The following is a 576,716-nucleotide window of genomic DNA, read 5'->3' as shown; positions in this document are numbered from 1 at the left end:
ACCAGATGCCATTGTGTTCTATTAAAGTTAGCCTGTTTTATACAGAAAGCTTTCTAGAGAGTTGAGAAACATAATGCTTGACTTGGAAGTACTGGTTCAAGAGGGCTAGTTAAATTAAAGGTTTTGATCTCTAAACAAGTTAGAGAAGTTTCTTTACTGAATAGCTGGCCAAGCGTGTGAATGCCATGGCTCTCCCAATCTTTGAAGTGCTCTGGTTCACGAATTGGGTTAAGATCTGGATTATTTGCAATAGATGTCACTGCTGAGGGAAAATATCTCATCACTACTTCTATCCCATACCCACAAAGTAGCCTTTACTAAAGGATGTTTGTAAATTTCTGATGGGTATGATTTTTTTTTTATTAATCCATGCTAGTTTAGCAATATATATACTGCCACAATTTTCTTGTTCTGTAAAGACCCAGTATTTGGCTGGATAAGAGCACCCCCATGCCAATGCTGCTTTGAGCTGTCTGGCTTGATAGTTCCCCAGCACATTTGGAACCACTAGTCCACCCTGCTTAGTGGGTCTGTACAAAGTATCTGCCCTCACTCGTGGTCTTTTCTTATACCACTTACATTCTAAAAAACATCTTCTGTATTCCTGCTAAGGTTTTATCTGGGATAATCACAGAAAGAATTTGAAACAAGGAAGATATTGGCACAATGTTCATTTTGACTATGGCTATTCTTCTCACTTGCTGAGGTAGTGGTTTGATATTTAAATCACAGAGTTCATCTAGGTTTTTTGAGATTTGAATGCTCAGCTATTTTATACAATTTTTGCCCATTTGTACCCAAGTGTCTTCTGGAGGACTGACTTTTCAGTTTCTGGCAAATTTATAGCTAACACTTCAGATTTGGCATAATTTACTTTAAATCTAGATGCTTTCCCAAAGTTCTGGATTTCTATAGCAAGTATTTTTAGGGAAATATTTGGTTTAGATAAAAAATATTACATTATCTGCATATAATGTAATTTTCTGATGTGTTCCTGGATTTTTTTATTCCTGTGATGGATTCATTATTCCATAGCCTCTGCACAAAAGGCTTCATGGCCAGTTCAAAAAACAGAGGAGATTGGACATGCCTACCTAGTCCCGCTGGGTATTTCAAATAGGGGAGATTTAACCCCATTAATTTATACAGCTGGCCTTAGACTGATGTAAAGAACAATTGTCCATTTAAGGAACTGGGGGCCAAAGGCCACATGCGACAGGACTTGAAACAAAGTTCCACTCTATCAAAGGCTTTCTCTGCATCCAGTGATAACAAAAGAAATGGAGCTCTTTTTGATCTGGCATTCTGGATGATTCGAAGTACTCTCTTAATATTTTCTGACATGTCTATCCTTAATTAATCCAGTTTCAAATGGACATATAAACTGAGAGCATAGACGGCGAACAGCTAGCTAGTATTTTTGCTAAAAATTGACCTCAAAACTACTTACATTTAAAAAATCAGAGGCAGGTGTGGAGCGTAGCTTAGGATCTTGATAGGCTTAATGGTAGGTTATCCATAAGGGTGAGAGTTTTATTGCTAGAACTGAGTAAGAGATTAGCAGGTCCCCCAACATCAGGTGGTGTGACTACTCCCTTGATAGCAAATAGCCCTCTAGTAACATTACTCTCCTCCCATGATAATATATGTCATCATGGCCCCTCAAACAAGGAATCCTCCAGGCCAGGAAGGATGAGGAAGGATAAGAACTAATGAAGAAATAGTTCAGATATAAAATTAATCCACTGGAAATGCACCAAATACTTTGTTTCCCAGCTATTTTTTATGACTGGTATCACTTCTAAAAGTGAAGTTACAGGAGGGCTTCTGTCATAACCATACAGCTAAGGGTAGCCTAGAATTCCTCCTTACCTGTAAGGGGTTAAGAAGCTCAAATAACCTGATCGGCACCTGACCAAAAGGACCAATGGGGAAAGAAGATACTTTCAAATCTTGCGGGGGGAGGCTTTGTTTTGTGTGTTCTCTTGAGAAGCAGAGAAGCATCAGATCAGAAAACTCCTTCTCCTATAAACCATCCTAAAAGTCTCTCATATTACAAAAATTGTAAGTAAAAGCCAGGCAAGGCGTGTTAGATTATCTTTTGTTTTGCTTGTGAATTTTTCCTTTGCTGGAGGGAGTTTTATTCCTGTTTTTTGTAACTTTGAAACTAAGCTTAGAGGGAGTTCTGCTGTGTTTTTGAATCTTTTGTTACCCTGTAAAGTTATTTTCCATCCTGATTTTACAGAGGTGATTTTTACCTTTTTTTTTCAAATAAAATCCTTCTTTTAAGAACCTGACTGATTTGTCTATTGTCCTAAGACCCAGGGGTTTGGGTCTGTGGTCACTTTGTAACCAATTGGTTAGGATATTATTCTCACACCTCCCCAGGAAAGGGGGTGTAAGGGCTTGGGGGGATATTTTGGGGGAATAGGAACTTCAAGTGGTCCTTTCCCTGATTCTTTGTTAAATCACTTGGTGGTGGCCGCGTACCATCCAAGGGCAAGGAATTAACAGATTCCTTCTGCCCTGTTTCCTTCTGAGAGCCAGACACGGGAGTGATCCAGGCCCATATCCAGAGAGAGGCCATCCCTCTCGATGACTCTATGAAGCCTAATCAATCCCCCTCCTCATGCAGTGGTTTCTCCAGTGAATGTACAGTGCTTAGTGAGGCCATGAGTGGTCCAAGGAAGAGCTAAACAGAGAGCTGAGATTTATTTCTGGCTATTGAGAGCTAAATTTGGTTTGAGGGCTATATGGGCAGATATCCACCTCACTAATGTCTCTTTGTCTGTTCTCTCTTTTTTAGGTCTTAAGAATCCAATCAGGGTTATGGAGCAGAGGCATCCGCCTCAGTGCCAATCCCAGGCCTCATTCAGGTACAGGTTTAATGTTATCGAACTCTTAAGTTACTTCATAGATGTATGCATGAATGTGTGTTTACTGAGTCACTTTTCTGTTTCATCTTGGAGGGGGAAAAATGAGGAGTTAAAATATATATTGTCCATTGTTACATAAAAAGTCTGTTGTTTTCAAGAAGCTGCTGTGTACCCTGGTTTTCTTCCCTAAAGATCCGGGGTCAGAGCTGCTGGATATAGAGAACGGCTTAAATCTCTTCCCAGTCACCTGAGGACATATTTAAACTATGGACACCCTACAGACGTACCTATGTATATGCTATGCAGGCCATAGCAACAGAAGGGGTTATTCTGTCCCTGGGAAACACCACCTCCTTCCCCCAGTGACATTAGCTCCATCGATGGAAGCACTCTTCCATTGACATAACCCCCAGTGTAGACACAGCTATGTTGGCATAGCTGTGTTGGCCAGGAGTGTGAAAAAACCACACCCCCGAGTGACTCAGCTATGCTGATATAACTTTCAAGGGTTGACCAAGCCTAAAGTAAACTGGGAAAGCCACTCTCACACAGAAATAAGCATGCCCAGACACAGCGGTTTGCACCCATTTAAATAAATGGGTTTAAATTCACAGACCAGGCCAGTTCCATGGGTGCAGCTCCCATCGAAGTCACCTATACAGTTAAGAGCAGCATGTTGCTTGAAATTTCTCACAAGCTTACCTGTGCTTGAACTAGCACTGAAAATGCCCAAATCCTACTGTGTGGATGGAGCAATAGTTCTATGAGCAAACACCCCACTAGTTAATGAGATATTACTTCCTTGCTAAACCAGCTAAGGAAAGAAGCAAAGCCTCAGAGCTAATGTAACCAAATACTCACAGACAAGCTAATAGGTCTTGATAACAAACACTGGTCATATTGAATTTGAAGGGGGGTGGGTTTCTGTTTAGTGGAAGGACATTTTCCTTGAAATATAATCTTATTAGCAGCTTCAGTTGCTAAATGTTACAAAGCTTGATGTGGTCAGCAGGAAAGCATTTATAAAAGTGAATACACATTTTTTCATTGTCTTGGACCATATGTTGTACTTCAAAAACCTCTCTCTTGTCTTCTCTACCAGGCTAGCCTTAGATATATTAGGACCCAATCTTTTAGGAGCTCCATGGCACTTGCAAAGCCAAACTGCAAGTCTGAATGCTGGACTAAGAGACCTCCCTGTCTGCAGTCATGTGGGTCATTCTGTATTCTTTGTTTGCCTAAAAAAATGTGTGTTGTATTTTCCTGGTTCCGTTTCCAAGGAATTGGCTATTTGTTGTCTTGATCTGAATTTAACCCCACTCCCTTCTCTCTGCCGAGGTCTCTGGATTAGGCATAGGTAATATGAGAAATTAATTTTAATTCTCTTGCCTTCTCTCTCCTCTCAGCTCCCTTCACCTCCACAGAGACTCACACTCCCTTCCCCTCAGAACTATCTTTGTCTATTGTAATATAATTGGGGTGGGGAGCTTGTCAAATAGTACTGTCTTCATATAGCACTAGTCCTGTTAGTCAATTTCTGCGCGGGTGGTCTCATGTTTTAAACTCCTGAGACATTAAATAGGAAGGATTGCACTAGCCTCAGAGGTTTAGAATTACTAAAGCATAAATTGGGCTGTTTAAATTTATTTAGTATACTAAAAGGTGTATCTTTATTCCCATTTACCTGTTGAGTGCATTTCCTATCACAAAACTGATTTCTAGTTTAGGAGGTGGATCTCAAGGCCTGAAAATTTGATAATGGCAGAAACAAGACAGGTAAAATCTAGAGTGAGCCACTGACCCAGAATTTTGCAAAGCTTTTTGTTTCTTGCAGATTATTTTGAATTTTCTGAAACCAGCCTGGGTGTGAAGAGCAAATTCTGATTTTGAACACAGCAATTTTTTTTGTTAAAAGCACATTTTAATTTTTTGTGTAACTTTTTAGTTTTATTGCAACCAAGGGAAGGAGAGGAATTTTGAGCCTTTTTGGAAAAAAGTAAAACAGCTGATTCTTACATGTTCCCATTATTTATGCTGTGAGATTTGTTTTGTTTCACAGCTGAGACAGGGATAGTGGAAGGAGTAAAAGCTGTGTGCAGGAGCTTTCCAGTTTTAGAAGAACTGTAGGAATTAGTTTTCGTTTTTTGTTTTTTAAATGCTGTGTCTCCCCAGTGCTTATATTTACCTTTTAAGGTGAAGATTTGTAACTGAGTCTGATCCACAAACTATCAAAGCTTTCTTTTTTTTTTTCTTTTCCCCATTCTCTCCAGATACTAAAAGTGAAATCTGGCCTCATCAATGTCAAAACTCCCATGGACTTCAATATGGCCAGCATTTCACCCTAGATATTTGTATCATGTAGAACAGGGGTAGGAAACCTATGGCACGCAAGCTCATTTTCGGTGGCACTCACACTGCCCAGGTCCTGGCCACTGGTCCCGGGGGCTCCACTTCTGGCCTGGGATACTAGCTGCCGGCCTCCTGCCAGCTGGGGTTCCATCTGCCGGCCCCTCTGCCGGCCCCAGGTCCTGGCCACCAGTCTGGGGGCTCTGCTACTGGCCTGGGGCTCTGCAACCGCCCCCAGCTGTGGCCCACTGGCCCCAGCCTGGGGCAGTGAGGGGTGCAGACAGGGGTAAGAGGGGGTGCAGCTCAGCAACCCCACCTTAAAAATTGTTCCAGCACCACTGTACTGGGATATTTTTAAGTCCTGATTTGCTGCTTACATCACTCTCACGTCATGTGGAACAGCGCACTGTGTTTGACGTTGAGATTAGACTGTACGTGCAAGAACTAGAATCAGAATTTTCAAGATTTGCAGCGGTTTGGCCCCATGCTTTCTTTTCTAATTAAACCTGAAAAGTTCAATGAAAGCAACTTGGATCTGTCTGTATTTCAGTGGCTGGGTGTTGAAGATTTCAAAATGCAGCTCATTCAGTTAAAAAGCTCAGAATTGTGGGCATCAAAGTTTGGAGATCTGCAGAGTGCACTTGAAGCTACCGAGAGAGATCATGGGGCCTCTATTCTGACCTGCTGGATGTCCCTGCCATTGAAATTTAACTGTTTGAAGAAAATTGCTTTGCAATGCTTACAGCATTTGGATCCACATACTTGTGTGAACAGGTATTTTCACACATGAAATCTGTATTCTGTCCCTCTCAGAGCCGGTTAACAACTGATCACTCAGAAGCCTGTGTGCAGCTTAAAGTATCCAAATATGTCCCAGACATTGGAAAACTCAGCAAGGAAAAGCAAGGGTAAGGATCACACTAAACTGATAAGATCTGCATTTTAATTTAATTTTAAATGAAGTTCTTAAACATTTTAAAAACTTTATTTACTTTACATGCAACAATAATTCAGTTATATATTATATATTTAGAAAGAGACCTTCTAAAAACATTTAAATGTGTTTCTGGCACACGAAACCATAAATTAGAGTGAATAAATGAAGACTCGGCACACCACTTCTGAAAGGTTGCCAACCCCGATGTAGAATAACCATCGCTTGTTCTCAAAAATAAGTCTTCGCTGCATTCAGAAAGAAATGTTATTAGTAGTCTCCTGAAGTAGGAGCAGCAGGTGGCCCAGTGATAACAGAAAAAGTAAAGGGCAGTGGTACCAAATCTTCCAAATCCAAAGATCCATAAGCAAAACTTCTGGGAACAGGAGCAGTGGTGCTAGATACTGTGCATCTGCAGTAGGTAAAGTACATGGCAAAACCACGGGAGTTCCTCACTGCGGTATAGTGAGCATCATTGTCTAAGGGATTCTGTCAGCATCCACACCCAGCCATGTATGTACATACAGTGAACTTGGAAACAGACCACAGAGTGATGTGAAAAGAAATACACAGTTACCACCAAGACCCAATCTCTCTCAAATATTTTTCACTACACTAGCTAAAATTTAATTCATGGTTACTTAATATACACATTACTATCCAGAAGGAGGCTCCCAGGGCTGCTGGCCATTGAGGTACAACATATCAGGGCAAATGCTTTGTCTCGCCCCTCTCCTTTACACGGGTTAGTAGGAGTAAAGACAGCACATACCAAGCTGCTTTTTCACCCACATGAGAGTGGGGGTAGAAATGCAGGGAATGTGTCTGGGACAGAGGCTGTCAGGAGCAGAGCAAAGAGGAGCAGGAGAAACCGAAGTGTGCTGCTTACTGACTATCCTCTGCCAGTGGGTGGTACCTTAGGAACTGTTGCCAGGTCCCATAGATTTCAGAGCGGTAGCCGTGTTAGTCTGTATCAGCAAAAACAGCGAGGAGTCCTAGTGGCACCTTAGAGCCTAACAAATTTATTTGGGTATAAGCTTTTGTGTGCTAAAATCCACTTCATCAGATGCATGGAGTTAAAAATACAGTAAGCACTATATATATATATATATATTACAGCACATGAAAAGATTGGAGTTGCCTTACCACGTGGGGGGTCAGTGCTAATGAGGCCAATTCAATCAAGGTGGAAGTGGCCTATTCTCCACAGTTGACAAGAAGCGGTGAATATTAACAGAGGACAAATTACGAGTAGAGCGGACCCTAAATTCCTCTAATTTAAGACAGGGTCAAAAGGTGGGGACTGAGCAGAAAATCATTATGAAAATGTTTAAGATAATGGTCCACTAAGCATAATCTGGGTGAAGCAGAAACTCTGGCCCAATAGCTTAAATACAGTCCATGCTATGGTACTTGTATGAAACAATATGAGGACTAGAACTAGTAGAATAATGTGAGAGTGTGTGTGTGTGGGGGAATACATCTGAGTTGCTGCTATTTGTGGATTTTTTACTGTTTTTATTATCTGTACACATTTGGATGGGTACTTGGCATCCATGGAAATGATCATGAATCCCAATATAAATTTATGAAACTTTTGGAAGTGGATTATTCACCTCTAAAGAGTTTCAGTCATCCAATCAGGGGGCAGAAACAATACCAATGACCAATTACACACCACAATATTTTTCTTTAAAGTATTTTTACAACCCGTATCACCACAGTATCTGATCACCTGCCAATCTTTAATGTATTTATCCTCACCCTGCCTCTGAGAGGTAGGGATAGGCTATTATCGTGCTGAAAGTGTCAGAGCAGGAAATTGAATCCTAGTTTCCTGAGTGCTAGAATAGTGCCCTAACTACTTGGCCCGCTTCTGTCTCTAACTCTTAGTAGGTTTCAGAGTAGCAGCCGTGTTAGTCTGTATTCGCAAAAAGAAAAGGAGGACTTGTGGCACCTTAGAGACTAACAAATTTATTTGAGCATAAGCTTGCGTGAGCTACAGCTCACTTCATCGGATGCATTCAGTGGAAAATACAGTGGGGAGATTTATATACATAGAGAACATGAAACAATGGGTGTTACCATACACACTGTAACGAGAGTGATCACTTAAGGTGAGATATTACCAGCAGGAGAGCGGGCGGGGGGGGCGGGGGAGGGGACTTTTGTAGTGATAACTCTTAGTAGTGAACAGTCTACAGGCACAGTTTGTGAACTACCCATATTCTAAAAATTATTCATACAACCTCCTGGAAGAATGCTTACTACAGAACACTTAGTTCAAATAGTAGCAAGCCTATTAGAATACCTACAATGCTACATTTGAGAGAGGTATAAGCATATTCTCACAATGGCTATGTGTTAAAGCTCACAGAAGGTTTCATTCTAAAACCAGCTGGCTGAACCACTGGAACTGACTTTTGAAAACACTGAGCTGCAATTTGCATCTCTGAGCTTGACAAAAGTCACACAGTAGCCATCTTGTCAAAGCTGCAAGAACTGAGTCTTGTATGACTTAGGCTAGAGCCAGGACTGAAGTGCAAAGTTGTGATACAGACTCAGATCCAAAACTGAACTTCCCCAATTTGAGAGTGTCCAAATCTGGGAGCTTGGTTCAGGGCCACTTCTAAAGTATTTCAGTGATCTTTCTCTTGATTACCTGTGCTAAAACCAGTGCAGAGTGGCCAGTTTTCACACACACCTTGTTTGTTAAGCCAACTGAATTGCTGGTATGTGGTTTTCTTGAATTAATTATTAAACATAAGCTGGCAGAAGCCTATGGAGTCTGCACCTAAGGCAGGCCACTGGCTGAGGCCCATAGAATTTTTAGGGAGCTGCAAGGGGAAAATAATGCACTCAATGACAAATGAAAATAGGAAATGCCAAATCCATGGAATGTGACCTTTTACATACTGGAAAGACTTGTTTGAAGAGCATAAAGAGCTAGCTAGTGAACATAAGCACATAGAAAAATACTTTCTCCTTTGTTAGTACAACCTCTAGATAGGGAGGGTCTGTAGAAGGTCAGTGTCAGAAACTGCAGACTTTAAAGCCCAGTTAAATGCAGGCTAGTAATAGGCAAAGCTCAGTGTAAAGATTGAGATTTGGCTCTTATCCAACCTTCATGAAGTTGCATGCTTTTTGAGCTCTACTCTCATATGTGGAAGGTATAAATTGGGATGGGGGAGAGGGAACAAGGGATGCACCTGTTAACTCCATTGAAATATATTGGACTAAGAGAGCATTTTGGGGCAAAAGTGTCCAACAATTTCTATTTCTTAAAGAGAATGTTTCTCTTGAACAGGTACACTTGGCAAGCAGCCCCTCTCTAGGCTCTTTATTCTTATTTATTTGTATTATTGTAGCACCTAGGAGCCCCATTTTGCTGTGTGCTTTACAAACACAGAAGAAAAAGACATTCCCTCAGACAATCCCTCCTTCACATCAGCCCCACTGCTCCCCTTATTTCCAGTAATCTGTCATTCCAGCAAGCAGGTTATTGGTGGGAGCAACCTTGCAGGCTGCTCAGCCCTTTAATGGCAGCTGTTCATTGTGGAGAGGGAAGAAATTCTGAAATACTGTTTTATTTTAATACCTTGAGGGGGTGCAAGGCTTATAAATGGTGATTAATATGATCTGGATCTGTGCCAGCCTCACAGGCCTTGTTTTAGGGGTAAGAATTAAAACTCCATGGTATTTCAAATGAATGGTGGCACTCAATATTTGTATGAACTTTGTCCTAAGGCTGTTTATTTTGTGTATTTAGCCAGACAGCTACATTGCAGTATCAGTATTAGTATGTATCAAAAAGTAAGTTTCAAGTCAGACAGCTCTACTTCTAATGCTTTTTCTTTAAAGGAAGTGCCAAAGGAAAGGAGGTGCATGAGCAAGTATTAGCTGAATAATTCACTCTGAGAGATCAGTTCAGCTGAATTGAAAAATAAGTGTGTGCATGTTTTTGGTCTGAAAGGAAATTAACATCAAATAGGAAACTGGCTATGTTCCATTTATATTTCACATAAACTTGCTATCGGAGCTTGCACCTGTCCTAGCAGTAATATTTGTTCCAACCCCTTCCATGCCAGAGTGGGGCAGTTGCCCCACTACACAGACATACAAATTCGGATACAGCTGAGAGAGAGCCTTTGCACCCAGTCCTTAGACAACCACTGTGGCTAGAGCCAGTTGTAAAATGCAGGTAGTCGCCGCATTCTAAACAGCTAAATATAGTAAAGATCCCAGCACACAACCTTTCAAGACAAGTTCTCAGTGACAGGCAAGCGACAGAGCTTGCAGGAAGCAAAACAGGCCACCACTGAATTGGATAGATAAGTTAAACAGCTGTTGTGGGCACTCAGTTTTTGTGGTTTAGCTGACTCATGTCTGGGCCTACATATATGGCTTGAAGCTGTTCTCAGTTATACCTTTGTAAATCAGGAGTAACTCCAGTGAAATCCATAGAATTGGGGGCAGAAGGAGGGGGTGAGAGGTGAGAAACAGGTGCATCAAGCAGACGGAAATATACAAACCTTTTAAGATGCTTTACCATAATGGAGAATCCTAACCATATTTTTTTATTTTGCAGCACTGTTTGATATTTTAAACCTAAATAAAAACATTTGGATACTAAAAATAAATGTAAATATAATAAATGGGCAACTTAACATGAATACTTATTTTTAGTTATCCATTGATGCCACTCCATTCACCCATCTCTCTGAAATCTGATACTCTCATCTTCGATTATAGACCCTCTCCTCTTACTGTGAGAGAGAGCAGGTCCTTTGATATACATGGGAAAAGAAGGCTTAAAACTAAGAAATAGCTGAAATGATTGGAGTTCCCCTGCAGCCAATCAAAAGTCTGGAGTTAAACTTTTAAAAGCAAATGTTTTGGAAAACTAAATGGGCAGCATTTGCAGGCATAGTCCCCACACTATCATGAGCCTTCCTCACAATGACCAATATTTATATTAGAGCCTAAAGGCCCCAGCTGAGCTCAGGACTGCATTGTGTTGTACACACACGTAGTAAGAGACAGTCCTTACCTCAAAGAGGACACTGAAAGGGAATATTAGCCTTATTTTACAGATGAGCAATGGAGGCACAGAGAGATTAAACTATTTGCCCAAGATCACACAGGAAGTCTGCGGCAGAGCTAGAACCTGTACACGGATCTCCTGTGTCCCAGAACAGTGCCTTAACTGTAAGAGCAGCTTTCCTCCCTTAGCCTGCAACAGGAGCTCTTATGAGCTAGTGTGGCTCCCACTGAAGTCAATGGGAGGAGTCTTTTGGTTGACTAAAATTGGAGCTGGATATGTCCCATAGGATGGGCCTATGCACCTAAGCCAAGTTCAAGCTAGTTGATCCCACAGCAGGGGCATGGCCTTTAGAAGTACTGTTAACTCTAAATATTTGTTTTTAGTAAACATTATATAATTTAAATGGGGAAAAGCAACACACACACACACACAAAATACACCTTCTCTGCAGGCAGTCTTCCTTGTATTTGAAATAATTATGCAGTTTCAGAAGTGGTCTATGAGCTCAATCCAACCCTTACTTTAAATCAACAGGTGTCTTTTCAGTGATTTCAGTTGAAGTTGGATAGAGCTCAAAGGGAGGCAGAAAAGGAACATCTTGTATTCAAACAGCTTAAAAAGGAAGACAAAATAAAAGTGTTTCTTGGTTCATCTGTGTCATCTTGTGAAATAGAACAGAACTGTGCAGTCTAAGAGAGAAATAATCAGTGAGTGAAAATTCTCCACTTTTATTCAATTACACTTGAAGCATCCATCCCAAAGTTCTCTCTGTCCCTGCCCTCAGGCCCTATACACTATCTGGTTCAACTGAGTTAAACTGGTCCTAGCACCAGTTCAGTTGAAGTGGAGGGAGGGCAGGTTATTCCATGATTGTCAGTTACAAGATTTCTTGTCGCTTCTCTCTGAAGCAATTGGTACTGGACTTGACAGACCACCATTCTGACTTAGTATGTTAACTCTTACATGCCTGTGTAAATGCTGAGCTGATGTACTCAGCAAAATTCAATTTATATACTTCATTATCAAATCTTAATGTCTTGATTAAAAGAGTTCCCCTGTAACCTGAGATGTAACTCTTACCAGTGCTGTGGGTATTTAGGTTACCTCCCCAGCATGGTAGCTGATAAAGTGCAAACTGGCTGTTATCTGTAAAACAAGTGCCTAGAATTGGACTTAGTATAGTCTCCTTAGCATTCAGCATCAGCCCCACATTCACAACTTGTTATGGGAAAAAGAAGAAAACAGACATGTGCAGAGGAGATAAGAGGAAGAGTGGGCTGAAAAGAACACATTACTCCTGGGGGGGGATTCTGCACCAAAACTTGCAAAATTCTGTGCCAAAAAACTCAAAATTCTGCATATTTTATTTGTCAAAATAATGCAGTATAATCACGCCAGTTTCAATTGTTTTGGTAATTTATTTAAACTACAATACAGGAAAAAAGTCACTAACTATTCAGCATTTCCTAAACACATGAAAATTAAGTTACAAACACTTGGTAACTAATACCCTGCATTCCAGTTATAATCCAGGATTTTCATTTAAATTTACATTACAGAACACAAAATAGCGAGGGGAAAAAAAAGGTAGAATTTCATTTTAAATTGCTCAGACTTTCACACATGAAAGTCATACAGTTTTGCTAATCATTGTCCTGGACTTGGCTGGGTACTTTGTAAAGTGCTTGTTCTGACATTTTATTGACTGCTTGGTAAATGTTTTATTTGCCCCCAAATCTTTTTTTTTAATGTGTAAGTAAAATAAATCATGAGCTACACTCTAACCCCATTGTGCCATTTTGGTGAGAAAGCACATAGATCTTCCTAGCTGAGGATTCCCTTACTGTCATTTATAATAAGGCTCCTTTACATGACTCTGATAATGTAGGGGCCTTAAAACTTTCACAGGTTTTATGCTCCTGGGAGAATTGACTGAGAATGGGAACAGTTAACTAATAGGAAATTAACAATATTACTATGTAGGCAGGCTGCAACATTTCTGCCTCAGAGAATGAGATCAGTTAACTAACAGGCAGGCTGCTACATTTCTCCCTGTAGCCTGCCTCGTGCATAATAAAAGCCCTACTCTTCCACGCCAGCGAGCTGCAGTAGCAAGTGAGAGGGGTGGAGTCTCTCTCTCTCTCTCTCTCTCTGTCTCTCTCTCTCTCACTTGTTGGCACGCATCTACGCATGCCAGCCCCACCCCTGCCCCCCAGATGGTGATCAAGCATGCATGCCCAGTCTGCCCCCCCATCTGAGGCTGCTCCAGGCATGCTTAACTGAGCTGGGGAGGAAGGAGGAGGAGAATGACATGGCCAGTAGCTCTTTGTTATGAGAACCAGTTTCTGGACATCCACTGGACCCATGCGTCCAGTGGAAGTGCAGTGCTAATTTAGAGCCACCAGTCTATATCGCCCATCCCTGTCTCTAAACCAGCAGTTCCCAAACTATGGGTAGCATGCTCCATCAGCATATGGGGTCATGGCAATCCCAAGTGTTGCAGAGGAGGATGCCATTTTAGAAAATCTCTCCTGTGTGGAGGATGTCACTTTGTAGAGCAAAATGGCATCCTCCATGCAGCATGACCTTGCACATATGAGGCATGCAAGGTTATGCTGTGTGAAGGATGCAGTTTTAAAATGGAACCCTCCATGCTGTCTATGGTTGCAGAAAGCAATACATCTGAAAATAGAGTCATGCAGGGGAAAAGATTAGGAACCGCTGCTTTAAATTAGTCTAAGCTTCACCACACTGTCAGAGGCAAGCATGGCATATTGGGTGGGATGTCATAGATATAGTATATACATAGATACTACTCCCCAGGGGTGCTGGACCAATTTGTATAGTGGGGGTGCTGAGAGCCATTGAACCAAACTGTAAACTCTGTTTAGAATGGAATCCACTTTAAGCCAGGGGGTGCAGTAGCACCCCTAGTTTCAGCACCTATGCTACTCCCTCCAAGTTATTGTTAGGTTAACTCAGCTACAGTTCTTGTTCTTTTAGTTGGCTGATTTGTGTAGAAGAAAAAGGGAATGATAGGACAATGGAATGTTCTTTAACCTTTAAAAAACTGACTTGTTCCAATGGGGAACATCTAAATTTCCAAGGTTTCCCTAGGTAGCTGTAGGAGAAAATGCAGGCAGAAGCCCAGCAGCAGAGTGCGGGCTATCCTGTTTATTGCACTCAGTGTAGCATTAGATTACCTGCCCTGTGGGCAGGTGGCATATGTGTGCATTCAGTGCAAGGAGCTCCTGGCCCTCAGAGACCGTGTAAGGGCTTTGCACGCCAGGGTGGCAGAAATGGAGGAGCTAAGGGAGGCAGAGAGGTATGTTGATGAGGCTTTCCGGGACACAGTAGATTTGTCCCACCTCTGGTCAGACAGCCCCTGCGCTGTTAAGGAGGATGAAAGACCCAGAGAAGGAGAGCAGTCAACGGGAGCAGAGGGAAATCTTCCCATGGTTGGGACCCTCCTTCCCGATGACGTTTGGATATCCTCTTGCACTGAGGTTACCCCTCGGGGGAGGGAACTCCAGTCATTAGGAAAAGGCAGTTGCTAGTAATGGGAAATTCGATCATTAGAAACATAGATAGCTGGGTTTGTGATGACCAGGAGAACTGTATGGTGACTTGCCTGCCTGGTGTGAAGGTTGCAGATCTCTCGAGGCATCTAGATAGACTTATGTTTAGTGCTGGGGAGGAGCCGGTGGTCATGGTACATGTAGGTACCAATGACATAGGGAAGGGTAGGAGAGATGTCCTGGAGGCCAAATTTAGGCTGCTAGGATAGAGACTGAAATCAAGGACCTCTATGGTGGCATTCTCAGAAATGCTACCAGTTCCATGCGCAGGGCCTGGTAGGCAGGCAGAGCTTCAGAGTCGCAGTGCGTGGATGAGACAATGCTGTAGAGAGGAGGGGTTTAGATTTATTAGGAACTGGGGAAACTTTTGGGATGGGGGAGCCTATACAGGAAGGATGGGCTCCACCTAAACCAAAGTGGATCCAGACTGCTGGCACTTAACATTAAAAAGGTTGCAGAGCAGTTTTTAAACTAAGTGATGGGGGAAAGCCGATTGCTGCAGAGGCACATGTGGATCAAACAGAGACTTCTCTTAGAGGAGAGTCTATTGATAGAGATTCTCTTGGTTTTAGTCAGGAGGAGAGGATGGGAGAGGATAAAGTATGGGCCAGTTCAGACAAGAAACATTCTCATAAAAAAGAATCTGACACATCAGAAAATCTGACACAAGACAAATAAACAGTGACAAGTTTTTAAAGTGCTTGTACACAAATGCTAGAAGTCTAAATAATAAGATGGGTGAACTAGAGTGTCTCATGTTAAAGGAGGATATTGATCTAATAGGCATCACAGAAACCTGGTGCAGTGAGGACAATCAATGGGACACAATCATTCTGGGGTACAAAATATATCAGAAGGACAGAACAGGTCATGCAGAGGGTGGAGGGGGGAGTGGCACTATATGTGAAAGAAAATGTAGAATCAAATGAAATAAAAATCTTAAATGAATCCACATGTTCCATAGAACCTCTATGGATAGTAATTCCATGCTCTAATAAGAATATAACAGTAGGGATCTATTATCGATCACCTGACCAGGACAGTGATAGTGACGATGAAATGCTAAGGGAGATTAGAGAGGCTATCAAAATAAAAAACTCAATAATAGTGGGGGATTTCAATTATCCCCATATTGACTGGGTACATGTCACCTCAGGACGAAATGCAGAGACAAAATTTCTCAATACTTTAAATGACCGCTTCTTGGAGCAGCTGGTATAGGAACCCACAAGGGAGAGGCAACTCTCGATCTAGTCCTGAGTGGAGCGCTGGATCTGGTCCAAGAGGTAAATATAACAGGACCGCTTGGAAATAGTGACCATAATATAATAACATGTAACATTCCTGTAGTGGGAAGAACATCTCAACAGCCCAACACTGTGGCATTTAATTTCAGAAAGGGGAACTATGCAAAAATGAGGAGGTTAGTTAAACAGAAATTAAAAGGTACAGTGACTTGAGTGAAATCCCTGCAAGCTCCATGGACACTTTTCAAAGACACCATAATGGAGGCTCAAATTAAATGTATACCCCAAATTAAAAAACACAGTAAAAAAACTAAAAAAAGAGCCACCGTGGCTTAACAACTATGAAAAGAAGCAGTGAGAAATAAAAAGACATCTTTTAAAATGTGGAAGTCAAATCCTAGTGAGGTAAACAGAAAGGAGCATAAACACTGCCAAATTAAATGTAAAAATGTAATAAGAAAAGCCAAAAAGGAGTTTGAAAAACAGCTAGCCAAAAACTCAAAAGGTAATAACAAAATGTTTTTTAAGTACATCAGAAGCAGGAAGCCTGCTAAACAACCAGTGGGGCCCCTGAAAGATAGAGATACAAAAGGAGCACTTAAAGACGATAAAGTCATTGCGGAGAAACTAAATGAATTCTTTGCTTCAGTCTTCACGGCTGAGGATGTTAGGGAGATTCCCAAACCTCAGCCATCTTTTGTAGGTGACAAATCTGAGGAATTGTCACAGATTGAAGTGTCACTAGAGGAGATTTTGGAATTAATTGAGAAACTTAACAGTAACAAGTCACCGGGACCAGATGGCATTCACCCAAGAGTTCTGAAAGAACTCAAATGTGAAATTGCGGAACTATTAACTATGGTTTGTAATCTGTTCTTTAAATCAGCTTCTGTACCCAATGACTGGAAGATAACTAATGTAACGCCATATTTAATAAGGGCTCTAGAGGTGATCCTGGCAATTACAGACCGGTAAGTCGAACGTCCGTGCCGGGCAAATTGGTTGAAACAATAGTAAAGAATAAAATTGTCAGACCCACAGAAGAACATAAATTGTTGCACAAAAGTCAACATGGTTTCTGTAAAGGAAGATCATGTCTTACTAACGTATTAGAGTTCTTTGAGGGGGTCAACAAACATGTGGACAAGGGGGATCCAGTGGACATAGTGTACTTAGATTTCTAGAAAGCCTTTGACAAGGTCCCTCACCAAAGGCTCTTATGTAAATTAAGTTCTCATGTGATAAGAGGGAAGATCCTTTCATGGATTGAAAACTGGTTAAAAGACAGGGAACAAAGGGTAGGAATAAATGGTAAATTTTCAGACTGGAGAGGGGTAACTAGTGGTGTTCCCCAAAGGTCAGTCCTAGGACCAATCCTATTCAACTTATTCATATATGATCTGGAGAAAGGGGTAAATGGTGAGGTGGAAAAGTTTGCAGATGACACTAAACTGCTCAAGATAGTTAAGATCAAAGCAGACTGTGAAGAACTTCAAAAAGATCTCACAAAACTAAGTGATTGGGCAACAAAATGGCAAATGAAATTTAATGTGGATAAATGTAAAGTAACCCCAACTATACATACAATATGATGGGAGCTAATTTAGCTACAGCTAATCAGGAGAAAGATCTTGGAGTCATCGTGGATAGTTCTCTGAAGATGTCCATGCAGTGTGCAGCAGCAGTCAAAAAAGCAAACGGGATGTTAGGAATCATTAAAAGAGGGACAGAGAATAAGATGGAGAATATCTTATTGTCCTTATATAAATCCATGGTATGCCCACATCTTGAATACTGCATACAGATGTGGTCCCCTCATCTCAAAAAAAGATATACTGGCATGAGAAAAGGTTCAGAAAAGGGCAACTAAAATGATTAGGGGTTTGGAACGGGTCCCATATGAGGAGAGATTAAAGAGGCTAGGACTTTCAGCTTGGAAAAGAAGAGACTGAGGGGGGATATGATAGAGGTATATAAAATCATGGGTGGAGTGGAGAAAGTGAATAAGGAAAAGTTATTTACTTGTTCCTATAATATAAGAATTAGGGGCCACCAAATGAAATTAATGGGTAGCAGGTTTAAAACAAATTAAAGGAAGTTCTTCTTCACTCAGCGCACAGTCAACCTGTGGAACTCCTTGCCTGAGGAGGTTGTGAAGGCTAGGACTATAACAGCGTTTAAAAGAGAACTGGATACATTCATGGAGATTAAGTCCATTAATGGCTATTAGCCAGGATGGGTAAAGAATGGTGTCCCTAGCCTCTGTTTCTCAGAGGGTGGAGATGGATAGCAGGAGAGAGATCATTTGATCATTACCTGTTAGGTTCACTCCCTCTGGGGTACCTGGCATTGGCCACTGTCGGTAGACGGCATACTGGGCTGGATGGGCCTTTGCTCTGACCCAGTATGGCCATTCTTATGTTTGTATGTTCTTATGTTTAGGCCACAAGGAGGTACTGTGGCAAGGAGGATGGCAGGTGTGGCCATTGGGAGGAGGAACTACTTGGGGTGGGGAGACCTCTTCAAACTACTGGAGTCTGGGTATGAGGGGGTTGGCTAGGGAGGTGAGTGAGAATTCATTTAAAAGAGGGGAGTGAAAACAGAAAAGCAGAATTTATTAAGTATGTTAACCACAGATTGTTTGTTTAGCTCTACATCTAGTCCTGCCAGAACTGACCCCACCCTTCATCTTTCATCATTTTCATCTTTGGTAGATACAAAGTATCTTGCAGGTTTTTTCTACTGAGGTCATTTGAAGTAGACTTTAAAAATTAAGTTGGCACAGCTATTAAAGGTCCCGTGGCACTTTTCAAAGGAATAGGAGTTTGATCTACAGTCCATGCCGGGATTCTCTTCTCTTTCCCCAACAGTGTTAAATATATCAGTGCCACACTCCACCCCAGCTATAGCTGAATTTCAGTGATGCCAGATGTAGTTGGTAAAGCACTCTGGGGGAAATTCTCACCTGAGCAGAGCCCAGTACAAAGCCCATGCATAACATAAGTCCTGTTTCAAGCCCACTGCAAGGGGAGAAATTCATTTTTGGTTTGAGTGGTGCTATTTAAGGCCTCGACTTTGCAATTCACTGTGCCCATGGACATCACTGCACGTACATTAAACCCCTCTGAAGTCAATAAGCTAATACAGAATGAATTGCTGGATCTGGGCCTAAATGATTATGTTGTGTCAATATGACTTCCAGGCTTGATACAGATCATTACTGCAGAAAGGAATCTGGGGGTCATGGTGGATCACAAGCTAAAGGAGTCAACAGTTTAACACTATTGCAAAAAAAGCAAAGATCATTCTGGGATGTATTAGCAGGAGTGTTGTAAGCAAGACACAACAAGTCATTCTGCTCTACTCCACACTGATGAGGCTCAACTGGAGTATTCTGTCCAGTTCTGGGTGCCACATTTCAGGCCAGATTGGACAAATTGGGGTAAGCCCAGAGAAGAGCAACAAAAATGATTAAAGGTCTAGAAAACATGACCTATGAGGGAAGATTGAAAAAGCTGGGTTTGTGTAGCTTGGAGAATAGAAGAGTGACAGGGGACATGACAACAATTTTCAAGTACATAAAAGGTTATTAGAAGGAGGAAGAGAAAAATTCTTCTCAACATCTGAGGACAGGGCAAGAAGTAATGGGCTTAAATTGCAGCAGGGATGGTTTAGGTCAGACATTCCTAACTGTCAGGGTGGTTAAGCACTGGAATAAATTGCTCAGGGAGGTTGTGAAATCTCCATCATTGGAGTTTTTTAAGAGCAAGTTAGATAAACACCTGTCAGGGATGGTCTAGATAATACTTAGTCCTGCCATGAGTGCAGGGGACTGGACTAGATGACCTCTCTTGGGAATGGTGAACTGCGGCCACTGGGAGCTGTGGGTGGCCATGCAAATATAAACAAACTGACTGGCGGTCTGCCAGTGGATTACCCTGACTGGCTGCTTGCGCCCACGGACCACAGGTTGCCCACTACTGCTTTAGAGGTTATTAACATGTCTCTAATAATAATCACTAAAGAAAAGTAACCCTTGTGTCAAAGGCTATATTAATTTTTGATCCAATGTGTTTTCAGCAAAGAACCCATTCATGAGGACACTGGAAATATTATTTTCAGCTAGTTATGGTTGGTTCTATGCATTTAAACTAAATCTTCGTTGTTTCCTGTTCTTTCTATATTATTGGTGTTTTAGAGCACTCTGGTCTTCCTAGCTTTGAATCAGAAAGCACTGGAATTTCCTGCCTCACTCAAATGTGGGTGATCTTTAGCCAATACAGCAGCATTTAGTAATAGCAATACATATTCGCTAATACAATAAAGAGGCTACTTATTTGGGCTACAGCTACCATGCAGTTGGAGTAGGTGACAGTGGTGATATCCATCTCTTAAGGGAATTGCTAGAGGTCTCAGTTGGTAGCCCTTGTTGTTCTAGTTAGGAAGTGGGGACAGCACAAAACTTCAAGGCAGAGATGGGTCCAAGTGTGATTTTACATCCAGATCCAGTTCCGGACTGTGAACACTCCAGAATTTGGGGAGGTTTAGATATGAGCTCTGGTGTGACTCATATAACAGCAAGGGTCTTGTCCGTGAAATTACTGTCATAGCTACCGCCTTGCAAAGTTCAGTGCTGGTCAGATCAGGAGATTTGATTCCAGTGCAGATCTTAAAAGAAAAAGAACAAATTAGAAAGCACTTGTATCTCAGAAGAACATGTATATTCAGAAACAACTAAGTGATAAGGAAAAACTGGAACGACAGCCAAGCCAGCCAGAGCTTCATGCAAGGCTGTGGGAGGGCCACAGCAACTAGCAAAGACATGGCAAGAACTAAGAGTTAGTCTGCTGAAGCCCAAGAAAAGCCATTGTGTCCTACAGCTGTAGTATAGGTGAGTGTGAGCAGGTCAGTTTACATTTACCCTGCATCTTAATGTTTGCACCTCAGTTTTCCCTTTTGGTAGCATAAAGTAAACATACTCCATATGTTGTAATTAAAGTTTCCCCTTCTTTGTGATGTTTGCAACATAACCAAAAGGTATTCAATTCTACACCTTTGCAACAGGCTCCCTGGTACTCCTCAGTCCTTCCCAATTGCCCTTAGGGTGTCACCAATCCTTCTGGCTCCTTCTACAGGGCTCCACAGCTACCCCTAATGGCAAGGCATTAGACACTGTCTCTTTCTCAGTTCCCACTTGCAGGCTCAGTCACCAATTCTCTCAGGCCAGGACACTTTCTGCATGGAATGTCATGCTCTTCTCATGGGCCTGAAATGATCTGGAAAAAGGGGTAAACAGTGTGGTGGCAAAATTTGCAGATGATACAAAGTTACTAAAGATAGTTAACACCAGGCAGACTGTGAAGAGCTACAAAAGGCTCTCTCAAAACTGGGTGATTGGGCAACAAAATGGCAGATGAAATTTAATATTGATAAATGCAAAGTAATGCACATTGGAAAGAATAATCCCAACTAGACATATAAAATGATGGGTCTAAATTAGCTGTTACCACTCAAGAAAGAGATCTTGGAGTCATTGTGGATAGTTCTCTGAAAACATCCACTCAATATCCAATGGCAGTCAAAAATGTGAACAGAATGCTGGGAATAATTAAGAAAGGGATAGATACTAGGACAGAAAATATAATGTTGCCTCTATATAAATCCATGGTACACCCACATCTTGAATACTGTGTGCAGATGTGGTCGCCCCATCTCAAAAAAGATATATTGGAATTGGAAAAGGTTCAGAAAAGGGCAACAAAAATGATTAGGGGTATGGAACGGCTTCCGTATTAGGAGAGAGTAATAAGACTGGGACGGGACTTTTCAGCTTGGAAAAGATATAATTGAGGTCTATAAAATCATGACTGGTGTAGAGAAAGTAGATAAGGAGGTGTTGTTTACTACTTCTCATAACACAAGAACTAGGGGTCACCAAATGAAATTAATAGGCAGCAGGTTTAAAACAAACAAAGGGAAGTATTTCTTCACACAACACACAGTCAACCTATGGAACTCTTTGCCAGAGGATGTTGTGAAGGCCAAGACCATAACAGGGTTAAAGAAAGAACTTTAGATAAGTTCATGGAGGATAGATCCATCAATGGCTATTAGCCAGGATGGGCAGGGATGGTGTCCCTAACCTCTGTTTGCCAGAAGCTGGGAATGAGTGACTGGGAATGGATGACTTGAAGATTACCTGTTCTGTTCATTCCCTCTGGAGAACCTGGCACTGGCCACTGTTTAAAGACAGAATACTGGGCTAGATGGACCTTTGGTCTGACCCAATAGGGCCATTCTTATGCCTCATTCCAGTTCCTTTTTAGGCTCCTGCTTCAGCTCCATCTGGACAAGGAGCTTTTCTGGTCCCACTCCCAACCTCTGGTCTCCTTTGACTGAGCAACGGTTCCTTTTTTAGGAAGCATTAGCCCCATGCTGCTGTCATATGACTCAGGCACAGAGCACAACTTGGGCCTTAGCTCCTTTAGAGGCCCAGTTCGCTCTGTGACAGTGGGATATCTGAAGATCTTTGGGCAATGAGGGGAATTACTGTACCTGAAAAGACAAATGCTTCACCTGCCCAATATTGTGTCTTTGACTGTGGCCAAAGCTGAATGCTCCAGAGCAAGAACCATAGCTCCCTGCTCATTCACATGAATGTGTGTCAATGTACCATGTGAGAAGCTTCTGCCTGACTCAAGATGTTGATTAGTTTATCTTCTAAAGCACAAAGATCCTGTTCAGTTATTTCTGCCACAACTTTCTAAATGATACATTAGCTAATAAAATCATATGAATTCAGATGAGTCACCTATTTCATGGAAAAGACTCATATGATATAAACACTTTTCTCCAAGGAATTCTATTAATAAACAATGATTATGTTTACAAAGCTTCCAGGGCCATAACTAGGGTGGGGCAGCCTTTCAGGGTGCAAAGCCCCAGGGGTGGAAAAAATGATGAAAAAGAAACAGTAGGGGGCGCAAATATGCTTGTTTGTCTAGGCGCTAAAATTCCTAGTTACAGCTGTGCCTCCTGTCACTGGACAATTTAAAAAGAAGAGGGGAAACATCAGCTATTATCAAATAGCATGTTCTATGGAGCTTCTCCAAATGAAGAATGGCAGAATACCAAAATCTTTGGACCATACGCTAATGTTTTTGCACAGAGACTACAGCCAAATATAGAACTCAGGTTATACAGAATAGAAATGGGCTACTGTCCTAGGGTGCTTCCTGGTGCCCACCTCTAGGGATTAGCTCCATTCAGGTCTGATGTTCCCTCCTTCCAATGGATTGCTCACACTACGTCCCTCCTTATGCCATTTGCTCCCAGACCCGGTTGCTATTTCCCTGGACTCCTTCCTACTTCCCTTCTCTATCTTCTGGTCCCTTCCTCTGGGTTTACCTGCCCAAACTCCTTCCTCACAGGGAGTAACTATAGATTACTCCTTTTTTTAGCTTCTTGCCAGACTCCATAGCCCCCAAACACACATCCCTTTTCCCACGGAGTGACTGTAGACTGCTTTCCAGCAGCCCTCTTCTTTGGTTTTGTGGGGTAGCAGACTGACTTTCTGAGTATCTGACCACCATGCACTGTACTTTGTGTTGTCCATTGTTGGCTATGTATATGTTCCTTCTGTGTGCGGCACTGGCTATGGCCAGATAGTCTGTACAGAAGGGCTCAGCTGAACTGCCCAAGAAGACCACAGACTCGGTTCAGTAGCAAAGGCGTTCGGCCAGGTTTAATGTTAACAAAGCACAGTTCTAGTGTCCTATATGTGCTACAGGTACACTAATACTTGCATATCCATTACGATGGACTCGGGTCAGCAGCATGATTCTCTGCTCCCCCTTTGCCCAGACAAAGACATCCCCTCTGTGACCCCTCTTTTTATACACTGATACAAACAAGTTACAGATTGCCCCTCTGACATGGTTAGTTACCTCCCTTTACTTTGTACCCATTCGTTCAATCAAAACATCTACAATCTCTATCCATCACCTGATATTTTGATCTTATCTTTAGGAAGGGTCAGTGTATCCCTGTATCATATTTGGGGAGTGTGTTTATACTAAAACTTGGTATCAAGGTGTTCAGGTACCACATTTCTGGAATGTGTTTATGTGAATATTGAGTGCTGAGGAGTGCTTGTGTTTTTGTAATGCCACCCTTGTTCTTGCCAAGTTCAGTGAACTTGCAAGTAGGCAAGTTTTATAACAGGGCCTGACTCTTGCTAACTTTGCTTTATATCAGCAGTATCTGACTTTAGTTTGGGCCTTAGGCCTTACACCAAGTCCCATGCTTCAGGTTCTCGCTTTCTACTACACTTTTGTATCTCTTTTTGTCATGACTTTTGTATCTTTGCTGGTATTCTTAAAGAACTGCAGAAAATTATTATTTAATTCACAACACCCTGTTAGAATTCTAAATAGCACCACTTCACTCTTTCTTGCAGGGTCTTGGATTACGTTTACATCGTCAACTGTTGGTAATATTTCTTGGTATTTTTTCTCCTTTGTTTTGTTTGCCCACAGTTCTTGCCGTTCGTTTCTTAGCTCATTTTTGATTATGTGTTAAAATTCCAGTTTGCTTAAGAGAGTCCTGTGTCATCCTCTGCATGATTAATAGCACTTTTTGCCTGTTTGCCAATTTGTTGCCAGCTACCCCTACATGTGCCAGGATCCATTACTATGGTTATATCCAGTTGCTAGCAGTAATATTTCATTAGGAGTATCATTTCTCTTACCACTGTAAATTCCCTGCAGCCCTGATAAGGAGTCAGACAGGATAGCCACGGCAACTGGCCGCACACCAAAGCCCAATTTAGCACTAACATAATCCTTGTTAGCTCAGCCATAAATATGGATACAAAGTTAGTTAGCCTTATGGCTTTCTTGAGTCTGAGCCGGGCACCCAGAAAGTTGTTCTCACTCTTCCTGTTCCTTCCTCTTTGGCACTATCTGTACATATGTGGCAATAGTCTCTCCACTTCTCACAAATATATTGATTTGTGAAATCTTGTAGATTTATCAGTCTTCTCCTTTTTTTCATAAGTCCATGTCTTTCTCAGGAGGATGGTTTCCAGTGATAGAGTATTTTCCCATTGCTATAGATTTTGGTCTCTTTCAATCCTTTCTTTTCATTTAGATCCTTTACCTCTATACCCTACTTACAGGCGGAATTCTGATTTTTTTTTCTTGTCCTATCTGGCCGCCACAAAATTCTCAACAATCATTATATATTAGCTTTGTGTTGTCCTCTTTGCTATTTCCTAGCACTTCGTCCCAAGAGAACATAAGAACAGCCATACTAGGTCAGACCAAAGGTCCATCTAGCCCAGTATCCTGTCTTCCGACAGTGGCCAGGTGCCCCAAATAAGGGTAAGTATAGGAGCTGTATTCTAAAAGTGATTGGCCTTTCACTGACTGATATCCATAGTACACACAGAGACATAGGAATGAAGGCACCACACATAATACGCAATGTCTGTGCTTGGATATAGTCTAATTTTCTCAGATTTGTGTTCGCTGCTCATCCAAAAGTCTAGCATCCATATTCAATAACTGGTTGAATTAACTCTCTTTCTAGCATTACCATCATTTTCTTATCCATTTCCCAGGATGTTCCAGGGATGCTTTTAAGTGCAAAAGTGGAATTAACATACTTATCCTTAATATTTTCAATATGGTCCCTCCAAGCGAGCTTGTTATCAAATAGCACATAAGAATTTGTGATTTATTTTCACTATATTTATCAGCCCACTTCTGTTCTCAGTTTCCTGGCTTTATACAAACTTAGCCTGCCCCTGCCCAGCTGAACTTTATCATCAATTAGCCTTTCAGGCCTTGGCCCTCCCGCAGCTGCAGCCTAAAAACCTGATGCGCCTTATATGGAGTGAACCCTGCATCACAGCTACCATCTTCAGGAGCTCAGATTAATTGGCATGGGGGAAAAAGAGAAAATGCTGGGACCCATTATTACGGTTACTGCCTAGGATAGATGAGTGGAATGCTGTTCCAGCAGTGAAAGTAGTTTGCTCTGGAGGAACATTTTCTTGTGCTACAGCCAGGGATTAACTTGAGTGAGCATTACCTATTGAAATCTAGCTCTGAGTGAGAATTTCTACTTGTCAGAGTAAATTCAGAAGCATTACTTCCCTATAGTTGTTTGGAAGGTAGTTGATTATCTGTGATCATTAGGAAGAGGTGAACCTTATGGAGTGATAATAACTTCTAAATGCCATATTTATTTCAGTGGTGTAGCCAGGTGGGTCCCAAGATATGAGAGAGATAAGGCGGGTGAGGTAATAATTTTTATTGGACCAACTTCTGTTGGTGAGAGACAAGCTTTCGATCTGCACAGAGCTCCTCTTTGGGTCTGGGAAAGGTGCTCAGAGAAGAAGAGTTCTGGGTGAGCTCAAAAGCTTGTCATCTTCACCAACCGAAGTTGGTCCAATAAAAGATATTACCTCACCCACCTTGTGTGTCTCATATTTATTTCATTCAGTAGAAAACAGCCCCAAGGCAAGTGTAGTTTTATCTTGCTGGAGAGGAGTTAAATCAAACTGCCAATTTGGGCCTTGTCAAATGTGTGTGGCCAGTTTCAAAATTATCTGAAAATGCATTTGTAACACTTCCCAGGGGTAGCCAGGGTTGTGAGACAACTCACTACTACCTGCCTTTAGCGGGACAGATCCTGGTCTATATCTGCTAGGGCTCAGCTCCCTGATAACCCCAGCCACGGGCAGCACAAGTACTCCCCTCACAGACCCTGGGGGCTCTGCTGTCCCTCTGCAGGCAAGCAATAGGCTCACAACAACTTCCAAGTGTAACTCTGGAGTGCCCAGCCCCTGTTCCACTGAACACTCTCACAGAACTCTGATTCTCTACTCCTCAAGGAATATTACACACCAGTTTACCAGTTTTACGTTAAGGTTACCACTCTGCTTACCTCACAGCACTTAGATATAGTAATAGTGAAAACAGGACTGTGTTTATTGTTAAAGAGCAGAGATTCAAATGAGAATATTGGAAAGAAATGGTTACATGTAAAACAAAATCAGAACATGCTTGCTAGAGCCTAAACTTAACTCACAGGACACTCCCTATCTCCTGCAGAATATCTTACCCAAGTCCTTTTCCCAGCATTTTCAGCCATGTTGGTTGAGACCATTCCCCTCCCCACTTCTGTAAAAACAAACCCACTGTCAACTTGTCCTCTCAGTTTGAAGGGGTTTGAACCTCAGGGTTCATCTGCACCCTAGATATGCCCAACCACACCTTTGATGTTCACCTGAAAATAGTGTTTCCCCACCCCCAACACCACTGTTTACCTCTTCCTGTTAATTTCCTTCTGAAGTCTCTGCAAGCTCTTCATTAGCATTTAACTCAATATGCTAATAGACTTCTAGTGTAAGATACTTCTTTCCCTGGTGGATCATTGTATATCTTCCACCTCCTGTCTGGAGCAGTTTGTCTCAAGATAGGCTGCCTTTGAATGAGCTACCTTTAGCTACAAAGCCTAGAGAACATAATTTTCAGCTTATATACATAACTCCTTCCACATTTTCTGTAAGTACATATCTCAATGATTATGACAACCAGTGTGGCACACGCTTTCAGTAGAGAACATACATGGTCCTGTACCCATATGTACTCCTGTACTCTCTGACAGTTGGCATCAAGGAAGTCCTTGAGTCACAGTGTTGTCCTTTGTTACATTTTCCATACACACATGCTTTCTGTTTGAATTACATCTGTATGGGGGGAATTATGTATTCATTGTTTTACAGACTTTGGATGGAAAATGCCTAACCATGATCTAGAACAAACAAGTGACTTGGGGAATCTCATAAAGGAAATGTGTAGTATGTCATTAAAATTGCATTGAAATTAAGGATAATTCATTACACTTTGTGAACAAAATCTGAACTTATAGTTGCATTTTAGGGGGGTGAAGAGAAAGAAACAAGCCACTACATTACTTTTATATTAATTTTCATTTTCAATTACCTTTAGATTTAAATGAAAGAAAATATAGATGATAAACTACAATCCTTCAAATTATGGCATTATAAAAGAATTGTGAAAATATCATGGATAGAAGCATATCTAACAAAAAAGTACTGGAAATTATTAGAACTTCACAAATGCTAGGCAGAAATCTTATTAAAAGAAAGATTTGATTTGCAGGGCATATTTTAAGAGGTTCAGCGGGTGATGCAGGCTTACGGGCACTGGAAGGGAAAATTGATGGCAGAAGAACATGAGGCAGAAAAAGATCTTGGATGGATGATGTGGTATCCCGGTTGGTTCAAAAGAACTATTCATCCACAAAGAGATTACCAGAGGATTGTACAGAATGGGCTACCATGGTTGCAAACCTTCAGTGAGGGAGATGCCACATAAGAAGAAAAGGAAACAATGAGACAAAGAACAAAAGCAAAGTTTACATGAGTGCACAGTTATTGTCCTCTGTGATCGTGCTGCATCAACGCTGTCTCAAAATGGAAGTAGCCTTTGTCAGCATAGCACTCTCCTCCCGCAGCAGCTGCCAAAGGAATGGAAAAGAATCTTGACTAACTTTCATCGCAACAACTGAGAGGGAGAAGTGGCTCACTGTAAGAGATGTGATTAGATGGTCATAGCTAGAACATGGGCTCCATTCTGTTTTTGAGAGACTCAAAGGTGGCAGTCCTACTAGAACTAGACCAAGAAGCAGATGCTAATAGTAGGAATGGAAGTGGGTACTTGGTATATGGGGCCAAATTTATTGCTGCATTCTTCCAGTTTTATGACAGAGTAACCCCACCAATTTCAATAGACTTCTGCTCCAGGAATATAAACAGTTGCATCTGTGTAACATGGCAACAGCAGTGGTGAATCAGGCCCATGCTGTTTTATTTGGGTGGGGGGAGGTTTTCGATGACTTGAGAACATAATTGAAAATCCCACCATGGAATATTCAGCTTTACAAAGGAAGATATTGGGGGTGTAAAAAAATGTCTTGAGCCAAGAGAAGCATGTTATCCCCAAGTAAATCCATACTTCCTTCATCCTCGTGAGCTGCACTCCAGGAGAGACTGAAGCAATAAAAATAAAACGAATTAAACAGCAGCAGGATTGATCACAACTGGTTTGACAGCTAACAAAATAATTGCATGGCCAATTTTTTTTTGAAATGTATACAGGAGATAAGATTCAGCAGACCAAAACAGAATGGACTAGATTATACCAATGGGACTACATTACTTTCCTCTCTACCCACCTTGCTTTTCTTCAGCAGTGTGTTTTAATTTCTTAGAGCACAAAGGCGCTTATGCTCATGTTGGGTGCTCTTTAATGAGGTACAGAAAATGGATAAAAAGTTATCCACTTCTTTAACATGCCCCAAGAAGGAGTTCATTCTTCCTCTTTATTCTTGCTCTGTTCCTCCCTTCACCCCAGGCAAATGAAGCTGTTCCTTAAATGCCCACCCAAACACACCCTTCATTGATAGCATCTTGCTTCTTGCCTCACCTTAGCCCTACCTCCCATTCTGCCGTCTCCAGTTCTCCTTGCTTATTCCTCCTGACATCTCAACCTGATCTACCTTGCCCTGCTACTCCTGGACTAAGGGTGGAGATGGAAACCATGAGCATGGAGATTGGGTAAGACTTTTCCCCATAGTCCCAATTTGCCCCACTACCAGGCACTCAGAGCCCCATCCTCCTCTCTAGCATAGGATCCCCCAGAACCTCTTCTCAAATCCTAGCAACAAAGTCAGTTCCCAAAGTGGAATTAGCCAGTATTAACGGTTAATCTGGATTTTCCAATACTGTAAAATCAGCAGTATTCCCAGGTCAACATACTGTTCATTTGTTAGTGTATTACACTAATGTTGTATATTTCATTATAAAACTGTCAGTAAGTGTTACTTATAAAATATATTTATTGTAAGCTCTTTGGACCATATTTTCATATGTGTTTGTATAGTATCTACTACAACAGAGCTCCAATCTTGATTGGGGTCTCTGGATGCTGCTGTAACAGAAACATTAAATAATTTTGTAGGGAGACTCATTGCAACAGGAAAAGAACATTTTGCAACTCTGAGTGTGAAGTATGAATATTTTATTTCTGTTTGAACAGTGAATGACAGTCCCTGGAATTGGTTCTGGAATCATTTGAATAAGATTTAATTCATTACAGCTGTGTGTTTTCTTTTGGATCCTTATGTCTTGCTCCATTTGCATGCCAGCTAACAGTCAGACAAAATCCCATTTGTAAATCTCTGCTAGGCATGTGTGATGCTAATAAGTTGCAGACTTATTTTTAAATGGCAAAAGTCTGATGCATTTAAGTCACGTCTCACCCAGTTTGGTATTCCAAAATAAATAAATTTGGAAATTCACTGACAAAAATCTTTAAGACACCATTAAGATTGCCTGGTGATATGTCATGCCCTTCCAGAACATCAACTTCAGCAGAAATCAAACTCCTGAAAACCAGAAAATACAGAGTTAAGATGTACACCCACACAACCTTAACTCTGCCACCCCCACCTCTGCTTTGCCCCGGAGGTGGCAATAGCCACCTGGGATTTATCTACATGAACTCTAGCTGCATTCACTGTATTAGGTATCACCATATTGAGTGGTGGAAGGATTAGTTGGAGCAACTAGGCAGAGCTGTGACTGTGATATGAGGATTCCCTCTCCCTGCCCCCCATGTGTGATCAAAGGAAAGAGGTGCATGTGTATCCTGAAACTTGATGCCAGTTGAGAGGCAAAGGCTCACATTGACACACTCCATGTGTGACCGCTGCCAAATTGGCCAACACACCAGAGCCTAGAGCAAGAACTGCTACAGCTTGAGCGAAAGCTCTTGAGCTGGGCATCTAATGGACTCATATAGTCTGCAGATCAGGCACAGAGAGAGCCTGTCATAAACGTTTGCTTGTTGGTTACATCTGCACAGAGCGAGCCTTGGACTTGAGTGTTGAAACTGGATGAGGTACTTGTATATGAGACTTTTGAGGCCAGGAGACTAAAATCTGACAATTCTTGCAGTTGCTGTAATGGTCTGGGAGATGGCTGGTAGGGGTTACTGATATTTATTATTTATCTTATTATAAAAAAAGACTCAAAACCACCTTTTCAATTTGTCCTCCCAGACAAACTCATTACATCACAATAGCATCCAATTTACATCATTGTTGCATCCTGCCATCTTGCATCAAAGTGCCACAATGTACCATCCATTGATGTTGTGAAGGCTCCCTTCAAAAAAAAAAAAAAAAAAAAAAGGGTGGGGATGAGGGCTTCTGGTATTCTGCAGGCTTCTGCTGAGGCACTCAAGACTAATCAATCAGAATCAGGATAATCCCAAATTGAGAGAGGATGGGTGGCAACTACTTGCAATCCAAATGACCAATTGTTAAGCAGCAACAGAACAGGAAAGCCAAATAATAGCATAGCTTTGGGGCAAAGCATAAAAATGGTGGGAGTTTTTGGGTTGTTAGTGTTTTGGTTTTTGCCACAGCTCAACTTTGTTAGGGGAGGTCAGGGAGGAGAGAGACTGGATGGCGCAGAGCAATGATTCTCAAACTGTGATCTGTAGATTAGTAGTCCACAGAACTCTTCTATGCTCACATATTTGATTTGATGCACAACTAAGGGTCAAGACAGTGAGCTTTTGACTTTGGAAACAACTTTTGTAAAAATAATGCTAGGTAGTCAAAGCAGTTAATTACAAAGGTTTGTCCCTAGGAATAATCTTAGCTAACAGTGTGCTTTTCATTTCCCTTCATTCACTATTGAGAATATTCTCTCAGCAGGTATGTTATTCTCACAGAATGCCTTCACCACTTTAGCCAGAGATGCAAATTACGGAAAGGATAGTCTCATTTAAAACTAGGACTTTCAAAAAAGCCACCCTATTTGGATGTCTAAGACCTGATTTACACACAGTTTTTGTACTGATATAACTGTTAGTTAGCAGTGTGATTTTCCACCCCCCAAAATAGTAATAATTATTGTGACAGATATGGCAAACTTCTGCAAGATCCTTGAAGCACCTTATAGTATTATGTTTATGTATTACTGTGAGCCAGGATTGTAGGTAACTTCTTTATGGGGGAGATGTGAAAATCCTCCAATCCCATACAGTGTCTTTGGGGTCCATTGTTTTAAATGCACAGTTTATGTATGATTGTGTTCTACCCCATGTAGGAGGGCTACCACCACTCCTCCAAGAACTAAAAATGGTGGGTAGTGGTGAAGGAAAATCAACCAGGTTGTAACCCAACCAGAGAAGTAACCAACTCCTGGGGAGGCTCACATATACTAGTTCAAACTAGATACTCCAGAGACCAACAGACCAAGAAAGGACTTTTGGGTGAATAGCCTGAGTTTAAACTGACTCAGGACCGCCCTTCTGGTCCAGCAGACACACCAGACCTTCTGGTCAATCCTTGCAGAATTGTTGGAAGGCCTTGGCCTAATGGGACCCCATAAGACTGATGGGTGACCTCTGGTAATGTTAGCACATATATAGGAACATCTATGGGTTTTAATATTTTCTGTGTAATGCTTTCACCTTATGATAAATGTGCTTGCTTATAAAAAGCAAATGTGGTAATTTATAGCTGCTGGCAATTACAGCTGGCCATAGCCTTTGAAAAGAAATCAAAGCATAAGTGCTGGCCTGGTTAGGCAGTCTGGCTTGCCAGGGATATCACAGTATAAGCAGGAAACTGTGCAGCCTGGAAAAAACCCAGTCAAAAGGAGAGAGATGACAGCTGAGGAGCTGGTAGCCTGTGGATGCCTTTGGTGAGCCACAGAGGGGCAATACAGGGGCAGATGCCCTGCTCTGTGACAGTTATATGGTTAAAACCCCTAGTACGGACACAGTAGTACTGGTTTAAAGGTGCCTTAAACACATATAGCTTATTCCCTTTCCCATACTATAAGCACATTTGTACTGGTATAACTGCATCTACAGTAGGCAGATTTACCACTTTACACTGCTATAGTGAAGGATATACAATTTTCTAGTGAAGACAAGGCCAAGAAGTCTCTTAAACTCCTTTGAAAACCCCAGCCTAACTAAAGAGTTGAAAAGTTTTTATCCATGTTTCCTGAATTATTGCCTTAATTTTTCTGACAATCTGGTAATTTCTTATCACTGTTTTAAGCAATAAAGTATTTGTGAAACAGATCGTTCCCTTTGCATTAATTTCTTAATTAATTTCTGTTTCTTCAATTTGGTTACCACAGTCATTATTCTGTTTAGTTTAATTTCAGTGCACCAGGGCCACTGTCTAGTCTGTTTCACCAATGTAACTGAGATCAGAATTTGGACCTTAAAATTGAACCGCTCTGTTGTTATGATTTTATTTGGTTCACAATATTTTTGCAAGCTCAAGCCACACAGTTACAGGAAATTAAACTTAAATGGCACAACAGAACACCAGCACTTTCTATGATTCTGTCAAATTAGGAAGGCATCTTAAAATTGCATGAGCTGATTTCCTCCTTAGATTGACACACAGCATTCTTGCCATCAAGCAACCATATCAAGATGTCTTGCACAGCTTGTGTAACACTAATAGAAAAATTAGTATACGTAGCAAGAGCAGTACGTGGAAGATGATTTTATTTGCTTTGGCTGAACACCCTCACTGCTCTCTGGGGACACTGACGTGCGCTCATGTAATCGTTTTTGCTGTTTCACATAATAAGGCTTTTTCTAACAATAGGAATGAGATATTCTGCATGAACAGATGAACCACAAAGTATGTTGTTGGCTTTTTTTAATGTCGAGGACCAGTAAACAAGCCCATTCTGGATAGTTAGCTGTTTATTGGTGACCTGAAAGGAGGGAAAATTGAGTTTGTGCCATTCCTTGCTTATAACGGGGATCTTTTCAAAATAGAAGTTGGTTGGTTTTTTTCCAGATTTTTTACCTTAGAAATATTGACTCTTTTGATTAAAAAATGATCACACCCTTCAGATAAGAGCAGAGAAATCTCTCACTCTACAGGTCCTCCAGTAGAGTAAGACTTTGGAGTAAACAAGCGAAGAAAACCCAATTCCTGTTCTTCCAACTATGTCTCGGGTGTCTGCATTAAAAAGACATTTTCAAAGAGAATTTTTTCAGAGCTCAGGTTTGGCCTCCCCTTATGCAGCTGCAGTTTGCATCATCAAAAACTGCACCCTCATTTGTATCTACAACCAGGTATTCAGAGGTGCAAGTATCCATATTTGAAATACAAGGACTCTGCAGATGTATTCAATATAAGACATACCAATGCCCTGCCCCCACACAGGACTTACGACTGCCTCATAGATCTCCAATCAGGGACTAAAACCCATTTGGCCAAACTTACCTTTTGTCACAACCTGAACTTGTGGCCCTACGGGAATACCTTTATGAAAATCTAGCAAAGAATTGTATCCATCCTTCTAGATCCTCTGCCAGGGCCCCAATCCTGTTTGTGAAGAAAAGGGAAAGTACCCTGCGCCATTGTGTAGATGAACAAGCTTTGAACACTATCACCATCAAGAATAAATATTCCTTGCTATTGCTCAATGAACTACTGGAGAGGATTGGCTCACCACAAATTTTCCAAATGTGGCACCTATATCCTGGTCTGCATCCAACAGGGCAATCAATGGAACAAACAGCCTTTTGTACTCAGTATGGAAATCTCATACTTTATGGTCTCTGTAATGCCTCCGCCACATTCCAGTACTTGTATCCCATTTTTGGACAGAATTATTCAAACTCCTGGAAGTCCCTTCTATCCCAGTTATAGTTTCTGTCCCCAATTTCAACCATCCATATCACCAATCACCCACATCTTTAAGGTCTCTAATTTGTTTCAACACATCCATCACATCCAAGGGGAATTAAAATCACACTTAAACTCAGCCAAGGAGGACTACAAACAATATGCTGACCTCCATCAACAGAAGTCTTCTTCCGTGTCAGTCAGAGACAAGATGTGGCTCTCAACTCAGCCCTTGGATTCCTTTCAGTCCTTAAGGAAACTAGATCACCATTAGCTTGGCCCATTCTGGATCAGCCAACAGATCAATCTGGTAGCCTTAAAGTTCCAGTTACCCCATACTATGAAAATACATCCAGTATTCCATGTTTCCTTGTGAAGACGTAAGTGGATAATACACAAACATCCCCCTCATCATGGTTCAGTGGCAGGAAGAATACCTGGCAATTTCCTGCAGTATCCTTGAAAAATCTTATTGAATTAAGTTTAAGTATATTTGGATTCCACTGTATTAAATGCAAAGGTTATGTATTGTTGTGAGTCTGGATGATCAAGGGACTATATTGAACAATTTGGCAGATAAGAATCGTCTTTTTTGACCATACATATGAAGATTTCCTGGGCAATATCTAGGGGAGATGAATGCAAATTCCCTACTCCCAGTTATACAAAAACCCAACCTTTTGAAGCTATAGCCTGAGGAGTTGGCCTTTGTCTGTTTATTACCCGTTCCTGGAGTCCCAAGATCACATGCTCAAACTGTATAAAGAAAAGACTACCCCATTCATAGGGGTGTGAGTTCTCAGGTAAGGCTGTTATGAACTTGTAACCATAGAAACACCCTTCTGTGTGATTGGAAGGACTGACTCTTATCAGAACCCTTATTGGAGGTGAAGGTGATCTCTGGTAACTTATTAGCGTGTGTGTAGGTTCTTTTATTGTTTTTAATATTTTTTTCTGTAATGCTTTCACCTTAAGAATCAATGTGCTTGCTTAGAAAGTACTTGTGTGGTAACTTATACCTATGAGCAATTACTTTGCTCATAGCCTTCAAAGAGAAAGCAAAGCACAGATGCTGGCCTGTTTAGGCAGTCTGGCTTGCTGGGGATCACACTGTAAGCAGGCAATTGTGCAGGCTGGAAAAAACAGTCATGGGAGGGAGAGAGATGCATGTCTACCCAAGAGAACTGATGGCTGAAAAGCCCGGAGCCTAATGTGGGTGCCCTTGGTGGACCACAGTTGGAGAATAAAGGTGCAGTTGCTCTGAACTGTGACACTATGGTCTCCCACTTTGATGAGGAGACGGAGCAACCAAAACTTGCACAAGGTGCAGCAGCAGCATATCTGAATTGAAATATTTCAGTTTTCAGGCATTCAGATTTTTGATAAAAAAATCAAAATTTTCCATGAAAAAAAATGTTTTAACAGAAAATTTTGACCAGCCCTAATCTGAGGGCACAATTTGTCCCCACTAAAGCCTACGGTAAAGGGGACACATTGCATCACTTTGGAACATACCCTTCAGATGGTGATTACAGCAGCACCAAGAGTCCTTGACGGACAATCTGTAGCCTTCCTCAGCAATGGGAGGGTCACTGTGGAACTTTTGAAGGTTGTGAGGAGCAAGTGGAGAAGGATGCTGACCCCAAGTTAGTAGTGAGTACATGAACTGCCGAGGTTGTTTTTTAAAAAATGTCATAGAAGAAGAAATAGAGCTCAGTGCAGGATTTCCCACAAAGTACTAAAGAGTGGAGGTCTCAGCATGCTTTTGCTGATTTTATTTTAATGTTTTCTCCCTTTGCCATTTAGCTCCATTTAAAATAATGGCAGGGTATACGTTCAAGCCACTTAATAGCATTCCACCCCCTCCCCCCAAAAAAACCAAACAGCGGTTGCAGATGTTTTTATTCAGATTTTTCTAATGGGGCACTTGTAAGGAAGCCAGCTAGACTGAGATTAGAACTAAGGGGAAGGTACAAAAGGCATAGCAAACTTCCTTGCTTCTGAATACCTCTACACCTTCCGGAAGGGAAATTGGGGAGTGGACATGGGATGGGACTGGTGCTTCCAGTTTCAGAAACTGTAGCTTGGCCCAGTTCAAGTTCTAAAAATGGGCAAAGATTCATGAGGATTCTTTTTTTTCTTAACCAAACCGGTTTGCCAGTTCCCGATTGATGATAACCCAATTAGGCCTGGCATGAAAAGTAAAAAAATAACAGAGAAAAGGGTGGTAAGAGTCTGGTTTTATTACACAATAATCACTATGCAACACAAGACAATGTATGTAAGAAAGAGTGTATGGGGAAAATGTAGTATACCTTTAAGGGATGGGCTGGGCCTAGACCTGGGAATAATTAAGGAGACCCTGCCTCATCCTCAGAGCTGAGCCATATGAACAGGTAGCAGGCTAGCAGAGAGAGTGGAAATAGAGACTGTAGTGCTTTTTTAAAGCACCAGGCACTAAGGCCAACCTGACCTAGACATTTGGGTGTGAACAGTAAGTTTGGGAGTCCTGAACCTGCAGCCTGATGACTGGGCTGTTTTGTTATAATGATGAGCTGTCCTGAACCCTTAGCATGTTCTCTTTTTAATATCTGGCTAATTATGTGTTGACTTCTCCTTGTCTTGGGTTGTTAAAGTTAATCTAGCGCTGCTCCACTTAAGGAAATGAAGGTGGGGTACACCGGCAATACTACACCAGGCTGCAAAGGAGATGTGCAGGGGCTGCCTACACCTTTACAGTAAGCAATTAAACAGTAGATAAAAGCTTGATTTTAATTCCAGTAGGATTACTACTGTTACTAGAATGCACTTGTTCCAGTAAACCTGTCTCAGCTGAGCACTTACTGAAGTATTGTTTTAAATCAATCTTGGCTGTAGAATAGTAAGAAGCAACTAATATTGTAAATAATAATAATAATTAAATGCCTAATCTTCCCAACTTGTGTATAGAATTTTACCAACAATAGCATTCAAATACCTATAAGAGAACCATAATGTGATGCTAAATAAACTGAAAGCTATCCTGATTGTTTGCTCAATGCTAGCCGTACAATCAAAGCACACAAAAACACATAAGTGGACAATAATTACTTTTAACTACTGCAAATCCAATTAAAAAGATTTAAAATCCCATTAATCCCATCACAGGTTTTGCCACTTTCTGAATAACCTCACTATTCACTGTAACTAACCCCCAGAGCCAGCACAGCCTGCTTGCACAGTGCGGGCAAACATTTTGCCACTAAAATGTCCTGGGCTGCACTAAATATCAGTGCACCTATGGCAATACGGGTGGTGGCTTGAGCTACCTGCCCGAGTACTACGCAGGGCACTGGGCGACACTATGCTGGCAGCTAGCCCAAGCTGCTGCCTGTGCCACTATGGCTACACTGCTATTTTTAGCCACTAGCTCGAGCAGAGCTAGTGCATGTATGCTCACCCATACTGGGAATTACACCTCCCAGCTGCTGTGTAGACATACCCTAAAGCTTTAAGCTCTGTGCTATATGGAGCCCTTTCTCCTGTCTTCAGAGTATAGAATGTTATCCTCATCATACCACTCCAAGTCAATGGTGTCTTGAACCCTGATCCAGCAAAACGTTTTAGCACATACGTGTAGTCAATGACAGTCACTGAAGTCCATGAGACTGCTCACCTGCTTTAAATGATGTACGTGTTTAAATGCTTAGCTGGATTGAGGCCCTGGTGTGGCTGTTGCCTGGCATCTTAAAAGTAAAGCCAGAGGAAATGGAGTGTTTTGATCACCCCTGAGTTTGAAGTGCAATCACAGACCAGTCAGTGGCATCCCCTCCAATCTGCTATCATTATCATTTATTCATTTATTTAGATTTATAAGTCAAAACCAAGAAAAGGTACTTATTCTAGTGTAGGCTCTAAGTACCCTTGACGACTAGTTAAAAAAACAAGCTAACAATAAAGCCAGCAGCAGCCTCCAGCATATACAGCAGTAACAGGTTAATCCTGGTAGAAAAGGAAAGTGAGGAAAATACTCCCTCCTCCCTAAATAACAAAATGGAACTTCAGACCTTAAAAAAATGACTAGAAAAGCACCACACCGCACGGCTATACAAATTACTTAGAATCAGTTAATCACTTCTTTCATCTGTTCTGCTATAATAGGAGAAATGGAACTACAGCCTCCAAATAACCTAAAAGCTTTATGACAGCTGCAATAAACTGTTTCCATCAAAGCATACAATCCTCTAAGAGAATCTTGGAATGCAGAAACTTAGGATCTGATTCTTGGTTACTTTTTTCTTGTACCGGGAGCAGGGATGGGAGCAAAGGTGGCTTCCAGCCACATTTGTACTCTCCTGTATTCTGAGGCTGTGTACACTTGATGGCCCAATATCAGTTAGAGGAGTCTCTAATTTACAACCTACGTCCATGGCTCTCTAAGGACTCTCTGAGACAACGCTTTCCAGCCACATCCCCAACATGTCTCCAATCTCTCCCCTGTGCTGGGGGCTCTCCGCATATGGAGTATTTCTGCCCACTGCTACACTGGCTACATAACACAAAAAGTCCTTAGTATAATTGAGAGTTAGGCTTCTTGTCTGGAAACTACTCTTCTGTCTTCCCCCAGGAACAGCTCCCACCTAGAACTACATATAATAGATTATTTTAAAGTAATATCTCCTTCATGTCTGTCAATTAAAGTAGCTATTGATAACGTGACATAAAGGTCCTACTGGAGCACCTTCCTCCCCATTGACAAACAAAACGGGGGACACCTCCACTGCCAAATTCAGCAGGTATGCTTTCCAAGTGGTGTGAATAACATTTGATGGCACTAAGTTTGGACACAAAGGGTATAACACTGTTAGGGATGGAAAATTAACCCACAAGAATAGTTTGTTTATCATTCTGTGTAGAAATTCTAGTAGATCAGCTAACATAGTGTAACCAGAACCCAGACTGTCAGTAATCCCAGGATTGACCAGAAAGAACTGAACCTGCAACATACTGTGCATCTTCACAGGTTACCGGCAAAAATGGGGGGGGGGAAGGCTTATGCTCAATTTCTATGTTGCTTCTTTAGGAAGAAAGAAAGAAGTTCTTGCCCACCCTGGCAAAATCTTAATTCTTAGACAGACTGTTTGAATCTCTCTCTTTGTTTCTATTAACAACTATTTAACTCCAGTGCCTAATACATTTTTGAAGAACATTTTTGTTAGTCTTAGCCCTCATACCCCTTTAAGTTACACTGTAAGAGCTCACAATGTACATCTCAGATGCTCCCCTAAGAGTCCTTCAGCAAAACCAGAAGAGACCAGGGTTGACGTTCCTGATATTTCTAAGACACAAAAACAAGCAGAAAAAATATTTCAGGTCTTCTTAATGTAGTACTGAAAAGGAAAAATGGGGCATAAAACCCAATATTTTAAAAAATGCCTTTGCTCATGCGTGGCTTTTAGAAAATCAGGCCTAAAGTCTCTGAACCACTACCTGTGCTGAGGTTACTGTTTGGAAGACTGGGATTTCAAACTTGAGATATACTGGGGAGAAAGACACCCTGTTTTACACACTGACACAAACATTATATGCAGGGCTGGATTAAGGCCAATCCCAAACCCTAGACATGCCCCACGTAGGCCCTCTCCATTCTCTCATCCCACCACTTAGCAGCATCCTTCCTTGGGGTAGCAGGAGCCACCCACACAAGAGCTATCTCCTTGGGGCCTACCACTGCTTCTGTTTGAGCAGGCTGGGACTTCCTTGTCTCAAGCTGGGCTGAACTCTATCCAGGAAGGAGGGCTTAGCCTCCATAAACTTGAGCAGAGGAGTCTGTGGAAGGGAGCTGCCAACACCACCCTAGCAGATCTCTGATGGGGTGTTGACAGTGAGGAGGCCCCCTACCAGAATCCTGAATCCTGTGCTAGGGTGAGGTTGGTGTCTGTCCTAAGAGTCACAGATTTCAGAGTCAAGATGAACGGGCCAGTTAACACTTCTTGTGTACGCTCTGAGGCAAACTGAATATTTTTGAAGTGTTCATTTAGTTGTAGCTATTATTTCAGGCCAACTGCACACTCAAGCAGATGTCAGTTAGCCCTTAGCTAGATGGGAAAGTTTTACTGGTTGTACTAGTAAAATTATACCAGCATCTCCCTAGCTCTCTCTCTCTGACACATACATACCCCTACCTCTCCCGCCCCGTGTGAACACTTATTCCATTATGAGGGCTTTGTTGTTGTTGTTTAGATTAAATTCCTCCCCAGGAAACAAACTAAACTGAAAAAAAGGCAATTTTACACCAGAATACCAATGTCTGCACGGAGAATTATCCCAGTGTAACTGTAGCACTTAAACTGATGCCTTAGGCTACAATGAAAGAGCATTCCCATGTTGACAAGACCTTACACTCTGTTCTCATTTTCAAACTTTTCTTCACAACCATGATGTCTAGAATTTTTTGTTTGTTTTTATTTGAATTGATTTTGGTTTTCTTTATCATGAAAGTGAAGACTATGATCTCAAATATGATTCTAGGACAGGGGCTGGCAAACTTTTTGGCCTGAGGGCCGCATTGGGTTTCGGAAATTGTATGGAGGGCCAGTTAGGGGAGGCTGTGCCTCCCCAAACAGCCAGGCGTGGGTCAGCCCCTGCCCTGCTTCTCACCCCTTGATGGCCCCTCCTGGGACTCCTGGCCCATCCAACCCCCCCTGTTCCCTGACGCCCCCCCCCAGGACCCCTGCCCCATCCATCCTCCCCCATGCTCCCTGTCCCCTGACTGCCTCTGGAACCCCCACCCCTGACTGCCCCCCGCTACCCCATCGAACCCCTCCTCTCATTCCTGACTGCCCCCGGGGACCCCTGCCCCATTCAACCACCCCTTCTCCCTGTCCCAACTGCCTCCAGAACCCCTGCCCCTGACTGCCCCCCTCCTTCCTGAATGCCCCCCTGGGATCCCTACCCCCATTCAACCCCCTGTTCCCGCCCTCTGACCACCCCACCCCCTATCCACACCCCTACCCCCATGAACTCCCCTGCCCTCTATCTAACCCCCCCCCCCACACTCCCTGCCCCCTTACCGCGCTGCCTGGAGCACCAGTGGCTGGTGTCGCTACAGCCGTGCCACCCAGCTGGAGCCAGCCACGCCACCATGCAGCACAGAGCACCAGGTCCGGCTGGGTTCTGCAGCTGCACTGCCCCAGGAGCTCGCAGCCCCGCTGCCCAGAGCATTGCACTGGTGGCACAGTGAGCTGAGGCTCCGGGGGAGGGGGAACAGCAGGGGAGGGGCTGGGAGCAAGCCTCCCAGGCCAGGAGCTCAGGGGCTGGGTAGGAGGGTCCCGTGGGCCGTAGCTTGCCCATCTCTGCTCTAGGAGCAGGTGCCATAGGCACTGGCCCATAGTGCCTTTGTCTTTATCTGGCCCAGTCACATACATAAAATATATGTTAAGCTTTCACTAAATCCATCAAAAATGTTTTGATAGGGTCAGGTGAACGAGCTCTTATTTTAAAGGAAAAATTGTCAAGAGTTAACAATATTGTAAATAAAGGTGGTTTGGATTAGTTCACCAAACTGGGCTGCCTAGTCTTGCTTTTTTCCCTTTAACTATAGTACAGATTATCCTTTGCCAGAATTTCAGTACTAAGACTCTTGGAGAAAAGTGCTTGGAAAAGATAAATATACTACATGGAATAAGCACAGAGAACTGCCTTATGCCTTCTGTAGGTTTATTGTGTAAATCTACATAGTTGTGAAAACAAGAATAACACTGCGCAATAGTCCATATAAACTGGGACTTTCACTTTTGAATCAGTCCATATGTTGAATTACCATATGATGATGGAATAATACCTCCATGAATTATATTTGTCTACTGACTCAACTCATACAATGATCTTTGCAGTAGCCAAATGAGTAAATGGAGAGCCAGAGCCTAAGCCCTGTAATATCCTCACATTATTTTTCCAAATTAATTTTAGAATTACAGAAAACACTGTACAATTATGCACGTAATCTTTCATACCATTTAAAGGTATTTTAATCCACTCACATTTCTGAGAGAGAGAATTTAGCACCTAGATTTTTCAGCAACAGGCACTCTAAATACCATAGATACTGTAATAGATAGATAGATCTTAGTTGGATACCAAACTATTGGTCCTGTTTGTTGCAAATTCTTGGACTAGTAATAAAGAGTGGCCAAGTAGCACCAGTGTGTTGTGTTATTTCAGCTGGGAAAGCAGCAGTATGAACTAATACCGGATACCTAGCTCAAAACAAGTTAAATCACTTTATTCTATCAGCAGGGAGCCTGTTTTATGGTCATTTAGGTAACTTGTGCTATTACACTGTATAGCAAGCATAACAGTGCAACATGTCCAAAAAAATGAAGACTTGTATTCAATAGTCTATTTTCAGATCAGAAAGCAGTTGTGAACTCATCTAGCAACTCTCTGCAGTTGAAGTAATGTGAGGAAATGATACAAAGTGGGCATGAAGTGAAAGCAAGCACTAGGTGGTTCCATCTCCATACACTCTGAATCACTGCACACACAAAAATTTAAATGCTTGGTTGTTTATGTTCTTGAGCATACAAAATTGTAATGCAGTTTCTATTCTGTAACTGTCTCACCTGAGCTGTTCCTGTGTTCTGTCAAACAAGTGTTTGTAGGAATGGGGCATGATGTGCTGCTCCCAAACAAAACAGAAGTTCCTAAATACCAAAAGCATCTTGAGACTGGAATAAGGAAAGAACTAGGATCAAGTTTCTCTGCTGTAGCTGACATCTGCTCAGTACAGCACGGAGGAATGGTCGTAAGGGAGCCAGTTACAGCTCCCAGTTCTTTGCACTGCTCTGCCCCACCCTTGGCTGCCCTAATCTAGGACCTGCTCTAATTTATGCAAGTTGGCTGCAGTTTCAAGGGACTGTTCACCAGCTGGAGATAGCTTGAGGGCCAAGCACTTTAATTACACCCCATTTCTGCCTTCAGCACCCTCTAAAACAGGATTGCAGAGAATGACCTAAGAGGTAGCTATGCCAATTGCTGGGGGACTTCCTCATAGAAGAAAAGATACAGGTGATTCCCCACAGTTTGTGCCACCTGACCACAGGCATTGTGCAGAGGGTGCTAGTGAGGAAAGCTCCCTCATGCACTCACAAATGGCCATGCACAGTCTAGTCCAGGGGTGGGCAAACTACAGCCCAGGGGCCGCATCCGTCCCTCCAGACGTTTTAATCTGGCCCTCAAGTGCCTGCCAGGGAGCAGGGTCAGGGGCTTGACGTGCTCCACATGGCTCCCAGAAGCAGCAGCATGTCCTGGCTCCTGCTCCTACACATGGGGGCAGCCAGGGGGCTCTGCACGCTGCCCCTACCTCAAGTGCCACCCCCGCAGCTCCCATTGGCCGGGAACCACTGCTGCAAGGGTGATACCTGCGGATGGGGCAGTGCGCAGAGCCGCCTGACTTAGCCTCCACGTAGGAGCCAGAGGGGGAACATGCTGCTGCTTCTGGGAACTGCTTGAGGTAAGCACCCCCCAGAGCCTGCTCCAACCCCCTGCACCAACCCTGATCCCCCTCCCACCCTCTGAACCCATCAGTCCCAGCCTGGAGCACCCTCCTGCACCCCCAACACCTCATCCTCAGCTCCACCCCAGAGCCCACACCCCCAGCCGGAGCCCTCACCCCCACCCCTTCCACACCCCAACCCCCAATTTCGTGAGCATTCATGGCCCACCATACAATATTCATACCCAGATGTGGCCCGCAGGCCAAAAAGTTTGCCCACTCCTGGTCTAGTCCAAAGTTGGCTTTTAAATATTTAAAGGTCCCTACCACAAAAATAAAAAAATTCACTGAGATAAAAATTTCCCTCAGACTCGCCAAATACTATTTTTAAAGATATATAAATAGAAATAATTTACTTCAGGTTATATTCAGAGATGATTAGTTGCAATAAAATGTGCTATGTCTAATCATTCATCAGCCTACAATACAGCAGCTATTTATCTCTTGTGTATACGCTGAGGCAAACTGAAAGAATACTTTTGAAGTGTTCATTTAGCTGTAGAAGCAGCTACATATACTGTGATCCAATATATCATAAACAGCTGGAATAAATCACAGTATGCTTCAAAAGTATTGTATGCTGAAAACAATACTAGCCTTTAAAAAGCCAATAAAAACATTGGCATAGCAAGGAAGCTGTGTCAATTACTATTTTATATACCTTCCTAAGGAAATTAAATCACACTTATGAGAGATAAACCAATCAAAATCTTCAAAGTGACTAGCACAATGGAAATATTTACAAAAGTCTTACATTAAGTGCTGACAAGCCCAGAAGTCAGAAAATTCAAACCTGAATCTGAAATTCCATCTTTAGCCTTGTGTCTAGTTACTGCAGCATGTGGTATGTAAAACTGCCCATTGCTTAGAGACAACTGCAATCTCTAGGCAAAACAAAATGAGTTAATCTTAACTTCTAGTTTCCTGGCTTTTGCTGATTTAAATTAATCCAGTAATGTTATTTTAACACGTTTAGTTTATATAATTTTTCTTTTAATTTTTTCTTTAATTTTGAAGAGCTCTCATGAACAAATAATGCTAAAGAGTAAGTTCACTCTGCTATGCTGGAGTTAGCCCTGAAAAATCACTCTGATGCTGCACAACTAATTTTGGTATAACCCACTAAAAATTCCCCCCAAATCACTTTTAGGTTTAAAAATCCTTGTTATATATTTTCTCCATACACTTTTTTAAATACAATAATGGCCTTTTTGGAAAGTCATTTACTAATACAGGACCTAGTGATGCAAACTCTTACTCACAAATTCAGTGGAAAACTATTCCCTTCAGAACTTTTCACACGATTGAGGATTGTCAAGACTGGGTTTGTAGTTCAGATAGGACTAGTCCATATTTTACAGATTAATGGCCTACAAAGTAACTTGTAAATGACAGGTGTGTAACTATAGCTGTAATGGTACAAGCCCTAATGTAGTTACAGCTATCCTGGTAGGACGGTGACTATACTACGGACTTCTGTCATCATAGCTACATCAGTCTGAGGTATGAAAAGGTGTGATTTGTGACCAATATAGCTTGCTCGTGAAAGCCCCTAGTGTAGACGTAGTTAAACAGGCCAAACTGTACTTTTACCTGGATTGCTTGTTTTGCTTGGAGTGGGTGGAATAAGCTATATTGACGAAAGCACACTTTTCCGGGTATAAGATGCATCCACATTAGGAGCACTTTGCCAGTATATAATATGCTGGTACAAACAGACAGGCTCACAGACCTTGTCTTCACTGTAAAAACAAAAAATAGGGGTTTTTTACAGTGGGATAACTAATGTACATTAGCTACCATGCTGTAAAATCCTAATGCAGACAAGACATTGTAATTCTTACCATAAAGTGGCAAGGCGAGATCAACACTATATACCTGACTGTGGTTGACCTTGCCTAGTTTACCCCACAGTAAACGACACTCTCCAACCTCTCTGAGGCAGGATCAAGTATACCTAGACCATCCCTCACGGATGTTTGTCTAACCTGTTCTTAAAAATCTTCAATGATGAGGATTACATAACTTCCTTGATGTAACCTATTCCAGTACTTAATGAACCTTATAGTTAGAAAGATTTTCCTAATATCCAACCTAACTCTCCCTTTCTGCAAATTAAGCTCAATACTTCTTGTCCTACCTTCAGTGAACATAGAGAACAATTGATCATCCTCCTCTTTATCAAAGCCCTTATTATATTTGAAGGTGATTATCAGGTCCCCCCTTCACCTCCCACACCCCCAGTCTTTTTTTCTCAAGACTAAACATGCCCAATTTTTTTAACCTTTTCTCATTCGTCAGGTTTTCTAAAATTTTACTGTTTTTGTTGCTCTCCTCTGGACACTCTCCAATTTGTCCACATCTTTCTTAAACCATGGCACCGAAAACTGGACACAGTACTCCAGCTGAGGTCCCATCATTGATGAATAGAGCAGGAAAAATTCCTTCTGGTGACTACATACAGTACCACACTCCACTTGATACACCCCGGAATGCCATTTGCCTTTTTTGCAACTGCATCACATTGTTGACTCATATTCAATTTATGATCCACTATAAGCTCCAGATCCTTTTCTGCAGTACTGCTGTCTAGCCAGTTATTCCCCATTTTATATTAGTCCATTTGATTTTTTCCTTTCTAAATGTAGTACTTAGCACTTGCTTTACTGAATTTCATCTTATTCATTTCAGACCAATTCGCTGATATAGCAAGATCATTTTGAACTCTAATCCTCTCCTCTAAAGTGATTGCAACCCCTCCCAGGTTGGTGTCATCCATAAATTTTGTAATTATACTCTCTACCCTTGTGACAGGTTCGGTCACAGAGACCCCCTTGGGTCTGTCACCTGATGTGCTGAATCTACCTCTGAGCCCATTTTCTCTGATGGCTTGGGACTCCAGAACCCTGCCTTGTCGAGCCAGACACACAAGCCTGCTGCAACACAGACCCAGGGTCTGAACCACGACCCCAAAGCTGCAGACTTAACTAAAAACAGTTTAAGAAGTGCTCCTGTCTCCAGCAACCAGACACCCAGCTCCCAATGGGATCCAAATCCCAAATAAATCTGTTTTACTGTGTATAAAGCTTATACAGGGTAAACTCATAAATTGTCCGCCCTCTGTAACACTGATAGAGAGATATGCACAGCTCTTTGCTCCCCCAGGTATTAATCAGTTACGCTGGGTTAATTAATAAACAAAAGTGATTTTATTAATTATAAAAAGTAGGATTTAAGTGGTTTCAAATAATAACAGACAGAACAAAGTAAGTTACCAAGCAAAATAAAGCAAAAACACGCAAGTCTAAGCCTAATACATTAAGAATCTGTTCACAGGTAAAGTCTTACTCTGAGATGTTCCAATAAGCTTCTTTCACAGACTAGACTCCTTCCTAGTCTGGGCCCAATCCTTTCCCCAGTACAGTCCTTGTTAGTTCCAGCTCAGGTGGTAACTAGGGTATTTCTCATGACTGCTCCCCCCCCCCCTTTGTTTTGTTCCACCCCCTTTTATAGCTTTGGCACAAGGCAGGAATCTTTTGTCTCTCTGGATCCCCACCCCTCCTTCTAAATGGAAAACCAGCAGGTTTAAGATGGATTCCAGTTCAGGTGACATGATCACATGTCACTGTAAGACCTCCTTCTTCATTACCTAGTAGCTGGAAGACACGTATACAGGAAGGCTTGCAGGTAAACAAACCCATTCACAGTTCATTGATTCTGAAGCACCCTTAATAGCTTCCACTTAACATGTTTACATCAGTAATACAGGTTTATATCTTATTCTCCTAACTTCAGAGTATAGATGTGCTAAATCAACCGCTGAGCGCTCTCTTGTCGACTCCACTACTCCACCGGAATGAGAAGCGTAAGCAGAGTTGACAGGAGAGCATCAGCTGTCGACTTACTGCAGGGAAGACACCACGATAAGTAGATCTAAGTACGTTATTCACATAGCTGAAGTTGCGTATCTTAGTTCGACCTTGCGTGGTAGTACACACAAGCTCTAAGTCAATGGAAGAAGTCTTCCATCATACTAGCACTGTCTGCACTGGAGGTTAGGATGGAATAGTACGTCTCTCAGGGATCTGGATTTTTCATACCCCTGAGGCCTGGTCTACACTAGGAAATTAGGTCAGTATAACTGTGTCACTCAGGGGTGTGAAAAATGCACTACACAATTAAACTGACATAACCCCCAGCATAGACAGCACTATGTCAATGGGAAAATTCGTAGCTATCACCTCTCAGGAGGTGGATTACCTATGCCAACGGGAAAAGCCCTCCCATCAGTGTTGGTAGTGTCTTCAATGAAGTGCTACAGTGGCACTGCTGTAGCATTCTACAGCCATGTCTACATTACCACTTATGTCAGCAAAACTTATGTCACTCAGGGGTGTGAAAAAGCACCCCTCAAACAAGTTATGCTATGTCGGCGGGAGAGCTTGACATTGGGGATGGCTGGGGCCACTTATTGGGAGTGGTTTAATTATGTTGACGGGAGAGCTCTCTCCCATCAGCATAGAGCAGCTACCTGTGAGATCTTACAGCAGCACAGCTGCATTAGTACAGCTATGCCACTGTAAGCTCTCTAGTATAGACATATCCTAACTGTAGACAAGGTCTGAGAGACATAGCTATGCCTATGTAAGTTCCCAGTGTAGATCAGTCCTCACACAGATGTCCCTGCAGTTACATGTGATTCACATTGTTGACGTTTTCTTTGCAACCATATGAGCTAGACACTTATTTCTTCTATAAAATGAAATCTGAGACTCTAGGGAACAAGACCGTAGCTTGAGCGTGGTGCTGGTATGGCCTATGGGCACATACTGGCTGTTTCTTCGTCCTGGCCCTAACGTGCCCTAATACACCATTAGATCTGGGCCTTTGTGTCCACATGCAAAAGTTTTTGCAATGGTGCATGGGACGTTGTACCAGTGTTCCATCTGCTATGACTATCCTCTCTCCCTTCAAGATTGACTTCTGCCACAATGTCTACCAGAAATGAACCACCTATAATGACTTGGCTCAGGAGTGGTTGAGGAATGTCTCTGCATATGTAATTTCAAAACATATATTCATACATTTACTATGTCTAGCAAATGCACTTGCTTGGAGCTACTCTCATCACAGCTGCATTAGGTTATTGTACCATTGCAGTGCGTCTTTGCTATAGACTGAAAACACTGTCACTGCAGCTGCAACAATGCCCTTGGCCCTCCTAGCAGTAACTCTATAAGTTCATCTGCTATCTCCTTCATCAAAACCAGTTTGGGTCTGCCTCATCCTTCATCTCACCTCCAAACAAGAACGGACTGTAAACAACATCCTCATTGACCATCCCACTCCTGTCCTGCCATCAGTCCTAATGATCCAATAATGACAAAATGGCCTTGTCCGCCCCAGCCATTTCCAAAATCTTTGGAAATCCAAATCTGAATGCATGAAGTAAGCAAACTTTTTTGAGTTGTTCAAAAAACACCAGTGCTTCATGAGTTGTTCAAAAAACACCAAGATAATCATATAGAAATGACATAAAGCCTCTAAAGTTGAATACAAAATTATAAATTGGATATTTACTCACATGGCTGTCCTGTCACAGACCTATTGTGGATTGTTGCATCTATCCCATATCTCCCGCCACAGAACGTCTATGAGTTGCAGTGCAGTTCTAGCTGTGCTGGTCCCAGAAGACTAGAGAGACAAGGTGTTTGAAATAATAGCTTTTATTGGCCAATCTCTGTTGGTGAAAGAGAGACAAGCTTTCAAGCTTACTCAGAGTTCGTCTTCAGGTTTTCATGTTATAATAGTTACTAATAAAACTGTGTTATGTGTTATCTTTGCTGCTCTAGCCATTTGGAAGTAGGGCTTGCCCTAAACTGGGAGGTAAAAAGGGGTGTGATAGGCAGGGCCTTTGTCAGGGCTCACACTCAGGCAGCTTCAGAAACCGTTCCCCTTTTGAGATGTCTTTTGGGGTTTTAGCAAGTCTTTGTAAGCAGCAGAAGCTTATCAGCGTTTCCCTCTCAGCTATTTTGTAACAAGAGTCAGTTCCTTACAAGATGCAGCACCTTTTCCTGGTTGCCCACTCTTCCTTTTTAAGCTTGTTTCCTCTGTCTGGAGCAGGCTCTGCAGGTGTGTCTATTTGGTAGGGATTGAGCTTGTTAGCCTTCTCCTGATTGGGATGGGTGCATAACCCACCACAAATGGAATGAAGGGTAGCAAGCAAAACTGAGACCAGCCAAGTACTGCCTCAGGTGCTTCGGAGCCTGCCTGAGTGAGTAGGTTGACAAATGATGGAGACAGTACACTGAGCTAACAGAAATATTCCTGAAGAGTTTGCAGGAGTGTTGTGGGACTCCACTGGTAAAATTAATGGAACCTTTACAGCTGCAATATTTGCATTTATTGCTAGTGCTATAATGGTGTAGCATAAGCTGGTGGTGAAATTTGCTCAGAAAAAATGCAAAAGTAGTATAAACATCACCTGTACACTGTTAAAAAATGTATGATGCTGTAAGGTATGTTACCAGCATGCCAGGGGCTTGCAATGGTTGTGGTAATGCTGAACTGTTGTAGTGAAGTCAAGGTCTGCAGCACTGTTCCCTATAAGCTGTGCGCATGTGCGCGTGCACACAGATCCTAAACCCCGTGCACACGGCGAAACACCGCATCCACAAAAATTTGCACAGAAGCACAACAATTTGCACAGAAGCAATTTTTTGCACACACAGCCTGTCAAAAATTTGCACAGAAGAAATTTTTTGTGCACACAGCCTGTCAAAAATTAGAGGGAACATTGGTCTGCAGTGGATTTGAGAGTCCAATTCCAACTTCTTGTAAACAGACTTCTCAGAGTAGGGTTATTGTGTTATAATCTGAAATGCATCCAAGGATCACCGCATCCCAAAACCACCAACCAAGATTTAGTAATGGTGATATAATTTATTCAGCAGGTGAGAGCTGGAGTGTTACACCGTGATGAAAGGTTATTTAATAGTAGACAAGACAATATAACTGATTGTCAAAAAAATAACATAACAGAGATTTTATTTAAACCGGAACAAATGTAACTGGATTCCATCTACCTACAATAACATTAAAGAGATGAAGCATATATATAATCAAAATGATTTGAAAATATATATTATATACACCCACTGTAACTTAGCACTAAGTGTACCACTGCAGCACCAGCAATAACTAAATATAACCCTCTAAATAAAGAAATATAGCTATATCTATCGCTGTATGCACAGACTATTATATAATATGTTGTTATTTTTAGTTTAGTTCAAGGTTCCCCTTTTCCCAAATATCTCACTGGGTTCTCTCTAATACCCAATTCTGTCTTTGAGCCTCAAGCACCTCTTGTGCCTTCCTGAAGCAATGGACTCAACTCCAGTAATGCTTACTTGCAGGAGTGCACATTAGATCAGACCTGTGAGGTCTGATGGACCTTTGGTTCTCCTATTCCTGATCTCCGGGACCAATGATAGGAGACAACCAGAACCAATGATCAGGAACAAACGGGAATGGATGCTCAGGAACAAACTATCAAATATGGACTGACCTGACCAGCCGACCTTAAACTAAAGGGACTCTCTTTTGCATGTCTTTCTGTGCTGCTCTACCTCAGTTTCTTCACTTACTCTCAGTTTCTCTCCAGGCTGGTTTCTTCCATCCCTCTAGCTGCCCTCTCTCTCTCCCCTGCCTCTCTCAGTTTACTGCCAGACTCTCTGTTTCTCTCCATCTCTCCCTCTCTTAGGCTCCCTTCTGCCTGCCTCTGTCCCTCCACCCCCATCTTCTCCTCTGCCACTTCCCCTACTCTGAGGGGAGAGGCCACTTCCTCTCACTTTCTCAGGCTACCTCCTCTCTATTGAAAAATTACAGTGCATTCACCCTGAACACACCCTACATCATATATACCCATACAGAGCTGAGTCCCTTTACCATATTTACATTCTGATTGTATACTCACTAATTCAGCCATTTCAGGTCTCAGAGAACTGGAATAAACACCAAAAAAATTCCTGCTCTCTCAAGGTTCTCTCTAAAGCACTATTTTTAGGAGATGTTGAATGATATCTAGGAAGGAAACCTTTATTGCTGAGGAGATTATTCTGGGGCTGGGAGCAATAGGGGATAGAGAGGAATGCTTCCAGAAAGAAAACCCTTTCCTTATGTAAAAAATAGCCATTCTGTATTGATTCTGAACATCCTACCTCCTCTTAAGAATGAACTGGAGGAAGAAGTGGGATGTGTTACCTGTCTGCTTGAACTGACTGGATGGTTGAGCAGCTTGTCCTAATTTATGAAAAGAATGGGAGGAGGGAGGGGAACCTGAGTTTTGATGGTCTGTCCCTCACAGGGCACTTTACATTAACAAATTAGGCCACAGGTGCCCATAGGAGCTACAGCAAGCGAGAGGAGGAATCCGCTAAGAGTATGGCTTTGTTTGCTGAGGATTCCTTTAGAACAGAGTCTAGCAGCATTTATGTCCCCTAAATGGCAGGTGTCCTTGAAAGGTGGAGACATCAATTTTATCTTGTCACTGAAATCTTTCGTCCAGGCAGAGCTACAGGGCCCTCCTGGTAACACCAAGGAGCTAATTAGATTTGCTTCCAACTTAATGAAATCCTGAGCAAAGTCATTAAGGGTTTAGATGGCAATAATTGACTTAGAAAGAAGCTAGTGAGATTCCATAGGGAACTACTTTATCTGACTATAGCTGTGAGATTCGTTCTATGGATGCTCTGGAAATGTAAAATTCATAAATGGTGGCTCCCAACTGAGAATCTGCAAGCTTGACATTTCTGTACAAGACCTTTTCTGTATTATGGTCCAGCACATCCCTAAGGGATACATTGGAGTCTAATGGGCCCACAGAGGATTTGTTGCAGAGTGCTGAAGGAGGAGTTAACAGACAGAACCCCCTGTTTGATTGTATTAAAAAGCTTAGCTAGTCACTTGGGCTGCCCACCAATTAGCTACTTTTGATGCCCTCTTGTTTGATTGTTGCAGTAACCATGACCAGTTCTATAAGGCCTAGAGTGATATAAAGAAAAGTGTCCAACAATTAGCTACTTTTTCTTAATGAAAACCAACATACACTTTTCTTTCTTGGAATTTTTGAGGAATAAAGGAAAAATTTATCATAATTTCTTAAATTTGGCTACATTTACAAAGACCTAGTGATATAATTAAGTAGATCAGCTCTTGCTGAGAGACACTAGAGGGTTGTGCCTCTAAGGGTCAGAACCACTTCTCCATACCCTAATTTCAAACATAACAAGGCAATAGTGACTTTAAGCTGTGTGAAGCCTAAAGTGTCGCATGAAAATCTAGGTCCACTCCTGAAGATCCAGCCCCTCCCCCTATAGTAAAGCTCACTCATGAGCCATGTTGCCATAAGCTCCCTCTCCAAAGGCTGCATAGTACCTCATGCTCACCCTCCCAGGTGGGAAAAGTCAAAGGAGAGGAGTTTTTACATCTAGTAGATTTCTAAGAGTAGAAATAAGAGTAGATTTCTAAGTCTACTGGATTTCTAGTAATGAGACTATTCCCATAAATAAATATTACTCATGTAAGAAAAGGTTTGCAGGATCAGTCTGAAATTTACTAATGTAATATAGTATAACATAAGTTCCAGCCTGTTGTTTTCTTCAAGTTCATCTCCGTACTATAGCTCTTTACATGGACAATTTTCACTGATAAGTGAATTCCATAATAAATACTATGTTTGTACTTATACAGCTCCTTTCATTACAGGATTTCAAAGCACCTTACAAAGGTGGGTAACTAAGTCTCATCTCCATTTTTAGATGCAAAAATGAGGTACAAAGAAGTTATGTCTCTTGCCCATGGTCAGTGACAGAAGCATAATAAGATACAGGTCTCTCTACTCAATCACATTATTAATTTATGTATTATTACTGTAGAGACTAGGAGCCCCAGTCATGGGCCAAGAATCCATTGTGCTAGGCACTGTACAAACTCTGATTCCATATTCGACATTGCTATACCCCCTCCCTCAGTCATCACACTACAATAACCTCATCCCTGATCCCAATGTTTTTCTGCATTGTCCTAGGGTGAAATCCTGGCCCCGTTAAAGTCAATGGCAAAATCCCATTGATTTCAATGGAGTCAGAATTTCACCCTTAGTACATTATGATATTACTATTCCTCATAAGACATAATTTTCTTTTTAAAGGAATGGGTGATTTTGTATTTGTTTTTCTTTTTCTTTGATTGATAGTTGTAATATTTTAATTACACAGTAAAAATATAGTTATCTGTCTAATACAATGGCTCTCATTAGATATCTGATTTTTCCACAAAACTCACAAGTCTTCATTTCAAATGTATAGCACAAATCTAAAGCCTGGAAACTAATGTAGCAGGCAATCATTCCTAGCCAGACTTGACTGGTGTGGATGAATGAATGAGCTTCACAGAGCAAATGTAAACCAAAACCAATGAACATAAATAAGCTGTTTTCACCAGTTCCAGCCTAAATCTAAATTTAAATGTCCCTTCAACAAAATAAAAAACGTACAATTGAAGAAAAGAGACATTTTATTATAAAATATGGGACAGCAAAATCAGATATCTTTAAAAATGCACGTGGAAAACAAGGAAGGGCCTTTTATAAGCTGGCAATTATTTTATCGCAGAGTGGGATGTACAGTTCTAAGAGTCAGAAGTTATAACTGTGGTGGTATTCTGACAGAGCGTAGGAGTGAGTGGTGACTACAACTATTTATAGCAAATGGGATAAACAAACACTATTACTATAATAGCAAACAGGGCTATTTTGTAAAGAAAACACACTGAAGCATGTTCCTATTTAAGGAACGGTATCTAAACCTGTGGGACAATAAGAATGGTGCAGGAAAAGAGAAGAAACCCAAATGTCTGCTACATATTAAATTACAGGGTGGAGACTCAAAGAAATTATAGTTAGGAACAATATATTCCTCAAATTGGTTAAATGATTCTCCAGTATAATATAGGTTTATAAGACACATACTGCAAAAAGACTGAAATTCTATGTATGGGAAAATTATAATGAGAATGCAACAAATCTGATTGTATTTTAAAAGGAATCAGTTTAACAAATAAACTCTACTACTGGAAAAGTATACCAAGGTTGACATGCTAGTAATCATGCAAAAGTGAAGTGGAATACATTTTTTTAAATAACCTTTATAGTCATAATTTTAAAATATTTTTACAAATAACAAATCTAAAACAGTGAAATTCTATACCAAATAATATGAAACAAGGTCAAGGTCAAGAAAAACATGTAACACAGCAAAGATGCCCTAAACACACAAAATTGCAGATAATTTCCTATTCACACAGTTTAAAAAAAAAAAAAGTCCTTCTATTTCTAGTTAGCGTCTTATACTGCATCCTCACTGTCATGTTTTCCCAGAACTGGGAAATAAAACAAATATAACCACTTCCTTCCTCCTCATTCAGAACACCATGTAGAAAGCTAAGCAATAATCATCACTATTGTCTTCTAATAGGATTCTGTCTTGTATAGTACTCTTTATGGAAAGTCAACAAGTTTAATTATATGTTTCAGAGTAACAGCCGTGTTAGTCTGTATTCGCAAAAAGAAAAGGAATACTTGTGGCACCTTAGAGACTAACCAATTTATCTGAGCATAAGCATCCAATGAAGTGAGCTGTAGCTCACAAAAGCTAATGCTCAAATAAATTGGTTAGTCTCTAAGTTTAATTATATATATTTCAATCATATGTAGAACACTGAGAATAATTAAGAATGTATATTCTTATTTTAAAGGTGAACTGAAAAGTAAAAGTTTGGCTATGGGCTCTTGACTGCTCCTTTTTGATGTAGAAAAATTGCCTCCAATTTTAGTATTTTTTTTATTTTTATTTATTTATTTAAAGTTTCTCTCCTTATTTTTAATGTTGGAAACATTGGCTCCTCACTTCACTCCCCATATGCCAGATCCAAAGACAACTGAAAAGAAGATGATCATTTTCTTCAATTGATTTTAACCATACCAGTGCAAGTTTTTCAACATAGACAAGGCCTGAGAGGAAAGGGGATGCTGAGTCTTATGCTATCTATGAATTAGCAGCCCTACACTTTCATATATGTTGGAGAGGGACACCTACAACTCAGATTGCAGCTTCTTGAGACATCACTGTTCAGGATCTCCAAAAATCTTACTGAGATCCTCCAGCAAAAGGTGGGAAGCGAGAAACTAACATTTCTACTATTTAAAAAGGAAAAGCAGAAACAAAGTTTGACCAGTCTTTATACATCATATAGATGTATGAAAGGACAAAAACATTTTGCTTTGCAGTTCACTTTTAATAACAACACAGACTCATACACCAGAAATCCCCTAGTTAAAAGCTAAAATAACATAAAGTTCAGAGCCTCACTTTTAAACCACTTCTGCAATTCCCAGTGCTGGGCAGGCTGTGTGCCAGACAGCTCCTTCAATGTAAACGGAAAGTAGTGTGAAGGCCAATGTAATTTATGCTGACTGTAAATCTCCCCAATGGGCCAATACAGCAACTGGGGATCAGCAAGATGTAGGGAAATCTTGGCCATCTCTCTATTTCCCAACCACAACCTCCGTATTAGCCATAGGTGCGATGCAGGAGCTCTCACACCATCTCTATACCATTAGTGTTTATCCCACACTCAGGTTATGTTCCCATGACCAACTGTGCCAGCTTTAAGGTCACTTTGAATTTGGTGTGTCATGACCCAGGCCATTATCTTCAACCAAGGTATATAACAGATTTATTTTTAAACATTTCATCTCCTTTTTATTCATCTGCATTGAAGACTGTTTTAACAAGTGAAAAAAAATCATTTCACCATCACTGCCAAGGTACATGAAATACACATTTTGATATATAGGGAGAAATGTTAATGGCTTGCCTGCTCATCTTTATGACTAGATTAATTAAATGTAACTCTGAGGAAAAGAAGCAAATATTTATTAATGTTTACGTTTTAGAAACATATGCCTTAAATTTGCCTTTGTTAAAATAGGGCCTCAATCCGGCAGGCATGTACTTAACTTTTAGCACATAAGTAGTCCTAGTGTTTATAGAATCATGGCCTAAAATGTTAATAGGCAAAAACAAAAAGCTAAATACAAAAACACTATTAAAAAAATCATTCTTTGAGCTAACCTTCTATTGCGTTCAGCACTTCCAACAGAAGCTTTAAGTATAGTTATCTCAGTTTATCATTGACTTGATTATATTTTCATTCCACCCTGTTAAATAAATTACCCTCTCTTTTAATCCACTCTCCCTAGCTGAAATCTTTTAAGCAATACTTTAGTCACAATTTGCTCGCTAATTTAATCCATGAGCTACAAGAATTTATTCCTACTGACAAAAAAATATTGCTAACTGTGATTAGACGTCTTGATTCCTAGAAGTCAAATTGTCATGTCATGATTACATTGTATATAATTGACTCCAAAAGTTGTAATAGTTATTTTCCAGATAAATTATTGATTGGTTTTTCCTACTTCTTAAATCCAAAGCTTGGTTACCTTAGCAACTTTCCCATATCCACTGGGATTTAAAATGTTTCTGAGCTATAGGACATCTGATAAAAGAAAGACGGCACATCATGCTGTGCAAGGTAGGACTTTTCACATAGTTATCATGTCGATAGGTAATGTTGCTATTTTAAGACACAGCATTTAATAAATTGATTGTTATCTACAAAAGCCTAATTTCAAAGACTACTCTTTTTTAAGCAACACAAAGCAAAGGATTGTATTTAATGGTAGAGCAAATTGCATGAATAAAGAACAGTTTCATTTCATTTCATGTGCCATTTACCTTTTCTTCTACAATTTTGTTGAATCACCTGGAAAAAAAAAACACACAAGTGATGACTATTATATTTACATAATCACAAAATAATTTCCAGCTATTGTTCTTTTCATCAGCCTTTTTAAAAATAGGATCCCTGTCTGTTTTAATATATACCTTCTGAGAATAAGCATTATACTCACAGGCTAAACTACAAATTAAATTTTAGGGGAACAGCCTAACACTGCATAAGAGTAAATAAAACAATTCTACATTCTAAATAGTGCACTGTTCTTTTAATATGCCTCCTACTAAACTACATGTTCTTGGAGTTCTTTGCACTACTGTTGTACCCATCTGAGGCTGTTGGTCCCAGGATATGAGAGTGACAAGAAGGGCTGGTGATATCTTTTATTGAACCAACTGCTGATGGTGAAAGACACAGGTGAAGGAGAGCTCTGTGGAGCTCAAAAGCTTGTCTCTTTCACTAACAGAAGTTGGTCCAATAAAATATATTAGCACACCCACCATATCTCTCTTGGAGTTCTTAAAATTTAACAATGATATTACCTCTTAATTTCACAAAATCAATGACCAGTAGAGACACTAAATTACAAAATCCCAAATATATGCAAGCCCAAATCCAGCACTCTAGAGTTAAGCTGGTGTTGCAATTTAAGCCCATTGCTTCTTGTCCTATCCTCAGAGGTTAAGACAAACAATTTTTCTTCCTCCTCTTTGTAACAACCTTTTACATACTTGAAAACTGTTGTGTCCCCTCTCAGTCTTCTCTTTCCAGACTAAACAATTTTTTCAATCTTCCCTCATAGGTCATGTTTTCACAGGTCATTTTTGTTGCTCTTCTCTGGACTCTCTCCAATTTGGCCACATCTTTCCTGAAATGTGGCGTCCAGAACTGGACACAATACTCTAGTTGAGGCCTAATCAGCATGGAGTAGAGTGGAAGAATTACTTCTTGTGTCTTGCTTACAACACTCCTGCTAATACATCCGTGGGTGCCGACTTCCCCTCTTTCCTGTGGGTGCTTTACCCCCCCTTTACCCCTGGCCCCATCCCCACTCCACCCCTTCCATGAGGCTCTGCCCCCATTCCAACCCCTTCCCCAAAGTCCCCGTCCCAACTCCTTCCCCAAATCCCATGTTCCCGCTCCTCCCTCCCTCCCCGAGTGTGCTAACACTGCCAAACAGCTGTTTGGTGGTGGTGGGGCAGGAAGCGCTGGGAGGTAGGTGGAGAAATGGGGATGCGGTGCACTCAGGGGAGGAGGAGGTGGTGAGGGGAGTTTGGCTGCCAGTGGGTGCAGAGTTCCCACTAATTTTTCCCCGTGGGTGCTCCAGCCCAGATCACCCACGGAGTCAGTGCCTATGAATACATCCCAGAATGATGTTTGCTTTTTTTGCAACAGTGTTACGCTGTTGACTCATATTTAGCTTGTGGTCCACTATGACTCCCACTTCCCTTTCCACAGTACTCCTTCCTAGGCAGTCATTTTCCATTTTGTATGTGTGCAACTGATTGTTTCTTCCTCAATGGAGTACTTTGCATTTGTTCTTATTGAATTTCATCCTATTTACTTCCGACCATTTCTCCAATTTGTCCAGATCATTTGAGTTTTAATCCTATCCTCCAAAGCACTTGCAACCCCTCCCAGCTTGGTATCATCCACAGACTTCATAAGTGTACTATGTATGCCATTATCTAAATCATTGATGAAGATATTGAACAGAGCTAGAACCAGAACTGATCCCTGCGGGACCCCACTCGTTATCCCCTTCCAGCATGACTATGAACCACTGATAACTACTCTCTGGGAATGGTTTTCCAACCAGTTTTTCACCCCCCTTCTAGTAGCTCCATCTAGGTTGCATTTCCCTAGTTTATTTATAAGAAGGACATGCGAGACAGTATCAAAAGCTTTACTAAAATCAAGATATACCACATCTACTGCGTCCTCCCATCCACAAGGCTTGTTACTCTGTCAAAGAAAGCTATCAGGTTGGTTCGACACGATTTGTTTTTGACAAATCCACGCTGACTGTTACTTATCACTGTATTATCTTCTAGATCGGCGTGGGCAAACTTTTTGACCTAAAGGCCATATCTGGGTATGGAAATTGTGTGGTAGGCCATGACTGCTCACAAAGTTGGGGGTTGGGGTGCCAGAGCAGGTAAGGGCTCTAGGGTGGGGCCAGAAATGAGGAGTTCAGGGTGTGGGAGGGTATTCCGGGCTGGGACCAAGAGGTTTGGAGGGCAGGAGGGGGATCAGGGCTGGGACAGGGGGTTGGGGCACAGAGGGGTGTCAGGGGTGCAGGCTCTGGGCGGCACTTACCTCAAGCAGCTCCCAGAAGCAGTGGCATGTCCTCCCTCTGGCTCCTACATGGAGGCGCGGCCAGGCGGCTCTGCACACTGGTCTGTCCACAGGCACTGCCCATGCAGCTCCCATTGGCCACGGTTCCCGGCCAATGTAAGCTGTGGAGGCAGTGCTTGGGGTGGGGGTGGGGGCAACATGCAGAGCCTCCTGGCTGGAAATTCTAAGTAGACATTTCCAAAAGTAGACGCTGTGAATAACTTTTTTTAGAAACAACATTACTACTGAAAGATTATCAGTAAGATCAAATCTTTCATATGTACATTTAAAACAGTCAGTGATATTATTTCAGAGACTCTTATTTCAGAGACCTGTACCTGTGGAAGCATGTTTTTAATATGTTCAGATGAGAAAATGAATATTTAGTTGACAGACCACAAAATGTGCCCACATCATTCACCACTTCACCAGCATCATGAATTTCACCTGAAGAATCTGTTGTCTCCTAAGCTACAAGGTTCTCACAGTGTACCTAACAGTGCACAAATGACGAAAGGCGGTGCTTTCTGGTAATACTCAGTTGTTCCTCCCACCCATACACAGACTATTTCATAGTTTTCTCCCAACACAGACTCCCTTAAATTTAAAACAAACAAACAAAACCTTTATTTGTTAGATTAGGGGGCAGCCATCTGGACCTCAGGGATCTTGTTCACCCAAGTGCATCTGAAATTGGGCATTCTATGGATTTTTAACTTAAAGTGATTGAATGGCAATTAACTCAAATTAAAAAATGAATGTAGACAAAACCCATGCGAGAAATGGACTGTGACAAAAGTAGTGGGGGGGGACAAAAGTAGTGCTTAAAATGATTGTGCCCCTATTCCTGGTGACTGTGCCTATGACTATACACAGTAATAAGTACTTGCAAGATTGGGCCCTGTTTCTGATTAAAGTGACAAAACTGTAGAACATTTTTTTTAAATGAACAGAGGTCCAGCTAACTAACCAGGGACTGATCCTGCTAGAATTTAAAATCTGTGGGAGTTTTGCCATTGACCTCAAAGGGAGGAGGATTGGACCAACGGCTTTTCATTGTAAAAGCTTTTTTGTAGTTAATGTCTCCTATGTTATGGTCCCATCAATCTCTTGGGAGCCCCTGATGTTGCACTCTCTTGCACTAATGGGACTTTAGCAATGTTCTCCTGATGGGAACTCTCCCTCTCAGAACTAAAATACTTTAGGGGACCCCTTGCCACAAACAAAAGGAGTTTCCAAAGCAGGATTCTATCTTTGTCCCATTCTGTACACTAAACAAAGTAATCCTGATTTGTAGCCATTTGGCAATGACAATACAGCAACTATAGCCCGTTTCTTACTGACAGTAAAGTAAATCAAATGCTGTAGCATAGTGAAAACTAAAAAACCGTAAGTGCCTTATGATTGTTGTTACTGCATGTTCATTATCTTTTCTTTAAATAATCTATAATGTTGCAAAATGTTTAAAACTTTTTGCTCACATTAGTATTGAATAAAACAAAGGAAAGTTGGCAAGAGAAATTTCTTTTTTTTTTTTTAATCTGCAATCTGTATAATCATGCATCTCTGATCACATCTGTTTTTTCCACATTCCCTCCCTCGTCCCTTCTGCGTATGCACTAATCTATCATGCAGGCATAGGCACCGTAGGAATGCCTCAGTGACCAAACTACTGACCCTTTTACTGAAAAGTTCCTTGCCCCACAGCTTGCAGCTCTCCCTGGGCAAAAGTGGCAACAGATGGGAGAAGGGACAGGAATGTCTCCTAACTCATTCCCCTCCCTTCAACCATACTTCCCCCTCCCAACTTCAAAAAGAAGCCTGAAATATCCTAAGAGATTTCCGTCTGCTTATAAAAAACAGCCTTTAGAAAGAAACAATTAAATATACCTTTTTTTTAACTGGAAGTGGATTTCTTAATTCTGGTGACTATATGATACCATCTCATGAATAAACTAATCAGTTACTAGAAGGGGGATAGAGACTGTACAAATTTTAGGGCTCATCTACCTATAGAAGTTGCACTTTAAACTTCTAAGTGTCCATGCCAATGCTGCACCAATTTAACTACATCAGTTTAAGATCACACCTTTATTTAAACTGGTACAACTTTGCATCCATCTATGAAGCAACTGAGAGGTGTAATTCCCAGCTGGGGTAGACGTACGCGCACTAGCTCTGCTCAAGCTAGTGCCTCAGAATAGTGTGGCTGCAGTTGCACAGGCAGCCATTCGGGTAGCTGCCCGAGTGTGTACCCAGGGGACTGGGTGGGATTGTACATGGGTGACTAGGCCAGACTGCCACCTGTGCTACCGCAGTCACCTTGTTATTTTAGGCACTAGGTCAAGCAGAGTTAGTGCGTGTACATCTCCCCTGCTGGGAATTACACCTCCCAGAGGCTGTACAGACATAACCTTTGTGTGCAAACCAGGCCTTTAGATTCTTTCTCTTAAAAAAACTTTCTTAAAATAAATACAACCAAGAAAGAAAAAAGAGAGCGGAAAGGCAGATATCAAATAATACACATAAAAAACATAGCCCAGGACATATGGCACTAATCTTGCAGCCTGTAAACCATAGGCTCATCCTGCAATCAGATCCACAAACGAGAACCTTGACTCCCTTGCAGCGTCCCATTAGCTGTGTCCACACTAGGGAATTTTGCAAAAATTCCCCACCATTGCTAATACCTGTTCAATTAAAACAGGGATAGCATTAGCTATACTGAAAGGGAAAGGCTGCCAATGACATTTTAAGCACTGTGTTTCAATTAAATGAATTGCTCTGAGCGGGGTTAGATGAGATGGTGATTAAAAATCCAGAAGCAGTGGTAGCCACAAAATTATGGCTCCCAAATTTACAAAGGTCTTAGATACATGGGGAAATTGACCAGAATAGCTATTGTGGAAATGTATTCTCCAGTAGCTATTCTGGTCTATTTCCCTGTGCAAACAAGCCCTAAGAAGACCTGGATCTGTGGTTGAAAGCAGACAAGACCATTTACTTCAGTGGAACTCTATGCAGGATCCTCATATGTGAATCCATTTGCAGGACCAGGCCCTTTGCAAAACAAAACAAAAAGCTTTGATACAATCATCAGCTTTCCCAGCTGTCCATCGCCATTCAAGAGACACACTTTGTCTGTGAGCTTTCTGGACCTGATCCAAAGTCCACTGAAATCAATGAGAGCTCACTGACTTTAAATAGGGTTTGGATCAGGCCCGAAGTGAATGAATGAATGACCTGAAACTTTACATTTCTGCTCAGGATTATTTAGGTAACTGCATCTCCTCAGATGGGGAAATTAACAAACAAACAAAAAACAGATTATATGTGGGACATGCTTTCCTTTTGCAATTGCTAAAAATATGTTTGTTTACATCAGAACAAAGATCACTATCTAATCAAATCTCATTTTCTGCTCCATAGCACACACACAAGGCTTTTTTTTTTTCTTTCCTTGGAGGAGGGGGTTGGACAGAACGTGTCAGTCTTATTGCCAGGGCTCCTGCAGTGAGATGTTTGAGAGAGTCCTAGAGGGAAAAGCAGCAGAAAAGTCTTGAAGTCATTAAGTGAGGTAAATAGTTCCAAAATGTTGAGAAAATGATTATGCAAGCCACAGAAAAATGGAAAGAGAAGGAGGGGGAAAATACATTTAGTGCAAGGGTAAGTAATGTTTAGAGTAAGGGAACAGATGATTTAGAGGGGAGGGGAAATTCCCTGGCTTCTCCCAGGTGGGAAAAGCCACATTGGCAATGTGTTTTTTCCCCTCTATCTCTTCCTCTATCTGTGGTCTGTATTATCATTACCTAAATATATTATGACACAGTCCATGACTTCCTATATATGGAGTTGTTTATAACAGTGGTTCTCAATCAGAGGTCCTGGGCCACCTGGGAGGCCACGGGCAGGTTTCAGTGGGTCTGCCAAGCATGGTCAGCATTAGACTCATTTGGGCCCTGGGCAGAAAGCCAAGGTCCCGCCACGCAGGACTGCAAGGAATATTTCAGGGTCCTGAGCCCTACCACCCAGGACTGAAGTTGAAGCCTCAGCAACTTAGCTTTTTGGTGTCCCCTGAGGTGTGGGGCCTTGGGCAATTGACCTGCTTCTACCCCTTAATGCCAGCCCTGGCTTTTATAAGCAGAAAAGTAGTTGTTGTGGCACAGGTGGTCTGTGGAGTTTTTATAGCATGGGGAGAGAGGGCTCAGAAAGAAAAAGATTGAGAACCCCTGGTTTATAAGACACCACTGGCTATGTCTACTGCCTATATCCTACTTGTCCCTGCATTTTTACTAAGTGACATAGTCCTGCTAAGATTTACATTCTTTCTAGGAAACCAGTCCTGCAAAGAGATGTGTATCGACAGACTTGATTTCAATGGGGCATTGCACAGAGGCGTACCAACAAGAAGGTCTTTGGAGGATTGAGAAGGAGCCTTCATGAGATATACACTTACACGCAGAGAATTACACATTTTACATTCAAGAGGTTATTTCTTTTCACATATGTATTGTGTGTGTTCTATTTGTGTGTGTGTGTGTGTTATTATTCTAAAGTTTATTTTTACTAATTTGACCCAGGAGTGGGGTCTATCATTGGCAAGAGAAGCCAAAAGAAGCATATATTGAGGAAGAATTTTGAGTAGGGAGATTGTATGACATGGAGGATCAGAAAGGACGGTCCAGAGATAGGGGGAAGCTTAGAAGAAAGTGCAGCTACTTGTGGAAGAAGGGAACAAATGGGGTGCAGAAGAAAGCAGAATTAGTAGTGTGCAGTGTCTGAGCAGGACAGTGGTGAAAGTCAAGTTATGCAGGACCTTGATGAAGAGGACAAAGAGTTGAATTTGTTGCAGAAGGAGATTCAGAGCTAACAAAAGGACACTGAGGGCCATCTACCCTAAGACAAAAGACATATTTTAAAAACATGTTAGGTAACACCTTTTAAGTAACACGTTTTAAAACTCTAGCGCAGACAGGGTAAGTTGTATTTTATCACATCAGTTGGGTGGAGTGAACCATAGGGCTGGGGTTAGAGTGGAGAAAAAAATAAGGTAGTGGTACTCCTCCAAGTTCTGCCCACAAAATGTGCTTCACCAACATAATACACCAAAATCAGTAGCCTGTGCAGATATTCCAAATATGATTTGTGTTGCCTTTTGTGGGCTCATTAAACTCGACTCCTTCTCCATGGGGCTTAAATATGCCTAGGTTCCTTGTGCTTGGCTCTTTCTTGATTTGGATGACTTGGGTCACCTAAACAAGAAGTACAGTTCTGTAACTGTCCTTCTCCTTTTTTACAGGAGGAATTAAATAGATGACATTTAAATTATCAACACTGGGCATCTGTGTTAATGGTTTCCAGGCTCACTACAGACTTATACAAACATCTGTGTGTCAGGCCGAGTCTACATTAGAAAAGTTATACTGGCATAAGTTAGAGGTGTGATTTTCTTACAAAAAGGTTATACCAGCGTAAACCCTAGTGTGGACATAGTTATCAGTTGCCTTCTATGGAAATAGTTTATTTTGCTTTCACTGTGGGGAGGATGCCATTTCAACTAAAACAGTGTAAAGCAGCCAGGGGGTCAGGTGGGTTTGTGCTCAGGTGCCTAGCATAGTAGCTCAGCAGAGATAGCACTTGTCTGTCTACCTGGGCTGGAAAGCACCCTGCCAGCTGCTGTGCAATCATACCCATAGCACAGACAAGCCTCAGTTACACTCGGTTCACATTTTTGAGGCTTTCTCCAAAACCATAGCAGTTGGAGACTGACCTCTTTAAAAATATGAAAATTGACACCTGGCCAATAATGCCACAATCCGCTAGATGCTACCCATGTAAAGAAAGACAGCACCTGCCTCAAAGAACTCACAATCTAAGGTTATGTCTACACTTAAAACACAACAGCTGCACGTCTGCCCCACTGTAGCACTTCAGCATAGACACTTGTTGCAACTCTCCCATTGATGTAGTAAAGCCACCTTCCTGAGAGGCAGTAGCTATGTTGATGGAAGAATTCTCCCATCAACCTAGTGCTGTCTACACCAGGGGTTAGTACGGTTTAACTGTGTCGCTCAGAGGTGTGAGCCCCTGAGCCACATAGTTGTACCAACCTAATTTCCTAATGTAGACCAGGCCTCAACATCTAGGTTAACATAATTACATTAGTCAGGGGTGTGAAAAATCCATACCTCTGAACGAGATAGCTACACCAACCTAAGCCCTGGTGTAGATGCAGAGTGGTACTCAATTAACTCAAGTTAAATGACACTTGTCTAGAGAAACCCAAGAGGATGATAAAGTGATGGAGGCGGGAGAAGACAAATTAGGTGGTGAAGACAACAAAACCACTGATGTGGGTTGGGCACTTGGGTTAGGGTCTGGGGAGGAAAACTTGGATTTTGTGATGTTCTAGAGGAAGCAGCAGCAAAGAGTTGCAGCAGCATGGATGTGTGAGGCCGAGGAGGTTTACATTTCTCTATCACCATGTCAGCTACACATGAACAAACTACACCGCCTTGGTTGGGTGGGAGAAGGTGGATTCAACAACGCAGCAGACAGCACAGGGGAGGGGAAGAAGCATGAAAAGAGAGAGGGACCAGATAATCAGATCGAACAGGCATGTCACAGGCAGCCGGGGGTGTGCACGAGTTTTGCTGGGGAGTCACAACACCCGCGGGGGCACTTGGGGCAGCTTTGAACAGCGCTGCTCCCCTATCTGCCTCCTGTTATGGCAGCTCCCAGGCAGCTTTGCAAACACTGGAAGAACAAGATTTCAGAGGGGTAGCCCTGTTAGCGTGTATCAGCAAAAACAAGGAGGAGTCCCGGGTGGAGGAACGAAGGGTTTGTTCGGTCAGTCAGCAGTGGCGGCTGGAGCGCCCTGCCCGGCCTGAGCGCTGGGAGATCCCCGCTTGCCGGCGCAGCCAGGGCAGCCCCCCGGCTGGGGCAGGCGCGGGGAAGGTGATTGCACACGAGCGCACGCCAGGGGCAGGGCTGCTGCGGGGTGCGTGCGGAACGCGCGAGCGGGTCTGGGACTAACGCCGCCTCGGCCCGCAGGGACACGGCCCCGGGGACAGCGGGGGAGGGCCCCGGGGTGCGCCTCTGTCCCCGCCTCTTCCCGTGTCCCTGCCCCAACCCGGGGGCTTGGGGAGGCGGGGCAGGCGCCTGCTGCGGGGGAAGGACAGGAACCGGTCACGTGGGAAGCTCAAGCCTGGTCGCAGGGAGCGTCAATAATGACATCAAACGTGATTAAATAAATCTCTGCTGACGTCAGCACCTCGCACCTCCCCCCGCGCGGAGCCTGGCTCGTGCTGGCCTTCCGTACCGCTGGCTCAGTCGGCCGGGGCTGCTCCGCTCGGGTCGTGGGCGTGTCCCGCCGGGGCTCCGTGCGGCGCCATAGGCGGAGTGGGCGGGTCCGTTGGGCGGGTCCCCGCCGGAGTGGGCGGGGCACTGTGCTGAGTGGGCGGGGCGCGGCGGCGGCTGCGCGCTGGCGGGGATGGCTGGTACGTCAGCGGCGGGATGGCTGTAGCTGCGGCGGCGGCGGCGGCAGGCAGCGCGGCCCCGGCGGCAGCGGCAGCAGCGGGGTGGGGGGCAGTGTAAGATGGCGGCGCTGCGGGAGGGGGGCAGGTACGGCGTGTCCTGCGGCAGGGTCATCCAGGACAACATCACGGTGCTGCACGTCAAGCTGACCGAGACCGCCTTCCGGGCTCTGGAGAGCTACCAGGGCAACAAGGTGAGGGGCGCCCCGCGCTCCTGGGGCTGGCACCCGTCGCTGGCGGGGATGAACCCGGGGAGGGAGGCGGCGAGGGCTCGGCTGCCCTGCCCGGCGCTCGTCCTGCCCGCTCGCCCGGGAGGCGCTGCGGGAGGCGGCAACTAGTGAGGAGTAAATGTCTCTCTGCGGGGCTGTCAGGCAGCGAAGGGGTCCGGCTGGGCTCCCTTCTGCCCCGGGGGTTCCCGTGTTCACTGGCCGGTCCCTGAAGCCCCTACCGGTGGGGTCTTGCCCCAGTGGGACCGCCCCCTCTTCCTCCGTCGCCTGCTGCCGAGCCAATTCCTGTGGCACGGGAACAACACAGCTCTTCACCCCCCCCCCCCCCCGTTGGTGCCAGCTGGTGTCCCCGGAGCCAGCGGTGACCGGAGCCAGCAGCTCCTAGATGGGGCAGATTTCGCTGAGCTGTCATGTCTGTGTTTGGCTCTGCCAGTCTCCTCCTCTCCCCCTTCAGACCTGGCTCCTAGGGAAAGCGGGAGGTGGCTGGCTTTGGGGCTGAAGTGACAATGCCATCCATGACCGTTTTATTACACATCTTTATAACGCTGCTAAGAAAACTCTTTTATGGCAGCTCTCCCCCCTTCCTTCCCTGGGCCTCCCTGCAGCCAGGCAGCCCTGGGAGATTATGATATGCCCCATGTCTCCAGTGGCAATGGCTGCTGCTGCCTCCAGGGGCTATTGTTCAACATGAGAGAGTTAAAGTTGCAATAGATCTGCTGCTAGTTGGGGTGACCTGCCTTTTTGGGGGTGAGGGTCTTGTCGTTTTTGTCTCTTTGTCCTTAAATCTCTTTCTAGAGGGGGGAAATTGATCTTAGGTGTGTCTTGGTATAGTTTAAACCGATTTTAAATTCTGGATGGGAAGTTTTGTAAAGTTTCAGGCAGCATTTTACATCTTGTATAAAAAAAAAACAAAGCCCTTCTTTAGAGACTTTGTGCAGCAGGGCGATAGTGCCCATAACCTTTTTTCCTGACTGTAGTTTTCCAGTTGAAACTTGAGACCTCAAGTTGCATTTAATGGAAGTTAAAAGTGGCTACGCACTACAGTATGTCCCCGGTAGGAGGAGGAGGAGGATTAAGCTCTAATTAGACTGTCCTTTCATTGGATTTCAAGCTAAATACCTGTCTTTTCTCCTATCCCTTCACTTCATTATGGTTAAAAGAGAATTGGTGGGGCTTCTGTGTAATTTTTTTGTAGTGTGTAATGCAGGACCTGGGGAGGGGAAGGTGCTGATTGAACATTTCTTTTCTGAATATGCTTTCTTAAGTGCCAGCAGGCCTTCATCCAAAAGACCTCTTTCACTCACTGAATCAGCTTCTAGAAATGCTTCTTAAACATTATATATATAAAGAGTTAAGTGGTCACAGTAAAAGGAGAGATGAAACTGGGTGATGACTTGGCTGTAACAGGTTCTTGATTGACACCAGATGCTCTTCCAACCTGGCTACTCTTTTCCTTTACAGCCTTCTTCACACTAAAGGCTGACTCAGAACTGGATTTCCCAGAACTGACCCCCAAATTGAGCCTTTCCCTATGACTAATAGCTGCTTCTCCTTCCTCCATAATAAACAGCTTACTCTAAAATAGTGTTCTAGTGTGCAGTGCTCTGTCTCCTCTGATGTGCTGGCATCTTATGTTTGTTTTAACATGTTTGGCAGCTTGCTTTCATGTTGCACTCTTACCATTTAGCAATGTCTAGCCAGCTTGGGTTCCAGTGCTACATAATTATACCACAGCTTGTCTTTTTTTGCCTGTAAAACTGGCTTACTGTTGCCAAATCCAGAACAAGAATCAAACATTGAATTGCCACTTGTCCTATATATGATTGGGGAATTGCAGCTATTACTATGGCATGAATAGTTGGGGTTTCCTTTCGTCTGGTGGGGGACTTAATTCCTGCAGCTCTATGTGTAAACCTTGCTTCCCTGGGTTTTATGCATTATTCACATCCCTAGAATGAGTCCTGTCTGGGCAGGGTTAAAATGGTCACTAATACTCTGTAAACTTTTAAAGGGACAGCTATCCTTGCGAACCAGTGGCTTAAGGATACTTGCAGAAGTTAAATGGAGAACTTTAGAAATACTTATAAGGCTCCATCTAGTGCCACTTGGTTAAGTAAGTTACAGCATTCTTCCTTATAACTACTGACTAAATTGTGTTTGTTACCTATATAAACTGTTTCTGAGTTTTTGTGCCCCACTGTTGGAAAGTCACAACAAGTTAAATAAGTATATGGGAGGGCTGTAAAATCTATTAGCAATGTCATTAAAAGGTTTAAAGCAAACTTGCACAATGCACGTGTATTTAAATGACTAAAGTTTCTGTTGATATTTGAAATTGCAACCATATTCCAAGTTGTTAAAATCATGAAGACAATTAAAGTATCGGGGTAGCCGTGTTAGTCTGTATCCACAAAAACAAGGAGTCCGGTGACCATTAAAGTAATTATTCAAAGTGTCTTGCTTGTCGTAGTGAAGGAAGGAAACATTCTTACTGGTCCATATAACAGGTGAAATGTGTACTTATAGTCAAACGTGATCTGAGAAGGAAAATATTTCAAATGTGGTTTTTAAGATCTATAACTTTTAAACAAGTTAATATTTTATATTGAAATTCTAAAAAGTAATTTTCGTGTGTATAAACTATAAATATGGTGTATAAGGTTGGAATCTGAAATTGACACTTGCATGTTAGAACAGATGACATTTTGGACACTCTGCTGGTGGCAGTAAAACTGCTTTCCTCACTGCAAGTAAATGCATCTTGAATGAGATTTAATTGCCTGGGACTTACAAACAATTATGGTAAATTATAACCTTATTTGTAAGTGAAAATCAGTTTCTCAATTCTTGTGGTCTTTCACAAAATATACCGAGAAAAATATTTTTATTATCAGGCTTCATTATTCTGCAGTTTAAAAGAAAATTGAAGTATTAACAAAAGAGTGAAAAATCTGAAGAAAAATTAGTGTCTTCATAAGTACATGTTGCTGTTTTATTATCTTCATAAATGTGAATAAAAAGAAAAGGAGGACTTGTGGCACCTTAGAGACTAACAAATTTATTTGAGCATAAGCTTTCGTGAGCTACAGCTCACTTCATTGGATGCATTCAGTGGAAAATACAGTGGGGAGATTTATATACATAGAGAACATGAAACAATGGGTCTTACCATACACACCGTAACATAAATGTGAGTGGGATTCTCTCTATGGAAACTAACTCCCTAGCTGCAGTTCAAATCAGCAGGAATTGAAAATGAGAGAGGGTGGGATCTGTCACCATTTGAACAGATGGCAAGTTAAAGAACTACAAAGCTGTTACATAATACTAATTTTGTTTTAATTAACAAATTTCAAGTTGGTTTAGCCACTGAAATTTCTAGTTTAAAGAAACCTGACTAGTTTTAAAGGATTAGATCAATTTAAATAATCTTATAACAACTCCGATATTTTTCTACCCAAGCAGTCATCTACATCAGAATGCTTCCTGATTATTGAATTATATTTCAGATGCCTTTCAGTATTTTAGCAATTGATTAGAATATCTTTTTATATCGCTACAGTTTCTGGGTGGAGAAAAAAGGAGACACTCTTCATAATTAACATCTAAATGGTCCCAATTATGTCTTGCAATTCACAAGTCATTGAGATGGCTGGGGAATGAAGAGTTCTCACTCTTGCAGCTGCTATTTTTTTTTTTTTAAGCTGGTAATACCTGTCTGTTACCTATCTATCTAGGCTATCAGAACACTTGCTTGGCTTTGGAATGCACTCTCTGCAATAGGAAAGTTTTTTTTATTGAAAATTTAGAATTTGTATTGCATAGAATTGAGGAATGCTGTAAATTTCTATTCTCTTCACCTGAACCTGTGATTCCTCTGCTCTCCCTAATATTACCAATTCTTGTTTTGAAGGCTTTCGGTGTAATACACATGAGCAACATTTCAGAGGAGGCAGTAGCCAAACTTGTGGATCTGTGAGGAGAGGGTCAGGGTCAAAGATAACCCTGAAAAGTCTTAGTGAACCCATCACTGTAGTGTCTAGATACCATGTTAGTAGGCTGCAAAGCAGTATTGCGCATGTGTTTAATACTCAAATAGTTTACATTAAAAAAGTGACTGAAAAGCACCCTCCCTTGTTATAGCTACTAAACTAAAAGTTTGCCTCCTTGCACATAAACTGAATTCTTAATGCAAGGATTCTTAATATTTTGGTTTTAAAAAAACAAACTTAGTCATAACTGCAACAAAACTGTTAACTGAATCTCTTCAGCATGGTTCATGTTGCAGGAAATCCTGATTCTTTACTTAGCATGCACAGATTGGGATGAAAATGTAGGAGATGGGGCCAGCAGTAATCTATGATGGAAAGGTCCTAGAGCATATGGAGTGCCCTTTTTAACATTTTTATAAGGCCAAGTACACACCCACTTTCTGGATAAAATCTTGCACTGTTATACTACTATGTTTGGTAGCAATGGTGGGAGCACTAGTGTACACAGGCTCAGGTGGCTGCTGGCATTCTTACTGCTGTGTTAGGTAATCCTGATATGTGTGGGGTTAGGCAACATGATAGTGAAAATGGCTGAGCCCTGTTCACACTAGTATTCATTTCAAAGGCAGAGCTGAATGAAATACTAGTTTGCTTCCCCATGCAAAAGTAGAATGAATGCTGCAGATTATTCTGAGTGCCTTTTAATGGAAAATCCTTCAGTTTAAAAATCTCAAACATAGCTGTCAAATGACAATGGTAATTGCTGCTAGTCCTGACCAATGAGAGAATAGAGTTGAGAACATAGATTTCAAAAATCTACTACCTTAGGTTGGGTTTACTCAAAAACTAAGTAGTCAATCAAGTTTCTCAGTTGCAGAGGCAGAGTAGCTAATAACGTGAGTCCAGTATATAATCTTATTATTTACACTTGGTGCTTATGGAACTCATGCAGCTAATCATTTTTTTTTAAAAAAATTCTTCTAGGCAGTGTTTTTGCCCATGTGAGGCTTTTGATTTCACTTGAATGGACAAATCACTTGAAAATGTACACTAAGGAATAATCGTCGTTGGCAGGAACATGGACCAAAATACCTAATAGGTTTGTTTTGATTTCTGTGGTCCATGCTTCCTCAACTACCTTCAACTGGCTTTCTGCTCTTTAGTCCTCTCCAGTTTGACCATTTTTTTTTTAAAGACCTGTCAGAGTACAGAAGGTTTCATTATAGAACAAAAGCACGTTAGAGATTTTGATGCATCTGTTGAACCAACTTGGTAGAAAAATGGTGGTACATAATTAACCTTATTCAGGGGGTGGAAGATACTTGTGCATGGAGATTGAGACATGTGAGCAGACAAGGTCTCTGCCCAGAGGATCTCTTGATAAACTAAACAGTAAACCTAGAAGAGAATAAGTTTGGTGGTTTTGTTTTCCTCCCAAAACTAGATCTTGGGTAATTGCATGGAGCAGTTCCACTACAGTTGTTTTTGTAACATTCTGCTACACAGGCTTGTATTCATTCTTTACCTCAAATGTATGTTTAGCTGGAAACTATTTTTTTTCACCCTGGGGTGAAATGTGACTGCAGCAATGTTTGAAAGACAAAAGCTACATTTTATTGCCATTTGATTTAACTTTTACATCAGTGGTTCTCAAACTTTTGTACTGGTGATCCCTTTCACACAGCAAGCCTCTAATTGTGATCCCCCTTATAAATTAAAAATACTCTTTTTATATATTTATTTAACACTGTTATAAATGATGGCGTTGAAGTGGAGTTTGGGGTGGAGGCTGACAGCTCGCAACTCCCCCATGTAATAACCTTGCGACCCCCTGAGGGGTCACCACCCCAGTTTCAGAACCCCTGTTTTACATTAAGGTGGTGATGCTCTGAATAAAGTCCATCATAGTTGTATAGGCATGAACAGTCCTGCCAGAGGGTTTCTCCCTGTGTTCACAAGCAGGTCTGAGTTATACTCGTACTGCACTTAATACCTCAGTATTTTATTTTCTCTTGGTGATCTCTCTGTCTCTCTGTCTTTCTTATTGCTATTGGCCTCTTACGTTTAGTGCAAAGTATGTGTGGCTTCTTTGTTTGACCACACAAACTACTGGATCATTTTACTTGGCAAGGGTGCTGCAAAGCAATAAAGCCTGAACCCTACTTAGGCTTCCACTTAGCAGCTGCAAGTCCACTAATTTAAGATTTGAACTTTGGGTCCTTCATGATAGTGCATCATGCTACAAAACAGATCAGAAATTCCTGCTGTCATATCAGAATTTGAGATTAACACTGGGTAAATTACTGCAGTGCAGAACTCTTTTTTTTTTGAAGGTTGGGATTGAGGGAAGAAAGCTTGCATTCTGAATGGTTCTGTCCTTTTATTTAGATAACATGTTATGTTCTCATTTGCTCATTTTGGGTTGCTCTGTGATTAGAAACTTAATTCTTATGTGGCATTTTCTCAGTTGAAATAGATAACCTAGTGTGTCAGTCAGCATTCCTTTGCTGAATTGAAAACTGGTTTATATTTCAAAATCTGTGAGCTTGTCTAATAGCATATGGCTATTGCATTAGCCTACACAGTCACTACATTAGTGTCTGACTTGATGCTTTGTGAGGAACCCTGATACATAACTTTTTACTTAGAATATTAAACTAAATTTTACTCCAGAAAATTGAAACAGTGGATTGTTTCCTCTAAATTTTCTTTGTACCGGGAAGGCTACTAACTCTACTGACCACTACATTTTTGTTCTCGGGCAAGTGTTAGCTTGTATTTGTCATCCCCCTGCCCCTCCCCCCCACCACACACACACACACACACACAAGTTGTGTGCGTGGAGGGGGGGACTGTGTGAGGATGAGTGCTGTGTTGTGGAGGTGAGGGGGGGTTACCCCAGGGTGATTCCTCTCCAGTATTGCACACTAGTCTCTGTCCCTGCCATTTGCAGCCTTAGGAATTTGGCCAGGAGTCAGTTTGGGGGGAGGGGGGCGCGGGTCAGACACACACCCCCTCCGGCCAGGTTCTCCACTGCTTCTCAGTAGCAACTGCCACAACCCTGGAAATCAACTGCTGGGTAAGGGCGGGGGGGGGGGGAATTTGGCCCCTTCAGACTAGAGCCACTGCTGACCTGGATTGTCAGCAGAGAGCCCAGGCAGCCCTCTCCCCTAAATTCCTGTGCATGGGGCATCCCAGAACTGCTGCCTTCTCCCAGCTGTGCAAGCATGTCTGTGAGACTTCTGTCGTCCTAAAGTGCTCCCAGTCATCTACTCTGCAGGAAGGAGACTGGTCCTCATGCACCCTGGTCAGAGAGAAGGGGGGAGGGGGAAGAGCAGGTTCTTAAAGGGCCACACCACATTCCTGCTAGGGTCACACAAAGAGACATAAGCAGCACTGGAATCCTAGAATCCTAGAATATCAGGGTTGGAAGGGACCTCAGGAGGTCATCTAGTCCAACCCCCTGCTCAAATCAGGACCAATCCCCAATTAAATCATCCCAGCCAGGGCTTTGTCAAGCCTGACCTTAAAAACTTCTAAGGAAGGAGATTCCACCACCTCCCTAGGTAACGCATTCCAGTGTTTCACCACCCTCCTAGTGAAAAAGTTTTTCCTAATATCCAACCTAAACCTCCCCCACTGCAACTTGAGACCATTACTCCTTGTTTCATCATGTGGTACCACTGAGAACAGTCTAGCTCCATCCTCTTTGGAACCCCCTTTCAGGTAGTTGAAAGCAGCTATCAAATCCCCCCTCATTCTTCTCTTCCGCAGACTAAACAATCCCAGTTCCCTCAGCCTCTCCTCATAAGTCATGTGTTCCAGTCCCCTAATCATTTTTGTTGCCCTCCGCTGGACTCTTTCCAGTTTTTCCACATCCTTCTTGTAATGTGGGGCCCAAAACTGCACACAGTACTCCAGATGAGGCCTCACCAGTGTCGAATAGAGGGGAACGATCACGTCCCTCAATCTGCTGGCAATGCCCCTACTTATACGTCCCAAAATGCCATTGGCCTTCTTGGCAACAAGGGCACACTGTTGACTCATATCCAGCTTCTTGTCCACTGTAACCCCTAGGTCCTTTTCTGCAGAACTGCTGCCTAGCTGCTTGGTCCCTAGTCTGTAGCGGTGCATGGGATTCTTCCGTCCTAAGTGCAGGACTCTGCACTTGTCCTTGTTGAACCTCATCAGATTTCTTTTGGCCCAGTCCTCTAATTTGTCTAGGTCCCTCTGTATCTTATCCCTACCCTCCGGCATATCTACCTCTCCTCCCAGTTTAGTGTCATCTGCAAACTTGCTGAGGGTGCAATCCACGCCATCTTCCAGATCATTTATGAAGATATTGAACAAAACCGGCCCGAGGACCGACCATTGGGGCACTCCGCTTGATACCGGCTGCCAAATAGACATGGAGCCATGGATGATTACCCTTTAAGCCCGACAATCTAGCCAACTTTCTATCTACTTTATAGTCCATTCATCCAGCCCATACTTCTTTAACTTGCTGTCAAGAATACTGTGGGAGACCATGTCAAAAGCTTTGCTAAAGTCAAGGAACAACACATCCACTGCTTTCCCCTCATCCACAGAGCCAGTTATCTCATCATAGAAGGCAATTAGATTAATCAGGCATGACTTGCCCTTGGTGAATCCATGCTGACTGTTCCTGATCACTTTCCTCTCCTCTAAGTGCTTCAGAATTGATTTCTTGAGGACCTGCTCCATGATTTTTCCAGGGACTGAGGTGAGGCTGACTGGCCTGTAGTTCCCAGGGTCCTCCTCCTTCCCTTTTTTAAAGATGGGCACTACATTAGCCTTTTTCCAGTTGTCCGGGACCTCCCCCTATCGCCATGAGTTTTCAAAGATAATGGCCAATGGCTCTGCAATCACATCCGCCAACTCCTTTAGCACTCTCGGATGCAGCGATTGCCACATGGCCATGCAGTTTGCAGGGAACATTACTAGACACCAACATTAGGAACTTTTATTACGTAGGACCAGTTACATGTAAACTGTTCAGAGTACAGTGGATTGCTTGAATTGTTGGATACTTGATATGGGCCCATAAATATATGCTGAGTCGATATACTCATTCAAAAGTGTACCTGAAGAACATATTAAAATCCTGTTGTAAAAGGACCTGTTCTTTTGCAGTGAAGCTATGGCCAAAGACAAAACAGTCTAATTTTAACACACAAGTAGGTTGAGTTAATGACTAGGCTCCCCCAGAGTCTTTAGTTTTCATACAGGTTACAGGTCAAATTACAAATTGTCTTATCTTCACTAGGTTTTTAACTGGAATTAAGAATACACCTTCTCTTCCTAGTAAAGACAAAGTCACAGATATCTTTGCGTCAGTTACATTCTGGTAATGGTTTTTGAGGGTTGTTTAAACAAGGTGGCTTGGAGTATCTCAAGTGTTCACAAGACACCTAGCCCCATATCACTTGACAACAAACTTCCCAAGTTCCTTTGATACTATTTAACTCAGTGTGGAGGCAAGATCCTTGACCTTGGAAGCTTCACGTAGTTCTGAATGAAGTCTTAAAATTAACTTTTGTCAGCAAAACACTGCTTGGTGCATATGTTTAGCTACAAGGATGGAAATATGGCTAAGCAAAACTGGAACATGGTATAAGCAGAATTTCTATTAGCGTCATTCAAATTTTCTCTTAGTTTCATTGAAATTTTTTTCTTGTTGCTTGTTTCAGAGTGGTCAAAGTTAGGTGAACCAACTAAATTGTCTTCTGTATTAAGAAACAGGTAAACAATTAAAATTTACCATTGGTAGCTCTTTCTTGGCTTCCACAGTGAAACGTCAGGCCTATCAGACGAAGAGTATGTCTTCATTGTACTGTTAATCCAGACTCTTACCTGGGTTTTAGCCCGATCCCCTATACAATCCACACAGAAAAACCCTCTAACAGGTTTGGAGGTGCGTAAAGCTCAGGCTAGTTTATATAGCTGAGGTATAAATAGAACATGAGCTCCAGTCTAATTCAGTGTGGAATTTGCTGACTTTGAAGTGAGGTTGCAGACCATATCACTGCTGATATTCCTCCAATGCCCTTCCCATAAATCCTCTCAAAAGACAGACAAGTTTTCCCGCAATTGACTTGGAGAAGGAGCCCTATAGTGTCATCACAAAGAACCATGGGATATGACCCCAAAGTCACAGGTGAGTGCAGAAATAGTAAGGTCATGGTAAAGCATATAGGGCTTGGCCTCACCAAGGCGACCCCATAGCAAACCTAGATGTTCAGATCTGAGTGCCAATCACTTAGGGTCAACAGTGTTGTGAAGAAATACCCTTTATTTGATTACTTTACTAAATTTACTACTTTAAAAAGAAATACTGTCTGAGAAGTTAGCTTAAACTAAAAATGGTGGAGTGCCCCATTTTGTTGGGGAATAGGGAACACACTACTATTAGAAAAGGAGTACTTGTGGCACCTTAGAGACTAACATTTATTTGAGCATAAGCTTTCATGAGCTACATACGAAAGCTTATGCTCAAATAAATTTGTTAGTCTCTAAGGTGACACAAGTACTCCTTTTCTAATAGTAGTGTGTTCCCTATTCCCCAACAAAATGGAACACAAGTACTCCTTTTTGCGGATACAGACTAACACGGCTGCTACTCTGAACACTACTATTAGGAGCAGCATAAAAATTCCATCAACATGAAGGTTTTTTTTGACAATGCTTTCTTTGACTGTAGCAATGTTGCTAGCATTCTCAAATTCAGAGTCCTCTGATGGTTAGTCCTGCTGCAGGAACTCACAATAATATGAAGAGCTCCTTCTTTCCCACAATCTTTAGCCCTGTGCATGTGGAAGCTCTCATCTTCCCTCCCACAGGAACTACCATCCAGTCTTTTCCTCTGCTCCTATCTCATCACCACAAACCCCACTCTGCCACTATTCCTCTTTCTGTTCTGCCCTGCCCTTCCCTCTCACCAACTCATGTCTGTCACCCCTCATTCTCGGCACTTCTCAGCCTCCTTCCCCCCCAGCTTGAGTCAGGAAGCGTGGAGGGGAAAGTTGTCTCTCAGTTCTTATGGCTAGCAGCCACAGAGGCAATAGGAGGAGCAATTTCAGGAGAAACTGTGCTCAGTCCCTTGCAGCCTGGGTTGGGGCACGTCTCAGCTGGTTTGTAGTGATGACAGATGAGTGGTCTGGCCAATATATTGGAGCTATGTAGGGATGGGTTATGATCCTTATGGATCGAATCTTCAGAAAATTTAGTTACGAGCCTCTAACAAACTTCTACTGAGCATATGTGAACTGCAGTTTTCAGAGACTTGTAACTTGGCCAAATTTAGACAGTGTGTCAGTGATAGCAACAGGTACATACCTGACACCAGGGTGACCTCTTACCAGATTTCAAATTCCTTCTACAAGACATGGGGCCCTAGAGGTTTCCAGTAAAATGGTTGTAAGGTTTTTTTTTACATGGGTAAACAATCTTTTGTTACCCTAACCCTGTCACTTGGAAACATCTGAAATATTTTGCCTGAAATTTCCCAAATTCTGTCTGAAACATACCTGGTATGGAATATTTCAGCTGAATGGCTAAAGTTTGGCAAATTTATAAGAAACTGGAAACAAGGCCTTATGGAAAGTGTTGAATAGCCATAACTACAGGCAATGCTATCAGCTATACCTATAAATATTTACTGACTTTATTATATTATATATTGTTTGGAAGAAATAAATATAATTATCATACAATCTGATAACTTTAGATTGAAAATGTATGCAATTTTCAATCAAATAATATTGGAGCGGTGAGAGAGGAAGGGAGTTGAATCAGACCAGGAAATATGATTTTTATTTTTAAAAAACTCATGATTTGCAGGGATCTGATTCAAGGTTTTTTGAATTTGGAGTTGGCATTATTATGTAGAATGTTGAGCATTAGTTGGCATGCCTTACTGCATTTTTTAGCGCAAAAGCTACACTTTAAAATTGTAGTCTAATTTAAAATTAAAACTTTAACTTTAAAAATTACATGGGACTTCTCAACACAGATTTGAGAATATTTTTTTGCCTCTTAGTGTGTACAAGACTGGCTATATGTGTAGTATTTTTACAGTGAAGAGCTTATTTACTCCAGTTCGTTGTATTTGGATCAATCCCAGAATTTCCATTCATATAGTGTTAGGATGCCCACAGTTTTTTAGATTCTCTACTATAGCTTTTTCTGATTAAAATAAACAATGCTGTGTAGGCAATTAAAACAGGGTGCCATTAAGCATCTTCTTAAAATATTTAAAACATTCTGAATCAGAGTTAATGATTACATGCAGTACCACAACACATGCCTCTTTATTCTTTAACAGGCATCCAGAGTTGTTATAAGACAAAATTATATTGCCTTAGTCGTCTTTCTGTAAAATTTCACTGCTGCCCAACTATATTCAAGCATCTTCTCTCAATTTTTTAGGTTTGTTATATTTTGATCTAAGGAAACCAAGAAACCTATAGACTTTTATTATGTAACTTGTAAATGTAAACTTATGGAATACTTGAATAGGCTTTAACACAGTTTTTAAAATGAGCTATTTTTTGCTGTTACTTTTAATTTTCACTTAATTATTGGAACTAAAAAGTCGTGGAGTGAAGCTTCAAACAAGAACTCTAGTTTTACAGATTAACAGACACTTCACTGTCCTACTCCTGGTCTCACAAAATGCTATCTAAGTTGTCTCTAACTACTCTTTCAGGACAAATTCTGAAACAGACTTTCTGCGTTCAATTTTTTTGGAATTCTTTGTTCATGGTTTCAATTAATGTGTTCCTAACACTGAAGTTTACAACAATGTAAGTGTCAATTAAAAGAATGATGAAAGACTCTCCTTCCTTTTATGTTGGGTAATCTGCTTCTCTTTGGTTTTTTGACATGCAAGAACAGCATGTTTCTACAGTCATATAATCCCAGTCAGTTTAGTTCTCTCAGTACTAAATTGCTGAGCATGATCTGCAGTTAGCTTCTTACAGTATATTAGCTAAATATCTAGCAAGGAGTGACAGGCATTTAAAAAAAGCTCTCATTTTTCTTATTCTGGGTGAGGTTGCTGTATTGCTGAGTTACAGTTAACCCTTTTAGGTCATTTAATAATATATGTAGGGCCCTACCAAATTCACAGCCATGGAAAATGCATCATGGACCATGAAATCTGGTCTTTTGTGTGTTTTTACCCTATACTATGCAAATTTCACGGGGGAGACCAGCATTTCTCAAATTGGGGGTCTTGCCCCGAAAGGGAGTTGGAGGGAGGTTGTGGTATTGCCACCCTTATTTCTGCGCTGCCTTCAGAGCTGGGTGGCTGGAGAGTGGTGGCTGCTTACTGAGGCCCCAGCTCTGCAGGCAGAAGCAGAAAAGTAAGGGTGGCAATACCATACCATGCTATCCTTACTTCTGCGCTGCTGCTGGTGGCGGCTCTGCCTTCAGAGTTGGGCTCCTGCCAGCAGCCGCCGCTCTCTAGTTGCCCAGCTGTGAAGGCAGCACTGCCTCCAGCAGCAGCGCAGAATTAAGGGTAGCAGTACCACAACCCCCTCTACAATAACCTTGCAAAAACCCCCAACTTCTTTTTGGACCCCTACAATTGCAACACCATGAAATTTCAGATTTAAATAGCTGAAATCATGAAATTAACTATTTTTAAATTCCTATGACCGTGAAATTGACCAAAATGGACCATGAATTTGGTGGTGCCCTAAATATATGTAATCTTAGAAGATCTTCAGTTACAGTTGTACTCTGACTAAAATTAATATAATTTGAAGGATAATTCAATGTAACTATAACTTGGTTTTAAACCATGTAATGTCTGTATTGAAAACTTTAGTGTCTGTGCAGTTCAGTGACCAACTCAACATATGGAAGAATGTTAGGTTACATCTGACAAGGCAAATAGCTCTTCAAAGAAAAAAGTTGGATCCATGCTGAAAATCTTGAAAAATTATTTAATGCATATTAAACCTTTGATTGGTTTCTAAATGGTGTTATGGCATATATAGCTATTTACAGATTATGGACATCGCTTTACATCTTCATCAAACTTCTATAAATTTAGAACTACGCTAGGTTTGCCATGCTAAACAAACTTGGTACAATATACAAGTATTTCTTTTACCTAAAGGTTCAGGTTTTCATTTTATTAACACTTCTATTTTCATTTAGGAATTGAAGTTCAAGGTCAAATGTATTTACATTTCTTCAGATTATAAAACATGTAGCTTTTAGCAAACCTTTGTCTCTTGTTACTAAAAGGAATACAGCTTTGTAAATGTCTGTTTAGATCATTTTGTAATGGCAAACCCTGTTCTGGGTTGGAATTGTGAAGTTTATTATAATATTCATGAGTTTTTTCACTGCTTTTTAAAAAAAATTTTTTATAGAATCGTATTCCTTCTCGACCCTCAATCCAATTTCAAGGACTCCAAGGGGTAAGTTGTTTTTATTTTAATTTTTAACTTGGCAGATAAAAATAATGCAGTACATAAAGCTGAGTTTTTACTTACACATCTGCCTTTTTTCTTCTAGAAGTGTTCATAATTACGTATGCAAAAGGAACAACTAATGTTTGCTCACAAATAGTTCAGAAAAGATTCAGTTACCTCCTGGGTAAACTCCTTTTCCTTTAAATAGGTTGAGATATTTGGCATGTGTTCTCCCTTAAACCCTAAACACGGAGAGGAGTTAACTTGTATTGTAAATCAGCAGTTTAAATAGAATTAGAGTGGGATCAGAAGAAATCACAAATGTAGTCTGCTTGAGAACAGTGTAGACAGGCGAGTTCTTAAACTATTGTGTCTGAGCCATCAGTGATATAAGCTGCTCATGGAGGTCTGTAAAATGAAACATTTTTGGAGCCAGCTGGTGAAGGGTTGAGCTGAGGATGGGAGTGGAAATGGGGTGTATGAAAGGATCCTTCTCTTATGAAGTGGTCCATTAAATGAAACAGTATGAAGCTTAGCGCAGGAGATCAACTTGAGTTCAGGTTATGATTTGCAGAAATACTATCATGAAGTGAAAGCATTTTAGATGATTTTCTTAAGGTGGACAGTAACCAGCCTCTATGGAAATAGATTAGCTGTTTATAAAACAGACAATGAAAAACATTTAATAAATTTGTAGTTCTACAACAGGCTCAGCTTTTTTTTTTTTTTTTTTGGATTTCATGCCAATATAGTTAATGACTTGTTAGTGTTTAAATTCTAAACTTAATTGCCTATTCTCTCCCTCAGCCCCCTCTCCCATTGTCTCTTTCCATTTGTGCAGAAGCTAATGTGACTGATGTTTACTTGTTCTTATGCACTACTGAGATTTTTCTTAATTGCTGCAAAGGAGCAGTGGAAAGGTTTATGAGGTTACTAAATTGGTGATACATTTAATGCTAACACTTAAAATCTGTATGGAGTGTTGTAGCCATGTTGGTCCCAGGATATTAGAGAAACAAGGTGGGTGAGATAGTAGCTTTTATTGGACCAACTTCTGTTGGTGAAGGAGACATGCTTTTGAGCTTACACCAAGCTCTTCTTAAAATCTGGGTATTTATCACGGTGTGTCAGATACTGAATTTTTTATATAGGTGAAGTTCTTAACATGTGTAATCTGTGAATGATTCCAAGACAATTTTCCTACTTTACCATCTAAACAGTGTTAATGCCAGAAGACCTTAATGTATATTTTAGTTTTATTCATCAAGGACAGTGTTTTGGAGGCCTCTTCCCTTCCCCTTAAGAGACCTTTGCAGTACACTGGAGGAAAAATGTGTGTTCTGTGTACTGAATGCTACTAAAATTTCAGAGTCATATTAAATACATGTAGTACTTTTAGTATGACATCATTAATGCATTCTCTTCCACATGCAACAGAACAGTAAAATACACTTAGAGGAAAGGTAAAATGTATACGTAACTGTTCTAGTCCTTCAGTTATCCTTATTTTTTTTAATGAATGTAATTTGTGCTAGTATTTTCTATTCACGAGGATATACTTACATTGTGAGGCATTACTAATAAAGCATCAATTCTGTTTTAAGGATATTCTGGTAGTTATTTCAAATTGTATCCTTTCAGCAAAGTGTTTTCAAAAGCTTCCCAAGCTTTTTTTTTTAAAAGAAAGGATTTAGCAGTGTTGTTCAGTATCCTGCAGTATTTGTTTTTGTCAAATTTCATTTTAAGTCAGCAAAAGCACTGATTGATTTGCAGTTGCTAGACTTCTAAAGTTGAACTGACACTTATAAATAAATATAAAAAAAAAATCCAAAGATCACTAATCTGTAATGCAGACATAAACAGTCTTAACGAATATTAACACTGTCGTTCAAAATGGACTAATCTGTCACTTAATTGTTCTGTGACTGAATTCCATATTTGGGGTTTTCTTTCCATTGATGTGGATGATGCGAGAATTAACTTCTAAAACAGAATAAAGAATGCAGCTGCTAAAATACCTCAGCTGTTTGTTTTGGGAGAAATATGCACAAGTCCCTAGGCTTGCTTCTCAAGAAAAAAGCACTTCAGGTGATCATTATAAATCTATTTGTAATTTCTTAATGTGTATTTTGTTAATGACTTAGGGTCTGGAAGTTTCTTATGTTTGCTCTAGCAAGCATTAAGATGTTGCATGAAGATACACTTATGAAACAGTATTTTAGTTTACTACTACTGTTCATACAATAACAGAACAGAAGTTCTAAAAACTGTCTTAGTTGTAGGTATCTACCCCCCCCCCCCAAAAAAACCTAAATGCTTTAGACCAGAAGGTGGCCAAACCACGGCTTGTGAGCCACATGCTTCTCTTCTACAGTTGAAGTGCAGCTCACAGAGCCCACATTCCTCACACCTATTCTCTGCCTACCTGACTGCGGGCGGGAGCTTAGGGTTTTAGCCCTGCAGGGATTGGGGTGCTGGGACTCGGGGCTTTAGCACCACCTGAACCCTGCCGCCGCTCTCAGCCCTCCTGTAGGACAGAAGCCCTGAGCCCTGGTGCACCCTCCCTGCAGGCCTAAAGCCCCTAGCCCCACCACCCCATCGCAGAGCAGAAGCCCCCTAGCCCCACCACCCCGTCAGATAGGTGGAGAATGGGGGAGGTGTGTGGGACTCCAGGAAATACTTCAAGAGAATACTTAAGCCCTAGTGAACCCGATACTGTGAGAATGAGATAGAAAGAAAAGCTTGAACATGCGGGTTATATCAGGAAATTGCATCGTTCTGCATTCAGATGTTGTGCTGTGTGGTCTCCTTTAATTCCACAGAATACAGGCTGTGTTTACTGTACGCATTTTTAACAGTGAGGGTAATTAACCATTGGAACAACTTACCAAGGTCTGTGGTGTGTTCTTAATCACTGGCAATTTTTAAATCTAGATGGCTGTTAGAAATGATATGCTCTAGTTCAAACAAGAATTCATTAGAAAAGTCCTGTTTGTTAGGGTCACAATGGTCCTTTTTGGCCTTAATCTAGGAACCAAAAAGACCCCAAGCCGATTGCTACAGAGGAGCACATGGATCGGACAGAGACTTCTTTTAGAGGAGACTCTATTGATAGAGATTCTCTAGGTTTTAGTCAGGAGGAGAGGATGGAAGAGGATAAAGTATGGGCCAGTTCAGACAAAAAACATTCTCATAAAAAAGAATCTGACACATCAGAAAAGGGCAGACAAATAAACAGTGACAAGTTTTTAAAGTGCTTATACACAAATGCTAGAAGACTAAATAATAAGATGGGTGAACTAGAGTGTCTCGTGTTAAAGGAGAATATTGATCTAATAGGCATCATAGAAACCTGGTGGAGTGAGGACAATCAATGGGACACAATCATTCTGGGGTACAAAATATAACAGAAGGACAGAACAGGTCATGCGGGGGTGGGGCGGAGTGGCACTATATGTGAAAGAAAATGTAGAATCAAATGAAATAAAAATCTTAAATGAATCCACATGTTCCATAGAACCTCTATGGATAGTAATTCCATGCTCTAATAAGAATATAACAATAGGGATCTATTATCGACCACCTGACGAGGACAGTGACGATGAAATGCTAAGGGAGATTGGAGAGGCTATCAAAATAAAAAACTCAATAATAGTGGGGGATTTCAATTATCCCCATATTGACTGCGTACATGTCACCTCAGGGACAAAATGCAGAGACAAAATTTCTTGATACTTTAAATGACCGCTTCTTGGAGCAGCTGGTATAGGAACCCACAAGGGAGAGGCAACTCTCGATCTAGTCCTGAGTGGAGCGCTGGATCTGGTCCAAGAGGTAAATATAACAGGACCGCTTGGAAATAGTGACCATAATATAATAACATGTAACATTCCTGTGGTGGGAAGAACATCTCAACAGCCCAACACTGTGGCATTTAATTTCAGAAAGGGGAACTATGCAAAAATGAGGAGGTTAGTTAAACAGAAATTAAAAGGTACAGTGCAAGCTCCATGGACACTTTTCAAAGACACCATAATGGATACCCCAATTAAAAAACACAGTAAAAGAACTAAAAAAGAGCCATTGTGGCTTGGCTTAACCATGTAAAAGAAGCAGTGAGAGATAAAATGTCATCTTTTTAAAAGTTAAAGTCAAATCCTAGTGAGGTAAACAGAAAGGAGCATAAACACTGACAAATTAAATGTAAAAACGTAATAAGAAAAGCCAAAAAGGAGTTTGAAAACAGCTAGCCAAAAACTCAAAAGGTAATAACAAAATGTTTAAGTACATCAGAAGCAGGAAGTCTGCTAAACAACCAGTGGGGCCCCTGGGCGATCAAGATGCAAAAGGAGCACTTAAAGACGATAAAGTCATCGCGGAGAAACTAAATTAATTCTTTGCTTCAGTCTTCACGGCTGAGGATGTTAGGGAGATTCCCAAACCTCAGCCATCTTTTGTAGGTGACAAATCTGAGGAATTGTCACAGATTGAAGTGTCACTAGAGGAGATTTTGAAATTAATTGAGAAACTTAACAGTAACAAGTCACCGGGACCAGATGGCATTCATCCAAGAGTTCTGAAAGAACTCAAATCTGAAATTGCGGAACTGTTAACTACGGTTTGTAACCTGTCCTTTAAATCAGCTTCTGTACCCAGTGACTGGAAGATAGCTAATGTAATGCCAATATTTAAAAAGGTCTCTAGAGGTGATCCTGGCAATTACAGATCAGTAAGTCTAACGTCAGTACCGGGCAAATTAGTTAAAACAATAGTAAAGGATAAAATTGTCAGACCCATAGAAGAACATAAATTGTTGGGCAAACGTCAACATCCTTTCTGTAAAGGGAAATCATGTCTTACTAATGTATTAGAGTTCTCTGAAGGAGTCAACAAACATGTGGAAAAGGGGATCCAGTGGACATAGTGTACTTAGATTTCCAGAAAGCCTTTGACAAGGTCCCTCACCAAAGGCTCTTACATAAATTAATTTGTCATGGGATCAGAGGGAAGATCCTTTCATGGATTGAGAACTGGTTAAAAGACAGGGAACAAAGGGTAGGAATAAATGGTAAATTTTCAGATTCGAGGGGGTAACTGGTGGTGGTCCCCAAGGGTCAGTCCTAGGACCAATCCTATTCAACTTATTCATAAATGGTCTGGAGAAAGGGATAAATGGTGAGGTGGCAAAGTTTGCAGATGATACTAAACTGCTCAAAATAGTTAAGACCAAAGCAGACTACAAAGAACTTCAAAAAGATCTCCGAAAACTAAGCGATTGGGCAACAAAATGGCAAATGAAATTTAATGTGGATAAGTGTAAAGTAATGCACATTGATAAAAATAACCCCAACTATACAAACAATATGATGGGGGGGGCTAATTTAGCTACAACAAATCAGGAGAAAGATCTTGGAGTCATTGTGGATAGTTCTCTGAAGACATCCACGCAGTGTGCAGCGGCAGTCAAAAAAGCAAACAGGATGTTAGGAATCATTTAAAAAAGGGATAGAGAATAAGACGGAGAATATCTTATTGCCCTTATATAAATCCATGGTACACCCACAACTTGAATACTGCATACAGATGTGGTCCCCTCATCTCAAAAAAGATACACTGGCATTAGAAAAGGGCAACTAAAATGATTAGGAGTTTGGAACGGGTCCCCATATGAGGAGAGATTAAAGAGGTTAGGACTTTTCAGCTTGGAAAAGAGGAGACTAAGGGGGGGGGGTATGATAGAGGTATATAAAACCATGAGTGGTGTGAAGAAAGTGAATAAGGAAAAGTTATTGCTCCCCTAATATAAGAACTAGGGGCCACCAAATGAAATTAATGGGTAGCAGGTTTAAAACAAATTAAAGGAAGTTCTTCTTCACACAGTGCACCTGCCTGAGGTGGTTGTGAAGGCTAGGACTATAACAGGGTTTAAAAGAGAACTGGATAAATTCCTGTAGGCTAAGTCCATTAATGGCTCTTAGCCAGGATGGGTAAGGAATGGTGTCCCTAGCCTCTGTTTGTCAGAGGGTGGAGATGGATGGCAGGAGAGAGATTACTGATCATTACCTGTTAGGTTCATTCCCTCTGGGGCACCTGACATTGGCTACTTTGGTAGACTGGATGCTGGGCTGGATGGGCCTTTGGTCTGACCCAGCATGGCCATTCTTATGTTTTTATGTTATGTTCACTCGTTATATCACCTATTTTCAAAAGGGTGTCCTAACATTAGAACCTGAGGGGATATACTTCTCTACTTTGTGCAGCCACAGCCCCCACCAAAAATGTCAGCTGAAGAGCAGAACTTGATTGCACTGAAGGAGTCTAGCGCCCACAGTAATTGGAGAAAGTACAGCAACTTCTAGTTACTCTCCTAGTACAAAACAACAATCAATGATATTAAAAGGTTCCAGGTTCAGAGCTGATAATGGGAAATCCTTTTTCATGCACAACACAAAATTAGCCTGTAAATTTGATTGCCATAAGATATCCTGCCGAGAGTTTAGGAAGATTTAAAAAAGCATTGATCAGTAAATGGATAAGCATTTATAGAGTAGCTAGAGTAAATGTTAACATGTATATGCAAGAGTTTTGTCAGGGATATAAACACTCATGCATCAGGGTATGACCGACTCCTTACTAGTAGAGATTAGGAGAGAACTTTCCTTGGAGGCAGGTTGTTTCAGAAATGCCTGGTGCATGGTTTCTTGCACCTTCCTCGGGAGCAGCTGTTACTGACCACTGTCAAACAGGATACTGGATCCGATCTAGTACAGGAATTCTTATATACAGAGCAAGCAGCCACAAAGCACAAACGGAACCAAGACTGTGGAAAGAAGCTGAATTACTGTCCCAAGTTACAAGAACTAGCTGTATGCATCACTTGAGGGTTCAGAGTAAAACTTTTTAATAAGAAAGATCAGTAATCCCACATGTCTCTTATGCCCTTGTCTATCTAGACTTCTAAGAAGTTATGCTTCTTTTGATCTCCTATGATAGTGAGTACTCCTAACTATATTGTCATTTTTTCCTTGTTACAGTATTGTGCAGTAAGATGACTAAAAGGAGGGTCTGCTCATTATCCACTAAACCCTCCAATTTTTTCTACGTTTTAAAACTCCTACCTTTCCAAGATAAGTCTCACTCTCTCACAGTCCTGCACTGCACTAGAGGATCACACACTTTGTAGCTTCTGTAGGACAATCTTATGACATACACCAGGGGCTCCTTGCATTCCTCCATTCTACCCCACAAGCTCCTTGTGTGCCACCCTCCCATCCCTCTCTCTTTCTAAAAGGACTTAAGTCATGCAGAGAAAATAGATTTGCTTCTTTAAACCAAGGAACTCAATCCTCCAGTTCAACACTTCCTGTAGGTGAGTAAATAGGGGATTAATTTAATTGGTGTGGTGAATCTCCATACAAATGTGACTGAATCTTACCTTCCTTTCTCCTCCGCCTTGCCCAAATTGCAAACTTTAGGAGTGAGTGGTACCAGAAACAGTTTCTTCTACTGCTGCCTAATTAAGTATGGATTTCTCCCTTTTCATGTTCAGTTTCATTTCACTTCCTATATAGATCCCGTCACCTCCAGAAAAATACAAACTTTTTCATATCCAGTAAAGTATAAAAGATCCAAATTCAGCACTAATTAATGTTTAATACCCTGTAATTGGCCACCTCTGCATACTCTTCCTCTGTTAATCAAAGTAATACACAAATTTTGGTCTAAAATATTTGTGATTCTAGTAATCCCTGAATGTTTAGACACACTGTCTTTAATCAGCCCAAGATTCTTTTACCTTCCACGGTTGCTCCACTGGTTAACTCGGTGTTCATTAAGAGGGATTTGTCTAAACAGAAAGACAAGAGGAAAGGCAGGGAGAGGAGCAAGGGGGAAAGAGCAGGTGAGAAAAGAGAGGAAAGGAAGGCAGAAGAGAGGTGTGGAATGAGGCTAGGGTGAAAAGACTGGGGGCTTGTCTACATTTAAAAAGCTGCTGTGGCATATCAGTGAAGACACTACCTAGATAATTTACCTTCCTAAGAGGTGCTTTCTGCACTGGGGGGAGTTGGTATAACTGCATCGCTCAGGAGTGTGGATTTTCCACACCCCTGAGCAACATAGTTTATACCATCATAAATTGCTAATGTAGACTAAGCCTGAGACAGGATTAGAGGGGGTTGAAGCAAACAGCCAGTCGGCACAGGGCAGAAAAAGTCCAGTCAAAATTGTAGATAATATCTGTCCATTGGTCCCAGCTGAAGGTGCCTGTGCAGCTGCTATGCTGGCTTCAGTCTCTGGTTGGCTCTTCCCTGCAGTCTTTCCAAAACACAGTATAGCTAAGGGGAGGGGCTGCACCAAATGGGGTCTGAGGGTAAAATGGGTGTCTCCCTTATATAGTTCAGTCCCAAAGTGGGGTAGGTCCAATTTTACCTCTTCTCACATACCCCAGTGCAGCAGTACTGCTTAAGCTGCTTCTGTATTTACATGCATTGTCTAGGAAAATTTCCTGGCTTTCAGGATTGGGTGCTGTTGGGCACAGTTTAGCTGACAACGTAGATACAAAAGATGAACTGAGAGAAGCACTTAGACAAGGTCTTGGCAGTGGGCTTGGGCTGAATGTAGATGAGAAGCTGAGTTACTTGCCTGGAGGAGGAGGCGGCAGCGGCAGCTGGAAACAAAGGCTGAATTTCCTGCTTCAAGTGTTAGAGATTGTCCAAGGAGAGCAAAGGGTTATGGGAGATCCCCTCCGGTACTTTGATGGAGGCCCAATCTTTCTGAGGAGTAGCAGTTGCACATTGCATTGTACGCTGTACAAACTGGTAACTGAAGGAATTGTCCATGCTTTGGAATACATGTTTATTGAAAACAATGGGAAGGAAGATATATCCCACTTATAGGTTTGTGGAGATGAGAGGAAATGATGCAGGAGGAAAAAATAAAGGCTCTGGTCTCCCACACTAGTACTTATTCGCTGGGAAAATGTCAGATTAAATAACTCTCCCTTGAAGAGACCCACCTGTTGAAGTGTGAACTGGAGGGGAGAGGACAGTAGTAGAGGGATAGACAGTTAATTTCACTGTGCACTAGGGGGAAAAACATGTTAGCTAACTTGTATATAAATACTACTTATTTTCCTAGTTTGGACAAGACCTTGGTGATAGTATGGAATGTACATCCAGAGAACTTTGCAGAACTTTCTAATCTTTTATTGCCTTTTTGGGGGGCTGGGAACTAGTAAGGACAAAGTAGGCCTAATAACTATTGAGGCAAGGATTTCATTGTTTTCAGAAGGAGGTAAAGATAATGTATTTTGGTGGTTGTACCACCTTGGATCTATGCTTTCTGGCATATGGAGATACAGTACTTGCTAATCTAGAAATCTGTGGGAATGAGATGTAAGGGGAATATGACAACATTCTTTTTAAATGCATTGCATACCAAGTATCTACATGAATTTATTTTATTGTAAAAAAGATTAATCAGTTTGGTATATACAGTAGTCTTTCAATAGAACTTAAAACCAAAAAACATATTGCTTCCTGATAGCCAGGAATAGAACATGCAAGCTGTTCCTGCTAACACAAGTGTTGACTGAAGAATTCTTAAATCATGGCTCTCTGACCTTCTGCTAAGTGTACATCAAATAGGAAAAACAAACAGTATAAATGTCCAAAAGTTTATCTTGCGTTGAAACATTGTACTTTCATTCTGATTACCCAGAAGTCCTTGACTCGTGCACTGAAGTTCTCTGAGGATTATTTAATTTTAAAGAAAGCACGACTAATAAAAAAAAAATGTAGTAAAGTTTCTGTGATGTTCACAATGACTTGACATTTACATACCAGTCTGAGTTTAAATTCATCTCCTTACAAAACCAGGACAGATAACTAACAGATCAGCTGCAACAGAACGCGTATTACAGATTAAATTAGCCGTCTAATTTTTAAGAGCCCAGGCTTTTTACCCAGCCATTTTAGCTCACGTTAAAGTAGACACGGTCTATTCTACACTAGGCTTTCAGCACACAGTAGTCAACATGTTCTAACGTTACTACTTTAAATCCTGACTTAGGGAAATGCCTAGTTTGAAAGGGAGCTTCTTGAAAGAGGAGAGGTCACTTGTTTTATTGGAGGAATTAAGCTGTTCCATGTGAAGGTACAGCATAAAGCCATGAAACCAAAATGGGAGGAAGAGAGAAATTATTGGGTAAGGCTAGTGGAGCTGACAGAGTACAGTGCACTAGGGTTGGGGGAAAAGAAAAGATGACAATAGAGTAGTCAAGGCTCCGTATGTGAGGACTGATTTGAACGCTGTACAGAATGAAGTAGGAAGTCAAGTTACAGGACTCAGCAAGGGACAGTGAGAACATAAGAACAGCCATACTGCGTCAGACCAACTGTCCATCTAGCCCAGTATCCTGTCTTCCAACAGTGGCCAATGCCAGGTGCCCCAGGGGAATGAACAGAACAAGTAATCATCAAGTGATCCATCACCTATTGCCCATTCCCAGCTTCTGGCAAACAAAGGCTAGGGATACCCGTCCTGGTTAATAGCCATTAATGGACTATTCTCCATGAACTTACCTTTTTTTTTTTTAAAAAACCCTGTTATAGTCTTGGCCTTCACAACCTCCTCTTGCAAAGAGTTCCACAGACTGTGTTGTGTGAAAAAATACTTCCTCTTATTTGTTTTAAACTTGCTGCCTATTAATTTCATTTGGTGACCCTCCTAGTTCTTGTGTTATGGGAAGGAATAAATAACACTTAATTTACTTTCTCCACACAGTCATGATTTTATAGACTTCAATCATATCGCCCCTTAGTCATCTCTTTTCCAAGATGAAAAGTCCCAGTCTTATTAATCTCTCCTCAGATGGAAGCCGTTCCATACCCCTTTTTGTTGCCCTTTTCTGAACTTTTTCTAATTCCATTATATCTTTTTTGAGGTGGGACAACCATATATGTACACAGTATTCAGGATGTGGGCATACCATGGATTTGTATAGAGGCAATATGATGATATATTCTGGTTTTTTAACTATCCCTTTCTTAATGATTCCTAACATTCTGTTCACTTTTTTGACTGCCGCTGCACATTGAGTGGATGTCTTCAAAAATTAGCCACAATGACTCACAAGATCTTTCTTGAGTGGTAACAGCTAATTTAGACCCCATCGTTCTATATGTATAGCTGGGTTCATGTTTTCCAATGTGCATTACTTTGCATTTATCAACATTGAATTTCATCTGCCATTTTGTTGCCCCGTCACAGTTTTGAGAGAGCCTTTTGTAGCTCTTTGCAGTCTGCCTGGGACTTAACTATCTTGAATAGTTTTGTATCATCTGAAAATTTTGCCACCTCACTGTTTACACCTTTTTCCAGATCATTTATGAATATGTTGAATAGGACTGGGGGGGACACTATTTACCTCTCTCCATTCTGAAAACTATCAGAATGTCCGTCGGAAAAAAAATCAGCTGTAGTATCTTGACTAAACCACAGATGAAAGTCAAGAGGCCAGAAATGAGAGAGATACTAAAGGAGCAGACCAGAGTTTTACCTGTGGGTACAAAGGCAGAGACTATTTTTGAAGTTGTAAAAAAAAGAAATATAACATTTGGGGTACCAGATCCCAGAAGAGAAGCTGGTTGACAGTTAATGTGGATGAGACTGAAGTAATGCTAGTGCAATGAGGGAAGCAACGTAATCATAGAATATCAGGGTTGGAAGGGACCTCAGGAGGTCATCTAGTCCAACCCCTGCTCAAAGCAGGACCAATCCCCAATTTTTGCCCCAGATCCCTAATTGGCCCCCTCAAGGATTGAACTCACAACCCTGGGTTTAGCAGGCCAGTGCTCAAACCACTTAGCTATCCCTCCCCCCCGATGAACAACTCCTGCATAACTGTCCTTTCTATTAAATGCATCAACCTTCAAACTGTAATAGAAGGAATGGATAGATATGTCATCTTGGTATTGTCTTCTGTACTATCCACAGTAACTGTTTTGGAATATTTATTCTGTAAATGCTTCTACTGTGTAATGTGGTGTCTCCACCAGGCACTTTTTAAAGACTGTCAATTAATATATTAAGGTGTATACACTTTCAAAGTAAACTCGAAGCATATGTGGCTGCAGTCATCTGCTTCGATCTATTTAATTGTTTTGGGGGAAATACTCTTGAAGTATAATTTTAAATGGAAGGAAGATACTCATCAATGGAGAGCTTGGAGAAAGCCAAAACAGTCTGCAAAGTACATGGAGCTGTGTGTGGGGAGGGGGAGACTTACTCTTTAGGTCAAAATCTCACAGAATTTCATACAGAATTATCAATCATGCAAGGGACACACAAATAAAAATTAGTCTGTTTTATTTTTAAATATTTTCAGGTACCATGCCTGCATCTGAACTCTGCCAATTCTTGAGTTTACAATCAGTCTTTAAAATGTGAAAAAGACCATACAAATGGGAGATCATGAAACTGACTCGACACAATGCTATCAGATTATACACAGTAAACTTGGGAAAATATTTTTATTTCAATTATAGTAATTAGTGAACAATAGTAGGCTGAAAAAAATTCTGCATAGTAATATTTTTAGTGTTCTATAGTAGTCTTGCAGACTCTTAAGATAAATCTGTGATACGGGATCAAAAATGGCCTCTACAATAGGTCTTTTTATCGCTGATGTTTTAGTATTAATCTCCCAGTTGGGAAGATAAACTGTTATAACAGGTTCTGATACATAATCCAAGATTTGTATCTGCTAATTAAACTACTTCAGTTAAATCCTTTCTCTTTAGTGTATAGCGCTCTATTGAATAGGACAAATACACATGTTTTGAGTATAAATAGCTGAGTAGTGTGCAGGTTTGGTCCCTATCTTTCTCTCTGGAGGCCAGCAGTAGTCCCAAGATGCTGCTATACTCTGTCCAACATGGGTAATCAAATCATAAATGGCAGAGACTTTTTTCCTAGGCTTTCATTTCAAGGAAGAAATTTACACAACTAGTACAATGTGTGATTTAAAACCAATCATGACTATTGGCCAATTTTATAAGCAAAATAAAAGGTGTGTACCAGAGGAGGATTCCAAAAAGGGCATTGTGAATGTTGCTTTTAAGTAAACATTTTCATTCAGGATAGGTTATTTAATGTGTTGAACCTTCAAATAGATTCCACTCTTAAATAAGAGTTTGTCAAACTGCAAAGTTTAACTTAAAATATATACTACTCAAAAACATCTGCTTTATTTTTGCTTTTATAGAACGGCATGTTAAAGCATGCATCACATGGCTTTGCTTTTCTATTGATCACGTGAAACTGATACTTTTTAAATCTCCAGAATACAGAATGTTCTGTACTATGCACAAAGCATAGGATGAGTGTATTGAACCAGGAAAGCAAGTTTTATCATGTGATTTCTTGTACAAAAAGCTATGTGTATTTTGTATTTTTTACAAGCAACTTGATTTAAAATAGATAAGTATTTGTCTGACCAGCTTTTAGTCCAGGAGAGTTTAAACAAATCCATATAACTAAGCTATTTTTAACAGTCTTATCATTAATGTTCCTGTTTTCTCTCCTCCCATCTTTGGTTTGTGCCTTGATTTTTATTCTAGAAATCTAGTCCTGTCTAAATTCCACTAAGATTAACTGTCATTTAAAAGCCAGGAAACAAGGTACTGTAGGTTCTACTTTTGTTGTTCTGTTTGCTTGCTTAGCCAAACAGTAAGGCTTTTGCTTATTCAGTAATGCACCTAATCAATGCTTAACTTTTCAGTACACTAATAGTCCTGTTGGAGTCAGTTGGGCTCTACACATGACTAAAGTTAAATAAGTGCTTAAGTGCCATGCTGAATTAGGGCTGTTTTTTGTAGACGTGAGCAGGGTTCAACTTGTATAACTATAGTTATAGTCTTGTGTCCTGATAAGATTATTTTTGAGAGGAAAGTGTGCCAGAGTTAACTCATTTTATTATATCTTCATCATTTGAGTGTCAGTCATATTACAAATATTAAGTACACTTTATCATTGCGCTTGGATTTAAAGTGTAAAAAAAGTACTATACAAATCACATTGATGGGCACATGTAAAACTTCAGTTTATATTTATCTTTTAGCTTGTCAAAATTCCTAAAGCTGATCTCCCAAATGAAGTGCATAACTTTAACTTCTACTTGTCAAATGTTGGCAAAGATAATCCTCAGGGAAGCTTTGATTGTGTCCAGCAAACTGTCTCAAGGTAAGCAATACTTAAATTTGTCCTAAAAGAAAATAATACGTTCGTTGTGTGTTATAGAACAGAAACGGTGAAAGGCTGTAAAACTTTTTTCTTCAAACTACAAGTAAAATATAACTTCTAGTTAAGAGTATGGTCTCTTATAAACTATAAATATCTGCTTTTACATATCACTGTTTTTGTTTTGCTTTCCAAAAACTAACCTCTGAGTACTTTCTCACCTCACTAGTGCCATACTTGAAAAGTAGGCAGTATTGTCAATGCTTGGATCAGATCAGTGCTATTACTGTTTAAGTATGGCTATACCTGGCAGCATTCTAGCATGGTTTCTCTGACCATGATGGATAAGGATTTTAAGAACTACTACACTAGTTAAAAATCTTATCCACAATTGCATGACTACCCTGTTTCAGGGGCTGGTTGAAACACAGCAATTCCTTGACGCTGTACGGTTGGGTTTGCAACAAGGCTTATACTATTCACTTGCATCTATGCAGGCAAGATTGCTGTACCATTCTGGAGTAGACACTTACAAGTGGGCCAAAGAAAATGGTGTTTCTGGTACTGTAGATGAATCCTGTCTTATAGACCAACTCCCTTGGTAATTTACAGTGTTAGAACTTGTATTGCAGACAAACAGCTATGCAGACCGATCAGGGAAATTGAGCTAAAACTCTGCAATAAACAGCCATGCTTATACATGGGCATAGATGACATAGTTCTACTCTCAATCTAGGCAGTGCTAAAAGTCTGAAGTTCTTAAACCTGTGTAGAGAAACTACTAGAGTCAACATACCAGTTCTTTTATGGTTTTAGAACACTTGTGCAGAAACTTCTTGTTGGAATTTCACACAATGTTTAACTTGTTCAGTTTTGAGACGATCCTATGAATTATGATGGAAAATGCAACTGACACTTTAAAAAAAAAAAAAATCCTGAAGTTTCATCACTGGAGTTGAAAAGCTTAAACTTTAAACTGCCATGGTTTGGAGTTGCCAATTGGCCAACCCAGGCTGCAGAATTACCCAGCAGTCCCTTTTCTTCTCTGGTCCCTTGTCTCCTTTATTTCTCTCTCCCACTCCACTCTCATTAGGCCACACACACAATTATTAACCATTAGCGGCCATTTTGTAAGTGATAGCGTGCCCTACTTATTTTTGTTTAAGACATAACTAAAATGTTTATCAAGAAATTCGTTAACGTGAATATTTTGGTGTTAAAATGCCAAAGGATAAACTGAATCATAACTTGAAAAAATATACTGTGCCCAATTGAAGGCTAGAGACAGCATTCAAGAAGTCAAACTCAGGGAGTGCAATTTGCCTTGGGTAATGGAATGGATATTACCTTGGCTTTTCAATATTCTAGTGCATTCTTTGAGATATAACAAACTAAAGAACTTGGAAGTTGCACAGTATTATAACTAAATTTTGTCCATAGTAGAGATGGCACCCTGCTCTAGTGGGGCACTCTAGTAGCTGTGAAATCTTAAATGTATTCTGGGTTGTTAAAGCTGAGCTTGACCTAGCTGGCATGACTTCAGGGGAGTTAAAAATAAAATGGTAAGTGAAGGAGAAATGATGTGCTGAATGTTCCTTACCCATTCTATTTGGAACATTAAGCAGAGAATTGTGGAGTTGCTTTCAGAAATGTTTCAGGTCAGCTAGAGTCACTGTCCTAGTGGTATCTGAGTAGCTCTGATCCCACAAAGAACTAGCATGGTTTTAACTAGGCATTTATGCTGTACTTGTCACAGAGTGTTTAAAACATCGTCTTGTTTTGAATTTGAATAGTCTTCCCTGCCCAGTATGGAACAGGAACTTTTATATTAAAACTGTTTGAGGAACAACTGTCTCTATAAATATTTATAGGAGTAGCACAGTTTTAATCCAGGTATGTAGGCTTCATTGTTCTTAAAGCACACTATAATGCTTGAAGGGACACTGAACTTCACATCTAGTCAGTTTTTTAATACACAAGTTACAAGGTACTACACCTGCCCTTGAGTTTTTGTGGTTTTGTTATTACACTTCACTGTTTTCACATTTGTCCCCTGTTATATGTAAGACCCACAGAAACAAATGTGTAAACTATGAAAATAGACTCTCTGATGTGCAGTCAAATACACAAATTAAGCAAGTTGAGAAATAGAATTGTTTAATAACTGAAGGGTTAGAGAAATCTTAGGCTACGGGTAATGGTAAAATTGACACTGAGAATTAGGTTGATGGTTTTCCTTAAAAGGTTGGAGAGAGTTAATTAGAACTTCATGAATGATTAAGGCCCTGTTTTGACAGCCAAAAGTCACTTTTTCACTTACGTTAACTCAGTTGAGTGAGTTTAGCATAATTTGAAAAGTCTTCTGAATGCTTAAGGCACGCTTTATGTCGCGTTCTGGTACCATATAACTCTTTTGGTTAGACAGGTGACTTTTTTAATTGAAATAGCTATCCTGTTTTACAACCTCTAATAGCAGTATAAGGTTGTCTTAATCCAGCATCACTGTGTCCACGCCGGGTGGGGTGGGGTGTTCTACCATTTAACTGTACTTGTATGGTTAGTGGTATAACATCTGTGTAGAGATGCCATAAAACACATTTGAAGCTGTGTTAGATGATAGCTAGGTGTGTCGTAGCCTAGAGGGATTGAAAAATGCACCTTTTTGCCCATTAAGATTTGCCATAAATGCCCCTAATTTTTATTCTGTATTGATACGTTTGAGTTCAGAATAAAGTACTTATTCTCTTGAAACTGTATTTTCTTTTAATACTTTCATAGTTCTGGAGCCTCGCAGCTCAATTGTCTGGGATTTATACAGGATAAAATTACAGTATGTGCAACAAACGACTCTTATCAGATGACAAGAGAACGCATGACCCAGGCAGAAGAAGAATCTCGCAACCGCAGTACAAAGGTCATAAAACCTGGTGGGCCATTTGTAGGTATGGTTGTATCTAACTTTTTAATCTAATAGACAATTAGAAGGTAGTAATTCTGACCGTCTTCAGGATCATAAATGTTTAGTCTACTGACACTGCTTACATCAGAGCATCTCAGTTTTTTTGGTAGCACAGCTTCACATCTATTCACAGTGCCCCACTCACTCGTTTTCCTTTTTCTCCCTTATTATGCTTCCTCCTTGTTCCCCAGTACATGCTTCCTGGATTTCCATTCTTTCCCAGAACCCTGTACATCCATTTCCTCAGTTCTGTGCTCCTTGACTATTTCCTTCCCTTCTTAGACACTTCATAGTCTCATTGTTTGTAACTACCATTACAAGTTGTTTAAATAGTACATGTGTTCATGGATTGACCTACAGTGTTTCAATTCATAAAGCTATCAATATTGCCTTAACCTGTAGTCTGGAAAAGTGACACAGTGAAGGTTTGGTATACAAGATCATAAACCTAGGAGCAACAGAAAAGTGAATTCTGTATGCAGTGTGATGCATGTATCTTGATTTAAAAATCCTTTTAGCAAGAACGCAGTTTCCTCTGATAGTAGCTTGACCACCTTATTAGCAGGGTTATAATGGGAGCTAGATTTAGTGATTTACCAGGGACAGTAATTCTTTGCTTTCGTGAAAACACTGGCAGGATCACAGAATTGGTGCCTTCCTATGGATTTTGTAGTACTTATAATTGAAGGTTGTTGTGCTTCAAATACTCTGCTCTTATTATATAGAGATCCATGACAATATAAACCATTCCATGCATGGTGGTTAGGCAGAGTCTGAAGCTGGTTTGAAATAGTACCAAGATCACAGAACCTAGAGATGCAGAGCTGGAAGAGACCACAACAGGTCATCTTGTCTATCCCCCCTACTCCCATGCTGAGGCAGGGTCAAATAAATCTTTTTTAAAAACCTCCAATGATGAGGATTCCACAACCTCCCTTGGTAACCTATTCAAGTATTTGGCTGCCTTTATAGTTAGAAAGCTTTTCCTAATATCTGACCTAAATCTCCCTTGCTGCAGACTAAGGCTATTACTTCTCCCTTTTATCTTCATTGGATAAGGAGAATAATTGATCAGCATCCCCTTTTAAACAGCAGCTTTACTATCTGAAGACTGTTATCAGGTCCCTCCCTCAGTCTTTTCTGAAGACTAAACATGTCCAGTTTTTTTAACCTTTTCTTACAGGTCAGTTTTTCTAAACCTTTTATCATTTTTGTTGCTCTTCTGAGTCACTCCAGCTTGTCCACGTCTTTCCTAAAATGTGGCACTCAAAACTGGACACAGTGCTCCTGTCAAAAGCAGGACAGTTACTTCCTGTGTCTTACATGTGGCACTCTTGTTAATGCACCCTATAATACTAGCCTTTTTGCAACTGAATCACACTGTTTGCTCATATTCAGTCTGTGATTCACTGTAACCATCAGATCCTTTTCTACAGTACTAAAGCCTAGCCAACTCTTCCCCTTTTGTATTTGTGCATTTTATTTTTCCTTTATAAGTGAAGTGTTTTGCCCTTCTCTTTATTGAATTTCATCTTGTTGGTTTCAAACCAATTCTCCAATTGTCGGAGTCCTTTTGAATTCTAATCTTGTTCTCCAAGGTGGCTGCAACTCCTCCCAGCTTGGTGACATCTGCAAATTTTATAAGCATACTCTCCACTCCATTATCCAATTCTTTAATTAAAATGTTGAATAGTACTGGAGCTAGGACTGACACTTATGGGATCCCACTAGAAGATTCATCACCCCAATTTGACAGTAAACTATTTATAATTATTCTTTGAGTGTTTTTTCAATTAGTTGTACACCCATCTTTTAGTAATTTCATCTAGACCACATTTCCCTAATTTGCTTATGAAAATGTCAAGTGGGACCATGTCAAAAGTCTTGTGAAAATCGGGATCATGTCCACTGCTTCCCCCCATCCTCTAGATCAGTAATGCTATCAAAGAAGGAAATCGCATTGTTTGGCATGACTTGCTCTTAACAAATCCATGTTAACCATTACTTACCATTTTATTATCCTTTAGGTGCTTACAAATTGATCGTTAATAACGTAAGCCTGAAGTCCCTGTTCCCTTATTCATATTAGTGATCTAGTCAACTGTAGTGACCCTCTTTAGTAACAATATCTGGGTGTGAATTTTGCCATATTGGAATGTAGAATTCCCTTAACATGTGTAGAGCAAATGACCTCAGGAGGCACTCTCACCATGCTGTGCTCCAGCTTCCACATTCTTCTTCCTCCTCCTCCTTCATCCAGCAGTGACCTCTGAAAATCTGGAAAGAAAGAGCAAGATATTTAAATCTTAAAACAGTACTTCGCTGCCTGCATTTAACACTCAAGTCCAGTTATACTGCAGTGCTGAGTTGGCCTACAGCAAGCCATCTTAAATAGGCACCTACCTGGCCTGTTGAAACGCAAAACTGAATATATGCTGTCTGAACTGTAGACTCCAGGAAGGCATATTTGCTTGTACTGGAACTGTCTTCTGCTCCTCTGTACAGTGAGGATCAAAATTCCTTCTTCCTGTAGACTGCCTTCAAAGAACAGCCTTTTGTTGCTTTACCGACTGATATGACGGTGGGTTTTTTACTATTTTATTCCATTTTCAACATTCTGAGGGAATATTCACCTATTTACTTAAAATTGTGTTCTTTTGAACACACCATTCGCTATGGCTACATAAGTCTTATAAATCGTGTCGTCAAGCTTCTAGATGAGTGTGCTTACTACAAAGAAATAAAAAAACTAGGTTCAACAGCCCTATGTCAGTGTCGCAGGAAGTATATCCCCAGCTCCACTGAATTTTCAACCTTACGTAGGTATTCCCTTCTTGAAGAAGCTGAGACAAGGATAGTTCTAATTCCTGTTATGATAGGCTGACATTTTAGTATGGGTATGGAAGGATCTTAATACACTACAGATTTAAGACTAGGTTGCAATGAGGAATTTAACTGATCACAATTGTGTGAAACTAAAATGACTCATTAATTAATACTGTTGTGCTAAAAATGCAAAGATGTATCTGTTCACATAGTTATGGTTATTTTTGAAACCAGGAGTGCAGATCTAAGACATTAATGTGATTCTAGGAATAGTTAAAAATGGTGGTTAGTCTACACTGCAAAATGGAAACATTTTTACTATTCCAGGAGATGACAGCCAACATAGCTGATTTCGTACCGTAAATGGAGTTGTTTTGTGTGAAGTTTTGTTGTCAAAGAAAGTATTTAAGAACCTGTTTTCTGGATTAAAGAGTATCTAACCTGTGTGAAGGAAGAGGCCAGAGCCTCAGGAGTCGTAACACTCTCAGGTTTCTATTTTCCTACATGAGAACAGCCATACTGGGTCAGACTATTGGTCCCTCTAGCCCAGTATCCTGTCTTCTAACAGTGGCTGGTGCCTCATGCTTCAGAGGGAAGGAACAGAACAGGACAGTTGTCGAGTGATCCATCCAGTCATCCACTCACAGCGTCTGGCAGTCAAGGTTTGGGGATATCCAGAGCATGGGGTTGCGTCTCTGACCATCTTGGCTGATAGCTATTGATGTTTATAGCCGTAAACATTTCTAATTATTTTTATTCTAGTTATGTTTTTTTGCTTCACAACATCCCTTGGCAATGAGTTCCACTAGTTGACTGTGTGTTGTGTCAAGAAATACTTCATTGTGTTTGTTTTGAATCTGCTGCTTATTAATTGCATTGGGTGGCCCCTTGTTCATGTGTTGTCTGATAATTCTGTTCTTTACTATAGTTTCAACCAGATTTCTGATACAGGTCAGGAAGCCTAACTTCAGTACTTTTCAGGATCGCGCCTCTAGCCTTTTTTAAAAATCAGTTTTACGTTAGCGATCCTCCAGTCATCTGATACAGAGGTTTATTTAAGCGATAGGTTACAGATCACAGTTAGTAGTGCTGCAATTTCATAGGAGTTCCTTCAGAACTCTTGGGTGAATACCATCAGATCCTGGTGACTTATTACTGTAAAATTTATCAATTTTTACTCTATTGACACCTCACTCTTGAACAGTTCCTTAGATTTGTTACCATAAAAAGAATAGATCTCCCTCACATCCTCTGCAATGAAGACTGATGCGAAGAATTCATTTAGGTTCTCCACAATGGTCTAGTCTTCCTTGAGTGCTCCTTTAGCACTTTGATCGTTCAGTGGCCCCACTGATTATTTGGCAGGCTTCCTGCTTCTGAAGTACTCACAAAAACTAACAGATTTTTTGTTATCTTTTGCTGGTTGCTCTTCAAATTCTTTTTTGGCCTAATTATACTTGACTTGCCAGAGTTTATGCCCCTTTCTGCTTTCCTTAGTAGAATTTGACTTCCGATTTTAAAGGATTCTCTCCCTCTCCTTCCCCTCCCCCCAAAGAAAACCAAACAAAAACCCACTTCCTTTACTCTGTTTAGCTGTTGTGGCCTTTTTTGGTCCTCTTACTTTTTTTGTATGTTTAATTTTGAGCCCCTGGTCTGATGTGTTTAAATAGTTTCCATGCAGCATGCAGGCATTTCACTCTTGTGACTGTTCTTTCTAATTTCCATTCAACTAGCTTCCTCATTATTATTCCCCTTTTGGAAGTTAAATGCTTCTGTGGTGTGCTTCTTTGGTTTCTTCCTCCCTACAAGGATGTTAAATTTAAATATATTATGGTTGATAATACTGATCAGTTCAAGTATGTTCGCTTGTTGGACCTAGTCCTATGCTCTGCTTGGAACTAACTCAGTAATTGCCTCTCCCCTCTTGGGTTCCAAGATTAGCTGCTCCAAGAAGCAGTCACTAATGGTGTCTAGAAATTTTATCTCTGTATCCCATCCTGAGGTGACATATTCCCAGTTAATACGGGGATAGTTGAAATCCCCCATTATTATTGGGGTTTCAGGTTTTGTAGCCTGTCTAATTTCCCTGAGCACTGCACAGTCAGTCAACATCATGGTCAGATGGTTGATATAGCAGTACATTCCTACTGCTATACTCCTATTAGTCAAGCATGGAATTTCTATCCAGAGAGATTCTGTGGAAGTTTTTTGCTTCATTTAAGATTTTCAGTATTTTCAACTCTGTGCTTTCTTTCGTATATAGTGTCACTCCCCCACCAGTGCAATCTGCTCTCATTCCCATATATTTGTACTTTGGTATTACTGTGTCCCATTGATTATCATCATTCCACCAAGTTTCTATGATGCCTATTGTTAGATCAAGATTCTAATTTAATAACAGGCACTCAAGTTCACCCCTTTTGATATTTAGACCTACATTTTTATATAAGCACTTATAATATTTGTCAGTATTTAGTTGTCTGCCTTCATGTGATGTAATTGAATGGGACTCTTTTTTTGTTTGACTGTTTCTCTTCAGTTCCTGCCTGTACCTTATCAACTTCTATCCTCACCTCTTTCATAGGATATATAGTATCCCCTTCAATAAATCCTCCCCTAAGGGATGTCCATCTGAACCACATGTGCCTTATGCCTGTCGGCATTCCGCCAGCCCTCAGTTTAGAAACTCCTCTACAACCTTTTTAATTTTACGTGCTAGAAATCTGGTTCCATTTTGGTTTAGGTGGAGCCCATCCTTCCTGAATAGGCGCCTCCTTTCCCAGAAGGTTCCCCAGTTCTTAATAAATTTAAAACCATCCTCCCAATACCATCATCTCATCCACACATTGAGACCCTGCAGTTCTGCCTGTCTAACTGACCCTGCGTGTGGAACTGAAACCATTTCAGAGAATGCTATCAAGGAGGTCCTGAACTTTAATCTCTTGCCTAGCAGCCTAAATTTGGCCTTCAGGACCTCTTTTTTTTACCTTTCCTTATGTCAGTGGCATCTATGTGTATCATGATCACTTGCTCCTCCCCAGCACTGCACATACATCTATCTAGATATGTCTAAAGGTTCGCAACCTTTGCACCCAGCAGGCAATTTACCATGCGGTTCTCCCGATCATCATAAACCCAGCTATCTATATTTGTGATAATCGTATCCACCTTTACTATTACCTAGCCTTCTGGGAGTGTCCAGAATGAGACATCTTCAGTGTGAGAGACATGACATGACATGACATCTGGAAGGAGGGTCCCAGCCATGGGAGAGTTTCCCTCCGCTCCAGCTTGATGCTCTTTTTCCCCTGAGATTTTCATTTTCTTCAACAGCACAGAAGGTGTCAGACTGCGAATGGGACCACTCTGTTGTGTTCCTGAAAGTCTCTTCTATGTACCAAACTTATAAGGAATTGGGTTTGGAGGAATGATCAGCTTTTAGCAAGTCTCTGATCGGAGCCAAAATAGTAAACCTATTACAGTAAAGTTCTTAGATATATTGATGCTGAGTCCTGACTATAGTGGTAAATATTTAAGTGCTAAAAAAAGAATACCTGGCCACTTTGCTTTGATTCTGGTGCGGAAGAGCTATTGCTACTAACCATTTATCTTTATGGAAAAATAGCCTGTTTGATTAAGTAAGCTGTTGAACATGTTTACTTCATTATCTTTGGAGGGGTGCCTTTACAAACATGCAGCAGCACCTGAATTTATTGGGAAGCAATGTTTTCTAGGCATGTAAAACTTTTTATTAGAAACAGAGCATTTTTGAAACTTCTATGGATTTGATTTGCAAAGGTGTTGCATTTGACAGTTTCTTTCTAGTGAGAAATGTCAGGTCAGTTACATGGATTGTTTGGGTAATGGAGGCAAAATAGTTTCATTTTTGAAATTGTATGGCACCAATGATTGGATCTGACACTCCATTAATCAATTCAGTACATGGTGTTGAATGTAAGTTTTGTTTTTTTCCCCCAATTGCACAACCAGGCTTGTATATTCATTTCCAAGTCATGGTGCTGTTAATATGTAGATTTGGGTTCCTTAGGCACCAATGGAGAACATTTTAGTCACAGGAAGTACTTAGTTTCATATGAGTTTTGTCCTCATTTAAAATATAAAATATCCCATTAGTTTGATGTTGAACTTTTCTCAGCCTGTAAATTACTTAAGAAAATATTGAAGGCATGCCTCTGTATAACAGAGCAACATATCTTGCCCTCCTAGCAATATCATTTGCATTTGAGTAATTTCATATCCAACTTTTTGAGTTCTTAAAACGATGCATTTTATGATCCCCTCCTTGGACTAAACAATACTTGTACATTTAACACTCGGAGTTAAACTTTGGGAAAAATCAGATGTTTATAAATCAGACGAGCTATTAATTTTTCCCCCTTTTTGAATTCTGGACTTAGGTAAAAGAGTACAGATTCGGAAAGCACCACAAAGTATTCCAGATGCAGTGCCCGAGAGGAAAAGGTCAACACCCATCAATCCTGCAAATACAATACGAAAGACCCACGTAAACAACAGTGTTTCTCAGCGACCATATAGAGACAGGGTGATTCACTTACTGGCACTGAAGACCTACAAGAAACCAGAGCTACTTGCTCGCTTGCAGAGAGATGGTGTTAATCAAAAAGACAAGAACTCCCTTGCAGCTATCCTTCAGCAGGTGAGAACATCTGGATAGGATGTCTTTTCTGCTCTTTCTGCTCCTTTTCCTGGTTGTTTCTTAATACAGTTCAGGATTTTACTACCATATTTCATCTAGAAAAGTGAGGGTTCACTTTGGTGAATGGCAGACACATTTATTGATATTCGCTCTTCGACAGTCTTCTTGAAAAGCTGCCATGTTTTGTAAGTACTCAAAACAAACTGGAAGTTTAATGAGTTTATAGGGGAAGTTTGTACTATTGAAGATTTCTAAAGCTCTTCATGAGTGATAGGGAACAATTGCTGGGTATATTTTTAGCTATCTTTTCCCTACTGCAGTTTTTTTCCCCAGGAGGCTTACTCTTTTTTATTACTCCAAGCTGTTTAATTGGTGAACATAGTTTCTCTTAACTTTTCTTCTCGTAACTGTTCAGACTAATTCACTAAGGAACTTCTGTTTCCATTGACGAGTTTACTAGCCCTTTTTATAAAGAGGAAAGCTGTTTTGGGGGTGATGTTTAAATGAGAAAAAATCTGCATAATCAAGAGTAGTGGCCTATAAGTTGGTGCCTAATCTCATTGAGTTCTATTACAAAATATTTAACTAGCTATCCTGGGATTGAAACTCTTATTTAAATGTTACAGTAAATGAAAATATTGGTGTTTGCTTTCTGTCAAAGAAAATTTCTTTAAATAGTTCGTTCTTCACTAAAAACATGAATGATATTTTAGAAGGAACTTCATATCTCTTTGCAAAAGAAAATATATCTGTAACATTACACATGTACTGCACACTTTCTTGTATGTATATGCATGCAAAGATAGCCGTGAAATTGAAGAAATCCCTTTTTACACTGCACTGTTCACACACTGCTTAAGCTGTGCACTGGTAGCTTTGGATGTCGGAGCACCTTGAGTGAATTACAGTTCTGTCTGGAGTCGTCATTATTCCTTCACTTCTTTAACCTTTATTAAGAACATAAGAATGGCCATACTAGGTCAGGCCAATGGTCCATCTAACCTGTATCCTGTCTTCTGACAGTGGCTGGTGCCAGATGCTTCAGAGGGAATGAACAGAACAGGGCAATTTATCGAGTGATCCGTTCCCTGTTATCCACTGCGAGCTTCTGTCAGTCAGAGGTTTAAGAACACCCAGAGCAGGGGGTTGCATCCATGACCATCTTGGCTCATAGCTATTGATGGACATATCCTCCTCCATGAACGTGGTATTTTTTTTAATCCAGTTATACTTTTGCCCTTCGCAACATCTCATGGCAACAAATTCCACAGATTGTGCATTATGTGAAGGAGTACTTCCTCTTGTTTGTTTTGAACCTGCTATCTATTAATTTCATTGGGTGACCCTGATTCTTGTGTTATGTGAAGGGGTAAATAACACTCTTATTCACTTTCTCCACACCATTCATGATTTTATAGACCTCTATCTTATCCCCCCCTTAGTCATCTTTTTTAAGGTGAACAGTCCCTCTCTTCATGATCTCTCCTCAGATGGAAGCTGTTCAATACCCCTGATGATTTTTGTTGCCCTTCTCTGTACTTGTTCCAATTCTAATATCTTTTTTGAGCTGGGGCGAGCAGAACTGCATGCAGTATTCATGGTGTGGGTGTACCATGGTTTTATATAGTAGCATTATGATATTTTCTTATTATGAACTTTCCTAATAGTTCCTAACCTTCTGTTAGCCGTTTTGACCGGTGCGGCACATTCAGCAGATGTTATCAGAGAATTAGCTATGACTCCGAGATCTATCTTGAGTGGCAACAGCTAATTAGACCTCAGCTAATTTAGACCCCATCATTTTGTACAGTTAGTTGGGATTATGTTTTCCAATGTGTATTACTTTGTATTTACCAACGTTGAATTTCATCTGCTATTTTGCTACCCAGTCTTGTGAGATCCCTTTGTAACTCTTCACAGTGAGCTTTGGACTTCGCTGTCTTGAGTAATTTTGTATCATCTGCAAACTTTGCCATCTCACCATTTACTCTTTTTCCAGACCATTTAGGAATATGTTGAAGAGCACTCTTCCCAGTACAGATCCTTGGGGGGGAACCTGCTATTTTTCTCTCTCCACTGTGAAAATTGACCATCTGTTCCTTTGGTTCCTATCTTTCAACCCAGTTACTGATCCATGAGGACCTTCCCTCTTATGCCATGTCTGCTTACTTTGCTTAAGAGCCTTTGGTGTGGCTTTTTGTCAAAGACTTTTTGAAAAGTCCAGATACACTATATCTGCTGGGTCATCCTTGTCCATATATTAGTCGACCCCCTCCAAGTATTCTAATAGATTGGACAGGCTTGATTTCTCTTTGCAGAAGCCATGTTGACTCTTTCCCCAATATATAGTGTTCATCTTTTGTTCTCTCCATGAACGTAACTTTTTTTTGTAGCGGAGTTCTAGTTCTTTTGGAGAGGGTAGTGGATTTTTTCTTCACCAAAATTATCCTTAAGCTTGCGTTCTGTAATTTTAGGCATGCTCTTGGACTCAAAGGGTTGAGTTCTCATTTCATGTCCCGTTATAAAGAGTTGTTGGGGAAAAAAATGCTTGCTGGGATACCTTTTTAACAGTCTGCTTTGCCTATCCCCACATTGACTACCAGAATGCTGTAAATTTAGTCTCACTTCATTTTATTCATCTCTAAAATAGGCTTTAGTTTAAAATTAAAAATTTTTGGTATGGCTTAATCCACCACTTACAGAATTCTTTTCATACATATTTACTGTAACTTCCATCTCCATAATGGTTAATTCATTGGCTTTTAAACCAGGAATAAGTGTTGTCCATTTGTGAATTGAGCAATAATAAATATGCTTAAATCAGTTTTTCAGACAGTAAGATTAAATTTATGTAAATTTTAAGTGTATGTAGATTGAAGTATTTTTATGCAACCTTTAAAGTGTTAGCAATTGTCATTTTCTGTATCTTACTGTAATAGTTCTAAGAGATTAGGATGACAGATTCTGAATAGTCAGCCATGGTGTAGCTGCATAGCAAAGAAATTGGACCTAGATGAAACATTGACATGTTTTTAACCTGGATCAAAGAAAGGGATCGCTAATAAACTTTGAACATCTGCCAGAACAATAAACTGAAAGTTTGAATAGTGCTTTTGTTAAAATGTTCAAGGTCAGATGTCAGTTAATTGTATAGTTTAGTCATAAGCTATACTTGTATCTTTTTTACCATAACACTCCCATCCCCTTGTAGAACCTACTGATGCTAACGTAAAATTCTAAAGGCTAGGCCTGCATAAGTGCACAATGGGGGAAGGGGGAGATGGGTTCAGTGATTTTTCTCCAATCCATCCTCCTCCATGACTGTGGTATGGAATAGCTGTCTCAATGCCTGCTACGTCCCCAGCGCATGCACCTCTCAGAAAAGTGTGCCATGCAAAGTGCTTTAATTACTGCTTGGCCTTCAGAAGCTAGCAGTATAATGCTAACTCATCTTATTTCCACACTACAAAGTTTTTATTTTTAGTTCAGTAATGCTATCATTTCATCAGCAAAGTTCTATAGACCTTTTATTAGAAAGTGTTACACCATAAATCGGGTGAGCAAACTATGGCCCACGGGCCGTTTTAAGCTGGCCCATGAGCCACAGCACACGGGTCAGCCCTGCTCTGGCCCGGGCGCAGGGTCAGGGGCCGCATCATGCAGCTCCCGGAAGCTGCAGCATGGCCCCGCTCTGGCTTCTATGCGCTCCAATGAGAGCTGGAGGGGCGGTGCTTGCAGATGGGGCAGCATGCAGAGCCACCTGGCTGCACCTCTGCATAGGAGCCGGAGAAGGGACATGCCACTGCTTTAGGTAAGTGCTGCTCGGAGCTTGCCCCAGCCCTGATCCCGCTCTCCAAACCGCTCGATCCCAGCCTGGAGCACCCTCCTGCACCCCAAACCTCTCATCCCCAGAACCCGCACCTCCAACCAGAACCTACAACCCTGTCCCAGCCCTGATTCTCCCCCGCTCCCCCACTCTCCAAATCCCTCAGTCCCTGCCCAGAGCACCCTCCTACACCCCAAACTCCTCATCCCCTGTCCCTCCCTCACCACAACCCCAATTTTGTGAGCATTCATGGCACACCATACAATTTCTATTCCCCGATGTGGCCCTCGGGCCAAAAGGTTTGCCCACTCCTGCCATAAATGGTCTTGAGTACGCAAGTGTAGTAACTTTTAGTTAGGGGCTGAAACTGGGAGGCTAAACATAGTTACTGTTTGCACATGTAAGAAAACATTTTTTTATTGAAAGTACTACTATTACCTTGCTGTTCCTAACAAATGTGTCTGCTCTCTTTGATTTTAGTTTGATTTTATTTGTTTCAGACAATATGGTGGATCACTAAAAGTCTTTACAGGCAAAATATAGGCATATACAAGTCCTAGTATTTGTTTTTTTGAAATACAGTATCACAACCAGCTGTGACAGAATACATAAAACACTTCAAAAATGAGACATGGAACAATACAAAACATACCTAATGTACTTGATCCACTAGCACACATTCAGATACCCTCTTTCTTTGAGACTTAGTCCAAACTTTTTGGGAGGGGAGGGCAAATCTGCATAAATCACGATTGTGTCCATATGCTTTTCAGCCTACAAGGCTCTCTTTAATATCTTGACTAGGAGTAACAGGCAAAGGCCCGGTTTCTGAACTTCAGAGGTCTGTTACAAATAGTACAGTTTGAAGGTCTAAAATGGGATTTGAAGGGGAAAAGTTGCCAAATTAATGCTTTGATGTGGCAGGCATCAGTGAGCATGGATTTTTACCAACATGACTCTTTTCAAATACACAATGTATTTCTCTTCAGGAAAGGAAGGGGGACCTATCAGAAGCTGTCTTAAAGCAGAGCATTAATAGGATGTATATGCTAACAAACAACAAGGCATTAATTAGTATGGAATTAGGAGTACAATATTTTTTCCTGGAATTCATGGATATCTGTTTTGCATGTACGCTTGGGGCTTATCATAAAATTAGGTGTGGAACAGCGCATGTACATCCCTTCTTAGTTACATTTCTGCAAAATTTTACTTGTACCCTTCTTGCATGACTAAAATGTGTTTGATACACATGGCTGAAATTGCCTTACATCTTCATTAAACCAAAACGTTTTAGGTATACTTTTAAAAAAAAAAAAAAAAAAAAGTCACTCATTAAACTTACAACAGTTTTTGTCCCTTTTTCATTAAAGGGAAAATTTAGTGTTGAATCAAGTATTGTACTATCTTGACACTCTCCGGTGGAATGCAACAACTTCATGTGGTTTCTAGGAAGTGTGAATGTACTAAACTCCATGACCCAGTCTCTGGGAAACAAGAAAAGCTACCTATTTTTGTCAGTCATTTGGCTAGATAAAAAAGCTGTTCTTGCTGGCACTGCAGTATGAGTTACCACTATTCCTAAAGCTGTACCAATTTTCCCTTTTTGTGATCTAATATCATTGATATCAGCAGAACTGTGTTGGCTGCTATTCCATTAGAAATACAGGAAAAATAAACACTTGAATTATAATGTTCGAACTTGAACACTTAAAGTTAGAATTCTAAATTTGTATTTAGTCATGTAAATATGAATAAGCCTGACTAATGTACATTGACCTTCAGATCTTTTGAAAAATCAGGCCATTCTTTTATAAGTACCTAAATTCACACACCCAAGATTGAACCTTTTTGTATGCCAAAATTTTCACTATATGAAAGGTCTGTCCTTTATTGCCTTTAAAGCCGAAGGCTAGAAAATACAGAATACATTTTTTCATGGTTATATTTTCAACCTATATTTAAACTGTCCAATCTTTTCTAGTATTGTAACTTGTAGATAGCTTTAATATTTGTATTTTTAAATATATATTTGTAGGTAGCCAACTTGAATCCCAAGGACAACTCTTACACTCTGAAGGATTATGTATTTAAAGAGATCCAAAAAGATTGGCCTGGATACAATGAGATAGATAAACAGTCATTGGAGTTAGTACTTTCTAGGTAAGTTCAAGCTTTTTCTTTAATGGTAGCAATAAAAGAATACATGGTTTGAGAAGTAACAGGCTTCTTTCTTCCCAAATAATGTAAGATCTATTAGAGCATCTTTTTCTTGATTTTTTCCTTGTAACCTGGAATATGGGTGATCTTTACAGAAAACTAAATTCATCTCAGAATGTCACCAGCACCAGTCATTTGGAATCTCCTCTAAGTTCTTCTAAAGATGCTGCATCTGCTTCTCCTTCCCAGGTATTTAATTTGTGATTTTCTTTATATTGCAATATGATGCAGTCAGACTTAATACATACAAGTTTTATATTGGTGTGAAAGCTTGAATCATGTAATGAGAAGCACCCGTACCCCTTCTAATGTATGAAGAAGGTGAAGCAACTATTTCTGGGTAATTGGATGGTGGCATAGAATAAAACTTAAAAAAAAATAGTTGCACCATGGAAGACTGTGGAACTGATGTGTGGGTTTTTTAAAAAATTCTTGTCATGTAGTTCCTAAGAACCTCAACTTAATAACCCTGTTTTTAGGGATCAGATAGCGTTGTAGTAAACCAGACTTCTACGTAGATGGCTCATAAAATGTTTTGTGAACATAGATTCTCAAACATAGCCTATTGCTATGGTATCTGAACTCATAAGTGACCATACAAAATGTAACTATTAATAGCATGTTGGCAAAAGTTGTGTCCTTACTCAGGGTTGAACTTGTCCTCAAAGGCTTAACTTTTTAGGTGTCAGTCACTTTCTGGTTGTTAAATACTTAGACAACAAATATACCTCATATATTGCCAAAGAATTTATCTTGGTGTGTCTTGGTACTTCAAATGAAGGCAAGATATTTTTGTTACTTAACTCTTGTACCCTGTTGTATGCTGTCATAACCATAAGGGTAGCCTAAAATTCCTCCTTACCTGTAAGGGGTTAAGAAGCTGAAATAACATGGTTGGCACCTGACCAAAGGAACCAATGGGGACAAAAGATACTTTCAAATCTGGGGGTGGGGGAGAGAGGCTTTGTTTTGGGTTCTTTGTTTCTGTGTTTGCTCTTAGGAATAAGAGGGACATCAATCCATGCCCTCCAAACCATTCTGAACCAGTCTCTCATATTACAGAAATTGTAAGTACAGCCAGGCAAGGTGTATTAGTTTCTTTGTTTTCTCAACTTGTGAATTTTCCCTTTGCTGGAGGGAGGTTTATCCCTGTTTTGTTATAACTTTGAAACTAAGGCTAGAGGGGGTTCCTCTGTGTTTTGTGCATCTTTTGTTACCCTGTTAAGTTATCTTCCAACCTGATTTTACAGAGGGGATTTTTACCTTTTCTCTTTTTTTTTAAATAAAATTCTTCTTTTAAGAACTGCCTTTTTTTGTGTGTGTGTCCAAAGATCCAGGGATTTGGGTCTGTGTTCACTTTAACCAATTGGTTAGGATATTATTCTCAAGCCTCCCCAGGAAAGGGGGTATAAGGGCTTGGGGGGATATTTTGGGGGAATAGGAACTCCAAGTGGTCCTTTCCCTGATTCTTTGACTGAATCACTTGGTGGTGGCAGCATACTGTTCAAGGACAAGGTGGAATTTGTGCCTTGGGAAAGTTTTTAACCTAAGCTGGTAAAAATAAGCTTAGGGGGTCTTGCATGCGGGTCCCCACATCTGTACCCCAGAGTTCAGAGTGGGGAAGGAACCCTGGCATATGCTGTGGGTGTTCGGTCTATCTGTACTGTCATATTGTTTTGATATTTGATTTTTCTGTCATGCAGGCATTTTTATGCTGCAGCCTTTTAACCCTTAGTTTAAATGCAGTATTTACACTGGACAGGACAGAAATAGGGTGTTTTAGGGCAGCAATATTGTTTCTGGGAAAAAATTAATTTATTTTTGCTGTGGGTGGTGTTCAGATATCAGTTATGATTAAGTGTAGTCCACTGGGTAAAGGATGGAACTGAGTGAGAAGACCTGGGTTCTAGATGCAGCCTCGCAGCAGGTGTCTGAGACCTTGGATAAATCACTTATTTCTCTGTGCTTCCCTTGTTCATCTATAAAATTGAGATAATACCCACTTTAATAAAGCACTGGGAGACTTTCAGATGAAAAGCATTATTTAAGATAAAGTATCAGTGATTGCAGTAAAAATATAAAATAGCACTATAGCAAAGGCAGTAGAAGAGCATTCTTAAAAATTATTGGGTGGTGCTTTCATTTGCTGTTTTGGGACAGGTGAAATGAAGTACTGAACATCCTGTACTGAGGTCATTAACATATTTGGGATGGGGAAATAAATACATACCCGTTTCTTGCCAACTTTGGCTACTGTTTCTCATGGTAGTGAAATAGTATAAATTGTGTAGTTCTGTCTTCTCATCTGCTCAAACACACACACTGAATCTGGAAGTAATTCAGCTGTGTGGTACAGAGCTCTGCTTGGCACTTCTGGGCAGAGGCACTGCTTTGTACTGAAACATAAGCAATATATGCTTGTTAAGCAAACTGACATGAGTCAGATAGTATTTCAAAAGAACTCCAGTATTCTCTGAGGATAATTTAGACCCCAGGCTCCCTATAGCAGAAACTTGATTTTTCCTTGCCCCTTTTTGAGGTTTAGGCTTTCTGATGTGCACACTGTTCCACATGGGTTGGAACTGCTTGAATAAAACAGACTATATAGAGGCAGCAACTGTTTACTTACTGAATGTATCTGCACTGCACAAATATCTAGAGTACTGACTAACCTGTCATGTTCCAGCATGGACTGTGATACTTCCCCAGACAATGTCTTATGTGGTTCCAAAGTCTTGGTCAAGATCTGAAGGGGATCGTCTCAGGATGACAAAAATTTTTTAAAGCTATCTAGATTTATTTTTTAAGCATGAAACAAAGCACATGTTTAGTTGTGATCTTCATCTTATCTAAAGATAAATTAGAAAGCATAAGAGACTAGGTTTTAATCCGTTTGTTGTAGACATACCTTAGAATTGGATTAAATGGAAACTAATGGTCTCTTTTTATTGCAGAAACGGCTGTTGGATTCAGATTTTATTGATCCTTTAATGAATAAAAAACCAAGAATATCTCACCTTACCAATAGAGTTCAACCAACATTAAATGGTCACTTGACTGCTTCCAATGAGAGAGCTACTGCACCACCACCCCCACCACCTCCCCCTGCAGCCGCTGCCACCCCAACTCCTCCAACGCTTCCTTCAACTCGCCTTCCTGTTTCAAATCCTCCTCAACCGGTGAACTCTAACTCCAATTCCCCTAGCACTCCTGAAGGCCGAGGGACTCAAGACCTGCCTGTTGATAGTTTTAGTCAGAATGGCAACAGCATCTTTGAGGACCAGCAAGAAAAATATACCTCTAGGACTCCTTTGGAAATGCCAGCACCCACTGCAGTTGAGTTAGCGTGTCCAAAGTCAACAGATGAGGTACATTCAGTGTTGCACAAAAAATCCAAAAAGAAGTCAAAAAAACATAAGGAGAAGGAGCAAATCAAAAAACATAACATGGAGAGTATGGAAGAAAAGGAGAAAGACCTTAAGAAAGAAGAAATTGTCAAGCTGAAAAATTCCAGTTTGGATTCAAGTGAAGGTATTTAAAAAAGCAGCACTTTAAATTACTTTATGGATAAGTGAGACTGATCTAGTGGGTAAAACAATGGACCAGAAATAAGACCTTAGTTCCACTCGTAACTGCTACTGATTCACTAAATGTTGAACAAGTTACTTAACCTCTCCCTGCTGCCTCCTTCCATAGCTGTAAAATGGGAATAATGATAGTTACCTGCCTTTACATATAGCAATTTTCACCTGAACCAAAGTGCAAATTATTACCTTACTAAGCTTTAAGGCTATACAAAAACAAAAGGGAGGAATGACACATGTACACAAGTACAGCTATATTGGCACTCCAGACAAAATGTTGTTCAATTTTATTTTTGGTAAGATTGACTTCAGCTTTTGAATAACAGGAATAATTCATATTTTTAAAAAATTATAAACACTTCATTGTTGGATGGAGTGTTGGGTAGTCAAAAGGAGAGAACAAAAAGGAATACTACTTTGGTTTTGTTTTATAAACTATAAGGTGTTCACATACCACTTCGAATGCAGGGCAGTTTAATTATTAACTGTATTAGGCCAAATCAATTTATCAATGGGCGTCAGTACTGTTAATGTTTACTGCATTCTTCAGAGAACTGACTCTGACTTCATGGCTGTGAAATGACTTCTAAAGAAAAAGCAAACTAACTGAAATTTGATTGATCATACAGTACAATGTTCTCATTTCACAGTGGCTGGAAGACCAACCCACAGAAAATTAATGAATTTTGCAAATTAACAAGTAAAAGTACACACTAAAGGAAGAGATAATGTTGCATAACATACACTTAACTGCAAATTATTTTTAATTATAGTACAGTAGCAATTGTAGAGTAATTTTGTGTTTAAAAAAAAAAATCTAGTATTGTGAATCTTTATTCCAGATCTCTGAGAGTTGGGAAGAGACTGTTTTCTCTTTACAAAAAACCTTGCAGTTTACTCAGATGTAAACTAAAGTTTAAATTTGGACACTTCTCTCCTTCCTCTTTCCTGCTCCAGAAATTATTCTTGCAACTACTTTAAGCAGTCGTAGAGAGGATATTAAAAAAATCTTAAAATTGTGCTTGTAAAACCAAATGAAAGCTTACCAAATATATTTGCTTTCCTAATACTATTTTTTTAAAAGGTTGTGGAATGTGGCTGTTAACTCAAAATCCATAACATATCAGTTGGAGCTACAAAGTTTAATATTGACATTTAATAAACAAATATCAAGTGTAAGTAAGGGCAATTACTTGAAACGTGAAATGCAAGGTTAAAGGATCTTCTGTTAATTCAGAAGTCAGATTCAGCCCTCACCTAGTCTAAAATTGTTTCTCCTCTGGAAACAGAGCTGATTGTATGGATTGGATTCACTTTGTAGACTGCTGATGGATAAAGCTGGATCTTTCCGATTCATTTATACACACAATATGGCTGCTGTTGTAGGGGTGAAATATATGTTTCTGAAAATCTTTGTGCTCAGTACACCAGTATATGGTGGCATTCAGGGTACTGTCAGTCAGTTACAGAATTCTAAATGCCTAGTAAAATTCTATACTGTGCCTTAAATTGATATTTATGTTGCTAGGGCACCCACAACTTGCTGGGGCACCTTCAGAGGAAGACCTCGTTGTGTAAAATTTTTATTTTAAAAAAAAATACTCCTTTTTAAAATTGGATTTTTGTTCATAGTACTGAAATTTGGATAACATAGGTTTTATTTGTATAATATTTATTTTGTATCTCTCACGGAATTGATAGTTCCTATTAAACTTTGCACTTCTGATTAGGCCTCAACTGGAATATTGTGTCCAGTTCTGGGTGCCACATTTCAAGAAGGATGTGGATAAATTGGAGAAAGTCCAGAGAAGAGACACAAAAATGATTAAAGGTCTAGAAAACATGACCTATGAGGAAAGATTGAAAAAATTGGGTTTGTTTAGTCTAGAAAAGAGATGACTGAGATGGGATATAAGTTTTCAAATACATAAAAGGTTGTTACAAGGAGGAGGGAGAAAAATTGTTCTTCTTAACTCCTGAGGATAGGACAAGAAGCAATGGGCTTAAATTGCAGCAAGGGTGGTTTAGGTTGGACATTAGGAAAAACTTCCTAACTGTCAAGGTGGTTAAGCACTGGAATAAATTGCTTAGGGAGGTTGTGGAATTTCTATCATTGAAGATTCTTAAGAGCAGGTTAGACAAACATCTGTCAGGGGTGATCTAGTTGATGAGTGCGGGGACTGGACTAGATGAGCTCTTGAGGTCCCTTCCAGTCCTTTGATTCTGTAGTACAAAGAATGCCATTTATAGGAAGAGTAATCTCTTGGTATAAATATAATTGCTTTACTCAGATACTTCTGATCTGAATCATATATATTCTTACAGACCTCTAACTGTTGGAGCCTGAGTGAGTGCTTTGGCCAGAATATTCTGTTGTTCAAAATAACTGTGTTCTACAGTTTAAGGGTAACACTAACTTCTCATATGTGGGGTGGTATGTTCATAAACTTGCTAGCAAAACTAAATTTAAAACTGTTTTGCCAGTAAGTTCTAAATACTAATCCCACATATGAAAATATACTTAATGAATAACAACATAAGAATGGCCATACTGGGTCAGACCAGTGGTCAGTCTAGCCCAGTGTCCTGTCTTCTGGCAGTGGCCAGTGCTAGATGCTTCAGAGGGAATAAACAGAACAGAGCAATTTATCGAGTGGCCCATCCCATGCCATTTTTACTCCCAGTTTCTGATGGTCAGAAGTTTAGGGATACCCAGAGCATGGTGTTGCTTGCGACCCTGACCATCTTAGCTAACATTGACAGGCCCATCTTCTGTGAACTTACCTAATTCTTTTTTGAACTCAGTTATACTTTTGGCCTTCACAAAATCCCTTGGCAACGAATTCCATAGGTTGACTGACTGTGTTGTGTGAAGAACTACTTGCTTTTGTTTGTGTTAAACCTGCTGCCTGTTAATTTCATCTGGCGACCCCTGGTTCTTGTGTTATGTGAAGGGGTAAATACTTCCTTATTCACTTTCTCCCCATCATCCATTATTTTATAGACCCTTCTCTTATCTTTTAATTCTCTTTTCTAAGCTGAACAGTCCGTATCTTTTTACTTTCTCCTTGTATGGAAGCTGTTCCATACCCCCTAATGATTTTTGTTGCCCTTCTCTGTGCCTTTTCCAATTCTAATATATCATTGTTTACATGGGGCGAGCAGAACTGCATGCAGAATGGATGGGGTGGGTCTACCATGGTTTTATATAGTGGTATTATGGTATTTACTGTCTTATTATCTAACCCTTTCCTAATGGTTCCTAACATTCTGTTAGGAATATGAGAAGAATTTAAAACACAAACTCTTCCTAAAGTAGAGGAAATAGTCCCATTTGTATTGCTTGCAAACAGACGGATTATTTAGGGATTACATTACTTTCATAACACCTTCCTGAAGAGCAACATATTGACTTGCTTTTTTCCTGTAAAAACCAATGTTGCCATATTAATGAGGAAATCTTCTGTTCAAAATTGAAGTCTGAATGCTAATTAGATTTGCATAAAATGCTATAAGGACTTCTTTTGTATAGAAAGTATTCAAATTAAATTATAAACTTTGCTTACCCATAGTTGGAGGAGGAGAGGGACCATTCTCGCACCAAGAAAAGCACTTTGGCTTTCCACCCTATTGTCCTTTAGTTTGGTCCCGTGAGAGTTGCATATTGATGTAAAACTTCTAGCTCCTATTGTGTGGCCACATCTGCCACCTCAGATTTTGAATTGTTGTGCAGATGCCACAATTTATCTTGATGATATAAGGTTGACCGTGGGTTAAGATTGCATTATTTTGTTGTACAGATTCTACAGTAGCTAATGTGCTTTAAACTCCTGGTATTGCATATTGTAGAGTTGGTCGTATGGCCCCTATTATAAACAGTTTTGCGCTTTAGTCATGATTACATGGTGAGACAACAGAATACAATTCCTGGGAAGAAGTGTTCCAGACACTTCAGATTTGGATCACATTAGGTATATTAGAATCTTTTTAAATGTCAACTTTTTATTTCCATATAGGTGTTAAAGAGACTTGCACTGACTCTACAGATCCTTCATCAACAAGTGAACTACCAGACTACTTTGTGTAAGTAAAATTAGGCCTAAGATTGACAAAATTCATGCCATTCACCAACAGGCAGTTCAAAGATCAACTGTGAAAGGTCTTACGTAATTAGAAAATGGAAGAGTTACCAAAATGTGCCTTTTAAAGGGCCATGTCAGTGCTGCTGGTTCTAAAAGTAGTGCCACACTATGCATTAAATATCTAAGAATATTTTTTCGGAAGTGCTTTAAAAAGTGAAGTTCTTGAGCAGACAGGGTATTGAAATAAAGCAACAAAGTGGGTGGTAGACTTGCTCCCAGTTTAGTGGTTAAATTGCCCAGCAGGAAAGTTAAATATTGGAATCTTTGGTTTTGAATATTTTTTTACTATTATATTAAATACTCTTTATGGAACATATATAGTTAAACGATTCTGCATCAAAGAGTTTACAGACAGCGTGGATTAAAAACTGAATTATATTTTTTTTAAAATCTGCCTTACATTATATTTGAAATTTCAAATCTAAGTCCTATGCTTACTGTGATTAAGGTTATTTTGTCATAGATATTTTTTGTAAAAGTCACAGACAGGTCTCAGGCAACAAACCAAAAATCATGGAAGCCCATGGCCAGTGCTTGACTTTTACTAAAAATGCCGGGGGGTGGGCTAGGGGATTAACAGTCCTTTTTGGGTCAGGCCCCCTACAATTACGACACTGTGAAATTTCAGATTTAAATATCTGAAATCAAGAAATGTATGATTTTTAAAATCCTATAACCGTGAAATTGACCAAAATGGACCATGAATTTGGTAGGGCCCTACTGATGAAGCACTAATAGAAAAGATGACATTTTTTTACTTTTTTCCCCTATAACATTTACTTTATTTGCACCCAGCTGTTAGCCCTTACCTTTAACAGTTTAATTGTAATAAGTATAAAACTGTCTACTAAATTTTTAATACTACCTGCAATCAAATTATGGCTAAGCCTCACTTTGTGACGTCTAAACTGACTCCATTTATTCCCAAAGACTTCCACAAGACAAAATGTTCCTCCTCGCTCAGCATAGATGAAAATGTTGAAAGAACAATGGCAGGCGCTTGAGGACTGGTGATCCCCTAGGCTAATGTGCACCTTGGGAGTTTGTACTGCCCTTCACATAGCTGGGGGCCTTGTGTTGTAGAGTGGCTCAAGTTTGTCTGGTGTTGGGGCCAAGGAAGGAATTGGCCAGTCATGCCATACACCTTAGCATACTGCTTCCTGCTGAGTCTCCTCCTAATCTCAGGCCTAGCATTTCATGTTTTTTCTATGATACAGAACAGTTTGTCACTCTGTAAGTGGAGTGGGTGGTGTTTTCTGCCCTGCTTTCAATATATCTGATTTATTCTGAGCAAGATGTCTTCCTCATCACCTGTGTTCGCATTCTGATATTCCAATGAAGTCATAACACTGTGTTTAGGACTTCGCAATTTCCACGACAGGTTGTGATGTAATAAATGCAGGACTGATGTCCTTGCAAGATTAAATAACAGGAGAGGATGGGCTGTGACAAAACAAGTCCTGGCTTAAATATAATTTTTGCACTGCTACAAATATGAAAGAAACTAAAACGTGAGTGAGGGATTTCAGTGAATGTTTGAAGACTTTCACCAATATAAAAGTTCCTTTGTACAGTTAAAGTTGAATTTGTCAACCTTTTTGTCTCTAATGGTCTTTGTCACTATAACATTATATAGAGAGTGTGTGCGCGTGCATGTCTATACAGTTTATATATAACTGTAACCTTGCTGCATTTCAGTTAAATAATATAACTTTGGCTAACGTGTGTACAAAAGATCTATACAAAACACACATTAGCAATGATCATGAAATATATGCTCAGGTATGTTTCTATATGAGCTACGTATATCTAACTACAACTTTACATTTCCTGCACCCTGAATGAAAGTTCTAGGTTTATCTGGCATGAAAAGAACACCAATTACAGTTAAATCATAGGAACACTTCTCTGTTTCTGTGACCTATGGTTTTAGCACTGTAGGAGCCTGAAGCCCTTGTGGTCGTTTTTTAAATGGTCACTGAAACTAGAGCAGCACCACCTGTAATAGGAAAATAGTTGGAAGTCAGCACTTTTTTAGTGAAACACAGTATGTGATGTATTTCTAAAGAGGGAGATTTGTGATCTAGTGCATAGTTCAGGAGTGGCCAAACTGAGCCTGAGAAGGAGCCAGAATTTACCAATGTACATTGCCAAAGAGCCACAGTAATACATCAGCAGCCCCGCATGAGCTCCCCCCCCAGTGCCTTCCACCCACCAGCAGTCCCACCAATCAGCGCCTCCCCCTCCTTCCCCACACCTCCCAGTCAGCTGTTTCGTGGCGTGCAGGAGGCTCAGAGGGGGAGTGGGAGGAGCAAGGGCATGGCAGGCTCAGGGGACGGGATGGGAAAGGGTGGGGTGGGGGCAGGGCCTGTGGCAGAGCCAGGGGTTGAGCAGTGAGCACCCCCCAGCGCACTGGAAAGTGGGTGCCTGTAGCTCCAGCCCTGGAGTCGGTGCCTGTACAAGGAGCCGCATATTAACTTCTGAAGAGCCACATGTGGCTCCGGAGCCACAGGTTGGCCACCCCTGGCATAGTTTATAGTTTCCAAACTTGCCTTGGATTTAAAAAAATAATTAAAAAGACTCTTCAAAGAATACTGTAATGCTACATCAGATGTCATCCACTCAAACTGTGTTAAGCTATTAAAGCTTTGATGCAGCCTGACCACTGGCTGAACTTGAAACTGCTGCAGAAAATATCCATTTTACCATAAAACTGCTCACCAAAGAGATGCAAAAATCAGGGGACCTTGATTCAAAATTAAGGATGAGTTTTCTGAAGAGTACAGAGAGCCTTGGTTATGACTGTACATAGTGAGAAGTAAAAATGTATCAGCAAACACATTTTTCCACTTACATATGGCACCTAGAAACTAGAGTGGTGAGCATATTAAAATGAATAAATAGGTGTGAAAAACTGAGAAGTGCTAATAAATCTTAATTTTAGCTCCTTAACTCATTCCATAGAAGATTATGTGAAATTTTTCAATATGCCAAAAATGTAAGATTTAGCTGTGTAACTCTTGTCTTGGCACAGCTGAATGTTGAACATTTTCTAGAATTTAAGAACTTGTCTCAGACTGAAACTACTGTAACAGAGCCAATCTGTTGGCTAAATATGTATTTTTGGAACATTTAAAAATCAATATTTACCAGAATTCCTTGGACCAGTTCTAAAAATCCTACCTATAGCTTCTGAAGATGCTCAGCAGCTGTTTTTTTACAGTTTTATTGGTGGCTTTACATTTTTCTTCAAAATGTAAACATCAAATAACATATTACCCAGTGCTAGTTGTGCTACTAACAAAGCACTCTTTTGCTATTCTGTGAAGTTTTTTTATTCCAAAAACTACAAAAAAAGTCAACATGGATTTTCTTAAACTCATTCCTCAACTTAAAGGAGAAAGGAGTGAGGTTTTTGATGGCAGTTCTAAAGTGGCCAGAACTGAAATGCTGACTCAACCCTAACTAGCATGCTGCTAGAATATAAAACAGTGACTAATTGTAGTGTACATATGACTTCTTCAGTGCTAGAATCTCATTGCCTGCACGTTCAAATATATCAGCTGATATATTTGGCAACGAGCCCTGTGGTCACTGCAGCACATGCCCCTTCTCTTGCATATACATGTCTGGTAAAATAGTGGGGCAGGATTGCTCCTCTGTTTGCTAATCCTGCCCTCTGATTAAACTATAGCTCAGTTAAACCAGGAATAACTGCAACATTATTTCTGGCAGATGAGTTCAGTCCCAACTGGGGGCAAGCTTTCTCTAACAGTCTTTTTAACTTGTACCATCATCTTTAACACGATAAAAGATGGATCTGATAAACATGCATGAAAAGAATGAAAATAAATTTGGCCCAGCTTTCAAACTCCTTTCTCTCTCAATTCCGTGCCCCCTGGAGCAATTGATAATCCTGCCCCTCCAACAGAACTAATATGGCGGAGAAAGACAAGTACCATACCACCAGTAGATGCATATATGGAGCGAGGGTGAAGCCATGAAGTCACCACCCAAGCATGGTGATGACAAAGCTAACTTACAACTTGGCATGTTGGGTGCAAATAACATTGTTACAGCTGGGAAGAGAAGGATATTCCACTTCATGTAGGAATTTTACTTTTTTTTCAAATTTTTCTGTTCTGATTCAGAATGTAAATTAGAAATGTCCTGCAAAAGGGGATGGAGCAGTCCACTTGGCAGACCCTGGAAGCCCTGTGGTCAAGGAACCAGATCAGCAAGCTGGCAGGAAAGCAGGCAGTCTCATCATAAACCAACCTGATTTCCAAAATTGAGTGGTCTACACAAAGCAATTTGATTTTGACAAACGCAAATTCCATTAAAATTCCTGTGTAGTTGGATTTTTTCTGACCAGCTATAATTATTACATTAAGGCAATGATAACACATACATGGAGTAAGCATAGAAATACTGTCCAACTTAATGACACTCGTACACTGATCAGAGTTGATAAGACCTATGTGACTTCATTTTGCTTTTGCATAAATCTAGGAGCAATAAAATAAAACAGGTCTATATTCCACTCTCGTGTACCCTCCTCTTCAGGTGGGCTCCTTCTGATGTACAGTAATGGTAGTACTTTGCTTGAGCACTCGATTCAGTGATTACTGCAAAATAAGAGTTTGCTTCTATCTTTACCCATATGAAATCCCTGCTTGCAAATCACCATAGTTGCAGTGGATCAGTTTCTGTTGTGCCAATTAAATTCAATAAACCCTAACAATAAATAGTTCTTTAAATGGACTATACTAACTCCAGCTATATGTAGTATAACATACTGCTTCTAGCAAAACAACCTAGGATTATACAAAAATAGGTCACAAAGGGAGATGAATAAACATGGATTGAGGTATATTACTAAACAGAGCAAGCCCATTAAATTTAAAGAAAGAGTCTATGTGGAGGATGTATTATGTGGAATACCAGCTGATGTAGATAGGCAAAAGTCTTGACAACATTCAAAACTCTTGCCTTATTCTTTGTTGGATTACAGTTGGTCTTGATTTTATGTATTGCCTATATTTCCTACAATATGAATTTTAATGTAGAAAGACACTATTGTTCTCATCTTATTCAAAATTACCATTTCATCAGCATTTCCTGAAAAGTTGAAGGGTACAAACTGTGTTGATTGGGCATCTTCTAGAAGAGCATTAAGCAGCAGCTTTTAGGACAACAATGTTAGTTGCATTTGAAAACTACTTCCTAAATCGCTCTTAATTTGGACTAGATTGTATCTGTAGTGTTGGGAAAATAAATATGCGTCTTTTCTGCTTCAATCTTGGACAGGGCTCATAGATTCTGGAAGTACTAGTGGAGTTTTTGGGCTATGACCAGTTGTGTGATTCATGTTCTCCTGGCTTTTGATATCTACCATAGACAAATTTGTCAATCTCCTTCAGGAGAAATTTGCCAGTTAAGTTGCTTAAAAAGAGGAATGAGCGAGAGAAGCTGGTGGCAAAGCAGTTCTGCTGATACTTTGGAGTGTAAAAAAAACTTCATAGAATCCTAGAATATCAGGGTTGGAAGGGACCTCAGGAGGTCATCTAGTCCAACCCCCTGCTCAAAGCAGGACCAATCCCCAACTAAATCATCCCAGCCAGGGCTTTGTCAAGCCTGACCTTAATCTGTAAGGAAGGAGATTCCACCACTGTCCTAGGTAACGCATTCCAGTGTTTCACCACCCTCCTAGTGAAAACGTTTTTCCTAAACCTCCCCCACTGCAACTTGAGACCATTACTCCTCGTTCTGTCATCTGCTACCACTGAGAACAGTCTAGCTCCATCCTCTTTGGAACCCCCTTTCAGGTAGTTGAAAGCAGCTATCAAATCCCCCCTCATTCTTCTCTTCTGCAGACTAAACAATCCCAGTTCCCTCAGCCTCTCCTCATAAGTCATGTGTTCCAGTCCCCTAATCATTTTTGTTGCCCTGCGCTGGACATTTTCCAATTTTTTCACATCCTTCTTGTAGTGTAGTGCCCAAAACTGAACACTGTACTCCAGATGAGGCCTCACCAATGTTGAATAGAGGGGAACGATCACGTCCCTCGATCTGCTGGCAATGCCCCTACTTATACGTCCCAAAATGCCATTGGCCTTCTTGGCAACAAGGGCACACTGTTGACTCATATCCAGCTTATCATCCACTGTAACCCCTAGGTCCTTTTCTGCAGAACTGCTGCCTAGCCAGTTGGTTCCCAGCCTGTAGTAGTGCATGGGATTCTCCCGTCCTAAGTGCAGGAGTCTGCACTTGTTCTTGTTGAACCTCATCAGACTTCTTTTGGTCCAATCCTTTAATTTGTCTAGGTCCCTCCTGTATCCTATCCCTACTCTCCAGTGTATCTATCACTTCTCCGAGTTTAGTGTCATCTGCAAACTTGCTGAGGGTGCAATCCACACCCTCCTCCAGATCATTAATGAAGGTATTGGGAAAAAAACCGGCCCCAGGACCGACCTGTGGGGCACTTCGCTTGATATCGGCTGCCAACTAGACATGGAGCCATTGAGCACTACCTGTTGAGCCCGATGATCTACCCAGCTTTCTATCCACCTTATAGTCCATTCATCCAGCCCATACTACTTTAACTTGCTGGCAAGAATACTGTGGGAGACCGTCTCAAAAGCATTGCTAAAGTCAAGGAACAACACATCCACTGCTTTCCCCTCATCCACAGAGCCAGTTATCTCATCATAGAAGGCAATTAGATTAATCAGGCATGACTTGCCCTTGGTGAATCCATGCTGACTGTTCCTGATCACTTTCCTCTCCTCTAAGTGCTTCAGAATTGATTCCTTGAGGACCTGCTCCATGATTTTTCCAGGGACTGAGGTGAGGCTGACTGGCCTGTAGTTCCCAGGGTCCTCCTCCTTCCCTTTTTTAAAGATGGGCACTACATTAGCCTTTTTCCAGTTGTCCGGGACCTCCCCCTATCGGCATGAGTTTTCAAAGATAATGGCCAATGGCTCTCCAATCACATCCACCAACTCCTTTAGCACTCTCGGATGCAGCACATCCGGCCCCGTGGACTTGTGCTCGTCCAGCTTTTCTAAATAGTCCCAAACCACTTCTTTCTTCACAGAGGGCTGGTCACCTCCTCCCCATGCTGTGCTGCCCAGTGCAGCAGTCTGGGAGCTGACCTTGTTCGTGAAGACACAGGCAAAAAAAAAGGCATTGAGTACATTAGCTTTTTCCACATCCTCTGTCACTAGGTTGCCTCCTTCGTTCAGTAAGGGGCCCACACTTTCCTTGACTTTCTTCTTGTTGCTAATGTACCTGAAGAAACCCTTCTTGTTACTCTTAACATCTCTTGCTAGCTGCAACTCCAGGTGTGATTTGGCCTTCCTGATTTCACTCCTGCATGCATGAGCAATATTTTTATACTCTTCCCTGGTCATTTGTCCAACCTTCCACTTCTTGTAAGCTTCTTTTTGTGTTTAAGATCAGCAAGGATTTCACTGTTAAGCCAAGCTGGTCGCCTGCCATATTTACTCTTCTTTCTACGCATCAGGATGGTTTGTCCCTATAACCTCAATAACTTCCTTGATCCCTGTGAGCTGCTCGTTCTTTTTAGAGCCTGGATGTAGAACGGAGACTACTTAAAAATCTGACAGCTGTCTTTGACATCATTGATCACAAGATAAACATACCTCTGGGTCATGAAAGGAATAGATGGAGGTGGTCCTGCTCCATTACTTAATCTGAGAGCATCCAGAGAGTACTACTGGGCAGTGTCTCATCTGCCCTAAATGCTGCTGCTGTTCCCTTCTGCTTGATATATGTGGGGCACTTGGGATTGTAGTGCCTCTGGAGACACGGACATAGTGGTTGATGGGCTTTCCCAGTGTCTGGTCAGAATAAAGGTTTGGATGAGGGCCAGTTGGCTGAGGCTAAAGTCAGACATGACCGAAGGTAACAGTGTATTTGAGAAACCTGGAAAAAAGACACAGATTATATCTGCTCTTTTGATTGTTTGCTTACTTTTAATCACACACACAGGTTGGCAGCTTGGCCTTGCTAGGCCCTCAGCTACTTTGGGGCATCTGGTAGCAACTGTGAGCAGAAGCATTTTTTTTGTGCCTGGCAATGTTGTGATAGTCCCTTTCAGCTGCAGACCTCATCATGGCTTGTTTTATGTTGCCTATCATGTTCCACAGATTCTTTAGATGACTTTGACCCTTACTTAATACAGCACAATTATTAGGATAAAATACTAATTCCTATTCAAGAGCGACACATCTGCCAAATCTTTAAATAAATTATTGTATCAATTCAAACCCTCCCAAATGCCAGAAAAAAACTGGTCTGCTTAAGCAGTGTTCCCAGAAAGTAAATGCACTTTGCTCTAGCAGATCAATACGGGAAACAAATTCTGAAATTAAGGGGCCATCATAGGAAATGAGTTGCCAGCAGCTCCGCACTTATTTAAATAGAGGTATTGGTTCTGTTTAATTTGAATGCATGTTATCTGTTCTGCGTATGCACCTACAGTTGTAGATAGTCTAATGACTTCTGAATAAAGACCATATAGAGCAAAATACTTAGACATGTATAGACTGCAATTTATCATTGAAATATTGTAGGTTCTGTTAAAGACCATTTGTAATACAGACTCTAAAAAACACCTCAACCAAAGTGTACAGTTTAATATTTGTCTATTTTCACAACAAGACAGAAGTATATTTTAAATTAGTCAAATCTTTGACTTACTGAGAAGTGGACTGCCTAGTAATGTATGGTCCAGCTACTTGCAATGAACTGTAACAATTTTATACCAAGGGCATTTCATGGAAGATAAGTGTAACTGTACTCTTTCCATTAGAAAATATATAGCTATTGTCTCATATGAGCAACGCCAGAGTTACAAGGATGACTTCAATGCAGAGTATGATGAATACAGAAGCTTACATGCCAGGATGGAGAATGTCACTAGAAGATTTATGAAACTTGATGCTCAGCGTAAGCTCCTTTCTCCAGGATCTAAGGAGTATCAGGTAAAGAGGAATAGAAGGCATTTTGTGAGCCGTTTTTACCTTTTGCTTTGTTTTTAAATCACCCTCTTCTTCCTCTCCCCAAACCCCAAATATTTAAGCAATATAGCCCAATAGTCCAAACTTTCTAAAAACTAATATATAAGATAAAAATCAGACTTCACAGAAAATCCTTAGATGAATGTATAATTTGGTAGAGTAAAACACTTAATTTGGCAGAAGCATCTTTTGTCTCAGGTACTTGATCCCATCACCAAATGATTTGAAAGCCCCACAATCAACTGTATTTGTCCTCTCACCACCCCTACAGGGTGGGGAGGTGCTATTGTCCTCATTTTAAAAATGAAGAGCTGAGGCATGGGGAGGCTCTGACTTGCCCCATTTCACAAGACGTCTGTGGCAAAGCAGAGAAATGAACCGTGGTCTCCCAAGGTCTAGGCTAATCACTGAAACAAATTGCAGGGTGCCAGATCATCGAACAAACTATTGACCTGAAGTATATGCTTCTAGGTTTGTGTAGTATGTGGCATTGTAGGTTTGTGCAAGATGAGAAGTTTAGTGCTGTTTGTAGCTCACGCTCTTGAGTGGGATCAGAATATGAGAGTGGGAGGAAATAAATAAATTAATGGACAGTCTCTGGAGCAGCAATGCTAAATTTTTCCCCATAACCTGCGTCCCCAAGGGGACCTGTTGTTGGCAGCAGATGGGCCAGGAAACTGTTCCTGAACTGTGGATATAGTCCTGTTATGCAGAGGAATTTGTTCCTCTATAATCTTTACTCCAACCATAGCAGTCCCATAGGACCAATAGCTATGCTGCTATTTGTTACTGGCCTCAGTTTCTCTGACCTTGCTGAAAGAACAGTGAGCAACCGAGGTTAATACTGTCTCGGGAAATATTAACTCCACAACTTTTCTTACAGGTTTTCCAGGCTTTGGGAGGGTGGGAGAAGATCCCTCCCCTTAGACGTAGGCAAGGCCTTACGTTAAGTAGCACGTGGCTGCACAATATTTTACAGGGGGCATTGAGAAAGTGGCTATACAAGAGGATCTTCAAACATAGCCACTTCCCCTCCATGGCCTTATCGCAGCTTTGTCTGCAGACTTGCTCTTCTCCACAGCAGGAGGGTGACCAGAGAATAAAGGTTTGTCTTTGCAAACATTTATTTCTTGACAAGCTGGGATGTGAATCTATTTGCTGCAGACTAACTATCCATGTGGATTAAAAGTGCATTAATGGACATCAGCAGGACCTACACGGGCAGTTAGTCCATGGCGGGCTAGTGCGGGGTAGATTCATACTCCAGCTTGCCATGAACTAAATGTTTGTGTAGACGAGGCTTAAGTGTCTGTGTGGTAAAACTGAAAATCTTCATCCCACTCTTCTACCCTTTTAATATTCAGTTGCACTTTGCAACAGTGAAATGGTCTTCAAGGGATCTTTATTTCAATTTTCTTTCTTGCAGGTAGTTCATGAGGAAGTCCTAAAGGAATATCGGAAGATCAAACAGGTGTGTACAACTGGGAGGTGGGAAGTATGGATAGGTTAAACACTTTTCATAATCATTCTGTGTACAAGGTCTGGATGCCCTTTTTAGTGATGGGCATTCAGATTAAAATGTTGCAAAAATGTTTCTGCGCCCTGACTTGTTTCTCTTTCTTTGCAGTCCAGTCCCAACTATCATGAGGAAAAGTACAGATGTGAATATCTTCATAACAAACTGGCTCATATTAAAAGACTAATAGGTGAATTTGACCAACGACAAGCAGAGTCATGGCACTAAAGCTCTGCTTGGACCAGATGATGTGAATAAACTTAAGCTTATTTATTTAAAATTCCAAATGAGTTGCTCTAAGATTCTAAAAAGATTAAACTTTTGCATTACAAAAGTTTCAGTATTAGCAGACTTGAGTTACTACTTTTGTTGTTGAGGTTGCTTCTCTGCATATTTGAAGCTGCTTTTTTCTGGTCCCTTCTTTTCCTTAAGACTTATACTTGTCCATGGAAATCATTTTACCAGTAGATACTGGGGACTTTGAAGTTCTGCACATTTAAAAAAAATGTAGCAAGTTGAAATGCTTTTGGATAAATATAAGCCTGTTTTCTTGTTAATGCAAACTCTTTGCCTTAAACGGTAGAAGGTTTAAAATTTGCACAAAATTTTTAAAGGAAGTGAAAACATTGTTTTGGAGGGTTAAAAAGAGGTGTGTGTGTATATATATGAAAGCTATATACAGCCTCTTTATCAACAACAGTAACTTACCCCTGCAATTTAAACCCCCATTGCAATGGTTGCCTTAAGGTGTTTGCTTGTGTGTGCTTAGTGTAGTTAAATTATTAGCTACACTGCTTCCCATTTTATTAAAACAACGGGAAGCACTCTGTGGCCTACCAGCGTCTGAAAGCGTGTGCTTGTACTGTATGTGTGCAAGGTTGTATGGGTGTGAGCATGATGGGGGGAGAAAAAAAGCTGCTACTTGAAGTAGGCCGAACGCTCAGGTTAAAACAACTGAGGAGTGTTGCTGTAGGTTTTTTCCTATAAAATTTACTTCTATTGTGGAAGATGAAAGCATTTCCATTTCAACAGTTTGTCAGCTTTATTAATGTCAGGGGAAATTGATACTTTACAAAAATTAAACAGATCTATAGTTTTTGGGCAAAATTATAAAATTTGACATGTAGGTGACCTATTTATATACTGCTATAAAGTATTTTTTTGAAGAGAGATATGCCAAGAAACTATTGCCTACATGAAATGTATATTTAAAGAGTTTTCTCCTGGGTGCCAGGAATATAACAAAGAACAGATATATTTAACTATAAAATACTGTGATCATCAAACAGCACAAACTTTCATTTCATGCAGATTATTGGTTTAATTTGATTTAAACCATCACTTTATCATGTGGGAACATAAATTATTTGGTCAAAAAATTAAGCATTTTGAATTAATTTTTTGTTTACTTGTCTTACTGTATTTGTCTTTTCAAAGTGCTGCCAATTGAAAAGGGAAGCATTATGTTTACAAATCTGGTTTTGGAATGTTTGCCAAAATTTTGGTAGTATCTTTAATAAACTTTATCTCCAGCATCAAAACAATTGTTGTGTATCACTGTAAACCAGAAAATGTTTTCTAGAATTGCCAGAAAGTATACACTAAAATAACTGGAACAGTGGAGTTCGCCTTTAGTGTCAGTCCTTCTGTTATATTAACTAGAAAGATTCAATAGCTTAGAAAAGTCCCTTGTAATCAGACCTTTGTTACAGTTACACTACAGATATGTACAGATTCACTGCTTTAGTATAGAGTTGAAGTCTCTAACACAATATGTTGAGATTTCAGGTGCTTTTGCCTGATTAATTGTAATTGGTACAATCACAATGTTAAGTTTTGAATTACTAGAATGTTTGTTAAAAGTGTAAGATGCAAAGGAAATTGCATGCCTCCCATTGAAATAAATGTGTCTCTTAGGGCTGAATTAGATCCCAGACATGTTATGAAAGTAATGTGTAAACTTAAACACAATGCCTTGTCACTTGACTTCAATTTTGGTATAACAACTTTAGAGGTTGGTCCATCAGCAAAAATGAAATCACAATGGCTATATTGTTCAATCTGAACAAATAATGTATGGTTCTAAAAATGGGCTGTTTTAGGCAATAAATGTTCTTGTATCTGAAATGTAACTGCAGGGCAAAGCACAGCCTTGTAACATCTATTCTGTTGTTACTCTAGAGCAGTGACAGTATGTGTAGTAATTATCTCAGTGCCTACTTTGTTTGTAATACCATCACTTTATAAATTAGCCTACTGCAATTGAAGCATTCATGTTGTCTTTTTGTGCAAAAGGAGTCACCTGTGCTGGCACACATCTTCTGGTTTACAGGTATCTATTGCAGCTGGAGGTTAATCTTTCATAGAGGTCCAGCATTGTTTATCATTAGACCTGACAAACTACTGTAAAACCCTTAATTTAAATTTTGTTCTTTGCATTGAGTGTTTCTCAAGCCTTGCAAATATACCCAATAGCCTATGTATGGCAAAATTCAACATATCTGCTGTTTCCCTGGAGTCTACATTCCTGTTGAATAAATGTCAGAGCCTGTTGAAGTAAGGCCTCTAATAGTATTGCCCTTCCTATAAAATTTGGCCACTCACTCAAACAGATTCAACTTTTTGCAAATGGTGGCAAAACTTGGCTTGAGTTATGCTACTGTTAAGTCAGCCCTATATAGGTTTTAGTGAAATGGTGAAGGGGAGTCAGTGTGTCTGCTTTTAGGGAACCCAATGAGTCTTGCATTTAAATACACTGTGATAAAACATTTGAAACACCATTTTGATAGTTTCTGTCAAAGGGAATGAATAGCTGCCCACTAATGGCAAACAATTCATACACAAAGGGGATTGTTTTTCAGTGTTACTAGGTTGTTAGTCTGATGGGAGGAATTGAGGGGAGGAGAGTTAGCGCATTTTTAAAATTGTAGAGGTTAAGTGGTGGTTTTGAGAACATAAGTTCTCTCTCTCTCTCTGCTGGCTACTTTGAATTTTTTTTAAATTTGGTGTTAATTTTTCTAAGTATCCAGTTGATTTTGCAAGTTTTACAATAATTTCCCCCTCAAACTATTTAACCAAGATACTATGTAAAGCATATGCAGACATAAGTGTTGGAGGCACATTACTTAACGGGCCTTAAACAAAAATTGGATTGATTAAGCAGTTCAAATACTGTAACTTTTACTTTGAAATAATAGTAATAGCATAGCCAGTCTCTGTTTCTGGCAGTGTAAATGTGCATTCATTCCATATAGACTTGCTGTTTGCCTTTGCTACTTGGAAGTCTCCTTACAGCTAATTATTTTCATAAATGTTACTAAATTTCTTCATGTGTACCTGATGGGAAGAGATGTGGGTAGCACTTTGGTAGCCTTTTCAGTTTTGGGGAAGGATATCAAACTGACATTGCTAAAGGAAGACTGGGAATGTCAGACAGCACTGTGTGGTAATGTGAAGAAAAACAGGGCTGGAATCCCCCTTTCTGCCTTTTTTGAAGCATTGTTTTAAAACAACAACAATTTTTCAGTAATTCCACACAGACTATGTTAAGAGTCATAAAGTGAAACACCCTGGGGCATTTTGTTAACTAATGAACACTTGAGCCATTGTTGCCCCTCTGTTCTACACCAATTTAAGTTCAATAAAATGTAAACTTTGCAATTCTGACATTTGTTTTTTCTTTGATTATTTACGTCTTTACAATGAAACAATCAAACCTGCTCAGTTCTATCGCCAGAATGATTTGCTCACTTTTATGGTGTAACCACATAGACAGGCAGGAATGTTGGTGGTGCCTTACGGTTAATGGGTATGCTGCAGAGGGCAATGCAGGAGATCAGTATTCTGATGGTTCACTATATTAGTGGCTGCATTGGGGACACTCTAGCTGTGGAAGTACTTCAAATGCAGCTGTCAAGTCCCCCTTCTTATCCTCTACATTAGAGGAATTATCCATTCCCCCCACTCCAGCACTTCATCGCCCTCTCCTTCTTTTCATGTTTGGGAATTTCTCCTCTCCTCCCCCACTCTTTCCCACCTTAAGATCTCCCCCCTCCCTTTTTTCCCTCTCCCTTCATTTCTGGAGGTGGTAGAAATTGGGGAGCAGGGGGTGCAGTGTTAAAAACAGATCCTCTCTCCTGTACCTGTTGCTGTGGGGCTTGATAGTGCTCTTGTGTTGGAAAAGGATTGGGGGCTATCCCCGGCCTAAAAAGAAATAAAATATTGTTAAACCCTTGTTTTATTGTTACGACATTAAACCGTTAACTTGACACAAAACCACAGACTAACCTATCTCTAACTCCCAAGAGAACAGTCAGCCCTAAAAATCTTTTTTTTAACACCACACAACAATTAAAGCATTTGATATGTAAAGAATGAAGGCTTTAATTTGAACAATTGCCCTTATTCCTTTTCACATTAACAGTAGAGCCTCAACAGGAAGCGCCCCCTGCTTAATAGTCCTGTCAGATTACACTAGATGGTACTTACCTCTTCTTTTTCATAGCTTCCGGGGCCAGAAAGGACCATTGTGATCATCTTTTAGTCTGACCTGTATAGCACAGGCCATAGAACTTTCCCAAACTAATTCCTAGAGCAGATCTTTTAGAAAAACAGCCAATCTTGATTTTTAAATTGTCTGTGATAGAGAATCCACCACAACCCTTGGTAAACTGTTTCAATGACTAATTACTCTTACCATAAAAAATGCACACCTTGTTTCCAGTCTGAATTTGTCTAGCTTCAGCTTCCAGCCATTGGCTCTTGTTATACCTTTCCCTGTTAGACTGAAGAGCCTGTTATCAAATATTTCTTCTAGGGCTGTTGATTAATCACAGATAACTCACGTGATTAACTCAAAACAATTAATCACAATTAATTGCACTGTTAAACAATAGAATACCAATTGAAATTTATTAAATATTTTGGATGTTTTTCTACATTTTCCAATATATTGATTTCTGTTACAACACAGAATACAAAGTGTACAGTGTTCACTTTATATTATTTTTGATTGCAAATATTTGCACTGTAAAAATAGTATTTTTCAATTCACCTTATACAAGTACTGTAGTGCAATATCTTCATCGTGAAAGTGTAACTTACAATTGTAGATTTTTTCATTACATAACTGCACTGAAAAACAAAACAATGTAAAATTTTAGAGCGTACTAGTCCACTCAGTCCTATTTCTTGTCCAGCCAATCACGTAAACAAACTTGTTTGTCTTAATTTACGGGAGATACTGCTGCCTGCTTCTTATTTACAATGTCACCTGAAATTGAGAACAGGCATTCACGTGGCACTTTTGTAGCCGCCATTGCAAGGTATTTACATGCCGGATATACTAAACATTCGGATGCCCCTTCATGCTTCAGCCACCATTCCAGAGGACATGCTTCCATGCTGCTGATGCTTATTTTTGAAAAAAAAAAAAAAAAACCAACCTCATTAATTAAACTTGTGACTGAACTCCTTGAGGGAGAACTGTCTCTCCCCTGCTCTGTTTTACCCGCATTCTGCCATATATTTCATGTTACAGCCGTCTCGGATGATGACCCAGCACATGTTCGTTTTAAGAACACTTTCACAGCAGTTATGACAAAATACAAAACCAATGTGAGGTTTCTAAAAATAGCTACGGCACTTGACCCAAGGTTTAAGAATCTGAAGTGCCTTCCAAAATCTGAGTGGGAAGAGGTGTGGAACATGGTTTCAGAAGTCTTAAAAGAGCAACACGCAGATGCGGAAACTACAGAACCCGAACCACCCACAAAAAATCAACCTTCTGCTGGTGGCATCTGACTCAAATGATGAAAATGAACATGTGTTGATGGTCTGTTCTGCTTTGGATCATTATCCAGCAGAACCCATCAGCATGGACACATTCTCTGGAATGGTAGTTAAAGCATGAAGGGACAGCTGAACCTTTAGTGCATCTAGCATGTAAATATCTTGCAATGCCGGCTACAACAATGCCATGAGAACACCTGTTCTCACTTTCCGGTGACATTGCAAACAAGAAGTCAGCAGCATTATCTCCTGCAAATGTAAACAAACTTGTTTATTTTCAGAGTAGCAGCTGTGTTAGTCTGTATCCGCAAAAAGAAAAGGAGGACTTGTGGCACCTTAGAGACTAACAAATTTATTTGAGCATAAGCTTTTGTGAGCTACAGCTCACTTCATTCGATGCATGCACTTGTTTGTCTGAGCGATTGGCTGAAGTAGGACTGAATGGACTTTGTTTTATTTTTGAATGTAGTTAATTTTTGTACATAATTCTACATTTGTAAATTCAACTTTCATGATAGAGATTGCACTACAGTACTTGTATTAGGTGAATTGAAAAATACTATTTATATTTTTGGTAAATATTTGCACTGTAAAAAAAGTGAGCACTGTACACTGTTCTGTGTTGTAATTGAAATCAGTATATTTGAATGGTATTCTATTATTGTTTAACAGTGCGATTAATCACGCCATTAATTTTTGTAATCGCTTGACAGCCCTAATTTCTTCTCCATGTAGATACTTAGACTGTCACCCCTTAACCTTTTAACTACATTTAACTGTCCTTTTGGAAAGAAAAGAGTTAGCTTAGGTGATGGTGAATAGAGCAGTTCCCCTTCTGTGAATTTTCGTGATTTCAAAGACCTTCCAGTTCTGGATCTGGGCAACCTGAGACCTTTCAAAGTTTGTTTGTGAAGAACCAGAGAGACCACTGCAGAATAGCCCACAGGTTAGGACACTCACTTGGAGTGTGGAAGACACAGCTTCATGTCTCTGCTCTGAATCGGGACAGGGCAGGGATATGAGACCTAGGTTCAGTTGCTCCTAGAGCACCCTGTATTTTGTCCAGATATTCCATCCTGGACCTGAGAAGCCTTCCTGACAAAAGTTAAGTCAAAACTGATACATTTTTGTGAAAAGTTTTGTTTCTCTTGTGAACTGCTCTTTTCTGACAAAAGTTTGGTTGAAAAATTCCTGACTAGCTCAAGTCCTGAGCTGCTGCTATTGTTAAGTGTAATTCTGTTCCCTGTAAGGTATAATATAAAACACACAAGGGGGAGAGAAAAGAATAGCAGCAACACTAGGAAATACAGCTTCTGCCTTTGAAGCTTGCTCATGGCTGGCAAATTACAGGCACAACACACACTTGTCAACCATTCTGAGACCTGGCAAACTTTTATTGTCAGACTGTTTTAAGGCGTTGCCTTTAGCTTGCTTTCCTGATTATAAACTCAGCAATGTTGCAAAAGGAGTCGTCTTGGCCAGCTAGGTTAGATTCCTGCAAGGGCTGGTCTACATACAGCTGTTGTGCAGCTTTAAACTATCTCTTTAGAGATAGCTTTTGCTTATATTGATTTCTAGTACAGGGGTAAATTTTACATGTGTGTATACCTTATGCTGGTATAACTGCATCCACACTAGAGGGTAAACCAATCTAGATAATCACTATAAAAAACTAGATGAGATTTTCAAGAAGAGAAAAAGTTTGGGAAGGAAAAAGATACACTAGGGAGGGAAGCAGGAGGAATGTCAGTCACATTTTAATAAACTGTGGAGGTGACATCACTTGGTACCCACTCTTGCTTGGTCTGGTTAAGGTATCTTTCAGGATCAGGACCCTGAATGCTGAATACTGGTATGATGAATGCTTGGGTGCCAGGAAAGAGTGAGGACAGGCAGGCATGCTCCTTCCAGTCTACTCATCCAACTGACTCTGTCAGTAATACCTACATAGGCAATGCCCCAAGAGGGGTGGAAAACCTCAACTTCAGTCCAAACACATTTTGGGATGTCAGCTATAAACACTTCTCCCATTTCTAGAATCATTCAAAACATTATGCCAACTCGTGACTTTACCAGAGCCTTGAAGACTCCCATTGCAGTTCTTTTCACATAAACAAGCCAGTATTTCCTTTTATAAACTTTCAATAGCTGGCTGAGCTGGACTTTTATCAGGTTGGACAACTTAAAACAGGCCTCTGTCCAACAGGGGCTGGAGGTGAGGCAGCTACTACTTAGTACAGTCCAGGGGTCTTGGCAGGGATGTGGGAAGGCATGGGAGACTGGGGAGGAGCCACTGCCAGTCTGCACCCAGGCTGAAGGTCCCCACTGCTGCAAGGGAATGCAGAGGGAGGAGGGGCTCAGGTGACTGGGCCCAAGTAGACAAGAGCTCCTGATTTCTCCCAACTCTAATTCCGATCCTTCCTGGTCCCTTTGGACAAGCTGTAGAGGAGCAGCTGTGGCCCAAGTGTCTTTGACAAAGGCAGCTGTGGGCTAGATGAAAATGCCTAGTAGGTTGGATCCAGCCCATATGCCATATGTTTGACACCCCACCCTGGTTTAGAGAATAAAATGAGAATATGAGATGCAGTGTGTCAAAAAAACACCTTTTGTGGGCTGGCTTCAGCTGGATAAGACAGGGCTTGTGGAATAGTGTACTCTGAATCCAGGCAGTATTGAACAGTGCTATCAGTTTCTAACCAGTTCAGATTAAGTGGCAGGTTAGTCAGGATACTAAGAAAATAACACACCTAACTAGCAAAGGGCCTAGCAATAGTAATCCCTTGTCTAGATAAGGGAAAAAGGCAATTTAAAAAACATTAGTTAACCAATTAAGCACTGTTTAAAACTATCTATACTAGATGCTAGCACCTTTAAAAATGTTAGCTGGTTATAATCAACTCTAGGGTTTTAAAGGTTTAAAAACACCATTTTTATTAATCTATACAAGGCCTGAAAGCAAAGTGTCAAAGGCTGGGAAATGAACAGCAGGGACTTTCCGATGTTTCCAGTGTATGCTCCCCAGAAGCCCTTCCTGCCCGGCTCCTGGGCTCTCTGGGCAGCCGGCTGCCCAGGAGGCCTGTGAGCTGGGCAGTCCAGGCAACTTGATTCTGGGGAATATATTTTGTTTCAGAAACTCCAGACCATTTCTGCTGCAGAATTTAGTTTCCTGAACAGCTCTAATCATTAGCCATATAAAAAGGTCTAACCCAGTGAATCCCGTTAAGTTCTTGTCCTCCGTAATACCTTGCGCCAGTGAGCTCCACCGAGTACTTTTACATGGTATAAAAAGTATTGCCTTTTATTGATTTTAAAGTGGAATTATTCAATGGATGAGCTTTAATAATAGTTCAAAAGATGTACATGTGCCTTGAGAATGAGCCTGTTTCACGCTTTTAGTACTGAAGAACAAATACAGTGAAAACATTTTGCTGTAGGACTGCGGCCAAGTAGAAATGCTTGATAAATGCATTCAATAACTCTTGAGTGCAGCTATGTAGTTGAAGTGCTACTATCATTTTTAAAGCACTTGAGGTGCACACCAGGGCTATATCGACAGTGAGTCATTTTTCATAAGGCTGCTAGAAAATTAAATTTGACGTACCAGAAAAGGAAGTTGTTTCCCTGTACAGTACCTGGAGTTCTTTCTGATGTGTTGTCTTTACGGAGTTAAAATCTGAGGCATGTGTACTCGAGATTGGAATTTTTTGGCAGCAGCATCCACTGGGCCACACCTGTGCCTTTCAAACTCACCTACCTAAGGGCATAAAGGGGACAGAGACCAACCAACCCTTAGTTTCTTTGCTAATACAAACTCTAAATGGTGTTAGTCTGTAGTTGTGAGGAAAGCAGGGTAGGTTGTGGAATACATTGAGAGAACAAATCTGGAAGAGCTCCAGTTATTGTACAGATAAGTAACTTTCCTGAAGGTTGCCCCCTGGAAGAGAATGCAGAGAGGAAAAAGTACCTGAGAAGAAGAGGAAATGATAGCAACTGAACTAAGAAGAGGCCCAACCACAAGAGAAAAGTACAACCAACCAAAGTCTTTCTCTAGCTTGGATCTCCTTTCTTCTTAGATTTGTAGCTCTCCTTCTGTAAATGGGTAGTGACTCAGTATAATTAAGCGGAGTTGGCTATGCCTATGCCAGCTGGCCAACACTGCGCCCTACCATAAACTTGCATATTTCCTGCTTGAATTTAGCCTTAGCTTGTATTTTCTGGAGGCAAACATAAGCAACGTTACATGTTTCTCCATGAGTGATCCAGGAAACAGGAGCTGCTCCATTACCAATTTATAATGATTTAACTTTTAACTGCTGGTAACTTGTAAACTAATTGTTGGGTCACAAATGATAATGGGTGACCATCAAAATGTTCAATTCTCCTCAGCATCCCAAAGTTCAACCAGTTCCCATCCAAAGTTTTATTGGCTAAGACCAGTCCTTTTCACAAGATTTACAGATATTGTGGTTGTGGCTGAGCCAGAACTGTTGCAAAATTACCTTTGATCCTGGTCAAATCCTGGAAGTGCAGAGTCTCATGAAAATACTATTTAAGCAAAAATGTAATGAGTTTTTCGAGCCTCAAAACAGATCAATAGGTCGAATACTGGGTGAACGATTGGGTCAGTTCTTTAACCAAGCAAGTTCCCCTTTCCCTAATTCTTGCCCTTTCTTCCCTATTAGTGTTGCCGTGTCTGGGTGGTTTAATATTATGCATACATGCTGGTGATGTTGTTACACAGCCTGCCCTTTGTTCTGTATGTTCTCTAATTCTTTCCACGTAGATATGTACTTTTGTGTCTTATCTGTTTGCTTTCAGCAGTGAGAGTCAGGGAATCTTTATTTCTACCTGATTAGATTCAGTATTTTGCTACAGTCAGTGTAACTCAACACTCTTAGACCATGAGATTCATTCTCCCATAAAGGAGCAGAAAATATTAACCTTTGAGATGTAATAAAAGGCACACGAATGGGTGACCCATATGCAAGGAATAAACTCTCTCCCCTTTCTCTTTTCATCTAGATTATAATTTCTTTATTTTTAAATGAATTTAGGTGTTGGATTGACAGTTTTGGGATCTGCAGTCCTCTTATAGCTACAGAACATGAAAAGTTACCTCTGAAACTAATGATATTTTATGCAGTGACTCAGTGTTTGCCTGGAAGAACTTCCAAAGTTTTTCAGAGGCACAATGCTATAAAAAGATAATAGGTCAGATTGTCCTTGAGATGTACTACATGGTTTGAGATCAAGCTCAGTCTTAGTATGGGTTCTAGAACTTTATATTATATTTACATTATAAAGTTATAATGGTTGCCTTTGACAATTGTGGTTTTTCATTATTTCTACAAGTGCTTCTTTCTAGTCAAAATATTTCAACAACATCGAAAGTGGAAGGTTTATATTAATAAGTCTGTGTACGTCTCCCTGTCCCAATACTTGACAGAACTTTTATGCCCAATGCAGTATGACTAACAATCAGCCTTATGCATCCACATGACAAATTGCATAGAGGCAAGAGTTAATTCATTTAAAACTTGGAAACCTGAATTCTACTTGATTTCCTGTAAGTCAAAGTGTGTCTATAAATAGAGGAGGACAATTCAGATAGTTATTCTTCCTATATTATGGATATCTCCAATTATTGTAACACTAAGGGCCACATTTACAAAGGTACTTAGGTACATACTGGAATTTATAGATGTTCTTAAGCAGGGTAGGTGCCTAAGTTTCATTGGGAGTTAAGTGCTTTTGTAAACCCCTACATACCTATCTGCATGTTTAGGTACCTAGACATCTTAGCAAATCTGGCCCTACATGATTTAAAAAACCCTCTCCTCGAAGTTTTGAAGGTCTTCTCCCCTTTATCACCCTACTATTTCCAACTACTTATAGTCTGATCTTTTTACTCAGGTCCTTTGTATAAATTACAGTGTGAGTTCTTAAGAGCAATAGCCTTGCCTTATTTCTTAATTCTAATGAGCCTTGCATGATTAAGTCACTGTATTAAAAACTGAGACTCAATTTGCTAACAGATTAGGCCTCAAATATGAAACAAACTTTGATTATCTTTGGCTATGCAAGAGGATCTAAAGTTACCCAGGGTGTAAATCTTGAATGCAGGGTAGCCACATGATGTCAGAACTGAATTTTATAGACACATGATTCTTATTGCTAAACTACCTAGTATGTTATATGTTAATTGCTTTCTGCCTTTTCTCTGTGATAGAAATTTGCTTCCTGCAAGACTTGGGGTACATCTACACAATGATACAAAAGCTGTGGCACCAAGTCTGAGCCCCAGTCAGCTGACTCAGGTTGCAAGGATATAAAATTGCAGTGTAGACATTTTGACTCAGGGGCTCCAGCCCAAGCCCAAACATCCATCCTGCAATTGTATATCCCCACATCCCAAGCCCCACAAGTTCAAGTCAGCTGGCCTGAGCCAGCCACAGCAATGCTGTGGTTCTTTAATTGCCATGTAGATGTGGGACAGAGTTCTGAAAACCAGCAGCTGACCCAGCACTCTGGTCACTGTAAATCCAGTTTGTTCCCTTGGAGCCCAGTTGAGAAGGAATGTCTAATTTCTAGATCAGCCTGGGCTGGAAAGAGCTAAGGAGCTAATTATCCCATTAACTGCTAGCGTAGAAAAGGAGCCAAAGAAAGTGCAAGGGAAGGAGGAGAGAGAGAGGGCGGGATGAGAAAGGTTACGGGGACCAGGGTAAAGACAGATCTCTCTCATGATTGTATAACACTGTAAATGAGAATTGCTGCACAGGACTATAAGAGGGTGGGGGTTAATAAAACAAAGTACCCAGGGGTGATTACAGACCAATGGTGTCAGAGCCATTTATATGGGAAGACACGGGCAGAGGGCCACACCCTGTCACAAGTAGGGGCTTGTTGGGGATCTGCCATCGCTCTGCTGATGGAGAACATGACAGTGGAGCTGGTGCAAAGATTCGATGGTTCAGGCATTGGAGGAAACATTGCAATGGCTCCTAGAACTGCAGAAGATCCAGCAGGCCTCCCAGCAGTCCCACCACCTGCAGAGACAGTCCTTGCAACAGAAAAGCCTATGGGACTTTTTTCGATAGCAAGCCCATGCAAAGCAGCAGTTTCTCCACCAAGGTATCCCTGGAAGTACAGGTTTAGATGGAAACAGTTTGAGGTAGTGGACACATGCCACACCATCATACTAGGCATGGACTGCAGCCCCTTTCCACTGGGGAAGCAGGCTGTGGCCTGGAGTGCCCTGTGGAGAGGAATAAAAAGGAGAAACTAAACCTAAAAGGATTGGAAAAACAAACACAACCCAGAGGGAAAGTAAGAAAAGAGAGGCCTCCTAGAGAAAGAGGGGGAGAAAGAAGAAAACACAAAATTAGCTTTGCGGGATAAGGACAGCCTGTACTTGTTGACGGGTTGGATGGTCACCCAAAAGAGGAGGAGGGACCCTATGAGCTGTTTGGAGGCCTGAGAGAACCTGAGATCCTTGGTAACCAAGAGGGTGAAGGATGCCAGTGGGCCCTACCACAAAACAAAGGTGGTGTGAGAGTGGAGAGAATGTTCCAGCAGGCTGCGCCTGGTGTGAAGACATAATGGCCAAGACAGAATTATGTGGGCGGGGATTGCCCCTCAATGTGATTTTTGTGGGTGGAGAATGGGTGGACCCCATAAGGGGAGCCTGGAGGACCACCCCGGGGACAAAGAAGGACTCAATGAGAGCAGCACCTCCAGCAACAGAGGAACATCCCATAAAAGGGGAAACTTCCCCCCTGACAAGGTGGGCAGGTGTATGACGGAGTGCTGAGAACCAGGAGCTGAACCAGCATTCTGGTCACTGTAAATCCAGTTAATTACCCTGTAGAAAGCCTGACTGAGGGAAGGAATGGCTACTTACTAGATCAGCCTGGGCTGGAGAGCGCTAAGGAGACAATTAGCCTATTAACTGTAAGAATTAAGAGAGAAAAGGAGCATAGATAGGAAGCACAAGGGGAAGAGGAGAGCGAAGGGAGAAAAGCCAGCAGGGCCAGGGTAAAGGGACATCTCTGCTTGGAGAGATCTCTTCCCTCCCTTATGATTGTATAACATTGTTAATAGGAATTTCTGCACGGGACTGTAAGAGGGTGGTGGCTGATAAAACACGAATAAAGTACACAGCAGTGGCTACAGACTGGAGGTGTCAGAACTGCTTTACAAGAAGACAGGAGCAGGGGCCTGTGCCCTGTCACATGTACCGTTTGTGAGTAGGTGAGTTCAGACTTGAGTATACGTTGCAGTGTGTATAAGCCAAGTCCAAAATCACCTGGTTTATAGGAGGAGAAATGAAGAATGTCTGCCAATTGACATTCCATGGGCAACTTTAGGTAGGCAAAAAATCGCTTCCAAAATAAGTAGGCCAGAACAGTGGACTTAAGGCTTCTAAGTGTTGGGAAGGGCATCGCAGGATCTTTAATGACTACCAGTAGTCAGAATCCAGATTTTTTTTAATTTCTCATTTTCCAGCCTTGCAGCACTCCATGTTAATCCCAGATTTGGTACTGACTCAGAGGGAACAATCTCGCCTACTGAATCAACAACAACTCCACTTCCTGCACCACCTTCAAAGACCAAGTACTCACCAAGCCTGACCCTGACTGAGCTAATAAGATGTCAGAATCACAGACACAGACTGCATGGCCACAGGTTTACTTGCATGGTGTTACAGAAACCACAGCCGGAGATGTTAGTCTGTTTATAATTAGGTGTAGCCATTGAGGATTTATACCAAGTAAATCATGTGTTACCAACAGACACTGAAATGGCATCACAATTAGCAAGATGTGCTATTTGCTACAAGTTAGAGGCAGGGAGAATACTAAGTACACAGATGGAATGGGACTCCTGCTAGAAGTCTGAAGCTTCTCTCTGAGCTGATCCAAAAACGGGGTGGGGTACCTAGGAAAGGCAAGTAGTGTATTATATCTCTAGCTTTGGCCGCTGCCGAGAGAGGGTGACTGGTTGATTGTTAACAAAGTAGAGATGCAGCTCTTTAAATACAAAGAATCGCAGCAAAAATAAGGGAAGTCAATTATAAATACTTGAACAAATAGCTTTGTACGACCCAGCCTTATATGCCATCCCTTGAAGTCCAGGAAATTTCACTGTAAAGTGGGTGTAAGACAAGAAAGCCTGCTTGTAATGAGCAAACAGGCAAGTTATTGCGTGTGGCCGAAACTTGCTGTGTCCCTGTCTTCCTGCACTCTTCTGCAATTATGACTACATTGTTGCTCTCATATGATTTCAGAGTATGTTTGGCTTGTAGCTTTAAATGGCCATTTACTTATATCTGCTATTAAAATAAACTTGGGGCTGCCCCACTATCCTTGTCTTTGGCCTCTGTTGAAGGGGAGACCGCCAATCATGTGAGACTATAGGGTGGTGAGGTGATATGAACAAACGGGAAAAAAGTCACTTTCCCTTGTGATGCCAGCCCTTCAAAAGTTGCATCACCTGAGCATCTATCTAAAGTGCCTGTCACTACGATATCAAAGTGTCATAGGGTGGGATCCACAAAGAGATTTAGATGTTGCAATGCTGAACGTCACGGTGCCGAACTTTTAGACACCTAGAAAAATCACAGGCACCAACACTGCTATCTAAAAAGCCTGAGTCAGGCTCCCTGTACAATGAATGGAGAGAGAAAGGTGCCTTGGAATGTGTTCCACAAAAGCCAGCATGCTAGGTGGGGGAGCTGCCTAAACTAGTCAATGGGAGATGCCAGTGAGAGGTGTGCGAGAGCCCCACCCCTCTCTGAGATAGGTGCCTCCCTGCCGCCCACACTCAGGCACCGATCTCTGCTTGGCAATCTACGAACAGGAACCTGCTGCCACCTGTAGCAGGCGTCTTCAGAGCCTAAGTACTCTGGTTTCTTTCAGGAATGAGTTAGGTGCTTGCTTCACTTACTACAAAAGAGGAGAAGGTGGGACCCACCTTTAACTTTTATCCCAGTGATTAACACAATCAGCTTGGATGTGGGAAACCCAGGTTCAATTCTCCTCCGCTTGAGGGTTGGGGGGAGGAGAAAGGTTTTGAACAGGGGTCTCCCACTTCTCAGGGGAGTGCTCTCACCAGGGGGCTAGAGGATAGTCTGATGGGGTGCTTTCTCAGTCTCTCTAATTGAAGCTGTCCCACCGTGGAGAAGTATGAAAGAGGGATTGATGCAGGGGGACTAGATCTGGGTTCTTCCACCCCCCTAGTGGGTGCCCTAACCACTGAACTACAGAGTCCTTCTTCCTTGCTCAGGTCCAATGACCATTCAAATGTTTAGCCACAGTGAAACAGGAGACTGAGGGAGTCTCACAGCAGAATATGCCATCGGTTGGTGATTAGTGCACCCTGCTTAGAAGTGGGAAATCACTGTTCAAATCCTTTTTCCCTCTCTGGCAGAGAGGTGGGGAGTGAACACGAGTCTCCCCCAGCCCAGCTGAGTGCTTGAACCACTAGGCTAAAAGTTGTAAAATGGGCCCCATCTCCTCCTCTGGCAGCAGTGGGAGAATTCTGAATTGGACCCAATCTCCCAGATAGTCCAGTAGGCATGCTCAGAGGCCAAGCACTACATATGACTTGGTGGCTGAATGTCTCTCTTCCCCTGGTTTGTAGATTGCTCTGGGGCAGTGCACATGCTCAAAAGCAGAAACATAAGCTCCTAGGGAACTTTCACCCTGAAAATGTCGGAATCAAGTCAGTTTAGCTGCCTACAGGCATCCAGGGGGAGTTTTGTAGATTGTAGTGGAGGCAAAACTGGGACTGAAGTGCCTAAACAGACCTGGGGACTTAGATTTCCCTCTCCGCAAGAATTCAAGGCTTTGACTTGTAGCAGAAACGGAGATACTAAGGTAATAAGCGCATCTTACATGCCTCTAGACTGATTAATCACAGTACATAATTCTTTCCTTACACCAAGTCAATTGAAACTGCTCTCTAAAAAGATTAATAATGAGTACAAAACTGTTTGGGGGAATAAAATTCCCTGTGTCACCACCCGCCTTAAGGATGTGTGTCATATCTTCCTCATTCCTTTGAAATTTGCTGTGTCCTATTAAAATCTCTTGGGCACCATCTGCCTTAGCATGCAAAGGTTATTACGCCTCTTACAAAACTGCTAACTTTTAAAAACACTCCTTGTATTACACAAAGTTAGAAAAGCAAAAAAATGCTGATGTGCAAGACAAGGCTGTGTGTTTGATTATACACGATTAAAAATAAGGAGCACGCATTAGATATGTAGGTTAGCTTAAGTTCCTTTCTATAAATTATGTCATATACCACTGTAAAGCAACACACAGCCTGAAAAATGAAATGTAACTAATAATTTTGTACTGATACAGTAAAATGCCTTTTTAATCCATGTTTTAGCCAACCTTTGTCACTGCTTGTATGCACAACATATATTAGGGTACTCTGCCACAAAATAAAATCTATCAGTGGGTTTAAGGGTCCAATCCTACAAGACACTGATGGCCCTGGCCTGGCATTTATGTCAACGGATGTTGAGGGAACTCAATGCCTTGTATGATATGTTTGACATATTTCAGGAGTTTGATAGGAAGTGAAGAAGCCAATTTAGAAATAGTATTTTGGGGATCCTTCATTCATATTTTTAGTTAAAACAATGTAATCGTAATCTCAATTTTCTCAGGTTAATATTTTGGGCCCAGATTTTGGTCTGTGGTTGAGGAGTGGTGAGTGCAAAGGAGGTGATAAACCTGATCATGGGGCCATCTGGTTGCCAGGATAGTCCCAGGCATAAAGTATGTACTATGCCTACAGACTTATCCTCTACGCTGTGGGCCAGGAGCAGATTCCATGGGTAGGCAGAAACCTCAGGAGCCGTATCCACCTGATGTAAGATTCTGCCTTGCCTCCAGAGCTGTGGCCCATAGTTTTGGAATGGTTAATTTTGGGGTTGTGGGGCATCAGAGGGCATGTTATGGTTTCTCCAAACCATGCAAAACAGATTTTGAACATGGCTGACTGTACGTTCATCATCAGTTCAATTGTCAGTGCAACTTCCTGTGTTGCTTCCTACTCCGGTTATAACAGAAATATTTACATGCAGCACTGGAGAGAGACTGTGGTGGCACATCTTTGATTATGGCAGCAGGAGTTCAAGCAGCAACTTCTTGGTGGTGGTGGTGGTCACTTAAACTGTTTTTAGTCGGTCAAAGGCCTGTTTGCAAGCGAGCTAAGGGCCAGCACTGAAAATTTGACACAAACCTGATTGGTCAGTGGCACACCAGCAGCTGCACATAGTTTAAGTAAAATATGGGGTTTTCTGGTCTAACCTTAAAAGAGAGAGAGAGAGAGACGGCCTAAACATATTGTATCCAAATAAAACTCCACAAGGAACTTAGACCAGCAGCATATCATTACCTAACTTAGAAATTGGCCAGGCTACCAGAGTTAACAGACCTGGACTGTTGCAAAAATGTGAGATCATTTTTAATTACCTGAAGGGGGGCCAGGACTTTGGTTTTACACAGCACCTCCAGCAGCACAGTGTCACCGAAGAACATGCCTGGTCCATACTGACTCACAAGGAAATGCACCACTTCCTGCACCACCTAGGATTTCCCTGGAGATCTTCCACCCAAGTACTGGACACAGTCTAGCCATTTTCTATTTTTGAAGGTGTAGGTTTAGTGATATACTATTAGTGAGATCTAGTTATGTGAACAGGTGGCCACCAATAGCCTTTGTTGTTTTCTTTTAGTAAATGTTTTCTGGTAATTAAAAAAAAAAATCTCTTAGACAGCAATTCTCTCAGTAGCATCAAAACAAGCAGCTGACTCAATGGTGAAGGTTTAGCTCTGACTAGTGATGCCTCTCCAGCATTGGTTGATGGAATATTTCATTCCACAATACATTTCCAAAAATCCCTCTGTATTTTTTTAATCTTGGTATTTTAACTGCACCAGAAAGATGTGTGTAGGTTACATTTGAGTGCATGTGTTTGTATCTATTGGTAGCAATTCCACAGTTAAGGCTGCATTGAGATTTACACTTAAAACTAAAATCTCTTTTTCTCACTCTGATTAAACAGAGTCCCCACATGTGATAGAATACCTCTTCATATGCCGATTAGCTTCTCTATGTATTTTTTTCTGATCACATCTCAGACATAAGCCATTTTTGAAATTTTTAAAATTAAAAGTTCTGCTTTGCGCTACCTAAACATTTTCCCCTAGGACTGGCTCAGATTTGTCCGCTACGGCTGTTTTCTGATGCTCCCAGCCTGCTTCTCTGATCCACCAGCTGTCCTCTGCACCAGCCCAAGCTAGGCTCTTTTGGAGAGAAGAAGATAACCAGGGGCAGGCAGAGTGAGTAGGGCAAATTGGGGAGGCGAAAGAGGTTGAGCTCCCCGCAAAGGGAGGCAAACACAAGTGAAGGCAAAGTCCTGGAGCAGAGGATCTTGTGTGGGGAGAAGCTCGCTGCCTGCAGGCTGAGGCACTGTCCCCTGAAGAGCTCTATTAGCACCAGGGCTTTGGGTCCCTGGCATGCTGCAGCCAACACCTTCATCCGGAGCCCTTCAAATTCCAGTGGTTCAGTGCCAAACACGCCACCCTTTCATGCTGCTGCCTCGGCTCCATCCCACCCTGTAGCAGCACCAGAGGAGCTGGGTGACACGGTGCGGAGACACCAGTGGACCAAGTTGAGGAAATGACTTAGAGCCCCAGCCACAATTTAAGGCTAACTAACGGCTCTAGCCCTTTCTTCCAGATTGTTGTTTTTCATCCTCAGTGAGGCAACCCAGGCAAGCTAAGCATATCCCAGCCTATAGCTTGCAGGTAGCAATCAATTATTCACTGCACGGCAACCTGCTGCTCTGCACTCATTCACGGTTCTATCTGGGACTTCGATCCCAAGGATTTTTCCCTTAAGCCACCCTGCACCAAAGGGTGATTCACAACGCACAGGCTTTCATGCATCACTCAAAGTACCTAAGAGGAGCCGAAAGACAGGAATGGCATTTTAAATCCAACCAGTGGATTGTCTGTTTGAGGTCTAATCAAGCATAGTGCTACTACATCATCTGTATGGGCCTGTGAGATGCTATTGAGCAGTCCCAACAACTGCTGGCTTCACTTGGAATTGTGGACATTCAGTACCTCATGGGATTGGGCCCTTTCTCAGCTAAAATTAACATTAATTAATTAAATAAAATGTCCGGGGGTGGGAGCAGGGAAGGGAGAAGAGACGTTTTTCACTCTAAAATTTTTTTAAACACTATTATATTTTGAAAGCCACTCTCAGAAGCCCTGAGCTATCACCTACTCTTCCTCCTTTAGAATCTGTGCTCACTGAGTTACCTGGCTACCTGGTCAGGCAGGATGTGTCTAGTGGCAACCATGTACTATAAACATCCCGATTTGTCATCTAATAAAGAACTTTATCAGCAGCTGTTTGGCTGCTGCTTTCTTATACACGCAATGGCAATAATTACTTTAGCATTTAGTTGTGTCACCTCCTTTGGACGATGCAGCATGCCATGCCTAATGCGGTTTGATATTGAGGTTTTGGCTTAAACTGTGGGGGTAATGCTGCAACCGTCACTTGCCTAAGTCCTACTAATTCTAAGTGGACCTATTGAGGCTGCTTACGCAAGCAAGTACTTGTCCAGGTGTGTACGAGTGGCAGATTCAAACCCTGAATTTGTTTTAAAATTGTCAGAATTGAGAAGTCAAATTGTATTCTTCGGATTAATTTTGGCCAACTGGCGTTACTGTGAATAGGATAGTGTTATTTAAAAGTTGTAGCTGGGTCAGTTCTGCTCCAACGTACATCAAATGGATTTGTTCTGTTTGATTTGCATCTGCTCTTCTCAATTTAAAAGGATTTAAATTGTTCCACTTGTGTTTTAAAATGTATTAATAGAGTGCCATAGGCATCATGGCAGTTTACAAATACCTGAGACTAGCTCCCTACCCTACCTTGAAGTTATCATCTAAATTAGATGGATAGCACAAGCAAGAGTCTTTGTCCTCCCAACTCTAATTACAGACTATGGAGGAGAGCCTGGATCAGTGAAAATAATTATTCTGTGGTTCAGAATTCAAATCCTCATTTACATTTCTCTGCTTCACTTCAGACCAACACCCCTGCTAACATTGGAATAAGTGATACAGTTTGTCATAGCAGCAAAGAATCAAAGTTCTGACTCAGTTGTTTAACCATAAGGCTCAGAAGCCTAAATTGCACAACAGTTGTTGTGTGCAAACTTGATGCTCCGAGCAGTACACCCAAATATAAAACTGGTGGTGCAGTAATCAAAAGAGGAATCACTGTGACGTGTGTGTGATTTATATTTTCTCAAAGTCATTTCCTTCTGATGGCCCTTCCTCTTATTCTGTTCATTTAATTCTCTTTTAATTATGAAACCTATGGGCCTGATTTTTCTCTCACACCAGTTTTATACCTGAATAACCCCACTGACCTCGAGGGTTGGTGTACACTGAGTCCACACCGGTGTAAGTGAGAGGAAAGCCTTATTTATCTGGGAGCACTGTAGTGACTTAGAATCTTGAATACATTCATAATATAACCTCAACTGTAAGAACAATTGAGCAGGATCACTAGTGCCACGAAGTTACATTGATTTTTCCAGTGGGATTATAAAGGCAAAAAAAAAAAAATACATTAAGTCCACACAACAGTCGACAGATGACTGAGCAGCATCTCTGCTGTAGTAGGAGTCAATGAGCAATACTTTAGCAACGGGGGAAAATTACAGCTGGAGAATACAGGAAATCTATTCAGCTGTGCAAACATACAATAGGAACCGAGGGGGAAATGTTACTAATGAAAGCCACCATTAAATTGAAGATGCTGGACCAAATTCATTCCTGATGTCACCCCACTGAAGTCCATGTTAATACACCAAGGATGAACTTGATCTCCTGTCTTCTTCTGCATGACCAAGTAAGACCAATGGCTTCTCAGCTGATAAGCAAATAGCACTGAGACCATTTTTAAAAGAGCATACTGATTGTTATCATGGTGAACAAACACACACAAAGCTCCCTCACCAGAAATCACTGCAAAGATGATCTGTACACGCAGGCAGAGTTCCAAATTCATTGGAGAGGATGGATGCCAGTCTTGTGTTTAAGGCTCAGATTAGGAGACAGGGATCTTGGGATTCTCTTCCTGGCTCTGCCACAGGCTTCCAGTGCGACCTTTGCTAAATCTCTCAACCTCAGTTCTTCCCTCTGTGAAATAGGGATAATAATGCTTCCCTACCTCAGATAAGTGTAGTGAGGTGTCCAAATGGAGTACTGTAAAAATCCATACAGCTACAATATTTAGGTATCTACAGATACAGGGCTTGAATATGGTTCTGCTAAATAAAATTTAGGCCTGTGAAATACTGAGGTTGTCTGACGTTGTATGAAGGAAGGGATGAAGCAGTTTTCCCAAAAGAAGAATCAGACTTTTTACCCATCCCATGTTGCTTCAAACCCATTTGCTCTTGTATGCCTTTGAAACATAGAATCATAGAATATCAGGGTTGGAAGGGACCTCACGAGGTCATCGAGTCCAACCCCCTGCTCAAAGCAGGACCAATCCCCAACTAAATCATCCCAGCCAGGGCTTTGTCAAGCCTGACCTTAAAAACGTCTAAGGAAGGACCTTCCACCACCTCCCTAAGTAACACATTCCAGTGCTTCACCACCCTCCTAGTGAAAAAGTTTTTCCTAATATCCAACCTAAACCTCCCCCACTGCAACTTGAGACCATTACTCCTTGTTTTATCATGTGGTACCACTGAAAACAGTCTAGATCCATCCTCTTTGGAACCCCCTTTCAGGTAGTTGAAAGCAGCTATCAAATCCCCCCTCATTCTTCTCTTCAGCAGACTAAACAATCCCACTTCCCTCAGCCTCTCCTCATAAGTCATGTGTTCCAGTCCTCTAATCATTTTTGTTGCCCTGCGCTGGACATTTTCCAATTTTTCCACATCCTTCTTATAGTGTGGGACCCAAAACTGGACACAGTACTCCAGATGAGGCCTCACCATGTCAAATAGTTTTTCCAGTCCCTGGAAAAATCATGGATCAGGTCCTCAAAGAATCAATCCTGATGCACTTGCATGAGAGGAAAGTGATCAGGAACAGCCAGCATGGATTCACCAAGGGAAGGTCATGCCTGACTAATCTAATCGCCTTTTATGATGAGATTACTGGTTCTGTGGATGAAGGGAAAGCAGTGGATGTATTGTTTCTTGACTTTAGCAAAGCTTTTGACACGGTCTCCCACAGTATTCTTGTCAGCAAGTTAAGGAAGTATGGGCTGGATGAATGCACTATAAGATGGGTAGAAAGCTGGCTAGATTGTCGGGCTCAATGGGTAGTGATCAATGGCTCCATGTCTAGTTGGCAGCCGGTATCAAGTGGAGTGCCCCAAGGGTCGGTCCTGGGGCCGGTTTTGTTCAATATCTTCATAAATGATCTGGAGGATGGTGTGGATTGCACTCTCAGCAAATTTGCGGATGATACTAAACTGGGAGGAGTGGTAGATACGCTGGAGGAGAGGGATAGGATACAGAAGGACCTAGACAAATTGAAGGATTGGGCCAAAAGAAATCTGATGAGGTTCAATAAGGATAAGTGCAGGGTCCTGCACTTAGGATGGAAGAATCCAATGCACCGCTACAGACTAGGGACCGAATGGCTAGGCAGCAGTTCTGTGGAAAAGGACCTAGGGGTGACAGTGGCCGAGAAGCTGGATATGAGTCAGCAGTGTGCCCTTGTTGCCAAGAAGGCCAATGGCATTTTGGGATGTATAAGTAGGGGCATAGCGAGCAGATCGAGGGACGTGATCGTTCCCCTCTATTCGACATTGGTGAGGCCTCATCTGGAGTACTGTGTCCAGTTTTGGGCCCCACACTACAAGAAGGATGTGGATAAATTGGAGAGAGTCCAGTGAAGGGCAACAAAAATGATTAGGGGTCTAGAACACATGACTTATGAGGAGAGGCTGAGGGAGCTGGGATTGTTTAGCCTGCAGAAGAGAAGAATGAGGGGGGATTTGACAGCTGCTTTCAACTACCTGAAAGGGGGTTCCAAAGAGGATGGCTCTAGACTGTTCTCAATGGTAGCAGATGACAGAACGAGGAGTAATGGTCTCAAGTTGCAGTGGGGGAGGTTTAGATTGGATATTAGGAAAAACTTTTTCACTAAGAGGGTGGTGAAACACTGGAATGCGTTACCTAGGGAGGTGGTAGAATCTCCTTCCTTAGAGGTTTTTAAGGTCAGGCTTGACAAAGCCCTGGCTGGGATGATTTAACTGGGAATTGGTCCTGCTTCGAGCGGAGGGTTGGACTAGATGACCTTCAAAGGTCCCTTCCAACCCTAATATTCTATGATTCTATGAAATAGAGGGGAACGATCACGTCCCTTGATCTGATGACAATGCACCTACTTATACATCCCAAAATGCCATTGGCCTTCTTGGCAACAAGAGCACACTGTTGACTCATATCCAGCTTCTCGTCCACTGTAACCCCTAGGTCCTTTTCTGCAGAACTGCTGCCTAGCCATTTGGTCCCCAGTCTGTAGCAGTGCATGGGATTATTCTGTCCTAAGTGCAGGACTCTGCACTTGTCCTTGTTGAACCTCATCAGATTTCTTTTGGCCCAATCCTCTAATTTGTCTAGGGCCCTCTGTATCCTGTCCCTACCCTCCAGCGTATCTACCTCTCCTCCCAGTTTAGTGTCATCCGCAAACTTGCTGAGGGTGCAATCCACACCATCCTCCAGATCATTAATGAAGATATTGAACAAAACCAGCCCCAGGACCAACCCTTGGAGCACTGCACTTGATATCAGCTGCCAACTAGACATGGAGCCATTGATCACTTCTACATGAGCTCTTCAGGTGAGGACACCTGACATGCCTTTTGCCTTACATACCCACTGTCTAACTAGCACTTCAAGGTGACCTGTGAAGGAGAACAGGCTGGCTGTTTGCCTTTTTAAATACTTTATGACATAGAAAGAAGAAATACCAGAAAGGCTGGGGGGTTAAATGTTCCTAAATATTTTTACCTTATAAATATCAAGCATACCTAGTCTTTTCACCCCTGTTTTCTGCTGGAGGTCTACTTTAAAGCAGTGTTTATCAACATTTTTGATACCCAGGACTAGCTTGCTGCCTTCCTAAACTGTGTGAGGGAGATCTCAGTGACCAGCACCAGTCCCTCAATAACAGATCAGTTGTTGAGAAACATTATGTTAAAGGACTCAGGGAAGTGGACTGGGAGATGTTCAGGCTTTTTAGATAAATCGGGATTAATGAAAAGCTAAGAGTTTTGAACAGAATATAAAACACATCTCAAGTAATCAGATTTCATTTTTCTAGTATTTGCATAAATGAGGGTAGACAAGATCTGATCTTCTAGGGGACTTATCACTGTGCCAGTTGTTTACCTGCAACTCTTGAAGTCAGCAGATGAGGATCCTCATCCGCTGACAGAAAAAACCCAAATAGAAAGTAACCTTAAGAAAAATAATTCCTTCTTTATACAATGTAAAGAAGCAATAAAGGACACAAGCTTTCGCAGATCACCCGTTAAAAGTTATGGGTACAAGTACATGCCACAGAGAAGGGGATGTGTTTGGACGCAACATGGCCACTCTGTTATCCCTATGCCTTCACCAAAGCTCTGCTGGCTGCCAACACCCACACACCCTCCAATAGACTCGTCACCTCTCACTGATATTGCAGAAGCGCAGCACCCTCTGCTGAACCCCAGCTCCCATTTAATTACATCTCGTGTAAGTAGGTGCCAGGTCCTGCTGCTAGAAGGGGAACAGTAGGCAGCCTAACTTTTCCTTCCCCAAAAAGGGGTGTGCACACTATGAGAAAACTCTCTCCTGCTATACTGCTGAACATGCCCTCCCAGCCACACACCCCTAACTAGAATCCCCTAACGTCCAAGTGATAAATATCTCTAACAGGACCCAGCTGCTGAGCCCTCATATACACACTCCAGTTAGCAAGCAGCCCTTCTGAGCCCTTCTCCCAGGCTGCCAAACCCTCTGACAAGCCGCTTTCATCAAACAGCCAGCACCAGGTTACGGAGGAGGGCAGATAAGATTATCACAGTGGTCCCTTTTGTCTTCAGAATCTATGAACCCCCTTATACCAAGTATAACCTGATGCCACTGTTCCCAGCTGGGAAATCCTCCCAGAAGATACCTACATCCCCTGCTTCCCTGGCGCAAACTTCTGCTACCATTTGTCTCTAGTTTTAGGGTAAAGGTGGGGGAAATGGGAATAATGTCTCCTAACTCTTTCCTCTATTGAAAGATCTAAGAGGGACAAATAAACCCTAACTGTCTCTCGTTCAATTTGACCACGTAGGGCCTGATCCAATGCCCATTAAAGTCAATGAGATCCTTTCTATTGGTGTCAGCGGGTGCTGGATCAGGCCCTTAATTGGCTACATTTAATGTAACGTACAGGGTAGTTGATTTAAGAAATAGCACGGCTTTATGTGGCTGAATTGTTCCTTTTTCTAATTCTCTCGTTAGCTGTGAAACATTTGATTGGGCCATGAGACCTACACAATAAGTGGAAAACAATGAGATCTTGAAAGGGGCTGACTTGTTTTTTTACTGAAAGTGAATTGGCAGTAGGACAGCCACATATGCTAATATTTTTAACAAAAAGAAATGGATGTTATTTACTAATGTGATGCTGCTACCTGCTGGACAGCATGCATAGCACATGGACATCATGACATGACAGAATGTGTATGGCAATAAAGAAGCTGATCAGAACAGAAGTTTATTAAAAGTTTCCTACCAAACACAAAAGGGCTTGATCCTGAGAAGTGCTGAGCACTTGTAACTGTTGTTAATTGAAACTATAAAGAGAATATAAACCCAAAGGACCCAGTTTTGCTTTCATGCCACTATAAATGAGGAGGAATGTCATAAAAGTCCATTTCAGAGTAACAGCCGTGTTAGTCTGTATTCGCAAAAAGAAAAGGAGTACTTGTGGCACCTTAGAGACTAACCAATTTATTTGAGCTTTCGTGAGCTACAGCTCACTTCATCAGATGCATGCCGTGGAAACTGTAGCAGACTTTATATATACACAGAGAATATGAAAAAATACCTCCTCCCACCCCACTGTCCAGCTGGTAATAGCTTATCTAAAGTGATCACCAGGTGGGCCATTTCCAGCACAAATCCAGGTTTTCTCACCCTCCCCCCCCCACACACAGATTCACTATCACCAGCAGGAGAGTTTCCACGGCATGCATCCGATGAAGTGAGCTGTAGCTCACGAAAGCTCATGCTCAAATAAATTGGTTAGTCTCTAAGGTGCCACAAGTACTCCTTTTCTTTTTATAAAAGTCCATGAAAATACACCAGTCTAAATCAAAGTACCTGCAGCTGCAAATTGTTAGGAAATTTTTCAGTTAAGGTTCCACCATCAACTTTACCTGTCCTTATTTTTCAGTGTGCACCAAAATTACAGAGGGACAAAATGGCTCTGACAAAATAAGAACTGGCCTAAACTTTGGCCCTTCCCTCAGATCAAAAGCCAAATCTTTTTGGAGGTTTGGAACTACCTGGTTAACCCTTTCCCCTACCTCTGGCTGGGATCTCACGCAAAATTACTATTTGTTGAGCTCCATCAGCATGCTTGACACTGCACTACATATAACAGAGCCAGCCAGCCCCAAAGACACCAACATTCTGGCTTCTCCTGTCCTATATAGGGTTTATCTCACAGTGCTTGATTGGCCACTACCCTGCCACTGTGTGGCCATTTACTCATATGCCAAGTGGGGGTAGAACACCGCCAGTCTGATCTGGTAGCATTTTACATTCACTTTGCACCAAATGATTATACAAGGTGCATGACAGTGCGGAATGAAGCCCCAAGAATTCACACTGCACCTAGGAGGAGCCACATTTCCCTGCTTTAAGCTTCCCATCTTGTCTTCTCTGCCAGGGCAGCTCCAAACGAGGCTAAATTCAAAATAGGGACCAGTGGTTACCGCCTGCTGCTAACAGGGAGAGCCACAGAACATACAAGTGGGGGAAGGGCAACCCCACAAAGAGAGAGGAAGGGATGGTATTGAGGCTTGTGCTGGATCTCAGGTGATGTTCCTGGCCAAGTTGTATGGGGCAAGATTTTCAGAAGAATTCACCACGCTACAGTTCCCATTCAGATACCTAAATGAAGGAGCTGGATTTTCAAAAAAGTGCTCAGAAACTCCCACTGTTCTCAATGGGAACTGCTCTGGTACAGAGCACTTCTGAAAATCTGGCCACCTCATTAAGATGCCTGAATGGGATCTGAGCTTTTTTGAAAAATTTATCTAGCCTAAGTTATATGGCCCTGTCTACATAGTATCTGAGCACCTCCCAATCTTTAATGTATTTATCGTCACCATGAGGTAGGGCACTGCTATTATCCCCATTTCACAGGTGGGAACTGAGGTTCAATGAGATTAAGGGGCAGATTTTTAAAGGAGTTTTAGCAACGACTGACGCAGATAGATGCCTAGTGGAGTTTGGCTCCTAGGCACTTTTGAAAATTCCATTAGGCCCTACTTGCAACTTTAGGTGCCTTAATACCTCTGAAAACCTGGTCCTAAATGACTAGCCCAAGGTCACACAGGAAGTCTGTGACACAGCAGGGAACCTGAGGCCTAGGCTAGTGTCCTAACAAGTGGACAATCCTTCCCCTCTAAAAAAAAAAAAAAAAAAAATCTAGCCTCAATTATGGAAGCTGAGAACCTGAAAAGTAGCTACCAGTAGGGAGCTGGAGTGAGAGGAAGGCGGAACAGAGAAAACACTATAGCAGCATGGGGTTCATTTGAATTTCGGAATGTTTCTCCTAACCAAAGCAAACCTCTGAACTGTTGGAAGTTTATCCATCACTTATCACAATAGGATCATTTCATGCTCACACAAACTGGGAACCTGCTAATCGGCAAATAAGACAATGTAACATAATACAAAGGAACTGCACCTTCTGCTCTTCTAGTAAATCCCCTCTGAGCGCATGCTGCGTGTATATCACTGCTATAGAAACAGCAAAGGCTTTGCACAGAGGCCATGTTTCAAATTAAGATCCCCAAATATTAATTTCCTTTAGCTATAAGATCACTGCTGCATATTAAATAAAAAGCATTGCCCAAGCCTGCTAGTGTGATTGCCTTGTGGATTTTGTGATGTTCACTGAATACTAATAGGTTGCTAAAAACATCTGCCAACTATGCAATATCCGTCAATCACAGTAGTTTGTAGCTTATCTAAACACCAAATATATCCCCCCACTCTCCCCCACCCATCCGGGATGCTTCCCACCTAATTTCTCCAACTCAAAGGGCCTGTGTTTAAGTGACCATCCTTCTGATGACAAGGATGGGACACAGGTTCCTACTGTGACTGACAATTCTGTGCTGTGCATTGGCGAGAAGGGAGTTAGAGCACAGAGACAACAGGAGCCAAACATGTTGCTTCTTTGGAATATCTTGTCCCTGTTGGCCTGGGAAACAAGGAGCCCAAGTCAGATCCTTGGGTCAGCAGCTCAGCACACTGCATAGCAACTAGTGGGTCAGCCAGTAAATATGTTAGGTATTAACTGGCATTTAAGTTACATACCTTATTCTTTTATACATCATGTCCTATGAGTTAGAATGAACTAACATCTCATGCTGATGATTTAACAATTATATGCTAAATTGATGCCAGTAAATTACACACATTTATTTTAAAATGATATAGTCGATGTGCATCTGCACTAAAGTAATTAAATCTATTTTTCAATTATCAGTTTATTCATATACAACATTACCTCTAACTCTCAAACATTTGAGAACATTCATTTTTACCTGTTAATATTGTACATACTTTACAATAGTAAGATATCAGATCTTAACTCCCTTCTTTATACCTTATTCATTTTCTAAATTTCTCCAGTTAAAACATCACCACATTTCTAGGTAACAAGTGAATATGTTCCACACATGCAGTGACAAATTGTGTTTTTCATGTTATCAATGACCTTTCACCAGACCTCTAGTTAATAGTTGACCTCCCCAGGCCACTTCTAACATTTCTGATCACTTGAACTGTTTCACACAGCTGCCATGTTAAAAACAAAGCAACTGTCAGAAACACTCATTCTCATGTCCCCCCATTGGGCAGTCTCACCACATTTTATTTCCCTACAGTTTTGCCATTGATGTCAGTAGGGTCAGGATTTCTCCCATTATACTGATGTGATAATCAACAAAAACTAAGGACACGTCCGCACATACAGCGCTGCGGGGTTGCAGCTGAAGAACATCTGATGAAGACGCTCTATGCTGACGGGTGAGAGCTCTCCTGTCGACATAACAAAACTCTCTGTAAGCGACAGAAACTATGTCGGCGGGAGAAGCTCTCCCACCAACATAATGCTGTGCACACGAGCGCTTATGTTGGCGTGACTTAAGTCCTTCAGGAGGGTGGTTTATTCACCCCCCTGAGCGACTTAAGTTATGCCAACATAAACTGTAGTGTAGCCATAGGCTTAATTAAAAACTCAATTGAATTACAAAGTTATGGTCTTGCTACTATTTGAGCGTGCTTGCCACACAAACTGATCAAATATAATGTGCCAGGTTTTCGCAGTTTTTTTTTAATGTCACTTCTGACACTTGCATGTGTCTAACTTATGCCTGCAAATCTCTACCACATACTTACAGACCAGCTATGCTGAGCACTTTATGGGCTGGTGCAAATACCTTCTAAAGTCCCAGTCATACAAGCACTTAAGCACTTGTTCAGTGTTATGCATGGAGGGTGGGATTTTCAGAAGGGCAAGTCCCACTTGCATTTCAAATTCAGTGGGACTTCATTCAGTGGACATTCAATGGGACTTGTGCTCCCAAGTCGCTTAGGGTTTGTCTACATACAAAAAACAATATTGTTTTAACTATACTGGCATAGTTAAAGCAGTATAGGCCCCTAGTGTTAATACAGTCATACCAGTATAAAGGTATAGATATTCGTATAGCTTATTCCCATACAGAAAAGGGAATCAGCTATACCGGTGTAAGACTTGCCAATATAACTGCATCTACACTAGAGGGATTGTACTGGTATAACTATTTAGGTTAAAAAAACAAACAAAACAAACAAAAACAATAATCACACCCCTGACTGCCTTGTTATACCACTGCAACAACTGTGGATAGAGCAGTCCCTAATCCCAGTCTGCAGCAGTGCTAGCCATTGCTGCACTATGGCTGCTAGTTTTGTCCCTGTATCTTTCTAGGAAACATATGTTTTAGGTTCCTGCCAGAATGTGGCTTTAAAACACTGCCTCTCCTTAGTGATTGTTGTTTGGCCAGGCTTTTTTTTTTGTTTTGTTTTAGGGAATTACTGGGGTAATAGAAAGTTCATTGGAAGCCTCTTTGACTTGAATTGCTGAAGTTGGCTACAGTTCCCTGAATCCAGGAGGACCCTTGATTTAGCTGCAGTGTGTGAGGGTTTCCTGGGCATCAGAGGTGTTTCAATGGTTCACATTCATCATGGCTTGATTGTTTCATTTGCTGTTTGTTTCAGTTAAATTTCAAAAACTGAGACAATTTTAAAAACTTCCTAGTGGTTTTGTTTTCTTTCACCTTCTTGTTCAGATCACACTGGATACCACAGCAGCAGCCGCCGCCAATGTTCCCTCTAATTTTTGACAGGCCGTGTGCACAAAAAATTTCTTCTGTGCAAATTGTTGTGCTGCTGTGCAAATTTTTGTGCGCGCAGTGTTTCACTATGTGCATGCGGTTTAGGATCTGTGTGATTAGAGGGAACAGTGGCCACCACCTTCTGTACCCTCCCCTGAGTGCCTCTTCTCTTTGGGTGCCCTTCTGAAAATCTCACCCTGGGAGTAGTCCCATTAAAGTCACAGGATGTACTCAGAGAAAACTGGGACTGACTTCAATAGGGTCAGGATTTCCCCAATCCACATAAATTAACTAAATGTCTAGGTCTGTACAGAGCTGGTGCCTAAGTGTACACATACGGAGTACTTACAATCATACTTTAATACAAACAAATGTATGCACATAAATGCACGCACCTAACTTTGAACATTTTGTCCTATCTCTTGCCCTCATTTACTAACCGCACAGTATATTTTTATTGGTTCTTACACCCATGGTTTTCTTAAGGAAAAAAAAAAACAATTAACTTTTACAGGTCAAAGATAGAAGCATTTGCACCTACCAGTACCTTTTAGAGCTACTTTCCCTAGATACTCGTTCGTAAGCCAAATTTTTTTTAGTAAAAAAGGGAAGCATCAGAGAAGGGGTCGGCTTATGAACAGGTATAGAGAGGGAGAGGTGGGACACAGCCCCTCCTCCCAACAGAGGGAGCAAGAAGAGGCGGCACAGCCAACAGAGCGAGAAGGGAAGAGGCAGGGCCAGAGTCTCTCCGCTTCTGGCCACACTGCTTCCCCCTGCCTCCAAAGCAGCTGCTGCTCCAGGGCTGGCAGGCTGCAGCTGTGCTGCTCGCCCCGCCCACTGGACCATGCTGCGGCCCTGCTGCCCAGGCTGCCAGAGCAGCTGCGGCCAGACCAGAGACATCCTCTCCTAGCCCGCCCCAGCAAAGGTGGGAAGGGATAGGATGGGAAGAGTGTGGGGGTCCTGGGCTAGGGGTGGGGTCATATGGGGGGGCACAGGGGTTACTCCCCTGACCCCCAGCTTTCCCCCCCCCAAAAAAAATGTCCCCACCAGTTTGGTGTCCTGGCCCATCAGGGTAAGCAGCTGGCAGGCTGGGACACTTTGTTTACTTAGGTTTACCTCCGTGCCTGCGGACACTTGAGATAAACAAACCGTCTCGGCCCGCCAGCAGCTTATCCTGGTGGGCCGGGAGCCAAAGTTTGCTGACCCCGGAATTATAGGGTCGGATAATGAATGGGTCATAAAAATTTTCCATTTTTACTTATCCATCTGGGGGGGGGGGGTCAGCTTATAAACAAACCGTCTTATGATCGAGTATATACAGTATTTCTAATTCAACCAGGATGTCCATGATGACCCTAGAACAGAAGTCTGAGTAGCATACCCTTGCTCTTAGCAGACTCCTCTTTGTGAGAGATGCATAACCATATCACACCCAAATTAATCTCTGGGGTAACTCCAGGGCTTAATTCACTGTGCCTACTAGTGCTTAGACTTGACTGCAATGTGTGACAGAGACCCCTAAGCCAGAAGGATATTAAATGTCAAATATCCTTGTGGTGAACCTTTGGCTGGTGTGAGATGGGCCTGCCACAGCCATAACAATGCCAGGGAGTGAAACTCATAGAAATGCAGGATAGAATGGTAACAGCCTAATCAGCTTCACAGTGCCAGACAACAAAATAATCATACTATCCTGTGAGTTAAACAGTGTCTCTTATCCCCAGGCCCCAAAAATATAGCCTTCCTATCATAAGGTCTAACCCTAAGGTGACCTGTCATTTTGGTGATTTGGCGTCTACTCCACCATTACAGCTCATATAAATGTCCAAACCCACCCCTGCCCAGCTTTGTGGCTTCACACCCATGCATTCCATAACAGGACAATAACCTCATGCACAAAGAACTCTCATGCTTCCTATTCCAGAATGAATGGAGACCAAGTTAAATTTAACAAGTGAATAACAGTCAAAACCTCCCTCTTGCCTTATAGTCTCCTTTTGTTTTACCTACTGCAATATTAGCCATGCCCAGGTCTGGAGTGCTCTGGCAGTTACTATATCAAGGGCAGCCATCTGAAGAGCTTCTGTTCAGCTGTAAGGTTTTTTTAACCCAATCTCTACCACATGTTGTCAGGAGCTTATGTTCTGCTGCTTCCCTGTGAGATATTATGAATAATAAAACTAATCAGATGATGACTAGAAACAAAATATTCCTGACGCACTGTATAAGACACAAACTGTCACCCTCTCGTTTGGAAATACAAGCTGTTGTCTTTGTAATGTGGGTGGGTGGCAACTATCAGGAGTGACTCCACAAAGCCAAACTGTAACTCTGAATTTCCTGGCATTTGTCTGTTTGTGTCATAATCTTTACATCATTTAAACATAGGGTTGGTATCTCAGTTACTTACTTACTGAAAGCTGACAGCAGAGACCTTGAGGCTCTTTTATGTGGTAAGTACAGTAGGTACTGGACTTTTTGCCTATTGAACTCTGGTAACTCACTATTTTATTCATTTAGATTTATACAAAATATTATAAAGTACCCAGCCAGGGCTCTAGGTGCCTTAACCATGTATTATAGCCAAGCAAAAATAAATGCAGTACCAACCCAAAACCAGAAAAGAAAAGAAAAAAAAAACCACAAAAAACAACCCAGTTACAAATCTCAGTCATTGGTGCACTGTCCCTCTTTGCAAGCATCTGGTAAGGGAAACGGACTTTGCAGCTTACCCCACAGGCCAACAGATCCATGTTGTTTATGACTGACAGAAGGAGTAAATTCAAAAATACAATGCACCTCACAGAAACTGTCCTCTTTCAAACTGGGGGTCGGGGAGGTGTTCCCTCTCAGACAACTACGTTGGCTGTGGCAGCGCTGCATGGAAAGTTAGCTAGTCCCTCAAGCTAGCCCAATCCAAAATCATGGGGACCCAGGTTTTGAAAAGTGCTTGGCATCTGCAACAGGGGCAACTTTTTTGAGAAGTTCAGCTCCCATCAGGCAACCTAAACAAGGGCCTGGTTTCCCAAAATGCTCAGCATTCAATGCAGTGCACCCTTTGAAAAATCTAGCCCCCACTGTAGGTGCAAAACATCTGATAATCTAGCCTTTAAGGCCTTGTCTGTAATAGAAAAATCCCTACCTGTATCAGCAGCTGTCCCTAATAATGCATCTGCCCTGTTTACGGCAAGTGTGGATCAGGTGTTTTAATCACTGTGAGTAAAATTTTCCAAAGCACCTAAGTGACTTGGGAGCGTAAATCCTATTGAAAGTTGCTGGATCTGCCTGTCACTGGAAAAGTGACTTTCAATGGGACTTAAAAGAACCATCAGTTCTGCTATCTCCACTAGCAGTTTTTAGTGACAAAACCAAACTCTAACCCCTGTCTACAGCAGTGCAACCTCCTCCTTGCTGCACTATGGGTGCAAGTTTTACTCCTTATATCTTTCTAGGAAACGTATGTTTTAGATTCCTGACAGAATGTGGCTTTGAAAAGCTTCTCCTTGTTGATTATGTTTGGCCAGGACTTTTGCTATTTCAGGGGATGACTGGGTTAATAGAAAGTTAATTGAAAGCCTTTTTGATTGGACTTGGTGCAGCTGGTTACCGTTCCTTGAACTCTACCAGGATTTTGACTTACCTGCCATTTGTGTGAGGGTCTCCTGGATGCTAGAGATGCGCAGATGGGATGCATTCTTCATTAATTGGATTGTTTCATTGTACAAGGGGGCAGGGTTCAATTAAATGTAACTTTAGCAGCCTCATAGCCAAGATGGAGCCTGCTCTGCAGGCAGCTTTGGCCAAGAGATGGCGCGTGCAGGAATGGAGCAGGAAAGGTCCCTTTCACCCCAGAGGCACCTGTTCCAAACGCCCCAGCATGAACACACACGCACACCAAAGGGAAAAGTACAACAGATATAAGAAAGAGAAATATTTATTTACAGAGGGATGAGGGGAGAAAAACAACAAGGGGAAATATAGGGGGAGCGGTAAAACAGGGTTGCCTCCAAACCAAGGCCCCACAGGTCCAGTGGTAGCAGAGTCCAAAAAGGCAGACACCAAGCAATGTGTCTGCACACAGAGTTTAGGAGTTCCAAGTAAAGTTTAGTGGTGAGTCTTGGGTGCTTCTGGTCATCTTTGGCGCCCATAAACTTTTCCCAACAAACCCCTTTGGTGCCCTCTTCTACTGCTCTCCGCAAAGCTACACAGAGCGGCCACCTCCCCACTTAACTAGCTAACAGCCTCCCTCCTTATTCCCAATGCAGAGTCACAAGCCCCAGTATTCACTGCCCCATGCAGCTCTGGGCAGCTGTGATACTGGATCCAGCTCTGGCCTGTCCTTCTTGGGTGATTCCCCCCTAGCACAGTGCTTCTCCTGGCTCCTGTCCTGGGGTGTTCCCGATTGGCCACCCTCTCCTTCCCAGGCTTTAGGCAAGTTTTCTGCTGCTTCACTTTGTGAGGGCCTATGGACTGCAGCTCTTTTTTACAAAGAGGCTTTTATACATCCTTTTTCTCAGCATACTTATCCAATAGCAAGCTGCCCCAAGTATCCATATAGCCAGCCAATCCAGTTCCCAGCTAGTTCCCTGATTCTCTGTATCATTTGTTAAACTATACATAAAGCTGCTTTATTCAGCATTGTTCTTTCATATCTCCCCTGTTTGGCCTTGCTTAGTTTCAGGCAGTCTGACTCTGCAACATACTGTTGCAGATTCTCAGCATAACTGCTGTGTGTGCCTCCAGGCAGGGGGGCCAAGGACACTTGGGCCTAGCACGCAGAGCTGCTGCGAGTGCCTCCAGGCGGGGGGGGGGCCAAGGACACCGGGACCTAGTGCGAGGGGGCTTCATCGACACTCGTGGTCTTCCATCCCCTCGAGTTACCTAGTGGCCATGCCCCAGTGTCCCCAACAACTCCCCCCTTTGAGAACACTCAACAGCCTTGGCTCTGAGTTTTCTCACTTGGGCTTGCTACATTGGAGATGTTAACTTGACGGCAAGTTACATTTCCAAACCCCTTTTTTGTGGTAAGATTATTTGTGTTTCCCTAAAAGGGGAGGAACCATTACACCCACACTGTTGGCCTCCCCTGTTGGTCTTTATCCAATACCCATCAGCCCACTGTGTAATAACACAGGAGCTTTTTCCCACAGGACGCCCATAGTGATCAGATTGGTTTCGGGTAAAACATAACACTCCCTCAGTGAGTACTGCAACTGAATACTCCTGGTCCTGATAGGTGGCCTGCTGTAAAGAGGTCTGTCAAGGTTCCTCCCCCACTCTGAACTCTAGGGTACAGATGTGGGGACCTGCATGAAAAACCTCCTAAGCTTATCTTTACCAGCTTAGGTCAAAACTTCCCCAAGGTACAAAATATTACCCCCGTTATCCTTGGAATGGCCGCTACCACCACCAAACTAATACTGGTTACTGGGGAAGAGCTGTTTGGACGCGTCCTTCCCCCCAAAATACTTCCCAAAACCTTGCACCCCACTTCCTGGACAAGGTTTGGTAAAAAGCCTCACCAATTTGCCTAGGTGACGACAGACCCAGACCCTTGGATCTTAAGAACAATGAACAATCCTCCCAACACTTGCACCCCCCCTTTCCTGGGAAATGTTGGATAAAAAGCCTCACCAATTTGCATAGGTGACCACAAACCCAAACCCTTGGATCTGAGAACAATGAAAAAGCATTCAGTGTTTTACAAGAAGACTTTTAATAAAAAATAGAAGTAAATAGAAATAAAGAAATCCCCCCTGTAAAATCAGGATGGTATATATCTTACAGGGTAATTAGATTCAAAAACATAGAGAACCCCTCTAGGCAAAACCTTAAGTTACAAAAAAGATACACAGACAGAAATAGTTATTCTATTCAGCACAATTCTTTTCTCAGCCATTTAAAGAAATCATAATCTAACACATACCTAGCTAGATTACTTACTAAAAGTTCTAAGACTCCATTCCTGTTCTGTCCCCGGCCAAGACGACTACAGACAGACCCACAAACCCCTTGTTTCTCTCCCTCCTCCCAGCTTTTGAAAGTATCTTGTCTCCTCATTGGTCATTTTGGTCAGGTGCCAGCGAGGTTACCTTTAGCTTCTTAACCCTTTACAGGTGAGAGGAGCTTTCCCCTGGCCAGGAGGGATTTCAAAGGGTTTTACCCTTCCCTTTATATTTATGACACGCCCCCCAAATCTCAGCTAGGGTGAAACACTGGCTGGGATTTCTTCCTGGAGCTCTAGGAAAACAGAGTTAATAAGACACATGCATCTCTAAATATACTACCAAGTACATAAAGACTAACAATATTTTCCACATCTCAAGGACGATTTTAACCAGTTGATTCTGGGAAACTTTCACGGGAGAGTGCATCAGCCACTTTGTTAGAAGCTCCTGAGATGTGTTGGATGTCGAAATCAAAATCTTGGAGAGCTAAACTCCACCGAAGAAGTTTTTTGTTAGTTTCTTTGACAGTGTGAAGCCACTTTAGTGCAGCATGGTCGGTTTGCAGGTGGAAACGCCGTCCCCAAACATATGGGCGTAGCTTTTCCAGAGCGTAGACAATGGCATAACATTCTTTTTCAGTGACTGACCAGTTGCTTTCCCTCTCAGACAGTTTTTTGCTGAGAAACACTACAGGGTGGAATTCTTGATCAGGTCCTTTCTGCATTAAAACTGCTCCCACACCACGCTCGGATGCATCTGTGGTTACTAGGAACGGTTTGTCAAAGTCTGGGGCCCTTAGTATAGGGTCAGACATGAGTGTCGCTTTAAGCTTGTTAAAGGCCTTCTGACACTTTCCGGTCCACTGAACAGCATTTGGCTGTTTCTTTTTGGTTAGGTCTGTCAGTGGGGCAGCAATTTGGCTGTAGTGCGGTACAAATCGTCTGTAATAACCGGCCAAGCCTAAGAAGGATTGAACCTGTTTCTTTGACTTTGGGACAGGCCACTTTTGGATAGCATCCACTTTGGCCTGTAGGGGGCTGATAGTTCCTTGACCCACCTGGTGTCCAAGGTAAGTCACTCTGTTTAGGCCTATTTGACACTTCTTAGCCTTAACAGTTAGTCCTGCCTCCCTTATGCGCTCAAGGACTTTTTGTAGATGTTCCAGGTGGTCTGCCCAGGAATCCGAAAATATGGCCACATCGTCAAGGTAGGCGACTGCATATTCTCCTAATCCCGCTAGGAGACCATCTACAAGTCTTTGGAAAGTGGCGGGTGCATTTCGCAGCCCGAAAGGGAGTACATTAAATTCATACAGCCCGAGATGTGTGATGAAGGCTGACCTTTCCTTGGCAGATTCATCTAGCGGTACCTGCCAGTACCCCTTGGTTAAGTCCAAGGTAGAGATGAACTGGGCCCGTCCCAGTTTCTCTAATAGTTCATCTGTGCGTGGCATGGGATAGTTGTCTGGGCGAGTTACAGCATTTAGCTTACGGTAGTCCACGCAAAAACGTATTTCCCCATCTGGTTTGGGAACTAGAACCACTGGAGATGCCCATGCACTTTCAGAGGGGCGGATTACACCCATCTGTAACATATCCTGGATCTCCCGTTCTATAGCAGTTTTAGCTTGAGGAGACACCCGGTAAGGTTGGACCCTAATTGGGTGAGCATTACCTGTGTCAATGGAGTGGTATGCCCGTTCAGTCAGTCCTGGGGTGGCTGAGAACGTTGGCGCGTAGCTAGTGCACAGCTCCTGGATCTGCTGTCGCTGCATACGCCCAAGGGTCATGGAGAGGTTCACCTCTTCCACACCACCAGCACATTTCCCTTCGTAATAGACACCTTCAGGCCACTCAGCGTCGTCTCCTCCCTGGGCTGTAAACTGACAAACCTTTAATTCTCTGGAATAAAAGGGCTTTAGAGAATTAATATGATACACCTTAGGCTTTCGGTTGGAGGTGGGGAATGCTATGAGATAATTAACAGCTCCCAGGCGCTCCTGGACCACGAATGGCCCTTCCCACGATGCTTCCATTTTATGGGCCTGGAGCGCCTTTAACACCATGACCTGGTCTCCTACTTTGAAGGAACGCTCTCTGGCATGTTTATCATACCAGGCTTTTTGCTCTTTTTGAGCATCCTGTAAGTTTTCTCTAGCAAGGGCTAAAGAGGTTCGGAGGGTGTTTTGTAGGTTGGTTACAAAGTCCAGAATGTTAGTTCCTGGAGAAGGTGTAAATCCCTCCCATTGCTGCTTCACCAACTGCAATGGCCCCTTAACCTCACGGCCATATACAAGTTCAAATGGGGAAAACCCTAAACTGGGATGTGGTACAGCTCTGTAGGCAAAGAGCAACTGCTGCAATACTAGGTCCCAATCATTGGAGTGCTCATTTACGAATTTACGTATCATGGCCCCCAAAGTTCCATTAAACTTCTCCACCATGCCATTTGTTTGATGATGGTAAGGAGTGGCAACCAAGTGATTTACCCCATGAGCTTCCCAAAGGTTTTTCATAGTTCCTGCCAGGAAATTAGTCCCTGCATCTGTGAGGATGTCGGAGGGCCAACCTACCCTGGCAAAAATGTCTGCTAGTGCCTGGCACACACTTTTAGCCCTGGTGTTGCTTAGAGCTACTGCTTCCGGCCATCGGGTGGCAAAATCCATGAAAGTCAGTATGTACTGCTTTCCTCTGGGTGTCTTTTTCGGAAAAGGACCCAGAATATCCACAGCTACTCGCTGAAATGGAACTTCAATGATGGGGAGTGGCTGGAGAGGAGCTTTGACCTGGTCTTGGGGTTTTCCCACTCTTTGGCACACCTCACAAGACTGGACATAGGTAGAAACATCCTTGCCCATTCCCTCCCAGTGGAATGACCCCCCCAAACGGTCTTTGGTCCTGTTCACCCCAGCATGGCCACTAGGGTGATCATGGGCTAAGCTCAAGAGCTTGGCCCGGTATTTAGTTGGAACTACCAACTGTCTCTGAGGATGCCAGTCTTCCTGGTGTCCCCCAGAAAGAGTTTCCTTGTATAAAAGTCCTCTTTCTACAACAAACCTGGATCGATTAGAAGAGCTGAGAGGCGGTGGGTTGCTCCGTGCCGCCGTCCAAGCTCTCTGGAGGCTTTCATCTGCTTCCTGTTCGGTCTGGAACTGTTCCCTTGATGCTGGAGACATCAGTTCCTCATTGGATTGGGGACATAGGCTTGGTCCCTCTGGAAGCGATATAGGGGATGGAGCTGTTTCTGTTGACTGTGAACCGCTCTCCGCTGGTGCACTATGTTGGGATTCAGGCTCCGGCTGAGCCTCTTGTGTAGGGTTATCGGCTGCTGCCAGTTCAGGTTCGGTGGGGCCCTCTGGTGTTGAGGTTGCAAGTACTGGATTCAGTGCTGGCACGGGGTCTGGTGTTGGTTGTTTGGCTGGTTCCGGTTCTGGGACTGGTTCCGTCTGGGTCTCTGGGACTGGATCCACTACTGATGTTGCAGACATTGGCCTGGGGTCCAGGTCCATCACCTCTGACTGGGTCCTGATAGAAGTTTCCGGAACAGAGCTAGGCCTCACGGCTTGTTTAGCCTGGTTGCGGGTGACCATTCCCACCCTCTTGGCCTGCTTCACATGATTGGCCAAGTCTTCCCCCAACAGCATGGAGATGGGATAATCATCATAGACTGCAAAAGTCCACATTCCTGACCAGCCCTTGTACTGGACAGGCAACTTGGCTGTAGGCAAATTGAAAGAGTTGGACTTGAAGGGTTGAATCGTCACTTGGATCTCTGGGTTGATTAAATTGGGGTCCACTAAGGAAGCATGGATAGCTGACACTTGTGCTCCGGTGTCCCTCCACGCGGTGACCTTCTTCCCACCCACACTCACAGTTTCCCTCCGCTCCAAGGGTATCTGGGAGGTATCTGGGCCTGTGGACCTCTGGTGTGATTCCGGTGCAATGAACTGTAATCTGTTGGGGTTCTTGGGGCAGTTGGCCTTTACATGCCCCAGCTCGTTACATTTAAAACATCGTCCAGCTGACGGGTCACCGGGGCGAGGAGGGTTGCTGGAGAACGGGGTGGTGGGACGATAAGGGGTCTGGAGGGTTCTTTGGGAGGTAGGTGGGGCTTTGGGCGGCCCCCGGTAATAGGGTGTGGTCTGGGGTGGTCCCTTCTGGTCTCCGCTCCAACTGCGACCAGTTTTCTTCTTCTCTGCCACCTCCACCCATCTGGCTCCAATCTCTCCTGCCTCAATTACCGTTTTGGGTTTCCCATCTAGGATGTATCTTTCTATTTCCTCAGGAACACCCTCTAAGAATTGTTCCATTTGCATTAGGAAGGGCAAATTTACTGGAGATTCAACACTTGCTCCTGATATCCAGGCATCCCAATGTTTTACAATGTGGTAGGCATGTCGGGTAAATGACATGTCTGGTTTCCACCTTAGGGCTCGGAACCTCCGACGAGACTGCTCGGGTGTTATCCCCATTCTGACTCTCGCCTTGGATTTAAACAGTTCATACTTGTTCATATGTTCTTTAGGCATTTCAGCTGCCACCTCAGCTAAGGGTCCACTGAGCTGCGGCCTCAGCTCTACCATGTATTGGTCAGTAGAGATGTTGTACCCAAGGCAGGCCCTTTCGAAGTTTTCTAAGAAGGCCTCAGTATCATCACCTGCCTTGTAGGTGGGGAACTTTCTGGGATGGGAAGTGGTACCTGGAGAAGGATTGCTAGGGTTTGTTGGTATATTCTGCTGGGCCTTTATCCTCTCCATCTCCTCCACATGCTTCCTTGCCTCCATTTCCCTCTTGTGGGCAGCCTCCTGTACCTCCTTCTCCAGCCGCATGAGTTCTATCTGTCTTTCATGTTCCCTTTGTTTTTCCTCAGCCTGAAATTTGGCTAATTCCAGCTGTAGTCGAGCTGAGGATTTGGCCATTCTAACCTCTCTGTTTTTAACTAACTTTACACCCGAGGTTTAGAAATAAACAAACAAAACTTGGCTGTAAACTTTTGCTGTGCTGGAATAGAGTACCTATTCTCTGATAGTGATTGTCAGCCTACAGAAAAAGACAATTCCCTTGTCTCTGCTCTGGGCCCAAATTAAAGCAAAAAACCTCCAACTACTTGGAAAACTGCTTACCCAGCCCAAAGAAAAAAAAAAATTCTTTTCAAACCTGTGCTCCTTGTAAAACAAAAAAAAAAAAAATCAAAATCCTAAAAAAAAACCCTGCCACTTTTGTCTCCAGGCAAATGGGTAGAGCACACACCCCCTATTTACTTTTAGGAAGAAAAGAAAAAAAAAAAACCTCTGGGTTGGAAGACTGTGAATTTCCCTGCAGGAGTTAAGTACCCTGCCTCCAGGCAAGAAAACCTGCAATTCACAAGATAATCCCCTTTTGTCTCTGCTTGGCCACAAAGCAGAGAGAAACCAAGCTGCTTTCAGTTTCAAAGCTGCCTTCTGGACTTCCTAAAAATTCCTTTTTAAAATCTGTATTTCTAGTTCAAAAAATCTCAACTGGATCTCAAAATGATTTCAGGTTAATCCCACCACTGTGCCACCATGTCAAGGTTCCTCCCCCACTCTGAACTCTAGGGTACAGATGTGGGGACCTGCATGAAAAACCTCCTAAGCTTATCTTTACCAGCTTAGGTCAAAACTTCCCCAAGGTACAAAATATTACCCCCGTTATCCTTGGAATGGCCGCTACCACCACCAAACTAATACTGGTTACTGGGGAAGAGCTGTTTGGACGCGTCCTTCCCCCCAAAATACTTCCCAAAACCTTGCACCCCACTTCCTGGACAAGGTTTGGTAAAAAGCCTCACCAATTTGCCTAGGTGATGACAGACCCAGACCCTTGGATCTTAAGAACAATGAACAATCCTCCCAACACTTGCACCCCCCCTTTCCTGGGAAATGTTGGATAAAAAGCCTCACCAATTTGCATAGGTGACCACAAACCCAAACCCTTGGATCTGAGAACAATGAAAAAGCATTCAGTGTTTTACAAGAAGACTTTTAATAAAAAATAGAAGTAAATAGAAATAAAGAAATCCCCCCTGTAAAATCAGGATGGTATATATCTTACAGGGTAATTAGATTCAAAAACATAGAGAACCCCTCTAGGCAAAACCTTAAGTTACAAAAAAGATACACAGACAGAAATAGTTATTCTATTCAGCACAATTCTTTTCTCAGCCATTTAAAGAAATCATAATCTAACACATACCTAGCTAGATTACTTACTAAAAGTTCTAAGACTCCATTCCTGTTCTGTCCCCGGCCAAGACGACTACAGACAGACCCACAAACCCCTTGTTTCTCTCCCTCCTCCCAGCTTTTGAAAGTATCTTGTCTCCTCATTGGTCATTTTGGTCAGGTGCCAGCGAGGTTACCTTTAGCTTCTTAACCCTTTACAGGTGAGAGGAGCTTTCCCCTGGCCAGGAGGGATTTCAAAGGGTTTTACCCTTCCCTTTATATTTATGACAAGGTCTTATTCCAGAACGGCGAGTTCGTTCTTTCCTGCTCTTTGGTGGTGGCTAATTCTGCTAGGGTCAGGGGCAGCATGTCAAGGGGCATTCCCGTTTTGGGGGATAGTGGAGTTGGAGCACATACCCAGCAATCAGTCTGGTTTGTTAAAGTAGCAACATGGTGCGCAAGCAAAACAAAGGAGTTATGCTCCCGATATGCACAGTTTGGAAATACCAATACAGAGAATAACAATGTTACCCAATTAATTATCACCAGAGTCTTCCTAACCCAGGGTCTCCAGTACCTGGGTGGGCCCATTTTAGCATTAAGGTGCCCGCTATTTGTGTCTTTTAAACAGTAGCTTTAGCCCGAGATCTCACTGGATGAGGAGTCAGCAGGTTGGACGGTCCACTGTCCTGCTGACGAGGGGGCGGTTACTGCCTTCAGACGAGAGTGATGGATCCAGTTCTTGTGTCCCTCGATCTTTGCCGCTGTATGGGAGACCAGCAGGACGGTATAGGGTCCTTTCCACTTTTCCTGGAGAGGCTCGTCTTTCCAGATGCGAACAAGCACAGAGTCACCGGGCTGTAAGGAGTGAACGGGAGAGTCCAAGGGGAGAGGCTGGGAATCCTTGGTATACCTGTGAAGAGACAAGAGAACAGCAGACAGGGAACACGTATACTGTGACAAAAAACCATTACCCAACTCCCATTCCCCTGACAGAACCGGGGTGCCATTCATGGGCCATGCCCTTCCAAACATAATTTCAAAGGGACTGAGCCCTAATCTACCCTTTGGGAGAACGCGGATACGGAGTAGGACGAGGGGCAAAGCATCAGGCCATCGCAGTGAGGCTTTTTGGCACACTTTTGAGAGATGCCGTTTAAGGGTCTGATTGGTACGCTCCACTACACCACTGGCTTGCGGTCTCCAGGGCGTATGGAGTTTCCAGGGGATCTGTAAGGCATGTGAGATGCTTTGAATGATTTTTGACGTGAAATGTGTCCCATTGTCAGATTCCATCCACAGGGGGAGTCCAAAGCGAGGAACGATTTCCCTAACAAACTTGAGGGCCACTGTTCTGGCAGTGCAGTTATGGCATGGGAAGGCTTCTGGCCATCCGCTGAACCGATCCACTATAACAAGGAGATATTTGAACCTTGGGTCCGGGGAAACTCAGTAAAGTCTATTTGCCACACTTGTCCGGGGCCCAGAGCGGGTTCTAGGGCAGCTGGTGGCACAGGATGTCCCGGTCGGGGGTTATTCTTTTGGCAGACTAAGCAGTCCGCTTGTACCTGGGCAGCCAGGGGTCGGAGTCCGGAAGTGATAAAGTATTTTCCCATTAGCTGGATAAGTGCTTCCCTGCCAGCATGAGTGGTTTGATGTAGTTTCTGCAGCACTGGCCGGATTAGGCTCTTTGGTAAGAGGACCTTCCCTTCTGGGGAATGGAGCCATCCCTCCTTTTCCCGGAGACTGAATTTGTCAGTTAGCTGTCTCTCCTCCCCAGAGTACTGAGGGGTTGGAAGCTCCCCTACTGATGGGATAAGGGCATGCATATGGGCGTTCTCAGTCTGAGGGGATGGCAGGGTGGCAGCATGCTTAGCCTCTCTATCTGCCCGGGCGTTACCTCTGGCCACATCTTGATCCTCCCTTTGATGGGCTTTACAGTGTACCACCACCACTTCCGAGGGGAGTTGTACGGCTTCTAGGAGCCGGAGGATTTGGGGCCCATACTTGACTGGGGAGCCTTGGGCTGTCAGCATTCCCCTTTGCTTCCAAAGGCCAGCATAAGCATGCAGCACACCAAAAGCATACTTTGAATCAGTAAAAATGTTGACCCGCTTTCCTTTTGACAGTTCAAGTGCACGGGTCAGGGCTATTAGTTCGGCAAGCTGGGCAGAGGTCCCAGCAGGCAAACCTTCAGCTTCCACAGTGTCATGGAGGGTCACAACAGCATAACCCGCCCTCCTTTTCCCATTTATTACAGTACTGCTACCATCAGTGTACCACTCATAATCTGCATTTGGGAGGGGTACATCCTTTAAATCCGGACGGCTGGAGTACTGGGCATCTATGATCTCTAAACAGTCATGTTTCTGTTCCTCTGTTTCTGGCAAGAGAGTGGCTGGGTTAAGGGAGGGGCAAGGCTGTAGGGTGACTTCAGAGTTCTCTAAAAGCTTAGCCTGGTACCGAGCAATCCGAGCCTGGGTGAGCCAAAGCCCTCCCTTTGCATCCAATAAGGCTCCGACGGTATGGGGAGTATAGATTTGCATAACCCCTCCCAATGTTAGCTTCTCCGCTTCCTCAAGCACTAGGGCAGTAGCTGCGACCGCCCGTAAACATGCTGGCCAACCCTTTGCAACCTGATCCAATTGCTTAGAAAAATAAGTCACGGGACGTCTCCATGCTCCTAACAGCTGTGTGAGCACTCCTAGGGCCACCCCCCTTCGTTCATGTACATACAACTGAAACGGCTTAGAGAAATCCGGCAGGCCCAGAGCCGGGGCTTCCATCAATTTTCTTTTCAGGATTTTAAATGCCCTGTCAGCCTCTGGGGTCCAATAGAAGGGGTAGATCCACTCCTTTTACACAGTCGTACAGGGGTTTAGCCCACAGTCCAAACTCTGGGATCCATATCCTGCAAAAGCCTGCCATACCCAGAAATGCCCTGAGCCGCTTACAATATTTGGAGAGGAACTTGACAGATAGATTCCTTTCTTTTTTTTTTTGCTTGAACGCTGACGCTCCCCTTGCCTTAGCTGTAACCTGATCCCTCTCCACCTCAGACAACAAGGTTCTCCGGAGGATATTACAGTCGTCTCAATCGGCTTGTGACTACTGAAGCACCCCTCAAAGACTGAAATAAACCTGTTTGGGTTCATTGAGAATTCCCCAGCCTGTGTTTTAAAAGCTGCTAAGTCTATTGGATTGAAAGGCACATGGGTGTAAACTTGCATAGTGGTAGCCTGACGTCCATCTGCCCCTGGGCAAGCCACAACAGTCTCGGTAAGCAAAGGATAGAGTCCCACCGAGGGGGCAATCTCTGTAACCCGAGGCATCCTACCCTTATAAGGTGGCGGTGTGGGGGCCGAAGGGGACATCGGCTCTGCCATTACAGTGGAGGTGGGGGTCTGGGGACTAACATTAGCTACTACCGAACCAGTCGGAGTCAGATTACAGCGCTGTAAAATATCTGGTCGAGTACATAAAGTCAGAAACAAATGCGCATACATATGTTCATTCCATTTCCTTGTTCTCTGACAGAACAGGAGTAACTGAAGGATCGTGTTGTAATTAATTGACCCTCCTGGTGGCCACCACTCCTGGTCCTCTAGTTGATATTGAGGCCAGTCAACTGTACAGAATCGTTTTAATTGGCTCTTAGTCATCGGATCCGCACCAAATACCTTCCAGTTTGCTAGAATGCACTCTAGGGGCGTACACTGTGCCCTAACCTCTGAGCTCTGTCCCTGTCCCATACCTACAGGGTAACTCTGGGCGTCCCCAGGTTCCAACAGAGCATATAATCCGGATTTTAAAAGGTTCCTACCTTATCCAAGGAACCAGTTCTTCACCGTGGCCTGCAGCTGCTCCTCCCCCATGTCTAAGGGACCGGTTCTTCACCGCCGTCCACAACAGCTTCTCCACTATATGAGTGCGTTGCACCGTTGTGCCCTCTGGGGTCGATCAAATCGCGTCTCCTCCGAGGCCCCCGATGAACTCACCGGTGCGCGCTGGGCGTCGGTTCTCGCCGCAATCCTCGACCTCCAGGAGGGGTCTGGGCAAGGCTAAATTGCAGCCTCGTCGCCCACCCAGGGACGCCAAAAGCTGTTGCCGGCACCCAGTGCCGAGAGGCTGAACAACAGCTTGAGTGGTTCATTACCCGGTGTGCGACACCCAATAATCACAACGGGGTGGAGAAGCAGAAAAGTTTATTTGCAGCTGCAAAAAGGTACAGGGAGAATAAAATCTCAAATCCTGCACAACAGAGCAGGAAGTTACACAGGCTTTTATACATCCTTTTTCTCAGCATACTTATCCAATAGCAAACTGCCCCAAGTATCCATATAGCCAGCCAATCCAGTTCCCAGCTAGTTCCCTGATTCTCTGTATCATTTGTTAAACTATACATAAAGCTGCTTTATTCAGCATTGTTCTTTCATATCTCCCCTGTTTGGCCTTGCTTAGTTTCAGGCAGTCTGACTCTGCAACATACTGTTGCAGATTCTCAGCATAACTGCTGTGTGTGCCTCCAGGCGGGGGGGGGCCAAGGACACTTGGGCCTAGCACGCAGAGCTGCTGCGAGTGCCTCCAGGCGGGGGGGGGGGGGGGCCAAGGACACCTGGGCCTAGTGCGAGGGGGCTTCATCGACACTCGTGGTCTTCCATCCCCTCGAGTTACCTAGTGGCCATGCCCCAGTGTCCCCAACAAGGCCAAGCCAATACAGTATCAGATGCAGCCACTCCTCCCCGTACCTCCCTTCCAAAGCTCTATTTGTGTCTAAGATGGGTCAGGTTGTGAAACATTTATTCTGACGCTGAGCAGTTACACAAGTGTTCCTAGTGAGACTACTCACATGAGGAACTGCTCACCTGTGGGAGCCAGAAGTTCACAATCTGGCACAGAGCTCTCAATACACCCCCTTAAACTGTATTTTTTATTTACTTTTATTTATTTCTTTTGATTTATATAAACATTCCATGAATTGGGGCCCTTAGTCTGTATTCTAGGCTCATCTTGACATGTTGTAAAAAATTGAATGATTAAAAGCAGATTACTGCCGTTAACACACACACACACATATCCCTTCCATCAATAAATAACATAATCACCCACCAGTCAAAATTATAGTTAAGATCTTTATAGGCTTCCATTTGAGCAATCCCAACCCTTCACAGCTAGAGAAACAAATGGATCTTCCTAGGTCTGGACCCAGTATTAAGAACTGTGCAGGTACACACATAAGCCTAGGGAGTTTTCAATGCAGTGGAGGGGTCTTAGAACCTGCACATGAATTACCAGGTAGACCAAGTGGAAGAGAGAGTTTTCTTTTTGTTATTTAAAAAGACGTAATTGTATTTATCGTTCTTCTGTATTAGGCCCCAAGCCTGCAAACAGCTAAACAAGTTTAATATTATGCCTGGGAATAGGCCCAGTTACTTCAATGGAATTTCTCAGATATATATAATTATGTGCATAACTGTTTGCAGGATTGGGGCCATGTTCAGTAAACTGCCTTGGTCTAGTAGAGGTTAGAGCACAGGACTGGGATTTAGGATTTCTTTTCTGTCACTAAAAGAAAAGGAGTACTTGTGGCACCTTAGAGACTAACCAATTTATTAGAGCATAAGCTTTCGTGAGCTACAGCTCACTTCATCAGATGCATCTGATGAAGTGAGCTGTAGCTCACAAAAGCTTATGCTCTAATAAATTGGTTAGTCTCTAAGGTGCCACAAGTACTCCTTTTCTTTTTGCGAATACAGACTAACACGGCTGTTACTCTGAAACCTGTCGTTTTCTGTCACTGACTCAGTGTGTGACTTTGAGCAAGACCCCTAGCCTCTCTGTATCTCAGTTTCCCCATGCCTCATGGGCCTGATGCCCTGAACCTGGTGGGGCTGAAGCCCCATGTGCTGTGCCCCATGTGGGGCTGAAGTCCAAACCCCGCACCCTGCAGGACTGAAGGCCCAAGCTGCACAGGACTGAAGTCCTGAGCACCAAGGGGGTGAAGCCCCAAACATAAGGTACAGAATTACAATTTTCCTTAGTGGGGGGGAGTCCAAAGTGGGTCACCAGCACAAAAAGGTTGAGAAAAACTGCATTAGAGAGATATCCACCCTTCCGTACAGCTGAAACCAGCAGCAGGCAAGCCACCACACAAACTCAAGTCTGGCGAGAGAGGCAAGGCTTAAGGTTTAACCCTTTTTGCATACATTAGTTAATAAGGAAACATTGCAGAGTAGCCCATTTGTATAAATTTTCTCATATCACAACTCAGAGATGCTGAAATAACAGCTGATGGGCAAATTGCTTCACATTTGAAAACCATTCATCTGTTTGCAACTATGGAATTGCTAAAATAGTGCCCAGAAGCTTGGTTCATTATCTCTTTAACATCCAAGACTGAGTGAAGGAAAACTCCTCCTACAGGGTGGGGGCCCTATAAGGAAGGCAGTTTGCAGCTTACAAAAACTACAGTCACTTACTGCTTTAGCTATTACTGTTTCTGTTCTACTGGAAGGATAGAGCTGCCTGACTCCTCCTTGTGTTTGAAAGCAATACTGTAAACATGACTCGGGAGTTTGTGCAGAGCAAAATCAAACCTGATAAAGTGGCTGTTTTTATAAAGCCAACCTGTCCTTACTGCCGTAATGCAATTAAACTACTCAACAAATATTCCTTCAAGAAAGGCCACCTAGAATTCATTGACATCACCACCCAAGATGATATGGATGGCATTCAGGATTATTTCCAGCAGACAACAGGGGCAAGAACAGTAAGTTTTTCAATTATTCATATTTGATAGTTGCTTAATCGTGGTCACAGTTTTCTGATCTTTGCACTGTGCAACAGTGTGCTAGGTGCTCTGCTGGCAGAGGGCAGGTCCCTCCCTTGAGGAATTTGCAGTCTAGCTAGGTGGAATAGAAGGGAAAATAAAATACAGCCCAAGGCTTTTTTTCTCCCAAGCCTGTTTAATTGGTTTTTAATGTTCTTTGTGGTGTCTTTTGTTTGTTCTCTTGTAAAATGGCTTCCTATGTTCAGAGTAACTGCAGTATTTCTGTCTTGTGTGCTGTAGTATTTTAGATCTCTTTGGTTCACTATGCTCGTCTCTGTGGGTCTTGCTCTGTTCCAGAGCTATTGTGTAACTAGTTTAATTAAGAAGTGTGATACATTTTATAGAAACCTTTCAGCTTCCCTACTGGCTTTCTATGTATTTGGAAGGTGCTCATTGTTATGTCTATGGCATCATAGATACAATTAACCTGATTGATCCAAACAGCCAAAAGTTGTGATCCCTTGGATTGTTTCTGTTGGGAGGACACATGGATGATGGTTTCAGAGTAACAGCCGTGTTAGTCTGTATTTGCAAAAAGAAAAGGAGTACTTGTGGCACCTTAGAGGCTAACCAATTTATTTGAGCATGAGCTTTCGTGAGCTACAGCTCACTTCATCGGATGCATACCGTGGAAACTGCAGCAGACATTATATACACACAGAGATCATGAAACAATACCTCCTCCCACCCCACTGTCCTGCTGGTAATAGCTTATCTAAAGTGATCATCAAGTTGGGCCATTTCCAGCACAAATCCAGGTTTTCTCACCCTCCGCCCCCCCCCCCACACACAAACTCACTCTCCTGCTGGTGATAGCCCATCCAAAGTGACAACTCTCTACACAATGTGCATGATAATCAAGGTGGGCCATTTCCTGCACAAATCCAGGTTCTCTCACCCCCTCACCTCCCTCCAAAAACCACACACACACACTCACTCTCCTGCTGGTAATAGCTCATCCAAAGTGACCACTCTCCCTACAATGTACATGGTAATCAAGGTGGGCCATGTCCAGCAGAAATCCAGGCTTTCTCACCCCCCCCCCTTTTTTTTTTCTGGACACACACACACACACACACAAACTCACTCTCCTGCTGGCAATAGCTCATCCAAACTGACCGCTCTCCAAGTTTAAATCCAAGTTTAACCAGAACGTCGGGGGGGGGGGGGTAGGAAAAAACAAGGGGAAATAGGCTACCTTGCATAATGACTTAACCACTCCCAGTCTCTATTTAAGCCTAAATTAATAGTATCCAATTTGCAAATGAATTCCAATTCAGCAGTTTCTCGCTGGAGTCTGGATTTGAAGTTTTTTTTGTTTTAAGATAGCGACCTTTATGTCTGTGATTGCGTGACCAGAGAGATTGAAGTGTTCTCCGACTGGTTTATGAATGTTATAATTCTTGACATCTGATTTGTGTCCATTTATTCTTTTACGTAGAGACTGTCCAGTTTGACCAATGTAAATGGCAGAGGGGCATTGCTGGCACATGATGGCATATATCACATTGGTGGATGTGCAGGTGAACGAGCCTCTGACAGTGTGGCTGATGTTATTAGGCCCTGTGATGGTGTCCCCTGAATAGATATGTGGGCGCAGTTGGCAACGGGCTTTGTTGCAAGGATAAGTTCCTGAGTTAGTGGTTCTGTTGTGTGGTATGTGGTTGTTGGTGAGTATTTGCTTCAGGTTGCGGGGCTGTCTGTAGGCAAGGACTGGCCTATCTCCCAAGATTTGTGAGAGTGTTGGGTCATCCTTTAGGATAGGTTATGGATGATGGAATCAGCTATTTGTTCAATGCAATCCCTGTTTATTTACAAAGACTTTGTTTCCCTGAACACACCCAGATATGGTTATCTATTGCTAGCTCCAAATCTATTTCAGCCAGTACTGGGTCAACAAGTTCTGTTGGCTTTTTCTCTGGGCCATGCTGTCTGTGCTTCTGTGGCTGTGTTTTGTGTCTGGCTTTCCTTGCTGCCTTCTGTCAGCTTTTCCGGTCTTTCTGCTATTTCTGTCAGACACCCAGATGAACACAGCTCCGATCCAGTCAATGCTCTGGCCCCTGCATTTGCTGTACAATTCATCAGGGATACCCTTTGACCCTTACAGTTCAGCTTCTACTCTGAAACCTACTCAAACCTTGCTAAGTGCATGTGTTTGGGGTGGTGGTCCTGTTGTGTCAGCTATCTGGTAATATAAATGAGCTTAACGGCTTCTTATAACTATCCTAAATGGAAGATGGTGGATACGCTCCCCCAGTTTCACAGCAGGCTCGGCACAATCCATAATAAGCCTAATATTAACTCACTCTGAACACACTGTTCTTGCCCTGTCACTTGCACTGTAAGAGTGGCATGGAATCTTAATGTACATAGACACTATGGTGATAAGCACCATGGAAAACCTGTGCACAAGAGAACCTTTCACAACACAAGCAAAGTGAAAGTATGGTCTAGTAGTTTGAGCATAGGACTAGAAGTCTTGGGCTTTAGACTCAGCTCTGCCACTCTTTCTATATATATATATATAGCTTTAGACAGAGCGGTTCTCTGAATTGCCCCACTTTATGTAGCAGTAAAGTAGCTATACTATTATCTACTTCAAAATGCCCTCATTGTGAGTCATAATACTTGTGAAGCAATTAGTATTCCCCTGGTGGAAGGTTTTCCCAACTACTTATGAAGCAACTTCCTCATTTGCAGCACAGAGAACACACATTGTTATGCAAGGTTTCAGAGTAGCAGCCGTGTTAGTCTGTATTCGCAAAAAGAAAAGGAGTACTTGTGGCACCTTAGAGACTAACCAATTTATTTGAGCATAAGCTTTCGTAAGCTACAGCTCACTTCATCGGATGCATAAAGTGCATCCGATGAAGTGAGCTGTACTCACGAAAGCTTATGCTCAAATAAATTGGTTAGTCTCTAAGGTGCCACAAGTACTCCTTTTCTTATTGTTATGCAAGTCTCACTTGTGACCCTTCAGTTTTATATTTCACAAAGTTGCACAAGGATTGGAAAACAGATTTCCTCCCAGATAACAACTTGCATAGTAGCAGGCCAGCCTGTTCTAGTAAGTTAAAAATAATTTGACTCAGGCTTTACACAGGAAATGTAGTTTTGTTTTGAACACAAAATAGATTTTGGTGTCAAAATCACTTGGACAGGCATAGAGATTTGCCTTTGAGTTGTCAATCTGCAGATATCTCATAGGGATGGGCAAGTAGAGTCAATGATGACACACTTCTCCCCAACCCTGACTATTTTTTGTAGTCCTAAAACCAAACCTCTTGAGGTTTGGCAAAGGTCCAGTTAAGAGCTTCGGGCTAGATTAACAAAGGCAAGTTAGGTGTTGCAACACCTACATCCTAGGATTCCTGTCGCTCAGTGGAATTTACAACCCCAAGTTCGTGTCCCAGGCATTCCATACAATACATGGGAAGAGTTAGGTGCCTAAGGAAAGGATTCTGATAAGAAGCCAGCCTAGGTGCCTGGACTGACCAGCCAGAGGGAGATGCTCCCGGGGGCGGGGGCCATGGATTTTCAGCTGTGAACCCTCTCCTGGAGTGAGGTGCCTAACTAGGTCAGATCTTTCTCACAAGATAACAGAGCAGAATAGCCAATAGCCTCAGTTCCACCCCTTTCCTCTGAATTTCACTCCTGACTAATTTAGATGGCCCCTGCTCAACTTGCTGTGCCTACCTCTCTCCATATATAATGACAGGTTTCAGAGTAGCAGCCGTGTTAGTCTGTATCCACAAAAAGAACAGGAGTACTTGTGGCACCTTAGAGACTAACAAATTTATTAGAGCATAAGCTTTTGTGAGCTACAGCTCATCCGATGAAGTGAGCTGTAGCTCACAAAAGCTTATGCTCTATAAATTTGTTAGTCTCTAAGGTGCCACAAGTACTCCTGTTCTCGCCATAAAACTGATGGTACCTAATGCAGGGTTGTGAATTCCACTGGGTGGCAGAGCATCTAGGGATTAGGCTTTGTAACATGTAAGTAACATTGTGAATCTGGGCCCTAATGTCTTCAGAGATCCTGCTGTACAGCTTGTTTTTCCTCGCCACTGACTAACAAATGTAATTTGTGTGCACGTCTAGGTCCCCCGTGTGTATATTGGAGAAGTCTGCATTGGTGGATATTCTGATCTGGTTGCTTTAGAAGAGCAAGGAAAACTCTCTCAAAAGCTAACGCAAATTGGTGCTCTATAGTAACATGAAGGTAAGTGAGGGGGAACATACTCGAACCACCAGGAACCAGTTCCTGTATCAGAGAAGAAATTTGAATGTCATCAGGTAGATCAATGCTACGTCTGACTCAGCTGTAACTGGTACTGTGCTTACTGCACCTTTCCAGGGAAACAAAATCAGGACACCGTCAGTTTCACTCTGTAACACAAATGCAAATGTCCTGCTGGTTGTTTTGTGAAAGGTTAGTGGAGGATAATACAAAGTCCGCTCTGCTTGCAGGGATAAGGAGGATGCAGAACCACACAAGGATACGTTATTGGTAGCTCTTATTTCAGATCCAGGTGAATACATGATGTCACCACTTTTGCCCATATCCAAATATATTTCAAGAAGATTCATTCCTGCAGAATGGTGAAGCATTGTGTTTCTCAGGTTAAAAACAGAAGCATTCTTGTGGTGGTTGGGGTTTTGTTTTAATGCTTATGCCTGACTCAGTATCATAATGGTGAGTGCTGTGATGCAGTTGACCAGCGTTTGATTCCCAGGTCCGCTCATGGTTTCTTTCTACTTGCAACAGCTTGCCTACCAGTTGACTACCCTACCGGAGAGAATGTTACACTTGCCCAAGTGTTTGACTGTTACCCTTTCCTAGCTGGTCTGTGTAGGATATAGGTTGCTGAAACCTACTGCAGCTAATAGACTCTTTACATCACAGGGCAGAAGCTCCTTTTGGAGTAGAGAGAGATGTAGCCTGACTGACAACCATGGAGAAGATGGGGCCATGGTATCATCATGTGTGCTCTAAGAGATCCATTGCAAGTTCCCACAGTCTGTTAATTTACCATATTTGTTACCTGATGGCACTACTTTTTAAAATGATACTGTCTTGTATTCCCAGTGCCTTGGAACCCTAGTCATGGGCCAGGATCCCATTGTGCTAGGGCTGTACAAACAGAACCAAAAGACAGTGTTGTGTAGTAATACAAGTGTGGCGGTCACCATTTTGATTGATACGCGGAGGGAATTGGAACCAGGGACCTACAGAGCTATAAGCACAAGCTGATACAACTTAAGTTAAATAGTCAAGGCTGTCTAGCTGGGGCTGTAACAGACTTGTATCCTCCATGGATTGAGTAGAGAGGGGGACCTGCAACACGCTCACCAGTGGTCTTTGGATATTGTATAGCCAGGGATGGATTAAATCTACAAGGGATTCATATTGGTCTCATATCAGAAACTAGAGGCAGAAGGTTGTGGAAATGAATCGGGCAGCATTGCTTAGTTAGCTGGAAGGATGTCTGTCATAATACCAGAAAAACTACATGGGAGTATTAAGTCAGTGGAAAGCTTTGTGATCCTGTGGACAGGGTACTAGAGTGGGACTTGGTAAACCTGGGTTCTAGTCCTGGCTGGACCAGGGATCTGCTGAATGACCTTAGCCAAGTCACTTCACCTCTTTGTGCCTCCATTTCCCCATCTATAGAATGGACACAACACTTACCACCTCTATAAAGTGCTTCATCACCTATGGATGAAAAGGCCTTTAAGAGATGGCTATTTATCTTGGGGCTCTAACATGTATGGGCAGGGATTGATCTTCATTTTAGTCTAATCCTGGGGGAGCGGGGGAGTATTAAGTGGCCTTTCCTAACTTGCCACACTTGACTGGGGGGTAGGAAGATAAAGGTGGGTAAAGCATTGATGGGTTTTATAGAAACTCAGCATAATCTCAAACCTATGAAAATGTGAGGTAGCCACCCTAGTGCAGAACTTCCTATATATCTAGATTTACAAAGCACCAGATCTGCTGCTGCTGAAACAAGAACCACCACCACCCCCCCAAGGGTTGCAGACTGGAGAAAGCACTAGGCTAGCCGGTGCAGCACAACGTAGTCACGGTGACTGTTGCTAGGAGAGCGTGAGCATGAGCTGTGTGTTATCTATCACTTTTTAAAAGGGATGGGACAGAGCGCTGGGAATCCACCTTATTAGAACTGAAATCCCAGTACTGTACTGGCATCACTAGCATTGGCATAGTGACTTGAGTCACTGGGAGTGCTGCTACGCAAATATAAGTAATGCAAATATTTAAACTTGGATCTGTTTTCTCTTCCCACTAACTAAACTACTCATTAAACTCAGTCTTTCTTTGTCTTTAGTGCTTCATGGAGCTCAGTGGATGGCATCTCGGCCAGCAGATAAATAGAAATAACACTCCTTACTTTACTGTAAACTTAATGTTCATGCAATACCCTGCTTACTGCCCAAATACTGGTAACTTAGATGCAGCGCCTCTAAATAACCCTCTGCTAAATATGCACTTTCCATATGTGAAATTATCCAGTATGTGGTCAACTAGCTTTCCTGCTTTCTTGAAATTTCGTATGTGCTTGCCACATTACAACACTCTCTGCCCTCTGATAGGAAAGCAATTATCTTGCCCTGAACTAGGGCTGGCCAAAAAAACAAGTATTCCACTTAATGAAAAATGTTGAAGTTTTGACACTTTTGATTTTTATATCTCCAACAAAAAAAGGGGGGAGGTGGGGCGGGGGGGGGAGGAGAAGGAGAGACCATCCCAGAATAGCCAATAGCCCAGGGATGTGGGAGAACCAGATTCAAGTCCCTGCTCAGAATTAGGCAGGACTTGAATCTGGTTTTCCCACTTTCCAAGTAAGCTCCCTAATAACCAATGGGCTATTGGTTATTCTGGTCTCTTTTCTTTTGACCAGAAATTTCATCATAGAACTGAGGCATGTCTTGTCAAAACTGATACATTTCCATGAAAAGTTTTGGTTTCAACAAATCAGCCTCTTCTGACAAGCTGTTCATGAAAATTCCTGACAAGCTGCACTCTGGACTATGTCAGCCAATCATATCCTCAATCTGCCTGAACTCTTCATTCTGAAAAATCCCTACTGGTTTTTTTCCTTAACGATTTGAACAATAGATCTCTTAGTCAAAGACGGCTACACTTCCATGGAGTATCCTGCAGTACTTATGTCACTAATGTAACTAGACTTCTTAAATCAAATCTAAGAGCTCTTCTAGGCATGTATTCTTTTGGTAAACTGGCCTCTTCCAAAAATAACCTGTAATCTCTACTTATATCATTTCTAATTTCAGGCCAAAAATGACTGGAATTTGTGACTGCATCACCTGCCACCGGAGCCTTAACAGTGACTTTCCTGTTGCCATCTGATTTCCTTCTAAATCTACAAGAGATGTGGATATTGGGCACCTGTTCTTTTGGTGATGGTAATAGTGGTACAATATGTTATATCCCTTCATCCTGTCTAGCCCTGGGAACAAACCCAGAAAATGGTTGGACTTTGCCTAAAGGAATAAAATGTTTGCACTAATGAGGTGTGTTTACCGTTTACCAATACAAACATTCTTTGTACTGCTCAAGCCTTATTATACTCCTGCTGTCTCCCTTCTGTGCACATTTCTCTCTCGGCCCCTCCCCCACCCTTCAGGATAGTTATCCAGCAACTCAACTCTTCCTTAGTAGTGTAGAGAACTTTAGCTGTTTTCCACTTTGACCATGTATTAAGCTGAAGCCATATAGGGGGAAGTGTAGGATGTTGATGCTTAGGGCCAAATGGGATCCTGGAACCCTGTTTGAAAGTAGCTGCTGGAGTCAGTGCATACTGACCCCAGCCATCTGCCAAGCATATGACCCTCTGGTAACCCTGACAAGTCTCTTAACAAGGGTTGAGAAAACAATATTCTCTGCTGTGCTGCCCTTATTACAACATACAGCTACAGGCAGATACTTGCAGCTCAGCTAGTTCAGAATGGGTGCAGCTGGATAGGAAAGGAATGCTACATGAGGAAGTGTAATTTTCTGGGGGAGGTGCAGTCTGCTTGTAAACTATGTTGGGTCTTTAAATGGAAATAACTTGAAAGATATTAAGTTTATTACATTCGAGCTTGGTGCCCCCCTGCTAGTCAGAAGGGGACCCCAAATGCAAGTTATACAAAGCTTATATACCTTTTAGCAAAGCATGTTACCCTCGTGCATCAGAAACCTTAGCTAATAGACAAACTCTTTCCTTATCTACCACCTCTCCCTGCTAGATACATTCCCGATGCTCAACTATTACTTCAACTACACAACATGGACCTAAAGCAATGCATCAGTAACCTTTCTTATCAGGATGGGAGGCCCGCATCACAAGGCCAGGAGGCAGGGAATTAGGAACAGACAAAGAACAGAAACCGGGAGTCAAGACAGGAAACAAGGGGGAGGGTTTTCACAGGAATGCAGTATCTAAGGAACACTCCTCCTGGTGCATGATGTGCTTGCTTTTAGACAATGGTGAGCCCCAAACCAAAATGGAGTCACATATACTAACTTTTCCTTAACAGTCCCCCCTTTTCTTTTGTATGTCAGTAAGCTATATCGAGGCTGAGTAACTGCGATGCAGGGTTAGCAGTTGCCAACAGCACATACTACACCATTGTAGGCACACAAAAAATAACACAAAAGCAATAACAGCCAAAAGAATTAAATATAAAATACGCCATCCTTAAGCACCCACATCTGGTAGCCATGAGGTGAGCCAGTTCCAGACCTCCTGGAATCCAGCACTGGTATTGTCGAAGCTGACGTGGTGGCAGAGGGCTGCTTGCTGCATGAGGATGTGGATGTCAGTTTCCACCCTGTGGTGCTGATTTACAAATACACAACAGCTTGAGTTAACCAGAGCACAAACCCCGCCCTGGTTTGCGAGGAGATAGTCCAGTGCTAGGCGGTTTTGCAATGTAGTTTGGGGTAACTGAGTTACTTCAGTTTGAAGGGTAGATAAGGCATTTGCAGTAGCATTTGCCATTAATTCCAAAGCAGCTGAAATGTTAACTATAGCTTTTTCTAGCTTGCTTACTCCTAGCTATGGCAGAAACCAGCACACAAAGGAGAGAAAGCCTGTGGGCCGTTGTGAAAGACGGTTTAAAGGAATACTTTGTCGATTTCTCCCTACTAGATTGCGGATCTCTCCCTGGGTCAGGGTCTGGTGTACTGTCACGGCGGGTACTCTAGCCCCTAAGGTACATGTACCACACCATCCTGCCGGGAGAACCTTATAGGCTGTGTGATTGCATAACCAATACCAGCCAGACCCCTCAGGGACTGGCCAGGGGACCCCGGAGTAAGTGGAGGGGCCTGCCACACCAGAGCTGATCTGGGTGATGTCTTTGCACCCCACAAACTTCCCCACAAAAACTATTTTCCATGCCCTTACATCGTGACACACATAAAGCATAATTCCCCTGGGCCACCATATCAATAGACCATCTTTGGATCATAATGTTCCAGTTAAATGTAGTTGCCCATAGCTTAGCTTGAAGTATTCAATTAAGAGGGATAGGTACCCCTACCAGTGGGACCCCCTGACCCAAATATGTGGAGGTATGAATACAAATCCAACACTGTGTTCAATTCACACCCTGTTTTATAGAGTGGGTTAAATTCAAGAAGCTATTGCCCTCCCATCCTTGTACTGGACTTGGGAATAGGAAGAGGACCCCCCCAGGCAAACCATACCAATGTCGGCATCCTCCTCTGTATCATACAAAAAACACACCACCACCAATGTAAGTCCAATAAACAGGAACACAAGAAGTCCTGGTGGGCTGTAAACGTTCCAGTAGCTGGAAAGCTCAGTCCATGGGTTGGGAGTGGTGTTCATTCGTGAAGTGGCTCGTCCGATGGCTTGTCAAGGTCAGGTGGGGGTCCCAGCACCAACTTAACCTAGCTATGATGGATCCAGGAACCTTTACCTGCAACTTTTAAAGCAGAATAAGTACATAACAGAACCTGGTACAGCCCCTCCCACTGGGGTTCCAGGGGATCAGTGCGGGGGATCTTTTTTACCATTACCCAGTCCCCTGGGTTAAAAGAATGAACCTGTAACCCTAAGGGTGCGGTTTGAAACAATTGAGCTTCAGATTGGTTGTCAGTCAGCTCCTTTTGCAGTCTGGCAACATATCTGGCCAAAGTTTCATCTCCATCCAAGAGGCTAGCATGTGCAGGAACATAAGTTCCCGGGACTAAAGCTGGTCTCCCAAACAACACCTCAAACAGGGACAGGCCTAGGGGCATGCGTGGGGTTCATCTTATGTGCCATAAGACTATAGGCAAGGCATCTGGCCACTTAAGTCCAGTCTCCTTACAGAACTTCGCTACCATTGTCTTTATTGTTCGGTTCATGCGTTCCACCTGACCTGCAGACTAGGGGTGGTATGGCGTATGTAATTGTTGGATAATCCCCAAGCACCGGTACAATTCCTCCAAAATCTTTGCAGTAAAGTGTGAGCCCTGATCTGAATCGATGACTTCATGGACACCAAACCTGGGTACAATGTCTTTCATTAAAAACTTTACCACAGATCTTGCGTCTGCCTTTCTGGTTGGTATTGCTTCAGGCCATCCGGAAAGTTGATCCACTATGACAAGGAGGTGGTGAAACCCTGAGCTTTTAGACATTTCTGCATAGTCCATCTGCAAGCGTTGAAACGGGAAGTTTGCCCAGGGTCTCCCCCCCTTCAAGTCGGCATCAAGCCGAGTCTTAGCAGAGAAGGCCAGGCAAGTAGGGCACGAGCCGAGAGCCCGCTTCACCGCTGGATAAACATGGGGCGCCGCCCAAGATTTTAGTATAGCAGCTGCTGTGCCCTAGATACCAGCGTGACCCAAGGAATGAAAATAATAAGCAGCGTAGATAACGGATAAGGGGGAGAATAAGGTAGAATAAGCAGCGTAGATAAGGGAGTAGATAACGACGAGGGAGAATAGGTTTGTTCCCGATTCGCCAAACCTAATCAGGGCCCTCAGATCCTTCCCAGCGTTTCCAGTCTCGAAGCTCCTCCGAGGATACGTCAGTATATAACAGCATCCAGTCAGCAGGCGGGAAGGGCGTATCCAGGGGGAGGGAAGACGAAACCAGGAGGGGCTGTAGAGCTGCAGCCTTCGCGGTTGAGTCAGCTAATGCTTTGCCCTGGGATACAAAAGTGTTAGGCTGCCTATGCGCATAACAGTGAACCACTGCCACCTGGCGAGGGGACTGAATGGCATCCAAAAGGGCAGAAATTAGAGGGCCATTAGTGATTTTTGTGCCTGAGGAGGTTAAAAATCCTCGTTGTTTCCAGAGCTGGCCCATAGCATGACAAACACCAAAAGCGTACTTAGAGTCCGTGTAAATAGTAACAGTCCTTCCCGAATACAACAAACAAGCCCTGGTAAGCGCGTATAACTGCACCCTGGGCGCTGAAGAAAGGTGGTACGGGGGCAGCCTCGATAATGTCTGCCTGAGAGGTAACTGAATAGCCCGAGACCCGGTGGCCATCTAAATAGTATGAGGACCCATCGGTGAAAAGGAGTAAGTAGGGCTTGGTTAAAGGGGAGTCAGCTAAATCCGGGCGAGGCTTACCATCCTGCACGACGACATCCATACAAACATGGTGAGGGGTACTGTCCTCCGGGAGGGGTAGCATCGTGGCTGGATTGAGGACGTTGCAGCGGCGTAAAGTAACGTCAGCAGCCAACAGGATTAGTTCATATTTAGGAGCCCGCTGTGGAGACAATGCCTGTGTAAAATATTGTTTTAAGAGAACCTCAACCTCGTGAGGGACCCAGACAATCAGAGGGTGCCCCAAAACAATAGGTCGTGACTGTTCAACCATGACAGCGGCAGCGGCACTGGATCGTACACAGGAGACAGAGCCCCGAATGACAGGGTCCAGCTGCACTGAGTAATAGGCTGTGGAGCGTGGGCGATCCCCCAGGTATTGCAAAAGGATGCCGCTGGCCACCCCCTGGTGTTTGTGAGTGAAAAGAGAAAATGGTTTACCATAATCCGGGAATCCCAAGGCGGGCACAGAGATCAGAGCCTTCTTGGTGGATTCAAAAGCAGCTTCCATTTCCAGGGTCCAGGAGACAGGATCGGGGGTCGATGTTGTGGTGGCCTGGACTAGGGGTTTGACCAGTTCCCCAAAGGCCATTATCCAGGATTGACAGAACCCTGCAGCCCCCAGGAAAGCCCGTAACTGCTTTTTTGTAACCGGGCGCGGGCAATCCCAAATTGCCTGCACCCTGTCAGGAGAGAGCAAACGCTCTCCGGGTCGAATCACAAAGCCTAAATAAATTACCTGATCTTTAAACAGCTGCAATTTGGATGGAGATGCACGATGACCCTTATTGGCTAGGGCAGTAAGCAAAACAACAGAGTCAATTAAACATGCATTATAATCAGAGGCAGCAATTAACAAATCATCCACATATTGAACTAGGACAGATGAACTAGGCAAGACAATATCTTTTAAATCCTCGGTGAGAATCTGGGAAAAAATAGTGGGGGATCCTGAAAACCCTTGGGGAAGATGCGTCCACGTTAGCTGCTGGCCCTTCCAGGTGAACACGAACAAATATTGAGAATCGGCGGGCAACGGGATACTGAAAAATGCCGCACACAAATCTACGACAGTAAAACAAGTGGCCAACTGAGGAATCAGTGTTAGAATGGTGCTCAGATCAGGGACAACTGGATGTGGGGGCTATAACATAACCATTTATAGCCCATAAATCCTGAACAAACCGATACACTGGATGCCCATCCGGTCCTGGTTTAGGCTTCCTTACAGGAAAAATGGGAGAATTACAGGGTGAACTGCAGGGGACTAGAACCCCCTGAATCAAATAGCTGTCAATAAGAACTGAAATGCCCTCTTCCACCTTCCTCGGCAAGGGGTATTGTTTTACGGAGGGAGGCGGTCCGTCCCTTGTTTCCAGACTAACTGGAACGGCTGATTTAAGAAGGCCTACATGAGTAAAAGTCGTGCTCCGCAAACTGTGTGGAACACTGGACAATTCAGAGAGGACATCAGGAACAGGGGTAACCGATGCCATAAGAGAAGCAACAGCCGAGTCCGGGACGGACATGCAGAGCCCCTCGGGGACGCAATATATGTGTGCCCCCAGTTTGCTCAGCACATCCCCCCTGAGAAGGTTTGCAGGGCCCTCTGGCATTACGACAAATCTATGTGACAACTTTAAAGAACCAAGCTCAAAAGGGACAGGGTAGGATAGGGGAGCCGGGCACGGATTGCCCTCTATACCCTGCACCCAAACTTTGGTATCGGAAAGAGAGCCCGGAACTAAAGTTAAAGTGGAGAGGGTGGCACCGGTATCTACTAAAAAAGGCACAAGCTGTTCCCCAATTTTTAGATAAATTTGTGACTGTAACCCCAAATCCCATTCCAACTCTCCCAAGGTTCCCAAAATCTCCACCTCTAGTCACTGGGGGTCAACAAGGTCCTGGGGAGCGTTAGGGGGAAAGGAACAATTAGTCTCTACCTGACTTTTCCAAGGAGCCCCTCGGGGAAGCAGGGGGCACTCTCTTTTCCAATGTCCCGGTTGTTTGCAATAGTTGCAATTCCCATTCCTTCCCCGTTCCATGCTCCTCCCCGACCCGTTCCTCGCCCACGACCCCTCCCTCCTGAACCATCCCTACCCTGCCAGGGCTGGTTGCCAAAGGGTACCTTCAATGCTGCTGCCAGCATACTAACCTCTTCCCTCTTCTGTTTACGCTTTTCTTTTGCCTTTTCCTTATCTCTACTAATGAACACAAAAGTGGCCAGGCGCACTACTTCATGTAAGGGCTTTCCCGGCCAATCGGGAACATGTTTAGAGAAATACTTTTTTATATCTGATGTTGCTTAATCGACATAAAAGGAAACCATCATAGGACGGTTTTCCTCTGCCTCAGGGTTTATACCGCCCCCATATACGCGAACCTGTTTGGACAACCGAGCCAAAAAGGTGGAGGAGTGCTCATTAAGCTCCTGCTGGCATTCACGAATTTTAGACCAATTAGCCTTTTTACTACCAGCTTTGCATATAGCCTCCAAAAGGCTGTTTTTACCAGCCTTTAAAAGGCCCATTTGGTCAGTCATATTGGGATTCCAATCGGGATCAGTCAGGGGCCAAGGAGTCCGGGTATTATTCTCCCCTGCCCAGCGCCGATTGGCATCCAGAATGGAATATTTCTTGTCGGGGGATAAAGTGTGTCCAGGATTACCTGAACATCTCCCCATGTAGGACTGAACGCAGTAAATACAGACCGAATGGTTTGCAGAACCTTCTCTGGGTCGTCACGCAGGCGGGGGCATCTGCTGTTGCCATATTACTAAATCGCCTGGGCCGAAGGAGCAGTGAACATGGGGGAAGACGATCTGTTCACCACCGTCCGTACCATGGCTAACAAGGGGTTGTTGAACGAGGGGAGCTTGCAGAGCAACCGGCGGGTCAATAGTGGGTCTGTATGGGTTGGGGGGGTGGCAAGCAAGGAGGTGACGGGCATAAGTCAGAAAGCCGAGGGTAAGCCGGAGGAGGGGCAGAAGCAGGCATAGCATAGAGTGGGGCTGGAGACCCCTGAGATAAATAAGAAAAGGAGGAGGAAAGAGGATGTCCTTTCGCATGCGCATAAGCGCAGTTGTCCCATACATACCAATAATCCATCTGGGCTGGAGCTTTGTCCTCCAGCCTTTTCCTAAGTGCTGTTAATTTTTCCCCAGCAAAGGACCCATCCGGTGGCCATTCGAGAGGTGTTTGAGTTGTGAGTGCTGGCCACTCAACCTTGCACAAGATTACAACTTTCTTTTTACCTAACCCATGGGTACCAGAAATATTCCTCCAATTCTCGAGAATTTCAGCCAAAGGGGTCCCCTTACTTACACTCTGACCAGAACCCATAATGGGCTACCAAAAAGGACACCAAATGTGCCACCTTATCGCCTAAGCAATGGCTCACACTCCCGCTTCTCGGAGTTCTCAAAGGTGAACTCACCCTGTGCCGGCTGGAACTGTGCGAGAGGAGGAGTGCGGTATCGCTCGTCGGGGCGAGCCTAGGGTCCCATCTGGGTCACCAAGAACTGTTGCGAATTATACCTGATAGGTCACGCGCAGTTCAAGTCTAGGCTGAAGCACACGAACAAAGTCCACAACTGCAGAGTTCCCAAAGATATTAAGTTTATTATGCTCAAGCATGGTGCCCCCCTCCTAGTCAGAAGGGGACCCCGAATGCAGGTTATACAAAGATTATATACCTTTTAGCAAAGCATGTTGCCCTCGTGCATCGGAAACCTTAGCCAATAGATAAACCCTTTCCTTATCTACCACCTCTCCCTGCTAGATACATTCCCTGTGCTAAACTATTACTTCAACTACACAACATGGTCCTAAAGCAATGCATCAGTAACCTTTCTTATCAGGATGGGAGGCCCACAACACAAGGCCAGGACAGGAAGTTAGGAACGGACAAAGAACAGAAACCGGGAGTCGAGACAGGAAACAAGGGGGAGGGTTTTCACAGGAATGCAGTATCTAAGGAACACTCCTCCTGGTGCATGATGTGCTTGCTTTTAGACAATGGTGAGCCCCAAACCAAAATGAAGTCACATATACTAACTTTTCCTTAACTGTTTCCACAACTGTGCTTCCTTTCCTTCCCTGGTAAAAAGCACCCCCCCCCCCCAAAAAAAAAAAAAAGGTGTGGGGAGGGCCTACTGAAAACTTTTGTCTTGAGGAAATTTTGTGTTGAGAACTCACAGTACTGGTAAGGGAATAAGAACCCAGGCTGGCTGATGGGGGTGAAGTACTGTGGTAGGGACTTGGCTATGTTGGGATCGCTCTCAGCAAAGCGTGCTAGACAGCACAATTTGACTCCAGCAGGCCAGCCCAACGTGACTGTGTGAGTCTGTCATCTAAACTTCCTGGCTAGGACCAAGTTTAGACAGTCATGCAGCATTCTCATATCCATGTGTTTCCTTCCATTTTGGAAAACCCATGGAGGGAAAAAGCAATGTGGGTCTTGGCCAGCTTAATACCCTCTTCCTCTTGGAGGAATAAAGGTCACACACCTATAAGTTAGCTGGCTTTAGACCAGGGGTCTCAAAGTTCCCGCCCGCAGGCCATCTGCGGCCCGAGAACCTCCCCACTGCATCCTGCAGAGGAGAGACATAGGCGGACATGCTGCCGGCAATGTTGGCTGCAGGCACTGTCCCCCACAGTTCCCGTTGGCTGGGGAAGAGGGACAGAGATACCATCAGTAGTTGCCAGGCAGAGTCAGCCAGGGAGGCAGCATCACTTTTTTTCCACAATGAATATAAACAAGCCAAATACCGAACACAACTATCTGATGCCCCCCTTGCTGCAATCCTGAAGGTTTCTACTGCTCAGCCACTGACGCCAAACATCAACACCTGGCAATACTGCAGTTCTGTCAGTTTATCTGGCAAACACTAAAAACACTCTGGCAGGCAAAGAATAGTATAAAGTTGTATGACAGTTTTATTATTTGTAAGAAATTCAAAATCAAAAACACAATATAAACATTTTCTTTTCTGAACACCATCTTCAGTGACATTATTGGCCCGCTGGGAGGATTTGAGGACTGGTGCTGGCCCTCAGGTAAACTGAGTTTGAGACCCCTGCTTTAGACTGTAGGGTATTGCACAGCTTGTTCCATAAAACCTTTTCTATCACTCTCTCTTTCTTCTTGGTGGAATTTAGCAGACTATCAGAAGCAAATAAAATGTTCTGTTCCTTAAATTTAACATTTATCAAGTAGGGATTTCTTGAGTAACAAATGCTGCTTTTTTAAAAAAACTGTGTTTAAGCTACGCTCAGTACTGTATGTCTAGCATTATGTACAGTGTTTCCAACTATCTACTGTAGCAGCTAGAGTTGCTAGTGACTGTGTAAGTTTAATAATAGCAAGTCCCAGCATACCATGCTTTGGCTCTGCTACAGGAATTTCCCTTGCTCCACTCACAACTCAAATCAATCTCCCTCAGAACTCCACCTGCTTATATGATACTGTAAGCAGAACATCTGACTACTTTTGCAGAAACTTAGCTGACCATTTGCAGCCACAACCACTTCTGATGAGAGAATATGTTCAATACAGCATTACAATTACTGTATATGCAGGTTTCAGAGTAACAGCCGTGTTAGTCTGTATTCGCAAAAAGAAAAGGAGTACTTGTGGCACCTTAGAGACTAACCAATTTATTTGAGCATGAGCTTTCGTGAGCTACAGCTCACTTCATCGGATGCATACTGTGGAAACTGCAGAAGACATTATATACACAGAGACCATGAAACAATACCTCCTCCCACCCCACTGTCCTGCTGGTAATAGCTTATCTAAAGTGATCATCAAGTTGGGCCATTTCCAGCACAAATCCAGGTTTTCTCACCCTCCGCCCCCCCCCCCCACAAACTCACTCTCCTGTTGGTAATAGCCCATCCAAAGTGACCACTCTCTTCACAATGTGTATGATAATCAAGGTGGGCCATTTCCTGCACAAATCCAGGTTCTCTCACTCCCTCACCCCCCTCCAAAAACCACACACACAAACTCACTCTCCTGCTGGTAAAAGCTCATCCAAAGTGACCACTCTCCCTACAATGTGCATGATAATCAAGGTGGGCCATTTCCAGCACAAATCCAGGTTTTCTCACCCCCCCCACCCCCATACACACACAAGCTCACTCTCCTGCTGGTAATAGCTCATCCAAAGTGACCACTCTCCCTACAATGTGCATGGTAATCAAGGTGGGCCATTTCCAGCACAAATCCAGGCTTTCTCACCCCCACCCCCCCTGGAACACACACACAAAGTGGTGTTGGAGAGCTGCCGAGCAGCCTCTTGTTCATATTCCGACCTATTCATGATGACAACATACCACACAGACTATGCTGACAGCTTGTGCCACACGCTCTCAAAGAAACTGCGGAATCACCTGATCAACATCCTCTACAGCAAACAGGGAAAGATTAAGAATGAGCTCTCAAAAATGGATACTCTCATAAAAAACCAACCTTCCACACAAGCTTCCTCGTGGCTGGATTTTACTAAAACTAGACAAGCCATTTACAACACACACTTTGCTTCTCTACAAAAGAAAAAGGACACTAAACTTTCTAAACTACTACATGCCACAAGGGGCCACAGCAATGGTTCCCTCAACCCACCCAGCAATATTGTTAACCTATCCAACTATACTCTCAGCCCAGCAGAAGCAGCTGTCCTATCTCGGGGCCTCTTCTTCTGCCCCTCCACCCCCATGAACATGATACAGTTCTGTGGTGACCTAGAATCCTATTTTCGACGTCTCCGACTCAAGGAATATTTCCAAAATACCTCTGAACAACATACTAATCCACAGAGGCCTCCCTACCAACACTACAAAAAGAAGGATTCTAGGTAGACTCCTCCTGAAGGTCGAAACAGCAGACTGGAATTCTACATAGAGTGCTTCCGCCGACGTGCACGGGCTGAAATTGTGGAAAAGCAGCATCACTTGCCCCATAACCTCAGCCGTGCGGAACACAATGCCATCCACAGCCTCAGAAACAACTCTGACATCATAATCAAAAAGGCTGACAAAGGAGGTACAGCACCTGTGAGGTGAGGGAGTGAGAGAACCTGGATTTGTGCAGGAAATGGCCCACCTTGATTATCATACACATTGTGAAGAGAGTGGTCACTTTGGATGGGCTATTACCAGCAGGAGAGTGAGTTTGTGTGTGGGGGGGGGGGACGGAGGGTGAGAGAACCTGGATTTGTGCTGGAAATGGCCCAACTTGATGATTACTTTAGATAAGCTATTACCAACAGGACAGTGGGATGGGAGGAGGTATTGTTTCATGGTCTCTGTGTGTATATAATGTCTTCTGCAGTTTCCACGGTATGCATCTGATGAAGTGAGCTGTAGCTCACGAAAGCTCATGCTCAAATAAATTGGTTAGTCTCTAAGGTGCCACAAGTACTCCTTTTCTTTTTGTATATGCAGGAGTATTTTATTTGTAGTGACTTATTACATTATGCAGCTGGGCTCCTTGTTCATCGTTTTCTGGGGTAGAGCTGGTTTTTTTTTTGTGTTATGCATATGATGCAAGTTAGTATACTTATGCTCTCTCTTTCAGTGAAAGGCATATAAATTCCACACTATATTCTATTCTATTGACTAGTCTCAATAAAGAACATTCACTAGAAAGTACTAACTTAGACCACTGATCTAGTAAAATATTTGGCCTCCAGCACCATCCACTACAGGATTCTTCAGAGGGAGGTGGGGAGCCTATGCAGTTATATTAATCGAAGGTGAGCTGTGTGATGTTATTGACAGACTCTGTAACCATATAGATCATTGTTGCAACCAAAGTCCTGTAGTGGCACCAAATTTTGTATAAAGGGGGTCAAATAAGGTGTCTAAGACAAGGTTATGGTTTTCTGGTTATGATTATGCTATCTGTATATGTGTATCATTTTTGTAGTTGAAGTTAGGAATAATGGCTCTATACTGTCTGTATTTCAAACTTGTGCTATGCTTCTGGGTGACACCCCAGACAAGTTGGGGTCAGCTCTGCCTAGCTAGCTGATGGTCCTTAATGGGCCATCAAGCAGTACAACTGACCCATTGAGAGAAGGCAGACACACCTTGTGACTCAGCAAGCTATGCAGAGACATGCCTTTGGTCAGAACTCTGAGGTTTTTCCAGGCCATGTGATGGACAGCTTGTCCTTGGGACAAAGAAAGCAGAGACCACATGGCAAGAAACTATAAAAAGCTGCTGCAGCTCCTCCATCTTGTCTTCAATCCTGCTTCTTACCTCTGGAGAGACTTTGCTACAAACAGAATCTTTACACAAAGGACTGATGACCCATCCCAGCTGTGGATGTACTCCAGCGAATAAACTGCAGGTTCAAATCAAGTCTATCACTTCTACAAGCCTGAACCAAGAATTTTGCCATTACTGTATGTAATTGATTCCATTTAACCAACTCTTGCTCTCCTCTATATCTTTTTCCTTTTATGAATAAATCTTTACATTTTAGATTCTAAAGGATTGGCAACAGCGTGATTTGTGGGTACGATCTGGTTTGTATATTGACCTGGGTCTTGGGCTTGGTCCTTTGGGATCAGGAGAACCGTTTTTCTTTTACTGGGGTGTTGGTTTTCACAACCATTTGTCCCCATAACGAGTGGCACTGGTGGTGATACTGGGAAACTGGAGTGTCTAAGGGAATTGCTTGTGTGACTTGTGGTTAGCCAGTGGGGTAAAACCAAAGTCCTCTCTGTTTGGCTGGTTTGGTTTGCCTTAGAGGTAGAAAAACCCCAGCCTTGGGCTGTAACTGGCCTGCTTTAAGCAATTTGTCCTGAATTGGCACTCTCAGTTGGGTCCTGCCAGAACCAGCATCATTACAAGCTGCAAAGCAAAAATTAAAACAGTTAAGTTTAGACTTCACAACTAAAAATCTGCAGTACTCTAGTCATAGAGCACAGAAGTTTTGCACAGTTCACCTGTGGCACTTGTTGCCTGGAGATGTTGTGAAGGCCAAAACTCGACTGGGGTTCAAAAAAGAATTAGATAAATTCATGGAGGCTAGGCCATCAATGACTATCAGCCAAGATGGTCATGGATGCAACCCTATGCTCGGGTGCCCCTAAAGCTGGGAGTGAACAACAGGGGATACCTCACTCAATGATTGCCTGTTCTATTTGTGCCCTCTGAAGCACCTATCATAGGCCACTGTCAGAAGACAGGATACTGGGCTAGATGGACCATTGGCCTGACCCAGTATGGCTGTTCTTATGTTCTTAAAATCCTTTCTCTCAGCATAGTTTTCTTTGGGGGATGAGTTACAACAAAGGAAAGTTACTGACCTTATTGTACCTAGAGTTCTTCCAGATATGTGATCCCCATGGGTATTCCCTGAGTGTGTGCACGTGCTTGGGATTGCAAATTCTTCAATAGCAGTGGCTGTTGGTTTGCACTTGCGTGCTATGCTGCCTCGTGCTGCAAACAGAGGGTATACATGGTGATATGGCCTGACCATCTCTCAGTTCCTACTCTACTGTGATTCACATGATGATCCAAAGCAGAGAGGAAAGAGGGTGGGTTGTGAATACTCAGGGACCATACAGCTCTAAGAATGCCAGTTGCTATAAAATAAGTAATAATCCCTTGAGTGCTGGTCCCTATGGGTAGTCACTGTGCATGATTCCCAAGCAATGTTAATTGAGGCAGGTGATCTGAGGTGGTACCTAGCACCATAGTCAGAAGGAGTGAACCAAAGTATGCACCAGCTGCCAAGGCGTCAGTCAGGGCATACGGCCTGCTGAACGCATACACCAAATTCACCAAGTAGCTGCCCTGCTGACTTCAGAAAGGGGGACACTATGTAGTAACACTACTGAGGCAGCCTGTGCCCTAGTTGGGTGAGCTTTGATTCACCTTGAGAGTCTCTGAGAAGAGCGGACTTTGTCCTTCATTCTCTCAGCAAATAAAGTGAACAGTGGAGGAGCTTTTTGAAAAGGCTTTGTCTGATCTGAGTAGAAAGCCATGGCCCTTCAATCAGTCAGAGAGCATAATATCCTATGCTCTCCAGTTCATGCCACTTCAGCTAAAATACTGGTAAATTAATTTGGTAAATTAATTTGATTCACATTAAAGTCGCACTGGGACCTTAGTAACAAACTTAGAATGTAGCTGGAGGAACACCTTGTTTCTGTGAAATATGGTATAAGGTGGGTCTGCACAGAGGGCACCAAGGGCATCTACCCTCCACGTTGAAGAGGTCACTGTCAAAAAGGCCACCTTCATAGCTGCATGCTCCTTTCTGTATTTAGCAAAGGGTTCAAAGGTAAGCCACAGACGTGCTGCTAGTACTAAATTTGAATCCCAGGGAGGTGTAGATCCAGCTGCTGGAGGGAAAGTTCTAACAGCGTCTTTAAGGAATTGGAATGTTGTGGGATGAGTGAAAACTGAATAGCTCTCCATAGATGGGTGAAATGCACTGACAACCATCAGCTGCATGCTCTTAAATCTAAACTGGCTGCCTCAGTGTAGAATATGCAAATTACTCTTGAACAAGAACTAGCTGATAATTCATAGAAATACATTGTATTGCTGGACATGTTTGTATAATCACCTTGCATTTGTTCTTAAACCATATTAAGACAGAGATTTATGTTGCCTTTGCTTGTGTGATACATGAATAAGGTGAGGCTGAAGGTTAAAATGTAGTCTATTAGCTGAGCCACAAGGATTTGGGCTGGGACATACCCATGTACCACGTGCTTGTTTCCCAGGAAGCAGAAGGAGCTTATTTCTGGAGAAAAACAGGCAAGGAAATTCTCCTAGTATAAAGAAATGCAGATCCAGTGTGTCATGAGATGGAAACTAATTTGTGCACAGTTAGGGAGGAAGTATGGTTTTGTTGATAAAGCTCAGAACTGGAAAGTCAGGTCACCTAGGCTGCATTCCTAACTCTCTATCAGGCTTCCTGTGTGACGTGGGGTAAATCACTTAACTTCTGTGTACCACACATTGCTCATTTGTAAGACAGAGACAACTAGAGTGAGTCAGAACCCAAAATTCCCCTTCTATGGGAAATTTTGAAATTTCCTTTTTTTTTGGTTCCAAATTAGAATGAAAAATTGAAATTTGCTGCAGAGTGAAATGGTGACATTTTGTTTTGACCTTATTGACTGAACTTTTATATTATATTATTACTACTAAAGTCAAAACATTTCAACTTGTATGTCGTACCTTATGCTAATCATAATAGTTGGAACAATCCATAAGAATGGCCATACTGGATCAGTCCAAAGGTCTGTGTAGCCCAGTATCTTGTCTTTTGACACTGGCCAATGCCAGGTGCCCCAGAAGGAATGAACAGAACAGCTAATCATCAAGTGATCCATCCCCTGTCTCCCATTCCCAGCTTTTCGCAAACAGAGGCTAAGGACTCTTCAGAGCATGGTTTTGCATCCCTGCCCATCCTCACTAATAGCCATTGATGGACTTATCCTTGCATAGCACCAACAGAACCCCTCAATGCATTTTTTTTTAAACAGAGGCACAGCCATGGGTGGCACCTAAGGGAGGCTAAGCCTCCCCAAACTTCATGCCCCCATTTGGAGCCCCTGGAAAAATCTGCCCCCACTGCGGCCCTGGGGCTGGAGTAGATCTTGCTCCCTGAAGCAACCCAGGGGTTCTGGAAGGGGTACAGAGCTTTTCTGGTCTTGGGGTCACAGCAGAGAGGGAGTAAGAGGGGGGAAGGGCCTTAGGGGGAAGAGGCAGAGTGGGAGTGGGATGGGGCCGTGGGGGAAGGGACTATGCGTGGGGTCACACGGGAAGAGGTGAACTCAGGTGGGGCCATGGGTGGAAGGAGCAGAATGGGAGAGGGGCTCCAGGCTTGGAGCTCCAGCCAAGGCTGGGAGCTCCACCCACAGAAACGGACTTTTGGTTTTGTCAATGGGTGCTACTCTCCGCCCCCTTCCCCTTGTGTGAGAAGTGGGTGGGGCCTCAGGGAAAGAGTTCGAATGGGGCAGGGCCTCATGGGGCAGGGCCTCATGGTGGAGCACAGAAGGGGTCTTGGGGGAACAGAGGTGGACTGGGGGGTGGGGCCTCGGGGTGGAACACTAGTGGAGGGGCCATGATCAGGGCGCTGCAGCACACAAAAGATGAATCATGCCCTGCGGGTGCTGAGCACCCCTTATTTTTTTTTCAGTGGGTGCTTGAGCCCTGGAGCACCCATGGAGTCGGCACGCATGGCTCCACTGCAGTCCTGGACAAGGCTGAGAACTTGACCCTGGCTGGGGCTGAGCTCTCACCACTCTCCCTCATACACACACTCTGTGGCCCCGATTGAGCTCTTAGCTCCTCCCCCTTGGGGGGGGCTGAGAGTACCAAGCTGGGGCAGGCCTTGGCCAGGAGGGGCAGACGGCCAACCTCCCCAACAGGAAGCTTCACCTGCCTCCCATGGGCCTAGTTGTAGTAACAAGCTATAGCTAGCCCTCCCCACCTGCACCGTAACAAATCCTCTCTTACAAAGAAAGATGTTGGCACAAGCTTTCACCTCCCTTCCCTGTCCCCCTCAACCCTAGGATAATAGATGACTGCTCTCTTTTCCCTCTGGGATTTTATTATAGAGCATTTTGTCTTTCACAAATAGCTCCCCTTATGGAATATCTGTGACCTTAAAATGTCACTTACTTGGAAGCAATAAATCAAATTGCTTATAGGATGTGAGTCACTGAAACACTACTTGAAAAGGTCAAATTGCAATAAGAAGGAAAACAACATTTCTGCTGCTGGCAGCAGACCAGATAATAATAGATCATTTCTATTTTAAATGTGTGCCTGGGTTGCTTATAAACCAACCGGGCATCCATTTTGTTAAAGCAGAGGATTTCCTCTTACTTTCATCACTATTTCGCCAGCAAGGTAGTGGCCTGCGTGCCTGTAGCCACACAACTTCCCAAGGAACTCATAGTCTTAAGAGGCATTAGAGGAGATAAAACAATTAAAGATTCAGTTGGAAAGGAAAGATGGTCTGGCTAAGGCACTGGATGGGTAGGAGACATGGATCCGAATCCCAGTTCCACCATGGAGTGTCTGTTTTACATTGCACAAGTCATTTAATTTATGTAGTCTTTCGTTCCCCATTTCATACAACAGGGGAATAACTATTTTCTTTTTCCCACCCTCTGTCTTTATTTACAGTATCTTACTACATGTATGTGTGACAGATGTGAGGCTGTGGAAGCATGGAAACTTTACATTATTGTAATGAGATGTGCCAGATACTATTGGCACATAGGATATTCATAGACTACTATGTCTATAAATGCTTTATGTATATTTGTGAATTGTGTTCTGGTGGGGGGAATTAAAATTGGGAGTGAGGGGGAAGAAAACACACTAATGCAAATCCCTGGACAGTTAAACAACTTTAGAGAAGTACCACCATTTGGGGGACCGGGGCAGGGGGAACTGTAGCTACTGGTTTTGACTAGTTTTAAGAGGCCCAGGAGAAAAAGAATATAGAATGGTAGAAAGTGGAAAGTCTAATGTAGTGGAGGGAAGACTCTCATTCAATCCAAAAATTGACATGAGACTTTAACCAAGAGTGTTACTCTGCTGTAAGAATTTGAAGGACTTTGAAATATACCAGGGTCTTCATGGGAAAGACGGGTAACAACTGGTAAGCTTAGCCTGCATATAGACTTTTTATTTTTTGGTATGTTTTGTCTGCAATGTTTTTGTCCTAAAGTAAATGTATTGTGCTTTGTGAAAAGGTGGCTGGTCATTGTTAATCCTGTCCAAGGTAAAAAAAGTTTAAAAAATTAAAAAAATAAATCAATTAGTATGTTTGAGACTCTTGCTTGTAAGACAATTGCATCTTGATCAGGGGTGGGCAATCCAGCCCTCAAGCTCTGGTCGTGGGCTTGCTCCACACATGCCGTGGCTCCAGGAAGCAACGGCATGTTCCCCCTCCAGCTCTTACACATAGGGGCAGCCAGGGGGCTCCGCACGCTGCCCCTGACCAAAGTGCTGGCTCTGCAGCTCACATGGGCCAGGAACCGCAGCCAAAGGGAGCTGTAGGGGCGATGCCTGCGGACAGGGCAGTATGCAAAGCTGCCCGGCCAGGGCCATGCCTCCAGGTAGGAGCCAGAGGGGCGACTGCCACTGCTTCTGGGAGCGGCTTGAGATGAGCGCTGCCCGGTGCCTGCACCCCTGACTTCCTCCCATGCCCCATCCCCCTGCTCCAGCCCTGATCCCCCTCCCACCCTCCAAACCCCTCGGTCTCAGCCTGGAGCACTGTCCTGCACCCCACAGCCCTCACCCCCCACCCACCCTGACCACCAATTTTGTGAGCATTCATGGCCCATCATACAATTTCCATATCCAGATGTGGCCCTCAGACCAAAAAGTTTGCCCACCCCGATCTAGATGCTCCAATGCTGTCACACATCTCGGGTAACTGCACCTTTGACCCCTTCATACCATCCTTTACAACACCCCACTTAGGGCTCAGGCCTCTAGCCAACATCTAAGTGGGGTGTTTTCAAAGATACCACAAAGGGGTCAAAGATGCAGTTACCCCACAATGGTGACAGCATGTACAGTGATTGGAGCATCTAGATCAGTGGTGGGCAACCTGCGGTACGCGGCCAGTCAGGGTAATCTGCTGGTGGGGCGCCAAACAGTTTGTTTACATTTTTACAGCCGCCTGCAGCTCCCAGTGGCTGCGGTTTGCCGTTCCTGGCCAATGGGAACTGTGGGAAGCGGAGGCCAGCACATCCCACGCCACTTCCTGCAGCTCCCTTGGCTAGGAACAGCGAACCGCAGCCACTGGGAGCTGTGGGCAGTCATTGAAATGTAAACAAACTGTCTGGCAGCTGGCCAGCAGATTACCCTGACGGGCTGCAGGTTGCCCACCACTGATCTAGATGATCAGAATGGTCCCTTCTGGCATTTAAGTTATGGCCCAGATTTACTTCAAAGGAAAAATCCTCAGCGCATAAATCCGTGTCAATCTTTAATATGCAGCATCAGGATTCAAATCCGTCCTAGCTTCATACCAAAGTATCCTGTTCTAGTTCTCTTTTCTATTACCGAGCTTCAGCTCATCTAAGAGATCAGTACTGAAGAGCACGTGTTGATAGAAGTGCTCTGATGGAGCTGGATACACTCCGATGCATCACTAAGAAAAAAACTGAACAGAAACACTTCATACGTCATTCTTTTTCCTCACCTCCCCATCTCCCAGGCTAGTTCAAACTCAGTAAAAAAAATTCTGAGAGTATTCGAGAAGGGATGAAAATAAAGATGGAAGTGTGGCTATGAAGAGACTATTGCATCTCTATGACTGAATTTTGGAAGCTTCATTAAATGTATCCTCAGTATTTATATACAAACTATGTGAAGAATGTAATGCTATTCAACACAAATCCTATTACAAAATGTCTTCCTACGTACAACATGTAGTCCAGTGGGGTCCTAATTCTAATTTGGGCTCTGGAACACTACAAATGCAGAATAATGAAAGCAACATTGTTTACTCTCACTTTATCTACCAGTATATGAATTACACAGTTTTGCTGTTTAATTCTTTCCAGCACACTGTTCAAACTTTCTAAATAAAAATAGGTAAATAATCACATGAAATTGAGATGCAGTAAAAATATTTATTGTTTTGTTACAAAGTGTTACATACTAAATCTAGAAATTGTAAATTTTAGTCAAAGAGAAAATACCATTCCATAACTTATGAAAATATCAAAAGCTGAATTTCAGCACATGCCTTAGTAAAATAAGTTATTTTCTCCTAAACCTTTTTCTTACCTAGTTCACCAAGATCTAAAGACGAGAGCAGAGACTCTCTGTCCTGGGGAAATTAATGTTTCTTAGGACAGAAGACTTCCTATGTTAGCCTCAATATAAGTCTCATACTGGATTGACATAAGTGTACATGTGTCATAAACAAACATGGAAAAAAGGTGTGTAACAATATTGTTAACAAGATTCGCTAATAAGGTAGAGGTCTAGTCTCTCCTCAATATGTATTCAAAGCAGTTATAAAAGAATAGATCCTTGAATACTACTATACTATATATTAAACTGATAAGAGGTGATAATCCTACCTCAGGAGAAACGTGCAAGTTATTAGCAGAATAGCTTTCTTAAAATAGACTTGATTGTCTATACAAAGCCCAAAGAGAGTTACTTTCCTAAACTAAATTTACTGGTTTTCCTTTTCTAAGCTATTTTAATATTTCCACATCTTTTAGTTGTTTGAATCAAGTTTTCAGGAACTTCCTAATTTTTAATTTAAACCAATGCAAAAATATTATACATGTAAAGTTGTCACATATATCAAACTCAGTGGTGCTTTGACTAACTTCTAAATATCATCTGTTGATTTCTGAATTGTACCTAAGTAACAAGATATTGTTAGCGAAACCTATATCTAAGGCATAGATTTTAAATTTAAAAAGCACATTTCTAAAGAAAAACATCCATTTGTTATTCTGTTTGTGTGGAGAAATCACTCATTTTCTCAAATTATCACATCATTCTGGGCTTGACCCAGTGTCTCGACCTGATATAGGTAGCATAATAGGGGCACCTGCAAAGAATGGAAAGATATTTTGTGTTTGAGTAATTAGCAAGTTATAAATCTGTGTCTCTTCACATTGCTTGGCCTCACTATATAAAGTGTTTGTGGATGATTAACACAAAAGACTAAAATAAATATACAATACCTTAAAATATTCTCTGATCTACAGAAATGGTCCATATTTCCATTTTACCTTGTTTTTTTAAAAAAGCTATTAACGGGAAAAAGGATTTATGAAATCTCCTTCATGAAAATAAATACCACTACACTGAGTTATTGGCAAAAAATACTAATGTAGCAGATCAGATTTTCAAAATATTAAAAATCTAGGGCCACATGCAATATGGGCAAACATTCACACACAGAATTTGTATATGTAGTTACCATGACTGCACATGTGAATTTAATATTTGTGCATACAAACACCAGTTAAATGATTAAACTGGCCACCTGTATGTGCAGATACTGTGACAGAGCATGTTAAGTACTGGTAATTGTTCATGCAAATTAGACTTACAATTCTGTAGCCATTTTTGCTGATGGCCTTAAGCTTTCAAAACTTCAAAATTTGTCATTCATCCAGTTGATCTACATCTAGAATTTTTAATTTCTACAGTAACAGATATAAAAATTAGGAAATAAGGCGGTACTTAAATCTTTTTTACATTTTTTAAAAATTATAGGTATATATTGTTTCTACTTTCATGTCTGACCATTTTTATTCCATCTTTAACATCTCTTTTTCTCCATTGTAGCAGACTCATCTGTTTTATTCCTTGTAGGAGATAATGTGCTATTCCTAGTTCCATCACTGACTAGCAATGTGATCTTGAACAAATCTCAACCCCTCTCTGCTTCAGTCTTCCTCATCTGGGAAACAAAGATAATAATGCTGCTCACATTTATAAAGCTCTCTTAGATCCTCAGACACAAAGCCATATATAAATACTATTAATTAACATTCCTATACTGAGCTAACCTTCAATATTTGGAGCCAGAAGAGTACCATTATTTTTGTCCCAAAATAGGAAATGCTATCTGGGCCTCTAAAACTGCACCAGAAGAAAATCCCCTGTGATTCTAGTGTGTAATTCCCAAAAGAATAACTGTGTAGAGATTCAAAAAAACTCCTCTTTTTTAACAGATAAGCACTATAGGTACTAGTTAATATGGTGGGTCTCACCTTCACCTGGCTGCAATTTTTTCTGCAGGTGCCTTTAAAATGGCTTATCCTGCCTTGTTTTCAGGACTAAAACTTTTTCATTAATCTTCCTTTTTTACACTGTCCCTCTAGGACCAGACACTGACATACCACAAATACCACTCCCTACAATACAAGAATAGCTGGCTAAAGTTGAACCTAAATAAGATTGTGGTTTTGCTGGTAGGCAGAGGGAACCACTTAGAAGAACTTGCTTCCTGTATAAAACTCCTGTTATTGTAGAAATCTATCCTTCAATTGTTAAGATGGTCTGAGCCTGGGGCTCCTTTTGGACTCAGTGTTACTGAATGTCTATTCACCAATAGTTGAAAAAAGCCACTCACTGTGATCTATGCCTCACCAGAATATCCCACAAAATTATGGTGATCCTATTTAAGATCTCCAGGCTTGATTATTTTGGCTCATATCAAAAAATGAATCCACACTACCTGAACCAATCCAATTAGTACAACATGGAGCATACCAACTGCTTAGAAACACAGGTCACCATGAACACATTGGGCTAATGCACCACTCTGCAAAGGCTTCCCATTGAAGAAAGTTGAGTTCTAGGTTTGTCCTGTTAGTCAAAGCTCTCCATGGAACTGGCCATGCCTACCTCCTTCTTTATGAATATTATCCCCTTGGCAGCTGGGTTCAGCTGAAATGATTTAAACTGTCAACCAACGGGGGGAAGTTTGACTGTGGGAGACAGAACTTTCCCAGGAAAGTTGCCTACTCTATGGAATTTTCTCCTGCAACAGATAAGGATGACTGTTGACTTCATAGCTTTCACAAGAATACAAAATTTCTTCTTTGCCTTCACTTTCCCTGAATTTCGTCACACACAGATATATAATATTACCACACAATAACAGAAAATGCCCTAAAATTAAACCAGCTTTTTCTCCTACAGGTTGGGAAGAAAGATTGTTATTATTTCTATTTTTAAATGCAAAGGAGGCGCTCACACAGTACAATGATGGGGCCATATAAACACCTAGCTAGAGAGAAAATACCAGTTCATATGATTGTAAGGGCAACTTATACAGGGAATAGTTATAAACTTAACCCAATGTTTTGACAATACGCTTTACCGAGCAAGCCCATAAATATGTTACAAGGATTGTGTGATAATCCTAGGCTAAAATAAGCAGGTAGGGTGGGATATTCAAAAGCGCCTCAGAAAGCTGGGTACCCAACTTCATTGAAAATCTCACCCATAGGTTAAACAAAAGATTTACAAAAGTTAAAATGTTTTCAACATCTCATCTAGGAGTTGAAACCACCACTATTGCAGCAAAGAATCCTTAGGGAAAACAGGTTGAAGCTAAACAACAGAGACCATGTCTACACTGCAAACTTTGGTTGACGCAAGTTACATCAGCATAAAGCTACCACTGTTAGTACATCACTCGTGCATGCATACATGCCTCCTTGCACAAGTATTGCGCATCCTCATGAGTGCTTGTGTCAATACATGGTAGGTATCTCAGTGCAACCCACTACTGCCCAGTGCACTGTCTTTTGGGATGTTTTGGCAATGTATAGTGGGGCAGCAAGATGTCAAGCGCGGTGACTGGGGGTAAGGGGCCAACTTCCCAGTTTGCAATTGTTTTCATCCCATCCATGCCATGTCATCTCTATCCCATAATTTTCATGCCTTTTCCCCCATGAACCTACGCAGCCCTCCTCAATGTCCGTTTCTGACAGAAGCATGACGCTTGCAGTTCTGCACTATTGCTGTAAGAATTGTGAGCACAGGACACATGATCTTCGCAGAGCCGTAACACGAACCAAATAAGCAGGGAACACAACAATATCTTGGAGCACAGACTGCTCTGGGACATAGCAAGAACCAATTCAAAGTTGTTTGTTGCTGGTGTTCAAACTGCAGGTGGTAGAGCACCACTTCTGGAACCAAGAAATGAGCACTGACTGGTGGGATCACATCATAATGCAGGCTTGGGATGACGAGCAGTGGCTTCAGAACTTTTGAATGCACAAGGCCACATTCCTGAATCTGTGTGCCGAGCTTGCCTCAGCCCTCCAGTACAGGGACATCAAAATTAGAGCTGCACTGATGGCGGAGAAGAGAGTAGTGATTGCACTGTGGAAACTTGCAGTGTCAGATTGCTACTGGTAAGTGCAAAATCATTTTGGAGTTGGAAAATCCACTATCATGCAAGTGTGCAAGGCCACTAATCATCTCTTGCTATGCAGGACTGTGACTCTCAGCAATGCGCAGGACATACTGGATTGATTTGCAGTAATGGCATTCCTGAATTGAGGTGAAGCAAAGATAGTATACATATCCCTATTTTGGCACAAGCCCATCTTGCCACAGAGTACATCAACAGAAAGGGCTACTTTTCTACAGTTATGCAAGCACTGGAGGACCACTAGGATCTCCTCACTGACATTAACTTTGGCTGGTCAAGGGAAGTGTCTGATGCTTGCATCTTTAAAAATACAGGACTGTTCAGAAAGCTACAAGCAGGGACTTTCTTTTGTTGATGATGTTGAAATACCAATAGCAATCCCGGGGAACCCAGCCTACCCCTTCCTCTCCTGACTCATGAAGCACTCCAATAGCACCAAAAAAAGATTTTGCTATTCGCTTAGCAGGTGAAGAAAGACAGTTAAATGTGCTTTTGGAAGACTGAAGGGATGCTGGTGTTGTTTACTCACAAGACTGGATCTCAGTGAAAAAAAGACATCCCAATGGTTACAGCTGCCTGCTGTGTTCTGCATAATCTCAGGGAAGCAAAGGGGGAAAAGTTTCTGCCAGAGTGGACTGGCAGTCTGCTGAGTTTGAACAGCCAAACACAAGGGCTATCAGAAGAGCTCAACACTGAACCACACATCTCAGAGAGGCTTTGAAGAGCATTTTAACAGTGAGCCAGAGTCATGTGTGGTGTACTCTGCTCTACCTGGCCCTGCTGTTTTGGGGCCTGTTAGGAATTGTGTGGTGTACATCTATGAATATAGCACTGTCTATGCATCTCTTAATTTTGTGGTGTTTGTTGTACATTTATGATTATTACGCTGTTTGTCACTGATCCTATGAGTTGTGCCACACTGTAGAGTAACAATTAAGTAGGTGCTTTCAGAATTGCTGGGCACTCTGAAGCATGTATTGTGAACTAAAAGATTATTTTCCAAATAATATAATTTTATTCAGTAGCAAAACCAGTGCAAAGAAAAATCTGTGCAATTTAAAAGTAAATACATTAAAACTTAATAAATTAATGAAACAGAACAACCAGTGGAAAGAACATTCCTGTCCATTAATCTACATATACAACAACCATGGCTTTCACAGATCAGTTTATGGGATTGTGGTTGTTCTTAATGTCTGCTGGGATAGAGTGGTAGGGATAGGGATAAAGCCCCTGATACCACATGGAATGTAGGGTGGGAGGGCATAGGGAGGTGCTGTTATGGAGTTTCCCATGGACTGCAAAGGAGGGCAAAACTGGGATTGTTGTAACTAAATCCACAAGTCTGCAGTATCTCTGTTTGTTGTTGGAGAAGGTCCATTATGTCTTGGTGCATTTCCCTCTCCTTCTCGTCTCTGCTTTTTCCTTCCCCAGGCTGTCTGTAATGTTCACCCTCCAGACCCTTTCCTCAGTCTCACGCAGCACTGGCTTGCAGGATCTCATTGAACACATCATCCCAAATCCTCTTCTTTCTCCTCCTTCTCTAGCTCAGGTGTTCCTCAGGTGCGGAGGCGAGAACCTCTCTGCGCCACAATAGCAGCAGCTGCAGATAAAACACACAGAGGTACCACTGTCAATATAGTTACAACAGGAAGTGAAAGTTAAAAATCAGAACCCCCTTCTCTTGCATCCCTAAAATTTAAAACAAGACGTGCGTATTGACACTTTTGCTTCAGAGTGCTTGTGCACGGTGCCACTCATGAGTCAGCCATGGTGAGTATGGCCCACCAAGGGTGAAGAAATGAGGGAATTTTGCTCAGTTGCATGAAACTGAGTATAGGACAATGGTATTAAATACTGGCACCACTGTCCACAGGAAGTGGTGATTTTAGCGGATCTCTCACTCCTGATATAACAAAGGCGCAGAAAGCACAGCTGCTGTTTACTATCTGCTGCTAGCCTGTGTACTACAAGGGTGCCTGCTGAAGTTATCCCTGGGTGGCATGGGAAAGTGTCATACCACAAAGGAAGCAGTAAGGCTGCCATCCCTAGAAACCTTCAGGAGAGGATTGCAGAGTACCTCCATGAAAGTTTCATCAAGATCTCTCATGAGAATTCAAGGGACATCCCTGTGTACATAAACTGCTCCACATGCCCCCACTGGCCTAATTCTACAAGAGAATGAAAAGCAGATAACAACAATACCTGTCTTTGTTGTACTCCTACTTCTTTTAGTACAAGTAAATTAATGAAAAGTCAGTAATTGTGCCATGTTAAATTGCGGGCACCAGCAGTACGTCATTGTAATGGGAAACTCATTTACACACTTTCCCGAAGTTTCTTCCCCTGCATCAAGCTCACCCATGCTCGACTGCTGGGACTGACTGGACTGTGGTGGAGTCTCAAAACAGGTCCTGGCGCCCCGCATAGGTGGAGCTCCCTGGGCGCACATCCCCCATCCTCCTCCTAGTTGTTCATGCCAGGGACCTGTGGCTCCACAAAGGTATCCATGGTTATGTGTGGGATATCAGTAGGGTCTCTGACAATTATGGCATGCAGCTCTTTGTAAAAGTGGCAGGTCTGCGGGTTAGCACCAGAATGACTGCTGGCCTCTCGATATGGCTGACCCATTCCTTCTCTTTCACACAGCACTGCAGCTGGCCTGTCGTACTCCTTCTCCTGCATACCCTGTGCAATCTGTTCATAGATAAACATGGCTGGTCCATAGCTGTGCTTACACAGCCTCTTCTCTCCACAGGCCCAGGAGATCCAATATCTCCTGTCTATTCCAAGCTGGAGTGTGTCTGGATCACGTGGCCGCCATGGTCAGCTGCATAGTTGCGTACAACAATGGGAGAGCTGGTAGGTATGCTCTCCAGCTGGACAAACAGGAAAAGGCATTTCAAAATTTGCAGGGTTTTAAAAGAGAGGGAGGGTCTTTCAGTCTCCATGACCCCTGGACAATGGCATTCACAATTGTGACCAAAGAGGTCAATGTCAGACACTGTTGAACAGCTGCTGGAGGGCTGTTAGAATCCATGTAAGTAACGCAGTGTTTACACTTGCGCTGCGTCGACCTCAGTACATCAACCATGGCTTAATGCTGCTCAGGGAGGGAGTGCTACTGCATTGCTGTAACGGGGCACTTACATCAGTAAGAGACAAATTTAGGTATAGACACATGCACATGCGGCTTACGTTGACCTAACTTTGTAGTGTAGACCAGGCCTGATTGACTCCTTATGCTGTCCTATGGTATATTTCTTAATCCCTTTAAAACATAACAGTAAATCATTATTAATGAAAAGAGTATTAGCAAGTGCATTAGAGAGTATAGTAGGACTCAAATGTTTATTTTCATCCCTGCTACAGTTTTAATAGCCTGCATGTAATTCCCAGCCTGTGATTCTCCAGTCTATGAACACTTTGTGAATAATCAATCTTCTGGTTACATTACTATGCAGTGGCATTTCTGGGAGTTGATATAATTCCTGTAATCTGCAAGCTGTTTCAGGTACATACTGGAAGGCCATCTGTGCATCTCAACAAAATTGCGTTCTTCCGCTAAAAGTAAATAAATAGTATTAATGTTAAACATGTGTATATACACACACACACATACACTACAAACTGAAAAACTTCTAAAAATTGCTTTAAACAACATTAAGGGCACACAAACCCATAACAGAAGGGAGCAATAAAGTTAAGGCTGAAACTCTGTCCATTGCGCCAATGGTTTTTTTGCAGCACAAACTGTAAAAATCAACTGCCTGAATACCCTTGTTGTTGTGCTTGGCATAAATAAGTTAATTAATTTTAAATGAACATAGTATTCAGAAAAGATATCAAAATGACAGTCCTGGAGACAAATCCTCTATCCACAAAAGAGAAACAACATAGGTAGCAACAATGCGGAACACTTTCTTATGCAATCACAACACACAAGGAATAGTTCTTTCTCCACTCCTGACTTCCTATACTGAGAGTGACAACAAAGGGGATATGGAAACATCTCTAATAAGAATTGAATTTAAAACTACTACTCAATTTTACACAGATCACCAAAAGCCTTCTAATAGTGACAAAAGGGTAAAATAAGACCTATTGCTGAATTTCCTTTTTGTTGCGGGTTTAGCTTAATTTTTTTCTTTTTTGTTTTTGTTTTTTGATTTTGTTAGTGATCTTCCTAAAAAATAACTTTTTTTGAAACACAATTTTAGGTCATCATAATTAGGCAAGATACATCCTTCCTACTAACTCAGTGTCCCAGCATTTCCTGAATCAGATTGCATCAGAAGATGTCCACAGCCAATTTTCTTGGGTTAGGGACAGGCAGAATACAGATGTCAGCAGTGTACAATAGGGCCATATTGTGAGAGGTGCTAAGCTAATACAACTCCCATTAATCAGGCAGGTGGGTTTCTACATTTCTCTTAAAGCAAACTGGGTGGGTACACCTCACAAGGTTTGGCTTAAAAAAAAAATTATATATAATTTACCTCTTCCACTTCTATTTCCTAAACCAATTTGACTGACTAATTTGTCACTTGGATTTACTTACATGAATGAAGTGCCATTTAATCATTTGGTTTCATAATACGCTATATCACCTACTGAACAGCGCTACAGAGATCCTAAATTTTTTCTTTAAAAATTTTTTATGCTTCTTATGTGGTGTTTAAATACCATGTCCTTTGAATCAAGATTACAAGTTGTTTCCATGTATAAAATAAACACACTTAAGTACATCTCTCCAAAGTCTTATTTATCTCCTCATATGCTCAGAAGCAGCATTACTTAGCATTAATTCTTCAGTCCAAATACAGTGGAAAAGGTTGGGTATTTTTTTAGTTTTTAAAAGACTAGAACTGGTTAACTACCTGAAAGATCTTGAAATTCAGGCTTTTGACTGAAGATGAGGTAGTTAGTGGCAATAAAATGAAGGAGCCAAGTTGAAAGGCAGTCAGAGTTGTGAAACTGCAAGGAAAAAAGGGAAGTGAAACAGAATACAAATAGTGTTCATGACTAAAACAGATAAAAGATAGCAGAAGGAAAAAAGCAGAAGTCATAATTTAAGATTTCCAGTGTCAAAGTAGCAGCATAGCAAATGAAGAATGGTATCCATGGCAAAAATAAATGAGGGAAAATATAGCACAACAATCTGGCAACAACATACAAATTCTCAGAACGTCAGGTGGAAGTAAATGTACTACCATAGGGATAGGCAAACTGTTTCACGTTAACAACAGGGCATGGTGCCAATTGTTAAAAACTGCTGTTAAAGGCAACCTTCCTTAGCTGAGGTAAGTGTTGAAGCAGCTGCTTAGACCCCTCCCTCCAGTGATAAATCTCTGATGAAGAATTACAAACAAGCACAGGTGCTACTACTGCAGCTGATCTACTATTAAATTAAGGGAAAAATGAGTAAGAGATGTCATAGGAAGAAGCTGACTTTAATAGTTTTTTGAATCCCAAATCTGTGTGGGAATGATGAGGGGATACTCTCTCTGAACAGTTACTGAAAAACAGATGTAATACAGGAGAATTTTAAAAGAAAATTACAGTGTATTAAAAATTATATTCTAATTATTACTTCTATTTACAAAAAGAGTAAACTAAAACACAAAGTGTTTGAAATAGCAGCAAACAGGCAGCAAACAGGTAGCTGCCAGCCACCATGACAGTCTCACAAAGCAGACTAGGACTGAGAAAATTCAGGTCCACTTAAAAATCAAAGTTGATATCAACAAAAAAAATTTTAAAGAAATTCCATCACTCATACATTACATGTCCATGTATGAGCAATACATACCTTGGCTTTTCTGAGCAAGCTAACAACACTGAGACTTGTAGACGCTAATTCCCTACTAGGCATACTCTGCAGCTGTGTGATGATATAAAGCTCACAGATATGTTGGAGTCTGGATACCTGGTACATCTCAGCACAAATCAAGAGAGACATGGCTTGCAAAATACTGGCTGGTGAAAAAAACAGACACGACTTATGGTTAGCACAATCTCACTGGCAGGCTGATCAAAACCAGTTTTACAGTAACCACTTAAATTTGCTTGGAATAGACACAAAATCGAAGTGCTGCTGATGATCTTATGTTTCTGTATTGTAGTTCACAATTTTTGACAGGTGAACTCTATTTTAGCAGAAAAGTATTTAATTTTAAAAAGAGTGACCACTATTTCATCCTCCAAAAGAATGAGCTAATGCAATATGTTGTTATTAAACTTTCCTATGTTGTCAACTGTGCGTCAAATATTGCTGGCCTCACACAAGTGAGCAGTCTTCAGTGAATTTAGGATTTGACCTTTCAATTTATATCATTTTGCTGTGTGTAGAAAAAATTGTTTTTGTAAAATTATGCAAAGTTTCATGAAAAAAACCAGACATAATATAGCAAGGTCTTTCTCTTTTTTTCAAACAGTAAAGTACAAGGGTAACATTTAAGCAGGTAGTGTTGGACAGAGAGATGAAAAATAAAAAATAAATAAAGAGCATTATTTTTTTAAAAATAATTTTCATTCATGTCCTCTAGGTGGAGTCACTTGAAATATTTAAGTACTACAACGTAAAACTTTCAAAAATTCCTTATGACAGTTTATAAAACCAAGATTACTTTAACCAAAATCTGTTTTGGGGATTTATTCCAGCTCAGTGTAGTCATCCGGTTTTGTTATAACTACACTATGAGATTAGACAGATTTAAGCTTTAAAAAAAATGAAACTTGACAAAGAGAAACAACTTTGTACTAACCTGGAGCTCTGACTAGAAAGAAATACAGTTTAAATATTGTTTTGATCTAAAAAATGGCCTCCAGGCATTGGAATGGCCTTGAAATGACTTAAAATTTAATTTTCAGTGTGTTACTTAAGTAGAAGATGAATAAAACAATTTGTAAATTCTTTCTTTACTTCACCCTGATTCCATTATAAATACATTTCATTGTAATGATACACTAATGCATCATATTTTGATAACTTACAAAAAAAATAAAAAGTTTTCCTTTTTAAAGGGGAGAGAACTTCATTTTCATGTTGTACCTCAGAAAGTTACACCTAAGACAAAAAAAGTTTCTAAGAAATATCTTTAGCCGATAGAAATCCTTAACCAGAAAATACACTTTTACTAGTGAATTTAAAGTACCCGGTAATGCAAAACTCTTCCCAGTGTACTTTGTTTACAACGCTGTCGTTTTGACACAAAACGTGAAAGGATGAAGCTGTTAAGAATACGACTAGCAACTTTTCACTTAATTTTTCTATTTTGGCATTACACCTGAATACTAATTTACAGAGAAGTGTAAAACTTCAATCCTTCATTCAGTATGTTGCAGAGGCAGGGAAATGAAAAGTCACTGGTGTATCTCCTCCCCCTTACTTCCCCCCTTTACCCCTCTATGCCCAAAAAATCTGGGGGCAAAAATATGCCTGAAGTATGCAAGGAGTTAAAGGATATAAGGATATTTTTACATTTGCCTACCTGGACAACAGGAGTCAGTGTACAGATACTCTAGAAAGGAGAGGAAAGTATCTTTGGAAACCCCATAAACTGGAACCAGAAAACTATTTGCTTCTATATAACTTCCATTAAACATAGCTGCCATTACTTCACAGCGAGCCACTAGGACTGCTCTGTGGGCTGGTACAGTAGCACCTGTCAGATTTAAAACAAAAAATTATGACATTTATTACTGCAGCCTGCGTTCAACACCAGTTTTGCAAGTTAGAGAAGTACTTATCACTTCAGGCCAGATCCTCAGCTGGTATAAACTGACATCACTCCGCTGAAGTCAATGGAGATATGACAATTTACACCAGCTGGGGATTTGGGCCATTGTGTCTTCTGTATGCAAGTAAAAGGCATGTGTAAGGATTTGCACTATACCCAAGTAGTTCCCAAGTTGACTTCAGGAGCATCACAGCTTTGCGAGATCTAAAGCTTTGTGAGATCACATTCAAACACACTAAGGCAAATCATCCAAGGTGGAATGCCAAGAAGTCAATGGAGTTTCAGCAAATACGAATTTAGCCCAAATTAAATGAAATAGTTCACATTTCAGTAAATCTGTGATGTTTTATAATAATATCTACATATTATCTCATATGCGGCTTTATTATTTAATATTTATATTACCTACATGGCCTCATTAGGGCAGGACCCCATTGTACTAGGTGCTGTATAGTCCTTTCTTTGAAAAGCTTATAATCAAGGCCCTGATCCTGCAATTTTTTTGAGTCTAGGTGAATTGCTGCACCTGTGCAGCACTGTACTAAAGGGAATAGGCTCCACAGAAGTGCAGCAATTCACCCATATGCAAGAAGTTATAGGATCAGGGCCTAACAAGACAGATAATGTCTGAAGGGTGGGGAGGAGTTATATAGTCAATATATAGAATTTTCACAGAAGTACATATATTAGCATTTAACTAATCTGTTTAACAATCTTCATTTCCCTCTGAACCTAACCATCACTAATTGACTGATTTCTTATAGCCATCAGTAAATGGTGTTTGCTTTCTGTTCTGTTACGATTAATCTTTGCTTATATTTTCAGATTATCTAATTAGCACACATTAAATTCATTGGTACACCTATAGCATATATTTTATATCTATACATACACATATGTAAGAGGTGCACATTAAATAAAAGATATACTACATAAAATTATATAAAAATATTTGCATACATACACACATTCAGTATTTAGGAGATTAAATAACCTTCTGTATTTTTTCAGCTGGGAGCCACTGTATTTGTATAATGTTTCAACAACACTTACTGAAGTACCAATACTTTTGTGGTCTAGGTGCCCAAATCCTGCAAACTCAATGGAACTGCTCACATACTTAATGTTAAGCACATACGTTTGCAGGATCATGAGCAAAGCCCTGTCACAATATATAAAAATTTCTTAATTGCACAGTTTAACTTTTCTAACTGTCCTACTTAAAAAATCAAATCAATTACTACAACGGTGACTGGAAAATTAGAGTAAAACTTACTCTTTGTGAAAATAGTAAGTAGCCATTTTGGTAATGGATGGCATGCTCCTTTGTAAATGTCAATTTATACATCAGTGATATTTTCTTGGAAATATGTAGTGGGTGCTATTGTTTCATCAGCTTCCCACAAGGAATATCCTAAGAGCAGAACTTAGAACTAAACTGTTGTGTTGCCACGTTTTGCATTAGTGTTTTGTTTTCATTATCAAAGGTCCTTTTGTTTTTATTGCATACTGAAAACAACATCAGAAAAAAATCCCCTTTCTCTGTGCACCCATTTTTGAGGGATTAAATCTTCATATTTGACCCTGGGTGTTTCAAGTTGAAAACAAAATAATTCAACAATTGTCTAGTCTTTGGAGCGAGGTTTTTTTGCATATGGGGTAGGAGTGGACAAGTCAGGAAAATTGTTAGTGTTCAGATAAGTATTTTGTTTGATACTGATTTGCAAAGCACGCCCCAGATGTATCATTATTTTTTCCATGCAACTGTTCCTTTACTGGATAAGTGCATTTAGTTCTTGTGAAAGTTATCTAGAGTATGCCATTACTTTTGTGGTGCACACACATTCTTCAGAGGCAGTGAGAAAACAGATCCAGTGATTTGGTCCCTTTTTGGGCTTCTGCCAAGGAATACTTACAAATCTTCATAAACAATCAATCCTCCTCAGTTAACAGTTAATAGCCTTTCAAATTATCCATTCAATTTTCTTAAAAAGGTCTCCTGTATTGTATTAAATCATAGATGGGCAAACTCTCTGGGCAGCTCCAGTAGCATGAAGGGACTAAAAAAACTGGCTGCATTCCCCCAAGCCAGGTTTCTCTCAGCAGGCATAGAGGCTGCACAAAGCAGAAAGCTGGTGATAGAGGAGCTAGCCTGTACTCTTCACAGTCACTTCAATAACAATCAAGATATTCAACATTAAATATTTTAATTAAGTCTTCACTATTAAGAGTGCTAGAAAAATTATGCAAATTCTTTTAACAGGTGATTTTTAGCAATTTAAATCTGTTCATCTTCAAGATCTGTATGACATCCCAAAGGAAAAAAAGTGCGTAAAAAACAAGTTACACCTACAATAGATACAGCAACATAATACAAACAGCACACTCCTCACTATAAAGCAAAACCTTAATCCCAACATCACCATACATAACTGTTAGACACCAATCAAAGAAAGAAGTGTATGATGTATTATTTTCCATTAAAAAGTATGAGGGGTGTTATTTTCCAGGATAAGTTCAAGTTTTGTGTCCTAGTGCTTTTGTGGGGAATGTGGTGTATGTATAGTATTACTGTACCTCTTGGTGGCGTATGGGATTTTCATAGCGGGGCAAAGTCTATGAAAAGTACGAATGTAACGTGTCTGGAGTGGTGTACGTTAAAATGGATACCTGAACTGGGCATTACCTTATTTTAAAGTATTTGGATGGGCTGTTTTTTTTATAAGCTAATAACTGGCTTTTAGAAAAGTTTCTTTTTTCTGTGGAAATTTATTGGAAAGTTATACGGTGATCATGGATCCTATGCACACCTACCACAACACATGGTGTACCTTGTCTGTGCACTAATGCCCCAAAAGCAACTATGTGGGTGAAACCAGACAATCACTGTACTCTCAAACTAACTCACACAGAAAAATTATAAAAGACAAACACTGTTTCGCACCATATCACGTCTCACAAAAGCATCACTCCATATATGACCTCTCAGTCCTCGTCCTTAAAGGAAACCTGCACAACACCTTCAAAAGACAAGCTTTGGAGCTTAAATTCATAACTTGGCTACACTCTAAAAACCATGGCCTTAATAAAGACACTGGATGTATGGTTTATTATAACAATCTGTAATATGCTACTTCCTCTTTTTTGTTCTATGACTATATGGTTGTTAATGGGCCATTTCCCCTTGAATGGTCCCTGTGACAGGGTGCTGACCAGGAATTGCTGAGCCAGCCCTCTGTCACTCCAGCTCCAATTAAGGGAGGTGAATTGGAGCGGATTAGAGGAACCTGAGCCTGACTGGCAGAGGTGGAACAGCTGCCAGGCTGATTAGCCTGAGGCTATATACAAGCTCAGAGGGAGGAAGGGAGGGGAGTGGGAAGCCAGAGAGGTAGCTATTCCCTCCTGGCTGCAAGAAAGAAAAGCCCTTCAGGCTGGAACCCCCAGCGATATTTGGTGAGAGGCGGTGGGTTTACATTGTGTAAATAAACTGCACCAGTGACTGCTGAGTCAGAAAGTCTCCGAGTGATTTTTGGAGCAAAGCAGAGACAGGACCAAGGGGGACCCTGCTATAGTCCCTTATATTATGTGCTAACTGTTTATGCTAACCAATCTTTTCCACCTGTGATGTAGCACTGTTGCTCCCAGGATATTAGAGAGACAAGGTGGGTGAGATAATATATTTTACTGGACCAACTTCTGTTGGTGAGAGAGACAAGCTTTCAAGCTTACACAGAGCTCTTCAGGTCTGGGAAACTTACTCAGTGTCAGAGCTAAATACTAGATGAGATTGCTGTGCCACTGTAGCGTTTTAAATGTAGGCAAGCCCTGAGTACCTTTCCCAGAGCTGAAGAAGAGCTTGAAAGCTTGTCTATTTCACCAACAGGAGCTGGCTCAATAAAAGATAATTACCTCACCCACCTTTGTCTCACTAATATCCTGGAACCAACATGGCTATACCATCACCACAAACTAAAATCAAGAAGGAATTTTCCTTTCATAATCTCTTTCTGGAAAGAGCTTCAGAAGATATTACTCGGCCTCTAAAATATTTAAGGTTCATTAAGATAGCAGGGAATTTCTTAATTGGTTGTGGGGCTATCCGCGCAGGTGAGAGTCATTAACATGAGCTTTCCTTGTCAAGAGTATGTCGGTACAAGTGTTCTGAAATATGAAACAACAAAAGATACTAAAGAAATCAATATTTAGTATTTAATACAAACCCTTCTAATCAGCCACAGAGAAATCAATTGTGGGGGAAAGGAAATTCTCCACTTGAGGGGTTTTTCCCTCCTGTGAGAACCACCAGGGAGTTAGGGAGCAATATCCATTTTCAGTATTCTTCTGGACATGACATTCTTCAGTCTGCCAGGGTTAGAGCAGGTCAACACTACAGCTTTGGACCTCTGGCTTTGCCATTGAATATCTGGGTGACCTTAGCCAATCCAACTAACCTCTGCAAGGCTGTTGTGAAGTTTAACATATATTTGTACAGTATTTTAAGATCCCTGGAGGCAGGCAACTCTATAAGTCTGTAATGTTTTTAAGTAAACTGAATACCTTAGTGTTATTAAGAGCAAAACCCAGCATCTGCTCCTGAAGTGCCAGACAAATACACTTGGCTGATTAAATAAGGACTCCCCAGGCAAAGAAATCTGAAATGGGAGCCGCAGCAGTGACTCGCTAAAGGGATAGGAAGGGGTTTCAACAGTATGTCTATACTGCACACAAGACTCTGGGATGACGTTTGAGCCCAACCCCTCCTTCTGTCCACTCACAAATCAGTCTCACTCAGAACAACAAGCACTCAGGACTTGAGTCCTAGGACCTTGCTAGGGTTGTCCTAGCTAAACCTGCCGTACCACTGAAGGAAGATTTATCCCTTCAAGGACGAGGGCAGGAATAAGCTCTGCTTTCTCTAGTTCACTGTCCTCTCTGGGGTATGAGTGAGGGGAGCAGGATAAATAACACAGGATCAAAATAATTTTAACTATAATCCCCCTTAAAAGGTCTTAAAAACTTCAAAAATGAAGGAAATTCATTGGAAATATCAAAATCCCCTGAGGAAAAATCACAGTGGATAGTTTCCTGAAGATTAATTTTATGTCAGGATAGATGTCCCACTCTGATCGCATCCAAGTTGCAGTATTTATAACCAGTCTTGATGAGTGAATGGGGCACTGGCTTTGAACACAGGAGACCTAGAGTCAATCCCTGTCTCTGCCGCTGGTTTTCTGGATGACCTTAGGCAAGTCACTTCTTCAACCCCCCAAACCTCAGTTTCCCCATCTGTAAAATGGGATGACGATATTGGCCTCCATTTTAAAGTGCTTCGAGATCTATGGATAAAAAGTGCTAGATAAAAGCTAAGTACTTTTACTGGTGGTGTTATGATACAAATGGAGGGAGGGAGCACAGGCAATATGCTCCTACTCAACCCATACACCACCCCCGGCCAAACACACACATTTGTTTGGCTGGCTATTAGCCTGCCTGGAGCCCTGAACTGAACAAACTGCATTTTTTGAATGAGAAAAATAATCTACAAAAATGAGGTTTTGAAAGGTGACTGCCCATTTCTCAGAAGACTTATCTAAATAGGAGATAAGAGGGGAGACCTATGTCTGTTGTCAGGGAAGCAGTTGGTGTCTGAATGGAAGGATCTGCCTGTGTCGTAAATGTAAAGGGAAGGGTAACCACCTATCTGTATACAGTGCTATAAAATCCCTCCTGGCCAGAGGCAAAATCCTTTCACCTGTAAAGGGTTAAGAAACTACAGTGACCTCGCTGGCACCTGATCCAAAATGGCCAATGAGGGGACAAGATTCTTTCAAATCTGGAGGGGGGGACAAAGGATTTTGTCTGTCTGTGTGATACCTTTGCTGGGAACAGATCAAGGATGCAAGCCTTCCAGCTCTTCTAAAGTTAGTAAGTAATGCATTAGATTTTCTTTTGTTTTTTGGATTGTGAAATTCGCTGTGCTGGAGGGAATGTGTATTCCTGTTTTTGTGTCTTTTTGTAACTTCAGGTTTTGCTTACAGGGATTCTCTATGTTTTGAATCTGGTTACCCTGTAAAATATTTACCATCCTGATTTTACAGAGGTGATTTTTACCTTTTCTTTAACTAAAACTCTTCTTTTAAGAACTGGATTGATTTTTCATTGTTCTTAAGATCCAAGGGTTTGGGTCTGTGTTCACCTGTACAAATTGGTGAGGATTTTTATCAAGCCTTCTCCAGGAAAGGGGGTGTAGGGCTTGGGGGGATATTTTTGGGGAAGATGTCTCCAAGCGGTCTCTTTCCCTGTTCTTTGTTTAAATCACTTTGTGGTGGCAGTGTACCAGGTTTTTAACCTAAGCTGGTTCCCAAGGCAAGAAAGAAATCTGTGCCTTGGGGAATTTTTAACCTAAGCTGGTAAGAATAAGCTTAGGGGGTCTTTCATGCAGGTCCCCACATCTGTACCCTAGAGTTCAGAGTGGGGAAGGAACCTTGACAACCTGCCACAAGCATCTTCCCCCCATCCCAGGGAGTTGAGGGGGAAGAAGATCACCAGAGTTTCTTTTCTTCTTTCCTTTTCCACGTGATGGCTGCGAGCACTGATGCATTCCTCGCTGAGTGCAGGTGCTGTCAGCAGCATCCCAGAAGCGGCACTTTGCCAAAATGGGAATCAGATCTCAAAGCCTTCCAGCTCTGTTCTAAATTTAGAGCTACGATGCTTGTGCACATTCTAAATTTAGCAAAAGGTGTTCTTTCATCTCCAGCTATCTTGGCTGCTTCTACTGCAACTGCTCGTGCTGTTTTCTCTAAGTAGCTTCGTCACAAACTTTTCAGCTCATGAGGCAGCAAGTTACACTTTTTCCAGCTTCCTACTTTATGTCTTCCCATTTACTGTATAGCTTTGCCTGCAGTAAAAAGAGCTAACCCTTGGGAGCCCATATGGGCTGGGAAGCATGATCTGATTAAGCATATTTCTGGGCAGACATATAAGCTGTTGGTAGCTCATAATATTTTTATTACAAAGCTTTTATTCTGAGTTACCCAGGAAAGAATTTTCTGTAGTATCTGGCTGGTGAATCTTGCCCATATGCTCAGGGTTTAGCTGATCACCATATTTGGGGTCGGGAAGGAATTTTCCTCCAGGGCAGATTGGAAGGGGCCCTGGAGGTTTTTTGCCCTCCTCTGTAGCATGGGGTACAGGTCACTTGCTGGAGGATTCTCTGCTCCTTGAAGTCTTTAAACCACAATTTGAGGACTTCATAGATTCATAGATATTTAGGTCAGAAGGGACCATTATGATCATCTAGTCTGACCTCCTGCACAATGCAGGCCACAGAATTTCACCCACCACTCCTAAAAAAGACCTCACACCTATATCTGTGCTATTGAAGTCCTCAAATTGTAGTTTGAAGACCTCAAGGAGCAGAGAATCCTCCAGCAAGTGACCCGTGCCCCATGCTACAGAGGAAGGCGAAAAACCTCCAGGGCCTTCCAATCTGCCCTGGAGGAAAATTCCTTCCCGACCCCAAATATGGCGATCAGCTAAACCCTGAGCATATGGGCAAGATTCATCAGCCAGATACTACAGAAAATTCTTTCCCGGGTAACTTGGATCTTACCCCATCTAAAAACCCATCACAGGCCATTGGGCCTATTTACCATGAATATTTAATTACCAAAACCATGTTATCCCATCATACCATCTCCTCCATAAACTTATCGAGTTTAATCTTAAAGCAAGATAGATCTTTTGCCCCCACTACTTCCCTCGGAAGGCTATTCCAAAACTTCACTCCTCTGATGGTTAGAAACCTTCGTCTAATTTCTAATCTAAATTTCCTAGTGGCCAGTTTATATCCATTTGTTCTTGTGTCCACATTGGTATTGAGTTTAAATAATTCCTCTCCCTCTCTGGTATTTATCCCTCTGATATATTTATAGAGAGCAATCATATCTCCCCTCAACCTTCTTTTAGTTAGGCTAAACAAGCCAAGCTCCCCGAGTCTCCTTTCATAAGACAAGTTTTCCATTCCTCGGATCATCCTAGTAGCCCTTCTCTGTACCTGTTCCAGTTTGAATTCATCCTTCTTAAACATGGGAGACCAGAACTGCACACAGTATTCCAGGTGAGGTCTCACCAGTGCCTTATATAACGGTACTAAAACCTCCTTATCCCTACTGGAAATACCTCTCCTGATGCATCCCAAGACGACATTAGCTTTTTTCACAGCCATATCACATTGGCAGCTCATAGTCAACCTATGATCAACCAATACTCCAAGGTCCTTTTCCTCCTCCGTTACTTCTAGTTGATGCATCCCTAGCTTATAACTAAAATTCTTGTTATTAATCCCTAAATGCATGACCTTACACTTCTCACTATTAAATTTCATCCTATTCCTATTACTCCAGTTTACAAGGTCATCCAGATCCTCCTGTAGGGTATCCCTGTCCTTCTCTAAATTAGCAATACCTCCCAGCTTTGTATCATCTGCAAACTTTATTAGCACACTCCCACTTTTTGTGCCCAGGTCAGTAATAAAAAGATTAAATAAGATTGGTCCCAAAACTGATCCTTGAGGAACTCCACTGGTAACCTCCCTCCAACTTGACAGTTCACCTTTCAGTAGGACCCGTTGTAGTCTCCCCTTTAACCAATTCCCTATCCACCTTTCAATTTTCCTATTGATGCCCATCTTATCCAATTTAACTAATAATTCCCCATGTGGCACAGTATCAAACGCCTTACTAAAATCTAAATAAATTAGATCCACTGCGTTTCCTTTATCTAAAAAATCTGTTACTCTCTCAAAGAAGGAAATCAGGTTGGTTTGGCACGATCTACCTTTTGTAAAACCATGTTGTATTTTGTCCCATTTACCATTGACTTCAATGTCCTTAACTACCTTCTCCTTCAAAATTTTTTCCAAGACCTTGCATACTACAGATGTCAAACTAACAGGCCTATAATTACTTGGATCACTTTTTTTCCCTTTCTTAAAAATAGGAACTATGTTAGCAATTCTCCAATCATATGGTACAACCCCTGAATTTACAGATTCATTAAAAATTCTTGCTAATGGGCTTGCAATTTCTTGTGCCAATTCTTTTAATATTCTTGGATGAAGATTATCTGGGCCCCCCGATTTAGCCCCATTAAGCTGTTTGAGTTTCGCTTCTACCTCAGATATGGTGACTTCAATAGCTCAGACATAGGTGAGGTTTTTCAGGAGTGGATGGGTGAGATTCTGTGGCCTGCATTGTGCAGGGGGTCAGACTAGATGATCATAATGGTCCCTTCTGACCTTAGTATCTATGAATCTATGAAAAAACAAGGAAAAACTGAGACACTGTACCTTGTATTTGGAAGATGACATCAGCTAAGACATGTGTATTAAAAAAAAGCTTGAGAGAAGTATCAGATAACTGCAAGGGTCTTGCTGTCTGATGAGATCTGCAATTCTTGGCACTATTCACCTGCAAGACAAAGATACTGACATGTATAATTGCCTCCTAGTTGTACATGGGTGTTGCATATTGTTTCTACCATGAAATGCAATGATTCTCATCTTTCCTCCTAATTCCTTTTTCCATCACTGTTGACAACTCCACTATCCTCCCCATCTCTCAAATTTATAATCTTGAAGATCCCTAGCACCTTTTTTGTTCTCCGCCCACATGCAAAAATCTTGACAAAACCTACTGCTTCTGCTGTAACATTTCTAAAATCTGCCTCTCTCTCTCTCTACAACCCCCATTATCACAACCTGTTTCATACCACTGTTCTTTCTCTCATTTAGACCATTGTAAACTCTTCCACTCCAGTCATTTCATCTCTCACCTTTTCAACATAAAAAGCTATAAAAATCTTTTTGCCATTTCAGTCATGTCTTTACCCTTCTCAAGACCCTTCACTGGTTCCTTGTCTCTTCCTTTGAAAAGCTGTAATTGCTCATCCTCATTGTTAAAGCTCCCATTTCTACATCTCATGTCAGCTTGTGGTTAGACCATTCCTCATGTCATTATTCCCGTTGTCTCCTGCTCCCACTTATACCTTTGTGTTTTTTTCCCAGTACACTACAGTCTACATCTGCAACGATACCCCTCTCCTGCAAACCAAAGGCTTTTCTACACTTACAGCATTGCAGTGGCACAACTGCAGCAGCGCTGCTGTAACATTTAGTGAAGACACTACCTACGCTGACAGGAGAGCGTCTCCCATCGGCATAGGTACTTCACCTCCCTGAGAGGCAGCAGCTATGTCGATGGGAGAAACTCTCCCATCAATATAGCACTGTCTACACTGGGAGTTAGGTCAGATAACTGTATCGCTCAGGGGTGTGGATTTTCCACACCTGAGTGACATAGTTATACTGACCTAAGTTGGTAGTGTAAAAGTTCTATATAAGTAATTAAGAAGGGAAACCAAATTAAAAATAATAGTAATTAAAATCGTACTGCTAATTTTCCTGAATGAAGTTTAAACAGGGCTCAACTGATATTTAAAATCTGATCTAATTTATGTATTTATGTTTATTTTTACAAGAAAACCTGACTATATATCCAGAGCAGCTAGAGGGGCCAGAGGGAGTACCAATTTAAAAGATTCTCTTTTCAATCGGAGTCTTCTCTCTCTTTCCATGCCCCTTCCATCTGCCAGTCAGGGAAGCAAGAGAAATAAAAGGTCCATTTAAGACAGGGGTAGGCAAAATGCGGCCAGCCAGCCATTTTACTCCAGCCCTCAAGCTCCCGCTGGGGCGCGGGATCTGGAGCTTGCCCCGCTCCAGCCGGGGAGCAGGGTCGGGGGCCACTCCACGCGGCTCCCAGAAGCAGCGGCATAGCCTCGCTCCAGCTCCTACGCATAAGGGCAGCCAGGGGGCTCCAATCTTCATGCTGTCCCTGCAGCTCCCATTGGCCAGGAACTGTGGCCAACGGCACCTGTGGACGGGTCAGCATGCAGAGATGCCTAGGCATGGAGCTTTACAAAGAAGGACTCCCTTTCAAGCACCCTCCACCTGTCAGTTGCACTGTTGTCAACTCTTGCAATTTTATTGTGAGTCTCAGTATATTTAGTGCTTTTCTTAAAGCCCCATATATGAAATCAAGAGCTTGTGAGAGCTTCAACTTTCATTTTTAAAAAAGTATGTGTCTAGCTCTCATGACTGGGAAGTAAAGCTTGACAGTGCTAAGCAAGTGCACACTTAAGGTTCAAAAACCAAAAGGCAAATAAAAATCATGAGATTTTTTTTTGTCCCCGTCAAAAAATACATACTGGATTATTTTTAAACCAATTTCATGAATATTTGGGTTTGGCTCATAACCTTTGAATGCTTGGGGTTGGCAATTTTGCCATTCAGAGAGCAGCAACTTCTATTCACAAAAGTTAACTGACTTGTTGATTCACATTTTGTCTTGGGGCAGGGGGAGGTTTAACACACACAATTTAGGGTACAACCCACTTCCCATTTAAGTCAATAAAAAAAACCTTTGTATAAGGTTTGCAGTAGCAGGGAGGAGGTAAATTTATTTAAGAGCTGTTTAAAATTAGACCACTATGTATTTTTGACTAATACACTTATTTTCATGTGAACTACATTTCCCTGAGAAGTAACTCTGGTTCAAATATAAATTATTAGTAGACAGATATTTACTTCACAACACCCACTTAAAGAAACCACCTCCTGATTTCTGTTAGAGAGGCAGAACTTCTGGCAGATACACATAATGGCAGAGCTTTCCTGGGGCAGCCTCTATTACATCTGAATTACTGTTAATACTGGTGGGCAGACTGTGATGGAGAAAGTATTATTTATCATTTTAAGCAACCTACTGTTATGTAGACTTCACTGATCAAACTTACAGTAATACTGTACTTTGGAAGTGCACCTATGTTGTTATACAATGGGGGGAGAGGTAACATCTTTTTATTGGACCAACTTCTGAGCGTCTCTCTCACCAACAGAAGTTGGTCCAACAAAAGATGTTACCTCACCCACCTCGTTTCTCTAATATCCTGGGATCAACATGGCTACAAAATACATTTAAGTTGTTATATTTATTTTTTAAAAACAGCTGACAGACAAGATTCTGCAAACCACAATACTTGTACAACAAAGATCATTACGAAAAGTTATTTTTCATGAGTCCAGCTATTCTACGCTAAAAGTGATTACAAAAGAAAATAGTGGCAATTGACCTTTCCTGGAGTTTTCAGGATACATTTAACTTTCTCAAGTATGAGCTCAACTTCTCCTGGGTCTTTCAACTTCTTTTTTATATCTTCTTCCAACAATTCCCATTGGAAAGCACCTATGACAAAACCAAGTTACTTCCTTAAGGCATGGAATAGCTTTTTGGTCCATATTATTACGTATAAATTAATGTGCATGGGACTTCATGGACAGATAAAAGAATGCCTATGCCCAACAATTCAGTTTTATAGAAAAAAGTATTTCACAGCACTTTTGTTACTTACATTTTTCAGCAAGTTTGTGCCCTAGAAAGCACAAATTATAACTCTGCAATGGTCAACCCTATGCACTGATGTAATGTTGACTTTATCAGGATTTTGCAAGATAAGGCCAGCATATCTTGATTTAGAGTCTCAAAGAAGTCTAGGCAATTTAGATATGTGCATATCATAGAAAAAAGTCTAAATCCCCTCGACTGCTTCAAAAATATCAAGACGAACTTAACTCAAGGTCCTGTATAAACTTTGTATGGACAATTTCAGAAAAGATTCTGTTTAAGCACAGAATCAGGCATTTAACTATGTTAATTTCTCCTAATATAACAGTTATTTGCCATTTTGAATGATGCCTACATTGCTGAAGCTTAAAGGATCAGCTACTTAAAGCAATTTACACACGAGGCAGAACAGGGAAGGGGGAGGACATTTCTACCAAAATCAGTTTATTTAGATTTTCGTTTTCTGTGTTTTCCCTGTTATGTTTTCTAGTCCCAAGGTTCTCAAACTACTGTCCTTGGGCCATTAGCGGCCTGCAAAGAGCTGGCTGATAACATAGTGTTGGCTCCTTCCTATTACATTAAAAGGACTAGAAACTACATTATTTTTCTAATATTACTTTTCCATGTAAGCAATTGCTGTAGTTTCCACAGAAATGCTGCTAAATTTGAGAGGAGGTAAGCTTCACAAATGTGAATGGGACACAACTTTTCTATTAAAATCTGTTCTAAAATTTTGAAAACTCTATATAGGGTTTTATACTATGCTCACCTCCCTAGTATTTATGCTCTCAACAGTATAAAATAAGTTTGTTCTTTGGCATATGGCGCTCTCTTCCTTAAAATCCTAGGATACTGTGAAGAAATTAGATTTTATTTTTATAACACTTTCTAAAATAAAAGCTATCTATTGTGGAAGATACTTGTGTTTCAAGATCTTCCTTTACAAACCAACTTCTTCTCCTTCGGATTCTGGATTGAATTTATATTTGATATCTCTAATTGCCAAGGAAACTACAGCAACATCTAATGTTAAAATCAAAAGTTTCCTGCAAGATCAAGTAGAAAAAGCTAGACTGAGAGGAAGAAAGCCATTACTGAAACACACATAAGTATCAAAAAATTCAAATTAAAAAAACAAGTGAAATCTTCCCTAGTGAAAGCCTAGTATCTACAGATCAAGAACTGTACGCTAAAGTATCCATAAATATCCTACCCGATCAAAATTTGGAAACTATTCTGAAAGAGAAAAGATCACATATCCACAAATTTCTCGGGTCTTGATAATTCTTACATAGGTTCCAGTTGTTCAGTAGCTGCTCTCCTAGAAATTTATAGTACTTGCTTATATGAGAGGAAAATCCCACCTCTCCAAAAACTGCCAAAATGCAAGATTAAGCATTCCACAGATCAGTGGTCCCCAACCTTTCTGTGGGAATAGCATATTCGTATTTCCAACAGACTGTGGCGGGCAGCGGAAAGAAGCCTCGCCAGTGGCATTTCGGTGGGGGGTTCTCAGGTGGCCGCGCTCGGCGGCAGCATTTTGGCGGCATGGTGTCCTGCGGGCGCACACAACTGCCCCGGCGGGTGCCACTGCGCCCGCAGGCACAGCATTGGGGACCCCTGCCGTAGATATTCTGTTTTCAGAAGAGAACTCTATGACTCCATCCAGCCCAATCACCATAAAGGGCAACTGGTCCCTCAGAAAGGATACTGAAAAACTTGCTGAATATGAGAGTCCACTAGCATCCGACTGTGAGAGCTGTTGCTTTATAACATACATGCTCCCAGCTGTCATCTGAAGAAAAAAAGTTTAACATGTAGTTAGAGTCCAAAAAGTGACTATGTAAAAATGGCACCTTCTAACATCTTCAAAAAAATCTGCTTCCTGTGGGTATTGTGGGTCAAAGTGATATGTTAGGCTCTCCACAGATAGCAGTTCTACTCTGGAGAAAGAAAGTAAAAGATCATGGACTTCAAAGATATGGAGCTAGAAAGAACATTATTACTTTGTCTGTTCTGCTTCTTTCATGGGTCTGGAAGAAATAAGCCTATTTATGAATAAAATGAAGAATGAAAAATGCATAAATGAATATACAGGAGAAAATAAACTTAAAACTAATTGAAACCTTTACTGCTACTAAGAAAAGTAGGTGTAAACAGAAAACACTAACTTCCAAAAAGATAGGTGTTCCCAGTGTTGCTCATCCCTGCTACAGGAAAGAAACTTTCAAGATTCTAAAGGAGCAGAGAAAACCTTTCTGGGTTATCTGCTTTATGATTGACAATTTTAGCTGTCTCCAAAGAGATAAACCATCCTATAGTGGAATACTGGCTGACAGGATACCAAAAAGGGATTGCTGTTGCTAAGGGCCTTAGATGCTGTGGTTTTCTGGTGTATAGGCATTACTGCCACAAGCAAAGAAACCAGACTTATTTTACTAAAAATCTGAACCCAAATACACACAAAGGTACACTAAACAAAAAGTATTTACTAAGCAATTGTATTTAAGGTATTTGGTAAACAGATGAACAGAACAGCATTACCTGACAATTTGATGTTTGGTTTCTATACTGATTATAAAGAGCCACAAGCATCTCTGACTATGAAGAATTTTAAAGTGGCAAATTCTGTGAATATTCATGCGTTCTTCACTGTTTGTACATTTTATCATTAAGAGAGGAAGGATGGCTCAATGGTTGAAGTGCTGGCCTGGGACATGGGAGATCTGAGTTCAATTCCATCTCCACTATGTAATTCCTGTGTGACCTTGGGCAAGTCACTTGGTCTCTGTGCCTCAGTTTCCCATTTGTCAAGTGATCGAGGAGATGGTGCTGCCAGGATAAAAAGTGCCTATGGAAACATGATACCCCTATGACCAAGTCAGTCAGAGGATGGACACACACACACAATTATACACCTTTGAAAATTTCAGAAGCTCATTTTTAAGTCACTGTATCCCCAGAAAGTGCATCTGAATTACATGTACGTGATTTTTAAAGACAATTATCCAACTGAGGGATTATCTATATTTTCAAAAGACTAAACTGCAATTGCTAAAATTTTTGGTAGTAAATGTGAAAAACAAACATTTTTAAAGTAATCTGTAGAACTTCCATCTGAACATTACCAAATGATTATAAGGTTAGCAAAGAGACAGTCTCTTTCAGCAATAGGTAGCATAGTCCATCATTTAAAAAACTCTCTCCTCTTTCGGAGACCCTTATTCTATTCACAACTGCCCTTAATGGGGGTAGGATCCAGCCCAAACTGCACAGTAAATATCTTTATTTAGCAATAATGTATACTTAACTGGTATCATATGGTATCATTTGAAGAAACAAGGTAAAAAACATGGTTTAATATTTTGTCTGAATAAACTTCAAACATCAGTGCTTTGTTTCAATGACCATTCGGGTTGGGGGACTCAACTATAGATGAGAGGCACATAGTCTGAAGGGGTAAGGGAGATGAAAAGGTGGCATACAGCTCATATTCATGTCCTTTTGTGATGCTAGGCCCCACATTGTGCAGGCCAGTCACCATGCATAAGTTAGAGCAAACCTCAGTGTGCTCTCGCATTCACCCACTGTAGTCAAACCCAAGGGGCTGAAACAGCAGCTAGGCATTGATGCAGTATGGAATACCCTGATCTCACCCCCATCTGCTAGTCGTACCACTATACCAGCAGTGGTGGGAGAGAGGGAAAATCTATTTCAACCTTATGAATAGAATCCATTGATAGTGGGGCACAAAACATCTACACTGTATCTCAAAAACTAGACTTCTATTCTTCCTGACTCCATATTTTCCTTAAAAATCCTCTAAATGGGAAGACCCAAGTCTGATAGGCACCATATTCTGCACTGACTTACACCATTTGTGATCTCAATGAGATCGCAAGCTATAACTTAGGGAAGAATTTGATCTATGCAAATATAAATTGCTTGTGTGTTTTGGCTAATATACATGAAGTTAAAATTAAGACAGAGCACCAGCATAGGCCAACAAACTGTATTTACAAGCCAAAGCACAAAGGATTACTGCACTAGTCTTTCTTCTCTGAAGATCTAAATTTAAACCCTGATTTATAACAGAAATTAAATTAATCGGTCACTATTGGTGCACATCAGAAAAACTCCACAGTATGAAAGGATTGGCAGACTGATCAAGAAAAGCCTAGGGCTAGAATAAAAGGGATATTATTATTAGTCACAAATGAGGTATTGTTGACAGAGGCTCTCACAGTGCATGCCCATATGGTATTTAAACCAACATTATAAATTCTTCACTTTGGTAAGTACTAAAGGGGAGTTAGCTGTTCAATTCCTTTGTGTCTTTGAAAATCCCCCCGCATCGCCAAGTCAGTCACCATTTAAAGAGGCTGAATTTACAGCATTATCAAGGGCTCGAGTAACAAACTGTGAGGAATCTTCTTCTCCAAGATAGTGTTTTGTCCTCTGCATCTAATGCAGAACAACATTACGGAATGAGGAAGCAATAGCACACAACAAGGTGTGCATTCAGCCAATATGCACACATCTTCAGTGTTTGTATACTGGGTAAAGCACACACCCTTGAGCATATTACTAAGCTTATAAAATGGTTTATAAGAAGTTTAACAATTTAAATATAATACTTATACTATTAAATTTTATTTGTTTTAATAAGTATTATATTTAAAGTAAGGAAAATTATTTATTCTATGTAGACTGATTTAAAAAAAAACAAAAAAACAACAACAACAACAAAAAAAAACAACAGAAAAAGGTTCCAAAACAGTGTATTAAAAACATTTGGCATAGATTTCAAATACATTTCTTTTTGCGATTTTGTAAACTACCTACCTATACTCACTTTTCTCCTTACCCTCCTTCTCTTTTCCTTTCCTTCTTCTTGCCCTATTTCTCCCTACCTTTACAACCACCCCCCTTCCTTCATCTTTATTTCCTCAATCCTCTGCCTACTTCAAAAAAAATAACCCCCTCATCAGTCCAGAGATGCTGAAGAGATGAGCATTTTCAGCGAAGCTGCCACCACTAGTTGAACAGAAAGGAAGGAGCAAAGATCCACAGAGAAGCAGTTCACTCAAGTGCTGCTTCTCCTAGTAAGGACTGCTCCAGCCACTCAGCTAAAATACATGGGACCAGCAGAGGTTTTCCTTCTGAAGCCCTACTTAAGCTGCTACCATTACTCAGTGGATTAATGCCAGTATCATCCTCCTCTGAAGTTCTGAAGCAGTAGAAGCGGAAAGGAAATGAAGTGAAACAAAAGAAAAAGATAAGGAGAAAGAAATGAGAATTAAGAATTTCAGAAAATCATTAAAAGGATATTTTAAACATTTCCTATATGAATATTATTTGATAAGTCTGCATGTAGCATAGTGATCTAGTTGGTGAAGTTGCTTTATAGACCTCATGTGTGTTCAGTGGGAGATAATTAGTACAGAAAATCACATAGGATGCTCATCTCCTAATTTCCACTTTAAATTTTGTTTCAAATTATTGACCAGCATATAAATAGTGGGAATATACACATGTATATAAGGCAGTACTGAACTGCCAAGTAGCAGCACTAAGTCCTGCCAGGGAAATCTATGATTCTAAATCCAACCCCACTGCAGCGATAGATAAGACATGAGAATCAGGAAGCATGCAGAGCTCCTCAGAGGTTAAATGCCATTACTGGGGAGCTCAGCTCTCTACTTCCTCCAATGCAAGCCTCATATAAGATCACTCCTCCAAAGGTTGGCATGAGACTTTGGCCAAAAAACAAAAAATCAGCTTACACCCAATATGGTACACAAACTGAAGGCTCTTTCAGCCAACCAGATAATTTACATCCAGATTATTTTTACAAAAAAGTTTGCTAATGCTCCATGCTGTTTTACTGAAGGCATAAGATTGGAATCAGTCTTGGAGGAATTATAGTAAAATATTCCTGGCCCTTTCCAAAGGCTATGGACTGCCATTCTAAGGGAACAGTCCTTTAAATGCTTTCAACAACCATCATTCTGGAGATAAACTCAGCTTCCTTACATATAACATCTTTAACAATATATAGGTACACATTTCTAATTACTGTGAATGTAATGATGCATTATTTAGAGAACAACTACTTCCTCCCAAAAATATCTTATAGTTTTCATTAGTGGGGATGTCATATGTAATGCAACTAGAAGTCGTATCAGTACAAAGTAATAGGCTATTCAAACAAAAAAGAGTTGCTAGATGATTCAGTGTTCTTTAATACTTTACACTTTTTGTGTCTTTCAACTGAATCTCACAAAGTGCTTTATAGAGCAGAAAAATATAATTAGCACCATTTTAACAGATAGGGAAATGGAGGTTAAGTGACTTGCCCAAGGTTACAAAATGAAAATGGCAGAAATGAAAACAGAACACTGATCACATCACTCCCAGTCCTCTGCTTCAACAAACCAGATAATGTTGCTCCCCATTCTCTTTAACATACTAGTGTACACAATGTTTTTAACCATTTTTAACAGTTTTATTTTGTTCTGAAATTAATCTCACTGAAAAGCTGTTTTTAGCAGGGTGATGTTTGGCATTACATTCATTTTTACCTGTTACTTATGGAAAATTTATCATCATTTTTAGAATTTTGGAGGAAATTTTTTTCCGCTTTAGAAGCTTCTGGTTTACTAGATTCAGTGACTTTGGAACTGAATGTATAGTGCTAAAAGCAATAATTTTAAGGTTAAGCTCCATTTCCATGTAGAAGTTCTTCAAAATAATGGGTTATAGAGATGGACTTTTTAATCAAATTGATTTAATCCTAATAGAGGAATATATTTTGGTAGGGTAATATACACACTTCATAGCAATATGTTTGCTCTCTAAAAAGATAGTAAACACTGGAACCATTCTGACAGGATACCTGAATAAATGAAGTGCAGAATGTCTGACAAACAAAAACAGAAGAAAGAGTCTTTAACAATGACTCTAACCGGTGGGCCGCATGGTGAACCTTGGTTAGAAACTGGAAACACAGCCTCACTGTTCACTGCAAACAGAGTCTGTGCAGTCCTTATGATAGAGGAATCCTGAATATCAGCTGGACTCTTCACATTGAAAAGTAACATGAAGACATGGCTTACAGAGCACAAAACAATCTTGTGTGCTTCTACTACTTCCTTTAAATCTTCTGAGTAAAATATCACGTCCACACACTGGCAGCAGATCAGCAAGTTATGTAAATCGGAATTATAATGCGAGGCTTCACCTTTTAAGATTGGCATTTTTTCTATAAAAGTGAGATATTAAAAATAATAATGAATGAACTGTTTTGTAACTCTAAACTCCTATTAGTTGCTATGCAAACAAAAGCATCTTTATTCTCAGAAACTGGATCAAATGAGGAGATAAAAGGGTATTTTCTTAATTACCCTCAATAAAAATTTGCTCTTTAAAAACTACACATCACCTTCACCATTAGAACAAATCCAGTCTTTCATTCACCTTGAGTGAGGTTAGTAGAATAATTAACATTAGAACTGTTTAGTAAAAATGTTTCCACCATTTTATAAATCTTCCAAAAATTTTTAAAAAAATTTATAATTATAGACATGTCTAATCTTTCATGTCATCTCACATGGTTTTTACATAAAAAGGGACTTAATAAAAAACTATAAATAAGTGTATACTTTACCAATATTATGGTTTAGTAAAACAATCTTTCTGAACTCAGAACTTCAACAACTCAATTTTTTGCATACCCACAAGATAAATGCAGTCTCAACACCTTACACTCTGCAGAAATCAGAGAGGTTAGAGACAGAGCCTGAAAGACTCACAGCAAGAGTTAACTGTCCGTAAAAAATGTTTCAGTGCAAAATTATTTATAGAACAACTCCATTAAACGTACTAGGCCAAATCCTTCCTTCCCTTACACCCACGCAACCCCTCTGACTTCATAGACGGAGCTCAGATCGATTACAAGTACTACTCTGATTTCAATCTCAGAACTGAGTGTAAAATGATTTAGGAGATTGTATAATTATGAGAAGTTTTATAAGAGTATATATTTTGCAAAGGTAATTTCTAATATGTTTATTATCTTAACTTAAGGTAACTTCATTTTTGAAAGGTAAGAGGTGTGGTCTGGTCCTCTTCTCATTTAAATCCATGGGAATGTTGCCATTGACTTGAACTAGGGAGAGGACTGGGCTCCAGATCCTAGGCTAAGGTCCAATATTTGGCATTTTTTAGAAAAAGTTATATTATACAATGTTAACACAAAACACCTTCAAGTTGTTATACCATTGGTCTGACCCAGGGTGGCCATTCTTATGCACTGAAATTTGATCAAAAGAACTATAAAAACTAATATGATGTTAAACTGCTGAAACATAAAATAAAAAAGACAAACTACCTTTTAGCCTTTCACACCTTCTTCCTAACATCTCCCTTTACTTTCTTGTGTTACTACTATCCTCTCTTATCTCCTCTTCACGTGCAACTTGTATAAACTCAGGCTTCATCCATAATTTCACTAAATGGTCCACATTCTGAGTTCACTTCTATGAGCACAACCCCAGATTTTTTTTATAAAACATACTACGAATTTTAAGTTTGAGTAGTTTTTTAAGTGACCACCCATCACATATCTTACATATACATATAGTTTTATAAAATCCTCAACATTCACAAAGTCTTCCCTAAATGATTAAGTAATCCATTCTGAGATAAAAATCACAGATCACAGTAGTTGCTATTAATGGGTAATTCATTAAACATGTTTTTAAATAATCTGATCAGTATTACACTGAAAAAAACTAAATTAACACTATAATCACCTGGCTGTTCAAGCTGAGGAGGTTTAACTCCATGGCACTTGTGGCTTTTTTTTCTTTTCTTCATTTTTTCAGAGGACTTCTGATTCAAGCTTTGGATCATAAAATACTCCAACTAAAACATGAGATGCATTTTTTAAAACTACAAATAAAGTTAAAGTTAAACATCAACATCCTCACTTTTCCCAGTTTGTATGCAGAACTGACACTGATTCCAATGTGAGTAGCTGTGCAATGTTGACTGAGTACTAAAATTTTACATAAGTAATCAAATAAAGTGAATTGTGATAAAGAACTGTAGTTTGGATTAACTTAATTAAAAAGACTATCAATTCAAAAGTTAGTCGTTTGTTCTCTGGGGCAATGAAAGCAGAAACCACAGCTGTGCTACCAGAAAAGAATTCAATACATCAACCGTAACAGGTACTGCTATAGGATTTGGTGGGAGGAAGAGCGGGGATTGATAGGTAAAAATGGGTAATCAGATGCAAGTCCCAGAAATATGGTAAACAGTATAAGGGCTTTGTTACTAAGACCTATCCAGCAACACTTTATAACATCAAACTTATTAGCTGCTTTATTATACAAATAAAGTCAAAATATAAAGAATATATTTAAGAGCTTAGTTTTCTAAAAGCAGAAGATAAAAATGTAATCACTGTAACAGGAATGGTACATATAGTAAAATTATCCATTTTTGCAAAAGTCTTAAGATAATGTAAAGATGATAAAGTGTAAATATAGAACTAAGGGATCATAGAACAGAAGGAAAAGTGGCAGTAGTGAAAAGTAATTATTTACAAATGAGTAGGGTAAGGCAGTTATACACGATTACTGAATCTTATATGGTTTGTTGCCCCACAGGTAGTAGGGAGATATCATTTCAAGACTGGACAAATTTTGGTCAGGGGCTTGGAATAAGAAAAAAGTTTCCTCCCATGTTGGAACCAATGACACAGACAAAGGTAGACTAGAGGTCATGCAAATGAGATGCAAATTATGAGAAAGTAAGTGAAACCAGACCCTCATTAAGTCTCAGAAATACTAACTTCATCCTAATTGTGGTACAGTTTAGAAATCTGAATAATGTAGTTGGCAATCAAATGACAGAACTATGCCAGAGTCAAGTTTGGGGTGTAAGTTCTCTCAACCAGTAGATGTACCACACACAGCCTTAAAGGGAAAGGGAGCAATTCCATCACTTCTGAACTACCCCTATAATACAATACATAGGAAAACACAGGGAGGAAAAATAAACATCCTTCTTTGGGTCTTAACTATCAGAAAGAAATGGAGACTTTTTCTAGATGTTTTAAGCACTTGAAAGAAGTACTCCAAATTGAAGAACTAGAAAAACATGAACATAGATGGAAACACAACATTGGCTACATTTTGAAGTAAACCCTAATAGTGTGAAAGACACTGATGCCAAAAACTTTGACACCATTGGATAAACAATGCAATAATGGCATTGGCGTAAATACTGAAGTATTTCAAAGTAAATCAAGAGCACTGAAAACAGGAACGTAGGTATTGGCATCATTAACCATAGAATCATAGAATATCAGGGTTGGAAGGGACCCCAGAAGGTCATCTAGTCCAACCCCCTGCTCAAAGCAGGACCAATTCCCAGTTAAATCATCCCAGCCAGGGCTTTGTCAAGCCTGACCTTAAAAACCTCTAAGGAAGGAGATTCTACCACCTCCCTAGGTACCCAGCACACTAACAGCTCTGAAAGCTCAAAGCTGGCTCTAGATCAGTGTTTCAGTCAGCAATTAAATGTGGTGCATGTGTCACTGACAAAGCTAAAGCTATGTAATGAAACGTGTTCTACAGGCTATACAAGCTTAACTGTAGCTCAGAGCCAGAGGTCTGTCCCAACACCACCAATGCTGTTGAAACTGAAGTAACCAGAAAGAGATCTCTGCAAAGAAATAAATTAAAGACAGATAAGGTATTATCAGTGGAGATATAAGGTCTCTCCCAGAGGTAGACTTCCATCTAAGGAGGTGGTACTTCAAACTTAAATTTGGAATTGAGTATAACCAATGCTGTAAGCGTACCAAAGCTTTGGTGTGCTCACTGACTAACCTGGAAGGAGCAGCTGGCCACTTGTAAAAATGTCAGAGGAGCTACCCTGAAGCCTATTTTGGTACCAAAACAAAGACTCATCTGGGTTACAAGTACTGAAGTACTTAAGGACTTATGCTTTGAGGCCTTCTCAGCTACTTAGCAGAAGCTTTATGAGATCAAGAGAAGCTTGTGTTGCTCACTGAGACCTAGCAGCTTGAGTGGAATCTGAGCATAGATTTCTAAACCAACAAGTTATGGCTCACAGAGACATCTCAAGCAATAGTCAGGTCCATCTGTAATGGACATCTTATGACTACATAAGCTATGTAGTCATAAGATGTTTTAAGCTACTGGACTACTCCTCTGACCTTTTCTAAAAGCAGAACAGTACAAAGCAACAACAACAAATACAGTATAAACCCAGTGTCTATAAGAAAACTCAAATGAGGCTATAAAAGTAAATTTAAGGTCCATGAGATGCTGAGGTTGGATCTCTTCATAATGTTCAGAATTACATTAGTTAGTGTTATATTATTAGTTATTATTATTATTACTATTAGTGTGATAGAGGGAGAGGTAAATTCATGTAAAAAATAATATGAAAGACTAAAGTCAGCTACTGCTACAATAGCAACAGCTGTCAAGAGGAATTTCCCCAACAACAGCAATGGAAAAAAAAATTACAGGCAACAGAGGGTGTTGTAAGTCTTCAGTCATAACTGATGTGCACTGCCTGCTGAGGTTTAATTTACAGCTTAGAGAATTCCCACCTGTTCTGCACTAGGACCACCTACCCAGCAATATACTATTACTACATTTTTGGTAAAATCCACAACTCTTATCAAGTATAGTGATATGGTTATCTGGAGGAAACTACTCAACATGATTAAAACATTCAGGAGCATTTTGCTTTTGCATTTAAAAGTAGTTTCAGATTTCCAGTTTTTGTATATTGCCTCCCTAATCATTGCACCAATCATATATCCACTTGGGGTGGGGGGAGGGGGTGTTTCCACCTTAGAGCACTATACATGTTTTGAATTCTTAAATTTGCTTTTGAATTTGAACACCTCTATATTGGGAAAAAATGGCCATAGTTGTGATTTCAGTATGTTTTTAATACTTCAGCTTTTCATTTACTTCCCCTTTCCCATTGACATAAGTTATTATACTTTTGAAACTTCATGAATTTTCGAAACAAAAGAGCAATATGATATTCTCACAGGTTCTGCATCCTGAAAAAAGTCCTGTTTAGTTTTATTTCAGGGCATTTAATCTGTATCACATGCTCAGGCATGCAGTGAGTGAAACAGGCCAGTTTCTGACTAAAGGAGAAACACTGTTGTAAAATGCTTATAAAGTTAACTCTCTTAGTGTTAACAGTATAATTTCATTTTCAAACATTACATAGATTAAAAATTATTTTTTGTCTAGCACAAGAAGAGAATAGGTTAATCAGAAAAATGAGGTGAAGTTAAATAGTTTCCTTCTTAAAAATAACCACAACCATGCATGATAAAAGTTGCTTCTACAAAATACGGTTACTGATGAGATTACATATTTAACAAATTTTCACTAAGGTACTACGCTCCCTATATGCATGAGTCTTTCACCTTAAAAGATGGAGAAAGAACTTTCAGTTCACTATAAAAAGTGGAGACACGAAAGATGACTTGCAATGGGAGAAATAACTGACTTGTATAATTTTTTGGTTTTTTATGTTAGTCTAAAAGATGTTTGTCAAAAACGGTTTCACTTTTTTTACATTCGACATTCTGGTCCTCTCTACTTTGGAATCAAGGTGGATAAAAATCAATGATTTTTTTTAAAATAAAATTTAAAAAATCAGATTTTTTTTATTTAAATAGTTTTCTTTTGATAAAATGCTTTTTGAGGAAAAACCTATCTAAAGATAGTTTTAATTAAGATACATTATAGTTCAAAAATATTGCATCATGGAATAGGGATTATAAATTCTAATTCTATAGTATGAGACAATATATTCATGTAATCTTTAAGAAAAGTTTTGTGAATGAGTTCCAATAGTTCATGGATTAGGGACCCAATCTTATGGGGTTCCAGGGGCTTCTGTATAGATTAATCTTTCTATCTACTCAGTGCTCAGTCTAGAAGACACCATCAGAGATGCTTAGTTTTGCAGTTTTCAAATTGTGGATTTGTCTCTTCAGAGATAACATGCTTGTTAACAGCAAAAATGTTTTTATATATTTATATAGAGGTGAGAAACAACAGACCTCAACCCTATTGTCCCTCTGCAAATTTGTGTACACAGAGTCAATCCCTCACCTCTCTCTAGAACAGCAAAAGTTTCAAAAAGTTCAATGAATAGAAGATTATTGAGGGCGGAATAGATCTGGACAAGGAGAAGAAGTCTGGAGACAAATGTGAGAAGCGAGGGACAGGCAGTAGAAACGGAAGTGGAACTGTTTGAGCAGCATATTCCAGAAGTCTTGAGGTCTTTCTGAGTGTAGCCTTCATTGATTTGAAATCTACCATACCATTCTCTAACTCGAAGGAAAAACCTATAATGGCAGCAGGCCATAAGAGAGACCCAGTTTGGGAATATTTTAATGAAGTTCTTCTACCTGTGGGTAAGACAGACACACGTGCAAAATGCAAACAGTGCAACAAAGAAATGCAAGGCCTGGTTTCCCGAATGAAACATCATGAAAAGTGTTCCTTCTCAGGGGGAAGCTACATTGAAGATGATGAAAGGAACCTGTCTGAACACGCAGGATCTTCAGGTTTGTAAACTTTTTTATTTCATAATTCTTTCTTAAGGACTGCCTGTTTTTCTTCTGGGACTATTCTTGAATTCTCATGTTTGAGCAAAAAATATAGTTGTTACTCTATGGTACTATCATTTTAGATGCAGTTGTGATAAAAAATAAATAGCTGAAATAGGTAGATCTTCCTTCTATAATTTCACCTTTAAAGTAGTACTGAATGTCAGTGAACGCAATGAGTAATATTAAATGAGCAGTATGGTAATAAATTAAATAACTGCATGGACTTATTTTGTTTAGGAAAATCCATCCTGAACATACAGGATTCTGAAGATCATCCACCTTCAAGATCACCATCATTTTCTATAGTTTCAGAGTTATCTGCCAAGGATAGTATTCCAGTCGCATCACATATATCACATAGCCACAGTATATTACCTGTAGCAAAAAGAAAAAATCTCCATCATCCAGAAACAACCATAGATAAGTTTGTGATAAGAACCAGCAGATAACAAAAAGAGGTAATTGATGAAAAAATTGCCTGGTCTGTTTATGCAACAAACTCTCCTTTCCGTATGATTGAGAACCCACACTTCATTAACACGATTCAGTCATTAAGACCAGGACACAGTCCACCCAACAGAGCAGATGTCAAAGGCAAATTGCTGCATAAAGTATATGAAAGAAAAATTGACCAGTGTGCTTAAGGTGTAGAGGGTGAATTGTTACCCTGAGTCTTGATGGGTGGAGCAATGTCCACAGTTATCCTGTTGTATTTGCTTGTGTGACAACAGAAGAAGAGAATGTCTTCCTTACAGAAACAATTGATACATCAGGAAATGCACACACAGCAGAATATTTGCAAGAAGTAGCAGTAAAAGCTGTAACAAACTGTGAAAAAAAAAATTCAAATGTCTATTACGCAGCTTGGTCACAAACAAAGCTGCAAATGTATCCAAGATTAGAAGATATTTAGAAGAGTGATTCCCAAGCTAATAACATACAGTTGCAGTGCTCATCTGATGCATCTCCTAGCCAAAGTGTTCCAGAAATAAAGGCTAACATTGTTGAAATTGCAAAATACTTCCATATCAACCACTTTACAGCAGCAGCAGCTCTGAAAAAAGTGGGAGGAACCAAGCTAACTCTCTCCCACAAGACATGCGATGGAACTCAGGAGTGGACTGTTTTGAGCACTATATCAAGAACTGGCCTAATCTGATGATAGTTTGTGAACAAAATAGTGAGAAAATAGATGGTACGGTCAAGCCAACGTTGAGAACTTTGGCTGTAAGAGAAATGTTGAACACATGCTGAGTACCCTGAAGCCTATTTCTGTAGCCTTGAACAAAATGCAGGGAAATAGCTGATTTTTTGCTGACGCTGTTGAAATTTGGAAGGAACTGAGTGAGATCTTAAAAAGAGAAATATGCAATGACAAGAGTTAAATTACAAGCATTAATGAATGGGACAAGCACTATCTCCAGCTCATTTTCTTGCAAATATTCTCAATACTAGGTACCAGGGTCAAATCTTAACTGCTGAAAAAGAGGAGTTGCCTATGACAGGGACATCCAGCAATCATTCCTCCATAATGCCAACTATAATAAACTTCAGACCGAAGGGTGAACCATTCAAGAAATATGTTTGCTGATGAGGTTTTAATGATGAACTGGTGGAAGTCACTTAAGCACTTGGATTCAGAGACTGCTGAAATGATAATCTCACTTTTAACAGCAGTAGCTTCTTCTGCTGGTGTAGAAAGAATATATTTTTCCGCTGGATAATTCATTCCAAACTGAGAAATTGTTTGGGACCTGAAGAAGCAGGAAAGCTTGTTTTTCTTTTCCAGATTATGAACAAACAGGAAAACGAAAGTGAAAATGACAGAGGTAGCTGCAGAAGCCAATATTTTAAGTTTCGCATGTTGACCTGGCTGACATAGTTAATTTAATTTTTGTTTTTTTTTTTAAAATATACTTCATTTAACTATTTTAAAAACAATTTTAACAAAAACAAACCTGATTTTTAAAAACTTGAATGTTTAACTAAATTCAAAAATTCATATGCTTGTTTTGTTAAAATATGTTTGCTGTTGAAGAAAAAAATCCAGAATACATAATGTTGTTGTTTTAGTTAAATAAAACAATTGAAATGTCTGTCTGGTGATGTTCTCCTCCTAATACAGCATGGCAAGAGAATCCTCCAAATATTAATAATTAACCTATTGAATTGGAGATATTTATGAAGTCATTGGGAGGTGAGCTCTCTGCTTCAGTTACCTTTGGTAAGTGAAATAACCAAACAATCATTCATTTTCTGATATAGCTATAAAACAAATCTGAAATCAGTTTTCAAAATAAATCATTTTTAAAAATGTGTACTGTGTACCTTCTAAAAATGAAACCTACATCTATTTCTGAGTTGTGAAGAATATAACAACCAACAAGAATGCACTTTTATGTAGAAATCTATGATTAAATTGAGTCTTTCTTACTAGCGATTTAAATCAATTTAAATCAAATCCGCTATTTGGAAGGCTATATGATGAGTGGAAAAAATTAATTAAGACTGAAAACTAGCAAATGAGAGTGAAAGGGATTTTTTGTCAACACATTTAAAACTCTGTTTAACTTCTATTTAAGTACAATGTCTAATCAACACTTGGTTGAAAGACTGTCTAAAAAAATCCTTTTCACTAAGTTGTGAGAACTCAAAATAAACATCTGAGATCCCAAGACGTTATAATTGATAGGGAAGATCACATTTAACATTTCTGATACTCTTAAAATACTAATAAAAAACCGCAGAAAATAAACTTATTGGAGAAACAAAAACAAACTTTTGGATCTTCTTCATACACCAGAAAGCAGCAAAAAAGGTGCAACCCGGCATTTTTTAAATTCTTTACAAGTTACCAGTATGGAATACATTTAAAAAAACATGCACTTTAGCAATCTCACAAGCAAGTCTCCACTGTTTAATTTGTGTTACGCATGTCATTGCTCATTTCGTATTTGTAAAAAACGTGTTTTTGAAATTTTAGTCCTAACTATCTAACATTAAGGGCTCAATCCTACTTCCACCAAGATCAGTGGAAACGTCATTGATTTTAATGGGAGTAGGAGCGGGCACTAAATAAAAAAAAACAAAAAAAAACCCACCTTATTAAGTTACATCTCGAAGTGGGAGAGAAAAAAGCTAGTATGATTATCCACTTAAACTAGGTTGTCAAGTGGTAGGAAGAGTCATCTTGATTATTATCGGAGGCCTGCTGTACACACAGTTTTTCTATTAGTTTTTCTATTGCTCCACTGTAGGTGCTGCAGTGCCCCATGTCTGGGATCGGAGATCTTCACTGGCAGTGCCCATTGGACCACACATGCGCACCTCCCAGTCTCACGCCATGAGCAGCACGTATATATAAGTGCTGTGCGGTCCAAACATCACCCAGTTCCTTCTCTACTGCAGAGCTCATCTTTCAGCTCCAAAGCAGAAAGGCAGGTAGTGGAGCACCCATAGGGACACGCAACTCGAAAACTTCAGTTACTGCACCCGATGAGTAACCTTCTCTTCTTCTTTGAGCGATGTCCCTATGGGTGCTGCTTTGTAGGTAACTATAGAGCAATGCCCCTAGTTGGAAGGCTGGGGTTTCGGAGCAGCATTTAATGCGGACGATAGAACAGCGTGTCCTAGTAGAGCATCTAATGTTGCATCATGAGTAATAGCATAGTGACAGCTAAACATGTCCACAGATGTCCATGTGGTCGCTTTTCAAATGTCAGCAATCAGGACATTGTTGAGCAAGGCAAAGAGGTGGAGAGAGAGCAGGTGGAATGTGCTTGAGTGCCAGAAGGAGGTGGTTGATTATGCAGTTGGTAGGACAGGTTTATAAACTGTGACATTCACTTGGAAAGGCGTTGCTTAGAAATGGCTGTGCCTTTGGATCTTTCAGCCACTGACAGGAATAAACATGGCGAGCATCTGAAAGGTTTAGTTCTGTCCAGGTAGAAGGCTAATGCTCATCTGACATCCAGGGTATGTAATGCCACCTAGTGCTGGTTGCTGTGTGGCTTTGGAAAGAAGCAGAGAAGGTGGATAGATTGGTTTAGATGGAAAGAGGATGGCACCTTATGTAAAAACTTAGGTTGCGGACGTAACGTAACCTTCTCTTTATGAGAAGCGGGAGGGGCGAGGGGGATGAATGCCATGAGCGCTCCAATTTCACCAACCCAACAGGCAGAGGTGATTGCAACAAGAAATGCTGTTTTCATGGAGAAGTGAACATAAGAGCACGTTGCCACTGGTTCGAATGGTGGTCTAGTAAGATAATGTAAGACAACGTAAAGGGCCCAAGCTGGGGTGGGATCCTATATGTGAGGATAAAGATTTTGGAAGCCTTTCAGGAAACTTTTCATGAGCGGTTGGTTGGTGGGTGAACGTAAGAGTGGCCGTCTATCTAGGGGTGAAAGACCATGATGGCTGCCAAGTGCACATGAATGGAGCTGGTGGATAACCCCCATCTTTTAAGGTGTAAAATATAGTCCAGGATGAGTGGAATTGGAGTGCTCATTGCCTTGACATGATTGGAAGTGCATCAAGATTGGAATCTAGTCCATTTGTGGAAGTAAGTGCATCTAGTTGTATCACATCTGCTATTCAAGAGTACTTGTTTAACAGCCTCTGAACAGGTCATCTCTGAATCCTGGCACCATGGCTTCAGGTGGAGTAGCTGTGAATTGAGATGGAGGACTTGATCCGCATCCTGTGAAAGGAGACATGGAGTCAGTTGCAGAGTATTCGGAGGGAATACCATTATGCGAATAAGGATGACTCGGGCTCGGACCCCTTGGATCTTGTGAAGTACTCTGAACAGAAGGGGAAAGGGAGGAAAGACATAGAACAGTGGCACATCGCATGTGAGGAGGAATGCGTTGTGATGCTACACCCCATATTCTTCATAGAGATATGCTGATGATATTAATATGGCATAACTAAGATATGTTTTATACAAGATGGGTCATGTGAGGTATCATTTGAAAGGTTCTGATTTACTGAATGTGATTATCCAATTTTGTATGCAAGTGTGATTTCTGTATCTGAAGTTTCTTTAGTGTATTGAACTTAGTTTGCAGGTTTGTTTTATTTGCTCAGTAATCTGCTTTGTTCTGTTTGCTAACCCTTATAATCACTTAATCTACCTTTTGTAGTTAATGAACTTGTTTGTTTATTCTATAACCAGTTTGCGTAATTCATGGGGAGGGGGGCACAAAGCTGTGCATATCTTCCTCCACATTGAGGGAGAGAGCGAATTTCATGAGCTTACACTATAGGCCAGGGGTTAGCAACCTTTCAGAAGTGGTGCGCCGAGTCTTCATTTATTCACTCTAATTTAAGGTTTTGTGGGTCAGTAATACATTTTAAAGTTTTTAGAAGGTCTCTTTCTGTAAGTCTATAAAATACAACTAAACTATTGTTGTATGTAAAGTAAATAAGGTTTTTAAAATGTTTAAGAAACTTCATTTAAAATTAAATTAAAATTAAAGCCTACGGACCAGTGGCCAGGACCCGGGCAGTGTGAGTGCCACTGAAAATCAGCTCTCGTGCCACCTTTGATTCAAGAAGAGGTCCATTGTCATTCGTACAGCATAAAGGGCATAGTGTTCAGATGGGGCCTTGAGGAGACAGTCATCTAAATATGGAAATATGACAATGCCCTCTTTGCATAGGTAGGCAGCCACTACTGTGAGGACTTTGGAGAACACTCAAGGGGGACTGTAGAAAGTATGACGGGCAATACTTTCTATTGATAGCGATTGGTTCCCATGATAATCAGAGGAACTGTCTGTAGGCAGGGTTTATTGTGATATGAAAATACGTGCCTTGGAGGTCAAGGGCTGAGAACCAGTCCCTCTGTTCCAGTGCTGACATAATGATGGATAGGGTAACCATCCTGAAGTGGTGCAGTTTGACAAACTTGTTGAAGGTCTAGGATCGGTTTCCACCTGCTGGATTTCTTTTGGATCAGAAAATCATGGGAGTAAAAACCTTTCCCTCTGTGAAGGGATGGGACCGGTTCTATCATTCTCAGTTGTGGAAGGTGGTTTATTTCTTCCCGTAGAATGTGTTCTAAAGAGACTGGGAGGGAGGGTGGGTGGGCGGGTAGGAAGGATAGATAGGAATGGGATCTAGTACCCTTCCTTGATGACCTCTAGAACAGTGGCTCTCAACCTTTCCAGGCTACTGTACCCTTTTTAGGAGTCTGATTTGTCTTGCATATGCCAAGTTTCACCTCACTTAAAAGCTACTTGCTTACAAAATCAGACACAGAAATACAAAAAAGTGTCACAGTACACTTTTACACAATACACTATTACCAGAAATTTCCTGACTTTCTCATTTTTACTATATAATTAGAAAATAAATCAATTGGAAGTTGCAGCCGAATGTTCTGATCTTTTCTGTCCCTGGCAGTCAGGCTGTGGCAGTGTATAGTATTTAGAGCAGTATAAGCCAGTCATTGTATAAAATTTTAGTTTTTACTCACTTCGCTAATGCTTTTTATATAGCCTGTTGTAAAACCAAGCACATATCTATATTAGATTAGTTGATCAACCCCCCCCCCCGGAAGACCTCTGCATACCCCCAAGGGTATACCCCTCTCTCTGGTTGAGAGCCACTCCTCTAGAACCCATTTACACAAAGTAATTAGCTGCCATGATGGAAAGGGGCTAAATGGTCGTCAAACTGGTGGGATGCTGGAGATGGCTGCTGAGACCTGAACAGGGGGAAGGCTTCTTGGGGCCTCAACCACACCTTTAAAATTGTTGTTTGGCCGAAGGTGTGAGAGACATAGCCCTTGAGAAGTTGTATGTCTGCACTTGGTAGGGGGCTTCTGTTAACAGTGTTGTACCATAAATGAGGAGAGAACAGTGCTCAGGATTGCAGGGGTATTGCTATTTCCGCAGTCATCTCTTCAGCACTAGCATATAGATGCAGAGAGAGCATAGAGTACTTGAGCGTTCAGGGAGTGCAGGGACTCATCCATATATGAGTATATATATCCATATATGACTCATCCCTATGCAAATAATTTGGGAACCTCAAAAGGACAGGTCCTCAGCTATGGTTTGTACCTCATTGGGGAACCCAGAAAGGTGCAGCTATGAGACCCAACTCATGACTACAGCAGTCACAATGGAACAGGCAGCAGTAACTGCAGAATCCAAGGAGGATTGTAAAGCTATATGGGCCAAGGTATCCTTTAGATATAAGTGCCTGGAGCTGCTCCTTCATGGCATCAGGAAGGTCATGACAGAGTTCCCGGATTTTGTAATAATTGACGTAATTTTATTTGGCCTCACAGTTGGAGACGTGGAATTGGAGCGTAGCAGATCAATAAATCTTGCAGCCAAATAGATACAATCACTTCCAATCCCAGTCATAAGGGGTGGATCTAGGTTGGTATTGGCATCCCTTTTCATGCACTGCCTTGACAACTAAGGAATTTGGAGTGGGGTGATGTAATATTTTTTGTTGGCCCACTTGCAGATGGATGCTGGGGTCTGCCAGAGCACGTTGGCCAAGTCGAGAAGGGACTTATTGACAGGGAGGGCTATTTTGGAGGATGAGGATGTGTGCAGAATGTTGTGCAGTTTATGCTGTTCTTTCACTTCCTCCAAAGGAATCTGGAGGGAGTCTGCTATCCTGTGAAGCAGCTCCTGGAAGTGTTTAAAGTCGTTGGCTGACATAGGGGGTAAAAGTATGATAGCCTCATCGGGGAAAGAAGAGGAGAAACAGAGTGGCAGTGTAACCTCCTCCTCTGGTTCTTCTTCTTCACCCATTATCAGTCTCCGGTGATCAAGAGATGGATAGGGATGGCGAATTTGTAGGCCTCTGGCTTTGTTCTATGGGAGACTTCCCAAACTGCCATCTGTATTTGACCCACGGATTCCAGTATGGCTAATGTGGAGGTGTCAAGGCTGAATCCCCACTCTAACTCAGAGTGCAGAAGAGAGGCGCCTGCAAGGGTCTAAAAATCAATACATGCCACTCCAGGCTTGTATTAAACTCCCAAGGCAATAGCTTTTCTCTGACCTTGGCTTGGTAAACATTGCCACCATCCAAATGCAAAAAAACAAAAAAAACCCTTTGAACTCAGGAAGGAGCCACTTGGATCCTGTGGGATACCATCAAGCCCTTACACACTCACCCCTCCCCGGGGAGAGCTGAGAAAGAAAACAATGGAAATTAGCTGTGACTATCAGCTAATCAAACAACATGCACAAACCTCTTAGGACACCAAAAATCCAATTCTGTTCTTAAAGAAGGTAAATTTTATTAAAAACAAGAAGGGAAAATATACACCTGCAACTTAGGCTTTCCTAGATCTTAAGAGAAACAATTACAAAAATTAAGCACCCAAAATAGCTTTCTTGGGGGTTCAGCTTAAAGGTTACAAGCAAACAAAAGCATCTGGGGTTAGCACAGAGGCGATTCACAAGCCAAAATAAAAAATAAACCTGATTGTGTCTAAACATTCCGTATCCAAATAATTTCTTCTAGGTATGGAAAATGAATTTTTATACCTGGTTCAAGATTTACATAGCATTGCTGCTCCACCCCTGCAGCCCAGAGAGCAACAGACAAAGGAAAAGTTTTTTCTCCCCAATTTTAAGAAGTTCTACCTTCAAATTGGCTCTTTTGGCAGGTACCCATTTCTTCTCTTGTACCTGTGGCCTTGTTAATCCTTTACGGGTAAAGCAAGCAGAGAACAGACTCAGAGGGATTTTACAGCTAACTGGCTGGCTGTCCATCAAAGGGAGCTACTCCTCCCCCTTCATGTCTCACACGCCCCCCAAATCACAGACAGTGCTGCCCAGCCTGGTTCAAGTCAGGTCCACACTGACTGGGATTTCTTCCTGGAGGTTTAGGAAACAGAATTAATAAGACACATGCACCTCTAACTTTACTAATAATTAAATGAAAAACTAAACAGTGATTTTTACATTTCAAGGACTACAATGACTTAAAATGCAGAGACATTTTTACCCGGTTGATTCTGGGAAACCTTTCTGGGAGAGTGCATCAGCCACTTTGTTAGAGGCTCCTGAAATGTGCTGTATTTCAAAATCAAAAAGTTTTAAAGAGCTAAACTCCACCAAAGAAGTTTTGTTTGTTTCTTTGACTGTGTGAAGCCACTTCAGTGCAGCACGGTCAGTCTGCAGGTGAAACTGCCGTCCCCAAATCATAGAATCATAGAATCATAGAATATCAGGGTTGGAAGGGACCCCAGAAGGTCATCTAGTCCAACCCCCTGCTCAAAGCAGGACCAATTCCCAGTTAAATCATCCCAGCCAGGGCTTTGTCAAGCCTGACCTTAAAAACCTCTAAGGAAGGAGATTCTACCACCTCCCTAGGTAACGCATTCCAGTGTTTCACCACCCTCTTAGTGAAAAAGTTTTTCCTAATATCCAATCTAAACCTCCCCCACTGCAACTTGAGACCATTACTCCTCGTTCTGTCATCTGCTACCATTGAGAACAGTCTAGAGCCATCCTCTTTGGAACCCCCTTTCAGGTAGTTGAAAGCAGCTATCAAATCCCCCCTCATTCTTCTCTTCTGCAGGCTAAACAATCCCAGCTCCCTCAGCCTCTCCTCATAACTCATGTGTTCCAGTCCCCTAATCATTTTTGTTGCCCTTCACTGGACTCTCTCCAATTTATCCACATCCTTCTTGAAGTGTGGGGCAAATGCATGTGCGTAGCTTCTCCAGAGCATACACAAAGGTGTAACATTCTTTTTCTGAGACTGACCAGTGGCTTTCCCCCTCAAAGTTTTTGCTGAGAAACACGACAGTATGGAATTGTTGATCTAGTCCTTCCTGCATTAAAACTGCTCCTACACCACACTCGGAGGCATCTGTGGTTACGACGAACAGGTGGTCGAAGCTTGGGACCCTCAATATAGGATCAGACGTAAGGGCCACCTTAAGCTGGTTAAAGGCTGTCTGACACTTCTCAGTCCACTGAACAGCATTTGGCTGTTTTTTCCTGGTCAGGTCTGTCAGTGGGGTGGCAATTTGGCTGTAATGTGGTACAAATAGTCAGTAATACCTGGCCAAGCCCAAGACGGATTGGACCTGCTTCTTTGATGTAGGAACAGGCCAATTTTGGAAAGTATTTACCTTAGCCTGTAGGGAGTTGATAGTACCTTGACCCACCTGGTGTCCAAGGTACATTACCCTGTTTAGGCCTATTTGACACTTTTTGGCCTTAATGATTAATCTGCCTCCCTTATGTGCTGGAAGACAGCTTGGTGTTCTGCCCACGAATCTGAGAATATTGCCACATCGTCGAGGTAGGCAACTACAAATTCCCCAAATCCATTCAGGTGGTTATTTACTAATCCCTGGAAGGTGATGGGTGCATTTCGCAGTCCAAAAGGGAGTACATTAAAATTCACACAACCCTACATGGGTGATGAAGGCTGACCTTTCCTTGGCAGGATCATCTAGCGGCACTTCCCCGTACCCCTTAGTTAAGTCTAAGGCGGACATGAACTGGGCATGTCCCAGTTCCTCCAACAGCTCATCTGTGCGTGGCATTGGATAGTTTTCTAGCCTAGTTACGGCATTTAGCTTACAGTAGTCCATACAAAAGCTGATTTCTCCATCTGGTTTGGGAAACTCTCAGAGGGGAGGATTACACCCATCTGTAACATGTCCTTGATCTCCCTTTCAACTGCGGTTTTGGCTTGAGGAGCCATCCAGTAGGGTTGGACTCTAATTGGGCCAGCATCACGTGCGTCAATGGAGTGGTCTGCCCATTCTGTCTATCCTGGGGTGGCTTAAAACATTGGCATGAAGCTGATGCCCAGCTCCTGAATTTGCTGTCGCTGCTTGAGCCCAAGGGTCATGGATAGGCTCACCTTTTCCACACCACCGTTGTTTTTTCCGTCATAGTAGACTCCTTCAGGCCACTCAGTGCATCTCTCTCCTGGGCTGTAAACTGGAGAAGCTTGATTTCTCAGAAATAAAAGGGCTTTAGAGAATTAACATGGTATACTTTAGGTTTTAGGGTAGGGTCTGGGTAATTAACAGCTCCCAGACGCTCTTGGACCATAAATGGCCCCTCTCACAATGCTTCCATCTTACTGGCCTGGAGCGCTTTCAGGACCATAACTTGGTCACCTACTCTGAAGGAATGCTCTCTGCATGTTTATCATACCAAGCCTTTTGCTGAGCATCCTGTAGGTTCTCTTGAGCAAGGGCTTGAGAGTCCTTGAGGGTGTTTTGCAGGTTGGTTACAAAGTCCAAAATGTTAGTTCCTGGAGAAGATATAACTCCCTCCCACTGCTGCTTCACCAACTGTAATGACCCCTTAACTTCGCGGCCATAAACTAGTTCAAAGGGTGAAAATCCCAAACTGGATGTGGTACAGCCCTGTTGGCAAAGAGCAACCGCTGCAACACTAGGTCCCAATCACTGGAGTGCTCATTCATGAATTTACTTATGGCCCCCAAAGTCCAATTAAACTTTTCTACTAGGCCACTCGTTTGATGGTGGTAATGGGTGGTAATCAAGTGGTTCACCCCATGAGCTTCCCAAAGACGTTTCATGGTCCCTGCCAGGAAGTTAGTTCCCAAATCTGTAAGGATGTTGGAGGGCCAACCTACCCTGGCAAAAATGTCTGCCAATTCCTGGCTGACGCTTTTAGCCATGTTGTTGCTTGGAGCTACTGCTTCTAGTCATTGGGTGGCAAAATCCATGAAAGTCAGTATCTACAGCTTTCCTCTGGGTTTCTTCTTAGGGAAAGGACCCAGAATATCCACAGCTACATGCTGAAATGGAACCTCAATGATGGGGAGTAGCTGGAGAGGGGCCTTGACCTGGTCTTGGGGCTTTCCTACCCTCTGGTACACCTCACAAGACTGGACAGAGGTAGAAACATCCTTGCCCATTCCCTCCCAGTGGAATGACTTCCCCACGGTCCTTGGTCCTGTTCACCCCAGCATGGTCACTAGGGTGATCGTGGGCTAAGCTCAAGAGCTTTTCCTTATACTTAGCTGGAACTACCAACTGTCTCTCTGGTGGGCACAAAGAGAACTGGCATCCTCAAAGAGTCTCCTTGTATAAGAGTCCTCCTTCTATAATAAACCTGGACCTGTTAGAAAAGCTGAGAGGTGGTGGGTCGCTCTGTGCCGTCGTCCACAACTCCTGTGAGTTTCTCATCTGCTTCCTGCTCTACCTGGAACTGTTTCCTTGATGCGGGAGACATTAGTTCCTCGCTGGGTTGTGGACTTGGGCTTAGTCCCATTGGAAGCAATGCAAGTGATGGGGTTGTTTCCGTTGATTGTGAACCGCTCTCCGCTAGGTGGTATTTCAGTCTCCAGTTGAGCCTCTTGCGCTGGTCTAGCTGCTGCTGCAGTGTAGGTTCTGTGGCGTCCTTTGGTACTGGCTCCCCTGACTCCGGTGGGGTTGCAAGCACGGGCTCTGGTACTGACTGCTCCGCCAGTTCGATATTTGGGCTGGTTCTGGCTGGGTTCCTGGAACTGGATTTACAACTGCTGCCACAGATTCTGGTCTGGAGTCTCATTCCACCACCTCTGGCTGGGTTTCTATAGGAGGCTCAGAAATGGCACATGGTGCCATGTGTAGATGATGTGCTTTGTGCCTGTCCCAAATGTAAGGGGGGGTAGGAGGGGAAGGTGTAGTCTTCCTCTTCTTTCTCATGGGGGAAGGATGGTGCCATCCTCGGAGGGGAAAGGGAGCAGTGCTGTGACTCCAGAAAGAGAACAGAGGTGGAGGGAGCTCATGTCCGAGTACTTGTGACTCAGGCAGGTCAGATACAAGTAGGTCCTTGGGGTATCTGACCTCCTGGAGAGGAGAAAGCCCCATCAGCAGATGCAATCGAAGCTGAGGGAAAGGTGCATTCTCTTGAGCAGCCAGCAGATGGAGACGAGGATTTGCTCGGTGCCAAGGGTTTGCCCAGTGCTGGAGGCTGAACCAGTGACACGAGCATGGCCAGTGCCGCATGTTTTGTTGGTGCCGAAAGCGATGTCAGTACTGACAGAGCTGCCAGTGCCAGTGGTTTCGTTGGTGCCATGACACACAAAGTTGATCTGGTCGGGACAGTCAGCACTATTTTTTAAGGTCTTGCATTGCGGTCTCTGGTGCTGAGATGATGCTGATGCCTGCAGGTCTGCTCGTTTAGCGCCTTTAGACATATGTTTAGCTGCGATACTGTAGGTACTCGGACAGTCTCTGGAGCTATATCTCATATCCGAAACTGATCTTGCAGGGAATGATGTTCTGGCAGGCAGTGAGCAATGAGGGGGCTTGTTTCTTCCTGTCAGCACGGGGAAAAGATGTGCTCTTAGAATGACTTGGCGAATGAGGATCAGTGGATGAGCTAGCAGAGTGTGAGAACCGTGCAGCGGAAGCATCTGGTACAAGGTACAATGCTGTACTCAGTGAGAAGTCACAGCCAAAATGTCTTGATCTTTTCTGGCCCTGGCAGTCAGGTTGAAGCAATGTGTACACTTCTGCGGGACATGTCCTTCTCCCTGGCAGTGGATGCACTGTGGGCGACTGTCGCTTACCAGGAAGGCCTCCTGGCAGGAAACACACCACTTAAACTCAGGAGATCTGAGCATAAGGACGAGGGAGAAAGTTTCCCAATCAGGAAGGACGGGAAACAGGAAAACAAAATGTTAAGCTATGAACTAACAGGGAGGGTAAGAGGAAGGAAACTTTTTTTTTTAAAATAAAGGTAGAGGATAATAAAGGAAAGTATTAACTACTAAACTACACTAAAAACTAACAGGTAAGGCACTATCTAACAATTCAAAGGATAGGTGGGCTCTGCTGCGGATTCCATCCCAGACCAAAGGCAGTTTAAAAGGAACTGGGAGACAGCTGGACTGCACAGTGCTGTATGTACACATGCCACTCACGGTGCGAGATGGGGAGGTGCGCGATGGGGAGGTGCGCACGTGTGGTCCAACCAGCATTGCTAATGAAGATCTCTAATCCCAGACAGGGGACACTGACACACCTACAGTGGAGCACCCAAAAGGGACATCATTCAAAGAAGAACTTTTTTTTTTTTAAACCTAAATAGTTATACTGGTACAACCCCAACTGTGAAAACAGTTTTAAGGCACCTTTAATACCAGTGTAACTCATCCACAGTCAGGGAGGGAGGCTGTACCACTTTACCTATACGGATATAAAAAACACAAAGAAAGTATTTTTCCACATTACAAATGCTTTGCCAGTACAGCTATAACAGCACAGCCTCCTAGCACAGATGCAGCATGACAACAGTAGGAGGAGTTCTGCCAGCATAGTAACACCACCTTCTTGAAGGACATTAGCAGTGCTGTATGTAGTGCTGTTGCAGCCGTGTTGGTCCCTGCTGAATATTAAAGAGACAAGGTGAGTGAGGTCAGATCTTTTATTGGACCAACTTCTGTTGGAGAAAGAGACATTTCAAGCTTACACTGAGGTCTGGGAAATGTATAGAGCGTCACACCTAAATACAAGGTAGACCAGATTGTAACTACTTTTGCTAAACACACATTTCAAGGGTCCTTCAAAATGAAGTGCCCAGTTAACTCTCCAGTCATAAGGAGGAGGAGAGGGGAGGCGGGGAAACTGGGTGGAGGGTTTAAATGGGTTACAGATTGTTGTAACAAGCCATAAATTCATTGTCTCTATCTAGTCCATGATCTTTTGTATGCAAAGTTATGCATACAAAAGTTATGAATTTAAGCTCCCAGGCCTGTCTTTTGAAGGTGTTAACGCCAACCTTTTCCCCCACACCCACCCATTTTTTCCCCTATGACTGGAGAGGTGTTAACAGTCCACTTCACCTTGAATGGTCCCTTCAAAATGTGTGTTGACTATTTATTCTAATCAATCTTTTCCACTTTGTATTTAGCTGTGACACTTTGTACATTTCCTAGACCTGAAGAAGAGCTCTGTGTAAGCTTGAAAGCTTGTCTCTCTCACGAGCAGTCCAATAAAAGACATTACCTAACCCATGTTGTCTCTCTACTTAGCTACGTTCACAGAAGCACTCTTCTGTGGTACAGCTACATCTACACTTGGGTTTATGACCACATACCTATGTGTTTTTTTCACAACCCTGACAGACACAGCGATGCTGACAAAACTTTGTAGTGCAGACCTGGCCAAAGTCCTTGCCTCAACAAATGTACGTTTAACTTGTAATAAAAATGTTCATGGTTTATTTTTTTCATCACTCTCCTTCCCCTTGTTTTGCATTTTCAGGCAAAAGAAATGAGCTCAACTTTATTTTAACTGACTGGACAGACTGCTGGAGACTCTAAACTGTTTAAAGACTGAAAACAAAAAAATTTCAGGCATACATTAAAATTCAAACACAATAACATGCTCATTTACAAGTAGAACACAACTGTAAGCAATGGAGCAATTAACACCAAACATCCCACCTAAGCATCTTGAGTAATTTGGAGCATATTATTAAAATGACAGGACAGTAGATTATATGACTAGGAAAAAGATCTGTTCCTTGAGTTTGCCAAAAAACTTCCTGAAGTTGATTGCAACAGAGGGAGTTCTAGTACTCCCAATATTGCTAAAACTGGGGAAAATGCACCACCAGTGGAAAATTTTAGATAAAAAAGTTGTGTAGATAAGGCCCCAGAGTCACTGTCCCAGTTATCCAATTCTCATTTACACAGTACACACTGTTTTAAATTAAAGCCAAAATTTGGCTTTAGAGAGATAGCAGAGCAAAGATAAAATCTTCATGCTTAGTACAGTTTCTCACTTACCACTCCTCCAAAATATTTTCCTATATAGAAATCACTGAGACTGTGCAATTCAAGGTAAGTAGCTCCTAGTTCTTTAGCGAGTTGAATCCCTTCAGAAGCAGTAACACAGCTCCCTCTGTCTGAACTGCACAGTGGACAAGTACAAGGTACTTCTGAGAAAACAAAAGATTTATAGAAGACATTTTAATTAAATAGTCCACTACACATTGGCTTGTAAATACTAGTGAAGATATACATTATATCATAGAATCACAGAATGTAGGGCTGGAAAGGACCTCAAGAGATCAATTCTAGTCCATCCCCCTTGCTGAGACAGGAGTGAGTATACCTATACCATACCCGAGAGGTGTTTGTCTAACCTGTTCTTAAAAACCTCCAATGACAGGGATTCCACAACCTCTCTATGTAACCTGTTCCAGTGCTTAACTATTCTTGTAGTTAGAAACTTTTCCTAACATGAAACCTAAATCCCCCTTACTGCAAACTAAGCTGATTACTGCTTCTCCTATTCTTGGTGGGCATGGAAAACAATCCATCACCATCCTCTATATAACAATTGTACACATGTGAAGACGGTTTATCATGACCCCCCATCAACCTTCTCTTCTCCAGACTAAACATGCCCAGCCAGTTCTTTCAACCTTTCCTCATAGCCCCCATTTTCTAAATTTTTTATAATTGTTGTTGCCCCCCTTGACTATCTCCAATTTATTAACATTTTTCTTAAAGAACATATATAGTAAGCAACAAATCAAAGAGTTAACTAATTAATACTGGTACATGCAGTGTTGTTGTAGCTGTGTCAGTCCCAGGATATTAGAGAAACAAGGTGGGTAGGGCAATATCTTTTATTAGACCAACCTTTGCTGGAGAGATAGAAAAGCTTTTGAAAGCTTCTCTCTCTTACCAACAGAAGTTGCTCCAATAAAAGATGTTCTTTATCCCACCTTGTGTCTCCAATACTGGTACATTACGAAATCAAACATTTTCTTGCAAGTCAGAATATTAACTATCTGACACAGACTGAATTTAACATAAAAAAACCCAACAACAACAACAAAAAAACCCCACCACACTAAAAGAATGTGAAGGTTGTGAAATCAAGCACTGAAAAGATAGGAATCATCAGCATTAAAGATGCTTGTGCAAATCTAAATTAGCCCCCATGTGCTATGGAAGTAATTACATGATTCCAGTTATATGTGGGAGAGAAGCAGCAGCCTCATAGAGACTGTTCTGTCCCCTGCAGTGTGCCTGGGGATGCAGGAAACATGTGCAAAGAGGTAAGGGGGAGCATTACCTTTATGGTCCCTTTACTTCCCTGTGCAAGTTTATATAGTGAGTCATGATTGTGTCCTGTGTGACAGTCTGTTCAGAACAGAGGTGGGCAAACTTCAGCCTGTAGGCCACATTCGGTCCGCAGGACCCTCGTGCCCGGCACCTGAGCCCCGGCCCCTCAGCCCCGGCCCCTCCTCCACTACTCCCCCTCCCCTGCAGCCTCAGCTCACAGCGCCAGCCGGCTGGCACAATGCTCTAGGCGACAGCAGGGCTGGCAAGTTGTATGGGCCCATGGTGCCCAAGCTTCAGCAATATTCAGGGTCTGGGCTCCACCAATGTTTGGGGCCAGGTCTGTCCCCTGGCCCTGCCTGCCACCCTCTCACCCCCGCACCTCCTGCAAGTGTCCCCTGGCCCCCAGACCATCCCTGCCTCTCCCCTGCAGCTCCACACTGACTCTGCTCTGCAGGCTCCCGGCATCAACTGCCGCCGCAGGGCCCTAGTGTCCCCCATCCCTAGTGGCAGGGCAGGCTGACCCTGACCCTGCCCTTCTGCCTCGGACCCTTCCCTTTTCCGGTGGGATGCTCCACCAGCACAGGGGACCCCCCTGCCCGCAGTCACCACTCCTGCCCCATCCTGGGCAAGGGGCAGCCCCATCCCTCACCCCCAGTGAAGCTACAGTGAGGAGCAGCAGCAGTGGAGGAGGCGCACATGTGATGGCAGCCCCCCCTCCCCCCCACAGGGGAAGTGAGGGGGCTTCCTAGACCTGAGAGGGGCCCTAGGACAACGTGCAGTGACAGTGGTGAGTGTGCTGCTGGGGCAGAGAAGAGGAGCCCTTCCCCCCAGAGCTCATTGCTGCCGGTGGGGAGAGGACTGGGGGGAGTCCTCCTCTCTGGCCCCAGCCCCGGGGCAGCCTGCCTGCACCCCAAAGGCCTCAGCCCCACCCCACCCCAGATCCTGCACCCCCAGCCAGAGCCCTCACCCCCACTTACCCCTAGCCTCTGCCCTAGCCCTGAGCCCCTCCCACACCCCAAACCCCTCATCCCCAGCCCTCATCCCCCCACGCCCTAACCCTCTGCCCCGAGCCCCCTCCTGCATCATGAACCCCTCATCCCCAGCCCCACCCCACAGCTCTCACCCCACCCCTTTGCCCTAGCCCTGAGCCCCCTCCCACACCCCAAACCCCTCATCCCAAACCCCTGCCACACCCCACACAGCCCTTACCCCTGCATCCCCTCCCTCCCAGAGCCTGCACCCCTCACCCCCTGCCCCAGCCCAGAGCCTGCACCCAAACTCCATCCTAGAACCTGCACCTCCACCCCCTTCCCACACACCCTCTCCTTCCCCCAAACTCCCTCCCGGAGCCCTCACCCCCTCCCGCACCCCCACCCCTTGCCCCAGCCCAGAGCCTACATCCAAACTCCATCCCAGAGCCTGCACTGCTCACCCCCTCCAGCACCACCACCCCCTGCCCCAGCCCAGAGCCTGAACCCAGCACCCCAACTCCATCTCAGAGCCTGCACCCCAGACCCCCTCCCCCACACAAACTCCCTCCCAGAGCCCAACCTCTCACCCCTTCTGCACCCAAACTCCTTCTCAGAGCCTGCACCCCAGACCTCCTCTGCCCCACCCAAACTCCCTCCCAGAGCCTTAGGCAGGTAGAGGCAGAGTTTGGGCACCATCAAGATTTCTACAAACCTGCCACCCTGGGGCAGCGGGGCTAGGATCTCCTGGGGCAGCGCAACTGCAGAGCCCAGCCTGACCCGGTGCTCTGTGCTGTGCGGTGGCACGGCAGGCTCCAGCCAGGCAGTGCGGCTTAGCGCCGCCAGCCACCGGTGCTCCAGGCAGCACAGTAAGGGGACAGGGAGCGGGGGCTGAATAGAGAGGGGAGTTTGGGGGTGGTCAGAGGGCAGGGAGTGGGGGGTTGAATGGGGGCAGGGGTCCCAGGGGCCAGTCAGGAAGGAGGGGGGGTTGGATGGGGTGGCTGGGGACAGGGAGTCGGGGGGGGGGGGGGAAATGAGGCAGAGGCCGGGCCATGCCTGGCTGTTTAGGGAGGCACAGCCTCCCCTAACCACTCCCTCCATACAATTTCCAAAACCTGACGTGACCCTCAGGACAAAAAAAAAGTTTGCCCTCCTGGTTCAGAACCTTGTACTTTATTTCCCTGGAACCACTGGTTAATTGAGGAAGGAACAATTATTTTTGCATGAGTCACGGTGGCTTCGCTTTAACAGACAATAGAAAAAACTTCTGTCCATCTATAAACATGTTCTTTCATAATGTATACATCTCACAACCCAAACACTGTCCAACCACCTCAGCAAGAAGCAAATTATGCCAACAATTTTTTTTGCTCCATACCTATTTGAGTCCCAGTTCTGTATTGTGATCTGTTTGAGCAGATAGCTGTGCCTACACAGAGCCCCTCTGAAGTTAGTAGGGCTCTATAAGTAGGGCCTACTAACATCAGAGAGGCTCTGTGTGGCACAGCAGTCTGCTCAAACAGATCACAATACAGGATCCAAGCCTAAACTTAACAAAATATTGCCTACTCTCCCAATAAAATTATTTCCAAAGCTTATTTTCACTATCAAGAAGAAGAAAAAAAAAAAGATACAAAGGTTCAGGGTCATTTGAAGTGATGCATATGTTATTAAACAAATTTATAGGAAAAAGTAAAAAGTAAAAGAATTGGCTTAGCCAAACATATAGTTAGTTAAATTAACCCTCACTTCATATCGGACAACAACAACTGGAAGAAGAAAAGGAGTACTTGTGGCACCTTAGAGACTAACCAATTTATTTGAGCATAAGCTTTCGTGAGCTACAGCTCACTTCATCAGATGCATCCAATGAAGTGAGCTGTAGCTCACGAAAGCTTATGCTCAAATAAATTGGTTAGTCTCTAAGGTGCCACAAGTACTCCTTTTCTTTTTGCGAATACAGACTAAAACGACTGTTACTCTGGAACAACTGGAAGATTTATCATCCACCTACATTACTCAAGCTCTCATGTTTTACCAGGTCAATGAACTACAAAACTGTTCATAAGGTTTTAAATACAGAATAGCAGCTCTTTTTGGTTCACTGAAGAGAGATACATTCAATTTTGCCAAGGCCTACTTGGGTAATATCTCCACAGAAGTTATATTATAAAATAAAGTTCTTTTGGTTTGATTGTTTAAACAGTATCGACATTGGACAGAAATCTGCTTATACGATCTGCCTCCGAGAATACCCAGTTCATATATCCCTTTTTTTAATTAATACCATGTCAAATTTAAAATGCTGCCCTAAGTAAAACAGATGCAGATTTCTTTAATAAGTCCTGGTCTGACTTTTAAAGTGTAAAAAAAAAAATAAAAAAAAAAATCAGCAATACCACAATGCTTGGAAGAAGTATAGAATAAAGAATGAAAAACATCAAACTATCATCATCAAACAAATTTTAAAAAGCCAAAAGAAAAGAAATTTTCTTAGTGTAGGCAGAACCAACACAGTACCACACATAACAAATGCAGTAACGTGTGATCACTGGAGGTCTCCCAGTCCATTACAGGCCACATTTAATTCTGCTTAGTTTGAGAATTTTGAGAAGTTTACACACCATGACTGCAATTTTTAATCACAGTGAAATATTCTGTATTATGTTAAAACTATTTTACTAAAATTATTCTGGTACCCGATGTGCCTTTTTTCCCTTTTTAAACACTATACTAGTTTTTATTTTTTTTATATTGGTACATGGGAACTCTGAAACAGTGATTCTCAACCTGCGGCCCAACCAGCACACAGCTGCGGCCCATGTGACATCCTCAGGGCCATAATTAGGGCAGGGCAGGAGGGTGCAAAAATGGGGCAGCACACCATCTGGCCCTGAGGCATCAGCTCCCCTTGCAGGATTGGGCCCAGAGGCATTAGCAAGAGACCAGGGTGCTTGGCACCCACCTTATCCCACACACTCGCAGGTCCAGTGACCCTGGCTGGAGCAGGCTCCCCGGTACTAGGACCACGGCAGCAGACAGACAGCATGGGCTGCACAGCTGACCCACCTGAAGAGGCAGGAGACCAGTGGGTGGGGGAAGTGGGAGACGGGGGGGGGGCGGGACGACTTGAGGGGGTGCAGGGAGAGGTGTGTGGCCAATGCACGGGGGAGAGACTCTAGGTTGGGGGACTGGTGGCAGTCCCTGGATGGGGGCTAGATATTGGGGCACAGTCCCTGGGTGGGGGAGGGTCTGGAGGGCAATCCCTAGGTGAAGGGCTGGGTTTATCTGGGGCAGTGGGGGACTGAATGCTGGAGGGGGGCCATCGCTGGGGAGGGGAAGGCATTCTGCCCTGGACAGGGCATCCTGTCTCTGCATTATATGGCTGCCATAACACATACTAAAAACTTTAAAAAAAAAAAAAGAAAAGAAAGAAGATGTACAGGTATTTTTATATATATGAATGTGGATGCGGCCCACATAACACAGAGAGCTGCATATGCAGTCCACAATGGTAAATAGGTTGAGAACCACTGCTCTGGAATATAGAGCACACTACAGTTATGTGTTTAAATCAAAACTGATGTCTAGAGGCTCCACAAGATCTTGAGTACAGTCTTGATCTCTCCCCACTTTGTAGTCAGAGGGGTTAGCCCTCCTGTCCCAGTGTCACGCACCGTAACACACTGTAGTTCTTAGTCCCTCCAAGCTAACAGACTTTTAGCTCCAAAAGCAGATCCAGAGCTCCTGGTTTAATTCCTGAAGATTATGAGCCATACAGGAGTGTTATTTGAGAGAGATCAAAGCATATCATTAATTTTCATTGTCTTTATTCAAGAACAATTTAAAAACGCATAATATTGATATTAAAATTAATCAGTGTCAATCTACAACACCTTAACACATCACATCTTTTTGTCAATGGGACAAACTCTGAAGAAAACAAAAACTTTTTACCATGACTGGACTGAAGATGTAATCAGATTTCATTGTGATTTACCCAACATCTAACTTCAAGGTAATATTTCAGCTGTTTGTAATAGGAGATTTAATACATACCGCTTTTTCTTGCGCCAACAGCGGAAATTATGACTGGAATTGAACAATGATTTAATGCTCTTTTTATCATTGGAACATAACTGTCCTTTACTTCTTGAAATGAAGATTTGTCATTTACAGAGTATTTAATCACAATGATATCAGCTCCTCCAATAAGATTTTGAGAGGTGTACCAGTCACTGTCAAAAATGTCCTACAGAGGGGAAAAAAAAATGCATCAAGAGTCTTTTATTATTATTATTATAGGCAAGAGAGTGTCTATACAAATATTCTTGCACACAAAAAAATAGATAAATTACGTTTTTGAACTGACGAGATGCAACAAATAGAAGAGTGGGTTTGTGTTTTGTAATTGCTCTGTATAATTTTCTTGTCTGGGAAACAATTTTTGCACTAATAGTAAGCTTATGAATGCCTCAAATCCTAAGAAAGAACAGCAGTTCAAACTCACAGTATTTTTAATAAGCACTGCATGCAGAAATATACGTTGCTCTTTCAATCATTTAACTTCAAAATTGTATTACTAAGGAAATAAAGCAGTGCCATCAGCTTCAATTGTAAAAGTATGCAGTAATTTCTATGATATTGTTAAAGTACTGTAGGATCTTTTTGGGTGGATACACAAACACTTTGCTGCGTACTTATAGAACTTTCAAGGCAAATTTTAAAAATTTACACTGTATATTTCTATTAAAAAGCCTGCACAAAAGATTCTGGTGTATTGACTAACAAGCTACCTATTAAGAGTTTGCAGTTTATAGACTATATAATAACTGTACATACGATCTCTAGTTCTGGTTACAAGAAGTAACTATGGTTACTGATTTATCACTGACACTTATCATAACAAGGTATACACACTAGAGTTGTTTCATGATTCTAATTAATTACAGCTAAAGAAAACCTCTTCTCTGAAGGCCTATCTACACAGGGACACTCAGGAAAATTAAGGAGAATTAACTAAAGCTGCAAAGTAAACATGCATAAATTAAAACATTAAATCCTGCGTGGATGCTCTCATTTCAGAGGTAAAGTGGCCTTTATTTACCATGCTATAGAGAACTAAGGCCATTTTACTTCTGAATGAGAACGTCTACCTTGAAGGGTTAGATGTGCTTTAACTTGTACATATTAACTTCATTGTTTTAGTTAATTCACCTTACTTTTCCTGAGTCCTGGTCTATTCTACAAGCTTAAGTCAATACAACATCACTCAGAGGTGTAGATTTTCCACGCCCCTAAGCAATGTAGTTATATTGACCTAACCCCTAGTGTAGACAGCACAATGTCAACAGGAGAGCTTCTCCTGTCGACATAGCTACCACCTGTTGGGGAGGTGAATTACCTAAGTTGATGGGAGACGCGCTCTCATCGGCAGAGGTAGTGTCTTCACTAAGCTCTATAGCAGCACAGCTGCAACAGTGCAGCTGCGCCACTACAGTGCCGTAACTGTAGACAAACCCTAAGTATCCCTTTGCTTTAACCTTCCTGAGTGTCCCCATGTAGACAAGCACTGAGACCAGAGAAGCGGAGAGCAGTTGGGCCATAGTAGTCTCGAACACCGTTTGCAACACTTTCCTCTTAAGACAGAGGAGCTAATCAGAATTCCTGTTCAGATGGCTGTTCAAGATTCCTGTTCTCCTGTCTGCAGTGTCCTATACTGCCAATACCTGTTTTGCAGTGTTGCTTTTGATTGGCAATCTATTCTTTTATTTCCATTTTTAGTAGTAAGTTAAAGGATTCTAGATTGCCAGTCTGAAGAGGGAAGTCTGTTTTATCTCCACTCCCTTCCCTTCCCCCTCCCACCCCCCAAAAAACCAAACAGGGTAGGCAGCAGCATAATGAGCTTCTGCACCAATGTTCCTCATTGGTGACCTATAAGGGTCATCTCTAGGTGAATAAGCGGGCAGTTGTCTATATGACATTTTATCTATCCATGCCCTCTCTTCAGAGATTGTCATCCTGGATACTAATCTACTGAGAACAGGGGAATAGTTCTCATATCTTATTTCCTATCTTATGTACCAACCAGTTTAATCTCACAGTTAGCCTAAGGATCACTAAGCTGGAGAACTTCAAAAGTGGTCCCAGGAATATGAGACCAGCAAAGAAGATCTCCCAACACTCTAAACAGTATCAGGCAGGAGAGGAAACCAGAGAACCACAGGAAGGTGGAACCAAACAAAGCCAGGGATGAAATAAGCCACAAAGCAAAGGAGCAAGGAAAGCAAGGAGCAGAAAATAAGGCAAGGATAGGCAACTTTAAGGTAGCAGAGGGCCACAAAATCCACTAAAACTCTTTGGCAGGCCACACTTTTTTTTTTTTTTAAATTAAAAGAATCTACATATCTTATAAATCCGAAATGTTTGGTATAGTATACGTGTAAACATACAATTGATTGTGTATTGACAGTGTAAAACCAAAGCGTTCTTAAAATATAAAAACCCTTCAGAGCACAACCTTCAAATTAAAAAAAAAAAAAAAAACCCAAAACCCAACAGTTTACACATAAATCTTTCACTAACCTTTTTTCAATGTGCTGAAGAGCAGGGGATTAATAAATGAAAACAACAAAGTAAAACATTCTTAATGTTTTTTCTCCACTGCCTGGCCATTTTCTTTCACGCCATTCTCTTTCATGTCAAAAGGGAAGGAGATTTGCCACTGTGCCACCCAGCTCTGGTTATTGTCTCCTCACTGGCAGAAATGCTCCCCGCCCCTCAGCAAAGCAGACAATGGGGCTGGGCACAATCATATTGTGGGAGCTGGCAGCCAATTATGTTCTTATCAGACGAAGAGCTTGCCAAGCCAAATGTGTGGCAGTCTCATCAGCAAAGTTCAGAGCCCTCAGACGACCATCAAATATGATCAGAGGATGGCTGTCAGCATTGAGACACATTGTCTTTGGCCACAGCTTCACATGGGATCCCTTCTTTGGCCCCAGGTGTGAAAGCTGGCTGCACGTTACCCTGGCTGATTCAAAACCTGTTCAGAAGGGCCCATGAGCAGCATGGCAAATCAAAGCCAGATATACACATGGTCAGGTCCGTTACAAGAGGGTAGCCACTGGGAAAGCAGTAACCAGAGCCAAGGGGTGTGGGGCAGAGCCCTGCTCCACCATGAGTGACCGATACATGGTTGGACCAATGACAGGCTGTCATAAACATACAGGTAAGGGTACCATAAAATCCCTCCTTTACCTGTAAGGGGTTAAGAAGCTCAAATAACCTGGTTGGCACCTGACCAAAAGGACCAATAAGGGAAGAAGATCCTTTCAAATCTGTTTTGTTTTTGTGCCTTTTGTTGTTCTCTCTGGGACAGAGAGGACCAAGGCAGAAAAAAAAAAAAAACCCACACACCTCTCCTAAAACCCTACCAGAAATAAGAATCTGCTTTACTTACAATTTTTGTAATGTAAGGAAATACATTATTTTCCCTATGCTAAGAGAGAGGTTTATTCCTGTTTTTTGTAACTTTGAAGTTTTGCCTAGAGGGGAATCCTCTTTGTTTTAAATCTTATTACCCTGTAAAATTACCTTCCATCCTGATTTTATAGAGGTGCTTCTTTTACTTTTATTCTTTAAAGTTCTGCTTTTAAGAACCTTATGGGTTTTTAGTGTCCTAAAAACCTAAGGGTCTGGTCTGTGCTCACCCTGTTTACCTATTTGGTTGGTATAAGATTCTCAAGCCTCCCCAGGAAAGGGTGTGAAGGGGCTTGGGGGATATTTTGGGGAACAGGAACCCCAAGTGGTCCTTTTCCTGAATCTTTGTCTAGCTCACTTGCTGGTGGCAGCAGTACCATCCAAGGACAAGGAAGGAGTTGTGCCTTGGGGAAGTTTTTAACCTAAGCTGGTAGAAATAAGCTTAGGGAATCTTTCATGCGGGTCCTCACATCTGTACCCCAGAGTTCAGAGTGAACCCTGACACAGGCATTGCAACCCAGAGCATGGGCTCCTGCTCCCAATCCTGGGCTTCACTCCAATTCCCAGAGTCGCAGACTATGGCTCCATCCCATGCCACCTAGCTCTAGTTACTTCCTCTCTGTTGATAGAGGTGAACCCTACCCTCATCCACCCACTGCTTTGTGGGGGGGAGAGGGGCCTGGCCAGAACCTGTGTTTCTTACCTCCCACTCAGCCAGCCACTGAGGAGGCAGTAACTGGAGCTGGGTGGTGTGGTCTGAATCAGTGCCTGTGCTGATGGGGAAGAAAAGTGGTCTGAGGCAGCAGCAACTTTACTAAAAGACATGCCCCTCAGCAACCCAGCTCAATTGAAAAAAAAAAAAAATTCTCAGGCTGTGACCCCACCTATGGGCAGGACAAATAAAATGATCTGGCAGGCCAGGAATGTTCCCCAAGCCACTAGTTCAGGGGTGGGCAAACATTTTGGCCTGAGGGCCACATCAGCATTGCAAAACTGTATGGAGGGCCAGGTAGGGAAGGCTGTGCCTCCCCAAACAGCCTGGCCCGCCACATCCTGACTGCCCCCCTCAGAACCTCCCACCCATCAACCCTCCCTGCTCCTTGCCCTCTGACCACCTCCTCCCGGGACCCCAACCCCTAACTACCCCCAGGATCCCACCCCCCTGCTCCCTGTCCCCTGACTGCCCCGACCCCTATCCACACCCCCGCCCCCAAAACGCCCCCTGGGACTCCCACCCCTATCCAACCCCCATTTCCCGTCCGCTGACTGCCCCTGCATGAACCTCTGCCCCATTCAACCGCCCCCGGGATCCCCTGCCCCTTATCCAACCTCCCCGCTCCCTGCCCCCTTACCATGCTGCTCAGAGCTGCAGGAGCTTGCAGCTGCCCGGCCGGAGCCAGCCACGCCACCAGTGCTACCCAGTAAGAGCAGTGGGCCAGAGCGCTGGGGGCGCAGTGTGCTGAAGCTGCGGGGCAGGGGGACAGCCGGGGAGGGGGCAGGCAGCTCAAGGGCGGGGCAGGACGGTCCCGGCCTGTGGGCCATAGTTTGCCCACCTCTGCACTAGTTGCTCATCCCTGAGGTGGAGGGAGGGAAGAAAGATAGAAAAAGGCAGAACAGAGGGCTCAGAAGGAATGGAAAGGAAAAAGAAGCAGTATGATCTGTGAAGGGAGGTTGTGGGAATGACAGAATTGAAAATGGAGAGAAGAGTAATAAAAGGGAAGGAAGGAGAGAAAAGGCAACAAGAGAAAACAGAAGTTAAGAAGTAGGAACAGATGAAAGAGAAAAATCACTACAACATACAGTTGTGACTGCTTTAATTCTAACTGGAATGTATTTTGATAACCTCAAATATATATTTGGTTTTAAAATTGTTAAATTAGTTTGTGAATTAACTGCTATGTTCAAGTAAGTGAAACTATTAGCACTGACTTGACCTAAATATAGCATTGGCAGATATTTGTATAAACTCCTATATAGTTCCTCACATGCACCTCTCGCCCACCTTAGGTAGCAACACTGTTGACATTCCAGTTCTTGGCCATCCCAACTAGAGACCGGCAATCATGCAGAGTTCTGCAATAATCTTGTGCAAGGAAAACTTCCTATAAGTTGGCACCAGAATCCCATATTTATTTTTGTTCAACAATTTACCCGCACAGCTGTGGATCATTTAGGATAAATGCAGCTCAATATGGAGACAAGGTGTCTCACACCTGAGATCAGTCACAAAACACACAGCCAACCCCTTTTCTCTAAATTATGCTGGACTGCATATTCAGATGCCACAAACAGAGCTAATACAGACACAGCTGTAACATTAAAGGTTTCAGAGTAGCAGCTGTGTTAGTCTGTACCCGTAAAAAGAAAAGGAGGACTTGTGGCACCTTAGAGACTAACACATTTATTTGAGCATAAGCTTTCATGAGCTACAGCTCACTTCATTGGATGCAACCCGATGGAGTGAGCTGTAGCTCATGAAAGCTTATGCTCAAATAAATGTGTTAGTCTCTAAGGTGCCACAAGTCCTCCTTTTCTTTTTTGCTGTAACATTAAAGTAGATATTCACTAATATAGATAAGATCAGGTGCATTTTCCAAAAAGAAACTACAGATGGCTGCAGTCTTATTAGTGACAACCAAACATTAAACATCAGCCAATAGTTAGCACAACCATTTACAATCTCTCCAGGCCACTGAGATAAGACATGTGGCAGACAAGACCAGCTGAACAAATCACAAATCTCAACCATCTGTCTTATGCCTGACAATGGCCCTTTTATGTCTAGTCTTAGTCATAAAGGCATGTGAGCAGATTCTTTAGAACTGTTCACTCACTAAATCTGCCAAATCTCCAACCGCCAGCAGGAGTAACTGCAAACTCTCAACCACCATAGACATGTGGCATTGAAGTGGCAGTGTCACCAAATATACCTAGAACCTTCAGCCTGCAGAAGACAGAAGTCCCTAAGGGATCCACCCTTGAAAAAACCACAAATAACCAGAGACAGCCTCAAGCGTAAGCAAAAAATGCTCATCCTACTGTTCTCCACAGTTCACAAAGGGCTTGTCTATACTAGCACTTTACAGCACTGCAACTTTCTCACTCAGGGTGTGAAAAAAAAACACACACACCTCTGAGCGCTGCAAGTTTCAGCACTGTAAAGTGGCAGTATAGACTGTGCTCCCAGCGCTGGTAGCTACTCCCCTCGTGGAAGTGGGTTTTTTTAGAGCGCTGGAAGAGCTCTCTCCCAGCTATGGTGCCGTGACTACACGGCCGCATTAAAGCGCTGCTGCTTTAACGTTGCTAGTGAAGACATGCCCTAAGAAACCTCTCACCTGCCCCAGCTGGGAAAGACTAGAGTAGAAGTTACACTGGTAGCATTCCCAGAAGCATGAAGTGGTTGACAACAATATAAGCTGCCACTGCTGTTCAGTCACTGCGATCCTAAGGTCTTCTGAATTCAAGTTTTGGTTGTATTAAGACATCCAAAAAATTCATATGATTGTAAAACTAAAACAAATTCCTGAATGTGTGACCACTCTCTGCAAGCCAGGCAATAGGATGTTCTTCTTATACCATTCTCCATCTACCCACCAACCCGCCTCCCAATTTATCCTACTACTCTCCTATAGCCTCTTAATTAAAGGTTCAATTCTGCAACATTTATTTATGTTGAGCAGCACTTACTCACAGGTCTGGTCTCACTGAAGTCAATAGGACTACACATATAAGGGTGAAAAGAAAAGGAGGACTTGTGGCACCTTAGAGACTAACCAATTTATTAGAGCATAAGCTTTCGTGAGCTACAGCTCACTTCCTCAGATGCATCAGAGGAAGTGAGCTGTAGCTCACGAAAGCTTATGCTCTAATAAATTGGTTAGTCTCTAAGGTGCCACAAGTCCTCCTTTTCTTTTTGCGAATACAGACTAACACGGCTGTTACTCTGAAACCTGTCATATAAGGGTGAGAGACTTTCAGACTTGGATCCTCTTTCATCTGAATTTTTTGATTAAAGCAAAATGATTGATCAAAAACACAGGCTACCACTAGAGAACAGAATGCTGACTAACCCAGGTCTTAAGCTACCAATGCTTCATCATGCATTTCTTACACTCAAAACTCCTGTAGACTCCAACAGAAGTTTTGGGTGTGCAAGGAACGCAGTATCAGGCCCCATATAATATTTTTAAATTGAAACTAATGAAGTCACCAGATGGAACAAACATTTAAACAATTAAAAAAAATAAAATAAATAGTGCTCTGAAATAATCACAAAAATAGAGGAGGGTGCGGATTCTCTCACAATCTCACAAAAACAGAGAAATCAGTCCATTATTGCACATAATGGGGAAAAAAAACTGCTAACAAAAGCTAAATTTATAAAACTATCAATTTTTTTAATGCTTTTGATTTAGGAGCTTATTTTCTACACTTGCTCATTCAGTATATTAAACAGGAACCACTAGAAATGAAAATGAGTCCATATACTGTACCTTAGAACGGACCAATCATAAAATTTAAATCAATAATTTTCAAAGAACTGTTGTATCAAAACATTCTGATCAAGAGTGATTTTCAAGCTTCACAAAACATTTTTGTTTTCTTTTGGATTATTTTCATGCAGTTTTCACTGAACAGAGTTGAAAAATACTACCTCCATATAGGTGCAATAGATTAGGACCCTGCTCATGAGGGTCTTTTACTCCTGTTCCTCCAAGAGACTGTCAGTATTTGTTTTGGTGGTTGTATTTTAACATTAGAAGTAAACTTCCAATCTTTTTAAATTAATATTTTGACTGGTTAAAATACCACTAAAGAGCTAAGACCATCAAAATCATTTGAAAAAAAAAAATACCCCCACTGTATTTGGACTGAATTAGGAGTGGCTACAATGTTGATTGCAGAACATAGTTTCAGACTAGTCGCTTACCCAAAGGGGACAGTCATGTACCACCAGTCTGACATTTCCAAACACACAAGCTTGATATTCAGTAAACACAGGATTTCCAACATGGTTTGCAGAGTTCAGCAGCAAACTGCTTTCAGTCGCTGAAATGAGAGCACTTCTCCCAAGATAGGTCCAGATCAGACTTGATTGCTGATTGTCTTCAGGAAATCCATCTCTCTCATTTCCAAAGGCTACAACATGAACAGACCTAAAACAACAAGAAGTGCCGTTAGCGAAGACTGGTGAAGAGGGGAGATGGGGGGGCTAAGAATATACTTTCATATCAAAACAAGAATATTAATCCTTCTCTAGCCTCTTCTTTCACTAGACTAACACCCCAGGAGTCAACAGTGAGTTACATATATGATCTCAAATCCAATAGCAGAAGTGGAAAGGAGTGCTTTATAAATCACCAGCTTGTTTGGCTTTTTATTTGTCCATTTCCACATGTAGCTTCACAGATGTAACCTCAACGATTCCTGTCACATATTCAGTGGCTTTGGTGTGTTTTCAATGCTCTAACCTCCTGTTCAGTCCTTCAGCCCCTGCAAGTCAATGAATGTAACTGCATGTGACAGTAGCAGGACAAGCCCTTGCCATGAATCTGTTTCTGTTGTAGGTGAATTCAGCAAATATCCTCAGCAGCAGGCAGCCCCAGGCTCAGCCGTCTCTTTACATCAATCCTACCCAAGGGCATAATTCATACAATGGAGAGACTTGACATTTCTGCAGAACCAACATAATGTGGCCAGGTCAGCAAAGAAAGACACAGGCTCTTCAGCAACAGCACATTCGACTGCATGGAAGGGAGCTGATTACATGGCGTTCCTCTGTGGCAGCGTGGGGGGGTGGGGGGGGAAGAGAGAGAACAAATAAATAAATGAGCTCACTGCCATCCAATCTGTATGAAGACAGCCTTCTGAACTATGAAGATCCTACCCAAGTAAGAGAAGATAAATGAGAGTAGCCCCCGCTAAGGAAAGGCTGCAAAAAGAAAAATGAAGTATGAAAGGCTGAATCTTTCTACTTAAGCAATTCAAACCTTTTACTTGTATAAAAGTATTTTTAACAGTTGGCTGATAGCTATAGAAAATCTAAAAGCATGTTTCAGTGCTAACGTGCTGTTAAACCCCATTTTCAAAGGGCCAATTTTTAGGTCTAATAAAAAGATGCAATATTTTACCTGTGTGAAGAGGCATATTTTTGCCAATTCATTTCATTTTAGACTGAATCTGTTTCTACCAAATAGCACTGCACATATTATGGTCTAAACACATGGGGGAGTGAGGGGGGGAGTTGGTGTGAGAGTGTAAATAATAAGGTAAATATAAAACTGGCTATAGGAGGAAATTCTCCGCTCAGTTTGGCTAATGTAATCCAAAGAAAAAACATCAAATTACGTGGAATCACTCAAACATGATCATTCACAAAATAACCAATGGAATCATCAACAAAAACGCTCCCACTGCAGAATCTGGATTATTTAAAAAACACTAATACAAAATTAGTAAAAAACAGAAAACTGTATATGAGATACTAAATATAAATATCACTACACGTTTCATACCAGTCAATTGTGAATATCCATACTGATTGGCTGGACCATTTTTATAAACTTCAGTGTCTGACCCTCTGCACTGAAGTCAACGGGAGCATTGCCAATGACTTCCAGAGGCACAAGATCAAGCCCTAACATATATGAAATACACATATATGACAACACCAAAAAATATTTAATACCTATTATAGCAATGAAATAAATTCTAAAAATCTTTCCTCCTATTTTAATAGCTTTTATAAACTATAAATATTAGACTTTTACAGCAAGAGAGACCAAATGGTAGTTTTCTCAAAAATTTCCTCTCTTTTGTCCCACTTCCCAGTTTCCCCCACTGCAATTAACTTTGGCTTAGGAAGCTGAAAGACCACTGATGTAGTTTCCTCTTTGAAGTCTCGTTGCCCTTTCTTGGCAGTTCTTCTCAAGGGAGAGAATTTAAAAATGCACCACATTTCTCACTTGGCCCTCAAAGTGGTTGGCAATGTCACCTAATACACCCTTCATTAGTAGTGAGTGATGCTGGATAAAAAGTCAAGTGAGTTAGTGCCAAAACAATGCTTCGACTGTGTCCATTAATCCACTTACATAAAAGTAGCCTTTGGAGACTGAAGGTCTGAACAGAAGAGCTGGGGTTTGCAACATACTAGACTACAGTAGGACCAAGGTTGGGGAGGATGTTTGAGTGGAATGTTTCCTGTAACCATACATTTAGAAGCATGAACTGTGAATAACCAAGAACTCTGAAAATGGGTGACTATGAGAATAACCCTGAGGAAAGATAACTGTAATATGAATGAACCAGAACCAAAGAAGATGACTGGGTTTGAGACTATGACAGGTTGTGTGAATAAAGTACACCCCCAAAAGGGTGAATTTAATTGACCTGAAGTCTTGTTTGGCATGTGGGCTGTGAAGATTTTCTACATTCTGCTTAAACAGTGCAGCTCAGTCATTTTTGAGCACTGGGTCCTGGGTTTAAAAGGGAGGGAGAAGGAACTGGATGGTCTAGAACAGGATGACCAGAGGGAACTCTCATTGTCCACTCCCCTCCCCCAGAAAGAGTAGAGATTACAAGCAAAATATATTACGTTTTGTCTGTATTATCTTTTCCATGGAGGTCATTATGCATTGGGCTGCCTCCTTCAAGGTGACTTCCTTGTGCAAGCACAGCTGAGGAATTCCCTGGCAGTACAACTTCAAGACAACAACACTGCCAGGGTCTGGGGGAGAACTGTCATAAAAGAGAGTTGCTATAGAGCAGAGGTGGGCAAACTATGGCCAGCAGGATATCCTGCCCGGCCCTTGAGCTCCCGGCCCGGGAGGCTAGCTCACAGCCTCTCCCCCACAGCGCCACGAGCACTCTGGGCCGCCACTCTTGCTGGGCAGCACAGGCAGCATGGCTGGCTCCAGCCAGGCTACGAGCTCCTGCTGCTCTGAGCAGCATGGGGGGGGGGACGGGACGAGGGGGACTGGGTAAGGGGCAGGGGGTCCTGGGGAGCAGTCAGGGGACAGGGAGTGGTTGGATGGGGCTGAGGGGGTCCCAGAAGGGGGCGGTCAGAGGACAAGGAGCTGGGGGGGGGCGGGTTCGATGGGTCAGGGGTTCTGAGGGGGGGGCAGTAGCCAGGCTGTTTGGGGAGGCACAGCCTTCCCTACCTGGCTCTCCATACAGTTTCACGACGCCGATGTGGCCCTTGGGCCAAAAAGTTTGCCCACCCCTGCTATAGAGACTCAGAGCTTTGGACACCGCCCTAATCTCTTACAGACACTTGGAGATTCATTGATTTCGGTAATCCCTGCTGGGGGAACAAGTTCCAGCACCCAATGAAACAATATAGTAGAAAATGTTTAAGGGAATCTTTCCTGAGTTTTCCTCTGCGATCCCATTACATGGGTTTTTCTACAGGTGTGGGCTACCCAATGATCTGTCACAAAAGCTTCATTAAAATTTTAATATTGTAAATAATATTCACACATCCTGGTTGTTTAGGTTTCATCAAACACGTACTTATGATCTAACATATGAAATCAATGAAACAGTGGTTTTGAATAAATACAACTTATTTACATGCACGCATTTTAATAGTCTCATTTAAGGGAAAAATTCACTTCTTTCCGGACAAAGCCTGGGTAATTAAACTTTGTGTAAGGAAGTTGGCTGGGGTTGACTAACAGAATCTCTCCTTCCCCACCACGTGCGTAGGTCTAACAGATTCTGCCCCGTGGGCCGGAATAATGGTACACACCCTCTCCATGTCCCTACACAGAGGTTTGGGCCTTTAGATCTTCACCTGGCAAGCCATAACATTTCCTTCCACTCCCACCTATTAAACAGAGGAAAGAACTTTAACTATGGAGAAGTCTATCTCCAGTATTCCACTAAGCTAAACAGGTACTTTTCCTGCACAGCAAGTCATCTGTTCCCCAAGTCAGAAATCTCAGACTGCCTGTCACTAAATTCTGCTGAAGAAGACTGACCCCTACTCATCTTACACATACCTTCCTCCTCCTTATAAGACAGGGGTAGGCAACCTATGGCATGTGTGCTAAAGGCAGCACACGAGCGGATTTTCAGTGGCACTCACACTGTACGGGTCCTGGCCACCGGGTCTGGGGGCTCTGCATTTTAAATGAAGCTTCTCAAACATTTTAAAAACTATTTACTTTACATACAACAATAATTTAGTTATATATTATAGACTTATAGAAAGAGACTTCCTAAAAACGTTAAAATGTATTACTGGCACGCGAAACCTTAAATTAGAGTGAATAAATGAAGACTCGGCACACCACTTCTGAAAGGTTGCCAACCTGTTATAGGATGACAAATTAGCTCCTCTTTCTGTAATGTAACTGACCATTTCCTATTAACATGGGCATGCAAGACTAGGCAGAACATTGCTCAAGGCTTCCATTTAAAGCAAAACAAAACAAAAAACCCACACACAAATATATACATAGTAGAAATCTGAACTTTGCAAACCACAGATGCTGAATTTAATCCTTGTGGGTCATATACTAGATCTGAACTTTGTCTACCAATTATCAAATACTTTTTAACTGGCTCTTCTCTCTTGTGTTTTTATTTTTCATTTCAGGCCATAGAGATATTGCACTACCCTACAGTGTGATGGGAGCCACATAATACAGTAGTGTCTCTTGGACCCAAAGATTTTAGCAGGACGTAGAAGAGTCCACACAGAAAAGGTTCAAGAAAAAAAAGATTTAGATTTATACATATTGCTCATGTGCAGTAAGCTAAACAAGCTCATTGCTATTACCGGATTGAACTGCCACAAAAGGTCCAGAAGTCCTTTGTAAAGATTCTGTATTATGATTAAATATGTATTTATCATTATCAGGTCCAGTTAAATGTTAGAACTGTCATCTGCCATGTAAAGTTACCAGGAGGACACGAATTTCAAACCAGGAATCTTGAATACTGATGCACTATGCACAGGATAAATCCATTTTACACAACTACATGCTCTGCTATGGTAAATTAGCAGCTATCATAACAAATGAGGTACACTACATTAATATCCTAAACGAGAGATGCAAAATCTTACTAGCTCTAGTACATACCCCTCAAAGTGCAGGATTGTTCTCACTGTTTAGAGAATAATCTGGTTTTCTGTATAATATCATTGTTCTCCAAGTTCTCATGGAAGGGATGCAATATATTACACATTAAATGAATCTTCTGAAAGTATATTGATAAATGCAATCAGCATACAGAAGATTTGGATTATTTTACAGTGTTTTAAGGAAAAATGCATAAATCAAAACTACTATTTATTGCATCCTTTTTAAAGGAAGCCTCCAACCACACATTTTCATACTAGCAATCTGAAAGTTCAAAAAGCATTTAAGTCCATGTACTATGAATGTATTTGAAAATAATGTTTATAATCACAGGTGGTGTTTCTAACCCTATTGGGGACAATATCATCATACTAAAAAGTAATGAAATGTTACCTATGTGTGATTTAAATCTGTTTCATATTGGTTATGCCACAGCATTCAGAGACCCTTTGCACTAGACATTGTTCTATTTTAATGCCGGTTTGACAATAAGAAGAAAAATTTTGTTTAGTTTTGAAAAGTTATTTATGTAGGATGGAAACTGTCTACCTTGTTAAATCCAAAACCCAATTTCTTCAGCGGTAGTGAGATTGTGTACTATATAAAACTCAAACTGAGAAAATACCTGCTTCATACTAATCAATGTCTTACACTGTAGGCAGTAGCCCACGAAAGCTTATGCTCAAATAAATGTGTTAGTCTCTAAGGTGCCACAAATACTCCTGTTCTTTTTGCAGACAGACGAACACGGCTGCTACTCTGAAACCTTACACTGAAAAACACACTTGGCATCTCTGTCACACAGTCATGTCAAGCTATTCAGTATGGCAACAGTAGCAAACAATAAATCAGAGTATTTAGCTGAAAAAAGAATTATAAAGGGGATCACTCTGTTTGGTATTTTGCAGCTATAGGAATTGAGTATGCCACGAACAATGAACATTGCAACCAGGAGACACTTGTTACAGCTGCCAGATGAAAGAAATTGTAAAACACTGCGCCAGTCTTTGGCAGAAGTCAGAAAACAATGACATATCTGATATCAGTGACATTTAAACAACAGATCATCAAATTGTCTCAAATTATTTCTGCTGATGTATCCACTGGAAATCTGTCAGACAAAAAGATGAACAGGGACAGATGTTCTTGGTTGCTGATGAGGAGAAAATACTTGGTTTTGATGACGAAAAGGAAAGTACAGCTGAGTCATGGATGAAGACTTCATTTTCCTAGAGGTGCTGGTGTTACCTGTGTCTTTCAGCTATGACTTTTAGCCTCCTTTACTGCAGAGAAGACGGAGCTTGGTGCACTCGGTTAGTGTGTGATTCGACAGGAATTCAGAAGAGCTGATAGTTCTCCTGGTTATCTGATCCGGCATTCTTTATGCACACAGAGCTTCCACTGATGTCAATGGGAGCTTTGGGTGTGCAAGGAATGCAGACAGGTAAAGATTCTCCAAAACATTTAAAAGAGAAGCAGTGAGAAAGCATTTCAGATTACACATTTATTAAATCATCATTAAACATGGCTCTCTTTTTCTTAATGAAACAAAATAAAAGCTTACATCAGGCTTGGTTTTACGGAGCCTGCCATCAGGAATGTTCTTCAGCTATAAGATGTGTCATAAACCAAGCGGCAGCCTTTCCTCGCTTCAGACAAGTATTGACATAACTGTCCCCAACTGCATGTCAATATTTTGAACACTAGAGCTGGTGAACTGAAATAGCATCATTAGTTAAAGCTCTGTAAACCAGGAGTAACTCCATGCACATCAATGGAATCACACCACTGAAAAGCCCAGCAGAGTGGAGTCAGGTCTGGTGCACCTCCCACCTTTGTTAAACACATACACAAAAAAACCCAGATTGTTTTAGTACGCTGAGCAAAACAGCCCTACCTCAAACCACCCCCCCCCCAAAAAAAAGAAAACAAACCCCACACCAGAGCAACAGCAATGCCAGAGCCAGAAACTCTTCACAAGTCTGGCCCAGATTATAGGGGCCAGGGGCGCTGTCAGCTCAGGAGAAGGGCGAGGTCCTGAGCCAGCAGCCTGGGTATGGTAAAAGCAGGAGGTGGGCTCCTAGGCTACAGCCCTTCCCCACACAGCTTCACTCTCCCCCCCCCCCCATCCAGCGCCTCTAGGGCCCTGGCCATCCAGCGCACTCGACGGGCCAGCCTCAAGCCTCTGCCCGAAGCCTCAGGGGCCAGCGGCGCGGCGAGGCTGCCACAGGGGCTTCGGCAAAGCCTGGGCCAAGGCGACGCGGCCCGCGTCAAACCCGAGCTGCCAGGCAGCCGAACTTTCCCCGCCTGCGCCTTAAATCCTTCAGTCCGCGTCCCTTCTCCGGGAGGCGCCCGAGCACCGGCGACTCAGCGAGCTGAGCCCAGGCACTTCGCCCCGGCTCTCCCGCGTCCCCTATTTTACCTGCGTGGTCCCAACACGCTGCTGCGTGGCAGGGTCCTCGGGGCAGCGAAAAGCCGCTCGGCCGCAGAACCCGAAACCGCCGCGCGCTGCGGGCGGGGAATCGCGGTCCGTTCTAGAGCATTCTCTGCCCCTCGTCGCGCTCTTTCCCTCTCTTTGTTCTGGCCGTTCAGGTTACTGGGCGCCTGCGCGCAGGCGCACAGGTGGCCTAATTCGCGCAGCCGCACCGCTTATTCCTTCAACCGCCGCTCTCCCTCGCGCTGGCGTCGCGGAGGTGTTGGTGTTAACGGCTGCTGGGTTCCCGCCGCTGGGGTGCTGAGCCGGCCCCCGGGTTTGTAGCGAAACATGCTCCGTGCCCGGCCCGCGTGCGGCGGCGGCGTCCTGCTGAGGCGGCCGGGGCCTGTTGGGCGCCGCGGGTACTGGCGGACCGTGGGGCTGACCGAGAGCATCATCTCGGAGCTGGACACGGACCATCACTTCGTGCACAGGAGCACGATCCCCACCATGCACTTCCAGGACAGCCTGCCCAGGTGCTGCCCCGGGGCACGGCGGGGAGCCCGGACCCTGGACGCCCGAAATGGGGGAAGAGTCAGCAGTGAACTCTCGGGCAGACTCTGGACAGCCTCCCTGCTCTGATGAGGCTGAGGCTCCCCCACTTCTTCACCCGCCCGCCCCCCCCCCTCTACAGCAGGGTTCTCAGCCAGGGGTCCAGGCCCCCTAGGGGGCCGTGAGCAGGGGAGATCCACCAAGCAGGGCTAGCACTACACTCTCTGGGGCCCAGGGATCTGAGTCCTGCAGTCTGGTGCTGAAGCCACAGCCTGAACAATGTAACGTCAATGGGACCCTGTGGCACAGGGCCCCAGGCAATTGCCCTGGCTGCTACCCCATCACACTTGGGCTGGCTTTTATATGCAGAAAACCCATTATTGTGGCACAGGTGGGCTGTGAAGTTTTTATAGCATGTTGGTGGCACTTCAGAAAGAAAAAGGTTGGGAACCCCTGCTCTAGAGAGCCAGTGCATGGGCTGGAGCTGGCGTCAGCACAGGCCATCCTAAGGTCCGCTTGCAAACACTTGGCAAGAGCACCTATGCTCTGAGACTGCCCTGGAGTGCAAGCTTGTACTTGCCCTAGAGCTGCAGAAGTGTTCACGCTGCACCCTAGACATGAGCCCTTCCCTACTCACTGCCTACCTGGTCATTCAGAATTTGCTTCTTCCCTGCAAGGGTTGTTGTTTGCCTATTTTACTGTCAGCCTTTGTTTAGAGCAACTCCCCACTGAATAATGACAGGTTTCAGAGTAGCAGCCGTGTTAGTCTGTATTCGCAAAAAGAAAAGGAGTACTAGTGGCACCTTAGAGACTAACCAATTTATTTGAGCATAAGCTTTCGTGAGCTACAGCTCACTTCATCGGATGCATTCAGTGGAAAATACAGTGAGGAGATTTATATACACACAGAACATGAAAAAATGGGTGTTATCACACACGCTGTAAGGAGAGTGATCACTTAAGATGAGCTATTACCAGCAGGAGAGCGGGGGGGGGGGCACCTACAGGCCAGTCCTTGCCTACAGACAGCCCCCAACCTGAAGCAAACACTCACCAGCAACCACACACCACACAACAGAGCCACTAACCCAGGAACCTATCCTTGCAACAAAGCCTGTTGCCAACTGTGTCCACATATCTATTCAGGGGACACCATCATAGGGCCTAATCACATCAGCCCCACCATTAGAGGCTCGTTCACCTGCACATCTACCAATGTGATATATGCCATCATGTGCCAGCAATGCCCCTCTGCCATATACATTGGTCAAACTGGACAGTCTCTACGTAAAAGAATAAATGGACACAAATCAGATGTCAAGAATTATAACATTCATAAACCAGTCGGAGAACACTTCAATCTCTCTGGTCACTCGATTTCAGACCTAAAGGTCGCAATATTAGAACAAAAAGACTTCAAAAACAGACTCCAATGAGAGACTGCTGAATTGGAATTAATTTGCAAACTGGATACAATTAACTTAGGCTTGAACAGAGACTGGGAGTGGATGTGTCATTACACAAAGTAAAACTATTTCCCCCACCCCTCACTGCTCCTCCGATGTTCCTGTTAACTGCTGGAAATGGCCCACCTTGATTATCACTACAAAAGGTTCTCTCCACCCCACCCCCGCCCCAGCTCTCCTGCTAGTAATAGCTCATCTTACGTGATCACTCTCCTTACAGTGTATATGATAACACCCATTTTTTCATGTTCTGTGTGTATATAAATCTCCTCACTGTATTTTCCACTGAATGCATCTGATTAAGTGAGCTGTAGCTCACGAAAGCTTATGCTCAAATAAATTGGCTAGTCTCTAAGGTGCCACTAGTACTCCTTTTCTTTTTCCCCACTGAATGCATTTGCTCCCTACAAAGGTGATGAGAGTCCCAGAGCAGAGACGGAAAACTGAGTGGGATGGCTGTGTAAAAGGAGATAACGTCTCCCTCCCTCCCACAACCTGTCTCAGAAGGGTTGAGTAAGGGCAGAACTAAAGGCCTTAGCACATGCACATCTTCCCCATTGGAAAACACAGAAACTTCCATGCTGGATCAGACCAATGGATTGGCTATCTAGTCTAATATTCTGTTTGACTGTGGCTAGTACAAAATATTTCAAAAAATGACTTCCCTCCATAGATAGTTAAGAAATAATCTTCCCATTAGGAATAGCCCCCTTCCGAGTTCGATTTAGTGGTTGCCAATGCCTTGGTGCTTGAGAGTTTACATCCATTATTTTTAAAAAACAAAACACCTATTTATTTGTTTTACTCATCCATATAAATGCAGTAGTTTTTCAGTCCTTACTGAGGTGTTGGCTTCTATGGGTTTGTCTACACTACAGTTAAAAAACCCACAGCTGACTTGTCAGCTGACCCGGGCTAAGGGGCTGTTTAATTGCGGTGTAGACGCTCATACTGGAGCCCATGCCCAAGCATCTATACTGCAATTAAACAGCCCCTTAGCCCAAGCCCCACAGGCCTGAGTCGGCTGACATGGGCCAGTCATGGATGTTTAATTGCAGTATAGATACACCCTGGGATATATTGTGTAAAATAGTATTTCCTTTTCACTGACCTGATTCTCTTTCAATGGAAAAATATAACCTTTTCTTAAAAAATGAATTTGCTGACTAGTGTGGAATGTAATTACCACAATTACCAAGAGACTAACATTATGGGACCAGTACTTACTTGTTCCCCTTTATCCCCGCCCCCCCCCAATAATGCCGTAGTCAGGTTAGAATGTATAGGTCTCCTTGCTCTGTGATGCTACACAGGGGGCAGAGTTTTATTAGGCATTGCTGAAAGCTTAGATGCCTACTCTGCATGTTTAAGAGTGATTATTTTCAATTTTTAAATGTTATCAAAGTTGGCGAAGGAACAGTTCCTTAAGTAGGACAAGCCCCGTGCCCGCTTTGTAGGTAGTTGTGTTCACCATGTTTTAATGATTAGTAACCAAAAAGAGTAAATAAACCAGGAACGCTACTACAACCATACTGGCCACTCCTGTAGCCTGCAAGCAAGTAGGGCCAGCTTAAGTTTAAGGCATATGCACGGTACACCCATGCCTAGATATTTGGCTCTTTGATATATGTGATGGTATCAGAATATCAGCTTTAATAAAACAAAAAATCGTTTTCAGCCCTCATAATTGTAAAGAAAATCTTGAAAACACAAACTATGTAACTACTTGAGAGATGCCTATTTGATGCATTCTCTCTTGCTTTTAAGAGAGCCTAATTGTGAGATGGAAGAACTGCCCCATTCACCTAAATAGGGAGCTAACTGTGAAACATGCTACTTTGGGCAGGGAGGTCCTGCTAACACTATCCCAACAAAAGAATCAGTGTGTGGAGGCCTTTACTGATACCACCTCATTGTGACTCTGCTAGGATGCCATCAGAAGGGGACTTTGGACAGAGGACTGGGTATAGGCACAGTCAGAGTGCTCCAGGACAAACCCCAGCCTCCCAGAAGGGATAATGTGATCCAGGGAAGTGGGAGTCCCAGCCTGCCCAATTGGAATGGTGGGCCACCCACCAGTCTCATGTATAGGTGGTCCCGTCCACTCCCCCCTACCTCATTGTGGGGGGTAAATGGGAGTGGCAAGGGCCACCTATACTATATTTTTACTTCATTTCATGACTGGTGCTTGTGTATGGGTAATTACATTTTGCAATAATGAGACCTTGAAACTTTGTACACTATTGAGCAAGTCCTGTTGTGGTTTGTGGGGAGACCAAAGAGAGGGTTTCTGCAAATACCATATGCAATGGAGCTCTGTGGCATTTCACTCTGCAGATGTTGTACGTTAGGTCAGTGGGCCCAAAAACGTAACCAGAGGATCATAACAGGTCAAGGATGCTCCTATTGCCTGCAGGACCAAATTAAAATAGTCCAGGACTCTAGCCATATCCCTGCATGGGACTCCCCTTGACCCAGCCCCAGCACGGTGGCAAGGTCTCATTATTACAAAATGTAATTATCTATACACAAATACCAGTTATGCAATGAAGTAAAAATATAGTATAGATATTGGAGATTGTACCCAGATAAGTAAACTATGTAGTGGTTAACAAAATGAAATTAGTATTGGTTAACAGTTCATAAAATGGGATGTTCTCTCCAGGAACAATTATAAAGGCTTTTGGTTTAAAATGTAATTCTTGCTTTTTTATAAAAATGCATTTGTTCAGGGCTACAGTTATAATTTTATTATTGTGTGTATTATTGTAGAATCTAGGAGCCCAAGTCATGCAGTATAAACAGAAGAAAAACTTACTATCTGAATAATTGGCGATTTCAGCACAAATCTCAAATACGTTTTATAGTCACAGAATTATTTGGGATTACAGCCTCATCATTTAAAAAAATTATGTATACAATACATAAATCCATCTCTTGGATGGGGGAATCTATGCCTTAACTTCTGTCTCCATTCTTTTACTTCTCTTTTCCAGATTCCTACTACTTCCCCGATTCCCCCAGGTTTGCTGTCAGTACAGCATTCACCTCCCATTCAAGAGACTTTGATTAGTCACATAACGTAATTCATGGGTGCACCGCAACACATTTTTTTCATGGATTTTAATGTTCTTGTTGCTCTCCCCATATTAGTAATAAATATATTTTGAACTTATTTAATAGTTTTGTGTTAAAATTCTGCACTTCTAGATTACCTCTTCCAAAATTGGAGGATAGTGTGAAGAGATATTTGGCTGCTCAGAAACCTCTACTCGATGATGATCAGTACAGGTATGAAAAATGACATGGAGTAGGAGGCATTTAAATGAAGCCTGGATTGTAAATAGGCTATTAGAATTCACACTCATTTTAAAACTTGGCATACAAATTCCAAGCACAGCATTACTGTTATTTTCACAATATTTCATTAAAATATTTTTCTTTGAAGTTTGCTTCTATATTCAAAAGTCACTTTGTTTAAAAAAAAAGTGTGTGTGTGGGGGGGGGGGCATTTTGTGGTTCCATATTTATTGGCTCTCAATGACTCCAGATTAGATTTGCTCACTTTTCAAGTAAAAAGCTATTTTTAAATGCCAGCCCTACAGATTCTTACTAAATCTTAAAGTGAGCTGTTTTGTTTTTTTCTGGGTCATGACCATTAATAAGGTTCCATCTATGTATTTTGCCATCAGTCCTTTGAATTGTCACAAGTGCAACTGAGGATAAAGTTTGGCTTGACAATTGGAACTTGTGTTCTTAAATGTCTGTAGGATTAGAGCCTTAGTTTGGAACCCTACATATCTTGAAGAAAGAGTTCTTAATCTATTTTTAACCTTCTACAGGAAGGTCAAGGTCAGCAAGGGTTTTCCCATGTCCCCTTGCTTTATAGAAATTATTCTACAAGTAGGTGCAAGGACCACATCTCTTGTGCTGTGACTTGTGAATCAAGTAGGTAGGGACATCTCTTTATTACTCATGAAATTTGTGCTCTTGGGATAATTAGACCCATCCTACTGTATATCCTATCTACTCTTCTGCTTTTGAACAAAGGTAGGCCCCCATCCTGCAAGTTGTGCAGTGCAGGTAGAGGTTGAAGTCAAGAACAGTTTGCAGGATTAGCGTTTTCTGATGACATTCTTGAATCAATTAATTCTGCAAACAAAGCTGAGAACACAAAATATGCCAGAATCCTGAATAGAAAATTAGGTAACTCTTCCTATCACTTGATTTAGTTCAGGAAGAAGCAAGAGTTTACTTATGTTTTTAGGCAGCAAGTTTTAATTTTTATATCCTAATTCAACTATAAAGTATGTTAATAGAAGCTCCTTTCCAAAATACAACTTAATCAAAAGTCAAAATACTCAGAATTTCTCCAGCAAGTACTAGGTACTTTGTCAAGTCATTAGTGGACAGAGGAACAGTTCTCATTTTTCTTTGTGAATCGTTGCACACACATGCAGCTCAATGACTTGAGTAGAGTTCTGTGGGAACACAGTGATCTGCTCATATGGAATTAGTTGCAGAACTGGGAGTATAGTTACTTAATTGAATCAACCAATTGAAGATGTGGTTCATGGACCGGTGGAATTAGGTGCCCTAATCTGTACTTTAAAAAGGGACAGTGTTAGTCCCCAGGGTAATTTCTGTGTTGGCATTGAAATAGAGCAATAATTACTTGTATTGTGGCATCACTTCAGGGCCCCAAACAAGAATCTGGGCCACATTACTAGGTACAGTACAAACCCATACAAAAAGATAGTTCCTGTCCTAAAGCCTTTACAATCTCATTACATAATGAGCTACACAATAAAGTTTTACTAAATTTTGTTATTATACAAAAAGGAATAGTATTTTTATGAAATACTATAATTAAAAGTTACTCTTAAAGAACCTATATTATAATAATAAACTGTTTTCAATACTACAGAAATACTGAAAGAATTGCTAGGGAGTTTGGAAAAGGAGTGGGCAGGAAGTTACACCGAGAACTTGTTGAATTCGATAAAAAGAATAAGCATACAAGTTATATATCAGGTTTGTTTTCTATTTTATTATTATTTTTAAAGTTCTGACATTCAGTTGTCTATTGGAATCATTAACCTCTTTTGAAACTTACTATTAAAGTACTTGGGTTACTTTTTCTGATGGATCTGCATGGCAACTGCTGTGCATTTCCATTGAAATCAACTAACATGAAGTGTTAGTCTTACAGACTATTCCTTCTGATTTGGTTTTGATTTGGCTTTAGAAGCAAAACCTCAACTTGTCTTGTTAATTTAAAGCATTTTAGTTTGAATTTGGTATTTCCTAGCTCTTGCCTTCATCTCCTGATAGTAGGCATTTGCTCTCCCAGGTCCTGGGAAAAGGAACAACAAGTCCCCCCAGAATCACTCTCTCTGTCCTTTTAATCAGACAACTGGTTTCTAACCCTTTTCCCTAAATTAGTTACTCACACGGAACGCAAAGGGAGACTTAGATAAGGCTCCAAGTCATTACAATGCTCTGACATATGAACATTTAGGAGTAAAATATTGAATATTACATAGAGGTAAACTGTAAAGCATAAATATACTATTTTGTTTTTATTCTTCACTGTCTCTTTATAATGTGTAAAGACTGCTTCAGACTTTTTCCCAAATAATAGGTTTGTTTGGGGTATTTTTGCTTGTTGTTTACTTTTGAAATGTCAGGGATATTATGTCTTCACTCCCTTCTCTTTGTCAGAGAGTCCTAAACTTTATCATCCATCTTGACTTCTCAAACGTTGGTAGGGAGAAATGCAATTTGGGTTAAAGTCTTGTGTGACATCACTATTCGGGTCCTCTGAAGTTGTAGCCAGGAACTTCCAACAAAGAGTGGGAAGTAAGGATATGAAATTTTAAATATAAAAAGGAAGCAGAATGAAATGGTTATTTTGAGGAGTGGACAGGGAGGGAATTGAAACAATTTTCATGCATTATAAAGAAGCAGTGAAAAACAAAACCAAATGTTTATATTTCTTTTTTTTTTACAATGTTTTGTGCTTATATAGTTGCTTTCACATAAGGCTCTACAAGTATTTTATAAATATTAATACATTACGCTTCAAAACACTCTTATGAAATAGATAACTGTTATGTTCATTTTACTGATAGGTAAACCCGAAGCACTAACAAATTTACTAACATGCCCTATGTCAAAAAAACAAATCAGTGGTATTGCTGGGAAGGGAACAGAATATTTGGGTCCTTACTCCTAGTCTACATTCAAAACTGCTATTCAGTATAGTTTGTGTGGGAAATGAGATGTACAGCTTGTGTTTACCTATCATAGATATTTCTTAGACACCAGTTACTTTGGTATTGAAGAACCAACCGATTGGGAGTTTTATGCCTCAGGCCAAATTAATTCTGGGTTTAATGCTGTTTACTTCAGTGGAGCTATCCAGTGGATGAATTTACCCCTTAATCCCTATGCACTGCAATGAAAGCATGTCCTTTTCAGATCTGAAGTGGAAATTGAAAATAGAAAAGATAAATTGGTTATCTTTTCAAAAACTCAGTACGTATCTATAGTTTGAGTGCTTTATACTCTTTTTAGATTACATTCATAAATGTCTGTGTACTCATTTGAAACAAATAATTTAGTAAAATAATGAGATGCTGTATACAAATTATGTGTCTATAAAAATACGTTTGTACATCAAAATAATAAAATTGATTTTATTAACTTAATTTTTTATTTTATTTTTTTGTAGATCCCTGGTTTGATATGTATCTCTGTGCCAGAGACCCTGTTGTTTTAAACTTCAACCCTTTTATTTCTTTAAATCCTGATCCAAAAGAAGCATACAACAGTCAGGTAGTGAGGGCAACAAATCTGGTAGTATCATCAATAAAATTTCTTAACTCTCTAAAGAATGAGTTTTTACGGCCAGATATCTATTATGTCAATCCAAAATGGAGCCAAAGTAGGCTCTTCAAAAACTTTATCCGCCTTCTTCCAACCTCTGTGTCTTGGTATGGAGCTTATATGGTAAACGCATATCCCTTAGATATGTCACAATATAAGCGTCTCTTCAACAGTTCCAGAATTCCTAAATTAAACAAAGATGAACTGTTTACTGATGAACGGGGAAGACATTTGTTGGTGATGAGAAATGGACATTTTTATGTTTTTGATGTTTTGGATCCTATTGGTAATATTCTGCATCCGTCTGAAATCCAGGCTCAGTTAATTTATATTTTACAAGATGCAGATTGCTTGCCTGAGTTTCCCCTTTGTTACCTCACCACTGAAGACAGGAATACTTGGGCAGCAGTAAGACAACAGCTTCTCGAAGCCGGCAATGAAGACAACTTACAAAAAATTGATAGTGCAGTCTTTTGCCTATGCTTAGACAATATTTCCCCAAAGAATGATACTGAGCTGTCACATTGTATGCTTCATGGACATGGTTTTAATCGTTGGTTTGACAAATCCTTTAGTCTGATTATCACTAGTGATGGCACTGCAGGGGTAAATTTTGAGCATTCTTGGGGAGATGGAGTTGCAGTCCTTCGTTTTGTTAATGAAGTATATAGAAACAGTACAAGACACCCAGCTATTGTACCACATTCTAGTCCTCCTGCATTAAGTGCTACCAGGTGTGAGAGACTGGAGTTTAAATTGAATGATTCAATCCAATCTGCTATAAATGCTGCACGTATGAAATTTAAAGAAACAAATGAGAAACTATCTGTGAGAATGTTTGAATTCAGAAAGTTTGGAAAAGAATTTTTAGTGAAACAAAAGCTGAGTCCAGATGCTGTTTTTCAACTTGCATGTCAGATTACTGCTTATCGACAGTTTGGAAAAATTATTTCTTCTTACGAAGCATGTAGCACTGCTGCTTTTAAACATGGCCGCACGGAAACTATTCGACCCACATCTATACTAACAAAACAGTGTTCACATGCATTTGTTGAAGAACGAAGCAAACACAGTGTAGCAGAACTGAGAAATATGATTGATGAATGTTCAAAATATCACAGACGGTTGCAACTGGAAGCTGCATTAGGTTAGTTCCATGTCATTGTGATCTTTCAAATGTTAGTAATATTTTTTCTAGATGTTCTGATACCTGAAGTCCTCTTTAGAGAGGTATGTTAAGATCCCAAATCCTGTTGTTATATACTCATTTTAAACCTGAAAGGGTTTTTTTTAAATTGACCTTCTGCCCTTTTCACTTCCTTATGATTTATAAAGGTTGTCTGAAACCATGGCATCGTTTATACATGGGTTTTGCTTGTTTTTTTAGCTTAGAAATATCAGTGTCAACTCTGATTTGTCGGAGGGTCTTGGATGACATATATTTTTAGATCTTGCATCTTAATTGAAGCAACTAGGGTTGTTGAATCATTAACAAAAGCACTTTCTTTTGTCAAAACTACTTATTAGGCATTGAATTTAAATGTTAACAAAAACAAAAAGTTTTAAAGATTGACTAAATGTCTTTTCAGTTACCCATAGTTCAGTCCCTTTTCTCTTATGACAATTTAGTTGCCATCAAATATTCCAGGGTAGATAATACCTAATACCTGAATTTGTAAAGTAAAAAAAAAAAAACAGTCTGACACCCCAAACGCACACACCCCTGCTCATGCTTTTTTTGGATCTCACCCCCCGCACTCCTCCCGGCGTCTTTTCAGGCCTTCTGTATACTTCATAGTGAAGTCAAGAACTGGTACCACCCCAGTTTTTTCCCCAAATCTGCCTTGCAGATCACCTTTAAGAATTCCTGTCTTGTGTTTCATCCAGGCAAAGATCAGAATTAAAGTCAGTTCTATTATGCTCACATATAACACAATGAAGTGGAGTAACACGGGAAAGGCAAAAATAAGAGAAGGGGAGGGCTAGGGTAAGTACATAATAGAAGGGAAGGAGGAACAAAGCTGGAAAAAGGAATGGTCAACATAAAAAAGATAAGGGGAAACAAAATGTTGGGTGTAATAAAAGCTGAGGTGCATTGAGCTGATTCATCTCTATTTGGATATGAAAAGTATATTAACTAAATCATTACATGTTCATTCTTTTTTAAGTTGCAAGCTCATTGGGACATCAACTTTTCACATGTATTGTTTGTAAAGCATCATAGCTCTGTATAATTAGTAATACAGCTGGATGTATGTTGCCCATCATTTTGTTCGCTTTAAGTATGAAGTAAATACAGCCTTTGAGCATGTAATATGTCCCAGTAACCAAGAGAAGGCAATATGGGAAACTTCTGAATATTTACTTAGGTTTCAAGTAAAAGAATAGAATTATGTGTTTTATATCTAATGCCTTTCACACTCCAGTGTATCTTAAATCTTTAAATAGTAATTAATTGAATACTAGTGGTGATGTGACAAAATAGGCAACTGGAAGAGCGATTAATCCTTAGAATTCTTTATTTTGATTTTAGGATTTTAAGTGGAATAAGTTTACCTGATGTCCTTTCCCTGATCATTCTCAGTAGGAGCCTCACCTCTCTATTCTATTCTTCCTCCCCTTTTCTTAGGACTTGTCTGTGCTGGGAAATTGACTGGAATAGCTGTTGCATAATAAAATTATTTAAAATTATTTTATTCCAGAATAATTACCTTAGTGTGCTTCCAAAATTGAGTAATTGATCCAGTATAAAGTAACTTTTATTCTGAAATAGGGTGCACACAGGGAGCTATTCCGGTATACCCTTATTCTCCCTGTACCCTCTCCTGACTCCCACTGTGAGTGCCAGAAGAATACCAAATTAAATGCATAAAAGGCTGGCCTGGAAATTTCACAGTTTGTTTTAATCTGTTGGTTTTGGGAAAGAGTCAGATTAACGAAGCAATTTCATTTTGGGGGATAGAAGGGAAGGTGAGGTAATAAGGGAATTGATTAATTATTAAGAGAAATTTATGCTTACATTATGAGTCCTATGAAGTGCCAACATTTTCAAAAATGGGTGGCTAAAGTTAGGCTCTTAATTTCCTACTTAGATGCCTAAATAATTGGCTTACATACAAGCAGAAAATATAAGATTGTCAATCTTTAATGTAAGATAATGCCTCTTGTATTATTATAGCTACAGGATGAACAGTAAATATCTAATCGATTAAAATGTTGGAGCTTACCAACATTTATTCTTAGCTACAGGAAAGTTTTATAATGTTGACTTTAATAAATAACCTACATTTTTTCCGTATTCTTAACATACTTTGCACCTTTTTGTTTTATTTAGGTAGAGGATTTGATCGCCATTTATTTGCATTAAAACATCTTTCAGTGTCCAGAGGTGATCCTATGCCTGAACTTTTTCTTGACTCAGCCTACCAAAAACTAAACCATATTATCCTTTCAACTAGTACGTTACACAGTCCTGCAGTTCATCTTGGTGGATTTGGGCCAGTGGTGCCAGATGGTTTTGGAATTGGATATAATGTATTTGATACATGGGTAGGATGTAACACAACTGGCTATTTAAATAGAGAACTACAAGAATTTCTTAGATGCCTTGAGTATAGTTTAAATGATATTTTAGATGTTTTAGAAGGAAGACCTCTTGTGTAATCATAAGTGATCAGCAATATTAGGAATTATTTTAAAACTAATTTCTGACCCATAAAAATAATGGTGCAAAATCAACAGCAAAAATCTAATAATGAGAATAAGCTATTGGGAAATAACTACAAAAGAAAGGGAAACTCTGAAACCTTTATTAGTGGACTGACAAGATAATGTTAAAATGTTATTCTGTTTCTGGCCTTTTTTTTTTTAATTACTAGTTTTCAACATCCATTAAGGCCTTCAAGAATTTTTTTCCATATATTTTCCAAACTCTTCCTTTAATTCATTAATTTTATACTTGTTTATTCTTTTTTATACTCTGCTTATTATTTATTTTTAGAGGGGGGTTGTTTGGTTGAGTTTTGTTTGCTTTGTATTGTTATACTGTATTATGTCTTCATGGCTGTGCTTGTTCAAACATGATTATTAAAATAAAAGTTTAACATCTTAACTACAGGAGAAAAATTTTCATAACTGTACTGTTGTTGTATAGTTGAAGCCAAACTTTTTCTTAGCTTTAATGTACATTAATGTGGAATTGATGTTTCTGTTATAAATCCTTATTTGCTTTGTGGTGTAGTTGAATATTTCTTTTCACTAGTAACTAGATGTACCAATCAAACTGGGTAATCAAATTACAAACAAAAGTGGAACACACCTGGCATCTGCCCAACTATGAAAACTACTGCTTGCTCAGTCAAATAGTCATGCACACTGCCCTCCAGAATCTGGAATGGAACCCAAGATTTTTGACTCTCACCATTCCTCTGCTGCCAGGAAATGTCTCTGAAACATACTGGCAGAGTACATGTCTCATCCTTTGCTTGGGCTGGTCCACATAGAGCAGGGGTCTCAAACTCCCAGCTCACGGGCCATCTGTGGCCCGTGACCTCCCCAATGTGGCCCGCAGGGCTCCAGCAGTTTTGGAGCTGGGTCTCTCCTTTGGCCCCACCTGCCGCCACTGGGTGCTCCCCCGCCAGGGGCTCCCACAGCCGAGCTGAACGGTGTCTGCCTGCTCGCTCCAGTGGCTACTGGCCCTTCCCTGCGGCCCTGGGGTGGGGCTGTGCCTCCACGCGCTGCTCCCACCCCAAGCACCCCTGCAGCCAATGGGAAGCTGCGGGGGTGGTGCCTGAGGGCAACAGCGCGTGGAGGCTCTCAAGGTTCCCTCCCCACTCTGAACTCTAGGGTACAGATGTGGGGACCCGCATGAAAGACGCCCTAAGCTTATTTCTACCATCTTAGATTAAAACTTCCCCAAGGCACAAATTCTTTGCCTTTGGAGGGTACCCTGCCACCACCTAGTGATTTAACAAAGTATCAGGGAAAGGACCACTTGGAGTTCCTATTCCCCCAAAATATCCCCCCAAGCCCTTACATTCCCTTTCCTGGGGAGGCTTGAGAATACTATCCTAACGAATTGGTTAAGAAGTGACCACAGACCCAAACCCCTGGGTCTTAGGACAATAGAGAAATCAGTCAGGTTCTTAAAAGAAAGATTTTATTTAAAAAAAAAGGTAAAAATCACCTCAGTAAAATCAGGATGGAAAATAACTTTACAGGGTAACAAAAGATTCAAAAACACAGGAGAACTTCCTCTAGGCTTAGTTTCAAAGTTACAAAAAACAGGAATAAACCTCCCTCCAGCAAAGGAAAAATTCACAAGCAGAACAAAAGATAATCTAACATGCCTTGCCTGGCTTTTACTTACATTTTTTGTAATATGAGAGACTTTTAGGTTTATAGGAGAAAGAGTTCTGACCTAATGCTTCTCTGCTTCCCAAGAGAATACACACAACAAAGCCTTCCCCCCCTCCAAGATTTGAAAGTATCTTCTTTGCCCACTGTCCTTTTGGTCAGGTGCCAACCAGGTTATTTGAGCTTCTTAACCCCTTACAGGTAAGGAGGAATTCTAGGCTACCCTTAGCTGTATGGTTATGACGGAGGCCCAGGTAAGCACCGCACTCCCAACCTCCTCCCAGAGCCTGCACCCCCTCCCACCCCCTCCCACCCTCAAACTCCCTCTCAGAGCATGCACCCCATCCCCACACACCCACTGCCCCCAAACTCCCTCCCAGAGCCTGCACCCTCTGCCCCAGCCCAGAGCCTGCACCCAGCACCCAAACTCCCTCCCAGACCCTGCACCCCAATCCCCTGCCCCCGACCTCCTCCCCCACCCAAACTGCCTCCCAGAGCCTTAGGTAGGTGGGGGGCGGAGTTTTGGGGGGTGGGTTCTGGGTGGCACGAGTGATATTATTGGCCCTCTGGTAGGGTTTGAGTACTGGCACTGGTCCTAAAGTAAATTGAGTTTGAGATCCCTGACATAGGGGATGACAAATTACTGCTTGTGTCAGTTAATTACAGGTTTCAGAGTAGCAGCCATGTTAGCCTGTATTCGCAAAAAGGAAAGGAGGACTTGTGGCACCTTAAAGACTAACCAATTTATTTGAGCATAAGCTTTCGTGAGCTACAGCTCACTTCATCGAGTGGCAGAGGTACATGAAGTGGATCTAAAGGCTTCAGCCCTGCTGATGAACCATATGGGGTGTCACTATGCCACATGGTAGAATTACTTTTTTTTTTATTGCTTTAAAGAAAAAAAACCTAGGAAATCACACAAAAAACTAGGTCAAAAGAATGACTTCAACCTTCACCAGCACTCAGAAGTTAGGAAATGCCAGTATTAAAGTTGTGTGTGCTATCTTCAGTCCTCTTGTACTAGGGTGACCATAAGTCCCATTTTGGCCAGGATGGTCCCTTTTTAAAGCCCTGTCCTGGTTGTCCTGATTTTTTTGGCAAAAGCGGGCATTTGTCCTATTTGTTCTTGCCAACTTCATCAGTTGGCAAGCGCAAATGGGACAAATATCCCATTTTGTCAAAAATGTGGGGTGTGGAAGAACATGGGGGGGCAGGCAGGGCTTGGGTGAGCAGCGACACCAGTCCCGTGCAGGTGGGGGTGGGGGAACGGGCTCAGGCAAGCAACTTGGCCAGCCCCCTGGGGGAGGGGGCAGGGAGGGAGGACTTGGGCTAATCCCCACACGGTGTCCCATTTCCCTTTAGGAAATATCGTCACTCTACCTTGTGCATATGCATTATGGTAGTCTTTAATTACATTATCACATACTGTTTTTTTCACAGGAACCCAGCCTCATTCAGTGTACAGACTGTACCATGCTCTGGGGTGAATCAGAGTTGTGTAGTGAACGAGACTGTTGTCTGTAGGACCCCTGCCTCCTTTGTTGCACAAGTCAGAAGTTGTGTAGTGAATGAGGCGGGGATTTCTGGAAAAGAAATGTTTAGTCCTATGATAAAGGCAACTGAATGCTTCCCGGGTGAATTGGATTCTATCCCTGCCTCAGCCACAGACTTCCTGTGTAAAGCTTGGCAAATCACTTACATTTTTCACAGGCGGTCATGAATTGTGTGCTGCTCATTTTGTGAGTGCCCAGCTTGAAACCCTGGGCTCTAATTTGCAGAAGTGCTGAGCACTCACAGCTGCAATTAAAGTCAGTGGGCCCAGTGCTCTGAACATATAAAATGCTATATAATGCTCAGTACTCTGAAAAAATCAGGCCCTCAGCATCTTTATTTGGGAACCCAAAATTAGTGCCTCAATTCTCTTTCGGTATAAGGGGGATAATACCACCCCTTCACCTCACAGGTATGTTGTGTAGCACTCATATGCTATAGTGACACAGTTTGAAGAGTGTGCAGTAAATATTATGGGGCCACACATCTTGTTCACTGAATGAGTCAGAGGACCTGCTCAAAACATTAGCATAAGTGCATACACACTCTTCCCACCATTTGGGATAGGGATGTTCTTTGAAAAAGGCATAACTGGGGTATCACTGTTATTGGCAGCTGCCAAAATGGTCCATTAGGGACATACAACTTTAAGCAGTTATGGGAGTGCTCTTTCACTGGGATCTCAGAAGTTGCAAACTGGCATACAATTATCTTTGTCCTGTCCCACGCCCTTCACTTTAGTCCTGTGAGCACAGTACAGACAGGTCAAAGAATCTGTGTCAATATATTTAACGCAGGCCCTTTTAGAATGAAGAAACCCCGAATACTTCATGAACTACTGTGTACAATAATTATTTCACCACTGAAATTCTGTTGCATGCACCAGAGTCCAACAGATAACAGTTTAGAACAGGAAAGACCTGATCTGGTAACTATTTAAAACTGCAGAAAAAGTAAAAAGAATCACCAGAACTGGAATTTAGCCAGGATCTCAGTGTTAACTGGCCTACTGTAAAAAATGTCATAGAATCTTTAATTCTTTGTGTATGTGTCAGTGTGGATCCCACGGTAGGTATGCATGTGCCCCAAGCACATAATACCAGATTTTTTTGAATAGCAGTGTCTGTTGGGGTGTATGTGCCCTGTGCTGCCTCATGCTCCAGTATGAGGGCAGGCAGCTGCAACCCTCCCTCACTTTCCTCTTACCACCCATGGAAGCAAGATGGAAGCTGCTGGTGTCTGACCCACTAGACTTTAGCCCTGGCTAAATTTCTCAAAAACTTATGAGATTCTTCAGAACCACCTTCATTCTTTTATTTTTATTACCCTAGGCTGCTTTAGCACTTGCTGAACCAAAAAGTGCTTGCAGACTGCCCCTCTACCTATACAACCCTCTCCCATAACACACACACCCTGCACAGGACTCAAAAAAAAAAAAAAAAGGTGGACTCAAAACCCACTTCAAGCCTTGTCTGTCCTGTAACAGATTAATTCCACAAAAAGACAGGCATAGAAGATGGCTGTTCTGCTTGGGAGAGTCTTGCTTCCCAAGCAGGTGCCTCTCCTTTTCTGCAAGGAACCCACAAGTGGAGGGATGTGAAGCTGAAGCTCTGTCTTCTGGAGAAATCTATGAGAAATCCAGAAAAACCAAGTTCAAAGACCCCTCTAATAGTCAGACTCATATCTTCCAGTGTTCCATCTAATATGCAGACAACCATGAAGACCTCTGCAGAGAAAGCAGCACCAAATCCAGGCCCAGCTCCAGCATTGGTATCATCAGCACCAGTGCTGATGCCATTAACAGTGCCAGCTTCAAATTTGACACCTCAAATGTCAATACAACATGCCAAAAGGAGCCCCCCAAAATACAAGTGCAGAAACTTGACATGGAGCTCTAGGTCCTCCCATAAAGAGGGACACGGAAGATGCCAAGAGACAAGCTAGCCAAGTCACAATGGCTTCAAAGACAGGTGGAAAGGAGCAGACTGCAGTGCAGCATACTCCACTGGTACCAGGCCCATCACCAGCAATGCCCCATAGATGTCAACTCTGATACCAATTGCAGAGACACACAGTGCATTGGAGCTGCACTCGGCACTGAGGTATTCACTGGCACCAACACAGTCTGTTGCCGATACTGTTTTACCAGTTAGCGCTCTGTATGAAAGAGGTACACTTCTCCTCACCATCCCCAGGACACACTTTTTTTTTTTGCCAGCATCCAGCAGCGACTCTGCCGCTGAGATCTATGAGTAGTGCTGCTGAGAGTAGGGAGGATCTCTACAGACCTCAATCACCAGCATGGTGGCACTGGTCTTGCAAGCAGCTCACCAGCCCTCCATGCACATACAGTGCACCACTGTGGCCCTACTGGGGTCCACTTTATCAGTCCTTTAGAAGCCAGTCCCTGTCTTTATGGAAGAGGAGGTCCCCTCTCCTGTGACTTTGCGAGTGCGACCTCAGTCACTGGAATGAAGACATCCTAGATCTGAGCCTTGTAACAAATATCAGTCACTATAATACCAGTGGTGAAACATGTTGAAAAATGGTGTCAGATATCCTCCTTGAGATCCGAGTATTCTTACATCCACCCCAACACTCTTGGATGTCAAGATTCACCAAGAATATGCCCAAAGTCAAAGAGCCCAAATGCTTAAATCTGTTTGTAAGAAAGGAATTCTCATCAGCCTTGCTCCAGATGAGGGTGGGCAACTGCCAAACATTGCTGGCCAAATATGATTTTTTAACATGAGAACGGGTGACACCCTTCCTGGCCAAGCCCCCTCACAAAAGCAGATACAATCTGAAAGACATAATAAAAGGCCAGCTTGTGGCCAACACAGCTTTACAGCCAGCAGTGGATGCTTCTGACACCACAGCCAGGTCTATGGTCACCATAGTGACTAAGCAGACAGCGCTGGGGCTCCAAGCCTCAGGTATCCCTCACAAGATTTAAGACACGACTGAAGACTTGCTCTTTGAGGGCTTGGAGCTGTTCAGCGAACAGACTGATAGCACCCTATGTTCGCTGAAAGTTTTCATAACAACCCTGTCCCCTCTGGGAACCTACACACCTCAACCCTATTGGAAGGTGTACCTCCCTCAACCATTGCACCAGCAGAGGCTGCATACCCCATCTTACCACAGATAGATGGAGTACATGCTGGGAATGCCCGAGATACAACAAGGGAGGGGCATCAAGCCTCTTTGACCTCTGTCCCACACTCTACCATGATGACTCATGAGCAAATTTGATGAGAGAGTTGGGAGGCACATAGGAACCAGTCTACAGAGCACAACCTCTGGAAGCCACCTTGCTCCATTCCACAAGGCATGGTTCTGTTAACATCAGACAGATGGGTACTGGAGATTATAGCCCATGGCTACCCCATATAGTTTGATTCCACACCCACCCCCCTTCCCTATCGCTCTTCAGAGACTTGACTCACAAGAGCTTATTGCAAACAGAAGTGGTTTCTTTGCTTTAGCTTAGAGCTTCAGAGAAGGTTCCTCAAGAGTACAGGAGAAGTACTGTTAATATTTTCTTATTCCAAAGAAAAAAGACATCTTTGTCCTATGCTAGACCTGAGGGACTCAGCAAATATATATACTGTCTCATGTTCAGGATCATAACACTTGCCTCCATCATTCCCATCACTCCAACCTCAAAATTAGTTCACATCTTTTGACTTCCAGGTTGCATACTTCCACATGGCCATCCCTCTGGCTCGCAGGAAGTACCTAAAATGCACAGTGGGGCCAGCCATTACCAATACAGGGCTCTGCCTTTCTCACTCTCTCCAGCACTGAAAGTGTTCACTAAGTGTCTGGCCATAGTAGGACTCATATAAGGAAATGGAGAATTCATGTCTACTCATATGTAAGTCACCAGCAGGTCCCAAATGGAGGCTGAAACAGCTCTGGATCACTTCCTTTCCCTGTTCTCCCACTTAGGACTCCTAATGAATGGGGGAGAGAGATCTCAATACTGTTGCAAAAAATAATATTAATAAATATAACTTTTAAAAAAGTAATTACAAACTTGTGTGCACCTTTACTAAATATTAAGAAATAGCTACAAGAATATTATAGTCAAGATGCTTGGAAATATAACAATACACATGCTTAGCTAACTACTGTATGTTACAAAATGTTAAAGCTAGTCAAAGAAATTCCAGAAGGTTTCTGCTTCTAGCTCCCAAGGACAAGCAAACATCAATCTGTATGAACACTTTTAGGAAGAAAACTGAGTGTGAGAGGAATGTAGGTTTGTGTTATCAGAGCAATACATCTAGAGGTAAAGTGGGCCTATGCTAACCCCCTTTCCCCCTTCTTTTTTTCCAAAGAAAAATCTGAGTTTAAACCCACTCAAAGAATTCTAGAAATAGCCTTAGTGATATTCATTTCTTTTGTAAACACACTACAGTTTTCATTCTTTAAACCTGGAGAACACTTATGATGGGCAATTTTTACAGAAGCTACTGGCTACTTCCAACTCATTTCCACTTAGAGGTGATAACCTTTGTTGTTTCTCAAATGCTTAGAAGGTATAAGCTTCTACTAATATGTATATTTATAAATATTTTGTATTTAAATGAAAACTTTCATATAATAACTGTCTGATATTATATAAATCATAAAATGTTTTATGTACAAACATAGAGCAAGGTCATTTAATGCTAGATTAATTATTAATGTAAGAAGCCATTTAGGTATAGAATACAGTAATGGTTAATTAACAGCTTAGGCTAAAGATTTTCTTAGAGTTATTTAAATTTAAAATACTGTTTTGAGAACTAATAACTTTTAAATAAAGAAAATAAACTAATAGACTTTTTAAAAACAATTTCATTTCCTGTCAAACTCTAATAAAAGTAAAATCTCACAAAATGAACTGAATAAAAAAGCTAAAATTAACTTTAAAAGTTATTTGAATCTTCACATATTTATATACACCCACAGAGAGTTATTAAAGAAATGTTGCATATTAGAAAGACCGCATATTTAGGAGATGAAAGTATCATATAAGCCAACCCCAAAGGCATAGAGCCAATAAAAGAATAACAGTAACCAACTTAAATCTGAACAAGCATTAAAGAGGTGTGTTTTCATATAGTTTCATCAAAATAATGATAAGGGTATACAAAATTCTCAAGTGAGCACCTCACACCCCTGGCTACTCTGTTTAGAAAGCAAGCACTCCTCAGTTTAGCCTTTCCACCACTAAAAGGAAGCTGCCACAGACAGATATGAAAAACAGAGAAGAATCAAGTTTCAGAGTAGCAGCCATGTTAGTCTCTAAGGTGCCACAAGCACTCCTTTTCTTTTAGAGAAGAATCAAGAAGAAACCAACCCAAGGAAACCTCCCCAAGACTTCAACATGGATGGATTGGTAAGAAAAAGTTAACTAAAACACTGCCAGGGATTAGATATAAAAGTCTCATAATAATTTTGTTGGAATACTGAAATAAATTAAGACTAACAGTTTCTCCTGTTAATCACCAACTGGTTAAAATGTATTTTTGGAAAGGAGAGGAGGACTAAACACTGGTAAACAAAAAGGTAGGATTTAATTAAATTTAAAATGTTTAATATTGGTTAATTGGCTTGTCTCAATACAACTCCTTAAATGGCTTCTTCTAAGTAAATGATTTAAATGTTTTCTTCTGTTTCATAGAATGTAGTTAAGATTGTTGACTTTGCCAACTATAAACTGCCAGGTTCATCTGCCCTAAAATCTCCAGAGTACTATCTCTGTTAAAAGCTCTACACAAAGAGACATATAGAAAAAAATTGTAATGGAAGTAACCAGTTTATCATTTGTGTTCAGTCATTTGTGTTTAATGTTTTCCTATTCTTTTCTTTAATTATAAAATAGCATTGGTTAATAATTGTGATTATTTTTCTTGGTCTTAATCATGGTGTCCCATAAAGTATTTAAAAGAACACCTGTGACTCAGTGGTGGTAACCACACCCCCCGAGTTTGTAGTAAGACAAACAATTAGTCCGAGCTGGCCTGCCATTTTTTGTTTCTCTGAACTAAATATTTTTAGTAATTTTTAAAACCAAAGTAGTAGATGTTCAATAATTAAAAACTACCCCCTTCCATCTCACATGAACTATGAGAATTTGTCTGTCATACCAATGCAGATGATAGAGTGCATAGGAGCTATGCTCAATTCTAGTTTGGCAAAAGCTTTCCTGCCAGAAGATAGGTTTGTGTACCTTCAGTCAAGTCAATGACATATGACCTGCAGACAAGATTGATAGTTGCAGTGCGTACATGTCTGGGTCTCTTTGGCCACATATCTACATGGATGTATGTGATACTACTTGCCAGATTTTGCTAGTGACCTATGCATCGCTGCCGAAGGACAGTCTGACTTTCATCTGGCCACCTTATAACCAAATGAGTCTCAGTCCCACTCTGCATCCTGAAGAACTGGAATAGTGGATAGACCTGCTGAACGTAAGAAAATTGATACTCTTCTTGGTCCCCTTCCCAATGACACTGGGCACAGACACATCAGGGACAGGCTGGTGTGCCCCACTTGAATCACTTGCAAATGCAAGGTTCTTGGTCTCAGGACAATCTAAAACATCATATGAACATCTTGGAACTAAAAGCCATAGCATGGTGTTCCTTCCTTCCTCCAAGCCACCCAAACTGCAGACTTTGATGCACAACACCTCAGTGATACCCTATAGTGCAAATCTGAATTAATAAATAATATATATTCTGCAATACTTCAAGGAAAATGGGTGAAATTCTCAACCCCCCATTTTCTCAGTAAATGGGGCTTTATATGGGCCAGTAGGAACACTATTCTCACTAACAGTGGCAAGGCACCAGCCATCCTGGCATCTGGTCCAAAGGCATCACTATTGTTGTGGTCTTGCTGAACATTACCTCTCAGTATTAAACACAGGGGTTTATAAACTATACTAATTAAAGACAGCTGACAAATACCCCTAGTTCAGAAATGTGGCAATGTTTTGTTTCTGGTCTCTCTTACGTTGGCAACCAATGCAGCCATATTAAGAATCACGTGAATTAAACATATATTTTTGGCACGTTTGAGGGCTCCATTGGTAGTGGCCAACATTAGTATCTTGACACTTGGGTATTTCCTTGTCTTAGAGAGAAGAGCAGAAGGAACTAGAAGCAGCTGGAGCCTATTAGTTTCCCAGGAGCCAACCTGGTGCATATAATAAGAAAAGGAATAATAAATCACTGGCTGACTGATGGAAAGGCTCATAGCTATAATAAGAGAAACAGTCTAATGCAAAGGACAAAAACTATGAGTTCTCTTGCTTGCTTAAAACTTAAGGAAAGGACTAAGGGACTTTTGTTTGTTTACCTTGAACCTGAAGACAAAGGAAATCAGAGACGTCTTTTGTTTAGCCCCAAGCCCATGGATTTAGGATACCAGAAGAGCAAGATGTAAAAACAGTGTATCCTTGTGCACAACTTAGAAGAAATGTGATCATTTACATGGCAACTTGTGAAAAGTACGGATGATTTTTTTCCTGATAGGATCATACCTTGGGCACCACACATCCGCAGAGCGTCAGAAGCTAAGTGGGTACCTAAGAGATCCACTGTGCTGTCATAAAGACTCCCTGCCTGGATATGGTGATGTTCATGTGGGGGGGGGGGGGCATGGTGTGCTCATTTGTGATCTGAGAGTTCATCTGAGTTAGTCTTGTGAGGTAACTGGAGCTTAGGACTCAGGGGAACTCACCCTAGGACACAAGATGCCCATCAAACCAATCGGGTGGATATGTGGGCAGGTGTTAAAGAGATTTTCTGGACAAGGTACATAATCCTGGTTGTGATCCATTTAAACCCATAAACCTTCCTTGTCCTACCTATTTGTACATGGTACCACCACTTTGTTTAATTAATTAGGTTTTTAATTTAATCTTTAATTGCTTCTTTTTTACCTCAGTTTACCTAATTCAGAGAGCAGTTGTGGAAATTATAGATGAGATTAAGGATGAATTTCCAACCATAATTGGATTGCAACAGTCAAACCAGGTAAAGGTACTGAATTATTGTATTTCATTGCCATTGAAGTTCTGATAAAGGATTTTCCCCTTCTTGTTTAAAAATATTATGAATGTGTTTTATCTACCATTATTTAATAAGACATGCTCTGCTGAGGTTGATATTTCGTCATTAAATAGTTATTGGAGCAGGGACTGGAACCTGGGTCTGCCAGGTGGGTGCTCTAATCTCTGGACTGTAGAGTTATGTCTCACTCTCTCTCTGGTGGGGCTTCTCCACTTCCATTTTGTGCTGGGCCCAATCTGGAAAGTGGTCTCTGAATTGGACATTGTAGGTGAGACAGGCAGGGGAATGGCCTGAGCTGCTCTATGGCATCAGGATTTAGATGGCTCCATACATACCCGCTGGCAAAAATGTAGGGGAATTTATCAGCAGAAATGTAGATGCCTAGGTAATTTGTGGGTTAGGTGGCAGCTGAGTGGAGGTTTTGAGAATCCTAACTTGAGAATCTTAAAACTGCCTCAAGTGGCAGTTAGATGCCCAAAAATGTTTGTGGATGCAGCCTGCTGTCCTCTATTCCTCATCTATGGAATGGAGATTAAAATTCCCCTATTTCACAGAGATGTTCTGAAGGTAAAATCCATTAAGGCTTGTGAGGTGCTCAGACTCTCTATTGTGATAGACCCTCAACTCCTTCTACACTTCCAATTCCACTGACACTGGCAAATCAGACTGTGAAGCAGGACATCAATTCCAATCCCTCTCATGTAGAAATAAAATTGGGAGAAGAAGGCCTGTAATAAATTATTGCCTGAAATACCCCAACATCTACTTCCTGTGTTCCTGGTCTCTGGCTGCGGAGCATCTTTGGCAGAAATTCCGTGACTAGGCTGACTTCTAACACTACAAATTCATTTTCTTCTTCAGTTCTGGCATCTTCCTAGCTAAACAACTCCACTTAACCAATTTAATTGAATCTCATGTCCACAATCCCAACCACCTCTGACCACTCCTCAAACCCTCTCCTCCTCCAACCTCCACTTCTCCCTGCACAAGTTTTTGCCAATTTCTTCCATGAGAAAATTTGACAAAATGCAATATGAACTTCCACCTCTTTTTCTACAACTCTCTCCTCCTCCTCCCTGTCACAGACACAGGAGTTTCTCATCTGTTCTCCTCCTCTAAGCCTTCCTCTTGCCCCACTGACCCCATCCCATCTGATTTCCCTCAGATTTCCCTCATACCCACTCTCATTCCTTCCCTTACTCTTCTTGACCTCTTGTGTGCCTCTGGCTCCGTTGACTGGAATGAGGGCAGTCTAGCTTAGTGGTCAGAGCAGGCATCAGGAACCAAGGACTAGGGGCAGAGCCAGAGTCAGCAGTGGGAAGCCAGGGCCAAAGATCAAACCAAGGTCAGGAACTGAAGCAAGCAGGGTAACAGGCAAGGAGGGGTTGAAGGCAGAGGCAGGACAGGAATAAGGTAACAGGAGCAATCACAGTGGTGGGCATGAACGTTGAGCAGCCAGCAAGCTGCTGCTGCTACCCCCTCCAGCCAATCAGGTGGTGTAGCCAATCAGACAGCTGTTGTAGGCCAAAGGTACTGAGGAGGCTGCCTGGAGACTAGCTCTGCAGCAGGTCGTGATTCCTGACACTTTTTCCCCTCACGATACAAGCATGCTTTAGTCTCTCCCATCTTAAAAAAAATCCATCCTTGATCCAACATGCCTTTCCAGTTAGTGCCGCATCCTCCCTTTCACCTCTAAGCTCATTGAACATGCTGTTTACATTTGCTGTCTAGAGTCCTCTCTTCCAGTTCCATCCTAGACCCTCTCCAACTAGCTTCTATCCTTTGCGCTTAACTGAAACTTACTAATCCTCTTGAAATCTTGTCCTTCTGTGACTGTCCTTTCCTGATTCTCCTCCTACCTCTCTAATTGTTCTTTAGTGTGTCCTTTGGAAGATCCTCCTCATTTCCTCTCCAACTTTCTGTAGGGGCTCCACAGGGATCTGTTTTTCATCCCTTTCTTTTCTCCCTCCACACTTATCTCTGAAATCTCATCCATAAATACAAATTAAACTACCATTTCGATGCTGATGACTTACAGATCTACCTCTCTACTCCAGGCCTGTCCCATTCTGTCTAAACTAAAACCATGGCCTGCCTCTCTGATTGGCTAAAATCCACAATGCAATATCAGTGCAAGTTCAGCATGGCTGAAACAGAGTTCTTAATCTTTTCCACTATGTTATCTTAAACTCAGACCTGTTTTTTCATCTTCCCATCCAGGCTATATCTAAATCTTGCTGTTTCTTTCCATACAACTACTCTTGAGATTTCCTGTCCATTTACACAGCTACCACTCTTGTCCAAGGTTTCATCTCACATCTCAATTGCTGCAACATCCTTCTCACTAGCCTCGATGAAGTAAATCTCTCCCTGCTCGTATCTATGTAGAATGCTGATGCAAAGATCAATTTCCTTGCTCATTGCTTTGACCACATCACCTCGCTCTCTTTGAATCGCACCACTAGCTCCATCTTCTCTATTGCATCAAATATAAACAACTTATTTTCACTTTCAAGGCCCTTTACAACGTATCACCACCCATCCTACCTATCATCCATTCACGATCAAAATGTCAGCTCCGACTTCTGAACAGGTCATGAGGCCAGCCTCCATCACCCACTCATTAATAACATGAACACCTTTGTACTTTCTCCCATGCTGCCCCTCACACCTGGGAGATGCTCCCCATAAATATCCACAAAACTAACTCATTATCCTCCTTAAAATTCTCCTTTTCCATTATACCTATTAAAAAAACTTTACAACGGTTAGGCTGCTGGCATGCAGAGACCACTGACAATCATGCTGACAAGTATCATCTAATTGTTTCCTTGCACTTCCCCATCTAACTCTCTGTGTCCATCTGTTGTCTCTTGTCTTATACTTGGATTGTAAGCTCTTTGGAACAGGGTCTGTCTTTTTGGTCTGTGTTTGTGCAGCACCTAGCACAATGGGATTCTGGTCCATGACTGGGGCTCCTAAGTTCTACAATAATACAAAATCATAATAGGAATAACACAGCAATGTCTATTGAATGTTATAATTTGTACTGCAGTAGTACCCAAAGGCCTCAATTAGGATTGGGATCCTGCTGTGCTAAGTGGTGACCCAAAGAGCTTAAAATATGATAGGCAACAAATGCCTTTTTCTTTTGCCATTTAGGACTTGATCCTGCTCCTGCTGATGTCAGTGGGTGTTTTGCTATTTTAATAGGCTTGGGATCAGCCTTAAATGAACAAGAAAATATTTATTATTTCACCTCTTATTGACATTGGCATCAATAATCCCCACTTTCTATTAGGGGACTAATATGACCGAAAGAGTGGCTACAAATGCCCCCTCCCACCTAATTAAACTACTGCAAAGCTCCCATTTGGGGAGTTTTGCTTGAGTAAAGATTGCCACTGACTCAGGTGGGAACAGCACTACTAAATCTGTTTGTGGACACTGATAAAATGTAATTTACACTTCTTCCTTGACAACATGAGCTAAAGTGTGTACCATATACCATACATAATGGATATGGTGACATTTAGTCATTAGGTGCTAAGGGCATTGTGATACATATAAGAACAGCCATATTGGGTCAGACTAATGGTCCAAATAGCCTAGTGTCCTGTCTTCTGACAGTGGCCAGAGACAGATGCTTCAGAGGGAATGAACATCACAGGGCAATTTATCAAGTGATCCATCCCATGTGGTCCAGTCCCAGTTTCTGGCAGTTGGGGGTTTAAGGACACCCAGAGCATGGGGTTGAGTCCCTGACCATCCGGGTGAACAGCTATTGACAGACCTGCCTTCCATGAACATATCTATTTCTTTTTTGAACCCTGTTATACTTTTGGACTTCACAACATCCCATGGAAATGAGTTCCACAGGTTGATTATGTACTGTGCGAAGAAGGATTTCCTTTTGTTTGCTTTAAACTTGCTGCCTATTAATTTAATTGGGGACCCCTAGTTTTTGTGTTACATGAAGAGCTAAATAACACTTCCCTATTCTATTTCTCCATGCCATTCATGATTTTATAGACCTATCATCTCTTTTCATCGTCTCTTTTCTAAAATGAACAGTCCAAGTCTTTTTAACCTCGCCTCAGATGGAAGTTGTTCCATACCCTCAATTGTTTTTGTTGCCCTTCTCTGTACTTTTTCCAATTCTAATATCTCTTTTTGAGATGGGCAACCAAAACTGCACAAAGTGGGCATACCATGGATTTATATAGTGGCATGATATTATTTTTTTGTCTTTTTTTTTATCTATTCCTCTCCGAATATTCTGTTAGCTTTTTTGACTTTTGCTGTAAAGTGAGTGGATGTTTTCAGAGAACCATCCACAATGATCTCTTTCTTGAATGGTAACAGCTAATTTAGACCCCATCATTTTGTACATATAGTTGGGATTATGTTTTCCAATGTGCATTACCTTGCACTTATCAACACTGAATTTCATCTGCCATTTTCTCACCCAGTCACCCAGATTAGTGAGATCCTTTTGTAATGCTTTGCAGTCAGCTTTGAACTATCTTGAGTAATTTTGCATCACCTGCCACCTTACTGTTCATCCTTTTTTCCAGATCACTTATGAATATGTTGAACAGCACAGATACCAGTACAGATTGGGGGACCCCACTATTTACCTCCCTCCATTGTGAAAACTCGCCATTTATTCCTACCATTTGTTTCCTATCTTTCAACCAGTTACTGATCTATGAGAGGACCTTCCCTCTTATCCTATGACTGCTTAGTTTGCTCAAAAACCTTTGGTGAGGGACCTTGTCAAAGGCTTGCTGAAAGTCCAAGTACACTATATCAAGTGGATCATGCTTGTCCAAATGCTTGTTGACGCTATCAGATCATTCTAATATACGGGTGAGGCATGATTTCCCTTTAAAAATGCTGTGTTGACTCTTCCTTAACATATCATGTTTATCTATGTTGTCTGATAATTTTGTTCTTTACTACAGTTTCAATCAATTTGCCTGGTACTGAAGTTAGGCTTACTGGCCTGTAAGTGCCAGGATTGTACTTGGAGCCTTTAAAAAAAAAATAAGTTACATTAGCTACCCTCCAGTTATCTTATACAGAAGGTGATTTAAGTGACAGATTACATACCTTAGTTAGTTTTGCAATTTCATATTTGAGTTCCTTCAGAACTCTTGGGTGACAACCACCTGGTCTTAGTGACTAATTTATCAATTTGTTCCAAAACCTCCTCTACTGACACTTCAATCTGGGACAGTTCCTCAGATTTGTCACATAAGAAGATCAGCACAGGTGTCGGGATCTCCCCCATAGCCTCTGCAGTGAAGACTGATACAAAAGAATTCATTTAGCTTCTCTGCAGCAGCCCCATCTTCCTTAAGTGCTCCTTTAGCATCTCGGCCATCCTGGGGCCGCATGGACTGTTTGACAGGCTTCCAGCTTCTGATATACTTTAAAAAAATTGCAGTTAGTTTTTTTTTTACCTTAGCTAGTTCTTCTATTTTTTTTTTTTTTTTTGCCCTGCCTTTTACACTTGACAGAGTTTAAGCTTCTTTCTATTTTCCTCACTAGGATTTTACTTCCAATTTTAAAGGAATTTTTTTTGGGGGGGAGGGGACTCTAACAGCCTCTCTTACTCTGCTGTTTAGTCACAGTAGCACGGTCCTCTTACAGTTTTTAAAATGATTATTTAGGGCATACATTTCATTTGAGCCTCTGTTATGATGTTTTTAAAAAGTCTCCATGCAGTTTGCAGGCATTTCACTCTTGTGACTGTTCCTTTTAATTTCCATTTAACTAGCCTCCTCACTTTTGTGTAGTTCCCTTTTTTTAAATTAAATGCGACTGCGGTGGGTTTATTTGCATTCTCTCCCCCCTCCATTATGTTAAATTTAATTACATTATGGTTGCAATTATATTCACCTCTTGAATTAGATCCTGTGTTCCATTTCAATGCACATTCCTTCCTAAATGTTTTGAGAACCTTACGTAGTTTTATTTTTTTTATTTATCACATATAATAATAGTAATAGCCAATGGTACAAAACATTTAAGACAGATCCTCATCTGGTGTAAATTGTCATAGCTCCATTTATTTCAACAACTATGGCACTTTACATCTGAGAATCTACCCTGCATTTTTTCTCAAGCAACGTTGTACAGAGTTTAGTTACAGGACTCCCATTGATGATTTTTTTTTAATGGAAGTTGCACTTCTGACCAATATCAGATAAAATACAGGTCACTGCAGAGCACACAGAAACACGTCTTAGTTCCCTACATGTATAAGATACAATTTCTCCCATTTAGTTCAGTCACTGAAATTCATCACCCTCACTGAGCAAAATCCGAGTGGTGAGAATTGTGGAGGGAAGACTGCTATGGAATGCTCATACTTAGATCTTTCTCACACCGTCATCCTGTGGCCAGGCTATTATGCCAGTGTATGGACAGGAAGAATGACTGCTGCTACATTGTACCTAGCTACTTGGATCATTGTATCCCTCTAATTACAGATCATGTGGTCCATTATAGAGCCGACACAGAGCTCCCCTATAGAGTGTGAAGGAGAGGGTTCAGAGAACCCTCCACAATCTCTCTAACCACAGTACAATCACCACGGGGCAGAAATAGTGCTAAGGGCTTTGTGCTGCTTCCCCCACCATCACCACCACAGTAGGGTAAATTTCACACTAATCAATTGATTAGGTTTTCTTTAACATTTGGTTGAATCCCATTGGGCTGTAAGATATAAGGTCAGGTTTCTAAAAGAAGCAAGGATGAAAGATTTTTGTAAGGCTTTGTTACTTGTAATATGCTAATGCCCAAAGGCTCCAATCAGTACTGGGCCCCCTTGATCTTTAAATCAATATTTGAGGACGTCAGTAACTCAGCCAGAGGTTATGGGCCTATTACAGAAGTGGGAGGGTGAGCTTCTGTGGCCTGAAAAGCACAGGAAGGCCAACTAAAAAATCAGGATGATGCCTTCTGGTCTTAAAGTCTGAGACTCTATGATAATTTGTACTATTACTAAAAACTGGCAAGCTAAGTGTCCTGGAAGAAGTGGGTGAAGAGGAGGAAAGGAGGGATTTGAAGGGGAGAGTAGAGGCTTTATTTTTCAGCTCAGGAATGACATTCCATGCATAAGTGGCATCATGGAAGAAAGATGTTTGTGGGAGAAGTGGACTCAGGCAAGGCTGGCATTGTCAGAGCAGGGGGCAAGGGAAAATGCATTCAGAGATGAGCAGATGAGTAGAACATATTTTAAAATGTTTACAAATATTGAAGTAGAATATGCCTCTATCTTAAGCATTTCGAATATGCCCATCATTGTATTACCAGGTGGCAATATTGTAACTGAAATCAATAGGTAAATCACCAACAATAAACCATTAAACTCTTTTGGTCCATATCAAGTGTAATCTCAGTTTAATCGGATACATCCTCTATTAGGCTCTTTATGTTCTGAGCTGATAGACTCTCTCAGCGAGAACACCTGCATCTCCAAATTTATATATTTAGGTTAGCTTTTGATGCTGAGTCTGATGGAAAATAGGGTGAGCTCTGCAAGATGACAGAGCCTCCTGGGAGGTGCTGACACCATCAACATCCACAGAAGTAAAGTACTTCTCAAATTCAGATGATAGCAGCACTTTCCTGTTTGCTAAGCCACTGTAGGAGTGGGAATACTGCAAAGGCCATACACCTATTACAGGAGAAGGGTAGTCTTGTGTCCACTGGCCAAACAGGAGCTACAAAAGATTTTTCTTCTAGATGCTAACTGTGCTATATAAATGCATGTTGTTTCCCAAGACATTAAAAGTGTAAAACATTCTGGTACTTTATATATGAACACGGGGCAGGATTATATCTTCCTATGTGTTTATAAAGTATCTTGGATGTTGCCACAAATCAAGTAATTATACATGTTCATTAGTTGTAGAGTTAAATGAAGAATGATAACTGAGCTTTTAATAAAATCGCTTGTATCTCTGCATAGCCTCAGTATCAAAGGATTATCTTTGGAATAGCCTTTCACTCTCCATAAAGTCATGATATTCTAAGAAATTCATTTTAGAATCATATGCCATATTATTTCTCAAACACTTCCCTTTCAGGAAATTGTTCCCATTCTACAAGCATCCAGATCAGTTGTGGCAAGTGCATTCTCTTCATCTCCTGGAGTAAGAGTTATTAATGGGCTAAACAGAATATCAACATCTTCAAAATCTGTTGCCAAAGTCTTGCAGCCACAACTTGTTCAACATTTTGCAGAGTTAAATACTATGTCTCATCGTCTTCTGAAAAATGTAAACACACCAAAGCAGCCTCTCTATAAAAATCAGGTATGGGAGCATTAGTTCAAATGCTTATTATTTAGGACCTATTCTGACATTCTTTACCTGCAATGTATATCAGGTTTTCCAACTACTTTCAATTAAAAGTTCTGTTCCACAGCTCATTCAAATTACTGTGTGCAAAACTGGAATCTTTACCATCTTTATCTCATTTTCCCCTATGAATACTTTCACCTCTATTACACAGTAATTCATACGGGCACAAATCCTGAAACCATTGGTTTGTCCTCATTCAGTTAACATGCTGGGCCAAAACAGTAGGCATTTTGCCTGAATAAGGACTGTATACAAACAGATCCCGATTGCACCCAATATCTGCAAGTGGAGAGGCCCCTGCATAGGTGGTTCTCCTCCTTCCACATGGAAAGAGACTTTAGCCAGCTCTGCAGCAGCATTAACTCTCCTCCTCCATCACTACTTTCTCCTATAAGCTACAGAAGGCCTGCTGAGTCAGAAGAATAGGCAGGCTGGTAGATGGGCTGTAGTGGATGCCACCCCTTTATGCTTGTGATTCCTGTATGTTCCAGTGACCCACACAGATGACAAAATGAATGTAAATATAGACATTACAGAAGTGGATATAGATATAGAAAACTGCTGTTAAAACATTGTCCTATTGAGCAGCATTGATATTTTGGCAGCAAAAACTGTTTTAAAAAATTATTTTTCCTTCAGGGCAGAACATTTTCCCTGTTCGATGTGATCTCCTATCCAGCAAAGACTGCTCTCACCAGCATAATGTGTGCTTCCTATGCAGCACTAATTTATGTGGTAAGTATACGCTTCTTAGTTTTGCACCTGATTCTGCCACCCTTACCCACAGTGAGTAGTGCCTTACTCCATATGTGAAACCAATAGGACTATGTGCAGCATAAGGTACTATTTAGTGGGTAAAGGGGACAGAATCAGGCATTTTTTAATCAATTCAGTTCCTTAATATTCATGCTATAGTAATGTAGCCATCAGAATAAGATTTAAATGCTGTCATCAACAATAAAAAAAGGAGTACTTGTGGCACCTTAGAGACTAACAAATTTATTTGAGCATAAGCTTTCGTGAGCTACAGTTTATGCTCAAATAAATTTGTTAGTCTCTAAAGGTGCCACAAGTACTCCTTTTCTTTTTGTGAACTAACACGGTTGCTACTCTGAAACCTGTCATCAACAATAAGCATTTCAGTTTTCTCTCTGCTCTTTTCATACAGGTAGCTGCATGACAGGTGCAATGAAATGGTTATTTTTACTCAAGTTGCATTTGAGTGTGCTTTGTACATGTTTAGGCAGCCTTGCAAACTTGGTCCCAAACCAAGGCATAAAAATCTACTTCCCTGTCTTCCGCTATATTGATTGATAATGGAAACTAATGATATTTACTCACTTATTTAAAAAAATTAAAAGAACCCAAAAACCCAACTACTTACCCTAGATAAGTGGAACGCTATTATTTTTCAATGCTGCATTAAATTGTCTCATGAATTTGTGGCTAATGATTTGCTGATTCTTTACTCAAGATTATTTGCCCCTCTAACCCATCCCCTCTAACCTGTCTTATAAACTTTAAGGCCAGAAAGACCCATCATGATAATCTAGTCTGACCTCCTGCACATGACAGGCCACAGAACCTCCTCATTCACCCACTCCTGTCACAACCTCTGAGTTACTAAGCTACTCAAATGTTCATTTAAAGACTTAATTACACAGAACCCATCATTTACTCTAGTTCAAATCAGCAAATGATCCATGTTCCATGCTGCAGAGGAAGGTGAAAAAACCCCCGGATCTCGGTCACATTTCCCAACTCAAACATGGCAATCAGTTAGATGCATGGAGTGAAAAATACTGTAGGCAGGTATAAATATACAGCACATGAAAAGATGGGAGTTGCCTTACCAAGGGGGTGACGGGGTCAGTGCTAATGAGGCCAATTCAATCAGGCTGGCTATGGCCCATTCCCAACAGTGGACAAGGCGTGAGTGTCAACAGAAGGAAAATTACTTTTTGTAGTGACCCAGCCACTCCCAGTCTTTATTCAGGCTTCATTTGGTGTCAAATTTGCAAATTAATTCCAGCTCTGCAGTTTCTCATTGAAGTCTATTTTTGAAGGGTTTTTTTTGTAGAAGAATGGCTGCTTTTAAGTCTGTTATTGAGGGTCCAAGAAGATTGAAATGTTCTCATACTGGTTTTTGAAGGTTACAATTCTTGATGTCTGATTTGTGACCATTTATTCTTTTGTGTAGAGACTGTCCGGTTTGGCCACTGTACATGGCAGAGGGGCATTGCTGGCACGTTTCCCATTGGTAGATGTGCAGGTGAACAATCCCCTGATGGTGTGGCTGATGTGGTTAGGTCCTATGATGGTGTCCCTTGAATAGATATGCAGACGGACTTGGCAACAGGGTTTGTTCCAGGGATTGGTTCCTAGGTTAGTGTTTCTGTTGTGTGGTGGGTAACTGTTGGTGAGTATTTCCTTCAGGTTGGGGGGCTGACTGTAAGCAAGGACTGGCCTGTCTCCCAAAGTCTGTGAGAGTGAGGGATCGTCCTCCAGGATAGGTTGTAGATCCTTGATGATGTGCTGGAGGGGTTTTAGTTGTAAGTATTTACAGTAATACATTCTATAGGAGAAATTTGTAATAGTAATAACTGTTTGTTTAAATATTTGATAGACATAATGGCATTGACCCTGTGAGCAAATTCACTTAGCTACAACTGTACAAAGTGTGTGGATGCTGTGGTGATGTATAAAAGCTTGATCCTATGAAGTGCTAAACATAGTAGCCTTGATCCAACAGCACTTAAGCTTCTGCATAATTTTAAGCACATATATAGTCTTACTGAATTTGCTGGGACTATTAATATGCATAATTGTATTAGATTGTGGCCAAAGTGGTCAGCACCTTGAAGCATTGAGTCCTTTATTACTAAGATATTGGTATGTATTAAAAAACTTCAAAATAAAGGGTACTTCTTGTTGTTCATTTCAAATGTCATACAGACAGTAACTAAACTATATACCTTTATTGTATGTAGGCAGTCTCTATTAACACAGTATTAGGGAAAATAAAAAACATTGTTGAAGAAGAAAAGGCCTCAAGAGAAAACACTAAGAATAAGGAAGAAAAAGATGTATTCACCAAATATGAAGATTTAGCAAGTTACACTGTGCCCTCTCCAGAGAAGCAAGTCTTTTCTGAATTTCCTGTTGATTCAACTAAGAGCAGCATTCACATCCTACATTCTGCACTGGATCAAGATACAGTACTTAGTAGTGGTAACTGAAGCTCAAACAGGTTTGTGAGCTTTTTGTTAGTGCATTAAATGTGAAAAGAAAGACACTTATATACACAGAATTTACATTCTCTATTTGTTAATAAAATAATTCATACAAAAACTTAATATCTTCAGAGTACCTTGACTAGTGAAAGGAAAAAAAAAGTCTATCTAGGTATGGCTGAGGGCCTTACTATGAATGTTTTTAGTGCCATGTTCTATAGGATGTAAATTTCTCACTGACACAAACTGTTGAAATTTAATTGATTATGCAAGTTAAAAAAATCCAATGCTTTTAAGTGTAGAGTCTAGTGGGTTCCTTTTATACCAAATTCCACAAATCTGGCCCATGTCTAAGTGCATTTTTCTAGCAGATGGTCACTGACTATATTGGATTAATGTATACTTTGTTTCCTTTACTGTGGTTCAGCCTGCCAAGGATGTTTCTCTCTGATTTTTCCCTTTACCCAGACTTTTCTCATCTCCTGTCTTGATTCACTGGACTAGGATGTTTGACTTCACAAAATGTTATGAAGTTTAAAAATAACCATATCCAATCGTGTCAGAACTATGAAAAGAGATTATCTTTGCATTTTACCCAAAGCATTAACAGAATACTCTCCTCTGTGTCCCATTGTTGTTGAGAGGCCACACACTCTTCTGTTTCATGTTTAAATCTCTTTACAACTTCAGAAGCCAGATTTTAATGAAGTGAGGCCCAAGGTCCACAAGCACCACCTTAATCTAGCATTTAAACACACCCCATTACTCCTTAGTCCATGCAAATACATGATATACACATACAGCTCTAATTTTGTATAAACAGATCTACCCATCTGATGGGTTACCCCCCACTGACATACTGAGGTACCCACCTGTTTCCCCTTACACTGTCCTGATGAGCCAGGCCCTCAAGCCTCCTCCAGCATACACCCAGGCAGGGACACACCCAGCTTCAGAAAGACGGGAGACACTGAAATCAGCTCTGCATGGGAAGGCTTCACTAAAGAAATGCCCAGCACTCAAGCGCACATCCCCCCTGGAGTGTAAACCCAAAATTATACTGTCTTGCACTGTACAGAGAACTGTACAGTAGCATAAGCTCATGAAATTCACTCCCTTCCTCAATATGGAGGAAGATGTGCACAGTTTTCCCCCCCGATTCCCCAGTTATAAGTTCCACAAACTGGTTCCAGAGAAAACAAAAAGTTTATTAACTACAAAAGATATCATTTAAAACCTAAGGGATCGCAAACAGATCAAAGCAGATTACCCAGCAAATAAAACAAAAAACACAATATAAGCTTAAGATACCAAAAAAAGAAACTGGTTACAAGTAGTAGTTTCTCACCCTAAATATTATTTTGGGCAGATTGCAGAGGCTCTTGAAGGCAAGCTGCTCTTGTTTGCAGCTTGAAACTCCAGGCATTACTCTCACAGGCCAGACATCTTTCCAGCCTGGGCTCAGTCCTTCTCCCCACCCCCCTTTGTCTTTTCCTGCACTCATTATGGGTGGGGAATTCAATGAAGAATGAATGCTGATTAATCCTCCCCAGCCTTAAATAGCTTTTACATATGGCAGGAATCCTTTGTTTTCCAGTGTGGTTCCCACCACCACCACCCTCCGTGGAAAAATACTGGTATTCTACCATGGAGTCTAGTACCAGGTGACAATCACATGACCCTGCAGTATCAAAGCAGCCATGAGTCAGAGGTTGTTTGTAGCATCCCAGGAAAGCTTCTGAGGAAGGTGGGAGATTAGTATCTTCAAAGACCTATTGTTCTCCCTAATGGTCCATTGACTGGTCCTCAGCTAGCCAGCCAAACTGGTTGCATTCTGTCTGGTGGGCATTCCCCAGGTGCAAACGCTTTTGTAGTACAGATGTATTCAATGGAGTCAAGATTCCTAACTTTAGATACAAAAATGATACATGCATACAAATAGGATAATCAAATTCAGTAAATTGTAACTTTTCCAACAATATTTCACATGCCTTATCTTGCAAGAATGCTATAATATTATAACAATAGTTTATGAAAAATATGGGGTGTAGCGTAACACCACCCTTCAACAGATTCAACTATACCACTTAAAACAAAGATGGCCCAGTACTCTGATTAGATCAGCACCTGGATGAAGAATAGTTGGTTGAAGCAGACGCTGAGCAAGAAAAAGAATATGTTGGTGGGCAAAGAAAAGCACTATGAAGAATTTACAGGAACGAGGCAAATACCTTCCTCTGACTAAAGGTATATGTTCCTAATTGATGAAGTCACTCTGTAGTATATGAATGTTCCTGGATTCCTCAATGATGCTAAGCTTTTGCATAACACAAAACATGAGTTATGCTTTCTACCAGCTCCAGTTGCCTATGAGATTCCATATCATCCTGGCAGACAGACAATGACCTGCCCTCAGTTATTCACGCCTTTGCCAGCTCCTATCTGGACCACCATAATGCAATATACCTGGGCCTGAAGCCTTCAATGCTTAGGAAACTCCACTAGTACCAAATGTTGCAGCACATCTCAACAACATTGGCTACCATAAGCACATCAGCCTTGTGCTCCACTCTCTACACTGACTTCACCCAGAATACTGAATCAAGTTCAAGGTCTTGGTACTTATCTTGAATGGCCTGACCCCATAGTATCTGAAAGATCTCCTAAAGTTCTGGGATAAGTACTGTGCTTGACAACTCTGATCCTCAGGCACAATGGGGCTTTCTACCATATGAGCAAAGCTCATCTGTCCAAGAGGCACAGCTTTCTCGGGGACTAGTCAGACTGTGGAATGAACTGCCCCAGTGCCTCTATCACAAACTTTGCTACTTTCTGCTCCAAGTTCTAGGTACACGCTTCTTTGAACTGCCTTATCCAAGATACCTTCTGTCAAGGTTCCTTCCCCAAGATACCTTCTGTCAAGGTTCCTTCCCCACTCTGAACTCTAGGGTACAGATATGGGGACCTGCATGAAAGACCCCCTAAGCTTATTCTTATCAGCTGAGGTTAAAAACTTCCAAGATACAAACTTTGCCTTGTCCTTGAACAGTATGCTGCCACCACCAAGCGTTTTAAACAAAGAACAGGGAAAGAGACCACTTGGAGATGTCTTTCCACAAAATATCCCCGCAAGCCCTACACCCCCTTTCCTGGGGAAGGCTTGATAATAATCCTCACCAATTGGCACAGGTGAACACAGACCCAAACCCTTGGATCTTAAGAACAATGAAAAATCCATCAGGTTCTTAAAAGAAGAATTTTAATTAAAGAAAATGTAAAAGAATCACCTTTGTAAAATCAGGATAGTAAATACCTTACAGGGTAATCGGATTCAAAATACAGAGAATCCCTCTAGGCAAAACCTTAAGTTACAAAAAGACACAAAGGCAGGAACGTACATTCCCTCCAGCACAGCTTATTTTACCAGCCATTAAACAAAAGAAAATTTAACACATTTTCTAGCTAGATTACTTACTAATTTAACAGGAGTTGGAAGGCTTGCATTTCTGATCTGTTCCTGGCAAAAGCATCACACAGACAGAACCCTTTGTTCCACCCTCTCAAGATTTGAAAGTATCTTGTCCCCCCATTGGTCATTTTGGGTCAGGTGCCAGCGAGTTTACTTTAGCTTCTTAACCCTTTACAGGTGAAAGGGTTTTGCCTCTGGCCAGGAGGGATTTTATAGCACTTGTCAAGGTTCTTCCCCCACTCTGAACTCTAGGGTACAGATGTGGGGACCTGCATGAAAAACCTCCTAAGCTTATCTTTACCAGCTTAGGTCAAAACTTCCCCAAGGTACAAAATATTCCACCCGTCGTCCTTGGATTGGCCGCTGCTACCACCACCAAACTAATACTGGTTACTGGGGAAGAGCTGTTTGGACGTGTCTTTCCTCCCCAAAATACTTCCCAAAACCTTGCACCCCACTTCCTGGACAAGGTTTGGTAAAAAGCCTCACCAATTTGCCTAGGTGACTACAGACCCAGACCCTTGGATCTTAAGAACAATGAACAATCCTCCCAACACTTGCACACCCCCCCCTTTCCTGAGAAATGTTGGATAAAAAGCCTCACCAATTTGCATAGGTGACCACAGACCCAAACCCTTGGATCCGAGAACAATGAAAAAGCATTCAGTTTTCTTACAAGACGACTTTTAATAAAAATAGAAGTAAATAGAAATAAAGAAATCCCCCCTGTAAAATCAGGATGGTAGATACCTTACAGGGTAATTAGATTCAAAACACAGAGAACCCCTCTAGGCAAAACCTTAAGTTACAAAAAAGATACACAGACAGAAATAGGTATTCTATTCAGCACAGTTCTTTTCTCAGCCATTTAAAGAAATCATAATCTAACACGTACCTAGCTAGATTACTTACTAAAAGTTCTAAGACTCCATTCCTGGTCTATCCCCGGCAAAACAGCATAAGACAGACACACAGACCCTTTGTTTCTCTCCCTCCTCCCAGCTTTTGAAAGTATCTTGTCTCCTCATTGGTCATTTTGGTCAGGTGCCAGCGAGGTTACCTTTAGCTTCTTAACCCTTTACAGGTGAGAGGAGCTTTCCCCTGACCAGGAGGGATTTCAAAGGGGTTTACCCTTCCCTTTATATTTATGACAGCACTGTATACAGAAAGCTGGTTACCCTTCCCTTTATATTTATGACACCCTCTGATAAGTGTTTACATTTTTAAAATAGTCCAAAATCAAAATTCTACATGACACATCCAATTTTCCTCCAGAGGAAAGGGTGACAGAGAACTCACATGTGTCATGTTGGTTAACTGATTATTGGAATGTGCTCAGGCACTACCATGATGAAGGAGACATAAGTACTTATTTAGAACAGAACTGGGGTAATTGCACACACAAAAGTAACCATGCAAAAGCACATTACAACACACAAATGCTTTGTACATCACTTTATGAAACTCTGGTCCTATGTGTTAAGAAGATAAAATAATAGGTTTTTCTCCTGACCTGCAAATATAATATTTTTTTTAAAATATCTCCCAATTACATTGAAATTATTATAGTTCTAAACTATTTAATGTATACAAAAAAGTCTATCCTTCAACGGATATTTACCATAACATTTCAAGATGTTTTTATAAACTAATTAAATGCAATAGTATAATAATCCTCCTCCTAAAAGTTAAAAGATTTATACTATAGGAATGGAAGATTTAATACTTCAAATATTACAAACTAGTCTAATGTACATACATTAAACTTGTATTTTATTAAAGACAAATATAAAACTGCACTGGCACAATGCTAACTCATTCTAAAGAGGGTCTTGAACTTTTGTTTATGATCTTACTCATTTCTACATTACTTAATGCTCTAATAGCAATAAGATTAACACTGGTATTTCATTATATTAACATCTAGAAAAAATCTGCATATCATCCTGATATACTGATGATGCCTTATATACACACACACTGATATTTTTCATTATGGCCACTGATTTTGAAGTTCAGGATGTGCATTATTTTTTCATATCAGAACTTCCAGTCTTTTTGTACTTATCAGCATAGTAATCAGAGTCACAGCTGATAGATAAGTCAGAAGGAGTCACATAAACACTTCCATTGTCTACAGTAACCTTGTGAGTTCTTTGCTTTATTCCTTTTGATCGCCATTTTGGTGTTGCTGATGGTTCTGTAGGGTTTACGGCTTGATCTAATCCTTCTCCTGTTGCCAACGTAATTTTATACTTATGCCAAGGGCAAATAATGCAGGGCTGTCCATTGACATCCTGGGGAAAAAATTAGGACAACCCACAAATCTTCCTCTTCCTCTAATGAAATATCTCTAGACCAACACACAGCTTTGTGGACTAGTTTTAATGCCCTGTACTGCCATGGCAGGAACACCAGGTTCTGTTTTTAAAATTAACAACTGGAATACCAAATCAGATTACTGATCCAGCTAGCATAGCCTGTTTGCAACAGTGACCAATGTCAGAAGATTCAGAGGAAAACCCATAATGCCCCTAACTGGCAATAATCTATCATAATGGGATGTGTGTGCATAGATGACAGGGATTCTTTCAGACTCCAGATAATAAAGATAATAGCCATTTTTTATTTTCAACAGTGTGACTGGAGATGCTTTTACTTACTCACATTTTGACATACACCACATCTCTCTATGATGTGCAAACACAAAGCATGCTGTCAGTGTTTTATAAAGTAAGTGTCTCTAGTAAGTGCCTAATAATAAATGATTATTAAACTATTTGTCTCAAAAGTACCTGAACTTGGCCTCCTGTCCCTCAAGCCAGCAGGGAGTTGAGAGCATTGTGGACATTGAAAAATTAAGGACTGTTAAAGATAGTGGTCCATTATAGAGAGAGAGGGCCAAATTTTGCTTTCAGCTATACCAGTGTAAATCCAAAGTAACCCCACTGATTCCAGTAGAATTACTGCAGTGTTACCAAGAACATTATTTAGCCCAAAGTGAGAGAATAATATAAAATTGGTATTAAAATGTAAAAAGATTCTGAATAATTGTGTGTGTTATTTTTAGAATGTTACATACCTCTATCTCTCCAAGATGTAAAGGACCTCCTGCATCTGAAACATAGTGGAATATGGAATTAGAGTCAACACTCACACTAGCTTACTTTAAAATTGTTACATAAACACCAAGATGAAGAGTGCAAACAATCTTACGGTAACAGTAACGGTCCATGGCATAAAATTTCCCTTCATGGTAGAAAACGACAACTTCTCTGTCATGGACACTAGCTGTTATTCTTTGGGACTGTTTTATGTCTTCTTCCTTACCAGCATATACAGGAGCATCAGCCTTCACTTTATCAGGTGTTTCAACTGAGCTGTGCAAATCCATGTCCTTTAGTTAAAATAGTAAAAAGCCACTTTATAAAACAATTAAAGTTTAGGGTTTCTAAACAAGGACACTTTGGTTACCAAGTCATTCATAAAGATATTTAACCAAAATATCATAAGCAAAAGTTTTGATGAAAATATATCTGTATTATATTAATAAAACATCCCTGCTTCATAACAATGTATATCCAGTCTGTTAGATAAAAGAACAAATGTCATGGTACCTCTTAATTAAAAGTTCATTACTAGACTGAGGGCTTGGGTAACAGCAACACTGCAGTTGGGGCAAAATGAGACTTAGATTCTAAACCTCTTTTAATTCATTTATGCCAATCCCCCAAAAAAACTCCATATAAACAAAAACAAATGTGCTAAAACTATTTTTTAGATCATGTCCAGGTTGGGGATATACACGGATTTTAAAAAATAAAAGGGTTAAAGTTTACATGCAAAAGAAAAACAAAGTTAAAAAAAAAGTCTTTGTATGTACAGAGAAGAATGGGCACAAGGGAGGGTAGAGGGGAGTAACCAAAGTGGGACAGAATCAAGCTCTAAATGGGATAAAAGCAATGTAGCTCCTCAGCAACACATCAAGTCACATCAGTACCTTAGATCCATACTAGAGCATGACGGAGATGAAGAATGGATGAAGAAATGAAGTTGCAAAGTAATGAGAGCAGCACCAATTCCCTCTATAGCTCCATCACATCCAGGCCTCCTCTAAGTATCAGCTCTGATAAGTGCTTCTTTACTGAAAAAGGCTTTCTAAAAGACAGTGGAACTGGTCTGAACAGCAAAAAAAGGCAGTCTTTGTGTGGGACACAACATGGCTGAAGTGAACTTTGCAAGAACTGAATAGAGGAAGGCTTTGGCTGGGCTGATAACAGAAGATAAGAGTTGTTTGCTTCTTTACTCCTTATAATTATCTCATAGCTGCCTTCTCCAGAAGGCATTGTGGAGTCACACTCATTTAAAACAGCATTTAGAAGTTTTTTATAACATTCCTATGTTAATTCACGCATGGCAAACAAATAATTCTAAATCAAATATGCATGTCACAGCCCCTGCAGGCTGGTGTAAACACCATGGTACTTTCCAGGCTACTTACAAGCTGATTATGCATAAATCTAATAGCAGTACGGCTCCTTCAGGCAGCCCCATCCATTTGTGTTTCAGCTCATGCCATGTTTCTATTTCTAGCTAAGATTTTATCGTAATTATTAGTCACAGGAATACATTATCCTGAGAATTACTCACTTCTTTCACAGCTTGCTTTGTAAATAAGCATAGTACAAAATATTCTGAAGACTGTGAACTGTAAACTCCTGATCTCTAATATCACTGATTCAGTATGTAACCTTCAGCAAGTCACAGAGGCCAAAATTTTCAAATACAGTGCCTACAATTAGGCATTCTCATCCTCACGAAGGTGCCTGATTCTGCATGATGATCAGCACCCAAAACTCCCACCAAGATTGATGGGAGTTTTAGCTGCTGAACACCTCTGACAATCAGGCCACATGTATTTGGTTGCCTAAATGTAGGCATGCACCCAAGTTTGATTCAGACTTAAAAAGGCTTCAGCTCAGCCTCTGATTTTGCTGGCATGTTTTGGCACCCACATTTAATAGCTGGGGCAAGTGCGAACATTTAAACATTAAATGTCACTTTGAGGCACAATCAGGCAGATATGTAAATACTAGCATATGTGCTTACAATTAACTGCAGGACCAAAACTGTCCCAACAAACAGCAGGTCCTCCAGAGAAAGCCCTTGAGACTGACCATTTGAATCTGAGTATAAGTCTGTTAAGAAGCACTGTGGCCGAGGAAGGGTTTCTAGCACTGAGGGAGAGAGCCAAGGGATTCTTGCCAAGGGCAAACTATAATTAGACCCTTTTTTCAGCCCTCTAATGGCGACTCTCAGCTGGGAGCTGGTGGTGAGCATGGGAAGAACTAGCTGGAAGTGGATATTCTGGCTCTGACAGATGGGAGGAGGCAGGCTCCTTGCCCACTGGGAGCAGCAGAGAGGGGGGATTCCACATCGCATGACAGAAACCTAATGAAAACTCCACTCCAGCCTTCCTCTGGTATCCTTCCTCCTCATCCTCTCTGTGCCTGGCTGGAGCGCTTCCTAGCCCCCGCCAGGAGCAGCAGCTCTCTCCTCAAAACACTCAGCTACCAGTTAACCCCCAGCCACTGAAGTGCTACGGAAAGAGGAGTGGCCGAGCCAGCTTCCCCCTCCACCAGCCGCTGTGGGCGCTCTAGTTTTCTGGCCGCTCCTCGGGGCAGGCCCGCGCCCTCAAATTTCCATCCAGCATCTCCTGCCCCGCAGCCCTGCCAGGCCGAGGGGAGCGTGGCCTCAGCCCCACCCCGACTCCCACCGCCTGAGCAGAAAACAGGGAGCGCCATCGCCCGGGCCCCCATGCTCAAGGCTCAAGGGCTAGGCGCGGGCGGGAGCTCTCTGGGTCTGGCCGGCGGAGGGGACACAACGGTGCCGGCACAATTGGGGCCTCGCGCGAAGCGGGAGCACCCGGGCAGAGCCCGCTCCGTCAGTTCCCCGGCCGGGCTCGGCCCACGGTTCGCAGCCGCGACGGGGCTCACGAGCCCCACATTTAACAGCCGTTGGCGTTCGCGCCTGGCGCGAGCCCCGCAGCTGACAGAGCGGACAGAGCTCTGGACCGGGCGGAGGAGCGGGGAGTCACGCGCACAACCTAGGGCGCTGACTGATCATGACGGCAGCGCTGCCTCAGCGCGCTCTGGAGCCCAGCCGTCACTACCCTGCAGACAGCCCCTCTTCCAACGTGCGTCACGCACAACCGGGCCGCGAGGCATCGCTGCGCCGCCGCAGCCAGCCTCAGGGCCCACCGCCTCGGGAGACTACAACTTCCGGCAACCGCCGCGCTCGAGCACAGACTATAACTCCCGGCAAGCACTGCGACCGCTCAGACTCTGATAGGTCGCATAACAGAACACGCGCCACGCGTTCTCCGCCACTAGAACGGGCTTCTACGCACCCAGGTAAGGGTCCGGCAGCGGCGAGACACTCTTCCACCACAGAAGGGCTGCGAAGTAACACGTGACCAGAGACCTACCAGGCTATTGGAGCCCTGAGCGCCACGTGACACGTGACGAGCCCATATCCTGCGTGACTCGCGGGAATCCCGGCGATGGAGCTAGTCTCCATTGCCCCCTAGCGGGGAGACTGAGTACTGCGCGCTGAACGCTGTGGACTGGCACGGCAGGGAGATGTGAGGGTCGCATCTGGCCAGTGGGGCGAGGAAGCAGAGTATGCGCGGCCCTTGCTGGCGCTGCTCGCTCGCAAGCCGTTTGGAATGAAAGAGCAGAAATTCAGAGGGGGAGACTTCTGCCATCCAGAAGCCCGTGGGGAAGCGCCATTATCCATGTCTGTTCAGCCGGTAGCGGACATGTGAGCCCCTCCCCTTACTTTCAGCAGTGACAGACCTGTCCTAAGGGGCTGGGTTGGTTCCGCCCCACCCCCCCGGCCCCCGCTGTCTTGTAAATATCACATCACATCATTTCATTGGGATTCACTGTTGCGGACCGTAGAGGTGGGGCATCTCTTGGGTTCTGTAGGTACATTGGTCTCTCACCAGATAGGGCGACTGAAGTCAGGGGTGACAAGTTTCAGTCCTTGGGACTACTCACCTGTATAAAGCACGTCGCGTGCATCACTATTTGCAGCATCAAGGCCCTTGGAACATGTTACTTTAAGAAAGAGGGACAAAGCCACTTAGTGCTAACAGCCTAGAAATTCAGCTTTAGACTTGAAACTTTCATAGCTGATGATGTTGACTGGATTCAGGTGCAGCTACAATAATACAGTGAAAAACTCTCCCAAACCCATTTGTTACCAATGTGGATAAAAATCGAGGACTTTTTAAATAAAAAATGATTTTTTTAAAATTTAAATTGAATACAGGTTTTTTTTTTCCAAAATAAGCCTATTTAAAATTAATTATATAATTGGCAACCTATGTTAACGCATAAACTTATTATAATCTATTGACATAATCTAAATTAAATAAAAACATAATATGAAGTAGGATCTGTTTGCTCTTGAAATTTTAAAGAAAGTCAAACCCCTGAATGATGGAAGTCACGGGCTAAGTACCTGGAACCAGAGTCTGCTGAAGTACTAAACCAACTTTTGATAGCAATGGCCTCTTCTGCAGATGCAGAGAATTTTTTTTCATTTCAATTTATTCACTTGAGTGACTAGTTCATTCAAAGTTAAGAAACTAATTTGGAGCTGAAAAAAATAGAAAAGCTTATTTTCCTCTTCCAATCTATGAATAAAAATTAGAAGATGAGATCTACTAATTCTAAAATCTTAAAGGACATAGGCCCAGATCTATAAAGGGATTCAGATAACACATCACTGAGCATTGTGGTGCTTAACTTTTAGGCACATAGAAAATCACAGGAACAAAACCACAATCCACAAAGCCTGAGTTAGGTGCCTAGGCTCCCTATAAAATGAAATGGAGAGATAGGTTGTCAAGGTTCCTCCCCCACTCTGAACGCTAGGGTACAGATGTGGGGACCTGCATGAAAACCTCCTAAGCTTATCCTTACCAGCTTAGGTCAAAACTTCCTCAAGGTACAAGATATTGCACCCTTTGTCCTTGGATTGGCCGCTACCACCACCAAACAAATACTGGTTACTGGGGAAGAGCTGTTTGGAAATGTCTTTCCCACCAAATATTTCCCAAAACCTTGCACCCCACTTCCTGGACAAGGTTTGGTAAAAAGCCTCACCAATTTGCCTAGGTGACTACAGACCCAGACCCTTAGATCTTAAGAACAATGAACAATCCTCCCAACACTTGCACCCCCCACCTTTCCTGGGAAATGTTGGATAAAAAGCCTCACCAATTTGCGTAGGTGACCACAGACCTAAACCCTTGGATCTGAGAACAATGAAAAAGCATTCAGTTTTCTTACAAGAAGACTTTTAATAGAAATGTAAGCAGTGTCAGGATGAGCTCCACCCTGACATCTGGTGGTGAGGTGTGGCAAGTTGTGGAAAAGAACTTCAGGGGCTGATCTCATTTGCATAGGCACACCCATCCCACCTAGAATGAGGCCATAGCTGCCCAAATGGTCACTTTGGCTGCTGTGGAATCCCCAGTGTCTCTGTTATTGGGGCAGGAAGAATAAATTGTTGTTACCCTGATTATGGGAACTGTGCTTGGAACTGTACTTGGCCTTTTGTTATGATGGAGGGACTCACCATCAACTAAGTAGAACTCGCTAGGCAAGGGTCATGGGTTTTAAAACTCTGTGAATGGAGAGAGGCTGGGGATAAGTATTAATACTTGGTGGTATGGGCCCCTTGGTGAGGGCCTTACATGCTAATTGCACTTCCTCCTCTCTCCACTGTGGAATATCAGAGCTAATTTTGATCCTATTAGGAGTCTTGTTACAGGCTGCTGAGCTCACTTTGGGCTAATAGTGCACTAGCACTGAGGCTCCACTACCACAAGGTGAACTGACTAAGAGCTGAAATCACTGAGCGTTGTGTTAAGTAGTGGGGGAGCCTGAAGATATAGTGTGGAGCAGTTTGCGGGACGGCTGGAGTACCTTGTGGACAGGCTGGTGGAGCAGTTCATAGGACGGCGTGAGCTGCTGGTGGGATGCGGAGCAGTTTGTGGACCGGCTGGTGGAGCAGTTCGTGGGATGGCGGGAGCTGCTTGTGGGCCGCGGAGCTGAGCGAAGGAGTTCGTGGGGCGGCAGAGCGGAGCGGAGGCCTATGGAGCTGTGGGGCAGTCAGCTTCAGATCATGTTAGGTGCCTCTTACCCCCATCCCATCTCCACCCAGGTTGGGAGGTAAAGCTCCACAGATAAACTTTCGAACTCTGGGGCTGCCCTGACCAGGGACAGAGACTTTTGGGTCACTGGACTTTTGGGACTTTGGGTGATTTGGGGTTGCCGGACTCAAGAACCAAAGGGAAAGGGGCGTGCCCCAATTTGCTTGGGGTGGGTTTTTTGCTCATGGGTTGTGTTATGAATCCTGTTGGTGGTGTTTCCCCAACATAATGCCACATTGTTTCTCTCTGTTATTAAAAGGCTTTTTGCTACACTCAGACTATGTGCTTGCGAGAGGGGAAGTATTGCCTCTGGGAGGCGCCCAGCGAGGGTGGTATATATTTGTCCCAGGTCACTGGGTGGGGGCTTGAGCCGGTTTGCATTGTGTTATTGGAATGGATCCCCTATATATTGAACCCAGCCCTTGTTGCTGCCAACTCTGACAGGCAGAAGGGTTACAGAAATAGGAGTAAATAGAAGTAAAGAAATCCCCTCTGTAAAATCAGGATGGTAGATACTTTACAGGGTAATTAGATTCAAAACATAGAGAATCCCTCTAGACAAAACCTTACATTACAAAAAAGACACACAGACAGAAATAGTCAGTCTATTCAGCACAATTCTTTTCTCAGCCATTTAAAGAAATCATAATCTAACGCATACCTAGCTAGATTACTTACTAAAAGTTCTAAGACTCCATTCCTGGTCTATCCCCGACAAAAGCAGCATATAGACAGACAGAGACCCTTTGTTTCTCCCCCACCTCCAGCTTTGAAAGTATCTTGTCTCCTCATTGGTCATTTGGTCAGGTGCCAGCGAGGTTACCTTTAGCTTCTTAACCCTTTACAGGTGAGAGGAGTTTTCCTCTGGCCAGGAGGGATTTTAAAGGTTACCCTTCCCTTTATATTTATGACATAGGTGCTGTAGAATGCTATCCACAAAAGTTAGACAGGGAGACACCTAAACTAGCCAAGCAGAGATGCCAATGTCAGGTGTATGTGTTAAGCCCCTCTTGACACATTTTGGGGACTACCCGGACTGGTAAGGGGTTCTCTTATTGCCTGCCCTGTAACTTTGGGGGTCTTCATACTGTGCAGTTGTGGTTCAATTTCTTGACACCAGTAGCCAGCCCACAAGCACACTCAGGCTTTCACCAGTCTTGTTACCCTCTGCAGGGTGACACCAAAAGGACTTTCAGTCCTGAGTCTCCCCAAATTAGGGTTACTATATTTCAGGTTCACAAAAAGAGGACACTGCCAGAGGGGCAGGGGAGTTAGAGGGGACATACAGTTGGAGGTGCTGGAGGGGGTACTTGGGGATGCTGGAGGGGTATGTGTGTACTGGGAGGAGTATTTGGGGGGTACTGGAGCGGGTATCTGTGGCGGGAGTACTCACTGGAGGTAGGGGGCTGTGTCTCTTCTGGTGGAAGGGCGGCTGGTTCAAGCCCAGGACACAGTGCCAGCCATCAGTCAGTGCCTCCCTGTGGGGCCCCCTCCCCAGGCCTAGGAGCCAGGTCCTGGATAGGTGGGATCCAGGAGCTGTGGCTGCAGGGGAATGGACCAATCAGCTGTGGATGCAGGGAGGGACCAGTAGGGAAGCGGACCAATCAGAGCTCTTTCTGAGCTGCAATGATTGTTCTGCAAAACCCCCGGACACTGCCTGTTTTTTGGAAAATCTGCTGGGACTGAGGGTGAACAGTAAAAAAAGAGGCAATGTCCAGGAACACCCCAATCGACATATGGTAAACCTACCCCAAATTCATTGTAATTCTTCATTACCAGACATTCAAACCATTCCCCCCTGGTTTGTCACACCTGGAAGCATGAAACCAGCCCCATCGATATCACTTACTTTGGCACACACAGTCCACACCATTTGAAAACCAGAGATCTGCTTTGGAAGAAAATAAAAAGTTTATTTAAGAGAAAAAAACACCGATTCAAAGATGAAATAGTGAGGGAAAGCTAACCTATACAATTTTCAGAGTGGTAGCCATGTTAATCTGTATCAGCAAAAACAATGAGGAGTCCTTGTGGCATCTTAGAGACTACCAAATTTATTTGGGCATAAGCTTTCATGGGCTAGAACCCACTTCATCAGATGCATGGAGTGGAAAATACAGTAGCAGATATATATATACAGTACATGAGAAGATGGGAGTTGCCTTACCAAGTGGGGGGTCAGTCTAATGAGAGAATTCAATTAACAGTAGAACACCAAAGGAGGAAAAATCACTTTTGTAGTGGTAATGAGGGTGACCCATTTCAAACAGTTGACAAGAAGGTGTGAGTAACAGTAGGGGGCAATTAGTATGGCAAAAATACTTTTTGTGATGACCCATCCACTCCCAGTCTTTATTCAGGCTTAATTTGATGGTGTCCAGTTTGCAAATTAATTCCAGTTCTGTAGTTTCACATTGGAGTCTGTTTTTTAAGTGTTTTTGTTGAAGAATGGCCACTTTTAAGTCTGTTATTGAGTGACCAGGGAGATTGAAGTGTTCTCCTACTGGTTTTTAAATGTTATAATTCCTGATGTCAGATTTGTGTCCATTTATTCTTTTGCATAGACGCTGTCCAGTTTGGCCAATGTACATGGCAGAGGGGCATTGCTGGCACATGATGGCATATATCACATTGGTAGATGTGCAGGTGAACAATCCCCTGATGGTGTGGCTGATGTGGTTAGGTCCTCTGATGGTGTCCCTTGAATAGATATGCAGACGGACTTGGCAACGGGGTTTGTTCCAGGGATTGGTTCCTGGGTTAGTGTTTTTGTTGTGCGGTGTGTAGTTGCTGGTGAGTATTTGCTTCAGTTTGGGGGACTGTCTGTAAGTGAGGACTGGCCTGTCTCCCAAGATCTGTGAGAGTGAGGTATCATCCTTCAGGATAGGTTGTATATGCTTGATGATGTGCTGAAGAGATTTTAGTTGGGGGCTGTAGATAACGACTAGTGGCGTTCTGTTACTTTCTTTGTTGGGCCTGTCTTGTAGCAGATGACTTCTGGGTACCCTTCTGCCTCTATCAATCTGTTTCTTCACTTCACCAGGTGGGTATTGTAGTTTTAAGAACACTTGATAGAGATCCTGTAGTTGTTTGTCTCTGTCTGAGGGATTGGAGCAAATGTGGTTGTATCTTAGAGCTTGGCTGTAAACAATGGATTGTGTGATGTGTCCTGGATGGAAGCTGGAGGCATGTAGGTAAGTATAGCGGTCAGTAGGTTTCTGGTATAGGGTGATGTTTACGTGGCCATCGCTTATTAGCACTGTAGTGTCTAGGAAGTGGATCTCTTGTGTGGACTGGTCCAGGCTGAGGTTGATGGTGGGGTGGAAATTGTTGAAATCCTGGTGGAATTCCTCAAGGGCTTGCTTCTTTTCCATGGGTCCAGATGATGAAGATGTCATCAATGTAGCGCAAGTAGAGTTGGGGCATTAGGGGACGAGAGCTGAGGAAGCGTTGTTCTAAGTCAGCCATAAAAATGTTGGCATACTGTGGGGCCATGCGGGTACCCATAGCAGTGCCGCTGAACTGAAGGTATACATTGTCCCCAAATCTGAAATAGCTGTGGGTGAGGACAAAGTCACAAAGTTCAGCCATCAGGTTTGCCATGACATTATCCGGGATACTGTTCCTGACGGCTTGTAGTCCATCTCTGTGTGGCATGTTGGTGTAGAGGACTCCTCCTGAAGGTTGAAACTACAGACTGGACTTCTACATAGAGTGCTTCTGCCGACGTGCACGGGCTGAAATTGTGGAAAAGCAGCATCACTTGCCCCTTAACCTCAGCCATGCAGAACACAACGCCATCCACAGTCTCAGAAACAACTCTGACATCATAATAAAAAACGCTGACAAAGGAGGTAATGTAGTCATCATGAATAGGTCAGAATATGAACGAGAGGCTGCTTGACAACTCTCTGACACCACATTCTACAGGCAATTACCCTCTGACCTCACTGAGGATTAGCAAAAGAAACTACACCATCTGCTCAAGAAACTCCCTGAAGAAGCACAGGAACAAATCTACAGTGACACACCCCTAGAGCCCCAACCAGGGGTATTCTATCTCCTACCCAAAATCCATAAACCTGGGAATCCTGGATGCACCAACATCTCAGGCATTGGCACCCTGACAGCAGGATTGTCTGGCTATGTAGACTCTCTCCTTGGGCCCTATGCTACCAGCACTCCCAGCTATCTTCGAGACATCACTGACCTCCTGAGGAAACTACAATCCTTTGATGATCTTCCAGAAAACACCATCCTAGCCACTACGGATGTAGAAGCTCTGAAAAAGCAGTTAAATGGTGAGGTAAAAAGTTTGTGGATGATACAAAATTACTCAGGATAGTTAAGTCCAAAGCTGACTGTGAAGAGTTACAAAAGGATCCCACAAAGTGGGTGATGGGGAAATAAAATGGCAGATTAAATTAAATGTTGATAAGTGCAAAGTAATATACATTGGAAAACATAATCCCAACTATCCATACAAAGTGATGGGGTCTAAATTAGCTGTTACCACTCAAGAAAGAGATCTTGCAGTGATTGTGGATATTTCTCCGAAAGCATGCACCCTGTGCAGCGGCAGTCAAGAAAGCTAACAAAATGTTAGGAACCATTAAGAAAGGAATAGATAGAAAAAAGGAATAGATAATAAAAAAGAAAATATTATAATTGTAGTATATAAATCCATGGTATGCCCACACCTTGAATGCTGCATGCAGTTCTGGTCACCTCATCTCAGAAAAGATATATTCGAATTAGAAAAGGTGCAGAAAAGAGCAATGAAAATTATTATGGGTATGGAATACCCCTACAAGGAGAGATTAAAAAGACTGAAGCTGCTGAAAGCTTGGAAGAGAGAGGACTAAGGGGGAATATGATAGAGGTCTATACAATTATGAGTGATATGGAGAAAGTGAATCAGGAAGTGTTATTTACCCCTTCATATAGCATAAGAACCAGTAGTCACCCAATGAAATTAATAGCAGGTTTAAAACAAACAAAAGGAAGTACTTTTTTACATAATGCATAGTCAAGCTGTGGAACTTGTTGCTATGGGATGTTGTGAAGGCAAAAGTATAATTGGGTTAAAAAAAGAGCTAGATAAATTCATGGGGGATAGGTCTATCAAAGACTGTTAGCCAAGATAGTCAGGGGACACAAGTCCATGCCTCAAGTGTCCCTAAACCTTTGACTGCCAGAAGCTGGGATTGGACAATGGAATGAATCACTCAAAATTGCCCTGTTCTGCTCATTCCCTCTGACGCATCTGGTACAGACCACTGTCAAAAGACAGGATATGGGGCTAGATGGCACATTCACCTGACCCAGTATGGCCGTTCTTATGTTGTTACGTTTTCTATTGCCTTAAAACAGTTTTCCAGAGTATTCCTAGCTAAAGGAAGGATCCAGTATTCATGAACAGCGTCCCACCTCAAGAGTCAAAACTGTCCCTCAAGTTCTGGATAAAAAACTTCTGTTCCAAGCCTGCTTTTAACAGGCTTTTTCCTTCTTTTCTCTCTCTCACAGCCTGTCTACACTACAGAGTTACGTCAACTTAAATTACGATGATGTACAGCCACTGCTGTATTTAAACCACTGGTGCATGTCCAAACTATGCTTCTTGTGTCGGTGGAGCATGTCCACATGAACAGCTCTTGCATCAACACAAAGAGCAGTGCACTGTGGATAGCTATCTCACTGTGCAACTGGCCACCATCTGCCACAGGGCATTCTGGGATGGGTTTGCAATGCCTCATGGTGGCAGGTTCAGTGTCCGATGATGCAGCTTTCTGCATCCCATCATTCCATGGCCTTCCTAGTACATTTTATGCTGCTTTTCAACAGTCCCTGCACCCCTGTAGGTGCCTGCCTACCACCTCTGTCAGAAAGCATGGATCCTGCACTGCTCTCCAGTATTGTGATGAGAGTTATGAACACAACATGCCTGATCCTGTAGTATTTCATGAGCTGCAACTCTGATGATGCCATGGTATCTGCCCTGTTTTGTGTCATGGACAGAAACAATTCAAGATTGATGTTAGCATTCACAGAGCAGCTGGACATGGTGGACCATCAGTCCTGGGCTTGAGAAACAAGCACTGAGTGGTGGGATCACATTGTTATGCAGGTATGGGATGACGAGCAGTGGCTGCAGAACTTTCGGATGCACAAAGTCACCTTCCTGAAACTGTGTGCAGAGCTTGCCCCAACCCTCCAGCGCAGGGACTCCAAAATGGGAGCTGCACTAACAGTGGAGAAGCAAGTGGTGATTGCTGTAAGGAAGCTGGCAATGCCAGACTGCTACCAATCAGTTGAGAATCAGTTTGGAGTGAGGAAATCCACTCTGGGGGTTGTAGTGATGCAAGTGTGCAGGGCCTTTAATTGCCTCCTGATACAAAGGACTGTGACTCTGGGCAATGTGCATGAAATAATGGATGGTTTTGGAGCAATGGGATTCCCTAATTGGGTGGGGTGATAGATGGCACACATATCCCCATTTTGGCTCCAGACTACCTTGAGATGGAGTACATCAACATGTTATACCAATAAAATAAAAACCAGCAGGATCTTATTAAAGGGGGAAAGGCAAAATGCCACATTTATTGTGAATACAGAAAGAATCATAGTAAGCAGTTAGTTATAGCTATAACATTCCATTCAATTTCATATTTATTCACACGTTCATTCATACACACACACAGGTTCTGCAAGGTTGTTCTCATAGTTACCAGCCTTAGAGTTGCTCGTGCCAAGCCACTGGCCAGGTGGCCTGGACACAAGGAGGAAGCAGGGCCTTGTCAGATGCTCATCTGATGCTCCTGGAAGTTGGTTTGCAGAATCAGACCCCAAAGTTCTCACTTTCTAGAGTCCATTTTTATAGGAATTTATTCCTATGCCAGTCTATGGGAATTGCTTCATCATGCTGTTGCTGAATCAATCAGCAGATAGCACATTCCTGTTGGCTCCGTGCTGCCAGATATTATCTTGTTCTTCGGTTCTCCCATCCTTGAGGCTGTTGGGTGGATTCCAGTCTGCCCTCCGAGGGTCCTCTGGTTGTTTCCACTTGATACCTTCTTCGGCCGATGGACACTGGATTCTTAGGCTGGCACCTCCCTGATCATTCAGTTATTATCCACACCAAGCATCCATCCACATACATCCTCTATCTCTATTTTAATCACAATTGTTAACAAAGCGAGATGAATACAACAAAAGGGCGGGGAGTCTCTGGGTGCTGTTTCTGTTGTTACAGAGTATTGCTTTGAGTCTCTCTCTGTGTGAGTAGTTGTTGTTACAAAGTATTGCTTTGAGAACAGACTCTGTCTTAGAATGTACTAACACAATTAGCAGCTTGCAAGTTTCACACAGAGAGGGAGAGAAACAGTAAAAACAAGAGAGCAAAAACCAAGAGACCTCTTATTTAGTAATACCCTGGAATTTAAACTATGGGGAATCAAACTCATTTGTGATTTTAATACAGAACTTCTTTAATATGATCCAACAAACAGAAAGGGCTACTTTTCTATGGCCTGCAAGTGCTAATGGGTCACCAGGGTCATTTCACTGACATCAATGCAGGCTAATCAAGGAAGGTACTTGATGAACATGACAAAGCTGCATGCAGGGACTTTCTTTCCAGAACAGAGGATTACCATTGGGTATATGGAAATGCCAATAGTAATCCTGGGAGAACCTGCCTACCCCTTGCTCCGGTGGCTCTTGTGGTTGTACGCTCACCACCATGACAGCAGCAAGGAGCGCTTCAGCAACAAGCTCAGCAGGCACAGAATGTCTGTAGAATGTGCCTTTGGCCACTTAAAGAGGCCCTGGTGCTGTCTCCTCTGCAGGTTAGACGTCAGTGAGAAAAATATCCCCATGGTTATAGCTACCTACTGTGTCCTTCATAATATATATGAATCAAAGGAGAAGTTTCCTCAGGGGTGGAGCATGGAGTGGTGCGACTATCAGATACCAGGGCTGTAAAAGGGACTCAATGGGGAGCTATTTGGATTAGGGAGGCTTGAAGGAGCATTTTAAGAATGGGCCATTGGCATAGATGACTCATGCCTCCCCATACTTGGGGGGTACAATCTAAAGGGGAGGACACGACCTCCCTAGGTGTCTCCTCTGCCCAGTGCCTCCCCCACCCCACCCTGTGGCCAGCCCAAGGCCGCTGTGCTCTCCCCGCTCCACATTACCCCGCGCCTCCCTCTGTCACATTCAGCTGCTCTCTCTGGTAGCTGGGTGGGGAGCGGGACAGAGCCACTTCTGCCTGAGAGAGCCTGGCTGGGAGGTGGCCTGCTCCCTGCCCAGGCTTGACTGCCAGGGACAGGGGCCAAGCAAGCTGGAGCCCCTTTACCCCCCTGGCATGTGCTAATATAACACTGCAAATGCACCTATTGGTATTGTCTCTGAATGTCAGCAATAGTCACCATATGCTGGATAATAATAAAGATTCATTCACTTTCCATAAATTCAGTTTTATTCCATACCCATGCAAACCTATTTATGTATTGGTAACATAAATTTCACACACACAGGGAAAAGTATCTTTAAGGGGGAAGAAAAAGGAAAATGCCAAGCACATTTGCCAGTGAGGCTCTCAGAGCTGGGTGTATGTCCAGCTCTCAATGTGCTGCTGAGGCCCCAGAGGAAAGGAGGAATAGGGGAGGGGGCTGTTGCGGGAAAGTGCAGGAAAGCAGTTCTGTATGGGCTGCAGAGGGAGGCAGGCACAGATGTGTTCAGACTGAAGTTCAGTCAGAAACCGCAACGTGTCTGTTTGCTCCCTGAGCAGTGTTATCCTCTGTTCCTGCCTGTTTCCTATCCTGACTATCCCTCCGCAATCTGTCACTGATTGCCTCCCTCCGTGCTCTCTGCTCACAATTCGAAGCACCAGATGCCTGCAGCACCTCCTTAAACATTTCTTCCTTACTTCTCCAGTTTCTTTTCCTTAGCTGGGTGAGGTGCTCTGCTGTTGTGTGGGAGACAGTCAAAGGCACATCTGCAGCTACTAAAGAAACAATAACAGAGGTGTTATTGTCAGTGCACTTACACCCTTAACCCAAACGAGTAACAAACACATCTTTCTCACTTTCCGTTGGCACTCACACAGCATGGTGGTAGTCCCAGCCATGGTGAGTTAGGACAAAGGTGTGGGGTAGCCATGAGGGTATCAGTACCAGTGCATAGGGCTACTGCACTGAATACTGGCACCATTTTTCACAGGCTGGGGTGACTGCAGCTGCTATCTCACTCCTGAGGTTAACCAAGGCTGCAATGGTCCAGCTCCTGCATGCATGTGGCTTCAGACCGGCACTGTATGCTGCTGCCCTGTGTGCTGCTATGGTCCCTGCGAACTAATCACTGAGTGGCATGGCAAAGTTTCATACCATGGGGGAAGAAACAAGGCAGCCCTCCCAGGAAAACTTCAGGAGAGGATTGGAGATCACCCCCAAGAAAGTTCCCTCGAGATCTCTATGGAGGATTCCCGGGACATCTCAGTGTGCATAAACAAACTTTTCTGCAGGGTCCCCTCTCTCAAGCTGTAGAGAGGAATGAGAAGCAGATAGAAACTATTCCTGCACTGGTTATTCACTACTTCTTGTAGCCTGATTAAAAAAGTAGTACACGAGCAGATGGGTCCCTGCATTATTGAAGCAGAATGAGTACTTACCAGAGGTTCCTGCCCATGCCTCAGGCTTGCCAGTGCTGGACGGCTAGGAATGGCTAGATTTTCCAGGAGTCAAAAAGCGTTCCTGGCTCACCACACCACCAGATCATACGTGCCGACTTATGCTCCCACCGGTGGGTACTCGATCCCCCCCTCCCCCCGCACGGCCCTGCCCCAACTCCACCCTTGCCCCGCCCCCTCACACCTCTGTCCTTCCCCCATTCCAACCCCTTCCCCAAAGTCCCTGCCCCAACTCCGCACCCGCCCTGCCCCTTTTCCGACTCCTTCCCCAAATCACCGCCTCTTCCCCACCTCCTTCCCTGCGTGTACCACGTTCCCGCTTCTCCCCCTCCCTCCAAGTGGCAGGGCGGGAAGCGCTGGGAGGGAGGCGGATGAGCGGGGAAGCAGCGCGCTCAGGGGAGGAGGTGGAAGAGGTGGGCATGGGGGGGAGCTTGGCTGCCGCTGGGTGAAGAGTACCCCCTAATTTTTCCCCATGGGTGCTCCAGCCCCAGAGCACCCACAGAGTCGGTGCCTATGCACCAGATCACCCTGTTTCCTGTCCCCCATCCTTCTCTGCCTCCACTTCTTTGCCCAGCATGTTGTCCTCTGGGTTCACTCTGGTTGCCAGTGACTCCAGCCTTCCTGAAGTATCCAAGGGGCTCTTAGCAGTGGAGATGGGGTCACTGCCAAAGATGGACTGCAGCTCCCTGTAGAAGTGGTGTGTCTGCAGCTCTGTACCAAAGCGGCCATTTGCCTCCCTTGCCTTCTGGTACACCTGCCTCAGCTCCTTGATTTTTATGCAGTACTACAGCATGTCCCTGTCATAGCCCTTCTCCACCATACCCTGAGCCATCTGGCCACAGACATCAAAGTTCTTGTGGCTGAAGCAGAGTTGTAACTGCACAGTCTCCTCTTCCCACAGATCCAGGAGATTCACCACCTCTCGAGTACTCCAGGCAGGAGTGAGTTTGCTGAGTGGAGGCAGCATATTCAGCTGGGCAATTGCTCTCCAGGTCAAGCAAACAGGAAGAGTATTTTCAAAACTTCCCGGGGCTTTAAAGGGGAAGGGGCATTCACCTGTGTACCTGACTGCACGGCAGCAGAGTTCAAAATGGCGACCAGAGTGGTCATGGTGAGCATTGTAGGACACCTCCTGGAGGTCCCTTATGGCAACATAAGCCACGTAGCATCTACACTGACACTGCATCGCTCTAAGGACGTTGCGATATGCTTAATGCCTCTTGTCCAGGGAGTTTTATTATGTCAGTTTAGCAGGCGCATTAAAGCGGTGGAGGAGCACTGCAGTGTGTACACCTGCATATTTAGGTCAGTGTAAGCTACCTTACATCAACTTAACTTTGTAGTGTAGACATGCCCACAGTCTATGGTTACCTTTGGTTATTCAGAGTGGGGAAATTCCCTCTTGGCTTCAGAGCTGGGATGTTCTTTTCAATGTCAAGTTTGTCTCAGTGTATTTCCATTACCTGTAATGGTTCATTGTTGTTTTCTGCTGGGTTGGACAATGGATAGTTATTTGAAGCTGGTTTTATGTAAACAACTGGTTTTGGTGGTGCCCCTCCCGGCTTGACAGCTCACTGCCTTGCTGTGAGGTATAGTACTGATTATGAGCACAGTTTTCTATATACACAAATGCATACATTTACAACCACAGTCTGTATAAATATTTCATAATGACCATCACATTCAGAACATTGTAAGTTTCACAAAAGACTTACCTGATACACGTTTATAGTACAATAATACAGTATGCAATCATTTAGCTTAAATGGTTATTTTTAGAGTTTAAACCTCCTCTTCTTCCTTTGGGGTATCTGGACCTTGATTGGGTTAACCTCTCCCCTCACAGAGATAGACACCTACATCCAGGCTGCAGGAAGGTGCCTATCTCTCCTTAGCGATCCATGAATGGAAACCTGTCTCCTGGAGTCAGGTGGCTTAGGTTCCTAAGTAGTTTTTTGTGAGAATGAGTCAGATGCCTGCCTCCACATACTATGGCTGGAGCAGGAGGTGCAGTGGTGGGTCAGAAGGGGTGACTGCCTGGTGGCCTTTAGTTGTACATGTGGCATCCCCACATCAGAATATCCCATAGTTCAGTGGTTAGAGCACTGTCCTGAGAACTAGAAGACCCCCTCTTCAAATTCTTGCTCCCTTTCAGGCAGAGAAGGAACCTGAATCTGGGTCACCACATCCCAGTTAAGTGCTCTACCCACTGTGCTAAAAGTTATAAGGTGGGTGACAGTAGTGGCACCTCTTCCTCCAGACAGATTTTGAATGGGCCCTGATCTAGGCAGGCAGCCTCTGAGTATGCCAAGTGGATTGGGCCCTGCATGCGAGATTGGTGTTTATCTGCCTGTATTCCACAGTTCAGGGATTGCTCAAGGAATTAGGTGGACACCTAGAGTGAGGCAGCAGTGCACAAGCCAGAGAATCATAGAATATCAGAGTTGGAAGGGACCTCAGGAGGTCATCTAATCCAAACCCCTGCTCAAAGCAGGACCAATCCCCAACTAAATCATGCCAGCCAGGGCTTTGTCAAACCTGACCTTAAAAACCTCTAAGGAAGGAGATTCCACCATCTCCATGGGTAACCCATTACAGTGCTTCACCACCCTCCTAGTGAAAAAGTTTTTCCTAATATCCAACCTAAACCTCCCCCACTGCAACTTGAGACCATTACTCCTTGTTCTGTCATCTGCTACCACTGAGAACAGTCTAGATCCATCCTCTTTGGAACCCCCTTTCAGGTAGTTGAAAGCAGCTATCAAATCCACACTCATTCTTTTCTGCAGACTAAATAATCCCAGTTCCCTCAGCTTCTCCTCATAAGTCTCCACCTAATCATTTTTGTTGCCCTCCACTGGACTCTTTCCAATTTTTCCACACCACATCCTTCTTGTAGTGTGGGGCCCAAAACTGGACACAGTACTCCAGATGAGGCCTCACCATGTCGAATAGAGGGGAACGATCACGTGACTCGATCTGCTGGCAATGCACCTACTTATACATCCCAAAATGCCATTGGCCTTCTTGGCAACAAGAGCACACTGCTGACTCATATCCAGCTTCTCATTCACTGTAACCCCTAGGTCCTTTTCTGCAGAACTGCTGCCTAACCCCTCAGTCCCTAGTCTGTAGCAGTTCATGGGATTCTTCTGTCCTAAGTGCAGGGCTCTGCACTTGTCCTTGATGAACCTCATCAGATTTCTTTTGGCCCAATCCTCTAATTTGTCTAGGGCCCTCTGTATCCTATCCCTACCATCCAGCATATCTACCACTCCCCCCAGTTTAGTGTCATCTACAAACTTGCTGAGGGTGCAATCCACGCCATCCTCCAGATTGTTAATGAAGATACTGAACAAAACCGGCCCCAGGACCGAACCTTGGGGCACTCTACTTGATACCGGCTGCCAACTACACATGGAGCCATTGATCACTACCCCCTGAGCCCGATGATCTAGCCATCTTTCTATCCACCTTATAGTCCATTCATCCAGCCCGTACTTCTTTAACTTGCTGGCAAGAATACTGTGGGAGACCGTATCAATAGCTTTGCTAAAGTCAAGGAATAACACGTTCACTGCTTCCCCTCATCCACAGAGCCAGTTATCTCATCATAGAAGGCAATTAGATTAATCAGGCATGACTTGCCCTTGGTGAATCCATGCTGACTGTTCCTGATCACTTTCCTCTCCTCTAAGTGCTTCAGAATTGATTCCTGGAGGACCTGCTCCATGATTTTTCCAGGGACTGAGGTGAGGCCGACTGGCCTGTAGTTCCCCGGATCCTCCTCCTTCCCTTTTTTAAAGATGGGCACTACATTAGCCTTTTTCCAGTTGTCCGGGACCTCGGACGATTGCCATGAGTTTTCAAAGATAATGGCCAATGGCTCTGCAATGACATCCGCCAACTTCTTTAGCACCCTCGGATACAGCGCATCCGGCCCCATGGACTTGTGCTCGTCCAGCTTTTCTAAATAGTCCTGAACCACTTCTTTCTCCACAGAGGGCTGGCCACCTTCTCCCTATGCTGTACTGCTCAGTGCAGTAGTCTGGGAGCTGACCTTGTTTGTGAAGAGAGGCAAAAAAAGCATTGAGTACATTAGCTTTTTCAACATCATCTGTCACTAGGTTGCCTCCGTCATTCAGTAAGGAGCCCACACTTTCCTTTACTTTCTTCTTGTTGCTAACATACCTGAAGAAACCCTTCTTGTTACTCTTAACATCCCTTGCTAGCTACAACTCCAAGTGTGATTTGGCCTTCTGATTTCACTCCTGCATCCCCGAGCAATATTTTTATACTCTTCCCTGGTCATTTGCCCAGTCTTCCACTTCTTCTAAGCTTCTTCTTTGTGTTCAAGATCAGCAAGGATTTCACTGTTAAGCCATACCATATTTACTATTCTTTCTACACATCGGGATGGTTTGTCCCTGTAACCTCAATAAGGATTCTTTGAAATACAGCCAGCTCTCCTGGACTCCTTTCCCCTTCATGTTATTCTCCCAGGGGATCCTGCCCATCAGTTCCCTGAGGGAATCAAAGTCTGGTTTTCTGAAGTCCAGGCTCCATATTCTGCTGCTCTCCTTTCTTCCTTGTGTCAGGATCCTGAACTCGACCATCTCATGGTCACTGCCTCCCAGGTTCCCATCCACTTTTGCTTCCCCTACTAATTCTTCCTGGTTTGTGAGCAGCAGGTCAAGAAGAGCTCTGCCCCTAGTTGGTTCCTCCAGCACTTGCACCAGGAACTTGTCCCCTACACTTTCCAAAAACTTCCTGGATTGTCTGTGCACCGCTGTATTGCTCTCCCAGCAGATATCAGGGTGATTGAAGTCTCCCATGAGAAGCAGGGCCTGCGATCTAGTAACTTCCATTAGTTGCCGGAAGAAAGCCTCATCCACCTCCATAGTCCGGTGGTCTATAGCAGACTCCCACCACGACATCACCCTTGTTGTTCACACTTCTAAACTTAATCCACAGACACTCAGGTTTTTCTGCAGTTTCATACTTGAGCTCTGAGCAGTCATACTGCTCCCTTACATACAGTGCAACTCCCCCACCTTCTCTGCCCTGCCTGTCCTTCCTGAACAGTTTATATCCATCCATGACAGTACTCCAGTCATGTGAGTTATCCCACCAAGTCTCTGTTATTCCAATCACATCATAATTCCTTGACTGTGCCAGGACTTCCAGTTCTCCCTGCTTGTTTCCCAGGCTTCTAATAATAATCATCTAATAATAAGAAATGGATCATTCACTGTTTTCTAATACAATAAAAATGCAAAAATTAAGTATCTGAATAAATGTAAGTTAAGCTATACAACTGCTTAAATAAATGTGTATAACTATAGTGTATACTCCTAGTTAGAAACAGGAAGCACCAAATTTAGCATAAAGGCTATATTTAGTTGCAAATCAACATGTTTTAGTGGTTACCAACTAATGAGAATCAACCTTTCTTTAGGAAAAAACTAAAAGTAAAATGCAAAACATGATTAAAATCCTTGTTTTTAGTCACAGTTTCCTGCTTGCTGATTTAAATCAGGATTGAAAATGGTGCTTTAAATCCCTTTTATTTAAATCAATCCAGCCTGCTTGTTACAGATCCACATCTTGTGGGAAATCTCCTGACAGTAATGGTTTCAAACCCCCCTTTTTTAAAAAAGTTGGCACACTAGTGAGCTCTTTTACCATAATTGGTAATACTCCTTGATACTAGGCCATTTTATTTCCATATATGCATCTGATAAGTTTTGTACTGATCTACTAATGAGTTATTTTTAATTACACCTAAACATTTTACAAAGCCAAATAAATGTCTTATCATTTTACTGGTACAGTATATATTTGAAATGTTCAAAAACTATTTATTTAGTGCCCCAATAGAGCAGCGGTGTACATGTAATACATTCCTCAACACAGAAAGGTAGCAGTAACCTCTCACAGGTCATATGCTCACAGATAATTTATCATCCAACTAGGAGGAGGTACTTAATTATACAACCCCTTCCTCCCAGGGGCTTCTGAGTTAACTGTGAACATACCCCTTAATTATAACAGTCACCGAACCTGAAGAGCATTTGACTGTCTCATTAACCACATACTACATGTACAGGAAATAACAGAAGCAAAGGTACTGTCAGTAAAATTAACTAGTTGAATCGCACCTGAGAGCAAACAAGTGGACAGCTTTCCTTCTGACTGGGACAGGTTGGATCTTCCTATGATTGATAATTCACAGCATTTTCTCACATTGGGATGTTCATCCAGCTCAGACCCCTTCCTGCTCTTTGCAGAATGGTCTTAGATAGGTTCCTATTTCCAAGTGCAGTTTGCATCTGATGCCTGGTTGGGTACTGTACAGCTGAATTACTCGATGCCTTCTCTCACTGGGGGCCAGATGGGTGATGGGTGGAGTGTCCTCAACAGGCCTTGAAGTCAATGGCCTACATAAGATAGGACCCTTGATTACCGTGTTCTTCTGCAGCATAGCTACAATATTTTTTTATGTCCTTTGACTATCAGGTTAAAGTGAATCAAAGTCACGTGGGTAGTGTAAGTATAGAAGACGTTTGGTTCAAATATGATGGTGCTATTCTTGTTTATTCGAGAGTTTTACTTTTCATGTACTTTGAAAAGAAAATGGATGGCACCTCATGACTGAAAGGACATTTCTTTTTTCACTTGGCCCCCAATGTTGTTTGTGGCTGTGTCTATCTTTGAAGAGCTTTAAGTCTATTTTTCAGGCGATGAAATATGTACACCCATCTCTGTGAATAGCACCGAGGGGATGGGATCAGGGCACCAATGAAAATATAAATACATGCTGAAAAAATGTTGTGATTTCCTAAGGCAGTATCTAGTTATCAAAGTGTGGACATCCGTCCCAAACCCACAATTTGCCAGCTCCTGTAGGATGCAATTAGATTAATCTCTGAGAGTCAAAAGGCTATAGGTATCGTCAATTAGATTAAGTAAAAACTCTGAGTCAAAAGGAGAAAAGTTATTTCCCCCTTTTACTTTAAACCGATTGTGTTATTTGGTTTGTTCTCAATAGTTTATGAAGAACTTGGCTCCTTTCTTTAGCATTTTCTGAGTCACTTTATCTTATGTTGAATGGAGGCGTCCCTGCAGCCAAGTGCCATCTGGTGGAAATTTTATTAAAAGAGATTGGGTGTAAGAGAGAGATTTGTTCTTTGAATCAAAACACAAACCAGTTCACATGAGTAATGGCTCATTTATATAAAACCTTTCAATTTCCTACCCTTCTAGGTTAATATTTCATATCATACCAAGGGGAGGAACTGCTGTTGAAAAAAAGAAAATATTTTGAAAGATGCCTGAACAAAGCATTGCCATGGAAGTACAATGTGGTGGTGATTGGTATTTCATCAGGAAACGACACTAACTACAGAATGCAAGCGCTCAACAGGCTGCTTTCTGATAAATGGGACTCCTGAACAGCTTTAGCTTCATTTTGTTTTGATTAAAACAAGATGCCACATTACCCTTTATTTCTGATTTCTTTAGCACTTCCTCGTGTTTACGCTGCGCTCAGGGGCTGTGTAATAACAACACACAGCCCAGAACTGAGAATCCTTTTATTTTGTCTGGTATGAAAGATTGTTGAAATTGCCCCGCAGTTTAAAAACCCGGGTCAGATGCCTGAGCTGTCTCCGTCCGAGATTCCCTTCCTCTTACTGCAGAGTCTCGAGACAGAACTCAGAGGTGGAAATGGCTTTGGGTGATGCAGGGCAGCGAGAGCGTGAAGGTGTGTTGCGGGCACTTCGGACTGCGCTCGGATCTGTTCACCGCCGGTACGTTAATAAAGACTTTGGTTAAGGGCTGGAGAGGAGATGGAGGCTGGCGGGCGATTGTATGGGCCGTGTGAGGGCCACACCTGTTTCATTTTGGGATGGGGGGGGAAGACTGTTGCTTGGTTCAGGTGTTGGGAATTGAGATGGTTGCTAAACTGCAGGGATGCGGGGAGATGGTTGCGATTGGATCTGGGGGTGGGGATACTGTGTTGTTGGGGAGGGGTACTATAGTTGCTTTGTTAGGGTGGGGTGAGAAGCTAATTGCTTGGTTGGGGAAGACGTTCCTAAGTAGGTGGTATGGGAGAAATTGGCTGTTTGGTTCGAGGGGTGGGGGGAGATAATAGGCGTGCTCGCTGCGGTGTGCATGAACAGCCCACCTTCTCTGTGTGCCAGATGACAGGCAAAGCCCCTATATATGTCGCCGGGAAGCGCATTCATCAGTAGCGCAATCCTTTCTCTTGCTTCCCAAGAAAGTTTGTATCCCAAAGAGCAGAGTCGAGCCGGGAGGCGTGCAGGGACCGGGCCGCTGAGAGCCTGGGACCCCGGGTCTGCCCAGCACGAGACTCCAGCCCCCCATTTGCTGGGACTCTGCTGGGAGCCATGGAAGACCCTTTCAGCCTAGACAGATTTTCCCCGGAACTCAACCTCTCGAGTGCCCTGCAGCCAGGCTGGAGCCTGAATCTTTCCTCCTCCCCCGGGGACCGGCGCTGGCCTTCCCTTGGCCGGCAGGTGCGGGTGATCTCCGCGGCCGCCATCCTGCTGCTGGGGCTGCTGGGCAACTGCCTGGTGCTGCATCGCCTCTGCTGCTGTGGCTGCTGCGGCCGGGGCCGGCGGCGGCGGAAGATGGATTTCCTCATCGCCCACCTGGCGCTGGCCGATCTCTACGGCTGCGGGCTGGCCCTGTTCTCGCATCTGGCGGCAGAGCTGCTGGGGGCCGCCTGGCCGGCGGGGGACGCCGCCTGCCGCCTGCTTAAGCTACTGCAGGGCTCCGGCCTCCTGGCCTCGTCCAACGTGCTGGTGCTCATCGCCTTGGAGCGGCACCACGTGGTGAGGCGGCCGGCGGACCCGCCACTGCCCGCCCGGGCCCTGGCCGCGCTGGGCTGGCTGCTGGCCTTGCTGCTCGCCCTGCCCCAGGCCTTCGTGTTCAGGCTCGCCTCCCGCCCCGGGGGCAGCCGCTGCCTCAGCATCTTCGAGCAGCTCCCGCGCTGGCACGGCCAGGCTTACGGCGTGTACGGGGCCGTCACCGGCTTCTTGGCGCCCGTCAGCCTGCTGTGCTGGGCCTACGGCCGCATCCTCCTCGCCCTCTGGGCCGCCCAGGAGGAGAAGCCGCCGGCGGCGCGGGGGGTAGGCGGCAGCGGCCGCCGCCGCCTGGGGCTGCCGGCCGCGCGGCCCCTGCTGCTCAGACTGCCGGCCGCCAGCTGCCCCATGCCCCGGGCTCGGGTGAAGACGCTGCAGCTGACGCTGGTGCTGATCGCCCTGTTCGCGCTCTGCCGCCTGCCCCGCTTCGTGCTGGAGCTCAGCATGGCCTTCGGGCCCGGCGGGGAGGCCCCGGCCGCGGCCGGGCTGCGGGAGGCGCGGGCCGCGCTCGGCATCGTGGCGGTGACCAACAGCGCGCTGAACCCCTACGCCTATCTGCTCTTCCAGAGCCACCGGCCCTGGGCGCGCCGTCTGCAGAGGAGCCTCTGCAGTGCGGGGCCCGGCCCGACCTGCTGCTGCCCCGGCCCCGAGCGGGAGCCCCGCCGCCGGCCGAACCACCGCGCCCCGCACCGACACCGCCCGAAGGACGGGCCGCCCCCCGGAGCCCAGCGCGCCGCCTTCTGCACCCCAGCGCCGCCGCCCGGCTCAGACTCCCGGGAGCTTGAGGACACCTCCGCCTGCGAGAGCGGTTTCTAATCAGCCTTCCTCGGGGCGGGGGACAGAGCCCGCCAAGCGGCACCCACCGCAGCAGGAGCAAGCAGCAGGCCACCGAGGGCAGAGAACGATATCGTTTAACATCCTCCTTGGCCCAGCGCCCGGTCATCGGCCCAGCCTGTCCTTCACCTGTCACCTTCCCTCCCCCAGTCACTCCCGCGCACGCCTTTCTCTCTTCCCATTACTTTTCTGCCAAGTTTCTCTTGTGTCACTTCTTCCTGTTTCTCTCCCATACCCTTCCTCTCAATCATCTCTCCAACTTCCCCTTCTTTCTTTTTCCGGAGTTTGAATAACTACAAAGATGGGGTTTAAAGTTAATGGCCTCTGATGAGAGGCTCCTTACATGTTCAAAATGCTCCCAAGATACTGATCTTTGTGTTCCTGGGATGAGGGAAATTCAATTCCCTAACCAAGCAGGGGGAACAAGCCTCATTCCATCACTGTTTGTAGCCATGTGATGACTAGATGTAATGTGGTTTATAGAAGCTGAACTGTGTATTTTGCATCTTTAATATTTTTATTACAACTGAAGTAGCTGTCTCCTTGTTCCTTAGGGATGTGGGGCTCAAAGATAGGGTTTCAAAAGAGCACCAGTACTTTATAATTATATACAGATATGTATAGGCGGGAAGGAATTTCAGAAAGCCTTTAACTGAAAGCCTCCTGAAAACTAGCCAGGATAAGGTTCTGTATTATGAGGTGTGTTTTCATGTCCTTAACCATAGCATTGTCCTTTGTGTTTTCTGTCTTTTTTTTTTTTTTTTTTACAGGAGAAGAGTGCAAAAATCAGCAGGGCTGCTGTTGCTATGCAAACTGACTGAATGTTGTACATATGAATAGCTCTATATTTGTAACCTTTACAAAGCCTTCTGAATCTTTTTGTTGCACTCTGTGGACTTAGTGGTAGCCCATTCGTAAATAAAATCAATGAGTATATGAAGTGACATTTTGTTTAAAGAAACAATGTAAAAGTAATGGTTCCATTTTGTTTCAATCTGACTGGACTCTGTAGGATAAGCTGCTGAATGTGTTAATAATCGGCAGTGAAGACTGAGTCAGTGGGTTGTGTGGGTAGAGTGTAATGGAAATCTACATGTACAAAACACACCTTGCAAAAGACACAAGTCTTCTAAAATTTCTTTATATGCCTGCCTAACGAACAGTAATATAGAGTTCATTTAATGAGATAATTGGCTCCATCCCTCCTATTTTTTAGGATTTGGCAAATACCCATGTAGCTAATTGAATATTTTCTAGGTGCCCTTTTGGGCCCTGTTCACACTACAAAGAAAGTGAAACACAGGGCTAAATCTTGTTTTCAGATAGCTAGGTAAAACTCCTATTGAGTTGAATGTGAATTGTGTATCATATAGCACATTATACATCATGGTATATACATCAACACTACTAACATGCTAGAATTGGCTTCCATCTTTACTATAATTACAACAGAATTCTGAGACCTAGTGATAACAAGGGTTGTCCTTTCACATAGTGACAACTTGATTCCTGTAGATGGAACCTGAACAGTATTCCATAATTGGACTTGGAAGGTCCCACTGATGCTACAACTGGGAGCTACATAGTTAGTGGTTCTCCTAACTTCATTGGAATTGTAGTGTAGAGAAGCCTTAAAGTCACATTCATATACTGCTGGGGTCAAGAGGTGGTAATTTTGAACACAAGTTTTAACTTGTTTAGGCTGTATCTAGTCTGTTTCCTTCCTAATGCTTCCCATTATTGCTACCACATAAATGGCCTGTAATGGTGTGTGAACCCCACACAGTCCCTGAAAGGATTAATGTGGGCCTAAGAGGCTAATTATGTTACCTGGCTGCTCCTGGAAGAAGAACTAGGCTTAATTGATCATGAAGCCAGTTTGGTGAGAGCAAGCTGGTTAACAGAAAGTCAGGAAGTTGAGAGCAGAAGTGGGCTGTAGTAAGAGATGGTGTAGTTATTTCCTAGGAACAAAGAGGTGGTGGGGAGGAAAGCTGGGGAGGAAAAAATAAGCCAGGGATCATAGCCTTGAAAGAAGGGTCAACCCACAGAAGTTGTGGGGAAGATGGCCTGAGAGAGGTTGGGTAAGAAGAAGACAAAGGAAACAGCAGCAAAGAGTGGGACTGTACTGACTTTGTCTGCTAGTTATAGGGTCCAGGGGCTGGAATCTGGCATAGTGGGATGGGCTGTTTTCCCCTGGAAGAGAGACTAACATCATGAATGTCCGCAGAGGGTGCCAGAATGAAGGAGAGCTGCTATGCCACGCCTGCTCATGAGGAGGCCACTGTACACAGCTCTGTTGATGGTAATGATGGTGGGAGCACTAATATAGACAAGGTTCCAACTGCCACATTTAACACTGTTTAACGCTGCTGAAATGGAATATAAATCTTGCAATTGTTTAAAAAAAACAGTGGCAGTTTGTCTACACTTGAGCTCTCACCTGTGGAGCTGCACTGGTGTTAGCCACAGTGGGAAGTTCTAGTGGGGGAAAGACTAATGTATGCTAGGATTCCAGTTGCGTGTTCACAATTTCATCTGTTTTTCTACAGAACTGTTACTTGGTCCTCCTAGGCAATTTCATAATGCACAATAGAATAGCATGGTCCAGTGAATAGGGCACTGGACTAGAGCTTAGGAGACCAGGCCTCTATTCCTGGCCATGCCACCAACTTTCCGAGTGACCTTGAGCAAGTAACTGTACCTTTGTGTATTTCTGTTTGCTGTTGTCTGTTTTGTCCCTTTAGATTGTATATCCTTTCATGCAGGGACCATCTCTTGCTATCAGGGTGGATTTGATTTAAATCAAATTGATCATGATTCAATTAATTCATGATTTAAATCACTAGTCAGGAAGACTCGATTTAATCATGGATTTCTACATAAAAGTGCATTCTTGTTGGTTGTTATAACCTTAATACATATTCTTCACAACTCAGAGATAGATGTAGGTTTTATTTTTAGAAGGTACACACTATACATTTTTAAACTGATTTATTTTGAGAACTTTTCAGATTAGTTTTACAGCTATATCAGAAAATGAATGTTTGTTTGGTTATTTCATTTACCAAAGGTAATTGAAGCAGATATTTATGAAGTCATTGGGAGGTGAACTATCTCCAGTTCAACGGGTTAATCATTAATATTTGGAGGATTTTCTTGTCATGCTGTATTTGGAGGAGAACATCACCGAACAGACATTTAAATTGTTTTATTTAACTAAAACAACAGCGTTAAGTATTCTGGATTTTTTCTTCAACAGCGAACATATAATATTTTAACAAAACAAGCATATGTCCCTCATTTTTCACATTTATCTCCAGACTTCTTCTCCTTGTCCAGATCTAGTCCTCCCCCAATAATCTTCTATTCATTGAACTTTTTGAAACTTTGCAGCTTTAGAGAGAGGTAAGGGATTGACTCTGTATTTACAAATTTACAGAAAGACAATACAGTTGAGGTCTGTTATTTCTCACCTCTATATATTATTTATTTATATAAAGATATTTTTGCTGTTAACAAGCATGTTACCTCTGGAGACACAAATCCACAGTTTGAGAACGGCAAAACCAGGCATCTCTGATGGTATCTTCTAGACTGAGCACTGAGTCCCACTGGGTAGATAGAAAGATTAACCTAAATAATCTATACAGAAGCTCCTGGAACCCCATAAGATTGGGTCCCTAATCCATGAATTTTTGGAACTCATTTGCAAAACTTCTCTTAAACATTACATGACTATATTGTCTCATACTATAGAATTAGAATTTATAATCCCTATTCCATGATGAGATATCTTTTATAATGTTACTTAATTAAAAGTATCTTTAGATAAGTTTTTTCCTCAAAAAGTATTTTATCCAAAAAATCTGATTTAAATAAAAAAAATCATTCATTTTTATCCACCCTGCTTGCTATGCATTTATACATTGGAGCCTTGATTTCAGTAGAGGTGTCCAGCTGCTACTGCGATACAAGTAACCAGTAATAATAATAGATCCTGCCAGACAAGTTCCCTCTGTGCCAATTAAAACTGGATTAGTTCTTTCCTAGAAAATGACATTTAAACATGGTTCTCCCTAGAAAAGTGCTTACATTTTGAAAACAGTGTAGATGGAGCCCAGCTGTTAAAAAGAATTCTAAGGAACCACATTGCGGCAAGCATTGTCTATACTAGGTAACATAGTTTCTGTTGGAAAGGGGTATTAACTATAGGTGAAGTTGAACCAGTGCTGTAAAGTGTAAACAATTTAGCTATGAGGGTAGGGTGGACTAAATCATGTTCAGCACAACTTCACCAATCATGACTGAGCCTTGAAATTCTGCCACCTTACTGGCAATTACAGGCCAGTAAGCCTAACTTCAGTACCAGGCAAATTGTTTGAAACTATAGCAAAAACAAAATTATCAGACACATAGATAAACATTATATGTTGCGGGAGAGTCAACATGCCTTTTGTATAGGAAAATTCTGGCTCATCAATCTATTAGAATTCTTTGAGAGTCAACAAGCATGTGGACAAGGGTGATCCAGTCGATGTAGTATATTGAACTTTCAGAATGCCTTTGACAAGGTCCCTGACCAAAGGTTGTTAAAAAAAGTACAGTAGGCAGTCATGGGCTGTGTTCCCTCGAAGGTGCACTCACGAGGCCATCAAGGGATGCACATCAGGTGCACACACAGGTGAGCATGGAGAATGTGGAGGGTGGGGGCAGTGGGATGAGGTGATGGGCGTTTGGGGGAGCTTGGGGAATGCAGGGCTGGGGGGAGAGAGATGCCTCTCTCCCCCATCCCCAGCTCTGGCCGCGGCTGCAATGGGGACAGGAGAGATGCACCTCTCTCTTGTCCCTAGCTCCAGCCAGGGATGCGGCCGGGACGGGAGAGATGCTTCTCTCCCCCAGCTCCAGCTGGGGATGTGGTGGGGACGGGAGAGATGGCTCTCTCCATCAGCCCCAGCCTTGGGGTCATGGAGGGGAGAGGTGTGAGTGTGTGTCTCACACACACACATGCTGTCACACACACACACACACACACTGTCTCTGTGTCTCACATGTATATACACACACACTCATACTCACCTTCCAACACATACTTGTGTTGTTGTTGTTACTTCATGATACTTCCTGCAATGCACATATGTTCTCTGTAATTTTATTCTTTCAAAGTGCTATTTTATTTTTTTGACTTGTCTATGCATTTCATAATTTTTATTACTCTTATGCTTAAATTTAATTCTTTGAGTAGTGAGTTCTAAAATGCCCAACCTGTCCTGGCTGGAGTCATTATCCCTAGGGTAACTTTTAAATATATATATTATATCTAGGTTTTTGATTTCTACTGGTGGTGCACATCCACACATTACCTTGATATTGGTGCACATAACAAAATTCATTCCACACATAGGTGGAAAAAGTTAAAGGGAACATTGGTCATGGGATAAGAGGGAAGGGCCACCCATGGATCAGTAACTGGTTAAAAGATAGGAAACAAAGGGTACGAATAAATGGTCAGTTTTCACAATGGAAAGAGGTAAATAGGGTTCCCCAAAGATGTGTGCTGTTCAACATATTCATAAGTGATCAGTAAAAAGGGGTGAACAGTGAGATGCCAGATGATGCCAACTAACTCAAGATAGTAAGTCCAAATCTGACTGCAGAGAGTTACAAAAGGTCTCACTAATCTGGGTGAGAAAATGGCAGGTTAAATTCAATGTTGATAAGTGCAAAGTAATGTATGTTGGAAAATATAATCCCAACTATCCATACAAAATGATGGGGTCTAAATTAGTTGTTACCACTCAAGAAAGAGCTCTTGGAATCCTTTTGGATAGTTCTCTGGAAACATCTGCTCACTGTGCAGTGGCAGTCAAAAAACTAACAGAATGTTAGGAAGTATTAAGAAAGGGATAGATTATAAGACAGGCAAATATCATAATGCCACTATATAAATTCATGGTATGCCCACACCTTGAGTACTGCTTGCCGTTCTGGTTATCCCATCCAAATAAATAAATAAATAAAAATTAGAATTGGAAAAGGTGCAGAGAAGGGTAGGGAAAATGATTAGAAGTGGAGAACAGCTTCCATATGAGGAGAGATTAAAAAGATTGGGACTGTTCATCTTAGAAAAGAGAGGACTAAGGGGGGATGTGGTAGAGCATCGGTTCCCAAACTAGGGGCGCCACTTGCTCAGGGAAAGCCCCTGGTGGGTCGGGCCTGTTTGTTTATCTGCCGCGTCTGCAGGTTCAGCCGATCGCTGCTGCCACTGGCCGTGGTTCATCGCTCCAGGCCAATGGGGGCTGCGAGAAGGGTGGCCAGCATGTCCCTCGGCCCATGCCACTTCCTTCAGTCCCCGTTGGCCAAGAATGGTGAACCGTGGCCACTGGGTGCTGTGATCAGCCGAACCTGCAGATGAGGCAGGTAAACGAACCGGCCCGGCCCACAAGGGGCTTTCCCTGAACAAGCGGCGCTCCTAATTTGGGAACCACTATGGTAGAGGTCTATAAAATCATGAATGGTGTGTAGAAAGTGAGTAGGAAAGTGTTATTTACCCCCTCACATAACAAGAACTAGGGATCATCCAATGAAATTAATAGGCAGTAGGTTTAAAACAAAAATAAGGGGGTAGTATTTCACATGATGCAGTTTACTTGTGGAACTCACTGCCATAGGATGTTGTGAAGGCCAAATGTATAACAGGGTTAAAAAACAACTAGACAAATTCATGGAGGATAGGTCCATCAATGGCTATTAGCAAGATGGTCAGGGATGCAACCTCGTGCTCTGGGGTGGCCCTAAACTTCTAACTACCAGAAGCAGGGACTGGATGACAGGGGATGAATCATTTGATAAATTACCTTGTTCTATTAATTCCCTCTGAAGCATCTGGCACCAGCCAGTGCCAGGAGATAGGGGTACCGGCTAGATGGACCATTAGTCTTGGCCAGTATGGTTGTTTTTTATGTTCACCTGGTGGATTGATATGCCTGTGAATCCAAGAACAGAATTTGTCCTTTACTATTTCCTTAAATTCCATGTGTTGCAAAGTTCATTTGACTTGGACTGCAAGAATAGTAGTGCGGATGTTTAACATTGATGTGAAAATAGTGTACAGGTTATATAGCATACACTATTAAATTAACCACTTTTGAAGTTAAATTGGTTTAACTTTGTACAAGCAGAGTTTATGCTGGGTATCTAGTGTAAGGAGAGAGGGAGTATTAAAGTGCTTCCTTTTTCTCCTCCCAGTGCTTCAGAAAGAAGGCTCAGACCCAAAGGAGATTAAATAATTTATTTATGGAAGCCAACATATTTGCTTTTGCGTTTTGTTTTAAAAAATACTTTGATTTCTTAAAATGTTACAAGAGAAGAAACACCAAACTAGATACGCAACCTTAGTTTTAGAATAAGTATGTGGTAAAGGAAGACACTATACTTATAAACTACAAGAAGTGTTTTGGGTTTTTTTACATAGCATTTGGTTGATAACATACAAGTATAGAGATTACAGGACATTAAACCAGTGATTGGTGTTGTTCATTTTTTGTGTGTGTAACTTTTTTTTTATAGAGAAAAACACAAAATTGTAGCTCTGCTGCATATAATTTCTTTTGACTCACTTTTTGGGTTGCTGTCTTATCCTTGAGAGCTTGAAAGAAGAGATGTTACTGGGCCATAGGACAGGTGGACATGCCAGGATAAGCAAACGCAGGCCCTGAAATGTCTGTACCGACCAGAGAGGCACAATGATTAAAGCAAGAGAGCTGGTGCCAAGGGGTTAGCTTCCAGAAACAGGAGAGTCAGCCCCTCAGTTGCTCTCTACAGAGTTGGAGAGTGAACTCCATTTGACTCTCCTCCCAAAGAACCAGTTGACCAAAAGCCTCCAGCTTCTTAGGGGGCATCCCCCCTCAACTACCTGTCCCTGAAAGTCTTGGGTGGGAACACAACCAAAGGTCCCTATTCAGAGGGAGAGGAGATTCTAGCCTCCCTCGTACTGGAAGGTGAGGGAAGACTAAGAATTGATCAACACAAGGACTTGCTCAACACAGTGAGTGATTTGCCTGCCTTACAATGGGATGCCACAATTGTGAGTAATATGTGCACTTCTCAAAGCTAGTTAATAAAGCCCCAGGGGGTGAGTTAAGAGCTGGTCTGTGTATACAGGGCCAAGAGAAGGCTTACATGGAGCAGAAAGGGTATGCCAGCACCACAGTGCTCCCAACAAAGGTCAGGCCTGCAACTTCCCTGTAACTTCAAGTTCACCTTCCTTTGCTCATTCCAAAAGTGCCCCAGTGCACAGGGCAGTGTGTACATTCCATCTGCCTGAGACTGATGGGTAGACACTGGGGGTATACCCCCATTACCTTTATATTATTTTTGAGGCATATTGATTATAATTAGTTACTAGAGGGAATGTGATTATTTCAGGGAGCGTCTGATTATTGTTGTAAGATTAAGGTGTTCATTTATTTATCTGTTTCCCTTGATCTTCCTTCCTTTTCATCCTAATTTCTGTCCTTACTCCTTTAGCACTATCCCTCCCCCTAAGTAGTGTTTATTCCTTCTTAAAACTGCTTGGCCCTTGTTTCTTTAATAAAGAAACAAGAACATCAGGATGCTGGGCACTAGGATGGCAAGAGAGGGCAAGTTGCTCAACTTTAGTAATTTTTTTGGACTCATTTGTGGGGTTGCCACAGTCAAGGGGAAGTGCATAGTTTTGCTGTCCCAGGAATAACCCAACAGGCACATTATGACTCTGAGGCCTGGTCTACAGTACACAGTTATTTTGGAATTAGCCGAGTTAATTTGAAATAAAACGGATTCCGTCCACACGACCAAACCATTTTTTTTCGATTTAAAGGGCTCTTTACTCCGATTTCTGTACTCCACCTCGGCAAGTGGAGTAGCACTAAAATTGATATTGCAGTTCTGGGTTACAGGTACTGTGGATGCAATTCAACGTTATTGGCCTCTGGGAGCTATCCCAGAATGCTCCCTTGTGACTGCTCTGGACAACACTCTCAACTCCGATGCACTAGCCAGGTAGGCAGTAAAAGCCCTGGGAACTTTTGAATTTCATTTCCTGTTTGGTCACCATCAGCACAGTCCACCATCGCAAGAGACCATGCAGTCCCAGATTCGCAGATGAGCTCCAGCATAGTCCAAATGGGAGGTACTGGAGCTCATCACATGTTGGGGAGACAAATCTGTTATGGGAGAACTATGTTCCAAAAAAAGAAACGCAAATACATTTGCTAAAGTCTCCAGGGCCATGACGGAAAGAGGCTACTCCAGGGACACAGACCAGTGTTGTACAAAAATCAAGGAGCTCAGGCAAATGTACCAAAAAGCCAGGAAGGCGAACAGGCGGTCTGGGTCACAGCCCCATACATGCCGCTTCTACCGTGAGCTGCATGCAATTATGGGGGGTGACATCACCACTACCTCACCACTGTCCGTGGACACCTGCAAGGGGGGAGTTGCACGGAGTGAGGAGGATGAGTTATTGGAGGACGAAGAGGAGGAGGAGGAGGACAGTGCACAGGCGGCAAGTGGGCAATCCGGTTTCCACCCCCCAGCCAGGAACTATTCTTAATGCTGGACCCAATAACCTCCCCCGACTCCCAGTGTGGGCTCCCGGACCATGACCCTGCAGAAGGCACTTCTGGTGAGTGAGAGCCTGTTCAGAGCCACACAGTGGGGAATGGGGGGAAACCCAGCCACGCTGGGCTGTTCGCGTTTAGTTTAAAAGGCTCATCCCTGCTCAGAGCCTCATCAGAGCCACACGGTGTGTATGTGGGAGGGTGTTATATGAAGCGATCATCCCAGAGAGCCTGCAGGACCCTCCTTTTATATGGCAAACGCACCAGGCATTGCTTGCTATGGGAAAGGGGGCCTGGCAGTTTGAAAGCATTGAAATGAATGCGGAAGAAGCAGAACCCCACATGTCCATAGGGTTTACCATGGCTGCCTGCAAGCTGAATTCTGTTGCGTGGCTGTGTGTGATGGCTTACTCACACCAAAGTGGCAGGCACTTCAGTATGAGGCAAAATGCGACTTTGTACAGAAAGAACATGTGCTGTGTACTATGAATTGCCTGTTTCACTGAGAAAGTGTCCCCTTCATTCTCTAAAATGTATCTTTTAAAATACTACCCTCCCTTTTTCTCCTCCCGCAGGTGCAAATGTTTCAACGCAGCCCCTATATACTCCGTCCCAGAGGCTGGTCCAGATTAGAACGTGAAAAAAACAAACTCGGGACAACATGTTTGCCAAGCTCATGCAGTCCTCCCGCACTGATAGGGACCAGCTGAATGCATAGAGGCAAACAATTGCGGAGTCCTGGAAAGCGTTAAATGAACACGAAGAGAGGAGGGACGCGCACAATGAGAGCAGGCAGGATGCTATGGTCAAGCTCATGGGGGAGCAAATGGACATGCTCCACTGTATGGTGGATCTAATGCGGGAAAGGCAGCAAGACCACAGACTGCCACTGCAGCCCCTCCTCCTCAAGTTCCATAGCCTCCTCACCCAGACGCCCGAGAACACGGTGGGGGGAGGCGGTTACGGGGACCCACACACTGAACCCCAGAGGATTGCACAAGCAGCAGAAAGCTGGCATATCCATAATTTTGATATGGTTTCTGGACTTGTCCTTCCCTCCTCCTCCACCCCTCTCCCTCAGTACCCCCCCTTCCCCGGTCTATCTTCTGATTTCTCTCAATGTGTTGTGCAACAAATAATAAAGAACAGTTTTTAAACAATTGTGACTTTATTTCCTTTCATATACATAGGGGGCGAGTAACTTCAAGAGAAACAAACACAACTGTCATACCATACCCTGGCCAGTCATGAAACTGGCTTTCAAAGTTTCTCTGATGCGCACCGCACCCTGCTGCGCTCTTCTAATCACCCTGTTGTCTGGCTGTGCGAAATTGGCGGCCAGGCGAGTTGTCTCAACCTCCCACCCCACCATAAAAGTCTCCCCCTTACTCTCACAGATATTGTGGAGCACATAACAAGCAGCAATTACAAGTGGAATATTGGTTGTGCTCAGCTCTAACCGAGTCAGTAAACTGCACCAGCATGCTTTCAAACATCCAAAAGCACATTCTACCACCATTCTGCACTTGCTCAGCCTATAGTTGAACTGCTCCTTACTACTGTCTAGGGTGCCTGTGTACGGCTTCATGAGTCATGGCATTAAGGGTTAGGCTGGGTCCCCGAGGATAACTATAGGCATTTCAACATCCCCAACAGTAATTTTCTGGTCTGGGAAGTAAGTCCCTTCCTGCAGCTGTTCAAACAGACCAGAGTTCCTGAAGATGTGGGCATCATGCACCTTTCCCGGGCATCCCACACTGATGTCGGTGAAACGTCCCTTGTGATCCACCAGTGCTTGCAGCACCATGGAAAAGTACCCCTTGCGGTTTACGTACTGGCTACCCCGGTGTTCCAGGCCAAGATAGGGATATGAGTTCTGTCTATCGCCCCGCTGCAGTTAGGGAACCCCAGCACAGTAAAGCCATCCACAATGGTCTGCATATTTCCCAAAGTCACTACCCTTGATAGCAGCTGGTCAAAGATTGTGTTGGTTACTTGCAGCACAGCAGACCCCTACAGTAGATTTGCCTACTCCAAACTGATTCCTGACTGACCGGTAGCTGTCAGGCATTGCAAGCTTCCACAGGGCTATGGCCAGTCGCTTCTCAACTCTGAGGGCTGCTCTCATTGTGGTGTCTTTGCACTTCAGGGCTGGGGACAGCAAGTCACAAAGTTCCATGAAAGTGGCCCTACGCATATGAAAGTTTTGCAGCCACTGGGAATCATCCCAGACCTGCAACACTGTGTGGTTCCACCAGTCTGTGCTTGTTTCCCGGGCCCAGAATCGGCGTTCCACCGCATGAACCTGGTCCAATGCCACCGTGATCGCCCAATCGCCACATGCCATGCTTCTAGGAACGTCTGTGTCCATGTCCTCATCACTATCATAATCGCGGTGTCGTCGCTTCCTCGCCCAGTTTTGCAGGTACTGCACATATTGCTGGATAATGCGCGAGGTATTTACAATGGTCAAAACTGCAGCAGAGATCTGAGCGGGCTCCATGCTTGCCGCGCTATGGCACCTGCACAGGTAATCCTGGAAAAAGGACGCGAAACATAGGAAAGCAGAGTGGCAGCAGAAAAGGTGCTGTTCGGTTCACGATAGCCAAAAAAAGGTGGAAAATGGTGGTCTTCTGTAGCTTTCACGGAGGCGGGAGCCCAGGACAGACAACATGGAGAAGCTTGGTAGCGCGGCAAGAGTGGGAGAGCAGAGTTGGCAGCGGAAGCTGTGCTGCTCAGTTCACAATGGTGAAGCGGTCGAAGAGGAAGAGAAAGAGTAGATACTTATAGAGATTACATAGAAAGACGAGAGGAAATGGGAGGTGGAGTCATAGTACCAGGAGAAGCGGTGCAGCTTCGTCTGCTGAAAGCTGTATGGCATCTGCACACCAAAAAGGCGCGAAACAATTGTCTGCCTTAGCTTTCATGATGGGAGGAGCGACTGACAACACACACCCTGAAACACTCGTGAGAATGTTTTTGCCCCATCACGCACTGGGAGCTTAACCCAGAATTCCAATGGGTGGCGGGGACTGCGGGAACTGTGGGAAAGCTACCCACAGTGCACCGCTCCGACATTCGATGCTAGCCTCTGTACTGTGGACGCACTATGCCGAATTCACGCGCTTTAGTGGGGACACACAAGACCGAATGTATAAAATCGCTTCTGAAAATTTGAATAGAATAATTCTGAAATAATTTTGTACTGTAGACATACCCTCAGTCACAGTTTGCCTCCCAGTTTCCTCTTCCTCCACAGAGGAAGTACCTTGTATTAGGCCTATGGTAGCCAGCACACTGAGGATTGGTATTCCCAACCCCATCCTATTGTCCCTCTCCTGCTGTGCCCAGACCTGCTCAATTACATGGAGATGACGCAGCCCTGAAAAGGCTCCTCTTTGCTGTACCTATGATCCAGGAAGCTGGTGCAAGGGAGTAAACGGGGTGCCTTATTCCCCCTCATGTAGCACACAATGTGCCACAGACTGGTCCCCTCTGTGAGCAGAACGCCTACCCACAACTACATTTTGAAGCAGGCTCACCAGCTTTGAAAGGTACTGCTGTGTCCACAAAGTCTTCAGATTACATAATTTTCCCTTCTCTATAATTTCTTTAAATGATACATAATGAGATACCACTGGAATAAAGGCTTGTGATCATTCTTATTTTGGAATGTACTGTACAGTATACTGCCCTTTTCCAGATCTTTGAACGCTGTAATTCCCTTTGCTCTTGAAGTCTTGAGAAGTCCAAGGCATTCATGTGTGAATATTCTTCTCAAGTCATATAGCTAGTTTCCAATATATTCCTCAGATCTGATCCCTTTTCTGTTTTTTAGTTTTGCTGACAGTGATTTCATCACCATTTGAACCTTGTACTCATTTTTAACAAGAATCATAACTTACACTGCACTGCTCAGATTCATTTGCACTATTAATGTAAAATCTTTGATTCAGAATAAAAACTGAGGGGGAAATACTAATGGGATGTGTAAGATCAGCTTTAACATATTATGGAAGCAAAATCACGATATACTATAGTTTAAAACACCACACTTAAAACATCTAGTAAATCAGTCTATCAATTCAGTTACTGAATAGGTGTAAAATGTTTAATCTCAGAAAGCAGATGGTATTTTCATGTTTATCTTTGCCAGTTTAATTTTACTGTTGAAATGTTTATTATGGATTCCTATTCCGAGAGTTCTTAAATTTGAAGCATAATGTGATCTTGAATAGTTACTATAGCAGCTGCATGTACATTAGCTTAAAGAATAAGGTGCACTTTGAAATGCTCATGTAATTATGTATTTCATTAAAAAAACAGAGTAGGTTAGAGTTGCCAGTCAATTTTCCTACCTACGCTCCATTTCTTTGTAAGACTGATTATTTTCTGTAAGGTCTACTAGAAGTGATTTAAAAATATTGACATTTTCAAAGTTAATCTTTTCTTTGGGATTCCCATTGCAGCACATCTCCTTCCTTTTATCTTTTAGTCCCTGATTCTGCAATCAGATGCATACAGGTGTAAGTGTCCACTTGCATGGAGAATTGGTACCTTAGACTGTAAGATTTCCTGGCAGACTGTCTGTTTTATACAGTGCACAGCATACAGTTGATGGTTAATGAATAGGTCTACTCACAAACATTGGCTTTCGTGCTTTGTAGTTTCCTGTCACATGTAGAGAAAAATTGGTGTTTATATTTGCTATTTGTTGCTCTGCAATTTATATGCAAAGTTTGCATACTGGATAGGAGGCCCCAGAAACAGAAGTTGAAAACTGGCCATCAAAGTTCATTAGGAGAGGAAAGAGAACCAGAGGTCTCTAATTTGTGTGTGTGTGTATACACATACATATTTAGAGAGAGAGAGTCTGACAGTGCCCCACATAAGGCTTTATGGAAATATACTTATGAATGTATATATGACATAACTGGAATATGTTCTATGCTACATATGCCATGTAACATATCTCTGTGAAGATTATGATCTACTGAATCTATTCGTCCTATTTGTATGTATGTGTCTTTATTGTATTTGAAGTTATGCATATTGACTGTATACTTGTTTGATTTTAAATAACCTTAGTAAGGCATTTGGTCAACTTCTTTAGAAAGGAATTTGCAAGTTAAATGCCCAATCAAGAAGCACTTAACGCACAATGGATTTGGAAGGCTCTAATCCACATAAGAAGTCTTCCTGGAGACATTCAAGATTGCAGGGGGGCGATGGCTGCTGCCTATAAAAACTTTGTGCTGGAAATGGCCCACCTGATGATCACTTTAGATAAGCTATTACCAGCAGGACAGTGGGGTGGGAGGAGGTATTGTTTCATATTCTCTGTGTATATATAAAGTCTGCTGCAGTTTCCACGGTATGCATCCGATGAAGTGAGCTGTAGCTCACGAAAGCTCATGCTCAAATAAATTGGTTAGTCTCTAAGGTGCCACAAGTACTCCTTTTCTTTTTGCGAATACAGACTAACACGGCTGTTACTCTGAAACCTATAAAAACTGAGTCGTGCATGGACATGTGACTCCAAAACTCCATTTTGTAGCTGGATTCTACACAGGGGCAGGGAGGGGAGTCCACCCACAAGAGAAAGTCTATTTAAACCCCAGGGAGACCCCTCCATTTTGTCTTCAGCTGGCTAAAGAGATAGCCTCTCCACCCCTAAGGATACCTGAAAGAAACTGGAACAAAGCACAGTAACTACAGGGGGTGTGAGTGATTGTTGGACTCAGACTAGGTGACTAGTTTGCAAAAGGAAGCTTACTAGGTGAGGTTTTTATCTGTATTCAGTTTTCTTACTGTATTAGACATAGACTTGCGTGTTCTATTTTATTTTGCTTGGTAATTCACTTTGTTCTGTTTGTTACTACTTGGAACCACTTAAATCCTACTTTCTGTATTTAATAAAATCATTTTTTACTTATTAACCCAGAGAATGTATTAATACCTGGGGGTGGGCAAACAGCTCTGCATATCTCTCTATCAGTGTTATAGAGGGTGAACAATTTATGAGTTTACCCTGTATAATAAAATGGATTTATTTGGGGTTTGGACCCCATTGGGAGTTGGGCATCTGAGTGTTAAAAACAGGAACACTTCTTAACTGCTTTCAGTTTAAGCCTAGAACTGTTAGGGGACGTGGTTCAGACCTGGGTCTGGGTTTGCAGCAGGCTAGCGGGTCTGGCTCAAACCAGGCTGGGTGCTGAAGTCCCAAGCTGGGAGGGCAGGGAAAGCAGGGGCAGAAGTAGTCTTGGCACATCAGTTAGCAGCCTCAATGGGGTTACTGTGATTCAACCCGTCACAGACAGTGAGTGAGTTAGTTGTTTATTCAGGTACCTACCATAGCCTCAGAATTTTTGTTCAGACCAACACTAGTTATTACCCTTTTTTGATGCTCTACATCCTCTCTGGTGTGTGTGTGTGTGTGGGGCGAGTGGGTTGGGGAATCTTTTTCATTACTATTTTAAAATCTATTGGGATACTAGGATATTTCACTATAATCTGTATCCCACTGGATCAAATCCTGAGGTCTTTATTCAGTTTTTAATTAGTCCTTACACATGCAAAATCTGCTTTGCATTTTATTGCTTAAATATTAATTGGCTAATACATTCGGTATTTTCTTAATACACAGTATTTTATAGAAAGCAATTTTGATGTATGTGTACTTCCTTCCCATGTATTCTTAAAAATTGATTAACCCCCACAGATATTAAATTTTACATGATGGGAGCTAGGTTTGGTATCATGGTCAGTTATATAACAAACATTTAACTTGCTAACAAGGATATAAAAGCTTGTGCGAGCTTTATTTTCATGGATTGCTATTTTAAATTAGCAAACAAATAGTGTTGCAATTACAACTGCATATTTTCATTTCCTGAGTGCGTTCCTTGCGCTCATTTAATAAAAATTGTTACTATAAGGGCAGTCAATAATCCCTTGTTGCAGTTACTTTATTCATTAGTGTTCATTTGGAGCCATCTGTGAATTGCATCTTTATACTTTCTTGGTTCTTTTAACCAGTCCTGATGCCATCTGAGATTAGCTATAATGTTGGAATAATTCTGTCCCAAACTTTGTTTCCAGTTGATAAATTGCTTCTTGTTGTACTTGTGCACAGAGGCAGAGATTCTTGGATAGTTTACTATGGAGCGAAGCTTTTTGTCCAAGAAATGTGTGACTTCTGGAAATGTTGTAGCTATGTTTGTTAGTTCATCTGGATCAGCAGACAGATCTATAACAAACAAAAACCAGTTAAGTGCAATTTGCCAAGATATGATTTGGTAAAAACAGAACCATTAAAAATATCTATAAAAAGAAAAGGAGTACTTGTGGCACCTTAGAGACTAACAAATTTATTAGATCAGGAAAGGTGAGCTATTACCAGCAGGAGAGCAGGGGGAAGGGGGGGGGAACCTTCCCCGCTACTGTTCTTGTAAAATGCTGGAAATGGCCCACCTTGGTTATCACTACAAAAGGTTCCCCCCTCTACCCCACCCTGCTCTCCTGCTGATAATAGCTCACCTTTCCTGATCACTCTTGTTACAGTCTGTATAGTAACATCCATTGTTCCATGTTCTCTGTGTATATAAAATGTCCCCACTATACTTTCCACAGTATGCATCCAATGAAGTGAGCTGTAGCTCACGAAAGCTTATGCTCTAATAAATTTGTTAGTCCCTAAGGTGCCACAAGTACTCCTTTTCTTTTTACGGATACAGAATAACATGGCTGCTACTCTGAAACCTAAAAATATCTAGTGAAGAAACGTGGTTAGTATACCAAAGAGCTGAGAAGGTACTGAATGCCCATCTGAATATGCTATATATTTCCATTTGTCAGTTCGAAGCATATAGGTGGAAGAATTCACATTACATCCATGGAATTCACTCAGGACCCATGGGGGGTGCAGCCTTCTGGATGAAACTTCATCTTCTGCCATTTCAGCCAACAATGGTATCAAGGAATATCCACTGAGATTCTGCGGGATAGGAATTCTAGCTATATCTGAACAAAGATATAAACATAGTTAAGCCTTCTTTTAATTAACTCTAGTAATGATAATGAACGTTATATCAAAACACTAAATTATTAGTTATCTGAACAGTGACCATACTAGTGTGTTAAACCATGCCCTCTAATTATACTTCCTGTTAGGAAACAGAAACACAGAGGTTCACTAAAAGGAAGATTATTGAGGCATAAAACAACAAGCAAGGAAATTCTAAAATATGGTTGTCACAGCAATGTGAATTCCATCTTAGAGGGCCCATATTGCAGTTCATGTCATGCTCTTTTGTCTTTGTACGTCTGAGGTGATATCCACGAACACTCTGGTCCCTTTATGCCATATGAAAAGACCAGAGCAACATAAAGGGGCCCTAAAAACTCCATATGGGATTGGGGGAGGATTCACTTGGCCCAGGCACTGCATTAATATTATTTAGCTTTTATATCGTGCTTTTCAGCAGTAAATTAAATTATTTACAAAGGGTCAGTATCACTACTCCCATTTTACAGATGAGAAAACGGAGGCACAGAGAGCTGAAGTGATTCACTCAAGGTCACCCATCTCCTTGCAATCCCATGCTGGAAGCTGGGTGGGGAGCAAAAGGGGTCTCTCAAGGGTAGGGCCACAGCTTTGACTCAGGAACCTCTTAGTGCCAACTGACAAGGGGCACATAGGGGTTACAGGATCTCCTCCCTCTGGTATTTACATTATAGCTCAGCAAAACAGTGTAATGCAAGATCTTGAATAAAAGTTGGTGTCACTCAGTATCATTGTGAAATGTATGTACAGATACTATGTAAGGAGTTGTGTGTATACATATATATGGAAAATGTCTTCTTAATGTCTGTGGCTAGGGACTGGTCACGAGCAAAGGTGAAAAACAGGCTTCCTGTCAGAGAGGAGATGTTTATCCATCTGTTTACATGTAAATTAAGTACTGTCTGATTCACAGTGGGTTTCCTATCACCAGTCTGAACTGAATACAAATGAAGAATTGTGGGGATTTGAGAAAGAAACTAACAGGAAGAGAAAAAATGGGGTGGAAGAACCCTACCCAGAGCTGTTCTTCAAACATTTGCCTGAGTATTTTGGTAGGGACAAAGGAGATGCCTGGGCACAATTTACTGAGGAAGAAAAAGGACAGCAGTTTTGCTTCATGAAAAAGGGTCTCAAGCAGACTTGGTTGAAAACACTGGAGAGAACTTTAGGTGAGACAAGCATCTTTAGACAAGAAATTAATCTGTTAGTTATACACTCTGCAGGGTGTTATAATTTTGTTTAATATGTTATTTGTTTCTAATTCTCTTACTCACTATCACTTGTTTCAGAGTAGCAGCTGTGTTAGTCTGTATTCGCAAAAAGAAAAGGAGTACTTGTGGCACCTTAGAGACTAACCAATTTATTTGAGCATAAGCTTTCGTGAGCTACAGCTCACTTCTGAAGTGAGCTGTAGCTCACGAAAGCTTATGCTCAAATAAATTGGTTAGTCTCTAAGGTGCCACAAGTACTCCTTTTCTTTTCACTATCACTTGAATCTCTGTTTTTTTTTATAATAGATATATTTATAGTGAAAACAAGAATAAGTTTAAGTGCTGTGATATCAACCGAAGTGGTGATCCAGGGTTGCATGTTACAAGATGATGTGTACTGTTCCTTTGGGAGCTGTGAGCCTGGTAATTCTGTGAGTGAGTATTCAGTGGATTAAGGGCCTTGATACTGCGAGGAGTGCTCTGAAACTAAGTGATTGGTGTGTGCCTATCACTACCTGCACAGAGAAAGTAAGGCCTGCAGAGGCTTGGAAGTCAGTGCTTGTGCTGCCAGAGGCTGCTGGTTTCAGCAGGCACAGACAAGACTGCTTCACACTAAGGGCAAGTAGCAGTTAGGTGCCTCAGAGTCATAACCCTGGGAAGCAATATAACAGCACATGGTGCAAAAGGGATTCTGGGCAGGGTGCAGTCCAGGTCGGCTGCCATAACTCAGGCTTCCCCACAAGAGCTAAGTTATACTAGGGGACTCTCCAGCCACCAGAGCAGGCCTAGATTAGGAGTGCACAAAGATGCATGGATACTCTAGGAGGCACCCATATAACCCATGCTATCTAAACACCAAAGTGTCTATTAAGAATGTAGTACTATTTTTATCATACCCCCAAACACAGTATACTATGTGTCATTAATAACTCTGTGTTTTCCATTTCACAGTGGCCTGCAGTAGTGTATCTCCTGTTTTATGCACAGGTTATTGCAGGTACATGGAGTAGTCACTTCATTTGCTAATGGCACTTACTGTAGGTATATAGCCCATACTGGTGACTTTTTTTTCTTATTAGCATCTAACATCTTTCTTCTCCTCTCCTAGCTTTGTTAAATTGCTTCTGTAGGCTGTGCATCAGTCTATAGATCTGCATCCTGCTATGGTAAACAGGCGGCTTCATGGAGGCAGCAGTAGGACTTAGCAGTAGGAAGAAAAGTGGTATCTTTGTAAACCAGTAACCGACAGTCTTTGGGCCAGACTATGCCCAGCCCTAAATGAGTGCACAAGGGATATAAGCCCTGCTGCCTTACACTTCTGTGCAAGGAGTGGGAACTGTAATCACTGCATTCCTTTAAGATCAAGAAGTGTTCAAGGCTAACATCTTCAATAGCTGTAGCCTCCCCCATGGGGCTGGGCCACACCCCCCAAACCACCTCCATGCTGACCAGCAAAGCTGAGGCCACCTGGAGGGAAGTGCATGTCCCACCCTGTTAAAGGATGGAACTAAAGTTGCAATCTTAGGGAAATTATGCCTAACACAGAGTTTCTGCCAGGGTCACTCAAGACCTTCTGTACCATCTTGTACTGAGGGCAATTTACCCTCAAATCAGTCAGACAGGCAAGGAGTGAATCTCCAATTTCTCAGAAAACAAAGTATTTAGATAAGATGGTATCTTGAGAAGAGAGGATATTTCCTTGTGACTATATAAGCCAAGCAATTACATTTGTAATGGCCAAAGACGCATGGGTTGTTTCATCACTTGCCAGAAAGGAAAGGTTAAAAGATGACTGAGATGCTTCTTCCTTATTTTTTTTCTTAGTCACCTGAATAATTTAATTCTACTTCATTTATGTTTCTATTTTTGACATACTGATTACAGGAAGGAGGAATTGGCAGAAGTAGAGTGAGAGAACAGGAAGGAGAGAGCTTTAAAATACAAACTTCAAGAAGAAAGACTGAAAAGGAAGGATTTTAAAACACTTGGATCAATAAATTATTTGGAGGGAGTGACAGACACAACCAAGAAGGGAGGGATTTAAAATCTGTTAATATATTTTTGGGATCAAAATCTGGAACACAGGCTCTTTTACATCCAGTCCCTAAGATGGTATATATCCTATCCTGGCTCTGAAAGGGCTGATGTTGGTCTGAGAGGACAATTAAGCCATCTGGCTGCATCTGGGTTGTGGACCAGGCCTAAATATGTCTGAAGTCCAGCTAGGAAAGGAGTTGAGAGATGACTACAAACAAAGGAAATACCGACCAGAAGGGGGCTGCAGACAGAAACTCTGCAGTCATTCTCTAGGACTCTAGAGTGGAGAGACTGAGAGGGTAAAGTAGGAAGACCATGGGGAAAGCTGGAATAGGGAAGTCTGGCAGGAGGCTAGAAGAGACATGGAGCAGCAAGCTCCAGTGGTAAGTCCTGATAAAAGGGCAGGATTGGGACTTCCTGGGATGCATTCAGTGAGGCAATAATAAGGGAAATATAAGAGGGATGACGGATTAAGCCAGAGGAGGGCAGAAGTTGATTTAAATTGGTACTTTGTTTGAGATTTTGTTGGGGAGATTCCAAGGGAGAAAGCCTTGCAAATCTAGGTCCCAAAAGAAGGATGAACTTAGAGAGGTTGTGGGGAGGCACCCTAAAAAAGAGGATGTGGTAAGCGTAGGGAGGAAGCAGCAGGAAGTCTGGGAGCAGATCTTGACCGCAGGTGTAGGGTATCTGGACTGGAACCCAGCACTGTGGGTTTTCAAAACAACTACTAGGGAAGATGGCATGAAGTCCCTGAGTAGGGGACATGATGACGGAGAGCCTTGGGAGAACAACGTGAGGACCATGGGGCCCAGAATCAGGGCCAAAGACCTTCGTGTGGACATTGGACTGTTTGTTCTGTTCCCTAGAAGGAGCGGGACTAAAGTGTGACCTGGCCACAGGGCTGAGTCGCAAGAGAGACCACCACAGGGCTGAAGCAGCCATTGGCAGGGCATCACTGTATGATAGATCAACTATACCATGTCCAGCCATGAGGGGGCATGCCAGCAGTGAGTCAATTCCTCCACAGTCCCAAGTTAGAATTTGAATCAAGGTGAAAGTGACTGAAAAGTTATAATTTGAAGGCTGTTTTGAAGGTCTACGTGTCATAGTCTAATCCCTATTGAATAGGTTCCTATGTTACAAAAAGCACCATATCATGGAAATGGATGACACAGGGGACTGGTCATAGGATTGAGAGACTTCAGTCTCCAGTAGGAATTGACTATCAGTACCATCTGATGGCTGTTCGATGATCTAATGTGAAATGTGTTGGTGGTCTCACCCTGTATCTACAGTACAACAGTTCAGATCACAAAAATTGCTATTACAATTAGCACTAAAGAGAGTCCCAGGCTTCGATTAGCATGAAAACTGACCTATCTTCTCACCCATGAATGGGGTCTCTTCAGAGACAAATTAAAAGGGAAATTTTGGTGTGTTTGCACTGTGCTTCTGTTGCTGTACCTGTTCTTTGAACACAGTCACTTTACAATGCTGGCAGGTCAGCACTTTTAATACATATGCAATTCATTAAGGAAAAGACAACAATGGGCAGAGGAGAAAGGGCGACAAAACAGTGAGATGCACTTTACCAACTGGAGCTATTCTAGGATTTGTGGTATATTGTGGCAGCATTTGTTCTTCCCAGACTCCTGTGTGGAAGTGGTTTTAGCTTGCCAATACATTTAGCTGATACACTTTTAGCTCTGCACACTCGTCACTTCTGTTCATTCTAGCTGAGGGGGCCATGTCATGGATTCCATCAACTGAGCTGCTCCTGCTGGTGGTTGAAGTATTTATGCATCAGGGTACATGTTCTGTGAGATTCTGGATGACATTTCAGCAGCAGTTTTTGAAATATGTAAGGCAGTGGGACCCAAAGGAGGTTATATTCATGGCAGACTGGAGAGACCGGATTCTTATTGCAACTGCAGCAGTTTCCCCAAATGTAGGTTGGGGCTTCCAGTGCAGAACAAGTAGCACATTGTGGTGGTATCAGATAACCATGCAGACCTGGGATAACCAGTAGTGGTTCCAGCACTTCTGAAAGTAGTTGTAGACCTTCATGGAGTTGAGTGTGGAACCTGCCTTGACCCTCCAGCACCAGGACATGCAAATGAGGGAGGCCATACCAGTCCACAAGTAGTATGCCCACAGATAATGGGCATAATTAATGTGTCTGAAATAATAGCTGGCTTTCAGAGAATGGGGCTCCCAAACTGCTGAGACCGTTGAGGGCATGCATGTGCCCATAGTTTGCCTGCCAAAAGAGGCAAGTGAATGTCATCCACAAAGGATACTACTCCCTGGTTCTACAGGCTTTGGACTACCACAACGGCAGGTTCATCAACATGGGAAATACAGGACAGGTGCATGATGCTAGGGTATTGAGGATATCTGGTGTTTACCTGTTTGCACAAGCAGGGACCTTATTCCTTCTAAATGGCATGGTTACCAATGGGGTGTCTGTCTACTTTTATTTTAGGGGAACCTGCTAAACCTTTCTTACCATGATTCATGAAACCATACCCTGACCTCAGAGGACCTGGCGGAAGAAGGTTTCATTGTATGCTTAGCAGTTACAGGATAGTGGTGGAGTGCACATTTGGCAGGCAGAAGGCAAGATGGCATTGCCAAAAAACATTTGGATGCCTGTGTGGCCAATACCATTCAAAATTATTGTGGCCTGCTGTGCCCTACACAACACTGCAAGGCTAAAAGTAAGAATTTTCACATGGAACAGTCTTAAGACACTTGATATATGCAGACTTGATATATGAAACCAGAAAGTGCATTGATCAGCACCAGGAATGGGTCCAGGCAAGCATGAGACAATGGGGATGCCTTTCGTGCCACATCTAGCATCTCAGGGTGAGTGGATATGGACCAGTGATGCTGTGCTGGGAACCTGTGATGCAGAAAGGCTCTGTACTGATGTATAACCTGGTTTGCTATTGTATATTTAATATTGGCTTTATGTGATAAGAGACTGATACTTTATCAAAAGCTTTGGAGACGACTTCCTGACTCTTCCTCCTTTTCCATGCACTCACACACACCAACTAATTGTGCGACCAAACCATTTATTAACAAAACCCAAAGAAAACAAAACAAAGTAATAGTAAAGCCATTGCAAGCATACCAGTTCACTGGCCATAAACAATTATTGACAAATGTGCAAAGTTAAATAAAATGCTAATGGTTTGTGAAACAGTACAATTAACTGAAGTCCAAGCTCCACAGTCAGTCTTGCTGGTAGTGGAACTAGATGTCAAGTGTGCCTCCTGTTTTTCTCCTCCCTGGCCAAACATGGTGACTGCACTGTACAGGGGTGGAGTACATAGTGTACATCTGCCCATTCCAATTCGCAGAGCTGGTCACTGGTTGGTCAGTTTGAGTTTGCCAGTCGCTGCACTGGCTGCAAGATGTGGTACCACAGAGAAGAGTGTGCAAGCACTGGTGATGGTACAGGAGCCAACAGCAGAGCTGGAAATGAAGGTGGCTGTGGTGCGGATACTGGCAGCTGCACCCTGTTGGCCATCATGGTGAACTGTCGGTCTAACAGAAGCTAGGCTTGAGCCCTATTCCTCTGCTCATGTCTGAGGAATTGGGTGAGCATTCTTTCTTCCTACTCCTCTGCTTTTTGGTATTTTTCTCTCTTGTACCGCATGTCACAGAACATCTCATCTGACCTTTTTTTCTTCCTATGCTAGTTAAGGGTTCTATCCCCAAGAGTCCAGTGTGGTAATGTTGGTACAGCTGAAGTGGAAATGCCTGTCAAGAAAATGAAAGAGCTTATTATTTTTTCAAGGGAGGCAGAGGGCTGGGAGAAAGGAAAGAATCCGTCCCACTTTATGTTTTGCATCAAAATGAGGCCAAGATTTGAAACTTTTTTCAACCTGATATGCTTTTATTTCATCATCTTCATACACTGATGTATTCAGAAGCTTCTTCTAGCAACATTCCCAGACAAAAGACAAACCATGGTAAGATTTTCAGATTTAACTGTTATTTTACAAAAAATGTCAGGAGGTGGTTGTGAGGGTAGGGCTCTGTTACCAGTAGTAGTTTCAATATTCTTTCAGACCAGGGAAGCCTTGGAGGATATTATTATTTGGAAAGACGAACAAATTTTGCAGGCTACATGCAGAAATCCATCTATCTAAGCAAGGGAGATTTTTGTGGTTGCCTGGTGATTGAACAGCAGATCAAAGCATGGAGAGGGTTGGTTAGTTATGTAGGCAGCCACTGGAAGTTTGCCTGACCAGGAATTTTACAAACCCGCTTGAATTTCTCCTGTATGAAAAATTCTCAAGCATCTTCCAGAAGTGGGGGAAAATTCAGGCAAATGTTATCAGGAGGCTGAAGTAGGATGCAGAGAGTTCTGAAGAGCAGAACTGATTTTCACTCCCAACCCCAGCCCAGACAGCGTGCTGTGAATGGACAGAACCAGACGGCCAAGCACTGAAGTCCACAAGGGACTTTAGTACTAAATGCAGCCAGTGGGATTTATAATCCCTACTGTCTGGGACAATGCTTTAATGCTACTGGGGTGATTGAGTTGCAGTCAGTGGTATATTGAAAGATATGTAATCATGCTTGCTAAGCCTGTTACTGTTCATAATTTGCTATTACTCTTTTTAAAAAATAGTTAAGAATCACTAGATATATGTTTAAATCACCCTCCCACCCCGGGCAATACTTAGAATCACTTTAGATCACACATGATGCGGAGAAAGCAGGGTGGCTTTTGCCCTCACCCAAAGATAAACCCATCCCATGTAATATCCTCCATAACAATGATTTTATTGGTCATAATCCTGAAATCCCACTCTTATGCTACAATTTCCCACATGGTAATTATAAAGTTGATGGGTTGCACTTACCAGACTATGGATCCAATTCCTGGTCCCGCATTGCTTCCTCTCCGGACTGTTCCCTGGGCCGATCTCAGAACAGATCCTCTGAAAATCCACCAGGACACCCACTCACCCATCCGGCCACATGGACTGATCCTGGGCTTCCTGCTCCACAATCTGTTTATGGGAGTTCATTGTGATGTCAGCCAGTGCCATCCCCAGATTTTATACCCCCTTCCTCTGGTCTGAAAGTAAGATGATCTGCATTCGGAAGTATGTCAAGAAGGACGGTGGGCTCTGAGCTCTGGGCAGTGGCAAGCACCCGGTCCAAACTCCTTGTAGAAAGGGCATATAGATAGGGAGTTGCCAGATCTGCTGTTGCCATCCTCAGCTTTAAGTGCTTGATGCGCTCCCTGTGCTGCACTCCAATCCAGTTAGGCCCATCTCTGACAGCTTCTTCATGATGCTCTCATACGTGGATGTTCTGGATACTCCTCCCAAACTCATAACGCTTGCTGTACTCACACTAGAGGTTAACCAGAACTCTGGAGTACTCCTGCAGCCACCTAACATGATGCTGATGATGTGCCTCTTCCTATTAGGCACAGTTGAGCTGTGCAGAAACAAGCAGGTCGCATGGAAATGAAGGGTTAAATGCCGAGCAACTGTGTATAAACGAGCAGTTGCATCTGGTACATAGTGGGTGACAATGAAGTGGGTAGGTTAAAGGGCCAGAGCATGCAGGTACTGGGAATTGTGGGAATGGCAGTGGAGGCTTATCTAAACACAATCCCAGGTACTTTTGCTTTTGCTGTATCCACACTACAAAATGGGTGAGTAGAGGTGTAGCTCAAAGCCCAACATGTGCTTTGCCCAACATCCCCAGGCGAGCACTAAGTATGGATTCAGTGTGCATCTATACATGTTTAAGGGTTTTGACTGTGGATGGTAGGAAGATTTGGGGAACAATGTGCAGTTTTTATATTATTGGAAAGAGTAAATAACACTTTCCTATTCACTATTTCCACACCATTCATGATTTTATAGACCTCTATCACATCCCCTGTTAATAGTCTCCTTTCTAAACTGAACAGCCTGAATCTTATTAGTCTGTCCTCCTATGGAAGCCATAACATACCCATGATCATCTCTGTTGCCATTCACTGAACCTTTTCCAGGTTCTCCTACAACCTTTTTGAGATGGGGTGACCAGAACTGTACATAATATTCATGGTGTGGGTGTACAATGGATTTTATACAGTGGCATTATGATATTTGCTATCCCTTTCCTAATGGTTCCTAACATTGTTAGCCTTTTTGACCACTGCTGCACATTAAGCTGAGGTTTTCAGAGAACTATCTACAATGACTCCAACCGCGTTCTTCAGTGGTGACAGCTACTTTAGAACCCATGAGGAAAAAATCATCCCAACTACAGTGTGCACTACTTTGCACTTAACACTGAATTTGAATAAAGTGCCTAGGGAGGTTGGGGAATCTCTGTCATTGGAAGCTTTTAAGAACAGGTTAGACAGTCACCTGTCAGGGATAGTCTCTAGACAATACTTAGTCCTGCCTTGAGTGCAGGGGACTGGAATAGATGATCTATTGAGGTCCCTTCCAGTCCTACACTTCTATTATTCATTTGCCCTTTGTTGCCTAGTCGTACAGTTTTGTGAGATCCCCCTATAACTCTTGGCAGTCAGCTCTGGACTTAACTATCTTGAGTATTTTGTATCTGCAAACTTTGCTGCTTACGCTGTTTTCCAGATGAACATGTTGAATAGCATTTGTCCCACTACAGATCCTTGAGGGACCCCGCTAATTACCTCATTCCATTGTGAAAAGTATTTATCCCTATCCTTTGTTTCCTATCTTTTAACCAATTACTGATCCAAGAGGACCCTCTCTCTTATCCCATGACTACTTAGTTTCCTTAAGAGCCTTTGGTGTGAGACCTTATCAAAGGCTTTCTGAAAATCCAAGTAAACTATATTGACTGGATCACCCTTATCCACATGATTGTTGACACCCTCAAAGAATTTTAATAAATGATTGAGGTATGATTTCCCTTTACAAAAGCTGTGTTGACTCTTCCCCAACAAATCATATTCATCTGTGTCTGATAATTCTGTTCTTGTCCTCATCTTCAAGAAGCTTCATAATACTATGCCTCCCAGTTAGCCACTCTTGTGGTTTTACTACATCACCCCTAGACCTTCCTCTCAGCTCATGATGCCCACCTCAATCTTCCTATTAGTCCACTTCTTTCACAAGTTCCTTTACATTTCTGCCATGCTGCCCTTTATAAATGGAATATCGTCCTCAAACTAGAAAGTAAAGCCACTACCTTGACTTGGACTTGAAATCCCTTCTCAGGACCCACTTGTACTGTGATGCTTACAGTCAATGGTCAAGTAGGTAGGTAGTAGGGATTACTGAGATCCATAACATTTCTTGTGTGTTTACATCTTAAGACTAAAAAAAAGAGGAAAAAATGTAAATACCTGAAACGAACGGATTGCATTCATTGCTAGTCTTTGTGACCACATGTTCCTATCACAGTTACCCTTATCCCACTTCTTTCAATCCCTCTATTTAATCCCTACACCACTTGTTGATCTTGTGTTAAATCTGATTGTAAACTCTTCAGAGGAGGCATCATATCTTACTATGTTAGTATATCACCTATCACAACAGAACCCTAAACATAATGCTATTACTATTGCCACCACCAATTCATACCCAAATCTCAAAGTTTCAGTTATTTCAAATAGAATCAAGTTACTTACCAAGCATAGTTGGATAAATATCTACAAGAGATACCACATTTGATAGGTTATGATGAGCTTTAATGCTTGGCCCCATAACTAGAAGAGGAACATGGGAACTTGCTTCATACATGCTCATTTTATAAAACTGCTGATGTTCCATAGCAAGTTCTCCATGATCTGCTGTGAATATAACAATGGTTCTTTTAAGAAGTCCTGTATCACTTAGAGCTGAAATGATCTGACCTGCAACAAAAGAGAGATTTGAAAAAAGTATGTTCAGATACTATGTTAAGCTTCTGCACCTGCAGAGCAGCATGCAAATCCTGAGGGGAGCGGGCCCTTACTAGCAACTGGGGTGCTGTTCAAAGGCCTTGGAGCTCCTTTCCTTCCCACTGAAAGCAAAGCCGGAGACTCCACCCCTCACTGCAATATCCATTATAGTCTGAGATTGCTGGGGACTGTGAATCCCAGCCTCGGAGATGGGGCTGAACCACCACCAAGGACATCTTGAAGGGATGAGAGGCACTCCCTCCTCACAAAAGGAGGCCACGCACAGTTCTGGATGGGATCCCATTGCAGCTAACAATACCAAGGGCAACTGGGACAGCAGAGGCCCCCACCAAAAGCACTGGATATTGTGGGTCCTGATTGAGCGCTCACTCTATCCCAGTCACTGGGCTTTTCATTCTCTCTTGTGCATGTACCTCCACAGGAGCTACTGCAGCCTCAGATTTGTGCAATGGAGAGAGAAAGAGGGGCAGGATCAATGGAAGCACGGTAGAAGGGATGGCCATGGTTCAGCAAGTTACCTACATATGCATAACTTTAAGCATGAGTAATCCCACTGACTTTAATGAGACTACTCACATGCTTAAAATTATGTACCTTACAGAAAAGGGGCTCTAGTTGAAAGCTACCCTGCGCCATGTATTGCAGCAGCATGATCGCTTCAGGATCAGAGGTCCTGGGAGGCCTGATTACTTCTCCATGAGAGGCCTGTGTGACCCACAGGACTGGTCCTTTGCATTTATATATGACCTAATCATTCTAACATCACAAAAATCATTTAAGTAACTCTTCTATTTATTGAGAATTCTTGTTCTTTAGATAACACTTTTTAAAGTGAAGAAACAAAACACAGTAAATTAAGGCGGATTTGCATATATATATATCTTAAAACAAACCATGGAAAACTTGCATGCTTATTTAGATTTAACTTATTTTTTCTTGTAATTTTCAATATGTTGCTATTATATCCAGGGACAAACATGGGAGCCTTGCATAGGTCATTTTGTTGTCTACTTCATAGTCACAACTGCTGCCTGTTAGCCCAAGCAGTTAGCTAATATTTGGGGCCTTGCTAGGTTGTTTCCATTTGGAGAAGAAATAATGAGAGGAGTCAGGTGTCTGTTTGTGTAGAATCTTTGTAAATAAATAGGATTGCACCAAAGTTCTGTTTCCTTGAACACAGTAGAAAACAATCAGGAGGCAATCTCCTAGTGCAGAAATCTAAGTTTGCCTTTTCAGTGAGTATTCTTCCCAAAAGATCTCTTATGACTTCTTCCTAAGGTCGCACTCACTCTGCTTCTTTGTAGTCTGCTTGCCTTCTCCCTTCTTTTCTGGTTCCTTCACACACAAGGACACTTAATCAATACCCCCAGCCCCTACATTTGCAATTGCTTGCCAGGAAACCACTTGTGTCACATGGCTCAGTTTCTACTTTGGCATTGCCATGATGTCTGTGTCTTGGGCAGTTGCTTCTATTGTTTCAGCCATCATTAAACAAAGGGCTATTTAATTGCTCCACTGTTTAGCCTGAATGAAGGGTGCTTAGCATATCCATTGACTTTTACCAGGTCTTAACGCTATTAACATCTTTCAACATACACAAAAAGAAAAGGAGTACTTGTGGCACCTTAGAGACTAACCAATTTATTTGAGCATAAGCTTTCGTGAGCTACAGCTCACTTCATCGGATGCATACTGTGGAAAGTTTAGAAGATCTTATTATATACACACAAAGCATGAAAAAATACCTCCTCCCACCCCACTCTCCTGCTGGTAATAGCTTATCTAAAGTGATCACTCTCCTTACAATGACAGGTTTCAGAGTAACAGCCGTGTTAGTCTGCATTCGCAAAAAGAAAAGGAGTACTTGTGGCACCTTAGAGACTAACCAATTTATTAGAGCATAAGCTTTCGTGAGCTACAGCTCACTTCCTCAGATGCATATCGTGGAAACTGCAGCAGGCTTTATATATACACAGAGAATATGAAACAATACCTACTCCCACCCCACTGTCCTGCTGGTAATAGCTTATCTAAAGTGATCATCAGGTGGGCCATTTCCAGCACAAATCCAGGTTTTCTCACCCTCCACCCCCCCACACAAATTCACTCTCCTGCTGGTGATAGCCCATCCAAAGTGACAACTCTTTACACAATGTGCATGACAATCAAGTTGGGCTATTTCCTGCACAAATCCAGGTTTTCTCACATCCCCCCACCCCCATACACACACAAACTCACTCTCCTGCTGGTAATAGCTCATCCAAACTGACCACTCTTCAAGTTTAAATCCAAGTTAAACCAGAACATCTGGGGGGGGGTAGGAAAAAACAAGAGGAAACAGGCTACCTTGCATAATGACTTAGCCACTCCCAGTCTCTATTTAAGCCTAAATTAATAGTATCCAATTTGCAAATGAATTCCAATTCAGCAGTTTCTCGCTGGAGTCTGGATTTGAAGTTTTTTTGTTTTAAGATAGTGACCTTCATGTCTGTGATTGCGTGACCAGAGAGATTGAAGTGTTCTCCGACTGGTTTATGAATGTTATAATTCTTGACATCTGATTTGTGTCCATTTATTCTTTTACGTAGAGACTGTCCAGTTTGACCAATGTACATGGCAGAGGGGCATTGCTGGCACATGATGGCATATATCACATCGGTGGATGTGCAGGTGAACGAGCCTCTGATAGTGTGGCTGATGTTATTAGGCCCTGTGATGGTGTCCCCTGAATAGATATGTGGGCACAATTGGCAACGGGCTTTGTTGCAAGGATAAGTTCCTGGGTTAGTGGTTCTGTTGTGTGGTATGTGGTTGTTGGTGAGTATTTGCTTCAGGTTGCGGGGCTGTCTGTAGGCAAGGACTGGCCTGTCTCCCAAGATTTGTGAGAGTGTTGGGTCATCCTTTAGGATAGGTTGTAGATCCTTAATAATGCATTGGAGGGGTTTTAGTTGGGGGCTGAAGGTGATGGCTAGCGGCGTTCTGTTATTTTCTTTGTTAGGCCTGTCCTGTAGTAGGTCACTTCTGGGAACTCTTCTGGCTCTATCAATCTGTTTCTTTACTTCTGCAGGTGGGTATTGTAGTTGTAAGAAAGCTTGACAGAGATCTTGTAGGTGTTTGTCTCTGTCTGAGGGGTTGGAGCAAATGCGGTTGTATCGCAGAGCTTGGCTGTAGATGATGGATCGTGTGGTGTGGTCAGGGTGAAAGCTGGAGGCATGCAGGTAGGAATAGCGGTCAGTAGGTTTCCGGTATAGGGTGGTGTTTATGTGACCATCGTTTATTAGCACTGTAGTGTCCAGGAATTGGATCTCTTGTGTGGACTGGACCAAGCTGAGGTTGATGGTAGGATGGAAATTGTTGAAATCATGGTGGAATTCCTCAAGGAATTCTTTTCCATAGGTCCAGATGATGAAGATGTCATCAATATAGCGCAAGTAGAGTAGGGGCATTAGGGGATGAGAGCTGAGGAAGCGTTGTTCTAAATCAGCCATAAAAATGTTGGCATACTGTGGGGCCATGCGGGTACCCATAGCAGTGCCACTGATCTGAAGGTATACATTGTCTCCAAAAGTAAAATAGTTATGGGTAAGGACAAAGTCACAAAGTTCAGCGACCAGGTTAGCCGTGACGTTATCGGGGATAGTGTTCTTGAAGGCTTGAAGTCCATCTTAGTGTGGAATGTTGGTGTAGAGGGCTTCTACATCCATAGTGGCCAGGATGGTGTTATCAGGAAGATCACCGATGGATTGTAGTTTCCTCAGGAAGTCAGTGGTGTCTCGAAGGTAGCTGGGAGTGCTGGTAGCGTAGGGCCTGAGGAGGGAGTCTACATAGCCAGACAATCCTGCTGTCAGGGTGCCAATGCCTGAGATGATGGGGCGTCCAGGATTTCCAGGTTTATGGATCTTGGGTAGTAGATAGAATATCCCAGGTCGGGGTTCCAGGGGTGTGCTTGTGCGGATTTGATCTTGTGCTTTTTCAGGAAGTTTCTTGAGCAAATGCTGTAGTTGCTTTTGGTAACTCTCAGTGGGATCAGAGGGTAATGGTTTGTAGAAAGTGGTGTTGGAGAGCTGCCGAGCAGCCTCTTGTTCATATTCCGACCTATTCATGATGACAACAGCACCTCCTTTATCAGCCTTTTTGATTATGATGTCAGAGTTGTTTCTGAGGCTGTGGATGGCATTGTGTTCTGCACGGCTGAGGTTATGGGGCAAGTGATGCTGCTTTTCCACAACTTCAGCCCGTGCACGTCGGCGGAAGCACTCTATGTAGAAGTCCAGTCTGCTGTTTCGACCTTCAGGAGGAGTCCACCTAGAATCCGTCTTTTTGTAGTGTTGGTAGGGAGGTCTCTGTGGATTAGTATGTTGTTCTGAGGTATGTTGGAAATATTCCTTGAGTCGGAGACGTCGAAAATAGGATTCCAGGTCACCACAGAACTGTATCATGTTCGTGGGGGTGGAGGGGCAGAAGGAGAGGCCCAGAGATAGGACAGCTGCTTCTGCTGGGCTGAGAGTATAGTTGGATAGGTTAACAATATTGCTGGGTGGGTTGAGGGAATCATTGCTGTAGCCCCTTGTGGCATGTACTAGTTTAGAAAGTTTAGAAAGTTTAGTCTCTTTCGTAGAGAAGCAAAGTGTGTGTTGTAAATGGCTTGTCTAGTTTTAGTAAAGTCCAGTCACGAGGAAGTTTGTGTGGAAGGTTGGTTTTTTATGACAGTATCCATTTTTGAGAGCTCATTATTAATCTTTCCCTGTTTGCTGTAGAGGATGTTGATCAGGTGATTCCGCAGTTTCTTAGAGAGCGTGTGGCACAAGCTGTCAGCATAGTTTTTTTTACCATTTACTATTACCAGCAGGAGAGTGAGTTTGTGTGTGTGTGTGGGGGGGGGGTGAGAAAATCTGGATTTGTGTTGGAAATGGCCCACCTTGATTATCATACACATTGTAAGGAGAGTGGTCACTTTAGATAAGCTATTACCAGCAGGAGAGTGAGTTTGTGTGTGTGTGGGGGGGAGGGGGTGAGAAAACCTGGATTTGTGCTGGACATGGCCCAACTTGATTATCATACACATTGTAAGGAGAGTGATCACTTTAGATAAGCTATTACCAGCAGGAGAGTGGGGTGGGAGGAGGTATTTTTTCATGCTTTGTGTGTATATAATAAGATCTTCTAAACTTTCCACAATATGCATCCGATGAAGTGAGCTGTAGCTCACGAAAGCTTATGCTCAAATAAATTGGTTAGTCTCTAAGGTGCCACAAGTACTCCTTTTCTTTTTGCGAATACAGACTAACACGGCTGTTACTCTGAAACCTTTCAACATACAATTACCATCCTGGTCTGAATTCACACTGGTAAGTGAGAACACTCAGTTTAAAATGGTCCATTAGTAGGCTTGGCAGAACTCTTATTTAAAAAAAAAACCAAACTTCAACAGGTAATGTCGATGTTTGTTTAGGCATTTTTTTCTATTTTTATGGATTTTATGGATAATTTCACAGTTGCAAGAAAAACAGTGGGGAAAGGGCCCCCGTAGGCAATTATTTAATGATATCAAAAAGTTAAAAGTTTAAAACCTATAAAACAGAAAATACCATATCACATGTCAAAATATACAAAGATATATCCTTAAATCAACCTTCAATAAGTTCTCAAGCATGATTTTTCTTACTTTGCTTACCTGTAAATTTTGATCACCATCAATTGAAATATTTTTTCATCAGTTTGTATGCGTACAGTGAAATCAACATTTACCACCCAAAACTCTAATCCTTCCAAATCTGACAGCAATATTCTAAGCCATCCAGTTCTTTTGCACATGCATCATTTATGCAATATGTAGGAAGCTATTTTGCCTTGAGTAACTCTTTACAAAAGGCTAGTCTGATCAGAGTTATCTACTAACAGCTTCAAATCTCTTTTCTGTATTATTATTCTGGAAGATTACCTACCAAGCATGGCATCTGTCTCAGCACACATGGCATAATAAAATGCTCTGATATCTCTGATTTCTTTCCTTGTAAACTGCCCAGTGCAATTCTTGGTGTAAGAAGAATAATAATCTACTGGGTGCATGTCTGAAAGAGGAGGCCATTTTGGAATTTTAACGGCTTCATATGTCACCTAAAAACAAGAGTAAATTAAGTTATTTTGGCAAGTGAGTTTAATGCTTTACAATGGGTTTAAATCAGAAATTCTCAAACCGTGGTCCATGCAGCACCTGCTTACTATCTGTTACTTTTACAGATATCCAATCACCACCTTGCAAAGAAGAGCCTGGACACCAGTAAAAATCAGCTGGAAAACTACAGGAGGACCCAGCAGCATGTGACCTGCCAGCTGATATCTCAAAAGACAGATAAAGGACCCAGTCTTTTAGAACTATATTCAGTAACTAATCTCAGAAGTGTGGGCATAGCACCACATAAAAGAAAAATGTTGTACCATGTGCCTCCAAAGGACTAGGTGTCATCTGGGAAAATAGATCAACATGGCAATTTACTCTTTCTGGGAAAATCTCCAGAAGAGCTGGCGTGAAATTTGTATCTTGGAAAAAGAATTCACATGGGTAGTCTAATTTTCAAATATATACTGGATATATAAATTCTGGCATTTGGATGCTCAGATTGGCAGTTAGGCCAGTTTGATGCCTTGTGCCAATTTAAATGCCATCGTCTATAATGGAGATGTTCTATTTAGGCACACATATTTGCAAACTGGACCCTGAATATAAAAATAAGCATTGCCTTTTGACTCAGATTTTAAAATGTTTGTTTTTACTGATCAAGAATTATTTCTAAATATTTAGAACTGTGAATTACAAACTAGGCAATGTGAAACCTCTATGACTTGAAAAACAAAGTAAAGTAGTTTATTAACTCTTCCATGATCTTACTAATTAATAATCACAGCTGAAGGCAGGGTTGACAAGTCCTAGGTCACAATGTAGTAGCAGGTCCTGGGAGGCTTAGATGCAGTATAGGAAGGCAATGGAGACTGGGCTAGGAACACTTGGCACCTCAAAATGAGTTAACAAAACTGATATGTCAGGGCTTGTACAGTGAATATTTATAGCAGCATGTAAATATCATCCTAAGAAACAAAATCAACAGAATTTATTTTTTATTCTTGATGAAAATACCACAAGAGAGAAAACTCCACAGGCTCTAATGACTTTAGATTCTAAATATGTATGTATGTGTCCTAGTGGTAGTGGCATCTTGACAGAACTTGTGGGACTGATAGAGGACAAGCAAGGTACATCTGGAGCCTCCACTGCTCATTTATTTAATGCTGATGGGGAGCTGAGGCATCAGAGGTAGAAGATTTCAGCAGTGGAGAGAGCTCCCCAGACTCCAGCTAGTGCTAAAGACTCTGCACAGCTGCCACTGGTCACTGGGATGTCATTTCCATGACCTTTTCTTGATTAAATACACTATTATCAGGCTAATTAAGAAGAGAACAAAACCAGCCTCCAACTCCACCTATCAGCTGACAGTATGTTGTACCAATAAAATAAAAACCAGCAGGATCTTATTAAAGGGAAAAAGGCAAAATACCACATTTATTGTGAATACAGAAAGAATCATAGTAAGCAGTTAGTTATAGCTATAACATTCCATTCAATCTCAAATTTATTCACACACACACACACACACAGGTTCTGCAAGGTTGTTATCATAGTTACCAGCCTTAGAGTTGCTCATGCCAAGCCACTGGCCAGGTGGCCTGGACATGAGGAGGGAGCAGGGCCTTGTCAGATGCTCATCTGATGCTCCTGGAAGTTGGTTTGCAGAATCAGACCCCAAAGTTCTCACTTTTTAGAGTCTATTTTTATAGGAATTTCTTCCTATGCCAGTCTATGGGAATTGCTTCATCATGCTGTTGCTGAATCAATCAGCAGATAGCACATTCCTGACGGCTCCAAGATGTTATCTTGTTCTTTGGTTCTCCCATTCTTGAGGCTGTTGGGTGGATTCCAGTCTGCCCTCCGGGTGGGGTCCTCTGGTTATTTCCACTTGACGCCTTCTTCAGCCGATGGACACTGGATTCTTAGGCTGGCACCTCCCTGATCATTCAGTTATTATCCACACCAAGCATCCATCCACATACATCCTCTATCTCTATTTTAATCACAATTGTTAATACAACAAAAGGGCGGGGAGTCTCTGGGTGCTGTTTCTGTTGTTAGAGTATTGTTTTGAGTCTCTCTCTCTGTGAATTGCTTTGAGAACAGACTCTGTCTTAGAATGTACTAACACAGTTAGCAGCTTGCAAGTTTCACACATAGAGGGAGAGAAAGAGTACCAAAAACCAAGAGACCTCTTAATTAGTAATACCCTGGAATTTAAACTCTGGGGAATCAAACTCATTTGTGATTTTAATACAGAACTTCTTTAATATGATCCAACATAATCCCCCTTTTGACACTAAGATTTATAATCGTCAGTGTCACTTTCTATGTAGCCTATTCAAGAGAAAGTACAGTGAGGCAATTTGAGTTTGTGATTCCAATTCATGCCACATACATGATCCTAGTGATGTATCTTTACTACAAGGTTCTGGGGCAACAGGCAAGGTGAGGCACACCCACTTTTGAGGAGTCCATTCGGTACAACCTCTAGTGTCCAATAGCTTCCCTCCCTCCCCAGCCCACTGGCTCAAGGTCCAGGGTAGCCAAAAGGATCCCATGTGTAATATGGGGAGTGGGTTAACCTTCAATACCTTTGCCTCCAGGGACTGTTGGTGTGCAATTTTGACAACAATTTCTCCCATTAACAAGTCTGGTTTACAATACTGGAAACATATTGCATCCATTCATATTGATAAGTGTCAAACAATGATCTCTTTCTTTTTTAACAAATGCATCAAACCCTTAATATTTCCCAATATGACCCAGAACATTTTGTGTTCCAAAGTAGCTAGTGCAAGTATCTGCATTTCAGTGCATCCCATAGCTATGGCTGTGTAGTTTCCTATTTCTAATATTTTTTTTTCTTATGGATAAGCCATGTGGTAGTATTAAGCCATTACTAAAGATTCCATTGGTCTTTTAGGTTACCCAGACCAATTTGGACCAAGTCTACATTGGCATGTACTTGTTTTTGTATCAGGCTGTCCTGTAGCTGGGACAGAAAGCTTAATTTATTTTTAAGTTCCTACAGGTCTTCAGTATTTTTTTTTTTAAACACACAACAGTGCTAGCAACAACACAAAACACAAGACCAAACATAGAACACAGAACACAATTTCTATTGTGACAGTAGATTCGTGGTATTGGGTTGCTTTTCAGCTGGCAGCTTTTCCTGATTTTCTGAAAGACAAAAAGAACATGTTTCTACCCCTTTTGGGGTGGCAGATTATTGCTTAAAATATTTCTTTTACAAATACCCTTGCTTATTGCAGGCAAAACAGAGAAATTGCCCCCATATTTTCCTGTTTTTGTTCTATTGGCAGGCCAGGTTTCAAAGGCTTTTATCTTTTAAGGGTTATGGGGAAATTATCCCACTGTTTAGTCATTAAATCCCTGAGTTTTCCTTCTTATACAGCAGACCAAGTTTATAATGTTTTTCCTGCTGTGTTAAGCTTTAAGTTTTATTTACAGGTAATAACTGAGAAGCATCATTACCATACGACCTTAAAGGATTTTTCCAAAAATCATACACACTATACATTGTTACAGGGATACTTATTATCATTACATTTATTAAAATTATCTTGTTATCCCATGCCTTTTATTTAGACAATTTGTTTGCTGACCAGGTATGTCCTTTATCTGCAGCTCCTTTGTGCTGCTAGTTCTTTCCTTCCTTTATCATTTAGGTAATTTGCATTTTCACAGAAACTTCCTGCTTTTGGATTTAAAGCCATCAGCAGCTCAGAGACTCTATCTTAAAAGGGACACAATCAACTTTCACCAGAGTTTTGATTACTTTTAACTTCTGCTTCCAAAACACACAGCAATCTGAAAAAGAAAACCCAACCTATTGTGGCTCCCTTTGGAGCCCTAATAGCATTTTAATTAAGTAGCATGGTATGTTTGCATTTCTTTTGCCCCTTCTACAATATACCCTGCACATGTTCTGGGGCAAATGCACATTTCTTCCATAGTTTAACTTCTATAACATTATCCAGATCCATTTTTACATAAGGTGTCACTATTTCTTTTTTTTGCTTACAGAGTTTTCATGTACCTTTATCAAAGTGACAGTCTGATTACTCAGAGCCATTTTAAGACTCAGTGTTTCTAACATTGCTTCTTTTTGTTTTGTGCACCTCACCCCTGCTGTTGCTTCAGAGAGGCACTGTCTTTTTTAATTTTTTTTTTTACTACAACTCTCATCTGCTATTTTGTTACAAAAACAAACAAACAAAAAACAAACAAAAAGAATCCAAAAAATTTTTTTTTATATATTCTCCTGATTTTGACTGCCCTGCTGCAGCCACAACTTAAAAACATTTTAAATTTTGTAAAGCATTGAGTTACCTTTTAAGAGTTAAATGCCAAATCCCAAAGCCAAACAACCTGTGTCTAGCAAAAAGGTCTGTCAGTTTTGCAACTTTGAATTAAAGAGTCAAATGGATTTTTAGTGGCATTAACAAAAACAAAACTAACTGGTCCTTAGAACTTTACATATTTACACACACACAGACAGATACATACACATTTTCTTTTCCTTAACATCCCTTCCACACTGCTCTGTTTTTTACATCTTACATTCCCTTTATACATTTGAGGCAGTTAAGTTCCAATAGAACCCTCTTATGTTCTTTTAGCAAATTTGACTAAATTGTCCAGTCAAATGATTTTAATCAGATAGTTTATTTTTGCCTGGCTAATTTACAGACATTCCTTTGGAAAAGGGCCCATTTTTCTTTCAGAATGGCTGCAAAGAAACCAAGAATGCTCTAACACTTTTCCTTTTTAACATTTTTGGTTAAAAGTTGTTTGGGTGAAATACAAAGTTTAACTGCTTAATTCCCTCCAGCCTCTGCAGAGTTAACTTTTTTTTTTTTTTTTACTCTCTTTTCTCTTTGTAATTATGCCTGGGGGTGCCGTACATAGGACCTTCTACCCCTTTACCTGCCTCCCTCCAGCCTCTGCAGAGTTAACTTTTTCACTCTTTTTGTATTCCTGGAGTGCCTCTTTCACTATTTTCAGCTGGCTTTGGGTATTTGTAGCCAGCACCTTCCAATTGTCTGCTCCCTTTTCCATTTGTGCCTTTTCCTCTTTACATGAAGACAAGCGGAGGGAAGAATCCTTACATGCCTCCCACAACAACCAAATTGCTGCTGCATCTCTTTTGGCAGCACTAGAAGGTTTGTATATGAGGATATACTGAGCCAATCTATCCTCTAGGTCCGAAATAGTGCAGACATCAGCTAGGGCTTGTTTAGTCCAAGGACTGTGCCCAAATTTTTGAAGGATTTGTTTAAAAGGTGTAATTTCTTTAACAAAAGGTGAGGTTGGAGTTCCTTCTGACTCCATTCCTCCCTCTAGTACTGGCTTACCCTGTTTTCTTTTAAACATCTTAACATGGATATTTCAATCTCTTTGTCACTGCTGGTATTACTTAGCAAGTGACACAGCCTAGATTCTGAAATCATAGCTTAATCTATGCGTTTTTCCCCTGCTACCTTCCCGGAGGCCAGCAGGTCCCCTGCTACCTTCCCAGAGGCCAGCAGGTCCAGTTAACCTATTTCTCCCTGCTACCTTCTCGGAGGCCAGCAGGTCTGGTTAACCTGTTTCTCCCTGCTACCTTCTCGGAGGCCAGCAGGTCCGGTTAACCTGTTCTTCCCTGCTACCTTCTCGGAGGCCAGCAGGTCCCCTGCTACCTTCTCGGAGGCCAGCAGGTCTGGTTTAATCTGTTTTCCCTGCTACCTTCTCGGAGGCCAGCAGGTCTGGTTTAATCTGTTTTCCCTACTACCTTCTCGGAGGCCAGCAGGTCTGGTTTAATCTGTTTTCCCTACTACCTTCTCGGAGGCCAGCAGGTCCCCTGCTACCTTCTCGGAGGCCAGCAGGTCTGGTTTAATCTGTTTTTCCTGCTACCTTCTCGGAGGCCAGCAGGTCCCCTGCTACCTTCTCGGAGGCCAGCAGGTCTGGTTTAATCTGTTTTTCCTGCTACCTTCTCGGAGGCCAGCAGGTTCCCTGCTACCTTCTCGGAGGCCAGCAGGTCTGGTTAACCTAATAGAAATGCCTAGCTCAATAGAGCTGGCGGTGTGCACACCAATATTTACAATAACTGAGGTTTTTTACCAATATTCCCCCTTTCGCAATTCTCCACCAAAATGTTGTACCAATAAAATAAAAACCAGCAGGATCTTATTAAAGGGAAAAAGGCAAAATACCACATTTATTGTGAATACAGAAAGAATCATAGTAAGCAGTTAGTTATAGCTATAACATTCCATTCAATCTCAAATTTATTCACACACACACACACACACAGGTTCTGCAAGGTTGTTATCATAGTTACCAGCCTTAGAGTTGCTCATGCCAAGCCACTGGCCAGGTGGCCTGGACATGAGGAGGGAGCAGGGCCTTGTCAGATGCTCATCTGATGCTCCTGGAAGTTGGTTTGCAGAATCAGACCCCAAAGTTCTCACTTTTTAGAGTCTATTTTTATAGGAATTTCTTCCTATGCCAGTCTATGGGAATTGCTTCATCATGCTGTTGCTGAATCAATCAGCAGATAGCACATTCCTGACGGCTCCAAGATGTTATCTTGTTCTTTGGTTCTCCCATTCTTGAGGCTGTTGGGTGGATTCCAGTCTGCCCTCCGGGTGGGGTCCTCTGGTTATTTCCACTTGACGCCTTCTTCAGCCGATGGACACTGGATTCTTAGGCTGGCACCTCCCTGATCATTCAGTTATTATCCACACCAAGCATCCATCCACATACATCCTCTATCTCTATTTTAATCACAATTGTTAATACAACAAAAGGGCGGGGAGTCTCTGGGTGCTGTTTCTGTTGTTAGAGTATTGTTTTGAGTCTCTCTCTCTGTGAATTGCTTTGAGAACAGACTCTGTCTTAGAATGTACTAACACAGTTAGCAGCTTGCAAGTTTCACACATAGAGGGAGAGAAAGAGTACCAAAAACCAAGAGACCTCTTAATTAGTAATACCCTGGAATTTAAACTCTGGGGAATCAAACTCATTTGTGATTTTAATACAGAACTTCTTTAATATGATCCAACAAGTATTGTGTTTCAAGCCAGGGCATGTTGCAGAGATAGCAATTCTCTGCTGAATGAATCCTCGTCCATAGACAAGAGAAGTACATCCACACTCAACCTGTTAGACCTCTCTGCAGCAGTTGGTACCTTTAACCACCAAATACTATTGTCCCACCTTTAAGAGGCTATTGGGTGGTACAGAAACACTTTGAAATGCCTTAACTTCTTCCTCTCAGACCAAACCCTAGAGAAATTATGGCCATTCATGCCAACATCTCCAAAGCCCTCATCTCCCACAGAAGTCAGTATTCTCTCCCACATTATCCAACACATTTATATGAAGTCATTAAAAGAGCTGGTGAGACAACAAGGTCTGAAATGCCAGCAGCATACATTGACAACACCTGGCTCTTTATCTCCTTGACATTAAATGTAAACAGCAACCGCTCCAAGTTTTCTCAGTGTCTAAATGAAATGAGAAACTGGCTCCAGCTGAATTCAGGCAAGAGTGGAATTCCAGTAGGGAGAGAGAAGTTCCTCAAACAAGGTGGTTCTTCTAGAACATTCCCCATTACTCAAGGACCTCTGCCCTCACATTAAGTCAACATCTGTGACTGGCCAGAAGATTAAACTCCTTCCTAAAGAACTTAGACCTGACAATAGTGATCCATTAAATTCATGATCTCTATGCTTGACTGTTGCAACTCATATCTAGGAACAAAGCCATGTGCCCTGGAAAAGCATCACTCCCTACAAAATGCAGCAGACCATCTGCTTAGCAACACAGGGTACCAGAAACATCATGCTGATGCTTCACGCTGCAGTAGCTCCCCCTTGAAGATAGAATTTAATTCAAGGTCTCTGTCCTTATATTCAACGATCTCCATGAGATTGCTCCTAGCTACTTGAGAGACCATGTCTTTCCTCATAACCATGACAACCATGTTCAGCTGGAACCATGAAACAGTCAACAAATGGAGGGTGGCTCGTAAAACCAGGAAAAAAAAATCTTCACAGGAGCTGGCCCTATCTTATGTAACTCCCTCCTGTAACAGATCAGAATGACCACAGGCCTTCCTGCATTCAAAACTAAATGTAAAAACACATCTCGTTGACTTTGCTTTCCCTTAACATGGTGCTCTCACATACAACTCAAAATAAAATAATACATTTTTGAAAAATTTAAAAAACCTCATCGTAATCTAACTACTTTTTCCTAGATAAAGAATGAAGAAAGAGTATGATTGTTATTTCTATTTTTAAATGCTTGAAAGGGTATCAGATATTATGGTAAGAGGTGGCCCATCAAATTACATAGGTAAACTGACTTTACAGCACCCCAGTAGTAAAGACTGGGCAGATAAATGTAAAGTCTCTTCAAAGCCTACTGCTGAGTTACTGGATTGTGTGAAATCTTGTTGTCATTTAGGCAGCGGGAGCCATGGTAACTAATCAAGAGAGTTTTGTGACAATAGTAAGACTGCATTTGTGGACTATACAAGAGGCAGATAAACAGAAATTGTTCACACCATTCTCTCTGGGAGAAGGAATCTGCTGATTTCCTACACATGGAAGCAGAGAGATTTTTCTTAGCATTAGAATGAAAAACTGAAAGAGCTAGATTAGTAATCAAAGCATCAGGTAACAGAAAAGACAAAAATTTGCATTGTGCAAGGCATTGATTTAGCACCTTAGCCATTCTGGGTTAAAATCAACCTGTCAGCACAGAATTCAGACACAATTTGATTTTATATAGCATCTCTTGTGCTCAAGTTGCTACCAAATGCTTTATAAAACAATGAGCTAGAGACTAGGAGTGCAAAGTTTGTACAGACAAACACCATTAAGTGTCCAGTTTAATATACACTCCTTTTGGAATCAGAAATGGTTTTACCGAGTCAGGGAATATTGGCCAAGAGAGACTGGAGTTGTCACCTTCTTTTTTCACTTCTACATGGGCAACCTTAAGAAGTGTGCTTAACATCTCATCCACAGATGCCCTTACAGTGCACTATAATATCAGAACTGGGCCTGAGCCCAAGTCTGATGTGAATTATATAAGGTGCGAAATAAGGTAATGTACATACTAAATGCAGTTACAAATTCATTTTGGTTTAAGTTTCTATACATTTTCACATACCTTTTCAAGCCAATAGGGAGATGTTAGAAATGTAGAAGACCCAAAATTTTCCCCTGTAGAGGGTGATGGGTATGGATGTGGTAAATTTAACCCCAAGTAAAGAACAAATGGTTGATTAAAGCTAGTGGCTTCTTTCCTTATCCAACTTGCTGCTTTATCAGTATTCTGCCAATCTTCTTCCATCACTCTCATAAATGTCTTGTTGCCAGTAAGATTCACCATGGGTCTGCCTTCTTGTCTGAGCAGGAAATCAACATCCCTTGTCCAAGCTTCTACACGGTTACTGAAAATACAAGACTGCATTGGGTGGAAAGCATTTCCTTCTCTTTTCATGCACTAAACATCTAGTAACATCACCTCAGTTTTAAAATATCTAAACATCTTTCTAAATTTGCAACTTCATTTTATTTACATATTTCTATATATAATATTAGTGTTATTAGATTGAAATAACCAAGAGCTAAACTATATATTCATTGCTTTAGTTAATATTTTTCCAATTCTGAATCTTTTTTTTCTTATTCCTGGTCATTTCATGCCATAGGGCTCTTTCTCCTGCCTCTGATCCATCTCCCAGTTCTACTTTGGCAAATGAACATTTAGACACAGCACTTCCAAACCCTGTTACCATATCTTCACTTAACGGATTCTCTTCACTTTTTGCTATGGCTTCATCGCTCATTCTACCTGCTGCATCTAACTTGAAATTTTATTATGTAAACTTATTTTCCACTGGACTGTTTCAACCACCTAGATCATCACATCTTTTGAAACCATACCGTTTTATTTTGGATTCTACTATACCACTTTTTGTAACACTGCCACTTTGGACCAAATCCTCTGCTGACTTTCCCTGTGCAACCCCGCTGACTCCAGATGATAACATTATCAGAGAAAGGTGGAGGCGGCAATGGAGCCCCAAGAGGCATAAATGAAACAAGTTTCATGATCAAATATGTTTTGAGCCAGATTTTCAGACAATTACAATTACTGAATCTCTAAAATCCTGAGAAATCTGAGCTACAGATGTATCACTCTGGCAGAGAAAGGAAATGACACCAGAAGTATCATAAACAAAGATTGGAGAGTGCCACTCCATCTTAGAAACTTACATGTCATTCAAGGAATGATAAAAGAAAGTATGTAGCAGCAGATTCCTCAGGACTTTAGCCATATAGTTTTGTTAAAGTATAGTGCCAATTATATTTTAAAGAACATTCATGTACTTTTTCTTCCTCATTTGGAATTTTACAAATAGGTTCTTAACTTTTAGCAAAACCTTTGTATCTCACTTTTATCAATAAAACAGTTTTAGGTCTTTTTAAATCTTGTGTAGTTATCTGCACTTCCAAGATAAACAAATGTTTGTTATGCTTAACTGAATTAATCACAACCATTTTAACAAGATTAATCATCACAATTTATCTCAGTAGGAGATATAATATTTATTGAACCTAATTTTCAAAATATCAGTGTGATGGGGAGTACTACCCCTTTACAGGACAGTCTTCCATTTATGGCCAAAACAGGCAGGAGGGCAATGAAAAAGCATGCTGTCCTACCTCGGGACTGTATATAAATAAAAGAAAGCTGAGCAAGACAGAAAGGGATGAGAAGCCAAGCTGGCTGCTATAGGTTACAGGACCTGGAACACTAGCTGAATCTGGGCCTTAGAGACTTGTTTTCTGACTAAGTTTGGTTGCTCTGACTCAAGGCTCTGAGGTAAGTGCTCTATGAACTTGGTTAAGCTGCTCCTTCCCTTACTTGATGCCTACAGGAGAGCCTGCCTGTTCCCTAGAAGAAGAAAAGAATTAGGATTTCTGCTGGCAGGGGTTGGTTTGGAGGACTTAAGCGGTCAGTTTGATTTTTGCCACCCCTTTCTTGCATACTGTATAGTTAGGCATCCATTGCCTGTACAAAGAGGTGTGTGCAATTATGGTTTAGATTTTTTTGTGCACATTGCTTACTATATTTAATGTAATATAGAACTTAAAATATAACACTGATTATATATATATATATATATATATATATATATATATATATATATATATATATATATATATATATATATATATATATAAAAATGTAGGCCAGTCTGACCATCCAGATAAAGTTAGTTTGGGGCTTGAGAGAAAAGGAATGGAACAGGTCACTCTCCAGTACTAGAGCAGTGGGGAGAAGTATTGACAGGTCCCAAAGGAAGACAAATCTTTAGGCAGAAAGAGAGAGAAAGAGAAAGAGAAAAAAGGAGAGAAAGGATTGCTACAACAAACAGGATGATGGAGAAATAAATGGGGCAATCTCTATGCCCCATAAAATGCACCATTAACTATATTTTTATCCACAGATTGAAAGGAAGAAATACTAATGAAGTGTTAAACCAATTGAAGGCAGAAATATGTATTTTCTGCTATAATACATCATACAATTTTAATTAAACCACAGTAAGAAATCAGACGATTTGTTTAAAGGGGTCGTCTTCTCTGCAAAGAAGACATGAGAGATTCACAAACTGTAAACAAAGACTTAATAATCAGATGTCAGAGTTCAGGTGGAAAATGAGTTACTAACAAGAATTTAAAAGTTTTGAAATGAATCTTAAACAATTGTTTATAACACTCGCAATGAGAAAGAAGTAGGATTATACCTCCTTTGCTGACAGATGGTACTCCAAAGATAACAACTTAGAGAGCGGAAACAAACAATGAAGAGATAAAGGACAGAAATATAATGTTGCTTAATAATGAAGAGAAAATCTTAAGAGCTGGAATCACTACTATTGTATAAGTGAAAACATATAAAAGGCCACTCAAGTAATTTAGGTCCCAACTGAAATATTTTAAATAAAATTCTTACATGTCTATAGCACCCTTGTCACTCTGATCTCTGGGGTACAGATGTGGGGACCCGCATGAAAGACTCCCTAAGCTTATATTCTACCATCTTAGGTTAAAAACTTCCCCACAGCACAAATTCCTTTCCTTGTCCTGGGGCGGTATTGCTGCCACGACCAAGTGATTTACACAAAAATTCAGCAAAGGGTCACTTGGAGTCCCTATTCCCCCAAAATATTCCCCCAAGCCCCTTCCCCCCTTTCCTAGGGAGGCTTGAGAATAAAATACCAACTAGTTGGTTAGCAATGTGAGCACAGATCAAACCTTTTCTTTAGGACACTGAAAATCAACCAGGTTTTTAAAAGAAGAATTTTATTTATAAAGTAAAAGAATCACACCTTCCATCCTGATTTTGCAGGTAACTTTACAGGGTAAATAAAAAGATTTAGAACACAAAGGATTCCCCTCTGGCTCAGCTTCACAGTTACAAAACAGGAATGAAACTACCTCTTTAGTATAGGGAAAATTCACAAGCCAAAACAAAAGATAACCTAACGCATTTCCTTGCCTTACAATTTTTGTAATTTTAGATGGTTCATTTCAGGCATGTTTTCAGGAGATATTGTACCTGCTTGGTCTCTCTCTCCGCCCAGAGAGGGAGCAAACAAAGAGAGTCACAAACAAATCCTCCCCTCCGAACCCAGATTTGAAAGTATCTTCTTTCCTCATTGGTCCTTCTGGTCAGGTGCCAACTAGCTTACTGAGTTTCTTAACTCCTTACAGGTAAAGCGATTCAGTAGAGCTGCCCTGGAGGGATTTTATGCTACTCTTATCTCTATGTTTATGACAACCTTTCATTTAAAAGGGCCTCACGATTATAAATATAAAACATTACTAAAATGTAGTCACTACAGTACTTTGATGGAAGGGTAGCAGCTATCCGACAAGCAGCTGTGGCGATTGGGAAATTTTGGCCAATGCCTACATTATAACCTTCCTCATTATTTCCTTTTGATATAAGTACTGAATTTTTTCAAACAGCTGAAAAGCGTCATTATTTATGTTTGTAACAATGAAAAGTCTGTCCAAATGTGTTCAACTCCTCTGATGCTCAGGTTCTGCAAAATGAACTTAAATTGGTCGCTGTTTTCGTGTGTGTGTGTGTGAGAGAGATCTCTGTTGGTGTAAAGGTGGAGGAGGCAGTATATGTGCCTCCTACACCAGCTGCATATCTCTGGCATAAGCAGGAAGGAGATCTTATTGGGTGAAATGAGGGTCTGATAGGAGTCAGTCAGCAGAAGAAGGGGGTGTGCTATAGCTAAGCTCCCCTACACCTGATCTCCTTGTGGCATTACAGAGCTTACATCAGAGGTGGAAGTTACAGCAACAAAGTGCCTTCTTAACTGCTGGAGCCTGACAGTCAGGGACCTGGGAGCTGCAACTGGCTTCCAGCAGCTGTCAGTGTCCACAATATCAAAGAATTGACACTCTAGTCTATTGGATAAGATGAAGAACTGGGTCAGTCATTAAAAAGTCACTCTTTGGAAGCACAGCAGTTAGTTCCAATGTCCTGGACAAATTCAAAGTAAATTAGTTATATTCTGCTACAAATTTCCCATGTAGATGCAACTGGATACACTGTTAAACACCTGACATATTCCAACCCATTTCAGTGCTTGTTGATGTGATCCCTATATAACACACCACAGAGCATTCAACTCTGTTCAGTGGCTCATAGAAAAAAAATAAGACACACCCCTACTTCAAAACAAGTGTACAATCTACTTTCAAATATGATGCAATAATGTGGGTCACAAAGCAGTGTGAAGGTGAGGATAGGGACCAAGTTTACATCAATGAGATAACATAGTCACTGAGCAAGGCTAGCACACAGCATGATAGGACAAACATTTTAAAATTTTGATTCGTATATTAGCCCAGGATGTGTGCTCCATCTGTATGTTCCACGCTGGATTCAAAGCACAGCCAATGAGTCATCAAGACAGGCATCATTGGCAAACTGGAAGAGGCAGGGTCACTGTGATCAGATACAGAATGTTCCTAAATGACCTCAAAAGCATGTGGTGAAGTTTCTAAAGCATTTCACAAGCTTTAGCAGAAAGGTGTTTGTGACATTTGGGGGAATCACCCAGACAAGTAAAGGGTTCTGTCACCACCTGCCTTGAAAATTTGGGTGCCTTAATGCTATGGCTCAGAGCTGACAGATCTCAGTAGACAAGAATAAGAATCAATGCCTCACCCAGACTTCCACCCACCCAGTTACTGATAGCAGAGTGACCCTAATAGCCTTTCTCCCCAAATCTATTCCCTGAGTTCTTAACAACAAGGCATTCAGACATTTCCCTTCTGGTTCATCATCCCTGAAGGAAGGAAATATGCCCCCCTGTTATCAGTCCACTTGGGCAGGGACATTCCACCCAGATTGCACAATATAGACCTGCTTAGGGTAAAAAGAAACAAAACGGTTATTTAATAGAAAAATCACAGCTTCAAAGATGAAATAGTAAGAAAAAGCAAACACATACAAGTTACACAGAAAATAAACATGAATACACAACCTCAGGCTTTATAATTCTATATTTGTTAAACTCCCTTTTCGAATACTCCCTACCTATTGCCTCTGAACAGTTTCCCAACATGCCCTCTGTCTTAGAGAAGATCCAGTGTTTCAGACAGCAGCTTGGTTACATGCTAGTCCTCAGTTTTTGGATATGCTTCACTTTAAACATGTTCTCTTTTAAAAGGGTTTGCAGTTTTTGTTTTCTCACACTCTGAGACTATGGCAATTCATGGTTACACAAAGCAGGGAAAACTCCCTCCTTCCTTAATTTTGCAAGACTAGGGTTTTCTTTTTAGCTTCAGTGTCTTTCCATTAACTTTAATGATCCAGGACCAGTCCTATTCAACATATTCATAAATGATCTGGAAAAATGGGTAAACGTGAGGTGGCAAAATTTGCTGACGATACAAATCTACTCAAGACAGTTAAGTCCCAGGCAGACTGCAAAGAGCTACAAAAGAATCTCTCAAAACTGGGTGACCAGGCAACAAAATGGCAAATGAAATTCAATGTTGATAAATGCAAAGTAATGCACACTGGAAAACATAATCCCACGTATACATATAAAATGATGGGGTCTAAATTAGCTGTTACCACTCAAGAAAGATCTTGGAGTCATTGTGGATATTTCTCTGAAAACATCCACTCAATGCATAGCGGCAGTCAAAAAAGCAAAATGTTGGGAATCATGAAGAAAGGGATAGATAATAAGACAGAAAATATCATATTGCCTCTATATAAATCCATGGTGTGCCCACATCTTGTATATGGCGTGTAAATGTGGTCACCCCAGCTCAAAAAAAGATATATTGGAATTGGAAAAGGTTCAGAAATGGGCAACAAAAATGATTAGTGGTATGGAACAGCTTCCGTATGAGGAGAGATTAATAAGACTGGGACTTTTCAGCTTGGAAAAGAGACAACTAAGGGGGGATATAACTGAAGTCTATAAAATCATGACTGTTGTGGATAAGGTAAATAAGGAAGTGTTATTTACTCCTTCTCATAACACAAGAACTAGAAGTCACCAAATGAAATTAATAGCCAGCAGGTTTAAAACAAACAAGAGGAAGTATTTTTTCACACAACACACAGTCAGTGTGTGGAACTCTTTGCCAGAGGATATAATGAAGGCCAAGACTATAATAGGCTTCAAAAAAGAACTAGATAACTTCATGGAGGATAGGATCCATCAGTGGCTATTAGCCAGGATGGGCAGGGATGGTGTCCCTAGCCTCTGTTTGCCAGAAGCTGGGAATGGCGACAGGGGATGGATCACTTAATGATTACCTGTTTTGTTCATTCCTTCTGGGGCACCTGGCATTGGCCACTGTCAGAAGACAGGATACTGGGCTATGGACCTTTGGTCTGACCCAGTATGGCTGCTCTTATGTTCAGCATGCTCTTTTTCTGGGTTGTACAATGCTAGGTCCTTGGAGTTAGTTTTGTGGACATAGCAAGCCTGAGAGTTGCCCCTCCCTGCCTGACTGCTTCCCCACACAGCTATGAGTTAATGCTGTGGTTGCATCCTAGTTACAACTACAAATGTCTGCATATATATACATGCATACATTCATAACCATAACCTGTATACACATCTCCTAAGGATCATCAAATTCAGAGCATTACAAGCCTTCATAAATGACCTTAATTGATATATTATACACAGTAACATTGTATACAAGTTGATTCGATTATTCATTTTTTGGGATTCAGACCCCTTATGGTGTCTGGACCCTGACTGTCACTGTGTTATTTAATAAAATATTATTGTCCACAAAGGAAAACAATCTTTAAGACATGTGTTTCCCTGAAAATGTTCTCAAAAGAAAAAAATGTAGACACACACACACTCTCTTTATTCTAAACAGTATTTATGAAATTAAATGTGTAATTCAATGTATTACTTTAAAATTGCAGGTAGCTGGGCTGGACTGGTGGGCTAATGGCAGTACAACAAAGTGCTTCACAGACAATGTAAGAATTTGGCTCCCAAGGTCAGTCCTTTATTCTGGACTTGTAAATCTGGGAAAACTGCTGAGATAACAGGAATCAATTCCACTCCCTAACTGGCCAGAAGAATCCTCATATGTCCAGAACATGTTTCCACAGAACTCCCAACTCCTGCTGGCTTGGAGAATAGAAGTGAACCTGGAACTCCTGAAGAGTGCAAATAGTAATTTAGGATGAAATTCTCCCCTGTACAGAGAGCCAGCAGAAGGCCTGTAGCCCACTTAAGCTCACGAAATGGTGGATAGGCCTTATGTTAGCCCTCTGCACACAAGTGAACTTCACCTTTAATGTAATGTTCTGATTATTCTGTATTATAAAACTTTCAAGGGGTTGTAACACGATCAGAGTTCATTAGCCCTTTCTCTCCCCAAAAGGTATGTTGTTACACTTTAAAGAGTGAGATCGCACATGCACATATACATTATAAAGTTTAACCAATTTATTTCAGTATAAGCTTTCGTGAGCTACAGTTGTAGCTCACGAAAGCTTATGCTCAAATAAATTGGTTAGTCTCTCAGGTGCCACAAGTACTCCTTTTCTTTGTGCGAATACAGACTAACACGGCTGTTACTCTGAAACCTGTCATTATAAAGTTTGCGGACGATACCAAGCTGGGAGGGACTGCAAGTGATTTTAGAGGATAGCATTATAATTCAAAATGATTTGGAGAAATGGTCAGAAGTAAACAGGAGGAAATTCAATTAGGACAAATGCAAAGTACTCCATTTAGGAAGGAACAATCAGTTGCAAACGTACAAAATGGGAAATAACTGCCTAGAAAGGAGTATTGAGGAAAGGGATCTACAGGTCATAGTGGACCACAAGCTAAATGTGAGTCAACAGCATAACACTGTTGCAAAAAAAGCTAACATTATTCTGGGATGTATTAACAGGAGTGTTGTAAGCAAGACATGAGAAGTAATTCTTCTGCTCTACTCCGCACTGATTAGGCCTCAACTGGAGTATTGTGTCCAGTTCTGGGCACCACATTTCAGGAAAGATGTGGACAAATTGGAGAAAGTCCAGAGAAGAGCAACAAAAATGATTAAAGGTCTAGAAAATATGACCTATGAGGGAAGACTGAACAAGTTGGATTTGTTTAGTCTGGAAAAAAGAATACTGAGAGGGGACATGATAACAGTTTTAAAGTACATAAAAGGTTGTTACAAGGAGGAGGGAGAAAAATTGTTCTTCTTAACCTCTGAGGATAGAGCAAGAAGCAATGGGCTTAAATTGCAGTAAGGGAGGTTTAGGTTGGACATTAGGAAAAACTTCCTAACTATCAGGGTGTCTAAGCACTGGAATAAATTGCCTAGGGAGATTGTGGAATCTCCATCACTGGAGATTTTTAAGAGCAGGGTAGACAAACACCTGTCAGGGATGGTCTAGAGAATACTTAGTCCTGCCATGAGTGCAGGGGACTGGACTAGATGACCTCACCTCTCAAGGTCCCTTCCAGTCCTATGAGTCTATGATTATTCTGCAATCTATCTTCAACTGGTGTAAACTGGCATGGCTCTGTTAATTTCAAGGGAGCTATGCTGAGTTACAGCTACTGAAGAGCTGGCCCTTTATTAGCATCCTCCTCAAATCTGATTAATCATGCAGCAGTGACAGATGCCTGGTATCTGCCAGGATCATGCTGTGATGCATTCATAATAAACCATTTAATATCGTTGTATATGATCACATACTTCCTGCACATTTAAGAAATGGAAACTTCACATTTGCAAAGATTATTTTTTTCTTATCAACGCCCTAACTGCAACAGTTTCCTAGGACAAATGGAAGTTAATTTTTTTTAATAAAGTACCAGGAAAACTAACAGCCCATATTCTTTGTCAGATAGCTGTCAGTTAATAGACATGTGTAGGCTTGGAAGGATTAGATTTTTAATTGGTAAATGTTGGTAAATGTCAATTTCACCATACATACACAAACCACTGAAAAAATACTTCCCTTGATGCTAATCAACATTTACAACTAGGCAAAGTAAAAGAAAAAAGCTGCTTGAGTACTCAGAGTTAGATTTAAGGATATTTACTTTGTATATTTTGACATTGTGATGTTGACAATTTCTGTTTTAACAATTATAAAGCTTTAACTTTTTGAATCGTCTTTAAATATTGGGGGGGTGCAATACATTTCCCACAACTGTGAAAATTTAAATAGATAAATATTGAAAAAAAGTTTAAAAATAAACATTGATATCCATAAAAATTATATAAAAAAGTCAAATTCTGCCAAACCTAGATATATGTTTAGGGCAAACTCTTGCTCCGTGGTTCAAAACAGAAGCAACTGCATGTTGTATGGATCAAATCTATATTTTTAAAATATCCATATGTCTATTGAGCTTAACAGTCATACATCCCATACTGAGAGGACAGCTCTGTTTCTCTTTGCAAGCCTTCTCTTTATCAGGAAACCAAAGCAACAGGACTGCGCTAATTAACTCAACATGCAACAGTAACCTTCCTTATATTTATTCCACACTATTTATAGATTATTTAATTGGCTAGTTAGACTTTTTAAATGTCTACATAGATGCAATTAGAATGAGATACACATTTTTCTCTAACAAAAAACCATAGAAGTTGTTTTAGTTTTCAATTAGAGAGAAAGGTATTAAATTTTAAAATTCCACTTACGTATACACTAGAAAAGGCTGACTCAACATGTATTTATTTTCATTTATTCTCAACCTCCACCCACTTTTGTTCAAGCAACAGTAAGGGCTTGATCCTGTGATGTGCTGATCCCCCTCAACTACCACTAAATAGAAATCTGAGAAGGCTCAGTAACTTGCAAAAGGCTTTCAGCGTAGCAGGTTCAGGGCATAAACCACAAAGATAAACATTGACTAAAATCACTGAGCTTGATTCACTACTATGTTACTCAAGTTTGACAATGCAGAACCACTGATTGTATAATATTTTGTATTACTACTGAATCTACCTCAAGCTCCTGAAAATTCAGCTCCAGGTGACTAAACAATCATGTTAGTCATGTTATATATATGATAATATATACAATAATAATAATAATCTCCTCTGTATATCAATTTTGCATGCTTTCTTTTTCTTCAATAAATTTAAATATGTTGGCTTCTTCTTTCTTAACTGTTCTAGACAAACCTGAGCATTTTAGGGTTTATTTAGCTGAACAGAACAGGCAGCGATGAAATTTCATAAAGGACTGTAGAGCAAAGCAGAAAGCAACAAAAGCAACAAATTAATGTTTTTTGTTCCATGATTTTTTTCACCATAGAAAATTAAAGTTTCTCAATTATCCAAACTTTAGTCAGCTATCTAGTCAAACTGTCATTAAGCTTTTCTAGATTGTGTCCATACTACAGTAACCAAATCTGGAAATTAAAATCCTACTCTTCAAAACAGAATTTGAAAGGATTATACTAAAATAGCTCTACTGGCAGCAGGTTAACACAAATTCATTTCTTTCCCCTAGAGAAGGAGGAATTCCAAACGGCGAGATTGAGACATAGGCACTATAGGACTATGTCTACAGCGCCTTGAGCCGTGTTATTACATCAGACTCTCAGTTTTCATAAAGAAGTTACTAATCCTAATGGCTACAAAAAAAGCTTGAATATGTGACCTAACTGTAACCAATGTAATGACATCTGCCCGAATCGGAGGACACCCTGAAACAGTATCTCAGCGCTCTGAATTTCACCAACGTATCAAGATCCATTGCCTAGGGGCTGTTTCATCAACATCACAACAACACAAGACTGTATGGCAGAAAGAGAAAAATTCAGTGTGCCTGCTCACGCAACCACTGAGGCAGATAAACTTTGGCTGCTGAGGTAAGTATTCAGGTCCTACCCTGACCATGCTGTTCCCAGGGGAGGAGGACTCCAGCTAATGCTCCTCTGGTGTTAAGGGGGTTCCAAACCACTACTTCTCTCTCTGGGGTGGGAGGGTGACCCCCCTCCCCCGCTGCTGTGTGTGTGTGGGGGGGTGCATGGGGGCCATAATTGCCTTAATCTGGCCCTGCAATAGTGTAAAGGATCATCTGTAATAGTGATGAGGATAACGTATTTTACTCATTTTACAGCCTTCTGCACTCAAGCCTTTGCAATGAGACCCCAATCTTCCTGAAACTTTTGGCTCTGGGAGCAAGAACAGGGACTCAGTGTTAAATCTGGAGCGCCATGGGACTACTCTGTCTTGCAACATTCTCTAAGGAGCCCATTATGCTGGTTAGAGATCACCTGGACTTCAAAGCACTCTCTCCCCCAGGGATAGGAACCAAGAGGTTGGATTTAGAATGGATAACTCCATTTGAATGACAGGTAGGGATACCTCTACCCGAGAGTGGCACAAAGGGGACAGATGAGGGGCAGAATCTGGTCCTGGCCCTCCTTATGTAGCCATGCAGAAAATTTTCATCTTTCAAAAGTAATTTACACTTGCCTTAAATAATTTTATTCTAGACACGTCTGCAAAAGAATGAATCATCCACATAATCATTTATTCCTTGCATTACATTGCACAAACTCTGAACCATTGCTTTCTCAAAGGAAGATTCAGTGAAGGTGCATTTGAGGTATTTGTATACAGTTAAGATCAGCTATGCCTTTTAAAAAGTATGAATAACCGCAGTACTCAACAAGTTAGTGATGCAGATCTTTAACCTACAAAAATACAAACATACTGTGACAAAGCTCCAACCTTGTCTCAGTGGGTACTGCGCTTCCTGGCGGATTATGCTAGCCTCAGAGGCTCACTGTGACCCTCCATGTAGCCCTTCTCTCTCTAGAGGCAAGGGTCACAGTCTACTAAGCCATTTTCATCGTAAGCCAGCAAGGGAGGTGAGGAGAAGTTATCCTCCCTCGCACAGTCTCTGCTGTCTCCCAGTCTCAGTGATTAGTTGGGAAGGGGAGTGGGGAGCCTCGGCCCGCCCTCTACTCCGGGCTCCAGCCCAGGGACCCTGATAGTAGCAGCTTTTGGTAGCTGACTTTTTGGAAACAGGATGAGTATGATTCCCTGGGCCACTTCCCCACAGCAGCCCTCACTTCCTCAATATCTACATCACCCTTACCTCAGGGCCTCATTCCTTGGGCCTGATAGGGTTTGTATTAGGGTTTGTTTCTCCAGCGGCGTGGCTTCCTACTACAGCTCGTGACACACATACCCCCACCTAACTAACTGGGAGGCTTTTAACTAGTTTCAGGCAGCCCCTGATTGGCTTCAGGTGTCCCAATCAACCTAGCTGTCTTCCCTGCTTTCTGGAAGGATCTTAATTGGCCCCAGGTGTCTTAATTGACCTGGAGCAACTGCCATTTGTTTACCCTTGTAACAGGGATTTGTTTAGCCTGGGCCTAATATATCTGTCTCCCACTACTTTCCTATAGTCATCTGGCCTTGCCCCGTCACAATACGTAAATAGTTTTCTTCTTTTACAATTAGTTTTACAACTCTTAACATGGCACAGTGAGGAATTAAATCATGCACCAAAAATGAAAAAGGTTTGTTTTTTAATCCTTTTACAAGTACATATTGTTACATATACTGTACATGTATCTATTTCTTACTGAAAAAGAAAGACAAATGCATCAGATGTTCTGTAATGATAAAACCTGAAGATACAGTAGGGGACATATATTGATAGTTCAGATGACAAGTTATGTAAAGAGTCACAAAGAGAGAGACATGCATTTATAAGATAAGTTTAAGTACAATGTATTACGGACTTAATTCACTAAAGAAAGTTCTCATTGACAACACAAGATTTTGCTGTAGAGTCTTCATTCAGGATCACCCTTTATTTCCAGTACAGAACCTGAACTTTGAAAAACCTGTGTTCCTTCATCTGTAAAATGGGTTACCTACTTCAGATGAGGATTAGCTAGCTAATGTCTACAAAGCACTTTGAAGATGAAAACTGCTGTGTAAATGCTAAGTATTAATAATTTCCAAAGTCTCCTTTCAACATCTGATTACTCATTTCAGATAGGGAAGGGAGTGAAGGGTAGAGAAATTCTGAGATATTAGTTTAGTAGAAAAGAACGAGAAATCTCAGTGCTAGCAACATTAAACATGTCGACAGTGGACATAATCAGAAACCAGGAAAATTGTGTACCATATTAAAAGCTGCAAAACAGGCAGTTTTTATATGTACTTGGGGAAGCCACAGTGACACTGTTTTATCTACTCCATCTATTTATGTCGTATTTTGACTATCACTGTGAAAGATGTTTGGCTCCTTAAAGTTTTTGCTGTTTTTCATGGCTTGCTTTCATTAAAAACTTTTCTTTACAGAAAAGCTTTGCAGCAACAATAGATACTCTCACTGAACATTTGTATTGTATTTGGAAACATATTACCATATTTAAAATTTTCCAAGGACATGGGGAGATTTAAAACACCTCAATGCTAGCAAAAACTTTTCTAGTCTGCTTCCCCGCCCCCCGCCCAAATATTTCAGATATTTAGGTTCAAGCAGGCATTGAGGCAAGACCTAGCACAGACTTTAGACAGCCTATAGGGAAACAGCTTCTGGGCACTCTACCAAGGAAGCAATACAATCTGCCTGAAGTGACCTTCAATCCTAATATCTCTCAAGCTCTTTCACGCTGGGAAAAAATGATTTCAGTGATCATATTCTAGAGAAGTTGATGAACAGACAACCTCCTTTAAGACTGATTGCAACTGTCTTTATATAATTTGGCTAAAATTTCCCTTCCCTCTAGTACATCCCATTCACAGATGGAGCATGCAACAGTTAGGCTAGTCAGCCTTCAACACAACAGGATTACAACATTAGCATGGCTGCTGTGTGACTACAAACAAAAAATATGAAAGGACATATGGACCAACTAAGCACACCAACACAAATGCCATCTTTCATCTCATGTAGAGGACCCAATCTGGGGGAATCCCATGCTACAAACTGGGCATTGAAGAAGATAATGTGGATGGAACGCTGCATACTATCTATATCCCAATTAATATCAGAGGACTGATCACACCATTTAATTTTTCTCCAACTAGAATATAATGTATCAAGTACTGCAATATGGCAACATATTCAAATTTGTCACTTGTTCACCACACAGTTCGGCCCAGAGGAACTTGTATTGTCTGAAGCGCTAGAACTTGCCAAATTTTGTAGAGAATAATACTATTTCTCCAGACTGGCAGCTACACTAGATGAGTTCCTAATTACTTATCAGAGAGTTAATATAGATGAAGTGATGCAAAAATGGAACAAAGAATTGGCAATAAATATCTTAATCCCACAGTGAAATAGAACAACATGAGAGATTAAAGAAGCAACCGTGGACCCCCAATTAAGTCTCCTTCAACAAAAAATCATGTTTAGGTTCATGGTTGCCCCAAGCACTTCACAAAGTTAAAGGTACCCTCAGTGATCAATGTTGAGGTGTGTGTGGGGGGTGGGGAGCGGGATTGTTAAGGAGCCAGCATGCATATGTTTTGATCGTGCCCTATTGTTTCCAGCTTCTGGGATGATATTAAAACCAGAATTAATAAGATGCTAGAATTGTCACTTGACCTTAAAAGCAGACATCTGCATACTATACTGGGTCAGATACCCAGCAAATGGAGGCTATCACCATACCAAAGGGAATGGCTACATAGACTTGTACTGGCTGTGAGAGGTCAAATTTTGTTACACTGGAAAAATAAATCTGTCCCTTCCCCCTCATTTTTCCCCCCAGCAGGTTTAATGGACTGGCAGACCTGTCTGCAAAGAAAGGCATCTGTAATGGTGTGGCACTCACCTCATACAAGAACTCCTTTCTGGTCAGGTGTGTTTGCAGTCTTTAAACAGTCCCAGCCCTGGTATTGAGCCATAGCCCCAGAACTTCCTCCCTGGAGGCAATGGTTTTGCCCTCAGCTCTTTGGCTGGGCCTCTTAGCAGTTCAGATCCCTCTCTGTGGTTTATTGATGTCCAATTGTAGGCCATTTCCTTAGTGGCCTATGCGGGGGTGAGGGAAACCTGGACCCACCCACTACTCCGGGTCCCTTCTCAGGGACCCAAAGAATAGCATCCATTAGCCACCATGTCCCTTTAATAAAACGGCTTTCAGTTCTCTGGGCCATTTCCCCATAGCCCCAGCTTCACCAAAGCTTCACCCTTACCTCAAGGATCTTTTATGTTCGGGCCCAGCAGCCAGCGAGGAGCTCTTCCTCTTGCCCCTGGTTTTTGCCAGTACTGAGCAGTCCATGGTGCTGCAGTTCCCTTTGGCTAGCCAGGAGCACCCCCCTGCACTCCTCTGGTTCCAGCAAGGAACTGACTGTCTCTGGCTCTGCAGCTCTTTTTATATCGTTCTCCTGGGCCCTAACTGGCTGCTCCCTGCAGCCTGTCTGATTGGCTGCTTCCCCTGCAGCTACTCTACGTTGCTTGGAGGACTCCTCTCCTGCTCTCTTCCTGGGACATGTGTTGAGGACCCTGAGGCCTCCAGCACAGCACCTCTGGACCTAGTCCACACCATCACAGCATCACATACAATAGATAGCAAGCCCTAGAAAAAGCTGAGTCTATTTGGGTCAATTTCCTAGAAGCGATCAACAAAAAATCCCTGCAGGATGCCTGAAAGAAAGACAGAAGATCAATCTATAGCCTTCCTCTCTATTCCCTCTCCTCTCCATCTCTTTCCCCCTGCCTTTTTCCCTTTCATTTTTATTTATTAATTGATTTGGCTATATGGCATAAAAATCCATGTGCTGGAAATATATAGTAATTTTTGTACTTGTTATTTATGAAGTTATTTATTTATAAAATATCTTTGGTTTGTTAAAAGAAAAAAAATGTAATTAAATCAGAAAAAAGAAAATGAAAGGACTTTAAAATCTTTTTAGCCTTTTGTGTGATTCAGTTAAATGAATCATCCTTCTTGTAGACAATTCAGACAGAATTTAACGGAGGTGGATTATGCCTTTATCATCTTAAAGCACTGGTCCCTGGTTTACCAAGTAAAGCTATGAAAACTGTAATTAGTGCTCTGTACTAAATAATGTATTTTATTTTAATTTACCATAACAAAATGAAATTGACCTACACAAAGAACTGAAATAAAGTTGAGTTTGTCAATTAAAATGAATAAATACATTGCACAAAATTCAGCAGAACATGTTTAGGATTTATGGATGAATTCTGGTGAGAAGCACAATGAAATCAAATTATTTTGGGCTACCTACACTGCAATCTTCTTATGAAGCTGTTTTAAAAAAATATTATTAAAAATTTAGTTTTATCCAGATTGTATCCAAATGGTCAAATCAGAGATGTATAAATTGAGATTTATTAAATATAATTATTTGCATCTATGACAGGCATAAAGGTCATTTGGTGCCCTTATACCCTTACTTGAGTCAATGTGACTCTTCATGGGAGTAACCGTATGCCCGGGCCTAACATTTTGCAGGACTGGACCCTTCATACATTTCTAACAGAATTTCTTTAAAAAAAATCAACATGACCTTTTAATTGAAAACCATAACCATAAAACTGTTGTTCCATGATCTATTCACATTTAATCACATTTATGGATGCCATACCAGAGAGGAATATATCCATTGCCTACCTCACTGAGTGATGTCCCGAAGTATAATCTAGTTTCCCATATTTCTGAGTGTGGTAGCCATGCTTTTGCATCAGGTCCATCCATGTTGTATAATTTGGATCTAAACCTTTGAAGTTATTCCAAGATTCTGTTAAATGAGTGAAGAGGCCACTCCACATAGCTGAAAAAAGCAAGTCAGAAACAAATGCTTGTCAATGCATTTATAGAACAATAATTAAGGCTGTCAAGTGATTAAAAAAATTAATAGTGATTAATCACACAATTAATTGTGCTATAAAACAATAATAGACTAACATTTATTTAAATATTTTTTGATGTTTTCTACATTTTCAAATACATTGATTACAATTACAACACAGAGCAGTGCTCACTTTATATTTATTACAAATATTTGCACTGTACAAACGAAACAAGGGAAATAGTATTTTTCAGTTCACCTCATACAAGTACTGCAGTGCAATCTCTTTATCATGAAAGTTCAACTTACAAATTTAGAATTATGTACAAAAAAAACTGCACTCAAAAACAAAACAATGTAAAATTTTAGAGCCTACAAGTTCACTCAGTCCTATTTCTTGTTCAGCCAATCGCTCAGACAAAAAAGTTTGTTTACATTTACGGGAGATAATGCTACCCGCTTCTGATTTACGTCACCTGAAAGTGAAAACAGGCATTCGCATGGCACTTTTGTAGCCGACATTGCAAGGTATTTATGTGCAAGATATGCAAAACATTTGTATGTACCTTCATTCTGATGACACTTGTTAAGAAAATAATGTGTTAATAAAATTTGTGATTGAACTCCTCGGGGGAGAATTGTATTTCTCCTGCTCTGTTTTACCCGCATTCTGCCATATATTTCATGTTATAGCAGTCTTGGACGATGACCCAGCACATGTTGTTTGTTTTAAGAACACTTTCACTGCAGATTTGACAAAATGCAAAGAAGGTACCAATGTGAGATTTCTAAAGATTGCTACAGCACTTGACTCAAGGTTTAAGAATCTGAAGTGCCTTCCAAAAACTGAGCAGGACGAGATGTATAGCATGCTTTCAGAAGGTAGATGGAAAGTTGGCTAGGTCATAGGGTTCAACGGTTAGTGATCAATGACTTCATGTCTAGTTGGCAGCTGGTATCAAGTGGAGTGTCCCAAGGGTCGGTCCTGGGGCTGGTTTTGCTCAATATCTTCATTAATGTCTGGGGGATGGCGTGGATTGCACCCTCAGCAAGTTTGCAGATGACACTAAACTGGGAGTAGTAGTAGATACGCTGGAGGGTAGGGATAGGATATAGAGGGCCCTAGACAAATTGGAGGATTGGGCCAAAAGAAATCTGATGAGGTTCAACAAGGACAAGTGCAGAGTCCTGCACTTAGGACGGAAGAATCCCAGGCATTGCTACAGACTAGGGACTGAGTGGCTGGGCAGCAGTTCTGCAGAAAAGGACCTAGGGGTTACAGTGGACGAGAAGCTGGATATGAGTCAACAGTGTGCCCTTGTTGCCAAGAAGGCTAACGGCATTTTGAGCTGTATAAGTAGGAGCATTGCCAGCAGATCAAGGGATGTGATCGTTCCCCTCTATTCGGCATTGGTGAGGCCTCATCTGGAGTACTGTGTCCAGTTTTGAGCCCCACACTATAAGAAGGATGTGGAAAAATTGGAAAGAGTCCAGTGGAGGGCAACAAAAATGATTAGGTGGAGACTTATGAGGAGAAGCTGAGGGAACTGGGATTAGTTAGTCTGCAGAAGAGAAGAATGAGGTGGGATTAGATATCTGCTTTCAACTACCTGAAAAGGGGTTCAAACAGGATGGATCTAGACTGTTCTCAGTGGTACCACATGATAAAACAAGGAGTAATGGTCTCAAGTTGCAGTGGGGAGGTTTAGGTTGGATATTAGGAAAAACGTTTTCTCTAGGAGAGTGGTGAAGCACTGGAATGGATTCCCTAGGGAGGTGGTGGAATCTCCTTCCTTAGAGATTTTTAAGGTCAGGCTTGACAAAGCCCTGGCTGGGATGATTTAGTTGGGGATTGGTTATGCTTTGAGGAGGGGGTTGGACTAGATGATCTCCTGAGGTCCCTTCCAACCCCGATATTCTATGATTCTAAGTCTTAAAAGAGCAACACTCCAAAGTGGAAACTACAGAACCCAAACCATAAAAAAAGAAATCAACCTTCTGTTGGTGGTATCTGACTCAGATGATGAAAATGAACATACGTCAGTCCACACTGCTTTGGATCGACATCAAGCAGAACCCATCATCAGCATGGACACGTTCTCTGGAATGGTGGTTAAAGCATGAAGGGGCATATGAACCTTTAGTGCACCTGGCACGTAAATATCTTGTGATCCTGTCTACACAAGAAATGGGCAGCATTATCTCATGCAAATGTAAACAAACTTGTTTGTCTGAGTGATTGGCTGAACAAGAGGTAGCATGGAGTGGACTTGTAGGCTCTAAAGTTTTACATTGTTTTATTTTTGAGTGCCGTTATTTTTTATACATAATTCTACATTTGTAAGTTCAACTTTCATGACAAAAAGATTGCACTATAGTACTTGTATGAGGTGAATTGAAAAATATCTTTTGTTTATCATTTTTACAGTGCAAATATTTGTAATAAAGATAATAATATAAAGTGTGCACTGTACACTTCGGATTCTGTTTTGTCATTAAAATCAATATATTTGAAAACGTAGAAAAACATCCAAAAATATTTAATAAATTTCAATTGGTATTCTATTGTTCAACAGTGTGATTAAAACTGAGATTAATCAAAATTAATTTTTTCAGTTAATCGTGTAAGTTAACTGCAATTAATTGACAGCCCTATAATAGTATTAATACTTTGTACTTTTATAACATGTTCCATGGCATCCTCTATCCAAAGATCTCAACACACATTAATTAAGATATGCAGTCCCTCTGGGTCATGTAGAAATGTTGTTATCCTCATTGCACAGATAAAGAAACTGAAGTCCAGAGGGGTAAAATTATTTGTTTAAATTCACACAGTAGGTCAATAATAGAGAAGAGAGTAGAATCCAGGTCTCCTGACTCTTAGCTACATGATCTAATAATTCTTTTTTAATTTGCATTGTGCCACTGCCTAGGAGCCCCAGTCATGGGCCAAGGTCCCACTATTCTAAGCATGGCACAATCATGAAACTTAGTTTCTTCTCCTAGAAAAGAAATATTTTTGTTGATTGTAAAAATAATATGCCTTACTTAGAAAGGCCCCAAAACAGCAAAGGACTTAAACGTGTTAAATTTTAAGTGTGAGTTGGTCCCTTGACTTCAGTGGTTTTTTCATAAGTTTAACGTTAAGCATGTTGACCATCAGGACAAGGCTAACACCTACTGTGGGTCCCCAGACATCACCCCTCACAGATTTGGTATCGTGTTGCCTTAGCTCTCTGGCTATGGCATGCTCAAGCCCTACTTTTTCTGTCAGAACCCAAAACAGAAAAGAAAACAGATCTCAGAATCAGGGTCATCCATGGGATCTTCAGGAGGACCCTTGCTCTCCTGCTCTGAACAGCTAGTCCCTTTCTGTTAGTTTTCATGGACCTAGCTGTTCCATCCACCAAAGGGTTCATCCAGGTAGCAAGTTGCCCTAAACTCTCAGCTTGAACCAGGCTTCCTTGGTCAGCCCTGAATTGGATTAGTTCTTCTCCTTTTAGCTCTCCTTTCCATGCCTGATATTGGCTGCACTGGGTGCAGGTGTAACGGCAGCATCAACTGAGTCCACAGGCTCTCTTAACCCTCTCATCATTGCTAGTGAAGAGCCAGTCAGTTTTCCTTTGCTGCCAGTATGGGGCCTCTGTGCCCCATCAAATATACATATAAGTGCTTTTCTGAATCAGGGGCATAATCTACAATGTGTTAGGTTTCAGTGTGAATACTTCGGGGAGATGAATGAATCAGTTCCTCTCAGAGCTACTGTTTCAGTCCCTCTGTGGACTCACACAGACATCACTAGATTGGTTACACTTAGTTCATACGTGAAAGGTTTCCTCCACAACAATAAGGGCTAGAAACTTATTAAAATGAAAACTTGGATTCTGAAACACAAATATTATCAAATGGTGTATAATATGGCAAATTTTGTAGTCATAGAATTTCACAATACAGAGGGCTCTGATTATAACTGGTTGAAACAACAGAAAAAAGTTTAAAAAACACTATCATATTTAGGTAATAACTACTGAAAATACAAGATATTTGAGAATAACTGGTTAGACGAGCTGATGTCTCAAGGCAAAGTTAAAGGCCATCCATCAGTTTCAGTCAGTTGTTAGCATTTCATATGTGTTCTAGGCAGTAGGAAAGGTAGAAAGTATCTCTGTGCTGGGAAGTCCCAGCCCTGCCCTGAATGCAGCCACAGATCAACATTGCAGAGGACAAACAAGTCCATTGGAATCCTTAAAGGTTTTCAGAAGTACTGAACCTGAGTGAAGTTTGCAATGGCTTGGGGACTGAGAAGTTGGAAGAGAAAAATGCGGTTGGGAGGAAGAAGAATGGGAGGCAGACAAGGGGGGAAAAAGAGAAATGGATAAAACCTCAGAAAGTTTGGATAATTTCAAATAAGCGTTTAAAAATGGGGGCTTATTCAGCTCATGCCTTCTGAGGTTTGTCCATCACTAATGAACATTTAAACCGGCTCTCCCCTGGTACTTACTATTTCCCTTAATAAGATTTTTAATATGGTCTTACCTGCACGAGAAGGACAACATATTGGAGAATTGGTGTAGGCATTGAGAAACACAGTGCCGTATCTTTTCATGAGATTTATAAAAGGTAGGATCACGGTCTGATTTCCTGGATAAAATGTCAACCTTCCATCCTGCAATCAAACAGAAGGTACTTAAAAACATTAAAATTGATAATGGTAACATTTTCTTTAATAATCAGAAATAAAATATTATGAAAATGACCCAAAGCTACAGTACATGGCAAATTTACCATTCTAGGAATTACTGAAACAAACTTCATCCACGTTTTGGTTGTCCAAGAGTTGTACTTAGTTTTGATCTTGTAAACTGTGCAAAGAATAAAATCCTCGTGCAAACTACATAGGATAATAATACTCAGCACTTATAAAGAGTCATTAAATCTGGCACCTTCCAAAAATTAATTATCCTGGAAAACTCTGAAACACGATTCACCGATTACCACCCTGGTGTCTAATCTTCATGTTTGGCAAGATGACTAAGAGGCCATCTTCTACAACATCTGAGCCATCTCTACCAATAACCTAGCACCCTTCATCTCAAAACATGTTTCAGATTATAAAATGGCACAGAAACACTGCTGGTCACACTGGTAAATGATCTCTTTGAGCCATGAATAGTGGGCAAACATCTCTGCTGTTTGATCTGTCAGCATCATTTGACACTGGCCATGAGGTGCTGCTGACTTGCTTAAGACACCTGGTACAGGTGGTTGGAGTCAATGGAGCTGTCTTCAATCCTTCTTCGCAGACGTATCTCAGCGTGTCATGGTGGGCAGAACCTTTAGGAGAACTGCATGGTTCAATCATATTCCCACCTTATTTCAACATATATACTAAGCTCCTAGGGGAGAAGTGAGATACCCTGAAGTTCAGTACTTGAGCATGCAGACAATACCCAAGTCTACAGCTCTTTCAAATCAAACATAGAAAGCATCATCTCTCAGTTGCCTGGTGCCTGAATGAGACAAGCACCAAGATGAAGAACAGTTGGCTAAAACTAAACCGGGGTTAAAAATAAGTTTTGTTCTTCTTTGAGTGTTTGCTTATATCGATTCCAATTAGGTGTACACGCGTGCCGCATGCAAGACTGTTGGAAAGTTTTTCCCCTAGCAGCATCTGTCAGGTCGGCTGGGGAGACCCCTGGAGTGGCGCCTCCATGGTGCTCAATATATGACCCTGCTGACCCCTCAGTACCTTCTTACTGCCCATGACGGTCATTGAAACTGTGGCATTTTGCTCTACAAGTTCTCCAAGTTTCCCTAGCTTTTGTAGATAGTTGTTGCTTGCTTTTGTTGGTAGTTCTTTGTTTTTGTTATAGTTAGGGGTAGCAGGGTTGGGGAGTTTACTGGGTTGGGGTTTTTTCTTTGGGGCTGTCATGCCCTAGTCCCCGGGATTCAAGCCTTGCAGGTCCTGCTCCAAGCCCATGCCAACAGGCGACCCCCCCATGACTCTTGTCTAAAGTGTCTGGGGGAGGCTCACCAAGCTGAGAAGTGGAAGATCTGCAAGGGATTTCATCCTTGGACTAAGAAGGAGCGTGACTTTCGCCTGAAGCAGGTCTTTATGGAGGAGACCCTTAAACCCCAGCCTCCTTCGACACGGCAAGACCCGGCACCAAGTTCTTCGGTGCACTGCGCCCCAGCAGTGGTAGTGGAAGTGGCACTGCAGATGGACTCTGGCCGAGACCCGCGGCACCGCCGCTCCCTCGCACCAAAGCCGGCAACATCGACCTGGCACTGCTCCCACTCTCCGGCACTGGAAGTCGGAGATGGGTGGTTCTCCTTCACAGAGACCCACCCCCCTGGAACCGGCCACTGTGGTGCGTCCCGGAGGGGAGCACCAAGGAGTGAAGGTCATAGACATGACACTGTCAATTTCGGCCCCGCTGGGGGAACCATTGAGTCTGGAGCCATTGGACTCCCCAACCCTCAGTGTTGTAGAAGTCCAGCTGCCTTTCACTCTGGAGACCTTTGTGGCTGCAAGGGATCTCATCGCCATGACAGCACCAGAGTCTCCTTTGCTCCACGTCAAGCCTCTGATGCCTCAGAGGATGGCACCGTCTCGAGGCAAGACGGCGTTGATCTGACCGACAGCACTGTTGGCCGAGCCTCGGCACCGCTCCCAGTCCTGGAACTGCTCGTGGTGCTGGCGCTGCTCCCCATCGTGGAGCTGTTCTGGATTGCATTGGCATTCCCAATCGCTGGTCGATGTTGCGGAGCAGGTCCTGGACCCGGCACCGATCCCGGTGCTGTTCACCGTCTTGGTGCAGATCCAGGCCACAGTATTGCTCCAGGTCCTGTACCGCTCCAGGTCCCGGGACCACTCCCCAGCCTTGCGGCACTGCTCTCCTTCTCCTCGATGCCGCTTACCAGCGCAGATCCGCTCGGCCCCACCCTGGCCCTTGAGATCCGGATCTCGTTCCTCAGGTTTGGAGACGGGGTCGCAGTTTTGGGAATGGGACTACTGCTGGTTGGACCGTGGCCGCCCTGATGTGGGGGCAGGACCATGGCAAGGGCCCACCCAGTGGCAGTTCTGGACCCAGTGGCAGTTCTGGGCGTACCACCAGGCCCAAGGTACGCAGTCTGGATCTTCCTGGTTGGCCACCTCTGAACCACAGGTGCCAGAAGCCTCAACCAGTCAGCCCACTCCTGGGGGTGTGGAGGAGATGTCATGTCCCCTCCCCATCTTGGGACCCCCTCTGACTCTGGTTCCCGAGCCTGGACCTGTGGTCGGCGACGCAGGGCATCGGGGCCCCCGTGGAACAGAGGGGTCAGGATGACCCTCTCCTCCCCTTGGCCTCTTAGTCCTCCTCCCCGACGAGGCTGTGGCAGGCACCTCAAGCTCTGGGCCACACCCCATAGACATCTGTGCCCATCAGGACCTCCTGCGCAAGGTGGCATGCAACATGAATCTGCAAGCTGAGGAGGTAGTGGAATCAAGGGACCAGTAGTGGACATTTTGGCCCCGGAAGGTCCATCGAGGGTGGCCCTGCCCCTCATCAAGACCATCCAAAACCATCCGGCAGATCCCGGCCTCCATTCCCCCTATGGCAGAGGGGGTTGAATGTAATTACTTTGTACCCTTGAAGGGGTACGACTATCTGTTCATGCACCTGCAGCCCTGCTCACTGGCGGTTGCGGCTGTGAATGAGGAGAGGCACGGGCAGCAGGCCCCAGCGCCCAAGTTGAAGGACACCAAGCGGCTGGACTTGTTTGGCCGCAAGGTGTACTCCACGGGTGGGCTCTAGCTCAGGATTGCCAATCAATACGCACTCCTGAGCTGCTACAACTTTAACTCCTGGAACTCCATGTTGAAGTTCAAGGAGCTTATGCCTCCTGAATCCAGGGAGGAGATTAGGGCCCTTGTTGACGAGAGCAAGACGGTGGCATGGACCTCTTTACAGGCCTCACTGGACGCTGCAGACTTGACCGAGCGTACCTTGTCCTCGGGGATTGCCATGAGGTGCACTTCCTGGCTGCAAGCCTCTGGCCTGCCTCCTGAGGTTCAGCAGATGCTGCAGGACCTGCCCTTTGATGAGGAGGGCCTGTTCGCAGAGTGGACTGACTCTAGGCTGCATAGCCTTAGGGACTCGAGGGCAACCATGAAGTCCCTGGGTGTGCACAACCCAGCAGAAGCACTTCAAGCTCCAGCAGCTACAACAGCGCTCCTACCCCCCTCGGACGAGGTAGGATTTTTACAGGAGGCGGGGGTGGAATGGCACGAGGAAGCCCTCCAACACCTGATCTGGGCAAGGTCAGGGCCTGACCAAACCATCGTCGGGTTCCAAGCAGGCCTTTCGAAGGGACGCCTGAGGACAGCGTACCAGACTTCCCCCCGGATCCTTCCCCACCCTTTTTGAATCGTTTATCCCACTTTCACCATGCATGGTCCCAAATAACCTCAGACTGCTGGGTCCTTTGAATGGTGGAAGCAGGATATTCTCTCCAATTCTGCTCCTACCTGTCCTCCCACCTCCCTTCCCTGTCCCTCTTCAGGGACCCCTCTCACGAGCAACTCCTTATCAGGAGGTTCAGGTGCTCCTCGCCTTGCGGGCGGCAGAGGAGGTTCTGTGGGAACTAAGGGGCAAGGGGTTCTACTCCCAATAGTTCCTAATCCCCAAGGCCAAAGCGGGCCTCTGGCCCATTCTGGACCTGCATGGGCTCAACAAATTCATGGTAAAGTTGACGTTCTGCATGGTCTCCCTGGGCACCATTGTCCCTTCTCTGGATCCTGGAGACTGGTATGCTGCCCTCGACATGAAGGATGCATACTTCCACACAGTGATTCATCCAGCACATAGGCATTTCCTGTGCTTCGTGGTCAACTCTGAACATTACCAGTTTATGGCCCTTCCACTCGGCCTTTCCACAGCCCCCTGAGCGTCCACCAAGTGTATGTCTGTCGTGGCTGCCTTCTTCTGTTGACAGCAGGTGCAAGTGTAACCCTACCTCGACAACTGGTTGCTTCGGGGCCCGCAGTCCCACCTCCACCTGGTCAGCTTTAAATTGGAACAGCTGGCTCTCTTCCTCAACGTAGCCAAGTCGATGCTAGAACTGACCCAGAGGATCGAATTCATCGGGGCGGTGCTGGACACCGTACAGGTGCGGGCCCTCTTCCTGGACTCCTGTTTCCAAGCTATCACAGGCATCATTCGAGGCCTTCAGCGATTCCCGACCTTGACAGCAAGGGGATGACTGAATCCCCTTGGCCACATGGCTTCATGTACACACTCCACTAGGGCCCAGGCCTTGTCAGCAGTGTTCCTGGCCCAGGTACTGATCCAAGAAATCTGCAGGGCAGTGACTTGGTCCTTGGTGCACACCTTCACCTCGCACTACGCCATTGTCCGGCACGCCAGCAATGAAATGGCTTTCGGTTGAACGGTGCTACAGTCAACATTCCTTAACTCCAACCCCACTGCCTAGGTAAGGCTTGGGAGTCACTTAATTGGAATGGATATGAGCAAACACTTGAAGAAGAAAAAATGGTTACTCACTTTTGTAACTGTTGTTCTTCGAGATGTGTTGCTCATATCCATTCCAAACCTGCCCCCCTCCCCTCTGTCGGAGTAGCCAGCAAGAAGGAACTGAGAGGGCGCCAGGTAGGAGGATCATATACTGAGCGCCATGGAGGCGCCACTCCAGGGGGCTCCCCAGCCTGATGGGATCCCTGCCCTATCCACCCCCCTCCCCGACTGCCCCCAGAACCGGGCAGGAGAGTCTCGTGGGCCACCGTAGTGGGTGCCCACCCCGCCCCTAAGAGCCAAAGGAACCTGCCAGGGGGCGAGGTGGGGAGTCCCAGAGGTGCTTACCTGGGGCGGCTCCCAGGAAGCATCTGGCAGGTCCCTCTGGCTCCTAGGGGTGGGGTAGCGTAGCTGGGGGAGCGGCCGCTCCCGCCACTGATCACATCAAAAGTGGCGCCTTAGGCATCAACTCCGTGGGTGCTCCGGGGCTGGAGCACACCCACGGGGAAAATTTGGTGTCTGCAGAGCACCTACCGGCACCTCCCCGCCCGGCCCCAACTCACCTCTGCTCCGCCTCCTCCCCTGTTCCTTTCACTGTTGTGCTTATATTCTCTACTCTCAGGATGTTTTGATGCAGCTTGTCCTAAATTATATTGTAAGCTCTTCAGTGAAAGGGCTGTCTTTCACTATATGGTCCAGCCCTGCAAACACTTACACACATGTAACTTCAAGCATGAGAGTAGTCCTATTGAATTCATGGGAGCGAAGTTACTCATGTATTTATGTTTGTACAGCACTAATCACAATAAGGCCCCGATCCTTATTTGGGCAATGCTGTAGCATACCAAAAAATAGTAAGTTAGTGCACAGTGGTTCTTAATGGATAGTTTTCTAGAATTCAGAACTATTATGTGAAAATAATTACTCAGTGAAATACTATCTCATAAACAGAGAAATAACATGGTAAATTGAACTTCCACTCTTTTTTCCTATTCAAGCATAATCTTAGTAATTTACATCTATGGATGTGTGTCATGTGACAATGGTAAGGAATCAAGGCAAAGTTCTTTTTTCTAACATTGCACCAGGAACTTTTTTAGAAAAGGGAACCATTATCATCATCCTTAAAGCTCTCACTCTGCTTCACTGTGGAATTTCAACCTAAAATGTCCTTCAGACTCTGCCTGGCTTCCTACACCAGATATCAATAAACAGTACACATAACTTCTCACAGTGCACAAAGATTTAGTTTTTAGATAGGATTTGATCCTGGCTTCATTTGAATAGTTAGTCACAAGCATTTGCAAGACCAGGGCCCTAGACTCTCTGACATTTCACCTTTAAAAGAATAAGCTGTGTAAAATGGATAGAGACAATTCTCTAGCACCTGAGTCAGTGATGGCTGAAGAAAAAGCATGTACAGTATAGAGATGTAAGAGTTACAGTGACATAACTGTGAGAATGTAAGATCTGTAGATACTCAGTCTTGAAAGAATCTTTAATCTGTTAAAAATAATTGCTTAACACTATGATTACATTTATATTTCACATTGTATTTTACAACTTGCTATACTTAGACAGGAGGGCAAACATACACAAAAACAGAATCATAACTTCTTTTTCTGCCTTTGGCCTTACAATAGAGATCCACAAAAACATTTTACTCAGCCGAAAGAATATTGTGTTTTTCATGCTACACTGTTTCTGTGCCTTCAAAGATATGTGGTCAAATTCTGATTTCAGTTATACTGGAGATGGTTTCACTGTCTTATATAGTCCCCTCGGGGAAAAAGAAATCTGGGACTAAACAGGCAACAAGCACAATAATTTTTTATATTATTATTATTATTATTTCTATAACCATAACACTTATGAGCCCTAGTCATGGAGCAGGACCCTACTGAGTTAGATAATGTACAAATACAGAACAAAAAGGCAGTCCCTGCTTCAAAGACAAGAGAAAATAAATGGATACAGACAAAATAGAGTACAATGAAACAATGTTGGTCAGCATGATAGGTCATAATCTCAGGACACCAGCATTGATGTCAAGTTTTTCATAGGCATCACAGAAAAAAGTTTTAGGGAGGGTTTTGAAGGAGAAAATCTTATTTGTTTTGCGGACATTTAAAGAGATCGCCTCCTAAGCAAGAGGGAGCAGCATGGGAGAGAGCACGGAGAGGGGACTTGTTTAAAAATGTAATAAAGCTTGCATCATGGGCCAATCAGAAGTGGGAGTTGACATCTAGATAGCAAATGAGAGATATAATGGGGATAGACCATGAAGGGCCTTGAAAGTGAAAACAAGTGTTTTATGCTTGGTGCGATAATGTGGGAGTCAGTGAAGGGATGCAAAGAAAGGGATGATATAGAATCAGAGAGTTTATGTCTAGAAGAGACTACCAGACCATCTAATGTGACCTCCTGTATATCACAGGCCACCAAGACCACCCTCCAAACACATACTAAACCCAACAACTGAAATTAGATCAAAGTATTACAGCCCACAAGAGATGAGACTATTATGTGTCACAGGGAGTGAATAGGAGGGACCAAGGTGCACCAGTGTCTGAGGCCCCCATGATGACAGGGAAATGATTAAGTGGAAAATACCCAGATAATCCCGGCAAAGCGACAAGAAAGGAAAATGATTTTTGCAGCAGAGTTCTAAATGAATATGAACAGGGTAAGGTTTACACACTCCTCAAAAAACAAATTCTTGCCTAGTCCTTTGATTAACATTAAATAAAGAACCTGAGGAAAATTACAAAATAAAATTAAATAAATAAAATTCGAAGTGAGAAAAATAAAAATGTGAATTTAGATTATGTAAACTTTCTTATACAAAATAATCAAGTTATGACTGCAATGCAGTTTTAATGAACTGCAAAGATTTGTTTGCTCCCCAAAAGAGCTGCCATCTACCATAAATAAGAAAGGATATTTATTTATGAAGTAAATAAAGATTAAATGAAATAAAGTTTTAAAGATGATAAATAATTAATTCAAGGGTCTGATTGTACCCATTCTATCTACCTGTACTGTTAGATCACATTCACCCAGAGGTGAAAGCAAGCTGGTACGGTCCAGTATGGTGTACCGGTAAGAGCCAATACACAGCCGACCGTACCAGCAGGGGGCAGCTTCCCAGGGGCCTGGCAATTTAAAAGGGTCCTGGGCTCCCAGCAGTGATTTAAAGGGCCCAGAATCATCCTTGGGCCCTTTAAATCATGGCTGGAACTCGGGTTGCGGTGATGGCAGCAGCTGGGAGGCTCAGGCCCTTTAAATCGCTGCCGGGTTGCGCTGAAGGGCTGGCTGGGGGAGCCCGGCCCCAGCCCCAACCCCAACCCTTTTGCCCACGGCCCCGCTCCTTCCAGTTGAGCCACCCTCCCCACCTTGCTCGGGACCACAGCTGCCCTGCGTACCGGTAAGTCCCTTAAGTTACTTTCACCCCTGCATTCATCACTGTAGCATCAGTTTCCGGAGGGTGCTTGACCCCCGCTCCACCCTAGGACCCCCCCCTCCACCAAGCCCCCACTCTGCCTCTGTCCTGCCTCCTCTCCCACAACTCTTCCTGCCCCCGCTCCCCCCCCAGCACCTCCTGAACAGCTGATCATAGAGCTGATCGGTGGGGCTGCCGTAGGTGCTCCAGCCCCAGAGCACCCATGCAGTTGGTGCCTATGTCTGTGGCCATTGTGGACACAAGGGGCATTTACAAAAAATGTTCATCAGCTTTATCACCACTTTAGCTGAACTGCGGACATATAGTGTAGATAAGCTTCTGGTATTTTTACTACGTTAGTTAAAGCTGATGAAAGCACAGTGATAAAAACAGGTTTGGGCCCAGTACCATGATTCCCTCCAGTTCAGCTGAACCTGTGTTTAAATTGGTTGGAATAATTCTATTAATTTCCCCATGGTGGACAATACCTGAATTTCTTATAATTTCTAAAGGCTATATAGCCCAAGAATCTCTGATTGCTCCCTACAGTTTCCTATTGGTAGGAGCGTTCTTCTCTTTTCAACATAGGTCATATACATTGTTTTTACATTTCTGTTTTGCAGTGTTCACTGCTACTGTTACATCATGACCAGGGTTACCATAACTGATAAAAGAAATCAGTTACACATAATTTGATTATTTTTAACTGATTAAAATAACAGGTTTCTTTTTAGAAGTGTGATCTTGAGAAAAAATCTGACTCTTTCTTTAAGCTCAAAAATACAAAGTCTTTCAGTTAATTGCAACCCTGTCTTTATGGTCCCAAGCAGAAGTGATGATGCAGCTGGACAGCTCTTGGGGTATTAACATATCCTCTTTTTTACTGGGATTGTGGTCCTTGCTTGGACAAGGTGTTTTCACAAGCCCTGACTGTGACCCATTAACAGCTCCCAAATAAATTTCAGAATGTGAAATGCCATTTCAGCATGAGACGAAGACGATTTGACACCAAGGCACACACTGCCTTGGGTCACATTGCACAAGCGTCTCTGAAGTGCAGCGGGCACCCCAAACTCATCAGATTCTACAGAAGCTGGCAACACCAGGTTAATATTTGGTGCTACCTGTTTTATACCTGCTCAGGCTCTTTCCCTGTGAGTAGAGGCCTGGAGAAGCAGGAGGCTCTGGTGGGATACTTACAAAGGCATCGCACATCACCATCACCACGTTGCGCGCTCTCTGGCTGCTGCCCGCGCCCAGGTGTCCCCAAGCCGCCGGACGCGCCTTCGCACCTCCCCAGCGGGTGGAAGCCAGCAGCAGCAGCACCAGAGCCGCCAGCACCACCGTCCGGGCCCCTTCTCCGCACCGCCCCCTCATCCTCTCCCCTAGCCCAGGGCCAGGTCCCCGGGCACACGGCCCCTCACACAGCCGCAGGGCGAGCAGCACCCCCCGGCAGCCAGGCTGCAGCCACTGAGCGAGGGCTGGGCCTAGAGCCCGCGCTGCCCACCCCAGCGCTTTGACAGGGCCCGGCGACAGGCCGGCCCCTGCCCGAGGCCTGAGAGCAAGACCCCGTGACTCTGCCCGCAGCAGACCAAACTACGGCGCCCATCAGGCCCCGCCGCAGCGGGCCACGACGAACTACACCTCCCGTCATGCCTCGGAGGTTAGGCGGTGAGGGAGGTGGGGGGGATGAACTACGACTCCCATCATGCCACAGGAGCGGGAGGACGGTAAGATAGCCGCGTGCTGGGCCGCGTCAAGAGCCCTCCCGCGGAAAGGGTAGTAACCGAGTCAGTGCGCCTGCGCGGCCGAGCCGGGTGGCCGGGGCACGGGGAGTTGGTGGCTGGTAATTGAGGCGGAAGGTGGAGGCAGGTGAAGCGCTCAGGGGGAGCGGGCGTAGGGGGCGGGGCCGCTGGCGGCTCCTGAGGGACTTTGCTGGCCCCCCCCCCCCCCGCGGGCGGCGCGGCGGCTCTGCGCGAGGCTTGCGTGGGCCCAGCGCTCCCCAGCTAAGCCGGGGCGGTCAGGGTCCGTGGGTGGAAGGGGACCCTGTGCCCGGGGAGGGTGCCGCGGGGCCGGTGCGCGTTGCTGAGTGGGAGGCCTGGGGCCCCGTGGGCGGCAGCTGCTGGTGAAGTGGCGTAACAGGGCAGTCCCGCTGGCTGAGAGGTCTCCGCTCTGGGCAGGGAAGGCGAAATAGCCCGAAGAGCGGCGGCGCGGGGGGGGCTAGCGCTAGATCCACAAAGGGACGGGGGGAGCGTACGCTGCAACCCCCCCCCCCCCGGCTGCAGCCTGCCCAGGGCTACAGCCGTGATGGGCTGACGCCACAGCGCTGAAAATAGCAGTGCAGATGTTCCGGTTTACCCAAGCAGGGATTTACCGTTGTAGCTCGGGCCCTGCAAGCCTGAATCTGTACAGTGGGTTCTGAGACTTGCTGCCACGGGAGTTGTGTCGTGTTCCCCCCCCCCCCCCCCCGTAAAGACATACACACGCTTATAGTCAGTGTTGCAACACCTGGTATTTCGGCACTCTGCTGCCAAGTGGGATCCTTAGCCCTGAGTTAGGTGCCCAGGCTCCTTATACCATGCATGGGGTGAGTTAGACTCCAAAGAAAGGGATTTACAAATACCAGTATGCTGAGCAGGGAGCTGTCCAATCTGGCAGTAGGAAATGCCAAGGAGAAGCGTGGGGGCTAACCCTCATCTCTCAAAGTGAGTTAGGTGCCTGACTCAAGGCCAGAGATAGAGGGCCTATCTCTACTTTGGCATCACAGATCTGAACTGGGATCCACTCCTGGAGTTAGGCACCTAAGCCAGGTCAGCCCTTTTCATGAAAAACTGGAGATCCCCCCCCCCCCCATATTGTAGCCAGTAACCTGGTGATCAGGTTACTGACCTGGGATGTGGGAGATCTGTTTTAAAATTTCTGCTCAGAAGCAGGGACTTGAACTTAGTTCACCCATATCCAGGGAGTAACTGCCAGAGTATAGAGTTATTATCTTTCCAGTCTCACTGGTCTGTGACTGTGCTAGATAATAAATAAATAAATAGTAATATATGACTTCTATTCACAAAAAGAAAAGGAGTACTTGTGGCACCTTAGAGACTAAACAATTTATTTGAGCATAAGCTTTCGTGAGCTACAGCTCACGTCATCGGATGCATACTGTGGAAAGTTTAGAAGATCTTATTATATACGCACAAAGCATGAAGAAATACCTCCTCCCGAGAGTGGGGTGGGAGGAGGTATTTTTCATGCTTTGTGTGTATAAAAGATCTTCTACACTTTCCACAGTATGCACGCGATGAAGTGAGCTGTAGCTCACGAAAGCTTATGCTCAAATAAATTGGTTAGTCTCTAAGGTGCCACGAGTACTCCTTTTTTTTTTGCGAATACAGACTAACATGGCTGTTACTGACTTCTGTTCAGTTTTTCATAGTGGACCCTTGCTCCCCAGTATAGTGTTTCTTTTCTACTCATTCAGACATAGATCCTTTTACACTGGGGTATCCCCTTCCTGCCACTCTCCCCATCCTGGCAATGATGATAATTGCATCCGAATCATGTACGCTTTCTAATGCATGTGTTAGAGTGAGTGTAAATAATGTGTGTATCAGACTGATGTGTGTGTACAATATACTTAAATATACATGTATGTGCTTTAAATGATACTATGTGTAAACTTCAAAATATATTGTTAACTTTATTGTTTATGTTTCCATTTTTTTACAAAAACAAACTTGAATATTTCCTTCATTCCTGCACATATCCCTTCCAAACTTATGAAGTGTTCTTTCCCACATTAGGAAGTGGAATTTGAAGTTGCTCAGTGATCTTGGTAGAATGGTATGGTCAAAAAGTGTTGGGAAAATCTTTAAAATGTGAATGACATAGAAACATGTAAATCTCCATATTACTCGTTTCAGAGTAGCAGCCATGTTAGTCTGTATTCGCAAAAAGAAAAGGAAAACTAGTGGCACCTTGGAGACTAACCGATTTATTTGAGCATAAGCTTTCGTGAGCTACAGCTCACTTCATGATACATCTGAGTACATGATTGGTCCCAATAACTTCAGTGGGACTACTCACATACTAAAAATGATGCATGTGCTTGGGATTGGGGTTTAGAGGTATACTATCACATATACATTTTTTTATTTGTGTACTGCTTTTTTGTCTGTACTGGATTGATAACTATTTGAGGCAGGGATTTTGTCTTATACTTGTACAGCAGCGAACATATTGTTAACATTTGCTAAAATGTTTTCTCTGTGTATGATAATGCAATATAAGTCGAATGCTTTGAATAGTATTTGATATAAATGTCTTTTCTTAAAACTAATTTTCTGTCCTTTTGACTTTAGCAGTAATAATGTCAAATAAGGAGGTGAAGGCAGCACTGAAAAGTGCCAGAGATGCAATAAGAAATAAAGAATACAAAGAAGCCTTAAAACATTGCAAGGTAATTAATTCTTCCACTTGTATAAACATTAATTGTGTGTACATATAAAAAGCCCTACTATTTTCTGTCTACTGGAATTGTACTCTATACTTTCTGCAGTAATATACATACTAAGTAATGTACACATCTTGGCAGTGTTCATAGTGAATGTTTTGCTGTGGGGTAATCACTAAAATCCGATGGATCAGTCTTCTTTTCTTGAATGAAGGTGAAGTTCACCAGAGTCAGACAAATGCCACCCTTTCAGTTCACACATTGGATCTTATTGCTAGATGGTAGATATTGTGGGTTGGTGTGATGTTGATTTCATTAGTTGCCCATGTTAGCTTGTCCAGAAAAGGAGATCAGTTTTCGATTGCATGTGCTTAAATGCGAAGCAGAGGGTACAATAACTCCTCACTTAAAGTCGTCCCAGTTAACATTGTTTCGTTGTTATGTTGCTGCTCTGTTAGAGAACATGCTCGTTTAAAGTTGCACAGTGTTCGGTTATAACACCCTCCACCCCCGGCGCCTCCCACCTGCCAGCAGGCCCCACAGATCAGTGCCTCCCCACTCACTTCTGTGCCTCCTGCCCACTGCAGTCAGCTGTTTCACAGCACGCAGGGAGGTGAGGAGGGAGGACATGGCATGCTTGGGGGAGGGAGTGGGACTGGGCGGGAAGAGGTGGGGTGGAGTGGAGTGAAAGCAGGATGAGGCCTTGGGGGAAGGGGTGGAGTGGGGGCAGGGCCTGGGGCAGAGCACCCCCTGGCAGTTTGAAAAGTCAGCGCCTTTGGGCCCGGAAGCCCACGGCTGTTTCCAGCTCTGCAGGGATCTAGAGGCCCAGTGCCTCTGCATTGTGTGTCCCAAGCATACCATGCAACCTGGCAGATTGGCTCCCTTAGGAGATGACTGGTCTCACCAGCATCTCAGGGGGGTGGGAGGTGTTCAGTGACTAACTGGTGCAGGCTGTGTGATCTGCTGCTCAGCAGAGACATCCCCATGGGGTGCTGGGGATAGGATGCAGCACACTGTCCCTTCCTTTGTCCTGCTGCTTGCCTGCTCTGCCTGGCTCCCATGTTGAGCCCAAAGCCACAGAGCTTGCATGGGGAGGACTTTGCAGGCCTAGGAGTGGGGTGTCGTTGGTCCACACTCTCAGCAGAGCTCTGGGGCCAGAGGATATTCACTTACCTAGTCACAGCTGTGAGTCAAACTGCACCAAACTGGCATAAAGAAATTTACCAACAAAAAAGAAATAAAGCAAAACCGCAATCTCTAGATGTGTTTTTTTGAGTTGGGAAAGTTCAGCAAGAGAAGCAGCTGGACGATCCACCCTCTTCCACCGTCTGACTCTACCACCTCAAACAAGCTTCACAATCATCATTGCTGAGTATAGTATTACATTGTTTAAAATTGTTTAAAACTTATACTGTATATGTATATAATGTCTTTTGTCTGGCGAAAAAGATTTACCTAAGCCCTCCCACCCCCCATTTAGCATTAATTCTTACGGGGAAATTGGATTCGCTTAACATTGTTTCGCTTAAAGTCGCATTTTTCAGGAACATAGCTACAATGTTAAGCAAGGAGTTACTGTATTAATTCTCAGATGACTGTGACAAAAGTCTGTTTCTAACCATAGACTTTAGAGGAATCCTTCAATGACCACAGTTACTGAGACCTGTGTCACGAGGACTGTCCATATGCAGTTTCTTCTTGCTAAAGAAAGCTACCAATTAAAACAATAACCTTTTATTAATGCTCTAACTTATGTTATCACTATGCAGAAAGTAACATCTTGTTAAATAGATACCTAATAAATAAAATTCACTGTGTACCAGACTAGTATGTTCAGGAGCTTTTATTCTAGAAAGTAAGAAAACTGATTAATCAAACTCGGTAGTTGAGTCTGTAAGACACATTTAGTACACTAGCTTCATTTGAACTCTTACATTTTTAGGCAGTGCTGAAACAAGAGAAAAATAACTACAATGCCTGGGTGTTTATTGGCCTGGCAGCTGCAGAGTTAGAGCAGCCTGATCAGGCCCAAAGTGCATACAAAAAGGCTGCTGAACTTGAACCCAGCCAGCTACTGGCATGGCAGGTATGTATTCGACTCTAGTTCCCCTTTACCCTTCCTATTAAATAAGCTACTGTGTTCTTAAGTATAGGAACAAGATCCAATCAACATTTGACTCTTAGGGCAGATCCTCAAGTTGTGTAAATTGTCATATAACAAATTATACCAGTGCGGATCTGACTCCTTGTATGTACAATGTGAAAACCAATGGGAGTTGCATGTGTGTAAAAGAGGGCAAGTTTTGGTTTCATTATATTTAAATTATGATAGGTCTTCTAATGGATAAATATGTTTCATTTCCTTGGAAAACAAAACAAACAAACAGAAAAAGTATGCTTATCCCCCTTAGGTGCTTTCTTAGTTCCCTTGCTCATGACTCAGTAAATTTAATTTGGTGTTTCTCTTCTATAAGAGAGAACATTGTGCACAATAACTTTTTTCCCAGCCTCTGATACAGAGTTGTGAAAATTGGACTATGTTGTTGATTTCCATGGTCCTAGGCAACAATAATAGACACTCTTTAAGATGGTTGTGCAAGTGATAATCTACAACGTGTGCTATTATATTAGATTCCTGTGCCCTTAGGACACATCATGAAGCATATGGCTGAAGGCTAGGTCGTTGATTCATGTGTCTGGTAAAAGGGAATATTTAGTGTTTTGTAACTTAATAAAGAGGTTTTTTAATATCAGTAATTTTAATTTTTTTAAATGCAACAATTGGACATATATTGAACTTACCTTAATTGAATCCTCATCAGCCAGTCAGGCTCTGGCTTTTTTTAAGATAGTACAAAACAGTAACTTACTGAGACAAAAATGTTTTCTGTAGTCTTGCACAATTTAAGATGCTTTATTGTTGTCCATTGACTGGTGTTAAAATATGATTTTACTTAACTGTGTTCAGGTAGTCTGTGTTCCACTTCACTAATCTCAGAAATCGTTTTAAGAAAATACAGTGATCTTTTATTATAATGTAAATGATATTTAAGAACATAGGAATGGCCATACTGGGTCAGACAAGAGTCTGTTTAGCCCAGTATCCTGTCTTTCGACAGTGGCTAGTGCCAGATGCTTCAGAGGGTATGAACAACACAGCAATTATTGAGTGATCCATCCCATATTGTCCAGGCCCAGGTTCTGGCAATCAGTGGTTTGGGGGCACCCAGAGCATGGGGTTGTGTCCCTGACCATCTTGGCAAATAGCCATTGATTGAGCTATCTACCATGAACCTTTTTGAGCCCAATTATATTTTTGCCCTTCACAGAATTCCCAGCAACGAGTTCCACAGGTTGACTGTGCGTTGTGTGAAGAAATACTGCCATGTTTTTGTAGCCCCCTTTTTTACCCAAGCAGCTAGTCGAAGTTTGGGGTCCAAGGGATGTTCCAGTTAGGAGGAAAAATTGGTGATAGTCAGGTATTTCTCTGATGCAGTTTTGTTTGTTTATAAAGAAAGTGTCTCTGAACATGGAAGGAATTGTGTAGCAGAAAGCAGTTCTTTTGCTCACAGCACCAAGTACACTCTTCTCAGCCTGCACCCTGATCCAAAAACCACTCTGCAGGTTTCTTCCAGAGGCAGACACTGTTTTCAGCTGCTTTTTCAGGCTGACTGTCTCGGCTCTATGTGTTCTGCATTCCCCACCCTTTACAAAACACACTACTGACCATCTCTGCCCCAACAGTCTGAAAATACTTGGAAAGGAGCTTTGTGATTAACATACTCTGACAGTTTTGTTAATTGAAGAATGCATTCACACCCAGTCTCAAAGAAGTTTCTGATCTAAGCAGTCACCAGTACCTCTCAGCATAACATTATATTCTGATCCTGCATTGAGATTTGAGCAGACAGATCCCAATAGAGCTGCACTGAAGGCATTGGGTTTCTTGTGGGCACAGCCAGACTGCATGCCTTAAAATGATCTTGGAAATATCAGATGTGAAATCTAACATACATTTTACTTTTGTTTAGGGATTAGCAAATTTGTATGAGAAATCTAACCAAACAGATGTCAAAGAAAACTTGTTCAATGTTTACCAAAAGCTCTTGGAACTCTATGAAAGGTAAAGAATATTTTAGATTAAATTATGACACTGCAACATGTTATCTTAAAATTTCAGTTGCAATAGAAAAAATCCAGTTTTAATGCCATCACTGATACATGTGATAATCTGCCACTGACACGGCTACGACTTTGAAACCTGTGTATAGTAACTAATTCTAATACTCATGTTGTATCTGAGGTAAGGCCTTGTCACCCCTAGTGGTTTTCTATAATGTGAAGTTGGGATAGAGATAAATTATCACTTTCCTATTGTCTTTTTATAAGAAGAAATCTTTTGGAATAAATATTATCTAAACTATTGACATTAAGTATCTGGTGTCATGACTGTATCCATTGACTTAATGTGGTGCATAGATGGATGAACTTTATAAATCTCATAACTCTCAGTTGATGTTGATGGTTAGCATAAATATCACTAGTACCTGTACTAACAATTTTTATGGTCACAGGGAATTTCATCTCCCATTACAGTTTACAGTTCTAAACAAAGCTAGCTCTGGTTGTATGTCACCAGTTTCCTCAACTGATTGAAGTGTTCTTATTGCTTTGTTTTTGTGATTTTGGTTTTGGCTAATGGACACTGTCAACTTATAAATCATACATCTTTTTAAACATTTTTAATTACTTCTGTTACAAGTAACATCTAAGATAACTATAATTGAAAGATTAATGGAAAATACTTTTGTTCCAGTTTGTTTACTTTTTGCATTTGACAGCATTTAGGATAAACTGACTATATACAGTTTGCTTAGATTTTTCACACAGTAACTGCAAGAGAAAAACATTCTAAAAAAATTCACAATAGTTGCATTAGAACTTGGAGGCACATATAGTATCTGCAGCAACTTCTAATGCTTTCATTTAAAAAAGAAAAAAAATGTCTAGATTTCAAGTTGTCAGTGTGTCTTGAAGAATGCATTTCTCCATATTTGTTAGAAAACAGACCTAGCCTTTTCGTGTTTTTTTTTTTTCCCCATCTTCTTCTAGTACTGACAAGCAGAAGTGGTGTGAAGTGTGTAGGAAACTTGTGGAATTGTATCACCAAGAAAAAAAATACCTAGAGGTCAGTTACTGGTTTACTGTCTCTCCTCTTCCTATGCAAATTATTCATATTTTTTTTTGTAGCGAGAACTCATCTCGCTTAATTATATACCTCTGTTCTCCGACCAGCTTTTACCACTAAATTTAGAGGCAATCTATTGAATTGACATGTCTTAACATAAAAAGCAATCCTAGAAATGGTTAGTTTACCTTTTATTAAAAGGAAGTTGCAATCATTTTGTTCAATACAATGTTCTGAAATTCACCGTGTTGACATGTTGTGTCATATAAACAAAATTGCATTAAAATGTTAGTTTCTGGTGGCAGTCAAGCATTTGAATATTTTTCCACTTTTTTTTTTAACTCAGGGACTCAGAAGTTAGGAAATGCCAGCTCAAAGGATGCCTATGCAACCTTAATTCTGCCCTCTTGTGCTTATGCATTATAATACAGTTTGTAATTAAATGATGACATACTATTTTTTCTACAGTATTTTTTCATCTACTCCAGTTTTTTGGGAGTATTTCGATTCCTTGAAGTTTGAGAACTTTAATGTTAGTTTCATAGCAAAAATTCTTTGCCAAGGATTATTATTAGTTTGTTATTTTGTTTGCAAGGCAGACAAACCTTTGAAAACCTAGATGTAAAACATAAACCAGAGTTTGCTCAGTAGTAGGAGGGATTGAACCTGGGATCTCAGGTTCTAGAAGCATGAGCTTCTGCTGTGTGAGCCTTAAAATCCAGCTCTGGTATCTCAAAGCCAGTATTAGACTCATAAATTCAGCTTCCTCTATGTGGTCCAGCCACTAGAGAGAGAGAGAGAGCCACACTGTGGTTATTTGATACTTTCTGTGTTTCACTTCTGTTAACAGTCTCAAATTTTAATAGGTATTCCATTCTCTGTCTGAATATAATGCAGAGTCACTTCGCTGCTGGAAAAGATAATAGTGCCTGGGGAGCTATTTTCTTTTTTAAACTGGTCATCAGAAGTATGGTTTATCGAATTCTTTACCTTACACAGTGCATGTAGGGTAGTATCAGACCTATTGTTAATGCAGATTCCTCTATTATGATGGAGTTTTTGAAGGAACATTTGAAAGGTTTCTTTACAGCAGTATTTTGTTATACAAGGTTAAATGAGCAATTACAGACCATCAGCTACATCTGTTGTACTAAACTGCTTAAATACCACTAGTTCTGTTGACTGTACTAAACAGCACTGTGTAGTAATTTGTCCAACACTCACTCATTAGCCCTTGCCTCTTGCTAAGTGCTAATGCTATTTTCCAACCACTTAAGTTGGGAAATTGTAAATCTTATTGGCAAGGGGTTAAAATAAATTGGCGTGATCACACTGGGTGTCAGATTTTTAAATGAATTACAGAATGATTCATTTCTCTTTCCTGTTGACAGGTGGCTCGCACATGGCACAAACTGATAAAGATAAAACAGGAGGAAGGTGCAGATAATGCTGAGCTCCACCAGCTATGGAAGAGGCTGATCCAATTACTGCCAGACAGTACACAGAATCAAGATAATGAGACACAGCAGTTGGTAATGTTTCTCCCTCCTACTCAAATCATAGAAATGGAGAGCTTGAGAGGTCAGCTAGTCCATCCCTCACAGCATGCTGGGCAAGATCAAGTATATCTAGAGCATCCTTGACAGCTATTTGTCTAACCTGTTCTTAAAAATCTCCAATGTTGCTGTTCCACAGTCTCTCTATTCCAGTGCTTAACTATTCTTATCATTAGAAAGTTTCCCCTAATATCTAACCTCAGTCTCCCTTGCTACAAATTAAGCTGATTACTTCTTGTCCTACCTTCAATGGACATTCAGAACAATTGATCACTGTCCTCTTTATAACAGCCTTTAACATATTTGAAGATTGTTATCATGTCCCTACTCAGTCACTTTTCTCAAGACTAAACATGCCTGTTTTTTTAACCTTTCCTCATAGGTCAGGTTTTCTAAACCTTTTATCATTTTTATTGCTCTCCTCTGGACTTTCTCCAATTTGTCCACACCTTTTTTAAAGTATAGCTCCCAAAACTGGTGCCAAGTAGAGTGGCCCAATTACCTCCAGTGTCTTTCTTACGACAGTCCTGTTAAATCATCCCAGAATATTAGCCTTTTTTTCAGCTGCATCACGTTGTTTACTCATATTCAATTTGTGATCCACTATAATGCCCAAATTCTTTTCAGCAGTATTACTGGCTAGTCAGTTATTCACTATTTTGTGTTTTTTTCCTTCTGAAGTGTTCTTTACTGTTGTCTTAATTGAATTTCATCTTGTTGATTTCAGACTAATTCTCCAGTCTATCAAGCTCATTTTGAATTCTAATCCTGTCCTCCAAAGTGTTTGCAACCCCTCCCATCTTGGTGACATAAGCAAATTTTAAAGCATTAAAGTCCTGTGGGATCTCACCCGTCCTCCATGAGTTCTCAAAAATTATCACTAATGGTTCCAAGATTTCTTCAGCTGGTTCCTTAAGTACCTTTGGGTGAATTTCATCAGACCATGAATACATCTAACTTAACTAAATATTCTTTAATCCATTCTTTCTCTATTCTGGCTTGTGTTCCTTCCCCCTTGTTGTTAATATTAATTATGTTAAGCATTTGGTCACAATTAATCTTTTTAGTGAAGACTGAAGCAAAATAGCCATTAAACACCTTAGTGGATACAGGCAACTAGACTTTGGGTTAAATTTTAAAAAGTGCTTAAGTGACATGAAGAGCCCAAGACCCATTGACTTTCAGTGGGATTTAGGCTTTTTGAAAATTTTGTCTGTAGGTTTCTAAGTCACTTAGGCTCAGATCCACAACGGTATTTAGCCTTCTAACTTCCACTGAAATCAGTGGAAGTTGGGAGCCTAAATAACATTGTGGTCCTGGGCCATAGACCCTTTGAAAATATTACACACTGTGTGTCCCAGAATATTGGTAATAGAAATTAAATCAGGAGAATTTATTGGAGATGGAAGAATACATTTTTGAAAAGCCCCTGTAATGTAGTGTCTTACATAACTGCTGTTTTAAAAAAAAATCTTTTGTGATGCATTACTTTTAAAAGTTTAGATTCATTTTGGCAGTGTTAAGGTTCTATCTTAAAGGCACCCAAAATAGGAGCATCAAAATGAACACTTGCATACCAATATTTAATAAGTTATTCAAGCTCATAGCTGTCATAATGGATAGTGCTTCATGTGCGCTCTTTTTGGTATATATCTTATGCCGTTGCATGAATTAGATTGTTTACCTCCTTCAACTAGTAGCACACTTACTACCAGGCTTTGAACACTACATGAATAATACTTGAGTATGAAGAACCACCCTGTTATGTATTTTGCTCTTTGCACAACAGAAGTTCTATGAAGGACCACCTGGGCACAGTGGGGCCAAATAAACATATTATAATCATGTTTATGGTATATTGCACCCTGTTTAGTTACCCAAAATAGTGACTAAATTTCATAAGTTCACTATTTGTAGCTTTTCTTGCTAATTCACACTGTTGTACACTTACCAATTTCTTATTTCAGCTTTTTACTGCATTTGAACATGCAGTGAACTCTGTAGACACGGTTCCCAGTGAAGACCACCAAAAGCTTTATAAAAACTTCATTCAGTGTTTGTCAAAAGTAAGAACAGTTTAATTTATAATCTCTTCAATAACACAAATAACATCTAATAATACTGCATGAATAGCTAAATAAATTGCTTTGACTTTTTTTCCTCAAGTTTCCTCATGAGACTGCCAGGCTGAAGAAGGCCTGTGATGATATGATGGTTTTGTATCCCACCATGAGTTATCCTTTAGAAGTGCTCTGCTTGCACTTTATTCAGTCAGGTGAGTGGGATGGTTTTGGTTCATTTTTGTTGTTCCAAATCTTGTATCTTTTCACTGTGACTTTTGTCTTGCCCTTCACTCCCCCAGCCCTTCTCATAAAAAAGGGAACCAGTCTTTCAAGATCTGTTACTTCACTTTGTTGAGGGAAGATGTAGTTTGAGGCAACTTGCACCACTTTTCAACACAAATACATTGTCTATATTAGGTGCTATGTTTCTACCACCCTGGAGAGGAAGACAGTTCTGTTCTAAACTATAGTGTCTCAGAGCTGTGAAACTTAGTACTACTGTAGCATCAAAGGACTTCTTAAAAAATAAGTATTCTTTGTTCAAGACCAGTTCTGGATTCTTGATTCCTTTGCTGGCAGTGTACTCAGTCCCATGGGAAGAGTGCTTCACGAAGCTTAAAAGGAGCCTCTCTAGATAAGTGAAGTTTAGCTACATGAGGTTTGAAGAGAATCCTGTTTGCTTGTCTTTGGTGGAAAGGATGGTGACAATAAAACCAAAGCTCTGGAGATGGCTAAAGTGAGAGAATTGGTGAACCAGTATACCCCTTTCCTCTTGGTAGGAACATTCATGAATCTTTTTCCACAAGACTTCCTGGTGGGTGGGCAGTAAATGGGGCTTTTTAGGGTGTTTCAGTGAAGTGGAGGAGAGGGGTCTTTTTTAAAAACAGATTTGTTTGTTATATGCTTTAAGAAGGCAGCATGCAGTCTTCCACACTGCCGGGTTTGAAACTGTGTTAAATTTCAGTTTTGAGCGCTCACTGTTGCATTAATATTCTATAAGTGAATAAAAGAAAAGGAGTACTTGTGGCACCTTAGAGACTAACCAATTTATTTGAGCATGAGCTTTCGTGAGCTACAGCTCACAGCTGTAGCTCACGAAAGCTCATGCTCAAATAAATTGGTTAGTCTCTAAGGTGCCACAAGTACTCCTTTTCTTTTTGCGAATACAGACTAACACGGCTGTTACTCTGAAACCTATAAGTGAATAGTGATTTTAAATGTGTCAGCTTTTGGTGTCACAGCTGATACCTTAAAGGGTCCAGAAGTGACTTTCAAGTTGGACACCCCCAAAAACACTACTTGTAAATATACAGTCATATCGACCAGGAATGTCACACAAAAACTAAGTAGAAGTGTATGCCAAGAATCCATACAGAAATTCCTGTGTTTTTTAAACAATAAAGCTGTATAATTTCCTTTGTTAGGAGTGGAAGAATGCCTTATAGTACCAAGTTTCAGGGAGCTAGGCATCATGAAAGTAATACAGCAGCAGAAAAATTGTAATACAGAACTCTTAATTTCAGTGTTTAAAACAATTGAACCCAGTGGAGAGGAACCAGCAAGAACAAACCAACAAGCATAATTCATCTGGAAGAAGTGCTAGTACATAGTCTATTGTATCACAGCAGAACAATCCAGAATGTGTGCATTCCATTAAATATAAGTCTGAACCCAAATATGTAATCAGGCTTCTATGCTTTAAAACAAAGAGAAGGGAATTGTTAAGCTCATTCTGTTTCTTTGTGACTTTCCTGAGCATCTTAAAGCTGAAGTTCCATCTCAAAATAGATATGGCTGGCTGCTATGGAATGCATGGATCTGCACCAGGCCCAAAACTGCTGAATTCACTCCTCCTTGCAAAGAGTCATTTATTATTTTCATCTCTATGTGCCTGGACCAGTATTGGTAAAATGAATCTTAACTATCCAACCATATAGTTTCCTGAGCTTTAACAGTTTTCAGTGTTCTCTCTTTATCCTTGCTGGAATAAGCAGACATCCATTTCAGTTACAGTTATTCCATTAAATTCAATGGAATTACTGATCCTAGGCCAGTGGTGAACTTGTTCAGAGACCAAAGGAATTCCTACTGGCCTTGGAATTTGCTGTGTGACCTTGGCCAAGTCACTTCACTTCACTGTGCCTGATTCCCCTCCAACCTTTTGTCTGTCGTGAAAGATTATAAGCTCTATGGGGAAGGGACTGTCTTTTATCTAGGTGTTTGCATTGTGCCTAAAGTAATGGGACCCTGATTGCAATTGGGGTCTCCTAGAACCACATATAATACACTGTATAGCCTAAATGTAAAGATCAAACAGTGATTTCTTTATTGTAGTGTGCCGATACTACATTGCAGTCCATTTTGTCATTAAGCTGATAGTTTTGCACTTTAAGAAAGATGTGGACTTGAAACTGCACTCAAATTCTAGCATGTGTTCACTTATTTGTAGAACATAAAACATTGTAAAGAGGTTACGGTCAACACTTCAAAGATCACACAATATAATACAGCACACAATATCTAAACGAGTTTTACAAGGTGTATTGTTTAGACCATGCTTCCATTTTCTACAGTCTAATCCAGGTTAAACAAATATATAATTTATAAATGAACAATCATAGAAACTTAGACCAAGATTTAAAAAAATAGGTGTCTAAAGGTAAGGCTTGTATATCCATATTTAAACACCTAATAACCTAAATGACTTTAGGGCTATGATTTATGCTGTCAACCAGCCTCAAAACTGGGGGAACATGAATGTGGCTTAGTGCCACCTTTTTCTCCACTTTTCTTCTGAGCTGTGCCAAGTACAGCTCAAATACAGTACAGGATCTGCTCTGGAGTGTTAAAGCTAAAGAAACAGGGAAGTCAGTTGAATCCCATCTCTGTACAATTATCAAAATTAGAAATTTTGAATCTAACAGTAGAATCTCTCAAATTTGTCTTCACTCTTCTGGTATTGAGGTGCCACAACTTGTCTCTCTCAAAATGTTATGGGTTTATCGTCCGTTAAATAATTCTTGTAATTGATAATGCAACATTTTGGTGATTGATACACTACCAATTGTAGAAATTTCTGCTTTCAGAAAATCCAGTTTGCCCCATCTAAGTTGTTGCATAGGGAAATATGTATACAAAAATTACTCCCTTTAGACAAAGATCTAAACCTACAGCCTTCACTCTCCCATGAATATTTGTGCAAATTCCCAGGATCCTGAACACTGTAATCTCTAAAGGCGGATTGAATTTTGCTTGGAGTAATTTAAAGAACGGGGTGGATTTCACTAATAAGATGTAGCCCTTCTTATCCCTCATAGATTTGTTGGCCCCAGTGTTCAGTATTCCTTAACGCTACACACTTTTAAAATTTCCATTTTTAATAATCTAATTTCAAGATAAGTTTTTTGTAAGAGATCTTGACCAAGCTTTAGCTTGGTCTAGGAGACAAGGTACCCATCTTGGATTCATTTTTAAAGGCATGAAATAGTTAGCTATCCCAGCAGAACCCTTCTACTTGAGAATTTCTCAGTGAGATTACAGCCTGTAAAGTAGTCTAAGGGAGCAGTTACCCTGAGTTTTGACTTCCCCTGAACAGTCAGTACCTGCTTCTGCTGCTGCTGGGATTTTAGCAATGGCTTACAAACTTACATGGATATAACTACATCGCTCAAGGGTGTGAAAAGTCCATATTTTTTACACTGATTTAATCCCTAGTGTAGACAGCTCGGTGTCAATGGGAGGGCTTCTCCCATCGACATAGCTACTGCCTCTCATGGAGAAGGATTAACTACTCTGACGGGAGAAGCTCTCCTGTCAGTGTAGTAGCATCTGCACTGAAGTGCTACAGTGGCACAGCTGTGCCGATGCACTGTTTTAAATTTGGACCTGCCCTTATATGCTGAATCTTCATGACTTTATTTTCCAGCACTTGTGTATAAAATTTACTGGAGTTGGCATTTTTTTTGGTGATATTGTGTGTACAATCCTATAGAATGTGGCTTCTTTCCAGGCCCTCTAAATACAGCGCTGCTCATTTGACTTATGCTCCTTATGTATGTTCTGCAGTATACAGCCTAATTATTACTTAACTTAAACAAAAATTTGAGTATTTATGAAAAGCCTTAAGTCACTTTGCAGCATAAGCTTATTTACTGTAATGCTTGGGCATCTGTTTTCTCTGATACTCAGCTGTTTCAAAGCCATCCATCACTGTTTTCTGTTCTGTTGTGGACAAGTACATTTATTTCCTTCCTGCCTTGGCTTGTATGCTGATGTCTCCAAGTCAATATGATTCAGCTTATGAAGATGAATGAAAACAGATACTGAACCTCATTCATAGTTAGCACAAGAAGAAATGGTAGGACTCTCGCCCATCACTAAATGACCAAATTTTGGTATGGGAAAGGGAAGTAGTTAAAGCAAGGGTTCTTGGGCCACATGCGGCCCAATTACACACAGCTGCGGCCCAGCTCAGCTGTGTGCTAAAGGCCGGCCCGCATGCCCTGGGTCCACCAGGTTCCCAGCTACCCGGCATGGAGGGGTCTGGCTGGGCTGCCCTGCCACACAGCATGTCAGGATCGGGGCTGCCAGCCTGCCCTGTGTGTTGGGAATCTGGGGCCGGGGCTGCTGGCGGGCCCTGAGGGGTTGGGAATCCAGGTCAGCTGCCTGGCCCTGCAAGCTCCAGGATCTGGGGCAGCTGGCTCGTTCCTGCATGGTGGGGTCTGGGGCAGCTGTGCGGAGGAGGTCCGGGGTCTGGGGCAGCCGGCTGACCCCATGGGGTCCAGGGTGGGCAGCTGGCTGCCCCGCATGCTGAGATCGGGGATGGGGCTGCTGCTGCCCGGCCTCAGCGGCCCAGGTAACAAAATGTATAATCAATTGAGAACCACTGACTTAAAGCATTTGTACTGTATGTTTTTAAAACATATATTATGTAAAGTTTTACAAATAGGAAATGCTCATGGTCAGAAAATAATATGCTCTAAAAATAGATGTTTTTGGGGAGGGTGTGTGTGTGTATATGTATGTATTATATGTATTTATGTATGTATTAAAAAAATCTATGTTCCGTTAATACCATGCAGAAATGCAAGATGCATGTACAGCCATCTGAACAATTACTTTAATCTGTCTTCAATTTTTTTTAACTGTTTATTACATCTGTGTCTTGCTTTCTACTATGGATCTCAGCCTTCCTTCCCCAAGTCTGCTTATAACTTCAAAGCTGCCACAAACATGGAAAAACACAGATGCTGTATTTTCGTTTAAAAGATTGCACAAATTCATTTACTGTGCCACTAGGGCTGCAATTTTCTAACAGTAATTTTATTTCCCTTTTGTATTGGTAACTAAGGATGAACAGGTTGTGTATGCATATGAGAAATATCACTGACATCCTGATTTGCTAACCGATCCCCAAAATGGACAATCTATCAATCAGCTGGCAACTGAAGTAGTAGAAATAAATTCTTGTCTATAACAAACTGCACCATAAAGTAGGAGAGTCACCACACAAACTTCTTTGGTTTAACTGTGCTGCTTAGTTTATACACAGCATGAATCTTATTTCAGTGACTCTTAGAATATTTTACCTTAATGACATGGTCATTTAGACCAGGCTGGGAAGTCATCTTGATCGCTTGGGAAGTTTAATCTTGCCTGTAGCTCATGTAGGATTGACAGTAACCTTCCAGCACACACACAGAAAAGAGACTGCAGGGATAATTTTAAAGTGGTAGTAAGTCCTGAAATATGCACAGTAAAGTAAGTTCTGCAGATGCATATGCTTACTTTTTAAAAAAATGACATTTGTTCTCTCTTAGGTTTGGGTGGCAACTACAGCTACCTTGTTACCTATAGTTTCATATGTTGATGCTTCTCACTAATCCATATATAATCAATAAACAGTCTACACTGGTGGTTCTCAACCTATTTACCATTGTGGGCTGCATATGCAGCTCTCTGTTATGTGGGCCACATCCATGCAATATATATGCTACATGTATGGCCTGGAGGATGTCACATGGGCTGCAGCAGTGTGCTGATTGGGCTGCAAGTGGGCCACTGGTTGAGAACTACTGGTCTGTGTGCATACTAAGCTTAACTAGGTGTCACCCATCTTCCACGTGAAGGACAGCCTGCTCAGTTTCTGAGTCCTTCAAACCTTTCCAGTAGCATTTTGCCCTCTTGGTTACAATCTTATGTCTTTCTTTGTCTACTCGGCCTCTTGACCCCGGTCTGAACTAGTATGATATTTCCTTAGGAGTTGTTTATCTGTGCCAGAATCTGCAGTAAATAACCCCCGCCCTCCCATTTTAATTCTCAGGGGGTGAGACTCTGTAACCCTCCCTGCTGGGGCTAGACTACCATCCCTAGCTCAAAAAGTTATATTTCGCATTAATAGATACACACACTTATGACAAATCCCATGGCACATCTCAATGTACTAACTAGTCTTTTGACTAGTTTCTATACGTCCATGGTTTCACATCTACCACAATGGCAAAATAGAGGAGTGGAGTATTTGTCTAGTTACAAGTTCCCGAGTGAAATTCCTGAAGTGAGATGGCATGGGCTTCTTTCTTCCTCTCCTGTGCTGTAGTGAAGGCCTCTGGTTCAGTAATGTTTGTACGTGGTGTCCATTTTTACAAGTGTTTTGAACTGAAACTTGGCTGCTATGAGGGCATTCAAGCCACTGTAATTACTGATTAACAAGCATTTGTGTAGTTCACTCCTTTTTCCTTTGGCATTAAACTGGGCATTCCTTTGTTCATAGTGCCTTAGGAGACCACCAGGAGTGAACTTGCTGTTAGGTCCTTTGGGAAGTGGAGAAGGAACAAGAAACTAAGGGCTATATTCACAAAGAAACTAAAGCACCTAGAAATCACTTAGATTCACAAAGCTTGGGTTAGGTGCCTAAACTCCTGATACAATGAGTGGGAAGAGATAGGTGCTTTAGAATGGGATTCACAAATTCAGCATGCTAGGCAGGGAACCTCCTAAGCTAACCACTGGGAAATGCCAATCTGAGGGGGTATGTGCTAAGCCCTACCCATCTCACAGAGATAGGTGCCAAGTCCAGGTTTCAGGGAAGCACCTCCCTCTGCTTGAGATTCTCAGGTGCAGACCCTCTTTTGGAGTTAGGCACCCATGCTGTTTGGGGTGTGGGAGGAGAAAGAGAGTCCTTCCCTTAAAACTGTTAGCTCAGTAGTTAGGGACTCACCTGGGATGTGGGAGTCCTCTGTCCACCTGAGGGCAAGAAGGGATTTGAACAAGAATTGGCTACCTCTCAGATGAGTACTCCAATCACTAAGCTATAGGATGTTCTGATGTAGGGCTCCCCCAGTCTCTCCTGTTGAAGCTCTTCCACTGAATAAATAATTTGGTGGAAAAAAAAAAAGTAATTGGAATAGGGGAACTGGATCCTGGGTCTCCCACCTGAGTGCTCAAAACATCAAGCTACAGAGTAATTCTCATGCTTGTACACTTTCACTCTCACCTAACTATGCTTTCAAATTGTATTATGTAGTCAGACTGAAAGGTCCTCTGTAGTGGACTTATGGGATGGGGAATTCAGGTAAGCATTAATTTTGGGTTGTTAGCTGTAGCAGGTGGGATCTTCAGCTGTGCTAAATTGAAAGGCCTACCTAGAAAGTAGTTTCCCTTGATGAGGATATGACCTTTAGCAATTTAACCTGAGTGGCTAACTCCAAATTCAGGCCTACAAATTTTGGTATGTGGTTCAGAGGCATTAAGTACTTGTAGTGTTTCTTGACTCTGTGTGTATAGTACTTCTGAAAACTGGTTGCTAGTTTTAGAAATTACTATATGGTAGGAAACTGCTACTAAAAATTCAGCCAAATTAGGTCTGATGGCTAAGTAAATTAATTTCTTTCTAAATCTGTTGAGTAGAATACATTGTTAAATCTTCTTGTGACTTTTGGCTGTTATGCACCATCAAGCTATGGTTATAAGAAATTTTCTTTTTGTGATACTAGGCAGTTTCACTGAAGAGGCTCAGCATTGTTGTTGCAGGCTTATGGAGATGGACTCAAGTAGCAGCCCAGGCCTTATTGGTTTAGGTATCAAATTCCTCCAAGAAAAAAAATATGAAGAAGCTGTCAAGAGCCTAACTGAAGGTAAACATGTAATATAAAAGGAATGGATAACGTGTTGCATAGTAATTAATATTTCTACTAGGTAAAACTGCTAAATTATACTAGATTTATTTTATGCTTTGTGCTCAAAGTGGAATCAGTTAAACATTTTGTAGTTAGGTAAAACAAGCAGTAAATTTAGAAGGATGTCTGCTTGAAATCTAGCTAATTTTTTAAAAAAGAGTTAAGTTGTTTTGGTTACTACATCTGCTTATAAGTTCCCTTGCCAATTCTGAAGTGTTTCTATAAGTGTGTGTGTTCTTTCTTTCTTTTCTTTCCTCTGACCCTGTTGCTGAGTCAAATCCTACACAAACCCAAGGGCAGAGGATGCCTATTATACAAAAGAAACAGTGAAATTGACTATGTTCTGCGGTATACAAATGCATAAAGTAAACCATAATTTTTTTAATCTTTCAGTTGTAGTAGCCTTATGAAAATAGATTAAAAACAAACTCAGATGTAACTCTGTTTTTTTCTATTAAGCTATGGTGTCCTTTTAAAAACTTTTGTATGTGTATATTTACACTAAAAATGATTGTATTGGCCTTTGAAAGAGAATCTTTAAGCTTTTATACAGCAGCTATAACTACTGCAAAGTTTTATGTTAAACTAATATCTTATTTATTAGTGGCTTGGTTGCACTCAGATGTAAAAGGCTCTCTTAAAATGGGTCATGACTAGAGCTGTTGGACGATAAGGGTTTCTCCCCCCCCCCCCCCGGCCTCCGGAAAATTTTTAACTTTTTGACTGGAAACCTGAAATATTTCAATTTACTGATACTAGTGGTGTGCCTATGGGAATGATCATTGGGTGCCTCACACCCCCAGTCAGACTACATCTCCCATGATGAACTATGGCCAGGGATTCCTCTGATGTACTACCTCTCCTCACACGAGAAGAGACTATGGTGTGTCATGGGAGATGATGTCTGTCTGTGGAACCTGGCCCATAGAAATGAACGGGGAGTTGTGGCATCTGAACTACAACCCCCATGAGGCATAGTGGCATATCCTATTGAAATATTTCATTTTTTGGCCAAAACCACAGATTTTCAGACATTCATATCTTTTGACATAAAACCAATTTTCTGTAGAAAGCTGATACTGTTTTGCCCCCAAAAAACCTTCACTTAAAACCCCAGTTTTCTGTAGAATGTAGGGACTTTTGACATAAAACTGATTTTTTTAAAAAATTTTTTTTTTGGTTTTAAAAAAATAGAATTCCTGAACATCTAAATGTTTTTGACCATGAACTGAAAATACTACAACTAGCCCTAGTCATGAACTCAAATTTCAGGTTCATCTAGTTAAAGTGCCTAATATGGGAAAGAATGAGTGACATGGAGCAAGTGAAACTGAGTCATTGCTAAACTGCCCCCTCCCCTTCAAAATATCCCCTTACATTTTTTTTCCCCTAAAACAAACACTGTGTGTGGGATGGGGAATACAGTTAATGCCATGTGTCTGTCTGCTGGGTTTCATCTAGTTTTGCTCATAGAGGCTCTGAGGGAACTTCAGACTGTGGCCTAGTAAGGAAAGTTGAATCTGTTGTTGACAGATACCAGTGGACAATCAAGGTACTTATGCTTTTCAGGAACAGATTAGCTCAAATTTTATTGAGGCGGGAGGGCAGAGAGCGGTGACTAAATCTCAAAACACCAGTGAACTTCTCAATTATCACCAGATTTTTAACATTCCATTTTTAAGGAAGGCTAGTGAGGAGGTTGTGGTGAAATAGTTTTAATATTATCTAAGTCCTAAAATTTCTTTGATCTCTTTCAGTCTGCCTTTAGACCTGGGTGGAGCTCATGCTCTATTGGCATCTGTAGATCTTTTAGTAGTGGACAAAGACCTGAGGAGAAACTTTTGGAGCAGTCCAGGAGATTTTGATCCTCATCTCCCATTAAATGGAAATTTTTATATTCAAAATGAAAATATATCTTAAACCATAGTGTTGTGTAATTCCTTGCCTTTTTCTCCTATTTTCTTACTGGATAGGAAGAATATTGTGAAAATATTGAATGTGTCATAATAGCGAACCTTGCACTCTTTTTAGTTCCACCTTGTTTCATTGTTAATTATAAGTGGCAAGATAATGTTATAAGCCTGAACTAAAATAAAAAGATCTCTGTTTGGGTCTCTGTGCCACTGAGCATGATGATTTGTGGTGGTGTGTTTGTGATAGACCTGTAATGTACAACCACTTCCAACACCCACTAAGGCTATCTGTATCCCCAAGATTTATTTTAAACAGGTAACTGATTTTAAAAATATTTGTTCTAGGTTTGCAGCAGACCAGCCAGTGTCAAGCAGCATGGTATTATCTGGCTGAGGCGCGAATGAAAATGCATAAACACAAAGAAGCTGTTGTTTCCTGCAATCGAGGTAATTATCTTGTATCTGAAAGGAGTAGTAGTCCCTAATCTTTCACTTTATATTAGATTAGAAAACAATATGGTCATGTTGTTGGCTTACGTTGTAGCAGATACAAAGAAGTGAGTTATAGTGTGCTTCTGAACTATAACCATCTTAAGAAATCTGATTCCAAGGCTAATAAGGTCTCTCTCCTCAAAATGTAAAATAATTTGTGGTAGTGCCAATGGAAGAAGCTAATGTTACGGTTACAAATAGAAGGGTACTCTGCATGAATGGTTTTTTCCCTCTGAAAAGGCCTGGTGCAATTGAAGGATAAAATAATATCTCGCTAGATGTATTCACAAGTCCATCTTACCTATGGCCATCTTCCTGTGGTGTTCAAGCTCTAGAGTTGTTAAACTGTCTTGATCCTTTGAGATTCTAAGCTGCTATTTATTGGAGTAATTTCCAAAACTGCAATTACTGATACTAAGTTCAATCGTGATTTCCACCTGAATTTCCCTCTACACAGAGAAGGGAAAGCTAAATTTTGCTGTTAAAGGGACATTGTTCATTCAAAATGTCTGAAAACTTTGTACCTAGTAAGTTAGAAGATTATTATAACTGGAAAACTAGTGAAAATAAAGTGGGTTTCTTTTTCCTTTCAGTTTCTTCTGAATGTTAGCACCTTGTCGACAGTCAATTTCACATTCTTCCTTGTATAGTTAATTGCTCTCTTGCTAAAAAGAGTTAAATAACAGGGGAACAGAAAAGACCAAGTAACACACTTTAAAAAAAAATCTTAAGAAAAATGGTATGATAGAGGGTGCTCTGTCAAATTTGAACACTTATTTAAGTAAGCTTCACAAAATGTCAAGTTGATAGTTCCATGCTTGATTTAAGAACTAAAGTGAAATCTTTCATTTTTAACAGCTCTTAAGATATCAGGACAACTTGATGATGATGATAGTGGCAATCTACAGCAGAAATACCTTGCCCTTCGTTTGAAAGCAGAGGCTCTTATTAAAATAGCAGGTGCTGACACTGCAGAAGAAGCCATTAGCACTCTTGCGCAGGTATTTTTTGGCTGATATAGGTATATTTAAAGAAAATCAAGCTGTCTTCCTATTGCACTCACAATCAAAGGATGTTTCCCCTTCCCACTCCCCTTATTTTATTCCTAGTGCAGAGAATTATTTTATATCAACAGTATTTGGTAAAACACATGTCTGTCTCCCTCTTTCTCTCTTTTACTTTCCACATTCTCACCTTCCATTTTCTTAGTCATTTTAACTCTCATTTGGCAGTCTCTCTTCTACTATCAATCTTTAAATTTTCAATCTGTCTCATTGATGACCTCCATTTTCGCACCTTATTATCTCTGGTCCCTTATTTTTGTTTTAATCTGAACACACAATGAAACAAAACCTATATATGCACAAGATGGAAAAACCAAAGAAAAAAACAAAATTCAATGTTTATGATTTATAAAACAAACCCGAGCCCATAGAGGTCACACAGAGCATCAGTTATTAAAGTGACTAAATAGATAGGTTATGTCCTCACTTTGTGTATTGGGGATTAATATATACTCAACTGCAAAAGTATGTAATAGTTATGTGACCAGACATCCTCACATTTGTTCCAAGCATTTCTATTAGACAGTCATTTTTTTGTCCATGTAGGCAGCACTAAAGAGCTCACCAAACCAGTCTATGTATGAGGGAGGAATTGCAGATTTCCATTTTCTCAGAATAATACTCTGGGCCCCTATAGCTACTGCAGTTTCTTACTGTGAACTTTTAATACTAGCTCATCCAGCACCCCTAAAATACACAAGCTTGGAGAAGGAAAGATAGCAGCACTTAAAGAGAGCACTCAATATGGAATTCCAGAATACATGCACTGTTTGACAGGTATAGAGGATGTGTGAAAGGTTGGCATGTGGCTGTTAGTATGTCCAACATTTACTGTGCGTTGCCAATCTAGCCTTAAACAAATGTTCTGGAGTCCAGCAGTACCTGTTCTAATATTTTGTTCTGGAAAAATCACAAGGATGAGAACTTCACATTCACTCTGGGTCCTTCTTAAAGTCTAGCTCTGTTTCCTCTAGTTCACTTCTCTCTGACTTAGTGGAAAACATTAAGTATACTTGAAGCACTCTTTTTTTTCTCACTTATTGTGACAAATACAGGAAGGAGAGAATGAGGGACAGCTCCTGCTTGCTGCTTTACTATCCCATCTTGCTTTTTGTCTCCAAAATCTTAGTGAATGCTGTTTTACTCACTGCTTAGACTTCTGCCTCTGGCCTTGATCTCCTCCATTTGCTCCCTACACTCCACAGAAACCACTCCGTCCAAGGTCACTTAAGCTCCTATCTAAACTAATGAAATTCTCCCTTAATATGTAAGCTTCCTTTTAAGATTAGTGCACCTCCCACAGTTTAAAATATCAATGTGAAATTGCATGTTTAATATTATTATGACTCTCAGTCCTGCCCTGAGAAGTGTCATGTGTATCACCATATATCTTGGGGGGAGAACAGGGAATTGACAGCTGATACACAAGCAGAAATGCATAGCTGACTTTCAAAGATAACCCGTCGAAGCAGGTTTTACTTTGGATAGCTCCACTAAGTTTTATATTAACTATTCTGTAGCATTTATCTTCAGTTATCTTGCTGTCTGATTTTCTATTTGGAAACTCGGCCCCGAAAACATCTGCTTAAAATGGTTAAATCCACAACTATAAAATCTGTTCTAATGCTACATTAAGCTTCTTGAGAGAAGATATGCAAATCTTATTTTTAAAATAACTCTACCATTATGTGTGTGTAACATTTTCTATACCCAAAATCCTTTTACTTGCTGATCTACAAGCTGTAACATACTTCTTGGCTATGATGAGTCAGTAGAACAAAGGCCAGTTAGTTATAACTTTCAAGGATCTAAATAACCCCTCCAAAACTTAAATTCATGTATGTACTGAATAATTCTATTGTGAATGGCATTCAACACAGATTCCTAGCATTATCTGGGGACACAGAGGGTAGAGTTAATATATTTACTATTTCTATTATGCCTGGAGATAGGTCTAATATCTTAGCTGAGTAATAGCCTACCAGTTGTAGGGTTCAATAAAGTTTCAGCTAGTGTTTTACTATTTTCTAGGTTTCAGATATAAATAATGACCCAGTGCTTCTAGCTCTCAAAGGTCAGGCTTATCTGAACAAAGGTTTGATTGATCAAGCTTCAAAGGTAATTTTATTCTTTTTTTCTTTTAAATTGAACTATTTTTATTCCTGTATATAACTGGGAAAATAAAATCAAAACACATCCTTTGGCAGGTTGCACAACAGCTTGTGTTGTCCCACCCGCACCTGGCAGAAGCCCATGCTCTTGAAGGTTTGATTCATTATACCCAGAAGAATTATCAACAGGCAGAGAGAAGGTAGGTTTTCTGTGTGCCTTTATAAGGCAGCAGGGAACTCTTTAAGGTTTTATATGACCTTTTCCCCCCTCCCGTGCCTCCTCTTTTACTTAGCTTTCAAAGAGCGATTGAAAGAAAAGCTGAAACTGCAGAGTACCATTACCACCTCGGACTCACTTACTGGTTCATGGGTGAAGAAATAAGGAAAGATAAAACGAAAGCTCTCACTCAGTTTCTGAAGGTAACAAAAACACTGTTAACATGTTCATGTGGAACTGTTTATTATAAAACCTAAATTAGAAAATATCTTGGCTGGAATGGGGCTAAATGTATATCTAATGTTTCACAAGCTGAGGGGTTGGAAAGCTTGCACATGGGACAAATTAAAAGTGGAAGCTGGGAAAAATGGATCTCCATGCAAACTTTTTCTTGGGACCATGTGACTCCTTGAAAGCTACTTGCCGCTTCCTCACCTTCCTCTCATAGAGGCTCCTAATGCAGCCTAATGGTAGTGACTTAGGAAGCAGCTTCTGACCTATCTTTTCTCCTGGGCTATGCAGTCCAGGCTGAGCTGCGCATGCGCTTCAGAAAGTGGGGAAGGAAGCAAAGAAGAAGGGAAAATTTAAAGTGGAGGCTGAAAAAATGGGGTGGGGGGACGGCGGCAAAGGGGCAGGAGAGACAAAAAAGGAGGATTGGGAAATTCTAAGTTGGATAACCAAGTTGAAAGGTTGGGAGCTACTGATGCAAGTAAGCTGGGGTTTTCCCCTTGTTTTTTCCTATATAGAAATGAATGTGTGCATGCTTGTGATGCACACTACTCACTTAAGGGACATGGCGAGCATGCTGCATTCTTGTTTTTTGTCATGGATTATAAACTTGGTCGACAGATGCACCACAGGTTTTTTTATCCAACGGACTTGTTTTTTGTGTTTTTGGGGGTTTTGTTTTTTTAAATATACCCAAACCACAGTCTTTTACCCCCTGCGTATAGGGGTATTTCTTTTTGTCACTCTGGCTAGGAAAAGAGCATTTATATGCTCCAACATGAACAGTGAAGAGTGAAAGAATGGCATCCTCATCTACTGCCTCCAGTCTGATATCTGTGCTGTATGCTGCACAATATGAAAAGGACACTTTTAATAATTGATCACTACAAAACTGTCACTCTGCTGCTTGGGTGTGGTCTTTCAGACCTAAACAATAGCACATACTTAAAGTTCCTATTGTTAAGATTGTTTAAACTTTAGTACATAACAAAATAAGTCAGCTTGCAGCAGAACTACAAGCATAGTGCTAGAAAAATGACAGTATTTTTAACTTACTGTTGTAACAACACACTAAATGCTTATTAAAATGGATTGTAATGTTCCCTTCACAACTTGTTTTGTCTCATGTGCAACATTCACAAGCATTTGGCATATTTATCACCCTCTGTAAACTCTGTGAAACAACTGAGTATTTTTTTTGTTTCAAAATTCTGCCTAGCTTTAATATATTACCTTTGATGCTACATGAGAAATTCACAAGTAATGTATGTCTTTGGTTCGATATGGCCTCTGTTGTGTAAATATTTATAAATCAATGGACTCGTTCTTGTGTATTTATAATTATGCTTCAAAATGCATCCTATTCTTTTCCATTGGTGTGCTTGTTCATAGGCTGCAAAACTGGACAGCTACATGGGAAGTGTCTTCTGCTATTTAGGCCATTACTACAGAGATGTAGCTGGAGACAAAAGCAGGGCTCGTGGCTGCTATAAAAAGGCTTTTGAACTAGATAGAACTGATGGAGAAGCTGGAGCAGCAGCTGTAGACTTAAGTGTGGAACTTGGAGACACGGTATTGTATATCCAACACTTTTTGAGCATTTATGGTCGAATTTGAAGTGACTTGTAGAACAACAGATTTTCTTGTCTTCAAAATACATAGAGTTTTGAGACTGGACACTTGGTCTCTTTTTCATTGTTTAGTAATGTTATAGCTTCAGGCCTGCTTGACTTCTCCACTTAAAAATATTGATTAAACTTTTTTGGGAAAGAAAACTTGACCTAATATTTCTGAGCCCCAGAATTAGCATGATTTTGGAGGTGGGAGAGTGTGACGTTCCCTTCTGGTGTTATCTGGACCAGTGATCTGCTAGGGTTAATTGGCAAACATGAAAACCTCATGTCAGCCATACAAACTACTCAGTCAAACAATCCAAAACATCCTACCACAGAATATTTATTTTAGATGAACTTCTTTGCCCACCTAGTCAACTCTTGTAGCTTATTATTATTATTTATTATTTTATTTTAAAAAGCAAAACCCCACTCTTAATAATTTCATTAAAACAATATAGAACTCTGGAAGCTTAGTGATGGGAACTCAGATATAGGGCCAGTAACTATGGCTTTCAGTAGTTCTTTCTTTTCCCTACTTTGAACAGATCTCTTTATTTTTTTCCCTCCAGCTCCCAGGAAATGTCGTAGTTATCTGCCTGTTCTAGTTGAGGTAGATGAAACTGTTAATAGGGAGAAGTTTGAAAAATAAACTGTCTTTAGAATATATACTAGAATCAGATTTGGTATGGGACTTCAGTGAACTGCAAAGTCTTTCAAATAACTCATGCCCTTTAAAGAGTCTAATGTTCTTAGAAAACTGAGCATTTAGTAATGTACAAAAGCATTACCATCTTATCTGTCACAGATTAATTTTAAGCACAGGTTCAAAGTGAGTGTGTGTGTGTTCTTGTCTTCTAGATCTTTAATGATTACCCCCCTGCTCCCAAACAACTAGGGATCAGTTTTCAGGCTAATGCCTCTGATCAGACAAGACTCATCTGAGATTCAAACAAATCAAATTTAGACTGTAGGGTCTGCATAGCTGCTAGAATTTTCAGTGGAACTTTTGAAGTGACCCATGTTTGTGTAGGTCTCCAACAGACAAAAACAGACTAAAAAGCAGCAATGCCTAGCAGAGGCCACAGAGGAAGGAGACAAATTGTTCCTTGCCTCAGTAGTAACCTTTCTATTGTGGTAAGGTCAGCTGATAGAAAGTTTTTCTATAATTCTTCTCCCATCTTTTCCTCTGCCCCCCCCCCCATCCTCTGTCTCCCTTACTTCCAGAGATCTGATAAAAGAGGGGTGAACAAAAGTTTAAGATCAGTCCATGCAAGTCAGTCTCATTATTCCCCTTGTGAAAGAAATAACAGAACTAAAACATGGCCCATTCCCAGACAATAGTCCATAACTATTGTCTGATATGAGAGTGATTCTGGAGAAATGTAGGCTTTTTTGTTTTCCCTGTTAAAGTAACTGACCTGTGTCTCCAATACTTGAGGAGTAGTATACTAACTAATTTGTTAGACAAATGCAAATCACTAACAATGATTTGTTCTCTTTATATTGCACGTACATGTAAATGTATCTAATCTGATATTCTGGGGTTTTGTTAGGAGGCTGCTCTGGCAATCTTGACTGCAGTAACTGAAAGAGCAAGTGCTGGTACAGCAAAGTGGGCCTGGCTTCGTCGTGGACTTTACTACCTGAGAGCCGGTCAGCACTCTCAAGCAGTGGCTGAGTAAGAGAACTAGTAATTGAGTTAAGCTATTGGCCACACAGTGCTAGTCAAACAGTTTATTCTCTAAAATTTACTTAGGTCAAAGACCGCTTAAATAACAAAGCAAATCTCCCTATTAAGAGATTTGGCTTATTGCAGTTGATGCTGCAGCAAATGCTATAAAGTCATAGTGTCTACCCTTCTCCTTTTACAGAAAAACTTAGCTTGAGAGCAGTAGTCAGAAATCAGATTTCATTGAGATAATTTATAAAGCTTTGTCTCCATAGGATCGTGAGCCAAAACTTTGAAATTTATTACATTGTGTAATATGCTATAGGAGGATGAAAATTACATAAGAAAAGCCTAAAACTATATCATTTTATCAAGGAGTCCGGTTGTACCTTAAAGACTAACAGATTTATTTGGGCATAAGCTTTCGTGGGTAAAAACCCCCCACTTCTTCAGAGGTAAATCCCTTCTCTTCATGTGTCATTATAATGCCTGCATCTGTAATTTTCACTCCATGCATCTGAAGAAGTGTTTGTTTATCTTTTTCCCACGAAAGCTTATGCCCAAATAAATGTTAGCCTTTAAGGTGCCACCAGACTCCTTGTTGTTTTTGTGGATACAGACTAACACAGCTACCCCCTGATACTTTATATCCTTGTATAAGTAGGGGCATAGCGAGCAGATCGAGGGACGTGATCGTTCCCCTCTATTCGACATTGGTGAGGCCTCATCTGGAGTACTGTGTCCAGTTTTGGGCCCCACACTTCAAGAAGGATGTGGATAAATTGGAGAGAGTCCAGCGAAGGGCAACAAAAATGATTAGGGGACTGGAACACATGAGTTATGAGGAGAGGCTGAGGGAGCTGGGATTGTTTAGCCTGCAGAAGAGAAGAATGAGGGGGGATTTGCTAGCTGCTTTCAACTACCTGAAAGGGGGTTCCAAAGAGGATGGCTCTAGACTGTTCTCAATGGTAGCAGATGACAGAACGAGGAGTAATGGTCTCAAGCTGCAGTGGGGGAGGTTTAGATTGGATATTAGGAAAAACTTTTTCACTAAGAGGGTGGTGAAACACTGGAATGCGTTACCTAGGGAGGTGGTAGAATCTCCTTCCTTAGAGGTTTTTAAGGTCAGGCTTGACAAAGCCCTGGCTGGGATGATTTAACTGGGAATTGGTCCTGCTTTGAGCAGGGGGTTGGACTAGATGACCTTCTGGGGTCCCTTCCAACCCTGCTATTCTATGATTCTATGATGATTTCATATATGTCCATGTCTCTTGACAAAATGGATACATTTATGCAAGGAAGAGATTTTACATTTTAAATTAACTAATGTTCTACTTTATTATTTGAATTTAGGTAACTGTCTTTTATTTCCTGACATATTCAGCTTGCAGGCAGCTCTAAGGGCAGATCCAAAGGACTCCAACTGTTGGGAGTCTCTAGGAGAGGCATACCTGAGCAGAGGTGGCTATACAACGGCACTGAAGTCCTTCACAAAGGCCAGTGAGCTGAATCCCAAATCGATATACAGTATTTACAAGGCTGCATCAATTGAACAGATTCTAGGAAGGTATAAAGACGCTATAGCTGAATACCAACAAATCTTAAAGAAGTCAAAAGAATATGTACCTGCACTCAAAGGTAATAAAGATGGATTGTTAACTTAGTGTAAAATTGAAATTGAAGCACCAAATTCTAAATCGGGAAATGCTTGTGTCAAGGTTCCTTCCCCACTCTGAACTCTAGGGTACAGATGTGGGGACCTGCATGAAAAACCCCCTAAGCTTATTTTTACCAGCTTAGGTTAAAACTTCCCCAAGGTACAAACTATTTTACCTTTTGCCCTTGGACTTTATTGCTGCCATCACCAAGCGCCTAACAAATATATAACCGGGAAAGAGCCTGCTTGGAAACGTCTCTTCCTTCCCCCCCGCCCCCAAATCCTCCCAAACCCTACATCCCCTTTCCTGGGGAAGGCTTGATAAAAATCCTCACCAATTTGCATAGGTGAACACAGACCCAAACCCTTGGATCTTAAGAACAATGAAAAAGCAATTGGGTTCTTAGAAGAAGAATTTTAATTGAAGAAAAAATAAAAAGAATCACCTCTGTAAAATCAGGATGGTAAATACCTTACAATGTAACCAGATTCAAAACATAGAGAATCCCTCTAGGCAAAACCTTAGGTTATAAAAAGACACAAAACCAGGAATCTACATTCCATTCAGCACAGCTTATTTTATCAGCCATTTAAACAAAACAGAATCTAACGCATATCTAGCTAGATTACTTACTAAGTTCTAAGACTCCATTCCTTTTCTGTTCCTGGCAAAAACAACACACAGACAGAGTGAACCTTTGTTTCTACCCCCTGCTCCAGCTTTGAAAGTATCTTGTCTCCTCATTGGTCATTTTGGTCAGGTGCCAGCGAGGTTATCCTAGCTTCTTAACCCTTTACAGGTGAAAGGGTTTTTCCTCTGGCCAGGAGGGATTTTAAAGGTGTTTACCCTTCCCTTTATGACAGCTTGTACTGTATAGAGAGGAAAAGTGACTTTGACCAGCAAGCAGCGCTCACTGGCACTAGCAGACAAAAAGTTAAAATGGTGGATATTCTTGAGCCCTAGCAGGTAAACCTAAAAGATTCTCAGTTTGGTAGGTGGGGTTAAAACTTAGAATTAAAACTAGGTCTATCAAGCGATTAAAAAAATTAATAGTTACTAATCGTGTGATTAAAAAAAATTAATCATGTGATTAAACAATATTAGAATTACATTTATTTAAATATTTTTGGATGTTTTCTACATTTCCAAATATATTGATTTCAATTACAACACAGTGTACAGTGCTCACTTTATATTTATTTTTGATTACAAGTATTTGCACTGTAAAAAAACAATAGTATTTTTCAATTCACCTAATACAAATACCATAGTGCAATCTCTTTATCATGAAAGTTGAACTTACAAATGTAGAATTATGTACAAAAAAAACCTGCATTCAAAAATAAAACCAAGGTAAAACTTCAGAGCCTACAAGTCCATTCAGTCCTACTTCTTGTTCAGCCAATCACTCGGACCAACAAGTTTGGTTACAATTTGCAGGAGATAATGCTGCCTGTTTCTTGTTTACAATGTCACCTGAAAGTGAGAACAGGTGTTCTCATAGCACTGTTGTAGCCAGTGTCACAAAATATTTATGTGCCAGATGCGCTAAAGATTCATATGTCCCTTCATGCTTCAACCACCATTCCAGGGGACATGCGTCCATGCTGATGACAGGTTCTGCTTGATAACCGTTCAAAGCAGTGTGGACCGACGCATGTTCATTATCTGAGTCAGATGCCATTAGCAGAAGGTTGATTTTCTTTTTTGGTGGTTCGGGTTCTGTAGTTTCCACATTGGAGTGGTGTTCTTTTAAGACTTCTGCAAGCATGCTCCACATCTCGTCCCTCTCAGATTTTGGAAGGCACTTCAGATTCTTAAACCTTGAGTTGAATGCTGTAGCTATCTTTAGAAATCTCACATTGGTACCTTCTTTGTGTTTTGACAAATCTGCAGTGAGAGTGTTCTTAAAATGAACAACATGTGTTGGGTCATCATCCGAGACTGCTATAACATGAAATATATGGCAGAATGTTATTAAAACAGAGGAGGAGGCGGCACACGATTCTCCCCCCAAGAAGTTCAGTCACATTTAATTAACACTTTTTTTTTTTTTTTTTTTTTTTTTTTAAACGAGCGTCATCAACATGGAAACGTCCTTTGGAATGGAGGCTGAAGCATGAAGGGACATACGAATGTTTAGAATCTGCCATGTAAATACCTTGCAATGCCAGTTACAAAAGTGCCATGCAAATGCCCTGTTCTCACTTTCTAGTGAGATTGTAAACAAGAAGAGGGCATCATTATCTCCTGTAAGTGTAAATAAACTTGTTTGTCTTAGCGATTGGCTGAACAAGAAGTAGGACTGAGAGGACGTGTAGGCTCTGAAATTTTACATTGTTTTGTTTTTGAGTACAGTTATGCAACAAAAAAATCTACATTTGTAAGTTGCACTTTCACAACAGAGATTGCACTACAGTACTTGTATGAGGTGAATTGAAAAATATTATTTCTTTTGTTTACCATTTTTACAGTGCAAATATTTGTAATAGAAAATAATATACACTTTGATTTAATTTACAACACAGAATAAAATATATATATGAAGGTAAAAAAAACCCAAATAATTAAACAATAGAATATCAATTGAAATGTATTAAGTGGGATTAAAATTGCGATTAAGCCCTGATTAAAACACACCCTTCTCCTCACGTCTTTCCTCCCTCCATCTCCACTTGTGTTTAATCCTAGAGCAAAAATCACTGCATTACAAAGAGGAGGAAGAGGTGGTTTGTGCCTGGTCTTTTTGCTCTTATATATTAAAGCCTGACTCTCTGTGCTTTTCATTAAAAAAAACAAAACAAAGAACTTGTATTTTCCTCTGAAAATATGAGGAATTTCAAGCTCTGTTTTGTTTTTTGAGAGTGAGTTGGAGGAGAACTTTGATAGCTGAAATGTGGATTGTGAGCTTTTTATTGCCCGTAGGTGAATGAGTGGGAATGGCTGGATTCTTAGCAAAGATGGTTCCTCCCAAGTGTTTTAATGGACATTAAAAACAAATCTGAAGTTTTAAACAGTCTAGTTTTAAATTATTTAGGCTTTGGGTTTTTTTGTGTGTATCTGTAATTCTCCAGTTCATATTCTTCCAGGGTAGGTAACAGCTTACTTTCTAACGTGGGTAAGAGGGCCTTCTGAAGCCCTGCAAAGAGGAGCATGTCATATTATTGCCAGCCAAGCATGCAAATGCCTGTACTCAACTTGGTGGCGTGTCTCATGTAATGCGATAACTTGAGCACCATATCCATCAATTTCAGGGAATGTTCTGGGCATCAGTGGCTGGAACCCTATAGATTTTAGAGAGAAATCAGAAAACCAAACAGGGGAGAGACAGAGCCCCTGGCTGCTGTTAAGCTGAAGCACAGCTTCAAGCACTTCTGCAGTGGTCTAGATCAAACTCGTCCCAGCATAATCGTATCCCATTTCATCTTTGCACATCCTCCCATTAGAATTTAACATGATGATGCCCTGAATGACTTGTCTCCCAGACAATTAGTAATCTTGGGGAGGGGAAGGAGGGAATGGGGGCATGTACACAGCCCCTGCCATGGGATGGCAAATGGGAGGGTGGCACAGTCCCTGGCAGGTGGAAATTTGGGACCTTAGTATGGTGGGAGACTAGTGGGAGTTCAAGGAATCCCTGAAATACAAGAATACACAGGGACCTTGTGCAGTGGAATGGAGGGATGCAAGGAGCTCCTTCTGTGTATAGTAAGGTAGGTCTGCAGAAGCTACAAAGCATGCTACTGCTTAGTTATGCTTCTTTGACCTGCTAAATGTTCTTTGTGCCATAATACTTGGGTTTTTGAGTTTAACTATATAAAGGTGTCCTTCAAGTCACTCTCCTGCTCACAGACTAAATGTTTAATTTCCTTTCAGGTCTGGGAGAGTGCTATCTCATGATGGCACGGGCTGCTCTTGCAGACTACCTTGATGGGAAAGTTCTAGATTATGTAGAACAAGCACTTGAATATTTTACACGGTTAGTACTTCATGTTCAAGTATGTAAGTCTTAATTAAGATCCTGTGTGGTTTTTTTTTTTCTTTCAATTAAACTTGGGATAAAAAAATTTGTAGTAAGCTAATCTAGCATGAAATTTTATTTTGTATTTTTATGAAGTAGCGTGAATGATGCATCTTGTATTCAGACCACATGAAGTGATTAGAAAATTTTAACAATTGATAGGATTGTTTTTAAATTTCTTCTTGTCATAGTGTGAAGAGACTGATTAAAAAGCAACAATGACATCCTTGCAGAACACTGGGGAGAACTATGTGGAAATGTAATAACTACTAAAATTGGGGGTGGGAGATGGGTGTTTTTTGTCCCTTTGTGTGTGTCTACCTACAGTCTTTTTCTATGGTCCTTTCAGTCTTCACTGCTCCAGTACTCCAAACTGAGGGTGGTTTACCTTGTGTAATATACTGTTCAGATCAGAGTGGTATTGGTGAAACATGCTCTTCTCTCTCAAACTTAACAGACTTTAATTTTGTCTTTCATTTTAAATCATACATTGTGACTGTAGACTTTTGTCTGAAACAGCCCCTCCCTGCTCTCAGGAAAGAATCTGATCTGAGGTGGAGCCTCCTGTTAAAAAAGAATGTGAAGGATTATATGGGACTGGGGATTGTTGTGTGTGTGTGTGTGTTTTTTTTGTTTTTTTTAAATAATGGAGGGCTGCACAGCTCTGTTTTGAAGTTTACACCCAGCAATGTAGGCTTTAAAAATAAAAACAATAAAATCATTTAAATCTCCTGTACATCAACAAACTCCATTCCTCATGCTACATCCTCACTTTCTTCTAATTTTGAGGCATACTGGAGGCTACAGCAGAAATTCTTGTGGGAGAGCTAAGATTTTCATCTGTAGTTCACTTTTAATGAAACTAATGAATTACCTACAGATTACTGCTGAAACTACTCTTAACCATTTTGTTAAAGACCATAGCTTAAATCCTGGCCACACTGAGGAAAATGGCAAAACTTCTCACTGAATTCAGTGGGCTATAATTTCACCTATACACATAGCGACCCCCCCCCCGCCCCCCCCCCGCCAAAAAAAGGCGCCCAGGTGACTGTATTTATGGAATAAAAAGCTACATTCAAAAGATTAATTGAACTACAGTCTTCAATTACTCTTTTATATACAAGCTGTTGTCTATGGAGTACTTTCTTTTCTTCCTATCACCATTTCTTATGCTATACTGATTTGTTCCCCCATCTCAGTCAAGACCTCTTGTGGCCCTTGCATATGCAGCCTATGCCCATGTACTATACTAAAGGAGGCCTTATCTGTGTACAGTAACTCCCCACTTAACGTCCTCTCACTTAACCTTGTTTCGATCTTACTTCCCTGCTCAATTACAGAACATGCTCCATTTAAAGTTGTGCAATGCTTCACTATAAGGTCGTTTGGCTGCCTGCTTTGTCCACAGCTGGCAGCCCCCCTACGCTCCCGCCCACCGGCAGACCCCGCGGATCAGTGCCTTCCCCCTCTGCCTCCTGCCCACGGCAATCCACTGTCTTGCGGTGTTCAGGGGGGAGGAGCAAGGACTCGGTGCACAGGCTCCCCCTACTTCTCCTACCCCCTGAACACTGAAAACCAGCTGATTGCTACGGGAAGAGGCGGGGGGGAGGCTGCGTGCCGAGTCCTCACTCCTCCCTGCACTCTCCTGCCCCCTGAATGTCGCAAGCCAGCTGATTTGCTGCGGGCAGGGGGGAGGAGTGAGAAAGTGGTGCGCCTTCCCCCTGCCCGCAGCAGTCAGCTGGCTTGCAGTGTTCAGGAGGCAGGGGAGGGAGCACAGGCGTGCTCTTGCCCCCCAGCCCTGTCCCATTGGATCCCTCCCCAAATCCACTCCCTGGCCCCGCCTCCTCCCCCAAGCGTGCCATGTTTCCCCCTCCCTCCCAGGCTTGCTTCATGAAACAGCTGTTTTGCAGCGCAAGCGCTGGGAAGGAAGCGGAGGTGAGCTGGGGCGGGAGGGCGGGGCAGGAAGCTGCCAGTTTTCACCCTGGGTGCTCCAGCTTAACATCGTTTTACTTAAAGTCGCATTTTTCAGGAACATAACTACAACATTAAGTGAGGAGTTACTGTAGTTCCTTGGTTGGGCCAGTGAGATACTTCAGGGTTTTAAGGCACTTGCAGCCCCTGTTGTTGTGGCAAACAAGAGCCTTGAAAAGCAGGTGCAAAAAAGATAAGGTACATAATGACATGTTGGAATATGGGGAGTTTTCTCTCTTTATTGTAATGAGGGGTATGAGTGGAACAGAGTGAAAATGTAACTGCTTCAAGTTTTTTCTCCAGATTAGTAAAGTATCAACCTTTCCTTTCTATATTGTTCTGATGAATCTTTGATTTAATAAATGGATTTAGCTTGGTTATGTGACCTTTCACATCAGTCTAAAATCGAGCCCTAACATCATCACCTAAAACTTTTAACAGGAAAAGAGTCCACTCCTATTGCCCTTTCCATCTCTTAATTTATGACCTTAAATTTCCAGATGTCACAACATCTAATCTTGTTTCTTTCCATGAAGCTGCCATAGAAGGCTGTTGGTTTGTTTGGTTTTTTTGAGGTGATCTCCCAATAGAAGAGGATTCTGTAAAACATCCCATCTTCGTCTACCTGCCAGCAGTATATGTCATTCAATAGCAGGATGTATTCTATGCATTTCTAGATGTGGACATTAATATAGTTATTTGGCATGGTCTAGAAGAGGGAAAGTAAAAAGCATGTAGGTCTTGTCTACAGGGTGGGCTAATGTGCTCTACAAGGCTGTAATTTCTAAAGTGCACTAACTTGTGCATTAATTGGTCTGTGTAGACCCTGCTGGTGCACGCTAAAGATTCTTTGGTGTGCTTTAACATGATAGTGTTTCAGCCAACACTACATTAACGCACACCTGCAGAGTCTACACAGCTCAACATATTGGGGTTCTTTAGAAATCGCACACCCAGAGAGTGCATTCCCCCACTATGTAGATAAGCCCTTACTTTAGTAGAGTATAATTCTTTCCTGCTCATACTGGGTCAAAGCAAGACTGCTTTGTAAATCAGTCTAAGTCTGTTAGGAGTGGTCTTGAGCTTCTTTTCCTCTAGTTGGATGACTCCTCTGCCTTATCCATCTCCCTGAAGCAGCTATGGGAGTAGACTCCCAGTGTTCTCCTTTGTGTAGGACGCACTTATGAGGCATTGTCACAAGGTCTTCAGCTTACTTCAGTGAATCTGTTGCTGATAAACTTCACCTGTGGCTTTGCTACTTTCTAGATGGCAATATATGGTCCGTTTACCTCCTCCATATACCACACACAGTTTCTTTTCTGTCTCTTCCTTTTTAGACTATAGAAAACAACAATAAATTACATAACCCCAGTGTTGTCCCTGTGAGTGTTTCACTGTAGGATCCAAATGCCCATGCGCTCTTGGTTGGAGGCTTTTATAAGCAGTGTCTGTGGGTCCAAACCTACATGCTATGCAGTTTGGTGCAAGGGCGTATAGGGAAGGGCAGACCCGCTGTCGATCCAATTCCTTCTCAACTGCTGTTGTCTCCAGATGGAGCTCTGCGGTGTCCACTGCTTCTCTAGAAGTATCTTTACTCATGGGGGAGGGTTATTATTATTTTCCTTTTTAGCCATAGTTTTGTGCTGGGTTCCCCTCTCCCAGGCTTTGTTGTTGTTTGCAGTACTTCCTGTTTGAGTTATACCAAAGGCCATGAGTTTCAAACCCCATCAGACTTGCCAAAGGTCTTTCCCCCTCAGTGACAGGACTTCAGCTGCCTCAAGTGCTTTGAAGAGTCTCACATTCCCATCAAAGTGCAAGGTCTGCATGGGGTTCAAAACCAGACCTTGCAAACTGAGGGAGGATAGATAGAAGCTCTTCTTACTGAAGTGCTCCCTAAAGCTCTCTTTGTTCAAATCTCCTCCCCCCGTGTACATCTGCCTCATCCTCTGAGGCTGTAACAGTGACTGCCAGAGCTCCAGAGGCAGCTTCAGAAACAGTGCATTTGAAGAAAAGAGCCCGATTTCACAGAGAAACTCTAGAAGAAGGAATAAGTCACTTCTTTGAGCTAGATTCAAGGAGACTTCATGTTCCGTCATGGGTGTTGCTGAGGCTCCTGTGGACTTCAATAGTGTAGCATTGATACTGCCCCAAGAGGTCTTCCAGTAAACAGCAATGAGTAGTGCCAACCCTGGTAGAGGCAGCAGAGATTTCCAGGCACGATGATTCCTCTAAGCTTTTCTAGAATTCTTAGCCTATCTTAAACTTCAGTACTGCTCCCTTCTCAAAGCCATATGGAGCACTCAGACTGGCCTCTACCTCCCTGAGGGGAATAGTCATTCCCTGGTACTGCTACACCTGCTGGTGACCAACTCTCTTCACTCTGGAGTGGGATCCTGATCTCCAGTGCCACCTTGACCTCTGGTACTGCTTCCAGTACTGATGATCAGAGCCCTTCCACTGGACATGGGAGAGAATTTCTCAGACACTGTGGATTTTGACCTGGGCTCTGCCTCACTCCCATATCTTCAGAGATATTTTGTGAGGAGGACGTACCAGAGCCCAGTGAATGCTCTCAGCACTCCTGGTAGGACCACCCTTGCCCTCTCCTAACCTACCACCACAGTGGACCTACTGGAATTCTTGGGCTCCGTATAGGGACCTGTTTTATAGGATACCCTCTTGTAAGAGACCTTGTTTAGAGAACCCCAGGTCCCGCAGAAGCCTCTGGTCCCACAAGTTCAGCCACCAGTACTACTACAACTCCCTGTCCAGGAGGAGACTTTGGAATGGGAGGCAGCAGCTGAGGACAGTACACCCCCATCAGATAAGTAGTCCTCTTCCTCCCTCAGTGAGGCAGTGATGCTGCTGCTGCCACCACCATCCTCCTATGCAGATGGCTGCAGGGCCTTTCAGGACCTGATGAAATGACTGTCTGAATCCCTCCAAATTCCATTGGAGGAAATTCAGGAGACTAAACGTTCTTTGGCGGACATTCTGCATTCCACCCCCAGGGCAAGGTTGCCTTGCCTGTTTAGGGGCTGGTGACAATAATGCCTCATAAAGTGTGGTCGCCATTGTGCATACCAGCAAATGGGCAAATAAATATAACATTTCAGCTAGGGGACTGGAATGTTTTTTGCCCCCCTTCATCCCAGCCCCAAATTCTTGGTGGATGCAGTTAACAGCATACATGGTCAAGCTCACTCCAGGCCCACCTGCTCAGACAAGGAGTCCAAAAGTTTAGAACTTCTTGGTCGGAAGAGCTGTTTGTCCGCTGCTTTTCAGTTTTGGGTGGCAAACTATCAGGTCTTGATAGAATAATTGTTGAAATCATATTTTTCCAAGTTCGATCATCTGCCTCAAGAACTAGGGGAACAATTTCAAGCCCTCATTTCAGAGGGTCCGTTTATAACTAAAACTTCTCTGTAGGCCTCAATTGATGCTGCTGGCATGGCCTCATGGTCAGTAGCAACCACTGGTTTGCTGCAATCTTCTGGCCTCCCCAGGAAAGTTCAGAATACTGTTTTGAAGGCTTAAGCTTTTCAACTGGTGACACTGAACATTTTCTGTGAATCATAGACAGCTCAATTTTTTTGACCCTTTCCATTCTAAATGTACTAGGCTTTTTCAAGTCCTGTGGAGCCTCCTAGAAAAAGATTCAGACTTCAAAGAAAGGGAGCTTCTTCTGTGGTAACCTGTCAGCTTTGCACCTTTCTCTAAATGGTTTTGACAGCTTGAGTGAGGATTACAAAGCACCCTCTTCACCAGATTGCCTCAGTGGTCCTCTGGTCTTGAGTTGGGCCTCTCTTCAGAGGTTCAGTCCATGCTTTTGAATGGTAGAAAGCAACCCAAAGATATACTGAAGACCAACTATTCTGGGGAAGCTCAGAGTTGAGGTCATTCTGAGTGTTTCCTTGTAATTTGACTGGTTTCAGAGTAGCAGCCGTGTTTAGTCTGTATTTGCAAAAAGGAGTACTTGTGGCACCTTAGAGATGAACAAATGTATTTGAGCACAAGCTACAGCTCACTTCATCAGATGCATCATGAAAGCTTATGCTCAAATACATTTGTTAGTCTCTAAGGTGCCAAAAGTATTCCTCTTCTTTTTCCTTGTAATTTGTTACTGCAAACTAGGTACGTTCACTTTTTTTTTAGTTATGATGATAGTTGAGGGGAAAGTGACCAGTTTTAACTTTGTTCTTGTTCTACATATGTGTGTCTCTTTATTTTTTTTATTTTTTACACATCATTTGGAGGGGCAGAAAGGAAAAATTTATATCAATCTTTCTCACTCAAACAATTCGTGTTCATTTTAAACTTTCCCTCAATTTCAGAATAAACTCTTTCTGAAAAAGGGAGAGGACTGCCATACCTTAAATAACTTATTTAAATTAATACCTTATTTTGCAGAGCGACAAAACATCGTCCTGATGTATCTTGCCTTTGGAAACTACTTGGGGATGCATGTACTATCGTGCATGTTATTTCATCATCCAAAGTGAATGTTAAAGTTCTGGGATCCCTTATTGGTCAGAATGTAGGCAAACAAATGCTGAAGAAAAGTGAGCTCCTCAGTTTGGGAGGAAGGTAACAATCATTATGAGATGCTTCATCATATAAAGTCTACTAAAATCTTAACTATTCTAGACTAAAAAGATTGGAAGGCTAAAAATTTCAAATACTAAATCAATATACATCCAGCATACATATGTGGAAGTGATATGCATGGAATAAATTGCAGAACTTTGTGATAAATGAATTGTGCACACTTTGACCATCACACCCTTCACTTTGCTCCCTAATCAATTTTCTTATGACTTTTTCCCCCCCTGGAATTCATAACCCCAGATCAGTTTCAGACAGCAGTCTAACTTAAAAATGTTGCCACAGAATACTAGCCTGAATTCAGCATAAAGACTCTGACATTTTTTTCCACACTTGTAACTTGTTAGTGACCATTTTTGTCTGCCTCTACTTCAGAGCACCTCTGAAGGCAGGCTTCAGTTCAGTGGTTTATTTTTAAGTGGAATGAGTGGGGATAAAACAATTCTGTGATTCATATTTCTGTAGGTGTTATGGCAGAGCATTAAAACTGATGTCCTCACCTAACACATGGTGTGATCTTGGAATAAACTACTATCGTCAAGCACAACACCTAACAGCAGCCGATAGTGACACAAATGAGATCAGTGAACTGTTAGAGAAATCTTTACAGGTATTGCGTGTCTTTCTGCCATCTTCAGTGACACTTTTTAAACACTGTCACTTTCAGGATCACTTTGTGCTCAGTGTAACCTAAAATTGTGACAAAACAGTGGTTAAAGTCTAATGTGTTATAACAACTCACAGTTAATTCTCTTCATTCCAGTGTCTCAAAAAAGCCGTGAGGCTTGATAGTAAAAACCATCTCTATTGGAATGCACTTGGTGTGGTTGCCTGTTGCAGTGGTAAGTCTCTAAAATTCTGTGCAGCTAATTTAGAGGGCAGCTTGGCTGCTTTTGTTAACAAAATTCAGTTACATCTAATCTTCTGTCTTTCAGGTGTTGGGAATTATGCTCTTGCTCAACATTCATTCATCAAATCTGTTCAAGCTGAACAAATAGTAAGTGCTGTAGGCAGCTACTCTGTTTCAAATGGGCACTCAAGATTCTTTTTATGGAGCTGTTTTTGAATACAGTAATAAACTGGCTTTAATTTTTGTATTTAATTATTTTGCATAGAATGTTGTTGCCTGGACCAACTTGGGGGTTTTGTACTTAGCAACTGAAAACATTCAGGTAAATATTCCTCCTCCTCAAATGATGGCTTTTTGAAAAGGTGTTACTTTAATGCAATTCTAGAATGCTTTTTAACAGCAAAGCACACCCTCCTGTTTAAGGTAAAAGTATTGCCAGTTTATAAAATTCAATCTGCTGTACCATTAAAGAGTTACAGGCAAAATCACATACTTGAATTCAATACTGTTCGAAACAAGTGATTTCAGTTAGGAGAAATAATTCAATATTCTGGTAAATAGCACAGGTTTGGTTTTTCAAACAGTTTAATGAAATCAAAATTATAGTGTATGCAATTTTAAGGGACAAAAACTGCAATCAAACATACAAATTCTGTTTGCCAAAAATTCAGTTATAGTTTCTGCTCAAGAGAAAGCTAGAATAAGAAGAGTGCCTTTAAATGAAATTTAAAATTTATTTAGACTTGTATTTGCTGCTCCATTTGACTGGAGCAGAGCATAGTTTAGAAAGAGGCAGTGACAATCCCAGTTGCAGAACAGAAACTGATCACTGCTTTTATTTTTTTTAAATTTGCGATGTGAGAAACTGATTTCTTTAAAAATGGATTAGTAATTTCTGAAGCTTTCAAAACTTGTTGCAAAGCTGTTAAATGCTCAGAATCTGATTTTTATGATGGGAATGCTGAGATTACACACAGTTCAAAGCAAAATGTGGAGTCAAAGAATGAGTACTTCCAGAACTCAGCGAGCTACATTTTTTTTTTTTTTTTTTATGAAGAGGAGAAAGTTCTGTATTTCTAGCAGTGGCGGCTACTAGAAGTTTGCATTCCTCTCATCCCCCCCACCCCCATAGCAAATATAGCTGTTGATTATGTGGGAGTAGGAGGAGGTTTGGGGAGGAGGGAGGTGAGTGTTCCTGTTAAAGCGTGAGGTGGTACCGAAATACTTTATATGGGTATTACACTGCTGTTCTGTATGCCACATTGGATATTTTTAATGATTTGATTTTTGTCCCATATAAATAGTTACACCATTGTTTCTGTATTTCAGTATCTAGAACAGCAGGTTTTTGGCTTATAGTGCTAAATGACTCACTGTAATGTACCTGATTTCTTATGTGCTTTTACAGCAAGCTCATGAAGCCTTCAAAGTAGCTCAGTCCCTTGAGCCATCTTACTTAATATGCTGGATTGGACAGGTAAGATATCAATATCTTTCATAGCATGGGTTTCAGTAGGTTTTAGCAAGGTATATTGAATTTCGGCACCGACCCAGCAAAGCACTTCACTGGGATTTAAGCGTGTGATTAAAATTAAGTCTCAGTTTACATTTTTTGTGTGTGTCTCCTTGAAACAGAAAAAGGCCACTTCAACCTTCCTATTACTCCCTTTGGCTTTCTCTAAAGTTTCCACAAAGTTTTTTTGTCCATTATGGGAGCTGTGTTCGGTATCAGTTTTTTTTCATAACTTATTTTTGTAGTCTGTTACTTACTGTGGAAGGAGCAGTATAGTGAAATTGGCTAATGATACATGATGATGATGATGATGATTTATTTATTAGTATCATGGTTAATGATAGAGTACTGTTTTCAGTGCTTTTTTTCCCCTGGACATTCTGATTAAAAACCTTCTCAAGTATTAAGACACTCTAGCAGCCATATCAAGAGATCATGATGGAGCACTGGTATCCCCCAGTCATCTGCTCAGTTTGGAACAGTCAGTCCATAATGCTGCTAAACAGAAGTAGTGTTTATGGGTCAAATCCTGCACCCTTTGGTCATACAAATACTCTCATTGATGTCAATGGAACTGCTCCTAAGAACAGTGGAGGAGGAAAAAAAGAACTTGCTTGTGTAGTATTAAGTTCAGTAATTTAAAGACCGCAAATGTAAAGTTCTCATAATAGTGGTAGCTCTCCCACATGGAACATTAATTTGCCACCACTGCATTGAGTATTAAGATATAAATTTAAGTCTCCATTTGCCATCTTGCAGGAGCAGAGAAGGCAAAGAGGCCTCTATAATCACCTGCATGTTACTGTCATGGGGGTGGTTGTGACTGTGATAATTGGGCCTACAAATGTACCCTAATTGTGAGCTCAACTATAAAAAGTCAGGGGAAGGTCATAAGAAGTCATAATAAATGTTGATGGGAGGCAGAAAGGTGCAAAGGCAAAATACAGTGAATTAGTCCAAACAAAAAGGCCTACAGATAGGACTGTGTTGAGAGAGTGCCTGATTTAAAAAAAAATTGAAAACAAAAAAGTATAAAACTGCATATCCTTGAACCACAATTGGTGTCAGATATTATGCCTAGTTGCTGAACAAAACAATAAGAGAGTGGGCTGTGGTACCCATCGTTCCCTTTTGTAGTCCATAAAGGAGGACTCTGGGAGAAAAATTGGCTACTAGAGCAAGCTTCACTATCATGGTTGCCACTTGAGACTCCAGGAGTGAAAAAGGAAAGGAGGAATATGTGTGGCCATAGAGACATTCCCAACCCTACTCTTTGTCCTGTTGTTCCCCTCCCATCATTACAAGTACCCTCTGTAACCTTTCCTTGCTGCCCTGCTATCATGCATAAGTGAAACTGAACTGTTGAGAGAAGTGGTAAAGATTTATATTATTGCTGTGTCCCAAAATCCAGGTCAGGATTGGGGTCCCATTCTGATGGGTGCTGTGTAAAGAGAATCCTTGCTTGTGAAGGACTTACAAAGTAAAAGTTCTTTGTTTTACTCTATAGATACTTCAAATGCAGCAATCTGTTCCATTCCTTCATCTAAGTTTACACACTCTCTTTAATAGTGATTTTTTTTTTTATTCTTGTAGCAGTAATATTTACCATTCTTTGTATATTTGGGGGTTTCACAAAGATCTCTTGAGTTTTTTTTAGAGTAAAAATGCACTACATTAGGTGCTTATGAGATTTTTGTGGTCATTTGTTATGTACTTTGCAATTCTTGCCTCTCAAGAAGAGCCTTTAAGTGGGAATAATGATTAGGAAACTCTTATCTGTTTACAGTACCTAATCAACTTTTTCTTTTAAACTTGTCTGTAGGCTCTTATTGCAGAGGCTGTAGGCAGCTATGAAACTATGGATCTTTTTAGGCACACCACTGAACTCAGCATGCATGTAAGTATTTGAACAGTCCTCTCATTAGCAGATTCTGAACAACTAGCCTTTTTCATGGAAAGGCATGTGATAAAAGTTCATATTTTATCTTATTAAAGTCAAAAGGTTAGAGGCCTGTTTCAGATTCCCCTTATCTCTCATGTTTTGTATTCTACTTGATATAGGTTTTTATACCACTCTCATCATTGTAGTATCTGAGCACCTTCCTGTAGTGTTTTAAGCAATTGGACTAATATGTCATATGTGGCTCATTCTTTCTCTCATCCTCTCTCCATGGGGAGAATTGTTTAATATGTACACTGTGTGTTTATATGAGAGAAGACCAGGTAGAAGTCCATTAGGAGTAGAGGATGGTGAGGTTTGCACTGGTGTTTAGCTCCTGTAGGAGTTTGTTCCTTAGTCTTGGACCAGTCCTCCAAGAAAGCACTGTGTCCTGCACAGGCAAACTTTACCTTTGTGGTAGAAAATTCCCTTATGCCCGAAGAGTAAAGAATGGACTTGAGTGGTGATGATTTTTGTTCCTTTTATAATCTGTCTGTTGTGAATGGATAAAACTTTTTTTACATTTATATTCAAAAGAAGAATTTATAATTGGAATTGCAGTCACCTAAAACACAATTGTTAAGTAGTAAAAGGAAAATGCTGATCTGATGTTACACCTAACCACTCTTCATTGAAGATTAGTGTGCTATAGAACAGAGAGATTTCTTTTTTTGCGTATTGTTGGTTGAGCAGTTAATGATGCCTGTGTGTGGTGGTGGTGGTGGTTTTGTTTTGTTTTTGAGACTGAGGGAGCAAAAGGCTATGCTCATTGGGTGTGCTCAACACTGCAAGATAAAACCAACAGAGAAACAGAGCTGTATCGGTACAACATTGTTCAAATGAATGCTATTCCGGCAGCACATGTGGTTTTGAGCAAATACACAGGTAGGTAACATCTTAAAGTTAAAATACTTCATTTGATATCTGTCAAAAGTTTGACTAAAAAGCATATTCAGCATGATGTGGCTTAGCTATTACTTAATCACTTTTGCCAAAATTGAGCTGGTCATGAAATCTTGTGGTTGGGGAGGCTCTTCTGAGTCATGAAGCAGACAACCAAAATGTATCGTGTGTGTATCTTTGTTTTTGTTAAATTTATGCATAATGAAAATATGACCCCAATAAGATTGAATTCTTTCTGGCTCTCCTTCTTCAAGAAAGAATCTCCCTGAAGAGATGAGTAAGGAATATAGGATCAAGGCCTTGCCTGACTTGTCCTTAAACGATGCCAGTAATAGACTCACTTTGACTACTGAACTTGTGCTGTTGACAAGAATATGTCTAATATTGGGTGAATTTTGCATACAGAATAAAACTCTGAGGCTCTAACTGCAGAATCCTAATCTTTTCTTGTATAATTCATTTATACAAGATATTGAAAGAGGTGTTACTATGTTCTAGGGAGAACTGCTAGCATCCCACTTGAAGTTTTAAATTAATACTTTTCAGTACTGTTTCATTTTAATAGACATGACTTCAAAGCAGTACAACTGAAGCTAAAACCTTGATATTCAATTTATATTTTGGTAAAGTCTGTAAAAAGTCGAACCTTTTCAGATGTCATTTTCTTTAATTTTGTTGTTGTTGTCTCTTTGTAGTCAGTTTGAGAAATTTTAAAATACATAGACTATTTGGTAAAATGGAACTTGTTCTTGTGGGCAATAACACTAATGCCATATGAATTAAAATCTTCTCTTGAACTAGCCTGAAGATGGGGTGGGTTTTGATAGATATATTTTCCATGTGTTGTGTGAAGGGTGCTAAAGTGACTCCCAGTGACCTCAGTGGGCACCTAATAGCTAGAACTCAAGTTGCTTTGAAAAATACATGTTGCTGTAATATGTTTCACCATATGACCCTGATGCTTTTTCACTGCTCGTTGTGTGTGAGTATGGTCATTTCTGGTCTTCCAGAAAGAATTCAAAATGATGCATCTGCTTTCACGATGCTGGGTTATTTGAATGAATATCTGCAACTGAAAAATCAGGCAACAGATGCTTATCAAAGGTAACCTATACACGGAACAGATTTTAAGTGCTGAAATGTACCCTTAGGGTGAAAAATCTGAGATGGGTTTGTTCTTTCCCTAAACACTGTTTGCCAGTTTCCTCCAATGCATTTTAACTAATCACATTTAAAGGGGAGACACTGGATGTCTGATCTGTTTCTAGCTCCTGTTATTGAGATGGTAAGGTTAGTCAGAATGTATAAAACTACAGTAAAATATCTGTTTGAGTGTTCTTCATTCACTAGAACATAACATTCTTCTTCGAGTGATTGCTCATATCCATTCAACTTAGGTGTGTGCTCGCCAGGTGCACCCGTGCATAAAGTTTTTCCCTCAGCAGTATCCATAGGGGACGGGCTCTAGTGCCTCCTGGAGTGGTGCGTGTATGCTGCAGCATATAGGGCGTCACTGGCCCCCTCCATTCGCCTTTCCTTCTTGCCGGTCCCAGGGTAAACCCACGTTGGGACCACCACAGTCTCCATCTTTCCAGCAGCACTTCCCATCGCAGGGGAGTTCCCATGAACAGTCGTCCTCTCACAGCCGACGTGCTTCTGACCACGATAGGCAGAAGCTTCATAGCCCTATCTGGTCTCCAGACCTAGAACAAGGACAGAGAGGCTCAAGGCGTGGCTCGCCAGCAACTGGGTGCAGACCTCTGGAAGTATGCACCCCCTGGCAGGAGTTTTGGAGTCAGCACCTGGAATCTCTGTGGCACTGGAATCGCTGCATGGACAGGCTGAGGGACCGACAGTACCATTCCCGGGACTGTCGCCAATCCCCCCAGGGCAGCATCACCACGTGTGGCTACATCTTCATGACACCAAGCCCGCTCTAGTTCCTGATCCCTCTCCACATCCTGGTACCACTCGTTAAGCATGAGGTGCCCCAGGATGATGCTAAGGCACATCATGAGCTGCTAAAGAGGGTTGTCACCAACCTGGGCCTCCAGGTTGAGGAATTAGAGGAACCCATAGACGCCTTCTTTAATATTCTCTGCCCCATGGCCCCAGTAAGGGTAGTTTTACCCCTACATGAGGGGGTTACTAAAATTACAAATGGCCTCTGGCAAACCCCCTCCTCCTTGCCTCCGATCTCCAAGAGGGCGGAGTGCAAGCACTTTGTGCCATCCAAGGGCCACGAGTACCTTTATACCCACCCTGCTCCCAATTCCCTAGTGGTAGAGGCGGTCAACCACAGGGAGAAACAGTGTCAACTAGGGGCTACTCCTAAGAATAAACACTCAAGGAGACTGGACTTGTTTTGGGCATAAAGTTTATTCATCCTCCAGTCTACAGTTGTGGGTGGCCAACAATGAGGCTTTACTAGGCCACAGTGATTTTAATATGTAGCAGGCCATGACCAAGTTTGAGAGCGCCCTTCCTGAGGCTTCTAGGAAGGAGTTCCAGGCAACCCTGGATGAGTACTTGACTGCAGCCAGAGCAGCTCTACAGACAGCATCAGACGCTGTAGACACAGCTGTCCATACCATAGCATCGGCCATCTCATTGCGCAGGGCTTCCTGGTTGTTCCTCTCTGTTCTTTCCTTGGAGACTCAGCAGTCAATGCAAGACCTCCCTTTTGATGGGCACACCCTGTTCGCAGAACAGATGGACATTAAGCTCCATGGCCTGAAAGATTCCCGTATGACCGTAAAAGCACTGGGATTGTACATCCCCAGCCTCGCCCACAAGCCATTTAAGCCTCAGACAGGGGAGCCACCCTCACCAGGACACCCCCCCCCCCAAAAAAAAAAAAATCCAGGGGCTACAAGAAGCGCCCTGGTCAACAGCCCCCGTCTACATCCCAGACGGGCTCAACCCGCAGTAAGCAGACAGGCAAGCGCACGTTTTGAGGGCACACCTGAGAGTGACCTACCAGACTGTACCCTGGATGCTTCCTCTCCTCTGTTTGCTAGCCGCCTTTCTTTCTTTCTCTCCCTCTCTCTCTCCCCCTCCCTGCATGGGCGTCTATAACACTGGACCGATGGGTCCTCAATACGGTGGCACAGTGTTATACCCTTCAGTTACTTTCTATCCCACCCCCACTCCCCATCCCTCTTCAGGGACCCCTCTCACAAGAATCTTCTCATACAGGAGGTAGAGGGTCTACTACAGCTGGGTGTGGTGGAGGTAGTTCCTGTGGAGTAGAGGAACAAGGGTTTCTATTCCCAATACTTTTTAAGCCTCAAAGGCAATCTGTGGCCCATACTAGACCTGCGGGGCTTGAACCACTACTTAGTGAAACCGAAGTTCCATATGGTCTCCCTGGCTTCCATCATCCCCTCCCTGGATCTAGGAGACTGGTACTCCGCCCTCGATCTGAAAGATGCGTACTTCCACATCGGCTCCTTCAAGGAACACAGACACTTCCTCTGGTTCATGGTAGGTCCAGACCGCTATCAGTTTGCAGTCCTCCCATTTGGCCTAGCAATAGCATCGCGGATATTTACCAAGTGCACGTCAGTGGTGGCGGCTGACGTCGGGGTATCCAGATCTACCTGTACCTCGATGGCTTGTCAAGGGCAAGTCCAAGGGGACGTCACGGTGCTGCTAGCCACATGCCATTGCCTTTGCCTGTTGGTGAATGATGACAAATCCATGTTAGTTGCTGTTCAGAGGACAGAATTCATCGGAGCGGTGCTCGACTTGACCTGCACCAGGACGTTCGTGCCGCTGGAGAGATTTAGGGCACTGACGGACCTAATTGCGGAAGTCTTTGCGTTTCCCCTGATCACGGCCAGGGTTTGCCTACACATACTAGGTCACATGGTGGTGTACGCATATGTGGTGCACCACACCAGGCTCTGGATGTGACCCTGCAGCTATGGCTGGCAACAGTCTACTCCCAGTCCGGGGACCACCTGGGGAAGATCACCATCCCCATGACGGTACTTACCTCGCTGCAGTGGTGTACCGACCCCGGGAAATTCCTGGAAGGAGTTGTCTTCATCAGCACTCCTTGTCAGTCAACTTGGTATTGGATGCCTCGGATGGGGGGGGCACACCTCTGCATCCGAGTCCAGACCCAAGGTATGTGGTCCCCAGAGGAAACGACACTACACATAAACGTCAAAGAGCTCAGGGTGGTGTGCCGAGCATACACAGTCTTCCTACCTCACCTGTTGGGCAGAGTGGTCAGAGTCCTTACGGACAACACAGCTTCGATGTTCTACATCAACAGGCAAGGTGGAGCGCAATCCTCGGTCCTTTGCCAAGAGGCACTCCATCTCTGGGACTTACGCATCGACCATGGAATCCATCTAGAACAGTGGTTCTTAAACTTTACTGCAGCCTGCACCCTTTGGTTATCAAAATATGTTCTCGCACCCCTTATCAAAAATCATTGGAGTAGGTCAGTTCTTTAAACCTAGATATATTTTGTTTGTATATTACAGTAATTGTTAAATGTATAATGTTAATTAATAAATACATAGGTTTGATGAAACAAAGTAGTTGTACTTAACGTGCCAGTGCTTAATTTGTGTTTTCGGGGTGATTTACCTTCTAAAAAAATCTGGCATGTCTCACACCCCCAGAAAGGGCATCTCGCACCCCAGGTTAAGAACCACTGATCTAGAAGCATGTCACTTTCCGGGGGCCAGGAACATGCTAGCAGATCACCTAAGCAGGGACTTCTCCTCTCACCGAGTGGGTGCTCCACCTGGAGGTAGCTGGCATGATCTTCTAGAGGTGGGGAACTCCCCAAGTGGATTTGTTCGCCACCAGGCAGAACAGAGGGTGCCACAGGTTTTGCTCCAGACTGGATCTGGGCAAGGGCTCCCTCTCCAACGCCTTCCTCCTGCCGTTCCCTCCAATTCCGCTCATCAGCAAGATCCTAGTGAAAATCAAGAGGGACAAGGCACAGGTTATCATGATGATCCCGGCGTGGCCTTGCCAGCACTGGTTTAGGACGCTTTCAAGCTTGTCAGCAATCCCTTCCTGGCCCTGACCAGACCTGCTGTCACAGGATCACGGCCAACTCTTGCACCCCAACCTTGCGTCCCTCCACCTCATGGCGTGGATGTTGCGTGGCTGAACCCGGATGAACGGGCCTGTTTGGATGGTGTCCAGAAGGTCCTCTTCGAGAATAGAAAGCCCTCGACTAGGCAGACCTTCCTGACAAAGTGGATGAGGTTCTCCCGCTGGGCGGCCGAATGGGGCATTTTCCCTTCGCATTCTTCAGTGCAGTCGATCTTGGACTACCTGCTTCATTTAAGGAACCAGGGCCTAGCGCACTTCTCTATCAGGGTGCACCTGGCGCCCATTTTGGCCTTTCATCCGCCAATCCAGGGGCCGACTGTGTTCTCCCATGACATGACGGTCAGGTTCCTTAGAGGCCTCGAGAGACTCTTTCCTCAAGTCCAGTCCCCGGCCGCTCAGTGGGATCTCAGCTTGGTTCTGTCCAGGCTCACAGGTCTGCCCTTTGAACCTTTTGACCTTGTGCTCCCTATCTCACTTATCATTGGAAGGTAGCTTTCCTGGTGGCAGTGATTTGTCGGCGAGGCAAGTCTCTGAGTTGTGAGGCCTGACCTCAAAACTGCCGTACACGGTCTTCTATAAGGACAAGGTCCAGCTCCAGCCCCAGCCCCAACCAACTTTCCTTCCCAAGGTGGTGTCCGCCTTCCACATGAGCCAGGACATCTTTCTTCTGGTCTTCTGCCCTAAGCCAGAGGAGACTAGTGAAGAGAGGCGTCTTCACGCTTTGGATATAATAAGGGGTCTGGCTTTCTACCTAGATGGGATAAAACTTTTCTGTACGTTGACTCAGCTTTTCATCTCTACAGCTGATAGGATGAAGGGCCTCCCAGTGTCCACGCAAAGGATTTCTAACTGGATCACCTCTTGCATTTGGTCCTGCTACGAGATAACAGGAGTCCCTCCACCGCCAATCATCAGACCCCACTTGACTAGAGCGTAGGCATCCTCGGCAGCCTTCCTGGCACACGTTCCGATTTCAGAACATCTGTAAACTGCGACGTGTTCCTCAGTACACATGTTCAGGGCCCACTATGCCATCATACAGCAGGCCAGGGATGATGCTGGGTTTGGCAGAGCTGTGTTGCAATCTACATGTCCGTGAACTCCTTACCCACCTCCCAGGGGTACTGCTGGGAGTTACCTAAATTGGATGGACATAAGCAAGCCCTCAAAGAAGAAAAGACAGTTACCTTTTTTCGTAACTGGTGTTCTTCGAGATGTGTTGCTCATGTCCATTCCACCAGCTCTCCTTCCCTGCTGCCGGAGTTTCTGGCAAGAAGGAACTGAGGGTAGAGGGGGCCAGCGGTGCCCCTTATACCGGCGCATATGTGTGTCACTCCAGGTGGTACCAGAGCCAGTTCCTTATGGATACTGCTGAGGGAAAAACTTCCGGCACCAGTGCATGTGACAAGCGCGCACACACACCTAAGTTGAATGGACATGAGCAACACATCTCGAGGAACACCAGTTACGGAAAAAAGTAACTGTATTTTTTTCAAAGAAGTGCAAATTAATCAATGCCTCTCATGGAAATTACCACAGAACCTTGCAGTATATTGAATCTTTCAATATGATTGTGGAAACTGAGGTATCATTGCATTGTCTCTACTGTTAAAACAATGTATAAACACAGTTCTTCCCAAAAAGGGGGGATAACATGGATGCAGTAGTGGTCACTGAACATAGCAAATATTTTGTAATTTTAAGCCATTATTAAAGAGACAGGACAACTCTTACAGTGTAGATAAGTCACTGGCCGTAATAAGCAAAAGAATCCTTCTGGTAAATCTTGAGTAATCTCTTATTTTGAGAGAAATAAGGGCATAAACTTGCAGGCCTTTTATGGACACACACTCGCATTATAACTGTTTGCATGTACTCCTGGGCATATTTGTGAATTACTCATTGTTTATGGTCACTTTCAAGGGCGGTCTCCTTGCTGAAGAACTCTGAAGATAAAGAGAAGTATAACATAGCAATGCAAAATTATGGTAGATCACTCTGGTAAGCAGTGTTTTTTGTTTAAGTTGTTACCTCTTGCAATATCACAGTATTACTTGGAGAAATTCCACCACAGAACAAGGAATGGCCACATCCTTCATTTAATGGGTACTTTATGATAGATAAGCTATTCATATTTAACTTTCATTTTAATCTTAAACCATTTTTTATCATATGCAGTACAAAATTTAGAGCTTCACTATCTTATACGTACTTTCATTAAATTGCTTTCAGTTTCCCACTCTTAAAACTCTGAGCTGTACCCATAATAATTCAACAGTTAGGTTTAACTTTAGCATTCCTTGTCTCTATTTATGTAGTTTGCAGAAGGAAGCTCAAACTCTCTTGGTTTTTCTACCTGCCATCTGACTTGGAATTTATTCCCTTTCTTTTTGCAGGTAATCCAGTTTGTAGTGTGAGTAGTTAGCTGTATGTTGTCACTACTTTTTAAAACAAGAATTTTTTTGTTGAGATCGGTGTCCAAAAGTTCCAGGAGGTTGCCCATATTGGAGTCTCAGGTTATGTGAGAAATCCCCACAGAGTGGCACCTTGTAGCTAGTATTCCTAGGATAGGGTTGCTCCTGTAGCAGAGCTGTGCTATTGCTTTGACCTTTTGGGGTCATGCTGACTGACTTGAACTAGTTCTCGTAAACAGCACTATAGCACAGATTATTCTTCTCTTTACGATGTCTGCCTCAACAGTCAGAACAGTCTACTAGTCCTCTGATTCCATCTCAGGGGCATAGGATGGAGAGAATCTTGACGTCGGAGGACAGTTTCAAACTGCTTCCTTTGTGGTGGCTTCAGCTCTGTTAAGCAAGGTTTTAGAAGTAAATTTTTTTTAGGCAGGAAATATCTACCCCTGACCTCAATGTGAGTGATAGAACCAGTGCCCTCATCCTAGAGAGGTCATATCTTCCCATCATATTTTTCTAAGAGCATCTTGGTAGACTAAAGAGATTCACTTAAGTGTTGTGATGCTCAACATCCTCATTCCAAGTTGCATGTATTGTATGTGAGTGTGGTCATTTCTGGTCTTCCAGAAAGAATTCAAAATGATGCAACATTTTTGTGTGAGTACAAAGTTCTCATGATTGTTAATGAAATTTAGTAAATAGTCCTATTGCATTTCTGCTATGATGGTCTTATTCATAGCAAGATTGCCAAATCTATTCTTCCTCCTCCCTCATAGAAATCACTAGGCAGTATCTTTTTGTATCACACTATAATATCGTTCCCTGGATAGTATGTGTGATCAATTAATATTAGTGTGCTCATATGTTGATACAAACGTCAGATAGTTCCAACAAGCCGTAACTATTTATTTAGCAAATCTGACTAAATGTTGTATTTCTGAGCTAGTAACATGGACTTGAAGCTTTCACATAAGTGAAATGGGATTGCAAATATCCACATTAACAATAAGTTCATCCACCTAGAATGAAGGGTTTGAGGGTACACTAATAGTTCTACATTTCTTAAAACCAAAATTCAACCCCTTTCTTTTTAATATACTGGGCTTCTAAAAGACAGCGTTAGTGAATTTAGCTGATGGTTGTACAGATCATGAACTGGGGCTCCTTAAAACTGCAGTTCAAAGCTGATTTGGGGCATTTTTTTTTTTTTTTAGTGCCATAGGTCAATATGACAAGGCCATCCAGGCTTACATGTCCACTCCTCTCACAGAGTTAGAGAACATCGTAGGAGTTGCACTAGCTTACTTCAAGAAAGGGCTTTTACAAGACAGCATTAAAGGTAAGTGTCTGTTTAAACAAAGGTACAGTACATGGCCTGACACTAAAGGAATATGGCATTTTCTAGATGAACACTTACCCCTTTTGACTTTGTACTCCTGACTGACACATTCTGTCCCAACTTATGCACGCATTGGGGTAGTATGGGGTATAATAAAGGCAGAGAATTTTCAGATTTTCATATAAAATTCATCATAATCAGCAGATTGCTACTCAGAAAGTTGCCATGAGCTATTGCAGTGTACTGGAAAAAATATCTTTTACATATCAATTGACATTTTCAAGGCAGGACACCGTGGTAGTACCAGTACTTGCTTACTCTCTACATCCAGTATGCGAGGGTAGGGAAATAAAGGTATTATGAACAAAGGTGGATGCTAAACTTTAAAAATGGATTTTTGCTGCTTGGGGCAGGGATCTTGAAACATCAAGAGAACGCATTCCTTTCCTGGATGTTCCTTTATCACTTTTCAACAATTTTTAGCATTCATTACATATGAAAATTATTTAGGTTTCAAAGTCAAACACTCAAAAGTTAGGAAATGCCAGACTTACAGTTGCATGTTCTTGTGCAACCTTAATTCTGCCCCTTTATGTCCAACCTGTGCACTGAATGTGGCAGGGGTCCTGTAGGGGAAAATGTATGTGATCATGTAACTAAAGACTCTCATAGTGCATATACATGTCTGTATCTTGTCATTCCAGAATGCTTTTAAATCTCTTGATTGCTTTTTTAAATTCCTATCTTAATTTAATATTCCCAGCCTATGAGAGAGCCCTGTCTCTTGCTGAATCTGAACAAGACAAAGCCCATATTTTGACTGCTCTTGCAATAATGGAGTACAAACAGAACAAAGTGGATGCTGCAAAGACATTGCTGTTTAAATGGTATGTGGATGGTGTAGCATGAGTATGTGTGAGAGAGAGAACTTGTCAGAATTTGAAAGTACTGTTAGAAGCTTTAACTTGGAAGTTTTTATTGGGCTTGCTTTTTTTTAGCCCAAAAGTAATGAGGTACAAACACTGAAGGCAGCTTTGTAAATTAATCTAAAAGCAGTGGTAATGTACCTACCAGTAGTACTTGTCTTCACATTTGTTGAGTGGCTTGCTGTGTAAGATGTTTTTAAATTTAAACTAAGATATTGTTCAAAACTTAATTTCCTATTCTGTGGCATTCCTTGCAAAATAAGTTCCAAGTTGCTATCTTAATTTTCTTCAGAGAGTTTAAAGTCTTCCATCCTTAGGAAAAGAGTGTGTGTGTGTGTGTGGTGTGCAGTTATAATAAATGTAACTTTTTCTTAATAAAAATTTAACCTAAGTAATTAAAAATCCCGCAAAGAATAATGCTGTAAACACCACATAGCATCATGGTAGTATTCTGTAGATTTCACTTAAAGATCAGCAGTCCTGTTTCACCTCTGTATTTTGTAAGTGGTTTTTTATCTTTCAGGATTTTGAAGATTTAAAAAAGTGCCTGGTCTGTTACTGGGCAGTTGGCAGCCAGAAATTAGCCTCTACCATTTCAGTCCTCAGTGTTGAGCAGAGTGGCTGACTTTACTTTCCCTAAAAAAATGAGGAGTCTGCTGGCACCTTAATGACGAACAGATTTATTTGGGCATAAGCTTTCGTGGGTAAAAAACCCACTTCTTCAGATGCAAGAAGTGGGTTTTTTACCCACGAAAGCTTATGCCCAGATAAATCTGTTGGTCTTTAAGGTGCCAGCAGACTCCTCGTTGATTTTGTGGATACAGACTAACATGGCTACCCACGATACATTACTTTCCCTGTTTACCAAAGAATACTGTGTCGGAAATATGGCCATATTGACCATCTCTATCCTGCCAGCAAATCCTCAAGTTACTGAAATAATTGAGGTCTGTGACCTGGTGCTTTAAATCCTGAGTAATTGATGATTAATATGATGTAGGAAAATGTTATTTCTAGTTAGTCACGAAAGTGTTCTTTCTATTTTTAACATAAATTTCAACAATGAATGCTTCCTACATACCATTAGTCACTAGCATTAAAGAAAACTAGTAAATGCTCTGGAAATGCATCATTTTTAACTGGAAGCATGTAACATTATAAAAAGTGAAATCTGTCAAGACTTTAAATTTTACTGTTGGGTTTTACACCCATATAGTAGACTTATGGCAACACAAAAACCTGCAAAAAAGAATTTCACATAATTAGACATATTTGGTGTCTATAGCTGATATTAGAGTATAACTGTAATCTTGTGATGGAGTCAGAAGAAACAAAAGGTCTAAATGTTCTACTTATTCTTTTGTGCTTTTTATAAAATAAGTATATTTTTACATCTGTAGTTCACAAAATTTGGTTAACCAGGATGTTGGAGGATTGTTTTTCCTCCATTGATTTAGCAACACAGCATAGAAGTAGGATATTAAATTTTTGACCTCCAGTGAAATCATCAACACTAAAACAAAACAATAGGACCAATATGTTTAGGAACCTTTTCATATTCCATTGCTAAATTACAATAGGCAGCGTCTCCTTTATATTCATATTTATTTCCAATTTTAGGATGTGACCACCAAATAAATGAATTCTCATAATTCCATATTCTGATAGTTGTTTCCTTTTAATTTGATCAGATGATACTGCAGCAATTTTCTCTTATATCGGAACATCTTGAATTTGTGCAGTCTCTTGTGATGTGTAGTTTTTTGCACCAGTTTTTCTCCCTACAGCTCTCCTACTTCTTCATGGAAAGCAGTTCTGCTTCTGCATTACTATTATTCAAAGCTTTCTATAAAACTACTAGATAACACCTACTTTTGTACTTATTTAAGCAGCAATATAGTTAATTGTTTTTAATTTTTTAGAATATTCTTTATAGAGATGAAAATTATTTTGAGTTTAAAAAAAAAAAAGCAATACTTCATTGGGCTTTGATTCTGTATTCCAATTTTCCTTCCAAATTGGTTCTAAAGTTTCACCAGCAGTGACTAATGCACATACATTTCATTTTAATTTCCTAACCTCCTTGCACGTGTTTCCTCAAAACAGCTTCATGGAAAGTGCAATGCATACAGTTAAGCACGTGCAACAGCAGAACTAATCTACTGATTGGACTGCAAATTGTCTCCCTTAATTCCTTTTGCTATAGCATGGAGTTGCAGTAGTCATATATGTATTCATGGTACAGTGCAGACTGCTAAATATGAGATACTGACAGAAGATGTAAATATTCCTCCCCTCCCACCCCCCTTCATCTGTGTTTTTTGTTTTGTTTGTTTTTTAACTGGGAAATGCATATATCCTGTACCCAGAATGCTAGCTCTGTGCAGATTTTATTACTCAAACACAATTAATTCTACAGCTACCTGAAGCACAATTTTATGTAAGAGGGAATTCTTTTCCTAGCAGAGATTGGATCTTTTTTACTTTAGGGAATCTAAATCAAAGCTCTCATAGCAAAATTATTTACATCAGATGTCAGATACTGCCATGCCCTCAAAAAAGAGTGTGTGTGTGTGTGGGGGGGAGGAGCAAACCTCCTCCCCAAAAATCCGTTTGCTTAGTATGAGTAAGTGAGTTTATATTTATAAGATTATGTATACTATTGGAGAAACTTTTGCTTCAGGAGAAAGTAGATGCATAAGGTTGAGGAGATATTTGACTCCATTACCAGGCATTTTTTATGGCTACTCTTTTTTTTTTTTAAACAAAGACAACTAAACATGCCTGATGCTTGCCAAGCAGTAGTCATGAGCTTTAAAAGCTGAAACCCACGTAACTCCATTGTACTCAATCTTATCCAAAGGATTTAAGAATATTGAGGTAGGACTGAGTTTGAGAGTCCTATCATGAGAGGGTATTTATTCAGTGCGTCACATTATTATTGCTGGATTAGGAATTCAAACATACTGTGAGCTAAAGAGGATGTTTTGTTGCTCTGAAGAGGTAGTTTCAATTTGGAGTGAATCTTGTGAGTAAATTGCTGTTTGTTGTTTAACCAGCACTTACAACACTATGACAAGTGGAAGAAGATGACAAATCCTGCAAACTGTACTTGAGGCTAGTATTGTATTACATAATAACCTGTTTTCCATTGTATTTATAGCTCTATATTAAAGGAACTTACTACAGAAAGCCTGCAGGCTCTGTGCACCTTAGGTCTGGCAAAGCAGGATGCTACACTTGCAACAGCAGCACTTAAAGAATTACTGAAGCACACAAAAAGCAAGGATAACGTTTATGAGAGATGCCTTATTACATCTGCTGTGTATGCGCTGCAAGGTAGAAATGTGGGAGTGCAGAGGCAAGCTTCCAGAGCTGTCCATAGGTGTGTGGTCTGCATTTTTGTATATTAATGGCAATTAAACTTTTACCCTCCCATGCAAAACTATCCTTTTTAAACTTTGTGAGTGCTGGAACAGGACTTACTAAGCAAATATCTACCCTTTTACAAGATACCAGAGTTTGTCTCTAGGTATGTTAAGAGTGAAAAATGTAATTCATTTAGATCAAGTCAAATGGCAGAAGCTGCCTCTATTCTTGCATTTTTGAAATACTGTCATAATATCTTTTTATGGGATCAAATTGTTTTACTCTTAGGAACACATTACACTGTGGTACACAGTTATAAATCTACTTATGGTCAGCATGTGTACTATAAACTTCTGTGTGCTTATTGTCAACTCTCTGGATTGTTCAGTAGAAACTTACCGATAAAGCTGGGAAAGGTCTGCACTGTAACAGGTTCTTCTCTGCAATGATCCCCCAGGTTTTATCTAATGTAATCTTAAATGGTTTCTTAGGCAGTTGAGTCCATTAACTAAATGTTTTTTTGATTTAATTTTAAATGTGTGTGGGAGGGAGGGGTTAAGTTTCAAGCTGTTGCTCTTGGTTATGCCATTAACAACTACCAACTTGTACTGTCACCTCTCATATGTTTCAGACAGTTATCCTACTCTTCTCTCTTTCCAGATTATCTTAAATTCCCTTATCCTAGAGTAGGTTTCTGATCTTTAATAACATGTCCCTGTTTTTTGACGACAGTGATACATTAGGGAGAATACCGTCTATCTAATCTATAATCGTATATGTCTGTTCGCTTTAAGTCACTAACCATGGAAGCTGTTTGCATAACTTCTTTTAAGAAGATTACAGATGTAAGCGTTGATTATAGTAGCGGGTCTGAAAGTAGATGCCTATCCAGAGATGTGACAAGCAGGATTCGCATGGCTAAGTACACCTCTGTAGGAAATGCAAATCTGAATATCCTTACTCTCTTCTGTAGTAACCCAGATGATCCTGCTCTTTGGTCTCTTCTCTCTCGACTTGTTCCTCTGTATACGCCACATAATGCAAAGGTAAGTGTGTTGCAGTTATCCTGTATTAAGCTTTGACCATGTGTTAAGCAACATATATTTGAGTAGAGTTCAGTAATTACAATTTTTTAATATGCTATTGTGCACTAATTAACAAGAACAACTATTATGATTGCATTCACAATTGCAGGCAACTTGTCAGAAATGCACAACTGCCTTCTTTGTGTGTATGCTTTAACAAAAGCAGTGATGCTCCCCTTAAAATAAATAAAAACACTATGCATCAGCTTGGAAGAGAAAATACTTGAATGTAAAATTAGTTCATATTGCTGATCAAGGTCAAGATCAGAAGCATGATCCTGTCATTTCAACATCCCTCGTAAAACCCCAGCATTAAACAATAGAGATGTAATCTGTTCAATATTTTTCTTTTAGGGTGGAGCTGTGGCAGGAAATGTTGCTCATATGCTTGATTTAAACCATGGAAAGGTTTGTTTTTCACTTCAGACTTTTTAATTCAATAAATAATCCTAAAGTGAACACGTTTTGGCTTTTTATAAAGTAATATTGAAGCACACTAATGTTGCTTATTCTTCATGTGTAGAAAGCCCTGCTGCATACTGCAGTTAATCAGTTGGCGGTGGGATGTCATTCAGCTGAAGATGAGAAAAACAATGCACTGAAGGATATCCAAAAGGCAGTACATCTTTTTCCAGGTGATCATTACTCTATCACAAACATTCATGCTGCGATTTTTATTTTAAACTTCTATTTGTTAGGATTCCAGTAATATTTCGGGGAGAGGCCTTTGATCAAGTAAAATAGAATTAGCTTTCCAGGGACTGTTTGAACACATCAAGGGATAGGTAAATGCTGAAGTTGAGGCTCACTCTAACAACACTGGAAATTATTTAATCTCCCAATAGGAGAAGAGATTGGTGGTGGTGGTTGTTTCACACACCAGTCTCAAAATTCGGACGCTCAATGAATTATATATAACCTGCTGCACTGACCTGGAAAGATCTATTCATGATTTTTTTAGAGTTTTTGGATTGCAAATACTGTATTAATTTACTGAACGTTGGTTAGTGCTACAAGCAGCTGTCCTATTAGCAAATTGCAATCTTTGTTATTATAGTAAATGCAAAACTAATGTTGAGACTGTGAAATCAAGCACTCAGAAGTCAAATACCAAAATGCTAAATTTCTTCTACAGTGTTAATGCTGTGGTATGCATTAACGTAATGCATAAAAGAAAAACTTTTTTTATCACTTTCTCACAGATATAGGATGATTTGACACTTTCTGGAGCTTTGTTTCATTTTCCAGTATTTATTCATTGTTCTCCTTCATCCCTTCTCAAAAATCTCCTTTGCTATGATGCCTACAAAAACTTTAACAGTGTAGGCTGCTGGTGTGCTGAGACCATTGCCTGTCATGCTGACCAATACTGTCTTATTGTTTTTTTGTCTGTCTGTATCCATCTGTTATATCTTGTCTTATACGTAAATGGAGATCTCCCTGGGGCATTAGACACTGTCCCAATGCAACTCTGGTCCATGACCTGGATTTGTAGGCACTATGATAATGCAAATAATTGTATAGGCGGGTCTGATACTGGTGCCTGTTAACTTTGTTGCCCAATGCTTCTCATAAGACTCTGTTTTCAGGTACTTATGACTTGTCAAAATTTTACCCATTTGTCTTAAATTTTCCATAGTGAGTATCTGCCTGTAGGCTGAATTTTAGTTTGGAAAATTTCAGCCAGAACAGTTCAGCTGTTTCTGAGAATGGGATTAAGAGAAAATACATTTTTCCCATTTAAAAAATAAATTCTGGTGATCCTTTCTTTCAACAAAGTGAGCACCTTGTGCTTTGAAGTCCAGGACTTGTAACTTGGCAGGGTAGTGGCCTTTGTGTGATTGGATGTGTCTCTTTGCCATCCCTATGAAAACTTCCCCAAATTCAGTCAAATTATAAAACCTAGAATAAACCCAGTTTGTACTTGCTCATAGAGATTATGGACATTTTAGCTTCTAAAATCAAGAAAGATTTCATCCTCTCTGAGCATGTTTGAGCCTCTAGTGCTGACTGGTCTTTGCAGGCACCATCCCCACAGAACAACTTAGTATGCTACTTTCAGCTCAGGACTACAAGGGCAAAGCTAGTCTGTTCTAGAATGGGCACTGGAACTGAGAGCAGAGTGTCTCTCCCTCCTGTGATCTCCCTGCTGACACCTTGGCAGCCCGGAGGAAGAAGCAATCTAATTTGAATACAGAGGCGACCAGGTGGGACCAAAGAAGAAGATTGTGGCAAGTAATCTGAGACTGGGTACAGAGGAGAGCAGGCAGAGACGCTGAGAGTGGAAGCAGGATGGTTAACCGTGAAGAGCGGAGGCTGGGATTGGATAGGCAAGTAGAACGAGATTGGACAAGGAGTTAGGGGTAGGGAAGAGACCGTACGGTACAGAGATCAGGATGGAGGGAACAGGGCAGAAGGGCAAGCCCTGAAAGTTTGACCTCTAGAGCACACTCCCCTCCAAAGCCTGGAATAGAATATAGAATTCCTGAGTTGCACTATTCCTCTGCCCATAGCAATATCTGTGAAACGCACTGGCAAAGTTTGTGTCCCTGGCCCCCTGCCCCCCCCCCCCCAATGCTGGTCCACAGAGGATAACTTACTACTTCTACTAACTTAAGAGGTCTGTGCAGTGGATCTTAAGGTTCCACCCCTACTGAACCATGTGGTTGTTGATACAGTGCTACTTGATGGAATTAGTTTTTTCAGTTTGGTTTAAAAATAAAAACCTAGGAAGTTATACGTGTTGTTTAGTGTGTGGCATGGGGCCCACATGTTGCACCGTGAAGAGAAAACACAACGTTGAATAGCTGCTCATTAAGTGAGCACCAGTCCACTCTGTACACTGAATGAGGCAGGGGTCCTATGTAATTACTGTATCATAATGCACATACACAAGGGGGCTGAATTAAGGTTGCCAAGGCATGCTTGATTCTGGAATTTAACTTTTGAGTGCCTGAGTTTGCAACCTTAATACAGTAACTGAAGTGGGAACATTGGATTTGTATGGGACAGAGGTAAACATTTGTTGAAAATGTGGAGCTGTTCTGGGATTGCAGAATATATAGTGATGTTCAGGGAGAAGCAGGTTCTTCACAAGTGTTGGACAAAAGGAAAATATTATGCCATAACCTCTGGGTAGTGTTTGGAAACACTGCAATAAGTGCACAGTTTTAACTATACAAAATTCCATCATTATGAAGCAAAGGAAACTATATTCCCTGGAGTGTCTTAAAACATTCCCTTCTTTGTAATAACACTTAACATGTAGCCTAATCTAAAAGGGTTCTCTGGGACTCAGTGATGTTGCTGCTAGTACACACAACTTCTCAAGCACTTAATGTAAAAGATATCATAGAATCCAGCTCAATATATGTTCTAGGAATTATTTGGAGGAAGTTCTATGGCCTGTGTTGTACCGGAGGTCAGACTAGAACAGCGGTTCTCAACCAGGGGTCTGTTGCCCCCTGGGGGTCCGTGAGCCCTTTCAGGGGGGCTACAGAGCCCCATGGCTCAAACCCAGTGTCCTAAGCCCCGGTGCTGAAGCTGGGAGTGGCAGGGGGCTGAAGCCGGCGGTTCCCCCCCATCCCAGCTGGGAGCAGTGCAGGGCTGAAGCCAGCAGCCCCAGCGCGCCTTCTCCCCCAATGAAGCTGGGACCTGCACTGGGAACACAGCCCCTAGCTACCACCTGCCCGCACCCTAAGCTACTTCCCTGCCTGCACACAGCCCCTGAGCTACCCCCCTCACTTCACACAGCCCCTAGCTACTCCCTCCCTGTACCTGAGCGGTTTTCCAACTCTTTGAACGGAGTCCCCCCTTTGAGTTGTATTTTTTGGTTTGTGTTCCTGCCACAGCCCAGACAGGCGGGGTGGCCTCCTGAGTGAGTCAGGGTGGAGGGTGGCGGTCTCTCCCTCGACGCTGCTGTGTGGAGCTGGCTCGAGCCCTGCCAGCTCTTGTCACCCCAAAATAGAAGTAAAACTATGCCTATGCCCACGGGTCCCCCCCCCGGCCTGGAGTCCTGAGCTTTGGCTTCAGCCCCACTGCCTGGGGCTGAAGCCGAAGCCTGAGCAACTTAGCTTCACAGGGCCTCCTGTTGTGTGGGGCCCTGGGCAATTGCCCTGCTTGCTACCCCCTAAAGCTGGCTCTGGCTTTTATGCAGAAAACCAGTTGTCATGGCACAGATGGGCCGTGGGATTTTTATGGCGGGGGGGCTTAGAAAGGAAAGAGGCTGAGAACTCCTGGCCTAGAGGATCATAGTGGTCCCTTCTGATCTTAGAATCTATAAAGTATTTTTTCTACTGAGCCCATCAACATATCTGACTGCTTTATTTTGTGCTTACTCATCAATAAAACTATAAGTTCTGTCTGTAGAATACTTATCACTAGTGGTCATGCATGATTCAGAAATAAAAGCTCGACTTTCCAATCTCAGGGGAAGTTTGCAGAGCTGACAACTAAGGAATTTTGGAGTCGTTAAGACTTTTATCCTATGTGTAAACTGAGAAACGTGTTTTTTAGCCATTGATCCAACAAAAATGGAACTCTACAATGTCATTTTAGTCACTTTCCAGAATATAACTGCACAGTAAGCCATTAGCTTTTCTCTGTAAATGTATTTACGGTGAAATATAAATCCTATTAAGATGTTGGATGCAACTTCACTTCTTAAAACAACGGGGAGTGAGCAAAATTACTTGTATTGCTTTCTCTCCCTGCTCCCCAAACACCTTGTATTTCCTGTTAGGCATATTTCAGCCTTTGTCTGAATCAGTAATCTACATAGAATGGAGTACTTGCAAAGTACAAAATTAGAAATAATGTGCATATTCAGTGCTTCCCTTATTGGCAAGGATTGCAAGTAGTTTTCATATGAATGTGTTTGGTCTATGTGAAATTATCACAATAGATGACCACCTATTGGTGGTCTCTGCAGAAGCTGAAGATGGATTGGGTCATAGAGACTGAACTAATTTCTCACTCCTAAAGGTCCGCCTTTGCAGGGCTTAAACAATTAAGAGTAGGTGAAACTTGTAATGTACTGGCCATACTTTTTCATGCTCCTGCTGAGCACAGAATTCCAGGCTTTTAATTTAGCATCTCTCTTGAGCAATACGTTTACTAAAACATACATTTTGAAAATTCCTCTTCAAAGTCAAATACTTTCCAGTAGAATAAAATGTATTTAATATTTAGCTAAATATAGAATTTGCTTTTAAAAAAAATTGTGCTAGAGCTTTGCAAGTTTCTAATGATATTTAAAATATTTTATAGTTAAGTATTTCCCCAAGGCCTAGATAAAACTTCTATTTAAAATGAAAACCATTTTCCATGTCATCCCTAATGCATCTGTTATCACTAATAAACTTTCAAATAGCTGATATTAAATCTCGGACAAGTACAGATCTTGAACAGAATGTTAAAACCCTAATACTTAAGATGAAGACTTCCCATTTATGTGTCTGGTGACTAGCCTGCATTTATGAAAGAAAGTAAATATTGGAAACTCGCAATCCCACATCATTAAAATCATTTTTAAAATACCCTTTTCACAAGATTGCATAGGACAATTATTTCAGTACAGCTGAGGAAGAAAAGATGGCATTTTTTGCATAGGAAGATAGATACAATGTTAAACGAAATGCTCTTGGTATGACCATGATAAGACAGGGTATATGTTCTTGTATGTCTTGTTACTTATAGCAAATTTATCAAAGAATCTAATAGGGGTGGAAAAGATCTCCCTCTGCCAATGCTGGACTGTTTTCTGTAGTGCATATTTTGTAATGAACGTCCAGTTTAATTTAACTATCCAAACCAGTGAGATTCCCTAACGTACCTCAATTATTCAAAGAAAATTATTTTTAAAAATTCATTTTTAGTAAGTGTCATTTGTCAAAAAGTGATGTAAACATGTAGCTTGAAAAAACCACATTCTAGATTTGTGCTTGTGCAGGCAGAAAGCAGGAATGCAATTTTTGGCAACAGGTCTTTGAAATCTGTTCTTAAGTGATTAGCAGTGGCCCAAGTGCTTTCATTTCACTATAGTAAAGATTCTTGTGTTTAGTGCATAGGATTGCAGCAGGGTTGAGTCTGGCTTGGATGTCTTCCCTGCTCTGCGAAACTGTAGTTCACAATCTGTAGGTTATTTAATTTCTCTGTGCCTCCATTCCCCCTCAGTAATGTGGGACTAATTGTTACTAATTTTACACAAGGATGCTTGGCAAAATTGAAGATATCAAATAGTTTCACAGACGTTAAACAGAAGGCACTTTTAAAGGGTTAATCATAGTCTGCAAAAATTTTGTTTCTTTGATAGAGTACTGCTAACGTTCTCCTAATCAGTTTCTTACATCAGAAAATAAACCTACGGCTGTCCTACATCTTTATCTCTCATGTACAATAGAACTTCTCTAGAGAGATCCATGTCTTGCACACATTTGGGATCATCTCAGTTGCACTGTTTATATTAAAAATTGGGAAATGTTTACCTTAGGACATTGGTTTAAGCACAGATCAGTTTGGAGTCATAAGCAAAATGACTGGTGCTGTCAGTCCAGTTCCTGGTGGACATGTGCCCATGCTGTAGTTTATTTAAAAAAAAAAACAAAATAGTTACCATTAGCACACCTGTTGCCAAGGACTGAAAATTCACACTGTGTGGACCAACGTTTTACAAGACTGCCTCTTTGGAATGAAGACATGTTTGAGGTGCATTGGTGAAGGGGTGTAGAGAAGCTTGCTGTGTGGCATCTTTACTCCCCTTTTTCCCTTGTGTCTGAGATTTATGTGCTGGCAAGCTGACTTAGCATAAACACATTCTAAATATTTTAGATAAAATGATAAATATCTGTTTTAATTTCATGTTCATTAAAGATTTAACAACCTGCCTCCTTAATGCTCCCATGCCATTTTAGGACCCTCACTTCACTGTTCTCCCTTTTTGTTCTGGATTGCAGTACTACATAGTACTGATGAACTGTTCTCTCTCCAACACCAGTGGGGAATGCTTATGATCAGCTGTGTTCTGATGGTGAAAGAAATGACCAAGCCATCAGACTTGGAAAAATATCATTCTTACAAAAGCAACAGTCACTGTGGTATCTACAAGAAAGCAGACTTGAGTTCTACTAAAGTCCCATAAAACGTGCTCTCGCATAATATAATACTGTACTAGTGAGTATAGGAGAATGCGGTGGTGTAATTTTTATAATTGGTGCTTTAGTTGTCAAGTTTTATTTTCTAGCCCTTTCTTATAAAACTAGAATGAAATACAATTCAGTGATTCATTAAATGTCACTTAACGTACAGGTGCAACTCTCATTTAGCTCCCTTGCATCTGAGAACAGAATTAGGTCTGACCATTGTAGTGATTACAAAGACAGAGGTTTATGCCCTGTCTTTTTTTTCTGAAGTTATTGAGGCCCCTCACCCAACCAAAGATCCCATTGATTTCTTTACTTGATTCTAACTATTTTTGTCTTGTATAATTTTTTATGGATCCCTTGACTGCTGTGATAAATAGTATATCAGTTGAAGACTCTTGTAAATAGAATGCTGATAATATTGAATATATGGGCAATTTTTAAAAAAATGTTTTCAGATGATCCTGCTACATGGGCAGTGCTAATGGGTGCCTGCCATGCTGAAAATACTGTTGTCTATTTGAACAACACACAGCCTAAGAGAAGAGACCTAGAAATGACACTTGTAGCCACAGTTTCAGCCAAAAGTAAGTTATACAAACCTTTTTAATTTTCATACTTTTCTAAGAGGGAAAAAAATCAATACTTCTGGTTTGTGGGTTTTTGTTTTTGTTTGTCCTGTAAAGTCTTCAACAGTAATCTAAAGAAAATTGCTTAGAAAAACATAACTCGCTTATACTAGTTAAATGCAGGCTGGTAGTGACGCTCAAGCAACTGATCTTCGTAATAGTAAACAGTGCCTTATATTGCTTGTCATCAAAGGCATTGCCACGTGTTTAACCTGTTTATAAATTAGGATGTTCCCAGACACACACTTTTGGTTTAACTGGATTTAAATAATGAATAGATAATGATAATCTTAAGGAGAAAATGTCTAGCTTACCTATCTGATAGATCACTTTGGCTCATGGTGAAGAGTACGAACAACTCTCTTCTTATTTCTAATATGTATATGGATTGTCACAGGGCTGGGGCTCAGGGCTGGGGCTCAGCTGCACGTATGCTAGACTTAGTCTACCAAGGAGAGAGAATGAATATAAGGGTCATGTGACAGGGAGCATGTGACTAAGTATTGTCTGTGCTGGGAGACATAATGGCAGCCTGTGATCATTCACTGAGTACAGACCTTGAAATGAGTGCTTCGCTCCAAGCCTACAAAATCAGGAAGAACATCCAGGAAAGGGTTAGTGAGGAGGTCAAAGCTGAGTAACTCTTTAGGCTCCTAGGTAGGCCTGGGAGACAAACATGCAGGTAGCAAGGGCCTGCTAGGAGAAGAAGCTCAGCAAGACAGGCCTAAAACCTGCACCAAGGATGGTGAGCCAGCAGGAAAGACTGGATGGTAGTTTTGGGAGTCTGATTTATTAACATAATTCAAAAGGGGAGAGTTAGTGAGAACACCTGCAGCATGTAGTTTGATTTAACTGGGAGGAAGGAGAAACTGAGGCAGTAGCAGATTTCTGAAGCCATACCAGGTAAACCCAACTACCATTCTGCTAGGAACCAGAAAACCCATCTCCTTGGGCCTCTAAAGAGATTGAAGGTTCTAGTCTTTTCTACCTCCTCCCCATATGGCTTTTGGATCCCATCCTTCAGAAATGTACCTGATGAAACCTCTGACATTGGCCATTTTATGAAGAGGGACCAGACTAGAGTACCACAGTCGTACCATAGTGAAGCATGTGTAGAATTCACAGCACTGTCTAAAAAATAGCATAGTTGTGCAGTAATATGAGCAGATATTCTATGACTATTTGTTCCAAATTTTAAAAAATGGCTGTTTTTTGGCTTTCTATGATTATTCTATCAAACAACTTTGCTAAGAAAAATATTGAGTGAATGTTGAGTAAATAGTAAAATATTTGTTGAAAAAGAATTTTGAACTTACGAACAGCAATATTTTGTGCCAGAAATCTGATTCTAAGAGGTACTTATCCAACCCTGGAACACAAACAAAACCATATAAATTGTGTCCAAGGAGCACTACCCAACTCAACTCATATTTTGAAAATCAAACACTCTGAATGAGCTGCTTTGTTTATAGACGAAAAGTTGTTCAAAATTATTTACCAAACTTCTGCAAACGTAATGCATTTGAGAAAATCATAAGCTTTTGGGGTCAATTCACAAATGGAAAAGAGGCTGATAATTACTCACAAATTGCTCCTTAAGTTCTCACTATAACACTTCTGAATACTAGTATCCTTGGTAGGTAAACAAAGGATACAGGGTCAGAACTAAGATTATTTACAGAATCTTAACTCCCAGGTGTCCTGGCTTGAAAACATCTTATTTTCAGTACTTCTACAGTGGTCTGATATTAAATAAATAAATCAATACATTATGTACTTTATGCTAAAGAAGTTTTTGATCTGGGATAGCCTGCCTTTGTTCATTGTCTCTATAGCCTCCCTTACTAAAAGGGCTTGTGTGTTTTGTTTTTTTTTAAAGGCTAACATTTGACTGACTTTTTTCTTATTACTTTGAAAAATGGACTTGCTTCACTTATTTTATCAACCCTACAAGTTGATACCTACCTTTAAAACAAAATAAAAACCGTGCTCGCTTTCTAAGTCTGTTTTGCCCTGTGTGTGTGTGCATGTGTGTGTATGTATGTAATAAAAATACCAGGGAGTGTGGTCACTTAGCCTGTCTGACCTATCATCATGAGATGCACTAGGTCTTCTTTAGCTGCTATGACTCAAGCCTGATATGTGGAAGGGCACTAGAGCATATCCAGCAATACATTCTTAAATGCATGTTTACATTTACAGCTAAAGAAAAGGACCTCTCAGCTGAGTACATTCAGGCTCTTGAAGACTGGTCACTTTGTCAAGCTATTACCGGTTTAAAAGAGACTGGTAGAATTACAGAAGCTGAGGCTCTCTGCACAAGGGTATGGTTACTACCACTGTAGTTGCTGCTTCATGACTTTGAGTGGAGCACTAATTCCTATGTATTACATATGCAATGGTAATAAACAGCAAAGGAGCAACAGTCTGTTACAAGCAGAGCACAGCCCAAATGCATAAACTGACTTTTTTTTCACCTTTTAGAAAAGGAAAGACTATGCTTTATCAGTAGTTTTTATAATTCAGTTTAAACTTACTGACCATTTAAATTGGTTAAATAATTGTTCTCCAGCCATGTTCAGTACATTATAGCACAAAAAAAACCTACTTCAACTTGATCTTATCCCATCTATCTTCATGTGCTTATCTTCTTGTCCCTCCACACTTATGCCAGCAAAAAATAAATTCTTACAAAAGTTCCAAAGGCATTTTATCCAGAGGGAAATGCAGTTGGCTGTATTGTAGGATGAATGACTTGCTATGTACTCCGTCACGCTGATTATTCACTTCCTAGCCCACACTCAATTTTCAGAGTCTTGACTGCAATCCAGAGTCCATTTAAACTACCCCAGACTGAATCACCTGAATCATTACAAGTGTTTGCATTGCTAAAGAAAAATTAAGTAAATGGTGAAAATTCAGAAAATATCTTATGAAAGCGTTTGAGGTTTATGTTAATTTTCTAGTATCAGGAAGACTAAATTTCTTTTTTGAAGTGGCATGTGTGCATAATGGACTGAGAAGGCTGCCACCTTCACAGAAGTATTTGCAAAGCAGCCCATAGATCTAGTGTATAAGCCATTCACCAAGCATTCCAAAATAAACACCTAATTCTTAGCAAATGTGGCTTTTTTACGAAGGCTGCTGTTGCTGTGGTGATCCAGTCAACCTACTTTGCTCATGTATTACCTTCTCTCTGGCAACCACAATCCCTTCTAAGACTGTCAGCTACTGCCCTTGAGTAAGGTTCAGTGGACATGTCACCTTTTGAAGAGAAGAAATTCTCTTGCTTATCAGTTTTCCTTTAGTCAGCATATCCATTGACCTACCTGTACAGGAATACGTTAACAAGAGAATTAGTCTGTACATATTTCCCTAAGGGAAATATCTCTATAGTTCATTTTTTAAAAATGTTTGTTAATCTTACTATGGTTTCATGTCTTAGTAAATTTAGGTTGGATAGCACTTCTCCTTTGGGAGGAAGTTAAGAGGTAGGCCCTACGTCCTTGAAAGCTCTAATCACCTCAAGATCTGCCGAAAGAATCTGACTGAGGAGTGAAGATCAGTTTTTCTGTTTTTTCTTTTCTGAGCTAGGCAAGACCATTTACCTATGTGAGACCATTCCTTAATTGTTGAGGGTAGAACTGCTGAAAATACTAGTCTCTGACTAGGGACCAAATTCCATCTACTAGACTGTTGCCTCTTTAACCCTCTGGAATAGCTTCGAATGTTTTTGATTGTTAAAATGTTTGGGAATTAAGTGACTCTATATGTAACAATATACACCTTTTGCTCCAAATAAATACCCTTTAAAGAATCTGGGTTGAACTAGGTTTTTGAAATGTGTACTGATTTGGACAGTGAAAAACCAGTCTGTAAGTAATGTTTTGGGACTTTACTGCTAATGTAAAGAAAAGTGCAGTTATTAGAACCATGTGATGGCTGCTGTTTTATTCTGAAATCATTCCTAGAAGGGGAAGTATGCATGTGTGTGGCATCTCCTTCTCCTAAGACAAAATAAATGGGGGACGCTGTCCTGAGAACTCACAAGTCCCTGGATATACGCTTACAGCCAGTTCCAGCCACATGGTGGCCCTGTGTCTCTACATTAGCTTTGAGACTCCTTCTCTCCTCTGGCTTCTGGGCCCCATGGATTCATTAGACTCCTATTCCTTGTTCTTCCCCTCCACATTAGATATCTGCCTTCTAACCCCACCTGTAAGTGTGAGGCAGGTGCAAGACTTTGGACAGATTCTCTATGGGACTTGTGCAAATCCATGATTTCAGCAACCTTCCTGATGTGCAGAAAAGGAGAGATTAATACACAGAAATAGTCTGCTGCAAGTGGATCATAAGGAGGGGGCAATTCTCCTCTCACATTTTTCTGTACAAAATGAAAAGTATTCAAAAGAATGTTCTTGGTTTTTAAATATGTCTTCTAATAACTTCTTGCATTTAACTCATAAAAACTGTTTTTGCTTTTAGAGTTTAAAAAGTTGCCCCGATCACCCAGATCTGTTCCTGCTCTTGAGACAAGTTCAGTGTAAACAGCTTTTTCAGTCACACAAAGAGCTTCCAGATACTGTCTTGGAGGAACTTCATAAAACTGTTATGTCCAACTCCACTTCAGTAACAGCGTGGCATGTAAGTGGACTCTTTCTTCCTGTTTCAATACACATCCCTATTACAGTGGATTATCTGAGAAGAAGGGACTCTGAGTTAACATTCCTCTTCCTAACACGCACTAACAGCTGGTGAGATGTGAGTACTAGATAATTATCTCTATTAGAGAACTGAAAGTACATAGTCCTCCTTATGAAGGCAGGAAAAGTGTAAATTTATGTGTTAACTTAATTAGGTAAACATATGTTGTGAATATTTGCCGATCTTGACTTCCACATCACAGGTCCCCAGTAAAACATTGTAGCTTAATGTACTATAACATACGTTACTAGGCACACACAAATGATTCCTCAAAACCCTAAGGCATGTTCCTGAACAGTGTACAAAAAACTGGACATGTGCTGTCCCTGTGTTTCCTGCTGTTTGCACTCTCTGCACAGGTGAGTAACTTTCTTTCCCCTTGTTCAAGAGCATCAAGACAACCCAATTCCCTGACACATTTTAAAAAAGAAAAAGGTTTTTCTTTCCTTTCCTTATTACTGGAAGAGAAGATCTAACTAAAGTGGCCAATACTGTATTTCAAAAAAGGGACTGTTTTCTTAAGCAATCCCACCCTTCCCCTCCTGCTGCTGATATTATTGATATAAGAATGTTTTCATTATATCATTATTAGTACTATTCATTTTGCACAGAAAAATATGAGGAGAGTAATCATTCCTCAAGAGTCACCTCTGTGCATTCATATTACCCTTCCTCAGTTCTAGGTAACATCAGGACTCTGCAGTTGGGGAGAAGAAAGGCTACTGGTTGCTGCCCCTCTGCCCCAATGGACACTGCTTTAAGGCAGTTCTACTGCTTAATGATGGATGCAATAATCCCACAAGCATAAATATAGAGGCAACTCTCTAAAAGGAATCCTTAGGACAGTGCTTGGAATTGTACCCCTGCTCTCCACTCCGAGAGTCATAAAATGTGCCAGTAGCCAAGGACCAGGGGAGAGGGATCATCTAGGGAAGGTTTTAGATGAAAAGATTAGTTGTCTAGATCCTTTCATTGTTTCATGGCTGCTTCATGACCTAACGGAGAGCTTTCTTTACAAGCATGACTTGTTGATGTTGGAACATCTAGGGTATATATGCAACAATTTACAAACTCCTGATTTCTTTTGCACCAATACATTTTCATGTCAGTACAAAATAAGCCTCAGTTATAGTCCCTTGCCAACCTCTCTGTAAGAGGAGTTCACTCTGCTTTGCTGATGGAGCAAGCAGAAAGATGAGAACACTAGGTTAGTCGGACTCACCTAATTCCATTCCCATCTGTAGCTCCTCCAAAAGGAACCTTCTATCTGCAGAAGTTCAGGGTGTTGTCTGGCAAAAAGGATAACTACATATTTTCAACTGAGTTCAAGCTGTAAGATTAAATATTTTTACTTCCTCACATACAGTAGCATGAGATAGGAAATACATCTTGTTCAAGGGCAGAAACTTTCTAACTTGTCTGAACAGCTTTCCAACATCCTAACAGAACTGTTGTTGGCAATCTAGTGCTAGGTGGTGTGCTCCATTTCACAAAAGATAGCTTAGGAGGTCCCCAGTGGAAAATGAGTTTGGCTACCTCCTAGTTCATGTCCAGATTCACAAAACTACAAAATGGTTGGCAGTGTCTAGTAAGAGACCTCTGTTGTGAAATAGCAGACCTCTGTCCTTTAGTACTATAGCTACACTGGCATGGAAATTTGCACACTCCTTCCCTCAAGCAGGTGTTCACCTGTAAAATGACCTACAACTAATTTTGTGTGTAAAGATCAACCTAATATATTCATGAAATTTGGAAAACTTAAATTTACATAGTCAAAAATACCTGAATGATGTGTTTTAACAAGCACTACCGAACGTAATGCTTCTCTATTTTCAGTGGCTGGCAAAAGTGTACCAGTCTCAAAGAATGATGGTTGCAGCAGAGATGTGTTACAGAAAGAGTCTACAATTGGCATCCCAGCAGGGCAGCTGGAACGGGAAGTTATCAAGTTTGCTCAGGCTAGCTATGCTTGCACTGGAAATCTGTGTGGTAAGATAACCACAACTGTTATGATGAAATGAATTGATTTAAAATGTAAGCCATCTGCTGTTAGCTATCTTTTTTGTAATCTCCCAGATGAAGTCCTCCCATAAACTGTGGGAAACTGTAAGACTTTTTTGTTCTCTTTTGTGAACTACTCCTCAGTAGTTAGCAGAAATGATATTTTCATTTCATGCTAACATGGATGGGAATAAACCTAATACACTCTAATTTTAAAAGACTATTGATTGTTCTTAGACTTCTCTCCAGGAATATTTTGTCTAAAGGAAAAATATATGGAATAATCAACTAAAACCATTAAGCTTTATTTTTTAATACTAGATTATTAGAAACTGACTGTAGTATAACTTCCACTTTCAAGACTCTTACTTCACTGAACATGTGACATTTGTATGAGTTGCATTCACTGTTTTTTTTTTTTAATTTATTTTCATTTTTATTGCACTCGTGCCTAGAGGTTTCAGTCAGGTTTGGCGCACAATTGTGCAGTTTGCTGTACAAACCCATTGATTGTCTTTGCCTTGAAGAGCTTACAGCCTAAGGAAAGTCATTCTAACCTCTCCCCCTAAAACAGGGGTGGGCAAACTTTTTGGCCTGAGGGCCGCAACAGGTTTCTGAAATTGTATGGAGGGCCAGTTAGGGGAGGCTGTACCTCCCCAAACAATCAGGCATGGCCCAGCCCCCCGCCTCCTATCTGACCTCCTCCCCCCCCCCCCGTTTCTTGCTCCCTGACAGCCCCCCTGGGACTCCTGCTCCATCCAACCCTCGGTGTCCTTTCTGACGGCACCCCCCCCAGGACCCCTGCCACATCCAACCCCCCCTTCTCTTGTTTCAGGCTATTTTGCACAAGATTAGAGTATGACATAATTAAGACTGTTTGTTTGTTTTTTTCTATAGTGTATTTTATACTGATCAGTCTTCATAGCTGATTAAATTCTTTTGAAGCAAATAGATCAGCTTTTTTAACAAAACTTTCGCTACCCACATTCTCTTGGCACAACCAGAGCACTTTACAGAGTTTCTATTACATAGGTTTGTTTGCTCTCAGCTTTATCTTTAGCATAGCTGAACCCACTTAAATTGCACCCACGCTGGGGCAAATTCTGGCATATTTTGTTGTCTTTAATTATTTCACGTAGATGTCAGTAGCATAATTGCTGTCTCTTACAGTCTTGAATAATCTGTTTCTTGTTATGTTTCCTAGTGAAAACCTGTGAACTTCATATAAACATCTATATTTTTGTCATGCAAAAATTTTACTAAATGTATTACCGTCTCTCCAGTAATCTAATTCAGTGGACTTGGCAAACATGAATTGCTGAATAGTGGCTCCACTAAATAAACATAAATTTAGAGTTGCTGTTTAACTTATGATTTTCTCTTTCGACTTTGTGTACTTGTGAGGATCCAGTGTGGATAAATTCATCTCTCCAGTGTAGCCTTGCAAGCTTTCATCCGATGTACAGAGTCATAAATTTTGCTCATCCTTAATATAATAATGTTGTTAAAAACAACTCTGCAGATGAATGGCCAAGTAGAATTTTGCAAGGCACCTATAGGAGTGCTGAAATAATGCAGTTCTGGCTTTCCAGCCCTGTTATACCCTGAGACTTAGAAATCTAAGTTAACAAACAGGAAAGCTTAAGAATTAGCAAACTTGCAGAATTAAAGGCTAATCATGTGCAGATGGTGTGTCTGCAAACAAATAACATCTTGTACCCAGTGAAACATTTTGGCTAGTAACATAGTTATTAAAGTTTTCTTGCTGTCATCTTGCTGATAGGCTAACATTTCAAATGATCATTGGCCATCCTTGGTTCAGGAGGCAACAACTGAAGCCTTGAAACTTTCTTTCTGCCCACTGGCTGTTCTTCTGCAAGCGCTGCTACAGTACAATCGCAAAATGGGGGCGAGGTATGTGTTCGTTGTTTTTGTGGGGTACACTGTCTTATAATGTCTGGTGAACTTGAGTGCAGGTGGTATGCCTTCGTTCAACTTTAAAAACTGAGAAACCAGTTGAAAGCAGGGAACCAAAGCAATAGTATTTTATAGTTGGAGTTTTTTGTGGTGTCAAAGACAGCTACAGCTTTTGGCTAAGCTTTTTAAAAACATATCAACTAAATATATTTAAACTTTTTTGCAAAAAAGATCTGATGAGTATTGGTTGAGTGGGATGGTAGCAGTGAGGCAGTCTCATTCCATCTAGTCTCAAGTGAGATTCAAAACAAGTTTCTGGCCCCTTTTTTTCCATGGCACATATTTGCAAAAAGGATTGCTGGTACCAGTGAACTAGCCAAACTCTAGCTTGGGTAACCATATTCTGCCTACCTGAATTTCCCCTTGGATGTCACTTTGCTGACTTTTCACTTGCCATAAAATTGAATACTGCTGTTGCAAGCTATTAAACAGTTGTTTCACACTAAAGATGGACTATAATACGTGTGTGAATATACACGGGTTATACAGATACACTTTACTAAAAACCTTTTTGCTGGTCACAGGACTAGTGTTCTAGTAACTGCTTCCCTAAAAGCAGCTGTGACACCTTTAAAGGTTTATATTATTGATATAAAACAAGAGCAAATGCCTTTTAGGATTTCAACAGGGTAGTGCTGCCCAAATTATTGAATTTCTGGGCAGCATGATGCACAAATAATTTTTTGGGTTACTACTTGTAGCAGAAGAGTTTACATTTCCAGGTGTACTTGTAGAGGATTGCTCTCAGGGTAGTTATTATCCTAAGGGGAAATAAACTTAACTATGCATCATTATGTACGTTGTGGACGTTGAGAGGCAGTGCTGGACCCACAATTGGGAGAAGGGAAGTAGCAATATCACCAATTTTTCTTACGTCTATCAACTGTTGTCATCAGCTGCAGGACACTTGATTGCTCGTACGAATTTTAGCTAAGAGGACAATTTGGTTTATCAATACAGTTTAAAATAATTCTGACTCTTGCCAGGATAGCATTAGTTATACAAAAGAAGAAAATTGTTAAATGCAACAAATTTCTAGAGATTACTCGGTATTAAATTTTATTTTTGTTCCTAGGGAGACGCGTCGAATGTTGGAAAGAGTGGTATATCAGCCTGGGTATCCAGAAACCATAGTATCAGTTGCACGCTGGTACCTCCTAAGACATTTATATGCCAAAGATGATTATGAATTAATAGATGTAAGAGTCAGTCTATATCTATACAGATGTATGCAAATACCAATCATATTGACTAGCTTTCTATGCTAGTCCCCATTTATAGAAATATTTATGGGGTGTGTTATGGAATCCTTCCAGGATTTGGGAAGCAAAAGCATAATATAATTCCAGCTTTGTGTGGAGCCAGTGCTTCAAATCAAAGCTGCACCATGGCTGTCAGGCAGAGTCAGCATAACTAATTGTGACTGAGACTGGATGCTGGCCAATTGTGCACTTCCATCTTGTTTAAGACTGAGATCTTACAGTAAAAAATTGAGGTTACACGATAATTTATTGCAATGCTTCTTAGATTGTCAGCCCCAATACAGATGCAGACATAGGTCAAGACAGAAGGGGGGGGGGGGATTTGTTTTAATTACTATTGAATGTTGCTAAAACAAGTGTAAAGAGTAAATGTGAATGCCGCCAGCACATCCAAAATAGCATGTGAACTGCTCTCTAAATCTTCATATTTTGACTGTAATATCAGAAGCAAGATATTTAACTGTGAATTTTAAGGGAGTGGTGTTGAAAGTTCCTGCTCCAAAATGCATTTTACATTTTTAGATCACATCTAGGGCAAAATTCTTCTGAGTTCCATGGTTAGACACGCATTATGGGACTCCAGCTAAAAAAGAGTTGGCAATACAGAGTTCTCAATATGATTTCAGTGTGGATTCATTGCACTCCATTCTGAGCAATCATTATTAGCGAGAGTTTGACCGAGAGCTCAAAGAGGAGTCATAAAAATGTCTAGTGTATGGATCAGGAGGGATTTTCTTAAAGAAAAATTGAGTTTGGCTAAGTGACCACAGGGAGTGAGGAAGTGCCAAGCAGAACCTATGAACATCTGTAAAAACACTAAGCTGGAGAGCTCTTCTTGAATAGTACAAAGGCCTCAAGTAGGAGTCATAGAATTAAATTCAGAATGGGAAACCTTAAACTGTCAGGAAAAACCTCCTGACAATGTTATATAAGTAGGCGGTGAGAGGGCCCCATCACATGGATCATATATAAAGTTAGACCTACCAAATACCCGTAAGGGTCCTGCAGGGAGCAACCCTGCATTGAGAGGCCATATGACCTAGTTGGTCTCATATCTTCAGTATCTTCCCTACTGTAAGTGAATCACTTAGTTGGAAAACTGACCTCCGCCCCAAGCAACAAATGATGTCTTGCATTGCAGTGGTTGCAATTTAGTTTTTAAGGCATTAAGCAAACTATTGCATAATACTGAAATATCCCATTTATCTCTGGATATTTAGGTTGCTTAGGTTTCTTGGGGAGCTGAATAGGAGAGAATCAAATATTTGGGAATCAAATAACTTTTTTTTTCTTTTCTTAATTTTCCCACAGGCACTTGTAGCGAATGCCAAAGCTAATGGAGATATTAGATCTCTGGAACTAGACAAGAAATTATCAGCATCTGCCTAGCATGGACTTCTTTCAGTGGCCAACCAGAAGGAAAAAGTCAGAGGAAATTCATGAAACCTAATTCACACTACCTGCCAGCAAATATTTTTTTTAAGTGAAAATCATTTTTTGTTAGACAAAAACAAATTGCTTTTAAAATATTTTTTTAAGATGGACACTGCCATCAACCTGTTTTTCCTTTACTTAAACAAAACTCAAGTTCATTTAATGTGTATTTTTCCTCACTGATGCATTTATGTTATGCTGCTGCAATGGAGAATCCATTTTTTTTTCTGTTGGAGTTTACAGCAGATGTCCCTGCTCCTCCCATGGACAGTGCTTATCATTTTGCACTTGCAGTGGTGCAAAGCAGGACAAGTTTCTACTTTTTCAAACAAAGCCTTAAGTTGTCAAAGTAGTATGCAAATTCATATTTTTTAAGTTATTCCCAACTGTTGTAACTTGCAGAAATCTAAGCTTTCTATAATGTTCATTATATTACAATTAGAATTCAAATACATTTGCAAATCCACATGCAGTGGTGGGAAGCAAAAAGATATGTAACACTGTAACTGATTAGGTTGCAGACAGGAGGAACCAGATTTCTACAACATACTCTGGTCAAGGAAAATATAAATAAGTAAAACTGAGATTTTGCACAATGATCCGGTCCATGGATATATTTATAAATGTGTATGGCAATTTGTATTTATGATTTTTTGGTAACCCTGCTGTTGACTGCTTATTTGGATTAATCATGATGATAATTCTTGACACATGATGCAATTCTGCCCTGTACTTACTTGTAATTAAAATAAAATGCAATGAATCCAGTCTGAGTATTTTGTTGTAAACAATTAGGAACTTACTATATGCAGCACATATATTTAAATATGTGTTAATTTTCAAGTTTGAACAGGTTGGCTGGCCTGTTGCTCTTAAATTACTCAAGGGAGGAATGGCAAGGGTCTTCTACTATTTCCTTCTCCCACAATCCGCCATGTAAGACATTTTCCTTAAAGTGATTGGTCAGATAGTTAATGTGGACTGAATGTAGCTCGGGGGGAGGGGAGGGGAGAGTAATTGCTTCTCTCTCTAGGGTCCCACTCTCCCTTTGCAGTCTTTGGTTCTTGGCTCAAACTCCACAGGGACTGACTAGGGATCCGACTCTTAAACTTGCTTGCGTACATCATGTAGTGTTACACTATCACTAGCCACCATCCTGTTTCTGCCCCACTCATTTGGATTTTTTTTTTAAACTGACAATGTTGTAAATTCCATGCCTTTGTGGTTCATATCAGTTGTCATTTTAGCAATAATCCTGTAGGATGATCTCATCACCTCATACATCAGCAGATTTAGGATTTTAATAATTACTCTGACTAGGGCATTGTGGCCTAATGTGCTCCTTCTATTCCTCCATTTTTTTCTCACCCACAAGCTTTCTGTATGCCACCCCTATTTTCAGGGGCTCTCTCCATTGCCCTTGCACCTGCCCCTATGCCAGAGTCCCTGTGTGCCCTCATGACATGGTCCTCCATTCTTCCGGTCTGTGTTTGTGTCCCCATACCAGAGGCTCTGTACACCCCTATTTCCCCCACAGCCAATACACTGTTCTTATTTTGTCTATCCGGCTTTCTTTCAGCATCATCACTTTCAAATTGTATTGGGAGGGTCCACTGGGAGGTACTGTTATGCAGAAATGTGTTTAAAGGTCTGCCCTCAACCACTTTTTTAATCTATAGATAATTCTAGAGGTGGTTGGAGCTGCTGGCTCTGCTAACCAGACTCCTGAGAGGCTCTACCTTTCCCTTCCTTTCAGTTTTATCACATTACAGGCAAACAGACAGAGAAATGCTTCTGAGTTGAATGTTAGACCTTACTTCACTCAGCCAGTAAATCTAAAGACAATGTGTATTCTAATGTCAGGGTGGGGGAATAGAAGAATGAATGTCTCCAGTCTGTCATTACCATTAGTTATCAAACATATAACTTCAGTAATAACTGTTATTGGACCAACTTTTGTTGGTGAGAGACAAACTTTTGAGCTGCATTGTTTTTCTGGTCTGGGAAATGTACTCCATATCACAGCTAAATAGAAGGTGGAACAGATTAAGCATAAGGAGTTAACACATGTTAATTGCCTACTTCATCTTGAACCATCTCTTGCAACACCTCTGCAATCATAGGACAAAGGAGGGTTAGTCGGTTCAGATTGTTATACTAAGACAAAACCAGGGTCTCCAGAGAACAATCTGTTCCACCTTGTATTTAGCTGTGCCACTGAGTACCATTCCCAGACCTGAAGAAGAGCTCTGTTAACTGAAAAGCTTGTCTCTTTCACCAACAGAAGTTGGTCCAGTAAGAGGTACTACCTCACCTACCTGTCTACCTCATGTCATGGGACAAACATGACTACAACAACACTCTGAATAAGTCATCTAACTCTCAATTGTAGATGTTCTTCATGTATTAAAACTATGCAACGCATGCTATGGTGCTTAGCATTTCATCAGACAACAAAAGTTACTTTCAAAGTAACAATGCTGTCTCCTTCGAATTAGAAGAAACTATTAGTTGACATTTCTGACAAGATAATTTTATAGCCCAAAGCAATTTATTATACACATTGAAGAAAGAAAGCAAGGTGTAGGTAGTGAAGATAATGTGCAAACTGTTAAGGGAAGGCTCTAATTTAAATTAATGAAATCCAAGAAATAGAAGACAAAGCAAGTGTGCAGCCTCCAGGTGTAAAGGTATGCAAAATGTCTGTGTCCTGTGCAAAAGAATTCCAGGTTTGCTGAGGGTGGGACAGGTTTTAGCAATTCATTCTTCTGTAGATCTTGAAGACCTTTACAAATTTTACAGATGGGGAAACAGCCATAGTGATGAAGTGACTTAGCTAAGGTCAATGGTAGAGATGGGAATGAAAAACAGGTCCACTCATTCCTAGGCAGGTTTGCCATGTAGTGGTGCATACTGCCTTCTTCTAAAGCAGAAATAGGGTGAAATTCTGGCACTGGTGATGTCAAAGACAAAACTCCCATTGACTTCAATGGAGCCAGGATATCATCCATGATACTTAAAGTCCCTTATATACACATGAAATAAAATCAGTTAATGAGAATTTTTTTTAAAAAAAAAATCTGTATATGCTGTCTCTGTGAATCTCCTACTTAGAGGTGGAAAGCATATCGCCCCTCAATAATCCTTTCACCAAATAGGATTTTCTTATTCAAGCATTGTTTCACACATAATTAAATCACAAAACATGACCAGCACACTGATCTAATATATTTAGGTATTCTGTATAGTTTAAATGAAAGCAAAGCATTTGTGAAGGATAGGAACAGCCTTATAACCACCACAAACAGTTTTGATTGGAAAAAAACAATAGTAACAAATAATTCCACCTGTCCTGCAAATAGGGTTATGGTTATCTGACACTCCAAAGTACTCTGAGCTGCCTATAGCTTTGGAATCTCTCTTTTGGCTTAATGCTATGTAAATAACATTTTAGACCAAACTCTTTCTTTTTTTAAAAAAAAAGCATAAGGCCCAGCCCTACATTTTTCTTGGATGTGAACTTCCAAGATTGGGCCTTGAATTCTGTTATCTGCCTTGCCATCTGGCCAGACTAATATGCCTTCCACAAAGCCAGCCAATGAGGAAAAGCTGCGACCAGCCATGAACCTTTGGCTGGCTGTGAAGCGGAGTATAAATTGCATCGTGCGGAAAAGAAGGCTTTTGATCATGTCTTTTTGCACAAAAACTGCCCAATCAGCAATAGCAGTAGTGAAGCTCATCTAGCATGTTTATTTCACATGAAATTTTAATTCTAAATGTCTCAAACTTGCAATGTAATCATGCAAATCAATACTTTGTGTTGTAGCATGAAGGCAAGAGTAATCTTGTCCAAAGGAGGGCATAGAGGGGAAAAGGAGCCTTCCCCAGCCAGTCTGCACACCTGCAACTGTGGTCTTCCCCTTGTGTCAGGTTTAGGCTCTCTGTAGGATGCTCTGGATCCATCCAAACATCTGAGGCATACTGTGCTACTTTGGAATAAATTCCTCAGTGGCCCTATATTTTGCCATAACTTCATGGCTTATACAAGTAATGTTATGGCACCTAGTAGTGTCACCTTCATAGGCAGGGAATAATGTGAGCCCTATAGGATGAGTTCAGAAGACAGCTGGGTAAGGGTCTGTAGGAGTATATTAGGATTGCAGGTGGCACTATAGATTTTCTGCTATTCCCTGAATATGTGTGACACAGAGTGATGTGATGTGATATTAAAGGGTTGCCAAGATGGGAGCAGCAAAGTGTTAAGTGCAGCCACCTGTCTCATAAGAGTGCTACCTGCAAGGCCCAATGCGAGTCAAACTTACCAAAATTGAAACACAGAAGGAATTCATTTGACATTGGTCACTATTTGTCTTTACACCATTTCCTGTTGTGAGTCTAGTTTTTTGCATATACCATAGAAAAGGAAGGTTTCCTTGCAGCGAGAAAAGTATATTTGTTACTGAATTGGAGTCTCCTGTTATCTGTACTGAGGCCCATTCATCAACCATGCTGTTAAAGAGGCTATGCAGGGCCCCTGCCTGAGGAACTTTTCCCTGAGTACTGTCCTAGACAAACATGGAAAACCAGAGCCACTAGGATTATCTGAGTTCTATCCCATTTGATTTGCTGGAGAGAGGCTCAGAGACAATGAATTTATCAGTTGTAGTACAGAGTATCTACCACAATTGCATTGTGGTCATTTTCCCTCCCCCACCCTGGCAAAATTGTCTCCGATGTCAGTGGACTGAAATTTAGTGTGTACTAGTGCCTCAGAATCCTGGAACCTGAATTACCAGGTAAACTTATTTAGGGTTGTTTCCTTTTTTAAAGTTGAAGCAGATAAAAAGGTGTTTAAGATTTTATTTTACCCACTTTAATGATCAAGAAGCTAGGTATAACCATCACCTTCTTTCCAGGAACCAGAAAAGCAGCTTGGAAATAGATACCATATTTCTGATAATGCAAAAATCATCATCTTGCCTTTGATCAATCACTTGCACCAGTTTCCTTAGCTGCATTGAATGATTCAACTTCTCTTTATCTCGAACCCAAATTACACTGCACCAAATGTTCTGCTATATTCTAGAGAGACTGAGGCAAGGATTGCTATTCTTCCTTCAAATGCCATTGAATATTAATGGACTTAAGTATGTACATAGAGCAGTACTAGGAGAATTTATTAGGCCTAATTTTGATTTTAGTTGCAGTAGTGTAAAACAAGTATAATTTAGACCAGAACTGGGCTTGTTATGCTTAAGAATTTCAGGGCACTAAATGGAGAGGTAGATCCTAAAAATCCCAAAATAAGAGCTAATGTTTTGTGAAATATCCCTTTCAAATTTGTCAGTCCTTAATCTTTATTTTCTTAAAACACTGACCTTGCTTCAACATATTAAAACAAGACAAAAATCACCAAAACTGATTTTCTTTAGTGTTGCACTAGATCATGAAGGTTCTACTATAAAATATGATTTAAGCAGAGCAATAACATGCTATGGAGACATGAGGTTTTCTTTGTTTCAGTCTTTAAGCCAACAGTCCTGTTAAGATGAGAGAACAATGGCAAATGCTGAAAAAACTTCACTCTTCCTGAAGTTCAGTTACCTTGCATTGTATTTTTTTTATGTCTTTCTGGAATTTCTTTTTTTCTAGTTTCAGTTTTGTCATCTGTATTCGTTGGAGTGAGTTGAGAGCTTCATGAATGGACTGAAATCCTGGTGTAAAAATAGGTATATTTAGTTAAATTATGGTCAAAGATTTTTATGCAACCTTGCAGTAATTAGCTACCATTTAATCTAAAATCCATTCAGGCCATTCTAACTATCTAAGCTGTTTTATTGCATGTCATGGAGATGCTTTAGCATTTTAAATGATAACCTCCTTGTTATTGGAATCATGTCTTCATGCATACTGGGCAGCACCAAACAACTGGTAGTGCTCCCAAAATTATAGCAATATTAATGGAACTTGCATCACATTTATTGGCTGTGAAAATTGAATTCTATACGATGTCCAAAAAACCAAAAATGAAGTCCTGCTTGTATTGAAGTTACCTTTTACCAGTTGTGCAGTTTTACTGTTAAAAGCATGACTAATGCACTGTTTATCCAGTAACTCAGTTGTAAGTCTATAATCCTTACTTTTGGACTCATGAAATTCTCTAATTACATTTACATACCCTTGGAGGCATTGCTCCTGCAAGTGACAACATGGCAAGAGATCCCTGCACTTGCCCAGAGCCCCTCCTTGAAGTCAAGGGAGCGGAGTATCATCCCACATGCTAACGTAGAACCTAATATGATAGTTTTAGCCAGCAACACTGTAAAGTAGGCAGAGCCTCTCTCAGGCCTCACCCTCAGGTAGCTTCAAAGCCCTTTCCCTCTTTCTAAAGTCTTTTGGGGTTGTGATAAGGCTTGGGGCAGCAGAAGTTTGTCAGCTGTTTCCCTTTCAGCTCCTTGCGAGGTGCAGCTCCTTCCCTCCTGGTTGCCACCCCTTCCTGTGACCCGCTGTCCTTTTTAAGCTTGCTTTCTCCAACTGCCACAGCAGGCTGTGTAGCTGTGTCTATTTGATATGAATTGAGCCCAGAGGAGCTCATTAGCCTTCTCCTGATTGGGATGGGGGTGTGCTCCATCACAGACAGGGTTGCTGGAGGGCTGGTGTCTGACTCAGACAACTCATCACCTGTTAATAGGTGGCAATGTCAGACAGTGACTATAGTTCCAGTCGGGATACATAAAATTATTTCATTTCAAGCAACTGGATGCTAAACTTTTAGCTTTGGTGTGTCCCCTCCAGGTAGTGGAGTTCATGCCAAGAAATCCAACACTGAGAACAATTCTGAAGGAGAGCGAGTCTTGGAAGTAGTCACTACTTTCTAATACACTATATGGTATCACTAAGAATAAAAAGACAGTTTTGATGGAAATCATACATGCATTTTTGAGATAGGTATATAGAATGCCCTCATAACAGTAGTATCTGTGCTCCCCCTTATCCCAAGTAAATATGTAAAGAAAGAGGTTAGAGTTGATAGGTTCCATCATTTCTGAAATAGATTTTAAAAAAAAGCTGGTATGCTTGGAAGTTTATCAACATTTCATTGTAATGTGGCTAACCAGAGACTGGAAGATTTTGAACAATTAGATTTATCCATCCCTGTTTGCAAATTACAGGCTCTCTCAATGGGCAAACGTCAGAGAGGATTAGTTTGCAAATTTGTCAGAATAGATGTTTGATTTTCTTGCTAATTAACATCTTAACCATAGTTTCCAGCTAACCGTCCTCTTTTTAAAAATAAAGTATCTACTTGGTAGCATGACAGACGGTCACTTTTTTTTTTTGCTTTTGAAAGTGTTGTTTAATATGGAGTTCATTTGATCAGCGCCGCTCTTCAGATATGATTTAAGCAAGTAATTGGATTTTTTATAACTTTTAAATACTCTGCAAACAGATTTCTCATATTTCAGACATTTCCAAGATATCTTGGCTTTTATACTGTCTCAGCAGTGTATAAGCATCAACAGCAGCTATTGAGACGGCATAAAAATTACAAAGAAAGTGCTCTTTCTTCTTGTGTTTCTCCATACCTGTTCTTCTTGCTCTTCTTATTTCTTGTCATCCCCACCAGATAGTTAGGAAAGAAAGAGTTACTGGGGAAGTGTTTACAGAAAAGCTGGGTTTTGGCATTTTGATCTGAAGATGGCTGGATTTGGGTTTAGCCTGATTATCTCTGACATGAAGTTCAGCAACCAAGGACTTGCTGCTGAGAATGCTCATCCTTCAGCATCTGAATTTTTAAATTCAGGAATTTTCTAATTGCATCATCCTGCTAGATCCTATCTTGCCAGGTTGTGGATGGTAAGGTGGTCTTTGACATAGCCAAGCCCAAATCTGAGAAGGTCGTGGTAGAACATGACTAGGTTAGAATTTGGTCTGCAAGTGCACTGGTGGATGTCACTAGCATTCATCATAGAACACTGAACAGGTATGCGTGTGTCTGTCTGTTTAATCTAATTATCAGTGTACAGATTTGTATTGTGCCACTCTTTGTAGCAAGTTGAAACTTTAGAAGGACCTTGTTATCTGCTGCCTTAGGTGAAAATATACACAGCTACACATCATCAAGCAAAGATCTCAGTAACAAGGTTCTTGTGCAAATAGAAAGGCTGCAGCCTCCTGATTAGCTGATGACGGAAGAAAGGATTCTCACTGTTAGATGCAGTCCCTAAGGCAGAGTTTGGAAACCAGATTCAGGCCTCCAGCTACAAGCTACAAAAGGACAGTGTCACCATGGGAAAAGGAAAATGGAGTACCGGCTTGTGGTGGGCTATTGTAATGTCTGTCAGCAGTAACAGGCAGTGAGGAAAAACTATTTGAAAAATAGTTATATGGCACTAAGGAAGAAAGGCATATTTTGGTATTGTTCCCATTTGACTAGGAAGCATGTTATAGTCCTGTACAAATATAACAAATAAACCCTTCTTACCTGATCTATATTCATTCTGGATTTCCTCCAGCTCATTCCAGATCTGTCTTTCAAATCTAGTAATTCTTGCATGCAGTTTATTTTCATATTTTGTCATCTGGCTCAGCGCCATTTCACATTGCTGTGGTTTATTATTCTCTAGCTTTAGCGAGAGGTGAAGGTTTTCTTCCAGTTTCTTTTCTGCTGCTTCCTTTTAAATAGATATCATGTGAACATCACATAAATACCAAAGTTAATAAGGCTAGGTCTACACTTATGGCAGTCTATAGAGTACATACACTGAACACCCACCTAACAGGAGTATAAGTAGCAGTGTAGACTGTGAGGCAATGCTTAGGTGAGTAAAGACACACTAGAACCTTCAAGTATAGATCCCTACATAGCAGTCTACAGTCCCATGTTTACACTTGTTTTTAGCAGTGTAATATCCCACTGCCTCCCTGCTGCCGGAGCCTTTCCCTGCTGCAAGGAAAGGCTTTGGCAGTGGGGAAAGGCTCTGACAGCTCCACACTGCTGGAGCTTTTGCCCACTGTCAGAGCCTTACTCGGGTACGTGTAGTTGGACACATGCCCTGCATGTGTCCATCAGTGTTGAGAGGGCCTCAGAGGATTACATTGCTCACCAGAAAACTGGTTTAACTCAGGCTGGCCAGCCAAGAGGCAGTTTTCTTTACCTTTGAAATCCACATAGACATTATAATATTAACTAAATAAATGTTGCTGGAGCCTTATACCCATGCAGGATGTCCTCCAACCCTCCCCCATCCCCCTGAGATTCAGGGGGTGAGACAGGGTGGAATGGAGGCTGGTGCGGGGCATTTAAAAAAACAAACAAACAGCAATTTAGTCCATGATTCACCTTGGAATTCACACTCCCCTGCAGCTTTCTGTTACTGTGCTTCTCTCACATGAAACTTCCTAGCCCAAAGTGTTAAACATTAAGGAACAAATCCAGAGCCCAGCATGAGTAGCCAGTCTAGAGCTGAAGTAGATGTGCAGTTAGGGGCTGGAGAGAAAGCTATTACACAGCTCCAGGGGGGCATGAAGGGAGGGGTTTTGTGGCTACCCTCTGCCACCTCCCCCTTGCTCTGCACACTGCAGTACAGGGAGCCTTGTGGCTCAGAGCTGTGTCACGCTATGGTCAGCATCCCCTGGTCTTACACAGCAGAATGGCATAGTTCTGCTCCCAGGGGACCCTGCAGAGGCAGTGGCAGGCTTTGCCTCAAAAATAAAATGTTTACAAACAGCAGTGTTGTTGAAACCTAACCAGAGTTTGTTTAAACCAATACACTAAACTTTGCATGTACAAATATTGAAATTATGTACAGGTGGCTGATGAAGTGAGTCATCTCCCAGAATAACCTACGGCTGTTCTGCACTCATTAAACAGTTCCATCCCATCGCGTGTAAACTTCGAGCCTAATCTGTGCTCATGTTCATACAACTTCTGTATGTCACATAAGTGATGAGTAAGCAATTGTACCCTCTCTGTTTCAAAATATGTAGAGCCTGGACAACGGGATGTAATAGTTGGCTTAGCAGTTACGGCCTGATCCTGATTGGTGTCAAGTACCCCCCCAAAGATATGATCCGAACTTTCGTGAGTAGCTTTGAACACTCCATCGCCTGCTACACACTGCTGTTCCCTCTGAGGTTCTGCTTTGAAGATTCCTCGAAGTCCCACCCAGACAACTGCATTTCCAGCTGTGTTTTCATGAAACAACCACCACCACCGGACAGTTTGGCTACTCCAGAGAGAGAGAGAGAGAAACTATGCTCTGTCCTATTTCTTCTATTCAAAAGTAGTGCTGCAAGCTCAGGCTAATGTTGACTATGTTTTGGCACAACTTTCATACAATCTCTCTACAGAGAAAATAGCACTGCATATAGGTGTCTTCTCTGCAAAACACCCATGAAAATGCTAGTATCAGAGGCAGCAAATAATACCTCAAAGCTGCTGTGTTTTATAGGGCTGGAAATAATATTTTTAGTGTCTTCTCTATTGCACTGTATCATCAGTAGTAAATAAATTTGATTTATTCAGTACAGTAGATGATTGGATAGACTAAGTTATAGAAGCATTTTGTTCAGGATTCAAATTCAAGGACATTTTCATGGGAGTTTTGTTTGGAACTCAGTGCTATGTCCTCTGACACACCCAAGATCATACCTGCTGCTGCTGCAAATCATAATAATGTATTTGATGTTGAACCCTGCAGCAGGATGTAGTGTATTTATCAAAAGACCAGAAAAAGCTTTCCGAGCTTTAAAAGAACTAATTAAAATGTATTACTCAAGTATCAATTCCCAATTATTCCTAGTAGGGCTGTCGATTAATTGCAGTTAACTCACATGATTAACTCAAAAAAATTGTGATTAAAAATTAAGTGATTAATTTCAGTTTTAATTGCACTTTTAAATACCCACCAAAATTTATTAATTTTTCAAATATATTGTTTTCAATTACAACATGGAATTCAAGTGTTCAGTGCTCACTTTATATTATTTTTATTACAAATATTTGCATTGTAAAAAATGATAAAAGAAATAGTATTTTTCAATTCACCTCATGCAAGCACCTTAGTGCAATCTCTTTATTGTGAAAGTGCAACTTACAAATGTAGATTTTTTGTTGTTACATAACTTCATTCAAAAACAAAACAATGCAAAATTTTAGAGCCTACAAGTCCACTCAGTTCTACTTCTTGTTCAGCCAATTGCTAAGACAAACAAATTTGTTTACATTTACAGGAGATAATGCTGTCCTCTTCTTATTTACAACGGCACCTGAAAGCGAGAACAGACAAACATTCACATAGCACTTTTGTAGCCAGCATTGCAAGGTATTTAAGTGCCAGATATGCTAAACGTTCCTATGCGCCTTCATGTTTTGGGCACCATTCCAGAGGACATTCTTCCATGCTGATGATGCTTGTTAAAAATATAATGCATTAAACAAACTTGTGACTAAACTCCTTGGGGGAGAATTGTATGTCTCCTGCTCTGTGTTTTACCCGCATTCTGCCATATATTTCATATTACAGCAGTCGCAGGTGTTGACCGAGCATGTTGTTCGTTTTAAGAACATTTTCACTGCAGATTTGACAAAACGCAAAGAAGGTACCAATGTGAGATTTCTAAAGATTGCTACAGCACTTGACCCAAGGTTTAAGAATCTGAAGTGCCTTCTAAAATCTGGGAGGGATGAGGTATGGCACATGCTTTCAGAAGTCTTAAAAGAACACCACTCCGATGCAGAAACTACAGAATCTTAACCACCAAAAAAGAAAAATCAACCTTCTGCTGGTGGCATCTGACTCAGATGAAAATGAAAATGCATTGTCTGCACTGCTCTGGATCATTATCGAGTAGAACCTGACATCAGTATGGACACGTCCTCTGGAATGATGGTTGAAGCATGAAGGGACATATGACGACTCTTTAGCACATCTGGCATGTAAATATCTTGCAACACCATCTACAATAGTGCCATGTGAATGCCTGTTCTCAAGAAGCAGGCAGCATTATCTCCTGCAAATTGTAACCAAACTTATTTGTCAAAATGATTGGCTGAACAAGAAGTCTGAGTGGACTTGTAGAATTATGTACAAAAAATAACTGCACTCAAAAATATAAAAATCTTTAGAGCCTACATTTGTAAGTTCAAATTTCATGATAAAGAGATTGCACTAAAATACCTGTATTAAGTGAACTGAAATATTTTTACAGTGCAAATATTTATAATCAAAATATAAAGTGAGCACTGTACGGTTTGTATTCTGTGTTGTAATTGAAGTCAATATATTTGCAAATGTGGAAAACATCCAAAAATATTTATATAAATGGTATTCTATTATTGTTTACCAGTGCGATTAATCTTTTTAATTGCACGATTAATCATGATTTTTTTTTTAAATGGCCCGACAGCCCTAATTCCTATGAAATTTAAGATTTGGTAAGCTGGAGGTTTTGAACTGAAACATGTTTATGAAATTCTGTATAGACAAATTTTGTACATCCTATAAATCATGTATGTGATTTTTAATGTGCACTAGCAATCTTTGAGACTTGTGTTTGTAAGAACCAAAGGAAGAAGTTTGCTAAATATATTGCATTCTCTCCAGGACTATTCTTGGGATGCAAAGAAAGAATCCTTAACATCCTTCCAGCTGTATTATGCTCGAAGTTTGATTCGTCAGTCCAACAAAATAAACCTTCATTTCCAGACCCTGAGAACAGGGATTTTCTGAAGCTAAGCACTAATACTGAAGAATGCTTCAGTGCCTTACACAAATCACAGTGGCTCTAGACCTTTGGTGCCTGAGCTCAAAGTGAAAGTGTGTAAGTTCAGGATGTGAATTTTGGTACTTTGAACTGTGGGCTGTTTACTATTGATAGGAGAGTTCTGGTATGGTTGGGTGAACTATGTCTCAATCCATGCTGGGGGCCACAGTATCCAGAGTTAAAGGAATAGCGAATATAAAATGTACTGCATTAGTTTTCAGGTGAATATTCCAGTTCATAGAAGGACATTGTCTATTGTCTATCTTGGCAGTAATTTTGAATGTACTGAGCCCAATTACACAAAATGAAAAATTGATTTGTGGAGTACTGCATTACCAGGAATTCTACTATCACTCCTGCAAGCCTTCTCTTATCTGCATCTGTTCTACCTCTTTACTCATCTTTCATATTCTCCACTCTGCACCCCTTTCTCTCCCTTTTAGTTTCACACTCCTTTAATTCTCCCTGCATTCTTCAATCTACCCTGTTTCCTCCCCCTTGCCTCTTGTCTTCCTGGGGCTCTGCTGAAAAGTGTGATTTCAGGAAAAATATTTTGCCAGACTTCAGGTGGAAGAATTTGTTTGTTCTACCTAACCATTTTGAAGCTTTAAACACTGAAGTTCTTCAGCTATTTCTAAGATGATGGAGAGGAAGGAATGTTGAATAATATGGTGGATGTGGCCCACCTTTTATTTGTGTTTAATTTTCTAAAATGCTTTGTCTGAATACAATGATCATTGAAGGGGCAAGTATGAGACAGCTGGAGTCCTCCATTTATTCATAGCACAGTTTCAGCATGGGTGGGAACAGCATGAGCTTCTCCATTTTGATCCAGCCACGTATCTCAGCTCTGGCTGTCAGGTACCACATGTGTAGAATGCCCTTAGCCACTCAGTCCTTGGTTTCTCTGATGAGAATGTCTGAGGATGCCAAATGTGGTAGTGGTTTTTGTGATGTGGACAACTGTCCAATGGAAAAATAGACTTAGAGCACCAAGCACAGAGACCATTAAACAGTCATATGGTAGCTTTTGGGCAGTACCACCGTGAGATGGATTTGGAATTGACAACATAGAGACTAAAGATTTTATAGTGCATTACCAGTCCATTTCCATTCTTTGGTCATTTTACTGACAGAGTTGTGCTTCTGGGGCTTAAGGGTTTTGCTGTCTATTTTGGGGGTTTTGACTTTGCATCTCTGGAAATTTTTATGGAAACAAAAATCTTTGGGGTTTCTCTTGTAATCAGTCTGAAAGGTCTAGAAATCCATACTATTTTATCAGTCTGGGATTATAAAACATCTTACCAGTCTCTCCTTCATTGCATTAAGAAACTGATCTTTATGGTAGGCTTGTTCTTGTTCAGATCGCCTCAGCTGGATTTCTGTCCATTTTTGTTGGTCCTGAATTTGATCCCGGAGGTCATTTAGAAGACTATTCACCCTAATATTAAGAAGGTTTAATCTTTTAGCAATATATCTGAGTTTTAGTCAATGTTATGTGAAAACCTTAGTCACTCGAGTAAATTGTTAACAAGCCAGGCTGGCTTAGTTCTGATGCACGTTGTCATCTGGGGGGAGAAGATTGGAGAAGTGAATGCGTGTAATAGTTTATTTTCCCATTCCAATCAAATTTACTCTTGAAATGGATTGGTTCTATTCCATTTCTAGTCATATCAGGGATCCAACTGGTTGTGGTCACTACAGTATCGGGCTGAGCATACCCTATATTGTTGGCACCAGGAAGAGCAGCAAAGTCAGGGCTGAGCTGGAAATGGAAACATGGAAAGACAGAATAGAAGCTTGTGAGAGTACAAGGAGATCAGTTTGCCTTGGGGGTGTATGGGAGTCTGGAAGTCCTCCAAAAAGACAGATGATAAAGTCCAGAAAGCAGACAAAGGAGGGAGAGGGATTGAGGCTAACAGCTCAGAAATCAGAGCTGTGAACAGTGTCTAGTTAGAGGGGGCTGTGTGCTTTAGACTTTGGTCTTTTTATGCTGCAAAAAAGTGATATAATGTACATTGTGAGCTATATTACAGAGATGATTTTAGGACCAAGTTTCAGTTATAAATGTAAATTTCCAAGCTTTTGTGGGTGACCTGACCTTAAAGAGTATTAGAAAATAATATTTTCTATGCTAATTTCTGACATATTTGTTCTCCTGTAAACTGACTCCTGGAATTCTAATTTGAGCAGTACTACTGAGTAAGTGCACAGCTCTGGGGCAAGCCAGCTGGGCTTTTGTGCCTCAGTCAAAATATAAAACAGAAGCTTATAACAAAGCATTCCTGGAAGGCACATTTACTTGTAATTCTAAAGTTCAAATATCATCCTAAAAAAATTGAGAGACTTTTTTAAACAATGCTACAGGTACAGTGTTATTAGTCTGGTGGTAGAGATAATGGTAATTAACAGTAACTGAGATTCTGAAAACAAGAACAGAGCAATAGTAAATGACTTGCTATACATGGAATTTGACATCAGTTCTTGCCTGTAGCTCACACCTATCAAGAGCTATTTTAAATAATGCATTGGGTCATTTTGTTATTGCTAAACAACAAACAATTGCAAGAGATTGTTTGGAAAGTTCAAGAATGAAAATTTGAGCAATTTTCTCTATCATATCAATGGACTCACTTTCTGGAAAAAGGAGCCCCCCCATTTATCAAGAAAAATGATAACAATCCTGTACTACAAGTTTTTCCCCATAGTCAGCGATAAGCCAGGGATGAATAGGCTTGCAGAAAGGAGTGGTGAGGGACCAGAAAAAAAATCAGTTCATTCATTTTCTCTGCCCACTTAAGAGCAATAAGTTTCCTCATAATCCTGCAGTCTTTCCCTACTTATAGCTATTCAAAACGCTGCTGCAAATATTTTCCTGGCTCATTGTTTCTCTGTAACATCTCTTTGCATGCCTCCACTGGCTCCCCTTTAACACAAACTAATCTTCTCTGCTTTAAGGCCCGTCATGGTTTATCCCTGCCTTACCCATCATCTTTTATATTACTACTGAGACACCACTCTTGCCTCCACTATGCCATTCTTCAGCATCCATTTGTAAAGTTTTCAAAAAGCATCTTCACATTTCCTCCCTTGCCAGCCCTCCCACATAAAAGATCCCTGTAAACAACCACTAAGCTACCTCATTGGCCTCCTTCAAAGCCCCCCTAAAACGCTCTCCTCTGCATGATGCCTATAAAAAACCTCAACAATGATTGGTCAGTTGGCATGCCATGACCATTTCTGCTCATACTTATCAGTTTCACTAGTCTATTTCTTTGAGCTTCCCCACTGTTTGTTGTATCCACCTGTTATCTCTTGTTTTACTGTTAGCTCTTTGGGAGAGGGACTGTATTTTCATTGTGCTTAATAGAACCTAGCACATCATTGGGGTCCCTAGGTACCACTGGAATGCAAATCGTAATCAGGGAGATAAGCAACACCACTTGGCAAAAAAATATATATTAAGTGCTTTTCCTGGAAATGTTTTTACTTGCTCCTGAGAAAATACACTGAGTGTATTGAGATCATACAGATAGTATGGTACAGTGGTCAACCTGAGCAATTTAAAGGGAGTCAGGAGGGGAGATATAATTGGTATTACTGAAAAGTGAGTGGGTGAGTCACTTGACTGGAATGCTAAAGCTCATATTTAGGAAAGAGTGGGCAGAAGAGGGTGGGGGAGAATGGCATTCTATGTCAAAGATACCATTACATGCTTTAGAATTTGACAATTCAGAAGGGCAGGATCTGTTATATGTACAGATCAATGTGCTAACTGAAATCACAAGATGGGGAATTTGCCTGTACAAGTTGTGAATTCTGATCAAGGATATGAAGTGGTTCTTTTGAAAGGACTGTATTTTTGAATACCTCTAGGTGCATGTGGCTCCCATCCTTGCTGACGTGGGCTGTGTCACATCCTTCCCTGACCAGGTTCAAAAGGTGTTAGAAATTGCTAGCTACCTGTTCAGGTAGAAGCCTCTTGAGACAATAGGTTAGTTCAAGCCTAGGAGAACCTGTCATATCCTATCTCTCTGAAGGGGGCTGGTGAAGGAGAGAGTAGAAAATTTCCAGAGAGGACAAAGCAAGAGATGGCAAACATTTTGAAAAGATTGGGGGGGGGAGGGGGGAGAGAAGAGAAGAGGAGAGAGAAGAATTCTCAGAGTCACACAGGACCAAGGAGAAGAGATGGATGTGTTTTCTTAGTGGGGGTGTGGGGGCAATTTAGCTGAGGGACCAACCAAGATCAAAGCAAACTCGCCTGCAGAGTGAGCGATGCACTAAGGTTCAGATAAGTCATGTCACTGCAGGGGAAGGGTCCTGGGTCTCCCAGAGGACCCTGGCACCAGCACAAAGAATGGTCCAGAGTGGTAAAGAAACTGAGTGAGTTGGAGGGGGAGGGGAGGGAAGCATATAGGGTTTATTTTTGTCTGGATCTGTAAATTTTTCATGTTAAGTAAGAGCAAATGTATTTTAGACTCCTGTGCAAAGTGTCTGTTGTGTAGACATCTCACATGCCCCTTGAAGACAAGCTGTAAACCTAGCAGGTGTGTTTAAGCTATGGGGGAACCAGAGGTGTCACCACTGGTAACAAGGATTGGTCCAGAGGCTGCTCAAGACAATCTGCCTCCTCTAGGCAAAACTTCAGTATGCGACTCCCCTCCACCTCCTAGAAAAGGCACATTGGACTTTTTTGGTGGGGAGTGTGGTGAGCCTTCCAGTAATTGTAGTAGAATTGGGGGAGCCAAGTGCCAGGTTGCAGTGCCATTCACTCAAGTTTAGCCTAGTGTCTCTCCATCATGATGTGGGGAGGGGCTGGCTGGGTAAAATTTGAGTGAGCAGCATTGTGACCTGGTGCATGGGGTTGCAGCATAGTTCAGGTTTGGCCTGGCTGCCATGATACCCTAGGCAGCTGCCTAGTTTGCTTGTAGCTAGAGCAGCCACAGGGCTGGGCAGTGGGACTGCAGGGTCTCAGTTTGCAGAAAGTTAAGTAAGGGATCCTTACTGAGTGTGAGCCTAGACACCTCGAGCTGGGGCAGTGCCTGGGCTCCGTTCAGACTCTGGAGGGATTCAGCATTTGGATCCCCTCAGAGCAGTCTAGTGAGTGTCCAGGAGGGGGAGCTCATCTAGAGCTGTGACAGGGCTACTGGGTAAGGTTGTGTTACCACCTAACCACACAAACGCAGGATGAACAGCTCCTTAAACATCTTTTTATAAGGTGTAGAAAGAAAAAATGTGAGAATTTATTTTAACACAAAGTATTGTAAGCAAGGTGGGGGTAATTCTATAGTAGACCTCATTCTGATCGATAAAGCTGAATTGGTCACTCCACTAAAAATTGATGGTTGCCTAGGTGCAGGTGATCATGACCAGCATATATTTCCCGATGCCCTAGCATAGCTACAGCGTCTGCCAGACCTAAAGGTCCACCTATTCCCCACCCTTCCTGCCCAAATGGGTGAAGTAGCAGCTCTATGAAGCCTGTTTCCCTTCCCATGCTGCTTCCAATGGCATGGGTAGCCAGAACAGGGGTATGGGGGGGTACCTTGATTTCCTGTACACCCCTGTGCTGCCACACTAGCCAGGCTGCAAGTCAGCCATAAATGTTATGGTAAATTGAACAAATGTGGCTAGTGCCTTTTTGAGTATGGTAAGCTTCATTGACTTTTGAATTTGTTGTTTTTTCTGGGTGGCATTTAGTGGCTCTTCATTTTAAGAATTAGTTTTTAAAACAATATTATTCAATTCTACATTTTTAATAGATGACTGTATTGTGTATGTCTTCCCTCAGCATTTTTGCATGTATATAAATCAATCCGTTTTGCTGTTTCATGCCAACTCCATCAGACTAAAGCATTCAGAGTGCATTAATATAATTAAAAAAAACCAAACTTTCCATCACCTACTTGAAATCCAGAAGTTGCAATTCATGGTGTTGATCCCCCTGGACTGTCTTTAAATGAGAGCTTTGCTCAGAGTTGGAAGTCTCGATCTTGTCTAATAGCCGCATTACCTAATGAAAATTCAACAGGGAATGTTTTCATGAGCCAAACTATCAGCACTTACATTAACTACACATTATTGCTACAGGAGCTGGGAAATCAGCCTGAACTTAAGATGGGTGTGCAACTGAAAGTGCTTTTTCCAAAAGTAATTTCATGGCATGCTAAAATCTAGCAGTCAAACTTCTGGCTGTATACTCTGTTCTCTTTGGACCAGATTCTGCAAGATGCGGACCACCATTTAACTCCTATTGAGGTCAGTGGGGACTGAGCCCTTTATAAGGTAAAATTCGTATATACAGCTACCTATCGTGGCTCCCAACTCTATTTACAATGCATGATGATTCACTGGTAGCATTCTTTATAGCATTCCAAATACTTGATGCTAAATGGTTTTATGTAGAGAATCCAGGATGCAGGTCTACCTAAATTGGGAGACCAAATCTGAGAAAATTTGAAATACCATGAGTTTGATTATGTTCAGTACACTTGGCAGATGAATTTAATTAGGCCCTAATGTAAAGGCTTTTTTGAAGTTCATGCAAGACTAATCATGAGCTAAAAATCACCTACTGGGAAATTATAATTCATTTGGCAATTAGAAAACTGTATATGGCAAATGTAATCCCAAACTAAACAGGGCCAATTCTGCCACCATTATATACTGTTAGTACCTTAATCCATAGGAGTAGGATCATTGATATCCACAGGACTACTTAAGGTGAGTCAAATAAGACCCACAGTGATTACATTGTTTTCTGAACATAAGAACAGCCATACTGGGTCAGACCAATGGTCCATCTAGCCCAGTATCCAGTCTTCTGTTCATTCCCTCTGGCATTGACCACTGTCAGAACAGGTAGTCATCAAGTGACCCATACCTTGTCACCTATTCCCAGTAGGGTGACCAGGCAGCAAGTGTGGAAAAATCAGGACAGGGAGTGGGGGGGGGGGCTAACAGGAGCCTATATTAGAAAAAGACCCAAAAATCGGGACATCTGGTCACCCTAATTCCCAGCTTCTGGAAAACAAAGGCTTGGGAAACTTCAGAGCATGGTTTTGCATCCCTGCCCATCCTGGCTAATAGCCATTGATGGACCAATCCTTCATGAACTTATCTAGTTCTCTTTTGAACCCTGTTATACTCTTGGCCTTCACAACATCCTCTGGCAAGGGGTTCCACAGGTTGACTGTGCGCTGTGTGAAAAAATACTTCCTTTTGTTGTTTTAAACCTGCTGGCCATTAATTTCATTTGGTGACCCCCTAGTTCTTGTGTTATGAGGAGTAAAGAACACTTCCTTATTTACTTTCTCCACACCAGTCATGATTTTATGGACCTCTATCATGTACCTCTTAGTTGTCTCTTTTCCATGCTGAAGAGTCCCAATCTTATTAATCTCTCCTCATATGGAAGCTTTTCCATACCCCTAATAATTTTTGTTGCTCTTTTCCGAACCTTTTCCAGTATATCTTTGAGATGGGACAACCACATGTGCACACAGTATTCAAGATGTGTGCATACCATGGATTTTATATAGAGGCAATATGCTGTTTTCTGTCTTCTTATCTGTCCCTTCCTCAGTGAGGCCCAACATGGTTAGCTTTTTTGACTGCCACTGTACATTGAGTGGATGTTTTCAGAGAACTATCCAGATCATAAATATTTCTTTTGATTGGCAACAGCTAATTAAGACCCCATCATTTTATATGTCTAGTTGGGATTATGTTTTCATTGCATTTATCAACACTGAATTTCATCTGCCATTTTGTTGCCCAGTCACCCAGTTTTGTGAAATCCCTCTAACTCTCCTCAGTTTGCTTTGGACTTAACTATTGTGACAGAATGGCCAATGTTGATATGGTGGGTCCCATGCTTTTCTTGGCAGGGGGCACCAAGGACCCCACTAGTGGCCCAGGAAGATAGTAGAGGACGGAAGTAGGGGAGGGGTCTGGGTTTGCTCCTTACTCTGAGCCCCAGCCCCTCCCAACCCCTGCAGATTTCTTACCCTCGGTCCTTGATGCTGAGGCAGGGTTTCCCTTCCTTCAGTTCTCTGGTTTTCCAAGTCTCAGCAATGCACCTCCAAACTCCAGTCCTCTTTCCTTCCTCAGACACCCTCACTGCCTGAAGCAGGGGATTTTATTAGGTTCCCGACAGGGCCTTACTTGACTACAGGTGCTCCAATTAACCTGTAGCAACTCTCCCTAGTCTACAGGAAACTACGCCTTAATTAGCCTAGGGTTTATACATCTCCCCTCTTCCACTGCTTCCTAGCCCTCCTGTATCAGGCTATGTTGAGTAGTTTTGTATCATCTGAAAATTTTGCCCCTCATGGTTTATGCCTTTTTCCAGATCATTTATGAATATGTTGAACAGTATTTTTTCCAGTACAGACTCCTGGGGGGACATCATTTACTTCTCTCCATTCTGAATACTGACCATTTATTCCTACCTTTTGTTTCCTATCTTTTAAATACTGATTCATGATAGGACCTTCCCTCTTATCCCTGACAGCTTACTTTGTCAAAAGCTAAGTACACTGTATCCACTGGTTCACCCCTGTTCACATGCTTGTTGACTCTCCTCCTCCCCCCAAAAAATTCTAGTAAATTGGTGAGCATGATTTCCCTTTACAAAAACCAGGTTGACTCTTCCCCAACAAATCATGTTAGTATGTTGTCTGATAATTCTGTTCTTTACTATAGTTTTCCAATATAGTTTTCTGATCAATAGGTTAACTTGCATTCAGATTCTGTTCTTCTGCATTCTATTTAGGGTTATTCTGTGAGAAGATATGTTCTCTTCAGTGGACACTGTTGTTCCATTTTCTGCTTAATGTCTCTATATGAGGTGGCCAACTTGGTTTTTTTTTTTTTTAAACCACACATTTGTATGCTGCTTCATGTGATTTTAGCACATACCTGTTCTGCTTTCCATTTAGTAGGGAGGCAGGATGTTTTTACATGTATTGAAAGAGACAGATTTCCAAACAGTATCTTATAATACAGGTAAAATATCTTCATCTGAACTGCCATGGGTAGTTCTGCCTTGGAGCAGATGAAGCTGATATTTGCACTGTATGAAATGACTGGAAGCTTGTTTTACATAGAAGCACATTCATGCAGAATTCAGTGAATTGACTATTTTAAATAAGGAAATTAAAGACTAAGGTATAGTAAATTTCATCTAAATAGAAACCTTTAATGAATATGGTGGGTACTCCCTGGGGTGGAAGGAGGGACCGGCAGTTATTACTTGGTAAGAGGCAAATTACCCCTGTGTAAAGATATTATTTATGTACTCAATCCTGCAGGATGCGAATCAGCTTGTATTTGTATTGAAGGCAAAGGGAGCTCAGGGTGCTAGTCTTTGACAGGAGAGGTTGAATGCTAGGAATACCCTACAGCACTGTTGGTTGTGAAAATATCCATGCTATATACACTGCAGAAGAAAATACTTTAGCAGAAAAAGTGAAAGTTTTACCCTAAGAATGACAAGTTCAAGAGCACTTTGGAATGGTTCCAAAATTTGCATGGCTAATTAGTGATGAACTTAAGCAACTAGATCTGTCCCAGCTACTTTCTGAAGCTGAAACTAAAGAATAAAATCCTGGTTTCCTGTGGTATTTTCCAACTTCAAAGTCCTTGGATCTGAAATTTCAAGATGCATTTTAAAACAAGAAAGGGCTCAAGGCTCTAAGGTTTGTGTAATGAAATATTATTAGCAAATTATAATGGGATTTTTTTTTTAATCATTTCATGATCCCACATCCCAGGATTACATTGTTTAGTTTGCATTTCTCCTTAGTGTGTGTGAGAGAGTGTGTGTACACACACACACTCCCATGATGCTATCGTATAATGTTATTGGAATGGAAAGGGGCTTGTTCAAACAAATCAATAAACCGATGTCAATATCACGTCCTCCATTAACATTGGTCAGCAGTTGTGATGAGAAAGATACTTATATCCCATATCTTACAGCCAAAAGATATTTTCATTGTGTTCATCTGCTCACCTTCATCTCTAAACTATTAGCATAACGTTCTGAGGTAGAGCGGATGCCACCAATCTCTTTCTCTAGCCTCTGGATCTCGTGCCTTATGATATTTATGTCTCCAGATAGCTTTGCAATGCTCGCATCACATCTAGAATAAAAAAAAAAGAGGTTAACTACAAAACACGAAGAGTATCAATAGTAGAATAATGATGTTATTTTTGCACTTGAAGACAATTGCTAGCCTCACCATGCCACCATTCAGTTGCCCCATGTCCCCTCGTAGCATCCTGACTGTGGCAGGATACCCTGAGCTAGACAAACATTGATACAATAATTCTGATACCAACCCTGCTTCCAGTTCTGGTTGCCTAGGGATATCATTTCTTTTCTGTAAGAATTGAAGTCAACGGGAGTTGAAGACAGTCAGCATTTGGCCCTTAATTTGCAACTGTGAAGCATAGGGCTGATATGCTGAACATCTCATTAACCGCAGAGTTCCCACTGATGCAATGGAAACAGACGAAGCTCGGCAACTTAGAGGACCCAGTTCTACAGGTTTTGTACAATGAAATAATCCAACAATTAAAGAGTTAAATGAGTTCTAAAATGTATGCCCATGGGCTAAGTTGGGGTCCAGGTGCTGCTGTGTTTGCATTAGAAACAAATGCCTAGGAACAGAGATGATACATTGCTGCAACTGATGTTCTAGCTTGTTACTATAGCATACCTAGTTTGGAGGCAGATGCTAAGGAAGAGCAGTTTTAGTGCTGTTACTGACAGAAGTATACTGCTTTATAAGCAGTTTGTCACCATCTATTTCAACTCTCTCAACTGCATTCACCAAAATCTGTGTGGCGATTCAAAATGGGAAAATTTGACAATGACAACATTTGTTGAATAATAGAATGACTGAATAATAATCAACTTAACTTCTAAGGCAGTTTAAAGTTCTGTTTTCCCTCTCTTGAATCTGTTATTTAACTACAAGTTAACAAAATGCCTAAGATGTTCAGGTGGAGTCACATCTACCACTTCTGTGCACGTCTTTCAATGTGAGAGGGGTGGCCAATGCACCTGCTACACAGCATGGAGGGGAACCAGAATGTACCTGCACCACATCTTCACAGTTGGTGCCCTCCCTTGTGCAGGATATTCATGCCGGTTTCTCTGCATTAGAGCACTCCCACAATCTCTCTGTAGGCTGCAGCAGCTGGCCCTATAGGAGGATTTTTCTATTCAAATGTTAAGAGTACTTATAAGATAGTATGTAGTGTCCTTAAAGTTCTATTTCAACTATGCAATGTTACAAAAGCTGAGTAAGGAAATCAACTACATTTTAAATATTTGAATGAACTATTTTCCTAAGGACTAGACAGAGGGAAACAGCAGAAGGAGAGAGTCAACATTGTTGCTAGATAAAAGTCTGGAGAGAGATTTTGGTGGATGAGATTTAAAGTGTTTAAATAAAAGATGACAAAGCTACTCTGATGATTCTTGGATATTGTGATAGACCTCCAGAGCATTTAGATAAAATGGAAATGTCATTGTAGATAGAGACCTTGTAAGTAGGCCAGAACTTTGATCAAAAGGGATTATTGACTTGGAGAACAATTACATAACAACCAAGAAGGTGAACATATGTTTAGAGAGACAGCAGGGTTGCTTTCTTACACAGTTTGTTGAATTGTTTACTTGGTCAGCAGCTTTTTTGGCCCAAACCCTGGAAACGAAGCCAAGAATAATATGAAGTACAAAGGTTTCAGAGTAGCAGCCGTGTTAGTCTAAGGTGCCACAAGTACTCCTTTTCTTTTTATGAAGTACAAAGCATCTACAATCTAAAGATTATGGAATTATTTGTTGTAAATTTCGTGAGAGCAAGAACTAGTGGGAAAAAAAACTCTAGGCAGGGTGAATCAAGTTTATATCTGGTGTAAGCTGGTACAACTCTGTGGAAGTTGAGAGAGCTGTTCCTGCTTAAAAATTGGTCCTATAACTTTTAAAATGTTGATTTTGCTGGCATGTGGAAAGCAAAGTCAGTTTTAATTCTGTTCTATAATGTGCAGGACAGAGTTCTAAAAGAGTCAGACCATCAGGGAGAGAGCATCTATATGCAACTGAAATTAAACCTGGCAAAAGATAACATGCAGCCTGGGATTTGCATAACTATTAATACTATAAGAGCCTGTGAAAATTAGGCACCCGGCTCCCATTTAGCTGTTAACTCCCTTAGACTCCTTTTCAAAATCCCAACTAAGCAATAAGAAGAGTTTTGAAAAAATGTAAACATGAGAAATTTGAGAATGCTTAATGCAAGATGTGAAAAGTACAGTCATAGCAGATGAAGGTTCTGATTTTCATAATTGGGTAAAGATAACTGTGTTTGCATAACTGGTGGCTGGAGTTCTGGGCTGGGATCCATGAGATGTGTGTTCTATTACTGGCTCTTCCAGTGGGTTACTGGGTGGCCTTGGGCAAGTCACTACACCTCTCGGTCCCTTAGTTTTCCCATCTATAAAAAGGGGATACCGAGTCCTCCTTTCTAAAGCACTTTGAAATTGACAGAGGAAAAGTTCTCTATAGGAGCTAGATAGCATTATTAGCAAGATTATGTATGCAAATAACCAAATAGATGTCTAGGGTGTTTATGGATGCAGTTATTCTGGCTGCACACACAATTGCATAATAATTGTATGTGGAAAATGTGTGCACATTTTTGCATACCTATACAAAGATTCAGGCCTGAAGGTATACTATAGAAAGGAAAATTGGATCACTAAAAAGCTTGTATGCTATTGGAGCAAGAAGATAAGGAAACAGGAAATTGTTTAACATGTTGATCTAATTAACTGTTTATAAAAGAGGAAGACAAGAGTTGCCTAAGATGAGGTTCCTGTTTCTTGGTCAGACAGACAGGGAGGGGCTAGACAGAGTGCAGACTGCAATGAAAGAGACTATCGAAAGACCAAGACACTATAATTCCATGAGATTTAAATAATTTGCATATGAATAAGTAAACCTCAAATGATAAATTTATGCATTTTGTTATTGACATAAATATAGCCCCAGTTTCCTACTGTATCCTGAAGGACCTCAATTTTACAATTATAGGGAGTACAATGAAAGGAACAGTTTCTGTTATACCATTGTATCTAGCAGAGGATTAAAAAATTCTGAAGCACGTAGTAACTGTTTCTCATGCTGTAAACTTCATTCATGGCTTGTAATAATCTGATAAAGTTCTGGACTTTTCTGATTTCCATTGCTTTGTTATACAGAGAAGTATGCAAGAAAAAAAACCAGGCAGAATTTAACCTTCAGAAGGAAGTGCAGAGTCCATCTCCTTGTTCAGTGTTTTGCTGGTGGGTTGAAGAGAGTACTTTTATGTTTATGGAGAGGGTCTTTTTGTTTACATTTGTCAGCTTGTTTTGTATTTTTGCGCATATGGACGTATGTCGCAACGACAATTGTGCTTGGGCTCATTTTAAAAATCAGGAAATTAGTATATATAATTTTGAGAGCAAACAAAATGGGAACACAACAATTAATGGAGTATCAAGTGCAGTGCCCCAAGGGTTGGTTTTGTTCAATAACTTCATTAATGATCTGGAGGATGATGTGGATTGCACCCTCAGCAAGTTTGCAGATGACACTAAACTGGGAGGAGAGGTAGATACAATGGAGGGTAGGGATAGGATACAGAGGGACCTAGACAAATCAGAGGATTGGGCCAAAAGAAATCTGATGAGGTTCAACAAGGACAAGTGCAGAGTCCTGCACTTAGGACGGAAGAATCCCATACACTGCTACAGATTAGGGACTGAATGGTTAGGCAGCAGTTCTGCAGAAAAGGACCTAGGGGTTAAGTGGATGATAAGCTGGATATGAGTCAACAGTGTGCCCTTGTTGCCAAGAAGGCCAATGGCATTTTGGGATGTATAAGTAGGTGCATTGCCAGCAGATCGAGGGACATGATCATTCCTCTCTATTCGAGGTTGATGAGGCCTCATCTGGAGTACTGTGTCCAGTTTTGAGCCCCACACTACAAGAAGGATGTGGAAAAATTGGAAAACGTCCAGTGGAGGGCAACAAAAATGATTAAGAGGCTGAGGGAACTGGGATTGTTTAGTCTGCAGAAGAGAAGAATGAGGGGGGATTTGATAGCTGCTTTCAACTACCTGAAAGGGGGTTCCAAAGAGGATTATCTAGACTGTTCTCAGTGGTAGCAGATGACAGAACAAGGAGTAATGGTCTCAAATTGCAGTGGGGAAGGTTTTGGTTGGATGTTAGGAAAAACTTTCACTAGGAGGGTGGTGAAGCACTGGAATGGGTTACCTAGGGTGGTGGTGGAATCTCCTTCCTTAGGAGTTTAAGGTCAGGCTTGACAAAGCTCTGGCTGGGATGATTTAGTTGGGGATTGGTTCTGCTTTGAACAGGGGGTTGGACTCTATGACCTCCTGAGGTCCCTTCCAACCCTGATATTATAGGATTCTACGTTGGGGGTGGGCTTTCCCTGTTGTTCAGAAATGCCTATAGAACTTTCAAGAATTTGATGATGCATTTGCTAGTAGTGAATCCCTTCTACACCATACTGAGGGAGAAAATTCAGATCTTGTGTTTGATCTTTCTGGAATAGACAAAAGGTATTATGGAGGTAATCATTTGGGGGAAGAGGTGGAGTGAAGAGAAAGGAGAACCTGGTTTGAATGACAAGCTCCAATGTACATTAGCATGCTCTATATGATGGACCACAGAAGGATGAATTACTGTAGCTCATGGACAGAGGGCCAGGGTTCTTTAATGTCCTTTTCAGCCCAAATAGTTTTGTGCTCAGGGAAACTAAATCTACAAATTCAGTAGGAACCTATAATTATGGGTAGGTGATTCATGCTTCTGTTTAAAAAAACAGAAACAGTAAATTAGTCACTTAACTATGCAAATTTGCCTCCACCCACTTTGAACTCTGCTTCTTCTTCCTCATATGTCTGATGTAAATGTTGAGCAACAACTATATTTCATTAATATGGTTAAGGCAGATATTTGCATCTGGAGTAGCAGAGTATTGCTGTGATGCATCCTTCATATTTGTGAATGGGGCATTGAGGAGTTATATGTTCCATGGTCTGTTCTGGGTGACCATGGTCGCACACAGCAGAGTCTTTAATTTTCCATTTGAGCTCGTGTCAGAATCTTCTTTGTTGTGACATCACAGAAATTGCCATGGGAGTAACTATTGCAGCCTTGCAGAATAGGTTAGGACATCAATGCATGGATAAGGCAGGAGGAGGAAGATGGGGCTGACTGAAAGGAAGAAAACACATATTTACATACAAATATCCTAGGGGGTGGTGTTGAATTGTACTATCCCACATGTAAAGCTTTGCAAGGGTAGGATTTAGCTTAACATCAAAGCTCAGAGTTTAAGGCATCATTCCATCCAGAGGACAGGATTACAGTGCTTGCCATGACAGCTCTGGGAGCGATCAAACACCATTGTGGGCAGAGGAGTGTGGAACACTAAGGGATCCCAAAGATCCTACTGGGAGAGCAAACCCATGAGTCTGTGGAGGAAGAGAGATGAAGTTGAGAACCTGCAGCAGGCTGACAGTGAAGCTACTGAAGCTATTCTGCTGGCCCATCCTGTGCAGAAAAACCTCAAGCAAGTTGTCCAACATTCAGCAGTAGTCTAAAGGTAGCAGCCCTTATACTGGTCAAGGTGCATAAGGGAAAGTATGCACTGGGAAGTCACAGGACAAGGTGTGATTAGACACTAATGAAAAACCTCAGCAGTTACTAGGTGAGCACGCTCACAAATGATTTTTCAATTGCTTAAAACTATATTAGAGAGAATGTGAGTGAGGTAATCACTTTTATTGGACCAGTTTCTGTTAATGAAAGAGAGAAGCTTTGGAGCTACTCAGAGCTGTTCTTCAGGTCTGGGAAAGGTACTCAGATCTAAATTTAAGGGGGAACAGATTGGTCAGGATAGGAGTTACCCACATTCTGAGAGACCATTCAAGGTGAAGTGGCCTGTTAGTACCTCTCCAGTCATAGTACAAAAAAGGGGGTTGGTGGGTTACAGATTGTTGTAATAAGCCATAAATCCATTGCCTGTATTAAGACCATGATTTTTAGTGTCTAGCAAGCTATGACTTTAAGCTCCCAGACTTCCCTTTTGAAGGTTTTGTGCAGGTTTCCTTTGAGAGCAAGGTGTGAACTGCAGTGACAAGCTAAATTGCAAGTGTGGCTGTATATCTCAGTGGGCACTATTCACACACCAAGTCTCAACTTCAGCTGTTGAGTTATTTGTGTGAAAAAAGTGTGCCAATAATTTTTTACAATGGTAAAAGTATTCTTTTCTTAGCCTTGCTTAAGACATATGGCTGAATGGATTTTCCCCAAAGTTAAAAAAAACAAAAACAAATAAAATTCACCTTTAGGTGGAGTACAACCGTAGAAAATTTCACCCCAAAGTGAAATTTTAGGACAGTTCTGAGCAATTGAAAAATGGAGTTTTGCAACCTTCTGCTTATCAAATAAATATAATGGGCCAGAATCTCAGCTGGTGTAAATTGGCATAACTCCATGGACTATAAGAGAAATGTGTTGATTTGCACTAGTAGAGAATCTGGCCCAATATGTACAATTTTGAAAATAGGTTTCCAGCACTGCCAAGCTGAAAATTTGGCTTCCTCAGAGGCAGATACTTCATTCCAAAGGCTGGGAGCCCCAAATGCTGGCAAACTACTGTAGTTCTATCCCTGGTGAGGGAGTGAGGAAAGAGTGGTGGAGAAGAGGGAGGATTGCAGATGCATGGAATACAGAGCTCCTTGGAGCTAATTGGGACACATTTGCTGTCAGGCCTGGTGGATGACTAGTGGATCCATCCCTATACAATTAATCTTGTGACCGTACCCCTTCTGGAAGGGGTACGATTCTTCCCTGGGAGAAGCCACAGGGCTAGAAGTACAATAGATTATTAGAGTTTAAAACTAGAAGGGGGCATTAGGTCACCTAGTCTCAACGCCTGAGTAACACAGGGGCTATCCCCAATTTATGGAACGCATTTTTAATGTTTTTTTCCCCAAGACTACACCCTTGTAACACTGAAAACAAAAACTCCACAGAATTAAGGACCCACCCTGTAATATGTCACATAAAAGTCATGGACAACCCCATAGGCCATTAAATTTCACCTAGTTGTCCCTGTATTGAGCCCAGTAATTTGGGGTTGATTAATGCACGACTTCCAGAAAAGCAGCCAGTCTTGATATGAAGACATCAAGAGCTGGAGACTCCATCACTTCTTCGGTAGTTTGTTCCAGTAGTTAATCACCTTCATTGTTAAAATTTTGTACTTCCCTTACATTTGTCTAGCTTCAGCTTCCAGGGATTGGATCTTGTTAGGCCTTTCTCCACTAGAGTAAAGAGCCCTTTAGGACCAGTATGTTCTCCTTGTGAAGGTATTTACACACTGATCAAGTCACCTCTCAAACTTTTTTGATAAGCTAAGCAGACTGAGATCTTTAAGTCTCACTGTAAGAGATTTTCTGCAGACCTTGAATCATTTTTTGTGGCTCTTTTCTGGGCCCTCTCCAATTTTTCAATAGGTCTTTTTAAAGTGTTGACACCAGTATTCCTGGTCTCACCAATGCCAAATACACAGGTAAAATTACTTCCTTACTTGTACTCACTACTTCCCTGTCTACATAGCCAAGAATCACATTAGTTCTTCTTGCCACAGCATTGCTCTAGGAACACATGTTTAATTGCCTGTCCACTGTGACCCTTAAATCCTTTTCACAGTCACTGCTTTCCACAATACAGCTCGCTCATCCTGTAGCCATGGCCTGCATTCATTGTTCGAGATGAAAATGTGCAGCCTAATGCAGTTTACATTTTGTTTGCATAAGTCTACATTACCAAGCAATCCAGACCACACTGTCATGGTTATTTATCAACCTGCCAATTTGTGTGCCATCTGCAAGTTTTATTAGCAGTGATTTTATGTTTACTTCCAGATCATTGATAAAAATGTGGAACAGAGTCAGGACTAGTACCAATTTCTGCAGAACCACACTAGAGACACCCCATTCAATGATGATTCCCTTACTTTGAGATCTGTGCACTAGCCAGTTCTCAATGCATTCATCATGTGCTCTATAGCTATTGGATAGTGTATTGTATTTTTTAAATCAGAATGTTGTGCAGTACTAAGCCAAACACCTTACAAAAGTCTATTACATCTACAGGGTTGCCTTCATCAACCAAACCTATAATCTCATAGAAGAGATTAATCAGGTTTGACAAGACCTGTTTACCATAAAACTATATTGACTAACATTAATTATATTCCTACTATTTTTTAATCCTTTATCAGTTGACTACCATATCTGCTTTTCCTTTCTTTTGACCATCACTGATATCAGACTAACCAGATGGACATTCTGCTTACCCTTTTTAATATTGATAAAATACTGGCACCCTTCTGTCTTCTGGAATTCCCCCACTATTCCAGTGTTAGTAAAAATGAAGATCAGTGGACCAGAGAGCTCCTCAGCCAACTCTTTATTAGGTGCAAGTTATCTGGGCAATATTTGCTACAGCCTAGCCTGAGGTGAAGAAGTCTATCTTTCCCTAGCACCCTGAAAATTTCCCCAGCACACTCATCTACATATTCCAAAATATTGAATTCACTTTACAGACTACAGCTATCCCTGCAGCCACAACTAAAATGCATCCATCTCTGGGGTGGAACACAGTGGTACTTAGCTGTCATACAGTAGTGTTGCTGTTCTCAGTTTTAGGAGAGGAAATGAAGAATTCTATGCCATATACAATTGAAACTATAGGGGAATTTACATGGGGGAAAATTTAATTATTCAAGCTGAAATCTAGCCAGCACATCAAGGATAATATCTCTGAAATGTTATGTTTTTGAGGAAGATTATATATTTTACCAGGGCTGGATTAATCTTTTTGGCCCTAGTACTGGACCGTGACCCCACCTCCTTCTCTACCCAAGCTCTGCCCCAAGGCCACACCTTCGCTCAGCCTCTTCTCCCCAAGGCCCTGCCTGTGGTCTGCCCCAAGGCCCCCACTCCCATTGGCCTCATCCCGAGGCCCTGCCCATTGCTCACATGGTGGGGAAGGGACAGAGAGGCGTGAGCAGGGGGGCTGGGATCAGAGAGGAGTAAGCTGTGGGTGGAGCCTGGGGCGGGGTGGGGGTGGGGGGGAGAAGAGGCAGAGTGAGGGCAGACCCTCTGGACGGAGCATGGGCAGGTCCACAGTCTGGGTGCTTTCCGAGTGTGGGCCTGGCACCATAGTAAAATACAGTACCAGGTTTACAAACACATTGAACTCAATTCTCATGTACACTAACAACACTTCACACTGCTCTGGCAGTGTAAAAGGAAGTAAAGTATATTGTCATGGGGGTAAGAGGGAAGGTCCTTTTATGGATTGGTAACTGGTTAAAAGACAGAAAACAAAAGGTAGGAATAAATGGTCAGTTTTCACAATGGAGAGAGGTAAATAGTGATGCCCCCCCACAGGTCTGTAGTGGACTAGTCCTATTCAAGATATTCATAAGTGATCTGGAAAAAGAGGTAAACAATGAGGTGGCAAAATTTGCAGATGATACAAAACTATTCAAGATAGTCAAGTCCAAAGCAGACTGAAGAGCTGCAAAAGGATCTCACAAAACTAGGTGATTTAATTTGCCATTTTGTTGCCCAATGTTGATAAATACAAAGTAGTGCACATTGGAAAACAATTTAGACAACTAGACATAAAATGATGGGGTCTAAATTAGCTGTTATCACTCAAGAAAGATCCGAGTCATTGTGGATAGTCTGAAAACAGCCACTCTGTACAGCAGCAGTCAAAAAAGCTAACAATGTTGGGAATCACTAAGAAATGGATATTTAATATGACAGAAAATATCATATTGCCTCTACATAAATCCATAGTACAACCACATCTTGAATACTGCATTCAGATGTGGTCGCCCCATCTCAAGAAAGATATGCTTGAATTGGAAAAGATTTAGAAAAGGGCAACCTAGGGGTATGGAAAGGCTGCCATATGAGGAGCAATTAATAAGAACGGGATTTTTCAGCATGGAAAAGAGATGACTAAGGGGGGATATGATAGAGGTCTATAAAATCATGACTGGTGTGGAGAAAGTAAACAAGGAAGTGTTATTTACTCCTTCTCATAACATAGAAACTAGAGGTCACCAAATAAAATTAATAGGCAGCAGGTTTAAAAACAAACAAAAGGAAATATTTCTTCACACAATGCACAGTTGGCCTTCACAACATCCTCTGGCAAGGAGTTCCATAGGTTAAGACTATAACAGGGTTCAAAAAAGAACTGGATAAGTTCATAGAGGATAGGACCATCAATGGCTATTAGCCAGGATGGGCAGAGATGGTGTCCCTAGCCTCTGTTTGCCAGAAGCTGGGAATGGGTGACGGATCACTTGAGGATTACCTGTTCTGTTCATTTCCTCTGGGGCACCTGGCATTGGCCACTGTCGGAAGACAGGCTACTGGGCTAGATGGACCTTTGGTCTGAACCAGTATGGATGTTCTTATATCCACGTTAAGGCCCCTTTACCCACCTAGAGCAGTATAAATGAGAATCAGGCCCACTATGTTTTACTTACCTGGCCACCCTTCCACGCAGGTCTCCAAATCCATGTAGGTATTTATGGTCCAAACTTTGAACAGCAAAAGTAGTTCCTGTTGCAACATTATCTCTTGTTCTTATTTGTTTCTCCAAAACCTATAAATTCATAGGTCACATCCTATGAGCTTGTTTAGTTTAACTACTTCATTTATTAATATTTCAAAGCTTAGCCAAAAGATCCTTTAAAGAAGGAGTTCTGAAAGTTCTCATTTCAATTTCTACAGCACAGCTGTACTCCTTTATAGTGTCTATCTAAATTAGACAAATAAAAACTACATTGCAAGAACATTAAGGTTGCAAAGTCAAGCAATCAAAAGTCAGGAAATCCCCAGTGAAGGTTGCCCATTAAAACTTAATTTGCCCCCTTTGTGCATATGCATTATGATTTAGTCTTTAATTATACGATCACATGCTATTTTTTCCATAGGACCCAGGGTGCATTCAAGCATACAGCATGAACTGTTTTATCCTCATTGTTCAATCTATGGGTATAACAAGGCAAGGACTCACCAGTGCAGCACCTCCTGCTGGTCATCTGGAATTAGCTCTCCAGCATATAGAGCACTCTCTGCAGGCCAGTGTCTCACCTACCGCTAGCCCCATGTCTCTTCCAGACCCTAGTGCCCCTTTTCCTCAGGGTTCTGCCCTTAGCAGTAACCCACAATCTGGGTCTCCCCTCTAAGGGGAACCTCCAGCCCTCCAAACCCACCTTGACTCAGTGGCTACTGCCAGTCATCATCATCTAGCCCCCTTTCACTGGGGCAGACTGCAGTCTGTAATGGCCACTCATCATTGACAAGAGGATAGGACCGGCTGCCTTTGCCTATCCCCAAGCTGCACCTCTGCAGCCCCAGTACCTGCTGTAGGCCTTTAACAAGGCCTCCAGCCTGGGGGTTTTCTAGGCTGGAGCTCCCCTTACCCAGCACAGCACTGCTCTGCCTCAGGTACCTTACTCCCAGGCAGCTAGCCCTTCCTACTCCAGGGATAGAGTGAGACTCCTCTGCTTCTGGCCCACAGTCCTCTTATAAGGGTCAGCTGCCCCCCTGATTGAGCTGGCCACAGCTGTGGTCATCTACTCACTCAGCTTCTCCCAGCTGTTCTGAACTCCTCTTCCCCCAGCCGCAGCCATCTCCAGGGCTGCTTTTACTATTGGCTCCCCAGGGCAGCCCTCTCTCAGGGCTGTTTTAACCCCTTCAGGGCTGGAGCGGGGTGACTACCCCGCTACAGTGGGCACATACCTTAATTACTATATTCTATTCAAACCCTACTCTGAAGACAGAGTTATTAATTGTCTCATGTGCTTTTCAAAGGCGCTCATCATTATAACGTCTGAGTGCTTCTCAAACATTAATTTATTTTAGAAACCATTCTGTGAGGTAAGGGTGTGGTATTACTCCCATTTTACAGATGGATGACTAAGGCACAGAAAGATTAAGGTAAAAAAAATCTACTTATTTTGGGTGCTCAACATTTTGGAATCTAAGAGATGGGATATGGACCTGAGGCTGAAGAGAACCTTATGGGAGAAGGAAGGAATCCACTGATTGTCCTTCACGTGGAAACAAATGATACTGCTCGATATTTGCTGGGGCGCATTAAGGAAGACTACACCAGGCCAAGAAAGACACTTAAAAGAAATGGGAGCTCAGGTGATCTTCAGTGGAATTCTACCTGTCCCTAGAAGAGGACAATGAAGATGAGACAAGATTACAATGGCTTAGGCAGTGGTGCTGTAAGGAGGGTTTGGGGATGTTCGACCACTGGGACGCATTAACGGACAGAGGACTGTTCTCATGGGATAGACTCCACCTGAGCAGGGAGGGAAATAGACTTCTGGGAAGGAGGTTGGCACTACTGATTGAAAGAGCTTTAAACTAGGAATCTGGGAGATGCTTATGTAATCTCCATGCCTGATTCCAATACTCACTTTTATAGTCCAGTCACCCTTTTAAGTGGACTCTTCTGAGGATTACCCCTCAAAGCAAAGTTTATTCAAACCATAAAGAAGGTGATGTGGAGTCTGGTGGTGAAGTTGGCTCCATGCTCTTTCTTCTACCTGTGTATGCTGAAATACAGATTTGCCTTGTTTCCTGTAATTTCCCCTCCTGCTGCCTCAAGGACCCTGTATACTGCTTATATGTAAACCGAAGTAAACACACATTCCTTTGTTTAGGATAGAACTGTTTAACAACTTTTGGCTAGTCAAGACTGTGTGGGTCTGAACGTGTGCTAGCAACGTTATATGGGGGAATTAATAACTTCACATATAATTTTGCTACACATATTTTACCACAATATTATTGACCAGCAAGTTATCAGTTTTCAAATGATACCTCCCAAAGCATATTTAGTGCTAAGACTATTACAATGTGTGCAGTGTGAATACAGGGATGCTTTTGGTTACAGAGGTTACCAATGGAGTTCCTCAGGGACTGGTGCTGGGACCAATCTTACTTAGCATTTTCACTAATGACCTAGGCACAAAAAGTGAGAGTGCGCTAATAAAATTTGTGGGTGACACAAAGTTGGGATGTATCATACAAGAAGATCTGAACAACCTTGAAAACTGGAGTAATAGAAATGGGGTGAAATTTAACAATGCAAAGTGAAAGATCATGCACTTAGGGACTAACAAGAATTTTTCCTATAAAATGGAGATGTATCAGTTGGAAGCTACAAAAGGAGGAGAAAGACCTGGGTGTTTTGGTCGATCACAGGATGATCAAGAGCAGCCAATATAATGCAGCCATGAAAAAGACCAATGCAATACTTGGATGTGTCAGATGAGGTATTTCCAGTAGAGACAGGGAAGTGTTGTTATCATTATACAAGGCATTGGTGAGACTTCATTTGGAATATTGTGTGGAATTCTGGTCTCCCTTGTTACAGAAAGATTAATTCAAACTGGAACAGGTGCAGAGAAAGGCTACTTGGATGATCAGAGGAATGGGGAACCTACCTTATGAGAGGAGACTTAAGGAGCTTGGCTTGTTAAGCCTAACAAAATGAAGGCTGAGAGGAGTTATGATTACTCTCTATAAATACATGAGAGGATAAACACCAGGGGAGGGAGAGGAATTATTTAAGTTAAGGCCAAATATTGGCACAAGAGCAAACGTATATAAAATGGCCATCAAGAAGTTTAGGCATGAAATTAGACAAAGGTTTCTAACCATCAGAAACGTGAAGTTCCAAGGGAAGTAGTGGGGGCAAAAAACAAATCCTAATTTGTTTCACTACTGAGCTTGATACGCTTTTGGAGGGGATGGTATGAAGAGAGAGCTGACAATGACATATAGCCCATGTGCAATTGCTATTAGCAAGTATCTCCAATTACTACAAGATGGGACACTAGATGGGGAGGGCTCTGAGTTACTACCAAGAATTCTTTCCCAGGTGTTGGGCTGGTGGATCTCGCCCACATGCTCATGGTCTAATTGATTGCCATATCTGAGGTTGAAAAGGAATTTTCCCCAGGTCAGATTGGCAGAGACCTTGAGTTTTTTTAGCCTTCCTCTGAAGGATAGGACAAGGGTCTCTTGCTGGTTTGACCTAGAATAAATGGTGGATGGTCTGTAACTTTAAGTCTTTAAATGAAGATTTGAGGACTTCAGTAACTTGGCCGGAAGTTATCGGCCTATTACAGGAATGGGTGGGTTAAGTTCTGTGGCCTACGATATGCAGGAGGACAGACTAAATGATCATGATGGTCTCTTTGTGCCTTACAATCTATGAGTCAATGAGATGTCTAGGACCTGACTTTTTTTCCCAGAGACTTAGCATTATATAGCAGTTAATACATCCAAAGCACAGCTCTGTAATTTTAACATGGGAAAAACAACATATTTTTCATTAGCATTGTTCTCAGAAGTGGCTATTCCATTTTGGCTGAAGTTGTGTGTGTGTGTATATATATATATATATATGTATATGAAGCTGAGGCACAGACCCAGCATGGGAAATTTGAGCTTGAACAGGTAAGGTTTGGCAAAGTTATAAGTAACTGAAAACAGGGTCATCTAATGGGAACTGGCAGGCAACCTTAACATGAAACTGTGCTACCAGCCCCACCTCTGATGCTGTCTGATATAACTAACAGAGTTGAGTAAACATTTTAGGATGAGTTCCAATTTAAGCAGGAGAGAGGACACATACATTGAAAACTCCCATACTGTGCAAACACTGTAGCAGACTTTTCAAGCTATCCATTGATTAGAGCTGAGTAAAGCATTCTATGTAAAAGCAGAGTAATTTGAGATTTGCCTGTTGTCAAGTTCCTGGAGCTTCTTCAAACACGCAGTGCTTAATGCAACATTTTTGAATCAGTAAAATTATTATTGAAGCTGGGTACAGTTTTATCAAACTTAGCAAAAGTTTTGAAGGCAGCCTTTGTGATGCATTGCAGATATTGAGCTGACTTTGGTTGCATTGTTGAAGTGATATAGATGAAAGACACATGGCCCTTGTTCTGAATCCCTGACTGTCTGAGCTCATCCTATGTATTTCTGAGAGTTAACAGAAATTTTTTTGACTTGTTTTAATGCACTGTCAAACAGTCAGAAAAAATTATAGGCCTGATTTATCGTTGCCCTGTGGCTCTTTTTATACCACTTAGATTGGTGCAAAGCGGTCATAGGGCAGGCATCAGGGCCCTACTTCCACCAGAAGATACCCCTAACGTAAGTGGCTGCTACATCAGCTCTTTACCATCTCTGCAGCAGAAGGAGGCATTCTAGCATTGGCCCGAGAGAGATGGCGCATGGGAGAACTGAGGGGGCTGAGAAATTTGGAGAGCAAAATGTAATGACAATCTTTTCATTCTGTCTTCACAGCTCTAGTGACAATGCACGTGGCATGCATCCGAAATAGTGAGCCCTGACTATATACATTTATTTTTGTTCTTTGGTAGAAAAATGTTATTCTCAAAAGATCAAGTGCATTAGCACTGCTCAAATGATTCATTTGTAGTATGCCTAACAAGGCAAATGTGGTGTGATAAACTCACAAAGATGAAATGTTGGATGAAAGACACCTGCTCTTTGGTTGACAAAAGCAGTATCTCTCTTTCGTTTATTAAGATGGAAACCACCAATATCCAATTTATTGAGAGAAATCACTACTCCAGTTCTTCATCTAATTCCCTGGACTCCAAACAGTATTAAATTCCCACAACTTGCCAACCTTGGGGAAGTGAAATATATTCAAATAACTGCACCTGTGAAAGCTCTTCAATGCTGGTCAAAGTCAGTGTTCAATCATTTTTAAGCGTTTCTTTCACTAATGGTTTTGTTGTTTTCCATATGACACTGATTGCGTTTGTCCTGCTGTTTCTTATGCAACACCAGCCAGAACTGTTTGATGACTGTATTGTGGTTACTTCTTTTGCTGAGCATCGTTAATGATGTCATCAAAATGTCAGGATGGTTCTGGGAACAGTTTGTTAACTTAAATTCTTCCTATCAGTTGCCTTTGCCAAGATCTGAATTAATAGTAACTATTACATTTTGTGGTGGAGTTAAAAAAATGAATTCCAGAATACCCCAAGATTTTAACAATTTTAAAGTACTCAGATTTTGGGGGTGGAGGGTAAATTACTTGATTTGTATACTTTTTTTTTTAAGGCTATAATTTATGAAGATTTTAAGCATATGTATGCTCACCCCAGCTCCTTATAATAATTAATAATGTTTGTATTGTGGGAGCACCTACCAGCCCCCATTATGGACCAGGTCCCCCCTTTTGCTAGGCACTTTATAAACAGAACAAATAAAGTGTAAGCTCTTTGGGGAAGGGATTGTCTCAGTACAATTTTGATGGTGCACCAGGGGAAATGAAGGTGGGTCAGTGAGCATACGGGATGGAAGATGAGTGGTTTGTTTGTCGATGCCTGGATGGAGGGATGGGTGCTATCCAGGTGGCCTGGGTTGTGAGGGAGCTCTGCACCAAGGCTTGAAGTGCCCTATCAAAGGCCTCTGTTGCTTTATTGCTCCACGGAGCTGAGGTAGCAATGCCAGGGAAACCTTCAAATTCTAGTGCCCTGGTGCAGAGACACTGGCTTCCTCCAGCACAGCTGCCTGGGGTGCAGGACTGCTGAGGCAGTGGCACTGAAGGAACCAAGTGCCCTTGAGTTAAGGCACCAGTACTTCAAGGTCTCCCCATGGCATTGTTGTCTTGGTGTGCTGGGAAGCTAGGCTGCAGCAAATCTAGAGACCAAATTCAAGTGCTGAAGTGTGGAACAGAGGAATTTTAAGTGAAAATTTCAGTACAATTAATCTTGGAGTTGCTATCAATCCTCCATATTTCTGGTGAGTGCCACTGAGAACTTTATTGTTAGCTTTTCTTAAGGGTTCAATAGTTTAAAATTCTCAGTCTTCTCATTTAACTACCACAGTCTTAAGCTCTATTAACTGTTTTATTTTTACTTTCACAAGCCTCTGCATTTCCTGGTTTCACATGGAACTGCAAGCACTCCTAGAGGGCGAGAGAGGGTGTTCCCTGGTCCAGCTGAAATAATGACAGATTAGAAATCTGATGAAAAACTTGATCCTGAAAGATATCCATCCCTAAAGGGTTTGGATACAAATCTTTAGAAATTCACCCCATCACAAAGCCCTAAACAACTATGGGTGTGTTTGTTCATCAGGCCAACCTGTATGCTATGTCTCCATGTGTTTTTTAACAAGTCCAAGCATGTTCCAACTTCTCATGAGCAGAGTCTTTGGGCCAAATTATTTCCCTTTTCCAGGCCATTTGTGCCACTCTGGAAACAAAATGGGGCCTGAATCTGTCCATATCTGGCCAGTTGTAAATGCTCCTTGCATACGAGAATCAGGGAACTGTAATTAGCTCCCTGATGTCCCTGCTGAGGCAGATCTTAGCCACAGGAGAAAATCTAACCTTTTAAGAAGGCCAAAAATCCTCTGAGAACTGTACCATGCTCAGTAACTGGGGCAGAAGTGGGTAGCTGGCCTCCCAGGGAGAGCAAAGATATATTAATATTAGCTGCTTATACAATATTAAGTATCTTTCTATAGTTGAAAAATATATTGGTCCTGACTGAATCATAGGAAACTAGAGATGCAACAAATCCCACCAGCTCCAAAAACAAATGCAGACCTACCTCTATATCATGGCTGAGCTTCTTAACTATGCTTGTAATAGTCTGTATGTGGTTTTCCAGCAGTTGTCGTGCTGTTGCCTCCCCCTGTTGATGGCCCTTACTTCCTTGAAGATAAGAAACAATGTCATCTTTGATTCGAAAGGCCTGATCTAAGAGAACAGCTGTGGTCCTCTCCTGACTGGACACCCGGTTTTCTAGAAGATTCACTCTGTTTCCAGGAATCATGGGAATTGCAGGAAGGAAAGCTTGGCTCCTGTCCAGAAAAACACAATACAGGGTAATGTCTGAATGAGGCTGAAGACTGGCCAGTGTACATTAGGTTTGAAATATGCTGCATGTTACACTTTCATCTTACAATAGTTACAGTAAGATCAAAATTTGACATCAAGAGTACTGGAATAATAACAGGTTTCAGAGTAACAGCCGTGTTAGTCTGTATTCGCAAAAAGAAAAGGAGGACTTGTGGCACCTTAGAGACTAACCAATTTATTTGAGCATAAGCTTTCGTGAAGTGAGCTGTAGCTCACAAAAGCTTATGCTCAAATAAATTGGTTAGTCTCTAAGGTGCCACAAGTCCTCCTTTTCTTTTTGGAATAATAACAGTTTCCCTTTTTCTTGCCCTGGTTCTGTAGTATACAAGCTCCATGATAATAATCATTCATGTAAATCCGCCTAGATGATGGAGTAATGTGACTAGCTGATAAACCTTTTAAAGAAGCAGATTAATCTATTAGTAGGGCCCTACCAAATTCACGGCCATGAAAAACATGTCACGGACTGTGAAATCTGGTCTCCCCCGTGAAATCTAGTCTTTTGTATGCTTTTACCCTATACTATACAGCTTTCACGGGGGAGACCAGTGTTTCTCAAATTGGGGTCCTGACCCAAAAAGGATTTGCAGGGAGGTCACAAGGTTATTTTAAGGGAGTCACAGTATTGCCACCCTTACTTCTGCGCTGCCTTCAGAGCTGGGCAGCCGGAGAGTGGCGGCTGGTATCCAGCTCTGAAAGCAGCGTTCTGCCAGCAGCGGCACAGAAGTAAGGGTGGCAATACCATACCGTGCCACCCGTACTTCTGCACTGCGTTCTTCAGTGCTAGGTGGCAGGAGAGCAGCACCTGCTGACTGAGGGCCCAGCACTGCAGGCAGCAGCACATAAAGGTGGCAATACCATATTGGGCTATATTAGTAGGAGCATTGCCAGCAGATGGAGGGAAGTGATTATTCCCCTCTACTCGGCACTGGTGGGGCCACATATGGAGTATTGCATCCAGTTTTGGTCCCCCCACTACAGAAGGGATGTGGACAAATTGGAGAGAATCCAGTGAAGGGCAACGAAAATGATTAGGGGCTGGGGCACAAGAAGAGGCTGAGGGAACTGGGGTTATTTAGTCTACAGAAGAGAAAAGTGAGGGGAGATTTGATAGCAGCTTTCAACTACCTGAAGGGGGGTTCCAAAGAGAATGGAGCTCGGCTTGTCTCCGTGGTGGCAGATGACCAAACAAGGAACAATGGTCTCAAGTTGCAGTGGGGGAGGTCTAGGTTGGAGATTAGGAAAAACTTTTTCACTAGGAGGGTGGTGAAGCACTGGAATGGGTTACCTAGGGAGGTGGTGGAATCTCCATCCATAGAGGTTTTTAGGGCCTAGCTTGACAGAGCCCTGACTGGGATGATTTAGTGGGTGTTGGTCCTGCTTTGAGCAGGGGGTTGGACTAGATGACCTCCTGAGGTCTCTTCCAACCCTAATCTTCTATGATTCTACCACACCATGCCATCCTTACTTCTGCACTGCTGCTGGCGGCATCTCTGCCTTCAGAGCCAGGCTCCCAGTCAGCAGTCACCGCTCTCTAGCTGCCCAGCTCTGAAGGCAGAGATGTACCGCAACCTCCACTACAATAACTTTGCGATCCCCCCACAATTCTTTTTTGGGTCAGGACCCCTACAATTACAACACTGTGAAATTTCAGATTTAAATAGCTGAAATCATGAAATTTACCATTGTTAAAATCCTATGACTGTGAAATTGACCAGAATGGACCCTGAATTTGGTAGGGCCCTATCTATAAATTGACTGAACATAAATACCTAAAGTCATAGAGCAACAAGAGTGTAATGGGGGGAGAAGCTGATAACGATAGAGACCTGTTCTGCAAGAGAAAATATCACCTTTATCACCCTATTGATTGTGGGAATAACATAGCTACATTGCGCAAAGTGACATGCGACTCCCTTTGTTCAGAAAGATTTTTTTGAGCTCTCTGGAGCCTAGACGGTCTTATTTTATCTGTTTGTACAGCACTGTGATGCTTTGGAGATCACCTAGACGAATAAGATTTTCTGTCACTGCCAGTCCAGTAATCTTAGGGCCCTTTGTTCTGTGCAGCTCTGGTTTAATTCCTTGACACCAATAGCCACCCCACAAGCACAAGGTCTCACCCAAGGTCTTACGAGCTTATTACTCCTTGCAGGGTGAAACCAACAGCCCTTCAGTCCTGAGTCTCCCTAAATCTGTCCTTCTCAAGTTCTTAACTATCACACACCCTGACTGTTCCCCCTCTGGTTCATCACCCCCAGTGTGTGAAACCAGCCTGACAGTCATCACTTCACTTTGGGGGACACACTCCACACAGTTTGTACAACAGAGACCTGCCTGGGGTAAAAACAGACAAAAAGTTTATTTAATAGAAAAGTCAGAGATTCAGAGATGAAATAGGAAGGGAAAGCAAACATACAGATTATGGACACAACCTCAGACTTTATGCTTCCATAGGAGATAAAAATCTCTTTTCTAATACAAGTTACCTATTGCCTTTGAACTGTTTCCCAGCATACCCTTTAGCCATAGGGAGGATCCAGCAATTCATGTACAGAGTCTGCCAAGTGACTGTCCCTCAGTTTCTGGATGTCAAACCACAGGCACAAGTCTGTTTTTTAAAGGCTTTTTTTCCTTTTGTTTTCCTCCCTCTTGGTCCCTGGTGACTCATGTTTATTCAAAGTGTGGAAAACTCCTCTTGATTTGAGAGCTGGAATGTCTGTCTTTCCATTAACTTTAGCGGGCCATGGCTGTCCTTTCTTGGGCTGGACAATGGGTGGGTACTTGAAGTGGTTTCATGTAAACAACTGGCTTGGGAGGTGTCTCTACCTGTCTGATCACTCACAGTCCTACTGTGAGGTGCAGTCAAAGCTTTATGAGCACAGTTCTCTATATTCACAAATACATAAAATCATAACCATAGTCTGTATACAAATCCTCCGATTATTAAAGTTTAGAATATTACAAGCTTTCATAAAAGACCTTACTCAAGATGTTTTTATAGCACAAAAACATTCTATACAATCAGTCGATTCAACTCCTTATTCTTTGGGGTTTAAATCCCTTGTTCTCCTTCGGGGCGCCTGGACCGGGATTGTCACAAGCTTGTAGTACACCCGGTTCAGATTCTTAACTCAGGCCTCTAAAATGCTACTGTAATACAAATAATGAATAACAGTAATAATTTGTACGTCCCATCCACCCATTCAATGCAAACCATAAGAATGCCTTCACAAGACAAAGCCTTGTGCAGGTGCAGGTGTGTGAAAACGGAGGAGTTAGTCTCATGAATGCCCATGGACACACAAATCACAGTCTAGCAAAATAGGACATATGTGGACCTTGGACAAACATAGTACATCTTCTCCGCGTGCCCAGTCCGACTTCCACTGAAGGCAATGGCAAAACTTCTATTTGGTTAGAAGATAAGGCTTTCCATGAAAAGTGAGAAGACTGTGATATAGGGGATGGTATAAACTGTGTGTAGGGCTCAAAGGATGTATAATGTCTTGCACAATGGGGTCATGGTCCGTGACTTGGGCTCCTAGGTGCTGCTATAATACAAATAATAGAAATATTTAATAAAGTTTTATAATTATACCTTCATTTAGTGTCAAATTAAGACCAAGGGGAACATCCCTAACTGAGCAGGTTACAGAAATACAAGGCATGGCACAATTTCATATTTTTCTTGTAAATGTGTGTGATGGATCAGAGAAACCTCTCACCAGCAGAAAAGAGGTTAAAGAGAGCCTATGGGCCCAGATAGGCCAATGGCAGGCCTGGAGGGGGAAGAAAAGGAGAGAAGCTGGCTCAGTTTAGGGCTGACTGGTGAAGAGGCTGAAGATAGTCCTGCCTCTCTACTGGAGGGGAGCCATCACTACAAGCCTGACAGACAGGACAGCTGCTGTAGGAGAAGCACTCTTGACCGGGAGAGACTGTTGAGGAGACTAGGGAGCATCCAGCAGTGAGTGAACTTTACTATTTTGACTTTCAAGACATTGTGGGTCTTACATCCACCCTGCCCAGAGGACTTGAGGCTGTGGCAGGATGCAGCAGAAGCTCTGCGAGGGGGCGCTTCTCAAGTTGAGCCACTACAGACTGTTTGGACGATAGGGGCTATGCCGCAAACTGAAGGGACATAGGTAGGAAGTAGCCCAGGGCAGTGGACTTGAATTCTCCGTTCAGAGGATCCTACTGGCATTGCTTCCCACGGGGCCCTGGGCTAGGTCATGGTAGAGAGGGAGGGCTGGGGTCTCACTACTACACCCCCCACTAAGGGCTGAGGCCCAGATTCAGGTGAAGGCCAGAAGATTCCCAGCCTAAGGTCAGGAACTAGTCACCCCTGCTCTCTGGTCAGAGAAACCATGGGCTGGAAGTCAGGTATGCTAACTGCTAGGCAGCCGGCCCTTCAAACACCGTATCACAATGTTCTTATTTTTAAAAAATGCCAGTCTGACAGCCCTGAAGACTAGAGTCTGCTGTTTATCTGCAGAACAAGTACAGTCTGGGCAGTAGCTGTGCAAGCTCTCTCTCTCTGTCCTGTCATTATGCCTCAGCCCTTACCTAGAGTGACAATCTCTTCCTTTGAGAGGGGTAGTTCAGCCCTTGCGCCTCTGTAGGGTGCTAATTGATGTCAATTGTGATGGTGCGTGTTTGGTTAATGCTGACACTTTTCCATTGGAAACTGGACTGAGATCCCGAACTCTTTTCACATAAGACCCCTTAACAGCCTTCAAATGGAAAACATTTCTAGTAATTACTGATGTTGACTGGGTTTGAACTGGGAACCTGGAAGTAAACCCCCTTATGTCCCATTACCAGTCCCGTGAGACGTTCAATACTTCATCTTAACTTTACTCACACAGTTGCATAAAGCCCAACAGAACAACAATGAAACAATGTAGTTTTAATGCAGAACTGTTCCATAATGCATAGTGTGGTCAGAACTGGTAGCTGTTCTGGACTTGCACAATTTGTACTTGTTCTGGTTAATGTCTCTTTTGTTAGCTTACCTTTGTCAATAAAGAAAATCAATCCAAATAAAACTTGGCCTTGGATCAAGGCTTCATTTACCTTACTGTGGACAGATTCTGATATCAGGTCTGCTTCTGTAGTGACCTCTTCATGTACGAGAAGTTTATTCATTTTAAAGGCCTGGCTTGTTTACAATTCTCACTTACTGTCATAGTGAAAAACGGGGACCATATTGCATAATTGTCTTGATTACCTCAAGGTTCTTATGCTGGGTCCATCATCATGGTATCTGAGCAGCTATGTGGGTCCACTACTAATCTCCACACATGCAGCTGCTTTAGAATCACCTGTGAGGAAGATTCCATTCCCTGGCCTGTGAAGAGCTCCCACACAAAGAATTAGGACTTGGGCTTTGCACAGAGATGGAAGATATTTGTGTGTGTATAAATTATACCTCTGTCTATTCACAGACACAAAACCGTCTTGATGCTGCTGCAGATGGTGTCCTGATCCCCACAGAACACAGCTCTGTGGTCTACAATGATTGCAGCCTGGCCACCTTTCTCAGGCTTGCCACCTACCTGATTACCCTGCACAGAAGAACTGTGCTAATTCTACTGCGATTCAGGGCCCAGCTGCTTGTGGATGTGGGAACACAGGACTGTGGCCAGAGGAATCATTCACACAAACACACTGAAATGCAACCATCCCTGGGGTGGAATGAACCAGATATTTAGGAGCATGCAGCAAAACTATGCAGTTGTCTAGAGCTGGAAGGGAAGAAGAATATCATATCCTTTTGAAATGGACTCATGGATAGGCCCCGTCTGGAATTGGTCAAGACACTCTTATTCTTGTAAAAAGTCCCATGGGATCTTTAATTACTGCAAGTGGGTCAGAACCTTGGATATACATCTCATCCAAAAGACCACTTGTATTATGTGTCTCTTAATTTAACCACAATGGCATAGGCACAGTACCCTATAACATGATTTAAGCTGAAAACTGTAATTTAATAATAAAGAAAAATACCCAGATAGTAGTCTGGAAAGAAATCAGATGCATTTTCCCTTATTGTGATCTTTGCTTTTAGATTGCTATAAATAAATGTCCTGATATAAAAATAACTTAAAGAAAGAGGAGGAGAAGAAAGTTCAGCTGTCCTGCTCGTCAATATAGAAAATGCAAAGATGACAGTTTACTGATTGATGTGTGCCTAAGGGTAATCCACAATAAATTTTACAACCATATGGACTATAAAGATATTCTGGCTCCTGGGCTGTTTCTACCAAAAGCTATTTTACATTTAGCTGTGCAATTAGGATTTAAAAATAAACACAACCATTGCCAGCCATGAAACAGCACTAGAAGTAAACATTTATTGTCAGTCAGTGCTCTGTAAACTTTAAATATCAAACTGACTTCTTGAGATTGTGTATGCTGTGCTTTATCAGTGGCTGCTGAACCAAAGTCACAGAAGACTGATTGAGAATCCTGCACTGTCGGTCAGACTTATTTAAAATCTTACTTAGTTTTATAAATACATTGCTGTTTCCCACAGATCATCTTGTTTAACAAAGAAAGTGGCTCCTGTTAATTATATGAAAATGAAACTCTAATAAAGCCTGTTGACATATTAGCTGTCAGACTAGAGAAAGATTTAGAGTTCCACTCACTAAATCTCAGAGAGCTTGCTGGTTAGACATTAATTATTTGATATTTGGAGCTTTATTATTTCATTTACCTATCTTTCTGATGACCTATCTAGTCATTTGCCAAGAGTCTGATGGAAATTCCTCAATATGCCAAATTGAAAACCCAAGGCTCTTGTCAAGGTTCCTTCCCCACTCTGAACTCTAGGGTACATGAAAGACCCCCTAAGCTTATTCTTACCAGCGTAGGTTAAAAACTTCCTCAAGGTACAAACTTTGCCTTGTCCTTGAACCCTATGCTGCCAACACCAAGCATGTTAAACAAAGAACAGGGAAAGAGACCACTTGGAGACATCTTCCCTCCAAAATATCCCCCCAAGCCCTACACCCCTTTTCCTGGGGAAGGCTTGATAAAAATCTTCATCAATTTGCATAGGTGAACTCAGACCCAAATCCTTGGATCTTAAGAACAATGAAAAAGCAATCAGGATCTTAAAAGAAGGATTTTAATTAAAGAAAAGTAAAAGAATCACCTCTGTAAAATCAGGATGGTAAATACCTTACATGGTAATCAGATTCAAAACATAGAGAATCCCTCTAGGCAAAACCTTAAGTTACAAAAAGACACAAAAACAGGAATATACATTCCATTCAGCACAACCTATTTTACCAGCCATTTAACAAAAGGAAATCTAATGCATTTCTAGCTAGATTACTTACTAATTTAACAGAAGTTCTAAGGAGCATTCCTGATCTGGTCCTGGCAAAAGCATCACACAGACAGACAGACCCTTTGTTTCTGCCCCCCCAGCTTTGAAAGTAGCTTGTCTCCTCATTGGTTATTTTCATCAGGTGCCAGCAAGGTTATCCTAGCTTCTTAACCCTTTACAGGTGAAAGGGTTTTGCCTCTGGCCTGGAGGGATTTTATAGTTCTGTATACAGAAAGGTGGTTACCTTTCCCTTTATATTTATGACAGCTCTTTTTCCGTTTCATATTTTCTTACACTGAGATTTCCATTCTGTCCCCATCCCACTAGGAGTCAGAGATGGATTGAAAGCAATACATGTTACAGATATCTTTTAACTAAGACTTGAACTATATGGGGAAATATTTATTCTATTCTCTGCTCTGCTACTGGGACACCTAGGATGAGTCACTTTCCTGCTCTGTCTCAGTTTTCCTAGCTGTAAAGTGGGGGATAATGTTCCTAACTTCTTTTGTGAACACTTTGGATGGAATGCACTATGTAAGAGCTATTATTATTTATTTTATAATGAGTAGCTGTTGCACTATGGTATCTGAGGAATGTGAAAGATCTGTAATAATTTTATGGATGCTATGTATATATCTCTGCACTTGGTGGTTGAGTTGCTGGCTAACAGGTAACAAAAAGTTAAATTAGTTTTGGTTAACCTGGGATTACTGGAACCAAAAGCTTAATGAGCAGAGACAGTCCTGACTACTGATAGTCAAACATACAATTGAGGTGATAATTTGAAGTTTATCTCCCCTAATATGGAACTGGGACCTGACAGGTTCTGCAGGGGAATGGAAGGTGGTAAGAAAGACCCCAGCTTGAATCCCAAGACATTTTTGTGTGGGAACTCTAAAACAGAGACTGGAAGCAGTTAAAAATGAGCCTCTGATGAGACAGGGGAGACAGTCTGCAGAAAAGCAGGCTGGAACTTGATCCCCAGAAAAATGAAGGGAGGAGCAGATGCTTACGTTTAGATAAGACAATGTGTGTTTATGCTTTTGTTGTGATAACGCCTTTTTTCTCTGCTTATGTTCTGTGGATAAATAACACTTTGTTTTGAACAAGCTGCATTCTCAAACTGGTCAAAGCTCCTGGAGAGATGTAAATGGCATGTATCAAAGCCAGCTGGTATTGCCAAAGTACTAAGGGTTGGTAAACTGAGGTGCTGAAGCCTGATGATCCAGTCTAAAAGTGGGGTGAAATGTAGGATTCCACCCTGGGTGAAGTGCAAATGTAGGCCTGTCACTTGAAAGAAGTGACCATTGGGAACCAGAGAAAGGTGAAATGTACAGCTCACTCCTGAACCATATCAGTATTATTCTGCCATTACTAATTATGTAGTATTGCACCCTAGAACCATACTGGGTAGATGGCTGTACAGCTGCAAAAGAACAAACCATGACTCAGCATTATAACACACAAAGAAAATCTATTCCCCTCTTCTATCATAGAATCATAGAATATCAGGGTTGGAAGGGACCTCAGGAGGTCATCTAGTCCAACCCCCTGCTCAAAAGCAGGACCCATACCCAATCAAATCATCCCAGCCAGGGCTTTGTCAAGCCTGACCTTAAAAACGTCTAAGGAAGGAGATTCCACCACCTCCCTAGGCAACGCATTCCAGTGTTTCACCACCCTCCTAGTGAAAAAGTTTTTCCTAATATCCAACCTGAACCTCCCCCACTGCAACTTGAGACCATTACTCCTTGTCCTGTCCTCTTCCACCACTGAGAATAGTCTAGAACCATCCTCTCTGGAACTACCTCTCAGGTAGTTGAAAGCAGCTATCAAATCCCCCCTCATTCTTCTTTTCTGTAGACTAAACAATCCCAGTTCCCTCAGCCTCTCCTCATAACTCATGTGTTCTAGACCCCTAATCATTTTTGTTGCCCTTCGCTGGACTCTCTCCAATTTATCCACAACCTTCTTGTAGTGTGGGGCCCAAAACTAGACACAGTACTCCAGATGAGGCCTCACCAATGTCGAATAGAGGGGGACGATCACGTCCCTCGATCTGCTCGCTATGCCCCTACTTATACATCCCAAAATGCCATTGGCCTTCTTGGCAACAAGGGCACACTGCTGGCTCATATCCAGCTTCTCGTCCACTGTCACCCCTAGGTCCTTTTCCGCAGAACTGCTGCCTAGCCATTCGGTCCCTAGTCTGTAGCTGTGCATTGGGTTCTTCCGTCCTAAGTGCAGAACCCTGCACTTATCCTTATTGAACCTCATCAGATTTCTTTTGGCCCAATCCTCCAATTTGTCTAGGTCCCTCTGTATCCTATCCCTGCCCTCCAGTGTATCTACCACTCCTCCCAGTTTAGTATCATCCGCAAATTTGCTGAGAGTGCAATCCACACCATCCTCCAGATCATTTATGAAGATATTGAACAAAACCGGCCCCAGGACCGACCCCTGGGGCACTCCACTTGACACCGGCTGCCAACTAGACATGGAGCCATTGATCACTACCCGTTGAGCCCGACAATCTAGCCAACTTGCTACCCACCTTATGGTGCATTCATCCAGCCCATACTTCCTTAACTTGCTGACAAGAATACTGTGGGAGACCGTGTCAAAAGCTTTGCAAAAGTCAAGATACAATACATCCACTGCTTTCCCTTCATCCACAGAACCAGTAATCTCATCATAGAAGGCGATTAGATTAGTCAGGCATGACCTTCCCTTGGTGAATCCATGCTGACTGTTCCTGATCACTTTCCTCTCATGTAAGTGCTTCAGGATTGATTCTTTGAGGACCTGCTCCATGATTTTTCCGGGGACTGAAGTGAGGCTGACTGGCCTGTAGTTCCCAGGATCCTCCTTCTTCCCTTTTTTAAAGATTGGCACTACATTAGCCTTTTTCCAGTCATCCGGGTCTTCCCCCGTTCGCCACGAGTTTTCAAAGATAATGGCCAATGGCTCTGCAATCACAGCCGCCAGTTCCTTTAGCACTCTCGGATGCAACTCATCTGGCCCCATGGACTTGTGCACGTCCAGTTTTTCTAAATAGTCCCTAACCACCTCTTTCTCCACAGAGGGCTGGCCATCTATTCCCCATGTTGTGATGCCCAGCACAGCAGTCTGGGAGCTGACCTTGTTCGTGAAGACAGAGGCAAAAATCATTGAGTACATTCGCTTTTTCCACATCCTTCGTCACTAGGTTGCCTCCCTCATTCATTAAGGGGCACACACTTTCCTTGGCTTTCTTCTTGTTGCCAACATACCTGAAGAAACCCTTCTTGTTACTCTTGACATCTCTCGCTAGCTGCAGTTCCAGGTGCGATTTGGCCCTCCTAATTTCATTCCTACATGCCCGAGCAATATTTTTATACTCTTCCCTGGTCATATGTCCAACCTTCCACTTCTTGTAAGCTTCTTTTTTATGCTTAAGATCCGCTAGGATTTCACCGTTAAGCCAAGCTGGTCGCCTGCCATATTTACTATTCTTTCGACACATCGGGATGGTTTGTCCCTGTAACCTCAACAGGGATTCCTTGAAATACAGCCAGCTCTCCTGGACTCCTTTCCCCTTCATGTTAGTCCCCCAGGGGATCCTACCCATCCGTTCCCTGAGGGAGTCGAAGTCTGCTTTCCTGAAGTCCAGGGTCCGTATCCTGCTGCTTACCTTTCTTCCCTGTGTCAGGATCCTGAACTCGACCATCTCATGGTCACTGCCTCCCAGGTTCCCATCCACTTTTGCTTCCCCTACTAATTCTTCCCGGTTTGTGAGCAGCAGGTCAAGAAAAGCTCCCCCCAAGTTGGCTCCTCTCGCACTTGCACCAGGAAATTGTCCCCTATGCTTTCCAAAAACTTCCTGGATTGTCTATGCACCGCTGTACTGCTCTCCCAGCAGATATCAGGAAAATTAAAGTCACCCATGAGAACCAGGGCATGCGATCTAGTAGCTTCTGTGAGCTGCCGGAAGAAAGCCTCATCCACCTCATCCCCCTGGTCCGGTGGTCTATAGCAGACTCCCACCACTACATCACTCCTGTTGCTCACACTTCTAAACTTAATCCAGAGACACTCAGGTTTTTCTGCAGTATCGTACCGGAGCTCTGAGCAGTCATACTGTTCCCTTACATACAGTGCTACTCCCCCACCTTTTCTGCCCAGCCTGTCCTTCCTGAACAGTTTATAACCATCCATGACAGTACTCCAGTCATGGGAGTTATCCCACCAAGTCTCTGTTATTCCAATCACGTCACAATTCCTTGACATCACCAGGACCTCCAGTTCTCCCTGCTTGTTTCCAAGGCTTTGTGCATTCGTATATAAGCACTTGAGATAATCTGCTGATCGCCCCTCATTCTCAGTATGAGGCAGGAGCCCTCCCCTCACAGACATTCCTGCCTGTGCTTCCTCCCGGTATCCCGCTTTCCCACTTACCTCAGGGCTTTAGTCTCCTTCCCCCAGTGAACCTAGTTTAAAGCCCTCCTCACTAGGTTAGCTAGCCTGCTCGCAAAGATGCTCTTCCCTCTCTTCATAAGGTGGAGCCCGTCTCTGCCCAGCACTCCTCCTTCATGGAACACCATCCCATGGTCAAAGAATCCAAAGCCTTCTCTCTGACACCACCTGCGTAGCCATTCGTTGACTTCCACTATTCGGCGGTCCCTACCCAGGCCTTTTCCTTCCACGGGGAGGATGGACGAGAACACCACCTGCGCCTCAAACTCCTTTATCCTTCTTCCCAGAGCCACGTAGTCTGCAGTGATCCGCTCAAGGTCATTCTTGGCAGTATCATTGGTGCCCACATGGAGAAGCAGGAAGGGGTAGCGATCAGAGGGCTTGATGAGTCTCGGCAGTCTCTCCGTCACATCGCGAATCTTAGCCCCCGGCAAGCAGCAGACTTCTCGGTTTTCCCGGTCAGGGCGGCAGATAGATGACTCAGTCCTCCGGAGGACTGCTCAGGATTGCTGTTTTAAATCCCTCATGAAGGGCCTGATCCTGCAAGAAGCTTGAGGCCTTCAGCTCCATTACAAGACAGAACATTAGACTCTTTCATTCTGCCCTCCTCAGGCAGTGCCGTATTCCACTGACTGGTTCTGTTTGAATAGGGAAAACCCATTAGCACCTGTGGGATACTTCTCTTTATGCAAATATCAAATATGGGAGCATTTGATGTTGATATTTTGCATCATCTTTCAGATTTCCTCCACATTTTATAAGAGTTATATTTCTTTCTTTCTCCAGTCCATCGGTTTGTGGGATTAATAATGCCGATATTTGTCAAAAGGGTACTATAGAACTTGTGAGATCTGAGAAAGTGGTTTACCAGATTCTGGAGCTATTATGGGATTTTGAATTGTCAAAGATTTTGGTAATTCATTTACCATAAATTATTGTCACTGATATTAATCTTTTTGGTCTGGCTGGTTTGAAATAGAAATTACAATCTGTGTTTGGTCATGCTTTTGGAAAAATGAATATAAACTGAAGAACTCCTTATGCTATATTTCTAAACCACTTTGCCGCATTAATTAAATTCTTCAAAATATCTGAAAGCGTGTGCCATAAACTCAAAGCCCTCCTGAAATCCGGCTGCACAGGCTCTGGTCATAAAACTGTAAAGACAGGTGAGATTTTCATTCCATTTTCCTGCCAGAAACGTTGGCTTCAGTAAAGTGGGCCTTGTCATGTGGAGGTCAGACACTGGGACTCAGAGCTGAGAGTCAAGCTGGAATGAGAGCCCAGAGCCAAGAGTCAAAATTGGAATCACCAGGAGCAAGCAGGGTAAGGCAAGGGGGAGATCTCAGGCAGGGACAGGGCTGAGGCAAAGATATGTGCAAGATAGGGGCAGCAGGAACAAGGAAACACAAGAATAGTCACAGTGGTGGGCATGAGCAATGAGCAGCCAGAGGGCTAGAACAGTACCAGTGTTGCTTTCTAAATGATTGAGATGATTGGCTGTCTTTGATCCCTCATGCCAAGTTTGACTATAACAAAGCGAACCAATGCCTCCACCAGACAGACCCCCTTCTTTGCTAAGTGCATAACATAAGAACATAACAATGGCCATACTGGGTCATTTAATAGATACAACGTGAAGAAACTAAAGGAGAAACAGTAAAGGAGGAGACTGAATTCTGTTCTATATAGGTTAGAATCATAGAATATCAGGGTTGAAAGGGACCTCAGGAGGTCATCTAGTACAACCCCCTACTCAAAGCAGGACCAATCCCCAACTAAATCATCCCAGCCAGGGCTTTGTCAAGCCTGACCTTAAAAATCTCTAAAGAAGGAGATTCCACCACCTCCCTAGCTAACCCATTCCAGTGCTTCACCACCCTCCTAGAGAAAAAGTTTTTCCTAACATGCAACCTAAACCTCCCCCACTGCAACTTGAGACCATTACTCCTCGTTCTGTCATCTGCTACCACTGAGAACAGTCTAGATCCATCCTCTTTGGAACCCCCTTCAGGTAGTTGAAAGCAGCTGTCAAATCCCCCCTCATTCTTCTCTTCTGCAGACTAAATAATCCCAGTTCCCTCAGTCTCTCCTCATAAGTCATGTGTTTCAGACGCCTAATCATTTTTGTTGCCCTCCACTGGACTCTTTCCAATTTTTCCACATCCTTCTTGTAGTGTGGGGCCCAAAACTGGACACAGTACTCCAGATGAGGCCTCACCAATGCCAAATAGAGGGGAATGATCACGTCCCTCGATCTGCTGGCAATGCTCCTACTTATACAGCCCAAAATGCCCTTAGCCTTCTTGGCAACAAGGGCACACTGTTGACTTATATCCAGCTTCTCGTCCAATGTAACCCCTAGGTCCTTTTCTGCAGAAATGCTGCCTAGCCGGTTGGTTCCCAGCCTGTAGCAGTGCATAGGATTCTCCCGTCCTAAGTGCAGGAGTCTGCACTTGTTCTTGTTGAACCTCATCAGACTTCTTTTGGTCCAATCCTTTAATTTGTCTAGGTCCCTCTGTATCCTATCCCTACTCTCCGGTGTATCTATCACTTCTCCGAGTTTAGTGTCATCTGCAAACTTGCTGAGGGTGCAATCCACGCCCTCCTCCAGATCATTAATGAAGATATTGAACAAAACCGGGCCCAGGACCAACCTGTGGAGCACTTCGCTTGATATCGGCTGCCAACTAGACATGGAGCCATTGATCACTACCTGTTGAGCCCGATGATCTACCCAGCTTTCTATCCACCTTATAGTCCATCCAGCCCATACTTCTTTAACTTGCTGGCAAGAATACTGTGGGAGACCATATCAAAAGCTTTGCTAAAGTCAAGGAATAACACATCCACTGCTTTCCCCTCATCCACAGAGCCAGTTATCTCATCATAGAAGGCAATTAGGTTAGTCTGGCATGACTTGCCCTTGGTGAGTCCATGCTGACTGTTCCTGAACACTTTCCTCTCCTCTAAGTGCTTCAAAATTGATTCCGTGAGGACCTGCTCCATGATTTTTCCAGGGATTGAGGTGAGGCTGACTGGCCTGTAGTTCCCAGGATCCTCCTTCTTCCATTTTTTAAAGAGGGGCACTACATTAGCCTTTTTCTAATCATCCAGGACCTCCCCTGATCACCATGAGTTTTCAAAGATAATGGCCAGTGGCTCTGCAATCACATCCACCAACTCCCTTAACACCCTCGGATGCAGCGCATCCTGCCCCATGGACTTGTGCTTGTCCAGCTTTTTTAAATGGTCCTGAACCACTTCTTTCTCCACAGAGGGCTGGTCACCTCCTCCCCATACTGTGCTGCCCAGTGCAGTAGTCTGGAAGCTGACCTTGTTCGTGAAGACAGAGGGAAAAAAAGCATTGAGTACATTAGCTTTTTCCACATCCTCTGTCACTAGGTTGCCTCCCCCATTCAGTAAGGGCCCCACACTTTCCTTGGCTATGCTCACTGTAGTATGTGAGCACCTTCCAGTTGTGCATTAAACAATGTGAATAACTTCTGTCACATGCTGTTTGTTCTGTCATCCTCTTCCTAGGGGGAGTATTATGTGCAGTGTAGTATCTTGTAGGATACTACACTGCACACAAGGATACTATTATAGGAGGTATGTGGTGAAGGGGTGTTTTTTGTTTTGTTGTTTTATATAAATATACCTGTTTCTATGTGTCTGTGTTAGAGAAGGCAAGGTCAACAAAATGCACCTTGGATTTGGAGTGGAAAGTGGTGGGTTTGTGATTGTCCTTAGTTCTTGGGGGAGTTCATTCCACACTCTCAGACCATCCCCATAGAAAGTTCTGTCTCCTGCACAGATGAGCATTACTTTTGTTTTGACAGTTCCATTGTGCCAGAGGAACGGAATTGTCAACCACAGACTTCAATCACAGAGCTTTCGGCATCTTTTAAATATCTTGGGCCCAAGTCATGAAGCACTTTGAAGATATGGAGTGAAACTTTGAACTAGATTTGAAATTCTATGGGAAGCCAGCATAGAAAGCTTTGATGTGCTTGTGGTAGCCTGTTTTGCTGAGGAGATGCACTGCAGCATTCTGTATTAGTATGAGTTTCCTAAATTCTGAAGGCTTCATGCCCCAGTATACTGCATTGCTGTAATCCAGCGACAGGGTGACAAAGGTATGAATACCTGAGGCCAGGCCTTCACCTGCCACGATGAGAGAGAGAGTTTCCTAGTCAAGCAGAGATGGCAATAGCATCTGTGCGTAATGCTTTCTATGTGAGAGCTCAGCATAGGTGAGGAATCCACAAGTACTCCTAGACCATGGAGTGAACTGATTAAACAGACAGTACTGTAGCTGCAAGCTTTTCAAAATACTTTCCTTTGCCTACCAGCATCACCTCATTTAACTGGCTCAACAAGCAAGCAACAGCAAATTGCACAATCAACCTGGACATACGAATTCAGGAATGCACTCTAGGACCAAAGGCATAGGCTAGTGAAAAATTAGGTTTATTATAAAAGAAATATCTTTCCTCCTGTCCCACTCTCCTCCTGATCCCTCAGGAAGGAGTATGTCAAAGAATCAGCTATACTGCATTCCCTACATCAGTTAGGAATCTGAGAGATCTCTAGAAAGTGTTAGATCTCCCAGTGATCAGTAGTGTTGTCCCACCCTCTCTGGTATCATAGACATGATGTCATTGAAGGAGTACAGATGCCAAAATGTACATGTTTGTGATCCCAAACACAGCTGATCAATTAAGATCACATAGCTTCTTTGGAATATGGGGGGCGACGGGGGGAGAGCAGAACCTCAGGGTTCACCTGGGTCGTTAGTGACCTTTGCCCCAACCTATCAACCAGAATACTTTTAAGAAAAACAATGGGAAAACTGAGACATTTTCTATTGGGAGCAATTCTGCTAATATGTTATTCTGGATTTCTTCCTTTATTTGCATGACAACAAGATTTTTGTTTCATTAGAATTCTTTCCTGCTACTTATTTTCTATCTGAACTAAAAATTATTCTTCAGTGACATTGTAATCATTTCCACAACAGTCAATTATAATACAATTCTAGAATTCTGACAATTCTAACTTTAGGCAACCAAGTTTGAAGAAAAAATTAACACACAAACACATCAAGTAAATTCATGAGAGGAATATTTATAGATGTAATACTAGGGGTAGTTAATCAATTTTCCATTACTTCAAGGCCTTCTCTCATTTCTCCAAAAAGGAATAATTTAGCATGGGGTACTTCACAGTCATGAGCAATAAACATGCTCCTTATATTCAACTCCTATGAACCCTGAATGTTCAGTCTAGAAGTAAATACATCTTCATTTGATATCCAACCATAAAACACTTTATGTGCATGAACGGTCCATTGCCTTGACCCCCAAACTAGCATAATTAACAGTACCACATAACATTTGATTTCCCAGTGATTCCATCTTACTTTTTGTCTAGTTTAATCCTCATTAAAACCTAGAGTCACAGTGATTTCCTACTGGCTGAGTGTTGGGTCACTGCAGAACTTTGCATTCTTTCTGCCATAGGCTTTAGCATGTTATGGAAACAGTGCTCCAAACTTTGCAATCCTCAGTGACGGGACACAGGGATTGACTGATTTAGGCAGTGCAGCTCTGTGGTGGGCATTCTACTTCAAAGGGCATTGTGAGGACCACTGCTGCCTTTCCACATGAGTGAATTCACCTTCCAGCCCAGCTGCTTTACAGGCACAGGGATAGGAGAATGAAAATTGTACCTCTCTGCTAAGGTTGCCAGGTGTCCAGTTTTCGACTGGAACACCAGTCGAAAAGGGTCCCTGGCAGCTTCAGTCAGCACCGCTGACTGGGTCATTAAAAGTCCAATCAGCAGCACAGCTGGGCTAAGGCAGGCTCCCACATCCAGCTCCTATGTGTAGGTGCAGCCAGGTGGCTCTGCGTGCTGCCCCTGCACCAAGCACCAGTTCCACAGATCCCACTGGCCGTGGTTCCCAGCCAATGGGAGCTGCAGTGGTGCCGCCTGTGCATACAGAGCCCCTGGCTGCACCTCTGCATAGGAGCCAGAAGAGGGACATGCCACTGCTTCCGGGAGCTGCCTGAGGTAAGGTGCTTGAGGTAAGCACCCGGAGCCTGCACTACTGAGCCCCTCCCACACTCCAGCCCCCTGTCACAGGCCTGATCCCCCTCCCTCCCTCCAAATCCCTCGGCCCCAGCCCGGAGCACCCTCCTGCACCCTCAACCCCTCATCCCAAGCCCCACCCCAAAGCCCACACCCCCCAGCCGGAACCCTCAGTCCCCCCCCCCATGCCCCAACCCCTTGCCCCAGCCCTGATCCCCCTCCTGTCCTCTGAACCCCTCCATCCCAGCCTGGAGCACCCTCCTGCACTCCAAACCCCTCATCCCAAGCCCCACCCCAGAACCCACACCCCAGCCAGAGCCCTCACCCCCTGCACCCCAACCCCCTGCATCCCAACCCCCTGCCCCAGCCCAGAGCCCCCTCCCTCACCCTCATTTCTGGCCCTGCCCCAGAACCCACAACTTCAGTCCAGAGCCTATATCCTCTCTCACACCCCAACCCCTGGCTCAGCTCGGAGCCCCCTCCCATACTCCGAACCCCTTGGCTTCACCTTCCAGCCCGAGTCCCCTTCTGCACCCAAAACTCCTCATCCCTGGCCCCACCCCAGAGCCCACACCCCCCAGAAGGAGCCTTCACCCACTCCTGCATCCCAACTCACGGCCTCAGCCCAGAGCCCCCTCCTTCACCCTGACCTCCTCATTTCTGGCCCCACCCTGGAGCCTGTGGCCCCATCCCGGAGCCTGCACCCCCTCCCCCACACCCCAATCCCCTGATCCAGCCATTTGAAAATGAGCGAGTGAGTGAGGGTGGGGAGAGCGAGTGACAGAGAGGAGGGGATGAAGGGGGTGGGCCTCGGAGGAGGGGCTGGGTAGGGGGCAGGGCAAGGTATTCGGTTTTGTGCAAGTAGAAAGTTGGCAACCCTACTCTCTGCACTTGTGAAGGCAAAACTGAGCCTGGAAACTGAACCAGAATCTTTCATCAGAGTGTGGCTCACTAACCACAGGGGCCAGCCTACTTAACACATTGTTACTGGTAGTATTAGCGTGCAAAATAAAAGGCTAAAAAGGAGGCTTAGTACAATCCTTAAAAAAATAAAGATATTCCTTATCAAGTTTGAAAAATAGTATTTGTCACTCAGTTGTTGCATGACTGAGTTCACTCACATGGAGAAATCATAAATCATTTATCCTGTTTGGTTCTTTGAAATCTGTATTGGGGTAGAATTTAAGAGAAATCCTACAGTTTGTACTTTTGATTCAGTCTTGCATTTCCTTCATGTCAGCAATGATTACTTCATTTCTATTCATCTTTAAATGGCTCCAGCTAGCTAGAGGAGGAGGGATTATGCAGCAACCATTGTGCACAATCAAGTGTGCACAGAATCATTTATGAGGCAGGCACAATGCCTCCAGGAAACTTCACAGCAGTGATTTCTGCTTTCCTTTCACTTGGATGCAGTGTGCATTCCTCCTTACTCCAACCTAGTTCTGCTGGCTGATGGGCCACCTATAGTAACTTCCTGCAATATTCGAGATAAACCTAATTGAGTTATACTAAACCTTATTGAATTAAGTTTAAGTGTTTTAGGAGTTCCATTTATTAAAAATGCAAAGCTTATGTATTATTTTGGGATTGTGTGTAACTTCTCTAGACAGAAGATAGTCAATGTAAACATTGGGAAGGGTTATGAGCGTCAAAGGATTATTTTAAACAATGTGCCAGACAAACCAAGTGAAGTGGGCTTTCTAGGAAATATCTGGAAGGAGGTGAATGCAAATTACCATGCTCAGCTATGCAAGACCCAACCTTTTGACGCTTCGCCCTGAATAGGGGACTATTGTCTGGCTGACTAACTATTCCTGGTCTCTGCAGATCAAAGACCCAAACTGTATAACGACGTGACTCAGATTCATGGGTGTGCTTGTTCTAAGCTAACAGCTGTTGTGAACTTGTGACCACAGAAAAAAACTCCTTGGTGGAGTTTGAGGGACTGCTCAACTGCCAGAGCTCTTGTTGGATCTGGGGTGATCCCTGGTAAGCTTATTAGCATGCATGTAGATTCTTCTGTTTTAATATTTTCTCTGTAATGTTTTCACCTTAAGAATAAATATGCTTGCTTAGAAAGGGCTGGGTGGTAACTTATACCCATGGATAATTATTACACTGTTTTTGAGGAGAAAAGCAATGGAGGCCTTCTTGGTGCAATTGAGAAAAAGGTGCAATATGAGGCTGTTGAGAAAAAGGCTAATATCATTATGGGATGTGTTAACAGGAGTGTTGCATGTATGACACGGAAGGGAGTTGTCCCACTCTACTCCGCATTGGTGAGGCCTCAGCTGGAGTATTGTGTTCAGTTCTGGGTGCCACATTTTAGGAAAGATGTGGACAAATTGGAGACAGTTCAGAGGAGACCAATAAAAATGATAAAAGGTTTAGATAACTTGACCTATGAGGAAAGGTTAAACTGGGCATGTTTAGTCTTGAAAAAAGAAGACTGAGTCTGGACCTGATAAAACTCTTCATATATGTTAACAGATGTGTGACGGGGTGTATCAGGTCCTTTGAGGCCCTCTGCTGAAGGCCTTGTGGTCCTTCCACACCATGGCCAGGAAAGAGCAGTAGAGGTGGGTCCTCCAGGCTGCCTAGAGAGGCTGCAGGGAAGCAGCCAATCGGAGCCCAGCAAGATCATGTGACAGAAGCTGCTGGCAAGAGCAGATCAGTTGCTAGCTGGAGCCAGGGGAGCAAAGAAGGTGCTCCTGGCTGATGACTGGGACTCAAGCTAGACTTCAGGTCGGAGGTAAGGGTGAAGCTGAAAATGCTGGGGCTAAGAAGGGAAGTGGCCCAGGGAAATGCAACAGCAAGTTAAAAGGAAGCAGCTAGGTTGGGACCCGGAGTAGTGGGCAGGCCTGGGTCCCCTCTACCAGCCACAGGTGGAGTGGCCTAAGCCCAGAGAAGGTGGCAGAAGACCTCAAAGAGAGCCAATATTTATCTGAACTGTTTTTTTTGTATATCCACAGACTGTGTGACTCAGCTCTCCCTGAAAACTTGCTCAAAAAGTTTAACTATCCACAGGGATCACAAAGCTGAGAGAATGCAGGTGCAGACACACTTGGCCGGCAGGGGCGTTCACATGAGATGAGTGGCCCTGTCACAGGCTGTTATAAAGAAGATGGTAATCAATTATTCTGTGTCCACTGGAGGTAGGGAAAGAAGTAATGGGCTTAATCTGCAGCAAGGGAGATTTATGTTAGATATTAGGAAAATTTTCTCACTATAAAGATAGTTACACTCTGGAACAGACTTCCAAGGGAGGTTGTGAAATCCTTCTCTTTGGAAGGTTTAAAAGCAGGTGAGACAAACCTAGCACGGATGGTCTAGGTTTACTTGGACCTGCCTCAGACCAGAGGGCTGGACTCTGACTTCATGAGGTCCCATCCAATCCTACACTTCTATGATTTTATGATATCTTCCCGTTATTCACATATTCAGAATTTGATTATGAAGTCTAATATACTTACTTTCAAAAGAACTTGGCAAGTCCACTCTTGCATAGCGACATGGACCATGGAAGCAACCAGTTGAGTGATTTTATTCCATTCTGAAGAAAATGGTCTGATACACTACAGGCAATACATGCAATAGAACCTGAGCCATACATAGCAATGGTTCTCTTCCTTTCTTCAATTCAAGGTCCACAGATTAAGTACCATTGATGTAGAGCGCCAATCACAATTAGCAGGTACGTACCAATAAATCTACATTGTTCTCTGTTCGCCACAGCAGTGGTAGTAAGTACAAGAGAGTGAACCGTGCTTTATGTCTGGGACTCTGCAATCCATTAAATAAGCACTTGACCGGAATAAACTTCCATTCAAATTGTGGTAATAGTTGTGATTTTAAGTAATTGCAGACTTACTTGTCAGGGTAGTTAACCAACTCAGTGGAGTTCTCTGACATTTTTGCTTGAAGAAAATCTTATCTAAAGCAAAGGTTAAAGTGTTTATTTGTGGTTTCCATGTACATGACTCAAATGAGTTTACAATCTGTACAGTCCATATTTCAGGACAGGGCTTCATACACGAATATATATCTCATAGACACAGCAAACTTTCCAGAAGCTATAGCAGAATCAGAAGAGTATTGAGCAGTTTCTGATTTCCATTCAGGGAGAGCAAAAGGCTGGACTTTGACTGTATCTGATCAGCAGATAATTCCCCTAGCTAAGGGGAACATAGGCACAAAGTCAGGAGAGCCAACTCCTGTACCAATGTCATCCCCTGTTCTAGAAGAAGAGGCATGTCAGAGCAAGTCAGGAAGGGGACATGGCAGAGCTCTGCTCAATCATGATTCTCCACTGGCCTCTGGTCCCTCAGTTGCCAGTAGTGCAAGTTAGAGCAGCCTACTTGCACCAAAGTCAGGTGTAGTATAGATGGGCATAGCCCATAGGATGAGGGAATATGTGGAATAGCTGTTGTTGTGTAAGGATATAGAGTGTAGCTGTGACTTTCCATACAGGGACTGTGCATGAACTGCAGGTCACAGTGAACAACAGGCTCTGGTTTCTGTTGGGTAAGAGTTACGTAATCTTTAACTACAAATACCTTGGCTGTTAATACAGGTTCTCATTGCTTTAATCAAAAGACCACAATAATCAGATTCTTGACACCACACTCTCCGACACCTATTGCCCTGAGCTGAGTGCAGTTCAGACATAGAAGAGAGACTGGCCCTACCTTTCACAATTGTGACATGGTAAGACTGGATCCTCTAGACCCAAAGGTGACTAACGAGAGAATACGTGAATACTTCTCAAGAGTCACATTGAATTTGTTTTCACTGCCAAGCAGCTAATGACTGTCCGATTCGGATAAACTGGTTAGGGCTAAGAGTTGTCACTTGATACCTCTATACTGATATAGTACTGGCATGTATCCCTGGGTATTCACATTAAGACTTATTCCCTCCTTAAAATTATTGTTCCTTATAACTACCAACATATAAAGGGAGTGAAAATTTGCAAAGTGGTTTATTCTTAGTTCTTCCATATGATCTCTGAGCTATCTCTACTTTTGCGCATTGTACAGCATTAAGCTCATTGTTGGTGCTAAACAGATCATCATAAAGAGATATACATGAACAAAAATGGGATCATAAAACATTCACAGAATTATATACTGTACTAATGTATATACATAGGACAGAAGGAAACACTTTTGTTATTAAGCATTTATTACAAGAGTGCACAAATATGATACATATAATTCATTGCAAAAACTACATTAAAATAAAGAACTAAAGATTATAAATTTAATCCCTCAAAAATCAGGAAATGGATAAATAAAGGGCTTCCTATTCTACCTCAAACTCAGGAAGAGAAGTATGCCTGTTCATCAACCAGTGGGTGTCCTGCATTGCATTAAATGCTGAGGCAGTTGCCCTCATTCTAAAAGATGCTTAGAATGAGCATCTGTTTCCCTGGAGATGCTGTGATGTCATCTTTCCAGTTCCGTGGCACATAGTTGAAACTCTGACGTTCAGTGAGTAAAGCACAAGACCAGTTACAGAATTTTTAACCAATTGGGTTCCATTACATACCTGTGAACCAGATCCCACTGATGGGCTGAATTCCTTCAGATAGCACATTGCACCTCCTTAAAATGAGCTGTTTATAAATACCCTGTGATCTAGCTGTATTTTTGTGAGGAGGTGAATTTAGTTTTATTTTATTTAGTGCTTCTTCCATTGCTCTTTAACTGTGTTTCTCAAATAGAAACAGAACAGCTCTTAGACACGAATAGAATTTTAGGTAAAATAACAACTAAATCCAGGCTGAACCAATAGTTGCAAACAATATATATAATTTTTTTGTCTCTTCCCATAGAAAAGAAAGAAAACTGCTCAATGGAATTCCATTTAGTTCATGTGTATAGAATGAACTAGCCCTTTAGGGGCAGGGTTAATTAGCTGTGGCAAGCATCTATGCTAAAATGTAACCTGTGTTAGGGAGAGTTAGTGCAAGATCTTCCACAACACTTAAATCCCAGGTTGGGACTGTCTGTGGAGAAACTGATGGAGCATCCACTCCAGTATGCCTCCAAGTTCCTGTATGCTGCAGGAGTGGTTTCTGTGATAGCTTCACCAAGGGCGGCGTAGAGTGTTGCATTAGGAGAAGGCCAAAGGCAAGCTAGGGCAGAGGCCATGGGATCTGTGTCTATGACGATCTCTCAGTGGCTCCACCATCATACTAGGCAGATAACATAGAGACTGCAACCAATGCTCTAACCCTAGTTCCAGGACAGCAAGGGGAATGGGTCTTACCTCCCCAGCCCAACTGCCCTGCAGTTCACCTCCTTGGAGCCTGATGCTTTGGCTTCTCTGACCTTAAAATCCATTGGACCGCTGTGGTCATCTAGTTTGACTTTCTGCATAACAAGCCACTCACTAATTGTGGCAGTGGAGGGAAATATTATTTTCTGCTACGGTAGCAAACACAACAATTTGTTATATATATTTTAGAAAGACACTCAGTTTCAAATGCAGGTGAATTGAACTTCACCTTTATGTAACTGTATCCTCTCCATATATAGTACACACACTCTGAAGGCAGCAAAGAGACAAAGGACAGAGCTCTTATGAGCAGATTTCAGACACATTTTGGAGTTGTGCTGAAAACTTGCACTTCTTGGTTTCCAGTCTTCAGGTTCTCAGTTTTTATGGCTGTCAATCCAGCATCTTTCACAAACACTAGTACAGTAGAACCTCAGAGTTATGAACACAGAGTTATGAACTGATTGATCAACCACACACCTCATTTGGAACTGGAAGTATGCAATCAGGCAGCAGCAGAGACGCACCCAAAAAGCAAATACAGTACAGTACTGTGCTAAACATAAATTACAAAAAAAGGGAAAGTTTAAAAAAAAAATTGACCAGGTAAGGGAACCATTTCTGTGCTTGTTTAATTTAAATTAAAATGGTTAAAAGCAGCATGTTTCTTTTGCATAGTACAGTTTCAAAGCCATATTAAGTCAATGTTCAGTTGTAAACTTTTGAGAGAACAACCATAATATTTTGTTCAGAGTTATGAACATTTCAGAGTTACGAACAACCTCCATTCCCAAAGTGTTCACAACTCTGAGGTTCTACTGAAGTCATTTTCAAAGAATACAAATGAAAAGCGTTTATTAAATAATGTAAAAGCAGAAAACTATTGGCTGACATGAACTAACACAAGTCATAGAGAAAAGAAAAAAGAGTAACCCAACTGGTAAAGATGCCTAGTAATAATTAAAAGACGTGTACACACACATACTCCTACACACATGGGACAAATTCTGCTCTCAGTAAATCCAGATGCAATTTCATCAGAGACAATGAGGTTGCACACACTGCAGCCCTGTCATCATAGTGACAGAAGAGATGGATTCCCAAGAGTTATTTTGAATGCAAAACCCTTTTTCTAATGTTATTAGATATTTAATCATATGGTAGCAGTTAGCTATACACCACATCTGCTTATTTGCAGTTAATTGCACTGTATCACCTTATTTACTGTGCATGCGACTTAATAGAAATTCTATCTCTGTATGATGAGAAACAATTTTCACTAACCATTTCTGTAAGAAATAATTTAAATAGTATTGCATACATATAACCATAACACAGACAAAATAAATTCTCTTATAATGAAGGAAAAAATGTGAAAAAATATTAGCAGGATATTAGACTTGCATACTTTGACTTTGTTGTAGACATTACACAAAGATAACCAAACCACTTTCTACCAGATGGACATTGAAAAACACTGTAATTGTCCTATTTGATGTTAGCTACTGTAAGTCTTTGGAAGGCCAGTGAGTCCAGCATTGAGAATACATTCTCTGTGTTGATATCATACTTTACCTTGCAGCTGACATTTTCTTTGTTCTTCTTTTAACTCTTTAAGTCATTCCCATTAATTGTCTCAGTCCCACAGTGCACGGGAGCCCCAAATGCTGTTGTCAAGGAAACAGCTAAACTCTCCCAAACACAAATTCCCCATACCATCATCAGTCCATCTGCAAGTTCGCTGGGCAGCTCAGAAAAATGGCAAACTACCCAGGAATACCTGCTGGTAAACTCCCTACAATTCTGCACATTTCTGGGAGCAGTGACAGTATTTTGAAATGAAAATAAAATCAGAAAAGGCTGTTGGACTTGTAGAAGACACAGGAGTCACAAGTTTCCTGAGTGTCTTGGATCACTGTTGCTGAGACACTTGTGTTTACTCTTGTTTCTAGGTAACCAAAATGCCTGTTCAGAGAAGGAAGTGTACAGGAAAATGAGCTGCTGTTTTTGTCTTATGCTGACAGTCACTGATGACGATTCTGTAGAATAACGTTAAAGGATCTCACATGCTTTTTGTGGGAGGATGCCCTAGATTTGGGGAGAGAGCGCAGGGAGCCTCTGCCCTCTTGCAGCAGTGCAGGCGTCAGGCCAAGTAGGAACACAAGTGTTCAATGAGGATTGCACCGGGGGTAGAGGGTATCACAGTGCTGTGGTGAAACAGGAAAGAAAAGTTGAACTGACATGCAGATTATAGAAGATTAGGGTTGGAAGAGACCTCAGGAGGTCATATAGTCCAACCCGCTGCTCAAAGGAGGACTAACTCCAACTAAATCATCCCAGCCAGGGCTTTGTCAAGCCTGACAGTAAAAACCTCTAAGGATGGAGATTTCCACCACCTCCCTAGGTAACCCATTCCAGTGCGTCACCACCCTCCTATTGAAATAGTGTTTCCTAATATTCAACCTAGACCTCCCCACT

General features: G+C 42.0%; 10 protein-coding genes across 26 annotated transcripts; 6 read left to right on the top strand and 4 right to left on the bottom strand.

Annotated features, from left to right (window-relative positions):
• The first annotated feature begins 68,093 nt into the window (after nt 1-68,093).
• ELL2 (elongation factor for RNA polymerase II 2) lies at nt 68,094-135,441 on the top strand. Of its 2 annotated transcripts, XM_084629393.1 has the most exons (13): nt 68,094-68,266; nt 82,698-82,745; nt 96,859-96,980; nt 99,756-99,919; nt 107,181-107,440; nt 113,305-113,429; nt 113,582-113,675; nt 116,441-117,017; nt 121,087-121,153; nt 130,052-130,223; nt 131,143-131,364; nt 131,686-131,730; nt 131,887-135,441. In XM_084629393.1, exons 1-13 carry the CDS (start codon nt 68,135-68,137, stop codon nt 132,001-132,003), a joined length of 2,145 nt encoding a protein of 714 aa, XP_084485519.1. In that variant the 5' UTR covers nt 68,094-68,134; the 3' UTR covers nt 132,004-135,441. The 2 variants fall into 2 exon arrangements, with proteins under 2 accessions (XP_084485519.1, XP_084485520.1); XM_084629394.1 differs by lacking the exon at nt 131,143-131,364 and having other exon boundaries at nt 68,098-68,266.
• Nucleotides 135,442-181,878: 46,437 nt separating this feature from the next.
• On the top strand, nt 181,879-189,813 carry GLRX (glutaredoxin). The gene is made up of 3 exons (XM_084629246.1): nt 181,879-182,200; nt 186,362-186,482; nt 189,578-189,813. The coding sequence occupies exons 1-2, from the start codon at nt 181,994-181,996 to the stop codon at nt 186,470-186,472; spliced, it is 318 nt and encodes a 105-aa protein (XP_084485372.1). The 5' UTR covers nt 181,879-181,993; the 3' UTR covers nt 186,473-186,482; nt 189,578-189,813.
• Nucleotides 189,814-209,524: 19,711 nt separating this feature from the next.
• On the bottom strand, nt 209,525-285,844 carry RHOBTB3 (Rho related BTB domain containing 3). Of its 9 annotated transcripts, XM_084628228.1 has the most exons (15): nt 285,704-285,844; nt 284,846-284,998; nt 278,124-278,349; nt 269,771-269,963; nt 263,454-263,605; nt 242,812-242,923; nt 240,894-241,259; nt 233,724-233,836; nt 230,884-231,004; nt 221,286-221,459; nt 219,605-219,771; nt 218,673-218,769; nt 216,154-217,356; nt 210,947-215,395; nt 209,525-210,438 (listed from the first exon to the last, which is right to left on the bottom strand). In XM_084628228.1, the coding sequence occupies exons 2-13, from the start codon at nt 284,872-284,874 to the stop codon at nt 217,241-217,243; spliced, it is 1,866 nt and encodes a 621-aa protein (XP_084484354.1). In that variant the 5' UTR covers nt 284,875-284,998; nt 285,704-285,844; the 3' UTR covers nt 209,525-210,438; nt 210,947-215,395; nt 216,154-217,240. The 9 variants fall into 9 exon arrangements, with proteins under 9 accessions (XP_084484354.1, XP_084484353.1, XP_084484352.1 ...); XM_084628227.1 differs by having other exon boundaries at nt 209,525-215,395; nt 215,998-217,356; XM_084628226.1 differs by having other exon boundaries at nt 209,525-215,395.
• A 201-nt stretch (nt 285,845-286,045) lies between these two features.
• LOC311520444 (carnitine O-palmitoyltransferase 2, mitochondrial-like) lies at nt 286,046-298,269 on the top strand (the record flags this gene model as incomplete). The annotated part of the gene is given in 5 exon segments (XM_084627894.1): nt 286,046-286,230; nt 290,923-291,003; nt 292,640-292,746; nt 294,449-295,752; nt 297,943-298,269. Coding segments are annotated over 5 exon segments (2,001 nt in total). The 3' UTR covers nt 298,267-298,269.
• Nucleotides 298,270-309,268: 10,999 nt separating this feature from the next.
• SPATA9 (spermatogenesis associated 9) lies at nt 309,269-321,204 on the top strand (the record flags this gene model as incomplete). The annotated part of the gene is made up of 5 exons (XM_084628130.1): nt 309,269-309,329; nt 309,463-309,551; nt 317,690-317,917; nt 318,605-318,700; nt 320,956-321,204. The coding sequence occupies 5 exons, from the start codon at nt 309,269-309,271 to the stop codon at nt 321,202-321,204; spliced, it is 723 nt and encodes a 240-aa protein (XP_084484256.1).
• Nucleotides 321,205-326,470: 5,266 nt separating this feature from the next.
• Nucleotides 326,471-331,223, bottom strand: RFESD (Rieske Fe-S domain containing). 2 transcript variants are annotated; one of them, XM_084628237.1, is made up of 4 exons: nt 331,077-331,223; nt 327,884-328,064; nt 327,750-327,784; nt 326,471-326,964 (listed from the first exon to the last, which is right to left on the bottom strand). In XM_084628237.1, the coding sequence occupies exons 2-4, from the start codon at nt 328,059-328,061 to the stop codon at nt 326,695-326,697; spliced, it is 483 nt and encodes a 160-aa protein (XP_084484363.1). In that variant the 5' UTR covers nt 328,062-328,064; nt 331,077-331,223; the 3' UTR covers nt 326,471-326,694. The 2 variants fall into 2 exon arrangements, with proteins under 2 accessions (XP_084484363.1, XP_084484362.1); XM_084628236.1 differs by lacking the exon at nt 331,077-331,223 and adding an exon at nt 328,668-328,796.
• On the top strand, nt 330,959-354,242 carry GPR150 (G protein-coupled receptor 150). Its single transcript, XM_084628235.1, has 2 exons — nt 330,959-331,080; nt 350,851-354,242. The coding sequence occupies exon 2, from the start codon at nt 351,996-351,998 to the stop codon at nt 353,286-353,288; it is 1,293 nt and encodes a 430-aa protein (XP_084484361.1). The 5' UTR covers nt 330,959-331,080; nt 350,851-351,995; the 3' UTR covers nt 353,289-354,242.
• A 15,465-nt stretch (nt 354,243-369,707) lies between these two features.
• On the bottom strand, nt 369,708-429,221 carry ARSK (arylsulfatase family member K). Its single transcript, XM_084628234.1, has 8 exons — nt 428,802-429,221; nt 419,181-419,310; nt 414,464-414,623; nt 397,456-397,738; nt 388,088-388,259; nt 381,870-382,094; nt 370,703-370,927; nt 369,708-370,154 (listed from the first exon to the last, which is right to left on the bottom strand). The coding sequence occupies exons 1-8, from the start codon at nt 428,976-428,978 to the stop codon at nt 369,874-369,876; spliced, it is 1,653 nt and encodes a 550-aa protein (XP_084484360.1). The 5' UTR covers nt 428,979-429,221; the 3' UTR covers nt 369,708-369,873.
• A 165-nt stretch (nt 429,222-429,386) lies between these two features.
• Nucleotides 429,387-509,939, top strand: SKIC3 (SKI3 subunit of superkiller complex). 4 transcript variants are annotated; one of them, XM_084627830.1, is made up of 41 exons: nt 429,387-429,473; nt 431,960-432,057; nt 433,994-434,137; nt 436,083-436,174; nt 437,164-437,239; nt 438,631-438,771; nt 440,763-440,861; nt 440,962-441,070; nt 448,853-448,993; nt 451,294-451,395; nt 452,299-452,441; nt 454,536-454,622; nt 454,712-454,815; nt 454,909-455,035; nt 456,453-456,632; nt 458,230-458,354; nt 459,730-459,983; nt 463,880-463,982; nt 470,409-470,585; nt 471,069-471,213; nt 471,367-471,445; nt 471,539-471,600; nt 471,719-471,775; nt 472,862-472,930; nt 474,789-474,863; nt 475,649-475,790; nt 476,819-476,912; nt 482,817-482,894; nt 484,522-484,646; nt 485,410-485,533; nt 488,736-488,957; nt 489,915-489,987; nt 490,381-490,434; nt 490,550-490,661; nt 497,624-497,752; nt 499,997-500,118; nt 502,280-502,438; nt 504,335-504,487; nt 506,283-506,413; nt 507,552-507,675; nt 509,050-509,939. In XM_084627830.1, the coding sequence occupies exons 2-41, from the start codon at nt 431,968-431,970 to the stop codon at nt 509,125-509,127; spliced, it is 4,701 nt and encodes a 1,566-aa protein (XP_084483956.1). In that variant the 5' UTR covers nt 429,387-429,473; nt 431,960-431,967; the 3' UTR covers nt 509,128-509,939. The 4 variants fall into 4 exon arrangements, with proteins under 4 accessions (XP_084483956.1, XP_084483957.1, XP_084483958.1 ...); XM_084627831.1 differs by having other exon boundaries at nt 429,393-429,469; XM_084627832.1 differs by having other exon boundaries at nt 429,408-429,473; nt 431,963-432,057.
• Nucleotides 509,940-512,902: 2,963 nt separating this feature from the next.
• FAM81B (family with sequence similarity 81 member B) lies at nt 512,903-576,156 on the bottom strand. 4 transcript variants are annotated; one of them, XM_084628378.1, is made up of 10 exons: nt 575,814-576,156; nt 571,828-571,890; nt 549,753-550,005; nt 542,610-542,728; nt 533,049-533,156; nt 531,959-532,088; nt 527,847-527,953; nt 523,246-523,381; nt 517,658-517,847; nt 512,903-514,886 (listed from the first exon to the last, which is right to left on the bottom strand). In XM_084628378.1, the coding sequence occupies exons 2-10, from the start codon at nt 571,866-571,868 to the stop codon at nt 514,753-514,755; spliced, it is 1,218 nt and encodes a 405-aa protein (XP_084484504.1). In that variant the 5' UTR covers nt 571,869-571,890; nt 575,814-576,156; the 3' UTR covers nt 512,903-514,752. The 4 variants fall into 4 exon arrangements, with proteins under 4 accessions (XP_084484504.1, XP_084484507.1, XP_084484505.1 ...); XM_084628381.1 differs by lacking the exon at nt 533,049-533,156; XM_084628379.1 differs by lacking the exon at nt 571,828-571,890.
• Between the last annotated feature and the right edge of the window lie 560 nt (nt 576,157-576,716).

This window comes from Lepidochelys olivacea, assembly GCF_965140295.1.
Source record: "Lepidochelys olivacea isolate rLepOli2 genome assembly, chromosome: 5".
Classification (NCBI taxonomy): Eukaryota; Metazoa; Chordata; order Testudines; family Cheloniidae; genus Lepidochelys; species Lepidochelys olivacea.
This window is presented reverse-complemented; position numbering and strand designations above follow the sequence as displayed.

Excerpts from the sequence above, each read along its gene's own strand:
- RFESD (XM_084628237.1), bottom strand. The coding sequence starts at position 328,061 with ATGGATTTGCACAGCTCAGTTGAAACACCTGATAAAGTGAAGGCTGAT. Across the intron at positions 327,785-327,883 it reads CATGGACCGTTACTGTTACC|ATGCAGGAGGTCCTTTACAT; the intron begins GTAAGATTGTTT and ends ACTATGTTTCAG. Across the intron at positions 326,965-327,749 it reads TACATCTTGGAGAGATAGAG|GATGTCAATGGACAGCCCTG; the intron begins GTATGTAACATT and ends TTTTTTCCCCAG.
- ARSK (XM_084628234.1), bottom strand. The coding sequence starts at position 428,978 with ATGAGGGGGCGGTGCGGAGAAGGGGCCCGGACGGTGGTGCTGGCGGCT. Across the intron at positions 388,260-397,455 it reads CTCCCTATTGGCTTGAAAAG|GTGACATATGAAGCCGTTAA; the intron begins GTATGTGAAAAT and ends TCTTGTTTTTAG. Across the intron at positions 370,928-381,869 it reads TATTTATCCAACTATGCTTG|ATATAGCTAGAATTCCTATC; the intron begins GTAAGTAACTTG and ends ATCTTTGTTCAG.
- FAM81B (XM_084628378.1), bottom strand. The coding sequence starts at position 571,868 with ATGTCAGAGAACTCCACTGAGTTGGTTAACTACCCTGACAA. Across the intron at positions 533,157-542,609 it reads CTGCGTGGAAGGGTGGCCAG|GGCCAGCTGCTGCAGCCTAC; the intron begins GTAAGTAAAACA and ends ATCCTCCTATAG. Across the intron at positions 523,382-527,846 it reads TTGCAACTTCTGGATTTCAA|GGTGAATAGTCTTCTAAATG; the intron begins GTAGGTGATGGA and ends TCTTAATATTAG.
- GLRX (XM_084629246.1), top strand. The coding sequence starts at position 181,994 with ATGACTCGGGAGTTTGTGCAGAGCAAAATCAAACCTGATAAAGTGGCT. Across the intron at positions 182,201-186,361 it reads AGACAACAGGGGCAAGAACA|GTCCCCCGTGTGTATATTGG; the intron begins GTAAGTTTTTCA and ends GTGCACGTCTAG.
- SKIC3 (XM_084627830.1), top strand. The coding sequence starts at position 431,968 with ATGTCAAATAAGGAGGTGAAGGCAGCACTGAAAAGTGCCAGAGATGCA. Across the intron at positions 490,662-497,623 it reads GGCAGTACATCTTTTTCCAG|ATGATCCTGCTACATGGGCA; the intron begins GTGATCATTACT and ends AAATGTTTTCAG. Across the intron at positions 507,676-509,049 it reads ATGATTATGAATTAATAGAT|GCACTTGTAGCGAATGCCAA; the intron begins GTAAGAGTCAGT and ends ATTTTCCCACAG.
- GPR150 (XM_084628235.1), top strand. The coding sequence starts at position 351,996 with ATGGAAGACCCTTTCAGCCTAGACAGATTTTCCCCGGAACTCAACCTC.
- ELL2 (XM_084629393.1), top strand. The coding sequence starts at position 68,135 with ATGGCGGCGCTGCGGGAGGGGGGCAGGTACGGCGTGTCCTGCGGCAGG. Across the intron at positions 99,920-107,180 it reads ACCTGGTGGGCCATTTGTAG|GTAAAAGAGTACAGATTCGG; the intron begins GTATGGTTGTAT and ends TTCTGGACTTAG. Across the intron at positions 131,365-131,685 it reads AGGGTGACCAGAGAATAAAG|GTAGTTCATGAGGAAGTCCT; the intron begins GTTTGTCTTTGC and ends TCTTTCTTGCAG.
- RHOBTB3 (XM_084628225.1), bottom strand. The coding sequence starts at position 284,874 with ATGGCAGGCTCCGTAAAACCAAGCCTGAT. Across the intron at positions 269,964-278,123 it reads TACATGACTGTCCCCTTTGG|GACATTTTTGACAGTGACTG; the intron begins GTAAGCGACTAG and ends TCCCCTCTGTAG. Across the intron at positions 241,260-242,811 it reads TCCTCAGCTTGAACAGCCAG|AAAAAATGCCAATCTTAAAA; the intron begins GTGATTATAGTG and ends TCACTTTTATAG.